This window comes from Ranitomeya variabilis, chromosome 2 (genome assembly GCF_051348905.1).
Source record: "Ranitomeya variabilis isolate aRanVar5 chromosome 2, aRanVar5.hap1, whole genome shotgun sequence".
NCBI lineage: Eukaryota > Metazoa > Chordata > Amphibia > Anura > Dendrobatidae > Ranitomeya > Ranitomeya variabilis.
In genome coordinates, this window is record NC_135233.1 from 198886898 (window position 1) to 199463613 (window position 576716).

At 44.3% G+C, this 576716-nt stretch overlaps 1 protein-coding gene and 1 long non-coding RNA gene across 3 annotated transcripts; one reads left to right on the forward strand and one right to left on the reverse strand.

Annotated features, from left to right (window-relative positions):
• The first annotated feature begins 52816 nt into the window (after window positions 1-52816).
• BRINP1 (BMP/retinoic acid inducible neural specific 1) lies at window positions 52817-370471 on the forward strand. Of its 2 annotated transcripts, XM_077283451.1 has the most exons (8): window positions 52817-53540; window positions 175235-175490; window positions 277803-277993; window positions 291670-291839; window positions 296929-297034; window positions 316958-317194; window positions 357238-357460; window positions 365912-370471. In XM_077283451.1, the coding sequence occupies exons 2-8, from the start codon at window positions 175285-175287 to the stop codon at window positions 367050-367052; spliced, it is 2274 nt and encodes a 757-aa protein (XP_077139566.1). In that variant the 5' UTR covers window positions 52817-53540; window positions 175235-175284; the 3' UTR covers window positions 367053-370471. The 2 variants fall into 2 exon arrangements, with proteins under 2 accessions (XP_077139566.1, XP_077139567.1); XM_077283452.1 differs by lacking the exon at window positions 316958-317194 and having other exon boundaries at window positions 53265-53540.
• LOC143809229 (uncharacterized) lies at window positions 245402-247241 on the reverse strand. The gene is made up of 4 exons (XR_013222160.1): window positions 247211-247241; window positions 246890-246971; window positions 245728-246015; window positions 245402-245640 (listed from the first exon to the last, which is right to left on the reverse strand). It is a non-coding gene; the product is annotated as an uncharacterized LOC143809229 (long non-coding RNA).
• Window positions 370472-576716: the final 206245 nt, after the last annotated feature.

Sequence of the window (576716 nt, forward strand, 5' to 3'; positions counted from 1 at the left end):
GAACCAGTACTAGGACATTGACAGCTGGCATCAGGTAACGATCTGACTGGAGTTAAATAGAGCAGCCAGCCAAGGCCTAAACGAGATCAGCTGGAGAAGGAACCTCAGAACCAGCAGCTCCACTCACAGCCACCAGAGGGAGTCCATGGACAGAACTCGCCAAAGTACCATTCATAACCACAGTAGGGAGTTCGAGAACAGAATTCACAACATAACACCGCAACTAGAAGTAGCCGTGGGGTGTGCCTAACAAACCCTAGACACCTCGACACAGCCGGAGGACTAAATACCCCTATAGATGGAAATAGGAATGCTATCTTGCCTCAGAGCAGACCCCCAAAGGATAGGCAGCCCCCCACGAATAATGACTGTGAGTAGGAGAAGAATAGACACACGCAGGTAGAAAACAGGATTTAGCAAAAGAGGCCACTCTAGCTAAATAGGAAAGGATAGGACAGATTACTAGGCCGTCAGTATTAAAACCCTTCCAAACATATCCACAGCAGATAATACAAAAAGTTCCACAATCTAACTAAAGACATGGAATGTATAGCTGCCACTCCAGAGAATCCAACAAGACTGAGAAAATACTGACACAGTCTAAGCTGGAGAAGAAAATACAAAGAAGAGCACTGAATTATGAAGCACACAGCATGTGTGCCACAGGAAAAAAAAAACAGACACTTATCTTTGCTGATTTGGCAGAAAGGCAGGAGGAACCAGGCAGAGGTCCAACACCTCCCAACAACAATTGACAACTGGCAAGGACTAATGAATCCTGCACACCTAAATACCCCAGTCAGAACTGCAATCAGCAGACACACCTGACCAGGACTGCAACCCAGGGACAACTGCACTACCACCTACTACCACCGGAGGGAACCCAAAAGCAGAATTCACAACAGTGCCCTCCCCTTGAGGAGGGGTCACCGATCCCTCACCAGCACCCCCAGGCCGATCAGGACGAGCCAGATGAAAGGCACGGACCAGATCAGCAGCATGGACATCAGAAGCAAAGACCCAAGAATTATCCTCCTGGCCATAACCCTTCCATTTGACAAGGTACTGAAGTGTTATGATCTGGTGGCCTAAGAGCAGCATGAGACGTACTCTGGAGAAGGTGGTACCTGTACTGACCGCAGACCCTGAACTTAACACCGCAACTAGAAGTAGCCGTGGAATGTACCTAGCGCTCCCTAGACATCTCGACACAGCCGGAGGACTAATTACCCCTAGAGATAGAAAAGGGAAAACTATCTTGCCTCAGAGAAAATCCCCAAAGGATAGACAGCCCCCCACAAATATTGACTGTGAGAGGAGAGGGAAAAAACATACACAGACTGAAATGAGAATTTAGCAAAGGAGGCCACTTCTAGCTAAATAGAAAGGATAGGACAGAGTACTATGCGGTCAGTATTAAAACACTAGAAAATATCCACCACAGAAAATACAAAATCTCCACAGCTAACTAAAGATATGGAGGGTATATCTGCATCTCCAGAGATACCAGCTTGGCTAAACAAATCCTTATACAGACCAAGCTGGACAAGACAAAAACATGGAAAAGAACTGAACAATAAGGCCACAGCATGTGGACAGCAAAAATCAAGGCCAGAACTTATCTTTGTTGAAATGAACTGCAAAGCAGAAGAGACCAGGCAGGGATGTGAATCCTCCAGGAACCATGGACAACAGGCACTGACTAAAGGGAGAAGCAAGACTAAATAGCCCAGTCAAAATTGCAAAAAGTGAACACACCTGATAAATGTTGCGATTCAGAGACTGCAGCGCTACCACTTACAACCACCGGAGGGAGTCCAAAAGCAGAATTCACAACTGTACCCCCCCCTTGAGGAGGGGTCACCGAACCCTCACCAGAGCCCCCAGGCCGATCCGGACGAGCCAAATGAAAGGCACGAACCAAATCATCAGCATGAACATCGGAGGCAACAACCCAAGAATTATCCTCCTGGCCATAACCCTTCCATTTGACAAGATACTGAAGCTTCCGCCTCGAAAAATGAGAATCCAAAATCTTCTCAACTACATACTCCAACTCCCCATCAATCAACACCGGGGCAGGAGGATCAACAGAGGGAACAACGGGCACCACATATTTCCGCAACAAAGATCTATGAAAAACATTATGGATGGAAAAAGAGGCTGGAAGGGCCAAACGAAAAGACACTGGATTGATAATCTCAGAAATCCTATAAGGGCCAATAAACCAAGGCTTAAACTTAGGGGAAGAAACCTTCATAGGGACATGACGGGAAGACAACCAGACCAAATCCCCAACCCGAAGCCGGGAACCAACACACCGACGACGGTTAGCAAAACGCTGAGCCCCCTCCTGAGACAACACCAAATTGTCAACAACATGAGCCCAAATTTGCTGCAACCTGTCAACCACAGAGTCCACCCCAGGACAATCAGAAGACTCAACCTGCCCCGAAGAAAAACGAGGATGAAAACCAGAGTTACAAAAGAAGGGTGAAACCAAGGTAGCAGAACTAGCCCGATTATTAAGGGCAAACTCGGCCAATGGCAAGAAAGCCACCCAATCATCCTGATCAGCAGACACAAAGCATCTCAAATAACAACAAGGCTTGACCCGCGCACAAGTCCCACAGGACTGCACAAAAGAACGCACATCACGTGGCAATGAAGGCCACCAAAAGGACCTACCAACCAAATCTCTGGTACCAAAAATACCAGGATGACCAGCCAACACAGAACAGTGAACCTCAGAAATCACTCTACTAGTCCATCTGTCAGGAACAAACAATTTCCCCACAGGACAGCGGTCAGGTCTATCAGCCTGAAATTCCTGAAGAACCCGTAAATCAGGGGAAATGGCAGAAAGGACCACCCCTTCTTTCAGAATGCCGACCGGTTCAAGGACCTCAGGAGAATCAGGCAAAAAACTCCTAGAAAGGGCATCAGTCTTAATATTCTTAGAACCCAGAAGATACGAAACCACGAAATCAAAACGGGAAAAAAACAAGGACCATCGAGCCTGTCTAGGACTCAGCCGTTTGGCAGACTCGAGGTAAATCAAATTCTTATGATCGGTCAGGACCACAATACGGTGCTTAGCTCCCTCAAGCCACTGTCGCCACTCCTCAAACGCCCACTTCATAGCCAACAACTCCCGATTGCCGACATCATAATTGCGTTCAGCAGGCGAAAACTTGCGGGAGAAGAAGGCACACGGTTTCATCAAAGAACCAACAGAATCCCTCTGAGACAAAACAGCCCCTGCCCCAATCTCAGAAGCATCAATCTCAACCTGAAACGGAAGAGAAACATCTGGTTGGCGCAACACCGGAGCAGAAGTAAATCGGCGTTTAAGCTCCTGAAAGGCAGGGACAGCCGCAGAGGACCAATTTGCCACATCAGCGCCTTTCTTCGTCAAATCGGTCAAGGGTTTAACCACGCTGGTGAAGTTAGCAATGAACCGGCGACAAAAATTTGCAAAACCCAAAAATTTCTGAAGGCTCTTCACGGATGTGGGTTGAATCCAATCATAAATGGCCTGAACCTTAACCGGATCCATCTCCATAGATGAGGGAGAAAAAATGAAGCCCAAAAAAGAAACCTTCTGCACCCCAAAGAGGCACTTAGACCCCTTCACAAACAAAGCATTGTCACAAAGGATCTGAAATACCATCCTGACCTGTTCCACATGAGACTCCCAATCATCGGAAAAAATCAAAATATCGTCCAAATATACAATCAAGAATTTATCAATATAAGTCCGGAAGATATCATGCATGAAGGATTGAAAAACAGATGGAGCGTTAGTGAGCCCGAATGGCATCACAAGGTATTCAAAATGGCCTTCGGGCGTATTAAATGCAGTTTTCCATTCATCACCCTGCTTAATACGAACCAAATTATATGCCCCCCGAAGGTCAATCTTTGTAAACCAACTAGCCCCCTTAATCCTAGCAAACAAATCGGAAAGCAAAGGTAAAGGGTATTGAAACTTGACCGTGATCTTATTCAAGAGGCGATAATCAATACAAGGTCTCAAGGAGCCATCCTTCTTAGCAACAAAAAAACAACCTGCTCCCAACGGTGAAGAAGATGGCCGAATATGCCCTTTCTCTAAAGACTCCTTAACATAACTCCGCATGGCGGTATGTTCAGGCACAGACAGGTTGAAAAGTCGGCCCTTAGGAAACTTACTGCCTGGAATCAAGTCAATAGCACAATCACAGTCCCTGTGCGGTGGAAGGGAACTGGACTTGGGCTCATCGAATACATCCTGAAAATCAGACAAAAACTCTGGAATTTCAGAAGAGGAAGAAGAGGAGATTGACATCAAAGGAACATCATTATGAACCCCCTGACAACCCCAACTAGTCACAGACATAGATTTCCAATCCAACACAGTATTATGTACCTGCAACCACGGAAAACCCAGCACGATAACATCATGCAAGTTATGCAACACCAGAAATCGACAATCTTCCTGATGGGCTGGCGCCATGTGCATGGTCACCTGTGTCCAAAACTGGGGCTTATTTTTAGCCAAAGGTGTAGCATCAATCCCCCTTAAAGGAATAGGGTTCTGCAAAGGCTGCAAGGGAAAACCACAACGCCTGGCAAACTCAAAATCCATTAAGTTCAAGGCGATGCCTGAATCCACAAACGCCATGACAGAAAATGATGACAATGAGCAGATCAAGGACACCGATAACAGAAATTTAGGTTGTACAGTACTGATAGTAAATGAACTAGCGATCCTTTTTGTCCGCTTAGGGCAGACTGAAATGACATGAGAAGCGTCGCCACAATAATAACACAACCTATTCTGTCGTCTGAATCCTTGTCGTTCCGTTCTAGACAAAATCCTATCACACTGCATTGGCTCAGGACTTTGCTCTAAGGACGATGCCACAGCACGCACAGTTTGACGCTCCCGCAAGCGCCGATCAATCTGAATGGCCAGAGACATAGAATCACTCAGACCGGAAGGCGTGGGAAACCCCACCATAACATCTTTAACGGATTCAGAAAGACCCTTTCTGAAAATTGCCGCCAAAGCATCATCATTCCATTTAGTCAACACAGACCATTTTCTGAATTTCTGACAATACAATTCTGCTGCGTCTTGACCCTGAGACAGGGCCAACAAGGTTTTCTCTGCTTGATCCACAGAATTCGGTTCATCATATAATAATCCTAAAGCCTGAAAAAAGGAATCTACATTAAGCAAGGCCGGATTCCCAGATTCCAGGGAAAATGCCCAATCCTGTGGATCGCCACGCAGCAGGGAGATGACAATTTTAACCTGCTGAATGGAATCACTGGAGGATCGCGGTCTCAGAGCAAAAAACAGTTTACGATTGTTTTTAAAACCCAAAAATTTGGACCTATCACCAAAAAACAAATCAGGAGTAGGAATCTTCGGCTCTAAAGCAGGAGACGAACAATATAATCAGAAATACCCTGTACCCTAGCAGCAAGCTGGTCTACACGAGAAGCTAATTCCTGAACATCCATGCTGGCACAAGACTCCTCAGCCACCCATAAATAAAGAGGGAAGAAAAGACAAAACAGACTGCAGAAAAAAAATGGCTCAACACCTTTCTTCCCTTCTTCTGAGATGCATTTAACTCATTATGGGCCAGTTGTACTGTTATGATCTGGTGACCTTGGAGCCACATGAAAACTTTCTCTGGAGTCGGTGGAACCTGTACTGACCGCAAATCCTGAACTAACACTGCAACTAGAAGTAGCCGTGGGGTGTGCCTAACAAACCCTAGACACCTCGACACAGCCGGAGGACTAAATACCCCTATAGATGGAAATAGGAATGCTATCTTGCCTCAGAGCAGACCCCCAAAGGATAGGCAGCCCCCCACGAATAATGACTGTGAGTAGGAGAAGAATAGACACACGCAGGTAGAAAACAGGATTTAGCAAAAGAGGCCACTCTAGCTAAATAGGAAAGGATAGGACAGATTACTAGGCGATCAGTATTAAAACCCTTCCAAACATATCCACAGCAGATAATACAAAAAGTTCCACAATCTAACTAAAGACATGGAATGTATATATGCCACTCCAGAGAATCCAACAAGACTGAGAAAATACTGACACAGTCTAAGCTGGAGAAGAAAACACAAAGAAGAGCACTGAATTGTGAAGCACACAGCATGTGTGCCACAGGAAAAAAAAACCAGACACTTATCTTTGCTGATTTGGCAGAAAGGCAGGAGGAACCAGGCTGAGGTCTAACACCTCCCAACAACAATTGACAACTGGCAAGGACTAATGAATCCTGAACACCTAAATACCCCAGTCAGAACTGCAATCAGCAGACACACCTGTCCAGGACTGCAACCCAGGGACAACTGCATTACCACCTACTACCACCGGAGGGAACCCAAAAGCAGAATTCACAACAGTCCATCCTACAGCTCCTTATGTATTATGATGGTCCACCACACAGTCCCCATATAGTGTGAGGATCCCTCCAACTACCCACTATGTAGTATGATGGTCCCCCCAACACCCTCATATAGTATGATGGTCCACCCCACAGCTCCTTATATATTATGATGGTCCACCTCACAGCCCCTTTAAATTATGATGGTCCACCTCACAGCCCCTATATATTATGATGGTCCCCCCCACAGCCCCTATATAGTATTATGGTCCACTTCACAGCCCCCTACATAGTATGATGGTCCCTTCAACACCCTCATATATTATAATGGTCCACCTCATAGCCCCCATATAGTATGATGGTACCAGCAACAACACCCCATATAGTGTGATGGTTCACCTCACAGTCCCCACACAGTATGATGGTCCCACCAATAGTACACTATATATAGTATGGTGGTCCGTCCCACAGCTCCTTATATGCTATGATGGTCCAACTCACAGCACCCTATATAGTGTGATGGTACTCCCCCCAGCACCCCATATAGTATGATGGTTCACCTCACAGTCCCCACACAGTATGATGGTCCCCCCAACAGTACACTATATATTATGGTGGTCCACCCCACAACCCCTTATATACTATGATGGTCCAACTCACAGTGCCATATATACTGTGATGGTACCCCACAGTCCCCCAAAAATAAAAAAAAACATACTCACCTAATCCAGAATCCTCATCATCTGCAGCATCTGTCTCCTCTTCTATCCATTCTCGCAGTAGATGCTGGCGGTGCAGTGCAGTGATGTCATTGCACCACTGACGTCCCCTGCTTAGTGCAGGCCTCCAGCAGCAGAGAGACGGAAGGGACGTCCACAGCCTGCTTGGGTTAGTGACAGAGCCAGCACCTTTGTGTTCCGTCACAACTGTTAACGGCATGCGTGTCTTGAGGACACAGATTCTGTTAACAACATAGCAGAAAAGGCGGCCCATGACCAGACAGGCCCTTCTGGCATTTGCCAGATTTGCCAGATGGCCAGTCCGGCCCTCCGCTGAATCCTTCTGAGGTCTACGTGCAAACAGGAAGTCAATTTTCTCTGCACCAGTCATGCGTCACTGCAAAGTCTATGACAGGGTGAGGAGGGAGCCACTGGATCAGGAGTTGAAGAGGGGAATAAGTCATATAGGGACCATAGACTTCCTGTGTCTAGATAGAGCAGAGAAAAGAGAATTATTAAAGGGGTTGTTCACTTCTGGGATAACCCATTCTTGATCTAAATGTGTGGCCCTAACAAAATGAAAAACCTATATTCACCTCCCGTGCTGGTGCCATTCCAGCAATGTCAGCACTTGCGGTCCCAGGGCTATCATGCGGCTGTTGTGACATGTGACGCCGATTCCCAATCAGTGCCGGCATCACTGTCTCCACCTTTCCGACAAATTGAACAGGAAGAGGAAGTCCAGGCTGCGGCTGCTCTCACTTCCTCTTCATGTTCAATTTGTCCGAAGGCAGAGACATTGACCCCAGCGATAATTGGGCAGTGGGGTCACATGTTAAAACAGCCCAGAAGCCCCGTGGAGATTATTTATTTATTTTTATTTTTTTATGAATTCTTTATTTAAAGTATTTTTTAACAAACAAGGAAAACAAAAGAACATGACATCTTTTTTGTGACGTAAAATAAAGGTTACCATTTGCATAACAAGTTGTTATTTTATTTATTTTATCGGGGCCAAGCATGGGGTATGAGAGGGGGTTGTCCAAGTAGTGGCAAACTTTAACTGGGTAGAATGGGAAAATGAGAAATTGTAAGTACACAATTATTATGTACTAGATGGCAGCCCGATTCTAAAGAATCGGGAGTCTAGAATCCATATATACTTTATTTATTCAAATGTAAGAATAATACAATTAATAAATAATAGTAAGAAAGAACAAAAAATGGCTGCACTCACCAGCTCTTGACAATTCTTGACAGTACGGCACATTTCTGATTGGTCGCTCGCGGCAGGCGGCAACCAATCAGAAAAGTGCCGCGCACCACGAAGGCATATATCTTTGTCCACCCTGAGCGGGTGTAGGACGCTGGTGACGTCACTTATCTCCGGACATTATCTCCGGACAAAGCCACGGAAGTTGGCACAAATTGCCGGAAGTAGTATTCTAGGCAATTATATATTAGATTTTAATGTTATCAGTGTTTACCTTTGAACGTTTATATTGTATTGTCCTGTCACCAGCCATGTGTACGATTATCGGCCGAAAGCCTCTCTGGAACCAATAATCACCCCATGTAAAGGTATCTTTATAAGTTAAAGATTCAGAATACTATGACTTTTATCATATCCTGAACAGTCAAGTTTTTTATGAACCGTTAAGGTTTTCTGGTTGAAGTAAAAAAAACTCTGAGTGTTTACAGTTTGAAACCATAAACTGTTGAAAAATTATGTCATTCTTGAGTATATCACTCAATGGTGCTCATAAACGTGTCAAATTTGATCTATAATATACTTTAATATACGTTACTTTAATCTTTAATATACTTAAGAACAGGGCCCCAGACATCACACAGGGGGTCTGAAACACCGCACAGTGGTCCAAAATATCGCTGTGCTCTGCCTGGGGCCCCATATGCTGCCTGGGGCCCCTGTGCTCTGCCTGGGGCCCCATATGCTGCCTGGGGCCCCTGTGCTCTGCCTGGGGCCCCATATGCCGCCTGGGGCCCCTGTGCTCTGCCTGGGGCCCCATAGGCTGCCTGGGGGCCCTGTGCTCTACCTGGGACCACTGTGCTCTGCCTGGGGCCCCATATGCTGCCTGGGGCCCCTGTGCTCTGCCTGGGGCCCCATGTTCTGCCTGGGGCCACTGTGCTCTGCCTGGGGCCCCATAGGCTGCCTGGGGCCCCTGTGCTCTGCCTGGGACCACTGTGCTCTGCCTGGGGCCCCATATGCTGCCTGGGGCCCCTGTGCTCTGCCTGGGGCCACTGTGCTCTGCCTGGGGCCCCATATGCTACCTGGGGCCCCTGTGCTCTGCCTGGGGCCCCATATGCTGCCTGGGGCCCCTGTGCTCTGTCTGGGGCCCCTGTGCTCTGCCTGGGGCCCCATGTTCTGCCTGGGGCCCCTGTGCTCTTCCTGGGGCCACTGTGCTCTGCCTGGGGCCTCATGTTCTGCCTGGGGCCACTGTGCTCTGCCTGGGGCCCCATAAGCTGCCTGGGGCCCCTGTGCTCTGCCTGGGACCACTGTGCTCTGCCTGGGGCCCCATATGCTGCCTGGGGACCCTGTGCTCTGCCTGGGGCCACTGTGCTCTGCCTGGGGCCCCATATGCTGCCTGGGGCCACTGTGCTCTGCCTGGGGCCCCATATGCTGCCTGGGGCCCCTGTGCTCTGCCTGGGGCCCCATATGCTGCCTGGGGCCCCTGTGCTCTGCCTGGGGCCCCTGTGCTCTGCCTGGGGCCCCATGTTCTGCCTGGAGCCCCTGTGCTCTGCCTGGGGCCCCATATGCTGCCTGGGGCCCCTGTGCTCTGCCTGGGGCCCCATATGCTGCCTGGGGCCCCTGTGCTCTGCCTGGGGCCCCATAGGCCGCCTGGGGCCCCTGTGCTCTGCCTGGGGCCCCATAGGCTGCCTGGGGGCCCTGTGCTCTACCTGGGACCACTGTGCTCTGCCCGGGGCCCCATATGCTGCCTGGGGCCCCTGTGCTCTGCCTGGGGCCCCATGTTCTGCCTTGGGCCACTGTGCTCTGCCTGGGGCCCCATAGGCTGCCTGGGGCCCCTGTGCTCTGCCTGGGACCACTGTGCTCTGCCTGGGGCCCCATATGCTGCCTGGGGCCCCTGTGCTCTGCCTGGGGCCACTGTGCTCTGCCTGGGGCCCCATATGCTGCCTGGGGCCCCTGTGCTCTGCCTGGGGCCCCATATGCTGCCTGGGGCCCCTGTGCTCTGTCTGGGGCCCCTGTGCTCTGCCTGGGGCCCCATGTTCTGCCTGGGGCCCCTGTGCTCTTCCTGGGGCCACTGTGCTCTGCCTGGGGCCTCATGTTCTGCCTGGGGCCACTGTGCTCTGCCTGGGGCCCCATAAGCTGCCTGGGGCCCCTGTGCTCTGCCTGGGACCACTGTGCTCTGCCTGGGGCCCCATATGCTGCCTGGGGCCCCTGTGCTCTGCCTGGGGCCACTGTGCTCTGCCTGGGGCCCCATATGCTGCCTGGGGCCACTGTGCTCTGCCTGGGGCCCCATATGCTGCCTGGGGCCCCTGTGCTCTGCCTGGGGCCCCATATGCTGCCTGGGGCCCCTGTGCTCTGCCTGGGGCCCCTGTGCTCTGCCTGGGGCCCCATGTTCTGCCTGGAGCCCCTGTGCTCTGCCTGGGGCCCCATATGCTGCCTGGGGCCCCTGTGCTCTGCCTGGGGCCCCATAGGCTGCCTGGGGCCCCTGTGCTCTGCCTGGGGCCCCATAGGCTGCCTGGGGGCCCTGTGCTCTACCTGGGACCACTGTGCTCTGCCCGGGGCCCCATATGCTGCCTGGGGCCCCTGTGCTCTGCCTGGGGCCCCATGTTCTGCCTGGGGCCACTGTGCTCTGCCTGGGGCCCCATAGGCTGCCTGGGGCCCCTGTGCTCTGCCTGGGACCACTGTGCTCTGCCTGGGGCCCCATATGCTGCCTGGGGCCCCTGTGCTCTGCCTGGGGCCACTGTGCTCTGCCTGGGGCCCCATATGCTGCCTGGGGCCCCTGTGCTCTGCCTGGGGCCCCATATGCTGCCTGGGGCCCCTGTGCTCTGTCTGGGGCCCCTGTGCTCTGCCTGGGGCCCCATGTTCTGCCTGGGGCCCCTGTGCTCTTCCTGGGGCCACTGTGCTCTGCCTGGGGCCTCATGTTCTGCCTGGGGCCACTGTGCTCTGCCTGGGGCCCCATAAGCTGCCTGGGGCCCCTGTGCTCTGCCTGGGACCACTGTGCTCTGCCTGGGGCCCCATATGCTGCCTGGGGCCCCTGTGCTCTGCCTGGGGCCACTGTGCTCTGCCTGGGGCCCCATATGCTGCCTGGGGCCACTGTGCTCTGCCTGGGGCCCCATATGCTGCCTGGGGCCCCTGTGCTCTGCCTGGGGCCCCATATGCTGCCTGGGGCCCCTGTGCTCTGCCTGGGGCCCCTGTGCTCTGCCTGGGGCCCCATGTTCTGCCTGGGGCCCCTGTGCTCTGCCTGGGGCCTCTGTGCTCTGCCTGGGGCCCCATATGCTGCCTGGGGCCCCTGTACTCTGCCTGGGGCCCCATATGCTGCCTGGGGCCCCTGTGCTCTGCCTGGGGCCCCTGTGCTCTGCCTGGGGCCCCATATGCTGCCTGGGGCCCCTGTGCTCTGCCTGGGGCCACTGTGCTCTGCCTGGGGCCCCATATGCTGCCTGGGGCCCCTGTGCTCTGCCTGGGGCCCCATATGCTGCCTGGGGCCCCTGTGCGCTGCCTGGGGCCCCATAGGCTGCCTGGGGCCCCTGTGCTCTACCTGGCACCACTGTGCTCTGCCTGGGGCCCCATATGCTGCCTGGGGCCCCTGTGCTCTGCCTGGTGCCCCTGTGCTCTGCCTGGGGCCCCATGTTCTGCCTGGGGCCACTGTGCTCTGCCTGTGGCCCCATAGGCTGCCTGGGGCCCCTGTGCTCTGCCTGGGACCACTGTGCTCTGCCTGGGGCCCCATATGCTGCCTGGGGCCCCTGTGCTCTGCCTGGGGCCACTGTGCTCTGCCTGGGGCCCCATATGCTGCCTGGGGCCCCTGTGCTCTGCCTGGGGCCCCATGTTCTGCCTGGGGCCCCTGTGCTCTTCCTGGGGCCACTGTGCTCTGCCTGGGGCCCCATGTTCTGCCTGGGTCCACTGTGCTCTGTTTGGGGCCCCATAGGCTGCCTGGGGCCCCTGTGCTCTGCCTGGGACCACTGTGCTCTGCCTGAGGCCCCATATGCTGCCTGGGGCCCCTGTGCTCTGCCTGGGGCCCCATATGCTGCCTGGGGCCCCTGTGCTCTGCCTGGGTGTAGGACACTGGTGACGTCACTTATCTCCGGACATTAGCTCCGGACATTAGCTCCGGACATTATCTCCGGACATTATCTCCGGACATTATCTCCGGACAAAGCCACGGAAGTTGGCACAAATTGCAGGAAGTAGTATTCTAGGCAATTATACATTAGATGGGCATTTCCTGAAGGAAATACATGGTGCTTGAACAGCGCTACCAGCTTTACAGCAGCACTTTTCACACACGGGACTGGGGGGCGCGCTTACTTTTGCACCCGGGGCCGGGGGCGCGCTTACTTTTGCACCCGGGGGCGCACTTACTTTTGCACCCGGAGGCGCACTTACTTTTGCACCCGGGGGCGCACTTACTTTTGCACCCGGGGGCGCACTTACTTTTGCACCCGGGGGCGCACTTACTGTTGCACCCAGGGGCGCACTTACTTTTGCACCCGGGGGCGCACTTACTTTTGCACCCGGGGGCGCACTTACTTTTGCACCCGGGGGCGCACTTACTTTTGGGGCCGCACTTACTTTTGGTGGGCGGGGCTCCTCGGCCTCCGATTTGGTTGGTGGGGCCCCTCGTCCTCCGATTTGGTGGGCAGGGACCCTCGGCCTCCGATTTGGTGGGCGGGGCCCCTCGGCCTCCGATTTGGTGGGCGGGGACCCTCGGCCTCCGATTTGGTGGGCGGGGCCCCTCGGCCTCCGATTTGGTGGGCGGGGCCCCTCGGCCTCCGATTTGGTGGGCGGGGCCCCTCGGCCTCCGATTTGGTTGGCGGGGCCCCTCGGCCTCCGATTTGGTGGGCAGGGACCCTCGGCCTCCGATTTGGTGGGCGGGGCCCCTTGGCCTCCAATTTGGTTGGTGGGGCCCCTCGGCCTCCAATTTGGTGGGCGGGGCCCCTCGGCCTCCGATTTGGTGGGCGGGGACCCTCGGCCTCCGATTTGGTGGGCGGGGACCCTCGGCCTCCGATTTGGTGGGCGGGGACCCTCGGCCTCCGATTTGGTGGGCAGGGACCCTCGGCCTCCGATTTGGTGGGCGGGGACCCTCGGCCTCCGATTTGGTGGGTGGGGACCCTCGGCCTCCGATTTGGTGGGCGGGGCCCCTCGGCCTCCGATGTGGTGGGCGGGGCCCCTCGGCCTCCGCTTTGGTGGGCGGGGCCGGGCCCCTCAGCCTCTGCTTTGGTGGGCGGGGCCGCTCGGCCTTCGATTTGGTGGGCGGGGCTCCTCGGCCTCCGATTTGGTTGGCGGGGCCCCTCGGCCTCCGATTTGGTTGGCGGGGCCCCTCGGCCTCCGATTTGGTGGGCGGGGACTCTCGGCCTCCGATTTGGTGGGTGGGGACCCTCGGCCTCCGATTTGGTGGGTGGGGACCCTCGGCCTCCGATTTGGTGGGCGGGGACCCTCGGCCTCCGATTTGGTGGTCGGGGACCCTCGGCCTCTGCTTTGGTGGGCGGGGCCCCTCGGCCTCCGATTTGGTGGGCGGGGTCCCTCTGCCTCCGATTTGGTGTGCGGGGACCCTCGGCCTCCGCTTTGGTGGGCGGGGCCCCTCGGCCTTCGATTTGGTGGGCGGGGCCCCTCGGCCTCCGATTTGGTTGGTGTGGACCCTCGGCCTCCGATTTGGTGGGCGGGGACCCTCGGCCTCCGATTTGGTGGGCGGGGACCCTCGGCCTCCGATTTGGTGGGCGGGGACCCTCGGCCTCCGATTTGGTGGGCGGGGCCCATCGGCCTCCGATGTGGTGGGCGGGGCCCTTCGGCCTCCGATTTGGTGGGCGGGGACTCCCGGCCTCCGATTTGGTGGGTGGGGCCCCTCGGCCTCCGATTTGGTGGGCGGGGACCCTCGGCCTCCGATTTGGTGGGCGGGGACCCTCGGCCTCCGATTTGGTAGGCGGGGCCCCTCGGCCTCCGATTTGGTGGGCGGGGACCCTCGGCCTCCAATTTGGTGGGCGGGGACCCTCGGCCTCCGATTTGGTGGGCGGGGACCCTCGGCCTCCGATTTGGTGGGCGGGGCCCCTCGGCCTCCGATTTGGTGGGCGGGGCCCCTCGGCCTCCGATGTGGTGGTCGGGGCCCCTCGGCCTCCGCTTTGGTGGGCGGGACCGGGCCCCTCGGCCTCCGCTTTGGTGGGCGGGGCCGCTCGGCCTTCGATTTGTTGGGCGGGGCTCCTCGGCCTCCGATTTGGTTGGCGGGGCCCCTTATCCTCCGATTTGGTGGGCGGGGACTCTCGGCCTCCGATTTGGTGGGCGGGGACCCTCGGCCTCCGATTTGGTGGGCGGGGCCCCTCGGCCTCCGATTTGGTTGGCGGGGCCCCTCGGCCTCCGATTTGGTGGGCGGGGACCCTCGGCCTCCGATTTGGTGGGCGGGTCCCCTCGGCCTCCGATTTGGTTGGCGGGGACCCTCGGCCTCCGATTTGGTGGGCGGGGACCCTCGGCCTCCGATTTGGTGGGCGGGGACCCTCAGCCTCCAATTTGGTGGGCGGGGACCCTCGGCCTCCGATTTGGTGGGCGGGGACCCTCGGCCTCCGATTTGGTGGGCGGGGACCCTCGGCCTCCGATTTGGTGGGCGGGGACCCTCGGCCTCCGATGTGGTGGGCGGGGCCCCTCGGCCTCCGCTTTGGTGGGCGGGGCCAGGCCCCTCGGCTTCCGCTTTGGTGGGCGGGGCCGCTCGGCCTTCGATTTGGTGGGCGGGGCTCCTTGGCCTCCGATTTGGTTGGCGAAGCCCCTCGGCCTTCGATTTGGTTGGCGAAGCCCCTCGGCCTCCGATTTGGTTGGCGGGGCCCCTCGGCCTCCGATTTGGTGGGCGGGGACTCTCGGCCTCCGATTTGGTGGGCGGGGACCCTCGGCCTCTGATTTGGTGGGTGGGGACCCTCGGCCTCCGATTTGGTGGGCAGGGACCCTCGGCCTCCGATTTGGTGGTCGGGGACCCTCGGCCTCCGCTTTGGTGGGCGGGGCCCCTCGGCCTCCGATTTGGTGGGCGCGGTCCCTCTGCCTCCGATTTGGTGTGCGGGGACCCTCGGCCTCCGCTTTCGTGGGCGGGGCCCCTCGACCTTCGATTTGGTGGGCGGGGCTCCTCGGCCTCCGATTTGGTTGGTGGGGCCCCTCGGCCTCCGATGTGGTGGGCGGGGCCCCTCGGCCTCCGATTTGGAGGGCGGGGACCCCCGGTTTCCGATTTGGTGGGCGGGGACCCTCGGCCTCCGATTTGGTGGGCGGGGACCCTCGGCCTCCGATTTGGTGGGCGGGGCCCCTCGGCCTCCGATTTGGTGGGCGGGGCCCCTCGGCCTCCGATTTGGTGGGCGGGGACCCTCGGCCTCCGATTTGGTGGGCGGGGACCCTCGGCCTCCGATTTGGTGGGCGGGGACCCTCGGCCTCCGATTTGGTGGGCGGGGCCCCTCGGCCTCCGATATGGTGGTTGGGGCCCCTCGGCCTCCGCTTTGGTGGGCGGGGCCGGGCCCCTCGGCCTCCGCTTTGGTGGGCGGGGCCCCTCGGCCTCCGATTTGGTGGGCGCGGTCCCTCTGCCTCCGATTTGGTGTGCGGGGACCCTCGGCCTCCGCTTTCGTGGGCGGGGCCCCTCGACCTTCGATTTGGTGGGCGGGGCTCCTCGGCCTCCGATTTGGTTGGTGGGGCCCCTCGGCCTCCGATGTGGTGGGCGGGGCCCCTCGGCCTCCGATTTGGAGGGCGGGGACCCCCGGTTTCCGATTTGGTGGGCGGGGACCCTCGGCCTCCGATTTGGTGGGCGGGGACCCTCGGCCTCCGATTTGGTGGGCGGGGCCCCTCGGCCTCCGATTTGGTGGGCGGGGCCCCTCGGCCTCCGATTTGGTGGGCGGGGACCCTCGGCCTCCGATTTGGTGGGCGGGGACCCTCGGCCTCCGATTTGGTGGGCGGGGACCCTCGGCCTCCGATTTGGTGGGCGGGGCCCCTCGGCCTCCGATATGGTGGTTGGGGCCCCTCGGCCTCCGCTTTGGTGGGCGGGGCCGGGCCCCTCGGCCTCCGCTTTGGTGGGTGGGGCCGCTCGGCCTTCGATTTGGTGGGCGGGGCTCCTCGGCCTCCGATTTGGTTGGCGGGGCCGCTCGGCCTCCGATTTGGTGTGTGCTCTGCCTGGGGCCACTGTGCTCTGCCTGGGGCCCCATATGCTGCCTGGGGCCCCTGTGCTCTGCCTTGGGCCCCATTTTCTGCCTGGGGCCCCTGTGCTCTGCCTGGGGCCACTGTGCTCTGCCTGGGTGTAGGACGCTGGTGACGTCACTTATCTCCGGACATTAGCTCCGGACATTAGCTCCGGACATTAGCTCCGGACAATAGCTCCGGACATTATCGCCGGACATTAGCTCAGGACAAAGCCACGGAAGTTGGCACAAATTGCAGGAAGTAGTATTCTAGGCAATTATATATTAGACTAGACTGTGGCCCGATTCTAATGCATCGGGTATTCTAGAATATGCATGTCCCCGTAGTATATGGACAATGATGATTCCAGAATTCGCGGCAGACTGTGCCCGTCGCTGATTGGTCGAGGCAACCTTTATGACATCATCGTCGCCATGGCAACCATTATGACATCTACGTCGATACTGTGCCCGTCGCTGATTGGTCGAGGCGAATTCGCGGCAGACTGTGCCCGTCGCTGATTGGTCGAGGCAACCTTTATGACATCATCGTCGCCATGCTGTGCCCGTCGCTGATTGGTCGAGGCCGCCAGGCCCGTAGTATATGGACAATGATGATTCCAGAATTCGCGGCAGACTGTGCCCGTCGCTGATTGGTCGAGGCAACCTTTATGACATCATCGTCGCCATGGCAACCATTATGACATCTACGTCGATACTGTGCCCGTCGCTGATTGGTCGAGGCCTGGGGGCCTCGACCAATCAGAGACGCGGGATTTCCATTATGACATTATCGTCGCCATGCTGTGCCCGTCGCTGATTGGTTGAGGCCTGGCGGCCTCGACCAATCAGAGACGCGGGATTTCCAGGACAGACAGACAGACGGAAAAGCCCTTAGCCAATTATATATATAGATACTGTAGCTATAGTATGTTATGATGATTTTAAATATGCTAAGAGGATAAAATCTTTGATAGGAGGAGGAGGGCTTCTTTAAATAATGACATGCTTTATTAAACAAAACATATGTCTGGTATATAAAACATGTAAAATCATTAATGGTTATACATTACATTAGATTATATACAGTAAATGGTATTTTTTTGTTGATCTATTCAAACACGGACCCCCACTGTTCATATTCAGTCAATTCCCATTACTTACATAATGCAATTTTCTGCAGCACTTTACGCAGTTTGCTGTATTCACTCATATCAGTCTCTGTCTTCACTTGAGATTATAATTGCCTTATTACAGCACTTACGTGAAATATCATTTTTTTTTTTAAATTGGAGGAAAATAGAGTAAATATCTGACCAATATAGATACAGGAACAACTTTTTAAAGGGAACCTGTCACTTGATTCTTGCTGCCTCTCAAACCACGGGCAGCAGGAATCAGAGTTTGACTGCACGATTTTATCCAGATTTTTAATCTGGGTTTCAGAGAAAATGTAGTATCAAATCTATCAAAGGACCTTAAATATCAAAGGGAGCACTCCATAGTGTAAAACCAAAGGGCAAGATGAAGGTTAGGCCTCTTTCACACATCAGTGTCCCGCTACGCGAGGTGACAGTTTTCACACGTACCAGAGACACTTACACACCGCACATGTCAGTGTGTGTCCATGGACTGTATTTTTAAGATGCAGCACGTGCCACAAAACTTCCTGCAAACGTGCACACTGATGATACAAGGATGACATTCGTGCGTCATCAGTGTGACACGTACCGGCACCTGAGAATCAGCGGTACTATTCACGCTGCTCCCCGGTGCCTGGGCCTGAAGACAGCTCTCATCATTCTCAAGGGACAATGACGCAAGCTGTCTTCAGCTCCCGGCACCGGTAAGCAGTGAGAACAGTACCGCCGATTCCCAGGCAACAATACGTGTGATCCTGATGCGGCACCCTGCACCATGAAAAATGAAGTGCAATATATATATATATATATATATATATATATATATATATATATATATATATATACATAATATATTATTTATTGGTCAATATTTTGTCCAAGATATGCAAGCCCGCAACGTGTGTCAAGGGTCCTCACACTTGCGTGTCCTAACACTAAACTTAATAGCAAAGCCACAAAGAGAGTACTAAAAATCCTGCAAAAATTTAACAGGTGGCGCTATAGAGTTAAGTCCTCTTTTACTCTGAAGAGGCAATTTGCATATTTAATTTCCCAGAGGAGCATTGCATGGCAAATAAGCCTCCTTACCTTGACAAGCCAGCTGGTATGTCACTCTCCATAAGGAGAAACGATACCCCTTAGACCCCAGTCCAGAGTCTCTCCCCTAGCCAAATCAGTTCTCATGCTTCGCACTGACGAGGGCCAACAGCCCGAAACACCGTGTCTGCGAATTGAGATACTGATTTGGCTTTTATCCTAAGTCATATTGCAAGACTCGTTAAAGGGTTGATTGTGACTTGTAGGATCGCTACTTCCAACAGATGGCGCTATAGAGTTAAGTCCTCTTTTTCTCTGAAGAGGCAATTTGCATGCAAAAATGTAAGAATTTATACAGTAAAAAAGGGGCAGCAGTGCTTACCTACCCAGGTCTCAGAACTAATGCACTCTTTTGTGGCTGTGCTATTAAGTTTAGTGTTAGGACTTGCAAGTGTGAGGACACGACGCGGGTTGCGAGCTTGCATATCTTGGCCAAAATACCAACCAATACCTCAAATACTATGTGTATCTATATTTTTTGCACTTCAATTTTTCAGAGTGTAGCCAGGCCCAGCATTTTTGGTCTTGTAAACAACGTTGTCTGTTCTCATGGAGTGCACTTAGATAATGCTGGGCAGGCCGCCTGATCTAATAGTATGGGCGACACTAATAGGCTTTAAGCCAGACACTGTGCATTACCTGTGTGTGACCAGCGCCCTATACAAGCCACTGTTGTGCAATCAAATATTAAGCAACCACCCCCTCCATGAGTTGGTAGGTTGTGAGTGGTTGTCTCATCAGTATATTGCATCTGTGTTGCCACCATCGTTACATGGGTTTGCTGCATCCTGAGAGTGCACTAGTTCTGAACTTCTGACTCCTGGGCAGGTGAAGACTGCTGCCCCTTTTTTGCTGTACTAATTCCCACAGTCTGCTATCAGTGTTGTCTGAGTGTGATGATACCCCACACATGGTCAAAAAGTTCTGTTTGGACACATGGCAGGGCTCGGAAAGATAGAAATGACATTCGGTAATTGGAATGTAAATTTTGCTGGAATAGATTGCAGATGCCATGCCTCATTTATCAAGCTCCTGAGGTACCAAAACAGCAGAAGCCTCCACAAGTGACCCCATTTTTGAAACTAGACCCCTCTAGGAATTCTTCTACGAGCATTTTTAACATATAGGTGATTCAAGAAACTTTATACCATTTAGATGTGAAAACAAAAAATACTGTTTTAGCACCAAATTTATAATTTCCACAAGGGTTAATAGAAGAAAATGGACCTCGAATTTGTTATGCAATTTTTAATGAATGTGGCAGCACCCCATATTTGGTGGTACACTACTGTTTGAGCACATGGCAGGGATCGAATAGGAAGGAGCGCTACTTGGCTTTTAGAACACAGATTCCATTTGAATAGATTATGGGCTCCATGAGCCGAGCCCCTGAGGTGCTAGAGCAGCAGAAATTCCCCCCCAGGTGACCCCCATTTTGGAAGCTTCACTGGCTAAGGAATTCATCTAGTGAATATTTTGTAAGCATAGGTGCCTCACAGAATTTTAGAACATTGGGATGTGGAAATATAACATTTTAGTGGTAAAAATATAATTTTTTTGACAGCATATTTGTCAGTTACACGAGGGTTAATAGATAAAACTGGACCCCATAATTTATTGTGCAATGTCTCTCAAATGCGGTGATGCCTTATATTTCATCAGAAAGTACTGTTTGGCCAGACATCAGGGCTGAGTAGGAAGGAGCGTTATTTGGCTTTTGGATCACAGACTTTGCTAGAATAGTTTTTGGAGCTTCGAAGGTGCCAAAACAGCAGGAAACACCCCAAAAGTGACCTCATTGTAGAAATTACACCTCTCTACTTATTTATGTACAGCTGCAGCGTCTATTTTGTAAGATCCATGTCGTGCTGTTTTCTGAAGAATTGCAAATCTGTGTAGTGCCCCATATATTGTGCCCCCATACAGTGTAGTGCCCCATACATTGTGCCCCCATACAGTGTAGTGCCCCATACATTGTGCCCCCATACAGTGTAGTGCCCCATACATTGTGCCCCCTGTAATATGCATTAATTAAATCTTGTACCTTGTCTCTTTAAGAAAGATGAGATGTAGAGAATTGTGGGTAGTTACAGAGAGGAGGGGGAGAAGTTACTTTCACTTTGTCATGCATGCAGAGACAAGCTTATGCAACGTGCTAAAGAGAAATAAAGATAATGAAGATTTACTAGTGTGGATTACTTACAAAGTGTGGACACTACAACTGGCGACGAGGATGGGATGAAAATCTTCTGCTGCAGTGAGTACTAATCCCTATTTTACTGATCCACACGGCTGCACCACTGAAAAACTTCATCATGGCTGAATACTTACACAGTTTCCCACAGTTTGATATGACTGATGTCACTAATCTCTCCCATAACTGGAGAAAATGGTTAAGCAGATTTGAGAACTTTCTAGAAGCCATAGATATAAAAGAGGAGAAAAGAAAGAAAGCATTACTTTTACATTGTGCAGGCACAGGAGTCTATGATATCTACTGCACATTACCTGCATCTGAGACAGATACATACAGCGATTGCAGCAAAGCTCTCACTGATTACTTCAATCCCAAACAAAACATCAGATATGAGAGATACAAATTCAGAATTGCTAAGCAGCTTCCCGAAGAATCCATAGACACCTATGTCACACGACTGAGGGAGCTAGCACATGGATGTGCATTCACAGATATAGATGATGAAATCCTAACTCAGGTAATCGTCACCTGCTCATCTAACAAAATAAGGCGCAAAGCTCTGCAGCAAGATCTCTCTTTACATGAATTACTCAAAATAGCCCGTGCTACGGAAATAACAGATCATCAGGCTGCTACAATGGAGAATGGGGAAAAGTCACAGGTACATAATCTCGTGCATAAAAATACACAAGACAAGCAAACCCCGAAACAGAAAAAATGCTATAGATGTGGACAGGAGTTCCCTCACCGCCTGGACAGATGTCCAGCTATAGGACAGACATGCAATAAGTGTGGAAAAGGGAACCATTTGGCAGCTGTCTGCAGATCAGCACAATACAAGCCTTCTCTGCCCATGACACGGCCTGCAGATGTAAAAATGGTAAATCAGGATACAGAAGAAGCATCTGGAGCAGAAAACTACGTGTTCACCACCTCTGCCACTGGCTCTGTACAGTCCCCCTGTATCACACTCCCAATCTGCGACACCAATATCACGTTTACAATAGATACGGGAGCGTCAGTGGACATCATAGACAGCACTACCTATGAGCAATTGAAGACAAAGCCAGTTTTGCAGCAAGAACATACTAAAATCTTCCCATATGGATCTAAAATACCTCTAACTACCAGAGGGCAGTTTGATGTTGAACTGAGCTATAAAGACAATAAGCAGAAAACTACCTTTCATGCGTTACAAGGATCAGGAGGCTGTCTTCTCAGCTATCACACTGCCTTGAAGCTAGGTCTCATCCAAATTATCCATACCATAACTGATCCTGCGGACATGGATATACAAACCATGGTGAATAATTTTCCCTCCCTATTTAGTGGCTTGGGGAAACTAAAAGACTCTCAAGTACATCTTCATGTGGACGATAGTGTTCGCCCAGTGGCCCAGTCACATAGGCGCATTCCATTTCACCTGAGAAGGAAAGTAGAAAAAGAACTCCAATTCCTCATGGACGAGGACGTTATCAAAACCGTTACTGGGCCCACTCCCTGGGTCTCACCACTGGTGGTAGTTCCTAAACCAAAGGCTCCTGACCAGGTGAGATTGTGTGTTGACATGCGCCTACCCAACACTGCCATTCAGAGAGAAAGACATATCTCACCCACAATTGATGACATCATTCATGTGTTAAATGGAGCGACCGTCTTTTCAAAACTCGATCTCAATAAGGGCTATCACCAGTTAGAGCTGAGTCCAGAATCCAGATATTTGACAACATTTTCCACACATGTGGGCCTCAGAAGATATAAAAGATTGACTTTTGGGGTCTGCTCTGCAGCGGAAATTTTTCAGGATGCAATAAGGGGCGTTATTCAGAACATTCCAAATGCCTTTAATTACAGTGATGACATACTGGTGTTTGGCAAAACTCAAGCTGAACACAATCGTGCTCTATATGCCGTCTTTGAATGCCTCCTCTCTGCTGGACTCACCTTAAACAAGGAAAAATGTGAATTTGATAAAAATTCATTAGAGTTTTACGGTCATATTTTTTCGGCAAAAGGGGTACAACCTGATCCCAAGAAAGTGGAATCCATTAAATCAGCCTCAATTCCACAAGATGCCAGTGAAGTACGCTCGTTTCTTGGAATGACCAGTTATTGTGCTAGATACATTCCAAACTTCTCAACAATTAACAGTCCATTAAGGGAACTTACAAAACAGAGTTGTGTTTTTCAATGGTCTCCAGACTGTCAAAATGCATTTGAAACAATTAAAACTGAACTTTGCTCAACAACCACAATGGCCTATTTTGATCCAGCTCTCCAAACTGAGCTAATTGTGGACGCCAGTCCCGTGGGGCTGGGTGCCATCTTAGCACAATATAAAGATAACAATCAAAATCCTCAGATTATTTCTTATGCAAGTAAAAGCTTAACAAGCACGGAACGGAAATATTCACAACCTGAAAAAGAAAGCTTGGCAGTTGTCTGGGGATGCGAACATTTTCACTTATTTCTGTATGGAGCTCCCTTCACTGTTGTCACAGATCATCAAGCACTCCTTACGATCTTTGGAAATCCCAGAGCTAAAATGCCTGCACACATAGAACGGTGGGGTCTACGTCTACAGGACTACAACTACAAAATTGTCCACAAGCCTGGAAAATTCAGCAATCCCGCTGACTATCTGTCAAGACATCCGATGACTGATGATCTACCTGAGCATTCCGCCATTGAAGAATACATATGCTTCATTACAGCCCATGCAGTACCAAAAGCTCTTTCCATTGATCACTTTGTGAACGCCACAACAAGTGACAAGACACTACGTGCTTTAATACAAATCATCCGAAATCGAAGGTGGCATGAAATTCAAAGAGAAAAATTTCCCGATCCTGAGATTGATCTGACAGAATTAAAACTATTCTCAAGTGTACGGTATGAACTATCTGTCACTGAGGAATGCCTCATCCTTCGAGGTACCAAATTGGTTGTACCTAAGGGTACCGTCACACATTGAAATTTTCATCGCTGCGACGGCACGATCCGTGACGTCGCAGCGATCGTATGAATATCGCTCCAGCGTCGTAGACTGCGGTCACACGTTGCAATCACGGCGCTGGAGCGATGCCGAAGTCCCCGGGTAACCAGGGTAAACATCGGGTAACTAAGCGCAGGGCCGCGCTTAGTAACCCGATGTTTACCCTGGTTACCAGCGTAAACGTAAAAAAACAAACAGTACATACTCACCCGTCGGTGTCCTTCAGGTCCCTTGCCGTCTGCTTCCTGCTCTGAGTGCAGCCGTACACTGAGAGCAGAGCGCAGCACCGCTGTGATCTGCTCTCACTTTCCGGCCGGCACTCAGAGCAGGAAGCAGACGGCAAGGGACCTGAAGGACACCGACGGGTGAGCATGTACGGTTTGTTTTTTTACGTTTACGCTTGTAACCAGGGTAAACATCGGGTTACTAAGCGCGGCCCTGCACTTAGTTACCCGATGTTTACCCTGGTTACAAGCGAAGACATCGCTGGATCGCTGTCACACACAACGATCCAGCGATGTCAGCGGGTGATCAAGCGACTAAAGAAAGTTCCATACGATCTGCTACGACGTACGATTCTCAGCAGGATCCCTGATCGCTGCTGCGTGTCAGACACTGCGATATCGTAACGATATCGCTAGAACGTCACGAATCGTAACGTCGTAGCGATGGAAATTTCAATGTGTGACGGTACCCTAAGACTCTGCGCAGCTTAGTAATACAGATAGCGCATGAAGGTCATCTGGGAACACCCCTCCTCACTTGTAAAGCGCCATGGAATAAATGGCGCTATAACAATAAATAATAATAATAATAATAATAATAATAATAATAATTGTTGGCACAAAGAAATTACTCAGAGAAAAAGTGTGGTTCCCAAACATGGATCAATTGGTGGAAGAGAAGGTTAAACACTGTTCCACCTGCCAAGTTATCACTCCATCATCACAGCTGGAGCCTTTACAAATGTCACCTCTACCCACTGCTGTCTGGGAGGAGGTGGCAGTCGATATATATGGACCGTTACCAAATGGCCAATACATTCTAGTAACAATTGACGAATATTCCAGATACCCTGTCATTTCTTTTATCTCTTCAACATCTGCTACTAGTGTGATACCAGAACTGGATAACATATTTTCAGCATATGGCATTCCAAGAGTGGTCAAAACGGACAATGGACCTCCATTCAATGGACACGTGTTCACACAATTTGCTGAATACTTGGGGTTCAGTCACAGAAAAATCACACCGTGCTGGCCGCAAGCAAATGGAATAGTCGAACGCTTCATGCGCACCATGGGGAAACGAATCAAGGCAGCTAGCCTGGAGCACACCCCACTGAAACAGTCATTGTACAAATTCATGCGCAATTACCGCAATACGCCACATTCTACTACCAATGCTGCTCCAGCGCATCTAATGTTTGGCAGAACTCTGCATATACGAATCCCTGACATAGTCAGTCGTCCTGTACCAAGTGACTCCTCTGTGCGCTTAGCAGACTCTTCCAACAAACAAACCATGAAACACTATGCAGACAGAAGGCGAAGGGCACAGCCAAATGCTATCAAAAGAGGTGACGTCGTTGTGGTGCGTCAGAGACCAACCAACAAGACTTCAGCTGCATATTGTCCCGCAAAATATAACGTTATTGACAAGAAAGGCAGCATGGTCACGGCTGAGAGGGATGGACACTCCATAACTCGAAACTCTTCACATTTCAAAATTATTCCTCAAAATAATGACAATGGACATTCTCTGGGGGAAGATTCAGCACTCAACAGTGGAGAGAATCACCAGGAGGCAACAAGTTCTTCATTAATGGACACCATCGCTGAACCCAGACGTTATCCATCAAGAGAGAGAAGGGCTCCATCCAGACTTATTGAAGAAGCGTGACTTCTTTTCTTTAACAGGGCAAAATGGACATACGTTTTCTTGGACATTTTTCTTGTTGCATCATTAGTTCATGTTATTTTATTTTAGTTTTATTCGTTTAAAAAAAAAAAAAAAAAAAAAAGGGGATGTTGTAATATGCATTAATTAAATCTTGTACCTTGTCTCTTTAAGAAAGATGAGATGTAGAGAATTGTGGGTAGTTACAGAGAGGAGGGGGAGAAGTTACTTTCACTTTGTCATGCATGCAGAGACAAGCTTATGCAACGTGCTAAAGAGAAATAAAGATAATGAAGATTTACTAGTGTGGATTACTTACAAAGTGTGGACACTACACCCCCATACAGTGTAGTTCCCCATACATTGTGCCCCCATACAGTGTAGTGCCCCATACAGTGTAGTGCCCCATACATTGTGCCCCCATACAGTGTAGTGCCCCATACATTGTGCCCCCATACAGTGTAGTGCCCCATACATTGTGCCCCCATACAGTGCCCCATACATTGTGCCCTCATACAGTGTAGTGCCCCATACATTGTGCCCAGCTTATACTTCTGGAGACATGTAGCCTGTAATATCCATCTTTTTAGGCATTCACAGAACTGTGGTCATCCACAATTGTGGGCTGAAAAGACACCTAAAATGATGAGACTCTGCCAGGACAGAGACCAGTCCCAATGGGCTTCTGCTGCCTCAAAAATGAGTTGTTTTGGATGGGTTTTGTCTGAATTGCAGTTTTGGGGATTTACAAGGAAAAAAAAGCGCTCAGCGGAGAGCACAGTATAAATGCCTTATGCCAATTTTTTGGAGGGACAATGAACAAATAGACAGCAGTACAAGAATAGTTCTTATTTTTACGCCATTCCTTGTGCGGTATAAGTTATTAGACAACTTTATTCTTCGAGTTGGTGTGATTTCAATGCTACCAGATTTAAATAATTTTTTTTATGTTTTATTTTATTTTGCTAGTATCACACACTAAAAATGCTTTCCTTTATGAAAATAATTGTTTATTTGCTGTCATATTCTGAGAGCTGTAAGTTTTATATTTTTTGGCGAACAGAGCTGTATGAGGGCTTTTTTGAAGATTTGAGTTGAAGATTTTTTTGTACCATTTTGGAGCAGATGCAAAACGAACAAAAAAACTGAAATTTGGTTATTGTTTTTCTTTTTTGCGAGGTTTACCATACGGTAAAAGTGATAAGTACAATGAATTCTTCAGGTCAGTACGATTACAGTGATACTAGATTTATATAGTTTTTTATGCTTTGCTACTTTTTTAGACTTTTTTAGACTAAAAATAATATTTTACAAAAATAATTTGTTTCTACATCACCACATTTTGAGAGCTGTAGGTTTTTATGTATTTTTTTAATATTTTTTTCCGAATGAGTCATATTAGGGCTTCTTTTTGCTCAAATTTTTGTGTGCAGTATGTTGAAAAAAAGACATTTTTGGCATGATTAGAGCCGGGCAAAGCACCAGAATTGGCACATCTAATAGATGCTCCTTTTCTGGGCAGCTGAGGGCTGCTATTTCTAGCCTGAGGGGGCTAATATCCATCGCTCTTTACCAGCCTGAGAATACCAGTCCCCAGCTGTCTGCTTTAGCAAAGCTGGTTTTCAAAAAATGGGGGAGACCCCATGCTGTTTTTTAAATTTAAATTAAATTGATTTAAATAATTTAAAAGAAACAGCATGGGGACCCCTCTATTTTTGATAACTAGCCTTGCTGACAGCTAAGGGTTGCAGCCCGCAGCTATCAGTTTTGCCTGGCTGGTTATGAAAAATACAAGGGAACCCACGCTGCTCTTTTTTAATTATTTATTTAGAGCACAGGTGTATAGATGAATACTCCAATCAGCCGCCACCTGCTCTCACTGCTCTTTGCGGCAGCAGGTGTAGGCTTTTTACCTCTGATCACAGCTGCACGGTCACCCTGTCATTTGACAGCATGAGAACCCCGACTCTCTGACCGGTTGTGATGATTTCACCGCCGATCAGAAGCAGTATTTGCTGTGGTGTCATGGACATGACAGCTCAACAAACATCCAGTGTTTGGGGGGTCGAATCCAAACAGTAATATGGCACCCCAGGGTCCTGGTCGTCACAGTGGTATTGCTTTCCTCCTGGGGAGAGTGATGCTATGTTTGGAGGCAAGGAAGGATAACGGCATCCAGGTACCACAAATATTCAACACATTCACACTCCAGGCCACCAGGGGGAGCTTTTGATCCTATTTACTAGGTGACTCCCCATATATATAACTGGTAGTCTGTAGGGAAAGTTAGTCAGTCCTTCAGGGAAGCTGTTCCTGGCAGAATCGAATTCCTGTCAGAAGACAGAGGAGAGGGTCCACAGAGCTGTGCATGCCCTAAGAGCTGTAGCTCTTAGAAAGAGACATTTTGAAGGCGAATTGTATTGCAGCGAGTGTGAAGGAAAGCAAAGCACAGCAGAGGATACCAGAAGGGGACCAGCCCCAAACAGGCTACCTCCTTCTGAGGCGCAGAACACCGGTAGCCGGAACACCAAGGTAGTAAGGACCTCTACACCTTACTTCAGAGGCGTGTCACAGCAAGGCACGGGAGCGCTGCTATAGAACCAGATAACACCAGATACCAAAAAACCACTGGGCTACCACCCACCTATAGTACACGAGCAGTGCTACAGCAATAGCCATTTCAGGGCACTGCAGGATATCTATTCCATACTCTGCATTCTAATTTTGACTTTGAAAAAGCATTGAAATGATTAAGGCTCTGGTAGAGCCGAAACATCTTGTTTATATCGCTTCTACTTTATATTTCTGTTTGCTCCCCAATATATTCTTTATTAATAAATACTTATAATCAATCAACACGGTATCATTAGAGTGTGCGGTGAAGTTATATTTACTAGTATTGGGATCATTTGATCCATTACACCGGCACCTCGCATTCCTGACCGAGTGCACGCTAACTTTATCTCCATTTTACCTCCCTGCTGACGTCAGACGCCGGCGCCGCTCGGCGCCCCGCGTTACCTGGGTGACGTACGCGTCATCAGGGGTGGATGTTATCCGGCGATGGCGGCTGCAGCACACGAGGTGGTGAAGTCATCATTGTCTCACCTCTACATATCAGGTCGCAGACGCGTTATTTATTGCTATGACAACACGGCGCGATTATGTAGTCATGACATCACTCCTTGAGTCTATGTGGTTATCACTGATGTTCTTCAGCTGCGGTACTGAGCAGTGATTGGTGGATGGTTGCTATTTTAAGAGCGTCACCTTCCCTCACTTGTTACCCCTTGAGAAAGGCGTACTTCGCCGAAACGTGCGTTGGGGTGGGTGCACGCTGTGGACCAGGAGTGATCTTGTGCCTGTGCAGGTAATTATGGTACATTGTTTACAGCATTAACCCTTAAGCTGATTCGGTGGTCAAATTGTATATTTGGGTATTGCTCCCTGCTATGGCTTAAACTACAGTAGTCCCTAGGGACCATAGTTTTTTATCTTCATTCCTCTGGTCCACATGCTTGTACCCCTGGCCGTTTCCTAGTGCACATTGTGTTCTGTGTGTTTTCATACTTCCCTCCCTGGCCTGTAATACCGTGTTTTATGTGATTGTAATAAAGTATTTATATTATCTTTCATTATACTTTGTTGGGAGTTTTTCGATCGCATGTTTTCTATGGTAGTTTAGTATTTTGACTAGCGATTATCCCACAGACATGTCTGTTATGGCCCATTTGATATAATTTATTATTTACTTTATTTTATTAAATTTTGGGCATTCTTCTCATGAAGCTGTGGTTCTTATGTTTTGTTGCTGTGTTTTGCACAGGTGTGCTATCCTTCAGGGATATGGACTTCCGAGCCAAAGATAAGACCTGGCTCGGTCAAATTGATCAGGTATTCGGCGCCAGTGGGGTGGATCCACAGGCACCAGTGGATCAAACAGTGGATAACCAGGCCCGTGAGATTGAGAGACTACTCATTAAAAGGACTAAGGTTTGGTGGAACCGCGTCTTTCTGGAGCGCTATATTTCGAATAAATTAATCCCGAGAGGCTTGAGGGTACGGGTCATCCCCGCTTTTCCGGTCGAGGATGAGGATTTTGTCACTAAATGGGAGGAGGCATGCGGCACATGTTCTCTTTCCCTCATGAAACTTTTGGTGGAATTAAATTCTAAGTCTATATCTAGTTTGGATACAATGATTGATGAGGCCGAATGCAATTTTAAAGTAATTTGCCCGACTGATAAAATAACAGGGTATGAATCCAAGATTGAGAAGAGTTTGGATATGTGTGTCAAGAAGATTCTTGATTCGCAGGCCTCTAAATTTCAGAGAGACACGAGAGATTTTACAACTAAAAATGTGTACCATTGGAGGAAGGCCAATCCTCACACTTCTCGATTAACAGATGCACCATCTGTGAGTTCACTATCTAACATCAGTGATTCATCTGAATGCTCCACCTCCTCAATGTTGACCCGTTCAGGACCCAGGAATAAAAGAACAAGGGATGATTTTCATCCGTATAAACGGGTGCAAAATAGATCACCTGAACGCAAAAAGAATTATAATCAGGTAATTAATCTTAGTTCTTATCCATTAACCGATACTGACTTGGCTCTGCTGGGTAGGGGTCTTACCTTCTCACCAAAATCCAGATTTGACATGTTTACGGCAATCAAGGATTTACACCTGTTTGCCAGGACATTGATTTTTAAAAAACATTTTTTTGATCCTCACCTGCAATCTTTGTTTCCCACAGAGAAGGAACAAATGACTTTGCAGGATCTTGAGGAACTGGCTTTGGAACATCAATTCGGGGAAGGAGGTAAGATCCCGGCATCCATCAGAGTCAAGTCTAAGAAGTTTCCACCTCTATCCACATGTGCAGCTATTGATTTATTTGTACAAGTTGTCACCAGGGAATTCAATAGTATTCCCAGAGGCGTGGGCAAAGATAATCTCACTCACACTGAACGCGAGAGATTGGAGGTCCTGCGGGAGCTTCCGGATGTAGTGCTGAAGCCAGCGGATAAAGGTGGCAATATAGTCATTTGGCCGAAGTCCTCCTATGAAAAGGAGGCTTTTCGCCAGTTAAATAATGGAATATGCTATAAACGTTTAACATTTAATCCATTGTCATCTTTTACTGACCAACTTAATAAGATCCTTAAAACGGCTGTAAGCAGGGAGGTCATTACCAAAGAGCTGGCTTCAGCGCTGCAAGTTGTGGAACCCACCATCTCCACTATGTACTTGTTACCCAAGATACACAAGAACCGGCAGGCTCCCCCGGGACGTCCAATCATCTCGGGTTCTGGTAACTATCTGGAGAGAGTTAACCTTTGGTTGGACTCTAAATTACAACCACTAGTTACTAGCCTTCCTTCATTTTTATTGGACACTGGGGAGTTCCTTAAGAGGGTGGATGGTCTCCATGTTGGGCCAGGAACCATTCTTGTAACAGGTGATGTTGAATCCCTGTATACTAATATCAAACATGAGGATGGCCTGGCCGCAACTAAATTTTATTTGGATATGTCAAATCTACCCATGGGGATCATCCACCTGATTATGGAACTTCTTCATTTTGCCCTGACACACAACTTTTTTACTTTTAAGGGGTCCTTCTTCCTGAAGCTCCAGGGTACTGCCATGGGAGCGGCTTTTGCCCCGGCTTACGCCAACTTGTTCCTGGGGCTGTGGGAGAGGGACCTCCCCCTGCCAGATCGGGGCTTCTCGATGGACCGTATCCCATTCTGGGTACGGTACATCGACGATATATTCCTGATCTGGCAGGGTAATCAAGTACAATTGGCTGCATATGTGGAGGAGATTAATTTGAATAATAAGAATATCCACATCACTTACCATCATGATGTGGATAGTATTGATTTCCTTGATGTGAAGATATGGAGGGATTCTGAGGATGTACTGCAGACCACCATTTTCAGGAAAGAGACTGCATCCAACATGTTGCTTCATGCCTCCTCTGCCCACCCCAAGCCTCTGATTAATTCTATTCCGATCGGACAGTTCCTGCGCCTTCGCAGGATTTGTTCTGATGATAGAGATTTTAAGGCCAAAGCTCAGGACCTTAGTGCGAGATTTCGTGATAGGGGTTATAGCAGACGCTCTATCAAGCGAGCATATAACAGAGCGAGACATTCCACTCGGCAATCTCTGCTGTATAAAAACAAAACCCCCAAGTCCAATCAGACAATCAGGTTTATCACGAATTATCACGCACAGTTTGCAAGAATGAAGAATTGTCTTCTAAAAGCATGGCCGATTCTCCAGACTGACCCGGTTTTGAACCAACTATTGCCTGCTACCCCGAGTGTCACAGTTAGACGCTCACGAAATTTGCGAGACCACCTCGTACACAGTCACTATCAGGGTCAAATTAAACCAACGTTTTTGGACGTGGGTCGTCCTGTGTGTGGCTGCACTCCTTGTGGTCGGTGTGTCGCATGCCCCAACATTGAGCGCACTCGCACCTTCTTTAATTCTGCAGGTACTAGGACATATGACATCAGAAAACAGATTTCGTGCGAGTCACGTTACGTAGTCTATTTTGCGCTCTGCCCCTGCAATTTAATATATATTGGCATGACAACTCGCCAATTGAAGGTGCGGGTGCGTGAGCATGTGTTGGGGATCCAGGCGGCAGCCGGCCATCTTGGTGATGTAGCCATGCTCAGGACCATACCACGTCACTTTAAAACTTACCATAATTGTGACAGTTCCCTCCTAAGGGTTAGGGGAATTGATATTATCATTCCCGGGATCCGTGGAGGTAATTTAAGTCAAAAATTGGCCCGCTGTGAGACGAGGTGGACCTGGGTGCTGGACACTGTCCAGCCCAAAGGGTTAAATGAGACCATTAGTTTTGTTCCTTTTATATGAGTAAGTCTCCTGATCTCTCACCCTTATACAGGCCTATACTAAGTGAGACTTTACAAGGTTTCCACTGTTGATGTGCACTCTGTGGCGTCTTTATTGTTTTTAATCTGTTTTTATATGTTTTATTTAGTTATCATCCGGTCCTTTCTGTTCGGTGTACTGGTTTTAACCAACTGTTTTGGACATCTTATGGAGTGTTGGCCGTGTCTCTATATTAGATGTGACTGCCTGAATATTCGAATCTACCTTCAAGCATCGGACTTATGTTTATTGCATTGTCATTTCCTTTTTTGCATGTTGTACTATTATTGTCTTTACATATTTTTATATTTATTTATAAATATATGTTTCTCTGATGTTTGCTTCTTGGGTAGTGACAGTCCTGATGTCAGATTTATGTTTTTTCTTTTACGTTCAGTAATATGGCTACTCACGTCGGCCCCGCTGTGGTATCCATCAGCTGGATGCATTCCACCTTGAGGCGTGCGCGCCGTGGTGCTCGGCTCGCTGCGCGGCTTCCGGCGTCTACCATCGCCTAGCAGTGAGAGACTTTGTCCCTCCCTGCTGACGTCAGACGCCGGCACCGCTCGGCGCCCCGCGTTACCTGGGTGACGTACGCGTCATCAGGGGTGGATGTTATCCGGCGATGGCGGCTGCAGCACACGAGGTGGTGAAGTCATCATTGTCTCACCTCTACATATCAGGTCGCAGACGCGTTATTTATTGCTATGACAACACGGCGCGATTATGTAGTCATGACATCACTCCTTGAGTCTATGTGGTTATCACTGATGTTCTTCAGCTGCGGTACCGAGCAGTGATTGGTGGATGGTTGCTATTTTAAGAGCGTCACCTTCCCTCACTTGTTACCCCTTGAGAAAGGCGTACTTCGCCGAAACGTGCGTTGGGGTGGGTGCACGCTGTGGACCAGGAGTGATCTTGTGCCTGTGCAGGTAATTATGGTATATTGTTTACAGCATTAACCCTTAAGCTGATTCGGTGGTCAAATTGTATATTTGGGTATTGCTTCCTGCTATGGCTTAAACTACAGTAGTCCCTAGGGACCATAGTTTTTTATCTTCATTCCTCTGGTCCACATGCTTGTACCCCTGGCCGTTTCCTAGTGCACATTGTGTTCTGTGTGTTTTCATACTTCCCTCCCTGGCCTGTAATACCGTGTTTTATGTGATTGTAATAAAGTATTTATATTATCTTTCATTATACTTTGTTGGGAGTTTTTCGATCGCATGTTTTCTATGGTAGTTTGGTATCATTAGAGTGTGCGGTGAAGTTATATTTACTAGTATTGGGATCATTTGATCCATTACACCGGCACCTCGCATTCCTGACCGAGTGCACGCTAACTTTATCTCCATTACTTCAGAGACTGGCAGGACAGCTAATTGCATGTTACCTGTCCGCCCCTACACCCAGGAGGCACGGTGGCACCCCTCAGAGGCCGGGGCATACTAGAGTCCCTATAAACAGCCTCAAGCCACCAATCATACGGGTTTTGTCCTATCCGACTATGGGGGACAGAGAGAGAAACACCACATCTGTGAGGACCTTATTTGAAACTTATGCAGTAAGGGACTACACCACTACAGCGCAAGGGAAGGCTATTGATGTCCACCTGGATAATGGGACCCTGGACTAGCCTCCGAACTGGCCGGACCCTACCTGCCCTGTGATCTGGTGCCCTGGACTGTGGCTGCTGAAGACTTCAGTAAAAGAGGTAAAGAGACTGCAAACCTGTGTCCTCGTTCTTCACTGCACCTCTCACCATTCTACCATCTACACACTGGGAAGCCCTGGGGACATACTTCACCTGTGGGAAGGTATACCATCTAGCTGCCATAACATCACCCCAGCGGACCCCTTAAAACAGCGTCGGTCACCCTGACCGAATACCACAGGTGGCGTCACGAACATAAACTTTATCCCTTTAAAGACCTTTCCCCCTGATACGGACGTCCCAGTGCCACGGACCGGGTCAGCCACCATGACATCCCCCTTTGAGCCGACCGGACCCGATACTGAGCACCCCCTTGCCCTGACGGGGTGCTCCAGTAACACGGACCTCCTGGTGAAGTCCTTGTTCGGTGTCCGTGCCGAACAGTAGGTGTTTGGTACGGACACTGAACTTTACTGTTCGAGTTCGCCCATCTCTAATACTGACCAAATACTGAGCATGTTAATGTGGCCTTAGGCTATGTACACAAAAAATGTTATTGAAGGCATAAAAAAATGATTCATTTTCAAGTGGAAACTGCTTCTAGAAATGCTCCATCTTTAGAGTTTTTTGAGTTTTTTTGTTTCCTGAATCAGTTTTGAAAAGCTTTTGAAGCATTTTAGAAGAGTTTATTTTTCTTTGAAGCATTTGATTTGACATGAACTTCATTTCCACTAGGCATTTTTCAGAACATGGAGAGAAAAAACCCCTGAAAAGTCTAAACATATATAAACAATGAAATGAATTGGAAGTCTTTCAACAGCGATTGTAGAAATCTTTAAAGCGATTTTTCAGGTTCCCTGCAAGCCTTGTTATGTTAACACAGTGCTGCAGAGATGAAGTCCTGTGTACCGTGTGTGACCACTGCTCCAATGTCCAGGCTCAGTGGCCATGCTAACCTAGACAGCGTGAGGATGTCTTAGCTTCTGCCATGTTACCACGACCAGCACAGAGAGGTGACGGTGGAGTAGTTGGGGCTTCAGAGGGTAAGTAGCATACTCTTGGCACTGATATCCTAAAAGCTGATCCAGGCTGTGCTCCGTATTTCTATGAAACTAGACAACCCCTTAATTAAAAAAAGGGAAGATTCTTCGCCATCCATGAGCTCAAAATTTGTTGGATTTCTCCTTTTTTGCTTTTTGATCATAAAGTTGAGCACCATTCTTTACCATATGTATTCCAAAGTTGACATTTTTGGAAAATAAGTTCTATCAAGAAAAAAATGGCAACTTCTTCACGAAATATAAACATTTTCTTAATACAGGTGGTAAGTGGCCTCAGACCGAGAAGTTACACAATTGAACGGGTCAGCCTACAGGAATATTGTTTTGACTTTTTTTATTTTCAGGCAGGTAGAGATTGTGTTGTCAAAAACAATTAGTGGTTATTGTGATACTTTTTTTCAGGCATTGCTAATTTCTGATCACTGGGATGTGACAGCAATGTCGAGCTAACGACGGACTCAGATTTACAGTCGTGACCTTCCTTACCTTTACCCTTGGCTCAATGTATCTCTGCAGGTAGAGTTAGATCTCAAGCTTTTAGAAAAAAAATCATGATTTCATGCTCTGTCACAAGATGTCTGGTATAGCTGTGAATGTGTGGCAAATAAGTGATTGTGCTGCGGGTTGCTGCATTTTAATACAATGTCAGAATATTATTACTACAGGACTAGGTGTCTTGTGCCTCCTAGTCCTACCACACCCCCAACACTGATTAGCAGCTCTCTTTCACTATGCGGTGTAAACAGAAAGCTGCCAATCAGTGGGAGTGGGAGGGGTTATACACTGCTCATCAGCAGATACAACTGTGATCACAACTGCCACACCCAGTAAACAAAGTAATAGATCGCTGGAATCAGGGTCTCTGTCAGCAGGTTGTTGCTATGTAAACTGGCAGCAGCATGATGTAGGGACAGCTTCCCTTTAATAGTATGCTTGACATACCTAAACAGGCTATTAAATGACCGCCGACCTACATTCATGTTGTCTATCAGCTGTCATTTAAAGGCCATTTAATGGACCGTGTAAATGCACTCTTAGCTTGTGATGGGACTGAAAGTAGATGTCCACTCGATGGATTACTAGATTACAAGCTGTCAAAGCTCTTGAGAACAGCTAATAAGTATCCAATGAAGAAGAAATAAGGACCACGACTAAGCAGCCACTAAATATAATGTTTTTTTAACACAAAAATTTTTTATATTCATAAGAACGTGGATGAAATGAGTAACTGAGCCGTTTTATTTCAAGTAGCATCCATTAAAGAAGCCCTCCTCCTCCTCTGCAATAAAGGTTTTTATCCTCTTAATATATTGCAGTAATCATATTTTATAGCACTGTGTACTTACAATTGCTCATTTTGCCTTTCTACCCAGCTGATTTTTCTCTTTCTTTGTGTAGAAGCAGAAAGTCTCTTGACCCAGCAGAAATCATCCTCCTCTTCAACTCCTGACCCAGCTACTTCACTCCTCCCTCTGCCAGGGACATTACAGTGATTACTTATGCAGGGAAAATTGACCTCCTGTTTCTACATGGAGCTTAGAAGGATTCAGCTTGTCAGTTTTCAATCACGTGATGTCGTAGACCTAATGGAAAAGAGAAGAATTAGCTGGGTAGAAAGACAAAATGAGCAATTGTATGAGGAGGAGAGAGAGAAGGAGGAGGAGGAGAAAGAGGAGGAGGAAGAGGAAAAAGAGGAGGAGGAGAAAGAAGAGGAGGAGAAGGAGGAGAAAGAGGAGGAGAAAGGAGGGGGAAGAGGAGGAGGAGGAGGAGAAAGAGGATGAGGAGCATTGCTGTTTTAAAGCTTTGAATACAGCTTTGGATGTTATTGGAGGAAACTAGTGAAATGTTGCATCAGTAGAAAATCAGTAGAAAATCATTGCAGAAAAGTATCTGCCAAGCTCCTTCATATAATTTCTGAAATATTAACCTAATTGCTCAGAGTGGAAATGTGCAGATGAACAAATGATAATTTGACAGGGTAGAAAGCATATTATTCCCGTAAGGTGGAAATACCTTTTCATCCAGTGTTGTCTATAATTTTGTAGCCACTCATGAAAATCAATAGTGATGACCAGGGGAAAGCCTCCTCGGGGATGCAATTACTACATTTATGGGGAAGCCGTCCTTACCGGTGACACAGCACTCACATTCAATGCTTACAATAGCAACTGGGTTAATCGTTTTATCAATACATTGATATAATTTTGCATTGATTTTTAACTTTGGCAGATTTTTAGAACAGATATGGTTTATAGACTGTTCACAATTAGTATAAATGTAGCCGTCAATTCCTAATATGGGGATGAACTCTGTTAACCCCTTCACCCCCAAGGGTGGTTTGCACGTTAATGACCGGGCCAATTTTTACAATTCTGACCACTGTCCCTTTATGAGGTTATAACTCTGGAACGCTTCAACGGATCTTGGCGATTCTGACATTTTTTTCTCATGACATATTGTACTTCATGATAGTGGTAAAATTTCTTCGATATAACTTGTGTTTATTTGTGAAAAAAATGAATATTTGGCGAAAATTTTGAAAATTTTGCAATTTTCCAACTTTGAATTTTTATGCCCTTAAATCACAGACATATGTCACGCAAAATACTTAATAAGTAACATTTCCCACATGTCTACTTTACATCAGCACAATTTTGGAACCAAAATTTTTTTTTGTGACGGAGTTATAAGGGTTAAAAGTTGACCAGCAATTTCTCATTTTTACAACACCATTTTTTTTTAGGGACCACATCTCATTTGAAGTCATTTTGAGGGGTCTATATGATAGAAAATACCCAAATGTGACACCATTCTAAAAACTGCACCCCTCAAGGTACTCAAAACCACTTTCAAGAAGTTTATTAACCCTTCAGGTGTTTCACAGGAATTTTTGGAATGTTTAAATAAAAATGAACATTTAACTTTTTTTCACACAAAATTTATTTCAGCTCCAATTTGTTTTATTTTACCAAGGGTAACAGGAGAAAATAGACCCCAAGATTTGTTGTACAATTTGTCCTGAGTGCGCTGATACCCCATATGTGGGGGTAAACCACTGTTTGGGCGCATGGCAGAGCTCGGAAGGAAAGGAGCGCCATTTGACTTTTCAATGCAAAATTGACTGGAATTGAGATGGGACGGCATGTTGCATTTGGAGAGCCCCTGATGTGCCTAAACATTGAAACCCCCCACAAGTGACACCATTTTGGAAAGTAGACCCCCTAAGGAACTTATCTAGATGTGTGGTGAGCACTTTGACCCAACAAGTGCTTCACAGAAGTTTATAATGCAGAGCCGTAAAAATAAAAAATCATATTTTTTCACAAAAATGATCTTTTCGCCCCCAATTTTTTATTTTCCCAAGAGTAAGAGAAGAAATTGGACCCCAAAAATTGTTGTGCAATTTGTCCTGAGTACTCTGATACCCCATATGTGGGTGTAAACCATTGTTTGGGCGCAGGGCAGAGCTTGGAAGGGAAGGAGCGCCATTTGACTTTTCAATGCAAAATTGACTGGAATTGAGATGGGACGCCATGTTGCGTTTGGAGAGCCAATGATGTGCCTAAACATTGAAACCCCCCACAAGTGACACCATTTTGGAAAGTAGACCCCTTAAGGAACTTATCTAGATGTGTGTTGAGCACTTTGACCCAACAAGTGCTTCACAGAAGTTTATAATGCAGAGCCGTAAAAATAAAAAATCATATTTTTTCACAAAAATGATCATTTCGCCCCCATTTTTTTATTTCCCCAAGGGTAAGAGAAGAAATTAGACCACAAAAGTTGTTGTGCAATTTGTCCTGAGTACGACGATACCCCATATGTGGGGGTAAACCACTGTTTGGGCGCATAGCAGAGCTCGGAAGGGAAGGAGCGCTATTTTACTTTTCAATGCAAAATTGACTGGAATTAAGATGGGATGCCATGTTGCGTTTGGAGAGTCCTTGATGTGCCTAAACATTAAAAACCCCCACAAGTGACACCATTTTGGAAAGTAGACCCCCTAAGGAACTTATCTAGATGTGTTTTGAGAGCTTTGAACCCCCAAGTGTTTCACTACAGTTTATAACGCAGAGCCATGAAAATAAAAATTATTTATTTTTTTTCACAAAAATGATTTTTTAGCCCCCAGTTTTGTATTTTCACAAGGGTATCAGGATAAATTGGACCCCAAAAGTTGTTGTCCAATTTGTCCTGAGTACGCTGATACCCCATATGTGGGGGGGAACCACTGTTTTGGCGCATGACAGAGCTTGGAAGGGAAGGAGCGCCATTTGGAATGCAGACTTAAATGGATTGGTCTGCAGGCGTCACGTTGCATTTGCAGAGCCCCTGATGTACCCAAACAGTACAAACCCCCCACAAGTGACCCCATATTGGAAACTAGACCCCCCAAGGAACTTATCTAGATGTGTTGTGAGAACTTTGAACCCCCAAGTGTTTCACTACAGTTTATAACGCAGAGCCGTGAAAATAAAAAATATTTTTTTTCCCACAAAACTTATTTTTTGGCCCCCAGTTTTGTATTTTCCCAAGAGTAGCAGGAGAAATTGGACCCCAAAAGATGATGTCCAATTTGTCCTGAGTACGCTGATACCCCATATGTTGGGGTAAACCCCTGTTTGGGCACACGGGAGAGCTCTGAAGGGAAGGAGCACTGTTTTCCTTTTTCAACGCAGAATTGGCTGGAATTCAGATCGAATGCCATGTCCCGTTTGGAGAGCCCCTGATGTGCCTAACCAGTGGAAACCCCCCAATTATAACTGAAACCCTAATCCAAACACACCCCTTACCCTAATCCCAACAGTAACCCTAACCACTCCTCTAACCCAGACACACCCAACCCTATTCCCAACCGTAAATGTAATCCAAACCCTAACCCTATCTTTAGCCCCAACCCTAACTGTAGCCCCAACCCTAGCCCCAACCCTAGCCCTAACCCTAGCAATAACCCTAGCCCTATCACTAGCCGTAACACTAGCCCTAACCCTAACCCTAACCCTAGCCCTAACTCTAGTCCTAACTCTAGCCCTAACCCTAACCCTAACCCTAATGGGAAAATGGAAATAAATACATTTTTTATTTTTTTTATTCTTCCCTAACTAAGGGGGTGATGAAGGGGGGTTTGATTTACTTTTATAGCGGGTTTTTTAGCGGATTTTTATGATTGGCAGCCGTCACACACTGAAAGACGCTTATCATTGCAAAAAATATTTTTTGCGTTACCACATTTTGAGAGCTATAATTTTTCCATATTTGAGTCCACAGAGTCATGTGAGATCTTGTTTTTTGCGAGACGAGTTGACGTTTTTATTGGTAACATTTTCGGACACGTGACATTTTTTGATCGCTTTTTATTCCGATTTTTGTGAGGCAGAGTGATCAAAAACCAGCTATTCATGAATTTCTTTTGGGGGAGGTGTTTATACTGTTCCGCGTTTGGTAAAATTGATAAAGCAGTTTTATTCGACGGGTCAGTACGATTACAGCGATATCTCACTTATATAATTTTTTTATGTTTTGGCGCTCTTATACGATAAAAACTATTTTATAGAAAAAATAATTATTTTGGTATCGCTTTATTCTCAGGACTATAACTTTTTTATTTTTTTGCTGATCATGCCTTATGGCAGCTCATTTTTTGCGGGACAAGATGACGTTTTCAGTGGTACCATGGTTATTTATATCAGTCTTTTTGATCGCGTGTTATTCCACTTTTTGTTTGGCGGTATGATAATAAAGCGTTGTTTTTTGCCTTTGTTTTTTTTTTTTTTTTCTTACGGTGTTTACTGAAGGGGTTAACTAGTGGAGCAGTTTTATAGGTTGGGTCGTTACGGACGCGGCGATACTAAATATGTGTACTTTTATTGTTTTTTTTTTTTTTATTTAGCTAAAGAAATGTATTTATGGGAATAATAAATATATATTTTTTTTATTTATTTAGGATTTTTTTTTTTTTTTTTTACACACGTGGAGAATTTTTTTTAAACTTTTTTACTTTGTCCCAGGGGGGGACATCACAGATCGTTGATCTGACAGTGTGCACAGCACTCTGTCAGATCTGCGATCTGCTGTGCAGGGCTGCAGGCTTACCAGCGCCTGCTCTGAGCAGGCACTCGGTAAGCCACCTCCCTCCCTGCAGGACCCGGATGCCGCGGCCATCTTGGATCCGGGATCTGCGGCGAGGAGGGAGGTAGGAGACCCTCGGAGCAACGCGATCACATCGCGTTGCTCCGGGGGTCTCAGGGAAGCCTGCAGGGAGCCCCCTCCCTGCGCGATGCTTCCCTATACAGCCGGTAAACCGCGATCATGTTTGATCGCGGTGTGCCGGGGGTTAATGTGCCGGGGGCGGTCTGTGACCGCTCCTGGCACATAGTGCCGGATGTCAGCTGCGATATGCAGCTGACACCCGGCCGCGATCGGCCGCGCTCCCCCCGTGAGCGCGGCCGATCGCGTATGACGTACTATCCCGTCGGTGGTCATACGGGCCCACCCCACCTCGACGGGATAGTACGTCAGATGTCAGAAAGGGGATAAATATTAGTTTTGGTGTAAATCATCCACATTTCAACCAAAACTTGCAAAGTCTTTACAAAAATAAGCAAATGTACACTGCTCAAAAAATAAAGGGAACACTTAAACAACAGAATCTAACTCCAAGTAAATCAAACTTATGTGAAATCAAACTGTTCACTTAGGAAGCAACACTGTTTGACAATCAATTTCACATGCTGTTGTGCAAATGGAATAGACAACAGATGGAAATTATTGGCAATTATCAAGACACACTCAATAAAGGAGTGGTTCTGCAGGTGGGGACCACAGACCACATCTCAGTACCAATGCTTTCTGGGTGATGTTTTGGCCACTTTTGAATGTTGGTTGTGCTTTCACACTCGTGGTAGCATGAGACGGACTCTACAACCCACACAAGTGGCTCAGGTAGTGCAGCTCATCAAGGATGGCACATCAATGCAAGCTGTGGCAAAAAGGTTTGCTGTGTCTGTCAGCGTAGTGTCCAGAGGCTGGAGGCGCTACGAGGAGACAGGCCAGTACACCAAGAGACGTGGAGGGGGCCGTAGGAGGGCAACAAGCCAGCAGCTGTACCGCTACCTCCACCTTTGTGCAAGGAGGAACAAGGAGGAGCACTGCCAGAGCCCTGCAAAATTGCAAAATGACCTCCAGCAGGCCACAAATGTGCATGTGTCTGCACAAATGATTAGAAACCAACTCCATGAGAATGGTCTGAGTGCCCAACGTCCACAGATGGGGGTTGTGCTCACAGCCCAACACTGTGCAGGACACTTGGCATTTGCCACATAACACCAGGATTGGCAAATTCACCATTGGCGCCCTGTGCTCTTCACAGATGAAAGCAGGTTCACACTGAGCACATGTGACACACGTGACAGAGTCTGGAGACGCTGTGGAGAGCGATCTGCTGCCTGCAACATCCTTCAGCATGACCGGTTTGGCAGTAGGTCAGTAATGGTGTGGGGTGGCATTTCTTTGGAGGGCCGCACAGCCCTTCATGTGCTCGCCAGAGGTAGCCTGACTGCCATTAGGTACCGAGATGAGATCCTCAGACCCCTTGTGAGACCATATGCTGGTGCGATTGGCCTTGGGTTCCTCCAAATGCAGGACAATGCCAGACCTCATCTGACTGGAGTGTGTCAGCAGTTCCTGCAAAATGAAGGCATTGAAGCTATGGACTGGCCCGCCCATTCCCCAGACCTGAATCTAATTGAACACATCTGGGACATCATGTCTCGCTCCATCCACCAATGTCACGTTGCACCACAGACTGTCCAGGAGTTGACGGATGCTTTAGTCCAGGTCTGGGAGGAGATCCCTCAGGAGACCATCTGCCGCCTCATCAGGAGCATGTCCAGGCATTGTATGGAGGTTGTACAGGCACATGGAGGCCACACACACTACTGAGCATCATTACCTTGTTTTGAGGCATTTCCACTGAAGTTGGATCAGCCTGTAATTTGATTTGCCACTTTGATTTTGAGTATCGTTCTAAATCCAGGCCTGCATTGGTTAATAAATTTGATATCAATTAATGATTTTTGTGTGATTTTGTTGTCAGCACATTCAACTTTGTACAGAACAAAGTATTCAATGAGAATATTTAATTCATTCAGATCTAGGATGTGTTATTTGTGTGTTCCCTTTATTTTTTTGAGCAGTGCATAATTCTTATTGGCTAGTAGCAACATCTCACTGTATTGGATTTAGTCATTTTCTTCTAATCCCACTTTCGATTTTACGGTTATATCAAACATGCATAGATTCTTGTTTTCTACTAAAGTGATGCAAAAAAATTTCAGAATGTTGTAAAAAATGTATGTATTGAGTTGCCATTTTCCATGACCCATAACATTTTTGTTTTTCTGTTGATGGGGCTGAGTGAGGGCTTGTTTTTTGCGTGTTGAGCTGATGTTTTTCTTGGTAATCATTTTGAGTAAATATAATGCTTTGATTGCTTATGATTTCATTTTTTATGGGGGGTGAGATGACCAAAAAAAATGCAATTTTGGCATTCTGATTTATTTTCCTCTTAATGACCTTCACTAATCAGGTTTATTAATCCCATATTTTAATAGATCAGACTTTTAGGAGCACGTTGATACCAAATATGTTTATTTTTTTCCTTCCTCTAATTTTAATGGGGGGAGGAGGGGTGATGTGAACTTTCATAACTTTTTTTAAAATTTTCTAATTTTTTTTACATTATTTATTAGTCCACTTAGTATTGAAGTATATAGTGAAGATCTTGGTCACCTAGGGAGCTCAGCCTATGGCGGTTTCACAGGTGGACTGAGATTACGTCAAACGAGGTCTTTAGCAAACCCTCGGCTGTCATAGTAAGACATTGATTCCTTGCAATCATATCACCGGGGGTCACTGGCGCCTTCCATTTAAATGACGCTTTTCGAGACTAGTTTTCAGAAGGTTGACTTTTCCTGAAATCATGGGTCATATGAATGGCCATGGTATCAACACTACAACATGACTTGGGGGACCCTGATTTGGAGAGCTTCTGCTCAGTTTCTGTTGACCTTCTGCTTACAAAAGTCTTCAAAAAAGTCTGCACATAACCACTGAGCGGAAACATCCCAAATCCTCTTCTAAGAGTTGAAACTCCTCAAATACTTTGAATTTCTACTATAAAAATCAAGGATATGTGCATATGATGTCTTGTTCAGGCAAATTCCACCTGGAACCATAGAGTTTATAGAGCAGAAACTGAGCAGAGCCTCCAAGTTTTTGAGGAGTTTTGAAGTTTTGTGGAAGATATGGAGAGTTTCTGCTCAGTTTCTGTTGACCTTCTGCTCCCAAAACTTCACAAAAAACTCTGTGTACACATAACCACTGAGCGGAAACTTTCCAAATCCTCCAAAATCAAAACCACTGAAATACTTTGAGTTTACACTCTGTTTCTGCTCCAAAAACCCAAGGAAGTGTGCAAATGACGTCTTTTTTCTTTAGGCAAGTTCCACCTGGAACCACCTTGAAAAGTTCCGCTAAACCACAAAAAAATGAACATCATGCGCAGCAATGTAAAAGCAATATTGCTCGGCACATGTTCAGTCTTTTGTTTCTTCTTTCAACTGCTGCTGTGTTTGGAAAATGTGAAGTTAAAAGAAGCAGTATGTTCATTCTTCAGGTGGCTTCATAGGGAAGCTGTCCGCTTCTTATAGCTGTATAGCAACAATCACGCATGCGCTCCTCCCCTAGGAAACCAGCCACTTCAGAGTTGTCCAGTCAACTAGGCAATGAGAGCTATAAAAACCCACTAAAAATCCATCCATTTTTCGGAATATAGAAAATTTTTAATGAGTAAATTGCAAGGTTGCCTGCTTTCAGAAGCACTTTGCATTATTCACCATTTACGATCACGAGACAACCCCTTTAACTGTAATATGGGTTGATTAGATGTAGAGAAAGTCACGTGACTGGTCTTAAAAGGGCTTGTCCAAGCTTGGGTTACAAGTCTGCATCACTCTATGAGTGCAAACTTGTGAGATCCTCACAGCGCACACCTTGTTGTGCCGTGAGTAGAAGGCTATGTGACCACATCTATGCGATTTGCATACTTCCGGCCACATTCCAACTAGACGTGCCCAGCCTTGATCAATGCTCTTAATGTGAGCAAGGCTGTGCACATCTAGTCGGCGTTTAACCGCATGTATGGAAATAGCATACGTTCAGTCATACGCCCGCCTGCTCGCACTTAGGAGGAACCTGACAGCTCACACATTGCGCACTGTGAGGATGATCAAATCTACAGTCACAGAAAGTGACTGTAGACTTGAACCTCAAGCCCTCAAGCCTGGACAACCCCTTTAAGAACACTGTTTTTTTCCCGCAAACTATCGATAGCAAGAGTTTGATATCAAACAAAATCTCTACCATAATCATGAAAAATTGGTTCTGCAAGTAAAATATTCTGAAAAGATTCTATGTAAAGAATGAGCAGTCCAAAATATGAAAAGCTATCCACAGAGAATTGTAATATCATTAGGGTTCTATTTTTATGTCCTTTTTTTTTTATTTTTTTTTATTTTTTTATGAACAGGGAGGATAAATGGATGTAATAAATGACTGAGAATTTTTTTTATGCATACAATTTATTACAGTAAATAAATGTTATTTAAAAAAAGGAAAGATAAGTGCCCGGATAATCGTTTGCAGGAAAAAGGCATTTCCGAGAGATATGAAACTACATGTTTTCTAGTAGAGTGATCTTGAGTGGTCCAAAAAATGTAATGAAAAGTACAAGTAGCTCATCATCCAGAATGAAATAACATCAGGAAGGAGTCTGATCAGTCACCACCATCATTCTTCAACAGTGAAGTGACCCCAAACACCTGGCCAAGGTCATCAAGAAGCATTCAAAGCGAAGGAAATCAGAGACAAAAGTCCTCCACCACCAGGACGTACCTGCAGAAACAGAAGCAGATGAGACAGACAGACTCCAGAACCATGAATAAAATGCTGCTCTCTTTTCTTTTTTGAAAATTCTTTATTCAAGCTTTATACTGGATAAAAGAAAACAGCGAAAAACACTGAGCAGACACTTTACACTGTTGTCCAAACCTGAAAATATCGATGGATTTGGCCAATATCAAATATTTATGATGGCTCTAAGCAATTTATTACCAGGGAAAATATCCATGTTACATATCTGATTTAGGTCATGTCTGGAGACTGCTCTCTCATCGAGAACACAAGAGCGCTCATCCGAATGAATGCTCCTGTCTATGGAAAAGCTGACTGAGATTGGCTGGACCAACGTTCGAGGTAGTCCTGTGCTCCCCATGATGTTTCCTGCATCCTGCATCAGACAGACGCCTCTCCATTACTAATCTATCATCTATCTATTATCTATCTATTATCTATTTTTATATTATCTATTATCTATCAATCTATTATCTATCTATCTATTATCTATCTATATCTATCTATCTATCTATCTATCTATCTATCTATCTATCTATCTATCTATATATTATCTATCTGTCTATCTATATATTATCTATCTGTCTATCTATACATCTATTACACAGGTCAACAAAAAAAACAATTTTTTCTGGTGTCCAAAATATTTTAATGAATTTGGGGTATTTTTGGGGTGCTGATTCTGAATATGCTATCAGTTTTGCCAGATTGGCTCAAGTTTTTGAGATTTTTGGTATCTTATTTATAGCACTTGTTGGTAAATGCGACGCATCATCTCATTAATTTCTTTGGATTAGTACTTGAACTGAGCAGTTCTCAATATAGTTTTGTGTTAATTAGTGTTCTAAAAGTTTGTTCATAGCTTGATTTTTGCACTAACTTTATGTTGTTGTCTGTTTTCCAGTGAAAAGCATGAACTCATCAAGAAGAAGTTGTCTTAACGATCCAGACTCATTCTGTTACATTTGTGGTGAATACACACTGCCAAAACATAGAAGAAACATAACAGACTTCGTAAAAAAAGTGTATTTTGCCTATTTTGGGGTTATGCTTGGGGACCAAGACAAGTTTTGGGCACCACACATAGTGTGCAAAGCATGTATCGAATTATTACGAAAATGGAGCAAAGGACAAAGAAAAAGCTTCAAATTTGGTGTTCCAATGGTGTGGAGAGAGCCAAAAAATCATCATGATGACTGTTATTTCTGTGCAGTGCAAGTGCAAGGATTCAATAAGCATAAGAAACGAAAATGGGAGTAACATGGAATCTGCAAGAAGGCCTGTCCCTCATTGTGAAGATGTGCCTGTACCTGTGTTTACCATAAATAACAGTCATCATGATGATTTTTTGGCTCTCTCCACACCATTGGAACACCAAATTTAAAGCTTTTTCTTTGTCCTTTGCTCCATTTTCGTAATAATTCGATACATGCTTTGCACACTATGTGTGGTGCCCAAAACTTGTCTTGGTCCCCAAGCATAACCCCAAAATAGGCAAAATACACTTTTTTTACGAAGTCTGTTATGTTTCTTCTATGTTTTGGCAGTGTGTATTCACCACAAATGTAACAGAATGAGTCTGGATCGTTAAGACAACTTCTTCTTGATGAGTTCATGCTTTTCACTGGAAAACAGACAACAACATAAAGTTAGTGCAAAAATCAAGCTATGAACAAACTTTTAGAACACTAATTAACACAAAACTATATTGAGAACTGCTCAGTTCAAGTACTAATCCAAAGAAATTAATGAGATGATGCGTCGCATTTACCAACAAGTGCTATAAATAAGATACCAAAAATCTCAAAAACTTGAGCCAATCTGGCAAAACTGATGACATATTCAGAATCAGCACCCCAAAAATACCCTAAATTCGATGAAATATCTTTGGCACCAAAAATGCTGTTGACCAGTGTTATCTATCTATCTATCTGGGACAACTCATAAATTCACATGGATTCCAGTACCACTTTTATGCTGATGACACTCAGATCTACCTTTCTGGCCCAGACGTCACCTCCCTGCTGTCCAGAATCCCGGAGTGTCTATCAGCCATATCCTTCTTCTCCTCTCGCTTCCTCAAACTCAATGTGGACAAATCTGAACTCATCATCTTTCCTCCATCTCATAGATCTTCCCTACCTGACCTATCTATCACTATTAACGACATCACGCTTTCCCCCGTACCGGAAGTCCGCTGCTTCGGAGTAACCCTTGACTCTGCCCTGTCCTTCAAACCGCACATCCAAGCTCTTTCCACCTTCTGTCGCCTCCAACTCAAAAATATCTCCAGAATCCGTCCTTTCCTCAACTGTCAATCTACTAAAATGCTTGTGCATGCCCTCATCATCTCCCGCCTTGACTACTACAACATCCTTTTCTGTGGCCTCCCTGCTAACACCCTTGCACCTCTCCAGTCCATCCTCAACTCTGCTGCCCAACTAATTCATCTCTCTCCTCGCTACTCCTCCGCTTCCCCCCTCTGCAAATCTCTTCACTGGCTCCCATTCCCTCAGCGTATCCAGTTCAAATTACTAATAATAACCTACAAAGCCATCCATAACCTGTCTCCTCCATATATCTCTGAACTAATCTCCCGATATCTTCCCTCACGTAATCTCCGGTCCTCCCAAGACCTCCTTCTCTCCCCCACACTTATCCGCTCCTCACCCAACCACCTCCAAGACTTCTCCTGAATATCCCCCATCCTCTGGAATTCTTTGCCCCAACACGTCCGACTATCAACCACATTCGGATCCTTCAGACGGAACCTGAAAACCTACCTCTTCAGGAAAGCCTACAGCCTGCACTGACCCCGCTGCCTTCTCACCACTACTGAAGCTACCGCCTCACCAACACCGGAGCTCCTGGAACCCTCAACCTATTGTCTCCTTCTCCACCATCCTGTAGAATGTAAGCCCGCAAGGGCAGGGTCCTCACCCCTCTGTATCAGTCTGTCATTGTTAGTTTGTTTACTGTAAGTGATATCTGTAACTTGTATGTAACCCCTTCTCATGCACAACATAATGGAATCAATGGTGCTATATAAATAAATAAGAATATCTATCTATTATCTATTTATATATTATCTATTATCTATCTATCATCTATCTATTATCTATCATCTATCTATTATCTATTATCTATCTATTATCTATCTATCATCTATCTATTATCTATCATCTATCTATCTATTATCTATCTATTATCTATCTTCTATCTATTATCTATCTATCATCTATTTATCTATCTATCATCTATCTATTATCTGTTATCTATCTATTATCTATAATCTATCTATTATCTATCTATCTATCTATCTATCTATCTATCTATCTATCTATCTATCTATCTATCTATCTATCTATCTATCTATCTACTGAGCTGTAAGACAAAAAGATGGACGGCACCGCCAGAGCTGCTGAAATCCTGTGCTGTCAATATCATGCCATGCTTCAGGCTTAGCCTCATGACCTCAGGTGCTTATCCAAGAAAACACAGTGTAATAAATCCACCAGAGGAAAAGAATATAGCACCCACCGGTCTTTTGTAGAAATTTTTGTTTATTCTTACCATGTTCACTAAATGCTAAAACTGACCAGCCATTATGATTCTCCAGGTCATTATGAGTTCATAGACACCAAACATGTCTAAGTTGTTTTTTATTTTTAAGTGGTGGAGAAAAAATCCAAACTTTGCTAAAAAAAAATTGCGCCATTTTCCGATACCCGTAGCGTCTCCATTTTTCATGATTTCGGGTTGGGTGAGGGCTTATTTTTTGCGTGCTGAGCTGATGTTTCTAAAGATCGCATTTTGATGCAGATACGTTCTTTTGATCACCCGTTATTGCATTTTAATTCAATGTTGCTGCAACCAAAGAAACGCAATTCTCGCGTTTTGACTTTTTTCTCGCTATGCTGTTTAGTGATCAGGTTAATTTTTTTATACTGATAGATCAGGCGATTCTGAACCCGGCGATACCAAATATGTGTAGGTTTGATTTTTTATTATTGATTTATTTTGAACAGGGTGAAAGGGGGTGATTTAAACTTTTATATTTTTTTAAATATTTTTTAAAACTTTTTTTTTACTTTTGCATGCTTCAAAAGTCTCCATGGGAGACTAGAAGCTGCCATAACCCGATCGCCTCTGCTACATACAGGCGATAATCAGATAATTGCCTGTATGTAACAGAATTGATCACTTACTATGAGTGCCGACCACCGGGCGGTGCTCATAGCAATCCGGCAGTGACAACCTTAGAGGTCTGCTGGAGACCTCTGGTTGTCATGCCAACCCATTGGCGACCTGCGGTCACGTGACATGGGCACCGATGGTCGGAATTTCCAGTGTGCTTGACAGAATCGCGTGTTAAATGCCGCTGTCAGAGTTTGACAGTGGCATTTAATTAGTTAACAGCTGGTGGATCGCAATTCCTCCCGCGGCTGTTAGAGGCACATGTCAGCTGTTCAAAACAGCTGACATGTGCCAGAAAAGATGTGGGTTCACCGCCAGCTCCCACATCAAAGGGGGGTGTCAGCGTACTATTACGCCCGATGTTGAAAAGGGGTTAATAACTAAGCATCTGTAATTTTTGCTCTGCATTCTATTCTGGTAGGTGTCACATGGATGGTGTACACGGACAGCACATGGATGTCACACAGATGGTACATACGTATACATGGACTGCACATGGATGGTGTACACGGACAGCACATGTATGTCACACAGATGGTACATACGTATACATGGACAGCACATGGATGGTGTACACGGACGCACTCGTATGTCACATAGATGGTACCTACGTATATATGGCATATGGATGTGTACAGGGACGGCACATGGATGTCACACGGATGGTACTTTTTTTAAGCGGACGTGTGAAGCGTGCCTAATTGACGCATAGATAGCAGCATTCAATGCGCAAATGTCAGTAGCATGCATTATGGCACTGGCAGCTTACAGCATTTATTGGAAACTGAATGGAAGCATTATTAATAAATAATTGTCTGGGGATTGTATAGGAGGTACTACATAAGCATTGTTGGTCTGCATAAATTGGAGAAAAACTGAGTGATGTTAATTATTTCTTGTGTTGCTTTTTGTGCCTACTGGATTTCATTATTTGTGTTTTCTTATTGCATGAAATTGCAACTTTGCGGTATCATTCGCAGCCAGATGACTACATATTTGTGTGCACATCCTCATCCTAACCTCATTTATTTTTTGTTTCTCCTTCCTTTTACTCCCCTGTATTCCACTCTGCTGCTTGGTGTGTGTATTTTGTGTGAATGTTATTTTCAGTTATCCCTGTCCGTCTTCCCTTGTTAGCCTGGTTTGTGTGTTCCTATACACTCATCTTCCCACTACGCTGGGTGCGGGGGGGCAAATCAGGGTTGATATAAGAGCATAGGTGCGTGACCCCGGCTTCTCCACCTTGAGGAGTAATCCGGGGGACAGGGACAGATAGGGCGCCCGTAGTTCTAGAAACTTTGTTAGCGCCCATAATTCCAACACCATCATGACAGTGAGTTACTAAAGCTCAGTTTTTATTTAATTTTTTACTTTTTTCACACCAGAAAGCCCCTGTAATGACCGCAAAAACAACATTTTTCTGAGCTTGTTGGTATTGAGTGGCAAATATCCAAACACATATAGGATTTTTTCAAAGGCTCCAAGAACACTTTAAGACTTCTAAGCATCATATTTTCTTGTTTTGAAAACGGTGAGACCATGACATGTAGCTTTGTCTACGGTATTAGTGCCCAATTTTCACGGCGCTGCTGGAAACGTGGCAGAAGTATCTGGCCCGTTGCAGAATGTCAGGCAGCTGGGGGAAATCTCACAGCACTTAAGCAGTACTTCATCTGACTCCTACTGAGATTGTTGAAGTTGTCATATTAAATAAAGCCGAGGAATACGTTGGGTATATTGGCATCTTCCTGTTTACGCATCAAAGTGCTCTACCCTACTGTCGGCTTACATTACTGACTTGATCTGTACATTTCTTGAATTCTGTCTGAAAACACATTGAAATCTGAAGGTAAAATTGCTTGACGTAATTCGGTTTTATTTTTGCACAGTGATTGATAAGGGATAGGGGTTAGGAGAGAGGTGACAGATACGGAGGGAAGATGAATAACAAGCAAAAAAAAAAAACAGGTTACTTGGGAGGGAGGGAGTGCGAAGCACTAGTGGAAGCGTGGTGCAGCAGGAGCATCCTAACATGGGCACCCTAAATGCAGATCCACCTGGGGGCGCCCTTACCGGTGTGTGTGACTGCTTGGAATGAGATAAGCCACTTCTTACTGCAGCAATGTTCAAAACCAGGTATCCGCTTTAGGACCCAGCGACATCCTTGTGTCCCTGATCTCTGGAGGGGAGGCAGCACATCTATCCAGACTAATCTTCAAATGACACTTGCAGCTCAGAGAGAGAGTGACAGTAAATTAATTTGTTGTGTTGGCATGCGACGCGCTACCCATACTTTATTATTATTGATATTAAAAAATTTTTTTAAAAAAAGACATCCCCCCCATTCCAAGTGACCATCACGCCTCGCCTCTCCTACCTCTGCTCTGAAGCCATGTTTTCTCCTCAATGCTGCATCTACATCCAGCAATAATGCCTTGGCTCTGGAGTGACAGATGATGAGGACGGTCTCGCTAGACCCTGTCGCCTCTTTTTACGACACATCGGAATATTTTCGGACAGGGCTCAGTTTACCTTTATTCCTGAATTTTATAGGATGCACAGCTCGGGATCAGATCTGTGCAGCCGGCTCCTCCCAGCTCTTTCCTCATTCATTGCATCCCATCTCCCATCCCCCTCCACAACCCCTCTCTCTCCCTCTCTCTCTCTCTCTTTTTCCTGCTCCAGTCATCATCTTGTCTGCATAAGTACAAGGAGGAAAATAGCCAGCACGTTCAATAACCGCTGCCTTTTTTAATGCTTGGGATCTTTAGAAAGGAAGGTTGTTTTGTGTCTGAGCATGACAAGGACTGCTGACAATCCAAGATTACAGTACAGCCAGCAGCAGCAGCAGCAGCAGCATGTCAGCAGCACCCAGAGGTACCTACCTCGGATAATTACCGCTTGTGGATACCTATTCCCTGCTGCCGGAGAGGCACACTGACAGAAGGCAAGTAATTGCACCCTTGTAATATTTACTATTTATCCATTATTGACACCACACTGTCATAAAACCAAGCCGCAATCGCAGAAACAACATAAAAGAAATATTTCCAAATACAAAAAAAGATGCAAAAACAGAGAGAGACATAAAAAAGAGAGAGAGCTTCTGCAGATTCCTCAACTACATGTATCTCCGTGCACACGGCTCCGCCGCACAGACACCTGCAGGTAAATGGTTAATACCTGGGGGAAGATGCACACAGTCACATTCATACGCGGCGGTTACGTAGGCTGCTTTACAGTCATGTACGAGCGTGACTGGATATAGACTTTTAGTTCTATAAAACGCCGCCGTCTGATTACATACCGCTCACGTAAGCGCCAGCTCGATTATATATTCAGACGCGGATGATACACGTGTACACACGTTAAAACATCTCTTTTTGGAATTCCAAAAGGAATGAACCCAAAAGGATGAACGTGCGGGCAGGCGAGAAATCGAAAACGTGCCCACGCCGCCACCAGGAGACAGGCGACCCATTAGAGCAGGACGCGCTCGGCTTCATGTTTTATTCATTCCGTATCGATTACCTGTTCGTTAGGTAGAGCCAACCTATTCCATAATGATGTGCGGAGATTGCGCTTGACCTTACAAAGGGCTCACACTCTCGTCGTCCACGGCCGGCACTCACACAAGGCCAATGTCGTAAGAAGCCAATTAACCTAAGCATGTATTTTTTTGTGTGTGGAGGGGAGTGTGAATAAACCGATCGCCAACCAGGGGCGAACATGTAAACTCTATGCAGATGTTGCTCTGGTTCGATTTGAGCACATGAGCCCCCCAGTGTTCGATTTGAGCACATGAGCCCCCCCAAGTGCGGTAAGACAGGAAGGAGCACATGCTTCTGGATTTATTTATTTTTTCGAGGTGGGGGGGGATAAAAGAGCATCTCATTTTTTGTGTATCTGCTTAGAATCTTTTGGAGGCACCTGATATACAGATGTTGCAGCCTGAATGTTTTCTACTGGAGCTGTCTCAGGTTCTGCAACACTGCTTTCTGGGCTCTGGTGAGAAAACGTGCTCTCAGCTGTTATGGAAATTCAGTGAAGACTGGGCGCATTTCTATTAGTCTAGGGGCGGATTTTCCGTGTTGGCTAGTGAGGTGGGCCTGGACCTTCTGGCTGTAATATGGGACGTGACCTCTGCTCACAACGAGCAGCCCTACTTTAGCCTTTTCTACATGCTAGAGGATATTCATTCTAGGGTGTTTTGCTTGTGCTCCTTAATAAGAGAAAGAAATAAATGGGAAAAATAAAATGTAAATATTTATAGCTATAAAATAAATGATTATTTATATCACCCTACGGCATGTTATCGATTGCTGCTTCCTCAAACTTGTGAAAATGCATGAATTAGGAAAAGGTAGAAAAAAAAACATGAAAATTAGAGTGTGGGTGAAAAGTGGTTAAAATGTGTAAAATTAAGTAAAGCTTGCATTATCGTTACTCCCCCATTAGCTCTAATGCTTGGGAAGGGGATTATTTCCTTTTTTTTAAAAGGCTCCTCCTATGTAAGTTTACCCCAGTCTGCAAACATTTCCATTTGTTTGATTTCACGTTATATTGTATTATTATAGTGATTAAGCAAATGCATGAACACAATACGTATGTTCTGGGCACGTTCACATGTGTTGGATTTGCATCAGGTTTTTATGCCGTTGTCTTCTGCGAATGTGCTGAAAGTCCAAGTGAGGATCAGGGGCATTGAGGAAGAAGCACAATGCTTTTCTGTGTTGACTTTGCAGAATTAAAAGTAGCATGGTTGCATTTCCGACACTGATTTTTTTAAAATCTGTAGTGCAGATAAAAATCCAGTAGGGGACAGTGTCCTATGGCAACAAAACCCATTCATGTGAATGCTATATGGATGGTCTATTGGGCACAGAATCTGACCCATGTGAGCTGACGCTTATAGCATACAGTATAATAAACCGTCATTAAAGTAGAAGATATTATTGTTTTTTATATTAATTACGTAGGTTACATCTTATACTGTATGTTTCACATCATATATTAATATTTGGAATGACAAAATCCATATATATCATTTATGGGGATAAAAAAATTTCAATGTCCCAATGTTAGTTTTTTTCGCAGGGGGGTCTTCTCTGATCTTCGTATCTAGACATAACTTTTATGCTCTGTGTAATATCTTTTTGTATATATATATATATATATATATATATATATATATATATATATATATATATATATATATATATATATATATATATATTCTATTTATTGCATCAATTATTGTGTTCCTCCTGGTGCCCCAGATACTTAGTATCAAGGTCTTTATTTTCCTTTGTTTTTGGCACCGAGGTGGGTAAAGATGCGAGGTGCGCTGAAGTCATCTCCACGGCTAAAAATTATTAATTGCGGAACGTCCTGGATATCATTTAGCGAGACTGCCGACCGAAAACAACAAAGCAATCACTCCAAATGAATTGATAGTCAACTTGGCATAGCAAATGTTATTGGGTGTATTGACCCGCGCATGAAATATATATATCAATAAAAACAAGGTCAAAGTGAAGAAGCAGCATAACGAATATATATGTTCTGTGGCCGACATCAATCTCTGCTAAAATTCTACATCCAGGACACAGTTGGGCATTAGATTGTGGCTTCATACATTAGAATTATCTGCATGTCCTTCTATTCTTTCCTTTCCTTTACCAGCAGCATATACTGCCTCCTTGTGAGCAGTGGGTTGAGGAACTTGTGTTTCCTTAGAATAGATTTTTCAATAACTCATCTCTGAATTTCAGAATATTCTCCTGGTCGTAGCAGACGACGTGCGTTTGCCTCCTTGTTGCCTTCTCCTTCCTTTCTGCCCTTGTTGTTATTTTCTCTACAAAGGTTTTGTCGGAGTCTTTTGTTCGCTTGAACATTCTGTATTGTATCAGCAGTTTTTTTCTTTTCTTTTTTTTTTCAGGATGGGTTTTACTCCAGAAAATTGCATGTTTAGTCTTTTGTCTCTTCTTCAAAGAGGACATCATTATCGTCGAGAATCTATAGCTGATAGAAAAAAATGCCATCTCCGCCAGCTTGCATGATTTGGGTTTCTTTATACGGACTTTGTTTTTATTTTTATTGTTAATGCTGCGAACATTGAGTCGTTTATTATTATTAGTATTCATAAGTCTAATTTAGAATTGCAGATTTACCATTTTGCCAAAATTGCTGTATCATTAAACCCCTTCTTGTTCCATCCTTCAATCTCCTATACTGAGTAATATTCTCAATATTATATCAAATAGTTAAATTACAAGTTAAATAATTCTATTTTTCTGGAGGATGTGGGACTAAATGTTTTTTCTAACTATAAAATTAGTAGGACTACATATTTCATAATTGTATATATGGTATAACTCAGATGACTAGAATGGACAAAAAGTCATAACTAAATAACTAAAACTATAAAACTCGAGCCCAACCTAGAAGACTCAGGAATGGAAAATCATCACTTGACCTTTTTATTTTTTTAGTATTTGAACCATGATAATTCACTAAGCCGCAATATTAATTCCTTTCAAATGTGGATCATCTGCCTGTTCATTGAAGGAAGTAATGTACAAGGCATGGAAAACAAAGCCCATAAAGAATAGAGGAGACTGAAGGTCATCATCTATGGGAGGCATCGTTCTTATGACCACTGCTTCTCGTATGTCTACGTAGTAATCTTGGAGTGTATATATTTTGGACCTGATAAGTCAGTGGAAATATTCCAAATGCATCTGTTCTACTACATAAAGTCATAAAGTAACATCTGCAGTAAACAAATGCTTACAGGCCGTAGCCGGAGCTGTCATTTTTTATTGATTTTTAGGTGTGATTTCTATGCACCAACTTGGCATGGTCTTTTTTTTTCACAAGGAATGTCACTTTGAACTCCGAACAATTTCAAGACGCACACAAGAATATATTTAGAGCGAAAAAGCTGAGTGGTCACGTAATTCCTTGATGTTCCTAGCTCTGTACCTTTGCCCTGTTCTTGGTTATGTATCTGTGCTCCTTCTGGTTGCTGACTTATAATACACATGCCTTTCTCATCCATTCTCTCCTACTGATCCCATCTGACCTTTGGTTTGACCTCTGGTTTGGTATTGTCCTCACTTTAATCCGCTGATTCCTATATTGTCATTACTTAGACAAACCTGTGGACCTTGGGCATTGAATGGATTACTTACTTGAAATATTGTCTTTTGAGAACTAGTAGAGCTTAATCTTACCACATGACAAAGGGCTTATAAAACCTAGTCCATGGTGTGTCTGTATTTTTAAACCAAAGCTCTGGAGAAGAATGGACTTTGTATCTGTGCTACTTCTGGTTGATGACTTCTGATACTCACACTTTGGCTATATACGAGACTCTCTCGTCTGTTCTGTCATATTGAGGTCATCTAACCCTTGGTTTGACTTCTGGTTTGGTATTGATCTCACTTTCATCTGCTGGTTACTGTACTTTCATTACTTAGGTTGGAAAACCTAGGCACTGAATGAAATTGATTACTTACATTATTGTCTTTTAAGATCCAATAGAACTTACCTAAAATGATCCAAGCCTGAATGCGAATGTATTTTGAAATTTGTAAAATCATGTCAAGGCTGACAAGATGAAGCATTATGATACCCATATTTAACATTTTTTTAATTAAAATACAAATAATTAAAGGGTTATTTCCAAAAAAACAAGTTATCCCTTGCCATAGAGCATAAAATACTTATTGTTGAGGGTTCTACCACTGTGACACCCATTGATCCCGAGATCGGAAATGAAGCAGAGATGAATGTTTGACTTCCACTCCATTGTCTATGGAATCACTGGAAGAAGTTGAGCTCTGTATTAAGCCTTCACCGGCATGTCCCATTGACATTGAATGTAACGGAGGATGAGCATGCACACTTCCCCTCCATTTAGGATGGGACTCCAGAGCCATGATCTTGGGATCACCAGGGGCCCCAGCATTCGGATTCTCAGCGATCAGCTAGTTATCCCATATCTTATGAATCCTATGGGTAAGGATTCAATATTATTTTTGGGAATAACCCTTTAATAGATTTTTTTAAAGCGGACATAAATGATATACATATAGTAGATTGATTAAACTGGGTAAAGTTTCCCAAAATTAGATCAACATTGTCCAAATGATTACTTGTTGGACTATAGTTTTGTTACAAGGGTCTGTCAGTGTTTGCCTGGCAGCTCTAAAATGGTTACGATGGACAGGTTTAGTGCAGGCTACTCTGTTTACCAGATTCCAGTGGTTGTTCTGGCTTTCTTTTTTTTTTAACATCTGTACATCAAACTGAACTTACACTGGTGCCTCTGGGTTGGGGCCACAAAGTCTGCTGCTGACCTTTACCTTTTAACCCCTGTACAGACATCTGGAATTATGCAGGTCCCTGGGTTGGGCCATGGAGTCAGCTGCTAACCTTCATATTTTAAACCCTGTACAGAAATTTCGACTTACACTGGTACCACTGGGTTAGGGCAATGGAGTCAGCTGCTGGCCTTCACCTTTTTAATTCCTGTACAGAGATTTAGACTTACACAGGGTCCTGGGGTTGGGGCCATCGCGTCATTTGCTGGCCTTCACCTTTTAATTCCTGTACAGAGATTTAGACTTACACAGGGTCCCGGGGTTGGGGCCATGGAGTCAGCTGATGGCCTTCACATTTTAGCCCCTGTACAGAGATTTAGACTTACATGGGGCTTTGGGGTTGGAGCAATGGAGACAGCAGCTGGTCTTCACCCTTTAGCCCCTGCACAGAGATTTAGACTCACAAGGCGTTCTGGGGTTGGGGCCATGGAGACAGCAGCTGGTCTTCACCTTTTAGCCTCTGTACTAGCCCCTGTACTTAGTTTCATACTTACACGGGGCCCTGGGTTGGGCCACGGAATCAGTTCGCAGGGGTATTCAATTAGCAGTCTGGCAGGAGTAGTCAGGTAAGAACCAAGAAGGCAGTAAAGGTACAAAATCGGAAGGCAAAATAATGGTCAGGAAACAGGTTGCAGTAAAACAGAAACACAAGAAAGCAAGAGCAGATTGCACGGGGACTGAACCAGAGTAAATTAACTATATCTGGCAGCTCCCAGTACTAGGATGGGAGTATCTGTAGGGTTTGGTGCTGTCCCATTGACCAAAGCAGGGATCTGAATACTTCAGCTGTACAGTCCACAAACCCATAGTGCCAGACTGGATGACACACAGTAGGTCCCAGTCTAGGTGGTTGGATAAAGCCTGCGACACCCAGAACTTCTAGTTACAACATCTCCAACATCACCAGCACCACCTGCAGAATGAATATGGCAGCACCTGGTGACAAAAGCAGACGTCACAGGAGCAGGTCCCGGAGGAGATGTGACAGGTTTTCAAGACTCCATCTTAATCTATTGTTAACAGTGTTGATTTCAATTTCCAATAGGTTTTTAATATTATTCTTCAAGTCCTGTATAGAAGTGAGAATTCCTTATGATATAGATTTTGGTCATGGATGGTATGCTTTCTGGAGTATTGGCAGCACTTTTATGAAATTGGATTGAAAACCCATGCTAAGACTTGTGATTTACTTTAATGAGATGATTTCAGGCTTGATGAGAAATGCAGCTTGGATACTGTTATTGGCATCTACGCGTAGGAGAGGTGAGAGGTCACATGAGGAAAGGTTACCGTGGCCTTCAAAAGCTTGGCAAACCGGTGCCTTCGTATCTAAGGCCAGTCTCACACGCCCAGATAATTCCGGTACCGGAAAAATTGGTACCGGAGTTATCCGTGTCCGTGTGCTCACGTGCCACATCAGAGTGGCACACGTGCGGCAGCCGGGTGCTGCCCGTGTGCCGACTGAGGACCACATGGACCGTGCAGGAGACAGTGCTAGAATTAAGCGCTGTCCCCTGCTTTGGGTGCTGAAGCCGGCATTCATTCCTTCTCCCCAGCAGCGTTCGCTGGAGAGAAGGAATGAAAAATCAAGGTTTATTTATTTTTTTGTGTTTAAAATAAAGTTCCTGGTCACCTCCCGCCTCCCACCCCCTGTGCGCCCGCCCGCTTGCATTAAAATACTCACCCAGCTCACGCGATGCTTCCTCTCAGCGCCGACAGCTTGTCCTGTGTGAGCGGTCACGTGGTGCCGCTCATTACAGTGATGAATATGGGGCTCTACCTCCCATAGGGGTGGAGCCGCATATTCATCCCTGTAATGAGCGGCACCACGTGACCGCTCATACAGGACAAGCTGCGGCGCTGAGAGGAGGCATCGCAGGAGCTGGGTGAGTATTTTAATGCAAGCAGGCGGGCGCACAGGGGGTGGGAGGTGGAGGTGACCAGGAACTTTATTTTAAACACAAAAAAAATAAAAAACCCTTGATTTTTCATTCCTTCTCTCCAGCGAATGCTGCTGGGGAGAAGGAATGAATGCCGGCTTCAGCACCACACGCAGGGGGGACAGCGCTTAACTCTAGCACTGTCTCCTGCATGGTCCATGTGGTCCTCAGTCGGCAAATGGGCGGCACACGGACAGCATCCGTGTGCGGTACATGTTTACACGGACCCATTGACTTTAATGGGTCCGTGTGATCCGTGCTCTCCCACGAACACTGACATGTCTCCGTGTTTTGCAAACGGACACATGGTCAGTGAAAACACGCTGACATGTGCAGAGACACATTTATTTTAATGTGTCTACGTGAGTCAGTGTCTCTGGTACATGAGGAAACTGTCACCACACGTACCGGAGCCACTGACGTGTGAAACAGGCCTAATGAAGGATCCAAGGTCATATCTGTCAAATTAAGAGTTTATTTCCAAACCTGGAAGAGGACATCACAGGGTCCTAGTTACTGGGACGTTTAAAACTATTACTAACATCAGAACAGAAGGAACTGTATAGGAGGTGAAGAAGGAAAGACTGAAGAGGTTTTCCTGTTTCAATAAAAAAAATGGGGGATGCTTGTGATTTAGTAAAGAAAAAAAAAATAAAAATATATATATATATGTATAAAAGCAGCACTTAACTGCACCCCGCTGGCCTCTGCTGACAGGGTGTCTAAGAGCCGTGACCATTGAACCCATTCACTGGGCTTAGAAGTGATGTGGAAGTAGACAGCGCGATGAGACCCTGAAACGGTGACGGCTTCAGCAGATAATTACTGCTTATTCTGGTACGTTATAGCATAAGCAGCTTCAGCCCTGTTTTTAATGAACCAGTTGGTTGTTGCTATGTTATTATTATTTTTTTTCTTTTTATAATAGTCTCCAAATCATATTGCGGAGGTGACAGGTGGCTCAGTGGTTAGTATTGTTGCCTTGCAGTTCTAGGGTCCTTGATTAGAATCCAGGACCACAAATTAGAATTTGGCCAAGGGCAAAACATTCTTCGAGCTTGAATGTGGCCTCTCCTGTTGCTTGCACGGCTTTCCTGACACACTTCGATAATATTCTAAGTAGTTACTCGGCATCCTATGGAATTGACCTTTGTGTGTTTGTGTCCCTAAAAATATATATATATTTTGTGAGTCCCAGTAGGGACAGTGATTGATGAGAATGGTGACAATCTCTGTAGAGCGCTGTGTGATAATGTAATAGGCTAGTCTCATGGTCACTTCACTACACTCTCTTGATTTGCTGGATGGAGCTAAATGCAGGTCAGTCCTGGAGGAAAACCTGTTATCGGCTGCAGGAGAGTTGAGACCGGGATGTAGGTTCACCTCCGGCAGGACAACAACCCTAAACATCCTGCCAGAGCCACAATGGAGGGTTTAGATCAGAGCATATTCATGTGTGTGAGCGGCGCAGTCACCGCCCAGACCTGAATCCCAGAGAATCTGTGGCAAGACGTGAAAATTACTGATCACAGACGTTTCCACCCAATGTCACTGAGCGAGAGCGAGGGGCAAAGAAGAAGGGGCAACATTTCACCTCTAGATGTACAAAGTTGGAGAGACAGACCCCAAAAGACTGCAGAGAGAGCTGGGGACACAGACCACAAAAGACTGCAGAGAAAGCTGGGGACACAGACCCCAAAAGACTGCAGAGAAAGCTGGGGACACAGACCCCAAAAGACTGCAGAGAAAGCTGGGGACACAGACCCCAAAAGACTGCAAAGAAAGGTGGGAGAGACAGACCCCAAAAGACTGCAGAAAAAAGGAGGAGAGATAGACCCCAAAAGACTGCAGAGAAAGCTTGGGAGAAACACCCCTAAAGACTGCAGAGAAAGGTGGGGAGATAGACCCCAAAAGACTGTAGAGAAAGGTGGAGAGAAAGACCCCAAAAGACTGCAGAGAAAGGTAGAGAGAAAGACCCCAAAAGACTGCAGAGAAAGCCAGTAGAGACAGATCCCAAAAGACTGCAGAGAAAGGTGGAGAGACTGTCCCCACCTTTCTCTGTAGTCTTTTGAGGTCTGTCTCTCCACCTTTCTCTGCAGTCTTTTGGGATCTATCTCTACTGGCTTTCTCTGCAGTCTTTTGGGGTCTGTGTCCCCACCTTTCTCTGTAGTTTTTTGAGGTCTCAGACCCCAAAAGACTGCAGAGAAAGCCAGTAGAGACAGATCCCAAAAGACTGCAGAGAAAGCCGGTAGAGACAGACCTCAAAAGACTGCAGAGAAAGGTGGAGAGACAGACCCCAAAAGACTGCAGAGAAAGGTGGAGAGACAGACACCAAAAGACTGCAGAGAAAGGTGGAGAGACAGACCCCAAAAGACTGCAGAGAAAGGTGGAGAGACAGACCCCAAAAGACTGCAGAGAAAGGTGGTGATACAGACCCAAAAAGACTGCAGAGAAAGGTGGAAGAGACAGACCCCAAAAGACTGCAGAGAAAGTTGGAGAGACAAAGCCCAAAAAGACTGCAGAGAAAGGTGGAGAGAGAGACCCCAAAAGACTGCAGAGAAAGGTGGAGAGAGAGACCCCACAAGAATGCAGAGAAAGGAGGAGAGACAGACCCAAAAAGACTGCAGAGAAAGGTGGAAGAGACAGACACCAAAAGACTGCAGAGAAAGGAGGAGAGACAGACCCCAAAAGACTGCAGAGAAAGGTGGAGAGACAGAGTCCAAAAGACTGCAGAGAAAGGTGGAAGAGACAGACCCCAAAAGACTGCAGAGAAAGGTGGAAGAGACAGACACCAAAAGACTGCAGAGAAAGGTGGAGAGACAGACCCCAAAAGACTGCAGAGAAAGGTGGAGAGACAGATCCCAGAAGGACTGAAGAGAAAGGAGGAGAGACAGACCCCAAAAGACTGCAGAGAAAGGTGGAGAAACAGACCCCAAAAGACTGCAGAGAAAGGAGGAGAGTCAGACCCCAAAAGACTGCAGAGAAAGAAGAGACAGACCCCAAAAGATTGAAGAGAAAGTTGGAGAGACAGACCCCAAAAGACTGCAGCGAAAGGAGGAGAGACAGACCCCAAAAGACTGCAGAGAAAGGTGAGAGAGACAGACCCCAAAAGACTGCAGAGAAAGGTGGGAGAAAGAGACCCCAAAAGACTGCAGAGAAAGGAGGAGAGTCAGACCCCAAAAGACTGCAGAGAAAGGAGGAGAGACAGACCCCAAAAGACTGCAGAGAGATCCGGTAGAGACAGACCCCGAAAGACTGCAGAGAAAGGTGGAGTGACAGACCCCAAAAGACTGTAGAGAAAGGTGGAAGAGACAGACCCCAAAAGACTGCAGAGAAAGGTGGAGAGACAGACCCCAAAAGGACTGAAGAGAAAGGAGGGAGAGACAGACCCCAAAAGACTGCAGAGAACGGTGGAAGAGACAGACCCCAAAAGACTGCAGAGAAAGGTGGAAGAGACAGACCCCAAAAGACTGCAGAGAAAGGTGGAAGAGACAGACCCCAAAAGACTGCAGAGAAATGTGGGATAGACAGACCCCAAAAGACTGCAGTGAAAGGCGGAGAGACAGACCCCAAAAGACTGCAGAGAAAGGAAGAGAGACAGACCCCAAAAGACTGCAGAGAAAGGTGGAGAGACAGACCCCAAAAGACTGCAGAGAACGGTGGGAGAGACAGACCCCAAAAGACTGCAGAGAAAGCTGGTAGAGACAGAACCCAAAAGACTGCAGAGAAAGCTGGGAGAGACAGACCCCAAAAGACTGCAGAGAAAGGTGGAAAAGACAGACCCCAAAAGACTGCAGGGAAAGGTGGAGTGACAGACCCCAAAAGACTGCAGAGAAACGTGGCGAGGGATACCCCAAAAGACTGCAGAGAAAGGAGGAGAGACAGACCCCAAAAGACTGCAGAGAAAGGTGGAGAGACAGACCCCAAAAGACTGCAGAAAAAGGAGGAGAGACAGACCCCAAAAGACAGCAGAGAATGGTGGAGAGACAGACCCCAAAAGACTGCAGAGAAAGGAGGGAGATACAGTCCCCAAAAGACTGCAGAGAAAGGAGGAGAGACAGACCCCAAAAGATTAAAGAGAAAGGTGGAGAGACAGACCCCAAAAGACTGCAGAGAAAGGTGGAGAGACAAACCCCAAAAGACTGCAGAGAAAGGTGGAGAGACAGAGCCTGAAAAGACTGCAGAGAAAGGAGGAGAGACAGACCCCAAAAGACTGCAGAGAAAGGTGGAGAGTCAGACCCTAAATAAAAGACTGCAGAGAAAGGAGGGAGAGACAGACCCCAAAAGACTGCAGAGGAAAGTGGAGAGACAGAGCCCAAAAGACTGCAGAGAAAGGTGGAAGAGACAGACCCCAAAAGACTGCAGAGAAAGGTGGAAGAGACAGACCCCAAAAGACTGCAGAGAAAGGTGGAGAGACAGACCCCAAAAGGACTGAAGAGAAAGGAGGGAGAGACAAACCCCAAAAGACTGCAGAGAAAGGTGGAAGAGACAGACCCCTAACGACTGCAGAGAAAGGTGGAAGAGGCAGACCCCAAAAGACTGCAGAGAAAGGTGGAAAAGACAGACCCCAAAAGCATACCTCCCAACTTTTGAAGATGGGAAAGAGGGATAAAGTTTGTGGCGCACAACGCGCGCCGCGGCAAATTTTAGGCCACGCCTCTGACCACACCCATTCATAATTCGTCGCACCCATATCCACGTCCCAACCACACCCATTTAGCACTGCTGATCACACTGTTTCATATACAATAATTAAACAAAAAAATATGGCCACACAGTGCTCCATACCGTATAATGGCCACACACGATGCTCAATACTGTATAATGGCCACACATGATGCTCAATACTGTATAATGGCCACACAGTGCTCCATACTGTATAATGACTGCATATGATGCTCCATATTGTATAATGGCTGCACATGATGCTCCATACTGTATAATGACCGCACATGATGCTCCATTCTATATAATGGCCACACATGATGCTCCATACTGTATAATGACCGCACATGATGCTCCATACTGTATAATGACCGCACATGATGCTCCATACTGTATAATGACCGCACATGATGCTCCATACTGTATAATGACTGCACATGATGCTCCATATTGTATAATGACCGCACATGATGCTCCATATTGTATAATGACCACACATGATGCTCCATACTGTATAATGGCCACATATGATGCTCCATACTGTATAATGACCGCACATGATGCTCCATATTGTATAATGACCACACATGATGCTCCATACTGTATAATGGCCACACATGATGCTCCATACTGTATAACGACCACACATGATGCTCAATACTGTATAATGGCCACACACAGTCCTCCATACTGTATAATGATCCCACATGATGCTCAATACTGTATAATGACCCCCCTCCTGTATGCATGGCTCATCTCCCTCCCATATACATGGCTCATATCCCCCCTCCTGTATGCATGGCTCATATTCCCCCCCTGTATGCATGGCTCATATCCCCCCCCCCCTGTATGCATGGATCATATTCCTGCTCCCGTATGCATGTCTCATATAACCCCCGCCTGTATGCATGGCTCATATTCCCCCCTGTATGCATGGCTCATATTCACCCCCCCTGTATGGATGGCTCATATTCCCCTCCCTGTATGCATGGCTCATATTCCCCTCCCTGTATGCATGGCTCATATCCCCCCCCGTATGCATGGCTCATATTCCCCCCCCACTGAATGCATGGCTCATATTCCCCCCCTGAATGCATGGCTCATATTCCCCCCCTGAATGCATGGCTCATATTCCCCCCCTGAATGCATGGCTCATATTCCCCCCCTGAATGCATGGCTCATATTCCCCCCTGGATGCATGGCTCATATTCCCCCCTGAATGCATGGCTCATATTCTCCCCTGGATGCATGGCTCATATTCTCCCCTGGATGCATGGCTTATCTCTCCACCCCCCACACCCCCGCTCCCGCTCCCATCTTGCATGGCGCGCCGGCTTATGTCCTCCTTCATCCCCCCGTCCCATACTCACCTGTGCCACACTGCACAGCCGTGCCAACATCCCTCTTGCTCTGTCCCAACTCCCAGCGCACCACCTTCTTCCTGTGTGAGCGGTCACGTGATACCACTCATTAAGGTCATGAATATGCGCATATTAATGACCTTAATGAGCAGTACCACGTGACCGCTCATTCAGGACGAGCTGTGTATGCCGAGACCAGGCGTCGCTGGAGCAAGGTGAGTATCGTCTTCAAGGAGGGCGGGAGGGCGTTTGGCCAGGGGGGGGGGGGCGCGGGTGGGGGTTGGTCAGTGGGGAGGTGACCCAGGACTTGGCTTAACACAGGGGCGTGGCTTAACACAAGGGGGCGTGTTGGTTCGCTTTTCCTGCTGTCTGCAGGATCAGAGCGTCCTGTGCGGGACTGCGGGGCAAAGCATCAAATCCGGGACAGTCCCGCACAATGAGGGACGGTTGGGAGCTATGCCCAAAAGACTGCAGAGAAAGGTGGGATAGACAAACCCCACAAGACTGCAGAGAAAGGAGGGAGAGACAGACCCCAAAAGACTGCAGAGAAAGGTGGAGAGACAGACCCCAAAAGACTGCAGAGAAAGGAGGAGAGACAGACCCCAAAAGGCTGCAGAGAAAGGTGGAGAGACAGACCCCAAAAGACTGCAGAGAAAAGTGGGAGAGACAGACCCCAAAAGACTGCAGAGATACCTGGTAGAGACAGAACCCAAAAGACTGCAGAGAAAGCTGGGAGAGACAGAGCCCAAAAGACTGCAGAGAAAGGTGGAAAAAACAGACCCCAAAAGACTGCAGAGAAAGGTGGAGTGACAGACCCCAAAAGACTGCAGAGAAAGGTGGAGAGGGAGACCCAAAAAGACTGCAGAGAAAGGTGGAAAAGACAGACCCCAAAGGACTGCAGAGAAAGGTGGAGAGACAGACCCCAAAAGACTGCAGAGAAAGGTGGAAGAGACAGACCCCAAAAGACTGCAGAGAAAGGGGAGTGACAGACGCCAAATACTGCAGAGAAATATGGCGAGGAATACCCCAAAAGACTGCAGAGAAAGGAGGAGAGACATAGCCCAAAAGACTGCAGAGAAAGAAGGAGAGACAGACCCCAAAAGACTGCAGAAAAAGGAGGAGAGACAGACCCCAAAAGACTGCAGAGAAAGGAGGGAGATACAGACCTTAAAAGACTGTAGAGAAAGGAGGAGTGACAGACCCCGAAAGATTGAAGAGAAAGGTGGAGAGACAGACCCCAAAATACTGCAGAGAGAGGTGGAGAGACAGACCCCAAAATACTGCAGAGAAAGGTGGAGAGACAGACCCCAAAAGACTGCAGAGAAAGGAGACACAGACCCCAAAAGACTGCAGAGAAAGATGGAGAGACAGAGCCCGAAAAGACTGCAGAGAAAGGAGGAGAGACAGACCCCAAAAGACTGCAGAAAAAGGAGGAGAGACAGTCCCCAAAAGACTGCAGAGAAAGGTGGAGAGACAGACCCCAAAAGACTGCAGAGAAAGGAGGGAGATAGACCCCAAATGACTGCAGTGAAAGTAGGAGAGACAGACCCCAAAATATTGAAGAGAAAGGTGGAGAGACAGACCCCCAAACGACTGCAGAGAAAGGTGGAGAGACAGACCCCAAAAGACTGCAGAGAGAGCCGGTAGAGACAGACCCCAAAAGACTGCAGAAAAAGGAGGTGAGACAGACCCCAAAAGATTTCAGAGAGAGCCGGTAGAGACAGACCCCAAAAGACTGCAGAGAAAGGTGGAGTGACAGACCCCAAAAGACTGCAGAGAAAGGAGGTGAGACAGACCCCAAAAGATTTCAGAGAGAGCCGGTAGAGACAGACCCCAAAAGACTGCAGAGAAAGGTGGAGAGTCATTTCCGAAAAGATTGCAGAGAAAGGTGGATAGACAGACCCCAATAGACTGCAGAGAAAGGAGGGAGAGACAGACCCCAAAAGACTGCAGAGAAAGGTAGAGAGACAAACCCCAAAAGACTGCAGAGAAAGGTGGAAGAGACAGACCCCAAAAGACTGCAGAGAAAGGAGGAGAGACAGACCCCAAAAGACTGCACAGAAAGGTGGGAGAGACAGACCCCAAAAGCATAGCTCCCAACTGTCCCTCATTCTGCGGGACTGTCCCGGTTTTGAGCCTTTTCCCCGCACTCCTGCATGGGAGGCTCTGCTTCCCGCAGACAGCAGAAGCAGCCGACACGCCCCCTTGTATTAAGCCACGCCCCTTACCCTTCCGTATGCAGTGCAGTACGTATCAGCCGGTCATCCTTGTCATCCGCAGAGCCTTACACCACATATTGGCTGCCTGCTTTTGTGCGCACAGGACCTGTGATGAGGTCACAGGAGGGGAGTAGTCAGGGGTCACATGATTGGGACCTACGTGGATTGCAGGACTCGGCTGTGTTGATTGCCAACTTGCCACATGGTGATGCTGGATGAGGTAAGTAAGCTGCCTTGTGTGGGGTCAGGAGGTGTACAGTGTGGATGTAGCAGAGCCATGTCTGTGTATGAGGTGTATGGAGCGGAGCCATGTGTGTATGAGGTGTATGGAGCGGAGTCATGTGTGTATGAGGTGTATGGACTGGAGCCATGTGTGAATGAGGTGTAAGGACCGGAGCCATGTGTGTATGAGGTGTATGGAGCGGAGCCGTGTGTGTATGATGTGTATGGAGCAGAGCCGTGTGTGTACGAGGTGTACGGAGTAGAGCTGTGTGTATGAGGTGTACGGAGCGGAGCTAAATGTGTACGAGGTGTACGGAGCGGAGCTGAATGTGTACGAGGTGTATGGAGCGGAGCTGAATGTGTACGAGGTGTATGGAGCGGAGCTGAATGTGTACGAGGTGTATGGAGCGGAGCTGAATGTGTAGGAGGTGTATGGAGCAGAGCTTAATGTGTAGGAGGTGTATGGAGCGGAGCTGAATGTGCATGAGGTGTACAGAGTGGAGCCGTGTGTGTATGAGGTGTATGGAGCGGGTCCGTGTGTGTATGAGGTGTATGGAGCGGAGCTGTGTGTGTATGAGGTGTATGGAGTGGAGCCGTGTGTGTATGAGGTGTATGGAGCGGAGCTAAATGTGTACGAGGTGTATGGAGCTGAGTCGTGTGTGTACGAGGTGTATGGAGCGGAGCCGTTTGTGTATGAGGTGTATGGAGCGGAGCTAAATGTGTATGAGGTGTATAGAGCGGAGCTGATTGTGTACGAAGTGTATGGAGCGGAGCTGAATGTGTACGAGGTGTACGGAGTGGAGCTGATTGTGTACAAGGTGTACGGAGCGGAGCTGAATGTGTACGAGGTGTACGGAGTGGAGCTGAATGTGTACGAGGTTTACGGAGCGGAGCTGAATGTGTATGAGGTGTATGGAGCGGAGCTGAATGTGTATGAGGTGTATGGAGCGGAGCTGAATGTGTATGAGGTGTACGGAGTGGAGCCGTGTGTGTATGAGGTGTATGGAGCGGAGCCGTGTGTTGTGAATTAGACTTTTTGGCTCCCTCTTGTGGTTACTTGTGATATGACTCTGGGATTGTCTTTCCTCAGTTTGGCACCCACCTGGGTCGTTAGTCCAGGGGTGTTTCTATATAAACTTCCTGGATCCTTAGTCCAGTGCCTGGCATCGTTGTATTCAGATCCTTTCTGTTTGCTCCTGTCTGCTGGTCCGGTTCGTGCAAAATTAAGCTAAGTTCCGCTTCTTCTTTGTTTTTTGGTTATTTGCTTTGCTCTTATTTTTGTCCAGCTTGTACTAAATGTGATTCCTGACTTTGCTGGAAGCTCTAGGGGGCTGGTGTTCTCCCCCCGGGCCGTTAGACGGTTCGGGGGTTCTTGAATATCCAGCGTGGATATTTTGATAGGGTTTTTGCTGACCATATAAGTCATCTTACTATATTCTGCTATTAGCTAGTGGGCCTCTCTTTGCTAAATACCTAGCTCATTCTTACGTTTGTCTTTTCCTCTTACCTCACCGTTATTATTTGTTGGGGGCTTGTATCCAACTTTTGGGGTCTTTTCTCTGGAGGCAAGAAAGGTCTTTCTTTTCCCTATTAGGGTTAGTTAGTTCTCCGGCTGGCGCGAGACGTCTAGAACCAACGTAGGCACGTTCCCCGGCTGCTGCTATTTGTGGTGCTAGGATTAGATATATGGTCAGCTCAGTTACCACGGCCCTATGAGCTGGTTTTTAGTGTTTGCAGACTTAGTAATTATTTCTGAGACCCTCTGCCATTGGGGTCATAACAGTATGCCAGGCCGACATTGAATGTTTAATGCATTGCAGAAGTGGGATAAGAAGAAAGGAAATTCTGAGTTTTTTTTTTTTTTTTTCCTCTCTTCCTCCCCTTTACCTCTGAGTGGCTTGTGCTTGCTGCAGACATGAATGTCCAGACCTTGATTACAAGTGTAGACCAGCTTGCTGCTCGTGTGCAGGGCATACAAGATTTTGTTACCAGTAGTCCAATGTCTGAACCTAAAATACCTATTCCTGAACTGTTTTCTGGAGACCGATTTAAGTTTAGGAATTTCAGGAATAATTGTAAATTGTTTCTATCTCTGAGACCCCGTTCATCTGGAGATTCAGCTCAGCAAGTTAAAATTGTTATCTCTTTTTTACGGGGCGACCCTCAGGATTGGGCTTTCTCGCTAGCGCCAGGAGATCCGGCATTGGCAAATATTGATGCGTTTTTTCTGGCGCTCGGATTGCTTTACGAGGAACCCAATCTTGAAGTTCAGGCAGAAAAAGCCTTGCTGGCTATTTCTCAGGGCCAGGATGAAGCTGAAGTGTATTGCCAAAAATTTCGGAAATGGTCCGTGCTTACTCAGTGGAATGAGTGTGCTCTGGCCGCAAACTTCAGAAATGGCCTTTCTGAAGCCATTAAGAATGTGATGGTGGGTTTCCCCATTCCTACAAGTCTGAATGATTCCATGGCGCTGGCTATTCAAATTGACCGGCGTTTGCGGGAGCGCAAAACCGCTAATCCTCTGGTGGTGTTGTCTGAACAAACACCTGATTTAATGCAATGTGATAGAATTCAGACTAGAAATGAGCGGAAAAATCATAGACGTCAGAATGGGTTGTGTTTTTACTGTGGTGATTCTACACATGTTATATCAGCATGCTCTAAACGCCTAACAAGGGTTGTTAGTCCTGTCGCCATTGGTAATTTGCAACCTAAATGTATTTTGTCTGTGACTTTAATTTGCTCATTGTCTTCTTACCCTGTTATGGCGTTTGTGGATTCAGGTGCTGCCCTGAGTCTTATGGATCTGTCATTTGCCAAGCGCTGTGGTTTTGTTCTTGAACCGTTGGTAAATCCTATTCCTCTTAGAGGTATTGATGCTACGCCATTGGCGGAAAATAAACCGCAGTTTTGGACGCAGGTAACCATGTGCATGACTCCTGAACATCGGGAGGTGATTCGTTTTCTTGTTCTGCATAAAATGCATGATTTGGTCGTTTTGGGTCTGCCATGGTTACAGACCCACAATCCAGTCTTGGATTGGAAGGCAATGTCTGTGTCAAGTTGGGTCTGTCAGGGAATTCATGCTGATTCCCCGCCGGTGTCTATTGCTTCCTCTACTCCTTCGGAAGTTCCTGAGTATTTGTCTGATTATCAGGATGTATTCAGCGAGTCCAGGTCCAGTGCTCTGCCTCCTCATAGGGACTGTGACTGCGCCATAGATTTGATTCCAGGTAGTAAATTTCCTAAGGGAAGACTGTTTAATCTGTCTGTACCTGAGCATGTCGCAATGCGTTCGTATATCAAGGAGTCTCTGGAGAAGGGGCATATCCATCCATCCTCTTCCCCTCTTGGTGCGGGATTCTTTTTTGTGGCCAAGAAGGACGGATCTTTGAGACCTTGTATTGACTATCGGCTTCTGAATAAAATCACTGTTAAATTTCAGTATCCTTTGCCTCTGTTGTCGGACTTGTTTGCCCGGATTAAAGGTGCCAAGTGGTTCACCAAGATAGATCTTCGTGGTGCGTACAACCTTGTGCGCATTAAGCAAGGAGATGAATGGAAGACAGCATTTAATACGCCCGAAGGTCATTTTGAGTACTTGGTGATGCCTTTTGGGCTCTCTAATGCTCCCTCAGTGTTTCAGTCCTTTATGCATGATATTTTCCGGAAGTATCTGGATAAATTTATGATTGTTTATCTGGATGATATTCTGGTTTTCTCTGAAGATTGGGACTCACGTGTGGAGCAGGTCAGGATGGTGTTTCAGGTTTTGCGTGAGAGTGCTTTGTTTGTTAAGGGCTCAAAGTGTCTCTTTGGAGTACAGAAGGTTCCCTTTTTGGGGTTTATTTTTTCCCCTTCTGCTGTGGAGATGGACCCAGTCAAGGTCCGAGCTATTCATGATTGGACTCAACCCACGTCAGTTAAGAGTCTTCAGAAGTTCTTGGGTTTTGCTAACTTCTACCGTCGTTTTATCGCTAATTTTTCTAGCGTTGTTAAACCTTTGACGGATATGACCAAGAAAGGTTCTGATGTTGCTAACTGGGCTCCTGCAGCCGTGGAGGCATTCCAAGAGTTGAAGCGCCGGTTTACTTCGGCGCCTGTTTTGTGCCAGCCTGATGTCTCACTTCCCTTTCAGGTCGAAGTGGATGCTTCTGAGATTGGGGCAGGGGCCGTTTTGTCGCAGAGAGGCCCTGGTTGCTCGGTAATGAGACCATGTGCTTTCTTCTCTAGGAAGTTTTCGCCTGCTGAGCGGAATTATGATGTTGGCAATCGGGAGTTGCTGGCCATGAAGTGGGCATTTGAGGAGTGGCGTCATTGGCTCGAGGGTGCTAAGCATCGTGTGGTGGTCTTGACTGATCACAAAAATTTGATGTATCTCGAGTCTGCTAAACGCCTGAATCCTAGACAGGCCCGCTGGTCTTTGTTTTTCTCCCGTTTTGACTTTGTGGTCTCGTATTTACCAGGTTCAAAGAATGTGAAGGCTGATGCTCTTTCAAGGAGCTTTGTGCCTGACTCTCCTGGAGTCGCAGAACCAGTTGGTATTCTTAAAGAGGGAGTTATCTTGTCGGCCATTTCTCCTGATTTGCGACGTGTATTGAAGAGATTTCAGGCTGGTAGACCTGACTCTTGTCCACCTGACAGACTATTTGTTCCTGATAAGTGGACCAGCAGAGTCATTTCCGAGGTTCATTCCTCGGTGTTGGCAGGGCATCCGGGAATTTTTGGCACCAGAGATCTGGTGGCTAGGTCCTTTTGGTGGCCTTCCTTGTCACGGGATGTGCGGTCATTTGTGCAGTCCTGTGGGACTTGTGCTCGAGCTAAGCCTTGCTGTTCTCGTGCCAGCGGGGTGCTCTTGCCCTTGCCTGTCCCGAAGAGGCCTTGGACACACATTTCCATGGATTTCATTTCAGATCTCCCGGTGTCTCAGGGCATGTCTGTCATCTGGGTGGTATGTGATCGCTTTTCTAAAATGGTCCATTTGGTGCCTTTGCCTAAGCTGCCTTCCTCTTCCGATCTGGTTCCTGTGTTCTTTCAGAATGTGGTTCGTTTACACGGCATTCCTGAGAATATTGTGTCTGACAGAGGATCCCAGTTTGTTTCCAGGTTCTGGCGATCCTTTTGTGCTAGGATGGGCATTGATTTGTCGTTTTCGTCTGCCTTTCATCCTCAGACTAATGGACAAACGGAGCGAACTAATCAGACTCTGGAGGCTTATTTGAGGTGTTTTGTTTCGGCAGATCAGGATGATTGGGTGACCTTCTTGCCGTTGGCTGAGTTTGCCCTTAATAATCGGGCTAGTTCCGCTACTTTGGTTTCGCCATTTTTCTGCAACTCTGGTTTCCATCCTCGTTTTTCCTCGGGACATGTGGAGCCTTCTGACTGTCCTGGGGTAGATTCTGTGGTGGATAGGTTGCAGCAGATCTGGAATCATGTGGTGGACAACTTAAAGTTGTCACAGGAGAAGGCTCAGCGTTTTGCCAACCGCCGCCGCGGTGTGGGTCCCCGACTTCGTGTTGGGGATTTGGTATGGCTGTCTTCTCGATTTGTTCCTATGAAGGTCTCCTCTCCTAAATTTAAGCCTCGCTTCATCGGTCCTTACAAGATATTGGAAATCCTTAATCCTGTGTCCTTTCGCTTGGATCTTCCGGTGTCGTTTGCCATTCACAACGTGTTCCATAGGTCTTTGTTGCGGCGGTACGTTGTACCTGTGGTTCCTTCTGTTGAGCCTCCTGCTCCGGTGTTGGTTGAGGGCGAGTTGGAGTACGTGGTGGAGAAGATCTTGGATTCTCGTCTCTCCAGACGGAGGCTTCAGTATCTGGTCAAGTGGAAGGGCTATGGACAGGAGGATAATTCCTGGGTGGTTGCTTCTGATGTGCATGCGGCCGATTTAGTTCGTGCCTTTCACGCTGCTCATCCTGATCGCCCTGGTGGTCTTGGTGAGGGTTCGGTGACCCCTCCTTAAGGGGGGGGTACTGTTGTGAATTAGACTTTTTGGCTCCCTCTTGTGGTTACTTGTGATATGACTCTGGGATTGTCTTTCCTCAGTTTGGCACCCACCTGGGTCGTTAGTCCAGGGGTGTTTCTATATAAACTTCCTGGATCCTTAGTCCAGTGCCTGGCATCGTTGTATTCAGATCCTTTCTGTTTGCTCCTGTCTGCTGGTCCGGTTCGTGCAAAATTAAGCTAAGTTCCGCTTCTTTGTTTTTTGGTTATTTGCTTTGCTCTTATTTTTGTCCAGCTTGTACTAAATGTGATTCCTGACTTTGCTGGAAGCTCTAGGGGGCTGGTGTTCTCCCCCCGTGCCGTTAGACGGTTCGGGGGTTCTTGAATATCCAGCGTGGATATTTTGATAGGGTTTTTGCTGACCATATAAGTCATCTTACTATATTCTGCTATTAGCTAGTGGGCCTCTCTTTGCTAAATACCTAGCTCATTCTTACGTTTGTCTTTTCCTCTTACCTCACCGTTATTATTTGTTGGGGGCTTGTATCCAACTTTTGGGGTCTTTTCTCTGGAGGCAAGAAAGGTCTTTCTTTTCCCTATTAGGGTTAGTTAGTTCTCCGGCTGGCGCGAGACGTCTAGAACCAACGTAGGCACGTTCCCCGGCTGCTGCTATTTGTGGTGCTAGGATTAGATATATGGTCAGCTCAGTTACCACGGCCCTATGAGCTGGTTTTTAGTGTTTGCAGACTTAGTAATTATTTCTGAGACCCTCTGCCATTGGGGTCATAACAGCCGTGTGTGTATGAGGTGTATGGAGCGGAGCCATGTGTGTATGAGGTGTATGGAGTGGAGCCGTGTGTATGAGGTGTATGGAGCGGAGCTAAATGTGTGCGAGGTGTATGCAGCGGAGCTGAATGTGTACGAGGTGTACGGAGCGGAGCTGAATGTGTACGAGGTGTATGGAGAGGAGCCGTGTGTGTATGAGGTGTATAGAGCGGAGCCGTGTGTGTATGAGGTGTATAGAGCGGAGCCGTGTGTACGGAGCGGAGCAGTGTGTGCAAAGTGTACGGAGCGCAGCCGCATGTGTAGCTATGTGTGGCCATTATATGGTACGAAGTATCATGTGCGGTCAATATACCGTATGGAGCATCATGTGCGGTCATTATACAGTATGGAGCATCATGTGCAACCAATATACAGTATGGAGCATCATGTGTGGTCATTATACAGTATGGAGCATCATGTGCAGTCATTATACAGTAAGGAGCATCATGTGGGGCTATTATACAGTATGGAGAAGCATGTGCGGTCATTATACAGTATGGAGCATCATGTGCAACCAATATACAGTATGCAGCATCATGCGTGGTCATTATACAGAATGGAGCATCATGTGCGGCCAATATACAGTATGGAGCATCATGTGCGGTCACTATACAGTATGGAGCATCATGTGCGGTCATTATATAGTATGGAGCATCATGTGGGGCTGTTATACAGTATGGAGCATCATGTGCGGTCATTATACAGTATGGAGCATCATATGTGGCCATTATACAGTATGGAGCATCATGTACCGTCATTATACAGTATGCAGCATCATGTGCAGTCATTATACAATATGGAGCATCATGTGTGGTCATTATACAGTATGGAGCATCATGTGTGGCCATTATACAGTATGGAGCATCATGTGCGGTTATTATACAGTATGGAGCTCTGTGTGGCCATTATACAGTATGGAGCACTGTGTGACCATATTTTTTTGGGTATAATTATTCTTTCTGAAACAGTGTGATCAGCAGTGCTAAATGGGTGTGGTTGGAACGTGGATATGGGTGTGACTAGTTATAAATGGGTGTGGTCAGAGGTGTGGCCTAAAATTTGCCGCGTTGCGCGCCTCTGACTTTATCCCTCTTTCCCATCTTCAAAAGTTGGGAGGTATGCCCAAAAGACTGCAGAGAAAGGTGGGAGAAACAGACCATATATAAAATTTTGATGCTTTATTAATCCAATTTATTAAGTAAAAAACCCACACAAAAGAACAAACCCTATAAAAGAGAGTCAGCTCAAAACAGGGGAATAATTAACCCCCACAGATAATATATACTACTAGGATAGTGCATATCAAAAAGCATATCACACATTAACGGTGATCAGAAAATGTGACACCTATTATTGACTAACAGGGTGTATAGATATATGTGAACTGTCCCTTAAGACTACAAAGACTAAAAGGGAGAAACAGACCCCAAAAGACTGCAGAGAAAGGAGGAGAGTCAGACCCCAAAAGAGTGCAGAGAGAGCCGGTAAAGACAGACCCCAAAAGACTGCAGAGAAAGGTGGGAGAGACAGACCCCAAAAGACTGCAGAGAAAGGTGGAGAGACAGACCCAAAAAGACTGCAGAGAAAGGAGAGACAGACCCCAAAAGACTGCAGAGAAAGGTGGGAGAAACAGAGCCCAAAAGACTGCAGAGAAAGGTGGAAGAGACAGACCCCAAAGACTGCAGAGAAAGCTGGAGAGACAGACCCAAAATTACTGCAGAGAAAAGTGGGAGAGACAGACCCCAAAAGACTGAAGAGAAAGGTGTAGAGACAGACCCCAAAAGACTGCAGAGAAAGGTGGAAGACACAGACCCCAAAATACTGCAGAGAAAGGTGGAAGAGACAGACCCCAAAGACTGCAGAGAAAGGAGGAGAGACAGACCCCAAAAGACTGCAGAGAAAGGTGGAAGAGACAGACCCCAAAAGACTGTAGAGAAAGGAGGAGAGACAGATCCCTAAAGACTGCAGAGAAAGGTGAAAGAGACAGACCCCAAAAGACTGCATAGAAAGGAGGAGAGACAGACTCCAAAAGAAAGCAGAGAAAGCAGGAGAGTCAGACCCCAGAAGACTGCAGAGAAAGGAGGGAGACAGACCCCAAAAGACTGCAGAGAAAGGTGGAGAGACAGACCCCAAAAGACTGCAGAGAAAGGAGGAGAGACAGACACCAAAAGACTGCAGAGAAAGTTGGAGAGACAGACCCCAAAAGACTGCAGAGAAAGGGGGAGAAACAGACTCCAAAAGACTGCAGAGAAAGGTGGAGAGACAGACCCCAAAAGACTGCAGAGCTGAATGTGTACGAGGTGTACGGAGCGGAGCTGAATGTGTACGAGGTGTACGGAGTGGAGCTGAATGTGTGCGAGGTGTATGGAGCGGAGTTGAATGTGTACGAGGTGTTTGGAGCGGAGCTGAATGTGTACGAGGTGTATGGAGCGGAGCTGAATGTGTATGAGGTGTACGGAGCGGAGCCGTGTGTGTATGAGGTGTATGGAGCGGAGCCGTGTGTGTATGAGGTGTATGGAGTGGAGCCGTGTGTGTATGAGGTGTATGGAGTGGAGCCATGTGTGTATGAGGTGTATGGAGTGGAGCCGTGTGTGTATGAGGTATATGGAGCGGAGCTAAATGTGTGCGAGGTGTATGCAGCGGAGCTGAATGTGTACTAGGTGTACGGAGTGGAGCTGAATGTGTACGAGGTGTATGGAGCAGAGCTGAATGTGTATGAGGTGTATGGAGCGGAGCCGTGTGTACGGAGCGGAGCAGTGTGTGCAAAGTGTACGGAGCGCAGCCGCGTGTGTAGCTACGTGTGGCCATCATGTGCAGTCATTATACAGTATGGAGCATCATGTGCAACCAATATACAGTATGGAGCATCATGTGTGGTCATTATACAGTATGGAGCATCATTTGCAGTCATTATACAGTATGGAGCATCATGTGGGGCTATTATACAGTAGGGAGCAGCATGTGCGGTCATTATATAGTACGGAGCATCATGTGGGGCTATTATACAGTATGGAGCAGCATGTGCGGTCATAATACAGTATGGAGCATCATGTGCAACCAATATACAGAATGGAGCATCATGTCCGGCCAATATACAGTATGGAGCATCATGTGCGGTCATTATACAGTATGGAGCATCATGTGCAGCCAATATACAGTATGGAGCATCATGTGCGGTCATTATACAGTATGGAGCATCATGTGGGGCTATTATACAGTATGGAGCATCATGTGCGGTCATTATAAATAAAAAATAAACTCAGACTCACAAAAGAAAAATGGGTCCCAAATACTAAGAGGTAATGCCAAATTGGCTGCATGTAGATACCCATTAAGTTACTGGCCAGTAGGTGTATACTCCCAATACTTATTTAACAATAGAAGAATGGAGTTCCATACATATGATATTTCTTTAAAAGTAGTAAATTTTATTGAAACATATCAAAAATCACATACAATTAACAAAAAAACTACTAAAAGTGACACAAAACCCTAGTCTGGAGATTACTGCACTCCCGGCACAATAAATGTGTCTAAATGTGCCTAAAGCATGGTAAAATGTCCACCACACCATGGATAGTCCAAGTTATACGTACTGATAGCCAAACATAAGTATGAGGCAACGTTCAGTATCTATCTGATAGTATATGCCACAGGCATTATCAAAATATCAAAGGATCCATGTAAACAGATAGAAATACAGGGTGGCGTTATTAAGAGAAAAGTTCCTTACCCATGCTGAAGGACAGTCAAGTGCCGGGATGCCAGTGTAGAACCCCCTGTATGGAGCATCATGTGCAGTCATTATACAGTATGGAGCATCATGTGTGGTCATTATACAGTATGGAGCATCATGTGTGGCCATTATACAGTATGGAGCATCATGTGCGGTCATTATACAGTATGGAGCATCATGTGGGGCCATTAAACAGTATGGAGCATCATGTGTGGCCATTATACAGTATTGAGCATCATGTGTGACCATTATACAGTATGGAGCACTGTGTGGCCATATTTTTTGTGTATAATTATTCTTTATGAAACAGCGTGATCAGCAGTGCTAAATGGGTGTGGAAGAGACAGACCCCAAAAGACTGTAGAGAAAGGAGGAGAGACAGACCCCAAAAGACTGCAGAAAAAGATGGAAGAGACAGATCCCAAAAGACTGCAGAGAAAAGAGGAGAGACAGACCCCAAAAGACTGCAGAGAAAGGAGGAGAGACAGACCCCAAAATACTGAAGAGAAAGGAGGAGAGACAGACCCCAAAAGACTGCAGAGAAATGAGGAGAGACAGACCCCAAAAGACTGCAGAAAAGGAGGAGAGACAGACCCCAAAAGACTGCAGAGAAAGGTGGAAGAGACAGACCCCAAAAGACTGCAGAGAAAGGTGGAAGAGACAGACCCCAAAAGACTGCAGAGAAAGGAGGAGAGACAGACGACAGACCCCAAAAGACTGCAGAGAAAGGAGGAGAGACAGACCCCAAAAGACTGCAGAGAAAGGAGTAGAGACACACCCCAAAAGACTGCAGAGTAAGGTGGAGAGACAGACCCCAAAAGACTGCAGAGAAAGATGGAAGAGACAGATCCCAAAAGACTGCAAAGAAAGGTGGATGAGACAGACCCCAAAAGACTGCAGCGAAAGGAGGAGAGACAGACCCCGAAAGACTGCAGAGAAAGGAGGAGAGACAGACCCCAAAAGACTGCAGAGTAAGGTGGAGAGACAGACCCCAAAAGACTGCAGAGAAAGATGGAAGAGACAGATCCCAAAAGACTGCAAAGATAGGTGGATGAGACAGACCCCAAAAGACTGCAGTGAAAGGAGGAGAGACAGACCCCGAAAGACTGCAGAGAAAGGAGGAGAGACAGACCCGAAAAGACTGCAGAGAAAGGAGTGAGAGACAGACCCCAAAAAACTGCAGAGAAAGGTGAAGAGACAGACCCCAAAAGACTGCAGAGAAAGATGGAAGAGACAGATCCCAAAAGACTGCAGAGAAATGGGGAGAGACAGACCCCAAAAGACTGCAGAGAAAGGAGGAGAGACAGACCCCAAAATACTGAAGAGAAAGGAGGAGAGACAGACCCCAAAATACTGCAGAGAAATGAGGAGAGACAGACCCCAAAAGACTGCAGAAAAGGATGAGAGACAGACCCCAAAAGACTGCAGAGAAAGGTGGAAGAGACAGACCCCAAAAGACTGCAGAGGAAGGTGGAAGAGACAGACCCCAAAAGACAGCAGAGAAAGGAGGAGAGACAGACGACAGACCCCAAAAGACTGCAGAGAAAGGAGGAGAGACAGACCCCAAAAGACTGCAGAGAAAGGAGTAGAGACAGACCCCAAAAGACTGCAGAGTAAGGTGGAGAGACAGACCTCAAAAGACTGCAGAGTAAGGTGGAGAGACAGACCCCAAAAGACTGCAGATAAAGGAGGAGAGAGAGACCCCAAAAGACTGCAGAGAATGGTGGAGAGACAGACCCCAAAAGACTGCAGAGAAAGGTGGAGAGACAGACCCCATAATACTGAAGAGAAAGGAGGAGAGACAGACCCCAAAATACTGCAGAGAAATGAGGAGAGACAGACCCCAAAAGACTGCAGAAAAGGAGGAGAGACAGACCCCAAAAGACTGCAGAGAAAGGAGGAGAGACAGACCCCATAATACTGAAGAGAAAGGAGGAGAGACAGACCCCAAAATACTGCAGAGAAATGAGGAGAGACAGACCCCAAAAGACTGCAGAAAAGGAGGAGAGACAGACCCCAAAAGACTGCAGAGAAAGGTGGAAGAGACAGACCCCAAAAGACTGCAGAGGAAGGTGGAAGAGACAGACCCCAAAAGACTGCAGAGAAAGGAGGAGAGACAGACGAAAGACCCCAAAAGACTGCAGAGAAAGGAGGAGAGACAGACCCCAAAAGACTGCAGAGAAAGGAGTAGAGACAGACCCCAAAAGACTGCAGAGTAAGGTGGAGAGACAGACCCCAAAAGACTGCAGAGAAAGATGGAAGAGACAGATCCCAAAAGACTGCAAAGAAAGGTGGATGAGACAGACCCCAAAAGACTGCAGCGAAAGGAGGAGAGACAGACCCCGAAAGACTGCAGAGAAAGGAGGAGAGACAGACCCCAAAAGACTGCAGAGTAAGGTGGAGAGACAGACCCCAAAAGACTGCAGAGAAAGATGGAAGAGACAGATCCCAAAAGACTGCAAAGATAGGTGGATGAGACAGACCCCAAAAGACTGCAGTGAAAGGAGGAGAGACAGACCCCGAAAGACTGCAGAGAAAGGAGGAGAGACAGACCCGAAAAGACTGCAGAGAAAGGAGTGAGAGACAGACCCCAAAAAACTGCAGAGAAAGGTGAAGAGACAGACCCCAAAAGACTGCAGAGAAAGATGGAAGAGACATATCCCAAAAGACTGCAGAGAAATGGGGAGAGACAGACCCCAAAAGACTGCAGAGAAAGGAGGAGAGACAGACCCCAAAATACTGAAGAGAAAGGAGGAGAGACAGACCCCAAAATACTGCAGAGAAATGAGGAGAGACAGACCCCAAAAGACTGCAGAAAAGGATGAGAGACAGACCCCAAAAGACTGCAGAGAAAGGTGGAAGAGACAGACCCCAAAAGACTGCAGAGGAAGGTGGAAGAGACAGACCCCAAAAGACAGCAGAGAAAGAAGGAGAGACAGACGACAGACCCCAAAAGACTGCAGAGAAAGGAGGAGAGACAGACCCCAAAAGACTGCAGAGAAAGGAGCAGAGACAGACCCCAAAAGACTGCAGAGTAAGGTGGAGAGACAGACCTCAAAAGACTGCAGAGTAAGGTGGAGAGACAGACCCCAAAAGACTGCAGATAAAGGAGGAGAGAGAGACCCCAAAAGACTGCAGAGAATGGTGGAGAGACAGACCCCAAAAGACTGCAGAGAAAGGTGGAGAGACAGACGCCAAAAGACTGCAGAGAAAGAGAGAGAGACAGACCCCAAAAGACTGCAGAGAAAGGATGGAGAGACAGACTGCAAAAGACTGCAGAGAAAGGTGGAGAGACAGACCCCAAAAGACTGCAGAGAAAGGTTGGAGAGACAGACCCCAAAAGCCTGCAGAGAAAGGTGGAGAGACAGATCCCAAAAGAGACTGCAGAGAAAGGAGTGAGAGACAGACCCCAAAAGACTGCAGAGAAAGGTGGAGAGACAGACCCCAAAAGACTGCAGAGAAAGGTGGAAGAGACAGACCCCAAAAGACTGCAGAGAAACGTGGAAGAGAGAGACCCCAAAAGACTGCAGAGAAAGGTGGAAGAGACAGACCCCAAAAGACTGTAGAGAAAGGAGGAGAGGCAGACCCCAAAAGACTGCAGAGAAAGGAGGAGAGACAGACCCCATAATACTGAAGAGAAAGGAGGAGAGACAGACCCCAAAATACTGCAGAGAAATGAGGAGAGACAGACCCCAAAAGACTGCAGAAAAAGAGGAGAGACAGACCCCAAAAGACTGCAGAGAAAGGTGGAAGAGACAGACCCCAAAAGACTGCAGAGGAAGGTGGAAGAGACAGACCCCAAAAGACTGCAGAGAAAGGAGGAGAGACAGACGACAGACCCCAAAAGACTGCAGAGAAAGGAGGAGAGACAGACCCCAAAAGACTGCAGAGAAAGGAGTAGAGACAGACCCCAAAAGACTGCAGAGTAAGGTGGAGAGACAGACCCCAAAAGACTGCAGAGAAAGATGGAAGAGACAGATCCCAAAAGATTGCAAAGAAAGGTGGATGAGACAGACCCCAAAAGACTGCAGCGAAAGGAGGAGAGACAGACCCCGAAAGACTGCAGAGAAAGGAGGAGAGACAGACCCCAAAAGACTGCAGAGTAAGGTGGAGAGACAGACCCCAAAAGACTGCAGAGAAAGATGGAAGAGACAGATCCCAAAAGACTGCAAAGATAGGTGGATGAGACAGACCCCAAAAGACTGCAGTGAAAGGAGGAGAGACAGACCCCGAAAGACTGCAGAGAAAGGAGGAGAGACAGACCCGAAAAGACTGCAGAGAAAGGAGGAGAAGACAGACCCCAAAATATTGCAGAGAAATGAGGAGAGACAGACCCCAAAAGTCTGCAGAAAAGGAGGAGACAGACCCCAAAAGACTGCAGAGAAAGGTGGAAGAGACAGACCCCAAAAGACTGCAGAGGAAGGTGGAAGAGACAGACCCCAAAATACTGCAGAGAAAGGAGGAGAGACAGACGACAGACCCCAAAAGACTGCAGAGAAAGGAGGAGAGACAGACCCCAAAAGATTGCAGAGAAAGGAGGAGAGACAGACCCCAAAAGACTGCAGAGAAAGGAGTAGAGACAGACCCCAAAAGACTGCAGAGAAAGGTGGAGAGACAGACCCAAAAAGACTGCAGAGAAAGGAGGAGAGAAAGACCCCAAAAGACTGCAGAGAAAGGTGGGAGAAACAGAGCCCAAAAGACTGCAGAGAAAGGTGGGATAGACAGACCCCAAAAGACTGCAGAGAAAGGTGGAAGAGACAGACCCCAAAGACTGCAGAGAAAGCTGGAGAGACAGACCCAAAATTACTGCAGAGAAAGGTGGGAGAGACAGACCCCAAAAGACTGCAGAGAAAGGTGGAAGAGACAGACCCCAAAAGACTGTAGAGAAAGGAGGAGAGACAGACCCCAAAAGACTGCAGAGAAAGATGGAAGAGACAGATCCCAAAAGACTGCAGAGAAAGGAGGAGAGACAGACCCCAAAAGACTGCAGAGAAAGGAGGAGAGACAGACCCCAAAATACTGAAGAGAAAGGAGGAGAGACAGACCCCAAAAGACTGCAGAGGAAGGTGGAAGAGACAGACCCCAAAAGACTGCAGAGAAAGGAGGAGAGACAGACGACAGACCCCAAAAGACTGCAGAGAAAGGAGGAGAGACAGACCCCAAAAGACTGCAGAGAAAGGAGTAGAGACAGACCCCAAAAGACTGCAGAGTAAGGTGGAGAGACAGACCTCAAAAGACTGCAGAGTAAGGTGGAGAGACAGACCCCAAAAGACTGCAGATAAAGGAGGAGAGAGAGAGACCCCAAAAGACTGCAGAGAATGGTGGAGAGACAGACCCCAAAAGACTGCAGAGAAAGGTGGAGAGACAGACCCCAAAAGACTGCAGAGAAAGAGAGAGAGACAGACCCCAAAAGACTGCAGAGAAAGGATGGAGAGACAGACTGCAAAAGACTGCAGAGAAAGGTGGAGAGACAGACCCCAAAAGACTGCAGAGAAAGGTTGGAGAGACAGACCCCAAAAGCCTGCAGAGAAAGGTGGAGAGACAGACCCCAAAAGAGACTGCAGAGAAAGGAGTGAGAGACAGACCCCAAAAAACTGCAGAGAAAGGTGGAGAGACAGACCCCAAAAGACTGCAGAGAAAGGAGGAGAGGCAGACCCCAAAAGACTGCAGAGAAAGGAGGAGAGGCAGACCCCAAAAGACTGCAGAGAAAGGAGGAGAGACAGACCCCAAAAGACTGCAGAGAAAGTTGGAGAGACAGACCCCAAAAGACTGCCGTGAAAGGGGGAGAGACAGACCCCAAAAGACTGCAGAGAAAGGTGGAGAGACAGACCCCAAAAGACTGCAGAGAAAGGTGGCGAGACAGACCCCAAAAGACTGCAGAGAAAGGTGGAGAGACAGACCCCAAAAGACTGCAGAGAATGGGGGAGAGAAGGACCCCAAAAGACTGCAGAAAAAGGTGGAGAGACAGAACCCAAAAGACTGCAGAGAAAGGTGGGAGAGACAGACTGCAAAAGACTGCAGAGAAACGTGGAAGAGAGAGACCCCAAAAGACTGCAGAGAAAGGTGGAGAGACAAAGGCCAAAAGACTGCAGAGAAAGGTGGAGAGACAGACCCCAAAAGACTGCAGAGAATGGGGGAGAGAAGGACCCCAAAAGACTGCAGAGAAAGGTGGAGAGACAGACCCCAAAAGACTGCAGCGAAAGGTGGCGAGACAGACCCCAAAAGACTGCAGAGAAAGGTGGAGAGACAGACCCCAAAAGACTGCAGAGAATGGGGGAGAGAAGGACCCCAAAAGACTGCAGAGAAAAAAGGAGAGACAGACCCCAAAAGACTGCAGAGAAAGGTGGAGAGACAGACCCCAAAAGACTGCAGAGAAAGGTGGAGAGACAGACCCCGAAAGACTGCAGAGAAAGGTGGGAGAGACAGACTGCAAAAGACTGCAGAGAAACGTGGAAGAGAGAGACCCCAAAAGACTGCAGAGAAAGGTGGAGAGACAGACCCCAAAAGACTGCAGAGAAAGGTGGAGAGACAGACCCCAAAAGACTGCAGAGAAAGGAGGAGAGGCAGACCCCAAAAGACTGCAGAGAAAGGAGGAGAGACAGACCCCAAAAGACTGCAGAGAAAGTTGGAGAGACAGACCCCAAAAGACTGCAGTGAAAGGGGGAGAGACAGACCCCAAGAGACTGCAGAGAAAGGTGGAGAGACAGACCCCAAAAGACTGCAGAGAAAGGTGGAGAGACAGACCCCAAAAGACTGCAGAGAAAGGTGGAGAGACAAACCCCAAAAGACTGCAGAGAAAGGTGGAGAGACAGACCCCAAAACACTGCAGAGAATGGGGGAGAGAAGGACCCCAAAAGACTGCAGAGAACGGCGGTCCTACACAGTGCTAACTCGGGGGCTGAATACAAATGCACATCACAATATTCAGATTTATATTTTTACAGCATTTTGACAGCCTCGCATCATTTCCTTTAGACGTCACAAATACTTGCAGCTGGAGTTGATTGGTCACGTAAATTCCAAATACATTTACATTTGTAGGTGTAACGTGAAAAAAGATACTGGGGGCGTGAATACTTTTTCAAGGCGCTGTATATGTGTATATATGTTTAGGGAGGATTATAAATATTATGTGTTTTATTGCTGATTTAATTCTCATTGATAATTTTCATTAAAATATTATTATTAGGAAGCAAAGAAAAACAAGTCGGATTAGTTGTTCATGTAACTGTATTAACCCTGAGGACCGTTCTAATGACCAAAATACCAAGCAGTGTCTAGGATTTCAGATGGGTAATTAAAACTTTTACAAACACTGATTAAAGTGGCTGTCTCCAGATTTGCTTCTAGTGAACCAGAATCCTATTAATTTGAGAGCCAGATGCTGAAACCTGCAGGTTGGATTAGCGGGGAAAGTTCCTCCATGCATCAATAAGATTGTGCTGATATATTGTGCCTGAATATTCACCCATGCATTTCAGGAGCTGCGCTCCCCATATGGCTCCGGATACTGTGCTGTGCACAATGCTGATCTATGCTAGACATACAATTAATGTGTTTGAAATTGAACCTTCTGAATATATTCCTGGCCTAAAGGTATGATTGATAAATATAAATTGTTAAACTGCCTATTGAGTATTGATGAAAAAAAAAATCAGCAAATGGCAGGGAGAAAGTAAATGACCTTAGAAAATGAAATTTGCTACACAGCCAATTTTTTATCCATTTGAATCATGTAGATAATGAAATAGACCCCATTTAATACTACCTTATTTTGTGGATCATCAGAAGCACCCATAATTTTGGGAGGAAAATACGAAAAAAATGATTTTTTTTTAATAAAATGGTTAGTGTTATAATTTGCTGTTTCTGAGTGGTGGTGGAGCGGGGTCCCAGGTGGCAGCATCGCTGCTGTTGGGGGCAGGAGATGCTTCGGGCTTGATAGGATGGGGTGTTCGGTGGTGGCAGGAGTCGGGCAATGGCTGTTGCGACGAGGTGTTTGGCGGTGCGGGGGCTCCAATGACATTTTGTGAAAGCCCGGAGCCCCGCACCTTCAATACTTTCTAATGCAATGGACTGTGGCAAAATGGCCACCAGAGGCGGCGCATGCGTAATTAAGATCTTGGAAGCCAAAATCTCAGGAGATGAGATCTTAGTGCTGAGATCTCAATTTGCGCATGCGCCGCCTTCAGTGGCCGTTTTCCCAGAATCGACCACATAAAAGAGTAGGGAAAGTGCTGGGCTCTGGGCTTTCACAAAATGTCGGTGGAGCCCCTGCACCACTGAACACCTCATCGTATTATCCTTGGGCCTGTAGCCATTGCCTGACTCCTGTCTCAGCTGCCGCCAGAAGCTTCTGGCAGCAGCGACTCAGGTAAGCACCACTGCAGCTACAATTTGGGTTATACGACGCACCCCCATCTCCTCACATTTTTAGGGAAAAAAGTGCATCTTATAATCTGAAAAATCCAAATTGTTTCCTGGTATCCAACTTCAATGGAATTTCCGCTAAAGGGGGAGATACAAAAATGTTGGCCATATTTGGATCTCCCATAACAAAAAATGGAAAAATCTGGCACAAGCTCTATCAACTCCCCACTCCCTGGTGGTCAGACTCTGGCAGGGAATGCCCCATTCTTCAGATAGATGTTGGTGCCGGTGGTGGGATCGGCATCTGTACGATATTTAGAGCATAGCCTTGTCTTTTGTAATTCAACTGCTATGAAAAACTAGACAAAGCTGCTTCATATTCTAAGAGAGTACTTTGCATTTTCACTTTCCTGATTCACTCTTGCATCGAACGTATTTATGGTCAAGTCTATATTCATTTTTTAGCAGTTCAGACAAGTAAATAATTGTTGAGAGATAATGAGAAAAAAAAAATAACTCCGGCATTCTGTCTCCTGCGTTATACTGATACACTAGGCCAAGGACTTTGTGTCCTTTCCACAACATTAGACCTAACAAAGTCTTAACTGTTTATCCTTTGCTCAAATGAAAGCTGAAGGATTTGGGAATTGGAATAAAAACAGGTTTCTGATTTTTTTTTTATTCTTAAAATTATAATTTGAAACCTCTGAATTCCACTCCACTTCCACTTTTATATGTATTTATCAGAAAAACGAATAACTTAACGATGCTCTTGGATTCCGGCAGTAAAGCAGAATATTAGGAGATAACATACCCACAGACCAAATTATGACCATCTCTTGAATTTATTCATTCTGGGATTTGATATGATATTCCCAGTACATATTTATTAGTTGTGCTCATCAATGAGCTGCTACAATCTAGGCTGGGGTAATACTGGTTGTGATCCTTGGGCAGAGCATTGGATGGGGTAAAAGTAATTTACTTTTACACTTGTGCCATACACAGTAACATATGATATGACTATTTTGTGACAGGGCAGAAAAATACTAGTACGGGTAAAGGTACTGCTGGTAAGGCCATGTCTTTTCAAATATAGTTAGTGGTCAAGCTTGAATTGTCTAAGTTTTGTGGAAAATCATTTGCTTGATTGATGGAGGTGGCCTCTTCAACCCATCAAGACCATTGAATGTTTGCCACTCCCAACCTCCGACTTTTTGCCCAATGTTTTTATTTTTATGGAAGAGATTAGAGAGTTAAGAGGAACTGGAATCTGATATTGGAAGGAAGGAGACCTCTAAGTTCATTGAAGGGATGTGTTTTCTTCTACTGCTGTGAGAGCCAATACTGTTTCCTGCTAACCAATCCACAGGAGCTGTCTGACATTATAGATTGGTCACCTTGCGGAAACCTTCGTCTGAGATTAGGAAGAGTTATAGTGAGTGGCCAAGCATAAATTCTCTAAGCTGCCCGAAAACCTTATATGTTCATTGGTTTGAATTATGGAGTTGGACTACTCAAGCCTGGAGAACCATAGCCTCTTTGTCCCCCTCCTACTTTTCACCCCCTGTTTTTGTTTTTATGGAAGAGTACAGAAAGTTAAGGGGAACTGGAAAATTATACTGGGAGTAACGAGACCTCTAAAGGTACCTTCACACTCAGCAACTTTACAAAGAGAACGACAACGATCCGTGATGTTGCAGCGTCCTGGTTAGCGATCTCTTTGTGTTTGACACGCAGCAGCGATCTGGATCCCGCTGTGATATCACTGGTTGGAGCTAGAAGTCCAGAACTTTATTTGGTCGTCAGGTCGGCGTGTATTGTCGTGTTTGACAGCAAAAGCAACGATGCCAGCAATGTTTTACATGGAGCTAACGACCTGTGAGAATGATAAGTGAGTCACCGTTACGTCACAGGATCGCTCCTGCATCGTTCTGGAGCTGCTGTGTTTGACATCTCTACAGCGACCTAAACAGCGACGCTGCAGCGATCGGCTTGTTGTCTATATCACTGCAGCGTCGCTAAGTGTGACGGTACCTTAAGTTTATTGAAGGGAGGTGTTTTCTCCAGCCACTTTTAATTAAGAGTAGACTTAAAAAATGCTAGCTTAGCAGCGCAAAGACCAGTCAATGATATCCATATGTAGATGCCATCTTCTACTGCTGTGAGAGCCAATACTGTTTCCCGCTAACCAATCTACAGGAGCTGTCACTTAGACATTATACAAGGGTCACTTTGTCGAAAACTTCATCTAAGATTAGTAAAGGTTGTAGGGAGTGGCAAAGCATAAATTGTCTAAGCTGCCCGAAAACCTTATATGTTCATTGAATTGAATGGAGAAGGTGGCCTTCTCAAGCCAACAGGACCATTGCCTGCTTGCTCTCCCTACCTGTCAACCTCTGTTTTAGTTTTTATGGAAAGATTTAGAGTGTTAAAGAGAGCTGGAACATGAAACTAGAAGAAAGGAGACATCTACGTTCATCTCCAGTCATGTTTTATTAAAAGTAGGCTTAAAAAAACTGCAAACTCAGCAGCTCAAAAACCTGTCAACAATATCCACATGCAGGTGACAGCTTCTACTTTTATGAAAGCCAATAGTATGTGACAGGAATTAATACAAACTGTTTCCTGCTAACCAATCTACAGGAGCTGTCACTTAGACATTACAGAAGGGTCACCCTGCGGAAAACGTCATCACATGAACAAAGTTTAGGAAAGGCTAAGTATCTTTATAGCTTGGTTCATAACCTTTGGTAAAGATTTACTAATAGGGACAAACAGTATGATGTACATAATATTGGAATTTGTAAAAAAAAATGTTATTGATGTTTTCTAAATGTCTTCAAATCATGATTCATCAGAGCACCAGGAAACCAACTGTATCTTTAATACCCTTGCCTAGATTCAGCAAGGATTAAGCTCTTAACTTGCTTTTACCTGTTGTATGAAAGATTGAAAATCATGTGACTTGTCGAAAAACGTGAATTAACAGGCATGGTAGTTGCCTAATGTGTCACACTCCTGTTGGTGGGAGACACTACAGAAGAGTCAGGTTGGGCAAACGATTGGACCCCTCACATGTATAGTAGCTTTACTTTACAAAAGAAAGCATACTCTGGAGAAGGTGGTACCTGTACTGACCGCAGACCCTGAACTTAACACCGCAACTAGAAGTAGCCGTGGAATGTACCTATCACTCCCTAGACATCTCGTCACAGCCGGAGGACTAATTACCCCTAGAGATAGAAAAGGGAAAACTATCTTGCCTCAGAGAAAATCCCCAAAGGATAGACAGCCCCCCACAAATATTGACTGTGAGAGGAGAGGGAAAAACATACACAGACTGAAATCAGAATTTAGCAAAGGAGGCCACTTCTAGCTAAATAGAAAGGATAGGACAGAGTACTATGCGGTCAGTATTAAAACACTAGAAAATATCCACCACAGAAAATACAAAATCTCCACAGCTAACTAAAGATATGGAGGGTATATCTGCATCTCCAGAGATACCAGCTTGGCTAAACAAATCCTTATACAGACCAAGCTGGACAAGACAAAAACATGGAAAAGAACTGAACAATAAGGCCACAGCATGTGGACAGCAAAAATCAAGGCCAGAACTTATCTTTGTTGAAATGAACAGCAAAGCAGAAGAGAACAGGCAGGGATGTGAATCCTCCAGGAACAATGGACAACTGGCACTGACTAAAGGGTCAAGCAAGACTACATAGCCCAGTCAGAATTGCAAAAAGTGACAAATGCTGCGACTCAGAGACAGCAGCGCTACCACTTACAACCACCTGAGGGAGCCCAAGAGCAGAATTCACAACAGTACCCCCCCTTGAGGAGGGGTCACCGAACCCTCACCAGAGCCCCCAGGCCGATCCGGACGAGCCAAATGAAAGGCACAAACCAAATCCTCAGCATGAACATCGAAGGCAACAACCCAAGAATTATCGTCCTGGCCATAACCCTTCCATTTGACAAGATACTGAAGCTTGCGCCTCGAAAAACGAGAATCCAAAATCTTCTCAACCACATACTCAAACTCCCCATCAATCAACACCAGGGCAGGAGGATCAACAGAGGGATCAACGGGCACCACATATTTCCGCAACAAAGATCTATGAAAAACATTATGGATGGAAAAAGAGGCTGGAAGGGCCAAACGAAAAGACACTGGATTGATAATTTCAGAAATCCTATAAGGGCCAATAAACCGAGGCTTAAACTTAGGGGAAGAAACCTTCATAGGAACATGACGGGAAGACAACCAGACCAAATCCCCAATCCGAAGCCGGGAACCAACACACCGACGACGGTTAGCAAAACGCTGAGCCCCCTCCTGAGACAACACCAAATTGTCAACAACATGAGCCCAAATTTGCTGCAACCTGTCAACCACAGAGTCCACCCCAGGACAATCAGAAGGCTCAACCTGCCCCGAAGAAAAATGAGGATGAAAACCAGAGTTACAAAAGAAGGGTGAAACCAAGGTAGCAGAACTAGCCCGATTATTAAGGGCAAACTCGGTCAATGGCAAGAAAGCCACCCAATCATCCTGATCAGCAGACACAAAGCATCTCAAATAAGTTTCCAAAGTCTGATTAGTTCGCTCGGTTTGGCCATTTGTCTGAGGATGAAATGCGGAAGAAAAAGACAAATCAATGCCCAGCCTAGCACAAAAGGCCTACCAAAACCTAGAAACAAACTGGGAACCTCTATCGGACACAATATTCTCCGGAATGCCATGCAAACAAACCACATGCTGAAAAAACAACGGAACCAAATCAGAAGAGGAAGGCAACTTAGGCAAAGGTACCAAATGAACCATCTTAGAAAACCGGTCACAAACCACCCAGATAACTGACATCCTCTGGGAAACCGGAAGATCCGAAATAAAATCCATAGAAATATGCGTCCAAGGCCTCTCAGGGACCGGCAAAGGCAAAAGCAACCCACTAGCGCGGGAACAGCAAGGCTTGGCCCGCGCACAAGTCCCACAGGACTGCACAAAAGAACGCACATCCCATGACAAAGAAGGCCACCAAAAGGACCTACCAACCAAATCTCTGGTACCAAAAATCCCAGGATGACCAGCCAACACAGAACAATGAACCTCCGAAATCACTTTACTAGTCCATCTGTCAGGAACAAACAATTTCCCCACTGGACAGCGGTCAGGCTTATCAGCCTGAAATTCCTGAAGAAACCGTCGTAAATCAGGGGAGATGGCAGAAAGAATCACCCCTTCCTTCAGAATGCCGACCGGCTCAAGGACCCCAGGAGAATCAGGCAAAAAGCTCCTAGAGAGGGCATCAGCCTTAACATTCTTAGAACCCGGAAGATACGAGACCACAAAATCAAAACGGGAGAAAAACAGGGACCATAGGGCCTGTCTAGGATTCAGCCGTTTGGCAGACTCGAGATAAATCAGATTCTTATGATCGGTCAAGACCACAATACGGTGCTTGGCCCCCTCAAGCCAATGTCGCCACTCCTCAAATGCCCACTTCATAGCCAACAACTCACGATTGCCGACATCATAATTGCGTTCTGCAGGCGAAAACTTTCGAGAAAAAAAGGCACACGGTTTCATCAAGGAACCATCAGAATTCCTCTGAGACAAAACGGCCCCTGCCCCAAACTCAGAAGCGTCAACCTCAACCTGAAAAGGAAGAGAAACATCCGGCTGACGCAACACAGGGGCAGAAGTAAATCGGCGTTTAAGCTCCTGAAAGGCAGAAAAAGCCGCAGAGGACCAATTCGTCACATCAGCGCCTTTCTTCGTCAAATCGGTCAGGGGTTTAACCACACTGGAGAAGTTGGCAATGAAACGGCGATAAAAATTAGCAAAGCCCAAAAACTTCTGAAGGCTCTTCACGGATGTGGGCTGGATCCAATCATGAATGGCCTGAACCTTAACCGGATCCATTTCTATAGATGAGGGAGAAAAAATGAAGCCCAAAAAAGAAATCTTCTGTACTCCAAAGAGGCACTTAGACCCCTTCACAAACAAGGCATTATCACGAAGGATCTGAAATACCATCCTGACTTGTTTCACATGAGACTCCCAATCATCTGAAAAAATCTAAATATCATCCAAATATACAATCATGAATTTATCAAGATAATTCCGAAATATATCATGCATGAAGGACTGAAACACAGATAGAGCATTAGATAGTCCGAATGGCATCACAAGGTATTCAAAATGGCCTTCGGGCATATTAAACGCAGTTTTCCATTCGTCACCCTGCTTAATACGAACAAGATTATATGCCCCTCAAAGGTCAATCTTAGTAAACCAACTAGCCCCCTTAATCCTAGCAAACAGATCAGAAAGCAAAGGCAAAGGGTATTGGAATTTGACCGTGATCTTATTCAAGAGGCGATAATCAATACAGGGTCTCAAGGAGCCATCTTTTTTGGCAACAAAAAAAAAACCTGCTCCCAATGGTGAAGAAGATGGCCGAATATGCCCCTTCTCCAAGGACTCCTTAACATAGCTCCGCATGGCGGTATGTTCTGGCAAAGACAGGTTGAAAAGTCGGCCCTTAGGGAACTTACAGCCTGGAATCAAGTCAATAGCACAATCACAGTCCCTATGCGGTGGAAAGGAACTGGACTTGGGCTCATTGAATACATCCTGGAAATCTGACAAAAACTCAGCAATTTCAGAAGAGGGGGAGGAGGCAATTGACATCAAAGGAACGTCACCATGAACCCCCTGACAACCCCAACTAGTCACAGACATAGATTTCCAATCTAATACCGGATTATGCACCTGTAACCATGGGAAACCCAGCACAATAGCATCATGCAAATTATGCAACACCAGAAAACGACAATCTTCCTGATGGGCTGGCGCCATGCACATGGTCAGCTGTGTCCAAAACTGAGGTTTATTTTTAGCCAACGGTGTAGCATCAATGCCCCTCAAAGGAATAGGACTCTGCAAAGGCTGCAAGGGGAAACCACAACGTCTGGCAAATTCTAAGTCCATTAAGTTTAGAGCGGCGCCTGAATCCACAAATGCCATGACAGAAAATGATAATGAGCAGATCAGGGTCACAGATAACAGAAATTTAGGTTGTACAGTACTGATGGTAACAGAACTAGCGATTCTCTTGGTACGCTTAGGGCAATCAGAAATAACATGAGCAGAATCGCCGCAGTAAAAACACAACCTATTCTGACGTCTGAATCCTTGTCGTTCAGCTCTAGACACAATCCTATCACACTGCATAGGCTCAGGACTCCGCTCGGAAGACAATGCCATAGTGTGCACAGCTCTGCGCTCGCGCAAGCGCCGATCAATCTGAATGGCCAGAGACATAGAATCACTCAGACCAGCAGGCGTGGGGAACCCCACCATAACATCTTTAATGGATTCAGAAAGACCCTTTCTGAAAATTGCCACCAAGGCATCCTCATTCCATTTAGTCAGTACAGACCATTTTGTAAACTTCTGGCAATATGATTCTGCCGCTTCTTGACCCTGACACAGGGCCAACAAGGTCTTCTCAGCATGATCCACTGAATTAGGTTCATCATACAATAACCCAAGCGCCTGAAAATAGGTGTCTACATTAAGCAACGCCGGATTCCCAGGTTCCAGGGCAAATGCCCAATCCTGGGGGTCACCACACAGCAGAGATATAACAATTTTAACCTGCTGGATGAGATCACCAGAGGAACGGGGTTTCAGAGAAAAAAACAGTTTACAGTTATTTTTAAAGCTCAAAAATTTCGACCTGTCCCCAAAAAACAAATCAGGAGTTGGAATTCTAGGCTCTAAAACCAGAGTCTGAACGATATAATTGGAAATACCCTGTACTCTAGCAGCAAGTTGATCCACACGAGAAGCCAATCCCTGAACATCCATACCAGCGCCGAACTCCTGAGCCACCCAGAGGTAAAGAGGGAAGAGAAAAAAAACACAACAGACTACAGAAAAAAAATGGCTCAGCACTTTCCTTCCCTTCTTCTGAGATGCGGTTAACTCATTGTTGGCCAGTTGTACTGTTATGATCTGGTGGCCTAAGAGCAGCATGAGACGTACTCTGGAGAAGGTGGTACCTGTACTGACCGCAGACCCTGAACTTAACACCGCAACTAGAAGTAGCCGTGGAATGTACCTATCACTCCCTAGACATCTCGTCACAGCCGGAGGACTAATTACCCCTAGAGATAGAAAAGGGAAAACTATCTTGCCTCAGAGAAAATCCCCAAAGGATAGACAGCCCCCCACAAATATTGACTGTGAGAGGAGAGGGAAAAACATACACAGACTGAAATCAGAATTTAGCAAAGGAGCCCACTTCTAGCTAAATAGAAAGGATAGGACAGAGTACTATGCTGTCAGTATTAAAACACTAGAAAATATCCACCACAGAAAATACAAAATCTCCACAGCTAACTAAAGATATGGAGGGTATATCTGCATCTCCAGAGATACCAGCTTGGCTAAACAAATCCTTTTACAGACCAAGCTGGACAAGACAAAAACATGGAAAAGAACTGAACAATAAGGCCACAGCATGTGGACAGCAAAAATCAAGGCCAGAACTTATCTTTGTTGAAATGAACAGCAAAGCAGAAGAGACCAGGCAGGGATGTGAATTGTTATGATCCTTAGTGGCTGAGGATCACAGAATAACTAGCTAAGTTACTGAACATAGAACGAGCTCTAGGGAGGTGGTAACTGGACTGACCGCAAACCTGATCCTAACCAAACACACTGAAGGTAGCCGGTGAAAGTGCCTAAATTCCTGGACGTCTCGACGCAGCCTGAGAAACTTGCTACCCCTATAGAGAAAGTAAGACCTCACTTGCCTCAGAGAAATGACCCCAAAGGTATAGGAAGCCCCCAACAAATAATAACGGTGAGGTAAGGGGAAAATACAAAACGTAGAAATGAAAACAGATTCAGCAAATGAGGCCCACTAATACTAGATAGCAGAAGACAGGCAGGGAACTGTGCGGTCAGTAAAAAACCCTATACAAAATATCCACGCTGAGAATTCAAGAACCCCCACACCAACTAACGGTGTGAGGGGAGAAACTCAGCCCCCTAGAGCTACCAGCAAGCAAGGAAATCACATATTAGCAAGCTGGACAAGGACAAGTAAATAACCAAGAAACATATTGAACACTGATGAGCAAAAAATAACCAAACAGAAAACTTAGCTTCTCTTGGAGAGACTGATAGCGAAGGAATTCAGGAGAGATCAAAATAGCACTGAATACATCGACAGCAGGCAAACACTGGAAGTCCAGGTGAGCTAAATAGGAAACCAGCTAACAGATAACGAGACAGCTGATCCAGCCTCAGACCTGCAGAATGACACAAAGAGCCACCAGAGGGAGCCCAAAGACAGCACTCACACAGTACCACTTGTGACCACAAGAGGGAGCCCAAAAACAGAGTTCACAACAGTACCCCCCCTTGAGGAGGGGTCACCGAACCCTCATCAAAACCCCCAGGGCGATCAGGATGAGCCACATGGAAGGCATGAACCAAATCGGCCGCATGAACATCAGAGGCGACAACCCAGGAATTATCCTCCTGACCATAGCCCTTCCACTTAACCAAATACTGAAGCCTCCGTCTAGAAATACAAGAATCCAAGATCTTCTCCACCACGTACTCCAATTCGCCCTCAACCAGCACCGGGGCAGGGGGCTCAACAGAAGGAACCACAGGCACCACATATCTCCGCAACAAAGACCTATGGAACACGTTATGAATGGCAAACGACACTGGGAGGTCCAAACGAAATGACACCGGGTTAAGGATTTCCAAAATCTTATAAGGACCGATGAAGCGAGGCTTGAATTTAGGAGAGGAGACCTTCATAGGAACATACCGAGAAGACAGCCATACCAAATCCCCAACACGAAGTCGGGGACCCACACCGCGACGGCGGTTGGCAAAGCGCTGAGCCTTCTCCTGTGACAACTTCAAATTGTCCACCACCTGGTTCCAAATCTGCTGCAACCTATCCACCAGAGAATCCACCCCAGGACAGTCAGAAGGCTCAACCTGACCCGAGGAAAAACGAGGATGAAAACCAGAATTGCAGAAAAAAGGCGAAACCAAAGTAGCAGAACTAGCCCGATTATTAAGGGCAAACTCGGCCAATGGCAAAAAAGTCACCCAATCATCCTGATCAGCAGACACAAAACATCTTAAATAAGTTTCCAAGGTCTGATTAGTTCGCTCGGTTTGGCCATTCATCTGAGGATGGAAGGCCGACGAAAAAGACAAATCAATGCCCATCTTAGCACAAAAGATCCGCCAAAATCTGGACACAAACTGGGATCCTCTGTCAGACACAATATTTTCAGGGATGCCGTGCAAGCGAACCACATTCTGAAAAAATAGAGGAACCAAATCGGAGGAGGAAGGCAACTTAGGCAAGGGCACCAAATGGACCATTTTGGAAAAACGATCACACACCAACCAGATGACAGACATTCTCTGAGAGACTGGAAGATCCGAAATAAAATCCATGGAAATGTGCGTCCAAGGCCTCTTCGGGACAGGCAAAGGCAAAAGCAAACCGCTGGCACGAAAACAGCAAGGCTTAGCCCGAGCACAAATCCCACAGGTCTGCACAAAGGAACGCACATCCTGCGACAAGGAAGGCCACCAGAAGGACCTAGCCACCAAATCTCTGGTACCAAAAATCCCAGGATGGCCTGCCAACACCGAAGAATGAACCTCGGAAATAACTCTGCTGGTCCATCTATCTGGGACAAACAGTCTCTCTGGTGGGCAACGGTCAGGTCTATCCGCCTGAAATTTCTGCAGCACACGTCGCAAATCTGGGGAAATGGCAGACAAAATCACTCCCTCTCTGAGGATACCAGCCGGCTCTGAAACTCCCGGAAAAGTCAGGCACAAAGCTCCTAGAAAGAGCATCAGCCTTCACGTTCTTCGAACCAGGCAGGTACGAGATCACGAAATCGAAACGGGAGAAAAACAACGACCAACGAGCCTGTCTAGGATTCAGCCGCTTGGCAGACTCGAGATAAATCAGATTTTTGTGATCAGTCAAGACCACCACACGATGCTTAGCTCCCTCGAGCCAATGTCGCCACTCCTCAAATGCCCACTTCATAGCCAACAACTCCCGATTACCAACATCATAATTCCGCTCAGTAGGCGAAAACTTTCTTGAAAAGAAAGCACAAGGTTTCATCACAGAGCAATCAGAGCCTCTCTGTGACAAAACAGCCCCTGCTCCAATCTCAGAAGCATCAACCTCGACCTGAAAAGGAAGAGAGACATCAGGCTGACACAAAACTGGAGCCGAAGAAAACCGGCGCTTCAGCTCCCGAAAGGCTTCCACGGCCGCAGGAGACCAATTAGTCACATCAGAACCCTTCTTGGTCAAATCTGTCAAGGGTTTAACCACGCCAGAATAATTAGCAATGAAGCGATGGTAAAAATTAGCAAAACCCAAGAACTTCTGAAGACTCTTAACAGATGTAGGCTGAGTCCAGTCATGAATAGCCTGGACCTTGACTGGGTCCATCTCAATAGTAGAAGGAGAAAAAATAAAACCCAAAAAGGAAACCTTCTGTACTCCGAAGAGACATTTTGAGCCCTTCACAAACAAGGCATTAGCACGCAGGACCTGAAATACCATCCTGACCTGCTTCACATGGGACTCCCAGTCTTTAGAAAAGACCAAAATGTCATCCAGATACACAATCATAAATTTATCCAGATATTCTCGGAAGATGTCATGCATGAAGGACTGGAACACAGAAGGAGCATTAGAGAGTCCAAAAGGCATCACCAAGTACTCAAAATGGCCTTCGGGCGTATTAAATGCTGTTTTCCATTCATCCCCCTGTTTAATACGCACAAGGTTATACGCACCACGAAGATCTATCTTGGTGAACCAACTGGACCCCTTAATCCGAGCAAACAGATCAGACAATAATGGCAAAGGATACTGAAATTTGACCGTGATTTTATTTAGAAGACGATAATCTATACAAGGTCTCAGAGAACCATCCTTTTTGGCCACAAAAAAGAATCCTGCACCAAGAGGGGAGGAGGATGGGCGAATATGTCCCTTCTCTAAAGACTCCTTTATATAACTCCGCATCGCGGCATGTTCTGGTACAGACAAATTAAAAAGTCGTCCCTTAGGGAACTTACTACCAGGAATCAAATTTATAGCACAATCACAATCCCTGTGAGGAGGCAGGGCACCGGATCTGGGCTCATCAAATACATCCTGGTAGTCCGACAAAAACTCAGGGACCTCAGAAGGAGTGGAAGAAGCAATTGACACCAAAGGAGCATCGCCATGAATCCCTGGCAACCCCAACTTGAAACAGACATAGCTTTCCAATCCAGAACTGGATTATGGGCCTGCAGCCATGGCAGACCCAAAACGACAATATCATGCAAATTATGCAGCACAAGAAAGCGAATCACCTCCTGATGTACAGGAGTCATGCACATGGTCACTTGAGTCCAATACCGAGGCTTATTCTCAGCCAATGGTGTAGCATCAATTCCCCTCAGTGGAATAGGGAATTCTAAAGGCTCCAGAACAAAACCACAGCGCCTGGCAAACAACAAATCCATCAGGTTCAGGGCAGCACCTGAATCCACAAAAGCCATAACTGAGTAGGATGACAAAGAACAAATTAAAGTAACAGACAAAATGAATTTAGGCTGTATAGTACCAACGGTGACAGATTTAGCGGGTTTTTTTTACGCGCTTAGAGCATGCCGAGATAACATGAGTTGAATCACCACAGTAAAAGCACAACCCATTTTGACATCTATGATTTTGCTGCTCAATTCTGGTCATAATTCGGTCACATTGCATAGACTCAGGTCTCTGTTCAGAAAACACCGCCAGATGGTGCGCAAATTTACGCTCCCGCAAACGCCGATCAATCTGAATGGCCAAAGCCATTGAGTCATTCAGACTTGCAGGCGTGGGGAACCCCACCATAACATTCTTAATGGCTTCAGAAAGACCTTCTCTGAAATTTGCAGCCAGGGCACACTCATTCCATTGAGTAAGCACCGACCATTTCTGAAATTTTTGACAATACACCTCAGCTTCATCCTGGCCCTGAGAGAGAGCCAGCAAGGTCTTTTCTTCCTGGTTCTCAAGATTAGGTTCCTCATAAAGCAATCCAAGCGCCAGAAAAAACGCATCCACATTCAGCAATGCAGGATCTCCTGGCGCCAGGGAGAAAGCCCAATCCTGAGGGTCGCCACGTAACAGGGAGTGTTGTGAATTTGGTTTTTGGGCTCCCCCGGTGGTCGCTGGTGGTACTGGACTTGTGTGCTTCACTTTCTCTGTTCACCTGTTTCCATCAGGATGTGGGAGTATCCTATTTAGCCTTGCTGCTCTGTTATTCTAGTGCCGGCCATCAATGTAACCAGAGCCTTTCTGTTGCATGTTCCTGCTTCTAGACTACTATCAGCTAAGTTGGACTCTTAGTCCTAAGTTTGTTTGCATTTTTGTTCCAGTTCACAGTTATGTTATGTTTCTGTAGCTGGAAGCTCTTGTGGGCCGAAATTACCACTCCGGTGTCATGAGTTGACACATGAGTCTTAAAGTAATTTCTGGATGGTATTTTAATAGGGTTTTCAGCTGACCGTGAAGTTCCCTATTGTATCTTCTTTCTATCTAGTAAGCGGACCTCGCTTTGCTGAACCTACCTTCATACTGCGTATGTCTTTTCCTCTGAACTCACCGTCAATATATGTGGGGGGCTTCTGTCTCCTTTTTGGGGGAATTTCCCTAGAGGTAAGCCAGGTCTGTTTTTTCCTCTATTAGGGTTAGTTAGTTCTCCGGCTGGCGCTGGGCGTCTAGGGATAAAACGTAGGTACGTCACCCGGCCACTGTTAGTTGTGTGGTAGGTTTAGCTCACGGTCAGCTCGAGATTCCATCACCCAAGAGCTAGTCTGTTATTTAAGTTCTCTGACGTTCCCTTGCCATTGGGAACCATGACAAGGGAGATAACAATTCTAACTTGCTGAGCGGAATCCCCAGAGGAACGAGGTCTCAAAGAAATAAATAATTTACAATTATTCTTAAAATTCAGAAACCTAGATCTATCTCCAGAAAACAACTCAGGAATAGGTACTTTTGGCTCAGACATAGGACTGTGAACAACAAAATCCTGAATGCTTAGCACCCTTGCAGCAAGATGATCCACACTAGAAGTCAGACTCTGAATATCCATGTCTGCAGCTGAACTCAAAGCCACCCAGAGATTAAGGGGATGAGAGAAGCTGGACAGACTGCAGCAAAGGGAGAGGAAAAAATAAAAATTGTACTCAGGACTTCTCTTATCCCACTACTGCGATGCATTAAACACTTTTGGCCTGCTGTACTGTTATGATCCTTAGTGGCTGAGGATCACAGAATAACTAGCTAAGTTACTGAACATAGAACGAGCTCTAGTGAGGTGGTAACTGGACTGACCGCAAACCTGATCCTAACCAAACACACTGAAGGTAGCCGGTGAAAGTGCCTAAATTCCTGGACGTCTCGACGCAGCCTGAGAAACTTGCTACCCCTATAGAGAAAGTAAGACCTCACTTGCCTGAGAGAAATGACCCCAAAGGTATAGGAAGCCCCCAACAAATAATAACGGTGAGGTAAGGGGAAAATACAAAACGTAGAAATGAAAACAGATTCAGCAAATGAGGCCCACTAATACTAGATAGCAGAAGACAGGCAGGGAACTGTGCGGTCAGTAAAAAACCCTATACAAAATATCCACGCTGAGAATTCAAGAACCCCCACACCAACTAACGGTGTGAGGGGAGAAACTCAGCCCCCTAGAGCTACCAGCAAGCAAGGAAATCACATATTAGCAAGCTGGACAAGGACAAGTAAATAACCAAGAAACATATTGAACACTGATGAGCAAAAAATAACCAAACAGAAAACTTAGCTTCTCTTGGAGAGACTGATAGCGAAGGAATTCAGGAGAGATCAAAATAGCACTGAATACATCGACAGCAGGCAAACACTGAAAGTCCAGGTGAGCTAAATAGGAAACCAGCTAACAGATAACGAGACAGCTGATCCAGCCTCAGACCTGCAGAATGACACAAAGAGCCACCAGAGGGAGCCCAAAGACAGCACTCACACAGTACCACTTGTGACCACAAGAGGGAGCCCAAAAACAGAGTTCACAACAGTGAATCCTCCAGGAACAATGGACAACTGGCACTGACTAAAGGGTCAAGCAAGACTAAATAGCCCAGTCAGAATTGCAAAAAGTGAACACACCTGACAAATGCTGCGACTCAGAGACAGCAGCGCTACCACTTACAACCACCGGAGGGAGCCCAAGAGCAGAATTCACAACAAAAAGTACAACTAGACTATTTGTTCAAAAGTATAAGTATATACTTCTCTAACTAATGCTCTCCGTCTTCTGGATGTCAGTTTAGGTGGACGGCCATGTCTTGGTAGGTTTGCAGCTGTGCCATGCTCCTTCCATTTTTGGATGATGGATTGAACAGTGCTCTGTGAGATGTTCAGAGCTTAGACTATTTTTTTATACCCTAACTCTGCTTTAGTCTTCTCCGCAACTTTATCCCTGACCTGTCTGGTGTGATCCTTGGTTTTCATGATGCTGTTTGGTCCCTAACATTCTGTAACAATCCTCTGAGGCTTTCACAGAACAGCTGTAGTTATACTGAGAAGAAATTACACACAATTTACATTCAGTTTACTAATTGTGTGACTTCTGGAGGCAATTGGGCACTCAGGATTTTATTTAGGGGTGTCAGACTACAGGGAGGTGACTACAAATGCACCTCACAATTTTCAGATTTAAATGTTTTTATAATAATTAGAAAACCGTGTATCATTTCCTTTGCACTTCACAAATACTTGTTACTTTATGTTGATATATAACGTAAAATCCCAAAAATGTACATTTAAGTGTAAAAAAATGTGGATAATTTCATGGGGTATGAATAATTTTTCATGGCACTGTAAAGGTTGTGGATGTTATTTATATTGGTAAAACCTGCTGACAGGTTCCCTTTAGTAGGATAGTTGTCTACATATGTTTACCCACTATAGTTTATCTAGTTTTCAGTCCATTTTGACTTTACTGTATACTTTGAAGTTTTGCTATTGGAGATTAGATGATAATAAATTACTTTCATTTTTTGACATTTAAGAAAACCTGATTAGACTGAAACATGGTCTCTTGCAGATACATTTTTAAAGGCTTTTTTAAATTCGATTTTGGCAGAATCCTGGATTTACGCCAGTCGTATCTTCTCTTGATCTCACGAGTCCGTCACTGCTTGCCAAGGACTGAATGAAAAATGTAATATGTATATAATGACATGCATATAAATAACGCTTCTATCGAAAGCACAATTTCAGTTCTAATTTGATAACGTCTTACGCTGTAATTTGTGTTAAACTTATTGAAACAAATGAACAGATCTGGCAGGTTTGTATATGAGCTGTTTTGCTTTCCCGCTATATTTGGTGATAAACAGGTAAATTTGTGACATGAGATAAGAGACTTGTAACAAACATTGCGCCATACATATAAAAAGCCAAAGACAGTTATTCCATAATAAAGTTAGTATTTTCTTGATAAAGGTCTAACGATATCTTTAGTTTGGAAATTGTATCAATATTAAACTATTTTCTTTGGTAAAAGGAAGATGAAAAACTTGTGAGTTGGGTGCTACAGTCATCACGTTACAAAATGTGTAATTATATTTTTGCTTGAAAAATACATTTTATGATCAAGGCTACCTTTTAGAATAGACCCTGGTCTTAGGGTGCTTTCACATTGCGTTCAGGCACGCGTTTGCAGGTCCTGTTGGAGGTTACGTCATGACCCACCACCAAATTGGATTCGAGCATATGCGCCAACGGGGCTACTAACTATAATGGTTCCTTACAAAGCGAACATACTCTCTGACCTGGATCTTTTCAGGCTTATATGCCTGCTGGAGGCGGACACTGAGTTGTAGTACATCTGAGTGTCCGCCTCCAGAAGGGTGTATACCCCCAAAAATGATGCACAACAGAGCGTAAGTTTGCTCTATTAGCACCATTATAGCCTATGGCCCCGTTGGCCATATGCCCCAATCCCATTTTGCAGCGGTCCAGTCATATGTTCCGATGGGACCAACGAGCACTTGCCTGAACACAATATGAAAGAACCCTTATACAAATATTTAGTATATTTTTGCAACATCTCCCTTTTTCCATTTTTTTTTCTTTTTATCAGGAATAGGGGAGCTAAGGAGAATAATCTTAAGATACCATTATAAAGACGCAAAGGTTAAAGGGAAACAATCATCAGAATATGATTGTATAATTTAGGTTTTTGTGTTACATCTATTTTTTTTTTAAATGTTGGCAATCCTTTTTTTTCATAACACGGTATTTATCAAAAAAGAAAAAAAACCCGGTTATATTGCAATTTTCACACTAACACTGGGGCTATTTTGGACTTTCCGGAACAGTTTACCAGAGTTTTTGTATAATCAGAGACAGGATTACAATGACAGGTAACCCCTCTATACACAGCTGATAACACAGGGTCCACCAATCACAATAGGTGATGTCACAGATTACCTCCTCCTCCCTTCACAATGACCCTTATTAGATGCTTCATTTTTAAAAGATACAGTCAGGGTCTGACTGTTGTGACTATATACATGTGTTGTTTCCTGAAACAAAAAGAAATTAGGCTAAGTTCACATGTCAAGTAATCATCAGTCTTAACTGACCATTGACAAAAAAGTTGTGCAGGCACAACTTTTTTGTCTAAAACCCAAGATAAAAACATAAAAAGCAAATACACTGCAGTAAATAAATAAACAGCAATAGTGGACGAAAATAATATAGGGTGCTTAGTTAATATAATTTTGATAAAAAAATGTAAAAGCCATCCCACCACGTCATGATGACCCTATTCGGGATGGTCCTAAGCTCTAATATTAAAACCTTACCATTTGTCAAGTGAAGTGCATGTGGATAAGGGCTGAAAAGAGCTGAGCCAGGATAATGTGCACCCAGGCATGGGGAACTACATGTCCAGCTAAAAGAAAAGGGAGGCCACTCCTTTATTTGCACAAAATGAAAAAAACACTGAAACATGCCCGGGTGTCATGGCACTTGGCAAATGGTTATGTTTTAATACTAGAGGTTAGAACCGTCCCAAATATGGTCACCGTGACGTGGTGGGATGGCTGTTTCACTTTTTTTTTTTAAGCAAAATGATGTTAACTAAGCACCCTGTATTATTTTAATGCACTATTGCTGTTAATTTATTTACTGTGCGGTATTTGCTTTTTTATGTCTTTATCTTGAGTTTTGTCTGTTTGATAGCCAGTGTGAACATGCGCTTACATGCTGCTCGCACACCAACTCATTTTCATTTCTTCTCTTCAGGTGTTCACAACTTTTTTGTCCGCCTGAAAAAAACTGATTTCAACTAGATCAGTTTTTTAACATTGAAGTCAATGGAAATTGCACCAGTTAAATAGCTATTAGTCATGAGCGAGTATACTCATTGCTCGGGTTTTCCCGAGCATGCTTGGGTGATCTCCGAGTATTTCGGCGTGCTCGGAGATTTAGTGTTTGTCAACGCAGCTGCATGATTTGCGGCTGCTAGACAGCCTGAATACATGTGGGGATTGCCTGTATGTTAGGAATTCCACACATGTATTCAAGCTGTCTAGCAGCCGCAAATCATGCAGCTACGTCGACAAACACTAAATCTCCGAGCACGCCAAAATACTCGGAGACCACCTGAGCCATGAGTACACTCGCTCATCACTAATAGCTATCCAATTTTTCTCTCATTTGAAAAGGATCTGTTTTTTTGCTTTCTGGAGGTGGAAACATGAAGATTTAACATCCTACTGTACATGGGAATCATCTTTGAAATAAAACCAGTAATCAAAAAATGGATCCTTTTCAAATGGGAGAAAAACTGATGGTTATTTAACGGATCCGTTTTCCATTGACTTTAACGTTAACAAAGGGATCCAGTTGAAATCTTTTTTTTTTCAGGAGGACAAAAAAGTTGCATCTGCACAACGGATTGCTGATGGATCAGTTTTAAAGGATGATTGCTGATCATGTGAACATCACTTTAGGGTCTAAAAATGGCCCAGTGGCCTATGTGAAGATAACAAGATTCTATTTTTTGTTATAATGCAGTTTTTGATATGAAAATAAAAAAATGCCAACTTTTTTTAAAACAGACATTTAACACAAACTGATTTAATCAGGACATTGATGATAGCACTGGTGAGCGTGCACTTACAGTATTGTGTTCTGATGCAACTGTCTAAGGCCGGTTTCACACTTGCGTTTGGAGCAGCTGCGGAGGGCTGCGGACTTCCTCCGTGAAGCCCCGCCCTCCGCCGCTAGCTCCGCCTACTTCTGCATGCCGCCCGCATGCGGCCTGTGTACCTATATTTAACATTAGGTACGCAGGTCATGCGGCTGTATGCGCAGGCTGCCGCATGCGTCGTTTTGACGCTGCGGCGACCAGCGTAGGACGCAGCCTGTAGCATTTTTTTTTTTATCTGCAGCGTCAAAACGACGCATGCGGCAGCCTCCGCATACAGCCGCACGACCTGCGTACCTAATGTTAAAGATAGGATCCATTCACTATAATGAGGCAGAAGAATTATTCTGGACTCCATCTGGCCTGTGTTCAGCGGTGTCCTTCTTTTCAAAAGTGCACAAAACTGTATTGGACTGCACTTTTATGCACGCTGAAAAAAAGACAGACACCAGCGGATCATAGACCAGATTGCATCAACATTGTCTCAATCTGCCTCATTATAGAGAATCTTCCTCCAGAGGTACCATCTGAATCACGTATTTCAGAGATTTACATGGAAACTCTGGTGTAAGTGCTCAGCGCAGAGCGCAGGATAAATTTACGCCAAGCCTTACTGTGATCTTTGGGAGGCAGAAAGAAAAACTCAACAGCAGGTGAAGAATTGGTTTTATTTATTTTTTTACGCTGTTCCTCGTGCAGTATAAATGATTAGGCACCTTTATTCTTCAGGTCGGTGCGATTACAGAGATACCAGATTTATATTGGGTTTTTATGTTTGGCTGCTGTCACACACTAAAAGACGCTTTTTATTGCTTCACCATATTTTGAGAGCTATAATTTTTCCAGATTTCGTCCCACTGTGTTATTGAGGGTTTGTTTTTTGCAGGACGTTGTTTTTATTGATTTCATTTTTGGGCGTATGAATATCACTTTCCATTCCAATTTTTGGAATGCAGAATGCACAAACACCAGCAATTCAGAATTATTTTTACATTTTTCTGTGCCATTCCGTGTGTGGTAAAATTGATAAGGCAGCTTTATTCTTCGGGTCAGTACGATTACAGCGATACCTCATTCATATAATTTTAAAAAAATATTTTGGTGCTTTTACACAATAAAAACTATTTTGTACAAAAAATAATTATTTTTTGCAGCGCTTTATTCTGAGAGCTATAACTTTATTAATTTTTTTGCAGGACAAAATGATGTTTTCAGGAATAGCATTTTTATTCACATTTGTCTTTTTGATCGTGTTTTATTCCACTTTTTATTTGGCGGCATGATTATAAGGCTATGTTCACTGCGGATTTTTCCGCAGCGGATTTGATAAATCTGCAGGGCAAAAACGCTGCGTTTTTGCTGCAGATTTATCGCGGATTTACTGCAGATTTACCGCGGTTTTTCTGCGGATTTCACTGCGGTTTTACAACTGCGGTTTTCTATAGGAGCAGCTGTAAAACCGCTGCGGAATCTGCAGAAAGAAGTGACATGCTGCGCAATGTAAACCGCTGCATTTCCGTGCGTTTTTTTCCGCAGCATGTGCACAGCGTTTTTTGTTTCCCATAGGTTTACATTGTAATGTAAACTCATGGGAAACTGCTGCGGACCCGCAGCTGCGGAAACTCTGCGGATCCGCAACGTTTTCCGCATCGTGTGCACATACCCTAAAGCATTGTTTTTTGCCACTTTTTTTTTCTGTATTCACTGAAGGGGTTAACTAGTGTGACAGTTTTTAGGTCTGGTCGTCTGAAAGAGGCGATACCAAACGTATACTTTTTTGTTTATTTTTTTACATAAAAATTCACACTTTTGGATACAATATATATAGTTTTTAATTACTTTGTGATTAAAAAAAAATAAATTTTACAGTTTTTTAAGTTTTTCTTTTTAACTTTTTTTTACTTAGTCCCTTTATAAGACTTTCACTTTTACCAGTTTGAGCAGTGTTATAAAGCATTGCAAGGCACCAGCATTGGATTAGGTTCTCGAAATACAAAGGTAAAATAAATAGCAATAACCAGGGCTGTGCCCTTTCCCACCATGGGGTCTGTATCAGCAGAATGGTCTGCCTCCATGGTACATGCCCCTTTGACTTATTCATTACAGAGGCAACTGCATGGGGTTTGTATTCACTTGAGATCATAGCCACCAATTGTATCGTTCTACCCAGGATCCTGAGAGACCATAAATACCACTTGGAGTTCAATCAATGATGAAAGTCCTACAGATTGTAACTAGTCCTTTGTAAAGTGATTAAAAAACCCTGTAACTTTGTTTTTGGTATGGCATGAAAAAAATTAGCAAATCTCTGATACAGAGAATACTTTTATTTAACCCCTTCACCCCCAAGGGTGGTTTGCACATTAATGACCGGGCCAATTTTTACAATTCTGACCACTGTCCCTTTATGAGGTTATAACTCTGGAACGCTTCAACGGATCTTGGAGATTCTGACAATGTTTTCTCGTGACATACTGTACTTCATGATAGTGGTAAAATTTCTTCAATATAACTTGCGTTTATTTGTGAAAAAAACGGAAATTTGGTGAAAATTTTGAAAATTTCGCAATTTTCCAACTTTGAATTTTTATGCCTTTAAATCACAGAGATATGTCACACAAAATACTGAATAGGTAACATTTCCCACATGTCTACTTTATATAAGCACAATTTAGGAACCACATTTTTTTTTGTTAGGGAGTTATAAGGGTTAAAAGTTGACCAGCAATTTCTCATTTTTACAACACCATTTTTTTTTAGGGACCACATCTCATTTGAAGTCATTTTGAGGGGTCTATATGATAGAAAATACCCAAGTGTGACACCATTCTAAAAACTGCACCCCTCAAGGTGCTCAAAACCACATTCAAGAAATTTATTAACCCTTCAGGTGTTTCACAGGAATTTTTGGAATGTTTAAATAAAAATTAACATTTAAATTATTTTTACACAAAATTTATTTCAGCTCCAATTTGTTTTATTTTACCAAGGGTAACAGGAGAAAATGGACCCCAAAAGTTGTTGTACAATTTGTGCTGAGTACGCTGATACCCTATATGTGGGGGTAAACAAACTGTTTGGGCGCACCGCAGAGCTCGGAAGGGAAGGAGCACCATTTGACTTTTCAATGCAAAATTGACTGGAATTGAGATGGAACGCCATGTTGCGTTTGGAGAGCCCCTGATGTGCCTAAACATTGAAACCCCCCACAAGTGACACTATTTTGGAAAGTAGACACCCTAAGGAACTCATCTAGATGTGTGGTGAGCACTTTGACCCACCAAGTGCTTCACAGAAGTTTATAATGCAGAGCCGTAAAAATAAAAAATCATATTTTTTCACAAAAATTATATTTTCGCCCCTAATTTTTTATTTTCCCAAGGGTAAGAGAAGAAATTGGACCCCAAAAGTTGTTGTGCAATTTGTCCTGAGTACGCCGATACCCCATATGTGGGGGTAAACCACTGTTTGGGCGCATGGCAGAGCTCGGAAGGGAAGGAGAGCCATTTGACTTTTCAATTCAAAATTGACTGGAATTAAGATGGGACACCATGTCGCGTTTGGAGAGCCCCTGATGTGCCTAAACGTTAAACCCCCCCCACAAGTGACACCATTTTGTAAAGTAGACCCCCTAAGGAACTTATCTAGATGTGTTTTGAGAGCTTTGATCCCCCAAGTGTTTCACTACAGTTTATAACGCAGAGCCGTGAAAATAAAAAACATTTTTTTTCCACAAAAATGATTTTTTTAGCCCCCAGTTTTGTATTTTCCCAAGGGTAACAGAAGAAATTGGACCCCAAAAGTTGTTGTCCAATTTGTCCTGAGTATGCTGATACCCCATATGTGGGGGGAACCACTGTTTTGGCGCATGGCAGAGCTCGGAAGGGAAGGAACGCCATTTGGAATGCAGACTTAGATGGATTGGTCTGCAGGCTTCACGTTGCATTTGCAGAGCCCCTGATGTACCCAAACAGTAGAAACCCCCCACAAGTGACCCCATATTGGAAACTAGACCTCCCAAGGAACTTATCTAGATGTGTTGTGAGAACTTTGAACCCCCAAGTGTTTCACTACAGTTTATAACGCAGAGCCGTGAAAATAAAAATTCTTTTTTTTTCCACAAAAATGATTTTTTAGCCCCCAGTTTTGTATTTTCCCAAGGGTAACAGGAGAAATTGGACCCCAAAAGTTGTTGTACAATTTGTCCTGAGTACGCTGATACCCTGAATGTGGGGGGGAACCACTGTTTGGGCGCATGGCAGATCTCGGAAGGGAAGGAGCGCCTTTTGGAATGCAGACTTAGATGGATTGGTCTGCAGGCTTCACGTTGCATTTGCAGAGCCCCTGATGTACCCAAACAGTAGAAATCCCCCACAAGTGACCCCATATTGGAAAATAGACCTCCCAAGTGTTTCACTACAGTTTACAACGCAGAGCCATGAAAATAAAAAATCCTTTTTTTTCCCACAAAAATGATTTTTAGCCCCCCAAATTTATATTTTCCCAAGGGTAACAAGAGAACTTGGACCCCAAAAGTTGTTGTCCAATTTGTCCCGAGTACGCTGATGCCCCATATGTTGGGGTAAACCCCTGTTTGGGCGCACGGGAAAGCTCGGAAGGGAAGGAGCACTGTTTTACTTTTTCAATGCAGAATTGGCTGGAATTGAGATCGGACGCCATGTCGCGTTTGGAGCGCCCCTGATGTGCCTAAACAGTGGAAACACCCCAATTCTAACTGAAACCCTAATCCAAACACATCCCTAATCCCAACGGTAACCCTAACCACACCCCTAACCCTGACACACCCCTAACTCTAATCCCAACCCTAATCCCAACCGTAAATGTAATCCAAACCCTAACCCTAACTTTAGCCCCAACCTTAACCCTATCTTTAGCCCCAACCCTAACCCTAGCCCTAACCCTAGCCCTAACCCTAGCCCTAACCCTAGCCCTAGCCCTAACCCTAACCCTAGCCCTAGCCCTAACCCTAACCCTAACGGGAAAATGGAAATAAATACATTTTTTTTAATTTTATTATTTTTCCCTAACTAAGGGGGTGATGAAGGGGGGTTTGATTTACTTTTATAGCATTTTTTATAGCAGATTTTTATGATTGGCAGCCGTCACACACTAAAAGATACTTTTTATAGCAAAAAAGTTTTTGCGTCTCCACATTTTGAGACCTATAATTTTTCCATATTTTGGTCCACAGAGTCATGTGAGGTCTTGATTTTTTCGCTGATGATGCTGTATGGTGGCTCGTTTTTTGCGGGACAAGATGACGTTTTCAGCGGTACCATGGTTATTTATATCCGTCTTTTTGATAGCGTGTTATTCCACTTTTTGTTCGGCGGTATGATAATAAAGCGTTTATTGCCTCGTTTTTGTTTTTTTCCCCCTATGGTGTTCACTGAAGGGGTTAACTAGTGATATAGTTTTATAGGTGGGGTTGTTACGGACGCGGCGATACTAAATATTTGTACTTTTATTGTTTGTTTTTTTTAATTTAGATAAAGAAATGTATTTATGGGAATAATATATATATTTTTTTTCTTTATTTAGGAATTTTTTATTTTATTTTTTTTTACACATGTGGAAATTTTTTTTTAAACTTTTTTACTTTGTCCCGGGGGGACATCACAGATCGGTGATCTGACAGTTTGCATAGCACTCTGTCAGATCACCGATCTGACTTAGAGCACTGCAGGCTTACCAGCGCCTGCTCTGAGCAGGCACTTGGTAAGCCACCTCCCTCCCTGCAGGACCCGGATGCCGCGGCCATCTTGGATCCGGGACCTGCAGCGAGGAAGGAGGTAGGAGACCCTCGGAGCAACGCGATCACATCGCGTTGCTCCGGGGGTCTCAGGGAAGCCCGCAGGGAGCCCCCTCCCTGCGCGATGCTTCCCTGTACCGCCGGCACACCGCGATCATGTTTTATCGCGGTGTGCCGGGGGTTAATGTGCCGGGGGCGGTCCGTGACCGCTCCTGGCACATAGTGCCAGATGTCAACTGCGATAGTCAGCTGACACCCGGCCGCGATCTGCCGCGCTCCCCCCGTGAGCGCCGCCGATCGCGCTGGACGTACTATCCCGTCGGTGGTCATACGGGCCCACCCCACCTCGACGGGATAGTACGTCCAATGTCAGAAAGGGGTTAAAGAGGTTGTCCACTACTTTAACAACAACGGTATCTTCTTAGGATAGGTCATCAATATCTGATTGGGCGAATGGGACACTCCCACTGATCAGCTGTTCTCAGTGACCAATTACGGGGCTGGACTGCACAGCTCAGTCCGCTCTATAGTGACTGCAATCGGGTACTGCAATTTTGCCACCTATTCAAATCAATAGGGACGAATGCGCAGTACCCAGCAGTGGCCACTATACGGTGGATAGAGCCGTGCAGTGCAGCTCTGTAACTAGTTAGTTCTGGCCTCCAACGACCCTGTGAACAGCCGGTCGGCAGGGTGCCGGGTGTTGCACCCTCCACCCATCAGACATTGATGACCTCTTCTAAGGATTAACCATCGGAGTAGTGGACAACCTCTTTTAAGTCCTTTATTGTCCTGTGATTTCTCAGTCATTGCAGTTTCTGGCAATTTTTGCAACTCCTGCTCCTCAATAATACATTTTTTAAGAAAATTGTGAACCCCAAAATATCAGTTGTGGCTCAGACATTTTGGACATAACTGGAAACTTATTGTCATGATCCAGGTTGGGGGTTGCTTCTTGCTTTTCTTTCCCCAGCCTGGTTGTGGTGAGGTTAACCTTTCCTGCCTCTCTTTGGGTCGTGGGTGGCTATTTATTGTTGCCATTTCTGGTAGCGTTTGTCAGTGATAGTTCTGCCTCTGACTACCCGTATTTGTGCCTGACCCGTTCCCTGTCCCTGTCCCTGACTTAGTGTGGTTTCCTACAGTGTATGACTCGGCTTGAATTCTGAACCCTGCCTCCTGCTTTCCCTCTCTGTTACTACGTTTTCAATCTGGCTTTGACTCTCTGGCTCATACCCCGACTACGTCTTCTGTCTCACGTTTTGGATCCCGTGCTCCCATCTGGTTCTGATTTCTGGCTTGTCTCTGACCACGTGCATTGCTGTTACCTCTGGTACTTCGTTTTCCTGTTTGTTGCTGACTGGCCTGTTTGACTACTCTGCCGCCTCCTAGTGGCGCTCCGTGCTTTGCACTGTGGTGCTACACGGTGAGTACTACCTTTTTCCCCTTAACTGCGCCCCCTGGTGGAGATTGCGTGCAACTGCCTTGCAGTTGCATTACACTTATGGTCATAAAGGATCTTTTAGCACTGATGTGGTTATAATCTAAAAGGTGTATGGATCATAGAGCTACCAATAGTCTGCTATGAAGGTTTTTACATTTTCTTTATTCTTTCATTAAAACGGTGACATTTTGTTCAGTACGACCACCTTATTGCCTTATTGGTCAAAATGACAGAGATGGATTTCAGATTTTAGCATAAGCTTTCATAATAATGGATGGGCTTTCATCAGCCGTATTGTACGTTTCTGTTGTGACTTTCATGGATTCTATCCTCTCGGGAGGTAATGGGGAGCCACTCGGGAGAGCCTTTTCCCTACAGATGTGAATTTTGATTGATGAGACGGAAAAGCTTAGTGGACACAGCAGTAAAAAAAAGAAACGTTTTCTGTTTCTTTGCCTATAATACTGTGTCTTCTCCTATTGATTCTATAATGAAAAGATATGCAGGATTCTAATTAACTTTATAGCTCAATTCTTCAAAATGTTCCAATCTATGTTTCCTGTTTGTGCGGATTATCGAACCCTGGATGAGATCATTCACGGACATATTGCTTCTCACAGCTGATATATTGTTACAGTTGTATCCTGCCTTGGAGATATTACGTGAGCGAAAGCACCAGCAGCACGAATGATATGTCTCCTGGTTACTTTGCAAAAATGCCTTTGGGTAGGTGAAATTCCACATTCTGGATTATGGCTTAGAAATATTGCCACTTTATCTGCCTCTTCAGATTTTTGGATGCCAAGAAGGATTATTTTATTTAGAGCACATAAGAAATATACATTTATTTGGCGATCCTTTCATTTTTAGGTTTTAGGGAGTCTGTCACCCCCAAAAATGACATTTATACTTCCTAAACATTTATATAGGGGACCTAGCCCCTATTTAAGTCATATTAAGCAAGTACAGCTTAACTTTATCGTTAATTAAAAATCAACTTTTATTGTATATGCATATGAGGGCGCGTTGCGGCACCCTTGGTGTGGCCTATGCCTTGGTGCACTGCCATGCCCTCCTATCTGCATAATATAGCCGTACCTCCCATTGATTGACTTGTCTCCAAGGCCCAGAGCAAACACTGCGCCTCCTTCTGTGTCTGTGCTCTGATACTGGATGATCGGAACAGCACGCTCATAGTGTCATGCAGGTTTCCACACAATGGCTGCAGGCGTGCTCGGACGTCTTGCTCATGCTTGTCTACGGCCACCGCTTGGCTCGATCTGCTAAACAGCGTCCAAAATGCTGAGAATGCAAAGAGTGTCAGGTTCTGTTGCTATATACTTCTTAGCCACTCAAAGCGTTGCAGAGGTAACCTTGACCTTTTGTCTTTAAAATTTTTAAAGTGGTTATCCAGGACTTTTATATTATTTCCATATGAGGCTAAGTACTTAGTTGCTAACTGCGTGCCTGTTCTGTCCAGCCCCAGTCACAGACGGCTCCAGACGTCAATTCTGGTGGGTCAGTTGACCTCATGTCAACAGAGTAGCTTTTGCATTTCCAGGCTGCTCTGTCGATGAGGCGTCATTGCCAACTTCATGCTGATTGACAGCTGGCTTAATGCTGTTGTGTAGATGGAAGGCGGATTTCAATCACCATGACATCGGCAGAGATGTCCCATGGACATAGCAGAGCGAAAGAGAAGAAGCTGCCCTGTCAGTGACATCACCAAAAGCATTGCCAGAAGGAGTGTTTCATGACTGCACCGAGCAGGCAGAGATTGTCTCTGGGCAGAGCAGGCAGATATTTCTCGACTACCTTCTTTTAAGTCCTTAGCCCCTTCATTAAAAAAAAAACCTTGAAGTCCAGGATAATACCTTTAAAACAATATTTAAAAAATCCAAAATTTTTAGTAGCTACAAAATAGAAAGAATTGTACATTTTAATGTTAATATGAAGAAAAATGTGCAGAGGAACAAACTTGCAAAATTAATTTTATGCAACTTTGGATTGTCCCATCTGGCTTCGGCTTCTATTTCCAATATAACTTATGCCAATTTTTTGGCTTAAATTACAGTGAATTTGGCACACAGTGATTAGACACAATCCCACCGACCAAGTGCTGCCTAATTTTTAGCAATGTGTCTCAGTAATTTCAGAATTCAAAGGTGACCATGCACTTTAACGTGTGAAACAGAATGTTATCGAATCAAATATGATAGAAGGATAGTAATTCCTTTCCATATTAAATCCCCTAAAGAAAGTTTAGCATTCAGCGCAACAAAATTGGTACATGCGATATCTTCTAATACGATTTTCAGGACATAAAATGGATTGGTTTGTATGACAGAAATGAGCAAAAAAGAGGCTCCGTTGCCATTAGACGAACAAGGCCCCTTAGCCCACTGGAATGGACATTTCTGGAACTTACGTAGCTTCTTACGAGCCTGATGACATGCAATACACACCAATGGAATAACATTTTACTATTTCTAATAAATGTTTAATAGTTTGCACAATTTTAAATAGAGGAAGGAATAGAAAAGTGTAAGAATCATGTCCAGTTTCTGTGGCATCAGTTATGATTTCATTCCAATCGTGAAACCTAACCATCTGTCAGGTCCCCGTACAAAACCTTCCAGACAGTCACATTATCAAGAATGGCTTTTATCTGGGAGTTGCTCCAATGTCCATTCCTTGGAGTAATCTTTAATGGCAGATATTGGTGCAGGAATAGAAATCTATGAGGCAGATTCATCAAAGTGTTTACGCCAGAAGAAAACACGTTAAAAAAGTCACAAAATGTTAGCATAATGAGAAGTTGCACAACAATTTGGTGACTTTTGGTATTTTCATGTCAGTTCCAGCCAGCTTCCCCAAAGTAAAATCATAGAATGTTAGAGTAGGAAGGGACCTCAGGGGTCATCGTGTCCAACCCCCTGCTCAATGCAGGATTCACTACACCATCTCGGACAGATGTCTGTCAAGCCTCTGTTTGTAGATTTCCATTGAAGGAGAACTCACCACCTCTCGTGGCAGCCTGTTCCACTCATTGATCACTCTCACTGTCAAAAAGTTTTTTCTAATATCTAATCTATATCTTCTCCCTTTCAGGTTATTCCATTGCTTCTCGTGTTTTCATATGCAAATGAGAATAATGTGTGACATCGCTTCAAACAGCTATTAAGTCCTCTATTAGCCTTGCTTTTTGCAAGTTAAATATTCTAAGATCCTTTAACCGTTCCTTGTAGGACATACTTTGCAGTCCACTCACCATCCTGGTAGCTCTTATCTGAACTTGCTCCTGTTTTTTAATGTTGTTTTTTTTAATGTGGTGCCCAGAACTGGACACAGTATTACAGATGAGGCCTGACCAAGGAGGAGTAGAGGGGGATAATTGCTTTATGTGATCTAGAGTCTATGCTTCTTTTTATGTATCATAGAACTGTGTTTGCCTTTTATGCTGTGGCATCACACTGTTGACTCATGTGTAGTCTGTGATCTATTAGTATACTCAAGACTTTTTCACAAGTGCTGTTGCTTAGTTCTATTCCTCCCATTATATAGATGTAATATTGTTTTTCTTATCCAATAATAGACTCTTGCTTTTCTCCTTTATAAATACCATTCTATTAGTCTGTGCCCATTGTTCAAGCTTATCTAGATTAGTGTTGAGCATTCCGATACCGCAAGTATCGGGTATCGGCCGATACTTGCGGTATCGGAATTCCGATACCGAGATCCGATACTTTTGTGGTATCGGGAATCGGAATCGGAAGTTCCCAGTGTATGGTTCCCAGGGTCTGAAGGAGAGGAAACTCTCCTTCAGGCCCTGGGATCCATATTACTGTGTAAAATAAAGAATTAAAATAAAAAATATTGATATACTCACCTCTCCGGAGGCCCCTGGACATCACCGCTGGTAACCGGCAGCCTTCTTTGCTTAAAATTAGCGCGTTCAGCACCTTCCATGACGTCACGGCTTCTGATTGGTCGCGTGCCGCTCATGTGACCGCCATGCGACCAATCACAAGCCACGACGTCATCCCTCAGGTCCTAAATTCCCTTCTAGGAATTTAGGTCCTGAGTAGTGTTGAGTGATACCGTCCGATACTTGAAAGTATCGGTATCGGAAAGTATCGGCCGATACCGGCAAAGTATCGGATCCAATCCGATACCGATACCCGATACCAATACAAGTCAATGGGACTCAAGTATCGGACGGTATTCCTGATGGTTCTCAGGGTCTGAAGGAGAGGAAACTCTCCTTCAGGCCCTGGGATCCATATTAATGTGTAAAAGAAAGAATTAAAATAAAAAATATTGCTATACTCACCTCTCCGACGCAGCCTGCACCTTACCGAGGGAAGCGGCAGCGTTCTTTGTTTAAAATTCGCGCTTTTCTTTCCTTACGTGAAGTCCCGGCTTGTGATTGGTCGCATGCCGCCCATGTGGCGGCGACGCAACCAATCACAGCAAGCCGTGACGTAATTTCAGGTCATTCAGTATTTTAAAATTACGCTCCGGCTTTGTGATTGGTTGCGTCGCAGTCACATGGGCCACGCAACCAATCACAGCAAGCCGTGACGTAATTTCAGGTCCTTAAGGATTTTAAAATTATGTCCCGGCTTTGTGATTGGTTGCGTCGCAGTCACATGGGCGCCGCAACCAATCACAAGCCGTGACGTCACGGGAGGCTGGACACGCGCGCATTTTAAAATGCGTTTTAAAATGCGCGCGTGTCCAGCCTCCCGGCTTGTGATTGGTTGACCGCGCCGCAACCAATCACAAGCCGGGACGTCACGGGAGGCTGGACACGCGCCCATTTTAAAATGCGCGCGTGTCCAGCCTCCCGGCTTGTGATTGGTTGACCGCGCCGCAACCAATCACAAGCCGGGACGTCACGGGAGGCTGGACACGCGCCCATTTTAAAATGCGCGCGTGTCCAGCCTCCCGGCTTGTGATTGGTTGACCGCGCCGCAACCAATCACAAGCCGGGACGTCACGGGAGGCTGGACACGCGCCCATTTTAAAATGCGCGCGTGTCCAGCCTCCCGTGACGTCACGGCTTGTGATTGGTTGCGGCGCCCATGTGACTGCGACGCAACCAATCACAAAGCCGGAGCGTAATTTTAAAATACTGAATGACCTGAAATTACGTCACGGCTTGCTGTGATTGGTTGCGTCGCCGCCACATGGGCGGCATGCGACCAATCACAAGCCGGGACTTCACGTAAGGAAAGAAAAGCGCAAATTTTAAACAAAGAACGCTGCTGCTTCCCTCGGTAAGGTGCAGGCTGCGTCGGAGAGGTGAGTATAGCAATATTTTTTATTTTAATTCTCTCTTTTACACATTTTTACATTAATGTTGTTTCGATACCGATACCCGATACCACAAAAGTATCGGATCTCGGTATCGGAATTCCGATACCCGCAAGTATCGGCCGATACCCGATACTTGCGGTATCGGAATGCTCAACACTAGTCCTGAGGGATGACGTCACGGCTTCTGATTGGTCGCGTGGCGGTCACATGAGCGGCACGCGACCAATCAGAAGCCGTGACGTCATGGAAGGTGCTTAAGGTGATTAAGTGATTAGCGTCTCCGCAAGAGAAATTTCACCAATAGAATGTATTAGATGCGGTAAATCATGGTTCAGTGAACACAGTGGATTCACCTGCGTTTAATAGACGGCAGCTCTTTGCACAAAGCAAACATACACTGCATCCAAAGCGCTGCTACTTTCGAATCTTGGGTACCCGGCCTTAAGACTCTCCAAGTTGTACTACAAGCAGAGATTTCACATACTCCAAAAGTAACAAATGTGTATATCATTGCAATAGAAGGGATGCAGCTCAAAATGGAAATGAGCAGCTCAGAGAAGCTCTGACATTTTTACAAAGTATTGAGATTAATTTTTTTGATCAATTGACCGGTATTCTGTAAGCAATTTACAAATCATACTCTTTGACCCCTGAATGATTGCTGATATGCCTTTTAATGGCGGCAGTTAAGGGTATTTATTCCTCAGTGCCGCTTTTTAACGGTGCTGAGAAATAAGGGTATAGCGCCCCCCAGCATCAGAAAATCTCCAGGGTCTCGGCTACTGGGGGTAGCTGAGACCCCGGACAACATGATTCTCGTTGGTTTTTACCATCCCCAGTCTCATGATCCCCGTTATTCATTTAATAAAAAATTGGGCACCCAACCTTAAGAATCTCCAAGTTGTAATATAAGCAGAGATTTCCCACACCGTGCTCCAAAAGTAACAAATGTGTATATCATTGCAGTAGAGGGGAAGCAGCTCAAAATGGAAATGAGCAAATCGCAAAAAAAAAAGTCTGATTGGGTCCTCTGAGCACCCCCAGTGCCTCCATCATCCCTGGACCCTCCAACTGTGTCCCCCGGCCTTCCACGCCTTCTTACTGGAAAAAAATGGTGGGCGCATGTGCAGTGTGCCCACCGAGATCTGCCTGTCGGTACCTGGCAACAATGTGACAATATGAGATTTTTCCTATTGATTCATTTTGATCACTGTGATATATGCCATATCACAGTGATCAAAATTTAAAGAAAAAATAGTTAATCAAACCCCCTTTTGTCACCCCCTTAGTTAGGTAAAAATAATAAAATAAAAACATGTATTTTTTTCCATTCTTTGCAGTTAGGGTTAGGTTGGGGCTGGGATTAGAGCTAGGATTAGGGTAAGGTTGGGGCTATGGTTAGGGTTGGGGCTATGGTTAGGGTTGGGGCTATGGTTAGGGTTGGGGCTAGGGTTAGAGTTGGGGCTAGGGTTAGGATTTGGATTTGACTTAGGGTTAAGGTTCGGGCTAGAATTAGAGTTGGGGCTAGGGCTAGGGTTGTGTTGGGGTTAGGGTTGTGTTGGGGTTACAATTGGGGTTACAGTTGTGGTTGTGGGGAGAGGGTTGTGTTGGGGTTATGGTTGGGGTTACGGTTGTGGTGTTTGAGTTAGGGTGGTGTTGGGGTTAGGGTGGTGGTAAGGGTTATGATTGTGGTTAAGGTTGGGATTAGGGTTAGGGGTGTGTTGGAGTTAGGGTTGGGGTTAGGGCTGTGTTAGGGTTAGAGCTAGAATTGGGGGGTGTTCAGGTTCATCAGGGGGTCTCCAAATGCAACATGGCATCCGCCATTGATTTCAGCCAATTTTGCGTTCAAAAAAGTCAAACGGTGCTCCATCCCTTCTGAGCCCTACCATATGCCCAAACAGTGGCTTTCCCCCACACTCAGGAGAAATTGTACAACAAATTTTGGGGTCCATTTTCTCCTGATACCCTTGTGAAAATAAAAAAGATTGGATCTGAATTACATTTTTTGTGAAAAAAGTAAAATGTTCATTTTTTCCTTTCATATTGCTTTAGTTGTCATGAAGCACCTGAAGGGTTAATTAACTTATTGAATGTGGTTTTGAGCACCTTGAGGGGTGCAGTTTTTAGAATGGTGTTCGTTTTGGGTGTTTTCTGTCATATTGACTCACCAAACTCATTTCAAATGTGAGGTGGTCCCTAAAAAAATGGTTTTGTAAATCTTGAGAAAAAAATGAGAAATCGCTGGTCAACATTTAAGACCTATAAAGTCCGACTCCTAACAAAAAAATTATATCCCCAAAATTGTGCTGATGTAAAGTTGACATGTGGGAAATGTTATTTATTAACTATTGTGTGTGGCACCGCTCTCTGATTTAGGGGCACAAAAATTTAAAGTTTGAAAATTGCAAAATGTTCAAAATTTTACCCAAATTTCCGTTTTTTTCATAAATAAACCCAAGTCATATCAAATACATTTTACCACTAACATGAAGAACAATAAGTCACGAAAAAACATTTTCAGAATCAATGGAATCCATTGAAGCGTTCCAGAGCTATAACCTCATAAAGTGATAGTGGTCAAAATTGTAAAAATTGGCTTGGTTATTATGGTCAAAACTGGCTCGGTCACTAAGCTGTTAAATATGATGCATGGAATTTGGAAAACACTGCTCTAAACTATTCATTTTAAGTATTACCCTAGAATACGTGATGTCTGAAATATACACTTTCATATAACCCAGGCCTTTTGGGTTCTTGTGCAAATCATATGGAGGAACTCAAATAAATAAACTTTTACAAGTTTATTTCAAAATTGCAAAGTAAGATATGAAAATGCACAACATTGTAATTAAAATTGTTTGCCAAAGGTAAGCAACAAGGCCTGGGTTACGAGTAGCAACAAACGAGTATAAAACTGTGCAGTTTGATAATAAAACAGCTTGTTTTTTTATTTCTATTCTCGGAAAAGCGATATAAAGAATAATAACAATGAACGCAACCTTCCCTTTCAGTTATGTATCCAGGCAGGGCAAGGATAAGGCAAGACAGTTAGAAGAAAGATGGAAGCATCTCTAAAGTTCATGGGTAAAGTACATAAGGTGGTCGGCAGTGGCGTAAAACACTAAGCAAATATAGAACTTGTTCACTTGCTAAAAAAATAGCTCTATATGGTAACAAGAAGTACCGTGGATACCTCAACCGATAAAAATAAAAAAATAGTATTATAGACCAAGATAGGAGAACAAATCGTGACAGCCAGTCTTTAAAAATCACAAAAGAAGGACTCCAGATACAACAATATGTGTAACCTGACCCATCGGTCAATTTAATTCCACAGGTTGAATTTAACAGAAAAAAATTCTAATCTCTAAATCCTTACCCATGTCCAAGCATTAACTAAACAAAACACATCCCTGATTACCTGGGCAAGGCTGTACCTGTCCCAGTCCAGTCAGACAAAGCAGCAGTTTTATAGAGCATCTTGTTATACAGTTGCAATCAAAATATTCAACCACCTTTACAAATTAGGTTTATTACCAAAATTTGCATACCTTTTGCTATTTGCAATAAACCAATGAAACAAGAGCAATTAAAATGGCTCACGACTAGAGATAGGCGAACATCCAGGGGTCGGGCCATCTCCACTCTACTAATATAACAAGTGGTTTCTCCAAATTCAACACAAAATACCACTTTTACTGACCACTGCAGTCTCAGAATTATTCACTCCCTTTGTGATAAGGGTCTTCAGTGCTTAGTACTGGCTTGGCTGTGGTGACCTTCTACAAGCATATTACGCAGCTGGACACCAGGTTGTTTCAGCATGTTTGAGCGTTCTTAGCCCATTCTTCATAGACAATGATCTCCAGTTCACCAATATTCTTGGTTCGTCAAGAGAGTGGTCTTTATGCCTTCTAAATTGAAAGGTGGGGACTGCATGGATGAGGTTTATTTTTCCCGCTTGTCCCATAGATGTTTGATGAAGTTGAGTACTGTGGACTTTTGGAGGCCAGCTGAAGAACTCGAAGGTTTTGTCATGTTACTCAAACCATTTGTAACGCTTGCGCCCAGACTTGTTGGTGCAGGCGTCCGGAGGTGTGGCCCCACTGGATCACTGACCAGACTACCCTGAAAGGGGCATAACTAAGTAGCTTTCTAGGTGTTCGCTGGAGCCTCTGATGGTGAGGTCAGACTTGTGCGGCCGGAAGCTACCAGGTACCACTCCAGGGTGGTGTGTGGCTGTGGATGCTGATCCCACCGGGAGACAGGACACAGGCAGGCAGGCACGGCAGTGACACTGGCTTGCGGACGGGTACGGCAGAGGCCCTGATGAGCAGACAGGCTTGACGGAGACACAGGCAGGCGGCACGGCTGGCACTCTGGCAGGTCAGACGGACAGGGCTGATACTCTGGTAGGAACTGGTATACAGGCGGGTGTATGGAAACAGGTAAGAACCTGTTCAGACTGGAGGGTATATGGGAACAGGTAGGGACCTGTTCGAACTGGTGAATATAAAGAAACGGGTAGAGACCTGTGCTGCAAGTTACAGAATGGAGATAGAGCAAGACTGTTAGGGTACTGTCACACAGTACCATTTTAATCGCTACGACGGCACGATCCGTGACGTCGCAGCGATCATATGATTATCGCTCCAGCGTCGTAGACTGCGGTCACACATTGCAATCACGGCGCTGGAGCGATGCCGAAGTCCCCGGTAACCAGGGTAAACATCGGGTAACTAAGCGCAGGGCCGCGCTTAGTAACCCGATGTTTACTCTGGTTACCAGCGTAAACGTAAAAAAAACAAACACTACATACTTACATTCCGGTGTCTGTCCCCGGCGTTCTGCTTCTCTCCACTGTGTAAGCGCCATAGCCAGAAAGCACAGCGGTGACGTCAGACGTCACCGCTGTGCTCGCTTTCCGGCTGGCAGACGCTCACACAGTGGAGAGAAGCTGAGACGCCGGGGACAGACACCGGAATGTAAGTATGTAGTGTTTGTCTTTTTACGTTTACGCTGGTAACCAGGGTAAACATCGGGTTACTAAGCGCGGCCCTGCGCTTAGTTACCCGATGTTTACCCTGGTTACAAACGAAGACATCGCTGGATCGCTGTCACACACAACGATCCAGCGATGTCAGCGGGTGATCAAGCGACGAAAGAAAGTTCCATACGATCTGCTACGACGTACGATTCTCAGCAGGATCCCTGATCGCTGCTGCGTGTCAGACACGGCGATATCGTAACGATATCGCTAGAACGTCACGAATCGTACCGTCATAGCGATCAAAATGGTACTGTGTGACAGTACCCTAAGAGCAGATGCAAAGCAGAACCACAGGAGGCAGAGCCAAGGGCAGAAGGCGGAGCCAAGAACAGAAATGCAGGAGGCAGAGCCAAGAGCAGGAGGCAGAGCCAAGAACAGAATCGCAGCTAAGAGCAGAAGGTGGAAGCTAAGAGCAGAGAAGGAGAAGGCAGAGCTAAGGACAGAGCCACTGGAGGCGGAGCCACTGGAGACAGAGCCGCTGGAGGCGGAGCCAAAAGCGGATACGCTGGAGATGGAGCCAAGAGCAGAACCGCAGGAGGCGGAGCCAAGAGCAGAACCGCAGGAGGCAATGCCAAGAGCCAGAACCGCAATAGGCAAAGCCAAGAACCAGAAGGCGGAGAGCCACAGGTTGTGGTGAGCAAAGCAGAGAAGCACAGAGCCACGGGTAGTGGCGAACAGAGCAGAGCCACTGATTGTGGCAAGCAGAGCAAAGAGATGCAGAGCCACAGGTAGTGGCGAGCAGGAGAGTGAACACAGAGGTACGCACAGCAGAGTGGGAATGGTAAACAAACAACAGGAACGGACATAGACCAGAGTTCAGACAGGAACAGACACAGATACTAGAACTAGACACAGATAAGCCTGCGTATTGCAGCCCTCAGAGACAGGAAACAGAACACGACCTGACAGCTCAGTAGCAAGTGCTAACTGAGAGAAATAGTTTGCTCAGGCATCCTCCAATGGGTGAGGATGCCTTAAGTATCAGAGGCCTCTAGGCTATTGGCCATGGACACCTTAGAGAGGAGCACACAGTCTCAATAAGAATCCGGATTTGCCAGCGCCGCACCCCCTATGCACACAGCCAGGAAGTGTACACAGAGTAAGCGGCCATGGAGCACACGGCATGGAGCTGGCAGCATACAGATCTCACAGCATGGCACTGGGTGAGTGAGTTGATGTAACAGGCAGGTGGGGGATGGAAGGCCATGCAGTGATGCCGGCAGGGTTGTAACACCATTCCTGAACAATGTTTGTAGTGTGGCAGGGTGCAATTAGCTGAAAGAGACCAGCACTGTGTACTTTGAGCACGACATTGCCATGAAGGCATGAAATTGGTCTACAACAGTATATAGGTTGGTGATGAGTTTAAAGCTAACTTAACCTCTAGAACCCAAAATTCCAAGCCAAATAATGCTCAAAACATCCTTACAATTGCTTCAAACACATCTGGTTAAAGAACTCAGTGCACCCCTTAACTGGTGCCATTGTCACTGTCAGGTTTTTGCTATTTATTCCTGGAGCAGCATAATGTAGGGGCAGACAGCCAGATTCCAGGGCTGTAGTTTCAATTCAGTCAGTGTTTTATCAGCAGGAAATTATCATTGCAGGGCTAGGCGTTGTGAGCCAGGAAGTCCAGTTAATTTGTGTGACCCCTCCTACACCACTGGTTGGTAACTTTATGCCTATGCACATTGTACACAGAAAGCTGCCAATAAGAGATGTGGGTGGGGTTATACAGAGCACAACATTCAGAGAACTGCTAGATCTGCAGCAGAGAAAACAGGGATTTTATAAAAACTACAGCAAGTAGCCCAGTAAGTGACACATTGCTGGAATCAGGGTGCTTGCCCTTACCTCAGATTCCATAGCAAAAACCTACTGACAGATTCCCTTTAATGTTATTCATGTCCCCTGTTAGAGGTTTTAATGTTATGGATGATCTTTGTATACCCAGGAATTATAAGCTTATAAATTAATGATTATTCATTCTTTTTTTTAATCAATTTAGTACATATATGTTGAGTTTAAATGGATTTTACAGGAAAAAAAGGTAATCAATGTGTAACTGGTAAGTGTCCAGCCTCTGAGACCCCGACAATCAGCAGTCCTAAGAGCAGCCATGCGTCAGGGGGCTTCTTCATAGATTATCCAGGCATGCATAGCTGCATAGAATTTTGGGTTCTAGAGCTCATCTATATTTGAGGTTATGCCTGACACAAAACCTTTTCCAGCTGATTTGAGTTTTCTGCATATAAACTCCTGGAAAACCTCTTTAATATTGTTGTGCAACGCAACATGTTCTTGGTGTATTTCAGTTAGCAAATTTGTGATATGCTGGAAACTCTTTCAGATACCTCCAAAATGTTATATCACATGCAATAATGGCAGCTGCCATCCAGACTCTGCCAGAATCTGGGCTCAAGGCATCTACAAAGAACCATTTGGGTTTGAAACGTTGGCAAAAGTACAAGAAATATGATTCATGACAACTGGCTGGTAAATCGTGAGTTTGCATTTTATGCACGTTTCGAAACAAAGAATATTTAAATTATATGGAAGGGCTAGATGAGCATTTGGGTTTCTTTTGGAGAGCCAGCTTACATTTTTATTATACAAAGCATGGAAGATGAACAAGTTTGGGAATACTAAAGTCTAAAAAAATCTTGGGATCTACAGTATGTATCAGACAACATGCCCAGCCCATTACTTAGGCCTCTTTCACACTTCAGTTTTTTGCAATCCATCGCAATCCGTCGTTTTGGGCAAAAAACGGATCCTGCAAATGTGCCCGCAGGATGCGTTTTTTGCCCATAAACTTGTATTAGTGACGGATCGCAACGGATTGCCACACGTCACGTCCATCGTGCGACGGATTCATCGTGTTTTGGTGGACTGTCGTCACAAAAAAATTCAATGTAACTTTTTTGTACGTCGCGTCCGACATTTTCGACCGCACATGCGTGGGCGAAACTCTGCCCCCTCCTCCCCGGACTGCAGAATGGGCAGCGGATGCGTCAAAAAACTGCATCCGCTCCCCACGTCATGCAAAACTTTCACAACGTCCGTCGGTACGTCGGCCCGACGCATTGCGACGGACCCGTACCGACGGAAGTGTGAAAGAGGCCTTAGGAATAAATGCAGTGGGTTCATAAAGGATGGAAATATTTTCAAGAGTTCCCCAAAGATTATAGGGTTTTAAATTAAAGACCTAAGGTTCCCACACACCTTAGACAGCTCTTGGCTGAACGCTAACTCAGCTGGTACCTTTCTTTCCCAGCTCCTCCATTCACCTAAAGAAGAATTGTCACCAGTGTGGAGACGCAGGGGTCGGCGGGTGCACCGGGTCCACTAGCCGGAACTGCATGGACCAGGGATTTTCCCACAGAATGCCCGCTCTCCCTTTAACGTGCACGTAACGCTACTCAGACAACACAGGTTGAGGGTAAAACAGTGTGGCAATACTTTATTGAACCACAAAACAGGCAGATACTACATAGAACAGTCCCAGAGCAGTACCCAAGATGGTGCACATTACAGAATGTTAGGTGTCGAGTTCCCGCCGCTGCACAGGGGGAATCTCGAACCATGTCTGCTGCGGTTTCCCATTCTTCTCCAGCCGCAGTGGAGCCTGCTCATCAGAAACGTCGGTCCCAGCATCTGGCTCAGGCAGATACAGTGCACTTGGTTACTGCTGCCTTTCCAGGTCCAGCCATTGTAACCAGCACTGATCAGCGGCGAGCAGGCGCTCCTGGGATTAAGTCCTGCTTTTTCTCTGCTGAGCATGCCCAAGGGACGACCTCTTATTGGAGGTCGGGGGTCACATGCTCAGGTCCTGTAGCTGCTCCTATTGGATCACTAGGAAGTTCCCGGAGAGCTTCTGCTATAAAAGGTTTGCATGGCCGCACGGCCGTGCGCTATATAAACTTGATAATGTGTATGTAGATGAATGACTGTCAATGGGTGAAAGCTCCTTAATCATTCCTTGTGTTGTTGACTGCTCGCGAATGGTGGAAGCTATCTAGCGCCCGACAGTACTACCTGCACACGTAGCACACATTACAGTGCATTTTTGCAGTGCCCGACTGTACGGCACCATGCGCAAACAGTGCGCTTTCCTGACAGCCTGTCAGTGTAGGGTGGGAATTCCCGCTTGGACTTTGCATCTGACTCGGGGCGTCCTCAGGCTCAGGCTCAGAGCGAGTCCAATCACCAGTTTAGTGGGGGTGATTCATAGGGATCCCAATAGCGTCTTGCAGCTGCACCCTGTGACTGCTAACAGGGCGCAGGGTATTTTGGCGACTCTGTGAAGCAACAGAGTTTGCCTCCATTCACACTGGGTGAAGTCTATTCCACGTGTGAGCAAGTGTCCATCCGCCGTTACTCAGCAGCAGGTACCATCTCTGCATGGTGGACCCCAGGCTGCGAACGCACCTCATATTTACCTCTTTATTATTTGGTGCGTTCTGCTAGTCCTAACACAGAGTCTCACCCTTCTGCTGACTCGCCGGAATAATAGCAGTTGTGACTTCAAATCTTCCAGGGTCACTGCCCCACCTGTGGAACGCACACAGAGAGTAGGTAACGACAAGCTTAATAAGATGACAGTCCATTGAGTCCATACAAGGCCAGTTGATCTGAGGATCACAGCCTGGCTTCATCTTCCAGGGGCAGTTACCCCACCTGTGGCACACACACAGCAAGGTGGTAATGACAAGCGTAGGAAGATTACAGTCCATTGAGTCCATACAAGTACAAGGCCAGTTGATCCGAGGATCACAACTTGGCTTCTCCAAACATATCCATGGTTCAGCGATGGTCAATGGAGCAGATCTGTATTCTTCCAACCGGGGCCGAAAACCCCTAGGTTGTTTCCTGTAGAATGATAGATCCATGTCCCTCGTGATGGAGCCATGATATAAGATGGCTGCTGTCCTGTCTCTGGTCCTTTGGATGTATGGGTGCCTTGGCAGAATCTTTCTGGCTGTTTCTCTCAGTCTCTTTATACAGAGACACGTAACCTATTTTTAGACTTAACAAGTGTCCCTCATTCAGTATTTACATAAAAGGATAAGAATGGAGATGAGATCAAATAGCATTACTTGATTATTTAAGCTATTTAAATAGTTTTTCCCTCTCTGCTTTCGAAGTCAACAAACTGGCTCCATAACACAATGCATAATTAGCATATCAGCAAACATCACTAGTGATCAAGGATAAGCGCACAATACAAATCAATTCTACCAGCTTACACAAACAAAAGTCTGTTTTCTTGACAAACCAGAAATCAACACTTAAATTTGAAAGCCAACATACAGATAACATTCTATTATTCTTGGTTTGCTAAAAACGGTTGTCTGGTTAATTAACATACAATGTTGTGTGTCTTCACAACCAGGTCAAAATTGTCCATTTTTTTCTTATTTTATTCCCAATGTTTGCCTGAGTATTCATGAATAGGTAGGTGTGTCATTAGGCTTCATTTATTGTCCTGTGAACAATAGTATAAAAGGATGGGCTGAACTTTCGACCATCGGCCAGATCGATAGATTCTGGAGGAGATGCTCGTGAACCTGTTACTTTCAGGGACCCCTGCCATGGTTTTGGTTAGCCGGGGTAGGGTGACATCAACATTGTGACTCTCAGATGAGGTTGCTGCAACCCTGAATAACCAAAAGCCATGCTTGAATATAAGAAATTCACAAACCTCTCGTCCTGGGGCCAGAGACTACTGACTTGGCTGATGATCTGGAGTTCTACAAATCAATTTGCCCATCTCTAGTAAAGACCATAAAAAGTAGCATTAAATAAAAAAAATCTCTGTAGCTGTATGGTGGATTAAAAAAACCCTGGTATCAGGTAATAGTGGGAATAAAATAAGTCCTCTTTATGCACCTGGGTGTGACCTCACAGATCAGAAGGTTGGCCAGTCCCACCAAAATAGTCGGGTTCAGCCAACTTTAAATTGGACGTGGACCTTTAGTGGCTGATAACATGGCCATATCTTTTTTTTCACTAAGTGAATATTCAAGACTCAGCATTGATTGCTTTAGTTAAGTAATTGCAAATCATTGGGTTGCCTTTTTTGACCTTGTTGCATTGGACATGTTGTCTCTTAAGACCTTGTGCCTGTTACTTCATATAACAATTAGTGTTGAGCATTCCGATGCTGCAAGTATCGGGTATCGGCCGATACTTGCTGTATCGGAATTCCGATACCGGGATTCCGATACTCTTGTGGTATCGGGTATCGGGTATCACAACAACATTAATGTTAAAATGTGTAAAAGAGAGAATTAAAATAAAAAATATCGCTATACTCACCTCTCCGACGCAGCCGGGACTTCAGCGAGGGAACCGGCAGCGTTGTTTGTTTAAAATTCGCGCTATTACTTGGTTACGTGAATTCCCGGCTTGTGATTGGTCAGGTCGGCCACGTTGCCGGGACGCGGACCAATCACAGCAAGCCGTGACGAAATTACGTCACGGGAGGCTGGACACGCGCCCATTTTAAAATGAGCGCGTCCAGCCTCCCGGCTTGTGATTGGTTGACCGCGGCGCAACCAATCACAAGCCGTGACGTCACGGGAGGCTGGACACGCGCCTATTTTAAAATGAGCGCGTGTCCAGCCTCCCGTGACGTCACGGCTTGTGATTGGTCAGGGCGGCCATATTGCCGGGACGCGGACCAATCACAGCAAGCCGTGACGTAATTTCGTCACGGCTTGCTGTGATTGGTCCGCGTCCCGGCAACATGGCCGACCTGACCAATCACAAGCCGGGAATTCACGTAACCAAGTAATAGCGCGAATTTTAAACAAACAACGCTGCCGGTTCCCTCGCTGAAGTCCCGGCTGCGTCGGACAGGTGAGTATAGCGATATTTTTTATTTTAATTCTTTCTTTTACACATTTATATGGTTCCCAGGGCCTGAAGGAGAGTTTCCTCTCCTTCAGACCCTGGGAACCATCAGGAATACCGTCCGATACATGAGTCCCATTGACTTGTATTGGTATCGGGTATCGGTATCGGATTGGATCCGATACTTTGCCGGTATCGGCCGATACTTTCCGATACCGATACTTTCAAGTATCGGACGGTATCGCTCAACACTAATAACAATGTGTCCAGACACGTGCGGGTCTATTGACTGTAAGAGGAGAAAAATAGAACAACGTTAATTTGCGTCAACAAAAATATATTAGAGTGTTTTAAGAAAAAAAGTAAAAAAAAACAGAAGTGCAAAATAATAATAACAAGAAATCAAGCTTTTTATTAGCACGTGCAGAGAGGTGGTTTATTTTAAAGCAAGTTGGCTTTAACCCAAGTGGCATATAGCCAAGTTTCACAGTTATGAAAAATGCCGATACCCATTTTTATTTTATAAATATTCAGGGCACTGAAACCACATTATCAGTTGTCAGCCAGCTTATCAGATGTCACTAAATGCTGTGTCAGTATAATATGTGCCAAGTATTATAGAAATATACTGTATATAGGTTTAGAAATGTTGTGGAAATCCTATTTCTCATATTTAAGATTATATTTTAATTAAATGATATTTACATATCTATGGTAACCACTGGCATATCTAGAGTCCGATGGGCCCTGGTGCAAAATTTGGACTTAGTCCCCCTGCATGTTGGGCAGATTTATGGGCTCTTGTAGTGTTCTAATTCCTATGAAGATATAAATATTGACCCTCCCCCTTAATTATGTAGTAATGTCCTGGCCCAATTTCTGGCATATATGTCCTTCAATCCTATTATATATGTCCCCGAATCCTGGTATATATATATATATATGTCCCCCAATCCTGATACACTATACCCCATCCTGGTGTATATGTATAACATCCTAGACCCCTCCCTGGTACACATGTCTCCCATCTTGGTATATAACAGTGGGAGAAAAAGTATTTAGTCAGCCACCAATTGTGCAAGTTCTCCCACTTAAAAAGACGAGAGAGGCCTGTAATTGACATCATAGGTAGACCACAACTATGAGAGTCAAAATGAGAAAACAAATCCAGAAAATCACCCTGTCTGATTTGGCAAGACTTATTTTGCAAATTATGGTGGAAAATAAGTGTTTGGTCATTAACAAAAGTTCATCTCAATATTTTGTTACATATCCTTTGTTGGCAATGACAGAGGTCAGACATTTTCTGTAAGTCTTCACAAGGTTGGCACACACTGTTGGCCCATTCCTCCATGCAGATCTCCTCTAGAGCAGTGATGTTTTGGGCCTGTCGCTGGGCAACATGGACTTTCATCTCCCTCCAAAGGTTTTCTATGGGGTTGAGATCTATAGCCTGGCTAGGCCACTCCAGGACATTCATATGCTTCTTACGAAGCAACTCCTTCGTTGCCCTGGTGGTGTGCTTGGGATCATTTTCATGCTGAAAGACCCATCCATGTTTCATCTTCAAAGCCCTTGCTGATGGAAGGAGGTTTGCACTCAAAATCTCATGATACATGACCCCATTCATTCATGTACACGGATCAGTCATCCCGGTCCCTTTGCAGACAAACAGTCCCAAAGCATGATGTTGCCACTTCCATGCTTCACAGTAGGTATGGTGTTTTCTGGACGCTACTCAGCATTCTGTCTCCTCCAAACATGGTAAGTTTTGTTTCTACCAAACAGTTCTACTTTGGTTTCATCAGACCATAAGACATTCTCCCAATACTCTTCTGGATAATCCAAATGCTCTCTAGCAAACTTCAGATGGGCCTGGACATGTACTGGCTTAAGCAGGGGGACATGTCTGGCATTGCAGGATCTGAGTCCCTGGCGGCGTAGTGCATTACTGATGGTAGCCTTTGTTACGGTGGTCCCAGCTCTATGCAGGTCATTCAATAGGTTCCCCCCATGTGGTTCTCAGATTTTTGCTCACCGTTCTTGTGATCATTTGGACCCCACGGGGTGAGATCTTGCGTGGAGCCCCAGATCGAGGGAGATTATCAGTGGTCTTCTATGTCTTACATTTTTTTATTATTGCTCCCACAGTTGATTTCATCACACCAAGCTGCTTGCCTATTGCAGATTCAGTCTTCCCAGCCTGGTGCAGGGCTACAGTTTTGTTTCTGGTGTCCTTCGACAGCTCTTTGGTCTTCACCATAGTGGAGATTGGAGTGTGACTGTTTGAGGTTGTGGACAGGTGTCTTTTATACTGATAACAAGTTCATACAGAGGCCATTACTACTGGTAATTAGTGATGAGCGAGTGTACTCAGGAGAACAGGTACCCGGCAGTCCGAGGACGCACATCCAGTTGAAGTGCTGGTGTCAGCAGGCGTTTCTCCAGCATGGGCCCAGTCACAGTCGCACCCTCTGCAACTGAGATTGTCACACCCCTGAAGGTAATCATGAGGAAATAATAGCAAAATTATTGCTTTTAGGAGACGAGATAATTACACGTGGTGAGTCTGAAGGTATAGAGAAATATTCATATTTTTATGTTAAAGCTTGTTAATGGGAAAACAAGCAACAGATTACCTTCAGCAAAGGTTGGAATTTAGGATTTGTTTATATTCTCAATTGCCGTTGATGTGTTATTGCTTCCAGAGAATTCCACAAATAGCGAAAGCTTTCTTCTAAAACGTTAGGGCGGATATAGAAAATGAAAAAGGAGCCGTGACCCTTATTAAGAAGGTTCACAGAGTGAAAAGATGGGACTTCAGAGGCAGCAAAGATGAAAAAATCAAAACCACTGAAAAAAACTCTCTAGTTCTGAGTTTGTAGGAAGACAAACAGGTAGCAGACAGTTTATACCTGCCCGGATCAATCATGGAGAACGAAGTATCTAGTAGTCCGGAAACAACCACAGACCAGGACTTATTATCACAGGGAAGACATAGGAACAGCAATATATCACACAGGGGAGAGTCCAGTGTTTGGGGTGGAACATAAATAAAAAAATATACAAACCTAGCATTTTGAAATGCAAGGAAAAGCTTTATTAAAGGGAATATGTAATCCCAAAATGACCTATTGCTTAAATCAGGTTTTTATGATTTGTACTAAAAAAAATAGAACTATTGGAATTTTCATGCTGGCCACTAGGTTGAAAATTTTCAGCAGGTTCTTTAATTTCAGAAATTTAGATACAGCTGATCACACAGGATCCACCAATCCCAATTAGTGTTGTCATAGCTTTCTCTCTTCTTCCAATCACTTTTGCACATGCTCATTAGATGCTTCGATACAAATGATATAATTGGAGTCATTATGCTGCTGTTCATGTACATGTGTATTTCCAAGTCTAATATAGCCCCAGTGGCCATGTTGAAAATTGCAAGCGTTCTATTTTTTATTTTTTAACACAGATTGCAAGATATAAAAAAACACTGCCAAAGATTAACCCCTTTCCCACTTTAGACGTATCCATACGTCCCTGTGACGCGGGGTCCCGATCATTGCCATTGTGACCTGATGTTGTCATGAAAATACCTGGGTTACCAGAGCTCGGAAAGTTGTTTGATCATGCTCAGAGCATGATCAACAACTTTGTCTGTCAGTGCAGAGCTGACAGTTTGAAAGCATAGGGATGCTGCTGCATCCCCATGCTGTACAAGCGATCAGCCTGCAAAAAATGATAGTCCCATAGTGGGACAATCAATATCAAAAAGTTACATAAAAAAAAAAATAAAATAGTAATAATAATAATAATAATAATAATAATAATAATAAACCATGAATATATTGTACCCATGAATCAATATTTTTACGAAAAAAACAATAAAGGTACACATATTTGGTAGCGCCGTGTCCGTAATGACCCAACCTATGAAACTGTCCCACTAGTTAACCCCTTTAGTGAACACCATTGTGTAAAAGCACCAAAACATGAAAAAAACTATATAGCTGTGGTATTCCAAAGCTCCCAACATAAGGACCCGAACCAATGAGAACAAGACAGGGAATATTAGTAATATTAAATTATTTATTAATAGATAGCAATAGTGACAACCATTTATTAAAGAAGATGTAATAAATAAAATAATTAAAATACATATATTAATAATTTACAAAATATGTGCACAGTAAAAGCCGCAAATTCATAAGGCAAGCAAAATACTACACAAATCCATATGGCAATTTATCCCCATATACACCAGAAAAAAATAAATAATTAATAAAATGAAATTAATAATAAAAAATATATATATATATATATATAGTGTATGTGTCAGTGATAAGAATATCACTGAAAACACCAAACAATTCTCACTCAAAATCCAGGTGATCATGCGGAAAAAATAAAGTGCTATGTGCAAAAAATTCAGTTACCACCAAGAACTCCTGAAGTGTAAAAAGTGGCCATAAGGCCAACAAGGTGCAACTTGCCAATATATATGAGAGAAAATGCCAATTACTTACAATGATAGATAAAGGGAATGACCCCAGGCTGCCAGCGGCTTTCTAATGTGCACCCCGACGCGCGTTTCAGACACGCAGTCCTTCGTCAGGGGGACGAAGGACTGCGTGTCTGAAACGCGCGTCGGGGTGCACATTAGAAAGCCGCTGGCAGCCTGGGGTCATTCCCTTTATCTATCATTGTAAGTAATTGGCATTTTCTCTCATATATATTGGCAAGTTGCACCTTGTTGGCCTTATGGCCACTTTTTGCACTTCAGGAGTTCTTGGTGGTAACTGAATTTTTTGCACATAGCACTTTATTTTTTCCGCATGATCACCTGGATTTTGAGTGAGAATTGTTTGGTGTTTTCAGTGATATTCTTATCACTGACACATACACTATATATATATATATTTTTTATTATTAATTTCATTTTATTAATTATTTATTTTTTTCTGGTGTATATGGGGATAAATTGCCATATGGATTTGTGTAGTATTTTGCTTGCCTTATGAATTTGCGGCTTTTACTGTGCACATATTTTGTAAATTATTAATATATGTATTTTAATTATTTTATTTATTACATCTTCTTTAATAAATGGTTGTCACTATTGCTATCTATTAATAAATAATTTAATATTACTAATATTCCCTGTCTTGTTCTCATTGGTTCGGGTCCTTATGTTGGGAGCTTTGGTTTTCACCTTTTAGTGGTTTTCACTATAACTAGCACACAGGAGGTGATCCATAAATTATAGTATATATTATACTTAATTTTATTTTGATAATTATATTTTGGTATCACTACTGTGTTTCTTTACTAATAGCTGTGGTATTGCTGTAATCGTACTGACCCAAAGAATAAGACTGCCTTATCAATCTTACCACATGTGGAAAGACATAACCCCTCCCCCCCGAAAAAAAAAAAAATCCTGAATTGCTGGTTTTTGTTCACTTCACACAAAAATGAGAATAGAAAGCGATCAAAAACTGTCATTTGTCTGAAAATGGTACCAATAGAAATGTCAACTCGTCCTGCAAAAGCCCTCTCATGACATGAAGGCGAGGAAGATGAAAAAATGGAAAATTGTCGTGTCATGACGGGGTTAAAGAGATAGATATAAACAGGCACAGAAAGTTATAAGAATATACATGGTGCACCCTTCAAAGAACCAAGTAAGGGCGTACATAATATGCAAACTACTACTAGGTTAGAGATGTATGAGTAACAAGTTATTCCAAACAGGTGATAAATCATAATTTTCATATATAAGTTGAAACACAGTAATTAACTGAAACAGAAACATCTGTGTAAGAGTAATGACAGCCAATACGTCTTTTAACTGACCTGAAATGTAAGAGAATAGCCTCCCCATACAGGTGACAATCCTGCAGCTGTCGGTTGTGCACTATAGCTGACAACTTGCTGCATCAGCCACGATCAGTGTTTGCACCGTCCAAATCTGTTTAACCCCTTAGATGCTGCTGTCAGTAGTGACTACATCATTATAAATGGTTAACAGAGTGTGAGGGCTTCCTCTTTATCCAAATTGGTGCCCTCAGATCATAATTTTGTGGTCCTGATGTTTGCGATGTCAGTTCACAACCAAATAGTGGCCTTAGAGTCTGCCGGCTGTAGTAATCTGTTCAGAAGTTAGAGACATTTAGGTGGTAAAAATACACATTATCATTTCTGTCATGCCACTCTGCATTAATTCCTGTAAAGCACCTGAAGGGTTAACAAACTAACTGACTGCAGTTTTCAATATGTCAGGGGGTGCTGTTTTTAAAATGGTATCACTTTTGGGGGGTTTCTAATATATAGGACCCCTAAAGTCACTTCAAACATGGATAAGTCCTTAAAAAAAGAAATTGTGTAAATTTCCTTGAATATATGAAAAATTGATGCTACATTTTTAAACCTCGTAAAATGCTAACAAAACAAAATAACATTTTGCAAATGATGCTGATGTAAAGCCAACATGTGGGAAATGTTATTTATTAATGGTTCGCTGTGGTGTGACCATCTGGATTAAAGAGATAATCATTCAAATTTAGAAAAGTGCAAATTTTTTAACATTTTACTAAAATTTTTGATACTTTTTATAAATAAACACAAAACATATTGACCTAGATTTACCATTATCATAAAGTATAATGTGTCATGAAAAAACAGTCTCAAAATCACTGGGATTTGTTGAAGCGTTGCAGAGTTATTACCACATAAAGTGACACTGGTCAGATTTCAAAAATTTGGCTCCGTCACTAAGGGGTTAAATCTACATGAGGAACACAAGGTAGTTATACTGCATCTACCAGTCAAAGATTTTAAAATGGACTGGGGTTACAAGATCTGCTGTTCAAGCTTTTCTTGAAGAAGCATCAAGAAATGGGCAACAATGAGAATGGTACACCCGGTTGTTGGGAAATAGCTGATGAAAGATACATCGTGATCACTTCCATTTGAAATCAGAAGATGTCCAGCACTGCCATCAGCTTAGAACTGGTAGAATCCAGTGGGAGCCAACTGCACCCATCAACTATTCAGAGGAGTCTGGTCACAAGTGGTCTTCATGGAAGATCTGTGACCACAAAGCCATACCTTTGACATAAAAACAAGGCCAAGTGATTTGACTATGCATGAAAACTTAGGAACTGAGGTGGAGCAAAATGGCAACAGATGCTCTGAACTGACGAAGAGTTAAGATGTGAAATATTTGGCTGTAACTGAAGGCAGTTTGTGGAAAGGCTGGATAATGGCAGAATTAGGGTCTGCAGGCAACAGTGAGACATGGTGGATGGTTGGAAGCAGGTGTTCTAGTCCGCTGGCTTGAGACCGTATGGACCAGGGCTCATCCCACTGAACACCCGCTCTCCTATTACAATGGGCATAGCGTTACTCAGACAACAGAGGGTGAAGGTAAAACAACATACTTTATTGAAGCACCAAACAGACAATAACATATAGAACAGTCCCAGCAAAATACCCAAGATGGTTTAAAATAGCAGTCTCACCCTTCCGCTGTCTTGCCAGGATTGAAGCAGCTGCGACTTCAGAGCTTCCAGGACCGACTACCTCCACCTGTGATCAGAGGTAATGACAAGCTTAGGAACCTTAAAGTCCATTGAGGCACGTGACCAGATGACCGGACGGTCACAACCTGGCTTCTCTGAATGTCTCCATGGGGCTCAGGTGACCAGTGCGTCCAAATCCAAGGACCCAAATGTATCCATGGGTTCAGTGATGGTCAATGGAGCAGATCTGTATTTTTCGAGTCGGGCCTGTTGTCTCCTAAGCTGACATCTTGTAGAATGTCAAATCCGTGTCCCTTGTCATGGCGCCATGATGTCCTGGCTGCTGTCCTGTAGAGTGTTCCTGGCTGTGGTTTTCTAAAGAGTCTCTGATTCTCCTTGCAGAATGATAGAAATCTGTGGACCTGTGGATGATGATCTGAAACACACATGTGGGTATAAAAAAATACCCACGTGTGTTTCAGATCATCATTCACAGGTCAGGGCGGAGGTGGGATGAGTTTAACTCTCATTATTTGAGTATTTCATCAATTTGCATAGTTTTTCCTCCTCTGTTTTGCAAGTCAACAAGCTACAGGGTCCCACACAATAGTCAATCAACATATTATCAAACAATGATTGTTCAATGACCCTGCGTCCCTGGTTTGCAAATATAACATACAGTATAGGAGACAAACAGAAGCCATTCAAAAATACCAAGAATCAACTTTTAAGACTCATATGACAACAGTCTATGGTTCTTGACCAACTGAAATAGACGTCTGGATAATTATGATTAAATGCTGTGTCCTCACAATTGATTTTGACTTCTGTTTTGTTTATTCATTTTCATTTTGCTTATGGAAATAAAAATAAACAATTTAAAATTTTATGTTGGTAAGCATTCTTACATTGTGTACATAACAACCTAAGGCCGCATGTTTTTTTGTGCTACTGTGAGCATCCTGCTCTACTTTCTGCAGCATCTCTGGGCTTGTCTCTCATTGAGTCACGGGAGGCAGGACACGCGCGCATTTTAAAATGCACGTGTGTCCAGCCTCCCGTGACGTCACGGCTTGTGATTGGTCGCGTCGCCCATGTGACCGCGATGCGACCAATCACAAAGCCGGAACGTAATTTTAAAATCCTGAAGGACCTGAAATTACGTCACGGCTTGCTGTGATTGGTCGCGTCGCGGCCACATGGGCGGCGCGCGAACAATCACAAGCCGGGACTTCACGTAAGGAGGTTAAAGCGCGAATTTTAAGCAAACAACGCTGCCGGTTCCCTCGGTAAGGTGCAGGCTGCGTCGGAGAGGTGAGTATAGCAATATTTTTTTATTTTAATTCTTTATTTTACACATTAATATGGTTCCCAGGGCCTGAAGGAGAGTTTCCTCTCCTTCAGACCCTGGGAACCATCAGGAATACCGTCCGATACATGAGTCCCATTGACTTGTATTGGTATCGGGTATCGGTATCGGATTAGATCCGATACTTTGCCGGTATCGGCCGATACTTTCCGATACCGATACTTTCAAGTATCGGACGGTATCGCTCAACACTAGTAGCAGAACATTCGTCTGACAACCATTAATAACCTCATTGATAGCAGCCAAGATGTATACAATAGAGAACTAAGATGTCGACTTAATGAGATTCTCATTTCTTGCCAATCCTGTTTCGTCTCAGCACTGGTCAGGGGTATTATTTTAGTTATTCAACTGCCTCCTTAGGGAGCATCAGCAGCAATGTAGGAGAAAAAAACCTATAAAAATATGTGTTTCATTCAAATATATTTTTTACTCAATTGTAATATTTTATTCCGTTTTTTTGTATATTTATATCCCACAATCTTGTCATCGATATTAGGATTTCTTTTTTCCTGTTATTAGTTTTTCTCTATGTAACACACAAACTGTAACAGAATAAGAGAAGCGCTAATTTAGAAAGTACAGAAATCAATAAACCAGATTACTTCATGATATCGCCTTGACCATTGAACAAAGCCCTTTGGTATTAAAAGCAATCAATGTTCATTTATACCCCAGGATTTCCTGCGCAGGGTATACAGATGACACGACGAGGGCCACGCTCTGCTCATCAGTTCTTCATCCGCTGGAATACAGGCTATTCCAATTATTGATCTATTGATTCTCTAACTGCACAAATATTTCAGATTCATTTGTAATATTGAACGAATGATATATTTTATAGACTTGTCATTTGTGAAAGGAATAGTTTATGTTGGGGGTGTACCTGGGGGTTAATGGGACTTGGTTAAAAAGTTCAGCCTGGGCTGTTTTCTATAAGAAGCTTTTTGCTGTATACCACACATACAGGGGTTTGTTTCCAGACCACAAGGATGAATTTGTACAAACATTTTAAATGGGAAACCCCATTTAAAGGGAATCTGTCACCAGGTATTTGAAATATGGTGCAGGGGCAGAGACCCTGATCTCTGAATGCTGAGCAGCATTATGTACACTATACATGGGCAGAAAGCAGCCAATCAGAGGTGTGGGCGGGGCTATACACAGCTCAGCATTCAGAGATCTGCTAGATCTGCAGCAGATAAATTTATTTTTAATCAAAACTGCAGCACCCAGTAAAGTAAGTGACAAATTGCTGGATTTAGGGTCTAAGCCCCTGCATCATTCTGCTCTCAGATGGTTAGCAAAAACCTGCTGACAGATTCCTTTTAAGTGATCAGCCGGTCCAGTGCTCCAGCTCTCCTTGGCGCCTGCACTTTTTATCTCTTTTTCCCACTTAATGAATCTATTGCCACACTGTACGATCTCTGTCACCCAGACTGGCTACATTTAAAGGGCCTCTGCTAGCCATTGCTAAAGCTATAAGGCTGAACAGGGTTCAAAAGTATCACGGACTTAAAAAACTATGCCCATCTCCAATGTCCTATACGTAGTAGATGTAGTAATAATAATAACATTGGCAAATACCTCCAATTGTAAATATAGTGTAGTTCTATTGATTAGCTATGTCACTTACTTCATGTGCAAGGCATTGCAGTAGCTTAGTGGTGAAGACCACTAACAACTTACTGGCTGCAACCATGGATACCTAAGCTGCTGCAATGCCCTGCACATGAGGTAATCAGAAGAACTAAACTACATTTCTAATTGGAGGTATTTGCCAATATTATTATTATTACATCATCTACATATTGGGATAGGGTCTCGGAGATGGGAATACAACTTGAGGAAGGGGAGAAAGGAGAGAGAGAGGCTGAGATTTGGAGGTGAAGGGCACACGAGTAAATAGGCATGGTGGAGGAAGGCAGGGCAGCAATAGGTTACCTGCAGCAGGACACTGCTAGTGTAAAACTGCTGCTACATATTGCTGGTTCTGTGATTGGATGATTTGTGTGCTCCTCATGGGCGTGGCACCTATAGACTTGGTTAATACATTTTTGAGCATCTAAAGGAACTTTTCATATAAAGCTTGTAACCACTGAGCTGTGTAGTAGGTAAGCCCCTCATATGCATTCACTGCAGTGGTCTCGGATTAATAATGATAGCGCCAGTCTCTCTCGCATACTGGTTAGATTTTGCTTCCATCATCCTGCACCCACAGTGCTATGCTAATAACGCACTATGCTAATTTGCAGCTAATATTTACATGTCTACATGTGTTTTTCCCCTCTGATCTCCTTAGTCGTCCTACAATCCCCAAAGCAAATCACATTGATCAGTGTAGGGATTTCATATTTCCATATTAATTGCCTGCTGGTTACGAAATGCTTGTTCTCCAGATTCTCCTTAAGACATACCATACAAATATTGAAATACAGGAGAAATCAATTATTTCTTTCCGCATATGTAGGAAGAGTCTGCTTACCTAGGCGGGCGCTGGCTCGTTCTGTTAATTAACTGTTAGTCGCCAGGCTTTCATCTCTATGTGAGGGAATAGCCAGAAAGAAGCCTTCAAGGTATAGAATAATTGCTCATACGCCGGAGGGCTTATTACTCCTCTTTATATATTCATCTCCATCTGTATAGCGGAACGTATCAAGATCTACACACTGCAGGCAGCGATATGTGGCTTCTTCTCCAGAAAATGGAAAAATTGTCAATAAGTGACACAAACAGCAGCGAAAAATAATAATAATAATAATAATAATAATAATAATAATAATGGTCCGGATTCATCAAAGTGTTTGGCGTAAAATACTTGAAAAAGTTGTAACATTTAGACTTGGACGCGGTGGGACGGGGCATGGCAACGCCCGCCCAACATGTGCATATATCCAGCTTTCTCCTCAGACCGCAATATGCCCGAGTTGTGTCCGGTATGGGATGGCATTAATCCATGTATGTATACGTGTCCGCTATATCGGATCACACTTGGATGACATCAGAGTGCAGTTCTATTTTCATGGACTGACAGTGGAGTGCCCCAAGGGCCCTGGGGCTCTCGGGTCAGGTTGCACAGTTCTTAAAAGGGATGTGGTCATGGCAGCAGTGACCCGGTCTGTGGCCCTGGGCATCCAATTAAAGGTGAAATAAAGGGGAAAAAAAGTTTATGGGAGATTGTTTGTGACGCCACCTGTGGCACTCGGCAATAAAGGTGTTAGCCGACGTTGCTTCAGAGTCCGCTGGGGCTGATGGTGATGCAGCAGACTTGGTACAGCTCTCCACAGGCAGAGCTAAATCCCAGGGCAACTGTATGTGTAAGTGATGAATGATGGTGGTTGTGGTGGGCCGGGCAGGTGTTGTAGGAATAATGCAAGGACACAGCAAGGTGCAGTTTCCACTCACAGTTCTCCAGTCCAGAAACGTCAGCCGGATGCTGTGTTCTTCAGGTCAGTGGTCCAGCAAACTCGTATGCCTTTCTCTGGCCATCTCACTACGCTGGCTTGCACTTCTCCGGGATAGAGGCCTCTCATATATTACACAAGATTGAGGCCTCTCTTATATTACACGGAATGGAGGCCTCTCATATATTACACAAGATTGAGGCCTCTCATATTACACGGGATGGAGGCCTCTTATATATTACACGGGATGGAGGCCTCATATATTACACGGGATGGAGGCCTCTTATATATTACACAGGATGGAGGCCTCTTATATATTACACGGGATGGAGGCCTCATATATTACACGGGATGGAGGCCTGTCATATATTACACAGGATGGAGGCCTCATATATTACACGGGATGGAGGCCTCTCATATATTACACGGGATGGAGGCCTCTTATATATTACACGGGATGGAGGCCTCATATATTACACAGGATGGAGGCCTCTCATATATTACACGGGATGGAGGCCTCTCAAATATTACACAGGATGGAGGCCACTCATATATTACACGGGATGGAGGCCTCATTTACTACACAGGATGGAGGCCACTCATATATTACACGTGATGGAGGCCTCTCATATATTACACAGGATGGAGGCCCCTCATATATTACACAGGATGGAGGCCTCTCATATTACACAGGATGGAGGCCTCTTCTATATTACGGGGGATGGAGGCCTCTCATATATTACAAGGGATGGAGACCTCTCATATATTACGCAGGATGGAGGCCTCATATATTACACGGGATGGAGGCCTCTCATGTTACAAGGGATGGAGGCCTCTCATATATTACACGGGATGGAGGCCTCTTCTCTATTACAAGGGATGGAGGCCTCTCATATATTACATGAGATGGAGGCCTCTTCTCTATTTCAAGGGATGGAGGCCTCTCCAATATTACAAGGGATGGAGGCCTCTCCTATATTACACGGGATGGAGGCCTCATATACTACAAGGGATTTAGGCCTCTCATATGATGAAGGGTTTGAAAAATTGGGCTTGTTTACCTTGGAAAAACTATGCCTCAGAGGAGATCTAATTTTCATGTATAAATATATGTGCGTTGGGTACAGAGGACTGCACAGGACTTATTTGTTCCAAAGACCATACTGAGGACTAGGGGGCAGTCATTACTGGTGGAAGAAAGATGATTTCGGCAGCTAAATAGGTAAGGGTTCTTTACAGTTAGAGCAGTCAGACTGTGGAATACCGACCACAAGAGGTAGCAATTAGAGATGGGTGGACACCGGGTTTGGCCGAACAGTTGCAAAAACTTTGGGTTCGGGTACCAGAACAGTATCCAGACCCAAACCCGAACCCCATTCACTTGAATGGGGTGCCCGAACATCCAGTGTTTACCACCCTGTCACGTGCATGACAGCACAGCAAACACCGCTTCTGATCGGCGGTAAAATCATCAAAAGACAGCGTGAGCCCAGAGCTGTGATCAGAGGTATAAAGTTTACCTCCGGTCACTAGTGTCAGCTGATGGGACTACTGTTCCCATCAGAAGACACCTGCTGCCGCTAATATCAGCGAGAGCAGGAGCAGCTGAATAGAGTATTCATCAGCTGGCTCCTGCACTGTAAATAAATAATTGAAAAAAAAACAGCGTGGGTTCCCCTGTATTTTTGATAACAAGCCAGGCAAAACTCACAACAGGGGGCTGCAACCCTCAGTTGTCAGCTTCAGCAAGTCTGTTATCAAAAATAGAGAGGACCCCATTCCATATTTTTTAATTATTTAAATAAATAATTTAAAAAATGGTGTGTGTTTCCCCCCTCATTTTTGACAACCAGCCTTGCTGAAGCAGACAGCTGGGGGCTGGTATTCTCAGGCTGGTAAGGGGCCATTGATATTGGCCCCCAAGGCTAAAAATAGCAGCCCGCAGCCACCCAGAAAAGGCGCATCAATTAGATGCTCCAATTCTGGCGCTTTGATCAGCTCTTCCCACTTGCCCTGTAGCAGTGGTAAGTGGGGTTCATATTTGTGGGGTTGATGTCACCTTTGTATTGGTGACATCAAGCCCACGGATTACTAATGGAAAGGCATTTATAAGAACCTATCCATTACTAATCCTATAGTTATATGGTAAATAAACACAGCCATAATAAAGTATTTTATTTGAATTAAAGCAAAACACATTTTTCCATTTTTATTTAATATAAACAAACACAGTTATACTCACCTAACATCTAATTCCATTGAATCCTTCGTCTCCTGTAATAAAAACACAAATAAAAAACAACAATATCCTTCATCTGTGCATCATTCTGTCCCACACTGTAATCCATGTCTGGGGGATAAACAGTTTTCAACCTGGATGGTGCCAAGATGCGACCGTCCAGGCTGAGAACCACTGGTGAATGAGCTGCTGCGAGCACAGCATCAGTGACCAGTGGTAACGTCATTGAGGTTACTGTCAGTGACTGAGACTGCTTTCCCAGCCAGCAAAAGAACTGCGGTAACCTCTGCACCATGATAAAAAGTCTCACAGTGCAGAGGCAAGTTCTCCACAGTTCACAGGGAGAATTTCACTGTGGTGAATTTGAACTACGATGAACTCGCCTCTGCACCGTGAGACTTTTTCTCATATTGCAGAGGTCACAACAGTTCATTTGCCGGCTGGGAATGCAGCTTCAGTAACCGTCAGTAACCTCGACATCATCTCTAGTTACTGACACTGTGCTCGCAGCAGCTAATTCACCAGTGGTTCTCGGCCTGGATGGTAACATCATGGCACCGTCCATGTTGAAAACTGTTGAAAACTATTTCTCCCCCAGACATGGATTACGGCGTGGGATAGAACGATGGACAGGTGAGGGATATTGTTGTTTTTTTTATTTTCTATTTATTACAGGACATGAGGGATTCAGTGGAATTAGGCGTTAAGTGAGTTTAACTTTGTTTGTTATTTTTAAATAAAAATGGAAAAGTGTTTTGTTTTATTTATAATAAAAGATTTTATTCTTGCTGTGACTTTTTTTTACCATATAACTATAGGATTAGTAAGGGATAGGTGTCTTACAGACGTCTCCCCATTACTAAGCTGTGTGCTTGATGTTGCTAGACAATAGAAAGCTGACATCAACCCCACAAGTATTAACCCCACTTGCCACCGCTACAGGGCAAATGGGAAGAACCAAGCAAAGCGCTAGAATTGGCGCATTTAGTAAATGCGCCTTTTCTGGGTGGCTGTAGGCTGCTATTTTTGTGGCTGTGGTTGTCAATTTTCGTGGCCCCTTACAAGCCTGAGAATACAAGCCAATAGCTGTCTGCTTTAGCTTGGCTGGTTGTCAAAAATGAGGGGGACCTCACACCGTTTGTTAAATTAATATAAATAATTAAAAAATATGGCGTGGGGATCCCTGTATTTCTGATAACCAGCCTTGCAGGAGCTGACAACTGAGGGTTGCAGCCCCAAGCTGTGAGTTTTACCTGGTTGGTTATCAAAAACACAGGGGAACCAACGTCTTTTTTTTTCAATTATTTATTTACAGCGCAGGAGTCGGCTAATGAATACTCCCATTAGCCGCTCCTGCTCTCGCTGTTATTAGCAGCAACAGGCATCTGCTTATGGGAGCAGTAGTCCCATCAGCTGACACCAGTAACCGGAGGTAAACTTTATACCTTCTATCATAGCTGCGGGCTCATGCTGTCATTTGAAGGGTGGGAACCGTGGATGTCTGACCGCTGTTGATGATTTTACAGCCAATCAGAAGCGGTGTTTGCCACGCTTTTATGCACATGACCACGCGACAAACACCCGGTGTTCGGGGGCCAAATCAGAACATTAATACAGACTTCCTGGTGAAGTCCGTGTTTGGTGACCATGCCCAAATAGTAGGTGTTCGGTACAGAAACTGAACTTTACTGTTTGGGCTCTCCCATCTCTAGTAGTAAATACTGTAACAGCTTTTATACAAGAGATGGATGAATTCCTCAATACACAGAACATTGTGCATTACAGTTAAATTAGAGACAAAATGTGTAATTGGCGGAGAAAGGTTGAACTTGATGGACCAAGGTCTTTTTTCAACTTATATAACTATGTACTGTAACTGAATGGAGGTTTTTTTTCTCCATATCCGAGAAGATCAGATCACATCACACTCTGATCTCTCTCAGATCTCTCTCGGATCATACTCTAATCACTCTCTGATCACTCTCGGATCTCTCTCGGATCATACTCTAATCACTCTCTGATCACTCTCGGATCTCTCTCGAATCATACTCTGATCACTCTGTGATCACTCTTGGATTTCTCTCGAATCAGACTCTGATCTCGCTCTGATCACTCTCGGATCTCTCTCGAATCATACTCTAATCACTCTCTGATCACTCTCAGATCTCTCTCGAATCATACTCTGATCACTCTGTGATCACTCTCGGATCTCTCTCGAATCAGACTCTGATCTCGCTCTGATCACTCTCGGATCTCTCTTGAATCACACTCTAATCACTCTCTGATCACTCTCGGATCTCTCTTGAATCATACTCTAATCACTCTCTGATCACTCTCAGATCTCTCTCGGATCATACTCTAATCACTCTCTGATCACTCTCAGATCTCTCTCGGATCATACTCTAATCACTCTCTGATCACTCTCGGATCTCTCTCGGATCATACTCTAATCACTCTCTGATCACTCTCGGATCTCTCTCGAATCATACTCTGATCACTCTGTGATCACTCTTTGATCTCTCTCGAATCAGACTCTGATCTCGCTCTGATCACTCTCGGATCTCTCTCGAATCATACTCTAATCACTCTCTGATCACTCTCAGATCTCTCTCGAATCATACTCTGATCACTCTGTGATCACTCTCGAATCAGACTCTGATTTCGCTCTGATCACTCTCGGATCTCTCTTGAATCACACTCTAATCACTCTCTGATCACTCTCGGATCTCTCTTGAATCATACTCTAATCACTCTCTGATCACTCTCAGATCTCTCCTGGATCATACTCTAATCACTCTCTGATCACTCTCGGATCTCTCTCGGATCATACTCTAATCACTCTCTTATCACTCTCAGATCTCTCTCGAATCATACTCTGATCACTCTGTGATCATTCTCGGATCGCTCGAATCAGACTCTGATCACTCTCAGATCTCTCTCGGATCATACTCTAATCACTCTCTGATCACTCTCGGATCTCTCTCGAATCATACTCTGATCACTCTGTGCTCTCGGATCTCTTGAATCAGACTCTGATCACTCTCGGATCTCTCTCGAATCATACTCTAATCACTCTCTGATCACTCTCGGATCTCTCTCGAATCATACTCTGATCACTCTGTGATCACTCTCGGATCTCTCTTGAATCATACTCTAATCACTCTCTGATCACTCTCAGATCTCTCTCAGATCATACTCTAATCACTCTCTGATCACTCTCGGATCTCTCTCGGATCATACTCTAATCACTCTCTGATCACTCTCGGATCTCTCTCGAATCATACTCTGATCACTCTGTGATCATTCTCAGATCTCTCGAATCAGACTCTGATCACTCTCGGATCTCTCTCGGATCATACTCTAATCACTCTCGGATCTCTCTCGAATCATACTCTGATCACTCTGTGCTCTCTGATCTCTTGAATCATACTCTGATCACTCTCGGATCTCTCTCAAATCATACTCTAATCACTCTCTGATCACTCTCGGATCTCTCTCAAATCATACTCTGATCACTCTGTGATCACTCTCGGATCTCTCTCGAATCAGACTCTGATCTCGCTCTGATCACTCTCGGATCTCTCTCGAATCATACTCTAATCACTCTCTAATCACTCTCGGATCTCTCTTGCATCATACTCTAATCACTCTCTGATCACTCAGATCTCTCTCGGATCATACTCTAATCACTCTCTGATCACTCTCAGATCTCTCTCAGATCATACTCTAATCACTCTCTGATCACTCTCGGATCTCTCTCGGATCATACTCTAATCACTCTCTGATCACTCTCGGATCTCTCTCGAATCATACTCTGATCACTCTGTGATCATTCTCAGATCTCTCGAATCAGACTCTGATCACTCTCGGATCTCTCTTGGATCATACTCTAATCACTCTCGGATCTCTCTCGAATCATACTCTGATCACTCTGTGCTCTCTGATCTCTTGAATCATACTCTGATCACTCTCGGATCTCTCTCGAATCATACTCTAATCACTCTCTGATCACTCTCGGATCTCTCTCAAATCATACTCTGATCACTCTGTGATCACTCTCGGATCTCTCTCGAATCAGACTCTGATCTCGCTCTGATCACTCTCGGATCTCTCTCGAATCATACTCTAATCACTCTCTAATCACTCTCGGATCTCTCTTGAATCATACTCTAATCACTCTCTGATCACTCAGATCTCTCTCGGATCATACTCTAATCACTCTCTGATCACTCGGATCTCTCTCGAATCATACTCTGATCACTCTGTGCTCTCGGATCTCTTGAATCAGACTCTGATCACTCTCGGATCTCTCTCGAATCATACTCTAATCACTGATCACTCTCGGATCTCTCTCGAATCATACTCTGATCACTCTGTGATCACTCTCGGATCCCTCTCGAATCAGACTCTGATCTCGCTCTGATCACTCTCGGATCTCTCTTGAATCATACTCTAATCACTCTCTGATCACCCTCAGATCTCTCTCGGATCATACTCTAATCACTCTCTGATCACTCTCGGATTTCTCTCGAATCATACTCTGATCACTCTGTGATCATTCTCGGATCTCTCGAATCAGACTCTGATCACTCTCGGATCTCTCTCAGATCATACTCTAATCACTCTCTGATCACTCTCGGATCTCTCTCGAATCATACTCTGATCACTCTGTGCTCTCGGATCTCTTGAATAAGACTCTGATCACTCTCGGATCTCTCTCGAATCATACTCTAATCACTCTCTGATCACTCTCGGATCTCTCTCGAATCATACTCTGATCACTCTGTGATCACTCTCGGATCTCTCTCGAATCAGACTCTGATCTCGCTCTGATCACTCTTGGATCTCTCTCTGATGAGAGTGTGATTAGCATAATCAGACCAATTTTCTTGGATGAGAGAAAAATGTTGATGTGATTTGAGCCTTAGGTGAAGGTATCTGCTGCCAGAGTGTGGCTGCCAGAGGGAGGAGAACGTTATGATACAGTCTCTTTTCCTCAGCTTGTGAGAGACTCATACTGCAAAAAAATGAAAATGGAGAATAAGGAGAAACATCCAAAAGCACTGACATCACACCACGAAGAGCCAGTCACGCTCAGCAGGCAATGAAGGAGAAAATGAGCATTTTCAGAAAGCAGAACAGGGATGAAAATAATATCCCAAATCTGCAGATTACAACATTTTTTGGCCTCGCTACATATAGTACATATCTGAAGCTGAAGACTGAAATTAAGTTCTTTTTTTACCCATAGATTGTTGTAATGTCCTGATGGTGTGACGAGCGTGAAGACGTATACATATATCAGTTCTATGTATTCTTTCTTGTTTAAACATTAATTATTAATACACTGAATTATCATAGGCAGAAGATGTTACTAAAAGAGGTGATGATCAAATTGCTGCCAGATCTGTTTTATGGTATAAATGTTTCACATGTAGTCAGTGAATTAATAATAATATTCATAATAAAAAAATCATCATCAAAGCAATGGAAATAATCTCTCAGCTCAGATTACATTTCTTACCATCGCGTATAACAACTAGTGTTATAAAATGTTTACAATCAGATCTGCCCATGGAAATATTTTCGCAAGTTCCATTTGGGCATTTGTTAGTTATACATTTATTCAGAAGTGTTTATTAGTGTTTCTAAGAAGTGCTACTTCATAGCCAATGGTTCTTCAAGAAGAGCAGAAGCGCATCTAGCCATTTGGAATAATGACTCCTTCAGTCGTCCGATGCTCTTGTACGCGTGCTTGGCGTGTTTTACACGGATAGCACTTGTACCTGTGATAGTCTATGGGGCCATTCACATGTCCATTATATTCCGTGGACCGATCAGAATCAACAGTGCAAGTCAATGGGTCCATGAAACAATCAGACCGCACTTGGATGACATAGGACAAGATGGAATGGAGACGCTTTTTTTTTCTCTACGTATGACACTTTTCTGTAATTCCTATGCCTTTCCCTGTGAGTTATGTAAACACCATAGCGGCGTTTTGCATTTTTGTAAATTCACCTGGTGCCCGCGATCTAGGAGCAGTTAATCCCATCTCAGCCATGAAAGGAGGAGACGGAAATAACACTGTAAGTGTTCCAATATGTCCGAACTGCGTTATTATTGCGGTATGGAAGGATTCAGACATGTCTGTGGTTTCCAGCTTCATGTGAATGGGCGGTGAGCCTACATCTTACCTGGCACATGTCAGCTGTTTGGAACAGCTGACATGTGCACGGAATAGCCACGGGTGGAATCGCGATCCACCCGCGGCTATTAACCGATTAAATGACGCTGTCAAACTTTGACAGTAGCATTTAACATTGCGCTTCCGGCAACAGCACCAGAAATCATGTGTCACGCGATCGCAGGTCACCGATGGGTTGGCATGGCAACCAGAGGTCTCCTGCAGACCTCTATGGTTGTCAATGCTGGATTGCTATGAGCACCGCCCGGTGATCGGCACTCATAGCAAGTCAGCATTTCTGCTACATACAGGTGATCTGATCATCGCCTGTATGTAGCAGAGGTGATCAGGTTATGGCAGCTTCTAGTCTCCCATGGAAACTATTGAAGCATGCTAAAAGTAAAAAAAAATGTTTTTAAAAATATATAAAAAAATATAAAAGTTCAAATCACTCCCCTTTCGCCCCATTCAATATAAAACAATACACATATTTGGTATCGCCAAGTTCAGAATCTCCTGATCTATCAATATAGAAAAAGAACCCGATCGCTAAACGGCGTAAAGAGAAAAAAGTCAAAATGCCAGAATTACCTTTTTTTTTGGTCGCCACAAATTGCATTAAAATGCAATAATTGGCCATCAAAAGATCATATCGCACCAAAATGGCATAATTAAAAACATTAGCTCGGCATGCAAAAAATAAGCCCTCACCCAACTTGAGATTTCGAAAAATGGAGACGCTTTGAGTATAGGAAAACTTCAGCCCTCTGGTATGTTCATGAAGACATCCCCTATTAATAATCCATTAAAGTGCTCGCAGTTTCCATTGATACTACTGACATGTCTCTGCCGCCTCCTGTGCGCTTAGTCACAGCATGTTCCATTACACCATGTAAAATCCCTCTCATCTGTCATCATTTATAGGATGTGTAAAGGTCGGTGTTATCACGGTGTCTTTGTTAATACAGCAAGTAAAACACAATTAATAGGACAGTCATGGTATAATGAGACTGTATCCCCTGAAGAAATCCATTAGTAAGCGAAACCATGTGAAGTGAACATGCACTACGTATTTTTTTCCAGTAAGATGAAAGCTAGCAGTATATATTAGTGTTCCTCAGCACTACCCAAATAAATGAGAGAGAATATACAGTTACATAGTTACATACGTTAAAAAAGCCTCAGGTCCACCAAGTCCATCCTTTCTCCACCAGTTCTACATTCTCTATCTCTAGACTATTTATAACCAACTTTTCTAACCTCTCACTCCAAGAGAGACCGCCGTCTCATATAATAATCCATTTGCCGCCTTTAAGCTGATTCTAACTTCCTTTTTATAATATGGAGCCCAAAACTGGATCCCATATTCTATTCTGTTTTTCTGCTGTTTGTTTCACAAGATGTAGGACACAGCAGTGCGGCTCCCAGAAATATAATGAGCTGGTGATTTGCCATTCATTGACATTAACAATGCAATGATCCTATGTCGTTACCGATGTAGATGTATCTGTAGTGTCCTTAGAGAAGTGAATGAAAATTTAATTTCTTTTTAAAGGTTGTTCATCTAGTTAAAAATGTAAAAAATCGACAAGCGTTGTTCTGAGTTCTGTTGGATGTTTCTTTGAGAACTATGTATCAAATAAAAGATACAAGTGATCTTCTCTGTAAGGATTCAGTGATGTCATTCCACCGAAATTTGCTTGGCGTACACCAATGTCGGCATCCCTGCATGGCCTCTCTCCCTCCTTCTGGCATAGACGTCGTCATACTCACTGCCTTGGCCGCTCTCCGGTATCTCAGTCACCTGAGACGGCTTCCTGTTCCTAGCACCTGCGCACACTGCGCAGGTTTCCCGGCAGTGCGCCTAGGGCGCGTGCGTGCTCTCCGCTTCTTCAAGGGGTAGCGTGTGCACTCCTGATGTGTCTCCAGCCAAGAGCTGAGAGACATCTAGTACTTAAGGCACCTTCCCCTGTTGAGAGGTGCTTGAGCAACATTAGTGTTTTGTTAGTCTGCAAATTTAAAGTCCGTTGTCAGGTCCCTGTTCCTGTACTAGTCCTGTACTCAGAACCTGAACCAGTTCTACCTTCCTGAACCTGCCTAGTTTGAACCAGTACCTGAACCTGTTACCCTCCTGTCTGGTAATCCAGAATATCACTGTCTGAACCAGCACTAGTGTCCATCCTGTCTGTGATCCAGAATCTGGACTGTCTGAACATCCGGTTCTGTCTGAACCTGATCTCACTCTATCTGAACAGGCTCAGACATCTGATCAACCAGTATTCCCAAATTCTGCCCCAACAGTGACTCAGAGTCTCTGTATACAATCCTGAGGTCAGCAGATCCTGCGATCCTTGAGGTCAGCTTTTGCAGTACTGGGAACTGCCCTGGAGTTGTACCTGGCGTTCACCAGCAGCTCAAGGATGACTCCACCATCAGGAGCTCTAGTGAAAACAAGGTAGCCTCTTAGCCATGCCCCTCCAGGGTAAGCCCGGTCCGTGGCGCAGTGGGTTCAGATTGGTACCCTCTAGCTTAGGTCATGGAGTCTAGGAGATTTTTTTGGAACTCACACTGAGCCCATGCAGGATTAGCATTTGCGAAATCAGAACCTGCAAGGATAGCAAACCTTGGCCCCCATTACCAATGTGACTGCTTGCTTTTGTAAATGCGTGCATGCTTGTTTCTCTTGTAATTGAGTTTGCGTAATTCAATATGTAAGAGTTATGACTTCAATATTGAATGTTGACACTAGATATATCTGTTGTAGCAAAACCCCGAAGGACGTATAATGCCCTGCTAGGAGTTAAAAAAGCCGCCTCTGGGTAGGTGTTGATGATTTTTAGATTGTTCTAGCTCCTACCATTGGGGATTGATAATTTATTTCGCCCCTGGCCCCATAATGGTGTCAACACAAAATATATTTGCATTTTGTGTAGGAAATATTGCTCTTTCTGATAGTGACATCAGCTTGTGGCTGAATTGATCATGCTAATGGAAAAGTTTCAATATGAAGCTTGACAGACAGAAATATAATATAGATACATTAATAGATAGATTTGTAAAGGGGCAAGTATGGGACACTGGCAGTTCATTCCTTCTTACTAATGTATCTATAAATATATCTATATTATATTTCCTTATATAATTGTTAGTCTGTCAAGCTTCATGTTGTAACTATTCCATTAGCGGGATCAATAATATGAAAAGCCGCAAACTGACCTCAGTCCGACGGAAAGAGCAACATTTCCTACACAAAATACTCATTTATCCTGAGTTGACACTATCGTTTATTAATTCATTTGTTAATGAAATTGTTCTTATTTATTGCATCTTTTTAAGAGTAAGCTATGCTATAGTAATCTGTACAGATTGATGTAGAATGAAGAACTGCGGTATGTGAAAGGTTCAACAGTGTTAAAACATAGTAACAATGGCGATTTGTATGATGCTTTAAACAAACAAAAATAAATTATAAGACAAAATGGCAAAACTAAGTGACATCCAATAACCAAGGGTGTACGTACAATACTGGCTTATCAGCCCTGGTTGACTGCTAGGGGTCTTTTCAAGAAAAATGGGCCAGCCTGGTTGTACTATACTCATTCCTACTTTTTCGAGGCTTTTTAAGCTGAAGAGATCTATATTATAAAGAAAATATAATGTATAATGAGTGAAATTGACCCAATTGCATTATGGGGGGTAAAGTTTCTCCTTGTGGATAGTGGTGACCTGGTGTACAGCTCGTTTGGAAAAAGGTTTGCACTTAACCTCTCCCAAGGGGAATAATTCTATGTCTCCAATGTTACTTATTGGAGGTAGCCACCTTTCTAGTTAATATTGACACCAATAATGATCCTTGCCACTTGACCCTGACCAAATCTAAACAACTGTCTGCAAACAGAGATCTTTTCTATCTCGATTCTGCTTTGGCTGAGTCATGTAGCAATGCTCCTTATAGAGCCAACATTGATTTAAAGGGTGGCTACATCTAAAAGTTGGCAATTGAGACCTAACTTTCTTCCCCTTGGAAGAAAATATTTACATGTCATGGAAAAAACATGGAGGATGAAATAAATACAAGACTCTGTCCTATGGACAAATTTAATTCCCCTTTTAGTGGGAATCTCCAAGAATGGAATAAAATGGAGTTTCTGATATAATTCAAGCTTGAGCCTTTCCTAGTCACATGTCAGTATGGGCTACAGACTGAAGACATACAGCTCCCGAGATCCTTGACTCTCAGCTAACGAGAGCTGTATCACCCATATTTCAGTCAGTGGCCTGTAGCACGGCTGTGATATGTGAAGAAATATGTTTTAACCCACATTGTGCTCAGCAGGGAGATCTTCAGCTTAATACTCCTCTGCCAGTCTGGCAGCTTTCTAGTGGTGCACAAAGACTGAGTGTGCCAAACTGGAAAACAATTTTACATTAAGGACGATGAAGCTGGAGATAACCCCCTCTGTGTTCAGCAAGGAAGAGGTATATTTCTTCACATATCGCAGCCCTGCGCCTGGTTGCTGACTGAGGTGTGTGTGATACAGCTCTTGTCAGTTGAGGCGCAGGTCTCGGGAGCTATATGTCTTCAGTCTGCAGCCTGCGCTGACATGTGACAAAAACAGGCAGCAGTTTGAGTTATATCAGGGATGCCATTTTATACCCCTTTAAGTATGCCAATAGCAGTAAATATATTGTCATTGGAAAATAAATAAAAGAAGAACTGTTCCCTGAATAGTTTTATGTGTGCAGTCCATGAGACAGGGTACATCGTTAGTTACATCATTATTATGGTTTAAATTAGACATGTGTCCGTCTAGTACAAGCAAGGAATGGGAAATTACATGCAAGAAGAGAAGAAGTATAGGGAAACTTACAACTTCATTTCCTGTCTTGATCCAGATGTAGTAAAAAAAACATAAGGCATGAACCAATCTGACCTGGAAAAGAATAATTTTCCTGCTAATCCCAAGGGGCAATTAGACTGAATTAACATTTAAAGGGGTTATCCAGCTTGGGGTTCAAGTCTGCGCTTACTTTATATGACTGCAGACTTGTGAATCCTCATAGCTCGCACAGTCCATGCTGTCAGGATTCTCTGATGCAAGTGCCGCGAGCGAGTGAGCACATGATCACAAACACGTGACTTTCATGCGGCCTCGCTCAATACAAATGTATTAAGTAAAGTTGGGCATGTCTAGTCAGAATGTGGCCAAAAGAATTGCAAATCGCATTTTTACAATCATGTGACTGCCCGCTCTTGGCACCGGCACCGGCACTGGGAATTGTGAGGATTCACAAGTCTGCAGTTCCATAGACTGAATGCAGACCTGAACCCCAAGCCAGGACAACTCCTTTAAACAACAATTCTATACGTTTACAAAAGCGTTTGTGATTTTGCTTTAAGAAATTGTGTGAACCTTTGTCATCAGATGTTCCCGCTGTGGCCAGCTTCTAACATTGCTTATTCCACAGGTTCACAGCCCTTGTTATAAAGATCATTTGTAGCCCCTGGAAATTAAATCTTTTTTTTTCAGATGAAGATAGTACCCCTTTGTCTTTTGAGAGGATAATTCAAGGAACAGCTTTTCAGCATATACCGTATTTATTCAAGCCTTTTTAACGTTTACAAGTTTCTATTTCTATGGACTGTACTAAACTACATAGCTTGGTGTCATCACCAAAAAATAGGAACAGTTCTACTAATCCAATGTATTGCATCAATGTTCAGTAAGAAATACATTGAATAATAGTAGACACAGCACTGAATGATAGGGCACTCCACTCATTACTGGGGGAATCATTGACCACAGAGAAGGAATCATTGACCACAGAGAAGGAATCATTGACCACAGAGAAGAAATCATTGACCACAGAGAAGGAATCATTGACCACAGAGAATGATCCATTGACCACAGAGAAGGAATCATTGACCACAGAGAAGTATTCATTGACCACAGAGAATGAATCATTGACCACAGAGAAGGAATCATTGACCACAGAGAAGAAATCATTGACCACAGGGAAGGAATCATTGACCACAGAGAAGGAATCATTGACCACAGAGAAGGAATCATTGACCACAGAGAATGAATCATTGACCACAGAGAAGGAATCATTGACCACAGAGAAGGAATCATTGACCACAGAGAAGGAATCATTGACCACAGAGAAGAAATCATTGACCACAGAGAAGGAATCATTGACCACAGAGAATGAATCATTGACCACAGAGAAGGAATCATTGACCACAGAGAAGGAATCATTGACCACAGAGAAGGAATCATTGACCACAGAGAAGAAATCATTGACCACAGAGAAGAAATCATTGACCACAGAGAAGGAATCATTGACCACAGAGAAGGAATCATTGTCCACAGAGAAGGAATCATTGACCACAGAGAAGAAATCATTGACCACAAAGAAGTAATCATTGACCACAGAGAAGGAATCATTGACCACAGATAAGGAATCATTGACCACAGAGAAGGAATCATTGACGACAGAGAAGGAATCATTGACCACAGAGAAGGAATCATTGACCACAGAGAAGGAATCATTGACCACAGAGAAGGAATCATTGACCACAGAGAATGAATCATTGACCACAGAGAAGGAATCATTGACCACAACGGTTGAACCAGCTTTCAATCAAATTACAAACTCTACTTTTTAAGCCAAAACAAAACAAAAAAATGGAGCCAGAGCATATGTTGGTACAGTATAAGTGCAATTCATAGGTGTGCATTCACACTGTGGCCATTTAGCAATCAGGATAATAGGATAAAAAGGAAACAAATACCCTGTATTAAGTACATAAATAGTAATAGTAAATGTAAATAACATGGGGCTCTTAGTTAATTAACACTCTGGTAATAAAAAAAATCCCAGCACAACAAGATGTACCCCATCGTGATGGTACCTAGCTTTTTTAGTTCACCTCACCTCAGTAATACAATAAGGGTGCAAATATAAATGTCAGATATCAAGGACAATATTTAGAATTGAGAGTCCTCAGTGGTTGATACCTTTTAATGGCTAACTGAAAAGATGGTAACAAATTGCAAGCTTTCGAGACTACTCCGGTCTCTGCATCAGGCGTTGACATCAAGGAAACATGATAAACATGGGCCAAAAGATAATATCCAATAAGGCTAAAGTTTTAGGTAAAATAAAGAAATCCTCCAGTTACCAGTGTTAGTGGTCAAGGTATACAAAATGAGTGCAACAAGAGAACTGCTGTGTATCACTTATACAGTGGGGCAAAAAAGTATTTAGTCAGTCAGCAATAGTGCAAGTTCCACCACTTAAAAAGATGAGAGGCGTCTGTAATTTACATCATAGGTAGACCTCAACTATGGGAGACAAACTGAGAAAAAAAATCCAGAAAATCACATTGTCTGTTTTTTTATCATTTTATTTGCATATTATGGTGGAAAATAAGTATTTGGTCAGAAACAAACAATCAAGATTTCTGGCTCTCACAGACCTGTAACTTCTTCTTTAAGAGTCTCCTCTTTCCTCCACTCATTACCTGTAGTAATGGCACCTGTTTAAACTTGTTATCAGTATGAAAAGACACCTGTGCACACCCTCAAACAGTCTGACTCCAAACTCCACTATGGTGAAGACCAAAGAGCTGTCAAAGGACACCAGAAACAAAATTGTAGCCCTGCACCAGGCTGGGAAGACTGAATCTGCAATAGCCAACCAGCTTGGAGTGAAGAAATCAACAGTGGGAGCAATAATTAGAAAATGGAAGACATTCAAGACCACTGATAATCTTCCTCGATCTGGGGCTCCACGCAAAATCCCACCCCGTGGGGTCAGAATGATCACAAGAACGGTGAGCAAAAATCCCAGAACCACGCGGGGGGACCTAGTTAATGAACTGCAGAGAGCTGGGACCAATGTAACAAGGCCTACCATAAGTAACACACTACGCCACCATGGACTCAGATCCTGCAGTGCCAGACGTGTCCCACTGCTTAAGCCAGTACATGTCCGGGCCCATCTGAAGTTTGCTAGAGAGCATTTGGATGATCCAGAGGAGTTTTGGGAGAATGTCCTATGGTCTGATGAAACCAAATTGGAACTGTTTGGTAGAAACACAACTTGTCATGTTTGGAGGAAAAAGAATACTGAGTTGCATCCATCCAACACCATACCTACTGTAAAGCATGGTGGTGGAAACATCATGCTTTGGGGCTGTTTCTCTGCAAAGGGGCCAGGACGACTGATCCGGGTACATGAAAGAATGAATGGGGCCATGTATCGTGAGATTTTGAGTGCAAACCTCCTTCCATCAGCAAGGGCATTGAAGATGAAACGTGGCTGGGTCTTTCAACATGACAATGATCCAAAGCACACCGCCAGGGCAACGAAGGAGTGGCTTCGTAAGAAGCATTTCAAGGTCCTGGAGTGGCCTAGCCAGTCTCCAGATCTCAACCCTATAGAAAACCTTTGGAGGGAGTTGAAAGTACGTGTTGCCAAGCGAAAAGCCAAAAACATCACTGCTCTAGAGGAGATCTGCATGAAGGAATGGGCCAACCTACCAACAACAGTGTGTGGCAACCTTGTGAAGACTTACAGAAAACATTTGACCTCTGTCATTGCCAACAAAGGATATATTACAAAGTATTGAGATGAAATTTTGTTTCTGACCAAATACTTATTTTCCACCATAATATGCAAATAAAATGATAAAAAAACAGACAATGTGATTTTCTGGATTTTTTTTCTCAGTTTGTCTCCCATAGTTGAGGTCTACCTATGATGTAAATTACAGACGCCTCTCATCTTTTTAAGTGGTGGAACTTGCACTATTGCTGACTGACTAAATACTTTTTTGCCCCACTGTATATGTTGAACGGGCTGCTGTTAACGCAGTGTGAACCTAGCCTAAGGTGGAGACCCTGCTAAGGAAGCAACATTGGTGAAATATCTCAGTCTAGGATGAGGTATCGACAGAATGCAGCAAGATAAAGAAGTGAGTAGTTTTTGTCTTACTGTACGTATTAAGAGTGGCACCAGTAGTGTTATAACATGGAGGTCATGATGTAAACTCCAGGGTAAGATAGTATCTAGTGTTGAGCGATACCTTCCGATATTCAAAAGTATCGGTTTGGATCGGCCGATATCCAAAAAATATCGGATATCGCCGATACCAATACCCGATACCAATACAAGTCAATGGGACACAAATATTGAAAGGTATCCTGGATGGTTCCCAGGGTCTGAAGGAGAGGAAACTCTCCTTCAGGCCCTGGGATCCATATTCATGTAAAAAAATAAAGAATAAAAATAAAAAATATGGATATACTCACCCTTGGATGGGCCCTGGACCTTAGCGGTGCAACCGGCAGCCTCCGTTCCTAAGAATGCAGTGAGTGAAGGACCTTCTCCCCCGCTCCCCAAACTGCCATACTGTTTTAGGAGACCTGTTAGGACAGGTCACCCTCACTGCCCATACCACCATTCTGTCTCCTCACTGGTCCCCCTCACTCCCCATACTGACATACTGTTTCTTCACAGGCAGCACCAATCTCCCCCAACTCTCCTCATAGTGTGTTCATACAAATCCCTCCTTGCTCCTCATACTGTGTCTACAGCAGCAATCCCCCCACCGCTCCTCATACTGTGTCAGCATCATCAATCACTTCTCATATTTTTAATACCCAAGATAAAAACAAAATAAATATATACAGTACCTTGTTGTAAGTAAATAAGTAGAAGTGCATATAAATAACGTAGAGTACTTGTGAATAAGGGCCGTGCAGGCCGGGTCCAGTATATGGATACCCAGCAAATAGAAGGCTACATAAATATTTGTCCAACTCAAAGAAAGAGAGGCCATGCCCTTACCTGCACTGAATGCAGAAATCTGGTTTGTCTGTTTAATGGCTAGTATGAACATGTTCCTATTTTGCATGCATACCGACTTATGCTCCAGTTAACTTTTTTTGGTGATGCTCCTCATTCTATGTGCATACTAATCCCCCCTGCTACTCACACTGTGTTTGCAGCACCAATCTACTCCACTCTTCATAATGTGTCCACAGCACCAATCCCCCTAGTCCTTATACTGTGTCTAAAGCACCATTACCCCCACTCCTCATACTTTGTCCACAGCACCAATCCCCTAACTCCCCATACTGTGTCTGCAGTGCCAATCCTCCATGCCCTTCATACTGTGCCTGCACCAATCCCTCAATGCTTCATACTGTATCCACACCAATTCCCCCTGCTCCTCATGCTGTGTCCACAGCACCAATCCTCCACTCCTCATACTGCATCTGCAGCACCAACCTTCTCACTCTTCATACTATGTTCACACCAATCTCCCCACTTCTCATACTGTTTCTACAGCACAACCCCACCACTGCTCATACTGTGTTTGCAACACTAATCCCCCATACTCCTCATACTATGTCCACACAAATCCCCGATGCTCATCATCCCTGCTTTGTATAATGTCTCTATCCCCCAAATAATAAATCTTTCATCTCTTGTGCTCCGGGGGAGCGCTTACCTGACCGAGCCTATACAGAGTATAGAGAGTACCGGAGCAGAGTGCTCAGCTGACCTAATCACTTTGCTGATATCATCCTGACCCAGAAGTGCCGGCGGTCAGGGCTTTGATAGCACTTGCATCTGAAAGATGTGAGTACAATTGATTGCTGGGAGCCAATGGCCAGCACCTTTTCTTAGATGTCAGTTTGACAGCCAGCTCGAAGAATGGCTGAAACCCACTACGAGGGGCGGCAAAATGCATCGTCTGTGGAGACACCTTGGATCACCGCATTAACAAATGCCCTGCCTGCCCCCCTAGATATGCCTGTGCCCTGGACCCTATTAAGTGCCTTTGACTCTAGTGATTGTGTAACTCATCTATCCAAAATGCTTCTCTTTTATTAAGGATCTGATGGTGATCACCACCTTGCCTGGCAATTGGTACATGCTCTAGTACCTGAAATCTGAGTTGGGAAACATTACGACCTTTGTTGTGAAAATGGTATGGGTCGGGAAAAAGTAAATGATTGCGCTTAATAGTGGACTTGAGTTTTGAAATTTTGAAATGCCATCTCATATATGCTGGGTGGTCTTCCCAACATGGACCAGACTACAAGGGCACTTGATTACATAGACCACATAGGATTAGTCATGGGTAAGATAGCCATGAGTATGGCAATTTTTCATTGTTTGTGTATGATGGACATTGTCAACTTTCTGTACATTGCATTGATAACACTATAGTCACAAGCAAGTCCCTCGTTTATGAGTTTTATGGAATTGCTGGCAAGGTAGTTTAGTTAGCATCAACCAGCTTGTCTCTCAAGCTACAAGAATGTCGAAAACAGGGTGAAAAGGGTTTATGAAAATCCTGTACTCCTGAATAACCCTGTTGTATTATATCCCACTGGCTCCTGATAGCCTTATATATCTAAAATGCAAATAGATAACAGATACGGATAAAAGAGTACATAATCAATTTTGGCATATGGGAGAGTTTCCTCCACTTCTCAAGAATGTTCAAATGGTAAACGTTCTACTCAAAATTATTTTGAATTTCATTAAGTTGTATGGACCATCTTGTGTCATCTGTCAATATACAAATCATGCACTGAAATTGTGAAAAAGGTAGGAATTTATTGATGGAGGTTAGATGGAACCTAGGAAAATGTAACGGGTTGTTACAGTCGGTCTATGGACAGTATGCCCGTGTTATGTTTTATTACCATGGTGTCCAGGACAGTAATGTGCTTGTTATGAGAATTCATAGTAATTTATTATTCAGCCCACATAATATTCAGAAAATTATGGATATCACATAGGGATTCCAGTGGGTCATCCTATACGCAAAATATATCATCGATATATGTATTGTCTTTCCAAGGAGCACATGATTGCCGTATAAAAGATGGAAAAGATACAGTATGTTTCCTCGAAAGATGACATATAGCAGTTTGCATTTGGAGTCGCCACATTGCATCCCATCGTGGGGGCTTAAAACTGTAAATAAAATGTGTCCTGGAAAAGAAAAACAAATTCAGTAAGCACAGAAAACTATATTATAGACCTAACGTGAATGTGAAGATTTAAGGAGAAGTTCTTCCACACTTCTCAACCTCATAGCATGTTTTATAGATGTAGGAAGACTACTGATATCAAAGGAAACCAAAGTAGTGTCTTTTCTTCCTGTCTAAGATCAGTAATCACTAGTGATGAGTGGGTGTACTCGTTGCTCGGGTTTTCCCGAGCACGCTTGGGTGGTCTCTGAGTATTTGTTAAGGTACCGTCACACTAAACGATATCGCTAGCGATCCGTGACGTTGCAGCGTCCTGGATAGCGATATCGTTGTGTTTGACACGCAGCAGCGATCAGGATCCTGCTGTGATATCGCTGGTCGTTGAACAAAGTTCAGAACTTTATTTGGTCGTCAGACCGGCGTGTATCGTCGTGTTTGACACCAAAAGCAACGATACCAGCGATGTTTTACACTGGTAACCAGGGTAAACATCGGGTTACTAAGCGCAGGGCCACGCTTAGTAACCCGATGTTTACCCTGGTTACCAGTGTAAAATGTAAAAAAAAAAACTACATACTCACCTTCGCGTCCCCCGCCGTCCGCTTCCCACACTGACTGAGCGCCGTAAAGTGAAAGTGAAAGTACAGCACAGCGGTGACGTCACTGCTCTGCTGTTAGGGCCGGCGCTCAGTCAGTGCAGGAAGCGGACGCCGGGGGACGCGAATGTAAGTATGTACTGTTTGTTTTTTTTACATTTTACGCTGGTAACCAGGGTAAACATCGGGTTACTAAGCGCGGCCCTGCGCTTAGTAACCCGATGTTTACCCTGGTTACCCGGGGACCTCGGCATCGTTGTTCGCTGGAGAGCGGTCTGTGTGACAGCTCTCCAGCGACCAAACAGCGTCACTGCAGCGATCAGCTGCAAAGGTTGAAGCAGTCAAGGCAGTAGATGATTAGTGCATGGACTAGGGTTTTTGCAGATTTTTGGTTGAGGAATGTACAGATCCAGGAAATATTATTGAGTTGAAGTCAGCAGGAAGTGTAAAGAGCTTGGATATGTGGTTTGATGAGAGATCAGTGTCAAGGATTACCCCAAGGCAACGAGCTTGTGGGATTGTGGAGAGTGGGCAGCCATTTATTTTTTTGTAGGTCCATTGGGGGGGTCGAGTGAGATGGGGAAAGATGATGACTTCTGTTTTGTCCATGTTAAGTTTTAGAAATCTAGCTGAGAAGAAGCATGAAATATCGGACAGACACTGTGGGATTCTGGTTAGTAGGGTGGTGATATCTGGTCCAGAGTGGTAGAGCTGTGTGTCATCAGCATAGAGGTGATACTGAAAGCCATGAGTGTCTATGAGATGCCCAGGCCGAAGGTGTAAATGGAGAAAAGCAGGGGTCCTAGGACTGAACCTTGCGGGACTCCAACAGTTAGGGGGCGAGGTGAGGAGGTGATGTGCGAGTGGGAAACGCTGAATGTCCGGTCTGTTAGGTATGATGAGTTCCAGCATAGGGCCAAGTTTGTGATGCCAAGAGATGAGAGGGTCTGTAGTAATAGGGAATGGTCCACTGTGTCGAAGGCAGAGGACAGGTCCAGAAGGAGGAGGAAAGAGTAGTGTCGATTGGCTTTGGTTATTAGTCGGTCTTTGATGAGTATATGCACAGCTGCTCTGTTCTAATGGGGGGGATAAAATTTCCCCACTCTGCAGATCAATTGTACTCCACCGGTGGATAGGTGATGCGATAGGTAACGTGTTCTTCATTGCACAACTCATTCCTCCGTAACTATGATGGGAGTAAGCTGTGTATCAATGTTATCTAATTTCTCTTTCGATGCTCTAATAGTTTACTGTGGATGATCAACAGTACGTGTCAACAAATCGAGAAAATGCATATCCCAACTTTTATCAAAAGTTTTGCAGTATTCTGAATCATCTTTGAACATAATCAGAAGTAATTGACTGTGGTTTCATTTTATGTTTCCATATTACGGAAGACTTTACAATGCATATCTTATAGATACCAATTTTCTGATTACAACTGCTTTTGATTTTTACTCTGCTTTTATCTCTATCTCAGCTTTATCCTGTGTGTTACATATAAGTGATATACAGCAGTTCTCTAGGCCACATTACTGCCATCCATTGATATGCCTTGATACATTATTTCTGTCATATCATTTAGAATTTAATGTGAAGTGACATTAATCTGTGACTAGTTCAACTTATGCGCTTACCAGTTCTGGAGTCAAATATGGTGTTCCTAATAGGGTTTTTATTCTGTATCACACCTATTTACTTTGATAGGACTATTGATTACTGTCGAGTGCTTAACTATACTTGAAGTACATATTGTAGTTTAGTTCCAGATGTTTTTTTAGTAGTAGTGATACAGTTTTGTTCACATGGATTATCTATAGCAAGATGTTTCTAACATATAAAATAAAATATGTTATTTTATTTCTTATATTTCACAGTCATTTTTTGGATATATGATTTGTATTTTTGAATGGTTCTCATTTTATTTTTTTCACACAATGTTTCTGATGGTGGTCAAATTTATGGCTGAAACATAATATTTGAGTGCAGATTCCAGATTCATTGAATAATGAAAATTGTCTAATCAGGGAGGAAGAGGACTAGAACTCTAATGCCAACTGTTGTATTGTGAAATTCTAAAAGTCAATATTCACCCATTAACGAGCCTTGCAATATGACCTAGGTTAAAAGCTAAACTAGAATCTGAATTTGCAGAAACGTGTTTCAGAGTTTTGCCCCTCCTCAGTGCAAAACAAGAGGTCTGATTTGGTTGTCAGTTGAATAAAGAATTCTAATTTGCATCTTTGAGTGCCAAGTTCTTGTTATAAGTTTTCATAAAGGATAGGACCCTAATTGAGCTCCTTCTTTCCAGGGGTGCCTTCTCCTATCTACAGACTTTAGCGTCATATATTCCATGGATCATGAAAGGGTTTTTATTTCCAGTGTCTAAAGATATCTATAAATTCTGACTTATTTGTGGTTATGTGGTTGAGGAGGGCAATTGGATTTGATGCATAAAATGGCTAGTAGAATAAGTTACAAATAGGACATTTATTTTACCAGTTGAGGTTATCATTGATTTAAGTTATGGGTGATGTCTGCAGTTTCCTTGATCTAGTATCTCAATAAAACACTTTCTGCTTCCACCTTCTGGCACATTAGAGTTATCGTATGATCAAAATCACCCTTTATATCTATATCCATATACTTCTTCAAGTGGATACCATCAATTTTGATGTGGAATCTAAATAGTCTTTTCAGCAGATTAAGTAGAGATGTAGCCCCCTACATATCCCCCCATTGCAGCTGAATTTCACTGCCACACCTTTTAATGGTTTTTAAAACTAGTTTTCTAAAAATGTTCAGCGGAAACGAATGTTTGTAAAATAAGGGAGGGAAACTTAAATTTTTGAACCAGTGTCGCAGTTATTGTGAACTTTAAATGTGGTGCTGGAGAAGGTTGTTATCAATACCATGGTTGGCAAGAAGAACAAATCAATTTGTACCACATTCAAACAAGGCAGCAGTCAAGCAAATTATCTGCTTCCCAACTGAGTCAGCAGTTAATGTAGTGAGAGAGAACAGCCATGCATGACAATTTAAAGGCTCTGTAATTGGAATGAGTAGCTAAATTCTTTAAGGAGCATTAGGCCCCGCGACAAGGGTAGATTAAAAGTATTTTTTAGGCACACTACTCGTACAGACACAGCTGCAGAATACACAGAGGCTTTTGGGCACAGTACGCCCACAGAAACTAATAGCCAATTTCACCCACAGAGCATGTTTCCACATTTAGCCCGCATAAGCTGATAACAAATTTCACCCACAGAGCATTGGGCACAGTACCCCCACAGCACCAAAATGTCTATTCCAGTAGCAGACATTAGAAATGCCGTCAATGAAAAGCTTGTAGTATGATCTTTGATCCAGCTAATGGTCCGCAGCAATGCCTGGTATGGGCAGTTCAGTTAAAAATGTCACCGACAGAGCATGTTTCCACATTTCCCTGAGAAAGCTGATTTAGAATTTCACACCCAGACAGTGGCCCAAAGTACCACACAGGCTGGGTAGCAGAGTACACACAGTGGCTGAATTCACAATGCTCCCACAGATATGGGGTACAGAGTACACACAGCGGCTTTTGGCACAGCGCTATCACAGACATGGTTGCCTAAAAGTAGAAAAATATGATTAGACGCACATCACTCCCACCATCACAGTTGAAGATTGTAATAACTTTTGGTTACGCACAGTATTATCACAGATTCAGGGGCAGAGTACACATAGAGAGTGTGTTTGTTAAACTGCACATATGCAAAACCTAATACTGTCCCTCTCTACAGCGGCATCATGTCCCTAAGCTAAGCAGAGTAGAAATTGCAAAAAGGAAATGAACCAGGAAGAACTGGTCCAAGTGAAGAAGGAGGTGGACATGACGGTATAGGGCAGCATGGTGACTCAGTGGTTAGCACTGGAGCCTTGCAGCGCTGGGGTCCTGGGTTCAAATTCAACTTCTATAAGGAGTTTGTATGTTCTCCCCGAGCTTGCGCAGGTTTCCAACAGGTTCTCTGGTTTCCTCCCGCATTCCAAAGACATATTGATAGGGAAATTAGATTGTGATCTTCAATGGGGACAGTGATGATGATGTATGTAAAGCGCTGTGTAAATAATGATGCTATATAACTGAGTAAAATAAATAAAGTAGTCAAAGGAGGAGTAATCCAACACTGCTTTGCTTTGTATCTTTTTCATGTTTTTTATTTTTTAAATGTAACTCACTTAAAACAACCTTGCATTTACAAAACTAAAACTAGCGATCTAGAACCACTACGCGAAGGACAAGGTCCAAGTAGAGGAAGAGGTGGAAGTGTGGGTATGGATTGAAGAGGCAAGGGAGGACTAATTCAACACTCACTGTTTTTTTATGTTAGTTATTTATTTTTCTTTTTTTCTTTTTTTTAAATTTAACTCACTTAAAACAATCTAGAATTTACAAAATTAAAAGAAATCAAATAGAATAAATATTCAAAGGAAGAGTAATCTAGCAATTTTGTTTTTAAAATTTTTGTATTTTTTTCATGTTTTTTTATTTTTATTTATTTTTATTCTTTTTTTAAATGTAACTCACTTAAAACAAACCTAGAATTTACAAAACTAAAACTAGCTATGTAGAACCACAAGGTGCATGTTCAAGTGGAGGAAAAGGTGGATGTGTCAGTATGTGTGGAAGAGGCAAATGAGAAATAATTCAACACTTTTTTATTTTAGGGAAATTACTTTAAAGAACATAGAATGAACCCCAAATAAAATAACAAGCTACAACCTGGGGTGGAGGTCCAACTTGAGGATGAGATGGACATGACAGTGTAGGTGGAAGAGGTGTAGGATGAGGAGGTAGCCTACATAGTATTTTTTTTTTGGGGGGGAGGAGGCCCCCAAATGAAATAAATGGCAAGTGGGTGCAGCTGTTATAGTTGTCTGCGCATGATCAGCATGTTTCCTAGTTCTGGTGACCCGGATGTTGCCATGACGACATCGGGTCACCATGACAATGATCGGGATCCCGCGGCACTCCACGGGGTCTCCAATCTAAAGGCAGAGGGGCTGTAGTTCAATTGCAGCATTTCAGAGGTTAAAGTGCTGGGAGCGGTGTGTGACCGCTCCTGGCACTTAGCGTCAGAATCAGCTGACATCAGGCGGTGATCGCCCGCATACCCCCTGTGTGCATGGGCGATTGCGCAGACGTAATATTCTGTCCCTGGTCAGATAGACCCAGGGCACATGGACGTATTATTACGTCTAATGTCAGAAAGGGGTTAAGCTAACTAATATTAGCAACTTATAGATTACAATTACAACGACCGTTCGGATTATTTTCTCTATCATTTTCACATGCAGGTATGGTTATATAATTTATGCGCTGCAGTTCCCTTTTTTCTTCTAATTAAAACACCATGGAAATGATTGCATTGATTGATTAGATTGTTCTTCATGGACATTTGGACATTCGAGTCAAGTAAACTCTATATATAAATATATATATGCACAATATGTATATATTTTCTCCAAATCACGTTGAGACTGTAAACCTGTGTGATCAGTGTTCCCGGGACTTTTCCAGCATCACGCTGTCAGCATTTAAAATTCCGCCGTCTTATTGTATATCATGTTGCAGAGATAATTTTGCAGACTCCAGAACTGTAATTCTCTCTTTGCAGATGTAAGCATTTTTTTTTATAAATGTATTTTTGCAGTGTCTGACAAAACCAAACAAATAATAATTATATTCTCCCATACAGTTTTGTCTGATGGGAATAACACCATGCTCCTCCATTTGGGTCATGTATAACCCCAAAAGTCAAAGTTTTGTTATGGGAGAAATTGATACATTCATTACAAGTCTTGAGGATCAATAACTCAATCTCCTGAAGATAATCAGGAAGCAACTTAGTGGGTTTCAGAGGCTTAGTGAGGGGTTTCATAGTACTGAGATGGAAAGAAGACCCAAGTCCATCAAATATAACCTATAACTTTACATGTTGATCCAAATGAAGGTAGAAACCCTATGAGGCAGATACTAATTGCTCCAGATTAGGTGGAAAATTAATTCCTTACTCCACGTGTGGCAATCAGACTAGTTCCTTGGATCAAAGTCCCATCACAGAATCTAGCGCCCATAATCTGTAATATTCTATCTTTTCAATAAAGGCATCCAAGCGTCCTTGTATACTTGTAGTAAATCAGCCATTACAACATCATGTGGCAGAGAGTTCCATAATCTTAATAATGCTTTTACTGTAAGGAATCACTTCCTGTGATGATGATTAAACAGTCTTTCCTCTAGACGTAGAAGATGTTCCTGTTGCAGGCCTTGGTGTACATAGATCTTTAAGAAGACCTCTGTCCTGTCTCCATATATTTGTACATTGCTCCTAATCCTTTGTTTTTCCAAATTGAATAAGCCTGTTTGGCAGGCAATTTCTGCATGTGTTGTGGCTGTCGAACAGCCGCGACAACTCGAGCATAGTATTCGAGCACACCAAAGATAGTCTATTAGGACACCAGCATACTTGGGTAAGACTTTATCCGAGCACACTCGTTGATCCCTATTAATTATACATTTTATTTTCTCTGCCCAAGTGCATAACCTTACATTTATCTAAATTAAATTTAATTTGCCATTTCTCAGCCCAAGCCTCCAGTTTACAAAATCCCTTTGCAATATTTAATTATCCTTCTTTGTGCTGACTACCTTAAAGAGTTAAGAATCATTTGGAAATATTGAAAGTCTACTCAGTGTGCCCCCCCTAAAGGGTCATTAATAAATATGTTTAAAAGATAAAAAGAAGGTGGCCCAATACTGACCCCTGGCGAACCCCACTGTTAACTGTCAACCAATCAGAATATGTTCCATTAATAACCACTCTCTGTATTTTATCATTGAGCCAGTTTTTAACTCATTTACACATTTTTCCCTGGTTCTGTTGCTCTCTACCAACTTTTAATATGGCATCCTATCAAACGCCATTGGAAAATTCAAATATACAATATCCAAATACAAACACTGGTCTAAGGTGGAACACAGATGCTTATCAAATTAGTCTAACTGGACTGATCACTCATAAACCCATGTTGATGCTGGGCTAAGAGATTATTTTTATTGAGATTCTCCAGGATAGCGTCTTAGAAAACTCTCAAAGATGTTTTTCTACAGTAAAGGTTAAACTAGTGAGCCTATAATTTTCAAACACAGTTTTTTACCCCTTTTTGAATATTGGCACCACATTTGCTCAGTGCCTGTCATGTGGTACACGCCCTGTTATTATGGAACCCTTGAATATTACAAATATCGGTCTGCATATTACAGTTCTCAATTCCTGCAGTATTTGGAGTTGTCTGCTATTTGGGCCCAGGGATTTGTTTACGAAATTATTTTTGCGGTGACGTAGCATTACCTGCTGGGTTAGGCCGATAACATTTAATGGAGTATTAATGGTACTCCCTATCATGTGATCTGTCATTGGATTTTCCTGTGTAGATAGTGTGGAGAAAAAGCATTAATTACATTGGCCTTTCCCTCATCCTCTTCCAACAGTTCTCTCAAAATACATTTGAGGAGGCCAACATTATAATTTTGAGTCTCCTACTGTTTATGTAGTTGAAGAATATTTGTGGTTGTACAGATCTGAGTGGGTCCCAAACCCAAATTGAATAATTTTCTTCCAGACACCTCTGATGGTGCTTTCAAGTCTTACGTCCAAGGAGAACAAATTCAAATCCAGTGTCAATATCATATGTCAGGGGAGAGATAGAAGGTCATCACTCACCACCAGTCCACATTAGATGGTTGTTCGGTCTCGTCAAAATTGGTGGATTTGGACAACTTTTCTTTAATCTGTATTTGGGCCTTAAGATTGTTCATAATTTAAATATCTGTCTTAAATTGATCAGCAAGGTGACTGACTATATTACTACCATTCACAGGACATTGACATGAGTAATCATATTGAGTAGCAAGAGAAATTCGAGTGAGATAGATAAGATACACGCATTCCACTTACCAAGTGGAATCTACCAGAGGAATCCAGTGTGACCACACAAAACGATATTACCCTCTCCTTTATGCTTCAGCATAGTATGGGAAATGGTGTTGGACAATATTTTTTGCTAATTGAATCTCAAAGTGTTCAAATTTGTACAGAATCACAAATTTCATGATTTTTAACCCAAACTCGATCCTACGTGGATCGATCAGCTCATTTCTAATAATGAGTGACAAGTCCAGTAACAATAAAGAATTATATACCTACAGAAAAATATATCATGTGCATTATGCATAAATCTTTGTAGCAAGTGACTCAACGCAATGACTGTCACTTGACCCTTACAAGTTACAACCCATTTTTGGGGGCATTTGATATGGGCTAGGTTTAACTCTTACTCAGGTGCTATGTATCTTGATGGCTCCCCAATTGACTTAGATAAAGTTGGAGAGACACCATATTACTTTTACTTGCCTCTTCTTACGTAGGAAACAATATCACTCGGCAAGCAGGTAGGTAGTTGTAAATTGAACTGTTTTTGGAGCACTCAGCAAAGTGGGCACTATTTCTCCTCTCACCATACTGACCAATTCCAGAGATGTTTTCTACTGTTTGCAGCTCCCATATTTTTATGTTTCTGTGCAAATCCATTTATAAAAAATTGGTTCTTAAGAGAGATGTCTGGTAATAACTCAGTTTTTTCAGACTGAACATCCCAGACGGCAATAGAAAAGAGCAATTAGAAGAACTGTCTGATTGCGAAAGCAAAGTAGTTGAATCCTTGTCTGAGGTTTTCTTGGCTCCTCTGTCTTTTCTTACTTTTTATTTACTTTCCTGTTTAATCTTAACCTCTCAGCTCCACATGGTGCATGAAACACTTTTCATCTATATATTTTTTTTAACTCTAAAAACATTGTCCCTCCCATGTTGCTCTTGAAATTACCAATAATTGCTCTCAAATGTCAAAGCTATCCAATCATGGATCCATATTCATAGGATTTGTATATTCCCTCTGTTTTTTTGTAGAAGTAGACTGGTTTCCACCTCAATTGTATACTGATCTTCCTTCGAAACAGGCTCTGTACAGCTCTGTGGCAAATGTTGGTGCTATGTACATCAATATATAGCTATTTTTTTCACTCGAAGAACAAAATTATCCACTTTTTGGGGATTTTGTAGGCAAAATTGTAACCTAATTTAGCTCAGTAGCTTCACAATTGTGAAAATGTTGACATGAAAGTATCTTGTTTTTGATATGATGATGAACAACAAACGTCAATCATTGATACCTTCAGTATTAGCTAGATGCTTTCACTGGTCCTACAAATCAAGGAACACCTGGAAAACCAAATTTGGTTGATCACATATTACGGACAAGCCAGGCACATTTTTGATAAAAAATAACATTTGATTTATTGAACTAGGACTACATTTTGTATTTTTTATAGGAAACATCCAACTTCCATGTGCACTAATTTTTTTATTGTCTGCCAAGTCTAATGACTAAGAAGAGTCTCAGCTGGCATGTAGTGTCAGTGGATCAAGCCAAATATTACTGGATTCTGATCAAATAGTCTAAGCTGAATTTTGATTCCATACTCAAACCTCAAGATGCCCTTAAAATTAAGCACACAAGAAAAACAACTATTTATAGTCTCTTGGTTAGAGCAGCCATTATAATTAATGCTATCATGTGCTATCAAGTGATCGGCTTGTGTTTGTAGATTTATTGCGTAAATGCATAAAAATAAATGTGAAAGGTAGGAAAGATCAGAGATGAGAGAATGTGCAATGATTAGAAAATGTAACTGTAATGACAATTCCTACATTTCTCTCCTTTCTTCTAACAGGACTCCAGAAAATGGAGCAAGAATGAGAGGGGAGAAGCAGAGGGAGAAGCATGAGCTGGCGTCTAGTCAAGTTGCTCTCCTTCCTGTTTATTTGGGAGCAGATCGCTGTGCAGGAATCATTCCAATCCCAAGAACATGTCTCCAAAGAGTTTGCCTGGCTCATCTCTGATCGGGGTCCATTTCACCATTCTAAGAGTTACCTGTCCTTTGTGGAGAGGCATCGGCAGGGCTACTCAACAAGATACAAGATTTACAGGTTAAAATCTGTCTATGTAATACCATGCCATACATCTATACATCTAATTATATGTAAACTGTACTATCCAACCTTTTGCATCGACACACTATTACTTTCGGTAGGGTAGAGTAAATTGAAAATGATGTATTTTGAATTTTGGTGATAAATTGGTAATACTTTAAGGGTTTGTCCCAGAATTGTTTTTATTAATTATGGGCTTAAAAACTAATAGGCAAGTAGTTGCTAACCACCATGACTGCTCTTGCCATCAATTCAGCTTCTCAAAGTCAACAGAGCAGTGTTTCTTCTTCCGGGCTGCTCTTTCGATAGTATGTGACTGCTGACGTCATGCTGATTGACAGCCAGCTCCCCATAGTTAGACAGCGAGGATTCAACTATCAATCAGACTGATTTTGGCAGTGGCATGATGTTTACTGAGCAGAGCAGAAAATAAGCTACTGCTTTGTTGACCTGACTTTATCAGAAGCCACTGAATCGCCAGCAGGAGCGGTCTGTGACCTCTGGGCCAGTAGAGATTGGTATCGGGCACAACAGACAGGTACTGTAGTTAGCTAGCACCTACCTACCTGTTTTTAGATCCACATTAAAATAAAAATAATCTTGGATAAATCTTTTACGAGTATCACATATTAACTGCTTAGACTTTTTGATATACTTCGTATGGAGGCAAACTCTTAGGAAAATCGTATGTGCTAATGGCGGTTTGCATAGAGCAGTCAGTCTGTGTCGATGAATAAACGCCTTGTCATAAAATTGGGCCACTGAAGAAGGAAGATGAGGTAAGAATTGGTACTTCTAATCAACATGGGGGTCAGATAGTATCTTCAAACTTTCATATGAGTCTTGGAGGCCTTATTATGGCTGACAAATAAATAGTAATTTGAGATGGGAGAATTGATTCTCAGGACTTCAGTCTGTCAGCCAGGACAGAAATCTGTGACTGCTGGATGGGAGACCTGCAAATCTTCTTACCTCCTGGCATTCTCAGGTCTTCTTTTCATTAGCTGGGCTGGTGTGATGTCATCATTGTGTCATCACACCAGCCCACCTAATTAAAAGAGGAACCAGAAATGCCAAGAGGAAAGGAGATTCGTAGGTCTCCCATTCAGTGGTCAGTGACGTGGTTGATGGACCAGAGTCCTGAAAATCAGTTCTCCCATCTCCAGTAATCACAAATGGTAGTACGGACTTTAATATGAGGTAATGATTATATTTGATATGAAAGTGAATGTGTCAGGTCCTGTGATTCTTTCAAAACTGCCCTCCTGATCTTATAGAGCTTCACTGAGTTCAGTAGGGTCTTTACTGTTTTATGGAATGGCACATATGTCAGTAAAAATGAACATTGCACCTTATTGTATGCTAATGAACGAGGACTAGCATGGTGCGGTGTTTACTCTCTGAGGTTATTGGCTCAGTAGTTGCAGTAAAGCCTCCTGGAAGTGGTTGATAATCCCTCTACTGCCTGTGTCTTTACAGTCTCCAAGCATCTTGGTTCCCCTGTTACATCTCTGCTCTATAAAGGACTAATAGGAGAACTGTGACAGGAGAAATGAGTTGTCTAGGGAAGAGCAACATGTGAAGATACCGGCAGTGAAAAGACTGTCAATCATATCCAGGGGGCGTGATGTCAATTACTGAACGCAGTGAGTGAAAGCCTCATCAGATTAGTCCTGAGGTCTGGTTAGGAAAGAAGTGCACAATAGGGCAATACCGCAAGAGAAATAGGAGAGAGTGAGAGTGATGGTAGTGCTCACCTGAGGAGTTGTGCATGGACAAAACATCAGTTAGAGCCTTTGAATCTGTGGCTGCAGTCCTGTGGCTGGAGGAGAAATTCTTCCAGATCATTATTCAGTTAAGTGGAGATATCACAATACCTGGGCTGTGCTTGAGGAATGAAGAATCCTCAATGGTCTAAAATGAAGGTTTTTATCAACTAACGCGTTTTGGTGCCGGACTGGCTCCAAAGTCATTTTATATGTGTGTGTAGCCCATTCACTATTTCCATCTATCCCCACTCCCTGAAGATGGCTGGACCATCATTGTAAATACATCATTGTAAATACACACCTGTACTTTGTATCTCCCCCACCTCATTGTAGATTGTAAGCTCTCACGAGCAGGGGCGTCTTATGTTGCTTTAATTATTGTATTGTTAACATTGTTACTTATGACTGTTGTGTTTGAAACTGTTAAACTGTACAGCGCTGCGGAATATGTTGGCGCTATATAAATAAAGATTATTATTATTATTATTTTTCAAGATAAAAAGAAAAAGAGACATCTGTTTTCCTAACTTGAAAAAGGCCTCAGTCTGGCGCCGAAACGCGTTGGTTGATAAAGACCTTCATTTTATACCATCAAGGATTGTTCAATTCTGCAAGCGCAGCCCATGTACCATGATTGTTATGGTTCTCAATGGCAAGAGAACATAGCCCAGCAAACATAAGAACTAGCTCTTGGAAGGATGGAAACTAAACTGACCATGAACTAAACCTGCCGCACAACTAACAGTAGCCGGGTAGCGTAGCCTGCGTTTTATCCCTAGACGCCCAGCGCCGGCCGGAGGACTAACTAATCCTGGCAGAGGAAAATATAGTCCTGGCTCACCTCTAGAGAAATTTCCCCGAAAGGCAGACAGAGGCCCCCACAAATATTGGCGGTGATTTTAGATGAAATGACAAACGTAGTATGAAAATAGGTTTAGCAAAATTGAGGTCCGCTTACTAGATAGCAGGAAGACAGAAAGGGCACTTTCATGGTCAGCTGAAAACCCTATCAAAATACCATCCTGAAATTACTTTAAGACTCTAGTATTAACTCATAACATCAGAGTGGCAATTTCAGATCACAAGAGCTTTCCAGACACAGAAACGAAACTACAGCTGTGAACTGGAACAAAATGCAAAAACAAACAAGGACTAAAGTCCAACTTAGCTGAGAGTTGTCTAGCAGCAGGAACATGCACAGAAAGGCTTCTGATTACAATGTTGACCGGTATGGAAGTGACAGAGGAGCAAGGCTAAATAGCGACTCCCACATCCTGATGGAAACAGGTGAACAGAGAGGGTGATGCACACCAGTTCAATTCCACCAGTGGCCACCGGGGGAGCCCAAAATCCAATTTCACAACAGTACCCCCCCCTCAAGGAGGGGGCACCGAACCCTCACCAGAACCACCAGGGCGATCAGGATGAGCCCTATGAAAGGCACGGACCAAATCGGAGGCATGAACATCAGAGGCAGTCACCCAAGAATTATCCTCCTGACCGTATCCCTTTCATTTGACCAGATACTGGAGTTTCCGTCTGGAAACACGGGAGTCCAAGATTTTTTCCACAACGTACTCCAACTCGCCCTCAACCAACACCGGAGCAGGAGGCTCAACGGAAGGCACAACCGGTACCTCATACCTGCGCAATAATGACCGATGAAAAACATTATGAATAGAAAAAGATGCAGGGAGGTCCAAACGGAAGGACACAGGGTTAAGAATCTCCAATATCTTGTACGGGCCGATGAACCGAGGCTTAAACTTGGGAGAAGAAACCCTCATAGGGACAAAACGAGAAGACAACCACACCAAGTCCCCAACACAAAGCCGAGGACCAACCCGACGCCGGCGGTTGGCAAAAAGCTGAGTCTTCTCCTGGGACAACTTCAAATTGTCCACTACCTGCCCCCAAATCTGATGCAACCTCTCCACCACAGCATCCACTCCAGGACAATCTGAAGATTCCACCTGACCAGAAGAAAATCGAGGATGAAACCCCGAATTACAGAAAAAGGGAGACACCAAGGTGGCAGAGCTGGCCCGATTATTGAGGGCAAACTCCGCTAAAGGCAAAAAAGCAACCCAATCATCTTGATCTGCAGACACAAAACACCTCAAATATGTCTCCAAGGTCTGATTCGTCCGCTCGGTCTGGCCATTAGTCTGAGGATGGAAAGCAGACGAGAAAGACAAATCTATGCCCATCCTAGCACAGAATGCTCGCCAAAATCTAGACACGAATTGGGTACCTCTGTCAGAAACGATATTCTCCGGAATACCATGCAAACGGACCACATTTTGAAAAAACAGAGGAACCAACTCGGAAGAAGAAGGCAACTTAGGCAGGGGAACCAAATGGACCATCTTAGAGAAACGATCACACACCACCCAGATGACAGACATCTTCTGAGAAACAGGAAGATCCGAAATAAAATCCATCGAGATGTGCGTCCAGGGCCTCTTCCGGATAGGCAAGGGCAACAACAATCCACTAGCCCGAGAACAACAAGGCTTGGCCCGAGCACAAACGTCACAAGACTGCACGAAGCCTCGCACATCTCGAGACAGGGAAGGCCACCAGAAGGACCTTGCCACCAAATCCCTGGTACCAAAGATTCCAGGATGACCTGCCAACGCAGAAGAATGAACCTCAGAAATGACTTTACTGGTCCAATCATCAGGAACAAACAGTCTACCAGGTGGGCAACGATCAGGTCTATCCGCCTGAAACTCCTGCAAGGCCCGCCGCAGGTCTGGAGAAACGGCAGACAATATCACTCCGTCCTTAAGGATACCTGTAGGTTCAGAATTACCAGGGGAGTCAGGCTCAAAACTCCTAGAAAGGGCATCCGCCTTAACATTCTTAGAACCCGGCAGGTAGGACACCACAAAATTAAACCGAGAGAAAAACAACGACCAGCGCGCCTGTCTAGGATTCAGGCGTCTGGCGGACTCAAGATAAATTAGATTTTTGTGGTCAGTCAATACCACCACCTGATGTCTAGCCCCCTCAAGCCAATGACGCCACTCCTCAAAAGCCCACTTCATGGCCAAAAGCTCCCGATTCCCAACATCATAATTCCGCTCGGCGGGCGAAAATTTACGCGAGAAAAAAGCACAAGGTCTCATCATGGAGCAATCGGAACTTCTCTGCGACAAAACCGCCCCAGCTCCGATTTCAGAAGCGTCGACCTCAACCTGAAAAGGAAGAGCAACATCAGGCTGACGCAACACAGGGGCGGAAGAAAAGCGGCGCTTAAGCTCCCGAAAGGCCTCCACAGCAGCAGGGGACCAATCAGCAACATCAGCACCCTTCTTAGTCAAATCAGTCAATGGTTTAACAACATCAGAAAAACCAGCAATAAATCGACGATAAAAGTTAGCAAAGCCCAAAAATTTCTGAAGACTCTTAAGAGAAGAGGGTTGCGTCCAATCACAAATAGCCTGAACCTTGACAGGATCCATCTCGATAGAAGAGGGGGAAAAAATATATCCCAAAAAGGAAATCTTTTGAACCCCAAAAACGCACTTAGAACCCTTCACACACAAGGAATTAGACCGCAAAACCTGAAAAACCCTCCTGACCTGCTGGACATGAGAGTCCCAGTCATCCGAAAAAATCAAAATATCATCCAGATACACAATCATAAATTTATCCAAATAATCACGGAAAATGTCATGCATAAAGGACTGAAAGACTGAAGGGGCATTTGAAAGACCAAAAGGCATCACCAAATACTCAAAGTGGCCCTCGGGCGTATTAAATGCGGTTTTCCACTCATCCCCCTGCTTAATTCGCACCAAATTATACGCCCCACGGAGATCTATCTTAGAGAACCACTTGGCCCCCTTTATGCGAGCAAACAAATCAGTCAGCAGTGGCAACGGATATTGATATTTAACCGTGATTTTATTCAAAAGCCGATAATCAATGCACGGCCTCAAAGAGCCATCTTTCTTAGCCACAAAGAAAAAACCGGCTCCTAAGGGAGATGACGAAGGACGAATATGTCCCTTTTCCAAGGACTCCTTTATATATTCTCGCATAGCAGCATGTTCAGGCACAGACAGATTAAATAAACGACCCTTAGGGTATTTACTACCCGGAATCAAATCTATGGCACAATCGCACTCCCGGTGCGGAGGTAATGAACCAAGCTTAGGTTCTTCAAAAACGTCACGATATTCAGTCAAGAATTCAGGAATCTCAGAGGGAATAGATGATGAAATGGAAACCACAGGTACGTCCCCATGCGTCCCCTTACATCCCCAGCTTAACACAGACATAGCTTTCCAGTCAAGGACTGGGTTATGAGATTGCAGCCATGGCAATCCAAGCACCAACACATCATGTAGGTTATACAGCACAAGAAAGCGAATAATCTCCTGGTGATCCGGATTAATCCGCATAGTTACTTGTGTCCAGTATTGTGGTTTATTGCTAGCCAATGGGGTGGAGTCAATCCCCTTCAGGGGTATAGTAGTTTCAAGAGGCTCCAAATCATACCCACAGCGTTTGGCAAAGGACCAATCCATAAGACTCAAAGCGGCGCCAGAGTCGACATAGGCATCCGCAGTAATAGATGATAAAGAACAAATCAGGGTCACAGATAGAATAAACTTAGACTGTAAAGTGCCAATTGAAACAGACTTATCAAGCTTCTTAGTACGCTTAGAGCATGCTGATATAACATGAGTTGAATCACCGCAATAGAAGCACAACCCATTTTTTCGTCTTAAATTCTGCCGTTCACTTCTGGACAGAATTCTATCACATTGCATATTCTCTGGCGTCTTCTCAGTAGACACCGCCAAATGGTGCACAGGTTTGCGCTCCCGCAGACGCCTATCGATCTGGATAGCCATTGTCATGGACTCATTCAGACCCGCAGGCACAGGGAACCCCACCATAACATCCTTAATGGCATCAGAGAGACCCTCTCTGAAATTCGCCGCCAGGGCGCACTCATTCCACTGAGTAAGCACAGCCCATTTACGGAATTTCTGGCAGTATATTTCAGCTTCGTCTTGCCCCTGAGATAGGGACATCAAGGCCTTTTCCGCCTGAAGTTCTAACTGAGGTTCCTCATAAAGCAACCCCAAGGCCAGAAAAAACGCATCCACATTGAGCAACGCAGGATCCCCTGGAGCCAATGCAAAAGCCCAATTCTGAGGGTCGCCCCGGAGCAAGGAAATCACAATCCTGACCTGCTGAGCAGGATCTCCAGCAGAGCGAGATTTCAGGGACAAAAACAACTTGCAATTATTTTTGAAATTTTGAAAGCAAGATCTATTCCCCGAGAAAAATTCAGGCAAAGGAATTCTAGGTTCAGATATAGGAACATGAACAACAAAATCTTGTAAATTTTGAACTTTCGTGGTGAGATTATTCAAACCTGCAGCTAAACTCTGAATATCCATTTTAAACAGGTGAACACAGAGCCATTCCAGGAATAGAAGGAGAGAGAGAGAGAAAGGCTGCAATATAGGCAGACTTGCAAGAGATTCAATTACAAGCACACTCAGAACTGAAGGAAAAAAAAAAAAAAAAAAAAATCTTCAGCAGACTTCTCTTTTCTCTCCTTTCTCTGTCAATTAATTTAACCCTTTATGGCCGGTCAAACTGTTATGGTTCTCAATGGCAAGAGAACATAGCCCAGCAAACATAAGAACTAGCTCTTGGAAGGATGGAAACTAAACTGACCATGAACTAAACCTGCCGCACAACTAACAGTAGCCGGGTAGCGTAGCCTGCGTTTTATCCCTAGACGCCCAGCGCCGGCCGGAGGACTAACTAATCCTGGCAGAGGAAAATATAGTCCTGGCTCACCTCTAGAGAAATTTCCCCGAAAGGCAGACAGAGGCCCCCACAAATATTGGCGGTGATTTTAGATGAAATGACAAACGTAGTATGAAAATAGGTTTAGCAAAATTGAGGTCCGCTTACTAGATAGCAGGAAGACAGAAAGGGCACTTTCATGGTCAGCTGAAAACCCTATCAAAATACCATCCTGAAATTACTTTAAGACTCTAGTATTAACTCATAACATCAGAGTGGCAATTTCAGATCACAAGAGCTTTCCAGACACAGAAACGAAACTACAGCTGTGAACTGGAACAAAATGCAAAAACAAACAAGGACTAAAGTCCAACTTAGCTGAGAGTTGTCTAGCAGCAGGAACATGCACAGAAAGGCTTCTGATTACAATGTTGACCGGTATGGAAGTGACAGAGGAGCAAGGCTAAATAGCGACTCCCACATCCTGATGGAAACAGGTGAACAGAGAGGGTGATGCACACCAGTTCAATTCCACCAGTGGCCACCGGGGGAGCCCAAAATCCAATTTCACAACACATGATCTGTCATCTAAAGTGACCAGACTAGTCCTGGTTCACTTGTGCAGTTCCATTAACCAATAACATTTTGATTGAACTGACTAAAGTTCTGAAAGGTCATCAGAGCAGCTTAATACATCTCGGGACCTGTCAGGTTCCCTTAATGTCAAATGTAAAAAAGGATGTGAACAACTATAAATAAGTAGGGGTTATTTGGCATGCTAATCTACAGTGATGTTGGCAGAATAAATCCCATAACAAACCCCATCTAGGAATGCCCCCAGAATTGTCAAAAGTGCATATAATGCCAGCTCCAATTTGATTTGGGACAGCCTCAAATTTTGCCAGGATTCTTTCCAAATAATTGGAACAATGCCACCAACTTCAGTACTGTTGCCAACTATTATATGGACTGAATTGGATGGAAAAAAAAGACAGTTGGAAAACACAATTCCACAATTTTTTTAGCCCCTGTGATGCAGTGACCCCTGTGGCAGCTAGGGGGCGCTGTATGTGCTCCTTGGGATATGCATGGAGGCATGTCTGTTGTGATAATGGTGGTGAAACAATGACTGGCATTGTTGTGAATGGCCGATATGTGTCGCAGAGGGAGTCTGCGTGGTAAGTCTGATGTAATGTGGTTGTTCTGGGACTTGTAGTCCCTCAAGAGTTTGTGTAGTGTTGTATAATAGTCAAGTGAGACTTACTACTAGGCTAGTTGTGTGAGATGGGCGGGACAAACTAGCCACACATCCACACTCCCACCTGTGGGAGTGGTTAAGGGTATATAATGTGACCAGGGTGTGGGTCACATGTTCCTCTATGGTTCCAGTGTTTGGACCTGAGTGGTGAAGGTCCTGGAAGTATGTGTTGGATTTCCTGGGAGTAGGAATCCTGAAGAGCACATACCAGTGTGTTGGATTTCCTTGGAGTAGGAATCCTGAATAGCACCTGGTGGGACTTTGTTATTGGTAACCTGGGTATTGGACTGTCCCAGCTGGGGATGGACGTCCTGAATACTACCCGGACTGGCCACCTCTGTGATCCTGCGTAACCTGGGTGTTGGGAGGTCCTGGGAGTAGGACCGGATCCCTGAATAGCACGAGGTGAGGACCAGGATCTGCAGAGCCAGTGACAGCTACTGTGTGGGGAAGCTACAGTCCTTCGGTGGGTCTGGACTGACTAATGTGTGCTGGCCAGGCAAGTTGGTGATCCCTGTGAGGCAGCTTACCTGGAGGAGTGGACTGACAAGGAGTCAGCATGTGGAGCAGGAGCTCCCGTCAGGTACCTATACAGACTGTTGGTGCTTGTGGTGTTCTATGAACTGTGTGGTCTCCCACGGCAACTGAACGGAGTGAGGTTCGGTGTGATTAGAGACCTGGACCCAGTGTCATATGCGCTGTAGGTGACTTGGGACATTGGTGAACTGTACGGCATACGGACACCCATGGTAACTGGGCGAAGTGAGAGGTCCAGCATGTTTAGTGTCCGTGAGTCAAAGCCGTAAATGAAGTGTTTAAGATAAAGCTGCAAGTTAATATCACCAGTGCCTGTTGTGTTTCGTGAAATGTATATAATGGACTGTGCATAACCCGGTTTATGACACTTTAATTAACTGGGTAGACTGTGTTTAAGCGAAAAATAGTGCCTGACTAAGTCAATCCCGTGCCAAGCGAGTGTCCCCCAATACACTCAGTAAGAGCAATCTTACACCCCATATAATGCATCAAAAACACCCTAAAATGGTGATTCCGCCCCAACTTGAAAAGTCTTATATATATATATATATATATATATATATATATATATATATATATATATATATATATATATATATATATACACTGCTCAAAAAAATAAAGGGAACACTAAAATCCCACATTCTAGGTATCACTGAATGAAATATTCCAGTTGTAAATCTTCATTCATTACAAAGTGGAATGTGTTGAGAACAATAAAGCCTAAAAATTATCAACGTAAATCACAACTAATATCCCACGGAGGTCTGGAGTTGGAATGATGCTCAAAATCAAAGTGGAAAATGAAGTTATAGGCTGAACCAAATTCAGTGGAAATGCCTCAAGACAAGGAAATGATGCTCAGTAGTGTGTGTGGCCTCTACATGTCTGTATGACCTCCCCACAATGCCTGGGCATGCTCCTGATGAAGAGGCGTATGGTCTGCTGAGGGATCTCCTCCCAGACCTGGACTAAAGCATCTGCCAACTCCTGGATAGTCTGTGGTGCAACGTGACGTTGGTGGATAGTGCAAGACATGATGTCCCAGATCGGATTCAGGTCTGGGGAATGGGCAAGCCAGTCCATAGCTTCAATGCCTTCATCTTGCAGGAACTGCTGACACACTCCAGCCACATGAGGTCTGGCATTGTCCTGCATTAGGAGGAACCCAGGGCCAACCGCACCAGCATATGATCTCACAAGGGATCTGTGGATCTCATCTTGGTACCTAATGGCAGTCAGGCTACCTCTGGCGAGCACATGGAGGGCTCTATGGCCCTCCAAAGAAATGCCACCCCACACCATTACTGTCCCACTGCCAAACCGGTCACGCTGAAGGATGTTGCAGGCAGCAGATCGCTCTCCATGGCGTCTCCAGACTCTGTCACATCTGTCACATGTGCTCAGTGTGAACCTGCTTTCATCTGTGAAGAGCACAGGGCACCAGTGGTGAATTTTCCAATCCTGGTGTTCTGTCTCAAATGCCAAGCATCCTGCACAGTGTTGGGCTTTGAGCACAACCCCAATCTGTGGACATCGGGCACTCAGACCATCCTCATGGAGTGGTTTTCTAACCATTTGTGCAGACACATGCACATTTTTGGCCTGCTGGAGGTCATTTTGCAGGGCTCTGGCAGTGCTCCTCCTGTTCCTCCTTGCACAAAGGCTGAGGTAGCGGTCCTGCTGCTGGGTTGCTGCCCTCCTACACCCCCTCCACATCTTCTGGTGTACTGGCCTGTCTCCTGGTAGCACCTCCAGCCTCTGGACACTACACTGACAGACACAGAAAACCTTTTTGCCACAGCTCGCATTGATGTGCCATCCTGGTTGAGCTGCACTACCTGAGCCACTTGTGTGGGTTGTAGAGTCCATCTCATGCTACCACAAGTGTGAAAGCACAACCAACATTCAAAAGTGACCAAAACATCAGCCAGAAAGCATTGGTACTGAGATGTGGTCTGTGGTCCCCACTTGCAGAACCTCTCCTTTATTGAGGGTGTCTTGATAAATGCCAATAATTTCCATCGGTTGTCTATTCCATTTGCACAACAGCATGTGAAATTGATTGTCAATCAGTGTTGCTTCCTAAGTGGACAGTTTGATTTCACAGAAGTTTGATTTACTTGGAGTTATATTCTGTTGTTTAAGTGTTCCCTTTATTTTTTTGAGCAGAGTATATACAGCTCTGGCAAAAATTAAGAGACCACTGCAAAATGTTCAGCTTGTCTGATTTTTCTCTTTATTGGTATATTTTTGAGTAAAATGTAAATTGTTCTTTTATTCTATAAACTTCTGACATGTCTCCAAATTTCCAAGCAATAATTTTGTATTTTTTTCTGTCAAAGAAAAATGGTCAAAATTAAAAAAAAAGTGCTTTCAGACCTCAAATAATGCAAAGAAAACAAGTTCATAATCATTTAGAAACAACAATACTAATGTTTTAACTCAGGAAGAGATCAGAAATCAATATTTTGCGGAATACCCATGATTTTTAATCACAGCTTTTAGGGGTCTTGGCATGCTTTCCAGTAGTCTTTCACACTGCTTCTGGTGCAAAAATGTAAGCAGTTCTTCATTGTTTGATGCCTTGTGACTATCCATCTTCCTCTTGATTACATTCCAGAGGTTTTCAATGGGGTTCAGGTCTAGAGATTGGGCTGCCCATGACAGGGTTTTGATGTGGTGGTCTCCTAATTTTTGCCAGAGCTGTATATATATATATATATAAATATATATATATATAAATAGTAATACTCAAATAGTAAATTAAGAGACACCTTTGCCCCAGCACAATTATAAAAGTAAGTCCTAACGGTATTGAAACATGCTGTCAGTAAAGACCCACATACCTGTATGTGACGCCCGGGAGACCGAGGTACCCAGCACCAGATCAATGAGGTCCGTCTCTTGAGGGGGATGTCACTAGTGGCTTGACCAGGTGCTGTGGCCTCAGGCGATGCACAGTATAAGGGATATCATGAAGGAACAGACACTTACTTGATCAGCAGCAGGTCCTCTCAGCTGTGATGACCCCGATCCTGGATTGATGGCTATTGTCCAAATGAAAGACTGAGGCGCTGAAACGTTTAACCAATTTACTTCAACAAAAAAGGGATTTGCAACCAATACTGTCACCGGAGTCTGTTTAAGAACTCTGAATTACTTTGACCCTGTCAGGATTTCCACCTCTTGTTATGCGCAGTTTCTGTATGGCCCTGCTGCTGTTTGTGAACTGGCTGCCGACCCAATCTGTCTCTTCTGTGCTCTGGTTCGACGGACAACCCGAGTCCTTTTTGTCGGCTTACCCCCTCTGGGAGTACCGCTGAACTCTGTGTGTCTGTTGCTGCGTCTTACCCTGGTGAAGCTGATATCACCTCACTTCCTTCCGGTTGCTGTATTATGTATAATGAATATAGCCACGGATCCGGTATCCGTCTCTGCGCCTATTCTGGGTAGAGGTTATTGCTACCCGGTTCTCACAATGTCCTTTTTCTCTATTCCTCTTTTCCTACTATGGGTATTACAGGCCTATAATCCGTCATAGGGCTGTTAGGAGTTCAGTTATACGACCTCTCACTTTCAGCTCCTCAGCCCAACTGCCAGTCCTTTTCTCAGACCAGAATAGATCAAGGGGAGTCTCTGGAGCTCCCCCTTCTGACCGGAGATGGTAGTGCAGTCTTGCTATTTTAATATTTGTATTTGGTGTCAATAACTATTTTTGTGGCAAATACCCCTAGGGGGCACCACATGTACATATTAGATAGACAAATTACTGTCTCACTGAAAGCTATCTTTCCCAACTCTCCCATACACAGAAACAACAGGCTCAAGAGATCACTCCTTTGTTCTCTATATGAGTCCTGCTGCCAGATTTCCTCATCTCACAGAAGTATTATGGGATCTAATGATGAAATTCACCATTCGGATCCTTCTCTCCCCCAACATCACCTGTCAGGGAAGGGTCAGTAGACCATTATATGCAAAATGCTTTTGGACTAGTCTGCCAATGTCTAATGTATATAGGGGCCTTAAAAGGAACCAGTCACTGGGTTTTCCCCATATAAAGTACAGCAACCACCATTAGGTCCTTTTTTACAGCACACTGCAGTGCTGTTAATAAAGTCCCCAATCCAGTCTGCAGATCCGAAAAAATAGCTTTTATTATACTCACAGACAGGGAGGTCCAGTCCAATGGGCATCTCTGGTCTTGATCAGGCGCTTCCTCTCTTCTTGCGATTGCTGTCCTTTCACTCTCCATGTGGATGACGCGTCCTACGTCATCCACACGGTTTCCTCCATCGCGCTCCCACACAGGCGCACTTCTCTCTGCCCTGCCGAGGGCAGAACAAAGTACTGTAGTGCCATGTACCGGCTTTACTTCCGGGTCATCAGTGCTCTTTGGACTTTCCCAGGGTATGCGCACTATAGTACTTTTCCCAGCAGAGAGGAGTGCGCCTGCGAACGAGAACGATGGGGACACTATGTGGATGACGTAGGACATGTCATCCACATGAAAGAAGGATGGAGGATGGTGAATGCAAGAATTGAGGATGCTCTGGATCCAAACCAGAGACACCCAACAGACTGTATTGCACAGTGAGTATAATAAAGGTTATTTTTGGCGTCTCCTTACTGAATTGGGGACTTTTTTTGCACTATTCCAGTATGCTGTAAAAAAGGTCCTAATGGTGGTGGCTCTACTTTATAAGGGAAAATTCTGGTGGCAGGTTCTTTTTAAGACTTAATTTGTGGCGGAGATAGGAAGTAATTTCAATAATTAATTAGGTTTTCATTTTAGGATATTAATTATTATGACATTATAAACTGTTCAAGGATGCGATTTACAGAGCAATGATGACATATCCCATTACTCCTGGTAATAGGTGGAGAGTCACGCGTGGTGGTATCGTTTATTGATATTCATCCGATTAATCGTAATAATAGAAGAGCCGTAAAGAAAGCCACTCAGATGTTTTTGGGATGTAATCAGAACTGTGAGGCCTCTCGGTCAGACAGTGCAGCTGTTATAGAAGGAAAGCATAGAGGTATAATTAAATATCTGCAGGAAAACACAGAAATTGAAAAACTCATGGAGCTGGATGGGCTCATCATGCTGCTTACTTGACTGTAAAAGATAAAGCCAAAGTTGTGTCGTTTGGTTCAAAAGATTTTCTAATAGACATAGACGAGGATTTTCAGAAACTTGCCAAGCAGAAAGTATGCTGCATCCTTTACATTAGAACAATTCTTTTTCATATGGATGAACTTAAATATTTTTCATTATGTTGAAAGCAAAGTATCATAACAGCAAAAGTAGGAAAACACATATCTTGTAGGCCTTATTTTTACATGACATTCTTCCATGAGCTGTCACTTCTGATGTTCTCTCCCATGAAGATGATGTGACTCGTAAGCTGCATCCAGCTAGAATGCAACTGATAAAACTATGACTGGTTTGTATGTTCAAAGCAGATCTGTCACACTGAACATGTTTCCCGAAGTATAGGACGAGCAGCAGGAGCTAAGCAGATGTACGGGATACATTCAGTAGAGTTGTCACCTAAGGATCCACTGCAAACTCATTCTCTACCGATTTATAGATGTCAAACTCTGAGGTTTATTGCATTATCTGTTCAGAAAGGAATATTTTTCATACAAATATTGTCCTTTGAAAGGTTGTTTGATTTAGGAAAGCGAACTTTAAATATCATACTAAGGGGATAATGGTCTCTTGCTTGGGACTTTCATCAATTAGAAGGATCAGGAAGCAGCTACAAATCTCCAGAAAAACTTGACTCATTGCGTGCATTACATTGATACATTTCACAAATGTCATTAGGACCTGTATAAATTGTCTTTTCAGGGAGGAAGATGACTTATACTCTAGAGCCACCTATTAAAAGTAGCAATCCTAAAAATAAAAATTGACTTTTGAATGAGCCCTGCCACTTGGCTTTAAAAGCCAAATCAAAATCTCAATTTTCTGACACATGTTTTGGGGTATTTGCCCCTCTTCAGTGTAAAGCAAGATATCTGATTTGGCTGTATGAGAGGCCTCTGACTGGGGTCTAAGGGGTAACAATTCTTCTAATCGAGAATGACATTCCTGACATTCCAGCATAAGAAGGCTTATAAGCCATGAAATGTAATTCTGGGAAATTAAATGTGCAAATCATCTCTTCAGAGAGGAAGGGGACTAAAACTTTTGTGTCACTTATTAAAGGTAGAAATCCTAACAGTCAGTATCGACTCTTTAATGAGCCATGACACAAGGCTTTAAAAGCCAAATCAAAATCTCAATTTGCAGACACATGTTTCGGGGTATTTGTCCTTCTTCAGTGTAAAACAAGAGATCTGATTTGGCTGTATAAGAGGTCTCTGACTGTGGTCTAAGGGTAAACATTTCTTCTAGTTGAGAATGACATTCCTGACACTCCAGGGTAAGGAGGCATATAAGCCATGAAATGCTCTTCTTGGAAATTAAATATGCCAATAACCTCTTCAGAGAGGAATGGGACTAAAACTCTAGTGTCACTTATTAAAAGTAGAAATCCTAACAGTCAATATCGAACCCTCAATGAGCCGGGCCACATGACTATAAAAGATTTTGATAAAAGTCACACCAGAATCTCAATTTGAAGACCGGTGTTTTCAGGTGTTTGACTTTTAGGATTGCTATTTTCAGTGGATGACACTAGAGTTCAAGTCCTCTTATTCTCTGAAGAGGCAATATGCATATTTAATTTAACAGATGAGCATTAAGGGGCCTAAAAGTCTCCTTACCCTGGCATACCAAGCATGTCACTCTTCACAAGGGAAACATTACCCTTAGGTTGGGATCTGTGTAATAACTCCTTGGACACTGGCTCCTAGGTGCCCTCACAGTTCACACAGGAATGCCAGAGGTCGCTGTGGCTGGATAAGGTCTTATTTATCAAGCAAAACGTGATTGTAAAAAAGTTGACAACCAATTTAATCTAATATATAAAGCTGAATGTGTGTGTGTGTGTATGTACGTGTGTATGTCCGGGATTGGCATCTGCACATTCGCAGCTACAGCCACAAAATTTTGCACAGTCACACGTCTGGACAACAAGAGCGTCATAGGCTATGTTGTGAGGCAAAATTTTAACCCCGCACGTTCCAATTCACCAAACAATTTTGCCCCTATCTACATAATGGGAAAAAAAGTGAAAGGAAAAGTGTTGGAGGCAAATTGACAGCTGCCAGATGTGAACAAGGGGGACTTAAAGAATTAGAGCGATGGCGCCAAAGAGTATATACTGTACAGTTGCTAAGGTGGGGCCCCGACATGGGATACTCACCACACACGGGGATATGAACACACACAAAATGCACCACACACTACCACGTGCTTGAACCACACATACACCAACCTCACCACATAAAAGTCGAAACACAAAAGTCGCCGCTCAAAACTCGCCACGCTCAAAACTCGCCACATGCAAAACTAGGCTCACGCAAAACTCGCCACACGTGCAAAACTCACCTCATGGAAAACTTGTCACACGCAAAACGTGCACACGCTGAAAAATTGCCACATGCACAAAAGTTGCAACACATGCAAAAGTTGCCTCACACAAAACTTGCACATACTCAAAACACACCACACATAAAACTCGACATGCGCAAAACTCACCATGCGCAAAACTTGCTGCACACAACTTGCTACACTAAACTGTCACATGCAACTCTACACACAAAAAGTTGCTACACGCATGTCACCACACAAAACTCATCTCACAAAAGTCGCTACATGCATGTCGCCACACGCGGCTCAACACACACAACTTGACACATGAAACTCGCCCTAAAACACACACAAGTCTGGTATTATCCTACAAAAATAAAAATCTGATTAATAAGCAGACAAACTACAAGAGCAACAAATGTACCATATAGGAAATATGGCAGCTGTCACTCACATGACCTGTCTATTATGTGTATGTGTGAGCTAATATATACTGCCAGGGGGAGGGCTTCCTGGTGGCTGGGGATTTATCAGGCTGGCAATTTAGCTTACAAATACTGAGGTAAAAATACTGAGCAAATAACGTGTGAACGAGGTCTAATACAGGAGGAGATGACACACAGATATATACTATATACAGGAGGAGATGACATACAGGTATATAGTATATACAGGAGGAGATGACACACACACATATATACTATATACAGGGGAGATGACACACAGGTATATACTATATACAGGAGGAGATGACACAATGGTATATACTATATACAGGGGAGATGACACACAGGTACATACTATATACAGGGGAAATGACACACAGGTATATACTATATACAGGAGAAGATGACACACAGGTATATACTATATACAGGAGGAGATGACATAGAGGTATATACTATATACAGAAGGAGATGACACACATGTACATACTATATACAGGGGAGATGACACACAGGTATATACTATATACAGGGGAGATGACACACAGGTATATATTATATACAGGGGAGATGACACACAGGTATATACTATATACAGGAGGAGATGACACACAGGTATATACAATATATAGGAGGAGATGACATACAGGTGTATACTATATACAGGAGGAGATGACACACAGGTATATACTATATACAGGAGGAGATGACACACGTATATACTATATACAGGAGGAGATGACACACAGGTATATAGTATATACAGGGGAGATGACACACACATATATACTATATACAGGGGAGATGACACACAGGTATATACTATATACAGGAGGAGATGACATACAGGTATATACTATATAAAAGAGGAGATGACACATAGGTATATAGAGGATGTGATGACATACAGCAGGTATATACTATATACAGGGGAGATGACATACAGGTATATACAGGAGATGACATACAGGTATATACTATATATAGGAGGAGATGACATACAGGTATATTTTGTATACAGAAGAGATGACATACAGGTATATACTATATACAGGAGGAGATGACACAGGTTTATACAATATACAGGAGGAGATGACATACAGCAGGTATATACTATTTACAGGGAAGATGATATACAGGTATATACTATATACAGGAGATGACATACAGGTGTATACTATATATAGGGAGATGACAAACTTGTATATACTGAGGGGAAAATGAGGGGTGTGAGGTGAAAATGAGGGGTGTGAGGTGAAAATGAGAGGTGTGAGGTGAAAATGAAAAGGTGTGAGTGCAAAATGAGAGGAGTGAGGGAAAATAGTGGAGTGATGGGGAAATGACAGATGTGAGGTCGAAATGACAAGTGTTAGGGGGGAATGAGAGGAGTGAGGGGGAAAATAAGAGGAGTGAGGGGGAAAATAAGAGGAGTGAGGGGGAAAATGAGAGGTGTAAGGGAGAAAATGAGAGATGTGAGGGGGAAAATGAGAGGCGTGATGGGAAAATAAGAGAAGTGAGGTGCTATAACTAACCTCAGATACTTACTATGCCCAGGCAACGCCGGGCTCTTCAGCTAGTCTAATATATGAAGCTGAATGTGTGTATGTGTGTATGTGTGTGTGTATGTCCGGGATTGGCATCTGAACCGTCGCAGCTACAGCCACAAAATTTTGCACAGTCACATGTCTGGACCCCGAGAGCGTCATGGGCTATGTTGTGAGGTGAAATTTTAACCCCGCGCTTTCCAATTCACCAAACAATTTTGCCCCTATCTACATAATGGGGAAAAAGAGAAAGGAAAAGTGTTGGAGGCGTCGCAGCTACAGGCACAAAATTTTGCACAGTCACACGTCTGGACCCCGAGAGCGTCAAAGCTATGTTGTGAGGTGAAATTTTAACCCTGCGCTTTCCAATTCACCAAACAATTTTGCCCCTATCTACATAATGGGGAAAAAATGAAAGGAAAAGTGTTGGAGGCAAATTAACAGCTGCCAGATGTGAACAAGGGGGACTTAAAGAATGAGAGCGATGGCGCCAAAGAGTATATACTGTACAGTTGCTAAGGTGGGGCCCCGATATGGGATAATCACCACACCACCACGGGGATATGAACACACACACAAAATGCGCCACACACTACCACGTGCTCGAACACATATACCACCCTCAGCGCACATTTCACCACACATACACCAACCTCGCCACATAAAAGTCGAAACACAAAAGTCGCCGCTCAAAACTCACCACGCGCAAAACTCTCCACATGCAAAACTCGCCACACGTGCAAAACTCACCTCATGGAAAACTCGCCACACGCAAAACTTGCACACGCGGAAAAATTGCCACATGCACAAAAGTTGCAACACATGCAAAAGTTGCCTCACACAAAACTTGCACATACTCAAAAGGCACCACACATAAAACTCGCTACGCGCAAAACTCACCATGCGCAAAACTTGCTGCACACAACTTGCTACACTAACCTGTCACATGCAACTCGACACACAAAAAGCTGCTACACGCATGTCGCCACACAAAACTCATCTCACAAAAGTCGCTACATGCATGTCGCCACACGCAACTCAACACACACAACTTGACACACGAAACTCGCCCTAAAACACACACAAGTCTGGTATTATCCTTCAAAAATAAAAATCTGATTAATAAGCAGACAAACTACAAGAGCAACAAATGTACCATATAGGAATCCGGCAGCTGTCAGTCACATGACCTGTCTATTATGTGTATGTGTGAGCTAATATATACTGCCAGGGGGTGGGCTTACTGTTGGCTGGGGATTTATCAGGCTGTCAATTTAGCTTACAAATACTGAGGTAAAAATACTGACCAAATAACGTGTGAACGAGGTCTAATACAGGAGGAGATGACATACAGATATATACTATTTACAGGGGAGATGACACACAGGTATATACTATATACAGGAGGAGATGACAAACAGATATATACTATATACAGGAGAGATGACACACAGGTATATACTATATAGAGGAGGAGATGACATACAGGTACATACTACATACAGGAGGAGATGACAGACAGGTATATACTATATACAGGAGGAGATGACACACAGGTATATACTATATACAGGAGCAGATTACCTACAGGTATATAGTATATACAGGAGGAGATGACATACAGGTATATGCTATGTATAGGAGGAGATGACATACAGGTATATGCTATATACAGGAGGAGATGACACACAGATATATACTATATATAGGTGAGATGACACACAGGTATATACTATATACAGGAGGAGATTACATACAGGTATATACTATATATAGGAGGAGATGACATACAGGTATATACTATATACAGGGGAGATGACACACAGCAGGTATATACTATATACAGGGGAGATGACATACAGGTATATACTATATACAGGAGATGACATACAGGTGTATACTATATATAAGGGAGATGACAAACATGTATATACTGAGGTGAAAATGAGAGGTGTGAGGTGAAAATGAAAAGGTGTGAGTGCAAAATGAGAGGAGTGAGGGAAAATAGTGGAGTGATCGGAAAATTACAGATGTGAGTTCGAAATGACAAGTGTTAGGGGGGAATGAGAGGAGTGAGGGGGAAAATAAGAGGAGTGAGGGGGAAAATGAGAGGTGTGAGGGAGAAAATGAGAGATGTGAGGGGGAAAATGAAAGAAGTGATGGGGAAAATGAGAGGCGTGATGGGAAAATAAGAGAAGTGAGGTGCTATAACTAACCACAGATATTTACTATGCCCAGGCAACGCCGGGCTCTTCAGCTAGTCTAATATATAAAGCTCAATGTGTGTATGTCCGGGATTGGCATCTGCACTGTTGCAGGTACAGCCACAAAATTTTTCACAGTCACACGTCTGGACCCTGAGAGCGTCATAGGCTATGTTGTGAGATGAAATTTTAACCCCGCGCATTGCAATTCACACAAACAATTTTGCCCTTATCTACATAATGGGGAAAAAGTGAAAGGAAAAGTGTTGGAGGCAAATTGACAGCTACCAGATGTGAACAAGGGGGACTTAAAGAGTGAGAGCGATGGCACCAAAGGGTATATACCGTACAGTTGCTAAGGTGGGGCCCCGACATGGGATACTCACCACACACGGGGATATGACCACACACTACCATGTGCTTGAACACATATACCACCCTCAGCACACATTTCACCACACATACACCAACCTCGCCACATAAAAGTCGAAACACAAAAGTCACCGCTCAAAACTCGAAACGCGCAAAACTCGCCACATGCAAAACTAGGCTCACGCAAAACTCGCCACACGTGCAAAACTCACCTCATGGAAAACTTGCCACACGCAAAACTTGCACATGCGGAAAAATTGCCACATGCACAAAAGTTGCAACACATGCAAAAGTTGCCTGACACAAAACTTGCACATACTCAAAACGCACCACATATAAAACTCGCCACGTGCAAAACTCGCCATGCGCTAAACTTGCTGCACACAACTTGCTACACTAACCTGTTACATGCAACTCGACACACAAAAAGTTGCTACACGCATGTTGCCACACAAAACTCATCTCACAAAAGTCGCCACATGCATGTAGCCACATGCAACTCAACACACACAACGTGACACATGAAACTCGCCCTAAAACACACACAAGACTGGTATTATCCTTTAAAAATAAAAATCTGATTAATAAGCAGACAAAATACAAGAGCAACAAATGTACCATATAGGAAATACGGCAGCTGTCAGTCACATGACCTGTCTATTATGTGTATTTGTGAGCGAATATATACTGCCGGGGGAGGGCTTCCTGTTGGCTGGGGATTTATCAGACTGCCAATTTAGCTTACAAATACTGAGGTAAAAATACTGAGCAAATAACGTGTGAACAAGGTCTAATAAAGGAGGAGATGACACACAGATATATACTATATACAGGAGGAGATGACACACAGGTATATACTATATACAGGGGAGATGACACACACACATATACTATATACAGGGGAGATGACACACAGGTATATACTATATACAGGAGGAGATGACATACAGGTATATACTATATACAGGAGGAGATGACACACACATATATACTATATACAGGGGAGATGACACACAGGTATATACTATATACAGGAAGAGATGACACAATGGTATATACTATATACAGGGGAGATGACATAGAGGTACATACTATATACAGGGGAGATGACACACAGGTATATACTATATACAGGGGAGATGACACACAAGTATATACTATATACAGGGGAGATGACACACAGGTATATACTACAGTATATACAGGAGGAGATGACACACAGGTATATACTATATGCAGGAGGAGATGACATACAGGTACATACTATATACAGGAGGAAATGACATACAGGTACATACTATATACAGGGGAGATGACACACAGATATATACTATATACAGGAGGAGATGACACACAGGTATATACTATATACAGGAGGAGATGACACACAGGTATATACTATATACAGGGGAGATGACACACAGGCATATACTATATACAGGAGGAGATGACATACAGGTACATACTATATACAGGAGGAGATGACACACAGGTATATACTATATACAGGAGGAGATGACACACGTATATACTATATACAGGAGGAGATTACATACGGGTATATACTATATAAAAGAAGAGATGACACATAGGTATATAGAGGAGGAGATGACATACAGCAGGTATATACTATATTCAGGGGAGATGACATAGAGGTATATACTATATACAGGAGATGACATACAGGTATATTCTATATATAGGAGGAGATGACATACAGGTATATAGTATATACAGAAGAGATGACATACAGGTATATACTATATACAGGAGGAGATGACACATAGGTATATACAATATACAGGAGGAGATGACATACAGCAGGTATATACTATTTACAGGGGAGATGACATACAGGTATATACTATATACAGGAGATGACATACAGGTGTATACTATATATAAGGGAGATGACAAACATGTATATACTGAGGGGAAAATGAGATGTGTGAGGTGAAAATGAAAAGGTGTGAGTGCAAAATGAGAGGAGTGAGGGAAAATAGTGGAGTGATCGGGAAATGACAGATGTGAGGTCGAAATGACAAGTGTTAGGGGGGGAATGAGAGGAGTGAGGGGGAAAATAAGAGGAGTGAGGGGGAAAATAAGAGGAGTGAGGGGGAAAATGAGAGGTGTAAGGGAGAAAATGAGAGATGTGAGGGGGAAAATGAGAGGCGTGATGGGAAAATAAGAGAAGTGAGGTGCTATAACTAACCACAGATATTTACTATGCCCAGGCAACGCTAGGCTCTTCAGCTAGTTTATGTAATAAAGTTGGAACGTTTTATGAGAATACATATGAGCTTATGAAGATAAATGTCCCTTACAGATAAATAATTAATAAAGTGCCATTTCAGGTAGCTTTTCAGAATAAGCTTGTATCCGGCATTTCTCTACAGTTTCCCTTTTGCAGGCTCTGTCTAAAATTCTCAGTTCTCTCTCAACTTGTGGGTGGAGATTAGCTGCTATCGTGTCTGATGTACAAAGCACACAAAGAAAGATGGATTCTAGCCCACAGACAGAAGCAACAGATGCATGGAGGACATTGTGAAGCAGTACTGAGCAGTGTAACTGTGAATCCAGCACTGACCAAATTACTTACTACAGAAGTTGAAGCAGGGAACTATTTTTCTGTCAGTTTCAGTGCCTCTCCCTACTCTTCACTCATCCTCCCCATTTCAGAGAGTTTGAGGCTTTGAAAAGTTGGATATGAGCTTTTTTTTTTTAGTAGATGGCAGTTCAAGAGATAGGGGATGTGGAGTATAAGTGGCTCATAAGTGGAGAAAGAAGCATATTTCATGAATAACATATATTACAAAATATCTTAAATTTGCTTGTTCTGTTGATTTATGCAAATGTTGTTGAAACAACAGTAATTATTTAAAATCCCTTAGGATACATTTTTTTTTGTTTTATTTGTTTGTTTTTTTCACTGCGTTCAAAGAGCCGTATTTCTTTATTTGTGTCCAACAACATTGGCAAATTAGGGTATGTATTTTTTTGGGGGTGAGGGTGGGGGAGACAAGGTGTACTTTTCAATACAAGTTGTACTTGTGTTTTCGATATATTTTTGGGTTAGAAAAGAAAAAAATCAGGCTCTGACAGTTTTTTTTGTATTTGGAACATTCATTGGTCAAATTTGAATTAATTGATAGAGAATTTTTGAAGAATTCCAAATGTTTGTGACCTGGTATGGCCAATTTTGTCTCTCACCTGAACAGAATTCATATTTTATGGAATTATAGTTCTTGGATTATATAACCAGTGATTTAGCAATCCAAGTTTAAATTGCTTTCAAATCTATTAAATGTGCTCTCCTTATTTGACACAGAAATGCTTTTTACAAAAGCATATCCAGCTTGATAAAAAAAAAAATCAAACTGTAGAAGCTTTTTGATAACGTCGGCCGTAGATCGTTTCTCAGCCGAAGCTTAAATGAACACGTTGGAATTAGAACAATGTAGGTACTATCATGACCTCAAAAAGTAATGTCTATGAGAAAATAAATTGAAATTTATGTTCAACAATTGAAAAGCTAATCTGTTTAAGAGCAGAACTTAAAAAAAAGGCCACTCAGTAGGGCTAGCTTCTAAGGAGGAAGTGTTTTTTTATCAGACGGTGGCCTACTTTCAGGAGAAGAAGGTGGGCTGGTAATTATTTTCAGTTTCAAAGTGCTGGAAAGTGTTCAAAATCAAAATGATGACTCACTATATGGAGAAACGCAAACAAGGAATTTCTGTACCCAGCAATTTCAACTTGAGAAAAGTTTACATTAAACTTAAAGAAGCACTTCTTATTTTTATGTGCTGTGCTTTCAGATAATCTAACACACCCACATTTTACGCAACAGAAAATCAGCAAAAAAAATGTTTCATAGTAATTAAAAATTCCTTAGTGGTCTAAGTATTAGAGAGGTAGAAGGAAGTAGTAAGTCTAGACCTATTCGGGAAACCAGACCAATGTCCTTCAAAGCCGCCAATATCAATTGGTTTGGACAACGATCTAATTTGCATGGGGACCTCGGACAATTGATTGTTGTCGGGAGGTAAGGATCGGGCATGTCTGTTTTTGGAAGGCTGATTCTTTTGTTCTCCCTGAGATTATCCGCCACCACAAAATGACTGGCGGCAGCTTTTTCATAGAAGACACAGGAACACTCGGCTCCTGTGTATGGGAGAGCCGTCCGAGGTGGTTGCCACCTGAATGATCATCCAAACCATCTAATGTGAATGGTGGTCTCAAGTCTACAAAGGTTACAGGGTAGGTGAGAAAAGTGCAGAAAATAGCAGTAGTTATTCCGGAGCAAACAGTAGCAAATAAGTAGAGATGAGCGTTCGGGGTTGGTACCGGAAACTGTCTGGTTCTGAATTTCGAACACGGACTTCACCTTGAAGTCCATTTTACAGTTTGGGAGTCCGGAGGCAGAGTGAGATATTTTCCAGCTGCAAAGTTCAGGTCCCCATTGATTTAAATGGGGTTCGGATTGAAGTTCGAGTTTGAATATAGGTCTGGTACCCGAACCGAACTTAGGACCAAAGTTCAGTCGAACTCGACGAACACAAACTTTCACAGGTCCGCTCATTTTTACAAATAGATAGTCCCTCTTAGAGTTCATGAAACCAAGACCAATAATTTAAGATTTAAAAAATTATAATTTTGAGACTTTTTCTACATGATTAAGGATCACTGCAGCAGCAATTTATAGCAAAATGCCTACCAGACTTTTGTTGTTAAAAGTAGAACTTAAAGAAGCACTCCTCCCACCAAAGGTTTATCCTCTGAATATATTGCAATCATCATATTATATAGCACTGTGTTCTTACAATTGATCATTTTGCCTTTCTACCCAGCAAATTCTTCTTTTCTCTGCTCTATGCAAAAATAGAAAGTCTCTTGTCCCTGCATTTATTATTCCCCTCTTCAACTCCAGACTCAGCTGCTCCCTTCTCCCCCTGCCAGAGACTTTTGCAGTGATGACTCATGCAAACGTGTACATAGAGCTTAGTAGGATTCAGCTCCTCAGTTTGTAAGCAAATGATCTCATAGGCCTAGTGCAAAAGAGAAGAATTAACTGAGTAGAAAGGCAAAATGAGCAATTGTAAGTACACAGTGCCATATTGTTACTGCAATATATTCAGAGGATAAAATCTTTGATGGGATTGCTTCTTTAACCCCTTAGTGACAGAGCCAATTTTAACCAAGCCAAATTTTAAAATTTTGACCAGTGTCACTTTATGTGGTAATAACTCTCTATTGCTTCAAAGTATCCCACTGATTCTGAGATTGTTTCTTTTTTTCCATGACATTTTATACTTCATGATGGTGATTGTTAGGTGTCGAGTTCCCACCTCTGCACAGGGGGAATCTCGAACCATCTCCGCTGCGGTCTCCTATTCTTCTCCAGCCGCAGTGGAGTCTGCTCAGCGGAGACATCGGTCCCAGCGTCTCGCTCAGTCTCACTCTGTGCATATGGTTACTGCTGTTTTTCCAGCTTCTGCCATTGAAGTCAGTGCTGGGCAGCGGCGAGCAGACGCTTTTGGGACTAAGTCCTGCTTTTCCCCTTCTGAGCATGCCCAGGACAAGACCTCCCATTGGAGATTGAGGGTCACATGCTCAGATACTGCAGCAGATCTCATTGGTCCTCCAGGAAGGTCCTGAAGGTGCTCAACTTCTGTGGCAGCTTCCCATTGGTCCTTTTGGGAAGGACCTGTACATGCTGCAGCTATAAAAGGTTTGCATGGCCACACGGCCATGCGCTAGTGTACATATGTATACGTGTGTGTGTTGATGAGTGCAAGTCGTGTATGACTGTTCGCAAAAGGTGGATGCTTGCTGTCTAGCGCCCGACTAAGCTGTCAACATAAAGACACACGATACAGCGTCTATTGCTGTAGCCGCCAGTGCGGCGCCGTGCGCTTATAGAGCGCTTTCCTATCCCAAGTCTGGGTAGTTAGTGGCATCCACCAAAGCAGCACAGTACGCACTCTTGTGCTTTAAGTTATATTTTCTGTTTCTTTCACTCCCCATTTGCGGTGTCGAGCGCAAGTGGTCTGAACGTACTCTAATCCTGTGTCTTGGGATAGAGTCCTGAGACTCCTTGCTTGCGCTCTTGGTGCGGTACCGCGGCCCTGTGACGCAACAGGGTTTGCTTCCTTCACACAGGGTGAAGTTAACCCGTGTGTGTATCCACATTGTACCGCCATATAGTCCGTCATTACTCAGCAGCAGGTTCCATCTCTGCACGGTGGACCCCGGGCTGCGAACGCACCTTATACCAACTCTCTTATAATTTGGTGCATTCCGCTAGCCCTAACAGGTGATAAATATTATGGTTTATGTGATTTGTGTATATTTATGAAAAAAATCTAAATTTGGACAAAAAAATGAAAATTTCACAGTTTTCAAACTTTACATTTTTTGTGCTCTTAAATCAGATAGTTATGCCACACAAAATAATGAATAAATATATGTCTACTTTACATCTGCATCATTTTTTAAACATATTTTTTCTTAGGATGTTAGAAGGGTTAAAAGTTGACCAGAATTTTCTCATTTTTTACAACAAATTTACAAAACATGTCTCTTTAGGGACCTATATAGATTTAAATGGACTTTGAGGGGTTTATATATTGTATACTTCCCAATAGTGAGGCCATTTTAAAACTACACCCCTCAAATACTTCAAAACTGTTGTCGGGATTTTTTTTAACCCTTTAAGTGATACACAGGAATTAATGAAAGCGGAATAAAAAATAAATACATTTTACCTCTAAAATCTTGCTTTAGCCCCAATATTTTCCCTTTTGCAAGAGGTAGCACTAACAGGTGAATCATACAGTTTGTTACTGATTTTCTTACAAGTGTGGCGATGGCCCACATGTAGCCAAAAAGGTCTGTTTGGACAAGCAGCAGGGCTCGGAACAGAAAGAGCAATATTTGAATCTTGGAACATAAATTTGGCTGAAAGAGATGGCATTCACCATGTTGCATTTGGAGAGCCCCTTAGGTGCCTAAACAGCAGAAATCCACACAAGTGACCTCATCTTGGAAGCTACACCCCTCAAGGATTTTATCCAGGGGTATAGTGAGCGTTTTGATCCCAGAGGTACTAAACAGAATTTGATGACATTATGTCGTCATATTGGAAAAGTTCTTTTTTTCTTGCTTTAACCTCAAATTACTTACTCTTGCAAGAGGTAACACCAAAAGGTAGACCCCACAGTTTGTTACCCAATTTCTTACGAGCACAGCGATACCCCAAATGTAGTCAAAAAGTTCTGTTTGAACAAATAGCAGGGTTCAGAACGGAAAGAGCAATCTTTAAATTTTGGAACTCTAATTTGCCTCTATTTGAAATATTTTCATAGATTTTGCAGAGCCTGTGTGGTTTAGAAGCAACAGAAAACCCCCATAAATGTATTTTTTTTGTAGATTATATCCTCTAATGTAATTACCTAGGGAGGTAGTGAGTAGTTTGTTATCACCATTTTTTATGCGGTTGATGCAACACAAGTTTGAAAAATCACAATTTTTATTTTTTCAGTTATTTTCATGAATCTTTTCTGTATATTCTGAGGAACAAACCACAAATTTTATTGTACTAGTTTTTGTAGTAATTGTCTGTCTACACGTGGAACCCTTGGTGAAGAAATGGCGTTAATAGTTCCCAGACAATTTTACCTGAGATGCAATTGTCTGGGGGCACTTAGGTGGGTTTATTTAGCGGTCCCTACCTTCATATATTAGAAAGGATCCCTAATGTGCTGTCACCCATTTTGAACAATTTTACACCATATTAGCGTACTTAAAGGGGACAAATTGGCGGAATGACAGATTGTCCTTGAAACTCATGAGGGAATCATCGACTGCAACAAGTTGCTCTGAGGAATAGGAATTTAGAAATTAATCTTTTATGAGGAAAATTAGGGTTCTCAATTTGTTTAGGTGATTGTAGTTGGGGTCATTTCTTGGGGGGCTTGGAAATTATCACTAAAATGAAGGAATCTCACTGGGGATTCATAACGGGCTTGGGAAATGACAGCTGACAATACAGAGGTGCTGTGGACAGATTCTGTTGCCCAGTAGAAGTGGAGAGTGGAATTTTTTACTAAACCCATGTTGAGGGTTTTTTCATTTCAGTGACATTTGTGGGGATCCATGAATGGGAATGAAAGGCAGTGAGTTTTTGAGAAATATATTGTCGGCATATAAAGTGATTTGATGGGCAATTAATTGTAGAACTTCTGCTGTACCAAAAATTTTGAAAAATTCAAAGGGGGTAAAATTGGTGACATCTAATTGTATTCCAAGGGCTGCTTAAAAAGGAGGAATTTGATGGAAAATGCATTGTCGGGATACGACAATGGAGGGGGACTGCAGAACCTGGTCTTACCTCTGATGATTCAGCAGTGATGACTGACTCCACTACCATCGGGCTGTGGTATCCTGTAGTGGAAGAGTCATCATCACTGGCTGAAAACTGTTCTGCTTCAGAAGCAGATCTGGTTTCATTTCCGGAACTGCCGGTGCACAGCGAGGTGGACGGTAAATGTTTTGCGAGCCATTGTTTTATTTTATATGAATGCCTAGCAACAACAAAAAACTAACCTAATCTAACACTGGTAAGCCTAACATAATATAACATTAGTAAGCTTAACCTAATCTAACACTAATAGACCTAACGTAACAGTAGTAATTTTTTTATTTTTATTTTTTACTTTTGACTGAACCCTAACCATAAAGCCTAACTCAAAAACCTAACCCTAAAGCCTAACCATAAAGGCCAGCCCTAAGGTCCAACACTACGAATGAATGGCCCTAGTAAAATAAATATGTAAAAAACCTTCTTTCATTATGCAGTCTTAGATGCTAACTACCCTCTTTTGGCCAGGTTATTGCTTTTACTGCCTGGAGTTAGCCTGTGGCTAGTACTTAAATCTGCTTTTTTACAATGCAAATATAAAATTTACTGAATTTTCATGTGTCTTGGTCTCCTGTGGTTATCTTTTCACTCACTCTGTATTATATATTCTGTGAATGAAGTTCCAAGAGAGACAGCATTCCCATTTATTGTGAAAGTTGTATACAGCTTTCGAAATACAATAGACCCAATCCCCCCTTCTATTCCCTTAGGGATAATGCAGCAAGTATATTGATGTGTATTCAGTAAGTGCATACAATTACACACTAATGGCTTTAAAGGCCTCTTTAATATGAAGAACTTTTAACTTTTTCGACCACAAAGGCTTTGTTTCTACCTACTTTTGGTGATTTGATACGAGCAAAACAGTAGAAGTAATGTCACTGCGAACATTATGGCCACAGGCGTCATTTTATCATTTTATGGAGCCCTTTTGATTATTTGTGGTTTATCGTCATGATGTCTTCTATTGGCATTCTGTTACTTGAATATGCTCTATGTATGCTACTATATTTCTATATTTTACATGCTCATATGTAACTAAGAATGTCTTAGTAGTTTTCTAGTTGAATGTAGGCACAAATCTGTCAAGTTCAACCAATCATCTAACATGTTGGCAAAAATCCTATTAGGCAGATGCTATTTGCCCCAAATTCCTTCAAAATTCCATACACTGCCATTAGACCAGTGCCTAGAATTAATATCCCATGTCTGAAATCTAGTAGCTGTAATATTATGTATCTGAAGAAATTCGTACAAGCCCTCCTTGTTTATTAAATAGCAGTGCACCATTTTCCCTAATATCATTGGTCACCCTTCTTGGAACCCACTTTAGTTCAGCTATGTCCTCCTAATACACCCAAACCCAAACTTGTACACAGTCTTCCAAGAATGAATATCTGTCCAATTTTTAATGCACCCCATGATTTCATTTGCCTTGGCAGCAGCAGCCTGGTACTGGTCACCGGTTACAAAACTTGAGTTTTTTTGTCTCCCAATACACCCAGATATTCTCCTTTGTGTTGATTACTTTGAAGAGTTTACAAATATTACAATTTTACTCTATATGCCCTCTACAAGTTTATTAATAAATATATTAAAAAGAAGAGGACCCATTGCTGACCCTTATGATACCCCCACGATTAGGCTCTGGTCCAAGCAGAGAGTGTTTCTCTAATAGCCACCTTCTCACTGAACCACAAATTATATTTTCTACTAGTCCCATCATTGACTTTTTATGTACCAACATTTTATGCAGCACCATATACAGTAGAATGACTTTGAAAAGTCCAGATACACAACATCCACAGCCTTACCCTGGTCCAATTTGGAATTTACCTCCCCATGAACCTAAGCTGATGTTAGGTTAAAAGATTATTTTTATTATGAAACTCCAGGATAGCATGTCTTATAAAACCCTTAAAGATGTTAACAATAATCGAGGTTAAATTTACTAGCTTATAATTTTGGGGCTCAGATTTAAACTCTTTTTTGAACATTGGCACCACATTAGCAATGCACCACTCCTCTGAAGCAGACCTTGTAATTACGAATTCAAGAAAAATTGGAAATTAAGGTCTGTCTATCACGGTAGTTAATTCCTGCAGAACTTGGGGGTGTATGATTTTCCCAATATAGTGATTTATCTATTTTTGTGATATTCCTGCTGGGTTAACAGGTGACATTTAATGGGGACTTTATGGTATCCCTGCTCATATCTTCTGTTATTGGATTTTCTTGTGTAAATACTGCCGAGAAGAAGGTGTGTAATAAATTGGCCTTTCCCTCATCTTCTTCCACCATTTCACCCAAAATATTTTAATTAGTGTAACTTTTTAAGAAGATGTGAATAAAGTTTTTGAAGATTTTAATCCCAAGTGCTGGACTTTACATCCTTTGTATAAATGCAGCCATGGACTGGCTTACTCTCGTGCACTCGGTGATGTACAATGGAGCTTTGCCATAACCTAAAGCAAGTAGGCACACACATCCATACCTGTTTTAATTTACATGATATAACCTGATCACATTTCATCAGATTGAATTCTCTTTAAAAATAATTCATTATATATCTTTTCTCTTGATGTAGCCGTACCTAAAAAAAATACCAATAATAATACTAAACTACAATGCTCCTAAACTATCCCTAATCACTCCAATGCGTTTTGCTGCTTCATCAGGGAGCATATTTTAAGAACCAATATGCTGCAACTCATATGGGCAATGACACCAGTCTAGTTATCCTGTGTTTTACTTATATAGCTAGCCACCCACCCGTGTAGCTTTCATGGTGCCTATTGGTCCATGTTAAATGAGAGTGTGGGTCATCATTAGGGAAGTGGTAACCCACTCCAATACTCATCATTCACTATGCTTTTATTGTAATGAGTGTTATTCTCTTCACCCAATGTTAAGTGACATGTTATCAGTTACGTGTCCAATCTCTTTGTGGAGCACACTCTGAATTATGTCCCTCTGTCAGCGCCATGATGGCCAATGTCTTTCTGTTCAACAAATATCAATACCAGTGCCCCAACTTAGAGCACACATCATCATTTCTGCGCTATCACATACCATAGGTATGAAGATTCCGTGGAGCAAAGGGGTATGTCTTAACCAAAATGTTCAGACCCCCTCATGACATGGGCTCCCAATAAATTCCACCTCCATAATTTACTAGATTCCATCATAATTTAAATATAATGTGTCCCTTTCTGCATTTTGTTTAAAAAAGAGCTAATTTCACCTTCCCAAAGTCCATTGGTGAGTCTACACCGCCTTCCCTGGTACATGGCATTGGCTGTGGCACCTAGATTGCATGGTAGCCAATAACTGAGCTCAGCGACTCTCATTGGGGCATTCCAGTGTAGACAGAATACCGATATTCGAGCTCAGAGCCACGGCGCTCTCTAATTAGCTGCAGCCCTGTTGGCATGTCGTTAGCACCACAGCCGATAGTAGGCACTTGGAGCAGTGGTGGAGACTCACCAGATGACCTGAGGAGGCTTAGAGAGAGAGAGAATTTTTCTGTTCTCCGGAAAAATATTCGAGTTTGCCATTCACTTCCATTAGCTCCCTCTACTTGAGCATTTCAGTGCATGATCAACACTAGTAATTATGCCTTAATCACTATTGTGGAAAATAAGTCTTTATGAAATAGTTATAAACTAAGAACATGGGTCTTATTACTCTGCTCTGACTTGTATGGAAAGAAACTCTTCTCATTGCATTTGGTGAATTAAGAGAACAATTCAGATTCATTACAAATCCCGGACCAGACAATTGATTTTGCTCACTTATGGAAATTACTATTCATTCAAAACAATAGAATTAATGCTGTTTAATTTTTGTATGTCAAAAGATTTATGCTTTGGGTCATAAACAAGGGGTCATGAATGGTGCTCCAGTATGGAAAATGGAAAGGAATTTTAATTATTTTAATTGATTAAATTAAAGGATTAAAAAAAAACCCTTATAGCCTTTGTATTCCAGAATTCTAAATGCAACTAGAGGAAAACTAGATTATTTTTTCAACATAATTTACTATGCTGTATGCGTGCGTGCAATTAATTATTGTAATAAAACATTTAATCAAATTTGTCATGTAATAAACTTATAAGTTTAAACTTTATAGATAAGTCCCATATAATAATAATAAATTCTCTTGATCTCCAGAACAATTTAGAAAGTAATTTAGCAATGTCATGCTTTGTAATAAACTGTGATATTTTCTTTATTAAAGAATCCTGTATTGAACATTTCAGTGAAAGTTTAAAAAAAAAAAAGTTTAATTTAAACAAAAAAATTGAATGTAATAATATTTAGTCTACACAGTATTAGAACTTACAGGATGTGTTTTGGAGCTGTTGCTCTTTAACCGTAGGCAGGAAATTGCTAAGTGACGACTACCATGGGCTGTAATTATAGCAGTAATGGAATGGAGCTAAGTCACAGACACTGCACAGATGAGACGCTGCTTTCTTTCTGGGCCAGTTCATCACTTTTTGTTACTACTGGGAAGAATCACCACTAGTGTTGAGCGATACTTTCCGATATCGGAAAGTATCGGTATCGGAAAGTATCGGCCGATACCGTCACAGTATCGGAATCCAATCCGATACCGATACCCGATCCCAATGCAAGTCAATGGGACGAAAATATCGGAATTAAAATAAACCCTTTCTTTCCTTGTAGGTTAATTCTACATGAAGGAAAACAACTAAGAATAATGTAGGATGTATTGGGGGAGGTGGCGGAGACATTAAAGGCACAGGGGTTTATCCCAATCAAATAGAATAGCAGTATTTTTAATTTTTTTATGACGTTCGGCGTTAGAAAGAATTTGACTATGTTAATTTTTTATTTATTTTGTCAGATATTGATGTTTCACTACTTCCACGCCCTTCACCCTATTTTTTACTTCTCCCACACTTTCTTCTTCATTATCCTCATCATCAGCTTCTGTGACATCAACTTCTTCACCTTATTCATCTTCTTCTTTTCTACGTATATATATATATTTTTTTTTACATTGTTCATATTCTTTTTATTTAACTATTATCTTTTTTATATTCAACTTCTTCATCATATTCTTATTTGTGACAGGCATTCCCGTAGTTGTTATCTATAAAAGTTTGAAGATTACACCTTCCGTTCTGCCTGTCACAAAACAGTTACATTTGTCCGCGTTCAGTTTGGCCTGCAGCATCAGGCTTTATCCAGGGGCACCACGAGGAGGAACGGACTCACCCCCATACACTGCTTAGTCTTCTTCTGCTTATAATTTAGATAATATCTTTTGCTCTGATATTTAGTCTTATGCTTAATGTTCTTCTGCTCTTTGTTCTGCAGCCTCTTGTTCTTCTGCTTCTCGGTCTTCCAGGTTGTCGTCGTCATCTCCAGGGTCGTCATCTCCAGGGTCGTCGTCATCGGGGTCGTCATCATCGGGGTCGTCGTCATCGGGGTGGTCTTCAGGGTCATCGTCTCCAGGGTCGTCGTCATCTCGGTGGTTGTCGTCTCTGGTGTCGTCATCATCTTAGGGGTGGTCTTCCGGGTCATCGTCTTTCGGGTCTTGAACTTGGAAATGTAGCAGAAGGTACAAGAAGGCTGAGAAAATGCCGAGAAACAGCTGATGGAACTGGAACTCGGATGGCTACCCGAAGGTCCAAGAGCCAATGGAACTACCGAGGACCAGCTGACGTTACTGGAACCCGGTTACTAAGCAGGAGGTACCCGTGCCTGAAAGCACTACCAAGGACCACCTGACGTTGGTGGAACTCGGATACCCAGAGGGAGGCACCTAAGCCAAAGGCTCTGCCCGGAACCAGCTGACGGTACTGGAACCAGGATGGGGAGCAGAAGGTACAAGAGCAAAAGACACTGCCGAGAACCAGCTGACGGTACTGGAACCCGGATGGGTAGCCGAAGGTCCAAGAGCCAATGGAACTACCGAGGACCAGCTGACGTTACTGGAACCCGGTTACTAAGCAGGAGGTACCCGTGCCTGAAAGCACTACCAAGGACCACCTGACGTTGGTGGAACTCGGATACCCAGAGGGAGGCACCTAAGCCAAAGGCTCTGCCCGGAACCAGCTGACGGTACTGGAACCAGGATGGGGAGCAGAAGGTACAAGAGCAAAAGACACTGCCGAGAACCAGCTGACGGTACTGGAACCCGGATGGGGACCTATTCAAGCTTGTCTTCCTAGGGCCCCAACTGGCGGTGTGTTAGAGCCCAGGGACAGCAGGAGGAGGAGCAGGGGGAGGGGAGTGTAGGCCGAAGCCTGCACAGGCGGCAGCTTTGGGTGTGTTGTGTCTGCGTGGCTTTTGCAGGACACGTTGCCGGCTACACAGCAGGGGAACAGCTGGCGGTGCTGGACCCCACTGACACATTGGCGAGGTGTTTGGCTCTGTGCAGCCAGCACTTCCGGACAGCAACTAGCGTTGTTGGAGCCCGGGCTCTGCAGGTGGAGCAGAGTGTAGGCCGAAGCCTAATTGAACCGATTTCAAAAGTCACCTTTAACCCCCCCTCAGGGGTTACAAAGTAGAAGAGCCACAGCTTATGCAGCAGCAGTGCTGCGCAAGTCAAAGGTTGCTCTTGTAATTTTTCTCCTTGCACACGCTGAATGGAACACGTATAACATTTAGCCCTTTATACAGTCAAACTGTGTAATGGAGGCGAGAGTTCCCTTTGTAATGAGACGCAGCACAGGTGTCAAGAATCCCACCTTGGTGCTGGGTGCAGCCTCCCGAGCGTTGTTATTTGCTGTACAGGAGTCTGCGCTGTCGTGTTATCCCCTGGCCTAGCGCCGTTAGCGCTGCCCATCTTCTGGCATCATGTAATGTCGGCCGGTGCGGTTCGCGATGCCCATGAATCCCAGCCCCGCAGTGTCTTAACATTGTTAAAACACTGCGGGGCTGGGATTCAGGGCCTGGCGCAGCACATATGTTCGCCTCTCACACTCGGGTCCTTACACCCGCTTCAGACTGTGCGGCGTCATCTGATCCCTTATCGCATGCCACGGCCATGAAGCCGCACAGTCCGAAGAAGGCGGAAGGAGAGGAGGGACAGGCGAACTGATGCACTGATCCTGCCCATCAATCACACCCTCGCAGTCCCAATAAATAAGACACCGAGGGGCGTTGTGTGGGTCAGGGCGGCCGCAGAGGCGCAGCCAGCCAAACAATGATGCCAGAAGACGGGCAGCGCTACCAAGGGGGTTGCAGCGTGTCATTACAAAGGAAAGTCACACCACCGGGACGGTTAAATGGTCACACAGAGGACACATTTCAGACGTGTTTTCAGTTCCACATGTGCGAGGAGAATACGTTTCTGAGCCACCTTGCACACATGCAGCATTACCGCTGTACAAGGTGGCTGGATAACGTAAAAACGCCTGGGGGAGGGGGAACAGGTTCCCTTCAATTTCAGTTCTTGTGTCTGCGTGGCTTTTGCAGGACACGTTGCCGGCTGCACAGCAGGGGAACAGCTGGCGGTGCTGGACCCCACTGACACATTGGCTGGTGTTTTTCTCTGTGCAGCTAGCACATCTGGGCCCCAACTGGCGGTGTGTTAGAGCCCAGGGACAGCAGGAGGAGGAGCAGGAGGAGGAGGAGCAGGGGGAGGGGAGTGTAGGCCGAAGCCTGCACAGGCGGCAGCTTTGGGTGTGTTGTGTCTGCGTGGCTTTTGCAGGACACGTTGCCGGCTACACAGCAGGGGAACAGCTGGCGGTGCTGGACCCCACTGACACATTGGCGAGGTGTTTGGCTCTGTGCAGCCAGCACTTCCGGACAGCAACTAGCGTTGTTGGAGCCCGGGCTCTGCAGGTGGAGCAGAGTGTAGGCCGAAGCCTAATTGAACCGATTTCAAAAGTCACCTTTAACCCCCCCTCAGGGGTTACAAAGTAGAAGAGCCACAGCTTATGCAGCAGCAGTGCTGCGCAAGTCAAAGGTTGCTCTTGTAATTTTTCTCCTTGCACACGCTGAATGGAACACGTATAACATTTAGCCCTTTATACAGTCAAACTGTGTAATGGAGGCGAGAGTTCCCTTTGTAATGAGACGCAGCACAGGTGTCAAGAATCCCACCTTGGTGCTGGGTGCAGCCTCCCGAGCGTTGTTATTTGCTGTACAGGAGTCTGCGCTGTCGTGTTATCCCCTGGCCTAGCGCCGTTAGCGCTGCCCATCTTCTGGCATCATGTAATGTCGGCCGGTGCGGTTCGCGATGCCCATGAATCCCAGCCCCGCAGTGTCTTAACATTGTTAAAACACTGCGGGGCTGGGATTCAGGGCCTGGCGCAGCACATATGTTCGCCTCTCACACTCGGGTCCTTACACCCGCTTCAGACTGTGCGGCGTCATCTGATCCCTTATCGCATGCCACGGCCATGAAGCCGCACAGTCCGAAGAAGGCGGAAGGAGAGGAGGGACAGGCGAACTGATGCACTGATCCTGCCCATCAATCACACCCTCGCAGTCCCATTAAATAAGACAACGAGGGGCGTTGTGTGGGTCAGGGCGGCCGCAGAGGCGCAGCCAGCCAAACAATGATGCCAGAAGACGGGCAGCGTTACCAAGGAGCTTGTTGCGTGTGTCAATACAAAGTCAAATCACACCTGAGGGACGTTTTAATGGTCACAGAGGACACATTTTAGACGTGTTCACTTCAACATGGGCAAGGAGAATAAGTTTCTGAGCCACCTTGAACACATGCAGCATTACTGCTGTTCAAGGTAGCTGTAAAACATAGAAACACCTGGGGGAGGGGGGACAGGTTCCCTTCAATTTCAGTTCTTGTGTCTGCGTGGCGGTCGCAGGACACGTTGCCGGCTACACAGCAGGGGAACAGCTGGCGGTGCTGAACCCCACTGACACATTGGCTGGTGTTTTTCTCTGTGCAGCTAGCACATCTGGGCAAAAACTGGCGGTGTTAGAGCCCAGGGTCAGCAGGAGGAGCAGGGGGAGCGGAGTGTAGGCCGAAGCCTGCACTCGAGCAAGTTGAAAGGAAACCTTTAACCCCCCCCCCCCCCAGGCGTTTGTAGCTGAAAGAGCCATTGTGTACAGCACTAATGCTGGAAAAGGTAAACTTAGCTCTTTTAATTATGGTCCTTGTACATGCGGAACCTAACATTTATGAAATGTGTCTCCTCACAGCGTTAAACCGTCCGGTAGGTGGAACTTTCCTTTGTCGTGTGACGCAGCACAGCCATCATTTTTACCCCCTTGGCGCCGTGCGCCGCCTCCTCAGCGTTGTTTGAATCTGTCCCGGAGCCTGCGCTGTTAGGTTAGCCCTTGGCCATGCACACATGTTGCGCTGCCCGTCTTATGACCTCATTTGGTGTCAGGCTGGCTGCGCCTGTGCGGGTGCGCTGGCCGAGATCCCGCCTCGCAGTGTCGTCTAATGTAATCCCACCGCGGGCCTGTGATCCGTGCTCGTGCGCAGTGCATATCCTCTCCTCTCACTCCCCTCCCTACGGCTTTTTCAGACTGTGCGGTGTCACGGCCGTGGCATGCTATTAGGGACCAGCTGACATCGCACAGTCTGAAGAAGCCGTAGGGAGGGGAGTGAGAGGAGAGGATATGCACTGCGCACGGGCACGGATCACAGGCCCGCGGTGGGATTACATTAGACGACACTGCGAGGCGGGATCTCGGCCAGCGCACCCGCACAGGCGCAGCCAGCCTGACACCAAATGAGGTCAGAAGACGGGCAGCGCAACATGTGTGCATGGCCAAGGGCTAACCTAACAGCGCAGGCTCCGGGACAGATTCAAACAACGCTGAGGAGGGGGCGCACGGCGCCAAGGGGGTAAAAATGATGGCTGTGCTGCGTCACACGACAAAGGAAAGTTCCACCTACCGGACGGTTTAACGCTGTGTGGGGACACATTTCATAAGTGTTTGGTTCAGCATGTGCAAGGAGCATCACGAAAAGAGGCACTTTTTCCCTTTGCATCATTACTGCTGCACAAGGTGGCTCCTTCAGTAACAAACGCCTGGGGGGGGGTCAGGTTCCCTTACATTTAACTTGTTGTGTCTGCGTGGCGGTCGCAGTACACGTTGCCGTATACACAGCAGGGGAACAGCTGGCGGTGCTGAACCCCACTAACACATTGGCGAGGTGTTTGGCTCTGTGCGTACAGCACTTCTGGACGGCAACTAGCGGTGTTGGAGCCCAGGGACAGGTGGAGGAGGAGGAGGTTGGAGGAGGTAGGAGGAGGTAGGAGGGATTGCCACACACACAGCAGGGGAACAGCTGACGTTACTGAACCCCAATAACAGAGGAGGGACTGTTGACTGTGCGTACAGCACTTCTGGACGGCAACTGGCGGTGTTGGAGCCCAGGGACAGGTGGAGGAGGAGGAGGTTGGAGGAGGTTGGAGGAGGTAGGAGGGATTGCCACACACACAGCAGGGGAACAGCTGACGTTACTGAACCCCAATAACAGAGGAGGGACTGTTGACTGTGCGTACAGCACTTCTGGACGGCAACTGGCGGTGTTGGAGCCCAGGGACAGGTGGAGGAGAAGGAGGTTGGAGGAGGTAGGAGGGATTGCCACACACACAGCAGGGGAACAGCTGACGTTACTGAACCCCAATAACAGAGGAGGGACTGTTGACTGTGCGTACAGCACTTCTGGACGGCAACTGGCAGTGTTGGAGCCCAGGGACAGGTGGAGGAGGAGGAGGTTGGAGGAGGTTGGAGGGATTGCCACACACACAGCAGGGGAACAGCTGACGTTACTGAACCCCAATAACAGAGGAGGGACTGTTGACTGTGCGTACAGCACTTCTGGACGGCAACTGGCGGTGTTGGAGCCCAGGGACAGGTGGAGGAGGAGGAGGTTGGAGGAGGTTGGAGGAGGTAGGAGGGATTGCCACACACACAGCAGGGGAACAGCTGACGTTACTGAACCCCAATAACAGAGGAGGGACTGTTGACTGTGCGTACAGCACTTCTGGACGGCAACTGGCGGTGTTGGAGCCCAGGGACAGGTGGAGGAGGAGGAGGTTGGAGGAGGTTGGAGGAGGTAGGAGGGATTGCCACACACACAGCAGGGGAACAGCTGACGTTACTGAACCCCAATAACAGAGGAGGGACTGTTGACTGTGCGTACAGCACTTCTGGACGGCAACTGGCGGTGTTGGAGCCCAGGGACAGGTGGAGGAGGAGGAGGTTGGAGGAGGTTGGAGGAGGTAGGAGGGATTGCCACACACACAGCAGGGGAACAGCTGACGTTACTGAACCCCAATAACAGAGGAGGGACTGTTGACTGTGCGTACAGCACTTCTGGACGGCAACTGGCGGTGTTGGAGCCCAGGGACAGGTGGAGGAGGAGGAGGTTGGAGGAGGTTGGAGGAGGTAGGAGGGATTGCCACACACACAGCAGGGGAACAGCTGACGTTACTGAACCCCAATAACAGAGGAGGGACTGTTGACTGTGCGTACAGCACTTCTGGACGGCAACTGGCGGTGTTGGAGCCCAGGGACAGGTGGAGGAGGAGGAGGTTGGAGGAGGTAGGAGGAGGTAGGAGGGATTGCCACACACACAGCAGGGGAACAGCTGACGTTACTGAACCCCAATAACAGAGGAGGGACTGTTGACTGTGCGTACAGCACTTCTGGACGGCAACTGGCGGTGTTGGAGCCCAGGGACAGGTGGAGGAGGAGGAGGTTGGAGGAGGTTGGAGGAGGTTGGAGGAGGTAGGAGGGATTGCCACACACACAGCAGGGGAACAGCTGACGTTACTGAACCCCAATAACAGAGGAGGGACTGTTGACTGTGCGTACAGCACTTCTGGACGGCAACTGGCGGTGTTGGAGCCCAGGGACAGGTGGAGGAGGAGGAGGTTGGAGGAGGTTGGAGGAGGTAGGAGGGATTGCCACACACACAGCAGGGGAACAGCTGACGTTACTGAACCCCAATAACAGAGGAGGGACTGTTGACTGTGCGTACAGCACTTCTGGACGGCAACTGGCGGTGTTGGAGCCCAGGGACAGGTGGAGGAGGAGGAGGTTGGAGGAGGTAGGAGGGATTGCCACACACACAGCAGGGGAACAGCTGACGTTACTGAACCCCAATAACAGAGGAGGGACTGTTGACTGTGCGTACAGCACTTCTGGACGGCAACTGGCGGTGTTGGAGCCCAGGGACAGGTGGAGGAGGAGGAGGTTGGAGGAGGTTGGAGGGATTGCCACACACACAGCAGGGGAACAGCTGACGTTACTGAACCCCAATAACAGAGGAGGGACTGTTGACTGTGCGTACAGCACTTCTGGACGGCAACTGGCGGTGTTGGAGCCCAGGGACAGGTGGAGGAGGAGGAGGTTGGAGGAGGTAGGAGGAGGTAGGAGGGATTGCCACACACACAGCAGGGGAACAGCTGACGTTACTGAACCCCAATAACAGAGGAGGGACTGTTGACTGTACGTACAGCACTTCTGGACGGCAACTGGCAGTGTTGGAGCCCAGGGACAGGTGGAGGAGGAGGAGGTTGGAGGAGGTTGGAGGAGGTAGGAGGGATTGCCACACACACAGCAGGGGAACAGCTGACGTTACTGAACCCCAATAACAGAGGAGGGACTGTTGACTGTGCGTACAGCACTTCTGGACGGCAACTGGCGGTGTTGGAGCCCAGGGACAGGTGGAGGAGGAGGAGGTTGGAGGAGGTAGGAGGAGGTAGGAGGGATTGCCACACACACAGCAGGGGAACAGCTGACGTTACTGAACCCCAATAACAGAGGAGGGACTGTTGACTGTGCGTACAGCACTTCTGGACGGCAACTGGCGGTGTTGGAGCCCAGGGACAGGTGGAGGAGGAGGAGGTTGGAGGAGGTAGGAGGAGGTAGGAGGGATTGCCACACACACAGCAGGGGAACAGCTGACGTTACTGAACCCCAATAACAGAGGAGGGACTGTTGACTGTGCGTACAGCACTTCTGGACGGCAACTGGCGGTGTTGGAGCCCAGGGACAGGTGGAGGAGGAGGAGGTTGGAGGAGGTTGGAGGAGGTAGGAGGGATTGCCACACACACAGCAGGGGAACAGCTGACGTTACTGAACCCCAATAACAGAGGAGGGACTGTTGACTGTGCGTACAGCACTTCTGGACGGCAACTGGCGGTGTTGGAGCCCAGGGACAGGTGGAGGAGGAGGAGGTTGGAGGAGGTTGGAGGAGGTAGGAGGGATTGCCACACACACAGCAGGGGAACAGCTGACGTTACTGAACCCCAATAACAGAGGAGGGACTGTTGACTGTGCGTACAGCACTTCTGGACGGCAACTGGCGGTGTTGGAGCCCAGGGACAGGTGGAGGAGGAGGAGGTTGGAGGAGGTAGGAGGGATTGCCACACACACAGCAGGGGAACAGCTGACGTTACTGAACCCCAATAACAGAGGAGCGACTGTTGACTGTGCGTACAGCACTTCTGGACGGCAACTAGCGGTGTTGGAGCCCAGGGGCAGGTGGAAAAGCAGAGGAACACAATGTAGGCCGAAGCCTGAGAAAGTCGAAAGGGAACCTTTAACCCCCCCCCCAAGGCGTTTGTAGCTGCAAGAGCCAGCTTGTGCAGCACAAAAGATGCAAAAGGAAAAGGTGGCTCTTTTCATCATGCTCCTTGCAAACACAGAACTAAACACTTTTAAAATGTGTCCCCTGAAGCCGTGAAACCGTCCCGGAGGTGGGACTTTCCTTCGTAATATGACGCAGCACAGCCATCATTACTACCCCCCCGCCGCCGTGCCCCGGCTCCTCAGCGTTGTTTGATTCCGTCCCGGAGCCTGCGCTGTTATGTTATCCCGTGGCCAGGCACACTTAGCGCTGCCCATCTTCTGACATCATTTGGTGTCAGGCTGGCTGCGCCTGTGCGGCCGCGCTGGCCGAGAGCCCGCCTCGCAGTGTCTTCTGATGTAATCCCACTGGGGGCCTGGGATCCATGGCCATGCGCAGTGCATATCCTCGCCTCTCACTCCCCTCCCTACGGCTTCTTTTTCAGACTGTGCGGTGTCACGGCCGTGGCATGCTATTAGGGACCAGCTGACACCGAACAGTCTGAAGAAGCCATAGGGAGATGAGTGAGAGGTGGAGGTTCAGATATGCACTGCGCATGTCCATAGATCCCAGGCCCCCAGTGGGATTAAATCAGAAGACACTGCGAGGCGGGCTCTCGGCCAGCGTGGCCGCACAGGCGCAGCCAGCCTGACACCAAATGATGCCAGAAGACGGGCAGCGCTAAGTGTGCCTGGCCACGGGATAACATAACAGCGCAGGCTCCGGGACGGAATCAAACAACGCTGAGGAGCCGGGGCGCGGCGCCGGGGGGGTAGGAATGACGGCTGTGCTGCGTCATATTACGAAGGAAAGTCCCACCTCCGGGACGGTTTTACGGTATCAGTGGACACATTTTATAAGTGTTAAGTTTTGCGTGTGCAAGGAGCAAAACCAAAATAGCTACCTTTTTCCTTGTGCAGCATTACTGCTGCACAAGGTGGCTCTTTCAGTAACAAACGCCTTGGGGGGGGGGGGACAGATTCCCTTACATTTCAGTTGTTGTGTCAGCGTGGCGGTCGCATGACACATTGCCGGCTACACAGCTGGGGATCAGCTGACGTTACTGAAACCCAATAACACTGGGTCGTATGTTTTGACTGTGCAGACGGCACATCTGAGCCTCAACTGGCGGTGTTGGAGCCCAGGAATTTAAGTTCAGGTGGTAGAAAGATGAACACAACAGGAGACCTGGATAACGTATACAGTGACCTAATTATTTAATCAGGAGGAGGAGTGGCAAATTCCTGCGAGATCCAGGCCTTGTTCATTTTCAGGAAAGTAAGCCGGTCAACGTTATCGGAGGATAGTCGCATGCGACGGTCAGTTAGTACACCACCTGCAGCACTAAAGACACGTTCCGATAATACACTGGCCGCAGGGCAAGACAGCACCTCCAATGCATACTGGCTTAGCTCTGGCCATGTATCCAGCTTTGAGACCCAAAACTTGAAAGGGGAAGAGCCGTCTGGGAGTACAGCAAGAGGGCAAGACATGTAGTCTGTCACCATCTGACGGAACCGTTGCCTCCTGCTGACTGGAGCCGTCTGTGATGGTGTAGACTTTTGTGGCGGGCACAGAAAACTGTGCCACAGTTCGGCCATACTGGTCTTGCCTTGGGCAGAGGCACTGCTTCTGCTCCCTCTTTGTGCAGAGCCTCCACCACTGCCTGGACGCACTGAGCTGCTTTGGAATGCACTAGCAGCACTTCTCTCAGTTGGAATGGAGAAGATGATGGAACTGACCAGTGTGTCTTGGTACTCCCGCATTTTTCGCTCCCGGTTCAACGGTGTGATGAGGCTTTCTACGTTGTCCCGGTAGCGAGGATCGAGGAGGGTGAACACCCAATAATCAGACATGTTGAGAATGTGGTCGATGCGGCGGTCGTTTCTCAGGCACTGCAGCATGTAATCCACCATGTGCTGCAGACTGCCAACTGCCCAAGAAACGCTGTCCCCAGCTGGAGGCGTGATCTCTGCCCGCTCGTCATCACCCCACCCTCGCTGTACACACTGAGTACTGGACAATTCGGGAACTCCCTCCTCTGGACGGATGTCTTCCTCCTCCATTGACTCCTCCTCATCCTCCTCACAAACTGTCCCCTGCCTACGCGTTTGTGAGGAACCACGTGGCGCTGACTGTCCAGAAGATGATGGAAGTGGTGAATCCTCATCCTCCACCTCTTCCACAACATCATCCCTTAGCGCTTGCAGTGATTTTTCAAGCAGGCAGATAAGGGGGACAGTCATGCTGACTAGTGCATCATCTGCACTCGCCATCCGCGTGGAATAATCAAAGGGACGCAAAACCTGGCAGACATCCTTCATAGTGGCCCACTCTGTGGTTGTGAAGTCTGTACGGCGCTGACTGCGACTTTTTTGCGCCTGATACAGCTGGTACTCCATTACAGCTTGCTGCTGCTCACACAACCGCTCCAACATATGTAACGTGGAATTCCACCTGGTAGGTAGGTCACATATGATGCGATGTTCCGGCAGGCGGTGTCGGCGCTGCAGAGCCGCAATGCGCGCTTTTGCCGTGCTGGAACGCCGCAAGTGAGCACACTCTAGGCGGACCTTGTGCAGCAGTGCATCAAGATCCGGATAGTCCCTCAAAAAACTCTGCACGACCAAATTGAGCACATGTGCCAGACATGGGATGTGAGTGAGGTTGCCGAGGCCCAGGGCTGCCACCAGATTTCGGCCATTATCACACACTACCATGCCTGGCTGGAGATTCGCTGGCTCAAACCACACATCGCTCTCCTGCTTGATGGCATTCCAGAGCTCCTGCGCTGTGTGGCTACGATTCCCCAAAAAAATTAATTTCAAGACGGCCTGTTGACGTTTGGCCACGGCTGTGCTCATGTCGGTCGTAACAGGTACACGTTCATCACGGGTCCATGTGGAGGTGGACTGTGACGGCTCCTGCAGCGATGATTCTGAGGAACTGGTGTAAGAGGAGGAGTCAATGCGTACAGAATGGATTCCTGCAATCCTTGGAGTGGGCAGGACACGTCCTGCGCCACTCGCACGGTCTGTACCCGGCTCAACGACATTAACCCAATGGGCAGTGAGGGAAAGGTATCGCCCCTGTCCATGTTGACTGGTCCACGCATCGGTGGTGAGGTGGACCTTGCTACTGACGGCGTTCAGTAGCGCGTGTTTTATGTGTCCCTCCACATGCTTGTGCAGGGCAGGGACGGCTTGCCTGCTGAAGTAAAAGCGGCTGGGCACACTGTACTGTGGGACTGCCAATGACATCAAGTCACGGAAGCTGTCAGTCTCCACCAGCCTGAATGACAGCATTTCCAGTGACAGAAGTTTGGCAATGCCTGCAGTCAGAGCCTGTGCTCGTGGGTGGTTTGACGAGAAAGGCCGCCTTTTCTCCCATGCCTGTACTACCGATGGCTGTAGACTGGGCTGGGAGTGTGTGGTTGACTGGGAAAGTGGTGCTGCGGGTGAAATGACAGCGGGTCTCTGGACAACAGGGCCAGAGGTTCTTCCACGGCGATCCTGGGAGGAAGCCGAACCAGCTGCGTGTGAGCTAGAGGAAGAGGCAACACGAGCTGAAGAGGTGGTAGCTGCCGCTGTTGGTTGGCCTAGCTCTTCAGTGTGTTTGTCTAACTCCGCCGGGTGCCTGTTGCGCACATGTTTCCACATGTTGGAGGTATTGAGGTTGGCGACTTTTTGACCTCTTTTGATTTTTTGATGACACACCTTGCATCTGACATAGCAAATGTCATCTGCAACTGTGTCAAAAAAGGACCAGGCACTGCAAGTCTTGGGAGCCCCCCTTTTGACTTTTGGAAGAGACATGCTCCTTACGGGTGCCAAAGCGGAGGCTGCAGGATCCGCAGTCTTCCCCCTCCCTCTCCCTCTTTGGGCCGTACGGGGAATCTCTTCCTCAGAGCTGCTCCCACCACCTTCCTGTCCCTGACGCCAAGATGGGTCAAGGACCTCATCATCTACACTACCCTCTGCCCCCAACTGCTCCTCCTGGGTAGTCTCAGCAGCAGAGCACGCACCAGTAAGTGGCACCTGAGTGTCATCATCAGCTGATGCGGCCTGCGAGGTGGTGACCGGAGCCACTGGCCCACCCGCCTCTTCAGAGGAAGACAGAAAAAGCTGTTGGGCATCACTGCACCCTGCCTCTTCTTCCATTTCTCCAATGCTGCTTGGCTGGCCCCCTGTTTCCAAGCCAAGAGATGATTCAGAGAACAGAAGTAGAGACTGCTCCTGTCCTGGGATCTCTGTCTGCCTGGGCAATTTTGCAGGTGGTGAAGAGACAGATGGCTGCTCTCCAGTGCTCTGTGTCTGAGAGGATGTGGCACTAATGGAAGTTGATGCATTAGCTGCCATCCATCCCACAACGGCTTCAATTTGGTCTTCACGCAGCAGCGGTGTACGGCGCTCGGCGACAAAGCTGCGCATGAACGACTGTTCCCTTGTGAAAGTGGGTGCTGATGACTCACCGGTGCCCGCAGCAGGCACAGAATCCCCACGTCCCCTCCCTGCTCCGCGCCCACGCCCACGCCCACGTGCCTTACTCACTGCCTTCTTCATCTTGGTTGACTGATAAAGATAAGCAGAAAAGTACTAACGGCTTTGTGTGCTTATTCCTGAGCAACTCCTCCTAACAGGTATAAGACACACTAATTTTCTAAAGTGTGGACTAGACTTGAATATGAGCTAATGTGGCCTACACAAATGTAAAGTGGTGTGTAACTGGTGTGTTTGGTGAACTTTATTATTTATTTATTTTTTTTGGGCTGAACTGACAACGGATAGAGCTGCAATCACACGGAGACCGTGCAGACAGCCGTAAACGGCGCTGCAAGGCCCAAAAACCCTCCTCTACTTTATCCTATGTAGTGTTTTTCCACAAATTAGCTGGAGACGGGTGGAAAGACACTAATAGGATTTTTAAAAATAAATTAGCAGCAGACTACACTACTTTGAAAAAAAAGAAAATTGATTTGGCGGTATGACGCAGTGAAAAACCCTGAGCTGCAGACAACCAGGCTACGGCTGCTCACAGACTACAGGGCGAGCTGCAGTCACACGGAGACCGTGCAGACAGCCGTAAACGGCGCTGCAAGGCCCAAAAACCCTCCTCTACTTTATCCTATGTAGTGTTTTTCCACAAATTAGCTGGAGACGGGTGGAAAGACACTAATAGGATTTTTTAAAATAAATTAGCAGCAGACTACACTACTTTGAAAAAAAAGAAAATTGATTTGGCGGTATGACGCAGTGAAAAACCCTGAGCTGGAGACAACCAGGCTATAGCTGCTCACAGATTACAGGGCGAGCTGCAGTCACACGGAGACCGTGCAGACAGCCGTAAACGGCGCTGCAAGGCCCAAAAACCCTCCTCTACTTTATCCTATGTAGTGTTTTTCCACAAATTAGCTGGAGACGGGTGGAAAGACACTAATAGGAATTTTTGGAAAAAATGTGCAGCAGCCTGCACTACTTCAAAAAAAAAAAAAAAAAGGACAGTATGAGGCAATGAACCACCCTCCCTGAACTGAATACAACCAGCTATGGATGGCCTATGTGGCTGCACTCAGACTAGAGAGTGGGCTGCACTCACACACACACACAGAGAGACCTTGCAGATCGCTGTGAAAACAGCGCTACAAGGCAAAAGGAAGGTGAATAGTAGGTGAACACAGCGGTTGCTAAATTAGCCTTTGGAAAGCACAAAGAAGCAAATCGCTATCTCTAAACTGTCCCTCAGTCAGCAAACAGCGTCCTGTCACTAACTGAATTCACAGCAGAGTGATCGCAAAATGGCGCCAGCGACTTTTAAACTGCATCATGACATCATTTCAGCAGCCAATCACAGCCTTGCCAGTAGTTTCATGCCCTCCATGCTAAACAGGATGTGCCCACACTTGGAATCTTTCTCATTGGCTGAATTTCTGAATTTTGAATCATTGAACTTCCGATTCCGGTATCCGATACGCGCCAAGTATCGGAATCCCGGTATCGGAATTCCGATACCGCTAGTATCGGCCGATACCCGATACTTGCGGTATCGGAATGCTCAACACTAATCACCACTATCCATGTTCCTAATCATCCCACACTTTGTGCCCAAACCCATGAGATGGAAGCTCTAATTTCATGTTTGGGCTTTATTGTTGGGGGAACGGGCATTGTATTGGTATGTGTACACCGAATTATTCAATTATTTTAGCAAATAGAGACGAGCACACAGTATATATTAGAGTGGAATTGAATTATAGTCTAATGTTACAATTATTTGTCAAAGTGCAGAATTTTTGAATTTAGCTTCAGTTGGCCGGCATTTTTTCTAAACTGTAAATGGCCATCAAAAGATAAAAAAATAAAATAAATCTTTATACTGACCTCTCTACAAACCACTCCAGCTCCTCTGTTCTTTACCATCACCCTTTGGGTTCTTGCTGCATCTTCTTATCACCACAACTTGTGCTGAAGCCCCTTGACCTTTCACTCTAGGATGGGACTTCTGACTCTGATGAGTATAGGACGACTCTGCCCCATCGCTTGAAGGTCACATTTTGACTGCTTGATGTCATGACTAGGGTTAAGCGAAACGGATCGGACAAATTCAAAAATCGCCGACTTTCGGCAAAGTCGGGTTTCATGAAACCCAACCCGATCCTAGTGTGGGATCGGCCATGAGGTCGGTGATCTTCGCGCCAAAGTCGCGTTTCGTATGACGCGTTCAGCGCCATTTCTCAGCCAATGAAGGAGGACGCAGAGTGTGGGCAGCGTGATGACATAGGTCTCATTCCCCACCATCTTAGAAAAGGGCATGACAGTGATTGGCTTGCTTTCTGCGTCGTCACAGGGGCTATAAAGGGGCGTGCACGCCGACCGCCATCTTACTTCTGCCGATCTCAGCATAGGGAGAGGTTGCTGCAGCTTCGTCAGAAGAAGGGATATAGTTAGGGAGGGAAGATTAACCCCCAAACCGCTTGTGCTGTAGCGATTTCCACTGTCCAACACCACCTTTTTTTGCAGGGACAGTGGAGGCTATTTTTTTGTGCATCAGCTCTGTAGCTTATTAGGCTGCCTTATAAGGCTCCCTGATAGCTGCATTGCTGTTTGCACGCTGCTGTGCAAACCAACTGCTTTTTTAACCCCTTCCCGACCTTTGACGCCACGTAGGCGTCATGAAAGTCGGTGCCAATCCGACCTATGACGCCTATGTGGCGTCATGGCGGGAATGCTTCCCTGCGGGTCCGGTGACCGGGGTCATTCAAATGTCACCGTACCCGCAGGTGCAGGGGGACCTGTACTTCACCCCAGGGGGGGTGGCTTTGCCCCCCCGGGTGTACGATCGCTCCCGGTGACCTTTTTTTAACCCCCTCCAGCTCTGATTGGAGCTAGCGTCCTTGTGACGCTAGCTCTCCAATCAGACCTGGAGGGGCGGAGTAAAATAGCTCTGTCCTCGTTCTCCATACTCATCCCGTTGCTGGAAGCTGGAGAACGAGGACCCTCCCCTCATATCTCCCGCCGATCGCCGCCGATTGCCGCCGCTGCCACTCCTCTTGCCGCGTGTGCCGCCGCCGCTTGTGTTCCTGCCGCCGCCGCTGCCGCCTGTGCTCCTGCTGCCGCCGCCAGGTACTCCCCTCTCTGCCATCTACCTCTGCGCTCTGCTCCCCTGATCACCCTCCCCCCCGATCTTACCCCCTGCCCCCCTTTTCAACCCCCCCCTGCTGCTGCTGCCAGCTCCATCATCCCAGCTCCCCTAGCTCCTGACAGCCCCCGCCTGCCCCCTGGTGATCACCCCCTGCCCCGGTGATCACCCCCTGCCCCCCTGATCACCCCCCCACCCCCCTGATCACCCCCCCCCGCCCCCCTGATCACCCCCCCCTGATCACCCCCCCGCCCCCCTGATCACCCCCTGCTGCTGCCGCAGATTTCATCTGCTCCTGCTGCATTGCTTCAGCCCCCCCGTGCCTGACAGCCCCCTCCTGCCCCTCGGTGTTCACCCCCTGCCCCCCTGATCACCCCCTGCCCCCCTGATCACCCCCTGCCCCCCTGATCACCCCCGATCACCCCCTGCTGCTGCCGCTGATTCCATCTGCTGTTGCATCGCTTCTGCCCCCCCGCACCTGACAGCCCCCTCCTATCCCCCAGTGATCACCCCCTGCCCCCCTAATCACCCCCTGCCCCCCTAATCACCCCCTGCCCCCCTGATCATCCCCCCGTCCCCCTGATCACCCCTGCTGCTGCCGCTGATTCCTTTTGCTGCTGCTACTGCATCGCCTCTGCCCCCCGCGCCTGTCAGCCCCCTCCTGCCTCCCCTGATCACCCCTACCCCCCTGATCACCCCCTGATCACCTCCCGTCCCCCTGATCACCTCCCGTCCCCCTGATCACCCCCCGTCCCCCTGATCACCCCCCGCTGCTGCCGCAGATTCCATCTGCTGCTGCTACTGCATCGCCTCTGCCCCCCCACGCCTGACAGCCCCCTCCTGTCCCCCGGTGTTCACCCACTTCCCCCCTGATCACCCCCTGATCACCCCCTGCTGCTGCTGCCGCCGATTCCATCTGCTGCTGCATCGCCTCTGCCCCCGCGCGCCTGACAGCCCCCGCGCGCCTGACAGCCCCCGCGCGCCTGACAGCCCCCTCCTGCAGTGGAAAGTTTCACCAAACACTCGCACATACACACACGCACACTATAATAAAGTTTATTTTACACACACCACACACACAATGTCCCGCTCATCCCAGTCCCAGTCACAAAAGCTGTACTCAGCTGAGGAGGCATATTCCTTTCTTGCCTCCGAAGCTGATAGTGAGGGTGAGGACCCCACTTTTCTGTATTCCTCCCCCTCTTCCTCCTCCAGTGACACGGACTCGCCACCCCCAAGATGTCGCAGGACGAGAAATCGCCCGGAGCCCAGCGGAGGAGAGCCGGAGCCCAGGGGAGAAGACACACAGCCAAGGGTGAGTATCCCCCAACCTAGTGCTAGTCACGCCCAACCTAGCACTAGTGCCCCCACCTGGACCCCCGTCCCTCAAAACTTTGCTCCACGGATTCCTGATTTCATTCCCCAATCAGGAATCCAATTTGAGACTGCCAACCTCAGGGAAATAGACTTTTTCAAAGTCTTTTTCTCCGAGTCAATTGTCAGTCTCATGGTGGAGCAAACAAATTTGTACGCCCTGCAATTTTTTGCCGAAAACCCAAGTTCATCATTTACTACTTGGAATCCCGTTGACTCCGTAGAAATGATGAAATATTGGGGACTGGTCCTTCACATGGGGATTGTGAAGAAACCAGAAATTCGCCAATACTGGAGTACTGATATTTTATATCAAACTCCAGTATATGGCATGGTTATGATTCGCAAACGCTTTGAGGCGATTCATAAATTTCTTCATTTTAGGGACAACACTGACATCCTTCCCCGCGATGACCCGAATTTTGACAGACTGTTCAAAATTCGGCCTGTCATCGAACACTTCAGCAACAAGTTTGCTGAAGTGTACATTCCCCAAAGGGAAATTTGTGTGGATGAATCCCTCATCCACTTCAAAGGGCGGCTTCAGTTCCGTCAGTACCTGCCCAGCAAACGGGCAAGGTACGGGATTAAGCTCTATAAGCTCTGCGAGAGTACCTCAGGGTACACGCTCAGCTTTAGAGTTTATCAAGGAAAGGACAGCAGTATCCAGCCCCCAGAATGTCCACCCGCTCTGGGGGTGAGTGGGAAAATAGTGTGGGATTTGGTTCACCCACTGCTTGATAAAGGTTACCATCTGTACGTTGATAACTTTTATACAAGCATCCCACTCTTTCAATCCCTCTCTGCCAGAGCTACCGTCGCTTGCGGTACTGTGCGCAGAAACAAGAGGGGTCTCCCTTTGTCGCTAATTGAGCAGGCTCTCCCAAAGGGTGAGAGCCGGGCCCAATCTAGCGGCAACATGCTTGTGGTCAAGTTCAAAGACAAAAGGGACGTCTTTTTCTTGACCACAATCCATGGTCCCGGCACCACGGCCTCCACCGTTCGAGGTACCCCAGCACAGGTCCACAAACCGGACTGTGCCCTGGGGTACAACAAACACATGGGGGGAGTTGATCTTTCTGATCAAGTCCTCCAGCCCTATAGTGCCATGCGGAAAACGAAGGTGTGGTATAAAAAACTGGCTGTGCACATCGTACAAATGGCACTATATAACGCATACGTGCTATCACGATGTGCAGGCCAGACCAACAACACCTTCCTTCAGTTCCAGGAGGTGGTGATAAAGGCCCTGATGTTTGGAGGCGAGGAAGGAGCGGGCCCCAGCACCACTGGAACTCAAGGTTCCCGTGTGGTACCAGGGCAACATTTTCCCTGTGAGGGGAGAGCAAAAAAAAGGTGCCGGGCGTGCTATAAAAGGGGGATAAGAAGGGAAACTCGTTTCCAATGTGAAACGTGTCCCGACAAACCTGGACTGTGTTTGAATGAATGCTTCAGAATTCATCACACGTCCGTGGACTAGCCACATCCTGATATTCCACTACAGAACTCACCTACACCAGGCTGATATACACAACACCACACACACACACCAACCTGACGTACACTACACCACACACCAACCTGACGTACACTACACCACACACCCCAACCTGACATAGTGTACGTCAGGTTGGTGTGTATGGCGTAGTGTACGTCAGGTTGGTGTGGTATAGTGTACGTCAGGTTGGTGTGTGTGTATGGTGTACGCTACACCACACACACCAACCTGACGTACACTACACCACACACCAACCTGACGTACACTACACCACACACCCCAACCTGACGTAGTGTACGTCAGGTTGGTGTGTATGGCGTAGTGTACGTCAGGTTGGTGTGGTATAGTGTACGTCAGGTTGGTGTGTGTGTATGGTGTACGCTACACCACACACACCAACCTGACGTACACTACATCACACACCAACCTGACGTACACTACACCACACACCCCAACCTGACGTAGTGTACGTCAGGTTGGTGTGTATGGCGTAGTGTACGTCAGTTTGGTGTGTGGTGTGGTATAGTGTACGTCAGGTTGGTGTGTGTGTATGGTGTACACTACACCACACACACCAACCTGACGTACACTACACCACACATCAACCTGACGTACACTACACCACACACCCCAACCTGACATAGTGTACGTCAGGTTGGTGTGTATGGCGTAGTGTACGTCAGGTTGGTGTGGTATAGTGTACGTCAGGTTGGTGTGTGTGTATGGTGTACGCTACACCACACACACCAACCTGACGTACACTACACCACACACCAACCTGACGTACACTACACCACACACCCCAACCTGACGTAGTGTACGTCAGGTTGGTGTGTATGGCGTAGTGTACGTCAGGTTGGTGTGGTATAGTGTACGTCAGGTTGGTGTGTGTGTATGGTGTACGCTACACCACACACACCAACCTGACGTACACTACACCACACACCAACCTGACGTACACTACACCACACACCCCAACCTGACGTAGTGTACGTCAGGTTGGTGTGTATGGCGTAGTGTACGTCAGGTTGGTGTGTGGTGTGGTATAGTGTACGTCAGGTTGGTGTGTGTGTATGGTGTACACTACACCACACACACCAACCTGACGTACACTACACCACACATCAACCTGACGTACACTACACCACACACCCCAACCTGACGTAGTGTACGTCAGGTTGGTGTGTGTGTATGGTGTACACTACACCACACACACCAACCTGACGTACACTACACCACACACCAACCTGACGTACACTACACCACACACCCCAACCTGACGTAGTGTACGTCAGGTTGGTGTGTATGGCGTAGTGTACGTCAGGTTGGTGTGTGGTGTGGTATAGTGTACGTCAGGTTGGTGTGTGTGTATGGTGTACACTACACCACACACACCAACCTGACGTACACTACACCACACATCAACCTGACGTACACTACACCACACACCCCAACCTGACGTAGTGTACGTCAGGTTGGTGTGTATGGCGTAGTGTACGTCAGGTTGGTGTGTGGTGTGGTATAGTGTACGTCAGGTTGGTGTGTGTGTATGGTGTACACTACACCACACACACCAACCTGACGTACACTACACCACACACCAACCTGACGTACACTACACCACACACCCCAACCTGACGAAGTGTGTCAGGTGGGTGTGTATGGCGTGTACGTCAGGTTGGTGTGTAGTTTGGTATAGTGTATGTCAGGTTGGTGTGTGTGGTGAATACTACACCACACACACCAACCTGACATACACTACATACCTTCCACACGCAACATGGTGTCCGCTAATGATTGGAGCTAATTTTCCATTCAAAAAGTGAAATGGCGCTCCTTCCCTTCCGAGCCTTGCCGTGCGCCCAAACAGTGGTTTACCCCCACATGCGAGGTATCGGTATACTCAGGAGAAATTGCCCAACAAATTTTAGCATCCATTTTATCCTGATGCCCATGTAAAAATGAAAAAATTGAGGCTAAAATAAAATTTTTGTGAAAAAAAAGTACTTTTTCATTCTTATGGATCAATTTGTGAAGCACCTTGGGGTTCAAAGTGCTCAATATGCAGCTAGATAACTTCCTTGGGTGGTCTAGTTTCCAAAATGGGGTCACATGTGGGGGAGCTCCAATGTTTAGGCACACAGGGGCTCTCCAAACGCGACATGGTGTCCGCTAAAGATTGGAGCTAATTTTCCATTCAAAAAGTGAAATGGCGCTCCTTCCCTTCCGAGCCTTGCCGTGCGCCCAAACAGTGGTTTACCCCCACATGCGAGGTATCGGTGTACTCAGGAGAAATTGCCCAACAAATTTTAGCATCCATTTTATCCTGATGCCCATGTAAAAATGAAAAAAATTGAGGCTAAAATAAAATTTTTGTGAAAAAAAAGTACTTTTTCATTCTTATGGATCAATTTGTGAAGCACCTTGGGGTTCAAAGTGCTCAATATGCAGCTAGATAACTTCCTTGGGTGGTCTAGTTTCCAAAATGGGGTCACATGTGGGGGAGCCCCAATGTTTAGGCACACAGGGGCTCTCCAAACGCGACATGGTGTCCGCTAAAGATTGGAGCTAATTTTCCATTCAAAAAGTGAAATGGCGCTCCTTCCCTTCCGAGCCTTGCCGTGCGCCCAAACAGTGGTTTACCCCCACATGCGAGGTATCGGTATACTCAGGAGAAATTGCCCAACAAATTTTAGCATCCATTTTATCCTGATGCCCATGTAAAAATGAAAAAAATTGAGGCTAAAATAAAATTTTTGTGAAAAAAAAGTACTTTTTCATTCTTATGGATCAATTTGTGAAGCACCTTGGGGTTCAAAGTGCTCAATATGCAGCTAGATAACTTCCTTGGGTGGTCTAGTTTCCAAAATGGGGTCACATGTGGGGGAGCTCCAATGTTTAGGCACACAGGGGCTCTCCAAACGCGACATGGTGTCCGCTAAAGATTGGAGCTAATTTTCCATTCAAAAAGTGAAATGGCGCTCCTTCCCTTCCGAGCCTTGCCGTGCGCCCAAACAGTGGTTTACCCCCACATGCGAGGTATCGGTGTACTCAGGAGAAATTGCCCAACAAATTTTAGCATCCATTTTATCCTGATGCCCATGTAAAAATGAAAAAAATTGAGGCTAAAATAAAATTTTTGTGAAAAAAAAGTACTTTTTCATTCTTATGGATCAATTTGTGAAGCACCTTGGGGTTCAAAGTGCTCAATATGCAGCTAGATAACTTCCTTGGGTGGTCTAGTTTCCAAAATGGGGTCACATGTGGGGGAGCTCCAATGTTTAGGCACACAGGGGCTCTCCAAACGCGACATGGTGTCCGCTAAAGATTGGAGCTAATTTTCCATTCAAAAAGTGAAATGGCGCTCCTTCCCTTCCGAGCCTTGCCGTGCGCCCAAACAGTGGTTTACCCCCACATGCGAGGTATCGGTATACTCAGGAGAAATTGCCCAACAAATTTTAGCATCCATTTTATCCTGATGCCCATGTAAAAATGAAAAAAATTGAGGCTAAAATAAAATTTTTGTGAAAAAAAAGTACTTTTTCATTCTTATGGATCAATTTGTGAAGCACCTTGGGGTTCAAAGTGCTCAATATGCAGCTAGATAACTTCCTTGGGTGGTCTAGTTTCCAAAATGGGGTCACATGTGGGGGAGCTCCAATGTTTAGGCACACAGGGGCTCTCCAAACGCGACATGGTGTCCGCTAAAGATTGGAGCTAATTTTCCATTCAAAAAGTGAAATGGCGCTCCTTCCCTTCCGAGCCTTGCCGTGCGCCCAAACAGTGGTTTACCCCCACATGCGAGGTATCGGTGTACTCAGGAGAAATTGCCCAACAAATTTTAGGATCCATTTTATCCTGATGCCCATGTAAAAATGAAAACAATTGAGGCTAAAATAAAATTTTTGTGAAAAAAAAGTACTTTTTCATTCTTATGGATCAATTTGTGAAGCACCTTGGGGTTCAAAGTGCTCAATATGCAGCTAGATAACGTCCTTGGGTGGTCTAGTTTCCAAAATGGGGTCACATGTGGGGGAGCTCCAATGTTTAGGCACACAGGGGCTCTCAAAACGCGACATGGTGTCCGCTAAAGATTGGAGCTGATTTTCCATTCAAAAAGTCAAATGGCGCTCCTTCCCTTCCGAGCCTTGCCGTGCGCCCAAACAGTGGTTTACCCCCACATGCGAGGTATCGGTGTACTCAGGAGAAATTGCCCAACAAATTTTAGCATCCATTTTATCCTGATGCCCATGTAAAAATGAAAAAAAATGAGGCTAAAATAAAATATTTGTGAAAAAAAGTACTTTTTCATTCTTATGGATCAATTTGTGAAGCACCTTGGGGTTCAAAGTGCTCAATATCCATCTAGATAACTTCCTTGGGTGGTCTAGTTTCCAAAATGGGGTCACTTGTGGGGGAGCTCCAATGTTTAGGCACACAGGGGCTCTCCAAACGCGACATGGTGTCCGCTAAAGATTGGAGCTAATTTTCCATTCAAAAAGTCAAATGGCGCTCCTTCCCTTCCGAGCCCTGCCGTGCCCCCAAACAGTGGTTCCCCCCCACATATGAGGATTCAGCGTACTCAGGACAAATTGGCCAACAACTTTTGGGTTCCAGTTTCTCCTTTTACCCTTGGGAAAATAAAAAAAATGTTGCTAAAAGATCATTTTTGTGACTAAAAAGTTAAATGTTCATTTTTTCCTTCCATGTTGCTTCTGTTGCTGTGAAACAACTGAAGGGTTAATAAACTACTTGAATGTGGTTTTGAGCACCTTGAGGGGTGCAGTTTTTAGAATGGTGTCACTTTTGGGTATTTTCAGCCATATAGAACCCTCAAAGTGACTTCAAATGTGAGGTGGTCCCTAAAAAAATGGTTTTGTAAATTTTGTTGTAAAAATGAGAAATCGTTGGTCAAATTTTAACCCTTATAACTTCCTAGCAAAAAAAAATTTTGTTTCCAAAATTGTGCTGATATAAAGTAGACATGTGGGAAATGTTATTTATTAACTATTTTGTGTCACATAACTCTCTGGTTTAACAGAATAAAAATTCAAAATGTGAAAATTGCGAAATTTTCAAAATTTTCGCCAAATTTGCATTTTTTTCACAAATAAACGCAAAAATTATCGACCTAAATTTACCACTAACATGAAGCCCAATATGTCACGAAAAAACAATCTCAGAATCGCTAGGATCCGTTGAAGCGTTCCTGAGTTATTACCTCATAAAGGGACACTGGTCAGAATTTCAAAAAACGGCAAGGTCATTAAGGCCAAAATAGGCTGGGTCATGAAGGGGTTAAAAGCAAAAATCCTGTTGATCCGTTCTGCAGTTATCTTGTTTATTTGTCCACACTTTTGTGTGCAGCAGTCCTTTTTGTTGCTGCCATACTTGTCCTGAGATCATTGTAGGGAGATTGAAATTGTACTACAGTCCTTGGATTTTTTCAGATATCTTCCAGCCACTTTCTGCCACTTACATTGTGTTGTGTTACACACTGGGCCTGAGTTGTGTTGCTGTCTCCCCCCCAAAAAAGGGAGATTCAAATTGTCACAAAGTGGATATACGTCAGTTCTGTTAGTTTGTCGTATATCAGCCAGCCACGTTCTGACACTTACATTGTGTTGTGTTATACACTGGGCCTGAGTTGTGGTGCAGTCTCCTCCCCAAAAAAGGGTGTTTCAAATTGTCACAAAGTGGATATACTTCTGTCCTGTTAGTTTGTCGTATGTCAGCCAGGCATGTTCTGCCACTTACATTGTGTTGTGTTATACACTGGACCTGAGTTGTGGTGCAGTCTCCCCCCAAAAAAGGGAGATTCAAATTGTCACAAAGTGGATATACATCAGTTCTGTTAGTTTGTCGTATATCAGCCTGCCACGTTCTGCCACTTACATTGTGTTGTGTTATACACTGGACCTGAGTTGTGGTGCAGTCTCCCCCCAAAAAAGGGAGATTCAAATTGTCACAAAGTGGATATACGTCAGTTCTGTTAGTTTGTCGTATATCAGCCAGCCACGTTCTGACGCTTACATTGTGTTGTGTTATACACTGGGCCTGAGTTGTGGTGCAGTCTCCCCCCAAAAAAGGTGTTTCAAATTGTCACAACGTGGATATACGTCAGTTCTGTTAGTTTGTCGTATATCAGCCAGCCACGTTCTGCCACTTACATTGTGTTGTGTTATACACTGGGCCTGAGTTTTCGTTTAATCTCGCCAAAATAAAAAGGGAGATTTAAATTCTCAACAAGTTTATATACACCTTCTACCTTGTTTTACAGTACCATATAACGGTTGTTATTTTGGAACATTTTCCCAAAAATGAGGAAGTCTGGTGGAAGAGGCCGTGGGCGGTCGTTGCCAGCTGGTACTGATGGTGGTGGTGGAGCATCTGCTGGTAATGGGAAAAGCAAAATAGCACCTAAGGCTGCAGGTGTTGAGCCAGCGTCATCGTCTGCCTGCACAAGGCCTCGAAGGCTCCCTTATCTTGGAGTAGGAAAACCGCTTTTAAAGCTGGAGCAGCAGGAAAAAGTTTTGGCTTTCCTTGCTGACTCAACCTCTAGCTCTTTCGCCTCCTCTTCAGAAAGTTCACAATATAAAAGCAGCGAGTCGTCAGTGGATGCTCCCGGTCAGGAACAAGATGTTTCCTTGTGTCCTTCACCCAAACCAAAAGTGAAGGATGCGTCAGGCGACAGCACAGATTACTCCATGGAGCTCTTTACACATACCGTGCCTGGGTTAGAAAGGGAAACTGCCCATTACAAGATGGATCGGACATGGAGTGTACTGATGCACAGCCACAGCTAGATTATTATGCTGTTCCAATGACTCAGATCACTTCATTGTCCTCGCAGTGTACTGAGCCAGAATCTGACCCTGATGAGACTATGGTGCCCCATCCTGAACGCTATAGCACCTTACACGGTGACACAGAGGAAGGTGCACATGACATTGAAGAGGAAGTGATAGATGACCCAGTTTTTGACCCAGATTGGCAGCCATTGGGGGAAGAGGGTGCCTCTGCCAGTAGCTCAGAAGCGGAGGAGGATGATCTGCAGCAGCCATCTACATCGCAACAGCTGTCATCTGGCAGGCCCGTATCAGGCCAAAAATGTTTGTCAAAAACAAAAACAGTTTTAGGACCGCGTGGCCATCCGGTGAAAGTAGCACAGCGTGCAATGCCTGAAAAGGTACTCGATAGTAGGAAGAGTGCAGTGTGGCAATTTTTTAACCAAGATCCGAATGATCAGTCAAAAGTTATCTGTAAGAAATGCGCAAAGACCTTTAGCAGAGGGAAGAATCTTCAAAATTTAAATACAACGTGCATGCGTAGACATTTAACCAGCATGCACTTGCAAGCCTGGACTAACTACCAAACGTCACGTACCGTTGGTGCACTTGCTCAGAATGAAGGTAGTCAGCAACGCTACATTGCTTCCCTCACTGTAAGCCCACCGGTTAGGACACCACCAGCAGCAAATGTGGAGGTATCGTCGCAAGGCCAAAGCAGTCAGGGAATCACAAGGTTATTGGTAGGAAACACTGTATGTAGGCCAACATCAAGAATACCATCACCAACCCTCTCTCAATCCGCCATGTCCACCACCACCACCACCGCTAGTTCCACCATATGCAGCTCTCCAGTCCAGCAAGAGACTCTCGTTAGGAAAAGAAAGTACTCATCCTCTCATCCGCGTACGCAGGGTTTGAACGCCCACATTGCTAGACTAATCTTGTTAGAGATGATGCCCTACCGGTTGGTTGAAAGCGAAGCTTTCAAAGCCCTGATGGCCTACGCAGTACCACGCTATGACCTACCCAGTCGACACTTCTTTGCGAGAAAAGCCATCCCAGCCCTCCACCAGCATGTCAAAGACCACATTGTCCATGCACTGAGGCAATCAGTCAGTGGAAAGGTGCACCTCACAACAGATGCATGGACCAGTAGGCATGGCCAGGGACGTTACATGTCCATCACAGCGCACGGGGTTAATGTGGATGCAGGGTCCACTGGGGACAGCCATAGTGGGACAGTTCTGCCTAGCCCACGGTCTAGGAAACAATTGGCTGTAGGCGTTCACCACCCCTCCTCCTCCTCCTCCTCCAGAAGCGAAAGCTCGTCCACAGAGTGCAGTCGCACGACCACTCCATCCGCAGCTGCCAGTATTGCACACGAGGTGTCCCATTATCGAACAGCTAGTGGTAAGCATCAGCAGGCTGCTACAAATGAAGTGTTTGGGCGACAACAGGCACACCGCAGAAGTACTGGCCGAGTACTTGCAACAAGAAACTCAGTCATGGCTGGGCAGTGTACATCTTGAGGCAGGCAAGGTAGTCAGTGATAACGGAAGGAATTTTATGGCTGCCATAGCCCTTTCAGAACTGAAACACATACCTTGCCTGGCTCACACCTTGAACCTGGTGGTGCAGTGCTTCCTGAAAAATTATCCGGGGTTACCAGCCCTGCTCCTGAAGGTGCAAAGACTTTGCTCGCACATCCGCCGGTCGCCCATACACTCCAGCTGTATGCTGAACCATCAGCGATCGCTGAATGTTCCCCAGCACTGCCTAATAATCGACGTTGCAACAAGGTGGAACTCCACACTGCACATGCTTCAGAGGCTGTGCGAACAGAGGTGTGCTGTAATTTATTTGTGGGAGGATACACATACACGAGCAGGCACTTGGATGGCAGACATGGAGTTGTCTGGTGTGCAGTGGTCGAAGCTACAAGACCTCTGTCAAGTCCTTCAGTGTTTTGAGGAATGCACACGGCTGGTAAGTGCAGACGACGCCATCATAAGCATGAGTATCCCACTAATGCGTCTGCTGATGCAAAGTTTGACGCACATTAAGGAGCAGGCATCTGCAGCCGAAGAGGAGGGAAGCCTTGATGACAGTCAGCAATTCTCAGCTCAGGGAACTATCCTGGACGAGGTGGCAGACGAAGAGGAGGAGGAGGATGATGGGATGAATATTTATGGGAGGAGGATGCTTCTCAGGGGGCAATAGAAACTGGTGGCGTTGCAAGGTCAGGTACAGGGTTTTTGCGGGACACAAGTGATGTTGATTTGCAAGAAAGTGCTCCTCAACCCAGCACAAGCAGTGAATTGACACCTGGAACATTGGCCCACATGGCTGAGTATGCCTTGCGTATCCTAAAAAGGGACCCCCACATTATCAAAATGATGACCGATGACGATTACTAGTTGGCCTGCCTCCTGGATCCACGATATAAAGGAAAATTACAAAATATCATGCCACATGAGAACCTTGAGCAAATATTGGCTACCAAACAAGCAACTCTTGTAGACCGTTTGGTTCAGGCATTCCCAGCACACAGCGGCGGTGATGGTTCTCACTCGAGCCGTAGGGGGCAACATGGCAGAGGTGTTAGAGGTGCACAAATCCAAAGTGGCATTGGACAGATGGGTTTTATGACCAGGTTGTGGAGTGATTTCGCAATGACCGCTGACACGACAGGTACTGCTGCATCGATTCAAAGTGACAGGAGACAGCATTTGTCCAGTATGGTTACGAACTACTTTTCCTCCCTTATCGATGTTCTCCCTCACAGGTCATTCCCCTTTGATTACTGGGCATCTAAAATAGACATCTGGCCTGAATTGGCAGAATATGCATTACAGGAGCTTGCTTGCCCTGCTGCTAGTGTGCTATCAGAAAGAGTCTTCAGTGCTGCTGGTTCAATACTGACCGAAAAAAGGACACGTCTGGCTACCCAAAATGTTGATGATCTAACCTTCATTAAAATTAACCAATCATGGATTTCAAATTATTTTGCCCCACCTTCCCCTGCTGACACGTAGCTTGCCTGAAAAATGTCTTGCTTTTGGCCTCCTCTTACTGACTTCTCCAATTCCTCCATTTGCAGCTGCTGAATGTCCACCATAGGCCATTTTTATACCTCCCTAAATAGGCTGACTCCCCCCACAGGGCCATGGTCACCACCTGGTACAAGCACCCGTGCGAGTGCCGTTTGCCTGGACAGGTGGGTGGGCCCACTCTTGGGCGACGGCACTGGCACAGGGTCCCTCATAGTACAATGAAGTGTCTCTGACGGTGGTGGTGCACAACCAACATCAGACACACCGTCGTAATATGAGGGGCCCTGTGCCAGTACCGCCGCCCACGAGAGAGTGTTCCCCCCAGCTTAAACAGTGCCCTACCACTTGCAATACTTACCTCTCCCTGCTCCACCACTGTGTAGTTTGTGCTGTTTAATCCTTCAATGGCACTGCCAATACAAATTTGTTGAAATGATGCATGATAGTTAAAATATACAGGGGCCCTGGCCTCCATTTAGACCAGTTAATACTTTGCGCCTACTACCACTGTCTGCTACTCTGTAGAGGAGCCCACCCCTGTTCCTAGCTATGCCACCTGTTTAGTTATGAACAATTTTTTGGCAGACAGTTAGCCCACTTTATTATTTGGGCCTACTAACTGTGTCTGCCACTCATTACAGTTTTCCTCCACTGAACAAAGCAATGCCGCCTGTTTAGTCATGTTACCACATTTGATCTGCATTTAGCCTACTTTATTATTTGGGCCTACTAACTGTGTCTGCCACTCATTACAGATTTCCTCCACTGAACAAAGCAATGCCACCTGTTTAGTCCTGTTACCACATTTGAACTGCATTTAGCCTACTTTATTTTTTGGGCCTACTAACTGTGTCTGCCACTCATTACAGTTTTCCTCCACTGAACAAAGCAATGCCGCCTGTTTAGTCCTGTTACCACATTTGAACTGCATTTAGCCTACTTTATTATTTGGGCCTACTAACTGTGTCTGCCACTCATTACTCATTACAGATTTCCTCCACTGAACAAAGCAATGCCGCCTGTTTAGTCCTGTTACCACATTTGAACTGCATTTAGCCTACTTTATTATTTGGGCCTACTAACTGTGTCTGCCACTCATTCCAGTTTTCCTCCACTGAACAAAGCAATGCCGCCTGTTTAGTCCTGTTACCAAATTTGAACTGCATTTAGCCTACTTTATTATTTGGGCCTACTAACTGTGTCTGCCACTCATTACAGTTGTCCTCCACTGAACAAAGCAATGCCGCCTGTTTAGTCCTGTTACCACATTTGAACTGCATTTAGCCTACTTTGTTTTTTGGGCCTACTAACTGTGTCTGCCACTCATTACAGATTTCCTCCACTGAACAAAGCAATGCCACCTGTTTAGTCCTGTTACCACATTTGAACTACATTTAGCCTACTTTATTTTTTGGGCCTACTAACTGTGTCTGCCACTCATTACAGTTTTCCTCCACTGAACAAAGAAATGTCGCCTGTTTAGTCCTGTTACCACATTTGAACTTCATTTAGCCTACTTTATTATTTGGGCCTACTAACTGTGTCTGCCACTCATTACTCATTACAGATTTCCTCCACTGAACAAAGCAATGCTGCCTGTTTAGTCCTGTTACCACTTTTGAACTGCATTTAGCCCACTTTATTATTTGGGCCTACTAACTGTGTCTGCCACTCATTACAGTTTTCCTCCACTGAACAAAGCAATGCCGCCTGTTTAGTCCTGTTACCAAATTTGAACTGCATTTAGCCTACTTTATTATTTGGGCCTACTAACTGTGTCTGCCACTCATTACAGTTGTCCTCCACTGAACAAAGCAATGCCGCCTGTTTAGTCCTGTTACCACATTTGAACTGCATTTAGCCTTCTTTGTTTTTTGGGCCTACTAACTGTGTCTGCCACTCATTACAGTTTTCCTCCACTGAACAAAGCAATGCCACCTGTTTAGTCCTGTTACCACATTTGAACTGCATTTAGCCCACTTTATTATTTGGGCCTACTAACTGTGTTTTCTCCTCATCCTGCCCATTGCCCAGCCACTGCTAGATGAGTCTGCTGGTACATTGAACCAGACCACTACATTCCCCTTGCACTCTACACAGTCAGAATCTGACCCTGCTGAAAGTCAGGTTCCCCTTCCCGCATACTATACCACCTTACACGGGGACAAAGAGGAAGGTGCAGATGAAAGTGCAGGTTCCTTCATCAGGTGGGGGGGCATACTCATTGGCGACATCACTGGCACAGGGCCCCTCATAGTACACAAAAGTGTCTCTGCCAGTGGGAGGCACCACCCACCGTCAAACACACCGCCATACTATGAGGGGCCCTGTGCCAGTGACGTCGCCAATGAGTATGCCCCCCCACATGATGAAGGAACCTGCACTTTCATCTGCACCTTCCTACGAATGAGTGGGCCCCCCCTGCTTGCTCAGGATCACAGCACTTGCAAAGTTTAAATACTTACCTCTCCCTGTTCCACCGCCGTGATGTATTCCGCGTTTCCTGGGCCCACGAAAATCTTGAGCCAGCCCTACCCCCCCCACAACTTTAGCCAAAAGACCCCCAGTTTTCAGTGCCTAACTATTATTATAAAGTAAATTAAGATTGACAAGCTTAAGTAATAAGAATTGATGTTTTTGGCATTAAAATGGGCACTGTAGGTGTTTTCCTGTCCTCCACTCACTGCCGACTTTGATTCCCCATTGACTTGCATTGGGTTTCGTGTTTCAGTCGGCCCCCGACTTTTCACAATAATCAGCCGATTTCACCCGACCCGACTTTTGACAAAGTCGGGTTTCGCGAAACCCGACTCGATCCGAAAAAAGTAAAAGTCGTTCAACTCTAGTCATGACCTTTTCAGTTCAAGCATCGGTGATAAGATGATTCAGCGATGACCGAATGAGTGGTGGTGAGGAACAGAAGGAAAGTAGAAATGAGCAGGAACGTAAGTATAAGGATTTTTTAATTTTTTTATATCTAACATTTGTTATGCTCTGGAGTCTGGAGAGACTCCAAAACATAATGAGGGACATTACATTTGCAGAGCATAATTTCTCTGCAAATCAAATTTCCTGGGAAAATCTGGGCAAAGAGATTAATTCAAAGTTTGCCTGATCTGCTCATCTCTTTATGGAAGGACACCTTCCCGTCTGAGTCTGCATATTATTCTCGCCTCTCCTCTCATAGTTTTTAGAAATACCCTTTCCTCTCACTTTTTTAGTGTTGTGCACGCAACTCTTAGGTTTTGGTATCATTCTGGCTGCAGTTTGTTAAAACTAGAGTTGAGCGAATATGTTCGGAAATGATTGCCAAATCCGAATTTTCCATATTCATGCCATATTGGTACCCTATTTGTGCCAAATTTATGTTTGATGATCGTTTCTGAACATATTTGCTAATTTCTATTCCTATTGACTCCAATGACGTTTGGCTACGTTCGGCAAATATTGCAAAAACAATATTCGCCGGCAATGTAATCTGTACCGAATATTGAAAAATTTGCTCAACTCTATTTAAAATATATGAAGCCATCCTGTATCCACCCTCTTTGGGTACAGTGTTGAGTCTCCATCACTGCTCCCAGTGTCTGACATTAGCTGGGTCACTACCATCACATCCATAAGGTGGTGGTAAATCAGTAAGCACACCAACTTTACCCATGTGGACACAAAATCCCCATCAGAGCTGCTGAATTCACTGATTGTCTGTGGATGTGACATCAGTGCCACAGCCAATGCCAGACACCAACGGTGGAATCAGGGATGGTGAGCACAGCATGGTTTGTTATGTTTTAACATAATACAACCGAATCCGAACATTACAACTGTAACAACCCATTTAAAGGATTTTTATTTATTTCAGTAGAGGAGGCAGTCAAAGCACGAGAGAAAATCATTTCACATAAAGTGAAGACCACACTAAGGTTTCCTGAAATTAATTTTTTATGTAATCGAGTTACTTTATGAATTTCTGAAATCTATTTTTTTAAAGTAATTTATGAAACTGATGGAAAAAAACCATATCTATTCTATTTTTCTCCTGCTCTCATTCAGGCACTTGTCTAAACAGTTGGTCAAGAAATCAAATCCCTGCTGGTAAAAAGACTCATCCTGCTTACGCACACATTTTCAGACTTGTTTTTTTCACTCTGTCATCAGATTAGAAGCATTAGCCTTTGGGATTTTTCTTTAGCTTTGGAACAAAATAAGAATCAACATAGCCAAATGCAACAGAATGGCCAAAAATGAATTTTTTCCTAATGATTCGTCCTAAAAATTAACTTCTTGGACTTTCCATTGGAGGAACGTATGAACAAAATCCCTCTGCAGTTATATTGGCATCTGTCTGACAATTTCTTGGCATCCCACTTGCTACGACACTAAATTATAACAATGTCTCATATAATACAATAGGAACGATTAAATCTCTGTTCCAGGTATTTTAAGAGACATAACAATCTGCCCACTTATTTCTTGAACACGATCATCTGTTTTAGATAAATGATTTCTTCATTTCACTTATCATGCCATCTATAGTAAATCTGTAAGGGGATTCATCCTCATATCCTCACTTTACTTTAATGGGTGTTTTCCCCTTGACATTGATATTGTCCCATTTATGGTGCCACCAATGTTTCTATTTCCCATTGTCCCATTGTTTGAACACCATATTTTGACTGCTTGTACTACTCGACCCCTTGCACCTCAACTTTATTCTTCTACATGACTTTTCTCATTACATATAATTTTGCGACTTTTTCATTTAAAGTAATTTGCTATGTTTGTCAAAAACAAATTTATGATTTTCTGAAACAGAGTGCAAGCTAAGTAACAGCTTGTAATGAATTGCATGCAGAGCACACCATGCAGCCCCTGATGCCCATACACCTTGCATCATACCCCATGCTACTCTAACATTCCTGTATCCTCAAATAAGCCCCAAAAGAAACCATACCAAGTTGTGATAAATAAATGACGATGTGAAAAAAAGATAGGAAGAGGAAATCACATGTTCAAAGCTATATCCAAACATAACTCTCATGAATACACCGGGAAGATGGACTGAGGAAGTGCTGGGCATGGGGTCTTGGTCATTTACCTTGTCAGATGGCAGAGCTTGCTACCTTTTGTTAGGTGCCGGGATTCTCCCACTGCGCTGGATAGATCCCAAGCATTGCCTGATGCTGTGGTCTCCCATTTAGGTCCGGCCGAGGCAGGTGCTGCTCAGCATAGATGTCGGTCCCAATGTCTTGCTCAGGCTCGTGATATTCACTTGGTTACTGCTAGCTCTCCAGCCAAGTCTATGGGAACCAGTGATATTCTGGTGCAGCCCTGCCCTCCGGAGTCTAAGTCCAGAGATCACCTTACTGAGCATGTCAGTGATGTGGCGTCATCTCATTGGTGGTCTAGCTAGCTGCTCTTGTGATGTGTCAGCCCTGGATTGGTCCACGGGTGACGTCTCGGCCGGCTGGGGTGGAGCCTAGAGTTTAAAAGGCTCTCAGCTGCGCACGCGGGCTCGCTAGCATTACTTATGTGTGGTGTTTGTGGACACTCTACAACTCTGTTTGCACATGACCCTCTATACACTGAGAGTTCTTTGGTTGGCAGGTAGGGTTAGGACTGGGTAGCTACCCCTTGGCTTAGCATCTATTTTCTTCATGTGTGCGGTTAGCACAGCTGAGTTACAGAGCAAGTTCAACCCTCAATCTACACCTTTCAGGGAAAGCATCAGGATTTTGCACCTAGCGTCACATTAGTTCTTCCTTTTGGCTCAGCATCTGCTTCATTCTTGTGTGTGATTGGCACAGGTTAGTTGCAGAGCGGGTGCAACCCACGTGCTATCATTCCTTTGACATTTAACAGGGTATAGTACTCAGCATATTGAGTGCAGTAACTCTAAGTGAAGTAACTGAGATGGCTACTTTTGTGATCTGTTCATACTGTGTGGAGTAAACGCAGTATGATTAATGTTAACGCTCACTGCTTCGTTTTGCCATTGTTCACACTAGCATCAGTTATACATCTCTGCACGGTGGACCACAGGTTGTGATTGCACTTTATTATTTATTTTTATTTAGTGCAATCCGCCAACCCTAACACCTATATTCTTACAGCCCTTCATTGCATGTCCTATTTTGTCACATCTCTTCCAGAGATGAGGCAAATCAGTATACTGGGTGGGTCCATATGAAGCCCAAAGTGAATGTCTGAGATAGCTACTAGAGACCATCTTCTGAGGTTTAATTCTTCTTGAGTCAGACAACAGCTTGCCATTTGTCAGTAAAGAATCCGTAACTGTTCAGTATGTGGGTTGTTTCTGTCCCCAATGTACATGAGCTCTTCAGGAATATGGAACTGTCTTTGCTTTGGTTATGAACGTTTTACATTGAGACCATCACTTGACTCTCCTCTCTTGGATTATGTAGCTGTACAAAAAGAGAAAAATATTTTCTATCTCACTTTTGCATCAATTAAACATCTGCAGAAGATTCTGGTCATGAATGCTTGTATACCTAGGATTGCAGATTTGGAGAAGGCTTGGTCGATCAATGTTTACTTGCAGAACCTGTTGTGAAAAGTATCCAGCACACTTCCATCCACTTCATTGAGCTTCAAGGCAATATGGTTCCATAGGAGGTGGCTGAAGACAGTTGAAGGGTTCTTGGATAAAGAAATGACTGATGTTTTTACCTACCTGCTAGCCCCTAGATCATTGTGTTGAAATTTCTTGGCAGGTTGGCTGGTCAGGGTAGCGGCTTCTTCCTGACTTCCTGGCAGATGTTTTTTTTGCCAGTAAAGCACTGATAAAAAAAAGAACCAGAAAGTTCCTGTTCACTGTGTGTGTAGCTGGAGAACATTCTTACTTTCACTTTGCAAGATGCTAAGATCCCAAGCTAAAAAAACTAGGGAGAACGTAACGCTAATAGGGTCTCATCTGACATGCAATTGGAGTTATTTATCACATTCTACTAGTCTGATTTATGACTTAAAAGGAATTTTTAAATCATTGTACAACTGCTGCAGATCCATGGGTGCAAAACCAACAAGCACGGAGATAGAAAAAATTTGTGTCTACCTCTAGCTCTGTTGTCTATGGAAGACGTCAATTCTCATGCATTGATTCAAACCTTTTCAAAGTGTCAAGCACTTCTTCAGGAAATACCACATAGTAAATAGTAAAGGTATGTGGTTATTTCCTGAAGAAGTGCTTGACACACGCTGAATAATAACCACATTTGAATAAATACCTGAGAATTGATGTCTTCCAAAGACAGCAGATGAGCAGCCCAGTTTATCTCTTTATAAATCAGAATCGACTTTATTCCACCATCACTAAGTTCATGTTATCATCATTGAATGTGTTTCATTATGCTGGACCATATTCTTAAAGAAAAAAATTAACTTTCCTCCTGCTATGATTCTGCTTGAATATTTCCCATGATACCATGGGCAGGGTCCAATTACTTTGCACTTCCTCATTTCTTAATCTTATCTCACTGTATCCTACAAAATTAAGCTTCAGCCTGTTTACTCTGCCTCCTGCTTGTGATAGGTCCCTCCTTATACTCAGGTGGCGCGTCATTATAGTATGAAACTAAATCTCATGGAAATACATTGATTCTGTACATAGCACTTATATAAACAGTAATTGTGAGCATGCATGGGAGATCATACCAAGGAAGAAGAAGGTATATCTGAGAGTTATAAGGAACATTTGACAGGTGATGCTCTCATCCTGTTTATAGGAAGTCAGAAACTGAAAAGAGTCAAAAGATTCCTATATTTAATCAAACAATATTTTGAATATTTTGATACAATCGATTTTTTTTATTCTGAATTTCAATTTTCAATGAGTCAGTGAAAATAGTAGTTACAGAGCAAATATTTCATTTTGACCTTTTATATACCATGCAATAATCAAATATGAAAAATGAATAATGCCCATTAAGTGCAGAAGTCTAAAACACTAAAACAATAAATATAGCTGTTACTTACACTCTCCTTGTCCAGTGCTACTCTCTGCAGCTACTCCGGTCTTTGTTGCTCCAGTCTTTGTTAGTGAGGTCTAAAACCATAAACTCAGTTGTTAGGGAGGTAAAAGGAGATGGACGTTTGTTTGACCATTCTACTGCTGGAGCAGCAGTTGTTCCACTCTGTGCTAGTATTCTTTGACTAAATTTCATGTTCATATCAAACTCTTTAAAAAAAAATTTGACTAAAAGCAGAGATCAATGCAACAAAGTGGGGTATAAATAGGTCTTCAAACTTCTATCAATTAATTAGTTTCTCATCTTTGCCAGGTACAGCACTGCTTCCTCCTGCTACTCCAGTCTTTGTTGATCTCCTGCTCCAGTGACATTACGCCTACAATGCTCTTAATAGCTACAGCCAATTCCTGGGCTCAGCTGCCAGGGAGATCTTTATTGCTGCAGCCAGTGATTGGTTGCAGCGATTAAAAGCAGTGCAGAAATGACACCAACGTTAAAGCTTATCAACAAAGACAAGAGCAGAAGTGTAGAGGCAGTGCTGGACCCGGTTAGAATGAGTAACTGTTGAGTTTATTATTTTAGACCTCAGCAACCTTTATGGCACAATAACATTTTTAAAGTGACAAATCTTTAGAGTTATGACTAATGGAATAGACATTTAAATTGCTTTACTGTAACATCCAGTGGTTGAGAAATTCTTTTGATCTTGACTAATTGCTTTCTGAACACACTAGACCACACCCACACCTCCAGCTTTTTCCACAAGAAACTCAGTTTTGAGCTATTCTCATTTAACCTTTTCCTGTCTGAGCCAATTTCCTTTGCTTTATTTTTGAATTGAGAAAATGGTTATGTGTTCTTTACCTTTTAATATTTTTAAAATATTTTTCAATTTATTTTCACTTGTTTAGTCATTCTCTCAAGGAGATATGCACTAGACTGATTTTGGTATTGCAACATTTGGGAAAAATAATGATCTCCTATGAAGCCTAGCTTTTGGCTTGGCTTCATTAGTAAACCAATATAGTTCAACAGGGGCTTTCAGTATGCCCCCAACTGACATGGCAACTTATCTACATCCTGCGATCTCTGTAACAGGCACCTCATTCAGATGAAGACTCTTAAATGCTACTGAAGATCAGCTGCTGTCAGTGGAATCTGGCAGTTGTCATCTCATAGAGAACACAGGCATGCTCAATTAAACCCAGTGTTCCTGTTCATGGGGGAGATTGAAGAGATATTAGAGGATGTAATATGCCTAATTTTTTTGTCATGCAAATCAAGTGTATAAATTCTTGATTGTTGAGGATACAACCACTGGGACCCCCACCGATCTTGAGAACCGAGAATCTGAAGAGCCCCGATTGAAATTGAGCAGTAGTCGATCAAACACAATGTTGATCCATTCATTCTTCTGGGAGTGCCAAAGACCAGCCAAATGCAGTGCTTGACTATCTCCAGCAGCCCCTGTAAGAAGCTGGCCACTTACTAAAGACTATTGGACAAATTAACGTAGAGTGCAGTCTATGGCTCTAAGAGTTGCAGACTTTTTCAAGCAAGGAGGTAAAGCAAATGTTTAAGGGGGAGGGCAGAAAAGAAGCCACATGTTTAGTCAGGGAGTTGGTAGAGTGACATCAGAGGGAGATGATCTAGGATAAGGTCCTGGAGCACATGGATGGATGGCCTATGGAGTTTGAAGATGGGATGCCAGCTGAGCTGGACACATTTACTGCTGTGGAGAGATCTGTTGTCTGGATTTCAGCAACTTTCTTAAGGATTGTTGCTGCTGGATACATGTGCTTTACTTGAGTTACCTGTCATCTGGAGGATCGTGGACTGTGACTACAGACTACACTGGCAGGAGATACTAAAACTGTGGGCCAACCAACCTGGGAGACAGTGAGGACATTTTAGTTTGGGCATCTACCAAACCATGGATGTAAGGAATAAAAAATAGTTGCATTGCTAACCTGCTTAGGTGATTATTACAACCCACAACTAGGGTTGAGCGAAACGGGTCGGCCATTTTCAGAAGTCGCCGACTTTTGGCAAAGTCGGGTTTCATGAAACCCGACCCGACCCCTGTGTGGGGTAGGCCATGAGGTCGGCGATCTTCTGAATCTGGTATCGGAATTCCGATACCGAGTTCCGATATGTTTGCGATATCGGGAATCGGTATCGGAATCCATATTTAAGTGGTAAATAAAGAATCAAAATAAAAAATATTGATATACTCACCCTCGGATGCGCCCTGGTACTAACCGGCAGCCTTCCTTTCTAAGAATGAGCGCGTGAATGACCTGTGGTGACGTCGCGGCTTGTGATTGGTCGCGAGCGGTCACATGGGCGGTCACGCGACCAGTCACAAGCCGCGACGTCATCTAAGGTCCTTCACGTGCTCATTCTTAGGAAGGAAGGCTGCCGGAAAGAAGCAGGGCGCGTCCGAGGGTGTGTATATACCTAATAGGAATATACTCACCCTCGGACGCGCCCTGCTTATTTCCGGCAGCCTTCCTTCCTAAGAATGAGCGCGTGAAGGACCTTAGATGATGTCGCGGCTTGTGATTGGTCGCGTGACCGCCCATGTGACCGCTCGTGACCAATCTCAAGCCGCAACGTCACCGCAGGTCATTCACGCGCTCATTCTTAGGAAGGAAGGCTGCCGGTTAGTACCACGGCGCGTCCGAGGGTGAGTATATCAATATTTTTTATTTTGATTCTTTATTTTACACATTAATATGGATCCCAGGGCCTGAAGGAGAGTTTCCTCTCCTTCAGACCCTGGGAACCATAGTATCCCATTGCACAGCATTGGGTTTCGTGTTTCGGCCGACCCCGACTTTTTTATAGGATCGGCCGATTTCACTCGACCCGACTTTTGAGAAAGTCGGGTTTCGTGAAACCCGACCCGATCCTATAAAAATAAAAGTCGCTCAACCCTACCCACAACCTCAGGTCATCACAGTCCTGTTATAAGTGAATGGAGAGAGGGTGCACATGATCGACCACCTCTCCATTCACAAGGGACTCTTCAGAGCTCCAATTCTCTGGATTGATGGGACTCCCAACAGTCGGGCCCCCAGCTATTAGGAAGTTATCCTCCATCCCATGGAAAGGGGATAACTTCCAAACTTGAAAATAACTCTTTAATTGCACAGGACCAACCAATGATTAATGTTGGATTTAATTAACCCCTTAAAGACCACCAATATGTCTTTTTAATGGCCTAAGATATAAGAGACTAGCATCCCCATACAGGTGACAATCCAGCAGCTGTCAACTGTACACTATAGCTGACAACTTGCTGCGTCATACACGATCAATGTTAGCACCGAACATGGCCATTTAACCCCTTAGATGCTGCTGTCAATAGTAACTACAGCACCTAAATGCTTGCCAGAGTGCAGGAGCTCCCTTTTTAACCCCATCGGTACCCTGAAATTATGATTTTGTGGTCCTGATGTTTTCCATGACAATTCATGGCCAAATGAAGACCTTGGAGTCTGCCAGATATAGTGACCTGTTCAGAAGTTAGCAACTTTTAGGTGATAAAAATATTTTTTTTCATTCTACCTTGCATTAATTCTTGAAAAGCACCTGAAGGGTTAATAAACAACTTGAAAGCAGTTTTGAATATGTTGAATGATGCTGTTTTTTAAATGGTATCACTTTTGGGCTTTTTCCAATATACACTGCTCAAAAAAATAAAGGGAACACTTAAACAACAGAATATAACTCCAAGTAAATCAAACTTCTGTGAAATCAAACTGTCCACTTAGTAAGCAACACTGATTAACAATCAATTTCACATGCTGTTGTGCAAATTTAATAGACAACAGATGGAAATTATCGGCAATTATCAAGACACCCTCAATAAAGAAGTGGTTCTGCAGGTGGGGACCACAGACCACATCTCAGTACCAATGCTTTCTGGCTGATGTTTTTGTCACTTTTGAATGTTGGTTGTGCTTTCACACTCATGGTAGCATGAGACGGACTCTACAACCCACACAAGTGGCTCAGGTAGTGCAGCTAATCCAGGATGGCACATCAATGCGAGTTGTGGCAAGAAGGTTTGCTGTGTCTGTCAGCGTAGTGTCCAGAGGCTGGAGTTGCTACCAGGAGACAGGCCAGTACACCAGGAGACATGGAGGGAGCCATAGGAGGGCAACAACCCAGCAGCAGAACTGCTACCTCAGCCTTTGTGCAAGGAGGAACAGGAGGAGAACTGCCAGAGCCCTCAAAACTGACCTCCATGTTGTGAATTTGGATTCTGGGCTCCCCCGGTGGCTACTGGTGGAATTGAACTTGTGACATCATCTTCCCTGTTCACCTGTTCTGATTAGATCTGGGTGTCGCTATATAACCTGGCTTCTCTGTTAGATGCTTGCCGGTCAACAATGTTATCAGAAGCCTCTCTGTGCTTGTTCCTGCTCCCAGACATCTACTAGATAAGTTGGACATTCGTCCATGTTTTGTTTTTGTATTTTGGTTCCAGTTCACAGCTGCAGTTTCGTTACTGTGTCTGGAAAGCTCTTGTTGATCAGGAATTGCCACTCTGGTATTATGAGTTAATGCCAGAGTCCTAAAGTAATTTCTGGATGTGTTTTGTTAGGGTTTTCTACTGACCATGAAAGTATGCTTTCTGTCTTCTGCTATCTAGAAAGCGGACCTCAAATTTGCTAAAACTATTTTCCTGCTGCGTTTGTTCTTTCATCTCATATCACCGCCAATATATGTGGGGGGCTCCTGTCTCCTTTTGGGCATTTCTCTAGAGGTGAGTCAGGTCTTATATTTCCCTCTGCTAGCATTATTTAGTTCTCCGGCCGGCGCTGGGCATATAGGGATAAAAAGTAGGACATGCTACCTGGCTACTTCTAGATGATGCGGTAGGTTTAGTTCATGGTCAGTACAGTTACATCTTCCAAGAGCTTGTTCCTATAGAGGCTTATGCTAGTTCTCTGGCCATGGAGATCATGACAGTTTGACCGGCCCACTAAAGGGTTAAAATCCTTGGCTGAGAAAGGAGAGAAATAAGAAGTCTGCTGAGAGTTTTTTTTTTTTTTTTTTTTTCCTCTGTGCTCTTAATTGGATCACTTGCCAGTCTGTCTATGCTGCAGTCTTTCTTTTTTTTCTCTCTCCTTATAATCTTTGAATGGCTTTGTGTTCACCTGTTAATAATGGATCTTCAGAGTGTAACTGCAGGTTTGAATAATCTCACCACGAAAGTACAAAATTTGCAAGATTTTATTATTCATGCTCCGGTATCTGAGCCGAGAATTCCTTTGCCGGAATTCTTCTCAGGGAATAGATCTAGCTTTCAGAATTTTAGAAATAATTGTAAGCTATTTTTGTCCCTGAAATCTCGTTCTGCTGGAGACTCTGCACAGCAGGTTGGGATTGTGATTTCCTTGCTCCGCGGCGACCCTCAAGACTGGGCTTTTGCATTGGCACCAGGGGATCCTGCGTTGCGCAATGTGGATGCGTTTTTTTTGGCCTTGGGCTTGCTGTATGAGGAACCTCATTTGGAACTTCAGGCAGAAAAAACTTTGATGTCCCTATCGCAGGGGCAAGATGAAGCTGAAATTTACTGCCAAAGATTCCGTAAATGGTCTGTGCTTACTCAGTGGAATGAGTGTGCCTTGGCGGCTACTTTCAGAGAGGGTCTCTCTGATGCCATTAAGGATGTTATGGTGGGGTTCCCTGTGCCTGCGGGTCTGAATGAGTCCATGACAATGGCCATTCAGATCGATAGGCGTCTGCGGGAGCGCAAACCTGTGCACCATCTGGCGGTGTCCACTGAGAAGACGCCAGAAAGCATGCAGTGTGATAGAATTCTGTCCAGAAGCGAGCGGCAGAATTTTAGATGGAAAAATGGGTTGTGTTTCTATTGTGGGGATTCTACTCATGTTATATCAGCGTGCTCTAAGCGTACTAAAAAGCTTGATAAATCCGTTTCCATTGGCACTTTACAGTCTAAATTTATTTTGTCTGTGACCCTGATTTGCTCTTTGTCATCTATTACTACTGACGCCTATATCGACTCTGGCGCCGCTTTGAGTCTTATGGATTGGTCCTTTGCCAATCGTTGTGGGTATGATTTAGAGCCTTTGGAAACTCTTATTCCTCTGAAGGGGATTGACTCCACCCCATTGGCTAATAATAAACCACAATACTGGACACAAGTGACTATGTGTATTAATCCGGATCACCAGGAGACTATTCGTTTTCTAGTGCTGTATAATCTACATGAGGATTTGGTGCTGGGATTGCCATGGCTGCAGTCTCACAACCCAGTCCTTGACTGGAGAGCTATGTCTGTGTTGAGCTGGGGATGTAAGGGGACTCATGGGGACGTACCTTTGGTGTCCATTTCATCATCTATTCCCTCTGAAATCCCTGAGTTCCTGTCTGATTATCGTGACGTCTTTGAAGAACCCAAGCTGGGTTCACTACCTCCGCACCGTGAGTGCGATTGTGCTATAGATTTAATTCCGGGTAGTAAATACCCAAAGGGTCGTTTATTTAATCTGTCTGTGCCTGAACATACTGCTATGCGAGAATATATAAAGGAGTCCTTGGAAAAGGGACATATTCGTCCATCGTCATCTCCCTTAGGAGCCGGTTTTTTCTTTGTGTCAAAAAAAGACGGCTCTTTGAGACCATGTATTGATTATCGGCTTTTGAATAAAATCACGGTTAAATATCAATACCCATTGCCGTTGCTGACTGATTTGTTTGCTCGCATAAAGGGGGCCAAGTGGTTCTCTAAGATTGATCTCCGTGGGGCGTATAATTTGGTGCGGATCAGGCAGGGGGATGAGTGGAAAACCGCATTTAATACGCCCGAGGGCCACTTTGAGTATTTGGTGATGCCTTTTGGTCTTTCTAATGCCCCTTCAGTCTTCCAGTCCTTTATGCATGATATTTTCCGCGATTTTTTGGATAAATTTATGATAGTGTATCTGGATGATATTCTGATTTTTTCGGATGACTGGGACTCTCATGTCCGGCAAGTTAAGAGGGTTTTTCAGGTTTTGCGGTCTAATTCTCTGTGTGTCAAGGGTTCTAAGTGCGTTTTTGGGGTTCAGAGAATTTCCTTTTTGGGATATATTTTTTCTCCCTCTTCCATTGAGATGGATCCTGTCAAGGTTCAAGCTATTTGTGATTGGACGCAGCCCTCTTCTCTTAAAAGTCTTCAGAAATTTTTGGGCTTTGCCAACTTTTATCGTCGATTTATTTCTGGTTTTTCGGATGTCGTTAAGCCATTGACCGATTTGACTAGACAGGGTGCTGATGTTGCTAATTGGTCCCCTGATGCTGTGGAGGCTTTTCAGGAGCTTAAGCGCCGTTTTTCTTCTGCCCCTGTGTTGCGTCAGCCTGATGTGACTCTTCCTTTTCAGGTTGAGGTCGACGCTTCTGAGATCGGAGCTGGGGCAGTGTTGTCGCAGAAAAGTTCTGACTGCGCCGTGATGAGGCCTTGTGCCTTCTTTTCCCGTAAATTTTCGCCCGCTGAGCGGAATTATGATGTTGGGAATCGGGAGCTTTTGGCCATGAAGTGGGCGTTTGAGGAGTGGCGCCATTGGCTCGAGGGGGCCAGACATCAGGTGGTGGTATTGACTGACCACAAAAATTTGATTTATCTTGAGACCGCCAGGCGCCTGAATCCTAGACAGGCGCGCTGGTCATTATTTTTCTCTCGGTTTAATTTTGTGGTGTCATACCTACCGGGTTCTAAGAATGTTAAGGCGGATGCCCTTTCTAGGAGTTTTGAGCCTGACTCACCTGGTAACTCTGAGCCCACAGGTATCCTTAAGGATGGAGTGGTATTGTCAGCTGTTTCTCCAGACCTGCGGCGGGCCTTGCAGGAGTTTCAGGCGGATAGACCGGATCGTTGTCCGCCTGATAGGCTGTTTGTTCCTGATGATTGGACCAGTAAAGTCATCTCTGAGGTGCATTCTTCTGCGTTGGCAGGTCATCCTGGAATTTTTGGTACCAGGGATTTGGTGGCAAGATCCTTCTGGTGGCCTTCCCTGTCACGAGATGTGCGAGGCTTTGTGCAGTCTTGTGACGTTTGTGCTCGGGCCAAGCCTTGTTGTTCTCGGGCTAGTGGATTATTGTTGCCCTTGCCTATTCCTAAGAGGCCTTGGACACACATCTCGATGGATTTTATTTCAGATCTGCCTGTTTCTCAGAAGATGTCTGTCATCTGGGTGGTGTGTGACCGTTTTTCTAAGATGGTTCATTTGGTTCCCCTGCCCAAATTGCCTTCTTCTTCCGAGTTGGTGCCCCTGTTTTTTCAAAATGTTGTTCGTTTGCATGGTATTCCTGAGAATATCGTTTCTGACAGAGGAACCCAATTTGTGTCTAGATTTTGGCGGGCATTTTGTGCTAGGATGGGCATAGATTTGTCTTTTTCGTCTGCTTTTCACCCTCAGACTAATGGCCAGACCGAGCGGACTAATCAGACCCTGGAGACATATCTGAGGTGTTTTGTGTCTGCTGACCAGGATGATTGGGTTGCTTTTTTGCCATTGGCGGAGTTCGCCCTCAATAATCGGGCCAGCTCTGCCACCTTGGTTTCCCCGTTTTTCTGTAATTCGGGGTTCCATCCTCGATTTTCCTCCGGTCAGATGGAATCCTCGGATTGTCCTGGAGTGGATGCGGTGGTGGAGAGATTGCATCATATCTGGGGGCAGGTGATGGACAATTTAAAGTTGTCCCAGGAGAAGACTCAGCTTTTTGCCAACCGTCACCGTCGTGTTGGTCCTCGGCTTTGTGTTGGAGATTTGGTGTGGTTGTCTTCTCGTTTTGTCCCTATGAGGGTCTCATCTCCTAAGTTTAAGCCTCGGTTCATCGGTCCGTATAAAATATTGGAGATTCTTAACCCTGTTTCCTTCCGTTTGGACCTCCCTGCATCCTTTTCTATTCATAACGTTTTTCATCGGTCGTTATTGCGCAGGTATGAGGCACCGGTTGTGCCTTCCGTTGAGCCTCCTGCTCCGGTGTTGGTTGAGGGTGAGTTGGAGTACGTTGTGGAAAAAATCCTAGACTCCCGTGTTTCCAGACGGAGACTCCAGTATCTGGTCAAGTGGAAGGGATACGGCCAGGAGGATAATTCTTGGGTCACTGCATCTGATGTTCATGCCTCTGATCTGGTTCGTGCCTTTCATAGGGCCCATCCTGATCGCCCTGGTGGTTCTGGTGAGGGTTCGGTGCCCCCTCCTTGAGGGGGGGGTACTGTTGTGAATTTGGATTCTGGGCTCCCCCGGTGGCTACTGGTGGAATTGAACTTGTGACATCATCTTCCCTGTTCACCTGTTCTGATTAGATCTGGGTGTCGCTATATAACCTGGCTTCTCTGTTAGATGCTTGCCGGTCAACAATGTTATCAGAAGCCTCTCTGTGCTTGTTCCTGCTCCCAGACATCTACTAGATAAGTTGGACATTCGTCCATGTTTTGTTTTTGTATTTTGGTTCCAGTTCACAGCTGCAGTTTCGTTACTGTGTCTGGAAAGCTCTTGTTGATCAGGAATTGCCACTCTGGTATTATGAGTTAATGCCAGAGTCCTAAAGTAATTTCTGGATGTGTTTTGTTAGGGTTTTCTACTGACCATGAAAGTATGCTTTCTGTCTTCTGCTATCTAGAAAGCGGACCTCAAATTTGCTAAAACTATTTTCCTGCTGCGTTTGTTCTTTCATCTCATATCACCGCCAATATATGTGGGGGGCTCCTGTCTCCTTTTGGGCATTTCTCTAGAGGTGAGTCAGGTCTTATATTTCCCTCTGCTAGCATTATTTAGTTCTCCGGCCGGCGCTGGGCATATAGGGATAAAAAGTAGGACATGCTACCTGGCTACTTCTAGATGATGCGGTAGGTTTAGTTCATGGTCAGTACAGTTACATCTTCCAAGAGCTTGTTCCTATAGAGGCTTATGCTAGTTCTCTGGCCATGGAGATCATGACACCTCCAGCAGGCCATAAATGTGAATGTGTCTGCACAAACGGTTAAAAACTGACTCCATGAGGATGGTCTGAGTGCCCAATGTCCACAGATGGGGGTTGTGCTTACAGCCCAACACCGTGCAGGACGCTTGGCATTTGCCACAGAACACCAGGATTGGCAAATTCACCACTGGCACCCTGTGCCCTTCACAGATGAAAGCAGGTTTACACTGAGCACATGTGAGAGAGTCTGGAGATGCCGTGGAGAGTGATCTGCTGCCTGCAACACCCTTCAACATGACCGGTTTGGCAGTGGGTCAGTGGGCATTTCTTTGGAGGGCCGCACAGTCCTCCATGTGCTCGCCAGAGGTAGCCTGACTGCTATTAGGTACCGAGATGAGATCCTCAGACCTCTTATGAGACCATATGCTGGTGTGGTTGGCCCTGGGTTCCTCCTAATGCAGGACAATGCCAGACCTCATGTGTGTCAGCAGTTCCTGCAAGATGAAGGCATTGAAGCTATGGACTGGCCTGCCCGTTCCCCAGACCTGAATCCGATTGAACACATCTGGGACATCATGTCTTTCACCATCCTCCAATGTCACGTTGCACCACAGACTGTCTAGGAGGCGATCCCTCTGGAGACCATCTGCCGCCTCATCAGGAGCATGCCTAGGCATTGTAGGGAGATCATACAGGCACATGGAGGCCACACACACTACTGAGCATCATTCCTTGTCTTGAGGCATTTCCACTGAAGTTGGATCAGCCTGTAACTTAATTTTCCACTTTGATTTTGAGCATCATTCCAACTCCAGACCTCTGTGGGATATTAGTTGTAATTCACATTGATCATTTTTAGGTTTTATTGTTCTCAACACAAGATTTACAACTGGAATATTTCATTCAGTGATATCTAGGATGTGGGATTTTAGTGTTCCCTTTATTTTTTTGAGCAGTGTATATAGGACCCCTAAAGTCACTTCAAAACTAAGTAGGTCCCTAAAAAATACATTTCCTTGGAGAAACAAAAAATGACTGCAACATTTTTAAACCTTCTAAAATGCAAAACAAAACAAAATAAAATTTTACTAATGGTGCTGATGTAAAGCAAACATGAGGGAAATGTTATTTATTAATGTTTTGTGTGGTATGACTATCTGGTTTAAAGGGATAATTATTCAAAGTTGCAAATATTTGGAAATTTCTGTCAATTTTCTGATATTTTTTATAAACACAAAACATTTCGACTTAAATTTACCATTATCATACAATATAATGTGTCATGAAAGAATCTGAAAATCACTGGAATATGTTGAAATATTCCACAGTTATTACCACATATTGTAAAGTGACACTCGTCAGATTTAAAAAATTTGGTCTCATCACTAAGGGCTTAAATTACTTTTCAATGGCCAATTAATAAGATAAATTATTAAAAGGAATCTGTCTGTAGGATCAACTTTCCTAATCAGTCTATATGAGCAGGCAGGTCATAGAAAGTTGAATGAAATGATACCTTGATATCTGTAATCTAATGACTTATTTCAGAGAAATGTATTATTTTTATTAAGATGTAAAAGAGCTGTTAAGAACTATGGGTCGGACATAGATCTTGCTGAAAATCTGCCTCCAGAGCTTATTTTATCTGAAAGGAGGTGTTACCAGTGTGAGGCATGTAATCACTGACAGTCTGCTCTCCTCATCTACATGTCTCACACTGTTAACTCCTCCTTTCATTTAAAATGAGCTCTACATCTTGGAGAGATCTATGTCCAGGCAAAAGATCTTAACTTCTCATTTACATCTTAAGAAAAACATGGCTTTCTCTAGAATAAGACATCAGATTGCAGAGATCAAGGAATCATTTTTTTCAGATTCCTTTGACCTACATGTTTATACTGATGACTTAGGAGGGTTGATCCTACCACAAATTCCCTCTTTAAGGCCTCATTCATACATCTCTGATTGTCTCACACGCAAAGTGAGGACCATTTTTCATTAATTTGATCAATTTTCAGTTTTTACCATCAGTTTTTCCTCTGTATTTTTTCTCATATGCCAAAAAGAAATATAAAGCTTGAAACCACTTCTTCACCCATTACAATGACAAAAAATGGACAACACAAGGATGGCAATCTATGCTGTCATTGATTTTTCACAGTCTCATGGACTTCTATGAGTAATTTTGATCTTAGTATTGGATAAAAAATGGACTGATCTCTCTGATTTTTTTTTTACATCACTCAGTCTGCAAAAAAGCATGGACATGTGAACAGCTCCAGAGATTTCAATAGGAATGTGGTCTATCCTTGATAAACAGTGATAGAACATGTACGTGAAAAATGGACGTTTGAATGACCCTTAGCTGGAATAACATCACGACCTTTTCTTGCTAATTACAATACCTTATATATTTGAGAATGAAAGGAAATCAATGAAAATGAACTGGCCGTTGACTTTTCCGTCTGTTTGGCATATTCTGTATAATGCAACATAATCTAACAATATTTAATAATACATTAGATATGTCCAAGACTTGACTAAATTTTCAAAAATGGCTAAAAAATAATAAATGGAGACACACTCACCATTCAGCACCTCTGTGGATCCGATGCAGTTGGCTGTGGAGGTCTGTGATGGTCCCGAAAGTGGTGTCTACTCCATTCGGAAGTTATCAGGGCAGCCTGTGATTGGCTTCAGCAATCAGATGACTAGAAGAACACATCATCTGCTCCTCTAGTCATCTGACTGCTGCAGCCAACCACAGACTGCAGCAGTCCAGGTAACTTTGAAATTGAGTAGACATTGCTTTCGGAGCTGGCATAGACATCTGGATCCACAGGGGACTAAAGGGAGAGTATGGGAGACTATCCCTCCATTTATTATTTTAAAACAATTGATGTCCTGAATTCAAGTGTCGGACAACCTCTTCAAATCGAAAATACATTTTCAAAACATGAACTTTTCCGATAAACCCATGCTAAGAGCCTTAGTCTTAGAGTATTTGTCTGACTATAAGTATATAAACTAAAAAAAAAATGAAGAACATGTGAGAATGGTAAAAATATCAGAAAAACAGTATAGGTGAATTTGCATAAGGAGAAAAAAAAAGGATTAACTTGTCACAAGTCCACAGGAAGATTACCGCAGCCTCCACAGATAGCATGCTGCTTTTGTTCTTCAATGGTAATAAGAAAGGTTACCATGGAAACATGTAATCACACCAAACAAAACATGACAAAAGTAGCAAGAAGTGCAACAGTCAAATGACAATGCAGATAAAAGGCAAGATCGAGCCATTTACTTGTCTCTGCGTAGTGACATGAACGACCAATCAATATCTAGGGGGTTAATTTGGGATTGATTGATGGCATAATAAACATATGAACCTTAATTAATGCTAAATGTTCCTTTCTTTGCTTTCTGTAATAAAATACTTCATCTTTGATAAGACAGCACTGTCATGATCTCTGCAGGCAGAGATCATAGCAAGCCTATAGAGGGACAAGCTCTCGGAAGATGGAACTATACTGACCATGAACTAAGCCTGCCGCGCAACTAGAAATAGCCAGGTAGCATTTCCTATTTATCGCTAGATGCCCAGCTCTGGCCTAAGACCTAAATAGCTAGCAGAGGGAAATATAAGACCTGGCTCACCTCTAGAGAAATATTCCAAAGAAGACAGTAGCCCCCCACATATAATGACGGTGAGTTCAGATGAAACAACAAACGCAGCAGGAAAATAGTCTTAGCAAATTTGAGGTCCGCTTACTAGATAGCAGAAGACAGATAGTATACTTTCATGGTCAGCAGAAAAATACTAACAAAACACCATCCAGAGATTACCTTAAACTCTGGCATTAACTCATAACGCCAGAGTAGCAATCCCTGATCGACGAGAGCTTTCCAGACACAGTAACAAAACTTCAGCTGCGAACTGGAACAAATAGGCAAACAAAACATGGACAAAAGTCCAACTTATCAGTAGTTGTCTAGAAGCAGGAACAAGCACTGAGAGGCATCAGATAACATTGTTGACCGGCAAGAAACCACCAGAGAAATGAGCTTAAATAGCGACACCCACTACTGATGGAATCAGGTGAAACAGGAAAGAGGATGACAAGTCCAATTCCACAAGCGGCCACCGGGGGAGCCCAGAATCCAAATTCACAACAGTACCCCCCCCTCAAGGAGGGGGCACCGAACCCTCACCAGATCCACCAGGGCGACCAGGATGAGCCCTATGGAAGGCACGAACAAGATCAGAAGCATGAACATCAGATGCATTGACCCAAGAATTATCCTCCTGGCCGTAACCCTTCCAGTTGACCAGATACTGGAGTTTCCGTCTGGAAACACGAGAGTCCAAAATTTTCTCCACAACGTACTCCAACTCACCCTCAACCAACACCGGAGCAGGAGGCTCAACAGAAGGTACAACAGGTACCTCATACCTGCGCAATAACGACCGATGAAAAACGTTATGAATGGAAAAGGACGCAGGGAGGTCCAAACGGAAAGAAACAGGATTAAGAATCTCCAATATTCTATAAGGGCCGATGAACCGAGGTTTAAACTTAGGAGAAGAGACCCTCATAGGGACAAAACGAGAAGACAACCACACCAAATCTCCAACACAAAGCCGAGAACCAACACGACGATGACGGTTGGCAAAACGCTGAGTCTTCTCCTGGGACAACTTCAAATTGTCCATAACCTGCCCCCAGATGTGATGCAATCTCTCCACCACCGCATCCACTCCAGGACAATCCGAGGATTCCACCTGACCGGAGGAAAATCGAGGGTGAAACCCCGAATTACAGAAAAACGGGGACACCAAGGTGGAAGAACTGGCCCGATTATTGAGGGCGAACTCTGCCAATGGCAAAAAAGCAACCCAATCATCCTGGTCAGCAGAGACAAAACACCTCAGATATGTCTCAAGGGTCTGATTAGTCCGCTCGGTCTGGCCATTAGTCTGAGGGTGAAAAGCAGATGAAAAAGACAAATCTATGCCCATCCTAGCACAGAATGCCCGCCAAAATCTAGACACAAATTGGGTACCTCTGTCAGAAACAATATTCTCAGGAATACCGTGCAATCGGACAACATTCTGAAAAAACAGAGGAACCAACTCAGAAGAAGAAGGCAACTTGGGCAGAGGAACCAAATGGACCATTTTAGAGAAACGGTCACAGACCACCCAGATGACAGACATCTTCTGGGAAACAGGCAGATCTGAAATAAAATCCATCGAGATGTGTGTCCAAGGCCTCTTAGGAATAGGCAAGGGCAACAGCAGTCCGCTAGCCCGAGAACTACAAGACTTGGCCCGAGCACAAACGTCACATGACTGCACAAAGACTCGCACATCTCGTGACAGAGAAGGCCACCAGAAGGATCTTGCCACCAAATCCCTGGTACCAAAAATTCCGGGATGACCTGCCAATGCAGAAGAATGTACCTCAGAGATGACTCTGCTGGTCCAATCATCCGGAACAAACAGTCTATCAGGCGGACAACGATCCGGTCTATCCGCCTGAAACTCTTGCAAGGACCGCCGCAGATCAGGAGAAACGGCCGACAAAATTACTCCCTCCCTAAGGATACCTGTGGGTTCAGAATTACCAGGAGAGTCCGGGTCAAAACTCCTAGAAAGGGCATCTGCCTTAACATTCTTAGAACCCGGTAGGTATGACACCACAAAATTAAAGCGAGAAAAAAATAAAGACCAGCGCGCCTGTCTAGGATTCAGGCGTCTGGCAGTCTCAAGATAAATCAAATTTTTGTGGTCAGTCAATACCACCACCTGATGCCTAGCCCCCTCGAGCCAATGGCGCCACTCCTCAAACGCCCACTTCATGGCCAAAAGCTCCCGATTCCCAACATCATAATTCCGCTCTGCGGGCGAAAATTTGCGAGAAAAGAAGGCACAAGGCCTAATGACGGAGCAGTCGGAACCTTTCTGCGACAACACTGCCCCAGCTCCGATCTCCGAAGCGTCAACCTCAACCTGAAAAGGCAGATTCACATCAGGCTGACGCAACACAGGGGCAGAGGCAAAACGGCGCTTAAGCTCCTGAAAGGCCTCTACAGCATGAGGGGACCAATTAGCAACATCAGCGCCTTGTCTGGTCAAATCAGTCAGTGGTTTAACGACATCCGAAAAACCAGCAATAAATCGGCGGTAAAAGTTGGCAAAGCCCAAAAATCTCTGAAGACCCTTAAGAGAGGAGGGCTGAGTCCAGTCACAAATAGCTTGCACCTTGACGGGATCCATCTCAATGGAAGAGGGAGAAAAAATATACCCCAAAAAGGAAATTTTCTGGACCCCAAAAACGCACTTAGACCCCTTCACACATAAAGAATTAGACCGCAGAACCTGAAAAACTCTCCTGACCTGCTGGACATGAGAGTCCCAGTCATCAGAAAAAATCAGAATATCATCCAGATATATTATCATAAATCTATCCAGAAAATCGCGGAAAATATCATGCATAAAAGACTGGAAAACTGAAGGGGCATTAGAAAGACCAAAAGGCATGACCAAATACTCAAAGTGGCCCTCGGGCGTATTAAATGCGGTCTTCCACTCATCCCCCTGCCTGATCCGCACCAAATTATACGCCCCACGAAGATCAATTTTAGAGAACCACTTAGCACCCTCTATACGAGCAAACAAATCAGTAAGCAATGGCAATGGGTATTGATACTTAACAGTGATCTTATTCAGAAGCCGATAATCAATACATGGTCTCAAAGAGCCGTCTTTTTTTGAGACAAAGAAAAACCCAGCTCCCAAGGGAGAAGAAGATGGACGAATAAGTCCCTTTTCCAAAGACTCCTTTATATATTCCCGCATAGCAGCATGTTCCGGCACAGACAAATTAAACAAACGACCCTTTGGATATTTACAACCCGGTATCAAATCTATGGCACAATCGCACTCACGGTGCGGAGGTAACGACCCAAGCTTGGGTTCGTCAAAGACGTCTTGATAATCAGAGAGGAACTCAGGGACTTCAGAGGGAATGGACGACGAAATAGAAACCAAAGGTACGTCCCCATGAATACCCTTACATCCCCAGCTCAACACAGACATAGCTCTCCAGTCCAAGACTGGGTTGTGAGACTGCAACCATGGCAATCCCAGTACCAAATCGTCATGTAAATTATACAGCACCAGGAAACGAATAATCTCCTGGTGATCCGGATTGATACGCATGGTTACTTGTGTCCAGTATTGTGGTTTATTATTAGCCAATGGGGTGGAGTCAATCCCCTTCAGAGGAATAAGAGTCTCCAAAGGCTCTAAATCAAAACCACAACGATTGGCAAAGGACCAATCCATAAGACTCAGAGCGGCGCCAGAGTCAACATAGGCGTCCGTGGCAATGGATGACAAAGAGCAAATCAGGGTTACAGACAAAATAAACTTAGACTGAATAGTGCCAATGGAAACAGACTTATCAAGCTTCTTTGTACGCCTAGAGCATGCCGATATAACATGAGTAGAATCCCCACAATAGAAACACAATCCATTCTTCCGTCTAAAATTCTGTCGCTCGCTCCTGGACAGAATTCTATCACACTGCATACTTTCTGGCGTCTTTTCCATAGACACCGCCAGATGGTGCATCGGTTTGCGCTCCCGCAGACGCCTATCAATCTGAATAGCCATTGTCATGGACTCATTCAGACCTGCAGGCAAAGGGAACCCCACCATAACATCCTTAACGGCATCAGAGAGACCTTCTCTGAAAGTTGCCGCCAAGGCGCACTCATTCCACTGAGTAAGCACAGACCATTTACGGAATTTTTGGCAGAAAACTTCAGCTTCGTCTTGCCCCTGAGATAGTGCCATCAAAGTTTTTTCTGCCTGAAGTTCCAAATGAGGTTCCTCATAAAGCAAGCCCAAGGCCAGAAAAAACGCATCCACATCGCGTAACGCAGGATCCCCTGCTGGCAATGAGAAGGCCCAATCTTGAGGGTCACCCCTGAGCAAGGAAATCACAATCCTAACCTGCTGAGCAGGGTCTCCAGCTGAACGAGACTTCAGGGACAAATAAAGCTTACAATTATTTCGGAAATTCTGGAAGCTATCTCTATTCCCTGTGAAGAACTCCGGCAAAGGAATTCTCGGCTCAGATACCGGAGCATGTACCACAAAATCTTGTAAATTTTGTACTTTCGTGATGAGATTATTCAAACCCGCAGTTACACTCTGGAGATCCATTATTGTCAGGTGCACACAGAGCATACAGAGATTAGGAGGAGAGAGAGAAAAAAGACTGCAGCAAGGCAGACTGGAGGAAAAAAAAAAAAAAAAAAATTTCCAGCAGACTTCTTAAAACTCTCCTTTCTCAACCTGGGTCTTTAACACTTTTTTGGCCGGTCAAACTGTCATGATCTCTGCAGGCAGAGATCATAGCAAGCCTATAGAGGGACAAGCTCTCGGAAGATGGAACTATACTGACCATGAACTAAGCCTGCCGCGCAACTAGAAATAGCCAGGTAGCATTTCCTATTTATCGCTAGATGCCCAGCTCTGGCCTAAGACCTAAATAGCTAGCAGAGGGAAATATAAGACCTGGCTCACCTCTAGAGAAATATTCCAAAGAAGACAGTAGCCCCCCACATATAATGACGGTGAGTTCAGATGAAACAACAAACGCAGCAGGAAAATAGTCTTAGCAAATTTGAGGTCCGCTTACTAGATAGCAGAAGACAGATAGTATACTTTCATGGTCAGCAGAAAAATACTAACAAAACACCATCCAGAGATTACCTTAAACTCTGGCATTAACTCATAACGCCAGAGTAGCAATCCCTGATCGACGAGAGCTTTCCAGACACAGTAACAAAACTTCAGCTGCGAACTGGAACAAATAGGCAAACAAAACATGGACAAAAGTCCAACTTATCAGTAGTTGTCTAGAAGCAGGAACAAGCACTGAGAGGCATCAGATAACATTGTTGACCGGCAAGAAACCACCAGAGAAATGAGCTTAAATAGCGACACCCACTACTGATGGAATCAGGTGAAACAGGAAAGAGGATGACAAGTCCAATTCCACAAGCGGCCACCGGGGGAGCCCAGAATCCAAATTCACAACACAGCACATAGTGAGTCACAGCCTGCAGACACCTTCTTTAGCGTTATGTCACTATGCCATACATCATTGTTCATAGATAAGAACACCAACGTGTTTCTGGTGCACCCAGCACCCTTACCCCTGAACATTGTGAGTGTGAAACATGGCGAAGGGCGGTAGTGATGGGCGAGGTACTCATCTGTTTCACCCCGGAACGTTGCATGAAGGTGGGAGTCCTGGCCTGGTGTGTGGATGTGGGCTGTGAGGACGCTATGCTCGTGCAGCCGGATGTAACCAATGATTCTGGTTTGCCAGGACCAGATGTTAACCAGCTAATGAAAGGAGACCACCAGTTCTTAACAAAGTTCTACTAAACAGCCACTGCGTGACAACTATATACACGGGATAGCGGCTACACAACTTCTCTTACGTTTCTTCATTAATACAGAGCATCTCAATACACCTTTCTCATTATTTCCACTGCCTCACACATTCCTGCCTCCACTTGCCTGTTTTCCTTCACCACCAGCCAGCTTAGCAACACAGTACTTTCCGTGAAACTCATTTCCTCTTCCTGCGGTTCCATGTCTGAATCTCCTCATATAGGGAAGGGTTTGCCAATATGGCCGGACTCAGGTTCAAGCCTTCTGATGCATAGAGAACTCCCGCCTGGGACACTCACTTTCTAATCCATCATGGCCCATTATGTAGCGCCTGCATCTCTACCTGCAGTCCCTCTCTACCTGCAGAGCCATCAGCATACTCACCGCCGAGTCTCCCGTCCTGCTCCTTCCGGGTCTGCTGCTGCCCGAGGTGCATGCACTCCTAGCAGGTCTCCAGGCACTGTGCTTAGAGCGCACGCGCACACTTCCTCTTTCATAAAGGGGCCGTGCGCGTTCCTCTAAAGTGTCAACAGCCAATAGCTGGAGGTCTCTTACTATTTAAAGTGCCTCCTCCAACATGGAGGTGCCTGTGCAATGTTGTGAGCTTGTTCCTAACATGCTTGTCTGTTCTCTGGCCCCTGTACTTGCATCTCAGCCTGCTGCACCCACCATTGCTTCCTCCAACGGTAGCTGAGTCCAATGCACCCGCCAGTTCTTTCCTCAATGGTAGCTGAGCCAGCTGCACTCCCCAGTGCTTCCTTCAATGGTAGCCAAGTCCGCTACATCAGCCACTGTACACCTCAATGGCAGCCGAGCCAGCTGCACCCGCTAATGCTCACCTCAACGGCAGCTGAGCCAGCTGCACCCACCAGTGCTTTCCTCAACAGTAGCCGAGCCAGCTGCAACTGCCAGTGCTTTCCTCAATGGCAGCCAAGCCAGCTGCACCCACCAGTGCTTTCCTCAATGGCAGCTGAGCCAAGTGCACCTGCCAGTGGTCATCTCTCCGTCAGACTGTCCTGTCTGCACCTGCAGTTCCTGTCATCTTCTCTGCCTGCCTGCATCTGTGGACATTCCTCCGGGCCATCCCAGCTATCTGTTTCTAGGAGTCAGCTGCCACCTACTTAAGGTCAGTCCTGGAGTAGCACCTGGATCTCCTCCCTTGTCTTCTCCACAGACTGCGGTGTTGTTAACTGCTGTATGTCCGTGGTCAGATTGGGTGAGGCTCCTAGTCACACCCCTCCAGGTCTTCCTTGGGCTTTGGCACAGTGGTTCCATCACCCAGCTCGTTACACATTACCTTTAAGAGCTGTAAGCTACTTGGGGCCTTGCTGCTAGGCGTACCCTTCTCTCTTGGTCACTCTGCTCCCTGGTCAGTCCTCTGAGCTGGCACTGTCATTATCTCTGCGTTTCTGTAACTTTCTCTGGCACGGTCAGTTCCTCAGGATCATGCTGTCTCTGTCCCAATCTCCTATCTGGCCACAGAACACCTAATGCATGTGGCTTTGCTGAGAACTCAGAACAAACGTCTGCTTTAGCTGCAAGCTAGGCCCTGTCTGAGTAACTACCAGGAAGTCCTCTCTGATCCTACTACATAGCCCCTCCCTCTCTGGGCTGGCCCCAACACCTAACTATGTCTTACCCTGCTCACTGTCTGTTGCTGGGCAGTATTTTTTGTACTCCAGAGGAACTAGGCAACTACTGTGAGTTGGCTTTTTCTCCTTTTTCCAATATGTAGACGTCTTCCTTGGCCATTGGACATATTCTTTTATAAAGGCATAGTTTCAGTCCTTTGCTAATTTCCACATGATTTCAGAAATACTAATTATAAATTAGTGGATCAGACAATATTTGAAATCACTTGTTCATGCAGATTTTCCCAGGAAATTCGATTCACAGAGATGTTATTTTCCATAAATGTAATGTGCCTTATTATGCTCTGGGCTCTCTCCATATCCCATAGAATAATAATAAAAAAAAATAGGTAAAAATGAAAAAAAGAAATCTGTATAATTACCTAATTACCGCTCACTCCTCCGGCCTCGGTGCTCCTTACTGTCATCCATCCATGCCTCATTGCATCTTCTGATTGTAGAAATACCCGGACTACTCTCACTTGATCAGGACTTCTGGCTCTGATGAGGTCCAAGAAGGTTCTGTGCAAACGCGCTAAAGATCATGAGGAACGTCGAGATGTTATGTGTCTTGACCTTATTCATGCATGTGCAGAACCCTCATCAGAGCCTGAAGTCCCAGCCCAGCAGGAGACGGCTGGGGATTTCAGTGCTCATGAAGGTGATCAGAAGATGCGATGAGGAACCTCATGGTTGATGGTTAGGAATGAAGGTGTTGGAGAGGTGAGTGTTAAGGTGAGTATAATGATTTTTTACATTTTGTAAATTTATAAAGGTTGTTCATGGTTTAGAAAAATGGTGGCTAGCAACTGCCATTTTGCTGAATCCTCTCAGAAAGGAACTACAAATATTCTTCGCTTTGGCAAATGTGGATTTTTGTTATATTCAGGTATAATTTAATTCCTCTCTCATATATTCTCTCTTCTCTATCTGCGACCATTGAGAGTGATATATAGAAATGAATATACAATATATCACAAAAGTGAGTACATCCCTCACATTTTTGTAATTTTTTTTAAATATCTTTTCATGGGACAACACTGAAGATCTGACACTTTGATACAATGTAAATTAGTCAGTGTACACACAGCCATTAATGTCTAGACTGCTTGCAACAAAAGTGAATAGACCCCTAAATGAAAATGGCCAAATTTTGCCCAAAGTGTCAATATTTAGTGTGGCCACCATTATTTTCAAGCACAGCTTCAACTCTCTTGGGAATGAAATTCACTAAAGCTTCACAGGCCACCACTGGAATCCTCTTCCTCTCTTCCATGACAACATCAGAGAACTGGTGGATATTGAGACCTTGCGCTCTTCCACCTTCCATTTGAGAATGCCCCACAGATGCTCTATAGGGTTTTGGTCTGGAGACATGCTTGGCCAGTCCAGCTCCTTTAATATCAATTTCTTTAGCAAGGCAGTGGTCATCTTGGAGGTGTGTTTAGAGACATTATCATGTTGGAATACTGCTCTGCGGCCCAGTTTCCAAATTGAGGGGATCATGCTCTGCCCCAGTATGTCACAGCACATGTTGGCATTCATGGTTCCCTCAATTAACTGTAGCTTCCCACAGCTGGTAGCATCCATGCAGTCCCAAACCATGACATCCCCACCACCATGCTTGACTGTAGGCAAGACACACTTGTCTTTGTACTCCTCCCTTGGTTGCCATCACACACCTCTTTGCCATGAGGAGCCATGTTGAACTTCCAGTGTCCGGTATGAGAAAGTGTGAGAAACAAAAAAATTTAACACACCTGCGACCTTGTAACACTAATGAGTCACATGACAACAGAGAGGGGAAATTGTTAATTGGAAACAATTTGGCCATTTTCACTTAGGGGTGTACTCACTTTTGTTGCCAACGATTTAGACATTAATGATTATGTGTTTGAATTATTTAGAGGTCACACCAAATTTGCACTGCTGTACACCGACTACTGTAAATTGTATTAAAGTGTCAGAAATTCAGTGCCGTCCCATGAAAAGATATAATAAAATATTTACAAAAATGTGAGGGGTGTACTCACTTTTGTGACATACTGTAAATGGTAAACAGAAATGTTTTAAAATAAGCATTAATAAAAACAGTACAAATTATGGTATGTGTGACTTAGCATGAGGGAGTTTTGCAAATTTTGATTGGAAGTCAACTCAAATATATTCACTCATCTCTAATACTATTATATGTATACATTCTATATGTATAATACATTTAGGCAAATCCATGATTGTATTTATAATTTTTTAGAACTTTTAGTTTGGGTTCTTGGACCTCCAAAGTCAATATCCTTTGTGAATTGAGGGAATATCCTGATCAACTGAAGACTTAAGTTAGGCTTTTAATTTCTGCACACTTGATGAAAATAACATCTGCTTTTTTCCCCCCTACGACTCAATTCCCTCATAATATTTGTCTTCAGTAAGACGAGGACTTTTGTCCATGCAATGGCTTGAGGTGGAGGAGCATGTTACCAGACAATAAGTTCCTAAAATAGAAAATAAGCTTTCTAAAATGAAGTGCTTTACAATTGGAGGAGGCGGATGGATTTGGCTGCTCACATTCTCCTCAACCAGCGACAATTGTATGGACAGAAGTTCTGGTCAGTTTGTGGGAAAATCTGCACTAAAAAGCGCGAGTAGGTGACCCCTGTAATATTTTTATTTGAAGACTTTCAATTCCATCAATGACATATCTGTGTTTCTGATCTCTAGTCCCATAGGCACTTTGGATGCTTAGGATGATGTTTATCACCAGCCTCTTCCAGTTGATGCGTTGGATGACAAGAGTTAGCATTTGGACTTGGGTGGAGGCAGTGGAGGACATGCTTAAAATGTCTGGTTGTGTTGGTGGTGTCAGGAACTAGTGACTCTGGTAGCTGTAGTATTAGGAGCAGTGGTAGTTGCAGATGAGGTGGTAGTAAGAGTAAATCTGGTGGTGAGGTGTTTTTCAGGGCAAATTTAGAGGTGGAAATCAGAAGGGAAGTAAAGAGGTCAGGACGTTTCTCTCTCTGAGACAACTATCAGCCAAGTTATGAATGATGATGGAGATGGTCATGATGATGATAAATAATGATTATAAATGACTGTGTGATGGAAAGAACTTGGAAACCAAAAAAGGGCACGATGTCAACGTATCATGAGTCGTATTATGAATTTTTATTTTTTTCTGAATCGTAGCAACTTTGCACTCTTGGCCATGCTTGGTTGGTCAGTCTCCTTGGCATCCAGCTGTAAACTATGTATAATAAAAGCTTTCCTATCAGGAGAATGACAGCAAATAGATGTATTTTCAGGGGAAATGGCTGACGTGGAGTAGATTAAATTCATTGCGAATCATATCACCTGGCAAAATTCAACAAAGCTGATGAATTTGAATTTCAAAACATTCAGTCGTCTTTTATGCTAATATGTTGTTTTAAATCTGAAGGCAATGTTTCTGTTTATCCTTTTAGACTAGGTTCACACCATGGGCATTACTCTGGCTTGTGCTGTTTGAAAAAGGTCACCCAAGTTTTGGCCCTGGACAAATGCAACTTCATGCCATTGACACAAACAAAAATAATTCTGTTTTTTTGCTAACAATTGTATTGTCAGGTGAAAGTGATCGTATGTTGGCCAGACGTACGCCACAACTTGTGCAATGTGCACCAAAAAATGTACATAATTGAAAATATACCTAGGTCCATCAAGCTCAACCTTCCTTGACCAGTTATGCATTATCGAATGCTAGATTGACATGTCTGGCAACATTTTTAGTATGTGTTTTTTATGCTTTCTGTGGCTTGATGCACAGAGGAGTGTAACTTTGAAGAAAAAGGGATCTGACTCACTATGAAACATCTTATGCCAAAAAGTTTATCAAAATTTTTGAGCACATAGGGGGCACACAGTAATCCGAATAATAGTTGTTGAAAATGTAGGTTAGATAGTAATAAAATACTCTGAATTCATCAAGTGGAGTGAGAACTGTGAAAAATGTAGGATATTTTAAGACATTTACGGTGTCAAAAAATAGGCCTTATTTGAACTTTTTGCCAATTAATCTGAAGTGCCGGTCAGCTCTAATGTTAACACAGTGTTACACTCCTTGGCCATTCTGTGTATGACATGTATGTAATTATGCCTTGTTAATGTTATGGCTTGGTGATCTTCATCTTTTCTTTGAACTCTACATTGTGCCATTACTCTGTTACATATTTTCCACTGTTGAAATGAGACAAATGTCCATCCAATTCAACCGACGGGAAAGGATGTAGATAAAGGGAAAGGCTATAGGTAACCCATTATTGAGTCATATGAAGGTGAAAGCCCAAAAGGCAAGAAGAAATCTACTTGATAAGGGACATTTTTGACTCTCGATTGGCAATCAGACAAAGTTATCTTTCAGGATACCTACTCTGTACATTTATATAAGTATTGATTTTTTTTTGTTCTTAAAAATTATCTGAACTTTTTGACTGTTCCTTCTGTAAGCAGCTCTTGCCATAAAACATTCCACATATTTATGGTTCTCATGGTCACCTTTGAAGTTTTAAACCTTTTTTGTTTCTCCAGATGGAGAGAAGGACCCTATCACTTTTAAAGAATCACCCCATCAAAATGTTTATCCTCTTAATATTTTTCAGTTGTTATATTATATGGCACTGTGTACTTACAATTGCTGATTTTGCCTTTCTACCCACTTCATTCTTCTCTTTTCTGTTAGGGCCTTGACATCAAGTGATTAAAAACTGACTGGCTGAATTCTTCTAAGCTCTATGTAGAAACAAGAACTCTTTTTTCCTGTATGAATCATCATTAGAACAACAATTCTACTCACTGCAAAAGTCCCTGGCAGGGGAGAGAGCGGAGCAGCTGGGTCAGGAGTTGAAAAGGGGGATGACTCATGCAGGGAAAAAGATACTTCCTTTTTCTACATAGAGCTTAGAAGGATTCAGCTTGTCAGTTTTTACTCATGTGATGTCATAGGCCTAATGGAAAAGAGAAGAATTAACTGGGCAGAAAGAAAATGAGCAATTGTAAGTACACAGTGATATATAATATGATTGCAATATATTAGGAGGATAAACAATTTGAAGGGAGGCGGAGAGCTTCTTTAAAGCGGGTTTTACCTGATTATTAAATTTTACCAGTTTCATTTACGTTCTTGCAAAAATAAAAGCCTTCTCTAGAATTACATTTTCTCCTGAAAATGCGTGAATAAATTGAAAATTGAATGTTATCATTCTTGTCAACAGGCTGTGTCCCTACACAATCTGACACTGTTCAATTATCACAGCATCAGACTGTGTGGGAATACATCTCATGACAAAGGGAATGATAACACATATGTCAATTAGGTTAGGGCTATACTGAAACTTTTTCTAACAATACTGATGGATTTGTTGATGGAAAAGGCAGCAATGGAAATGAACAGGGTAAAATAAAAGAGAAAAATCCATATAACGGCATCAGGCAATAAGAATGTTGGAACGGCAAGTAGCAGCAGCAGATGCACCACCACCACCGGCACCATACGTCCGGGCATTAGTATTACCAAATACAGGTCACTATTGTCCTCCTTTTCCTTTGGTAAAGTAATAAGTTAGAAGAAAGCTGAGGACGGTATGGATTATATAGCACATCCTTCATCATCTCAGTCACAGCAGGATGATGTTACCTCTGTCAGTGATTCCATCAGTTTGATTCAGTGTTCTGCACATTGCTACATCTCTTTCACCATAAAAGTTAAATTGGTTTGCCAATTTCTCTTGCTGTTATGGCTTTAGTCCCACACTGACTAACACTTCTGTCCATACAATGGCGGCTGGTGAAGGAGCATGTGACCCAGACCTGTCCATCAGCCTTCTCCAATTGAAAAGCAGCTTTACAATGTGAGATGTTTTACAGTTAGATGAGGCTCATGCATTGGTCGGGTCACATGCTCCTCCTCCAGCAGCCATTGTATGGACAGGTATGGTCACATGCTCCACAAGCAGCCATTGCATGGACAGATCTGGTCACATGCTCCTCCACTAGCAGCCAATGTATGGACAGGTCTGGTCACATGCTCCTCCATCAACAGCCATTGCATAGACAGGTCTGGTCACATGTTCCTTCACCAGCAGCTATTGTATGGACAGGACTGGTTACATGCTCCTTCACCAGCAGCCATTGTGTGGACAGGTCTGGTCACATGCTCCTCCATCAACAGCCATTGCATAGACAGGTCTGGTCACATGTTCCTTCACCAGCAGCTATTGTATGGACAGGACTGGTTACATGCTCCTTCACCAGCAGCCATTGTGTGGACAGGTCTGGTCACATGCTCCTCCATCAACAGCCATTGCATAGACAGGTCTGGTCACATGTTCCTTCACCAGCAACTATTGTATGGTCAGGACTGGTTACATGCTCCTTCACCAGCAGCCATTGTGTGGACAGGTCTGGTCACATGCTCCACCAGCAGCTATTGTATGGACAGGTCTGGTCACATGCTCCTCCACCAGCAGCCATTGTATGGACAGGTCTGGTCACATGTTCCTTCATCAGCAGCTATTGTATGGACAGGACTGGTTACATGCTCCTTCACCAGCAGCCATTGTGTGGACAGGTCTGGTTACGTGCTCCTTCACCAGCAGCCATTGTATAGACAGGTCTGGTCACATGCTCCTCCACCAGCAGCCATTGTATGGACCAGTCTGGTCACATGTTCCTCCACCAGCAGCCATTGTATGGACAGGTCTAGTCACATGCTCCTCCATCAACAGCCATTGCATAGACAGATCTGGTCACATGCTCCTTCATCAATAGCCATTGCATAGACAGGTCTAGTCACATGTTCCTTCACCAGCAGCCATTATATGGACAGGTCTGATCACATGCTTCTCCACCAGCAGCCATTGTATGGGCAGAACTGCTGGTTGGAACGTATTCAGAGAAAGTAGCCGACCACTTTAATCTTTTTAATTGCAGACTGTCAATTCCATCAATGAGACCTGTCCATCTCATGACAATGTGAATGACAACACACATATGTCATTATTTTAGAGCTACACAATGACTTTTTCTAACATTACTGATGAATTTAAAACATCGGCAGTCCATGAGATTGCTTGTAACCCAATGTTAGATTCTTATGGCAGCTGTAACTGTTGGAATCAGTACATCTCCATGTAGACCATTTCACATTCATACATTTCCAGTAGGAATATGTGTTCTGTCACACGCTACATTCTGACACTGGATCTAAATAGAGCCTAGTGCAGCTGTATGTGGATCTCCAAACTCCTCGAATGCCTGGTCCACTCCCGTCTTACCCGCTATCTCTCAGATAACTCTCTTCTCGACTCTCTTCAATCTGGTTTCCGCTCTTTACACTCTACTGAACCTGCCCTCACTAAAGTCTCTAATGACCTATTAACAGCTTAATCTAATGGTCACTACTCCATGCTAATTCTCTTGGATCTCTCTGCAGCATTCGATACTGTGGATCATCAGCTCCTCCTCACTATGCTCCGCTCCATCGGCCTCAAGGACACCGTTCTCTCTTGGTTCTCCTATCTCTCTGACCGATCCTTCACTGTATGTTTTGCTGGTTCCTCCTCCTCTCACCTTCCCCTTACTGTTGGGGTTCCTCAAGGATCAGTCCTAGGCCCCCTCCTCTTCTCTTTGAATACCGCCCCTATTGGACAAACAATCAGTAGATTTGGTTTCCAGTACCATCTCTATGCTGACGACACCCAATTATACACTTCTGCTCCTGTTATCACGCCGACCTTTTTAGAAAACACCAGTGATTGTCTTACCGCTGTCTCTAACATCATGTCCTCCCTCTATCTGAAACTGAACCTGTCAAAAACTGAACTCCTCATGTTCTCTCCCTCTACTAACCTACCTTTGCCTGACATTGCCATATCCGTGTGCGGTTCCACCATTACTCCAAAGCAACATGCCTGCTGCCTTGGGGTCATCCTTGATCCTGAGCTTTCATTCACCCCCCACATCCGATCACTGGCTCGCTCTTCTTATCTGCATCTCAAAAACATTTCTAGAATTCGCCCTTTTCTTCCTTTCGACTCTGCAAAAACTCTTACTGTCTCACTTATTCATTCTCGTCTGGACTATTGTAACTCTCTACTAATCGGCCTCCCTCTTACCAAACTCTCCCCACTCCAATCTGTCCTGAATGCTGCTGCCATGATCAGATTCCTCACCAACCGTTACACCGATACCTCTACCTTGTGCCAGTCATTACACTGGCTACCCATCCACTCCAGAATCCAGTACAAAACTACTACCCTCATCCACAAAGCACTCCATGGCTCAGCACCACCCTACATCTCCTCTCTGGTCTCAGTCTACATCCCTACCCGTGCCCTCCGCTCCACTAATGACCTCAGGTTAGCATCCTCAATAATCAGAACCTCCCACTCCCGTCTCCAAGACTTTACACGTGCTGCGCCGATTCTTTGGAATGCACTACCTAGGTTAATACAATTAATCCCCAATCCCCACAGTTTTAAGCGTGCCCTAAAAACTCATTTGTTCAGATTGGCCTACCGCCGCAACGCATTAACCTAACTATCCCTGTGTGGCCTATTAAAAAAAAAGAAAAAAAAAAAAACATAATCAGTTTCCTCTCATCATGTTCTCATACACTTTATGCAGTTAATAGTACTCTGTGTCTGTACTGCTACATACTTAGGCAGTTAACTGGTTCATGCAGCTTTACATGAACACCCGAGCCTTACACTATGGCTGGTCCAAATAACTAAAGCAATTGTTACCATCCACCTCTCGTGTCTACCCTTTTCCTCACAGTTTGTAAGCTTGCGAGCAGGGCCCTCATTCCTCCTGGTATCTGTTTTGAACTGTGATTTCTATTATGCTGTAATGTCCATTGTCTGTACAAGTCCCCTCTATAAGTTGTAAAGCGCTGCGGAATATGTTGGCGCTATATAAATAAAAATTATTATTATTAATTATTATTATAGGAGGGTCCAGGTATCATGGACCATTATCTACTGGATAATCGAATTTATAGCAGCATTGCCAGCCATACAGGTGGCCCACTGGAAGACTCAAAAGTAGGGTAAATTACTAATTAGTGGAACATTTTACTACCTGGATTGGCCACATGCCAATACTGCTGTGGCATTGCCTCATTAAGTAGAGTCACATTTTTTGGACTATTTCTATTCCTATTCTTAGTGATCAGTATCACAGAAATTAGAATGATGGAAGTTCTACAGGTAAACCAGTCTGAACTCGGAGTAAAATAAAAGTAAAGGGTAAAAAAAGTTATTTTACAGTGAAAATCTTTACTTTAATCTTTGACACTTCTGTATGTACAGTGTCTAGAAGCTTCCTACATAATAAAGTCAGACCTGAAATATTTCCAGAATGATTACTAAAATAAGTGCAGTAATCTGAAAGAGTTAGGAAACTTTCATTAATTTGAGAGACTTTTTTGTTAATGAGATTTTATGCTGCTTATACCATAAAATATGTACTTTTTTATTTCATTCACATTTATTAACGTACTTTCTTTAAAGGGAGTTTGCCCGCTGGAAGGTGAGAAACGTTGCCGTGGATCGTAAGGAACCTCTTAAAAGTATTTTGCCCTTGATGCCTGAATTCCAGAGAAGTTTGAGACTTCTGGGGCGGAGGCCAAGTTCTCAACAGATTATAGAGACCATCATTAAGAAATACGGGACACATCTTGTAGTCTCTGCCACTCTTGGAGGTACAAAGCTTAATAGCTATTTATTTTTTCTAATGTGTTCATATCTATCTGTCATCTGTTATTTAATCTGTATATATTATTGTATAATCTGCTCAGTCATGTGTGGTGGCAGAACTTTAGTGTTAGGAAAAAAAAACTCACCGATGCATAAAAGCTGCCGTAATATTGTCGTTGTTGCTCTTATAGCTCATCGGGTAGCTTTACTAAATGCTTTAGGAAATAATTGCACTCTCCATTATATAATAGTTCTGTAGTATCCTTCTTTTGCAAAATTAACAGATGGGTGTTACCATTTCTGTTGTCAAAAGGGTGTGTCCTTCTTTACACTGTGTGGGAGTATCAAATCCGATTGGACACTGTCAGCCAATGTACACACCCCTAGCTGATAATTTATTCCCAAATCCTTAAAAGGCACAAGAAAGAATCAGCACAACATAACATTAACATTAACAAAGCAGTAATCAAAGCAAAAGGTGGCTACTTTGAAGAACCTAGAATATAAGACATAATTTCAGTTGTTTAACACTTTTTTGTTAAGTATATAATTCCACATGTGTTAATTCATAGTTTTGATGCCTTCAGTGTGAGTGTACAATTTTCATAGTCATGAAAATACAGAAAAAGCTTTGAATGAGAAGGTGTGTCCAAACTTTTGGTCTGTACTGTATCACAAAGAGTTGGTAGACATGTAACATAAAACAGTGTGTTCGCACTGTGGCCATTTAAGAGACAAAACCGAAGATACAAACAAAAGTAAGTAAATAATACATACTGTATATGCCTATAAAAAAATAATAAAAGACTTACCGTCACTTCTAAAAAGAAAACTGGTGCATACAGGTGCAAACTAAGAGTAGCCATTTCTATACTTTATTTGTTAATTATGTATAGAGATGGCAACTCTTAGTTCACACCAGTTTTCTATTTGGAAGTGACAGTAAGGGTATGGCTCCACGGTCCGGAGGGGCGGCGGTATCGCCGCTCGGCGCTAAGCCCCGCCCCCTTTCTGGGACGCGATGATGCCGGATGTGTACAGTACACATCCGGGATCATCGCACCCCTCGCCATAGGGCCCTGTAATATGCCTTGCGGGGACGCTGCGTCCCCGCAAGGTGTACGGACATGCTGCGATCTGAAAAGACGCGCAGCATGTCCGGAGTCGCAGGGCCGCCGCGTGCGGGTTTCCACGCATAGTTGAGACTGGATTTCATAAAATCCCCTCCACTATGCTGGAACATCTGGACGCTGCTTGTTTGACGCTGCAGCGTCAAACAAGCAGCGTTTACTTACCGTGGAAACATACCCTTAGTCTTTTGTTACTTATATATAAGCTCTCTGACCGAGCACACTATGCATCAGCCCTTGGCAGTTTTAATTGTAGCAGGATCCTACCTACCCATATAAATACAGGCTTCAGCCTAGGAGAGGATTCACATTAGGATAGGTTCCCAGCAACAGGAGATCGCCTTGCTGTTGGCTGCCGGGCATGCATGAACTGGTCAAATTGTGTTCTGAGTGTCTCTATTCTTTCCTATTATCTACAACAGTAATGCAATTCATATTTCATATTTATAAGGCATTGCACTACAGAGTGCAGCTTTATTTTTTAAGCATCCTTAGGATAGGTCATCAATGTCTGATCGATCGGGGGGTTTAACACCCGGAACACCCACTGACCAGCAGGTATCGGTGTTGGCAGTGGCGGATGCCGGCTGGGAGTACTCACTTGTGGATCCTACCGTCTGTTGGTAGTGGCCGGGGCTTGGTATTACACATTCGCCTCCTATTCAAATCAATAAGGGCCAGATGGGCTGTACCCTTAGGCGGCCACTATCAGAAGACGGCCATCTACACAAGTGAGCACTTCCTGCCGGCGCTTGCCACCGCCTACACCAGTAACAGCTGATCGGCGTGGTTTCTATGTGTCAGTCCTGGACCGATCAGACATTGATGATCTTTCCTAAGGATAGGTCATCAATTAAAAGGTAGTAGACCACCTCTTTTAGATGTTTTCCTTCACATCGTTAGACATATGATACTCGTTGGAAACCACACAAAAAAACACTCTCCAAACTGTGTATGAACCATGATATGTCTAAGTTATCCTTTAATTTAGATGGTTGATGAAACATTTTACAGCTCCCACCATCATTGTTCTTGATGCAATATGACATAAACTATAACTAGTATAGGAGTGTAGGACTTGATGTTCATCCTCTCTCAATGTCAAGTGCCCATTCAGTCACTGCTCCGAAGCGTTCATTTTCTGGGTAGCTGACAATGTACAGAATGCAATGTCTTCCTAAAGAAAATGTAAGTTAACCTTGGCATGATCATCATCAGTCAAGTGTTTATCAGTCTTGAGCATCAACTGGAATAATATTTTCCTGCTCCCCCGTGTAGAATTTATTTTAAGATGTACAATGCTTAATAAGTTTCTCACCATGCTCTGTGATACTTTGTGGTGACGTAACTTACACTGTGCTCAAATTGTCATTTTGATTTCGGACTCATATTATACAAATGTCATAAATAAAACATCGGTTACAATACCAAAAAAATGCTTCGCATCAAAAAGTCAAATGCATGTTAAGCTAATAGAGCAGAAGCTTTATGCTGGAATCCAAAAAACTGCTGACATTTATTTTCTACCGTCAAGTTTAGGATATCCACAGAGAGCTGGAGGAGGTGGGGGCTGGTTTTAGGGATAAGAATAGACTACAAGATAGAAAAGGAGGTTGGTAAAAGCAGTAACGAATTCAAACAACAGAAGAAAAGGAATGGTTGGTTGCTTTGGGTTGACCTGAGTAGATTCCAAATTTAGTTTATATTACAGTGTTGAAAAGAAACATGCCCCCTTCCTAATTTCTTTTAATGTTTGCAACACTTAAATGTTTCGAATCATCAAACTACATTTATAGTAGTTCTCCAGGGCTAATTATTTTTTTTATTATTTTTTTACTACAGGCCTAAAAACTAACAGGCAGGTAGTTGCAACAACCTGCCTGTTCTACCCAGCACCAGTTCAGAGCAGTCACTGACCGCTCCTGCCAATGATTTAGCTGCTTCCACATCAACAGAGCACTTCTTCTTCCGGGTTGTGCAGTCAACAGAGTGTGGCTGCCAATATCATGCTGATTGACAGCCAGCTCCCCGCAGTTAGGCAGCAGGGAGCCAGATGTCAATCAGCATGACATCGACAGCCACACCCTGTTTTCAGAGCAGAGTGGAAGACAAGCTGCTGCACTGTCATCATGATGTCGGCAGAAGCTGCTGAGTCGCTGGCAGGAGCGGCCTGCAACTCAAAAAATTCAAAACACAGCAGAAATAAGACAGCCATATTTATTAACACAGGTCAGAAAAGTCATGCGCTTTCGGGGGGGAAGCAGACCCCATTGATACAAGCGGAGGCAACATAGGTGCAAAATACTGATGAAACAACCACTCACACACCAACCAATTCATGGAGGGAGTGATCCCCTAGCATTAGAATTGCACATGGATAAAGCTTGTGTTGGGCACCAGTCACACAGATATGGTGCACAGTGCCTATTAGTGACACCCATACTATTAGATTAGGCGGGCTGCCCAGCACTATATAAGTGCACCCCACCAGGACAGACACCCTACTTTACAAGGCCAACATTGAAGGGCCTGGCTGCACTCTGCATAAAAATGAACACATTTGCAGTAAAATATATATAATACCATAAGGTATTGTTCATTATTTTGGCTAAAACAGGCAAGCTCACAACCGATGTCAGGGGTCCTCATTGTTTTGTGAGTTCCCACACTAAAGTCAAACAAAAAATACTGATTCCTAAATGATGAAAACTGCTGCTCAGCCCAACCTGGTCCTACGTGAGAAAGTAGTTTCCCCCATAGCTACTGAACCAGTTAGGCAAATTCAATGTGCAGTTGGATTCATTCTCTTAGTCACAGTCAGCCATATCAGCCATATCACTGACAGACCTGCTAAATATGAACATTTACTTAACCTCTTCCTGCCAGGACCAATTTTTATCATTGCACGTTCATTTTTCTCCCTTTTCTATAATTATAGCAGCAAAACAACTTGTTTCCTGTAGTTTTTAGTGGCACCATTTAGAAGTGCATATGATGTTTTAATCACTTGTTATTGCACTTTTTAAGGGACATATGGCGGCAATTGTTTGATTTATTCTTCAGGATTGCAGAATACAATATGGAATTCCCATCCTCCTGAGCCCTGTCTATACGTGTTATGACCCCAATGGCGAGGGTCTCAGAGGAACGTGGAAGTCTGCAGAATACAAAAATCCAGCTCATAGGGCAGTGGTAACTGGGTTGACCATATATCTACTCCTAACTCCAACACTAGAAGTAGCCGGGGATCATTCCTACGTTGATTCTAGATGACACGCGCCAGCCGGAGAATCTAGCTACCCCTAGTAGAGGAAAACAAAGACCTTTCTTGCCTCCAGAGAAGGGGACCCCAAAGCTGGATAGAAGCCCCCCACAAATAATGACGGTGAGGTAAGAGGAAATGACAAACACAGAAATGAACCAGGTTTAGCACAGAGAGGCCCGCTTACTGATAGCAGAATAAAGAAAGGTAACTTATATGGTCAACAAAAACCCTATCAAAATCCACACTGGAAATTCAAGAACCCCCGAACCGTCTAACGGTCCGGGGGGAGAACACCAGCCCCTAGAGCTTCCAGCAAAGGTCAGGATATAGATTGGAACAAGCTGGACAAAAATACAAAACCAAAACAAATAGCAAAAAGCAAAAGGCAGACTTAGCTGAAATAACTGGAACCAGGATCAGTAGACAAGAGCACAGCAGACTAGCTCTGATAACTACGTTGCCAGGCATTGAACTGAAGGTCCAGGGAGCTTATATAGCAACACCCCTAACTAACGACCCAGGTGCGGATAAAAGGAATGACAGAAAAACCAGAGTCAAAAAACTAGTAACCACTAGAGGGAGCAAAAAGCAAATTCACAACAGTACCCCCCCCTTAGTGAGGGGTCACCGAACCCTCACCACGACCACCAGGGCGATCAGGATGAGCGGCATGAAAGGCACGAACTAAATCGGCCGCATGAACATCAGAGGCGACCACCCAGGAATTATCCTCCTGACCATAGCCCTTCCACTTGACCAGGTACTGAAGCCTCCGCCTGGAGAGGCGAGAATCCAAGATCTTCTCCACCACGTACTCCAACTCGCCCTCAACCAACACCGGAGCAGGAGGCTCAGCAGAAGGAACTACAGGCACAATGTACCGCCGCAACAAGGACCTATGAAATACATTGTGAATAGCAAACGACACAGGAAGATCCAGACGAAAAGATACAGGATTAAGGATTTCCAATATCTTGTAAGGCCCAATAAAACGAGGTTTAAATTTGGGAGAGGAGACCTTCATAGGAACAAAGCGGGAAGAAAGCCATACCAAATCCCCAACGCGTAGTCGGGGACCCACACCGCGGCGGCGGTTGGCAAAGCGCTGAGCCTTCTCCTGTGACAACTTCAAGTTGTCCACCACATGATTCCAGATCTGCTGCAACCTATCCACCACAGAATCCACCCCAGGACAGTCAGAAGGCTCCACATGACCCGAAGAAAAGCGAGGATGGAAACCAGAGTTGCAGAAAAAAGGCGAAACCAAGGTGGCGGAACTAGCCCGATTATTAAGGGCAAACTCAGCCAACGGCAAGAATGTCACCCAATCGTCCTGATCAGCAGAGACAAAACACCTCAAATAAGCCTCCAAGGTCTGATTGGTTCGCTCCGTCTGACCATTAGTCTGAGGATGGAAAGCAGACGAAAACGACAAATCAATGCCCATCCTACTACAAAAGGATCGCCAGAACCTGGAAACGAACTGGGATCCTCTGTCTGACACAATATTCTCAGGGATGCCGTGCAAACGAACCACGTTCTGGAAAAACACAGGAACCAGATCGGAAGAGGAAGGCAGCTTAGGCAAAGGAACCAAATGGACCATCTTGGAGAAGCGATCACATATCACCCAGATAACGGACATGCCCTGAGATAGCGGAAGATCAGAAATGAAATCCATGGAGATATGTGTCCAAGGTCTCTTCGGGACAGGCAAGGGCAAGAGCAAACCGCTGGCACGAGAACAGCAAGGCTTAGCTCGAGCACAAGTCCCACAGGACTGCACAAATGACCGCACATCCCTTGACAAGGAAGGCCACCAAAAGGACCTGGCCACCAGATCTCTGGTGCCAAAAATTCCCGGGTGACCTGCCAACACCGAGGAATGAACCTCGGAAATGACTCTGCTGGTCCACTTATCCGGGACAAACAGTCTGTCAGGTGGACAAGACTCAGGCCTATCAGCCTGAAATCTCTGCAACACACGTCGCAGATCCGGAGAAATAGCTGACAAGATAACTCCATCTTTAAGAATACCAACAGGATCAGCGACTCCAGGAGCATCAGGCACAAAGCTCCTAGAAAGAGCATCGGCCTTCACATTCTTTGAACCTGGTAAATACGAGACAACAAAATCAAAGCGGGAGAAAAACAATGACCAGCGGGCCTGTCTCGGATTAAGGCGTTTAGCAGACTTGAGATACATCAGATTTTTGTGATCAGTCAAGACCACCACACGATGCTTAGCACCCTCGAGCCAATGACGCCACTCCTCAAATGCCCATTTCATGGCCAACAACTCCCGATTGCCCACATCATAATTTCGCTCGGCAGGCGAAAACTTCCTAGAGAAGAAGGCACAAGGTTTCATAACAGAGCAACCAGGGCCTCTCTGCGACAAAACGGCCCCTGCCCCAATCTCCGAAGCATCCACCTCAACCTGAAAGGGAAGTGAGACGTCAGGCTGGCACAAAACAGGCGCCGAAGTAAACCGGCGTTTCAACTCCTGGAAAGCCTCCACGGCAGCAGGAGCCCAGTTAGCTACATCAGAGCCCTTCTTGGTCATATCCGTCAAAGGTTTCACAATGCTAGAAAAATTAGCGATAAAACGATGGTAGAAGTTAGCGAAGCCCAAGAACTTCTGAAGACTCTTAACTGACGAGGGCTGAGTCCAATCAAGAATAGCTCGGACCTTGACTGGGTCCATCTCCACAGCAGAAGGGGAAAAAATGAACCCCAAAAAGGGAACCTTCTGTACACCAAAGAGACACTTTGAGCCCTTGACAAACAAAGAATTTTCACGCAAAATTTTAAAGACCAACCTGACCTGCTCCACATGCGAATCCCAATTATCAGAAAAAACCAAAATATCATCCAGATAAACAATCAAAAATTTATCCAGATACTTCCGGAAAATGTCATGCATAAAGGACTGAAAAACTGAAGGCGCATTGGAGAGCCCAAAAGGCATCACCAAGTACTCAAAATGACCTTCGGGCGTATTGAATGCGGTTTTCCATTCATCACCTTGCTTAATGCGCACAAGGTTGTACGCACCACGAAGGTCTATCTTGGTGAACCACTTGGCACCCTTAATCCGGGCAAACAAGTCAGACAACAGCGGTAAAGGATACTGAAATTTGACAGTGATCTTATTTAAAAGCCGATAATCAATACAAGGTCTCAAAGATCCGTCCTTTTTTGCCACAAAAAAGAATCCCGCACCAAGAGGGGAAGAAGACGGACGAATATGTCCTTTCTCCAGAGACTCCTTGATATATGAACGCATAGCGGTATGTTCAGGTACCGACAGATTAAACAGTCTTCCCTTAGGAAATTTACTGCCTGGGATCAAATCTATAGCACAGTCATAGTCCCTATGAGGAGGCAGTGCACTGGACTCAGACTCACTGAAGACATCCTGATAATCAGACAAATACTCCGGAACTTCCGAAGGCGTAGAAGAAGCAATAGACACAGGCAGGGAATCCCCATGAATACCACGACAGCCCCAACTTGAGACTGACATAGCCTTCCAGTCCAGGACTGGATTATGGGTCTGTAACCATGGCAGCCCTAAAACAACCAAATCATGCATTTTATGTAAAACCAGGAAACGTATCACCTCGCGGTGTTCAGGAGTCATGCACATGGTAACCTGTGTCCAATACTGCGGTTTATTTGCTGCCAATGGTGTAGCATCAATACCCCTAAGAGGAATAGGATTTTCTAATGGTTCAAGAGTAAAACCACAGCGCTTAGCAAATGAGAGATCCATGAGACTCAGGGCAGCACCTGAATCTACAAACGCCATGACAGGATAAGATGACAGTGAGCAAATCAAAGTTACAGACAGAATAAATTTAGGTTGCAAATTACCAACGGTGACAGGACTAACAACCTTAGCTATACGTTTAGAGCATGCTGAGATAACATGTGTAGAATCACCACAGTAGTAGCACAAGCCATTCCGGCGTCTATGAATTTTCCGCTCATTTCTAGTCAGGATTCTATCACATTGCATTAAATCAGGTGTCTGTTCAGACAACACCATGAGGGAATTTGCGGTTTTTCTATCACATTGCACCGAATTAGGTGTCTGTTCAGACAACACCATGAGGGAATTTGCGGTTTTGCGCTCCCGCAACCGCCGGTCAATTTGAATAGCCAGTGCCATAGTATCATTCAGACCTGTGGGAATGGGAAAACCCACCATAACATTCTTAATGGCTTCAGAAAGGCCATTTCTAAAATTAGCGGCCAGTGCACACTCGTTCCAATGTGTCAGCACGGACCATTTCCGAAATTTTTGGCAATACACTTCAGCCTCGTCCTGCCCCTGAGACATAGCCAGCAAGGCCTTTTCTGCCTGAATCTCAAGATTGGGTTCCTCATAAAGTAAACCGAGCGCCAGAAAAAACGCATCAAGATCAGCCAATGCCGGATCTCCTGGCGCCAGCGAAAAAGCCCAATCCTGAGGGTCGCCCCGTAAGAACGAAATAACAATTTTTACTTGCTGAACAGAATCTCCAGATGAACAGGGTCTCAGGGACAAAAACAATTTACAATTATTCACGAAATTCCTAAACTTAAACCTGTCTCCGGAAAACAGTTCAGGAATCGGTATTTTAGGTTCTGACCTAGGATTTCTGATAACATAGTCTTGTATGCCCTGCACACGAGTAGCCAGCTGGTCCACACTTGTAATCAAGGTCTGGACATTCATGTCTGCAGCAAGCATAGCCACTCTGAGGTAAAGGGGAAGAAGAAAAAAAAAACTCAGAATCTTCTTTCTTATAATCCCTCTTCTGCAATGCATTAAACATTTAATACTGGCCTGGCAAACTGTTATGACCCCAATGGCGAGGGTCTCAGAGGAACGTGGAAGTCTGCAGAATACAAAAATCCAGCTCATAGGGCAGTGGTAACTGGGTTGACCATATATCTACTCCTAACTCCAACACTAGAAGTAGCCGGGGATCATTCCTACGTTGATTCTAGATGACACGCGCCAGCCGGAGAATCTAGCTACCCCTAGTAGAGGAAAACAAAGACCTTTCTTGCCTCCAGAGAAGGGGACCCCAAAGCTGGATAGAAGCCCCCCACAAATAATGACGGTGAGGTAAGAGGAAATGACAAACACAGAAATGAACCAGGTTTAGCACAGAGAGGCCCGCTTACTGATAGCAGAATAAAGAAAGGTAACTTATATGGTCAACAAAAACCCTATCAAAATCCACACTGGAAATTCAAGAACCCCCGAACCGTCTAACGGTCCGGGGAGAGAACACCAGCCCCTAGAGCTTCCAGCAAAGGTCAGGATATAGATTGGAACAAGCTGGACAAAAATACAAAACCAAAACAAATAGCAAAAAGCAAAAGGCAGACTTAGCTGAAATAACTGGAACCAGGATCAGTAGACAAGAGCACAGCAGACTAGCTCTGATAACTACGTTGCCAGGCATTGAACTGAAGGTCCAGGGAGCTTATATAGCAACACCCCTAACTAACGACCCAGGTGCGGATAAAAGGAATGACAGAAAAACCAGAGTCAAAAAACTAGTAACCACTAGAGGGAGCAAAAAGCAAATTCACAACAATACGTGACATATTGTTTTGTCCTTATGCACAAAGGAGATAAATAGAACTTGTCTGGCAATGTGAGTTAGAATAAAAGGTTGCAAAGACCAGTAGATGATGATGTTTTCTGTAAAGATTCATATGTAAAGTGTCAGAGAGCGGTAGTTGCGACCAAGCTGCTGTCCGGTTGCGCTCTGGCACTTTACAGACAAGGGGTGTCCCTCTCCCAGTTCGTTGTAGGGTGTGGGATCCATCACACTCATTTGTAGGCCGCAGGTGTCCACTGCCCCTAGCCAGGCGCGGCTCCAGGTTTTTGAGGGCCCCAGGCGAAAGAGTCTCAGTGGGCCCAGGGCTGGGCTCCAGGTTTTTGAGAGCCCCGGGCGAAAGAGTCTCAGTGGGCCCCCCCCTTTAACACATACCACGATTCGTGATCGCATATAACACAGCCATGTAGTATATAACAGCCCACGTAACATATAACACAGCCACATAGTACTGTATATAGCACAGCCCACGTAGCATATAACAGCCCATATAGTATATAGCACAGCCACATATTATATAACACAGCCCACGTAGTATATAACACGGCCCACGTAGTATATAGAACAGCCATGTAGTATATAGCACAGCCCACGTAGCATATAACAGCCCACGTAGTATATAACACGGTCCATGTAGTATATAGAACAGCCATGTAGTATATATCACAGCCCACACAGCATATAACAGCCCATATAGTATATAGCACAGCCACATAGTATATAACACGGCCCACGTAGTATATAGAACAGCCATGTAGTATAGAGCACAGCCCACGTAGCATATAACAGCCCATATAGTATATAGCACAGCCCACGTAGTATATAACACAGCCATGTAGTATTTAGCACAGACATGTAGTATACAGCACAGCCCCCCTCCCCCAAGAATGGCCCCATTGTCCAGTACTTACTGTTATAGTTACAAAAAAAAACACTCCTCACCTCTCAACGTGCCCGCGCTGCTCCCTGCTCCGGTCTCGGCGGCTGCCGCTGCACTGCCTGACACACAGCGAGTGCACGTTTACGTCTTCGCGCACCCACAGCGGCAGTATCAGAGGCAGAGTGGGGAATGATTGGAGAGGGAGCAACAGGTGACGCTCTCTCCTCCATCAGTTGCTTTGAACTTTACCGGCAGATGCCGGTATAGTTCAATGCGGCGGGGGAGTTGGCGCTGGTGATAGGCGGGCCCCCCTGCCTCCCAGAGGCCCCATGGCTGCTGCGTGATGTGCCACTAGCTGAGGGCCCCTGGGAGAGTGAGGGCCCTAGGCAGCTGCCTGCCCCTAACGCCGGCCCTGAATGGGTCCCCCTATCTCACCAGGGCCCCGGCATTTGCCCGGGTACGCTGGGTGCTGACGCCAGCCCTGCCTCCAGCCTTCCGTCCTCAGGAGCCGCCGCTCACAATGCATGGGACACCAAGTTCTTTGTAACAGCTAAACTTTTACTAAACAGTCCATGTTCATCAGGTGGTTATGGGTGGGATAGGGCACAGGAATACGCACTTCCTTCCTCCTGAGCCACAACTCATCTTCTGTTCTGCTACACATTCATTTTGGACTACCCCCAAGTCCACTGCTTCCATCAGCCTCAGGGATTCGTTGTCCACTTCAGCAGTGTACCCAGGTCCCATGTAACTCCATGCCCACGGACCTCGTGATGTCAGAAGACCAGGCCTGCTCCATGGTACCTGGCCCAAGTCCTAGGCTCCAGACTCTCTTGGAATGTCAATTCAATTCAATTCAAAGGAGCTTTATTGTCAGGACCAAATAAACATTAGTTTTGCCAAAGCACGTGTACAGTAGGGAATAGGGAGTAGGGAATGTGGGGATAATGGGTGGGGGCTGTGGGGACGATGGATGGGGTACAGGGTGGGGGCTAAGGAAGTCCATGGCTTATCATGGTTGTCTTTCTCGCAGCCTATGGCACGAGCTTACATTCTGCTCTGCTATCTCCACCGTGCTCTCTTCTTCCCTCAGCAGGATACATGTTTTCTCTTCCTCTTTCATGGAGCTGAAATCTGGGAAGAAATCAGAGAGTCCATCAGGGATCTCCATTTGGCCACTTACTGCCCTGAACAGTTGGCCCATGTCGCCCCTAGCAGCCCACCGTACCTGGACCTGAACTCTCCTCCACACTTCACTCCCCCTAAGCAGAAAGTGCCCCCTTCTTATCAACACCAGTGCCCACCCACTTGGCTAATCCCAACCAAAACCATTTCCTGTCTACATGCTAGCCTGTTGTCATAAGCCCATCCTTAGGCTATACAGACATTATGCTCTATCACTTTATATCCTATACATCACCATAATACATTAGATTACAATAGACACGTTACCTTCACATATGAAACTGCATGACAGTATTCACATAATTCATATGCATATAAATGCCACTAAAGTGCACATGTGCCATCCTAAAACATCCAAAGGCATGAAATCCAGAAAAAGGCCTTCATAGGGTTTGTAGGTCATGATATTGAAACAGAAGAAGCAGAGAAAAGGTCCACTCTTAAGGGTTGTTCAAAAGTGGACACAACTACAATGGTGGTCGTCTAAGATAATGTATAGCTGGAGGTAATCACTGCCAGGGACAAGGGTTGTCAATTAGGGGAAGGAAACCAAAGGAATAAGGGTTATTTATTGCTACCCCAAGCAGGAGACTTGATGGTGGTGCAGATGACCATCTGCTGATGGAGAGGTTTACTTAAAAATCCTTTATTGGTATGGTGTCAAATGTATTACGTGTTTTGAGGATCATAGTCCTACTTGTTAAGATATAGACATGTATCCACCTATAACACACTGGATTACTTAAAGGGGTATTCCCATCTCCAAGATCCTATCCCAATATGTAGTAGGCATAATAGAAATTTTAGAGAATACATCCAATTAAAAATGTAGTATAGTTCTTCTGATTAGCTGCTTCTTACCCCATGTGCAGGGTATTGCAGTAGCTTAGGTATCAATGGTTACAACCACTAATACCTTACTATCTAATTGTCAGTATATGAGTGGTCAAACCTATTGATACCTAAGCTACTGCAGTGCCCTGCACATGGGGTATGTGGCTTAGCTAATCAGCAGAACTATACTACTTTTCTAATTGGTGGCATTTGTTATTATTATTACCCCTACTACATATTGTGATGGGATCTTGGAGATGGGAATACCCCTTTATGTATTTGCATAAAGGCCACCAGTCCCACCCACAATAAAGTCAGAATATATACAAAGGGTAAAGAAGACTAAAAATAATAGAGGAATCTGATGTAATAAAGATTAATAATATAGCAAAATATATAATAAAGTATCTCAAATTATCCTACAATGGACACAGCAGTTTTTTTATTAACCATTTTTAAAAAATATATATAAATAATTGATGTCTGCAAAGTAATGTCCCTGTACCCATTCAGGATGACTCTAATTTCCAGTAATTGAATAATCAATTTTGTGGTTAGCTAGACAAAGATGTTGGTATCAAAATGATTTAAGGGCCTCTTAGAGGAGAACACTGAATTAACTGCATAAAATAGAGTAAAATGATCCCGTACGTTTTAATTGCGTCCTGTGCATTAATTGACAACTGTGCCGCCATGTATAAGGGACGAAATGAAGCCTTTTTGCATAAAAATAAAGCATCACTGATTTTCTCTGATCCGACAGGCGAGGAGGCGCTGACGATGTACATGGACAAAAGCCGCTTGGATCGACATGCGGGAAATGGAAACCAAAGTGTGGAGTCTTTACATCACTTGGCGTCATCTTACTTCGTAGACAGGGATGGAACTATGAGGAAACTTCATGAGATCCAAATATCAACAGGAGCCATTAAGGTACTGACAGCTTCAGGTGCTGATGTCCCGCAATCAAATATTATAACCTAAACATAATGAGGGGCCCTCCACCAATCATAACAATGAAGGTCCTCCACAATTTTGGATGTAAAGCAACATGTTGGGGAAACATTTACTTACAGGAGATCTGTCTTTTGCTGTTCTCTATGAGAGCATCATGATGTAGGAAAAGAATTCCTGATTCCAGAAATATAACATTTACTGAGCTGCTTGCTACACTTTTGATAAAAATGGAGCTGAAGAACTATTTGTAGATTTGAAGCATCTGTCACTCCAGCTCTGTTCCCGGCCAAGCACCTTCTCCTCCTACTTGACTGAAGGCTCCATTTCCTGAAAACACACAGCATAAAGGCCATCAGCGAAGGAGAAGGAGGTGGCTCTAGGTGGGGAATAGAGCTGGAGTGACAGAGGTGTCAGATCTACCATAGCCCTTTAGCCTCATTTGCATATAAATTTGAGAACTGATTTCTCAGTAACGGAGGAACGGACCGGCCATGTAAAGGTATTGCTGGACTCGTCTTTGAAAGAACTAAATGCGCATATAAATAGTTTTGGGGGGTGAAATCCTTCTTTTACAGATTGTCATTAATCTGTCAGACAGAACAGCAGTGAGAATATAATCAATGGTTTTCTCATTATAATATACAGTACCAAAATTATGGAAGTAGTCATCTTCTTCAGCTATAGATGGGTATCTGAAATATGTAGGGTAAGCTATCTCTTCTAATGACCAGTGTTGCCCTCAGTCTGTGAGTTTGTATTGATACATTTTCCTTGCTCTATTGTTGGTGTCCTCCTGACTTTTCACCATTTATTTGTTCCCCTCGCTCTATATAAAGTGGTTTGTTCAGATTTGTCTTTTTTATTAGTTTTTCTTTATAAATCAGACATAATTCTAGTAATATTCTATAAATAATGTGTAACTTACATTTTAAATAGTGACTTACTGACATTGCCACTGTCATTTTTAAAGGACCGCTTACAGAGTGTGGGGTACATTTATCGCTTCTGTCTAATTCTTACACAGTGCAAACTTAGACTGGAAAGTCTTTAAATGCATCGAATGTGTCGCAGTGAATTCTTGGCTGTTTGATAAATCGTACTTTTAGATCATCTGGTCTAGGATGCCACCATCTATTGGTTGGTTTACATCTTTTGGTGGACTATCTTGCTTGTTTGGCCAGGCCCCTTTTAATAAAAACGCCCACACTTTTTTCAGAGTTGCCTCCCAATGGAAGTCAAGTAACACAGTGTTTTTGGGTGCAAATTTAGGTTGGAAAATCTCCTCCAACATAATGATTATTTTTGTAAACACCAAACTAATGTTGCAGAATAATCAGGATGCATTACATATTTTTGGGGGTCTTTTTTTTAACCCCTTCCCAACGGGGCCAACTTCCATTTTTTGTGTTTTCGTTTTTTTCCTCTCCCTTCTTCTCTTTTCCTCTCCCTCCCTTCTTCTTCTAAAAGTATCTCCACTGGTCTACTGTAAAAAAAACCCCCAAAAAACAGACAACCACACAGTCAGCTCTACTGACAAATCTGCTCGGTCACTGGTGCAGTAAAATTGGAAATTGCCGATGCAGCCCTTGAATATCTCATTCACTAATATGAGTGATGAATGAACTTTTGCCAACACATCTTTCTTGCAAACATTAGATTTCTGTTCTCAATACTGTTTCCATTAGATAGAATCCCACAGATTAAAACAGTTTGGGAAAAATTTACAAGTAGGAAGAATTTAGGAAACAGTAAAAAAATACTTAAAAAAACAAAGAAAATTATATTAGTTGATAGAGATGAGCGAACCTGTGGATGTTCAGTATCGCTGGGTTTGATGAACATACATTAATAATTTTGGTTTGGGTCCAGACTTGACCTCAAACTTGACTCCGTACCTGAACCTAAAAGAACTCAAGGAGGACCCGAACTTCGCTGCTTTAAAATAGCTGTAAAATGGACATAGTCAGGGCTAGGGGGCTGCAAGTTGGAACTACATGGGGGTAAGAGCAGGACAATTGCCATACAAACAAATGTGGATAGGGAAATGACTTGAAGTGGTTCTGTCACCATAGCAATCAAGGTGAAATAGAAAGTAAATGAATAACATAAAAACTTAAAGTGCCCTCACAGAGACTGAGGCTGGACCAGCAGTCCAGTTAAAAATTTCACCTCCAAATCATGGGGCAGAGTACTCCAAAGAAGCAGCTTACAAATTTCACCCACAGAGCATGGGGCACCGTACCCCTACTTTAGCAGCTTACAAATTTCACCCACAGAGCATAGGGCACCTTACCCCTACTTTAGCAGCTTGTAAATTTCACCCACAGAGCATGGGGCACCTTACCCCTACTTTAGCAGCTTGCAAATTTCACCCACAGAGCATGGGGTACCATACCCTACTTTAGCAGCTTACAAATTTCACCCACAGAGCATGGGGCACCATACCCTACTTTAGCAGCTTACAAATTTCACCCACAGAGCATGGGGCACCGTGCCCCTATTTTAGCAGCTTACAAATTTCACCCACAGAGCATTGGGCACCATACCCTACTTTAGCAGCTTACAAATTTCACCCACAGAGCATGGGGTACCATACCCTACTTTAGCAGCTTACAAATTTCACCCACAGAGCATGGGGCACCATACCCTACTTTAGCAGCTTACAAATTTCACCCACAGAGCATGGGGCACCGTACCCCTATTTTAGCAGTTTACAAATTTCACCCACAGAGCATTGGGCACCATACCCTACTTTAGCAGCTTGCAAATTTCACCCACAGAGCATGGGGCACAGAACCCCTACATTAGTAGCTTACAAATTTCACTCACAGAGCATAGGGCAGAGTGCCCCCACTGTTATCTTCCGTAGCTTACAGTAGAGAAGCCACAGATAAAAAGCTCACAGTTTATTTCTCTATACAGATACCACCAGTCCCTGCCCCTTTGCTGTGGGACGCCTCTCCAATGCTGTTGCCTAAGATTCCAGGGGCCCGAAGTGTTTATTTTGAAAAAAGTAATGTTCAAAGCAGGCAACCAAGCCTGAATACTTCAGCTAGGGATGATGGAATTGTACTCCATTTCTATTTTTTTTTTGTTCAAACGGGGGCCATAATTAAGAGGGGATCCGGCGGAACACAAAGTGAAGGAACTGGAGGCACTCTCAGCCACCCAATCTCAAACCACCCACAGACGGGGTTGCAGAGTACACATGTGTAATGGAGAGATTATCAAACAAATGTCCAAAAAAGAAATTGTGTTAATATCCAAACATCAAAGAAATCAAACAGTATGACCAAGACAAATAGTATTGCCAGGAGTATACAAAAATAACCACTAGTAAACAATGTGTTCGTTTAAAATTATATTACTTTATTAAATATCTTTAAAACACATTGACCAAATTAAATATATTAACATGATACTGTTTGATGTGTAATGGAGAATCAGGGTTGTATTCTGGAGAGGCAGCCTGATAAACGTGTACCAAATCCAAGGAAGTCAGCAGTCAAGCATATTAACCACTTCCCAACTGAGTCAGCAGCTGATATTGCAAGACGGAATATCCATTCATGACAATTTAGAGGCTCTGTAATTGGAAAGAGTAGTTAAACATTTTAATGAGCTCTAGGCACGGCTGCAAAGATTGAGTAAAATTATTTTTTAGGCACATTACTCGTACAGACATGGCTGCAGAGTACTCAGTGGCTTTTGGGCACACTACCCCCACAGAAGCTAATAACCAATTTCACCCACAGAGCATGTTTTCACATTTCACCCACTGAAGCTGATAACAAATTTCACCCACATTGCATTGGGCACAGTACCCCCACAGCTCCAAAATATCTGTGTCAGTAACATACTTTCCAAATGCTGCCAGTGAAAAGTTTGTAGTATGATCTTGGATCGAGCTACCGGCCTGCAGCAAGGCTAGCTACTGGCAGTTCAGTTAACAATTTCACCCACAGAGCATGTTTCCACATTTCCCCCACAGAAGCTGATAAATTTCACACCCAGACATTGGCCCACAGTACCCCCACAGGCAGTATTGCAGAGTACACACAGCGGCTTAAAGGCACATTACTGCCACAGATATGGGTTAAATAATACACACAGAGGTTTTTGGCACAGTAATTCCACAAATATGAGTTAAACAATACACACAGTAGCTTAAAGGATAATGCTCCCACAGGCATGGGATGCAGAGTACACACAGCAGTTTAAAGAACAGTACTCTTAAAGATGGGGTGCAGAGTACACATAGTGGCTTACAGTTCAGTACTCCCACAGATATAGGTGCACAGAAGACACAGCAGCTTAAATGACAGTGTTCCCTTAGGCAGTGTGGAAAGAACACACAGCAGGTTAAAGGACAGTACTGCCACTGGTAGGGGGGTGCAAAGTACACACAGCAGGTTAAAGGACAGTACTCCCACAGGTAGGAGGGTGCAAAGTACACACAGCAGGTTAAAGGACAGTACTCCTACAGGTAGTGGGGTACAAAGTACACACAGCAGGTTAAAGGACAGTACTCCAACAAATTTGGGTTGCAGAATACACACCAGGTGCTTAACACAGTACTAGCACAGATATGGGTTGCAAAGTACACACAACATTTTTTTGCAGGGTGCACAGTCACTATCTGTCCCTCTATCCAACTGCATCCTCTCCCCACACTTGTAAGAGCATAATGGCAGTGACACTTGTGATCCGGCCCTTATACAGGCCATTATACAGGCCTGAGTCATGTGCTGTGCGGGCCAATCACAACCATGCCAATGCTTGGCTGTGACGGCTCCGAAAGAACCTACAGTCTAAAATCTTGATGATTGGCTGTGCTGCAGCCTTTCAACAAGCTTTATTAGACTGGTGAACCCACAAAGGAAGCCGGACATACAGTAAAAAAAAGGCAGTGTTTTGGGTTTATTACCAGACGCAAGGTACGAACCCCGAACTTTCCAGTTTGGGTTCACCCATCCCTACTAATTGCCTAATACTTAAAAAATGTAAAAAGAAAGTTCTCTCATCTCTAATCCTATATTTTTCCAACCATTTTGAATCTTTGTAGGTCACTGAGACTCGTACAGGACCACTCGGATGTAGCAGCTATGACAATCTCGATTCAGTCAGTTCTGTGTTGTTACAAAGCACAGAAAGCAAACTCCATCTTCAGGGTGAGTATACAGTTGTGTGCTTCAGAATGCATGTATTATATTATCTATTGTACTGTTCATTATTTTGGAGATAATCTACATTTTCAATAATTTTAAAGACTATTTTTTCTTTCAATTTAGTAATGATCATTCTTTACTTAGTCATGAATCTTTGCAGTGTACACATGACTCTTTTTGCATCCTTTTATCTCAAACATTATGCTGAGAGGGCTGTTTCACCTGCCTTGTTCATGTACTTAGAGCAGCTGTTTTGAACTTCGGGTCTGGGAAATATCTATAGTCCTCTGTTCCCCTCCTCCATGCTCAGACAACATTTTCACAAACACTTTCCCTGTCTGAGCATGAGGAGCAGAGAAGCTCACACAGTAGTACTGGTATTTACTAGACCTGAAGATCAAAACAGCTTCTCTAAGTGCATGAACAAGGCAGGTGAAACAGCCCTTTAAGCACTGAGTTTGAGGGAAAACTAAAACTGATCAATAAATATCTCAAAAAGATTAGTTATGCTTTAACCCTTATCCGGCTGAATAGGTACAATTGTAACTATTCCGTTTTAAAATTGCAATAACTTTTTTTTGAAAAGACGTAGAGGGCTGAAATTTCGTGACATCTCTACATTTTTGGTCCAGAATATATTGGCCAAATTTCAATAAAATATCTCCACCCGCTTCCGAGATAAGGGGTCGAGATCTTTTTGCATCCATAACAAGCTGCATAGGTACAAATGTACCTCATATATTTTGAATGAAGATAATGCAAGGGAAAAAGCATAAATTTTTTTTTAATGATAATGCTATTTAACTATTATAAACAAGTAAAAAACTGTTCATTTACATTATAAAAGAAAATGTAAGAAACTTTTTTTTATTGATTTTCTTTGCAAGTAATGCATGTTGGCTTTGCTACAGAGTGTTCATCGCAAATGGGTTTCACACAAACCACACAAGACTTTCTAGTCTTGCGTTGTTTTCGCCTCAGGTCTCTGCAGACATAGCAACTACCAACAACAGGGGAGGGTCCACGACTACCATGAGGTATGTTGGGGCCAGCTGCTGGCTGCGATGCTACCACAATGCATCGTCCAAGCACCATTTCTACTGCACCTCGAAGAAAATGGTTTCTCATTATCATTTTGTTTGTACTACGATCTTCAATTGCAATCATACACAGCTGATTTGCGAGATCTTTCAGGAACTTTCTTCGTTGATCCTTTGCCCTGAAGCTTGGATTGTGTTCTCTGTAGATGATGTAGGATGCTAACCCACTGACATCAATCATATTGTAGAAAAATGCCAAAGTCCAACGTGATGTTCGTCATTTCACAGTGTACTCTCCCAACATTTTATCCATAACATCAACGCCACCTTTTGTTATGTTGTAGTATTTTATTATCTCTGGCTTGGCTGCTAGTGTCTCTTCAACTTCTCCCGTCATGTGCATAGATGATAGAAGCACGACTGATTTGTTCTTCTTTGGTACATATGAACAGACTGTTGCATCATGATTGTAGGCAAAATTTGTCGAGTTTACAGGCCTTTCTTTGGCAGGCTGCATGTTGTTAGGTAGGAACCTTTTGTTTTTTCTCACTGTACCAACTAGTGTCATGTTCCAGGAGTTCAATACCTTAGCTAGTTCCATGGTTGTAAAGAAGTTATCGGTGGTGACATTTCTTCCAGAGCCTTTATACGAGCTCACTAGGTCCAATACTGTTCGTTCTCCAATGTTTACTTGTCGAGGACCATCAGTTGGTTTCCCAGTGTAGAGCTGACCTTGTAAAGGGTAGGCATTTGATGAGTCACAAGCCCAGAAAATCTTTATGCCATATTTAGCTGGTTTTGAAGGTATATACTGGGTAAATTTAGTATGACCTCTAAATGGAAATAATTGCTCGTCGACGGTGATACAATGATATGGCTTGTAGGCTCTCTCCAGATTACTGTTCAGCATTGTCCAGATGTCCCGTATTGGTGCAGCTTTATCTGTTTGCACACGTTCTGCACGTGTATTTTCGTTGTCAAACCTGATAAATCTGAGTATCATCTTGAAGCGGTCACGAGACATGGCTGCACGTATAAGAGGCAGAGCAGCAACATTCCACATTTCCTCCAGATTCTCTTTGTTGGCTCTGTGCACACCAGCAGCAATCAGTATGCCCAAAAATGCATGAAGTTCAGTTTCAGTAAATTGATTGAATGTTTTTTGTGGTGGCCGTTTGGAAGAATCAGGAAAACGTTGTACCAGTTCGTTGTTGTAAGCATCACAAACTCTCTTGGCCTTTCGATTCGTTTCCCGTAATATGATGTCACACATCTCGGGAGTCATGATGGACTTGAATAGCTCTTTTGCTGTATATAGGTTGCTGATTGCTGCAGGGCCACCTCTTTGTCGTAGGACATTACGAGATTTTGTTTGTGCATTTGGCAGTGGATTACTGCACCATTGAGTTTCATCCTTAGCAGTCCAAATGTCGCCTGCACTTTGAGGCACAGAATCATCCTCAACACTTTCGTCTGATTCGTATTCATTTTCATGCTCTATGACCATTTCTTGTTCAATGTCTGAATCTTCTTCAGTAACATCCACTTGTGGTACATAGTTTTCATCATCAGATGCAACATATGGTTCATCCTCATGCTCAGAATCAGATTCTTCTAGCATTCGCATTATTTCGTCAGACGTAAATCTGTAAATATGAAAAAATGTAAAATAAATAATTTTCCGAAATACTACATTATTGGCTTTTCACAAAATTATACTAACCTGCAAACACGTTTTCTTGGATTATGGCAGAAACTAGATCCAGCATTACTATCACTCATGATGACTTGCTAGATGAATTTTGGCTTCGTATTTTGTGCTGAATATAAATAAAACATCGTAAAACAATATGTAGATACTAATTATTATCCATTTTTCGTATAAAAATTATACCTATAGTGATAAGTTTCATACAAAATATATGTAAGCCAAGTCCAGGCTGAAAGACAATTTGACTGTTCTGTCCCCACATAATGAGAATAAAGGTATAACTGGCTGTTAGATGCTGTGAGACTTTCCTACCTTCGTTTCCAAGAAATTGAAGACTTCACAAGCCTAGAAATGTGTGCTCACAGCAATGAGATGAACAGCAAAATGGCTAATGAGAGGAGGGAGGCAGGAAGACAAGTAGAAGCCACTCCCAGTTTGAATTAACTTAATTGACAGCAACATAAGTGACCAGTAACAACACTGAACAATAGATATCAGCATAACATTTGTAGCTGAATGAACTTTAGTTTCTGAAACCAAGTAAAGTCTTCCCACAGTGGAGGTATATGTGAAGGTACAATTGTACCTATGCAGCCTGTTAAGGTTGTAAAATTATGCAGCCTGACAAGGGTTAAACATATTTTCAGTAGTGTAGGTGTGGTTGCCTTTTTTGTCTAAGTTGGGTCTCTGAGCACAGATTGAAGTTAGATTCATGCTGCCTGAACCATGGGCAGTAAGAATAAAGCCTGACTGCATGATAGTTGCCGGATATGTATTTGTCTAAAATGCTGTAGCTTTTCTGAGAATACATAGTTTGACAAACCTGAATAACTGGTAATGGATTATAGGGAGAGACCTACCTAGTCCTGTGCAACCTCCTGACACTTTATGCCCTCCCCACTTTGTTGATGACAGATCTCTCCCTTATGTGTACATAGGGACTAACCCACTATTAACTGGAGCGGTGCGGGAAAAAGCTGTGGATTGCACCAGACTAGTCTTGTCACACCCAATTGTAGCCAGCCGGCCTTTGAAACTATGTGCCTGATACATCAAGATTGGTGTTGTTTACGCCGGTTTTGATGAGCAGATTTGCTGGAGTCAGACGCTGTTGATTCATAACAAATAGAAAATTAGGTATATGAACCCCAAAAAATTAAAAAATGAAGAAAAAATTATATTTTATGCATAGAAACATATGTATCAGTAAGCTAATTCTGCTGACATTTTGTAGGCCTTATTTTTCTTCCTATAAACTTTATAAAAGGTGCTGTATGACAAATTTGTTTTGGTCATAGATCGGCTTACAAAAAAGTGCACAAGAAGAAATGGAAAGGATCACGGTCCCTGCCGTCGGTCACAACAAGATCACTCATGAAATTCATTATTACTTTTTCTGCAGCCAGTTATGTACTATGATAAACAAAGGCTGCAGAAGCTAAATGGTTGAAATCTTTTAAAGAAACCCGATTGAAAAAATGACTTTAGCCAAAAATGCGTATTTTTAATGAAAATCCAAAATAGCACAATTTTCCCTGAAAGTGTCCAAATCCATAATTCAATAGCGGTGACAATTAAAATACGGTTTTAGAGATCCTATTCCACAGTTGTTTTTTTTTTAATTGACTGTGTCGTCAAGATTTCAATGTCATCCAGATAAACATTTACTAAGTTATACAATCTGAACAGTGTATAGTTGATTGTATAATGTCGATTGGAATTAACATAATGTTTTGTACGCAAGTAAAGTGTTTATAATTCAATCCAAACCAAACATTAAGTGTAACATTTATGGCTACCCTTATAGATGTAATTCTAACGAGGACGCTAACATACGCATTATTCTATCTGCATCTCTAGGATTTTACATAATAAATGTGAGCTCTTAACTTGTACCAGGATTGAAAACATTTCAAATCTATTATTAAATGATAAACCTTGGAAGAAACAGCTTAATGAAACTATTGGAATAATATATGGTATTTCCGGATCTGTGATGCTTCAACTTACTTATCAGTAGTTGGAAGAAGAATGTCATTGTTGAGTTGTTGGTCACAAGTATTGAAAGTGTACAGTGTAAGCCAAAAGTTTGGACAAGTTTGGTTTTCCTTGTTCTTAGTGGGATATGGACATTGTAGAATCAATCTAATGGCATTAAAACCACAAAGGAACACATGAAAATTCCTCAAAATTCTCCCCTTTTTCTCTGATGACAGCTTTGCATTCTCCCAAGTGTCTTCACCAAGTAGTCACCTGGAATGTCTTCCAATGAACAGAAATGTTTTGTAAAGAGTTAATTTCTGAAATCGTTGGCTTTCAGAAAGTGTTTGCGACCTTGAGGTACGTTTTGCAAAGACAGAGTTGGCACACACTTGTACAACCATTCACAAGAAAAAAATGTTCAGCTTACTGGATGAAAACAGCTTTGAACTCTCAAGATGTGCCCGGACACTGAATCCCAGTTGGAAGGATAATAGAACATGTGAAAAAAGGATAATCTTGTCCAGCATTCAATCTTCAAATTTTTCAAGTAAAAAAAAGAGCTTAATTGATCCATTAAAAAGATACAAAAACCACACAAGTTTAAAAACAAAAGCCCTACATATTTCAGACCTAGAAATATGCCATGACTAAGAACCTTACATATTTCTACATTCGAAAAGCATAGGATTTTTTAACAGGATGTCCTGGATGTTAATGGATCAATAAAGCTGTTTTCTTGGTTGATAAATTTGGAAATTGAGCATTGGACAAGATTACTGTTTTTCACAAAAATTGGCACACAGTTCCACATAGCATTGAGCCCTATTTCACAACTCTTCTAAGCCAGAATATGGCACAAACCACTCATTTAAATGAAACGAAGTGAAGAGCCTTTATTATTTTAAGACATGAAGGTCAGACAATCTGGAAAATTGTTACAACCTCGATGCAGTCCTTATATGCAGCGATGGTCACTTTGACCATCACTTGTGTTGCAACAAGACAATGACCCAAAACACATCTTCAGGCTATGTAAATGCTATGTAATAATAATCTTTATTTTTTATATAGCGCTAACATATTCTGCAGCACTTTACAGTTTGCACACATTATTACTGCTGTCCCCATTGGAGCTCATAATCTATGCTCCCTATCAGTATGTCTTTGGAATGTGGGAGGAAACCCTCACAAACATGGGGAGAACATACAAACTCCTTGCAGATGTTGCCCTTGGTGGCTGGTATGAAGCGGTGGAACGGAGTTGTGCGTTAGATCTCCACAATCACCTTAACCCATTTAAGATGGTTTAGAATGAGCTGGCCTGCAGAGTGAAGGCAAACCGGCCAACAAATGTTCAGAACTTCTAAGAACACCTTAAAAACTGTTGGGAAGCAATTCCAGGTGACTACTAGATGAAGGTGCTTAAGAGAATGCAAAGGATGCAAAGGGGCCGTCTGACAGCAGGCTTATATCGGGTCAGAAATCAACCCAGGTAGCATATAATAACCCACTGAGTGTGCAGAGGTGGGGATTCGTGAATCGAGATAAAAGAGCAGCCCAAGATTAATTTTATATCTACTCGCCGAACGGCGCACTAGAAAGATACAGGTATATAAAGGCGGCGTAGGTGAGTATATAATCATTTTTTTTTTTTTAATTATTTTTGACATTAGATGTTTTTACTATTGACGTTGCATAGGCTGCGTCAATAGTAAAAAACTTGATCACACAGGGTTAATAGCAGCGGTAACAAAGTGCGTTACCCGTGGCATAACGCTGTCCATTACTGCCGTCATTAACCCTGTGTGACCGGTGACCAGAGGGGTGTATGCGGTCGCCGGGCAGTGAGTGTGGGGAGTAAGGAGTGGCCATTTTCTTCCGGACTGTGCGCATCGCTGATTGGTCGTGGGCATTTTGCCACGACCAATCAGCGACTTGGATTCCATGACAGACAGAGGTGCGACCAATGAATATTCATGACAGACAGAAGGACAGAAAGACGGAAGTGACCCTTAGACAATTATATAGTAGATAACAGAACAATAAAATAAAGCTAGACACTATAAAGTATATCCATATTTAGAAAAAGATACTGTAACAGATGGCACAGGGGAAGGAGTGTGTCGACTTCACTCACCTCTGGGAAGGGGAGAGAAGGACTCAGCAGGGATCGGCTCTCTGGCACCACCACTTGCCCCAGGCCAGTCAGGGAACTGCACCGAGGGCTTCCCTTACAGTTATGAGGCACTCCCAGTGAGGGGGATTACATCACCAGTCCAGGCTGAGGATATATATATAAACCTCCTGGCTGTCACTGTCAAGGCTCCTCAGTAACACAGTACGGTATGCTGCCACCGGTTCTTCGTTCGATGTAAGCCCCGTCTGACAGCAGGCATATATCGGGTCAAAAATCAACACAGGTAGCATATAATAACCAACTGAGTGTGCAGACGTGGGAATTCGTGAATCGAGATAAAAGAGCAGCCCAAGATTAATTTTATATCTACTCGCCGAATGGCACACTAGAAAGATACAGGTATATATTTACAAAAGCAAATATACAGGTATACAGTCAAGAGTGTAGTACAAGGGTAGGGTATAGATAGGTTGCAATTACTGTATTTTTCAGACTATAAGACGCACTGGACCATAAGACGCACCCCAAATTTGGGGTGAAAATTGCAGAACTCGGCTTCAGAAAAATGGCCGCCGCGAACTCAGTCTACGCACGCGTGGCCTCCCGTGGCCATTTTCCTGAAGCCCCGGGAAGCAGAGAACTCAATCTGTGAGCACGCGGCATCAGGAAGATGGCCACCACCACCGAGAAAGCCGTGGTTCACCCGGCTCTGCTACTCGCCTTGGATACCGGGCCGCAGCATCACCTCACCAGTGGAAGGGACTCTGCTCGCGCCATACCGCTCACCCCACCTCATCATCCCCGCACCTCTGCCGCCACCACACCACTGCCACAGCCAACCGGGTAAGCCTGCATTCGAACTATAAGACGCACCTCTCATTTTCCTCACAATTTTTTTGGGGAAAATGTGCATCTTATAGTCCAAAAAATACGGTACTGTGTTATGTAGCATGTGAACACAGGGAGGCGTTGCTGGATCACAGGTCCAAATCTTTGTTACGTGATTCTCTGCCCGTATCAGCTAAAGGGCCTCCTGCCAGTAGAAAAACTTACTCCATAATGAGAAGCTGCATATTATCCCCTAGGCTGCCCCTCCCACATGCTGTGCCCAACCCTGGGCTTGTGCAGCTTCTCTCCTCCCATATCTGAGAGTATAGTTTTCTGTCCAGAAGCATGGGCGCTCATAACTTTTCGCTCGAGGGACCAGATGGAATGACAGCAGTGCCACTGGGTTCTTCTGGACTTTATCTGTGCAGGGAGACCAAATATGGCTACCATATTTAATTCCTGGTAGCTATGCTTTATAACTCAATAACACAGGGTTCTAGAGGTGGCTGTAGAGGATGGGCTTGTGGAGAAAGGAATGCAGATTCCGATTATGTGCTCGGCTAGGCTCAGAGATATTGCATTCTTTTATTATAAGTCATTTTCTAGTTATATATCTCAGTTCAATATCTCAGAGCCTTGTGCTGGTCTGGGACCTGTAGTGCCACAAGGTCTTCTTGAGTCAAACAAGGGACTCCAGTTGGCTGCACAAGAGCACAAGAGTTCACACCCCTGTGATGATTACAAAACTTGGTGCTGGGAGACACTGGGTCTATGGTCTTTTGGCCCACTGGAGAGAGCTTCAAAGGCCTGTTTGCTTGGGACAATTAAAGAAAAACATTGATCTGCTCTGTCCAAGGAAGGGACATCACTGGATAATGAGTTCCCATTGTATAACGTGTAATTGATTTGCCTTTTGCTTGGGGGAATGTCAAGAGTGGGGGCTGAGTTTGGAACGAGTATCTTTGGGCCACTGCATCTGAAAGGGAATTCCATCAGATATCAAAATGATATCAATTAGATATCATTTTCTCATATCTCACACCTCCCCCTTTAGAGGGCGCAAGGGGGCATCACATTCCTGTGTTCCCATGAGCGCACTCCCGCAATCTCTCCTTGCCGGGATAGCCCATCAGCATTGCCATGGTCATGGCTACTTTTGTGGGGAATGGAGAAGTGGTACTGCTGGAGTACCTGAAAAGTGGTCTTGCAGACAACAGACCAGTCTCCCACAAGAGGCAGCTTTTTCTTGATAAAAAATCTGTGAGGCAGAGAAGTGGTGACTCTTGAAGAACCAAGATATGAAATTTTTCTTCTGTGGCATTAATGTTAATGATTTGCTTCAATTTTTGCATGGCTATGTTCTGAAATATAAGAAAGTTCCATACTTATCCCACAATTGCAAAAAAAATTAACTGAGGGGCATTGAGCATGTGTAACCATGCATTCATCTAAAGATGACCTATCATCATTTCAAAAGTGGTCAATGTTTGCTCTTATGTTATTTTCCAGTCCCTAAGTGTTACATTTTCTTCTTTATTTAAAATCTGCCACACAGTTCCAGAGATATAGACATTTTTGTTTAATACAAAATTTGATGGTCTTTACCACAGGGCCATAGGTCACAGGATTCTCAGGGGTATGACTCACAGGATTCTCAGGACCATGGATCACGAGATTCTCAGGGGCATGGCTTATGGGATTGTCAGGGGCATGGCTCACGAGATTCTTAGCGGCATGGCTCACAGGATTCTCAGGGGCATGGCTCACAGGATTCTCAAGGGCATGACTCACAGGATTCTCAGAGGCATGGCTCATGGGATTCTCAGGGGCATGACTCATGGGATTCTGAGGGGCATGGCTCACAGGATTCTGAGGGGCATGGCTCACGGGATTCTCAGGGGCATGGCTCACGAGATTCTTAGCAGCATGGCTCACAGGATTCTCAGGGGCATGGCTCACAGGATTCTCAGGGGCATGGCTCACAGGATTCTCAGGGGCATGACTCACAGGATTCTCAGAGGTATGGCTCACAGGATTCTCAGAGGCATGGCTCAGGGGATTCTCAGGCGCATGACTCACAGGATTCTCAGGGGTATGGCTCACAGGATTCTCAGGGGCATGGCTTACGGGATTCTCAGGGGCATGCCCCAGGGATTCTCAGGGACATGGCTCACAGGATTCTCAGGGGCATGGCTCACGGGATTCTCAGGGGCATGACCCACGGGATTCTCAGGGGCATGGCTCACGGGATTCTCAGGGGCATGGCTCACGGGATTCTTGGGGCATGACTCACAAGTTTCTCGGTGGCATGGCTCACAAGATAATTATGCAGAGCAGCCTAAAACATCTGTCCCTGAGAATCCTGTGAGCCACACCCATAAAAATTAGCTGCAAACAGAAATTCTCTTGCCTCTGGAGCCATATGGCCTATTTTAAAATAGAAAAGAATGGAATAATCAAGGGAACAATGTGAATAAAATAAAAGCAAAAGGTGGACACTTTTGACCTGGTGACAGCTCCTCTTTAGATGTGCGATGCAGACCACTGGAGAGTCTTAGTGATTGGATTCAGAATGATGGTCTAAATTCTGCAAAATACAGATATATTTTTTAGAGACGAAAACTTGAAAAATTCTAAAGAGAATTTCAATTAGATTAGCTTTTATGAATACCATTGAGTGTGAGTGGCCAACATTTTCGAAAACAGCCTAAAATTGAATGACGACCTTGTGTAGAATAGACAAGCAATACACATACCTCAGACATAATTGGAAGAAAAACGAAGAAAGAAATATCAGCTAAATGGATATTATATTATGAATCATTAATTGTAACCATGGGAATCTATAGTGCTATTCTTGAGATGGAGGTGAAGCTTTGACTTCGACTCTCATTTTTATAAACATTTAATGAAATAAGTAAACATAGCTGCCATGACAGGTGTTTAATTGCATTTATACCTTAAGGCACTTCTGTCGACAGTTTTTTCTCGACCATAGATATGCATCCTAGGTTCATTTTAGTAGGGTCAGGTTAATAAGTTGCTGCCAATCACCTCCAACAACACCTTACCTAAAGTGTGAAAAAAACATTGGGCATGTTAAAATCCAACATGTTTGATCCTTTTTTGACTGACTGATGCTGTCATAGGAATGTCAGAACAGAATACCCCATGATGGCACCATGATGAGTTAGCATGTTAAATTTATTCCATTTAGGTCCAAGATCAGGTTACATTCTTCTCATTACCCGGGTTTTGGCTCCTTTTTTTGTTGCCCCGCTGTACTTTGTACAAAAAATGGTCGCCTATGTACTGAATAGCTTATAATTGTTCATGGTGGATGCAAATGATAGAATCCCCACTAATAGCTTGTATGGGGGACTTACTGTAAGTCTGCCATACACATGAGATGACTGTCAGCCAAACAAAGCTTTGGCTGATTGTTCGACCTGTAGCCATCTCAGCTAACTCTCCCATACACAGGAGCGCTTGTTTGGTCGAGTACTCTTGTATTCTCTATGAGACAGCCACCACCAGACATGTCTTAGAGAGCAAAAGGATGGGCAGGTTGAAATCAGACATACCGGATCGAAATCTGCCCCAATAACAAATTGTCCGAAGCCCCCATACACATTAGTAGATGAACCCGTCAATGTCGTCAGAGGCTTTAAATTATCACTTTCTCTGCTTCGTTCCCCGGCAAAAGTCCGTATGCAGAAAAAGTTGAATAGAGCGACAGACGCCCTTATGACCCCATTCAAAGTCTATGACACTGAGTGAGATAATGGATATATCATAATTTTGTAATTTATACAATGGTTTGAAAATGTCCTTTTTTGGGGGATCAGTAGATCAGTAATAGGTGAGACGGAACACCCACATTCATGTTACATGGTCCTCAGGTCTCACTAAAAATGACGTGATTTATTGATATATCTAATGTGCCTCTTTTCGGAACTTGCTGATATTGTGCACAACTGGTGACTTTGATACCTAACATGGTGATCTGATAAGATAAGCCGACCCTCCAGCTGTCTGCCTACACCATATGTCTGCATAACCATCTAGTCGAGTCCTGGAAAAATCTTTAAGGCAAACAACTATTGAGCATTTGAAAATGTCATAGATTCTAACTCATGTTAGTCCTTAAATTATACATGAGGTTCTAAAAAAATAACAAACCCCATAGATTTATCCTAAGGCCACATTCACACTTTCAGTATTTGTTCAGTATTTCACATCAGTATTTGTAACCAAAACCAAGGGTTGGTGATAAATACAGAAGTGGAGCATATGTTTCTGTTATACTTTTCCTCTGATTGTTCCTCTCCTGATTTTGTCTTACAAATACTGATGGAAAATACTGACCAAATACTGACCGTGCGAACATGGCCTTATAGGCTGCCTTCATGTACTTCACTCTCTTTAGCATTTGTATTTGATACACGGCCGATCTTGCTATTTTTCCCACCTACAAAGAATGGAGAAGTGTGTAATTTTTATCATAGGTTCACTTCACCTGTGAGAGACAGAATCTAAAAATAAAATAAAAAATAGAAAATCACATTGTATGATTTTTACATAATTAAATTGCATTTTATTGCACAAAATAAGTATATGATCACTGACCAACCAGTAAGAATTCAGGCTCTCACAGACCTGTTAGATTTTCTTTAAGAAGCCTGCTACTCTGCATTCATTACCTGGATTAATTGCACCTGATTGACCTCGTTACCTGTATAAAAGACACCTGTCCACGTATTCAATCACACGTCAACCACCTCTCCACCATGGCCCAGACCAAGGAGTAGTCTAAGGACACCAGAGACAAAACTGTAGACCGGAACAACTTTATGTTGGGCTACTGGACAATGGTCAGTCAGTTGGTGAGAAGGCAACAAATGTTGACTCAATTATTAGGAAATGGAAGAAACACAAGATGACTGTCAATCTTCCTTGGTCTAGAGCTCCAGGCAAGATCTCACCTCGTGGGGTAATTATAATTCTCAGAAAGGTCAAGAATCAGCCCAGAACTACACGGGAGGATCAATGATCTAAAGAGAGCTGAGACCACAGTATCAAACATTACTGTTAGTAACACACTAAGTTGTCATGGATTAAAATCCTGCAGGGCACGCAAGGTCCCCCTGCTCATTCCAGCAGATGTCCAGGCCCATGACCATCTGGATGATCCAAAGGAGGCATGGGAGAAGGTCATGTAGTCAGATGAGACCAAAATAGAACTTTTTTTATCAACTCCACTCGCCGTGCTTGGTTGAAGAAGAAGGATGAGTACAACCCCAAGAACACCATTTCAACCATATAGCATGGTGGGGGAAATATCATAATTTTGGGGTGCTTTTATGCAAAGGTGACAGGGTAATTGCACCATATTAAAGGGAGGATGGATGGGGTCATGTACCACGACATTTTAGCCAATAGCCTACTTCCTTCATTAACAGCATTGAAGATGGGTCGTGGCTGGGTCTTCCAGCATGACAATGGCCCGAAACACACAGCCAGGGCAACTAAGGATTTGGTCCGTAAGAAGCATTACAAGGTCCTGGAGTGGCCTAGTCAGTGTCCAGACCTTAAACCAATAGAACATTTTTAGAGGGAGCTGAAAATAAATGCAGCCCCGCGACAGGCCCGAAACCTGAAAGATCTGGAGAAGATCTGTGTGGAGGAGGGGGCCAAAATCCCTGTTGCAGTGTGTGCAAACTTGATAAAGAATTACAGGAAACATCTGACCTCGACCTCTGCAATTGCAAACAAAGGTTTCTGTACCAAATATTAAGTTCTGCTTTTTGTATCAAATACTTATTTCATGCAATAAAATGCAAATTAATTATGTAAAAATCATGCAATGTGATTTTCTGGATTTTTTTAAGATTCTGTCTCTCACAGATGAAGTGTACTTATGATAAAAATTACAGACCCTCCATTCTTTGTAGGTGGGAAAACTTGCAAAATTGGCAGTGTATCAAATACTTATTTTCCAGGCTGTATGTGCAAACATACATATTTTCATATACACAAACAGTATATATTCAGTACTGTGCAAAAGTTTGAAGCAGGTGTTGAAAAAATGCGGTAAATTAAGAATGTTTTAAAAAATAGAAGTGTTAATAATAATGAATTCACCCCTCCACCTACTGTATATACACTGCCAGTAGGAAATATGTTTTCCCTATTCTCTGCTTTCTAAACCTGGAGAGTGTCATATTCAATGGTGGCCTACAAACATATATGAATATACAGTAGGTACGGAAAGTATTCATACCCCTTTAAATTTTTCACTCTTTGTTTCATTGCAACCATTTGGTAAATTCAAAAAAGTTCATTTTTTTCTCATTAATGTACACTCTGCCCCCCATCTTGACTGAAAAAAACAGAAATGTAGAAATGTTTGCAAATTTACTGAAATATCACATGGTCATAAGTATTCAGACCCCATTTGAGCTAGAACAGCCATGAGTCTTCTTGGGAATGATGCAACAAGTTTTTCACCCCTGGATTTGGGGATCCTCTGCCATTCTTCCTTGCAGATCCTCCCCAGTTCCGTCAGGTTGGATGTGAACGTTGGTGGACAGCCATTTTCAGGTCTCTCCAGAGATGCTAAATTGGGTTTAGGTCAGGGCTCTGGCTGGGCCAGTCAAGAATGGTCACAGAGTTGTTCTGGAGCCTCTCCTTTGTTATTTTAGCTGTGTGCTTAGGGTCATTGTCTTGTTGGAAGGTGAACCTTCAGACAAGTCTGAGGTCCAGAGCACTCTGGAAGAGGTTTTCATCCAGGATATCTCTGTACTTGGCTGCATTCATGTTTTCTTCAATGGCAACCAGTCGTCCAGTTCCTGCAGCTGAAAAACACCCCCATAGCATGATGCTGCCACCACCATGTTTCACTGTTGGGATTGTATTGGGCAGGTGATGAGCAGTGCCTGGTTTTCTCCACACATACCGCTTAGAATTATCAACAAAAAGGTCTATCTTCATCTCATCAGACAAGGGAATCTTATTTCTCATAGTCTTGGAATCCTTCATGTGGTTTTTTTTAGCAAACTCTATGCTGGCTTTCATATGTCTTGCACTGAGGAGAGGCTTCTGTTGGGCCACTCTGCCATAAAGGCCTGACTGGTGGAGGGCTGCAGTGATAGTTGACATTGTGGAACTTTCTCCATCTCTCTACTGCATCTCTGGAGCTCAGCCACAGGGATCTTGGTGTTCTTCTTTACCTCTCTCACCAAGGCTTTTCTCCCATGATTGCTCAGTTTGGCTGGACAGACAGGTCTAGGAAGACTTCTGGTGGTCCCAAACTTCTTCCATATAAGGATTATGGAGGCCACTGTGCTCTTAGGAACCTTGAGTACAGCAGAAATTCTGTTGTAACCTTGGCCAGATCTGTGCCTTGCCACAATTCTGTCTCTGAGCTCCTTGGCCAGTTCCTTTGACCTCATGATTCTCATTTGGTCTGACATGCACTGTGAGCTCTGAGGTCTTATATAGACAGGTGTGTGCCTTTCCAAATCAAGTGCTATCAGTTTAATTAAACACAGCTGGACTCCAAGGAGTAGAACCATCTCAAGCAGGATCACAAGGAAATGGACAGCATGTGACTTACATATGAGTGTCTGAGCAAAGGGTCTGAATACTTATGACCATGTGATATTCAGTTTTTTTTAAATAAATCTGCAAAAATTTCTACATTTATGTTTTTTTTCTGTCAAGATGGGGTACATTAATGAGAAAAAAATAATTTTTTTCTAATTTACCAAATGGCTGCAATGAAACGAGTGAAAAATTGAAAGGGGTCTGAATACTTTCCGTACCCACTGTAATCACAACAATAGGAAACCAGATCATAAAGATTGCACATTATCTACACATGCATCAAGCAATGAAAATAAAAATGTTGCAGCGTTAAAGAGCTTTAACCCCTTCCTGACTGGGCTATTTTCTGGTTTTATTTTTCCTCCCTTCTTCCAAGAGCCATAATTTTTTTATTTTTTCATCCACATAGCCGTATAAGGGTTTGTTTTTTTGTTGTTGTGCGGGACGAGTTGTAATTTTGAATGACACATTAGTGATGAGTGAATATACTCGTTGCACGGGTGATCTCCGAGTATTTGTTAGTGCTCGGAGATTTAGTTTTTGTTGATTCAGCTGCTTGATTTACAGCTATTAGCCAGCCTGAATACATGTGGGGGTTGCCTGGTTACTAGGGAATCCCCACATGTAATCAAGCTGTCTAGTAGCCGCAAATCATCTAGCTGCGGCAAGAAAAACTAAATCTCTGAACACTAACAAATACTCGGAGACCACCCGAGCATGCTCTGGAAAACCCGAGCAACGAGTACACTCGCTCATCACTAGACACCATCCATTTTATCATGTGATGCACTGGAAAGCAAAAAAAAAAAATCCAAATGCATTGAAATTGCAAAATAAGTGCAATTGTGCAATTTCTGATTGTTTTTCAATGTTCACTATACAGTAAAACCAACTGGGCGGCATGATTCTCCAGGTCAGTACAAGTACGCAGATACTAAACATGTCTTTTTTTTATTTGGTGAAAAAAAAATCAGAAATTTGTAGAAATAAAAATTTGCTTTTGGCGCCATTTTCTCACAGCCATAATGCCTCAAATTTTCATGATCTGGGGCTGTGTGACGGATTATTTTTTGCGCCCTGAGCTCACATTTTTACTAATGACATTTTGGGGTAGATCAAATGTTTTGAGCTCCTCTTATTACATTTTATTGCAATTTTGTGGCTGCCAAAAAAACATAATGGCATTTTGATTCCTTTTCCCATTACGCCGCTTATCGATTGGATTAATTTATTTCAGATTTTGATAGATCTATTTATACCAAATTTGTGTATTTTTTATTTTTTTATTAATTGATTTTTAATGGGGGTGATTTGAAGTTTTACATTTTTTTAAAATATTTTTAAATAAACATTTTTTTCTCACTTTGTAACTATTTAATAGTCCCCTTAGGGGACTTAAAGCTATGATCACCTGATCGATTGTACTATACATGGCACTGCATCAGCTCTGCTGTGTATAGAGGAAATCACGATCTGTTATAAACGCTGCCAGCTAAACACTGTCACAGGAGAATAGTAATGACAGGCAGGGGGGTCTTCAGCAGACCCCAGCTGTCAGATGATTGCTGAATAAATCCGCATCAAAGGCAGGGACACGACATATAACATAACTGTCAAGCATATGTACGGAAGGGATTCAGAACATGTACAATCAACATCCTTTTTCAGGTTAATTCTGGGTGGAATCCACCAGAAAAAGCACCGGAAAAGAATCCCACATGTGCAGTACGCATAATGTGAGGATTAACAAGTCTGCAGTTATAATGAGTGACTGCAGACTTTTACCTTAAAACCAGATGACCCTTTTATGGGACTTGAGCCTGTTATTTATTGCATGTTCTATATAAGTGTTTATTTCTGGTAATGTTGATGATTATGGCTTACAGTCAATGAAAACCCAAAAGTCATTATCTCAGTAAATTAGAATACTTTATTACGCCAGCTTGAAAAATGATTTTAAAATCTGAAATGTTGGCCTACAGAAATGTATGTTCAGTAAATGCAACTAATACTTGGTCGGGGCTCCTTTTGCATCAATTACTGCATCAGTGCAGCGTGGCATGGAGGCGATCAGCCTGTGGCACTGCTGAGGGGTTATGGAAGCCCAGGTTGCTTTGATAGCAGCCTTCAGCTTGTCTACATTGTTGGGTCTGGTGTCTCTCATCTTCCTCTTGACAATACTTTGTTGATTCTCTATGGGGTTAAGGTCAGACGAGTTTGCTGCCAATCAAGCACAGTGATACTGTTGTTTGTAAACCAGGTATTGGTACTTTTGACAGTGTGGACAGGGGCTAAGTCCTGCTGGAGAATGACATTTCCATCTCCAAAAAGCTTGTCGGCAGAGGGAAGCATGAAGTGCTCTAAAATGTCCTGTTAGACGGCTGCGCTGACTTTGGTCTTGATAAAACACAGTGGACCTACACCAGCTGATGACATGGCTCCACAAACCATCACTGATTGTGGAAACTTCACACTAGACCTCAAGCAGCTTGGATTGTGGCCTCTCCACTTTTCCTCCAGACTCTGGGACCTTTATTTCCAAATGAAATGCAAAAGTTACTTTCCCTGTGGAGTGTGTCAATGACTGCTTTCTGGACATCTGTCAAGTCAACAGTCTTCCCCATGATTGTGGAACCTACTGAAACAGACTAAAGGACATTTTAAAAGCTTAGGAAGCCTTTGCAGGTGTTTTTGGTAAATTTTTCTAATTTACTGAGATAATGACTTTTGGGTTTTCATTGGCTGTAAGCCACAGTCATCAACATTAACAGACATAAACACTTGAAATAGATCACTCTGTTTGTAATGACTCTACAGGGTGGGGCATTTATATGGATACATCTAATTAAGATGGGAATGGTTGGTGATATCAACTTCCTGTTTGTGGCACATTAGTATATGGGAGGGGGAAAACGTTTCAAGATGGGTGGCGACCATGGCGGCCATTTTGAAGTCAGCTATTTTGGATCCAACTTTATTTTTTCAATGGGAAGAGGGTTATGTGACACATCAAACTTATTGAGAATTTCACAAGAAAAGCAATGGTGTGCTTGGTTTTACTATAACTTCATTTTTCATGAGTTATTTACAAGTCTATGACCACTTATAAAATGTGTTCAAAGTGCTTCCCATTGTGTTGTATTTTCAATGCAATCCTCTCTCCCACTCTTGACACACTGATAGCAACACCGCAGAAGAAATGCTAGCACAGGCTTCCAGTATCCATTGTTTCAGATGCTGCACATCTCGTATTTTCACATGCTTCACATCTTCTATGCTGTGAAGATACGAGATTTGCAGCATCTGAAGCAATGGTTACTGGAAGCCTGTGCTAACATTTCTGTGGTGTTGCTATCAGTGTGTCAAGAGTGGGAGAAGAGGGTTGCATTGACAATCCAACACAATGCGCAGCACTTTGAACACACTTTAAAAGTAAAAACTTGTAAATAACTCATGAAAGAATAAAATTACGTTAAAACCAAGCACACGATTGTTTTTCTTCTGAAATTCTCAATAAGCTTGATGTGTCACATGACCCTCTTCCCATTGAAAAAATAAAGTTGGATCCAAAATGTCCGACTTCAAAATGGCCGCCATGGTCACCACCCATCTTGAAAAGTTTCCCCCCTCCCATATACTAATGTGCCACAAACAGAAAGTTGATATCACTAGCCATTCCCATTTTATTTAGATGTATTAATATAAATGGCCCACCCTGTACATAAAGAGTTTCACTTTTTGTATTGAAGAACGGAAATAAATTCACTTTTTGATGATATTCTAATTTTGTGAGAAGCCCTTGCACATTGCTTGTCTTTCCTATGGATAGCACAAAGAAAAACAAAAAAAGACACGTACTGTACCATATAGCAAAAACAAATGTGTAGGTGTATGTGTAGGTCAGTCTTACGTTGGGTGTTACGGTAATTCGTGCTGGTGAAGCTCAGCTATTGTAGAACTGAAGAGGATAAAAAGATTAGTTTTAGGGTTGGGAGTGCTGGAAAATCCTTTTTTCGAAATATTTAACTCAAGAAAGACCTTTAGTCCCTTACTGTGTCCATGTGTCTACTGGGCACTTCCACATCTTATGCTTTAAATAGGCACAGAAGAATACCATCAGGAGTACTGTTGATGTACCGTAATTTATTTGATTAAAAGGTCACAAGACCTTTTAGGAACTGCCATTCAAGGTCATGGTATTTTATTGCGGCTCACGTATTCCATAGATTGTTTGGTATCTTGCCGTTTATCCATGATTTGTGTGCATTGTGTTGATGCTATGAAGAATGCTTTGGACCATTCTGCTTGACAGCCTTATTTTGGTACAAGCATTCTATGCCACACATTTCTCCACTCTGATTAAACTTCCAACCCAACACCTTTCACAATCTGATAATAGCTGCTACCGGTTTTCTCACATATTTTTCGAGGCCAGTAACCTGGGTGCGCTGAAAGTGCAAATTACCGGAGTGGGCTCTTATCATACTGTGATAGCGGGGTGAAGTCTGCAGGTATGTGAATCTGTAAGCACTGCTGTAATATCCTGTATATGTATATGCCATCTATACCCCCGACACCTTTCTTTGTTTAATCTCCTCTATCATTGTCATTGTCTTCAGGTCTGCAGATCATTATGCCTCAGTACTTACAGGAGAAGTTTGTTCAGGCTGCATTGAGTTATATCATGTGTAATGGGGAAGGCGAATATGTGTGCAGGAACACTCAGTGCTCCTGCTTGTGCTCTGAATCCTTCCCCCAATGTAACTGTCCCTTCACTGACATCCAGATCATGGAGAACACGCTGAGTAACCAGGGCAAGGCCTGGGCATTGGCATACAAAGATTTTGAAAGTTCAGGTGAGGATTCATATTTCTCAGTTTCCATATTGTCCTTTGTTGCATAAATCATGTTGTGCGTTTTTTTATCGTTGCGCTTTAGAACTGTTTTTCATTCTGTTCAGTGTCTTAAATCTTCGTTTTGGACACTTTCGCATCATGCGCCATCTTAATCACATCTGAAGAAAATTTACATCTTGTTTGTTTTCATAAACTTACCTTTTACATGTTTTTTTATTGAACTGCCGGCATATTATTCCTTCCAGTTATTGTACCACAAGGTCGGTCATGTCAAAAGCAGTTACAAATTATATGTATGTGTTTAAGATAGTTATGAATTATTAATAATTTGTGTTTTCATTTTTGCTTCTATTCCTTTTACACTTGTCTAATTTATTATTATTATTATTATTATTATTATTGTTGTTATTTTCATTGGCATTACATGAAATCTCAGCCAGTGTCTCATTTTAATTGCCACTTCCAACTCACTGTATTGGATAGTGTTAGGGAAGAATTTTGCTACAATATGTTGGCAATAACCATTGTTTCTACAATTATTTCGCTTTTTAAGCATTGTTTTAATGCAATATTCAAAATAGAACAATAAATGTATAAAAGCAGGAAAAAATAGTTGCGTCACAAAATATGAAGCATAATATCATAGCATCGTACCAGCAAGAGCTGATTATTCTACCAAAGTTGTGAAAAGCAAAGGTAAATCTGTAATAAACATTGAATTAATGGAGAAGAGTGAAAATAATCAGTACTCTGGACCAGTCTTTACCAACGAGGGAGCAGTAGAAAGCCTTAAAGGGAAGCTGTCAGTATGATAAACACTCCTAAGCCATCTGTGTGGTCATGTAGGTCATAGGAAGCTGAATAAAATGATACTTTGATATCTATGATCCGATGTGCTATTCCTGAGGAATTCACGTTTTTCTTAATATGTAAATGAGCTGTTAAGATCTATGGGCCAGACATAGATCTCCCTGAGAATCCACCAACAGAGCTTATTCTAAATGTAAGGGGGCATTACCAGTGTGAGACATGTAGATCAGGAGAGTAGACTGTCAGTCATTACAGGTCTCACACTGGTAACACCCCCTTACATTTACAATGAGCTGTAGAGGCAAATTCTCAGGGAGATCTATGTCCGGCCTATAGATCTCAACAGCTCATTTACATAGTTAGAAAAACATGAATTTCTCTGAATTAAGACATCAGATCACAGATGTCAAGGTATCATTTTTTTCAGCATTCTATGACCTGCATTCCCATATAAACAGGGGTTAATCCTACCAAAGATTCACTTTCATCACAGATTTAAGCAAAAAACTATAAGCGTTCGGTCTGTTGGTGGTTGAGAATGATATCCTGCAATGGACACCAGGACCCAAAGGTTCAAATAGATGACTATGGTTCGTGTTTTCTTGTGGGTTTGGTCCACCTATCCCATTATTATATAATCTACTACATAAGTACTGTCCCCCAAATATGTTCTTACACCATTACATGATCCAGAAGTCCCAAATGTATGGGATGTCCCTAGAGTACATGTGATGGAGCAGTCAACTCTTAGGGTTTTTTTCTTCAGCATATTTTTTATTCAAAAATTATTATATTTTTATTATTATATTTTTTTATTAAGAAAAAATGAACAATATTTAGCTGTTAGTTACATGGGCAGGACCATTAAAATCAAGTACAAGAATGCAGACTAATCATAAACATAGGACATTCAAGTTGATTGTGGGATGTATTGACATAAAGAAGAAGAAATAATATAATAGAGAGAAAGAAAGAAAGAATAACATTTTGGAATGCATCAAATATGACTTAGTGATGGAAGAATTCTAAGCAAAGAAGGGCAAAGACTGGAAACTCGATATAACTATTCAGACTGAAAGATCATGAGAAATTAATAAGAATGAAAGATTTCAGACGTAACTTGATCAAGCTTCCAAGAAATGTAACATTACACAAGTTTTTTTTTAACCGTAACTTTGGCATTTGCTCACAATCATGCCTTGATCTGACTTTTTTACCCATCCTACATCCTTTGAATCTTTCTTTAATAATCTACCCTCCGCATAACTCTAAATTTGTAAGGAAATAGAAAAAAAATACCAGTCACCAATGAAAATTTATCTTTATCCTGGTCCATAAAGTTTCTAAATGATCCAACCACCTGGAAGCCTTGAGGAAACTTTTCAATCATTGGTACTTCACACCATATCGTCTTCCTAAAACTTACGTCAACTCTTCGAACACATGTTGGAATCGTCAGACGGAGGTAGGCACATTTCTCCACTACGGCCGAGTTGCAATGTCAGCTTTTAATTTGTAAGTTTATAAAAAACCAGGAAACCTGTGAATATAAATATCCACAAGTCTTACTATTTCTCTATGTTTATGTGGCTTTGGTTAATTAATTAGTTGTAGGGCCTTCATTATTACATAACTGTTGCGGTTTATAGCTAAAGGTCTTCACTTTCCAAGAAAATGACGCCCACGTTTCTTTAATAGCATAGTCCAAGTCTTTTACTATCATCTTAAACTTTAATAAAAATGAAATGTAATTTCCCACATCAAAGAGCCACCAAAGATAAGCAAATGATGATGGACATTCACAATAAAATGTCATAAGATGGCATTTAAGAGATGGACCTCTTATCTTATCTCGACAGTGATTGTCAGGGACTTTATGAAAATATTAGACAACAGAGCTCGAATCAAGTAGGCATGTCTCCGCAGAGTAGAGGCAATGGAGTTGATTGGGTTGCCTTGCAGTGATGGAAGAACTGCCTAAAGGGAAGATATAAAATATGCTAGAAGTAATATTAGAGTGTTCACTGGATCCTGAACCCTACTTTAATAAATGTTATAATAAAAAAAGAACAGAATAAATAGAATATTTTTACAGAGCATCAAACCAATCTAGCAAGTCTTCTTAATATCCGAGGCACCAAAACCGCAGGTTCGTCTTAAAAAACTTGAACTTTATTGCATATTAGTTAAAACAGTAGGACAAAGCAGGAAAACGTTTCTGCCATAATTGGCCTTTCTCAAGCCTAGAAAAATACAACTTTAGAAAGGCCTTCAGAGCTGTAGCTGTATTTTTCTTTAGGCTTGAGAAAGGTTAATTAACGTTTTCCTGCTTTGTCTTCCTGTTTTAACTAATATGGAGTAAAGTTCAAGTTCTTTTTATCAAAAATCTAAGGTTTTGGTGCCCCGGCTTCTCTGAATCTTCTACGTTGTTTGTGGACCTGGTATGAGGCCCAGCCAAACTAAGCACAAGTTTGGTCAATGGTCCAAACTGTATGAATCTATTATTGGACTGAGTAAGTCTTCTTAAAAAAGAAACCAAATACTTATATGGTGGAACACCGAAAGTATGTTGGCCCTTATCCTGGGGAATAAAATTTATAAATATTTATATATACCGTATTTTCCGGCATATAAGACGACTCGGCGTATAAGACAACACCCAACTTTTCCATTTAAAATATACTGTAGAGTTTGGGATATACTCGCCGTATAAGTCTGGGATCATCTTATATGCTGGGTGTCATCTTATACGGCGTGTGCAGAGCTCTACATATGGTGTGGGGAGCAGTCCTGATGACGAGGTGCCTCACTGGAAAGGTGTAAATGAATCAACTCTGCCATAGTATTCTATTACCTCCTTCTTTCACCTGTCTGGCCCATCCTTCTCTGCCGCTCAAATCTCATGAGGATGGAAGTGAAACAGCTCCTCTTCTTACACCCATCTGGCCCGCCCTTTTCTGCCTCTTAAATTTCGTGAGGATGGAAGTGTAGTGTCACATGCGTGCCTGCGTCGCTTCACTTCCATCCCGAGATTTGAGAGGCAGAGAAGGGCGGGCCAGATGGGTGTAAGAAGGAGGTAATAGAATGCAATGGCAGGCTTGATTCACTTACACCTTTCCAGTGAGGCACCTCATCATCAGGACCGCTCCCCGCACCATATGCAGCGACAGCAGAGCTCCGCACCTGCCGTATAAGACGACCCCCGACTTTTGAGATTTTCAGGGGTTAAAAAGTCGTCTTATATACTGTACCGGAAAATATGGTATATTAAAACAAAAGAGGAGATATATATATATATATATCTATATATTTCAATTTTAGGCTATGTGCACACGATGCAGATTTAGTGCAGATCTGCAGCGTTTTTTTCACCTGCAGAAACACTGCAGATCTGCACTGTGATGTACAGTACAACGTAAATCAATGTGAAAAAAAAAAGCTGTGCACATGGTGCAGAAAAATCCGTGCAGAAACGCTGCAGATTTCAAAGAAGTGCATGTCACTTCTTTTGTGCGTTTCTGCAGCGTTTCTGCACCCCTCCACTAATAGAAATTCGCAGTGGTAAAATCTGCAGAAAATCAGCACAAAAAACGCATCAAAACCGCGCAAAAAATGCATCAAAAATGCGCAAAAAATGCATAAAAACGCAGCTGCGGATTCTGCCAGAAGATGCAGATTTTGTGCAGAAAATTCTGCACCAATTTTGCATCGTGTGCACACAGCCTTAGAGTCAGTTTTTTGTGTGCGTTTTTGCTAGTTATATTGTAGCTTAATAACTAATGAGAGTGAACACTCAATGATCTTGAAGAAACATAATTACAAGATTTTCCCTACAATTGGACTGTTAGAGTCAATTTGCTGCTTACATTCTTGATATGAAGTGCTTATCAATTAAAATTCCAGGTTACATTATACAGTCTGCTATTATTTGCCACTGTAAAAGTCCAATAGGATCCAAATAAAAGGAATCTGTCACTAGGGTTTTGCTACCTCATATGAGCAGCTTAAAAAGGAAAAGAGACCCTGATTCCAGCGATGTATCACTTTACTGGGTGAAGTTACTGTGACACAATCAGAGTTTTTAGATGTCGCAGACAACAGCTTTCTGTACACAGTAAGCTGATTATCAGAGGAGTGATCGTGGTCGGACCAGGGCACACATGAGCTGTGGTCCAGGCAGTGATAATCTCCTGGTGATAAACATTCATTGTATGGAAAAAACAGCACACAGCCTAATAAGTGACACATCCCTGAAATCGGTATCTCAGCCCTTACCTCATGCTGTCCTCAGAAACCAGAAACCTGCTGATAGATTCCCTTTAACCCCCTTTTTTAACTATGGACCAAGACTAGAGATGAGTGAATTAATTTGATGTGCAACTCGGTGAACCTGGCAAATTCAAACAAAAGCCTACCACCATTTTACACTTTGCAGAACATTGCATCAACCAGAGAAGGCTTATATGACCTTTGCTCATGGCCATGCAGACTTTCACATAATCCATTGCAGCTATCACACCACAAGGTGTAGCACAACCAATCAGGAGGGACTGTCATAGCTTGTATAAAGGAAGAAGCAGGAAATTCAGCAGCCATTTTGGGGTGAATCTGGATAGTGAGAGAGGACGTCAAAGCTCACTGCTTTGCATTAGAGATAGGGAGAGAAAGCCACAAAGCATTAAATAAACTATACATATAGTGTGTGACAGCACGGCTGTGAAGAAAAGTTTCCATCCATTTACCCATAGTCGTATTAGTTAAAGGAAACATGGCACTCGATTCATGCTGCCCAAACCACAGGCAACATGAATTAGAGCCCGGCTGATTGCAGACAGGCATGATTTTCTCTCCAATGCTTCCATGTTTCACAGAAAACATGGTTTGTAGAGTCAGCCAGGGGACTATACAGAGAGATATGACTAGTCCAGTTCCAATCCTGTCTGCTCCAGGTGATTTACAGGTCTTTCCCTATGTACACACTTGAGAAAGACCTGCAATCAACTAGAGTAGTGCAGGGAGAAGTCACTGGACTAGTCACATCTCTCTCTGTAGTTTGTATCCAGCACTTCAAGTGATGTTTCCTCCAGTGAAATCATGCTGACAAATTTCCGTTATCTTAATCCACTTAAGTGATAACTTTCTGAGAAAAGTTAACTAGATGGCCCATTATTTGTAAAGCTAAATAAGCACTCCCATCAAAGATTTTATCCTCTTAATATTTTGCAGTCATCATATTATATAGCACTGTGTACTTACAATTGCTCATTTTGACTTTCTTCCCAATTAATTATTCTCTTTTCTATGTGCTCTAACTGATCAGCTGAATCCTTCTAAGCTCTAAACAGGACATCTCTTTTCCCTGAATGAGTCATCACTGCAAAAGTTCCTGGCAGGGGGAATGGCTGGGTCAGTGGTTGAAGAGTGGGACGGAGGGAAAAGTGACCTGTTTGAACAACGAGCTTAGAAGGATTCAGCTAGTCTGTTTTTAATCATGTGATGTCATAGACCTAATGGAAAAGAGAAGAATTAACTGGGAAGAAAGGCAAAATGAGCAATTGTAAGTACACAGCACAATTTTGATGGGAGTGCTTCTTAAACTTTGTGTACATCTGTACATTAAACAAAAAAATTGCCAACCCTTTTAAATTCACATTGCAAAAGATTCACTCATCTATAGTCAAGACCTATCCTTGTAAATCACTCATGCCCCCAGTTGAAAATTTGATACTTGGAAAAATGTTTAATGGGTAGTGTTGAGCATTCCGATACCGCAAGTATCGGGTATCGGCCGATATTTGCTGTATCGGAATTCCGATACTGAGATCCGATACTTTTGTGGTATTGGGTATCGGTATCGAAACAACATTAATGTGTAAAATAAAGAATTAAAATAAAAAATATTGCTATACTCACCTCTCCGACGCAGCCTGGACCTCACCGAGGGAACCGGCAGCGTTCTTTGCTTAAAATTCGCGCTTTTCCTTCCTTCTGTGACGTCACGGCTTGTGATTGGTCGCGTGCCGCCCATGTGGCCACGATGCGACCAATCACAGCAAGCCGTGACGTAATTTTCAGGTCCTTCTAGGCATTCAGTATTTTAAAATTACGTTCCGGCTTTGTGATTGGTCGCGTCGCGGTCACATGGGCGACGCGACCAATCACAAGCCGTGACGTCACGGGAGGCAGGACACGCGCGCATTTTAAAATGCGCGCGTGTCCTGCCTCCCATGACGTCACGGCTTGTGATTGGTCGCGTCGCCCATGTGACCGCGACGCGACCAATCACAAAGCCGGAACGTAATTTTAAAATACTGAATGCCTAGAAGGACCTGAAAATTACGTCACGGCTTGCTGTGATTGGTCGCGTCGCGGCCACATGGGCGGCACACGACCAATCACAAGCCGTGACGTCACGGAAGGAAGGAAAAGCGCGCATTTTAAGCAAAGAACGCTGCCGGGTCCCTCGGTTGAGGTGAGTATAGCAATATTTTTTATTTTAATTCTTTATTTTACACATTAATATGGTTCCCAGGGCCTGAAGGAGAGTTTCCTCTCCTTCAGACCCTGGGAACCATACAGGATACCGTCCGATACTTGAGTCCCATTGACTTGTATTGGTATCGGGTATCGGTATAGGATTAGATTCGATACTTTGCCGGTATCGGCCGATACTTTCCGATACCGATACTTTCAAGTATCGGACGGTATCGCTCAACACTATTAATGGGCCAAGCTGAAGACTTCAACTACTCTAAAATAATGACATTTCCTGACTTTACTTTCAAAACATAGAAAAAAGAAAATTACAAAAATATAAAATTCTGCTTCAAAGGGCAAACTTGATATATTTGTTAAGGGGTTGTGCACTACTAGGACAACCGTTTCTTAATCTAAATGTTTAGCCCTGATAAAATACAAAAGCTTATACTCCCCTCCCGTGTCAGTGCTGTTCCTGCGGTGTCTGCAATGTCTCGTGCGGTGTTGTGACACGTGAGCCTGGTGCCTAATCAGCGCTGGCATCACTGGCCTCGCCTTTGTATGAATTGAACATGAAGAGGAAGTCCGGGCTGCAGCTGATCTCTGACTTCCTTTTCATGTTCAATTCGTATGAAGCTGGGTCACACCCCCGGAAAGAAGTGAGTACCAAACGCGCGTCAGGGCTTTTTGGCTACCCCAGCAGACACATCATTACACAGGTATTATCTCTGCATCTTTGACTACTGTAGTTTGCATATGCTTATATGAGTCTGGCTTTGACACCCATACTGTGGATATACTTCATACAGTTACTGCACAAGCACTTTACCATTATTCTACATTGTGGATTTATTATAATCTCTGCACAAGCACTTTATTGTCTTTTACTGTGTATATGTATGTATACCTATCCATACCTCGTTGCAAGCAATATGACTGAGCCGTTTTTGAGAGTGGATGTGTATACTTACCTCTATGTGAATATATATCCATACCTATTTGTGTAATACACTACTTTCAGTAATCACAACAGCATTATATTGTAGTCTTGATTATGAGTATCCACCTTTAGCGATATGTACAGTGGCTGTACTTATTTTTTACTTTGATCTACTTTACATGCCATACATTAAAATATTACATCCTTTTGATGTTATATCAATTGCTCACTAAATGACTAGACTAGAAGATATTTGGATAAATTTTCTATATGTGGATTTACCTGCATGCTAATTACCACTCCCTATGATTACGTCTGGGTTCGGCTTCACTCTGTTCTGAAATCTTTCTCTCCCCCCTAAAAATGTAATATTTTATTGGGATTTAAACCAAGAGTTCAATAAAGATTATTACATTTGACCCCTTTGGGTTTATGCACTTCCATCTTTTTGGTTGTTCAAAGTTCTTAAATGTAGCATGTAGCAGAACTCAGATAGTTAACCCGCCCACAACAGGATCTCTATGTACATTGTATATTGACAGTGAGCTGCTTATCATAGGAGGGGGCGTGGTCAGACCAGGACTCATTCTCTGCTGTATTCCTGCAGTGATATTCTCCTGGTGATAAAACCTTCATTGTATGTGAACAACAGCATACAGCCTGATATGTGATACATCGCTGAACTCAGTGTCTCAGCTTCTACCTCATGCTGTCCTCATATTACATAGCAAAACCTGCTGAAAAAATAAATTTTAAAGTTGGGCGGGTACTATGAGGAAAGGTAAAACTCTTCTTGCACGTGTTGGAACAAAGACTTTCACTGGTACCAACTCTTCCTCCACATTGCTGGGTGAAATCTCGCGCCTGAGCACAAAAATTGCATCTTGCACCTGCGCACTATGCCGTAATCTACAGGAGGTAAATGCGCACTTACATTTTCAGCTCTGCCCGCAGCAGTGCGTGGGCGCGAGCCGCAATTCCAAGGCCCGGGCTTGAAGCTTGAAACACTGCTAGACCAGACAATTTGACTTTTATTAGGTTTATTTTTGGTCTTGACTTAATGAGATTTTGTTTTTTGTTGGTTATTGATCATTTTCATGGCTCCCGTAAAGATGATTTATATTTTGTTCATATATTGTGTTATTGATAGGTAAATATATTAATGCGAAATGATGGATGGCTGAGCAAGACCCACATCTTTAAAATTGGATAACGCTTATAAATGATATGGATCGTTTGAAAAATTGACATAAAAGTTCTATGATAAAGAGATATAGTATAAACAGTATATTGAAAAGAAATTCCAAAATTGCTTTATATTTATTTTATTTCTTCCCCATGGATGGGAGGAGGACAGGCTTTTTTGGGGATGTTATGATTGTTTTTTTTGCACTACGTGTTATTTTTGTAATTTTGTTTGATAAAATGTTATGCACAGTTTTTAAGAGAAATATACAAACAATTGCTCATTTTGCCTTTCCACCTAGTTAATTCTTCTCTTTTCCATCAACTGATATTTTCTCTGAAAGTCCAGAAACAACCATATAAATAGTTTGGGTAATGAACTCATGCTGACAGATTCATGTTATCTTAATTCACTTAAGTGACAACTTTCTGAGAAAAGTTATCAAGCTGGCACATTATTTGTAAAGCTAAAGATGCACTCCCATCAAATATTTTATCCTCTTAATACATTGCAGTCACCATATTATATAGCACTGTGCACTTACAATTGCTCATTTTGCAAAAAAGTGTGCAAAATATGTGTGTGCAGCGTGTGTGCAGAATATGTGTGTGCAGCATGTGTGTGCAGAATATGTGTGTGCAACATGTGTGTGCAGCATGTGTGTGTGCAGAATGTTTGTCCAGAATATGTGTGTGCAACATGAGTGTGTGCAGCATGTGTGTGTGCAGCATGTGTGTATGCAGAATATGTGTGTGCAGCATGTGTGTGCATAATATGTGTGTGCAGCATGTGTGTGTGCAGAATATGTGTGTGCAGCATGTGTGTGTGCAGAATATGTGTGTGCAGCATGTGTGTGCAGAATATGTGTGTGCAGCATGTATGTGTGCAGAATATGTGTGTGCAGCATGTGTGTGTGTGCAGCATGTGTGTGCAGCATATGTGTGTGCAGAATATGTGTGTGCAGAATATGTGTATGCAGAATATGTGTGTGCAGCATGTGTGTGTGCAGAATGTGTGTGCAACATGTGTGTGTGCAGCGTGTGTGTGTGCAGAATATGTGTGTGCAGAATATGTGTGTGCAGAATGTGTGTGCAGAATATGTGTGTGCAGCATGAGTGTGTGCAGCATGTGTGTGTGCAGAATATGTGTGTGCAGCATGTGGGTGCAGCATGTGTGTGCAGAATATGTGTGTGCAGAATATGTGTGTGCAGCATGTATGTGTGCAGAATATGTTTGTGCAGCATGTGTGTGCAGAATATGTGTGTGCAGCATGTGTGTGTGCAGCAAGTGTGTCTGCAGCATGTGTGTGCAGAATATGTGTGCAGCAAGTATGTGTGCAGAATATGTGTGTGCAGCATGTGTGTTTGCAGCATGTGTGTGTGCAGAATATGTGTGTGCAGCATGTGTGTCTGCATCATGTGTGTGTGCAGCCTGTGTGTGCAGAATATGTGTGCAGCATGTGTGTGTGGAATGTGTGTGTAGCATCTTTGCAGAATATGTGTGTGGAGCATGTGTGTGCAGAATATGTGTGTGTATGTGTGTGCAGCATATGTGCGCAGCATGTGTGTGCGGAATATGTGTGTGCAGCATGCGTGCAGAATATGTGTGTGCAGCACGTGTGTGCAGAATATGTGTGTGCAGCATTTGTGTGCAGAATATGTGTGTGCAGCATGTGTGCGCAGCATGAGTGTGTGCAGCATGTGTGTGTGCAGAATATGTGGGTGCAGCATGTGTGTGCAGAATGTGTGCGCAGAATATGTGTGTGCAGCATGTATGTGTGCAGAATATGTGTGTGCAGCATGTGTGTGCAGAATGTGTGTGCAGCATGTGTGTTTGCAGCATGTGTGTGCAGAATATGTGTGTGTAGCATGTGTGTGCAGAATATGTGTGTGCAGCATGTGTGTGTACAGCATGTGTGTGTACAGAATCTGTGTGCAGCATGTGTGTGCACAGAATGTGTGTGCAGAATATGTGTGTGCAGCATGTATGTGTGCAGAATATGTGTGTGCAGCATGTGTGTGTGCAGAATATGTGTGTGCAGCATGTGTGTGTGCAGAATATGTGTGTGCAGCATGTGTGTTTGCAGCATGGGTGTGTGCAGAATATGTGTGTGCAGCATGTGTTTGTGCAGAATGTGTGTGCAGCATAGGTGTGTGCAGCATGTGTCTATGTGTGCAGCGTGTGTGTGCAGAATATGTGTGTGCAGCACGTGTGTGCAGAATATGTGTGCAGAATATGGGTGTGCAGAATATGTGTGTGCAACATGAGTGTGTGCAGCATGTGGGTGTGCAGAATATGTGTGTGAAGCATGTGTGTGCAGCATGTGTGTGTGCAGAATATGTTTGTGCAGCATGTGTGTGCAGCATGAGTGTGTCCAGCATGTGGCTGTGCAGAATATGTGTGTGAAGCATGTGTGTAGAATATGTGTGTGCAGAATGTGTGTGTGCAGCAATTGTGTGTGCAGAATATGTGTGTGCAGAATATGTGTGTGCAGCATGTGTGTGTGCAGCATATGTGTGTGCAGCATGTGTGTGTGCAGCATGTGTGTGTGCAGAATGTGTGTGCAGAATATGTGTGTGAAGCATGTGTGTTTGCAGCATGTGTGTGTGCAGAATGTGTATGCAGAATATGTGTGTGCAGCATGTGTGTGTGCAGCGTGTGTGTCCAGCATGTGTGTGTGCAGCGTGTGTGTGCAGAATGTGTGTGTGCAGAATATGTGTGTGCAGCATGAGTGTGTGCAGCATATGTGTGTGCAGCATGTGGGTGTGCAGAATATGTGTGTGCAGCATGTGTGTGCAGAATATGTTTGTGCAACATGTGTGTGCAGAATATGTGTGTGCAGCATGTGTGTGCAGAATATGTGTGTGCAGCATGTGTGTCTGCAGCATGTGTGTGCAGAATATGTGTGTGCAGCATGTATGTGTGCAGAATATGTGTGAGCAGCATGTGTTTGTGCAGCATGTGTGTGCAGCATGTGTGTGTGCAGAATGTGTGTGCAGAATATGTGTGCAGCATGTGTGTTTGCAGCATGTGTGTGTGCAGAATATGTGTGCGCAGCATGTGTGTGCAGCATGTGTGTGCAAAATATGTGTGTGCAGCATGTGTGTGCGGAACATGTGTGCAGAATATGTGTGTGCAGCATGTGTGTGCATAATATGTGTGTGCAGCATGTGTGTGCAGCATGTGTGTGCGGAATATGTGTGTGCAGCATGTGTGCAGAATATGTGTGTGCAGCATATGTGTGAAGAATATGTGTGTGCAGCATGTGTGTGCAGAATATGTGTGTGCAGCATGTGTGCGCAACATCAGTGTGTGCAGCATGTGTGTGTGCAGAATATGTGGGTGCAGCATGTGGGTGCAGCATGTGTGTGCAGAATATGTGTGTGCAGCATGTGTGTGCTCAGAATATGTGTGTGCAGCATGTGTGTGTGCAGAATATGTGTGTTCAGCATGTGTGTGTGCAGAATATGTGTGTGCAGCATGTGTGTCTGCAGCATGTGTGTGCAGAATATGTGTGTGCAGAATATGTGTGTGCAGCATGTGTGTGCAGAATATGTGTGTGCAGCATGTGTGTGCAGAATATGTGTGTGCAGCATGTGTGTGTACAGCATGTGTGTGCAGCATGTGTGTGTACAGAATGTGTGTTCAGCATGTGTGTGTACAGAATCTGTGTGCAGAATATGTGTGTGCAGCATGTGTGTTTGCAGCATGTGTGTGCAGAATATGTGTATGCAACTTGTGTGTGTGCAGCATGTGTGTGTGCAGAATGTGTGTGCAGCATGTGTGTATGTGTGCAGCGTGTGTGTGTGCAGAATGTGTGTGCAGCATGTGTGTGTGTGCAGAATATGTGTGTGCAGCATGTGGGTGTGCAGAATATGTGTGTGCAGCACGTGTGTGCAGAATATGTGTGTGCAGCATGACTGTGTGCAGCATGACTGTGTGCAGCAAGTGGGTGTGCAGAATATGTGTGCAGAATATGTGTGTGAAGCATGTGTGTGCAGAATGTGTGCAGAATATGTGTGTGAAGCATGTGTGTGCAGAATATGTGTGTGCAGAATATGTGTGTGCAGAATATGTGTGCGAAGCATGTGTGTGCAGAATATGTGTGTGCAGCATGTGTGTGTGCAGCATGTGTGCAGAATATGTGTGTGCAGCATGTGTGGAGCATGAGTGTGTGCAGTATGTGTGTGCAGCATGTGTGTGTGCAGTGTGAGTGTGCAGCATGTGTGTGCAGAATATGTGTGTGCAGCATGTGTGTGTAGTATGAGAGTGCAGCATGTGTGTGCAGAATACGTGTGTGCAGTATGAGTGTGCAGCATGTGTGTGTGCAGTGTGAGTGTGCAGCATGTGTGTGCAGAATACGTGTGTGCAGTATGAGTGTGCAGCAGGCTATCAAAGTATCGGGAGCAGGGACGGACTGGGACTGGAATTCAGCCCTGGCCTTTTAAAGCACACAGGCCCATGCTGTCCGTGTGGCTGTATGATGGTAATATCCGGTCTACACCAATGCTCTGCAGACCACATAGGTGTGTACTGTTTTTTTCCTTTGCATTTGGTCCAGACCACCATGACCACTTGTTCTATCCATAATTCTTCCACATAAAATATAACATAGAGACATCTTTCCTGCTTTTCCAGGACTCTCCTCACATTCTACCCCCTCTACACAAACCACAACGTATCCTGTGTTATAATAATTCCCCTGTGCCTCCTTACAGCTGTACAGCACCATATAGTAATAATGTCCCTTATGCTAACTTTTAATAATTCCCCGGTGCCTTCTTTAATAATACGCACCTTGACCCCTTATATGACCCTGCACTTCATTCTAATAATATGAACACCCCCTGTGCTTTCTTATATTAATAATGACAATAATAATGCCTCCTTGCTTCCTCTATAATGTGTTATGATCTGGTGACCTTGGAGCCGCATGAGAGACTTTCTCAGGAGTAGGTGGTACCTGTACTGACCGCAAACCCTAATCTAACACCGCAACTAGATGTAGCCGTGGGATGTACCTAACACATCCTAGACATCTCGACACAGCCGGAGGACTAAATACCCCTATAGATGGAAATGGGAATTCTATCTTGCCTCAGAGCAGAACCCCAAAGGATAGGCAGCCCCCCACAAATATTGACTGTGAGTATAAGAAGAAAGACACACGCAGGCAGAAAAACAGGATTTAGCAAAAGAGGCACTTCTAGCTAAATAGAAAAGGATAGGACAGAATTCTAAGCGGTCAGTATTAAAATCCTAAAAACATCCACAGCAGATAATACAAATATTCCACATCTAACTAAAGACATAGAAAGTATATCTGCATCTCCTGAGAATCCAGCATGACTGAAAAATCCAAACAAAGTCTAAGCTGGACAAAAACACAATAAATTGCACTGAATTGCAAAGCACACTGCATGTGTGCACAGAGACAAAAAAAACAGACACTTATCTTAGCTGAATTTTGCAGCAGGGCATGAGGAGCCAGAGAGAGATGCAATCCCTCCAAGTACAATGGGCAACTGGCACAGACTCATGGATCCTGCACACCTAAATACCTAATAGAGCTGCAATCAGCAGAAACACCTGCCCGGATTACAACCCCAAGACAAGTGCACTACCACCAACAATCACCGGAGGGAGCCCAAGAGCAGAATTCACAACAATAATGATAACGACCCCCCATTGTGCCTCCTTATAATAATTACCTTTAGCTCCTCTTTATTGTAATAATGCTACTGAGCAGGAGCATACATAGAAATAACAGGCCCCATAGAAAAAGTCCAATCATGTCACAGTCAAAGTAGAGCATACTTCCCTTTAATCATCACATACAGTATGATGGTCACCACAGGCCCTCACATAGTATGATGTACCCTCATAAACCTCCACACAGTATAATACCCCCACATGCCCCTATATAGTATGATGGTCCCCCATACGAGCCCTCTATGTGGTATGTAGGTCTACCACACAGCCCCCATATAGTATGATAGTCTCCCAAAAAGGACCCTATATAGTATAGTGGTCCCCCAAACAACCTCCTATATAGTATGGTGGTTCTCACCAAACAGACCCTTATATAGTATGATGGTACCCCCCAAACAAGCCCCATATAGTATGATGGTCTCCCACAACACACAAAAGAAAAAATAATCCATATACTCACCTAATCCTGGCTTCTCATCCTTATAGATGCACCTTTTCTGAGGCGGCTGAGAGCTGATGTTTTTAGTCTGGGAGGGAGCCAATATCCATGGCACCTTCCTAGGCTATTAATATCATCCCACAGCTGTCTTCCTAGCCTTTGCTGGTTAGTTTTTATAGGGGGAACCTATGACATTTTTTTTTCCTGGGGTCCCCCTATAAACCAGTAAAGGGTAAGCAAACAGCTGTGAGATTTGGAACCTTTATGGCTATTGACTCCTTCCCAGAATATAAACATCAGCCCTCAGCCATCGGCTTTCCCTCTGCTGGTTATTAAAATTAGCTCACTTTATTTTTTTTTCATTTTTTTTTCTTTAAAATTAACAGTTGCTGTTTGGTTACAGCCTTTGTAGGTTTGTTCTCTTAACGCTCCTACATAGGCTGGTGATAATGTGTGTGTAGGTTTATTTGTGTGTGTGTTTGTGTTTACTTATCGACTTAGTAATGAGGGTGTCAGGCTGACACCTTTTCATTACTAAGCCTATTACCCTGCATGAAAAAAAGTGGTGCTGAACCAAGAAATTACATCACAAAACTTTTTTTTTAAATATCTTTATTTAGCTCAAAAAAGGCTTCACTGCTGTACAAAAACGCATAAAAAAAGCGGCAAAAACGCATCAAAAATTGTGTTTTTGCCACAGCGTTTCAGCTTCCAAGAGATGCAGAAATTTCGCAGAACTTTCTGCAAGCAAATACTCAACGTGTGCACATAGCCTTAAATTGCATGGCCAAATGTGATCATTACATCGGTCGCAAATTGTGTATGCTGCGATTCTGCAAGCCTGTCCGAAGAAAAAAAATAAGACATGCACTGCCACATAGGTCCGAGTGCGATCCAATGTTCTGTCAGATTGCACTTAAACTGAAAATAAGGTCGTCTGAACGAGCCCTAAGGCAGCCAGGCAGGAATGAATTGCTATTTACTTGCAGATTAATCCTACAGGTAAATATCATTTTTGAACATGACAGGTTCCCTTTAAAGAGACTGTCAGCACAGAATGACTATTCAAACTAAGCGCTGGCACTTGGTGCACCATGGCGTAGCCGATCCTTTACATGCACCTTCCCATCTCCTTGTTTTCCTTCTGCCACCACTTCACCTCCTCTCCCCTCTTCTTTGAATGACAGCTGAGGCTCCATAGAGCCAGAGAAGGGCGGCAATAGATGGAAAACAAGTAGGTGGGCCGGTGCGCTTGAATGTTTGGCCACGCCTCGGTGCACCGAGCACCTGCACTTGGCTTGAACAGTAATTCTGTACTGGCAGACTCCCTTACAACAATTTGGGAATATTTTTTAGCCCTTACAGTGACCTTGATTTGCTTTTTCCTTCTTTCCGACATCTTCTTTGCTCACCGAGATCCACACAGGTGCACAATGAGCGTCTCCATATAAACTGAATAAATGAATATAAAATCTCAGACACCTTTGATATTTGTTACCTTTTTTGCAGTAAGTCAAACACATGAATGCAAAGACAACCTCATTACAAGTATTTAATGGTGCAAAGAGGAGACATTAGAGGTGGTGATGAACATGACTCAGCGGGTCTAATTCACCTTATTTACTAATTCTGTTGCAAAACTGTCCCAGAGCAAAAGCTTCATGGAACAGCAAATGATGGCGTATAGCATACATTCTGACAAGTGGCCACTTTCACAAAGTAATATTTTGTTCGATATTTTGCATCAGGTCCAAAACATGCAAGAGATTTGTTTTATAAATCCTGATGCAAACTATTGACCTACAAGCTTCTAGAAGTCATAGACACACTCAAGACACAGGACTAAAGGGAGTGTCAGCCGGTTTTTGCTATGAAATCTGAAGACAGCCGTGGATAGAGGCTGAAACCTTGAATTCATTGATGTGTCACTTATCAGGCTGTGTGCTGTTGTTTACTTACAGTGAAGCTTTTATTACTGGGATATTTTCATTGCCTGGTCCAATGTGTCCGTGACTACTGGTCCGACTCCGCCCCCTTTTGTGATAAGCAGCTCACTGTCAATAGACTGTTTACATACAGAACCTGGTGTGGGCTCTGCTTTATGCTGCATCTAGGAACTCTGATTGTGTCAGAACCACTACACCCAGGAAAACTAAGTGATACATCATTGGATTCAGGGTCTTTTTTTCTAAGTGATGCTGCTCTCAGATGAGGTAGCAAAAATTTGCTGACAGATTCCCTTTAAAGGATCACTCCCATCAAAATGTTGATCCTCTTATTATATTGCAATCATCATTTTATACCGTATAGCACTGAGTGCTTACAATTGATCATTTTGTCCTTCTATCCAACTAAGGGGTGGGTACCCATTCATATGTCCCGTTGAGGTTTACGTCGAAACCCCCCCAACTGGGCCATAGATGATAATCGTGCTGACAGTGTGAACATGCGCTCTGTCATGCATCATTTTTGGGGTTGTACGTCTACTGGAGATGGACACCCAGAGGCAGTCTACTATGTCTGAGTGTCCTCCTCCAGTAGGCATATATGTCTGAAAGTGATACATGCCAGAGCTCAGATTCACTCTGTCAGCACCATTATAGTCTATGGCCCCATCGGTCCATACGCCCAAATACACTGATTGGGAGTTTTCTGCCTATGCAGAGTGCATGCAGAAAGCTGTCAATCACTGATGTGGGTGGGGTTATACAGAGCTCAGCATTCAGAGAACTGCTAGACCTACAGCGGATAAAACAATGATTTCATCAAAACTTTACCAAGCAGCCAAGTAAGTGATACATCACTGGAATCAGGGTCTCTGCCCCTACATCCTGCTAACCTTAAATGGGGTAATAAGAATCTGAGAGGAATTATTTCTATACTAAATAATCTAGTCATAGTCATAGCTTCCGTTAGAAAATACACAATGTGAAAAAAAAAAAGAACTGGACTCTCATGGGTTACCGCGGGCAACTGCTTCACTTCCCTTTCTCCAGATTTTGATAAATATGCCTCATTAGGTTTTTCTCAGAAGAACCAGTTCATATGTCCTGTTTTATATGTTTAATGGAACTCCACATTGAAAAAAACTATCACATGGTGAAGATGAAGAGTACACCTCATTTTTCACAACCGTGCAGCAATATAACGACCTTGTTGCCTACAGCAAACAATCACAGTGTAACCCTTCATTTTTCCAGAGCAGGTGACACAAGCTATGCTGGGATAGTTCGGGGGCTTAGCGTTATCGTAATTGTTTTCTATGTATAAAAGTGAAATTGGATAGATAATGATTGTCATGTTATAGCGAAGAGATTTTCTGAATACCGATGTACGTCATCTGAGAATCCCAAAGTACAGCCGCTACCATCAATATAAGGACTACATGGCGCATGATGAAATCAATATTGGAAACATGTCTGCTTTATAAAAGAAAATTACACCCACACTGGGAATTCTGTTATTCTGAGGTCAGCATGTGACTCAGACTCCCACTGATGAGAAAGAATGGGGGGAAGCCATTGAGGCTCATAATTGGCTGCCACTGCCATCACCGACGTGACCACGCTGGGGAGGACATCTAAAGCAGATACAAGACATAGCAAGTAATTGGACACACATACTAATCCAAGTACATGTCATACATGTCGAGCAACTCAAAGGGTGCATCGTAAAGGTTACACCTAGTGTTTGCTAGTATTTAGCAGCTAACTTCCTGCAAAATGTCAATAAAAAGGGCAAATGTTTGTGAAATAATTAAATGGAAAAAAAGCCAAGATTCCGACTTCTTAGATTTGCTAAATTTTATTCCAGTAAAATAGATTCCATAATCACAGCAGATTGAGCAACGCATTTCGCCTGCGTCCTTCCTCAGGGCTCTGCTGAGCGTTTTGGAGTCCACTGTGATTATGGAATCCATTTTACTGGAATAAAATGTTGCAAATCTATGAATCTTTTTTCCATTGAATTTATCTGCAACTGGGTCCCTTGTGTTCCATGCTTCAGGATGCCCGAGTCTGGGTAAGCTGGTTATTTTTTAATTTTCATGAAATAATGCCGATCGTGACCAGTTTTCATAGATCGTATGAAATTGTCTGCCACAATGTTCCTCTACAATCGCCAAACAGTGCAATATTAAGTAAAAATTTGTAATTCATCATCTTTCTAAAAACTAGACATTGTATAGACAAGCACTGATAACGACCATTGGTTAGAACGTTTCAGACTACCGAACCACACTGTCCATAGAGAATCAGGTGGTTATCCTACCTTAAAGATGACATTTAACTTACTCAAAAAAAGTTGAGTTAATAACTTGTAAATATCCTTGAGGTCCCAGCATTCTGCCTGGTGTTTTCCATTTTGCGCTGCGTCGCTCCATTGCAAAGATATTCACACTGGTTGATTTTGGAGTGCAGTATGCGAAATCTCTGCTTATAGTACAACTGAGCATTTCTTCTGAGTACTCTTGGCTGGCTCCCTCCAAGATTCCAAGATACTGCCGATCAAAGCTCAGCAGCATCTAAGACTGCTTGACTAAAAGATTAGCTGCCAAGCTGTGATTGCCAGTGTCCAGGAGGGTGGGATGAAGATGGAACACCCCCCCCCCCCCGAGAAGAAAACCTATTTGGACTGCAAGCAGGGATTTCAATATGGTCAAAAAACAATAAATGTGAATATCTCTGCAATGGAGTTATGGAGTTACATAGCACAACATGGAAAAAGTGGCAGAAACAGGACCTCAGAGAGGTTTACAAAGTATTGAAGGCGTTTTTTTCAACAAACCCCAGAACATTTTTAAGAAACATGTAGAATTGAAGGAACCACAGTGAGAAGATGAAGATAAGGGTACTAGCTATTAACTTCAATTAATCTCTGTTTATGACAGCCTGAAAGCTCTTTATAGAGGCTCCACAGAAAGACATTGCACAAGCCTCTTCATGTAGCAGCTCCCTAAAGGTACCGTTATGCTAAACGACTTACCAACGATCACGACCAGCGATACGACCTGGCCGTGATCGTTGGTAAGTTGTTGTGTGGTCGCTGGGGAGCTGTCACACAGACAGCTCTCTCCAGCGACCAACGATCAGGGGAACGACTTCGGCATCGTTGAAACATCGGGTTACAAAGTGCAGGGCCGCGCTTAGTAACCCGATATTTACCCTGGTTATCATTGTAAAAGTAAAAAAAAAAAACACGACATACTCACATTCTGATGTCTGTCACGTCCCCCGCCGGCGTCCACAGGGTTAAAACTGCTTTCAGCAGGAGCGCTTGCTAATGCTGCGCTGCTGCCGAGAGCTTCGCTGCACTGTATCAGCGCCGGCAGTAACAGCGGTGACATCACCGCTGTGCTCTGCTTTACGGCCGGCGCTGACACAGTCAGTGCAGGGAAGCTCTCGGCAGCAGCGCAGCATCAGCAAGCGCTCCTGCCGAAAGCAGTTTTAACCCTGTGGACGCCGGGGGACGTGACAGACATCAGAATGTGAGTATGTACTGTTTTTGTTTTTAACTTTTACAATGGTAACCAGGGTAAATACCGGGTTACTAAGCGCGGCCCTGCGCTTAGTAACCCGATATTTACCCTGGTTACAAGTGAACACATCGCTGGATGGGCGTTACACACGCCGATACAGCGATGACAGTGGGTGATCAGCGACCAATAAAGGTCCTGATCATTCCCCAACGACCAACGATCTCCCAGCAGGGTCCTGATCGTTGGTCGCTGTCACACATAACGAGATCGTTAGCGGGATCGTTGCTACGTCACCAAAAGCGTGACGTTGCAACGATATCGTTAACGATATCATTATGTGTGACTCAGCCTTTAGCTGCCAGAAGAAGGGTCATCGAGCTGGGTCAATATCATTAGATCAAAATCAGGGACAGAATCATGAGGCAATCAAACAGAAATATGACCATTTTCCTAAAATTATACAAGGAGATGTAGGACACAAGGGACAGACAAATCAACAGACCAAGGGTAGTAAAAAATAACTGGCAGCAAGCAGTAGCTGAGGGGGTTTAAATAGGGAGTGATCCCACCGAAGCCTCAACGCAGAGAGCCAATAGCAACAAATAATCAAAACTCTAGAGTAAGACAAAGACTCCCTTTCTGGGTGGGATCACAAGTCCCAGCTATATGAATGTGACATAGGATCCCCCCTGCATCCATCAGAGCCATCAGCAGTGCCACCGAGCAGCAGAGGTTGTAGGAGAAGCTTCAAACACGGACATTACACTAGCTTTATGTTCAGCAGTTAATGTGAACTGTTAATGAAGAATCATAAAGGATCAATCTACTAAATGCCACCAGAGAAATCAGATAATTGGAAGAATTTTGTGACACGAGAATGGAGTTTGCATAATTTTAAGGCACTATTTAAATTTATGGTATCAGTTCCCAGTGGGCCGGCCTGGATTTTTTAAAGCAAAAATCATTCAGTGTGCTGTTCTACTATTGCTGTTAGAAATATTGGAATTCTGGTGAAAAAAGTTCCTTTACTTAATGGGTTTCTCCCCTGTTCATCTATCTTTAGGATATGTGATCATTTATTAATCATTTCGGACTGATTGCTAGGACCCACACCGATCGGCAGAGCATGGAACTTTTATCCCTCTTTTAATCCAGTAGCAGTGTACATGTTTAGTGACCACTCCATCCATTCCCTCTGGGGCTACTGAATGCTGCTCTTGACTTTTACAGCAGCCCCATAGAGAATGAATGGAGCAGCGGACTGAGAAATTATTAAAGGAAATCTGTCAGCAGGTTTTTGCTACCTCATCTGAGAGCAGCATAATGTAGACAGAGGGACACTGAATCCAACGATATATAACTTTGTTTTCTAGGTGCACCTGTTCTGACACAACCAGAGTTTTTATATTTAGCAATGAGGCAGAGCTGAGAAAGCTGACCCCGCCCACACCAGGGTCTCTGTGTTCATTGTCTATTCACAGTGAGCTGCTAATCACAGGAGGGGGAGGAGTCAGACTAGCATGCATGCACTGCTGTAGTCCTGACAATGATAATCACCATGTAATAAAACCTTCAGTGCAAGAAAACAACAGCACACAGCCTGACATGTGACACATCATTAGAATCTGTGCTTTAACCCCTACCTCAGGTTACATAGCAAAAAGCAGCTGACAGACTCTCTTTAATAGATCTTTAAGCTCACCTGAGGGCTGGATTCACATCTATATTCTTTAGTTCTACTGCATAATTTCCTTAATGCTGCTGTTTCTGTCTGTGTGCTAAGTAAGGAATGAAGAGTAGGAATCCATTACTGTGTACTGTGCTGTGTGCAGCCTCCTCCCACCAGCTCAGAGTCAACTGCAAATTAGAGATAGAGGCCGCAGAGGGTAAAACTGGCAAAAATGCAGAGTATAAGTAATATCATGGACAAATCTAGTGTTATTTCTCATGTAGACACAGGACAGCTGCTAATACATTATTGTATTGAAGAATGTAAACTATGTGTAGACATGTCAGTGTAAGCACCTGATTCGCTCATACTGCCATTTCAGAAAAAGGTACAACAGCATCAAACTATACTACACATATTGGTTTTTTGTTCTGTTTTTCCAAAATTTCCATTTTTTATCTATGAAGCTGTCATTTACTATATACAATGCTTTTGTCTTTGGCATAAAAGTTTTTAACAGCACATTTTGTACTTTCCTTTCACATAAAACCTGTAGAAAAGCATGGTCTCGCTGTCTTTATCCCTTACAGTTTAAAAACTTTTGGTGCATATATCATTGTAATTTGTCCAGGAACTGTCCTGATTCGCCTGCTCTGTAACTTGGCACCCGTTCTTTTTCAGTAGATTGTTTTTCTTCATCGACATTCTGCCAGCACTATAGGTACATAAACTTACTTTTCCTAAGTTCCCAACATGAGTTACCCCTGCTATTATTAGAGAGTATGCCTGAGTCAAGTTCATTGGTTTCTGTTGTCTAAGTGTTGCGTTTCAAAGACACGTTAGCAGGAACCACTTCTTGGAAGCCAAGTCCAACACAGTCGACATCAAGTTACATGTAAGGTGGACTCCTAGTACTTTTTTCCAAAGGTAAAACTTCATCATTTCATATAAACTAATTGGCAGATTTCCTATTTGCCACCATTTAAGATCACAGGTCACAATTACATGTATTACACACTTAGGCTAAGTGCACACGTTGCAGAATTGCCACGGAAATTTCCGCGGCAATTCTGCAACTCCTGTCGCGGGTATATCGCATGCGGAATTGGCATGCATATTCCCGCAGAAAACTAGCGTTTTGAAAGCATAATTAGCTTGCAGAATGCTAGCGTTTTCCAAGTGATCTGTAGCATCACTTGGAAAACTGATTGACAGGTTGGTCACACTTGTCAAACATAGTGTTTGACAAGTGTGACCAACTTTTTACTATTGATGCAGCCTATGCCGCATCAATAGTAAAAGATAGAATGTTAAAAATAATTTAAAAAAATTAAAAAAATGGTTATACTCACCTTCCGCAAACAGCCGATCTCCTCAGCGGCTTCCGTTCCTATAGATGCTGTATGTGCAGGACCTTCGATGACGTCGCGGTCATGTGACCGCGACGTCATCACTAGTCCTTCACACACAGCATCTATAGGAACGGAAGCCGCCACGTGCACCGCTGAGAGGCGGGAAGACTCCGGGGCCATCAGAGGGTGAGTATATCATGATTTTTTATTTTAATTCTTTTTTTTAACAATTATATGGTGCCCAGTCCGTGGAGGAGAGTCTCTTCTCCTCCACCCTGGGTACCAACTGCACATGATTTGCTTACTTCCCGCATGGTGGGCATAGCCCCATGCGGGAGGTAAGCAGATCAATGCATTCCTAGGTGTGCGGAATCCCCGCAATTCCGCAAATTTAATGAACATGCTGCATTTTTTTCTGGAATGCGATTCCGCTCAGGAAAAAAATGCAGCATGTGCACAAAAAATGCGGATTGCATTCTATTAAATAGGATGCTTAATGTGAGCATTTTTTTCGCAGTTTTATAGCGTTTTTATAGCAAAACGGAAGTCACTTCGCACGGAAGCAGTGAGGCAGGGAAGTTAACAAATGGATAGTCAAAGGCACAGTCGGGGGTCAGGCAACAAAGTCAGAGTGCATCAAAGGCAAAAGGGGTAATCCAATTGAGTAGTATAAAAGGCAAATCTGAGGTCTGGCAGCAAAGCTCATAACACAAAGTACAGAGCAACACACCACTGGGCAAGGCTACAATTGGCAATAGTCTGAACATTGCCAGACAGATAAATAGCCAGGTAATCACTTTGAATAGGTGACAACTAGAAAAAACCCCGCAGGCCCAACCAGATTGGGCAGATTAGCTGTCACTCACACTACTGACAGTCCAGCACACCCCTAATCCTATAGGGTGGCTGAGTTGCCACTCACGGCATCCTTAGTGAGTGGTGGAATCATGACGCTTACTGAATAAATAGGATGTAGATATACAGAATAACAAATATCTTTGGATTACAGTCAAAGTATTTTTTTATAGTAGAATGAAGTTGTGAATATTTTTTTCTATTGTTTACTGAAGCAGAGCTGTGTTAAAATAAACTTCATTCTAGAAATAATATAATCTATTTTAACACATGGCTTCCCCTAATTGTATCGAGGCTCTGATTGTTCTCTAACGAAAATCAAATAAGGTTCCAGAAATAATTTCTTTATATTGCTCATTATCCTTATTGAATGAATTTTCTGACGTAACTCACCAACAAATTGCATTTTTTTCTTCCCAGAGATTCTTACACAACATTAATTAGATTTTATGTGCAATTGTAACTGTACAGTGTGAATATGATCTGCCCTTAATGTGCTTATTCTTTTTTTTAAATAACCCTCGCTTGTAAAATTATGTCTTGGTCCATTTAGATGATGAAAATCCTCAAATCATGGTTCATGAACATTTGATTAAAGTTATTTGACTGTGAAAACTTATATAAAAATATTGCTTTATTGGGCTTAGACTCTGTTGAAATCTGCACTGGATATTTCGGCGAGAGCATAAATAATAAAGCATAGAGTATTTTTCTTCTTTTTGTGCTGACAAGCAGCAGAAATGACATTTTGCTTTGGTTTAACCCATACAAAAAAGAAATATAACATAAAAAAATCGCTTTCAGAAAACTTTATATGAACACAATATGCCAGAACAATGCTGTCTAGTGAACTCCTGAACTGTACAACTCTATGTTCAATTTAATAACTGTGGTTATAATACCAACCTGAAAAAATGAGAGTAATAAATAGAAAAACTCAGAGTATTAAAATGCAGATCTCATATGGGATTTAAAGAAGCAAAAAGATGTATCAGAAAAAAGTTTTTACAACCATCACAGTTTTTCCTGGTTGCTCTATGTCCTATCTAAGGGCAGCTGTTTTAGATCAGACAGTGATATAGAACTACTGTTCTCTTCAGAGTCTTAAAGTATCCTATGTAATGTAGCTTCAGTCTATCTGTTTCCACTTTTACTTGTGATAGGTTTATCCCTGTCAGCTCTACCAAGCAGGAGGCAGTGGAGAGCTGTATAAGAATACACTATAGATCTTGAACACAACACAGACAGATAATATATACAATTAGTGTGAGTTATTGACGCTTTATACCACATAATTGGGAGGCGTAAGAATAGTTAATGACAGCAATAACTACTGGAAAAACAGGACTGAAAAAATGATTTTTGACCATACAGAGGAACGAGTTGGACCAATGTGTAAGGTGACATACACTGTGTTCCAAATTATTATGCAAATTGGATTTAAGGGTCATAAAGATTTAATTGTTTTGTTTTTCAAACAAACTCGTAGATGGTATTGTGTCTCAGGGCTCAATGGATCACTGAACTCAATCTTAAACACATGTGATAATTGGTATTCCAGGTGATTCTAATTAAAGGAAAACTACTTAAAAATGATGTTCCACATTATTAAGCAGGTCACAGTTTTCAAGTAACATGGGAAAGAAAAAGGATCTCTCTGCTGCTGAAAAGCATCAAATAGTGCAATGCCTTGGTGAAGGGATGAAAACATTAGAAATTTTCCAAAAATATAAGCGTGATCATCGTACTGTTAAGAGATTTGTGGCTGTATCTGAGCACAAATGTGTTTGTGCTGATAAAGGCATAATGAGGAAGATTTCTGCCAGGCAAGTTCAACGGATTAAGAGAGCAGCTGCTAAAAAGCCATTACAAAGCAGCAAACAGATATTTGAAGCTGCTGGTGCCTCTGGAGTCCCTCGAACCTCAAGGTGTAGGCTCCTTCAAAGGCTTGCTGTGGTGCATAAACCTACTATTCCGCCACCCTTAAACAGTGTTCACAAGCAGAAATGGTTGTATTGGGCCCACACATACATGAAGACTAATTTCCAAACAGTCTTGTTTACTGATAAGTGTTGAGCAACTCTGGATGGTCCAGATGGATGGAGTAGTGGATGGTTGGTGGATGGCCACCATGTCCCAACAAGGCTGCAACCTCAGCGAGTAGGTGGAGGAGTCATGTTTTGGGCCAGAATCATGGGAAACAGCTGGTAAGGCCCTTTAAGGTTCCTGAAGGTGTGAAAATGACCTCTGCAAAGTATATAGAGTTTCTGACTGACAACTTTCTTCTATGGTCTAAAAAGCAGAAACGTGCCATCAGGAGCAAAATCATCTTCATGCTGACAATGCCCCATCTCATGCTGCAAAGAATACCTCTGAGTCATTGGCTGCTATGGGCATAAAAGGAGATAAACTCATGGTGTGGCCACCATCTTCCCCTGACCTCAACCCTATAGAGAACCTTTAGAGGATCATTAAGCAAAAGATCTATGAGGGTGGGAGGCAGTTCACATCCAAACAGCAGCTCTGGGAGGCTATTCCAACTTCATGCAAAGAAATACAAGCAGAAACTCTCCAAAATCTCACAAGTTCAATGGATGCAAGAATTGTGAAGGTGACATCAAAGAAGGGTCTTATGTTAACATGTAACTTGGCCTGTTGGGATGTTTTGGCGTTAAATAACTTTTTTGTTCAGTGAATGTGACCTCCTAATGCTGCAAATTCCACAAATGAGCATTTTCAGTTCTTTAAAACACATCAAATGTTTAGAAATTCTACTGTGCATAATAATTTGGAACAGTGCATTTTGAGTTTTTATTCATTTTGGAGATTATACTGTTATCATTGGGAGGTTTCTTCAATAAAATTTGATGTATAATCTAACGGGTGATGACTTTTATTAGACTGACTGTCATTTGCACCGACTATTTAGGAAAATCTGATAAAAATGCAATTTGCATAATAATTTGGAACATAGTGTATTCTCCCATAGCCAGTCTCCTGGAATATATTTTGTGCTCTGCGCTGTCTGTTGTACCTCTAGCATAAAATCTAAGTCCCATGACAAGCCCTTATTCCATTATTGATGGTTCTGATGGGGGTGGTACCTGTGTCTGTGTTAATTAGTCTACAATGGTAGACCTGACACCCAAGATGGTGCACCACCACATTATGGGTGTCAGGTCCGAGCATTCCTACATGAACAGTTTCCTGGAAAGTAGAGTGGTCGTCGTGGGCCAGTTGAATGGCCACCAAGGTCTCCCGATCTGACCACCTTAGACTTTTATCTTTAGGGTCATCTGAAGGCAATTGCTGTGAAGATACGAGATGTACAGTACTGACCAAAAGTTTGAACACACCTTCTCATTTAAAGATTTTTCTGTATTTTCATGACTATGAAAATTGTACATTCACACTGAGGGCATCAAAACTATGAAATAAGACATGTGGAATTATCTACTTAACAAAAAAGTGTGAAACAACTGAAATTATGTCTTATATTCTAGGTTCTTCAAAGTAGCCACCTTTTGCTTTGATGACTGCTTTGCACACTTTTGGCATTCTCTTGATGAGCTTCAAGAGGTAGTCACCGGGAATGGTCTTCCAACAATCTTGAAGGAGTTCCCAGAGATGCTTAGCACTTGTGGGCCTTTTGCCTTCACTCTGCGGTCCAGCTCACCCCAAACCATCTCGATTGGGTTCATGTCTGGTGACTGTGGAGGTCAGGTTATCTGGCGTAGCACCCCATCACTCTCCCTTTTGGTCTAGTAGCCCTTACACAGCCTGGAGGTGTGTTTTGGGTCATTGTCCTGTTGAAAAATAAATGATGGTCCAACTAAACGCAAACCGGATGGAATAGCATGCCGCTGCAAGATGCTGTGGTAGCCATGCTGGTTCAGTATGCCTTCAATTTTGAATAAATCCCCAACAGTGTCACCAGCAAAGCACCACCACACCATCACACCTCCTCCTCCATGCTTCTCGGTGGGAACTAGGCATGTAGAGTCCATCCGTTCACCTTTTCTGCGTCGCACAAAGACTCGGTGGTTGGAACCAAAGATCTCAAATTTGGACTCATCAGACCAAAGCACAGATTTCCACTGGTCTAATGTCCATTCCTTGTGTTCTTTAGCCCAAACAAGTCTCTTCTGCTTGTTGCCTGTCCTTAGCAGTGGTTTCCTAGCAGCTATTTTACCATGAAGGCCTGCTGCACAAAGTCTCCTTTTAACAGTTGTAGAGATGTGTCTGCTGCTAGAACTCTGTGTGGCATTGACCTGGTCTCTAATCTGAGCTGCTGTTAACCTGCGATTTCTGAGGCTGGTGACTCGAATAAACTTATCCTCAGAAGCAGATGTGATTCTTGGTCTTCCTTTCCTGGGGCGGTCCTCATGTGAGCCAGTTTCTTTGTAGCGTTTGATGGTTTTTGCCACTGCACTTGGGGACACTTTCAAAGTTTTCCCAATTTTTCAGACTGACTGACCTTCATTTCTTAAAGTAATGATGACCACTCATTTTTCTTTACTTAGCTGCTTTATTCTTGCCATAAAACAAATTCTAACAGTGTATTCAGTAGGACTATCAGCTGTGTATCCACCAGACTTCTGCACAACACAACTGATGCTCCCAACCCCATTTATAAGGCAAGAAATCCCACTTATTAAACCTGACAGGGCACACCTGTGAAGTGAAAACCATTCCCGGTGACTACCTCTTGAAGCTCATCAAGAGAGTGCCAAGAGTGTGCAAAGCAGTCATCAAAGCAAAAGGTGGCTACTTTGAAGAACCTAGAATATAAGACATAATTTCACTTGTTTCATACTTTTTTGTTAAGTATATAATTCCACATGTGTTAATTCATAGTTTTGATGCCTTCATTGAGAATGTACAATTTTCATAGTCTTAAAAATACAGAAAAATCTTTAAATGAGAAGATGTGTCCAAACTTTTGGTCTGTACTGTATATGCACAATCCTCAGATCAGAAACCATATTTATTTTATATAGTCATACCCTCAAAATTATGAAAAGGGAGGCTAAAGTAGCCAGGGACACTCTCAAAGACATGATAAATACAAAAAAGGAAAAGAGTGCAAAACGTCCCAAGAAAAAAATTTAATATTTATTCAAAAACACATAAAAACGACATACATAGTAAATGCATTGATAGACAAATTTAGTGAATAACAGGTGTAACATTTATTTAGTGAATAACAGGTGTAAAGCACAAAGATCCCATGTACTAGATCTATGCTGTGGAGATATGACATGTGCAGCATCTGAAACAACGGATACTGGAAGCCTGTGCTAGCATTTCTTCTGTGACGTTGCTATCCGTTTGTCAAGAGTGGGAGAAGAGGGTTGCATTGACAATCCAAAACAATGGGCAGCACTTTGAAAACATTTTATAAGTGGTCATAAACTTGTAAATAACTCATGAAAGAATAAAGTTAAATTAAAACCAAGCACACCATTGTTTTCTTGTGAAATTCTCAATAAGTTTGATGACCCTCTTCCCATTGGAAAAAATAAAGTTTGATCCAAATGCCCGACTTCAAAATGGCCACCATGGTAACCACCCAACTTTAAAAGTTTTCCCCCTCCCATATGCTAATGTGCCACAAACAGGAAGTTGATATCACCAACCATTCCCATTTTATGCAGGTGTATCCATATAAGTGGCCCACCCTGTACATTACAACCAGAGGCTTGCTGACAAATTTCTGTCTGGGGCAAGAACACAGCACTGGCTCAAGAGCAGTGGGTCATACATCAGCATGTGTTGCGCCTGCTTGAGGTGTGGCTGCAAAAAAGACGATTCTAGTTGCAACTTCTTTTTATTATTAGTTGCAAATGGTTTGCTTATTGATAATAGCTGCATGGTTTGCAGAAACCTTGCATCCATTAGCAATAATAAATCATTTACAATTCATTTCTAAAGATTCAGCTGAAAGAGGCTAAGTCGGGATTCCGCTATTCAGCTCACTGGACAGTTTCTTGCTAAGCCAGATACTAGTACCTGTGTGAGTTCTTGATTATCTCCATCCCGAGTTCCTGATTGGCTCAATCTTGTGATCTCCTGGTTGAACACCCTACTTAAACCTGGCATTGCACTTCCTTCCTTGTGAGATTATTGAGCTCCCAGCCTTTAGTCTAGCTTTTTCCCACGTGCTGCTTATCCTCAAGATCATACTGCTGCTCCATGCACCAACCTCTGGCTGTATCCTGACTACATTACCGGCTTATCCTCTCCACTATACTGCTGCTCCATGTACTGACCTCTGGTTATATCCTTACAATTATTCCTGCTTATCCTCAAGATCCTACTGCTGCTTGGTGTACCGACCTCTGGCTATATCTTGACTACAATTCCTGCATATCCTCCCAACTACACTGCTGCTCTTTGTACTGAACTCTGGCTGTATCCTGACTACAATTCCAGCATATCCTCCCAACTACACCGCTGCTCCATGTACTGACTTCTGGCTATCAACCGGACTACGATTCCTGCTTATCCTTCCAACTACAATGCTTCTCCATGCACCGACCTCTGGCTATATCCTGACTATGATTCCTGCTTATCCTCCCAACTACACTACTGCTCCATGTACTGACCTCTGGCTATTCTTGACTATGGTAGCTGCTGGTACTGCCCCTAGTGGTTGCAATATCATTACTCCAACAAAAATTGCTATTATAAAAGTATCCCAAAAAGTAGTGCTCTATACATTAAGGCCAAAAACACCTCTAATCATTAAAGAAGTATTTTCTAACATAACTGCATTAATGTAAAAGAGAGACCACCACATCAAAGCCCAATCTCCAGACCTGAACCCCATTGAAAACCTCTGAAATGTAATCAAGAGGATGATGGATAGTCACAAGCCATCAAACAAAGAACTACTTACATATTTGTGCCAGAAGCAGTGTGAAAGACTGGTGGAAAGCATGCCAAGACTCATGAAAGCTGTGATTAAAAATCATGGTTATTCCAAAAAATATTGATTTCTGAACTCTTCCTGAGTTAAAATATTAGTATTGTTGTTTCTAAATGATTATGAACTTGTTTTTTTGCATTATTTGAGGCCTGAAAAGCACTGTTGTTTTTTTTTTAAATTTTGACCATTTTTCCTTGTCAGAAAAAAAATACAAAATGTATTTCTTGGAACTTCGGAGACATGTTGTCAGAAGTTTATAGAATAAAAGAACAATTTACATTTTGCTTAAAAATATACCTAGAAAGAGAAAATCAAACAAACTGAACATTTTGCAGTGGTCTTTTAATTTTTGCCAGAGCTGTATATATACACTGCTCAAAAAAATAAAGGGAACACTAAAATCCCACATTCTAGATATCACTGAATGAAATATTCCAGTTGTAAATCTTTATTCATAGAATCATAGAATGATAGAGTTGGAAGGGACCTCCTGGGTCATCTGGTCCAACCCCCTGCTCAAAGCAGGATTCACTAAATCATCCCAGACAGATGTCTGTCCAGCCTCCGTTTGAAGACTTCCATTGAAGGAGAACTCCCCACCTCTCGTGGTAGCCTGTTCCACTCATTGATCACCCTGTCAAAAAGTTTTTTCTAATATCTAATCTGTTTCTCCTCCCATTCAGTTTCATCCCATTGCTTCTAGTTTTTCCTTGTGTAAATGAGAATAAAGATGATCCTTCTACAATGTGACAGCCCTTGAGATATTTGTAGACCGCTATTAAGTCTACTCTCAGTCTTCTTTTATGCAAGCTAAACATTCCCAAATCCTGTAAACGTTCCTCATAGGACATGGTTTGCAGACCGGTCACCATCCTGGTTGATCTTCTCTGAACTTGCTCCAGTTTGTTGATATCAAATGTAGTGCCCAAAACTGGACACAGTATTCCAGATGAGGTCTGACCAAAGAGGAGTAGAGGGAAATAATGACTTCACATGATCTAGACTGTATGCTTCTGCTAATACATCCCAGAATTGCATTTGCCCTTTTTGCTGCTGAGTCACACTGTTGACTCATGTTCAGTCTGTGATCTATTAGTATACCCAACTCATGCTGTTGCTTAGCCCTATTCCTCCCATTCTGTATATGCTTTTTTCATTTTTATTGCCCAGATGTAGTACTTTGCATTTTTACTTTTTAAAAAACATTCTGTTAGTTGCTGCCCACTGCTCCAGATTATTTATATATATTTGAATCCTCTCTCTTCTCCAGTATTAGCTATCCCTCCTAGCTTTGTGTCATCAGCAAATTTAATCAGTTTACCCTCAATTCCTTCATCTATATCATTGATAAAGATGTTGAACAATACAGGGCCCAGGACAGAGCCCAGTGGTACCCCACTTGAGACATTCTTCCAACTGGATGTGCAGCCATTTATGACCACTTTTTGGGTCCCATCACTAAGCCAGTTATGAATCGACTTAACAGTTGCCTTGTCCATTCCATACTTTTTTCAATAAGGATGGTGTGAGATACTTTGTCAAATGCTTTGCCGAAGTCAAGATATACTATATCTACAGCATTTCCCTGATCCACCCAGTCAGTGATTCTGTCATAGAAGGAAATTAAGTTAGTCTGACATGACTTATTAGTTACAAACCCATGCTGACTCTGGTTAATCACTTCATTCTTATCCAGGTACATTACATAGTGGAATGTGTTGAGAACAATAAAACCTAAAAAATTATCAACGTAAATCACAACTAATATCCCACAGAGGTCTGGAGTTGGAATGATGCTCAAAATCAAAATGGAAAATGAAGTTATAGGCTAATCCAACTTCAGTGGAAATGCCTCAAGACAAGGAAATTATGCTCAGTAGTGTGTGTGGCCTTCACGTGCCTGTATGACCTCCCTACAATGGCTGGGCATACTCCTGATGAGGTGGCGGATGGTCTCCTGAGGGATCTCCTCCCAGACCTGGACTTGCATGGTGTTGTACTGTGAGCACAACCCACATCTGTGGACGTCGGGCACTCAGACCATCCTCATGGAGTTAGTTTCTAACTGTTTGTGCAGGCACATGCACATTTGTGGCCTGCTGGAGGTCATTTTGCAGGGCTCTGGCTGTGCTCCTCCTGTTCCTCCTTGCACAAAGGTGGAGGTAGCGGTCCTGCTGCTGGGTTGTTGCCATCCTACTTCTCCCACCACGTCCCCTGGTGTACTGGCCTGTCTCCTGGTAGCGCCTCCAGCCTCTGGACACTACGCTGACAGACACAACAAAGCTTCTTGCCACAGCTCGCATTGATGTGCCATCCTGGATGAGCTGCACTACCTGAGCCACTTGTGTGGGTTGTAGAGTCCATCTCATGCTACCACGAGTGTGAAAGCACAACCAACATTCAAAAGTGACCGAAACATCAGCCAGAAAGCATTGGTACTTAGATATGGTCTGTGGTCCCCACCTGCAGAACCACTCCTTTATTGAGGGTGTCTTGATAATTGCCAATAATTTCCATCTGTTGTCTATTCCATTTGCACAACAGCATGTGAAATTGATTGTCAATCAGTGTTGCTTCCTAAGTGGACAGTTTGATTTCACAGAAGTTTGATTTACTTGGAGTTAGATTCTGTTGTTTAAGTGTTCCCTTTATTTTTTTGAGCAGTGTACATCACGTAAATTCTAGGATATGACTGTTGATTGAGCTGTTGTCTTGTGCCGTTTCATACATGAAGTCAAACTGTGCTTTTCCATCTATCCCGTCACCAATTACGGCTACATTTTAGATACAATTTAGAAGAGCTCAGTTTATAACAATTCTAAGATAGAAAGGACAACAGTTGTAAGCAAGTGGTCTGTAATCCAAACATAAATAGAGATAATTATCCTTCCATGCTATAATGAAATCCTTACTTCTTCTGAAGATTTGCTGGGTTTGATAAATATAATCCCACAGGGAAGAGAATTCAGGGAAAATGAGATAGTTTGCCAAGTGAAATGGCAGAATGTCAATGAAACAATCTTACATTTTATGTGAAGGCAGGATATTGCAATTATTTTTCTCAATTGCATCCATATATTCATGCTGTCATTGAGGCACTCAGATGGCAACATTGTTTTACACTGAACACTGTATGCTTCCTTAAAATTAAAAATAATGAGATATTTATACCGTAGCAACAATTCAATAACATATATATATATATATATATATATATATATATATATATATATATATATATACAGGAAAAAGGAAGGCAGCACACCATATAGTTTGGAGCGTAAAGGTGGATTTTTATTCAGACTCACGTGGCTCAGTATGATGAAAAAGCATTGTTATTTATCTTTTTTATGGTGTTCACTGAAGGGATTAACTAGCTGGACAGTTTTATAGGTCGGGTCGTTCTGGATGCGGCAATACCCAACATGTGTATTTTTTTTTTTTTTTTTACATAAAAACACTTATTTTTATATATTTTTTATTATTATTATTTTATGATTTTTTTAAAAAAATATATATTTTTACATTTTTTTTACTTTTTTACTTTATCTTTCTATGGGACTTTCACTTTTTGCAGTCTGATTGCAGTTATAAAGCTTTGGAATACATGAACAATGACACAGTCTTGTTAGACTATGCACTGCGTGTGATCTAACAAGCTTGCTAGCCCTGGTGACCCGGATGTCGTCATGAAGATGTCGGGTCATCATGGCAACGATAGGCCCCTCGCGATTACATCGTGGGGTCACTGAACTGAGGGGAGAGTGTCCCCTCCCTCTCTCTGCCTCCTAAATGCTGCAATTGATAGCGATCACAGAATTTAGGGGGTTAAACTGTTGAGAGCGGTGCGGGCAGCACTCCTGGCAGTAAGAGCCGGGTATCAGCTGTCAGATTCGCTGAACACCAGGAGGCGATCGCCAGGACGTATCCATAGATCCAATAGATCCAAGGTCAGGAAGTCCTTCCCAAGCTAGATATATGGATACCTCTAAGGTGGTAAAGGGGTTAAAAGAAGTAACATGAGCTTCATTCAGATGTTTTTCGAGAGGAAGACACTCAGTAATTTTTTATGCATTTTTTCAGTGTTTCCACCTAAAAAATTGTTATTTGTGCTTTCCTAATTTCTTTATGGATATCAAAAGATGTTCAGGAAATGCAAGGAAAAATGCCAGGATATAAAACGGGGAGATGATTTTATGTTTTTTTTTACATTTTGTTAATACTTACATTTTTTTCACTATCTTTTACCCATTGTTTAATCTGCCATAGGAGAATTGATCATCTGATCACTTGATTGCTTACTTATACTGGAATATTTTAGCCTTGCAGTTTATAGTAAAAATCACAATAACCTACAAGATTGCACCACTTTCCCGCAACCTCCTATTAAGCCTAGAGGCTAAGCTTCATGAAAGTGAAAAAACTAGTGGCAAAAGGGTACGTAAGCCTCCAGCTGCAATGGCAGCCCATCAGCACCCCACAAATGAGTTGCTGTAGAGATGATGGTCGCCATAATGGACTCGAAAGAGGAATTTAGTGGTTGAACAGCAACAATTGAAACCATCTCTGATCACTGCTGTCAGAGGCAGGTGCCGGCTGAGTAACACAGCCGCCATCTGCCTTATATAGAGTGAGCTCTGCTCCTGAGCCTTCTCTACACACCCATACCCAACGCGACATCTCCATGTATGTCACATGTCGGCAAGGGATTAAAGTTATAGTTTTTAATTGTTTGTTAGTTTATTTAATGAGAAAACATAGGTTACATACAGCAAAGACAATCCAAAGGGGAGAACCCTACAGTGTCTACAATTATGAAATAGTGAAATGGCAGGAACAGTACACCTGGATTATTGTAAAAATGGAGTCAAAAAGTGATGATTACAAATCACAGAAAAGAAACAACCTTACCAACACCAGGTCAGATTACCAATGCACCAGCAGACCCCAATAAAAAAGGCGAGGGGCCGCACAGGTGCAAAATGCTAATAGAACAACCACTCACAAACCTACCAATACATGGAGGGGGTGGCTGTCTAGTGTTAAAAATGTACACAGATGAGGCTTGCATAGGCCGCCAGTCACATATATACGTGTGATGCATAGTGTCTGGCTTACAGCCTATTGATGTCGCCAATACTATTAGATCAGACTGGCTGCCCAGCACTATATAAGTGCACCCCATATGACAGATACCCCAAATCACCCAAAGAACAGAAAAGGGCATAAAAAATGTAAAAATGCGCAATAAAATGAAGTAAAAAATACATGAGGTATTTGTCAATATTTTGGCAAAAATACGCAAGCTTGCAACCCACGTCAGGGGTCCTCATGTTTGCTAGTCCCAAAACTAAACTCAACTAAACAATTCATAGAAGGGTATATCCTATGCAACAACAAAAACAATTTGACAGATATTATGTTAAAATCTTAATACCTTAGTAGAGAAGTCTCATTGCTGTTGCACAAGATACGATGATATGAGTCTGTTCAGATTGACAGAATAATGGCTTCATGTGCATGCTCCCGCGTCGCTTAATATATATTTAATAGCTTCAGTCATTTGTGCGATTCTACAAACACTGTGTGCATTACCTTTAGATCTTAATATCCCTTGGTCGGCCACCTGAAAGGGTAGAAAAGACATCAGCGAAATGAGTCATTGATTGTAGAGATGTGGTCCATGACAGTTGGGCTTCCATCCTTTGTGAGTCATTTTGTCAACTTCCCGTGATGATAGAAGAACTGCAGATGTCAGAAGAGCTCAATGGAAATTATGTTTGGAGTTAATATGTCGGAGAGGTTTGGATTAGAGAGTGAAATTTGTGAACATAATACTATAATATTCCAAGCAACACAGAAGAGGTTCTTGATATTCTATAGTGGGGTTCAGATGAAAGGATCGGACAGAACGGCGAGTGCGGATACATATAAGGTGATACATGTAAGATCCCTGATGATGTGATAAGAAATTACATAATTACATACAATACATCACTAAGAAGTAAGAAAGAATAAAAAATGAGTAGTAAAAAGCGTCAATGAATTAGAGAGATCAGAGGTTCCTTTAAGAGATTTCATAAATACATAAAAGCGATATGCTTCAACATCAGACAGATGTCAATATGTGCAATTACATAATTGCATACAGAGCAAGAAACAACTAGGTGAATCTGCCACTGAAAGAAACTTAGGGATAGTAGAAGAATATAAACTGAAACCAATATTACAGAAACCAATGCCAGGCAGCAGCCGCAAAAGCAGCTACAATAATGTAATGCATAAAATCACATGCATTTATGGACATGAAGAAGACTTGGGGTCCGAATCAACATTAACGCTTTTTTTTTCGTGTTTTTCCTTTTTGTGTCTTATGGTATTCGCTGACATTTTTTTGCTCCAAATTCTTCAAAATGGTGAATACATTTTGAGCTAAGTCAAAAATGGTGCTTTTGTTTCTGTCTCAACTTCATAGTGCAAAATGTGGCAAAAATAAGCAAACATTCTGGGGGAAGACTGGAGAACGTTTATAGTAAATGCTGCTACTTTTAAAAAAATGAAAAATAGTGAATCAAGCAAAAATAGCTGGGAAGCCTAAACTCCATCCACGATGGGAAATATAGAAAAAAAACAGACGAACATCTATAAAATACACTGTAAAGGCACAAAAGAAAAGTTGAACTTGGGGAAAACAAAAGAAAGGAGCGATCCACTAAAAACGTAACAAAATCCAAGTGAAAATACAATAACCAATCGAGGTGCTTAGTATTACTTTTTTTTAATATAAATATTACTTTTGAGATCAAAGCTGGGTACTCTTTGGTTGCCAGGGCGTAAAGACACAGTTGAAAAAGAAAGTTTGACTAAGTCAAAAATATTATTTATTGGAATGTCTCATTTTGTGGTATTAAGGAAAAAAATTGAATTTTCCATTACTGAGAAAAGAAGATAATATAGATTAGATCCAATTTATAAATTTAAGTATATGAAAACAAAATTTTAAAAAATCATAACTGTTGAAAAAAAGACATGGACCCCACATCCAAAATTTCTATATTGATTGCCACTAGGCAAAAATGTAATAAACGAACATGAGGTTCTTAGTTTAACATTCTGATCAAAATCATGTCAGAATGAACCTCTCAGTGGGCCCATGGCCTAAAAGGTGCAGTGCCGTGTGTGCCCACCCTCACTGCGACCCACTGGTGCCTCCAAGCACTCATGGGACCCAGACAGATTTAATGTGACGTGGCAGTGGGCTTAATACATTTTGATCAGAATCTTGAACTAAGAACCTCATGCTCAGCTTTGTAAATTTTTGGCCTAGCCACATTAGATCAACACATAATTTTTGGATGTGTGGTGCATGTCTTTATTTCTACAGTTCTGGCAAAATTAAAAAATGGGACTTATAAAAAAAAAAAAGTGTAGTATGTCGATCTGCAAACATAAGTTTAATCATTACATTATAAGCAAAATCTAATGACTTTAGATGTGATTGTGCTATTTGTACGCCTCCGATTCTACATGGTGGGCTATTTATATGGATACACCTGGGTGGGCCATTTATAAAGTTGGATCCAAAATGTCCGCCTTCAAAATGGCCACCATGGTCACCACCCATCTTGAAAAGTTTCCCCCCTCCCATATACTAATGTGCCACAAACATGAAGTTGATATCACCAACCACTCCCATTTATTTAGGTGTATCCATATACATGGCCCACCCTGTATATAGAAGTCACTTTTCTGGTAGCTTCTACACGGAGTAGAAAAAAACAAGTGCTCAGTGTTCCTCTGGATATGTCATTTGAAGTATTACTTCTAGGGGAGAATATTTCTGTAATATAGCACCAGGCAGAGGAATTATATGAAGAGCCTTAGGGTCCACTGTGTCTGCAGCGGCACATAGCTCCGTGCTCGCGACTGATACTGGTAATGAGGGATTTATGCCTAGTGCCAACAAGGAGCTTTTTCCACCATAAATGTTAAACTATATAGTTCCTTACTGGCTGATTGCATGATTGCCAATAAAAGATCTTTTCTTGTTTTTTCCTCCAGCCGTTTTCATACCTCATCATCATCACTCTCCAAAGTCATTTGTGTCTCCATAAGTCACAGCTTTACTTTGTACTTCGTTTCTTTTTCTTTGTTTGGTTTACGATATTATTGGTATCTTCTTTTATGCCTTCGCAGATGAGTTTAAATCCTTCATGAGACGCTTACCCAACAGTCACTTTTTGAGCATTGGAGCCATTCACCAGCATTGGGGAAATGATTGGGAATTGCAGAATCGGTATAAACTACTACAGGGCTCGCTGGAAATACAACGACAAAAGATGCAGCATACAGCACGAAAATTATTTGGCCTTAGCTTACGCTGTCGACACAATCCCAACCACCAGCTACCAAGAGAAAGGTAAATGGGTTCTACTACTGCACAAAATCTTATCATATTGAAGAACACAGACTTTGGTTCCAATCGGATAGACGTTGTCATAAAGTAACGCTCAATGTGGAGAGACGTTTCTGTCTATGCCAAATAAAGCTCATTATTTCTCATGATGAAGGTTTCTACTATAATGACGTTCCATTGTTGTAATACAGGTAAATAGTCATTTCATAAATGCCTCCTTTATAAACTGAAGTCAGGTCAGACAATCACATGCAGTGATCGGGAGAAGCAACATTCGATCATTCATTAGTTTTAGAATACTTAGCATTAACCTTTTGCCACAATTAATCAAGGCAAAACTATTTCGGCAAAAAGTTGAATTCGGTGACAACATTTTAAAATAACCCTATAGTTCCTTTAGCGTTTAATGGCTTTCTGTCCAAATCTCTGTGGCTAAGCTGTGACGTCCTTTGACTATCCTGATTAACCACAAAATAGCTGCTTCATTTCCTGCATCTGCTTTTATACAGGCTGTGAGAATTCCTCTTGATTACTATACTATAATATGTGATGTGACAGCTACAAGACAATATGGAGAAGCCTGCCGAAGGTCATGTGATCCTGACTGGTGCAAATATGTAAAATGGAATGGCTTTTTTATCAGATTCTTGTAACGTGAATCTCAAATTTTTCAAATTCTCTCGGGTTCAACAAAGTCGTAAAAATGTGCCAAAAATTCAATTTGCATCAATTTGATTTGTTTATCTCACCACCATTCAAATGACTGTCCACCCATGTAAAATATAGAAGACCTGGGACCACCAGAATGAGAGACAGTCGTTATTAGTGGGTCTTGGTACCCGCTCATAAAAAATAATTGCAAATGGGGCATCCACTTTGTAATGTCAGATGTATCAAGGCCAGCACACTCATGGCATGGGCCATAAATCCCAGACACTGTGCCCCAAAGATTGAGCTGTGATGCTATGCAGCTACATTGCCATATGATGATCATGCCTGGATGATAAGGCTGCAGTTGAAATCAATGTCAGAGGTGGCCTGTATGGAGAGTTCTATAAAAAATGCATAGCAAGCCAAGGATCACGACTACCGAGCAGGAGACCACTGCAGTCAATAATGGGCAGTTAGAAAAATGGAATATGGGAAGGTTCTTGCAGTGTTCTTCAACAAGAGAAGGTCTGGTCTGGTGACCTTATCCTCTATTTCTGGCCGCTTTGAGAACAGGAGCCTGATAGTGGACAAACTGCACTATCAAACAGGGGATGCTTCAAAAAGGAGACAAACCTGTAATACCTATATAGTAAGTGCAAAACACATTTTCTGTAAGATGTTTATGCTATATTCAGAAAGACTAAACTCACATACAGTAAGGTTGGCTTTATAGGGTCTTATTTCATGGTCTTTGTAAGGACCACAATGCCTGGGCAGACCAAGGGTCTCCCGATCTAAGCTTAAAATCACATAATGTGGATACAAAAAGTCTACACACCCAGGTTAAAATGCTAGTTATATTTCCATGTGAAAAATTCATACCAAGAAGAATCGTCTACAAACTCTTTCCACCTTTAATGTCACACCAATTCACAAAATTGAAATAAAAATTGAAATCTTTTGGGGATGGAAAGAAAAATAAGGAACTATGTGGCTACATAAATATGCACACCTTAAAATTAATACATTGTTGAAGTACACTTTGAATGTATCACAGCAGTCTTTTTGGGTAGGAGTCTGTCAGCAATGTAAATCTAGAATAGCCAATCTTTGCCCACTCTTCCTGGCAGTAGCGCTCAAAGTCTGTCAAATTGAGATGTTACCTCGTGTGCACAGCACCCATTTTATGTAAATCCACAGATTTTCAATTGGATTTAGGTCTGGAATTTGGCTGGACCATTGCAAAACTCTCATGTTATTCCAGTGAAGCCATTTTTTGTTGATTTGGAGGTATGCTTAGGATCATTGCCATACTGAAATATAAAATTCCTCTTTGTCTTCAGCTTTTATAAGACCCCTGATGGTTTTGTAGCAAAAGTGACTGATATTTGGAACTGGTCATAATTGCTTCCACCTTGACTAAAACCTCGGTTCCAGCTGCTGATAAACAGCCCCAAATCATAGTTTTGCTTCCACCATGTTGTGCTGTGGGTATGGTGTTATTTTGGTTTTGTGCACTTTTGCCCTTGCATGAAACATACCTTTTGGAATTATAACCAAAGATGTTCAACCATGGTCTCATCAGACAACAATACATTTTCCCAAATGCTTTTGGTGGACTTGATGTAGGTTTTGCCAAAACATATCTGGGTTCGAATATTTTAATTTGTATGAAAAGATTTCCATCTTTTCATCTTAGCCCATGGGCCAGACACATAAAAAATGTGGGACATTTTTGTAACATGCAGTACACAATCAGAACTTGCTTCAAATTTGTCAAGCTCAATGAATGCTGCTGTACGCCTCTTAGCAGCTTCCAATTTTCTTCTGGTATTTTCAGAAGCGTTTGAGGGATGTCTAGTTCTAGATAATGTCTCTGTTTTGCCAAATTTAAGACACTTCTTTTAAATATTTTTGTAACATTCTCCTGACTGATAACGTTCAACATGAGATTGCTTTGCTGTGTTGTAAGCTGTTAACGAATCCTAGCTTTTGCTGCAAAGTGCAACTGAGAAAATGTCACTAGAACAGTTAAACTTTATTTGGGGATAATCAGAATCACTTTAAATTATGGCAGCTGTTTGCTGACTACTATTTAACAGGAGTTTAGATGTGATTGGCTAATTCTGAACTCAACCATGTCCCCAATGGCAATAGGGTGTGAACACTTATGTATAGTTTTGTTATTTATATTTTCCCCCATAAAATAATTTCAGTTTGTCACTCAATGGATTTGTCCAATTGATGGTTGACATTAAAGGTGGAAAAAGATCTGAAATGATTCTTCTTTGTTTGATTTTTTTTACATGACATTAACCTGGCATTTTTATCAGGGGTGAGTAGACTTTATCTTCACTGTAAGGCCACAAAAATGGGTCAAGGGACCAGAACAATTGTGGTCCATGATATATGGACATCTGAACCCAGTCTTAAAACTCTTTTTGATGACCATTTTGGGCTCTCTAGATTTTACCAAATTCTGTATAACATTGGAAGTTCCAACAGGGAATGTAAGGGGAATCATAGCTTTCCTCGTTAAAGAATTATTCATGTGGGTGATTTAGCGAGAGATGGTGACCTGTTCACTTGTGTAATTGTATTAGGACAGGCTGCATGTGAATGTGCCTCATTATAATAACTTATTATATTAAAAGAAAGCCAAAAACCGAGGATTAGAAAGCTGAACTATCAGAAAGCTTATTTCACACTAACAGAAGAAAATAAATCAAATCCTCTTCTACATCCATTTTTTAAATAAAATAATTGAAGTCATCTCCTTGTAATATCACAATTTCCTTAATTCTACTTGTCAGTACATTTAGCATGTATTCCTTTTTAGAAATCAATAACAATACAGCTCTGCTTTGATCTCTAAGTTTTAGCATTTGCCCAACAACTAGAATTGAAAATATCATTGCTTCTTAGGGCCTCTTAGGAGACTCATAATACCACTGAGATCAGAAATGAGCAAAACCGATGTTGAATTGAAGACATGTCTTGATAGAATAAGATTTTGTTTGCATGTGTATATTTATATTTATACTCATCAACAGTGAAATTGCAACACCAAGAAGAAAAAGTTGTGGAATTATGGAATTCTCAGGATGGATAGATATGATAATCATATAATGATGAAAACATGGAAACAAAATTTTCTAAATACCTCGATTTCTTCAGTATGGAGTATGGGCACTACATGCTGAAATACTTACACTCCTTGCCTGCTATCAGTGAGGTTATTAATGGTTGTCTGAGGATCTCAGACACTGAATTCACTTGAACAAATCATCAAAATCCTCTTCTGGCAACTACCTTTACAATTGCTGACCAATGGCATCCCAGGTGTGCACAATGGGTGACAAGTTCGCAGATCCTGCAAACCATGGTGGAATGTTTAGGATCTGCATAAACCACATGTGGGCTGGTGTCGTGTTGAAAAACATGTCCTGCAGGCTATGGTAACATGTATTAGGCCATGCAGGCTACTTCCAGTATCATGAGCAACATACGGCCTGGGATTTTTGTGTTGAAGAACGGCTCATTGGACACTTTGGAAAAATGGCTGTACCCCTGGTTCCACACCCAATCAATGTAACACCAAACTGTTAGTGTACCTGGAATGAAGATTAGAGGGAAATATCAACTGTACATTACACTGACCCACATCATTCTGGAGTATAAATAGAAGTCAGTAAACAGCTGCCATAATTTAAAGTGATTCTGATTATCCCCAAATAAAGTTTAGCTCTTCTAGTTGGACTCTCATGACATGTTCTTAGTTGCATTTTACAGTAAGACCCATGATTTGCTTACAACGCAGGAAAGCAATCTCATTGTTGAATCTTATCAGTCAGTACAAGGTTACACATCCCTCAAAAGTTTATAAAAACGCAAGAAAAAATTGGAAGCTACTAAGATGCCTATAGTACCATTCACTGAATGTTAGGGCTAGTGGAACGCAACAAATAATTAGAAAGATAGAGTAAGGTGCGTTCGCAGCCAGGGGTCCACCGTGCAGAGATGGAACCTGCTGCTAAGTAATGGCGGACTATATGGCGGTACAATATGGATTCACACATGGGTTAACTTCACCCAGTATGAAGAAAGCGAACCCTGTTACGTCACAGGGCCGCAGTACCGCACAAAGAGCGCAAGCAATGAGTCACAGAACTCTACCCCTAGACTCGGGATTAGAGTACAACTAGACCTCTTGCGCTCGACACCGCAACTGGGGTGTCAGCATAACCGAAATAACAATTTAGATGCACGGGAGTGCATGCAGTGCCGCTCTGGCGGACGCCACTAACTACCCAGGCTTGGGTAAGGAAAGCGCTGTGAAAGCGCATGGCGCCGCACTGGCGGTCACAGCAATTTGACGCTGTTTTGTGTGTTACGTGCTGAGAGCTAAGTCGAGTGCTAGATAGCAATCATCCACCTTACACGAGCAGTCATACACAAGGGAGGGGATAATTAATGAGCGACTTTCACACGTCAATACACACACGTTTACAAGTGTACACTAGCGCATGGCCGAGCAGCCATGTGAACCTTTTGTAGTGGCAGTGCTACAAGACCTTCCAGATGGACCAATAGGAGCCGCAACAGGACCTGAGCATGTGGCCCCCGACCTCCAATGGGAGGTCATCCCGTGGGCATGCTCAGCAAGGGAAAAGCAGGACTTAGTCCCAGAAAGACCTGCTCGCTGCTGAACATTGCTGGCTACAAGGGCAGTAGTAACCAGTTATCCAGTATCAGCCTGAGCTAGATGCTGGGACCGATGTCTCCGCTGAGCAGACTCCACTGCGGCTGGAGAAGAATGGGAGACTGCAGCGGAAATGGTTCGAGATTCAGAGGCAGGAACTCGACACCTAACACTGAACTGCACAATGTTCTGTCTGTGACAAAAATGTCCAACTTTTTTTAATGTGTCTGACCTCTGGCATAAGAAGAAAAGATAGAAACCATTTAATACAAATTAAAACATTCAAACCCAGCAATGTTTTGCCAAAGCCTGTATCAGGGCATTTGTAAAAACATGTTATTGTCTGATGAAACCATGGTTGAACTTTTTGGCCATAACTCCAAAAGGTATGTTTCATGCAAAGGCAGCACTGCTTATAACTATAAGAACACCAGATCCACCATACCCACAGCAAAGCATAGTGGAGGCTACATTATGATTCGGGGCTGTTTATCAGCAGCTGAAGCCAAGGCTTTAGTCAAGGTGGAGAGAATTATGAACAGTTCCAAATATCTATCAATTTTACCACAAAACCAACAAACTATCTTATTAAAACTGAAGACGTAGAGGAATTTCACCTTTCAGTATGACAATGATGCTAAGCATACCTCCAAATCAACAAAAGAATGGCTTCACTGGAATTACATGAAAGTTTTGGAATGGTCTAGCCAAATGCCAGACCTGAATCCAATTGAAAATCTGTGGATTGACTTAAAAGGGGCACTTTACACAGGAGATGACCTCGCAATTTGACAGACTTGGAGAGCTACTGCCAGGAAAAGTGGGCAAAGATTTTCTATTTTAGATGTGCCATGCTGACAGACTAATACCTAAAAAAGACTGAATGATGTGATAAATTTAAAACATAATTCAACAAAGTATTAATTTTAAGGTGTGCATATTTATACAGTCACATAGTTCCTTATTTTTTTTTTAACCGAAAAATATTTTAATTTTTACTTCAATTTTGTGAATTGTACATAACATGGGTGACATCATAGATTGAAAGGTTTTGCAAACAATTCTTCTTGGTATGATTTTTTCACATGGAAATTAGCTAGTATTTTAACAGGGGTGTGTAGACATTTTGTATCCACTTTATATATGACACATATGAGGCTGCAAGCTTAGATCGGGAGACCCTGGGTCTGCCCAGGCATTACGGTCCTATATGACCCTATAAAGCCAACCCTACTGTATATGAATTTAGCCTTTTTGAGTATAGGATAGAAATCACTAGTCTTATGGAAAATGTGTTTTGCACTTACCGATATTTAAGCATCCCATTTGGTAGTGCAGTCTGCCTTCTGGATTATGGCCCCAATATTGCTCACTGACACCTTCAGTAGTTTAGAAATTCTTCTGTAACCAATACCATCAGTATACTTTGCAACAATAAGGTTGGGAAGGTCTTGAGACAGCTCACTGGTTTTACCCATCATGAGATGTTTCTTGTATGGCTCCTTAGAAATGAAACCCTTTTTTTCTACACCATCAGTTGAACCAGCTGATATTATTTTTCATTAAGTGGCAAGATTGCATTCTAATTACTGATGGTTTCATGACTTTCCATGGCATTTTGCACCTCTCTTTCTTCATAAGTTCAATACTGTTTCCCTGTGTCTTTCTCATTATTACACATAACTTAATTTATGGACATCTATGGTTTGATTTCTTTTCCTGTGTGGATTGAATGGGTTGTCAGGTGAGAATTTCATATTAATAGCACCTTTAGAAATATTTTTACTTAGAAAATTGGTGACAAGTTCAATACTTATTGCACCCGCTGTATGTATTAGTTTATGTATATACGATGTACTGCAAAATATTTACAAGGTGAATTTTTTTTAATCTGTATCCAACAATCCAGAAAGACTGTTCTTTCACCACCACAAAATTGTTATATAATTTGCAATTTTAAAAGGTTAGGAATGGTATCAAGCGTAATTTATTTAATAAAACATGAAAACGGTTCTATGTTTTTATAATGTTCCATTTTTGGTCTGCGTGGGAATTTTTACAATTCATACATTTTTGTCATATAAAGAAAAAAAAGTCTTAGTTTCTCTTACCAATTAAACAGTAAAATATCGTCATTCACGTGCTACTTTTTTATGAGGCCATTAAATTGCTTTGGCAAGATTGATCAACCCAAGTCAAAGAAGGACATGTCTCTTAGGTCAGGAAAAAAAAAAGAAATGTAAAAAAGCAGATGGATTGTAATGGGTCAGTAAACTTTCCACAAAAATAACACATGGCACAATAACACAATACCAAAAAAATTGATGTGTGAAAGAATCCCTAGATCCTTTTGTGCCGACAGCTTCTTCAATAATGTTTCTGTTAATGGGGTTTTCCCGGCTTGTGGTTCAAGTCTACTTCATGTGACTGCAGACTTGTGAATCCTAACAGCACATAGCGCGCTGTCAGTATTCTCTGGGTTCCGGGCAGATGCACGACCACAAGTATGCGATTTGCATAAGTTCGGTCACATTCCGACTAGACTTGTGCAGTCTTGTTCAATACAAGTGAATTGAGTGAGTCCAGAAACATCTCATCAGAATGTGTCCAGAAGTATGCAACTCTCATACTTGTGGTCACTTGCTTCCGACGTCGTCGGCATTGGAGAATCCTGACAGTATACACAGTGTGCGCTGTGAGGATTTACAAGTCTGCACTCACATAAAGTCCCATAATGTGACTGCAGACTTGAGCGCAAAGCCTTGACAATCCATTTAATGATTATGTTTTAATTAAGATAATTTAGGATGTTGAATTTTTTTATTTTAGATACACTGAAACAATTAAAAAATGTTGCAACCAATTTAAGAAGGCTGTCTATTTACAGAGAGATTGTTAGATCTTTCGAAATAAAAGTATATTTTTAAGTTTTATACATTTATAGCAGCAATCTTTGTTAAAGTTTGCAACCTCTTTTGATAATATAAGTATTTTGGTATTGTTGAGTAGACATTTTGTGTAAAATTAAAGATAGGCAAAGGTCTTCTTTAAAAATCACATTTTATTTTCCAGCTTCTGACTGTTGTATTTTCTTGTTTTAGATCTATTCAGCAATGGTTGGCTCGAGTGCAGTCTCTCCTTTACTGCAATGAAAATGGCTTCTGGGGCACTTTCTTAGAAAGTCAGCGTAATTGTGTTTGCCATGGAGGAAGCATGCTTTGCCAGCGACCTATTCCATGTATTATAGGAGGAAACCAAAGTTGTGCAATGTGCAGCATGGCTAACATCTCACTATGTGGCTCATGTAATAAAGGTTACAAATTATATCGAGGCCGGTGTGAGGCACAGAATGTAGATTCTGAGAGAAGTGAGCAATTCATAAGCCTTGAAACAGAGTTGGACTTCCAAGACCAAGAGCTCCGGTACCTATTGCAGAAGATGGACTCCCGTCTCCATGTGCACACAACCTTCATTAGTAACGAGATTCGATTAGACACATATTTCGACCCACGCTGGAGAAAAAGAATGTCACTCACCTTAAAAAGCAACAAAAACCGAGTAGAGTTCCTCCACATGGTCATTGGAATGTCTATGCGTATCTGTCAGGCCAGGAACACCACTCTGGATCCAAGTTTCTTTGTGTATGTCAACCCATTCAGTGGCAGCCATTCTGAAGGTTGGAGTATGCCTTTTGGAGAACATGGTTATCCAAGGTGGGAGAAGACACGTCTTCAAAACAGTCAGTGTTTTAATTGGACTCTTCTCTTGGGAAACCGCTGGAAGACCTTTTTTGAAACTGTACACATTTACCTTCGCAGTCGTACACGTCTACCTTCTCTCATGCGTAACGATACAGGACAAGGCCCAGTGGACTTGTCAGATCCTACAAAGAGGCAGTTTTACGTGAAGATTTCTGAGGTCCAGTTATATGGTTTCAGCTTGAGATTTAACCCAGATCTTTTGCGTAGTGCAGTTCAACAAGTAAATCAGTCTTACTCCCAAGGTGGCCAATTTTATTCTTCATCCTCTGTTATGTTGCTTATGTTGGACGTCCGGGAAAGAATCAACCGGTTAGCTCCTCCATCTGGACCAGGAAAACCCCAGCTGGACCTCTTTTCCTGTATGCTGAAGCATCGCTTGAAGCTGACCAATAGTGAAATCATACGGGTCAATCATGCACTGGACTTGTACAACACTGAGATTCTGAAGCAACCTGATCATATGACAGTCAAATTATGTTAACCCTCCCATGCCTTCCTCTGAGTCAAAACATTTATTTTATTTTGGAAGTCCAGAGGTGAAAACTCTGAGGGAATGAACTTTAATTACCTTAGAATCTACCTTACGACCTGACTATGATTATGCTGCAAACTATAAAAATGGAGTATATTTACATACTTCCTTTTATTACATTTTGGAGGGTGTGCTCGGTTGTCATCCATACAGGGTCTTCAGAGTTTAAATCCTTTAAATTATAATTAAGTGTTACATCTTTATCGAACATTTATGATAGTTAGGTTTACCCGAGTTAAATCATTAGGCTTTTCCGTCATCGCTCTTTTTATGTTAGTGCAGCTATTTAATATTGATTTATGACTTAATTAATGACGGCCTGAATACAACTGCAGCTTCTATGTACTTAAATAAGTGTATTTTCCAACTTTAGGCCTCCTGCACTAGATAATTGTTGAAATTGAAAAAAAACTTAGATTCACTGAATCTAGCCTGTAATTCGGATGTGCCGATCCAATGAAAAAAACCTAAACCCTCAAGAAGCAAATGCTAATTATCCCATATTAAGAAAAAAATCCCTCTCAGCTCAAAACATGGCAATCAAAATAAATCCCTGGATTAATATCCCATTTCAGAAATCTAGTACCCATAAATTTGTATTATATGATTTCAAGAAAAGAATCCAGAACATTTCTTGGACTTATTCAATGAAATAACCACGTAAATATATTCTTACTGCCCTTACAGTAAAGAATCCCCAACTGTGATGGTGAAACCTGACTTCTAGATGTAGAAGATGAACCCTTTTCATTGTTACAGGCCTAGGTGTAAGATTACGAGACCTCTCTATGCCTTGGAATAAAATTTGAGGTTGTAGTAAATATAAACAACCTAAAGACTTCTATTGGTGCGATATTTGTGTTGCTTGACGCCTTAGGCTCCTAGTTAATGGAGAATCAGGAGCCCCAATTTATTTCTAATTAATGAATTTCTGAACTACTATAGGTACACTTTTATGCTTTAGGTTGGGGCAACATGGTGATTTTGGCTGTGTGATATTGGTGAAAGGGGTCGTACCAGGTAGATGATCTTCACAAGTGAGACACTAAGTATCCAACTAGCCCATTGCTTTTTTTCAATGTACTTGTCACGATTCCAGTACGTTTTGGCTTACAATGTGACCTCAAAAAATGGCAGTGAGCACATTTTTGCCAAATGACCATGTAGCCTCAGCCTTAACATTAACATTAGATTTTCTTACGAATGTCTATCTTTTACCAATTTACCGATACTGCAGTGATCGCATTGGTAGAGTTTCCAAAGTATTAGTATACATGTCTCTGTAATAACTTATGCTGACAATAGGTTGTTAGAATATCCACAAAGGTATCTTATAGCCAGAAACTCATTAAGGAACCTCGTGAAATATTATTTTATTACATTCATCCCTACTTCGGCTGATTTGCTCAGTAAATGTACAGAACAGGGCTATTTTAATACAACCTAATAAATCCTATGGCAGAATAGAATCTATAGAATTATAGTTGGTGAAAAACTATTTATTTTAGACCTCATTATATCCTTATCAAATCTATTTTCTATTGATTATATTTTATCTTTTAACCCAAGACTTGTTTTAAAGTCCGTAACATGGTAGTGTATCGAAGACTGAGTCTTCCATCGTCAAGATGATAAAACATTCATTGTTGTAAGACAAGTTCTGTGCTAGGACAGAGGTTATTATGTCGTTCAATCATATCACGCCACATTATTACCAGATCTACGCAAATAGAGCAGCGATCCCTGATATTAGACTCGCTAAGGCCAGTAAGTCTCATAGGTTTTAAGTATACGTTTTGGGACCAACATGATTATTCTTGGATTTTTTTTTTTGCAATTCATTGTCATTTTGCAGCCATTTTCACGAATTTTGACAAATGATAGTAAATAGATACACCAGCATCTGTGGGGGTTATGTAAAGCGAACAATGTGGAGATTATTTTAAAGTGTACGGAAGTATGTAGTCATACTCTTTGTTAGCATGCTCATTTTCAGGCAGTGCCAAATTTGTACTGATGTTCTAAAAAAAAGAAAAAAAAGGGAGAGGCACAGTACCAAAATATTCTAGACGTTTACAAAATGCACAATCCTTTTTCGCTACATAAGTGTTACGCATTATGTCTCTTTTTTTTACCTAGATAAATTCAGCTTAAGGACATTTGACATCCAACAAGCAGCCCTCCAATCAATCCCCATGGCAGTTACCCCAACACTTTGGTCCACTGACAAAGCCTCGAAACAAGTCTACCAATCCCATAACCGTATTCATGAAGAGGGTCCACCCATACCAGAGTCAGACAATCACTGCCCTAGGAGGGGGAAGACATGAGAGAAGCACACAGCCGTGTTCAGAACGCGGCAAGTAAGACTGGGGAGAGATGCTTCAGAAATTTAGTGACCTCCTGCATGAGCCTTGAAAATACCAGCAGTAAAGGGAGTAAACTGCCATAAAAAAAATTACCCCCCTACAAGGGAGAGAATCTTTCTTTTTCTGTATATTAAACTTGTAAAATGTAAAATATAAAATAACAATGAGAATTATAAACCAAATAGGAGGATGACAAGCTACTAATTCTGCAAATGCCAGCATGTTCCTCCTTAATTATATCAAATATTGACACACCAAGCTGAGACCTGACTGCATGGGATACTGGATGGCGTGGTGGGTGAAAGCGGATACACAAGCACATACATACTCTACAATGATAACCGAGTAGAGTGTAATGTTGAGTGAAACGTTAAAAAAAAAAGTAAATGATAGAGAAGAATGGTTTGTCCCTTACGCGAAGAGCTTTCGAGAGCTTTCGAAAGAGCGTTAACTCCACAATATGCATTATTATAGCCGAAAATTCATACTGTGTACATTGACTGTTGTCACATTGTTATATTCCCATGTCAGATCAGCCTAAAGCTTGATGAGTTCAGGTAAAAAAAAAAAATGTATCATCAAAAATCGGGACGATTGGTCAATTTTTTTTTACTAATACTTTTTGGGATCTTTTAACTAAGCCAACAAACTGTCTTATTCATATTTGTTGGGCTTGATATTAATATATATTTTTTGGAGTGAGGGAGTTAAAATGTGAACAATATTGTACGCGTTTGCAGGTCTGCGGCTATTAAAATGACAATGAAGGTTTCCTGGGAACTTGCGATGAAGAAAAATCCACGGGAGGTCTGTGCTAGACCGGTGTGTCGTCTGATGACTCGGCTTCTGCAGTATACAAGATAAATAATGACATTATGCAATGAGAGATGAGTTCTCACAGTATGTTAATGAAAACTCAAAGCTACACATGTTTATTGTGAAGGACATTAAAAAAATGAAAAGAAGGAAGATAGTAAACGACATACTGTTTTTTGTTAATCATTGGTTTCATTGTATTTATTTTTTTATTAGAAAATGATTTACATCTCAGCCAGGGAGAAAAGTTGTACCACCAGAGTAATTACCGTAATCTGTCATATTGAATATGAACAGACTTAATAGAGTTACACAAAGAAAGTATTAAAAAAAAGAAAAAAACTAAAATTTAGTATCAATATATATGGAAATATACATTAAACGGTGGAAGGCTTAAGAGCCGTTATCTGAAATGTGGGAGTTGTGGCTTTCTAGGAAAGTTTGCTTCAATTTGTATTTTTTTTCCAAAATGTGAATGAATCATCGTGCCACGTATTGCCTTCTGCATTGTGTTACTCAGGAAGTCTCATTAGGGAGTTACAGAGGTAAGATTGAACTTTGGCCCTGGTGCTCGTGAAGATCCATAATACAACATTATAAATGGGGCAATATAGTTGAGTGCACCTCAAAGGATATTGGCACAAGACGTCTGTGTACCTGGAAACTACCTGAAAAAAGGCTGCAAAGCCGGCGCAATAAAAGAGCATATGCACAGCAATGAAAAAATTAAAATGCTGTGCACATGTTCAGTCTTTTGTTAAGGAAGGTTACATTCCACAATGAGTGTCACAGGGTTACCGCAGCAGAGAGGAACCAAAAGACCGCAGCTTCTGATTGCTCCTACTCCTGCGCTGAAAAGAAGCACTTCACCTTCTTTTTAAATGGTGTAAATTCCTTTTGGCAGTACAGGGATTGATCAGCCATGTTGAGGGCTCTGGGAGTCTGAGCTCTTAGCTGAGCTTGGCTAGCACTTCTGTCCCCTATATAATCTGGGTCTTGACTGACATACCATGTCAGTGCTAGCATATGCTGCATGGCAAGGAGGATAGGAGTTAGTGGTTATATGAGAAGGCACTTGGTGGGTTTATCTGTGACTGTTGCTTGGTTTAGTAAGTGTCATAATTCCCTTTCATTCTCCTACTTGTATTTCCCCATCCTCCACTCCCCGGTGCATTCCTCTGTTATATGTGAGTGCATATTGCATGCCTGGTATTTTCCATTTCCCCTATTCGTATTACCTTGTTCATCTGGTTGGTGTACTACAGTGCACAACTACTCCCCTCTTCCCTGCGTAGTGGAAGGGTACAGATGGAGGGTGGAATCAGGAGATAAGGCAAGATACGTGGCCCCGGCATCTTCACCTTCAGAAGTAACCTGGGGAACAGGGCCAGCTAGGGGGCCCATACTGTTAAGGACAGTGAAGGAGCACCTGCTCCCGGGTCACCCAACAACAGAATCATGACAGTTAGTTTTTGATACTGTGTATCTTTGCTGCCGCTTCTTACAATACTAGCAAAGTCGAGGGGATTTATAGAAATCTCCTGCCCACTGTACTTTTTTTACTCAGTGTAAACTGAGCTGCGGTGCGTGTTTGAAATATACAACATGTCAATTTCTCATTTAGTTTTATGTGCAGATTCTCCCCATAGAATTGCATTAGATGGACAGAATCTGCAGGTAAACAACACAAGTAATCCACACATGACTGTATAAGTTAAATTTTGTCAAAGCCAAATACCTGGAAGTATCAAAAACTAAGCAGATTTAATTAAAACATGAGACTAAAACTGTAGCATAAAAAATGTGATAAAAATGAAAGTAACTTAATTTAGCTAAGAGGTGCAGAAATCCTGCAGAAAATCTGCAACATCAAAAACTCACCAAATACTCATCGGGTGAACGTAGCCCACAATGCTCATTATTTTGGGTGGCTTCATTTGGAACACTGCCTGTATACACATTTATCTAAGGTCACTCTAACCATTTTAATCAGTTGTAGAGATGAGTGAATTGATTCAACGTGAATTGAATTCATGTTGAATTCTTATGATTTTTTTGAACCCAGCAAATTCAAATAATTTGTGATTGACTCTTTGCAAATTGCTCAAAATGGCCACCACGATTTTACACATTGGAGAGGAGGCTACTATGACTTTGGGTGTGGTCAGGTGGGCTTCCCCATAATGCTTTGCAGATATTACATCACATTGTATAGCACAGCCAATCAATGGGGACTGTCATAGCATGCATGAAAGCCTAAGCAGGGAATGCAGAAGCCAATTTTGAAGTAAATCTGATTGAGAGAATGTCACAGCTCACAGATTAACAGTAGAGGGAGAGAGAGAAAGCCATAAAACACTGAATAAAGTGTACAGAGTATGTGATATCACAGCAATGTAGAAGATTAGTGTGTAAGGAAAAAGGGAATAATACAGATGCAATTGATAGGGAGAAAGGGATTGGAAAGTCAATGTGTTATTGGTTACTTACCATCCATTTACCCATGGCCATGTACAGTATGTGGATGTCACCTTGACATTACTAATGCTATGTTTCAATTAATGAGCTTGAAAGTGGATGAATATAGGTCTAGGAGACCTCAGAATGTCATACAAATCTTATCAGGGCAATTGGAGGTCTTAGATTTGCACAAATTTAATCTTTTTGAAAAAAAAAAAATGTGAATTCAAATTTCAAATGATTCTTTAATCTCTAATTAATTGTATTCAAAATGTGAGCTATAAATGGCCTACATAGCTACACATGCAATGCTTTGGCCATTTTTCTTGCTTTTTTTTAAGCGAACCTGTCAGCAGGATTTTGCTAAGTAAACTACAGGCATTGTCAGGTAGGCAGCGTTAAACTGATGAAAATGATACCTGTGGTGAAGAAATCTGTCTTGTGGTTCTTGTGTAATCAGTATTAGAAGATTTCAGTTAATAATATGCTCATGCTTTGGTGTGGGACTGTAGCCAGAGTCTTATCTTCTTGCTCTAAGTTAGAGAAACCATGGGAAGGCCAAGGAGAAACCAAGGAAAGACCGGCCCACTGGCCGCCCTAAAGCACAAACATATTCCTCATCGTAGAGAAAGGGAGAGAGACAAACTGTGCTTAAGGGCGGTTGTGGTCAGGTCTTCCCTTGATTTCTCCTTGGTCTTTCCTTGGTTTCTTTGGCTTAGAGTAGGAAGACAAGACTCTGCCCAGAGGCCTCCCCACAGCACAGGCATATCATTAACTGAAAACATCTAACACTGATTACACAAGAACCACAAGACAGATTTCTTCACCCCAGGTATTAATTTAATCAGTTTAACATTGCCAACCTGACAATGCATGTAGTTTACTTAGCAAAATCCTACTGACAGGTTCGCTTTAAGGTCAGTGCCATTTTTACCAAAACTCGGCTGTTCTAGGCTGGCATTTTTCTAAATAGGTTCTCTATAAAACTTTTTAAAATAGGAGCAATAACCCATGCACAATATGTTACAAAATAAGACAAGCTACAAAATATGTAAAAATAAATTTGGTTTATGAAAGAGGAATGTACCTAATGTGGTTGTTATAGGTAGCTCTCTGATTTGGGTCATGATGACTGAGGGAACCTAAAGACTCTTCTGACACATAAGTGGTGCATACTAGATGAAAAGGTCTTGCACAGTTATTGGGTCGGGGCCCTCTACAAGAAATCCAGCTATACATCATGTACTGGTATGATTCCAAGTATTGTGAATGCAAATCAAAGTAACATTCTAAGAAATTAAATATACTGTACATAATATTAACACAAAGAAAATTATAGGAGTCTAATGTTAGAGCATTTTCACCAAAATATACAAATCTCAGTCCTATATAGTTCTTTGTAAAATAAAAAATATAAAAACTAGTATTATATAATTTTGAAAAAATGAATCCCATGTTCCCACCAAAGCAATCAACAGTCATAAATGTAATTATATGAAAACTGTTTTAATGCAGAAACCTTAGATCATTCTAAAACAACTGGTGGTGAATAATTAGCAGATTCATCGAGACGTGAAGCTAATGAATCCTGCACATACATGCCATATTTTTCACTAGTGTATCCATGGCTTAGCGTAAGTCTGTTTGCCCACAATGAGTTTTTGGTGCTGCGTATTTTTGCAGTGTCAAAAATGTAGCGTCTTACAGTTCCAGCAGAGTAAATGGGATTTCTAGAAATCTCCTGCCCTCTGGGCTTCTTTTTACTCCTCGTAAACCAAGCTGTGGTCCATGTTTTTTCACAATCCACAACATGTAAATTTCTCTTGTGAGTACACAGAGTTTTATGTGCAGATTTTCCCCATAGACTTGAATTAGATGTAGAAGATCCACAGGAAAAAACACATACTGTATATTCCACACAGGACTGTATCAATAAAGTTTCGTCAAAGCCAAATACCAGGAAGTATCAAAAACAAAGCAGCCTTATACAAAGCATAACACAAGAAAAAGAGACACAAAACGCAGCGCCATAAACAAGATAAAAATGCAGTAAAAAATGCACTAAAAATCACAATGAAAAAAAAAGGAAGTGACCTAATTTACATAATAGGTGAAAAAAATCTGCAGCATCAAAAACTCACCAAAAAGTCATCATGGGAAAGTAGCCTTAGTGTATGCACATGTTGTCTCTTAGGCTACCTTCCCATGATGAGCTTTTGGAGAGTTTTTGATATTGTAGATTCTCTGCAAGTATTGTGTAAATTAGGTTACTTGCATTTTTCATGTGTTTTTTTTCATGGGTTTTTACTGCATTTTTGGCTCTCCCATTTTTATCTCTTGTTGGTGTGTCATGTTTTATATAAAGTTGTTTTGTTTTGACACTTCCTGATATTTGGCTTTGCAAAAACTTTATTGATATAGTCATGTGCGGATCACATGCATTTTTCATGCGTCTCCACTGTGAACGTCCGTTTTTACCTGAGGATTTTCAAGATCTAATTCAAGTCAATAAGGAAAATCTGCAAATAAAATCTAGCGTACTCACAAGAGAAATTGTCATGTTGCAGATTAGAAACTCGTGCCGCAGCTCAGTTTGCACTGAGTTAAAAAAAAAGTACAGTGGGCAAAAGATTTCTATGAATCCCATCCACTTTGCTGGAACTATAAGACACTGTGCTTTCAACACTGCAAAAATGCACAGCGTCAAAAACGCACCAAAAAATTATTGTAGACACAGCATTAGTCTGGTTTCACATGTTCTGGTATTTCCAGTACCGTAAAAAAATGGTGCTGGAGATGTCAGTGTCCATGTTTCTGTGTGTGTGTATTACTTGCGGTACACATGTGGCAACCGTGTGCTGCATCAGTAGCACACGGACAGGCGCCAGGGAAGAAGTGGTACAGTAAGCACTGTTTCCCAGCATCGGGTGCTGAAGACGGCTTTCTTCATTCTCCCTTGCTCTGCTGGCAATCAGTACGAGTAGGGGAGAATGATGAGAGTTGTATTCAAGTGAGAACAATGAGAGCAGGCGGCGGCTGATGGGTCTATTATTCCTATCAGCCTACACCTGCTTCCACTAATAAAAGTGACAGCAGGCGACAGCTGATGGGAGTATTCATCACCCGCCGCCTGTGCTATAAATAAATGAAGAAAATGGGTTCCCCTGTATTTTTGTTAACCAGCCAGGCAAACTCACAGTTGGGGACTGCAATCCTCAGCTGTCAGCATTAGCCAGGCTGGTTATCAAGAATAGAGGGGTCCCCACGCAGTTTTTTTTTAAATTATTTAGATTAATTATTTAAAAATGGCATGAAGTCCCCCCATTTTTGACAACCAGCTTTGCTAAAGCTGACAGCTGGGGCTGGTATTCTCAGGCTGGTAAGGAACCATGGATATTGCCCCCCCTAGCCTGAAAGTAGGAGCCTGCAGCCGCCCAGAATAGGCGCATCTATTAGATGTGCCAATTCTGGCACTTTGCCCAGCTCTTCCCACTTGCCCTGTAGGGGTGGCAAGTGGGATTCATATTTGTGGGGTTGATGTCACCTATGTATAGTCCGGTGACATCAAGATAAGACACCCATCCATTACTAATCCTATAGTTGTATTGTAAATAAAGACACAGCAAGAATAAAGTCTTTTATTTGAAATAAAACAAAACACACTTTTCCATTTTTATTTAAAAATAACACACACAGTTATACTCACCTAATGCCAATTCCATTGAAGCCCTCGTCTCCTGTAATAAAACAAAAATGAAAAACAACAATATCCCTCACCTAACTGTCATTCTATTCCATGCTGTAATCCATGTCTGGGGATAAACAGTTTTCAACATGGACGGTGCCAAGATGGGACCGTCCAGGAAGAAAACAACTGGTGAATGAGCTTCTGCGAGTGCAGCCTCAGTGACTAACGGTGACGTCATCGAGGTAACGTCCGGTCACTGAGGCTGTGTTTCCAGGCAGGTTAATGAACTGTGGTGACCTTGATGTGATCCCTGCTAGCAGAGTGAGAAACTGCTAGATTTGCAGCAAAGAAAACAAGTTTTAATAAAAAAAAACCTGATGACAGGTTCCCTTTAAGCTATATTGCTGAATTTGATTGCAAATTCCATTAAATCATCTTGGATACAAAGAATGATGGATTTTAATAATAGTGTTAATTAACAACTGAAATGCTCAAGTTCTCTGTAATTGAATTGATAACGTCAGACGCTCAGATTTGCTCGTCTCGAGTAGCGAGCATGATAGAAGTGAATGGCAAACTAGAGCATTTTTTCCCGAGGATGGACAAATTCTCTCTCTACTTAATTCACTTATGGGAATCCGAACACCACGGGACAATCAGCACTGCTTGCTACTCAAATGAGCGCCTGATTCTTTGTCGACTATCGACACTACTCGAGGCTCGCTACAGCATCTGACAGCTCGATGAGTTCGGCACTCGATTGAATATCCGGGTACTCGCTTGTCATGCTCGACATGCCCGGTATGTTTGGAACCTGAGTTTGAGCCACTAAACCTGTGGGAATTGCCTGCCAATCACTGTAGTTCCATAGCCATTGATGACAGCATGGGAAACACCCAATGTTTGGGGTGCCGAATCCGAACAGTAACATGGACTTTCTGGAGAAGTCTGTGTTTGGGGTCTGTGCCCAAACAGTAGATGTTCAGTACAGACCACGAACTTTACGGTTCGTATTTGCACATTATTAGCTGCCACATATAAGAAATAATCTTTCATTGACAATTCAAATATATTCTATTCTCTCCTAATACCCCTCATATCTGGAAATAATTTTGGGTTCAGTGTTTGAGTAGGGATTGTCATATTACATTTTTTCACGGTTGATTGCCTTACAGACTTTGTTGTTGCCATGTACAAGAAAAAGTCCTTTCAGGGACTATTCAAATAGATTCTATTCTGTAATAATACCGCTCTTAGCTATGTAGATAATATAAAATGCACAAGAACAGTATGAGCTGGTTGTGGATTGGATAGCAAATAATGCTTCCAGTCTGTTTCCTAACATCACCTGGTCTTCCACACAATACAATCTTGCTAGCCAAGAGTCTGGACAACATAATTCTCACCATGATCCCCTTCCTCCCACCATGCTGAGTTCCAGAAGACAATTAATTCCACAATTGGACACACCGAGGAGCTCTTTACCTTTCCATGTATGGATTCTTCTGGCCTTTCAACATGCAAGTTTCAAGAGGGAAATGAGTAGATTTTACGCACTGATGCCCACATTTCTGAGCAGCCAAAGCCAGAAGAAGACGACGATGGTGAATGTCAGTTAAAGTCTCAAGAAGTGGATTATTATGAGACACAGTTGCCAACAAGTCACCGCTGACAAGTCACCACTGGTCAATGATGCTGTGCTCGTAGCAGCTCATTCACCAGTGATTCTCAGCCTGGACGGTCGCATCTTGGTATCGTCCAGGTTGAAAACTATTTAGCCCCCAGACATGAATTACGGTGTGGGACAGAACGATGGACAGGTGTGGTATATTGTTGTTTTAGTTTACTTTTATTATAGGAGATCGAGGGCTTTGGTGGAATTAGGCGAAGTCATAAGTATGGTTTAATTGAGATTATTAAAGGAGTCTGTGTCATTTTTTAATTAAAGGACTTTATTCTGGCTGAGTCTTTATTTACCATATAACTACAGGATTAGTAATTGATGTGTCTTGTCTTATAGACTCCTCTCCATTACTAAGCCATGGCCTTGATGTCACCTGACAATACAAAGGTGACATCAACCCCACAAATATGAACCCCACTTGCCACTGCTACAGGGCAAGTGGGAAGAGCCAGGCAAAGTGCCAGAATTGGTGCATCCAATAGATCACCTTTTCTGGGCAGCTGCGGGCTGCTGCTTTTAGGCTGAGGGGAGCCTATATCAATGGCCCTTTACCAGCCTGAGAATACCAGCCCCCAGCTGTGAGCTTTAGCAAGGATGATTGTCAAAAATGGGGGGGACACCACACCGTTTTTTAAAATTAATTTAAATAATAAAAAAACAGCATGGGGACCCCTCTATTCTTGATAACCAACCTTGCTGAAGCTGACATCTGAGGGTTGCAGCCCCCAGCTGTAAGTTTTGCCTGGTTGGTTCAAGAAATTAGGGGGGAAGACAGCGGGTTTTTCATTCATTTATTTTGTTATATCGCAGGTGGCGGGTGAGGGATATCCGGATCATCCACTCCTGCTGTCACTGTTATTAGTGGCAGTAGGTGTCAGATGATGAGAGTAAGAATCCCAAAAGCCCACACCTGCTGTGATCGTTCTGACTTTAATATAACTCTCATCATTCTCCTCTGCTCGTGCTGATCGCCGGCAGAGCAGGTGAGACTGATGAGAGCCTTCTTCAGCACCTTTCGCCGGGGAACAGCGCTTACTGTAGCACTTCTTCCCCAGTGCCGATGCATGTCACATGAATGGCATCAATTTGTGCTCTCCGTGTGCATGTGTGTGGGACATTTTGCCGCCCGTGCTGATGGTAAAAAAACGGACATGTGGGACACACAGTCCATGGAAGCACACTGACATGTGCACAGACCCATTCATTTGAATGGGTCTACATGTGTCAGTGTCTCCAGTCTGTGTGAAAACTGTCACCACACGTACGGAGACAGGGATGTGTGAAAGAGGCCTAACAGCATGTCCGCTATTAAAGAGAAATGAATATTCACTGCTTTCACTCCCATGAGCGTGGAATGCAGTGAAGATTCATTTCTCTTTAGCAGCGGGCATGGGAGTAAGCCACAGCCGCCGGCTCCTGCCTACTGTGATGCGCTGCTACGCCGCTACCGCTCCCCCATTTCCAAGTCCACAGCCAGAGCAGGTGCACCCAGACTGTAAGATGCACCCCCCATTTTCCTTCACATTTTTGGGAGAAAAAAGTGCTTATAGTCCAAAAAATACGGTATCTAAATACCCCCAGGAATAAATGTTTTTCAGCCCTTGCACACATGAAGTGGACAGGGTGGTAGGCGTGGCGAGGAGCTGCTGTGTCCCAGTACCCTGGCACCCCACAAAGGAAATACAATGTCCCATCTGTTGTATGTGAAATGTGCAAAGCAGGACAGTTACATTAGACACTGAGATTCCCTCTCGTTCCATATTTTTAGTTCCAGATTCAGGGTTTATACAAACAATTCCAAACTGTGTTCTTACTCAACAGTTCAACTTTACTGGAAAACAGGGGTTCTGGTACAGACGTAACACAGTCACATCCAATTATTTTCCATGAGCTCGTTCTGGTAACACAGTTGACATCCAATCACATTCCACTAGCTCTCCCTGATTCTCTTCTCACAACTTCCATCTCACAGATGCTCCTTTTACTTCTGCGGCTTCCATGCCCCTAAGTCCACCATCTTCCTCCCACTCCCCCATCCGGTTTCAATTGGAAAAGGTAAAAGGTGCGCTCAGCTCTGCCTAGTCCTGGCCGTAGGCCCCGGATCCTCTTTGGAATGGTTTCTTCATTAGATGGTGACCACTCGCATGCTGCTAGGGCTGGGGTTCCTCATTGCCCCAGCATTCCTCACCTCCAGGGTTATCCGTCTGCTCTCTCTAACTGCTGCATCACTTTTTCTCACTAACCAGGAAGTTTCTCCACTATATCTCACTGCTCTGTACTACACCCATCTCTAAAGGCCCCGTCTCACATAGCGAGATCGCTAGCGAGATCGCTGCTGAGTCACAAGTTTTGTGACGCAACAGCGACCTCCATAGCGATCTCGCTATGTGTGACACGTACCAGCGATCAGGCCCCTGCTGCGAGATCGCTGGTCGTGTCAGAATGGCCTGGACCTTTTTTTGGTCGTTGAGGCCCCGCTGACATCGCTGAATCGGTGTGTGTGACACCGATCCAGCGATGTCTTCACTGGTAACCAGGGTAAACATCGGGTTACTAAGCGCAGGGCCGCGCTTAGTAACCCGATGTTTACCCTGGTTACCAAAAAAAACAAACAGTACATACTCGCCTTTCGGTGTCCCTTGCCGTCTGCTTCCTGCTCTCACTGACTCCCGGCCGTACAGTGAGAAGTGAGAGCGCAGCAGTGACGTCACCGCTGCGCTCTGCTCTCACAGTACGGCGGCTCAGTCAGAGCAGGAAGCAGACGGCAAGGGACCTGGACACCGAAAGGCGAGTATGTAGTGTTTGTTTTTTTTGGTAACCAGGGTAAACATCGGGTTACTAAGCGCGGCCCTGCGCTTAGTAACCCGATGTTTACCCTGGTTACCCGGGTGCTGCAGGGGGACTTCGGCATCGTTGAAGACAGTTTCAACGATGCCGAAGTCGTTCCCCTGATCGTTGGTCGCTGGGGAGAGCGGTCTGTGTGACAGCTCCCCAGCGACCACACAGCGACTTACCAACGATCACGGCCAGGTCATATCGCTGGTCGTGATCGTTGGTAAATCGCTTAGTGAGACGGGGCCTTAACTCCTCCCAACCTGGAAAACCCCTTATTCTAGCTAGGCTTATTCTGGCACTCTCAATTCTTACCGCTATTGTGCCCCACTAATCTATTCCCAATACTGTCCTATCCTATCTTCTACAACCCCTGGCAAAAATTATGGAATCACCGGCCTTGGAGGATGTTCATTCAATTGTTTAATTTTGTAGAAAAAAAAGCAGATCACAGACATGGCCCAAAACTAAATGGCAACTTTCTGGCTTTGTATATCTTTCCCTAATCTTGTAAAAAGCAGATGTGAAACACATAGACATTATAATAATATTAAACGAATACAGCAATGTACATAAAACTCTAGGAAACAGCACATATTTGATGCCAACACTGTTCAACGAGGGAGATGCACATGGCGGCCTCTGTCACCACCCACATGCATTGGCTTTACCTGTATAGGAATCCCAGAGTGCATCACAAGGCCTCCTTCTAATTTTTGTCAAGCTTTGCAAATAGTGAATCGGCTTTTCCATTCTAGGAGTACCACTTAGTCATTACCAATGTTAAAACAATGTTTTCTGAGGCCCATCTTTACATCTTTTCCAGGGTGTACTGCAATCAATCCTTTAACCCCTTTCCGACATCAGGCTTAATAGAACGCCAATGTCGCTGAGCTCACATCTTTTCCGACACATGTAGGCTGTTTTGAACACCCACGGGTTGAATTGCGATCTTCCTGTGGCTGTTAACCCATTAAATGCCACGATCAAACTCTGACAGTGGCATTTAACATGTGCTTCTGGTAGGCATGCTGGAAATCCGCCCATCGGTGACCTCGCCACGTGATCGCAGGTCGCCGATGGGTTGGCATGACAACCAGAGGTCTCCTGCAGACCTCTATGGTAGTCACTGCTGGACTGCTATGAGCGCCGCCCTATGGACGGCGCTCATAGCAAGTGAGTAATTCTGCTTCACAGGTGATCTGATCATCGCCCGAATGTAGCAGAGTCGATCGGGATACGGCAGCTTCTAGTCTCCCATGGAGACTATTGAAAGAAAAGAGGGAGACACAAAAGCGCAAATAGGGTCTTATCAAACGTTACACAGAGTTGCCCACCAAGAGAACTACTCATCTGGTGAGAGTGAAGGAAGGACATATATTAATGGCGCCTGCTGCAGATCCACAGGTCAGTGCAAGACCTGATTGAAACATACACTTAGGTAGGAAAAAAGGATCATCCCCACGCTGCCGCAAGACTTGTGGAGACTTGTATGTATGTATGTAGTCTTGTATGGAGACTATTGAAGCATGCCAAGAGTAAAAAAAAGTTTTAAAAATATGAAAGAATAAAAAAATATAAAAGTTCAAAAGTTTCAGCCCATTCAAAATAAAACAATAAAAAAAAATTTCAAACATACACATATTTGGTATCAGAATCGCCTGATGTATCCATAAAAAAAAGGATTAACCTGATCGGTAAATGGTGTAGCGAGAAAAAAGTCAAAACACCAGAATTACTTTTTTTGTCGCCGCGACATTGCATTAAAATGCAATAGCAGGCAATCAAAAGATTGTATCTGCACCAAAATGGTATAAATAAAAATGACAGCTCGGCACACAAAAAATAAGCCCTCACCCAACCCGAGATCACAAAAAATGGAGACGCCACTGGTATCAGAAAGTGGCGCAAATTTTTTTTAAACAAAGTTTGGCAATTTTTTTTTCACCACTTAGATAAAAAAAAAAAACATGTTTGGTGTCTATGAACTTGTAATGACTTGGAGAACCATAATGGCTGGTCAGTTTTAGCATTCAGTGAACATAGTAAAAAATCAAAACAAAAAACAACTGTGGGATTGCCCTTTTTTTTACAATTTCACCGCATTTTGAGTTTTTTTCCCCATTTTCCAGTACACGATATGTTAAAACCAATGGAATTGCTCAAAAGTACAACTCGTCTTTGCAAAAAACAAGCCCTTACATGACCGTTTAGACAAAAAAATAAAAAAGTTATGGCTCTTGGAAGAAGGGGAGCGAAAAATAAAAATGCGAGACCAAAAATACCTCTGGTCGTTGAGGGGTTAAATATTTACTAAGACTTATTATAAAAATAATAATAATAATAATAATAATCGTTATTTATATAGCGCCAACATATTCCGCAGCGCTTTACAGCTTAAGGGTCCCTTTCCACTTGCGAGATAAAAAACGGTCCGTAATCTGGACCGAAAAAACGGATGGAACGTATGCGATTGTCATGCGAGTGTCATGCGAGTGCCATGCGATTTTTTAATCGCACCATCCGTATGACATCAGTATGACATCCGTATTGCTGTCCGATTTTTATGCACCAGTGTCCTTTGAAAAGCCGGCAATTCAGCGCCATGTACAGTAAAATCACACTGACAGGTTAGAATAGAGTAGATATATACACATAGAATAGGTATATATACATATATACATGTCAGTGAGACACCTATATATGTATATTTATATTTAATGCAGCGCTAGATAGCTTAAAAGCCTCTAATTCAATTGCCGGCTTTTTCCTTCTCCTGCACAAACCCGACATGATATGAGACATGGTTTACATACAGTAAACCATCTCATATCCCCTTTTTTTTTGCATATTCCACACTACTAATGTTAATAGTGTGTATGTGCAAAATTTGGCCGCTGTAGCTGCTGAAATAAAGGGTTAAATTGCGGAAAAAATTGGCGTGGGCTCCCGCGCAATTTTCTCCGCCAGAGTGGTAAAGCCAGTGACTGAGGGCAGATATTAATAGCCAGGAGAGGGTCCATGGTTATTGGCCCCCCCATGGCTAAAAACATCTGCCCCCAGCCACCCCAGAAAAGGCACATCTGGAAGATGCGCCTATTCTGGCACTTGGCCACTCTCTTCCCACTCCCTGTAGCGGTGGGATATGGGGTAATGAAGGGTTAATGCCACCTTGCTATTGTAAGGTGACATTAAGCCAGATTAATAATGGAGAGGCGTCAATTATGACACCTATCCATTATTAATCCAATTGTTGGAAAGGGTTAAAAAACACACACACACATGATTTAAAAGTATTTTAATGAAATAAACACAGCGGTTGTTGTAATAATTTATTGTTCTCCCATTCCATTTCCAGGACCTCGCTTGGCAACATAATAAACGCACAAGATACATACCTTCTGCTGTCAGATCTCGTCCCACGAAGTAATCCATCTGAAGGGGTTAACTAATATTACAGGCAGGAGCCCTGCAAATGCAGCTGTGCTCCCTGCCTGTAATCCCCGGGGAATGAATGAAATGTAGGTCATTGACCTACATTTCCTTCAGTCGCGGTGATGCGCCCCCTGGTGGATGTCCTCATATGACCTGGAGCGTGGGAAAAAGTTCCCAGGCTGCAGTTCATGAGAACATCCAGCAGGGGCGCATCACCGCGACTGAAGGAAATGTAGGTCAATGACCTACATTTCATTCATTCGCTGGGGATTACAGGCAGGGAGCACAGCTGCATTTGCAGGGCTCCTGCCTGTAATATTAGTTAACCCCTTCAGATGGATTACTTCGTGGGACGAGATCTGACAGCAGAAGGTATGTATCTTGTGCGTTTATTATGTTGCCAAGCGAGGTCCTGGAAATGGAATGGGAGAACAATAAATTATTACAACAACCGCTGTGTTTATTTCATTAAACTACTTTTAAATCATGTGTGTGTGTGTTTTTTAACCCTTTCCTACAATTGGATTAATAATGGATAGGTGTCATAATTGACGCCTCTCCATTATTAATCTGGCTTAATGTCACCTTACAATAGCAAGGTGGCATTAACCCTTCATTACCCCATATCCCACCGCTACAGGGAGTGGGAAGAGAGTGGCCAAGTGCCAGAATAGGCGCATCTTCCAGATGTGCCTTTTCTGGGGTGGCTGGGGGCAGATGTTTTTAGCCACGGGGGGGCCAATAACCATGGACCCTCTCCTGGCTATTAATATCTGCCCTCAGTCACTGGCTTTACCGCTCTGGCGGAGAAAATTGCGCGGGAGCCCACGCCAATTTTTTCCGCCATTTAACCCTTTATTTCAGCAGCTACAGCGCTGAAATTTTGCACATACACACTACTAACATTAGTAGTGTGGAATATGCAAAAAAAAAGGGGATATGAGATGGTTTACTGTATGTAAACCATGTCTCATATCCTGTCGGGTTTGTGCAGGAGAAATGAGAAGCCGGCAATTGAATTAGCGGCTTTAATGCTATCTAGTGCTGCATTAAATATAAATATACATATATAGGTGTCTCACTGACATATATATATGTATATATACACATTCTATGTGTATATATCTACTCTATTCTAACCTGTCAGTGTGATTTTACTGTACACCGCGCTGAATTACCGGCTTTTCAAAGGACACCGGTGCGTAAAAATCGGACAGAACTCGCATGGTGCGAGTGCTGTGCGATTTTTTTCTCGCACCCATTGACTTGCATTGGCGAGTCTCGTCCGAGAATCGCAGCAATACGCAGCATGCTGCGATTTTTTTCTCAGCCGATCCAGATTTTTCTCAGTCCGATTTCGGCTGAGAAAAAAATCGCAAATCAAAAGACACCTATTAACTAACATTGGTCCGAGTGCAATCCGATTTTTTATCGGATTGCACGCGTCCGTTTTCCTCGCAAGTGGAAAGGGACCCTAACAGTTTCAAACACAACAGTCATAGGTAACAACGTTAACAATACAATAATTAAAGCGAAATTAGATGACCCTGCTCGTGAGAGCTTACAATCTACAATGAGGTGGGGGAGATACAAAGTACAGGTGTGTATTTACAATGGTGTATTTATAATGATGGTCCAGCCATCTTCAGGGTGTGGGGGATAGATGGAGATAGTGAATGGGCTACACACACACACAAACATAAAATGACTAATTAGGGAAAGTGATAGGCCGCTTTGAACAAATGTGTTTTGAGGGAGCGCCTAAAACTATGCAAATTGTGGATGGTCCTAATATCTTGGGGCAGAGCATTCCAGAGAATTGGCACAGCATGGGAGAAGTCTTGGAGTCAGGAGTGGGAGATACGGATCAGTGCAGAGGTTAATCGAAAGTCATTTGCAGAGCGCAGAGGTCGGTTAGGCCGATAGACAGAAATGAGGGAGGAGATGTAAGGGGGCCACACTGTGGAGAGCTTTGTGGGTGAGAACAAGTACTTTGAATTGTATCCTGTAACGAATGGGCAGCCAGTGTAAAGAATGGTGAAGAGCGGAGACGTCCGAGTAACGATTAGCCAGATGGACGACCCTGGCTGCTGCATTAAGGATGGACTGGAGAGGGGAAAGTCGAGTAAGGGGGAGGCCAATTAGTAGAGCATTGCAGTAGTCCAGGCGAAAGTGGATCAAGGCGACAGTGAGGGTTTTTGTTGTTTCCATGGTGAGAAAAGGGCGGATTCTAGAGATGTTATTTTGATGTAAGCGGCACGAGCGGGCAAGAGATTGTATATGGGATGTGAAGGAGAGATTGGAGTCAAACATAACACCCAGATAGCGCGCCTGCTGCCGGGGTGTTATTATGATGCCACCCACGGAGAGGGAAACGTCAGGTTTAGGGAGGTTAGTAGATGGCGGGAGCAGAAGAAATTAAGTTTTGGAGAGGTTGAGTTTCAGATAGAGAGCAGACATGATGTTGGAGACTGCGGACGGACAGTCACTGGTGTTCTGTAGTACAGCAGGAGTAAGGCCAGGGGATGACGTGTATAGTTGTGTGTCATCAGCATAAAGATGGTACTGAAAGCCAAATCTGCTGATGGTCTGTCCAATTGGGGCTGTGTAGAGGGAGAAGAGATGGGGGCCAAGGACTGAGCCCTGAGATACCCCAACAGTGAGAGGAAGAGGAGACGAAGTGGAGCCAGAGAACAGAACACTGGAGGAGCAGTCAGAAAGGTAGGAGGAGAACCACGAGAGAGCAGTATCCTTAATGCCTAGTGACTGGAGCCTAGAGAGTAGGAGAGAGTGGTCAACAGTGTCGAAAGCTGCAGAAAGGTCGAGAAGAATGAGCAGAGAGTGGTCACAGTTACATTTTGCTGTCAGAAGGTCATTGGTCACCTTGATGAGTGCCGTTTCTGTCGAATGTAGGGGGCGGAAACCAGACTGTGAAGGGTCTAGGAGGGAATGAGTGGAGAGGTAACGGGTAAGGCGGGAGTAGATCAGGTGCTCCAAGAGTTTAGAGATGAAGGGGAGATTGGAGACTGGTCTGTAGTTGTTTGTGCAGGATGGGTTGAGGGCAGCTTTCTTTAGTAATGGAGTAATGATAGAGTGTTTAAGACTTGCTCTTAGTGCACAAGCTTTAGTAGTGTAGGAGTCCCACTGTTTTCAAAATTCTCACTCCTAATTTTGAAAGGTGAAGCATATCCACCAGATCACGGGTAGCACCACAATTCTGTTCTGACAAGCATAGGGACAGGATGCAGCACCAGTGAGGGGCAATGTCAGGTTCTGTGGGTGTCATTGTAAAACAGCCTCTGTGCACCAGGCTGTGTGAGTGAACTTTTCAAAGCGCAGTGTTGCTTATTTTAAAAGCTGTAATGAAAGCAGGAATCATTTTCTGGCACATTAGTTTACGGTTTTGCAAGGATTTTAAAGTTTTTGCTACATTTTTGGTAATTTTGGCATCAGAAATTCTAAAGTGTTAGCAGCACCTTTACTTGTTGTAACAGATGCTAATTATTTGCTTCTTTTTCCGTTCGTGTCGTTGTTCTCATTAACTCTATGTGACTGTTTATTTGAACCTTTCCATATGGATCTAGTAAGGGATGAGGTTAGTTTCCTGACTTGAGAAAATTTTCTTTTACAGGGACCTTCTTTGTTTTGGACTCTTCCACAGCCCACAGCATGAGTCCTTCTTTCTGTGCATTCATTGCCCAATTCTCTCTTTATGGTCATGTGTAAACAGAAATTCCTAAAAGAACGCAATCAAATTGACAATCTTTTTAAAATTGTCCAAAAATGTATTCTTTATCAGTCTGCCATAGTCCCTACAGCCAAGAGTTCCCTGTTCCCACAAGGAGGACTCTCTATCTCCTCCTCCCTCCCCCTCCTAACAGTTCAGCATTGTTGCTGGCCAAAAATATTTAAAAATTTAGCAAAATGTCTGTGAAGCAGTTAGTGATTGCAACACTGTGAACCACTGATCCACCAGAAAATGATTCCTGCTGAAATTAGAGCTTTTTTTTTTTTTAAAAAATGAGGCCCCACCCTCCCCAAATTAAGTGAGTTATGAGTGAGGGGGAGTGGAGTCAAGTTGAGAGTCAAATGTGTTAGGTAGTTCTGAGGAAGTGCTAGATAATGATGATACCAATGGGTTCTAAGAAAGCGGATGCAGCAGAGGTCTCCTAACAGTATGAAGACACATCCCAAGCTTCGTGTGGATGCCGGGGCATTCTTGGGCGTAGGACTTGTATTGGTATTGTAGAGGTAGAGGTAGGACTCATAGCGGTATTGAGTGCCATATCTCTGTCTCCCCTCTGAGGAAGATGTCAGCCAGGTCACAGCGAAAAGGAAAGATGGTGGTCTTTAGGGAAACTATTATGCTGGATAGGAAGCTCCTGGGACCAACAGAAGAAGTTGAGGAGGGGCAGGTCAGGCAGAACGGAGTCAAGGAACATCACCAACAAGGGACTGTCTCAATATGTATGCTGCAACTGCTTGTATCCGTAAAGCCGAACCTGTTGTACCTGGACTATGGTCTCCTGTCATAGCTCTAGCTGGATCCAGTCCCATGGATGGGGAGATACAAAGGACTCCCAAACTATAACTGAGTAAAGAACAAACTCCACGGCACCTCACACATCTGTCTGGCTCCTGTTTAGAAGAAGGGTTTCAGGGCAAAAATAACTCAGTTCCCACCCACACTTATCCCTCTCCTGTATGTAGTGGCCACTAGCTGCACACAGGATCACATGCAGCAGTTGCCTGCAACACACAGGACAGGGAGTTAGGAGCTCATACATACTGACATTGTGTGCGTTCTCATCTCCCTCTCCTGTCAGCATCGCCTACTCACTGCTTTGTGATACTTTGTGCAACAAGCGGCCGCTACACTCAGGAGAGGGATGAGTAGGAACCAGCACCCTAAAACAAGCGGCCACTACACACAGGAGAGGGGTGAGTAGGAACCAGCACCCTAAAACAAGTGGCCACTGCACACAGGAGAGGGACGAGTATGGGCTAGCACCCTGAAACAAGCGGCAACTACAGACAGGAGAGGGATGAGTAGGGTCCAGCACCCTGAAACAAGCGGCCACTACACACAGGAGAGGGATGAGTAGGGCCAGCACCCTGAAACAAGCAGCCACTACACACAGGAGAGGGATGAGTAGGAACCAGCACCCTAAAACACGCGGCCACTGCACACAGGAGAGGGACGAGTATGGGCTAGCACCCTGAAACAAGCGGCAACTACAGACAGGAGAGGGATGAGTAGGGCCAGCACCCTGAAACAAGCAGCCACTATACACAGGAGAGGGTAAAAACCATCTTTGCCGACGTTTTTAAATATGAGCTCATGTTTATTTATTTCTGATTAATTAGGACACTGACGACCTGATATCTTTTTCTTTATCACTTCCTCCTCCTTCCTGTTCTGTAGCTACTTTGACAACATTTGACAGCAGACTAGAATATAAATCTAGGCATGTGTGAGTGCTTGTCTCCAGGGTTAGCCATGGGCAATCCAGCAATGACCTCTTCATAGTCTTCCACCTGACGGAACCGACTGGTGATACCTGCATGTCCCTTATCTGTTATTCTTTTTTAAAAAAGCTTAAAGGAAAGACCCTCAAAGTTCTATTTGCTGGAGCACTGCCTGTCTCATATGCAACATGGGAAAATCAGCGAGAACCTAAGAATATAAATGAAATGCAAGATTTAAAGGAGACCTCTCACAAATCATTAACTTCCCTTATTATTTATGAAACTAATGGGTAGCCCCAGATGTTGTCTGCAGGATGCGTTTTTTCCCTATAGACTTACATCACCGACGCATTTCGACGTATCGCCACACGTCGCAACTGTCGGGCGACGGTTGCGTCGTGTTTTGACGGACCGCCGCCACAAAAAACATTACATGTAACTTTTGTTGCGCGTCTAGTCCGCCTTTTTCGACCGCGCATACGCGGCCGAAACGCCGCCCCTCCTCCCCGGACCTTAAGACTGCTTCCGCTGCCCCCGTTGTGCTTTTCTTTCACAGCATGCGTCGGTACGTCGGCCCGACGCACTGCGACGGGCCCATACCGACGCTAGTGTGAAAGCAGCCTAAGTCTCACTCTTTCAGTGCAAGAAGGGCCATGAAGGGTTGTGCACAACTCGGAAGTTCGAACTTGACTTTTGCTAGAAAGTCAAGTCCTTTAGGAGGCCATTAGTGATACTTGACAGCAATTTTTCAAATAGACGTTAAAGGGAACCTGTCACCCCCAAAATCGAAGGTGAGGTAAGCCCACCGGCATCAGGGGCTTATATACAGCATTCTGGATTGCTGTAGATAAACCCCCGATGTATCCTGAAAGAGGAGAAAAAGAGGTTATATTATACTCACCCGGGGCGGTCCCGCTGCGGTTCTGGTCTGATAGGGCGTCACGGTCTGGAGCCTCCTATCTTCATTCGATGACGTCCTCTTCTTGTCTTCATGCTGCGGCTCCGGCGCAGGCGTACTTTGCCTGTCCTGTTGAGGGCAGAGCAAAGTACTGCAGTGCGCAGGCGCTGGGCCTCTCTGACCTTTCCTGGCACCTGCGCCCTGCAGTACTTTGCTCTGCCCTCAACAGAGCAGATCAGTAGGCCTGCACCTGAGCTGCAGCATGAAGACAAGAAGAGGACATCATTGAATGAAGATAGGAGGCCCCGGACCGCAACGCCCATCGGACCGGGACCGGGACCGCCCCTGGGTAAGTATAATCTAACCTCTTTTTCTCATCTTTCAGGATACATCGGGGGCTTATCTACAGCATTCCAGAATGCTGTAGATAAGCCCCTGATGCTGGTGGGCTTAGCTCACCTTCGATTTTGGGGGTGACAGGTTCCCTCTAACTAAAAAAATCACCTGTCTGCGGCTGCCCATTCATTTCTTAAAGGGGTTATTTACTACTTGGACAACCCCATCGGAATTCCTATGTTTCCCCCTTGTAAAATAACCACATTCATACTCATCTACGGTGCCGGCGCCATTGAGCGGTGTCAGCACTGGCTCTCACAGTGATAGCATGACATTGCCATGTCATACGATCCCTGCGGCTGAGCACATACATCCAGAGGAAGTGAGCACTGATGCTCTCTCACTTTCTCCAGATGTATTCAATTGTCTAAAGGAGGGGAAAGTGAAGCCAGCACCGATAGGCTGCAGGGATTGTGTGACATAACAGTGTCAAGCAATCCCAGAGAGAACCAGTGCCGATACCAAAGTAAAGGTGCTGACAAAATTTCAAGAAATAACAACGAATATCACATGAATGCCATGTTCCCATGCTGTAAAGGGGGCATTTTTTCTGCTGCTTCTTTCTGTTCAGAAAATCTGCATTTAACAGTTCAAGCGTTGTGGATGTGATTTTATGAAACTTGTGCCCTGTGTGTGTTTGATGAGTTGTGTATTTTTTCATTTCTTTTTACCTCTTTGGAGAACGTGAAAAAAGCAAGTAGTCCTAGCATTGATGCCTTGATGGAAAATATCTTCATCATTTAACACGATGGCCCAGCTTGAGGAAGTAAAGCTCTGTTAGATCCAGTCACTTTTTACAATGCAGCGTATGGCAACAGTAACCATACACTTTCATTGTTCTAAATTTTACCTAAATTTCAAAAAACAAAGTCAAGCTGGGAGGGCAAATATATAGTTAATGAGTATTGAAGACTAAAAAGATTAAGAAAATCAGTGGAAATGCAAAATGAAAGGCAGTAGACAAATTGCTAAAGAAAGCTAATCAAATCCTCCAAATTCTGTCCATGATGTAGATACCATTGATGTATTTTTTGTTGGTTCTTTCTTTTTTATATACTGTTTAACATCTACAGCCTCTATGCTTTATAGTCCATAGCTAGCTGCAGAATGATGTAATAGTAAATCTGTCAGTGAGCTTGTCTGACCACAGGCAGGGGCGCTGCTATCATGAAGCAAGTTGAGGACTTTGCTTCAGGCAGCAGCTCATTCCTTAAGCCAGGGGGCGGCAGAGTGGCGGTCAGAACACGTGGTGCTGTTGCCGACTCTCCCTGTAATCCCTGCAGACCCCCTGGGGGGCAGAGGGGGCCATTTCCTCGGGCCCAGTCACCTGAAGGGGCCCTCCGGGAGATCCACTGCCGAGTCTGAGGTGTCAGGGAGAGAGCAGCACAATGCCGGCTGCAGAGCCTCCCTCCGTGCAGAGTGCAATGTGGTCTCACCCGAGGAGTCTCTTCCTGGCTGGCAGCAGCAGCTGCAGTTACTTTCTGGCTGTGCAGTGTGTGCACGCTGGGTTTGGCTGAGGCACGCTGGGTCCTAGTGCCCTCCCCGCATCTATCTGGACACTTCCTGGTTCTCCTCACTGTCTGCCTGAAAACGTCATCAGTAAGTGGGGATGGAATTTATTAGAGTAATTCGATTTAGGCATATCATGGTCACTATGGGGGTGAATGTGAGAGGATTGTGGGGGCTGAAGTGGAGAGGAGGACAGGGCACTGTGGGGTAAATGTGAAACGATGGGGGTTATTGTGGGTGTGCAGGGGGACAGGGCACTGTGGGGGTTAAAGAGGATGGTGGTATTGTGGGAGGGGGACAGGGTACTGGACGATGCTGAAGTTGGTTTCTTATTCAGCAGTTTCTTATTCGGCTATTTTTTATTTTCTGTTTTTTTAAGTTTTTTGTATAAAAATAAACCATTCTGAGTATATAATAATATGCGGTCATGTGCCCTTTTGTGAATACACTTAAAAACAGATACAAAATTTAGAAGGCTGGCACAAAAATGGGCATCAAAGTGGGCACTGAGGTATGGTATTAAAGGTGTTAAATGGCTTTATGCCACTGATCTGACACCTGACTTGCATACCATGTGATGCCACACATCAAGTTCCTGTCACTCCAGGCTGGCACAAATGGGTTCTGGGCATCAGAACTGGCATCAAAGTGGGCAGAGAACCAATTTTCACAGATTTGAATAAGTAACAGCTATTTTTAAGGGGTTAAATGCCTTTGTGCCACTTATTAAACACCTGATTTAAATACCTACTGATGCCCCACATGAAATCCATGTCACTCTAGCCTAGCACAAATGTGTTCTGGGCATCAAAACTGGCATCAAATGGGGCAAATCGCCCATTTTCACTGATTTGAATAAGTAACAGCTATTTTTAAGGGGTTAAATGCCTTTGTGCCACTGATCTAACACCTGATTTACATACCTACTGATGCCCCACATGAAATCCAAGTCACTCCAGCCTGGCACAAATGGGTTCTGGGCATCAGAATTGGCATCAAAGGGGGCAAATAGCACATTTTCACAGATTTGAATAAGTAACAGCAATTTTTAAGGGGTTAAATGCCTTTGTGCCACTAATCTAACACTTGATTTACATACCTAGTGATGCCCCACATCAAAGTCAAATCACTTCAGCCTGGCACAAATGGGTTCTGGGCATCAGAATTGGCATCAAAGGGGGCAAATAGCACATTTTCACAGATTTGAATAAGTAACAGCAATTTTTAAGGGGTTAAATGCCTTTGTGCCACTAATCTAACACTTGATTTACATACCTACTGATGCCCCACATGAAATCCAAGTCACTCCAGCCTGGCACAAATGGGTTCTGGGCATCAGAACTGGCATCAAAGTGGGCAAATCGTACATTTTCACAGATTTGAATAAGTAACAGCTATTTTTAAGGGGTTAAATGCCTTTTTGCCACTAATCTAACACCTGATTTACATACCTACTGATGCCCCACATGAAATACATGTCACTGCAGCCTGGCACAAATGGGTTCTGGGCATCAGAACTGGCATCAAAGTGGGCAAATCGTACATTTTCACAGATTTGAATAAGTAACAGCTATTTTTAAGGGGTTAAATGCCTTTGTGCCACTAATCTAACACCTGATTTACATACCTACTGATGCCCCACATGAAATCCAAGTCACTCCAGCCTGGCACAAATGGGTTCTGGGCATCAGAACTGGCATCAAAGTGGGCAAATCGTACATTTTCACAGATTTGAATAAGTAACAGCTATTTTTAAGGGGTTAAATGCCTTTTTGCCACTAATCTAACACCTGATTTACATACCTACTGATGCCCCACATGAAATACATGTCACTCCAGCCTGGCACAAATGGGTTCTGGGCATCAAAACTGGCATCAAAGTGGGCAAATCGTACATTTTCACAGATTTGAATAAGTAACAGCTATTTTTAAGGGGTTAAATAGCTTTGTGCCACTGATCTAACACCTGATTTACATACCTACTGATGCCCCACATGAAATCCATGTCACTGCAGCCTGGCACAAATGGGTTCTGGGCATCAGAACTGGCATCAAAGTGGGCAAATCGTACATTTTCACAGATTTGAATAAGTAACAGCTATTTTTAAGGGGTTAAATGCCTTTGTGCCACTGATTTAACACCTGATTTACATACCTACTGATGCCCCACATGAAATCCATGTCACACCAGCCTGGCACAAATGGGTTCTGGGCATCAGAACTGGCATCATAGGGGGCAAATTGCCCATTTTCACAGATTTGAATAAGTAACAGCTATTTTTAAAGGGTTAAATGCCTTTGTGCCACTGATTTAACACCTGATTTACATACCTACTGATGCCCCACATGAAATCCAAGTCACACCAGCCTGGCACAAATGGGTTCTGGGCATCAGAACTGGCATCAAAGGGGGCAAATAGAACATTTTCACAGATTTGAATAAGTAACAGCAATTTTTAAGGGGTTAAATGCCTTTGTGCCACTAATCTAACACCTGATTTACATACCTAGTTATGCCCCACATCAAAGTCAAATCACTTCAACCTGGCACAAATGGGTTCTGGGCATCAAAACTGGCATCAAAGGGGGCAAATCGCCCATTTTCACAGATTTGAATAAGTAACAGCTATTTTTAAGGGGTTAAATGCCTTTGTGCCACTAATCTAACACCTGATTTACATACCTACTGATGCCCCACATGAAATACATGTCACTGCAGCCTGGCACAAATGGGTTCTGGGCATCAGAACTGGCATCAAAGTGGGCAAATCGTACATTTTCACAGATTTGAATAAGTAACAGCTATTTTTAAGGGGTTAAATGCCTTTGTGCCACTAATCTAACACCTGATTAACATACCTAATGATGCCCTACATGAAATGCATGTCAATACAGCCTGGCAAAAATGGGTTCTGGGCATCAAAACTGGCATCAAAGTACTCAAATCACCAATTTTCACAGATTTGAATAAGTAACAGCTATTTTTGAGGGGTTAAATAGCTTTGTGCCACTGATCTAACACCTGATTTACATACCTACTGATGCCCCACATGAAATCCAAGTCACTCCAGCCTGGCACAAATGGGTTCTGGGCATCAGAACTGGCATCAAAGTGGGCAAATCGTACATTTTCACAGATTTGAATGAGTAACAGCTATTTTTAAGGGGTTAAATGCCTTTGTGCCACTAATCTAACACCTGATTTACATACCTACTGATGCCCCACATGAAATACATGTCACTGCAGCCTGGCACAAATGGGTTCTGGGCATCAGAACTGGCATCAAAGTGGGCAAATCGTACATTTTCACAGATTTGAATAAGTAACAGCTATTTTTAAGGGGTTAAATGCCTTTGTGCCACTAATCTAACACCTGATTTACATACCTACTGATGCCCCACATGAAATCCATGTCACTCCAGCCTGGCACAAATGGGTTCTGGGCATCAGAACTGGCATCAAAGGGGGCAAATAGCACATTTTCACAGATTTGAATAAGTAACAGCAATTTTTAAGGGGTTAAATGCCTTTGTGCCACTAATCTAACACCTGATTTGCATACCTAGTGATGCCCCACATCAAAATCAAATCACTTCAGCCTGGCACAAATGGGTTCTGGGCATCAAAACTGGCATCAAAGGGGGCAAATCGCCCATTTTCACAGATTTGAATAAGTAACAGCTATTTTTAAGGGGTTAAATAGCTTTGTGCCACTGATCTAACACCTGATTTACATACCTACTGATGCCCCACATGAAATCCAAGTCACTCCAGCCAGGCACAAATGGGTTCTGGGCATCAAAACTGGCATCAAAGGGGGCAAATAGCACATTTTCACAGATTTGAATAAGTAACAGCTATTTTTAAGGGGTTAAATGCCTTTGTGCCACTAATCTAACACCTGATTAACATACCTAATGATGCCCTACATGAAATGCATGTCAATACAGCCTGGCACAAATGGGTTCTGGGCATCAAAACTGGCATCAAAGTACTCAAATCACCAATTTTCACAGATTTGAATAAGTAACTGATGTTTTTAAAGGGTTAAATGCCTTTGGGCCACTTATACGACAATAAAAATACACAGACAGTGATGCCCTGCATCAAACCCAGGTCACTCCAGCCTGGCCGAAATGGGTTCTGGGCACCAGAACTGGCATCAAAGTGGGCAAACAGCCAATTTTCACAGATTTGAATAAGTAACTGATGTTTTTAAGGGGTTAAATGCCTTTGGGCCACTGATCTGACACTTAAAATACACAGAAAGTGATGCCCTGCATCAAACCCAGGACTCTCCAGCCTGGCCCAAATGGGTTCTGGGCACCAGAACTGGCATCAAAGTGGGCAAACAGCCCATTTTCACAGATTTGAATAAGTAACTGATGTTTTTAAGGGGTTAAATGAGCTTGGGCCACTGATCTCACACCACTTTTTCATACACAGTAAGGCTATACACATACTAGTGAATTAAAAATCGGTCTCATTTTGATTTTGGAGAGTCGGTCGAGTGTAATACCATTGTCTTGTGAGTGTCATGCGTTTTTTGTGTGAGTACAATCCCAGTTTTCACACCTATCATCCGATTTACATCCAAATGCTTTGCGATTGGTTTCAGACTGCAATGCGATTTTAACAAGAGATTTTACATAGAGAAATGTTCTAAATCATTTATACAAAGTTTTAAAACAAAATATTCTTTAAAACATATATGTATTCTAGATAGAGAGATAGAGTAAAAGCCGGCAAATGATCAGCCGCGTACATTTTAATCACAGAGTGACAGATTAGATTACAATAGATAGAATAGAGAATAAAGGGATCACTAAAATCCCACATCCTAGATATCACTGAATGAAATATTCCAGTTGTAAATCTTTATTCATTTCATAGTGGAATGTGTTCAGAACAATAAAACCTAAAAATGATCTACGTAAATCAAAACTAATGTCCCACGGAGGTCTGGATTTGGAATGATGCTCTAAATCAAACTCGAAAATCAAATTAAAGGCTGATCCAACTTCTGTGGAAATGCCTCATGACAAGGAAATGATGCTCAGTAGTGTGTGTGGCCTCCATGTGCCTGTATGAACTCCCTACAACACCTGGGCATGCTCCTGATGAGGTGGTGGATGGTCTCCTGAGGGATCTCCTCCCAGACCTGTACTAAATCATCCGCCAACTCCTGGACAGTCTGGTGCAACGTGACATTGGTGGATGGTGAGAGACATGATGTCCCAGATGTGGTCAATCGGATTCAGGTCTCGGGAAAAGGGTGGGCCAGTTCATAGCTTCAATGCCTTCATCTTTCAGGAACTGCTGACACACTCCAGCCACATGAGGTCTGGCTGTAATAATTATAGGGGATAACTCAGGAGACTCTTTGCATGGAACAAGACAACAGGACACAGTTTTATAAGTGGTAAAGTCTATATTATCACACAGTGATTCAAGCAGGTGCAGAGAGAATCTCAAGTCCACAACACTTGGTGCAAATAATAAACGCAGCTTAGCAGTCAATAGGAAACTTCAGAGGTAGATGCAAACAAACAGTCTACGAAGCACAGTTATTCTTGAGGAAACTTTACACGAATAGATCCTTGACTTAGTCCAGACACAGATAGATATGCTATTAGGCAGTTCAAATCATATCTTAGCTCAACCAGGGAGGCCTGGTTAATAGTCTCAGGTTTTGCAGAGCAGCAAACAGCTTACATGTCCAGCAAATGCAGATGGAAGTAACACGAGCAGCAGATGAAGGAGGATTACTGAACACTGGTGTATGCAGCAGGAACTCAGAGCAGAGTGGCAGGATCTCCAACTCAGGTTCACAGGAGCAGGTGCAGGTGCAGGTGCAAGGCCAGGGAGTAATCAGGAGCTAGATGCAAAGCAGAACTCTAGCACAGACTGAAGGCTGGGGTGGAGTTTTATAGCAGGAAGACACAGTGCACATGAGACCAAAGACGCCATCTTGGAAAAGGGCAGTAATGCACAAAGGTAAAAAATGTTCAGAGTCCTGACACAAAGTCTCCTAAACACACAGGACATATCCGCTGCCACCAGCTCCGATTTTTTAACTCATAATGTGTCACGAGGCAACCCAAATTAGTAAAGTAATTCACTTCAGAGGACAGGACAGTACGTTGTAGAGCAAGGAGGAACAAAGGTAGTAATTTTATATATTTAACTCCAAAAAGGTAGGCAGTGTTAACAGAATTATAAAAAGATATTATAAAAGTAGACAAGTATCGTATGTACAGTATAACTACATCTAAAATGGGATTAAAGTTGAAAAAAACCTTACAGTTCATTATGTCATTTCATCTCATGGCAGACCATGTGCTGTGGGGGATGGGCATACATCAAGATGCATTACAGATGGGTCTCGCAGTTGGACCGTAGACAAAGGACTAGTGAAGACTGATGTCTAACTCACTTATCTCCGCGCCCAAAACCAAGGCACTCCCTCTGTGGTGACCTCACTCAGAGGCTGAATACTCCCCTTTCTTCGAGTTATGACAAGCCATTTCTATACATAACTTGCTGTCTGAACCTCGGAGACGAACGACAATGATCATGATGCTCACCATGTCATAGGAGTTCTTTTAAGTATAAAGACGGCGTAGATATTTGACCCGCTTAATGACAAATCAGTGCCTTGCATTTTTTTGGGTGTAGATAATAGCGATTTCAGTGAGTTATAAATTTCTCGGGTGGACATTCGAAATATGTAACCCTTATATCCCTATCCCTGATCTGTGTCCTTGTACAAAAATTTTCAAGAACAAAAGAGTCCCATGTGGTTTGAAAGTAACTGTACCAGTTATAGCTAGTATCAGGCGGGAGGCGGGATGAGGGGTTTAGGGAGAGGACTGGCTTTCACAGCACAAAGCCATAAAAATTTCTCAATGGAGCTTGCATGCTGGTCTTACATTACAGCCATATAGTAGGGGGAAGGTAGGAAGAGAGGCTTTGAATTCCATCCTTGTGTAGGCAGGCAGAGGAAACTGCAGCTGAGAGCTCTGTATATGTAATTGAAGTAATCAGAACTTCTTCCTATTTCCTGACAGGTGGTGCAGTTAAAAAGGTATAATTCTACCGGTTTCCAAATATCTCAACCCTTCAAAGACCGTTAAAAAGGGTATAAGTCTGTAAAAAGTAGGTTTTGCAAATTTCCTTATTTATGAAAAATTGCTGCTACATTTTAACACTAATAAAAGTGGCATAATGCCAATGGCGATGGACCACAAAGCCATTGGGATGTAAGGGTGGAGATGTCATTTAGCCCAAAGTCATTTAGCCCTTAAAAACATCAGTTAATTATTCAAATCTGTGAAAATGGGCTGTTTGCCCACTTTGATGCCAGTTCTGGTGCCCAGAACCCATTTGGGCCAGGCTGAAGGGACCTGGGTTTGATGCAGGGCATCACTTTCTGTGTATTTTAAGTGTCAGATCAGTGGCCCAAAGGCATTTAACCCCTTAAAAACATCAGTTACTTATTCAAATCTGTGAAAATTGGTGATTTGAGTACTTTGATGCCAGTTTTGATGCCCAGAACCCATTTGTGCCAGGCTGTATTGACATGCATTTCATGTAGGGCATCATTAGGTATGTTAATCAGGTGTTAGATTAGTGGCACAAAGGCATTTAACCCCTTAAAAATAGCTGTTACTTATTCAAATCTGTGAAAATGTGCTATTTGCCCCCTTTGATGCCAGTTTTGATGCCCAGAACCCATTTGTGCCTGGCTGGAGTGACTTGGATTTCATGTGGGGCATCAGTAGGTATGTAAATCAGGTGTTATATCAGTGGCACAAAGGCATTTAACCCCTCAAAAATAGCTGTTACTTATTCAAATCTATGAAAATTGGTGATTTGAGTACTTTGATGCCAGTTTTGATGCCCAGAACCCATTTGTGCCAGGCTGTATTGACATGCATTTCATGTGGGGCATCATTAGGTATGTTAATCAGGTGTTAAATCAGTGGCACAAAGGCATTTAACCCCTTAAAAATAGCTGTTACTTATTCAAATCTGTGAAAATGTACGATTTGCCCACTTTGATGCCAGTTCTGATGCCCAGAACCCATTTGTGCCAGGCTGGAGTGACTTGGATTTCATGTGGGGCATCAGTAGGTATGTAAATCAGGTGTTAAATCAGTGGCACAAAGGCATTTAACCCCTTAAAAATAGCTGTTACTTATTCAAATCTGTGAAAATGGGCAATTTGCCCCCTATGATGCCAGTTCTGATGCCCAGAACCCATTTGTGCCAGGCTGGACTGACTTGGATTTCATGTGGGGCATCAGTAGGTATGTAAATCAGGTGTTAAATCAGTGGCACAAAGGCATTTAACCCCTTAAAAATAGCTGTTACTTATTCAAATCTGTGAAAATGGGCAATTTGCCCCCTATGATGCCAGTTCTGATGCCCAGAACCCATTTGTGCCAGGCTGGTGTGACATGGATTTCATGTGGGGCATCAGTAGGTATGTAAATCAGGTGTTAAATCAGTGGCACAAAGGCATTTAACCCCTTAAAAATAGCTGTTACTTATTCAAATCTGTGAAAATGTACGATTTGCCCACTTTGATGCCAGTTCTGATGCCCAGAACCCATTTGTGCCAGGCTGCAGTGACATGGATTTCATGTGGGGCATCAGTAGGTATGTAAATCAGGTGTTAGATCAGTTGCACAAAGCTATTTAACCCCTTAAAAATAGCTGTTACTTATTCAAATCTGTGAAAATGTACGATTTGCCCAATTTGATGCTAGTTTTGATGCCCAGAACCCATTTGTGCCAGGCTGGAGTGACATGGATTTCATGTGGGGCATCAGTAGGTATGTAAATCAGGTGTTAGATTAGTGGCACAAAGGCATTTAACCCCTTAAAAATAGCTGTTACTTATTCAAATCTGTGAAAATGTACAATTTGCCCACTTTGATGCCAGTTCTGATGCCCAGAACCCATTTGTGCCAGGCTGCAGTGACATGTATTTCATGTGGGGCATCAGTAGGTATGTAAATCAGGTGTTAGATTAGTGGCACAAAGGCATTTAACCCCTTAAAAATAGCTGTTACTTATTCAAATCTGTGAAAATGTACGATTTGCCCACTTTGATGCCAGTTCTGATGCCCAGAACCCATTTGTGCCAGGCTGGAGTGACTTGGATTTCATGTGGGGCATCAGTAGGTATGTAAATCAGGTGTTAGATCAGTGGCACAAAGCTATTTAACCCCTCAAAAATAGCTGTTACTTATTCAAATCTGTGAAAATTGGTGATTTGAGTACTTTGATGCCAGTTTTGATGCCCAGAACCCATTTGTGCCAGGCTGTATTGACATGCATTTCATGTAGGGCATCATTAGGTATGTTAATCAGGTGTTAGATTAGTGGCACAAAGGCATTTAACCCCTTAAAAATAGCTGTTACTTATTCAAATCTGTGAAAATGTACGATTTGCCCACTTTGATGCCAGTTCTGATGCCCAGAACTCATTTGTGCCAGGCTGGAGTGACTTGGATTTCATGTGGGGCATCAGTAGGTATGTAAATCAGGTGTTTAATAAGTGGCACAAAGGCATTTAACCCCTTAAAAATAGCTGTTACTTATTCGCATGTGTGAAAATTGGTTCTCTGCCCACTTTGATGCCAGTTCTGATGCCCAGAACCCATTTGTGCCAGGCTGGATTGACAGGAACTTGATGTGTGGCATCACAAGGTATGCAAGTCAGGTGTCAGATCAGTGGCACAAAGCCATTTAACACCTTTAATACCATACCTCAGTGCCCACTTTGATGCCCATTTTTGTGCCAGCCTTCTAAATTTTGTATCTGTTTTTAAGTGTATTCACAAAAGGACACATGACCGCATATTATTATATACTCAGAATGGTTTATTTTTATACAAAAACCTGAAAAAAACAGAAAATAAAAAATAGCCGAATTAGAAACTGCTGAATAAGAAACCAACTTCAGCCCGAATAAGAAACTGAACGAATAAGAAACCAACTTCAGCATCGTGGGGTGAATGGGAGAGTTTGAGGGTATTGTGAGGGCTGACGTGGGTGAGGGGGCACTGGGGGCTGATTATTATTATACTGTTTAATGTTATGAGATATTCACTCCATCATATGTGAGGGTATGTGTCCTCGAGGTGTATTGGCCGCGCTTTGGATGCAGCAGATACCCCGCTCCACCCAAAGCGCTGCCCCCTGTTGTACGTGCAGTGATTCCGCATATATTCAGGTGGAATCACCGCATCCTATTCATAGACTGTTTTATTTATCTTGTGGAGACGGAGCATCTCCACAAGATAAATAGACACGCTGCTGTCTAGAAAGATGCGCCACATGTCCGGTTACGCAGGTCTGCCACCTGCGTTTATGTACACATAGTGGAGATGGGATTTCATAAAATCCCCTCCACTATGCTGTAACATCTGGACGCTGCGGTTTTGATGCTGCAGAAGTACACAGCGTCCAATCCCCAGCAAAAACCCAAGCAATACGCCCCTTGGAAACATACCCTAATAGTTGCTGTCTTGGGGGCTGGAGATGGGGAGGTCGGGGGCTTTTTATTATTGCAAGCTGGGTCTTTTATAAGTATTAGTTAAACAAGCATAGCAAAGAAGGTTAGTATTACTATAACAAGGATAAGTATTAGCATAAGGGCGCAGACAGACACTGTATAACTCATGCGAGGATCGCATTACAATCCTCGGACTGGCCCTGACACCTCTCCTGACATAAGCTTGACAGCATGATAGATTACTATGCAACTGTCAGCCTCAGGTCAGGAGAGCCGACAGTCAGTCCGAGGATTGCGATGCGATCCTCACATGAGAAATACGTCAGTCCGTCTGCCCCCTAACAAGTATAACAATACAGTAACCACGGGCTGCATTCTATGTTAGGAGAATACATTGCTTATAATTAAATTATTGAAGGGAACCTGTCACCCCCCCCCCCCCAGGGCCTATTAAGGTAATAGAGCCACCCTCAGCAGCACTAAGGCTGCATTCTGTGAAGGTGGCTCTTATGTTTTTGATCCCTAGTAACGCTGAAATATTCTCTTTTATAAATTGCGTGCACTGACGCCGCTACCATGAGGCGACTTGAGCTCTTTGGCTCAGGCGGCAGAAGAGAGGGGGCGGCAGATTCTGTAACTGGATTTGCGCTGCTAGGTTTTTTTGTTTTTTTTAAACTCCGGGGTCAAGTGCCCGCCCTGCCCCCTCCCTCCTGCCCCCCTCCCTGAAGACGTAATACTCACCTTCCTCCAGCGGTGGCTGCAACTGTGTCTCAGTGCCGGCAGTGCATCCTGTCTTCAGCGGTCACATGGTACCGTCATTAAGGTCATGAATATGCGCATATTCATCACCTTAATGAGCGCTACCATGTGACCGCTGAAGACAGGAAGGAAGATGCTGCAGAGATGCCGGGAAGTTCTGCGCCGCCCTGTGAGAGGTGAGTATGACAGGGAAAAACTATGGGGGAGCCACGCACGCAGGGGAGAAGGATGGGGGAGCCACGCACGCAGGGGAGAAGGATGGGGGAGCCACGCACGCAGGGGAGAAGGATGGGGGAGCCACGCACGTAGGGGAGAAGGATGGGGGAGCCACGCACGCAGGGGAGGAGGATGGGGGAGCCACGCATGCAGGGGAGGAGGATGGGGGAGCCACGCACGCAGGGGAGAAGAATGGGGGAGCCACACATGCAGGGGAGAAGGATGGGGGAGCCACACACGCAGGGGAGAAGGATGGGGGAGCCACGCACGCAGGGGAGGAGGACGGGGGAGCCACGCACGCAGGGGAGGAGGATGGGGGAGCCATGCATGCAGGGGAGAAGGATGGGGGAGCCACGCACGCAGGGGAGAAGGATGGGGGAGCCACGCACGCAGGGGAGAAGGATGGGGGAGCCACGCATGCAGGGGAGGAGGATGGGGAGCCACGCACGCAGGGGAGGAGGATGGGGGAGCCACGCAAGCAGGGGAGAAGGATGGGGGAGCCACGCACGCAGGGGAGAAGGATGGGGGAGCCACGCAGGGGAGAAGGATGGGGGAGCCACGCATGCAGGGGAGGAGGATGGGGAGCCACGCATGCAGGGGAGGAGGATTGGGGAGCCACGCACGCAGGGGAGGAGGATGGGGGAGCCACGCACGCAGGGGAGGAGGATGGGGGAGCCACGCACGCAGGGGAGGAGGATGGGGGAGCCACGCACGCAGGGGAGGAGGATGGGGGAGCCACGCACACAGGGTGGGAGGATGGAGTATAAATATGGAGTATAAATACTAGGCCCTATAGGGGGGGACACAGTGTGTATAGAAAGGAGAGGTCAGTGTGAAGAGTATGTACCATAAGAGGGACAGTGTGGGTGTCATATTTTGTGCTGACAATATAGTGAGGGGCAATTTACAGGAGCATTATAATGACACTTATCTTTAAGGGCATCATGTGGAGACTTTCTGCAAAAGAGCGGAGAAGATGGAAGTCTGCAGAGACGGCTGTGGATGAGAAAACTCATCATGGGGTCTGGATAAGATGAAGAAAAGGAGAACGACTCCAGAGACGACGTCATCTATAAGGTACCTGGATGTAAATGTTATTTGTGATACTGACTAACTCTCATGTTTTTATTTATGTTAGGAGCATTAAAGGGGATGTCCAGGTTTGTAATGAGTCTGCAGTCATTCTTTGTGACTGCAGACTTCTTACTTCTCACAGTGCGCCCTGCACGCTGTCAGGATTCTCTCGTGCTGGTGATTTAAATACATGCAGTCACATGCTGACTAGACATGCGTGGCCCCACTCTATGAAAATGAACTGAGTGAGGCCGGGCACGTCTAGTCGGAATGTGGTCAGAAGTATACAAATCACATGCTTGTGCTGACATGACCGTCCACCGGCCAGGGAGAATCCTAAATGTGTGCAGTGCATTAGTTGTGAGAATTCAGTAGCTGCGATGTCAGGATTCAGCTCTGCAGGTTCCAGTCGTCACATGGACACGTCACTCATATGCGATTTTCATACTCATGGTCCTGTGACAACGAGCTTCTCTTCTGCTTCTCTCAGTTTTTCACTGAACATTGAGAGCATTAGGGAGAGGAGCTCGTGGGTACATGACGGAGTGTGCAAATCGCATATGTCCTGGGGGGCGCCAAACTGAATTCTTGCCCCTGGTGCCAGAAACCCTAGATACACCTCTGCTGGTATGCTACTGTGAGCGGCGATTACCGGGTTCGGTGGAGGGATGTGTGTGCACAGGCAGTGAGGCAGGGACTGTGTGTGTGTGTGTGTGTGGGGGGGGGGGGGCGCCATTTTTCCTTTCGCCTCAGGCAGCAGAGAGGCTAGGTTCACCCCTGACCACAGGGTGTGTAACTCTTATCTTTCCTCATCTGAATTTTTCTTAGGTCCCTTCACACATATGGATATGCCACATCTGTGAGGTGGACGGATTATCTCGGCAAAGGAAGAGATCTCACTAACACAAATTTAGACACATTTGTGAACAATATTTGAGAGGCATTTTGAGTACATAGAAAAAGTGTTAGGTCTTTGAGTTCAGCATATGAAAAATGGGAGCAAAAACGAAAACTATTGCGTTTACATTTTTGTTCAGTATAGATGTGGCCTTACGAGTGATTCATAGAGAGGTAACAATACATTGGAATCATTGGGTTTTATCTCTGTGTTTCTATGCCCTAAAATCTTGTTTACTTATGCTGTTGCTGCCTGACATTGAGTACTACTGTTCAGCTTACTTGTAACCCGAATACCCAAGTCCTTCTCCTGTTCTATGGACTACAGAACAGAAGAAGGACTTCATTATCCAACCCCAATTCCAAAAAAGCTGAGATGCTGTGTAAAATAGAAAGAAAACCAGAGTGCAACAATTTGGGCATTTCTTATATTTCTTCACCACAGAACAAAGAAAACAGATTAGATGTTAAACGTTGGACATTTTTCCATTTAATTTGAGAAAAAATTTCACTTAGAAATTAATGGCAGCAACACATCTAAAAAGTTGGGACCGTGCCTTGTCTACCATTGTGTAGCATGCCTACTTCTTTTTATAACTGTCAGTAAATGTGAGGGAAGTGAGGAGACAATTGCTGGAGTTTGGGGAAAGGAATGTTGTTTCATTCTTGTCTGATCTTGGATTCTCGCAGCTCCATAGTCCGGGCTCATCTTTGCTGGATGTTTTCTATCCTTTTGATTTTCACTGAAATCTTCTCAGTTGCCATCATTTCTTCACGTGATCGTCCTTTTCTCTGCTTTTATCTAAGTTTCTCACTTACCCAGTTCCCATGTCTACATCACCACTGACCTACTTTCCCACACCTACCTCGCCACTGACCTACTTTCCCACACCTACATCACCACTGACCTACTTTTCCACCTTCATCACCACTTACCGACTTTTCCACACCATATACAAAAAAAGTGGAACTTTATCATGGTAAAGCATGTCTATGTGAAATATATGAAATAGGAATAGCAATACGGCTTTTGAATATTAGGAAAAAAAATGAGACGCTTTACATAAGATTTGGCCAAATTATATCTGCCCATCAACCAATGTCATGGTGGTCTCAAACACTGATGGGTCCCTAAGTGTGTGAATACCTCTCTTAGGCTGATGTCTGAATTCCTGGGTGAATGTGGACACTTCTCTCAGCAATGCCTGCATTTATGGGTAAGTAGGAACCTGCTGTAGTTAAAATCACTGCCTACTTACCAATAAATGCAGGCAGAGTTATCCACATCCACACAGGAATTCAGACATCAGGCTAAAAGAGGTATTCACATACGTAGGTACTCATCAGTCTTTGAGACTACTTTACCACACCTATATCACCACTGACCTACTTTCCCACCTACATCTTCACTCACCTACTTTCCCACACCTACATCACCAGTGACATACTTTCCCACACCTACATCTCCACTGACCTACTTTCCCACACCTACATCACCAGTGACGTACTTTCCCACACCTACCTCCCTAATGACCTACTTTCCCACCTACATCACCACTGACCTACTTTTCCACATCTATGTCACCACTGACCTACTTTCCCCCAGTTATATCACCACACTGACCTACTGTCCCACACCTACATCACATCTGACCTACTTTCCCACATCTACATCACCACTGATCTACTTTCCCACAACTACATCACCTCTGACCTACTTTCCCACACCTACATCTCATCTGACCTACTTTCTCACACCTGCATCACCACACTGACCTACTTTCCAGACCGACATCACCTCTAACTTACTTTCCCACACCTACATCACCTCTAACCTACTTTCCCACATATACGTCAGCACTGACCTACTTTCTTTCTTAGCCATTTAGGGGGTTTCTACTCTCATGATAGCTCCTCACAGTTTCACCATGGTGAACTCCTGTTACGCACAGTTCAATAAAATATTTCTCCCCGTTTCTCCTTTTTTTAATAAAAATTCTTTAGATAACAAGATTATATCTCTCTAATTGATTTTATTTCAATTTCTCATTATCAATACTTCTACTATTCCCAATATCACTCCATTTTTACAGAAAACTTTATTATTTATAATGGCATATCTTATAATTTTGCCAATTACTTCAACAGCTCAGTGCATTGGTCCCCCACTTTATATATTCCATATCTCAAGCCATGCCGGTTTGTACTACTTCTCCTGCTAATAAGTTACAATATTTTTCATTATTATTTTTTTTCTCTTTTTTTCTTATTATTTTTATATTTTTTTATATATTTTTCTCACAATCATTTACATTTTCCAGCATAGAAATATGCACTGCTCAAAAAAATAAAGGGAAGGCTAAAATACCACATCCTAGATATCTCTAAATGAAAGAGTCCAGTTGCAAATTTTTATTCATTGCTTAGTGGAATGTGTTCAGAACAATAACACAACAATTATCAATGTAAATCAAAATGAATATCCCATGGAGGTCTGGATTTGGAATGATACTCAAAATTAAAGTGGAAAATCAAATTACAGGCTGATCCAACTTCGGTGGAAATGACTCATGACAAGCAAAAGATGCTCAGTATTGTGTGTGGCCTCCACGTGCCTGTATGACCGCCGTACAATGCCCGGGCATGCTCCTGATGAGGCGGTGGATGGTCTCCTGAGGGATCTCCTCCCAGACCTGGAATAAAGCATCCGCCAACTCCTGGACAGTCTGTGGTGCAATGTGACGTTGGTAGATGGAGCGAGACATGATGTCCCAGATGTGCTTAAACGGATTCAGGTCAGGGGAACGGGCCGGCCAGTCCATAGCTTCAATGCCTTCATCTTGAAGGAACTGCTGACACACGCTAGCCACAGGAGGTCTGGCATTGTCCTGCATTAGGAGGAACCCAGAGCCAACGGCACCAGCATATGGTCTCACAAGGGGTCTGAGGATCTCATCTCGGTACCTAATGGCAGTCAGGCTACCTCTGGCGAGAACATGGAGGGCTGTGCGGCCCTCCAAAGAAATGCCACACCATTACTGACCCACTGCCAAACCGGTCATGCAGAAGGATGTTGCAGGCAGCAGATCGCTCTCCACGGCTTTTCCAGACTCTGTCACATCTGTCACATGTGATCAGTGTGACCCTGCTTTCATCTGTGAAGAGCACAAGGCGCCAGTGGCAAATTTGCCAATCCTGGTGTTCTGTGGCAAGTGCCAAGCATCCTGCACGGTGTTGGGCTGGGAGCAAAGCCCCCATCTGTGGATGTCAGGCCCTCAGACTATCCTCATGGAGTCGGTTTCTGACCGTTTTTGCAGACACATGCACATTTGTGGCCTGCTGGAGGTCATTTTGCTGGGCTCTGGCAGTGCTCCTCCTGTTCCTCCTTGCACAAAGGCAGAGGTAGCGATCCTGCTGCTTGGTTGCTGCCCTCCTATGGCCCCCTTCACGTCTCCTGGTGTACTGGCCTGTCTCTTGGTAGTGCCTCCAGCCTCTGGACACTACGCTGACAGACATAGCAAACCTTCTTGCCACAGCTTGCATTGATGTGTCATCCTGGATGAGCTGCACTAGCCGAGCCACTTGTGTGGGTTGTAGAGTCCATCTCATGCTACCACAAGTGTGAAAGCACAACCAACATTCAAAAGTGACCAAAACATCAGCCAGAAAGCATTGGTACTGAGATGTGATCTGTGGTCCCCACCTGCAGAACCACTCCTTTATTGAGGGTGTCTTGATAATTGCCAATAATTTCCATCTGTTTTCTATTCCATTTGCACAACAGCATGTGATTGTCAATCAGTGTTTCTTCCTAAGTTTGATTTCAAAGAAGATTGATTTACTTGGAGTTAGATTCTGCTGTTTAAGTGTTCTCTTTATTTTTTGAGCAGTGTACATACTTATCAGCACGGTGACCTCTACTTCTTTCATGCATTCCATGTCTACATACATTTTTCTCTTACCCAAGTATTATATTTACTCTCTACTTTCACCTGTCCACTCTAGCTCACCACAATACACGCACGCTATATTAGTCTATCTTCCTCAACAACACAGGTTGAATCCATTTTCCACCATTTCAATAATATCCTTAACTCCTCACACATTCTCATATATTATAGATGGTCTCTATTTTTATTCTTTTATAATTAAAAACATATACCGTATTTTTATATTCAAGGTTTCTTGCGCTACTATGTTTTTTATTCCTGTTTTGTTTTTTGTTGTTTTTCATTTAATGAATTTAATTTGAAATGGTGCCTTTATTTGAATTTCATCCTATTTAAGGCTGTCATCATGCATATATGTTCTTACTATGGTATCCTGATGAAGAAGTGGGATGACTTTGAAACGCATAGATAATAAACGGCATTCTTGCTATCGGTTTTACTGGATTATTCCTGTGTATCTCCATTATCCCAGTGGATCCCTATTCTGCTTTTTAGCTCCCCAGTTCTCCATCCTATTATGTTATTGTGCATGCAGTAAGATTTTATTCAGGTTCTTCAATGTTAAAAAATTGCCTTTCGATGGGCAGCACGGTGGCTCAGTGTTTAGCTTTGCATCACTCCAGGACTGTGGTCCTGGGTTCAAATCCCACCAAGGACAACATCTGTAAGAAGTTTATGTTCTCCTTGTGTTTTCTTGGGTTTCCTTCCATACACCAAAGACATCTTGATTTGCATTGTGAGCCCTAATGGGAGCAATTGTAATGCTGCTGCAGTGCAGTATAGAGCAACCTTCACCAGGTGATGCTGGTGACGGAAGAGAGGTTGCACACACTACGTAACACTACTAGGCAGCAGCACCAGGCACCACCAAGTGGCGAAAGAGTAGACAGACAGGCCGAGTCAGAAACAGTCGGGAGCAGGAGTACCAGAGATCACAGCAATACACATAGTCAAATACAAGCCAGATGTCAGAGCCAAGCGGGAGCAGAGATAACCGAGACATGAGACAGTAAAACAGGTCAGAAGACAAGCCTGGTCAATTACCTAGAGGGAGCAGGGTGTCAGGAAAGGGAAGTCAGGGGAACAGAGTAAACGGGCAGAGGACAAAACACGGTTTCAAGGGGTCTGCTGCTCTAGCCTGGGAGCATGGACTATCACTGACATTGGTCTGCAGGCCACAGTAGACTGAAATAGCCACACAAAACCCAAAACGAGGCAGAGGTTAACCCCTGCATGACCGGACCGGGGAGAAAATGGCTAGAAACAAACCTTGGCCTGAATCATGACAGCAATGTTGATGTCTGTAAAGCACTGCCAAATAAGATGGCGCTACATAAACAAAGCATAATAAATACATCAATATCTTTTAAATGCGGAAATAAAAAAACTATTTTAGCACATGTAGGTACCCTAAATAATAGTAACAAGGAGTTGGTCAACTGAGATTAAGAAAGAAACAGAGTTATTAAATTTTTTCTTTTATAATTATGTTTATAAAAGCTAAGAGAGTTGCTGATGCAAAGTCAGCACCGGTGATACCTCAACTAATATACTTAATTGGCTCAATGCAAACATGATCCAACCGAGTTAACTAAAATAAATGTGATCAAGGTTCCAAGACCAGATGGATTGCAACCAAATATTCGTGAAGAGCTTGAATTCTGCTGTGTTCCTGTTTTATAGATTTCAAGATTCTTCATTGTTTGACAATGTCAGGGGATTGGTACAAAGCAAATGCAGTGTATATTTCCCCAGGTAATCATTGACCACTACACTTAACAGCCATTATGAGTGACGAAAAATGTAAGGGTCTCTTAAAGGATTATATGCAAGAATGCCAGAATTTGTGAAAATAGAACATAATTATGTACCTACTGGCAATGTTAACACTAAAAAAACATGCTTTTAATTATGTAAATATGCTAAAAACACAAAAAAAACAGCATTTAGAGATAGCAAGGTAATAAATATACTGTTAGGCCATAATTCTCGAAGGAATGAAAAAAAACTGCGCATAGGAACACAATATGCCAATAATAACCTGTACAAGCTGACAACAAACAATGACAATGTCCACCATGGACAATCATCAGTAAAGAGAATAAAGAAAAATAACTGGAAAGGTCTTGTATTCAACACCAGGCATGGGACTTGTAAGGAGGAAGGCCGGGCTGTGGTCACCTGTACTGCGACGGGTCCGGAACTGTCGAGGCTGCGTCCCAGGTTGTCCAGGGGAATAATAGGATATAGGACAGACCTCTTCACCCGGAAGAAAGGGGCGTCGCAAACAAAAAGCACGTGCAGCGATGGGCAGTTTCCCGCCGGCAGAGGCAGAGCAGGTGTGTGCGCAGCGGGCTCCGGGTTCCAGGCATCAGCGCCGTGACAGACTGCGGCTGACACCCGACAATCACTACATCGGGACTGTGAGCAGAGACAGGGCTGTGGGCTCAGTTAAGTTTGGGGCCGCGCTTCTGCATAGAAACGTGGGCCGTGTACAGGACCCGACACTGCGATCCCCTTTGCTGACCAGCACACCAGAGACCTCACTTGACACTGGGGCTTTTGCAGCACCCTTGAATTTGGCTGCATGAGTTTATGGATTAGGAGCCCAACAGGTGAGACCAGAGACTGCCCATTTCCGCCAAAAGACGGACCGCAAGCTGTGAAGCCTCCTCTGAGGACATTTCATTGGCCGTTGCTGGAACTACAACCCTCACCGGATCATCTGTGGATGAGTAAACCAAGGACACGATAAGTTTATTAAGTGAACTGTTGCTGCATTGCCATTGTTTCCCTTTCCTTCATTTACTATTTAACTGTTAATCTACCTGCAAGGAGTACCTTCACTGTTAAATTAAATTGTTATCCCTTGCTCTGCCTTTCTTGCATCACTGCATCCCACAACCAGCTTACAGGACTCACGGATAGTAGGGGGAATTCTTTCCAAATGATTGGATAATAGTTTTATAAAAGTTGTACAAAAAGGACAAAAGTTGCGAAACCAATCTGATTTTGTTTTTATGAAGAGGTGAGTAGAAGCCTAAAGAAGTGGCAATAGATGTATTGCTTTGGACTTTGGTGTTGTACTTTTCCAAGGTGTTTGACAGATACAGTGGGGAAAAAAAAGCATTTAGTCAGCGACCAATTGTGCAGGTTCTCCCACTTAAAAAGATGAGAGAGGCCTGTAATTGACATCATAGGTAGACCACTACTATGAGAGTCAAAATGAGAAAACAAATCCAGAAAATCACCTTGTCTGATTTGGCAAGATTTATTTTGCAAATTATGGTGGAAAATAAGTATTTGGTCACCTAAAAACATGCAAGATTTCTGGCTCTCACAGACCTGTAACTTCTTCTTTAAGAGGCTCCTCTGTCCTCCACTCATAACCTTTAGTAATGGCACCTGTTTGAACTTGTTATCAGTATAAGACACCTGTCTACAACCTCAAACAGTCACACTCCAAACTCCACTATGGTGAAGACCAAAGAGCTGTCGAAGGACACGAGAAACAAAATTGTAGCCCTGCACCAGGCTGGGAAGACTGAATCTGCAATAGGCAAGCAGCTTGGTGTGAATCAACTGTGGGAGAAATAATAAGAAAATGGAAGACAAGACCACTGATAATCTCCCTCGATCTGGGGATCCACACAAGATCTCATCCTGTTGGGTCAAAATGACCACAAGAACGGTGAGCAAAAATCCCAGAACCACACGGGGGACCTAGTGAATGACCTGCATAGAGCTGGGACCACCATAACAAAGGCTACCATCAGTAACACTACGCCACAAGGGACTCAGATCCTGCAGTGTCAGATGTGTCCCCCTTCTTAACCCCTTCCTGACCTGTGACACCACGTAGGCGTCATGGAGGGATCGCGTCCCTGCAGATCGGATGAAAGGGTTAACTCCAATTTCACCCGATCTGCAGGGACAAGGGGAGCGGTACTTCAGCCCAGGCTACGATCGCTCTGATTGGCTGTTTCACTTTCAACAGCCAATCAGAGCAATTTGTAATATTTCACCAAACTGCTGAAATATTACAATCCAGCCATGGCCGATGCTGCAATATCATCGGCCATGGCTGGAGACCCTGATCCACCTCTGCCACCGACTGACAGTGGCGATCTGCCACTGCATTAGCCCTCCTCTCCCCTCCGTCCTGTCCTCCGCCCCGTCCTCCGTCCCCCCGTCCTGTCCTCAGTCCCCCCGCCTGTCCTCCGTCCCCCCGCTGTCAGATCTCACCCTTCCTGTGCCTCCCGAGCCCTGGCGTCCCTCCTGCTGCCGGCGGTCTTCAGCAATGGGCGCCGCCAACTTCCAAAATGGCGGGCGCATGTGCAGTGCGCCTGACGAATCTGCCGGCCGGCAGATCAATTCATTCAATGCCGGTACATTTTGATCACTGTGATACAACCTATCACAGTGATCAAAATAAAAAAAGTAAATAACCCCCCCTTATCACCCCCACAAATAGGGAAAATAATAAAATGAATAAAATTATATTTATTTTTATTTTTCCACTAGGGTTAGGGTTAGAACTAGGATTAGGGCTAGGGTTAGGGTTAGAACTAGCGTTAGGGTTGCAATTAGGGTTAGGGTTAGAATTAGGGTTAGAATTAGGGTTAGGGTTGGAATTAGGGTATGTGCACACGGTGCGGATTTGGCTGTGGATCCGCAGCGGATTGGCCGCTGCGGATTCGCAGCAGTTTTCCATGCATTGTACAGTACCATGTAAACCTATGGAAAACCAAATCCGCTGTGCCCATGGTGCAGAACACACCGCTGAGTTGTATTTTCCGCAGCATGTCAATTCTTTTGCGGATTCCACAGCGTTTTACACCTGCTCCTCAATAAGAATCTGCAGGTTTGTAACACCGCAGGAAATCAGCAGGTAAAATGCAGGGTGTTTTACCTGCAGATTTTTCAAAAACGGTGCAGAAAAATCCACACAAATCCACAACGTGGGCACATAGCCTTAGGGTTAGGGTTGGGATTAGAGTTGGGGTTGGAATTAGGGTTAAGATTAGGGTTAGGGGTATGTTGGGGTTAGGGTTAGGCTTGTGGTTAGGGTTAGGGTTGGGATTAGGGTTAGGGGTGTGTTGGGGTTAGGGTTGTGGTTAGGGTTATGCTTAGGGTTGGGATTAGGGTTAGGGGTGTGTTGGGGTTAGAGTTGTGATTAGAGTTAGGATTAGGATTAGGGTTAGGGGTGTGTTGGGGTTAGTGTTGGAGTTAGAATTGAGGGGGTTTCCACTGTTTAGGCACATCAGGGGGTCCCAAACGCAACATGGCACCACCATTGATTCCAGCCAATGTTCCATTCAAAAATTCAAATGGTGCTCCCTCCCTTCCGAGCCCTGATGTGTGCCCAAACAGTGGCTTACCCAAACATATTGGGTACCAGCGTACTCAGGAAAAATTGCACAACAACTTTGGGGGTCTAATTTCTCCTGTTACCCTTGGGAAAATAAAAAATTGGGGGCAAAAAAATTATTTTGTGGGGAAAAAAAGTGATTTTTTATTTTTATGGCTCTGCGTTATAAAATTCTGTGAAGCACTTGGGGGATCAAAGTGCTCACCACACATCTAGATAAGTTCCTTGGGGGGGTCTAGTTTCCAAAATGGGGTCAATTGGTGGGGTTTCTACTATTTAGGCACATCAGGGCCTCTGCAAACGCGACATGGTGTCCGCTAACGATTGGAGCTAATTATTCATTCAAAAAGTCAAATGGCGCTCCTTCCCTTCCGAGCCATGCCGTGCACCCAAACAGTGGTTTACCCCCACATATGAACCATCCGTGTACTCAGGAGAAATTGCCCAATAAATTTTAGGATCCATTTTATCCTGTTACCCATGTGGAAATGAACAAATTGAGGCTAAAATAAATTTTTTGTGAAAAAAAGTACTTTTTCATTTTTACGGATCAATTTGTGAAGCACCTGGGGGCTCAAAGTGCTCATTATGCATCTAGACAAGTTCCTTGGGGGGTCTAGTTTCCAAAATGGGGTCACTTGTGGGGGAGCTCCAATGTGTAGGCACACAGGGGCTCTCCAAACGCGACATGTTGTCCGCTAACGATTGGAGCTAATTTTTCATTCAAAAGTCAAATGGCGCTCCTTCCCTTCCGAGCCTTGCCGTGTGCACAAACAGTCGTTTACCCCCACATGTGAGGTATCGGTGTACTTAGGAGAAATTGACCAACACATTTTAAGATCAATTTTATCCTGTTGCCAGTGTTAAAATGAAAACATTGAGGCTAAAAGAAATTTTCTGTGAAAAAAGCACTTTTTCATTATTACGGATCAATTTGTGAAGCACCTGGGGGTTCAAAGTGCTCACTATGCATCTAGATAAGTTCCTTGGGGGGGGTCTAGTTTCCATAATGGGGTCACTTGTTGGGGAACTCCAATCTTTAGGTACACAGGGACTCTCCAAACGCGACATGGTGTCCACTAAAGATTGGAGCCATTTTTTCATTGAAAAAGTCAAATGGCTCTCCTTCCCTTCCAAGCCCTGTCGTGCACCCAAACAGTGGTTTCCCCCCACATATGGGGTATCGACGTACTCAGGACAAATTGTACAATAACTTTTGGGGTCCAGTTTCTCCTTTTACCCTTGGGAAAATAAAAAAATTGTTGCTAAAATATCATTTTTGTGACTAAAAAGTTAAATGTTCATTTTTTTCCATCCATGTTGCTTCTGCTGCTGTGAAGCACCTGAAGGGCTAATAAACTTCTTGAATGTGGTTTTGAGCACCTTGAGGGGTTCAGTTTTTAGAATGGTGTTACTTTTGGGTATTTTCATCCATATAGACCCCTCAAACTGACTTCAAATGTGAGGTGGTCCCTAAAAAAAAATGGTTTTGTAAATGTTGTAAAAATGAGAAATCGCTGGCCAAATTTTAACCCTTATAACTCCCTAACAAAAAAAAATGTTGGTTCCAAAATTGTTCTGATGTAAGTAGACATGTGGGAAATGTTACTTATCAAGTATTTTGTGTCATATAACTCTCTGGTTTAACAGAATAAAAATTCAAAATTTGAAAATTGCGAAATTTTCCAAATTTTAGCCAAATTTCCATTTTTTTTTTTTTAAATAAACGCAAAAATTATCGACCTAAATTTACCACTAACATGAAACCCAATATGTCATGAAAAAACTTCCATCAGCAAGGAAATTGAAGATGAAACGTGGATGGGTCTTTCAGTATGTTAATGATCCCAAGCACACCGCCAGGTGGTTTTGTAAGAAGCATATGAAGGTCCTGGAGTGGCCTAGCCAGTCTCCAGGTCTCAACCTCATAGAAAACCTTTGGAGGGAGTTGAAAGCCCATGTCGCCCAGCGACAGGCCCAAAACATCACTGCTCTAGAGGAGATCTGCATGGAGGAATGGGCCAACATACCAACAACAGTGTGTGGCAACCTTGTGAAGACTTACAGAAAACGTTTGACTTCTGTCATTGCCAACAAAGGATATATAACAAAATATTGAGATGAACTTTTGTTAATGACAAAATACTTATTTTCCACCATAATTTGCCAAATAAATCTTGCCAAATCAGACAAGGTGATTTTCTGGATTTGTTTTCTCATTTGACTCTCATAGTTGTGGTCTACCTGTGATGTCAATTACAGGCCTCTCTCATCTTTTTAAGTGGGAGAACTTGCACAATTAGTCACTGACTAAATACCGTATTTTCCGGCGTACAAGACGACTTTTTAACCCCTGAAAATCTTCTTAAAAGTCGGGGGTCGTCTTGTACGCCGGGAATCGCCTTGTACGCCGGGTGTATATGGTGGGTGGGGGGGGAGTGTTCCTGATGACGACGAGGGGGCGTCTCACAGGAAAGTGAGTATCCCCCATTACCTTATCATAGCGCTGCAGCGTGGGGTCTCTGTGCTGGGAGCGGCGGCTGCTGTGCTGTGGTGCGGCTGCTCCTCTTCTGCAGTGTGGGGCCTCTGGTGCTGTGGGGCGGTGGCGGTGGCGTATCTTCATGCAGTCGGGGCTCCTCTGGCATCTCAAAGCCTGGAAGCCCCGCCGGCAACTCCATCGGTACAATGCGGTGGCCTCCGGGAAAATGACCGCTGCTTAGATTCAGATCTCGTGTCCCGAGATTTCGGGACGAGATCTGAATCTGAGCATGCGCAGCCCCCAGCGGCCATTTTCCCGGAGGCCACCGCATCGCACCTATTGAGCTGCCTCCGGGAAAATGGCCGCTGCTCAGATTCAGATCTCGTCTCCCGAGATCTCGGGACGAGATCTGAATCTGAGCAGCGGCCATTTTCCCGGAGGCCACCGCATTGTACCGATGGAGTTGCCGGCGGGGCCTCCAGGCTTTAATGAGATGCCGGAGGAGCCCCGACTGCATAAAGATACGCCGCCGCTGCCACCCCACAGCACAGAGGCCCCACACTGCAGAAGAGGAGCCGCCGCACCACAGCACAGCAGCCGCCGCTCCCAGCACAGAGACCCCACGCTGCAGCGCTATGATAAGGTAATGGGGGATACTCACTTTCCTGTGAGACGCCCCCTCGTCGTCATCAGGATCACTCCCCCCCCCCCCAAAAGGCACATATTCACCGGCCCTATAAGACGACATACGGTGTATAAGAAGACCCCCGACTTTTAAGAAGATTTTATTTTTTAACTGGTAAAGTTGGGGGGTCGTCTTATACGCCCAGTCGTCTTATACGCCGGAAAATACGGTACTTTTTTTTCCCCACTGTAAAAACCTAGTGAGAAGATTAAATTCTGTGTATTTACAAAATTTTGTATAGTTTGTGGTTGAACCAAAAAACTGGCTCACATACTGTATTCATAGAGTTGTCCTAATATTCCTACTCTATTCTTGCTCAGTTATATGAGGAATAGTCGTAAAATAAGTGCTGTCTCTGCTTCGTTTAACCTATTAATAGACAGATTCTCGAATGACACATGTGGTGTATGGTACAGTGCAGGCTATGAAAGATAGATGCTACAAGTGTTTGGACATTTGTGGTAGATGAGTTCCAACATGTAAAGTTACACATCTGAGTTTTACCATATTAATGGGAATTAAACTAGGAGAGTCACTTGTAGAGAAGAATCTGGTTGTATTTGTAGATAACAGGCTAATAGCACAATATCAAGCTGCGTCTCCTAAGCCCAGGAAGATATTGTCATGTTTTAACATGGACTCGAGGCACTGAGTAATAATATTATTACCCTTTTATAAAGCATTAGTGCTGCACTATCTGGTACATGCAGATTAGTCCAGGGAACCAGTTGATAGAAAGGATGCCCATTTGGAAAAAGTACAAGGAAGAGACACAAATCAGATAAAAGGCCTGGAGGATCTTAGTCAAGAGGAAAAAGCAAAATAATGAAACGTATTTGGTCTTTAGAAGGGACATTGAAGAGATACATAATTAATTTGTACTTGTGAGTATATAAATAGCCCCTACAAAAAATATTGTGACAGGCAAAACAAGGGGACTGAACATAAAACGTCACATTTCAGAGGCAATGTGGCTTTGTTACCATGTGAACTGTGAATCAGTGGCATATCTGCTTTATTTACATTTCTTGCAGCAAAATAAAATCAAAACTCGTGTAAAAGTATAGAATTATTGCTCTTAATGTTGATCCAGGCGGATCGAAAAGGAATATTTTCCCTTTTAGGACAGACTGGTTCATGCATTATCGATTTTTACTATTTTCTAGATCAATAAGAGGCAGCACATTTTCGGTTTACCCGTACCGCTTCCATTCATCCGCAGCCTTTACCTTCCCTCGGTTAAACTTTCTGGACATACGTTTTTTTTTCAGCTGTGCTACACGATTTAGCTTTCCTGTCGGTGAACTACTATTCTGTGCAGGTTTACTAGGTGGAGAACTATAATGAAGAAATTGCTGGTACAGAAACCGCTGTACGCGTGTGCTCTTCATGTAATCTCGTATGTCAGAAGTGGCACTTGTTCACATTTTAGCTAAGTAGATAATGGAAAACATAGAAAGGGTTATACGTCAGGCTTGTTTCTTTGACTTTGGGGAATAGCAACGTATGACGCTTAATGTCACATATCAATGCTCTGGCAAGAGAAACTGAGCAGGTAATTGCTATGTAATCCGAGAGCAGCGTAATGTAGAAATAGAAAGACTGATTCCAGAAATGCTTGCTGTTGTTTCAATATAATCAATATTTTATCAGCTGGAGATTACCATTATAAGACTAGGTGTCACTTGACAAGCAGTCTAAAAGATCAATAAAAACCATACAAATTTATTGGCATAATTTTTTTCGTTTTTTGTCATTTAGTGATTTTATTTAAACTTTTTTAAATTTTAACTTTTTTTATACTTTTTGCTTTGTCTTTTTAAGGGACTTCAATTTTTGTTTTTCTGATCACTGGTCTCATGCATTGCAATATAGTACACTTGTATTGCAATGCATGAGACCTGTCAGCTTTACACTGGCAGATCACCTGTAAGTCTATGCTGCTGGCTGGGATTAACAGGCCACTGTAGCTGGCAGACCCAGAGGTCATTATTTGACATCCGGCTGCCATGACAAACTTCAGCTTCTCTGTGATCACGTCACTGGAGTGTCAGAGGAGTGAGAATAAGAGCCCTGTCCCTCCCACAAACTTCTAAAACCCACAATTACTATTGATAGTGGCATCTAAAAGATAACACAGGGTTAACATCATTGTGACCTGAGCCAATCAGGTCCTGATGATGTCACCAGAGGAGAGCTAGCAATCTACATCAGAATTCCGATGCTTCGAGGTGTGCTGGGGCCCCGATCACAAGACTGCCCATCATAAAGCATCGTTTACACAAAGCCCAGCAAGCATCAACTTATATTTACCATCGACGTTCAGGAAGCAGTTAAACAGTTAATTATTTTAAGTCTACGTGGGCATTACCAGAGAGATTTCACTGGGGGTGTAAACTGATTCTTTAACCCCTTTCCGACGTTGGGCATAATAGTACGCCCATATCATAATCCCTCCCTTTGATGTGGGCTCCAGCGCTCAGCCCACATATTTCCCGACACATGTTAGCTGTTCTGAACAGCTGACATCGGTCTCTAACAGCTGCAGGTGGAATCGCGATCCATCAGCAGCTGTTTACTAGTTAAATGTTGCTGTCAATCTCTGACAGCGGCATTTAACTCGCACTTTCCAGGAAGTGACCCCGTCACTTGATTGCAAGTAACCGATGGGTTGGCATGACAACCAGAGGTCTCCAGCAGACCTCTATGGTTGTTAAAGCCAGATTGCTATGAGCGCTGCCTGGTGGCCGGCGCTCATAGCGAATGAGCATTTATGCTACGAACAGGCAATCTTATCATTGCCTGTATGTAGCAGCGCCAATCAAAGTACTGCAGCTTCTAGTCTCCCATGGCGACCGCGTCATCATCGAAGGTCCTTCGCACAATGCATCCTTAGGAACGGAGGCCGCCGCTTGCACCGCTGAGAGCCACGGGTCGTCGGAGGGTAAGTATATCCCATATTTTTTATTTTTATTCTTTTTTTTTACATGAATATGGATCCCAAGGCCTGAAGGCGAGTCTCCTCTCCTAAAGACCCTGGGAACCATCTGCACCGCACATGCCATATAAGATGACTGGGTGTATAAGATGACCCCTGTCTTATACGGCGAGTATATCCCAAACTCTACATTTTATATGGAAAAGTTGGGGGTCGTCTTATACGCCTAGTCGTCTTATACACCAGAAAATACGGTAGGTGTTTTTAGATGTAATAAAAAAACAATGTCTTTGTTACAAAACCACTTTTGGAAGCAAATAGAAAGAAAATCAAACAGTACTACTGGGATATTCAGATTCCTACATTTGTCTTGTGAATCAGGTTTTGGTATTTATGTTGTAGATTGTGCATGCTGACTCCAATATATGGGCAGTACCAGCCAAATTGTGAGAGCTGGGATAAATGGGCTCAGACATAAAACAAAATATGAATTCTCAAAACAAAGCCCGACATCTCAATGCCCAACAAGGGAGTGAAATAAAAATCATTCCAATTGAACAAATAAGAAAAAGTCATCCAAATAGACATCTGACGTTAAATAAAAGAGTCATTCTGGATCTATCAGCTACAGACTCGCTCTCCAGATGGTTTGAATGATGTAACTGAGAATGAATACTACAACTTCACATTGTTTGAAGCTTTAACTTTTGCTTGTAGTCTTACTGTTTGTGGAGCGCCTGCTAGGACAGTACTCGTTATCGGGCTGGTCCTTAAAGGGGACATGTCACGTCAGCAGTGACCCTGTCCATGGCCCTGGGCATCCAATAAAAGGGGAATAAACTTAATGGGATTAAATGTTTGTGACAACACCTGTGGTACTCTGCAAATATGAGATGCTAGCCAACGCTGCTCCACAGGTAGAGCTAAACCCAAGAGCAGCTGTAGTGTTAACGGTGAAGATGGTGCTTGTGGCAGTTGTAGTAGCTGTGGTGCAGGGTGGAAGGTGCAGTAAATAAATGTGAGGACACACAAGATGCAGTTTCCAATGCTTTACTCACAGTTCTTAGTTGCCCCAGCTGGGGTGCTGTGTCCTCCGAGTAAGTGATCCAGCCAGCTCTCAAGCAATTTGGGTGAACTTTTCAGAACCCTCTTTCTTATGTTCCTTTCTCTGGCCATCTTCCTGTGCTGGCTCTCGCCCTCCTGCCCTGCGCCTGCCACGCAGTGTCCCAAGCCAGCAGCCATGGATCCTGCCAAGCGGTGAGTGCTAAGTCCTCCCTGAATCCTATACAGCTGCCTTTCAGCGAATGTGTGCAGATGTCCCTGTGCTTCTTGCAAAAGCCACAGCCTCTGGTAAGCTAGCTGAGTTCTTAGTTTATCCACTAGTTTGAGGGCCGGTCCCTCACTGCGACCTGGTCCCTTCACCCGACGATGGTCAGTGTGGATACGAGCTCTACAGGTGGACTTCTCACTACCCGTGCCTCTAGGACCCCTTCCTTCGGTTCTTTCTGTCATTTCTCTTTCCTTCACTTCCCTCACTTTCAGGGAACTCCTTTCTGTCTGCCAGGAGTTGCAGACCCCCACGCCTGCTCAGTTCCACTTCTCTCTCAATCTCCACCTAAGCTGATGTTTCCAACAATCTCCTCCCCTACTCTACCTACTCCACCCACTCCTCCAATACCCTTTCCTATCCAGCATGGCCCTGACTGAATTGTCTAGTGTTGGATGCAGGTGTAGGGTTCTGTTTCATGCCCCCTTCTTACATGAGAGCAGAATCCCACACCTCTGGGTGAGGTGCAGTACTCTGTGGCGACTGGTGTTGTGAATTAGACTTTTTTGGCTCCCTCTTGTGGTCACTACTGGTATGACTCGGAGATTGTCTTTCCCTAGTTTGGCACCCACCTGGGTCGTTAGTCCAGGGGTGTTGCTATATGAACTTCCTGAATTCTTAGTCTGGTGCCTGGCATCATTGTAATCAGTCCTTTCTGTTTGCTCCTGTCTGCTGGTCCTGGTTCATGCAAAATTAAGCTAAGTCCTGCTTCCTTGTTTTTTGGTTATTTGTATTGCTCTTATTTTTTGTCCAGCTTGTACTAAATGTGATTCCTGATTTTGCTGGAAGCTCTAGGGGGCTGGTATTCTCCCCCCGGGCCGTTAGACGGTTCGGGGGTTCTTGAATATCCAGCGTGGATATTTTTGATAGGGTTTTTGCTGACCGTATAAGTCATCTTACTATATTCTGCTATTAGTCAGTGGGCCTCTCTTTGCTAAATACCTAGTTCATTCTTACGTTTGTCTTTTCTTCTTACCTCACCGTTATTATTTGTTGGGGGCTTGTATCCAACTTTTGGGGTCTTTTCTCTGGAGGCAAGAAAGGTCTATCTTTTCCCTTCTAGGGTTAGTTAGTTCTCCGGCTGGCGCGAGACGTCTAGAACCAACGTAGGCACGTTCCCCGGCTGCTGCTATTTGTGGTGCTAGGATTAGCTATACGGTCAGCTCAGTTACCACTGCCCTATGAGCTGGTTTTTTGTGTTTGCAGACTTGGTATTTATTGCAGAGACCCTCTGCCATTGGGGTCATAACAGTATGCCAGGCCCAAGTTGAATGTTTAATGCATTGCAGAAGTGGGATAATAAGAAAGGAAATTCTGAGTTTTTTTTTTTTTTCCTCTCTTTCATCCTCCCCTTTACCTCTGAGTGGCTTAAGCTTGCTGCAGACATGAATGTCCAGACTCTGATTACAAGTGTGGATCAGCTTGCTGCTCGTGTGCAGGACATACAAGATTTTGTTACCAGTAGTCCTATGTCTGAACCTAAAATACTTATTCCTGAACTGTTCTCTGGAGATCGATTTAAGTTTAGGAATTTCAGGAATAATTGTAAATTGTTTCTTTCTCTGAGACCCCGTTCATCTGGAGACTCAGCTCAGCAAGTTAAAATTGTTATCTCTTTCTTGCGGGGCGACCCTCAGGATTGGGCTTTCTCGCTAGCGCCAGGAGATCCGGCATTGGCGAATATTGATGCGTTTTTTCTGGCGCTCGGATTGCTTTACGAGGAACCCAATCTTGAAATTCAGGCAGAAAAAGCCTTGCTGGCTATTTCTCAGGGCCAGGATGAAGCTGAAGTGTATTGCCAAAAATTTCAGAAATGGTCCGTGCTTACTCAGTGGAATGAGTGTGCTCTGGCCGCAAATTTCAGAAATGGCCTTTCTGAAGCCATTAAGAATGTGATGGTGGGTTTCTCCATTCCTACAAGTCTGAATGATTCCATGGCGCTGGCTATTCAAATTGACCGGCGTTTGCGGGAGCGCAAAACTGCTAATCCTCTGGTGGTGTTGTCTGAACAAACACCTGATTTAATGCAATGTGATAGAATTCAGACTAGAAATGAACGGAAAAATCATAGACGGCAGAATGGGTTGTGTTTTTACTGTGGTGATTCTACACATGTTATATCAGCATGCTCTAAACGCCTTACAAGGGTTGTTAGCCCTGTCGCCATTGGTAATTTGCAACCTAAATTTATTTTGTCTGTGACTTTAATTTGCTCATTGTCTTCCTACCCTGTTATGGCGTTTGTGGATTCAGGTGCTGCCCTGAGTCTTATGGATCTGTCGTTTGCCAAGTGCTGTGGTTTTGTTCTTGGAATCTTGAGCCATTGGTAAATCCTATCCCTCTTAGAGGTATTGATGCTACGCCATTGGCGGAAAATAAACCGCAGTTTTGGACACAGGTAACCATGTGCATGACTCCTGAACATCGGGAGGTGATTCGTTTTCTTGTTCTGCATAAAATGCATGATTTGGTCGTTTTGGGTCTGCCATGGTTACAGACCCATAATCCAGTCTTGGATTGGAAGGCAATGTCTGTGTCAAGTTGGGGCTGTCAGGGAATTCATGGTGATTCCCCACCGGTGTCTATTGCTTCCTCTACTCCTTCGGAAGTTCCTGAGTATTTGTCTGATTATCAGGATGTATTCAGCGAGTCCAGGTCCAGTGCTCTTCCTCCTCATAGGGACTGTGACTGTGCCATAGATTTGATTCCGGGTAGTAAATTTCCTAAGGGAAGATTATTTAATCTGTCTGTACCTGAGCATACTGCAATGCGTTCGTATATCAAGGAATCTCTGGAGAAGGGGCATATCCGTCCATCCTCTTCCCCTCTTGGTGCGGGATTCTTTTTTGTGGCCAAGAAGGACGGATCTTTGAGACCTTGTATTGACTATCGGCTTCTGAATAAAATCACTGTAAAATTTCAGTATCCTTTGCCTCTGTTGTCGGACTTGTTTGCCCGGATTAAAGGTGCCAAGTGGTTCACCAAGATAGATCTTCGTGGTGCGTACAACCTTGTGCGCATTAAGCAAGGAGATGAATGGAAAACTGCATTTAATACGCCCGAAGGTCATTTTGAGTACTTGGTGATGCCTTTTGGGCTCTCTAATGCTCCTTCAGTGTTTCAGTCCTTTATGCATGATATTTTCCGGAAGTATCTGGATAAATTTATGATTGTTTATCTGGGTGATATTCTGTTTTTTTCTGATGATTGGGACTCGCATGTAGAGCAGGTCAGGATGGTGTTTCAGGTTTTGCGTGAGAATGCTTTGTTTGTTAAGGGCTCAAAGTGTCTCTTTGGAGTACAGAAGGTTCCCTTTTTGGGTTTTATTTTCTCCCCTTCTGCGGTGGAGATGGACCCAGTCAAGGTCCGAGCTGTTGTGGATTCTCTTTGTGGGCTCCCTCTGGTGGTTACTGCTGGTACTGGGTGACTTTGGTGGGTTGCGGCCTTTGGTTTCCACCTGTCCATCAGAGGCTGGGTGTTTCCTATTTTACCTGGCCTTTCTGTCATTCCCTTGCCGGCTATCAATGTATTCAGATGTGCTCTGTTTGGTTCCTGCCTACCTGCTCCCAGATCTTTCAGGATAAGCTAAGTGCTGATTTTCAGTTGTTTGGTTTTTTGTCCAGCTTGCTTATTATGTCTCTATGCTAGCTGGTAGCTCTAGTGGACTGAGGTTCTCCCCATGTGCCATGAGTTGGCACATGGGTTCTTGTAATCTCAGGATGGTTTTTTTGATTAGGGTTTTTTGCTGACCGCTCAGTCCCCTTTTGTATCGTTCTGCTTTCTAGTTTACAGCGGGCCTCAATTTGCTAAACCTATATATATCATCTCTATGTGTGTGCCTTCCTCTCATTTCACCGTCAATACATGTGGGGGGCAACTATACCTTTTGGGGTTAATTCCTCTGGAGGCAAGTGAGGTCTTTATTTTCTCTGCAGTACTAGTTAGCTCTTAGGCTGGTGCGTGGCGTCTAGAACCAACGTAGGCACGCTCCCTGGCTATCTCTAGTTGCGTTTGTCAGGCGTAGGGCAGCGGTCAGCCCAGGTTCCATCACCCTAGAGCTCGTCCGTTATATATTTGTACCTTGCTTGTCCTGTGCTATCCCTAGCCATTGGGGATTCATGACAGTATAGCCGGCCCACAAAGTGTTAATTGTTTGGGCTGAAGCAGGAGAAAAAGAAGTGTTTAAGGGAAATTTTTTTTTTTTCCCCTTCAGAGTTTTGCTGCCTAGCCCTTAATTGCTGTCTAGCTGCTTCTTACCTCCTCTTAACCCTTGAATGGCTTTGATCTTAGCTGTTTAACATGGATGTCCAGAGTTTGGCTTCCAGCCTGAGTAATCTCGCGGCAAAAGTTCAAAACATACAGGATTTTGTTGTTCATACTCCCATGTCTGAACCTAGAATTCCTATTCCAGAGTTTTTTTCTGGAGATAGATCTACCTTCCTGAATTTCAGGAACAATTGTAAATTGTTTCTTTCTTTAAAATCTCGCTCCTCTGGAGACCCTGCTCAACAGGTCAAGATTGTCATATCTTTCCTGCGGGGCGACCCTCAGAATTGGGCATTTGCATTGGCACCAGGGGATCCTGCATTGCTCAGTGTGGATGCGTTTTTTCTGGCATTGGGATTGCTCTATGAGGAACCTAACCTGGAGATTCAGGCTGAAAAGGCTTTATTAGCCCTCTCTCAGGGGCATGATGAAGCGGAAATATATTGTCAAAAATTTCGGAAATGGTCGGTGCTTACTCAGTGGAATGAGTGCGCCCTGGCTGCAAACTTCAGAAATGGTCTTTCTGAGGCCATTAAGGATATTATGGTGGGGTTCCCTACGCCTACTGGTCTGAATGAGTCTATGGCTATGGCCATTCAGATTGATCGGCGTTTACGGGAGCGCAAACCCGTGCACCAGTTGGCGGTGTCTTCTGAACAGGCACCTGAGACTATGCAATGTGATAGAATTCAGTCCAGAAGTGAACGGCAAAATTATAGGCGGAAAAATGGATTGTGTTTTTATTGTGGTGATTCAGCTCATGTTATATCAGCATGCTCTAAACGCACAAAAAGGGTTGATAAATCTTTTGCCATTGATACTCTGCAGCCTAAGTTCATTTTGTCTGTGACTCTGATTTTTTCACTGTCTTCCATTTCCGTCGATGCCTATGTGGATTCGGGCGCTGCCCTGAGTCTTATGGATTGGTCATTTGCTAAACGCTGCGGTTTTAGTCTGGAGCCTCTGGAAGTTCCTATTCCTCTGAAGGGAGTTGACTCTACACCATTGGCTATGAATAAACCGCAGTATTGGACACAAGTGACCATGCGCATGACTCCCGTTCATCAGGAGGTGATTCGCTTCCTTGTACTGTATAATTTACATGATGTACTAGTGCTTGGTCTGCCATGGTTACAAACTCATAATCCTGTCCTGGACTGGAGAACAATGTCTGTACTAAGCTGGGGATGTAAGGGGGTTCATGATGATGCACCTCCGATTTCAATCGCTTCATCTACTCCTTCTGAGATCCCTGCGTTTTTGTCTGACTATAGGGATGTTTTTGAGGAGCCTAAGCTCAATTCGCTCCCTCCTCATAGAGATTGTGACTGTGCTATAGAATTGATTCCTGGCAGTAAGTTCCCTAAGGGTCGTTTATTTAATCTGTCACTGCCAGAGCATACTGCTATGCGGAATTATATTAAGGAGTCCTTGGAAAAGGGACATATTCGTCCATCTTCGTCCCCTCTGGGAGCAGGTTTTTTTTTCGTGGCAAAAAAAGATGGTTCCCTGAGGCCTTGTATAGATTATCGCCTTCTGAATAAGATTACAGTCAAATATCAGTATCCATTGCCATTATTAACTGATTTGTTTGCTCGCATTAAGGGGGCTAGGTGGTTCACTAAGATAGATCTTCGCGGTGCGTATAATCTGGTGCGGATAAAACAGGGTGATGAGTGGAAAACCGCATTTAATACGCCTGAGGGCCATTTTGAGTATTTGGTAATGCCTTTTGGACTCTCCAATGCTCCGTCAGTCTTTCAGTCCTTTATGCACAATATTTTCCGTGAATATCTGGATAAGTTTATGATTGTGTATTTGGATGATATTTTGGTGTTTTCTGATGACTGGGAGTCTCATGTTCTACAGGTCAGGAAGGTGTTTCAGGTTCTGCGGGCCAATTCTCTGTTTGTGAAGGGCTCAAAGTGTCTCTTCGGAGTCCAGAAGATTTCTTTTTTGGGGTACATTTTTTCTCCTTCTACTATTGAGATGGATCCCGTCAAGGTTCAGGCTATTTGTGACTGGACACAACCTACATCTGTTAAGAGCCTTCAGAAGTTCTTGGGGTTTGCTAATTTTTATCGTCGGTTCATTGCAAATTTTTCCAGTATTGTTAAACCTTTGACTGATTTGACTAAAAAGGGTGCTGATGTTGCTGATTGGTCTCCTGCAGCCGTGGAGGCCTTTCGGGAACTTAAGCGCCGGTTTTCTTCTGCTCCTGTGTTGTGTCAACCAGATGTTTCACTTCCTTTTCAGGTTGAGGTTGATGCTTCCGAGATTGGAGCGGGGGCGGTTTTGTCACAGAGAAGTTCTAATGGCTCGGTGATGAAGCCATGTGCATTCTTCTCTAGAAAATTCTCGCCCGCCGAGCGCAATTATGATGTGGGTAATCGGGAGCTTTTGGCCATGAAGTGGGCATTTGAGGAGTGGCGTCATTGGCTTGAGGGTGCTAAGCATCGTGTGGTGGTCTTGACTGATCACAAGAATCTCATTTACCTTGAGTCTGCCAGGCGTTTGAATCCTAGACAGGCTCGTTGGTCGTTGTTTTTTTCTCGTTTCAATTTCGTGGTTTCATACCTGCCAGGTTCAAAGAATGTGAAGGCAGATGCTCTTTCCAGGAGTTTTGTGCCTGACTCTCCTGGAGACTCTGGGCCTACTGGTATCCTTAGGGATGGGGTAATATTGTCCGCCGTATCCCCAGACTTGCGACGCGCATTGCAGGAGTTTCAGGTGGATAAACCGGATCGATGTCCACCAGAAAGACTGTTTGTTCCGGATGATTGGACCAGTAGAGTCATCTCCGAGGTCCATTCTTCTGTGTTGGCTGGTCATCCTGGAATATTTGGTACGAGAGACTTGGTGGCCAGGTCTTTTTGGTGGCCTTCCTTGTCTAGGGATGTGCGTACCTTTGTGCAGTCTTGTGAAGTGTGTGCTCGAGCTAAGCCTTGCTGTTCACGGGCCAGTGGGTTGTTGTTATCCTTGCCCATCCCAAAGAGGCCTTGGACGCACATTTCCATGGATTTTATTTCTGATCTCCCGGTTTCACAGAAAATGTCCGTTATCTGGGTTGTGTGTGACCGCTTTTCTAAGATGGTTCATTTGGTGCCCTTGCCTAAGTTGCCCTCCTCCTCTGAGTTGGTCCCTTTATTTTTTCAGAACGTGGTTCGTTTGCATGGGATTCCGGAGAATATCGTTTCTGACAGGGGATCCCAGTTTGTGTCTAGATTTTGGCGGACGTTTTGTGCCAAGATGGGCATTGATTTGTCTTTCTCGTCTGCATTCCATCCTCAGATGAATGGCCAGACGGAGCGAACTAATCAGACCTTGGAAACTTATTTAAGGTGTTTTGTTTCTGCTGATCAAGATGACTGGGTTGCTTTTTTGCCACTGGCCGAATTTGCTCTTAATAATCGGGCTAGTTCTGCCACGTTGGTCTCTCCTTTTTTTTGTAATTCGGGGTTTCATCCTCGTTTTTCCTCTGGTCAGGTGGAGTCTTCGGATTGTCCTGGAGTGGACGTGGTGGTGGACAGGCTACATCAGATTTGGAATCAGGTGGTGGACAATTTGAAGTTATCTCAGGAGAAGACTCAGCAGTTTGCTAATCGCCGTCGCCGCGTGGGTCCCCGACTTCTTGTTGGGGATTTGGTGTGGTTGTCTTCTCGTTTTGTCCCTATGAAGGTCTCTTCTCCTAAGTTCAAGCCTCGGTTCATCGGTCCTTATAGGATCTCGGAGATTCTTAACCCTGTATCTTTTCGTTTGGATCTCCCTGCATCGTTTGCTATTCATAATGTGTTCCATCGGTCGTTGTTGCGGAGGTATGAGGTGCCCGTTGTTCCTTCGGTTGAGCCTCCTGCTCCGGTGCTGGTGGAGGGAGAATTGGAGTATGTTGTTGAAAAGATCTTGGATTCTCGTGTTTCCAGACGCAAACTCCAGTATTTGGTTAAGTGGAAGGGTTATGGTCAGGAGGATAATTCCTGGGTGGTCGCCTCCGATGTTCATGCGACTGATTTGGTCCGCACCTTCCATAGAGCTCACCCTGATCGCCCTGGGGGTTCTCGTGAGGGTTCGGTGACCCCTCCTCAAGGGGGGGGTACTGTTGTGGATTCTGTTTGTGGGCTCCCTCTGGTGGTTACTGCTGGTACTGGGTGACTTTGGTGGGTTGCGGCCTTTGGTTTCCACCTGTCCATCAGAGGCTGGGTGTTTCCTATTTTACCTGGCCTTTCTGTCATTCCCTTGCCGGCTATCAATGTATTCAGATGTGCTCTGTTTGGTTCCTGCCTACCTGCTCCCAGATCTTTCAGGATAAGCTAAGTGCTGATTTTCAGTTGTTTGGTTTTTTGTCCAGCTTGCTTATTATGTCTCTATGCTAGCTGGTAGCTCTAGTGGACTGAGGTTCTCCCCATGTGCCATGAGTTGGCACATGGGTTCTTGTAATCTCAGGATGGTTTTTTTGATTAGGGTTTTTTGCTGACCGCTCAGTCCCCTTTTGTATCGTTCTGCTTTCTAGTTTACAGCGGGCCTCAATTTGCTAAACCTATATATATCATCTCTATGTGTGTGCCTTCCTCTCATTTCACCGTCAATACATGTGGAGGGCAACTATACCTTTTGGGGTTAATTCCTCTGGAGGCAAGTGAGGTCTTTATTTTCTCTGCAGTACTAGTTAGCTCTTAGGCTGGTGCGTGGCGTCTAGAACCAACGTAGGCACGCTCCCTGGCTATCTCTAGTTGCGTTTGTCAGGCGTAGGGCAGCGGTCAGCCCAGGTTCCATCACCCTAGAGCTCGTCCGTTATATATTTGTACCTTGCTTGTCCTGTGCTATCCCTAGCCATTGGGGATTCATGACACCGAGCTATTCATGATTGGACTCAACCCACGTCAGTTAAGAGTCTTCAGAAGTTCTTGGGCTTTGCTAACTTCTACCGTCGTTTTATCGCTAATTTTTCTAGCGTTGTTAAACCTTTGACGGATATGACCAAGAAAGGTTCTGATGTTGCTAACTGGGCTCCTGCAGCCGTGGAGGCTTTCCAAGAGTTGAAGCGCCGGTTTACTTCAGCGCCTGTTTTGTGCCAGCCTGATGTCTCACTTCCCTTTCAGGTTGAAGTGGATGCTTCTGAGATTGGGGCAGGGGCCGTTTTGTCGCAGAGAGGCCCTGGTTGCTCTGTAATGAGACCATGTGCTTTTTTCTCTAGGAAGTTTTCGCCTGCTGAGCGGAATTATGATGTTGGCAATCGGGAGTTGCTGGCCATGAAGTGGGCATTTGAGGAGTGGCATCATTGGCTCGAGGGTGCTAAGCATCGTGTGGTGGTCTTGACTGACCACAAAAATCTGATGTATCTCGAGTCTGCTAAACGCCTGAATCCTAGACAGGCCCGTTGGTCATTGTTTTTCTCCCGTTTTGACTTTGTGGTCTCGTATTTACCAGGTTCAAAGAATGTGAAGGCTGATGCTCTTTCAAGGAGCTTTGTGCCTGACTCTCCTGGAGTCGCAGAACCAGTTGGTATTCTTAAAGAGGGAGTAATCTTGTCAGCCATTTCTCCGGATTTGCGACATGTGTTGCAGAGATTTCAGGCTGGTAGACCTGACTCTTGTCCACCTGAAAGACTGTTTGTTCCTGTTAAATGGACCAGCAGAGTTATTTCCGAGGTTCATTCCTCGGTGTTGGCAGGGCATCCGGGAATTTTTGGCACCAGAGATTTGGTGGCTAGGTCCTTTTGGTGGCCTTCCTTGTCGCGGGATGTGCGGTCATTTGTGCAGTCCTGTGGGACTTGTGCTCGAGCTAAGCCTTGCCGTTCTCGTGCCAGCGGGTTGCTCTTGACCTTGCCTGTCCCGAAGAGGCCTTGGACACACATTTCCATGGATTTCATTTCAGATCTTCCGGTGTCTCAGGGCATGTCTGTCATCTGGGTGGTATGTGATCGCTTTTCCAAGATGGTCCATTTGGTATCTTTGCCTAAGCTGCCTTCCTCTTCTGATCTGGTTCCTTTGTTCTTTCAGAATGTGGTTCGTTTACACGGCATTCCTGAGAATATCGTGTCTGACAGAGGATCCCAGTTTGTTTCCAGGTTCTGGCGATCCTTTTGTGCTAAGATGGGCATTGATTTGTCGTTTTCGTCTGCCTTTCATCCTCAGACTAATGGACAAACGGAGCGAACTAATCAAACTTTGGAGGCTTATTTGAGGTGTTTTGTTTCTGCGGATCAGGATGATTGGGTGACCTTCTTGCCGTTGGCTGAGTTTGCCCTTAATAATCGGGCTAGTTCCGCTACTTTGGTCTCGCCATTTTTCTGCAACTCTGGTTTCCATCCTCGTTTTTCCTCGGGACATGTGGAGCCTTCTGACTGTCCTGGGGTAGATTCTGTGGTGGATAGGTTGCAGCGGATCTGGAATCATGTGGTGGACAACTTGAAGTTGTCACAGGAGAAGGCTCAGCGTTTTGCCAACCGCCGCCGCGGTGTGGGTCCCCGACTTCGTGTTGGGGATTTGGTATGGCTGTCTTCTCGATTTGTTCCTATGAAGGTCTCCTCTCCTAAATTCAAGCCTCGCTTCATCGGTCCTTACAAGATATTGGAAATCCTTAATCGTGTGTCCTTTCGCTTGGATCTTCCGGTGTCGTTTGCCATTCACAATGTGTTCCATAGGTCTTTGTTGCGGCGGTACGTTGTACCTGTGGTTCCTTCTGTTGAGCCTCCTGCTCCGGTGTTGGTTGAGGGCGAGTTGGAGTATGTGGTGGAGAAAATCTTGGATTCTCGTCTCTCCAGACGGAGGCCTCAGTATCTGGTCAAGTGGAAGGGCTATGGTCAGGAGGATAATTCCTGGGTGGTTGCCTCTGATGTGCATGCGGCCGATTTAGTTCGTGCCTTTCACGCTGCTCATCCTGATCGCCCTGGTGGTCTTGGTGAGGGTTTGGTGACCCCTCCTTAAAGGGGGGGTACTGTTGTGAATTAGACTTTTTTGGCTCCCTCTTGTGGTTACTAGTGGTATGACTCGGAGATTGTCTTTCCCTAGTTTGGCACCCACCTGGGTCGTTAGTCCAGGGGTGTTGCTATATGAACTTCCTGAATTCTTAGTCTGGTGCCTGGCATCATTGTAATCAGTCCTTTCTGTTTGCTCCTGTCTGCTGGTCCTGGTTCATGCAAAATTAAGCTAAGTCCTGCTTCCTTGTTTTTTGGTTATTTGTATTGCTCTTATTTTTTGTCCAGCTTGTACTAAATGTGATTCCTGATTTTGCTGGAAGCTCTAGGGGGCTGGTATTCTCCCCCCGGGCCGTTAGACGGTTCGGGGGTTCTTGAATATCCAGCGTGGATATTTTTGATAGGGTTTTTGCTGACCGTATAAGTCATCTTACTATATTCTGCTATTAGTCAGTGGGCCTCTCTTTGCTAAATACCTAGTTCATTCTTACGTTTGTCTTTTCTTCTTACCTCACCGTTATTATTTGTTGGGGGCTTGTATCCAACTTTTGGGGTCTTTTCTCTGGAGGCAAGAAAGGTCTATCTTTTCCCTTCTAGGGTTAGTTAGTTCTCCGGCTGGCGCGAGACGTCTAGAACCAACGTAGGCACGTTCCCCGACTGCTGCTATTTGTGGTGCTAGGATTAGCTATACGGTCAGCCCAGTTACCACTGCCCTATGAGCTGGTTTTTTGTGTTTGCAGACTTGGTATTTATTGCAGAGACCCTCTGCCATTGGGGTCATAACAGACTGGACCCTCAGGGGCGCCACATTTGTCTGCTACTTTACTTTTACCCTCCTCTCTTCAATCTTCCAATGGTTTCTTCACATACAAGAGACTTACTAGAGAACATATTACAGGGAATCTGTCACCAGGTTTCTGATACTTAATCTGTAGGAAAAAGACCCTGATTCCAGGGATGTGCCACTTACTGGGCTGCTTGCTGTTGTCTTATTAAATCACAGTTTTATTAGCAGTAGATTATCACTAGAGGACTAGTAATCCTGCTGCCTTGTAGTGATCCTGCTTTGTAATATCCCTCCCTCACCACTGAGTGGCAGCTTCCTACGTATGCACAGTGTACACAGAAATCTGCCAATCAGTGGTGTGGGCGGGGTTATACAGAGCTCAGCATTCAGAGCACTGCTAGATCTGCAGCAGAGAAAACAGGGATTTTATAAAATCTACTGCAAGCAGCCCAGTAAGTGACACATCATTGGAATCATAGTCTTTACTCCTACATCATGCTGCTCTCAGATGGAGTAGTAAAAACTTGGTGACAGATTCCACTTCATGCATAATCTGGATGTTTTTCATTTCCACTTTTTTTTTCACACTTGAAAACCCACTATCCTGGGCCACTGATTTATCTTTCATCCACAAATATTCACAGGTGTTTTCTGAATACAAAAGTGATGCACCTAAATGTACAGATACATCAAGTTACATATCTCTCCTGCACGTTTCATGTTGCATCTTTCTTTATTTTCAGATTGCCCTTTATATTCTGTCCACTAATCATCCACTGCAAAAAAGTGGTCACTAGCCGCTGTTTTATCCTCCGCCCCCTCTTTTTTTATTTTTGAGTTTTTTATTTCTGTTCAGGACAAATCGTAGTCTATTTTCCACTCTGATCATCTAGTTGTTTACAACATATCATACATTTTTATAGAACATTTGTTTTAATAGTGAATCAAAAAGTTCCGATAGACATCATATGAATGAATCAGATTACTTTTTAAACATATTTCATTTTTTGTAACATTATTACTTATGAACGTGTATATTTCAATTTGATTGGAAATTGTAATAAGTTTTTACTTTTATCTGTACATCCACATTTATGTTTTTAGCAAATACAACAATAGATTTGTGCACAAACCCTGATTCCTTTCCACATTTTCGTGGCTGAAATAGTTGACATTTGAAATTTTTCCAGAAAATGAACTATTTCTCCCAGAAAATGATTGCAGTTATACATGTTTTGTTATACATGTTTCCTTTGTGGGTACTGGAATAACATAAAAACAGAGAAAAAAGGCAAATTGGACATAATTACATGTAAATCTGCAAAAATGGGCAGGGCAAAATTGTTGGCACCTTTCCAAAATTGTGGGTAAACAACTTTGTCTCAAGCAGGTGATGCTCTTTCAAACTCACCTGTGGCAAGTAACAGGTGTGGGTAATATGAAAATCACACCTGAAACCAGATAAAAAGGGGAGAAGTTGACTCAATTTTTGCATTGTGTTTCTGTGTGTACCACACTAAGAATCGAGAACAGAAAGAGAAGAAGAGAACTGTCTGAGGACTTGAGAACTAAAATTGGTGAAAAATATCATCAATCTCATGGTTACAAGTAAATCTCCAGAGATCTTGATGTTCCTTTGTCCACGGTGTGCAACATAATCAAAACATTTACAACTCATGGTACTGTAGCTAATCTCCCTGGACATGAACGGAAGAGAAAAATGAATCAAAGGTTGCAACGCAGAATATTCTGGATGGTGGATAAGCAGCTCCAATCAAGTTCCAAAGAAATTAACCCCTTTCCGACATTGGTCATAATAGCATGCCCACATCGGAATCTTTGATGTGTGATCCGGCGCTGAGCCCACATCTTTCCTGGCACATGTCAGCTGTTTGGAACAGCTGATGTGTGCCACTAACAGCCATGGGTGGAATCACGATCCACCCACGGCTGTTAACATGTTTAATGTCACTGTCAGTCTCTGACAGTGGCATTTAACTCAAGCTTCCTGGTAAGGGCGCTGGAAATCCCACCCATCGGTGACCCCGTCACGTGATCACAGGTTACCAATGGGTTGGCATGACAACCAGAGATCTCCAGCAGACCTCTATGGTTGTCATAGCCAGATTGCTGTGAGCGCCACCCAGTGGTTGGTGTTCATAGCAAGTGAGCATTTCTGCTACATACAGGCGATCTGATCATCGATCAGGTTATGACAGCTTAAAGTCTCCCATGGAAACTATTAAAGCATACCAAAAGTAAAAAAAAAAGATTTAAAAAATATAAAAAAATAAAAATAAATAAAAGCTCAAATCACCTCCCTTTCGCCCCATTCAAAATAAAACAATAAAAAAATCAAACAAATTCAAAACGCCAGAATTACTTTTGTGGTCGCCACTGCATTGCAATAACGGGTGATCAAAAGATCGTATTGAACCAAAATATCATTAAAAATGTCAGCTCAGCACGCAAAAAAATAAGCCCTCACTCAACCCAAGATCACGAAAAATGGATATACCACAGGTCTCAGAAATGGTGCCATTTCTTTTTTTTAGCAAAGTTTGGATTTTTTTTTCACCACTTAAATAAAAAAGAATCTAGACATCTTTGGTGTCTATGAACTCGTAATGACCTGGAGAATCATAATGGCAGGTCAGTTTTAGCATTTAGTGAACATGGTAAAAGAAAAAAAACAACTGGGGAATTGCTCTTTTTGCAATTTCACCGCCCTTGTATTTTTTTTGCCCGTTTTCCAGTGCACGATATGTTAAAACCAATGATGCCATTCCAAATTACAACTTGTCCCGCAAAAAACAAGCCCTTATATGGCCATTTTGGCTCAAAAATAAAAAAAATTATGGCTCTGGGAAGAAGGGGAGCGAAAAACGAAAATACAAAAACAGAGGGGGTTAAAGCTGCCCTGCAGGCTCAGGGTCCATCAGTGGCATTTCAAACTATCCATCTACATTTGAATAAAATCTGCAGATTAACAAAGGATTTTGTATCACAATGCAGTGCCCAGTGTCAGAAAGCTGGGTTTGCGTCCTATGTCATAGGTCATCCAAAAGAGCTATGACACAAAGAGCTGGAATGTTCTGAAGTGGCAGCACTAAATCTCATTGATCACCTCTGGAGAAATCCTAAAATTGCTGTTGGGAGAAGGCGCCTTTACATATGAGATATCTGGAGCAGTTTTCAAAAGAAGAAGAGAGCTCCAAAATTCCAGTTGAGAAGTGTAAGAAGCTTGTTGATGTCATAGGAAGCGATTGATTTCAGTTATTTTTTTTCAAAGGGTGCAACAAAATATTAAGTTGAGGGTGACAACAATTTTGTCTGGCCCAGTTTTAGGGTTTTCGGGTGAAATTATGTCCAATTTTTCTTTTTTCTCTATTTTTTCTGCTGTTCCAATACACACAAATGAAATAAACATGTGTATAACAAAACATAAGTGCAATAATTTTCTGGGAGAGATGCTTCATTTTCTGGAACAATTTCAAGGATGCCAACATTTTCGGTCATGGCTGTATCTGTTTTATTAGTGCCTGATGAAGGCTGTAGTTCACAGATGAAATATGTTGAATATTTCAATAAAAAGCAACCTTATAAAGTTTACCTTTTCCCTCCACCAACGAAACCGTGCTGGTGACATCACCCCGGTGGCGGCATCCTGGGTCTCACCCATGGGCTTTACTTGCCTGTACCTCAAAAGGGTTATCTGGATTAACCCCATGAGAGAAGTCTTAGTTAATAAATAGGGTCTTCCACCATTCAGTAGAAAGTGCACTAACCATGAAGTACGGTAGCTGTCAAGTGTTTGTAACATATCGGTTCTAATGAGAACTGGGCAGTGTAACGCATTGTTTCCCCTGGGGTGTGCATGCCAAACAAGAAACTCTTGTAAGGGACTAATCCTTTATGCTCGTCTTATGAATAAATATAGTTCTGCATGTCACAATATTTAATTTTTAAAATACAAATGGCAGACATGAAATTATATATAAATATTCAACATGTAAAGTTCCAGTGATTACAGGGGACTTCTGCATTAAACATCAGAAGTTTCACATCTTTGGCTGGTCCTGTGAAACGCAGCTTTCAATTTGCATAAAAATGCTGCAAAAACGCTTCATGTGAACACAGCCTTAATATATGTTGTCTTGGTGATAGCAGATTGACACCTGCATGTTCATTGCAGAGATTAAGGTTTTTAGGACCATTGCACTTTACGAATTAGTCAGTCTGAATGATCAGGACCACCATTGTGGTATTTACTAATAGAAATCTTTTTCAATGTGAGGGGTTGTTTTTCTCGTATATTTCCTTTCCACTGTAATAGTCTTCATTTCCCTCTCTTTATCCGTTATCCCGTTTCTCCTCGTCTTCCGCTCCCCTGCTCTTTGCTCTTGCTAGCACCATATACTGTTGCATTGATTCATTATCTAAAATAAAAGATCATGTACATAGGTGAGAATTTGGCAGCTGACCTTTCACCATGCACATTTACTTCTTTAATTAGCTACTTTTGGATGCCAGGAGCAATTCGGCTATCTAATTACAAAGACTGGGCATGTTGATCTGTCAGACTGTAAGGTCAACTATCCAACCAGCCAATGTCCAAGAAAGGAAACCGGAGAAGTTTCAAGGTATTTTTATTGTTTTAGAAACACTGATTGTCTAGATCTTATTTCTAGGTAATACTTTGTTGACATCTGTGCTGCAAGTCTGCACCATGGATCTATGGAGATTTCCGTTATTATTGATGGCAAGAAAAGCACAAAATGTAAAATCTCAAAGGAACCCCAACGTCAATAAAGCAGACGTGAACCAAGCCTTACAGGCGATTTTTTGTATAGAAATATCTATTAATACAGATTTTTACTCTAATAAAATACAACAATCTTCTAACTAATGTACATTATGGTTCATTTCGTTATTCATTTTATAATGTACGATAAAATCTAAGGCTCGACTTGCTGAAAAAGGAATCAAAATTGATGGACGAATCATCAACAATCTTAAACACGCAGATGATACATCATTGAGAGCAAAAAGTGTAGATGGAATGAAGGACTTATTATGTTGTGTCAAGATGGAAAGCTCAAGCATGGGACTGCTACTCAACACAAAGAAGGCAAAGATATTGTTTCCTGCCAAGTATGACCGGGAATCATTTGAGAAGGACAGCAACGAGTTGTAAAGGACGCAGCAACGACACCGGAAGTCAATAGGAGAAGAGCTATGGGCAAATCAACAAGTCACTGGACAAGGTCTTCAAATCGAGGAACATTTCACTGATGACAGACACAGCTCATACAGTACATAGTTTGGTCTTTTCTGTAGTACCATACGGATGCAAAACCTGGGTGATAAAGAAATAACATAGAAGAAGAATTGATGCCTTCAAAATGTGGTGCTGGAGATGAATGTTTCCAATACTTTGGATGGCAAGAAGAACAAACAAATCAACCAAGACGTGTCACTCTAAGCAAGGATCACCAAGCTACGACTTGCCTACTTTGGATACATCAAATGAAGAGAGCAATCACTGGAGAAGGACATCATGGTCGGAAAAATAGAAGAAACAAATCAAAGAGGAAGATCAGCAACATAATGGCTTGATACTGTCAAGATAATGGTGGAGAAGACACTGGTGGACCTATGTAGGCTTGCAAAAAATCGATCTAATTACAGATCACTTATTCATCAAGTCTCCATGGCTTGAGATCGAGCCAAATGCCATTAAAAAATATAAATAAGAAAAAATAATATTGTGGTACATAGAATTGTTAAATAAGTGGCGTCATTCAAAATTATAAGTCATCCTGCAAAAAACTATTTATCATACGGCTATGTGAAAGGAAAAATAAAAGCATCATGGCTTTTGGAAGAAGTGGAGCAACAAAAAAAGTGCAAAAATAAAAAATGGTTGCAGAGGGAAGGAGTTAAAGATACAAAACCATATCACTTTTTCGGAAACGGAAAAAATAATCATAATATACCAGTTACAAATTGGTCAGTTACTTCACAGCTAAGTGCAAGGATATATTCTTGTAAAATAAGGTGTGAGATGACACCTCTTCATTCAGCCTCTTACATATACACTACGCTGATTACTCTGCTAGAAGCAATAATTCATACTGTCATTATAAGACATGTGATGGAAAGTATCAGGTTTGTTCTTGTAGAATGTACCTAGGTCCATAGTTTTTATGGGCAGAGAATTATGGATACACACGACATAGATGGTTCTGTCGTGTGCTGGAGATGTGTGATTTTCACTAATCATTCTCAGATTGACTTTAGTGGCAATTCTTACCATGATTAGGAGTATAGAACCAATTATCAAAGAGACTTGTCATCGGAATATATAAAGAGAAGTATCTAATGTAAATGGAACTGGCGACGTTGAGTTTCACATTATCTTACAGATATCACCGGTAACCCTTAATTTGTAAGGTTATTTGATATAATTCCTTATCTGGTGAGGACTTTTAAATTACATATTAGTCTAATTTAGACACTATTACCGTAAGACACGTTCCCTTAATACTGTCAGTTTCAAGTAACAGATTGGTAATTTAAAAAAAAAAAGAATTAAGACTCGTGCTACGAAAGAGAATGGTGATAGTAATGATAATACTGACACATGTTGGTTTTATCTACATTAGATGTGGTATCCTAATTAGTGAGCCACAGCTGTAATTTGATCCCAGATATTGGCATGAATTTTTTACTAAATGGCCAGCTGGACAATCCACATCCAGTTCTCCTTTACTCCATGAATGTCATATCACATAGCCAAGGGCATGATTATAATGAGCCCTGGAGCCTAGGGGAGTCTAAAAGGTCCCTTTGGCCCATATCAAAAGACTTTCACTATTAAAGATTTAAGATAGTTGGGGGTCCTGTTTGGATATTTTGCATTGGAACCCACGAGCTTCAAGCTACGATACTTCGCATAGCAATAATTAAATTGTGTAGGCTACCCGTGTTGACTTGGTGAATACAGTGCTACAATTGTCTTCTGTTGATTTTGCCACAGCGTGAACACATCTGTTACAAAGACATTTTTGCAAACATATGATGGCATATGATGGCGTCAGAATCTGGGGAATCTCTAGGTTCTGACCCTCTTCCTTGTAACTTCATTAATAACTGTAATCATCAAAGGGAGACTTGGGCGTCGACACCACAACTGGTAGCTAATAGACAGGCTACCAAGAGTTAAATCTCTGCTAGGCTAGGTTGTTAATTCTCCTTGGTCACATGCTCTGGGAGAACCAGTCATATGTTCTCTCCCCTAATATGTGTGTGCTGGACTCTTCAGGTAGTGCCAGCAGTAGCTTGTCTAAACCTTGTCTGGAGCGGTGGAGCTATCCAGGCATTTCTGGTGGTTGCTCTGTGATAGCTGTGTATGGTTTTTGGTGAAAACCCTTTCCTTCCCCTTTGGTGTTACAAATAGTGTCTTTGCCTCATTGGCTTCTTACTCTCATTCCTTAGTATTTATACCTGTGTGAGTTCTGTGTGACTGAGCTTCTGTTTTCCCTGTCTGTCTTGTCTTTGTTAACCATTTCACTTCTACGGCTTCTTACCTGGGTGGGGGAGAGTATCAAATTAGTTTGGTGCAGGATGATAGCAAGGCACAAGATCCAGGCATCCCCACCATCAGGGGTAATCTTAATGACAGAGATAGACTAGGTCCCCTTTAGCTTTAGGGACTAAATTAGAAACCACTGTCACATTGTGACAACAACAAGAGGATTTAAAGTATCTTTGAAATATATAGAAATTAGAGCATTGATTTGGGGAGGGATGACTGGTCACATCAGGGATCCATATACAAAGAGTTCTGAACATTAGATGAGATGGAGCAGCATTAGTGGTGGAATGTGGCGTATTGCGGTAATTGCGCATGAATTTGTATAGTGACTGTTTCAGTAGGGTGTGCTCCAGACTAGCTGCCTTGATTCATTTCCCCATGGTGCGCATGAAACGTTCTACGATTCCATTAGCTTGCGGCCAGCAAGGTGTGATTTTTCTGTGGCTGAACCTCAAGTATTCAGAAAACTGTGCAAACACATGTCCATTAAATGGAGGTCTATTATCTGTTTTGACCACTCTTGGAATGCCATATGCAGAGAATATGTTGTCCAGTACTGGTGTGACACTATTAGCAGACGTTGAAGAGATGGATGAAATGACAGGGTATCTAGAATATTCATGAATTGTTACTAGAATGTATTGGTCATTTGGTAATGGTCCATATATGTCGACTGCCACTTCCTCCCATACAGCAGTGGGTAACGGAGACATTTGTAATGGCTCTAGAGTTGATGATGGAGTAATTAATTGACAAGTGGAGCAATGTCTAATCTTCTCTTCCATCAATTTATCCATATTTGGGAACCACACTTTTTCTCTGAGTAACTTTTTTGTGCCAACAATTCCTAGATGACCTTCGTGTGCTATCTGTATGACTAGGTTGTGCAAGGCCTTAGGTACAACCAGTATGGTACCACGAAGGATGAGTTGGTCTTCAGTGACTGATAATTCCTCACATACATTTGAAAATAGTTTTAACTCCTTCAGATCAATCCCATCATCAGGAAATTTTTTCTTTTGAATTTCATGCCACCTTCTATTTTGGATAATTTGCATTAAGGCACAGAGTGTCTTGTCACTTGTTGTATTCACAAACTGATCAACAGAAAGTGCTTTTGGCACGGCGTGAGCTGCAACAAAGTGTATGTATTCTTCAATGGAGGAATGCACAGGTAAATCATCATTCATAGGATGTCCTGAGAGGTAATCAGCCGGACTGCTGTATTTTCCAGGTTTGTGAACAATTTTGTAATTATAGTCCTGTAGACGTAGACCCCATCGTTCAATCCGTGCCGGCATTTTAGCTCTGGGATTTCCAAAAATTGTAAGGAGAGCTTGATGATCTGTGACAATAGTGAAAGGAGCGCCATAGAGAAATAAGTGAAAGTGTTCACATCCCCAGACGACGCCAAGCTTTCTTTTTCAGGTTGCAAATACTTTCTTTCAGTGCTTGTTAAGCTTTTACTTGCATAAGAAATAATGTGGGGACTTTGACTGTCATCCTTGTATTGTGCTAAAATAGCACCCAGTCCCATGGGACTGGCGTCCACAATCAGTTTGGTTCGAAGAGCTGGATCAAAATAGGCCATGGTGGTTGTTGAGCAGAGTTCGATTTTAATTGTTTCAAAAGAGGCCTGACAGTCTTGGGACCACTGAAAAACACAATTTTGTTTCGTAAGTTCCCTTAATGGAGTGCTGATTGGAAATTTGGAATGTATCTAGCACAGTAGCTTGCCACTCCAAGAAAAGAGCGCACTTCACTGGCATCCTGTGGAATTGAAGCTGCTCTGATGGATTCCAACTTCTTGGAATCAGGTCGTACTCCTTCCGCCAAGAAAATGTGACCATAGAACTCCAATTAATTTTTATCAAATTCGCATTTTTCTTTGTTTAAAGTGAGTCCAGCAGAGAGCAGACATTCAAAGATAGCATATAGAGCACGATTATGTTCATCTTGAGTTTTCCCAAAAACCAGTATGTCATCACTGTAATTAAAGGCATTTGGAATGTGTTGAATGACGCTCCTTATCGTATGTTGAAAAATTTCCGCTGCTGAGCAGACCCCAAAAGTCAATCTTTTGTATCTTCTGAGACACACATGGGTGAAAAATGTTGTTAAGTATCTGGATTCTGGGCTCAATTCTAATTGATGATAGCCCTTATTGAGGTCGAGCTTTGAAAAAACTGTTCCTCCGTTTAATAAATGAATAATGTAATTAATTGTGGGTGAGATATGTCTTTCCCTCTGAATAGCAGTGTTGGGCAGGCGCATGTCAACACACAGTCTCACCTGCTCTGGAGTCTTTGGTTTTGGAACTACCACAAGTGGAGAGACCCATGGAGTGGGACCAGAAACAGTTTCTATGACATCATCATCCATGAGTAATTGGAGTTCTTTTTCTACCTTCTTTCTCAGGTGAAATGGAATACGCCAGTGAGCCTGGGCTACTGGACGAACACTGTCATCCACATGAAGATGCTCTTGAGAGTCCTTTAATTTTCCTTAATCCACTAAATAAGGAGGGAAAACTGTTCACCATGGCTTGTACATCCAGGTCCGCAGGGTCGGTTATGGTATGAACAATCTGGATGAGTTCTAGCTTCAAGGCAGTGTGATAGCTGAGAAGACAGCCTCCTGATCCTTGTAATGTGTGAAAAGTGCTTTTCTGCCTATTTTCTTTATAGCTAAGTTCAGCATCAAATTGTCCCATTGTAACTAGAGGTGTTCTAGATCCATATGGAAATATTTTAGTATGCACTTGCTGTAAGACTGGCTTTATTTTCAATTGTTCATAAGCATTGCTGTCTATGATATCCACCGAAGCTCTGAGCCAGTGACAGAAGTCATGAACACATAGTTCTCAACCACAGACATTTCTTCTATATCTTGATTTACCATTTTTATATTTGCAGGCTTTGTCATTGGAATAGGAGACTTTTTGGGCGCTGATTTGCAGACAACTGCAAAATGGTTCCCTTTTCCACATTTACTGCAAGTTTGTCCTATAGCTGGACATTTGTTCATGTGGTGAGGGAAATCTTGTCCACATCTATAACATTTCTTCTGTTTCGGGGCTTGCTTGCCTTGTGCACTGTTATGTTTGAGATTATGCACCTGTAAATTATCCCCATTCTCCATTGCAGTTGCCTGATGATCTGCTATCTCTATAGCACGGGCCATCTTGAGTAAATCATGCAGAGAGAGATCCTGCTGCAGAGCTTTACGCCTTATGTTATTAGACGAGCAGGTGACAATTACTTCAGTTAGGATTTCATCATCTACGTCAGTAAATGCACACCCATGTGCTAGTTCTTTTAGCCAGATGACATAGGTGTCTATGGATTCTTCTGGAAGCTGCTTAGCAATCCTGAACTTGTATCTTTCATATCTGATGTTTTGTTTAGGGTTGAAGCAGTCAGTGAGAGCTTTGGAGCAGTTGATCTACGTGTCTGTCTCTGCTGCCGGCAATGTGCTGTATATGTCATAGACTCCTGTGCCGCGCAATGCAGGAACACGGCTCTCTTTCTTTTCTCCTCTTTTATGTCCATTGCTTCCAGGAAGTTCTCAAACCGGTTTAGCCATTTTCTCCAGTTTTGAGAGAGATTAGTAACATCAGTCATATCAAAATGTGGGAACGTGTGCCATGTGTGTTTGGCCATGATGGAGTCACTCAGTGGTGCTGGTGTGTGAAGCGGTAAAGCAGGGGTCCATACTCACAGCAGCAGGTTATTGAGTCTCATCCTCATCGCCAGTTGTAATGTCCACACGGTGCAAGGAATTTAAGAGAGTAAGCTTTAACTGTAGTTTATTCGTCTCCTCTTTTCCTCCAGCACACAGCATAACATTTTCTCCTCAGGCTATAACTGAAACTGAAAATAAACTCCTGCCCTCACTTTCTTAAAGAGACAGATCTAATCATTATACATTACAATCATCATCCCTGATTTTGCTGACAATTGCCTTAGTGTGTTTGAAAACTTTATTATTACCCCTGATGAAAAAACTTAACCCAAAATGTTAATTTTTTTGTTAGAAATACACACAAGGTTGTTAAATTCAACTATAGAAACAGTGTTTAAATCTTTTATTAAATTAAGTTTCCCCTCTTTTTCAAAAAAAAAATGCAACGTAACCCAAAACTCTATGTTGCAAAATAGTTACACAAATGTTCACACTTGAAAACAAAAGAAGAGCCGCAGCATGTGTTATGGTCATGGGGTATATATAAAAAAAATGTAAAAAAAAAATGTAAATGTGTCCCTTATATAAAAGATTTTTAAATAATGCATCCCCCATACTTTACAAAAAAAGAACAAGACAGAAAGACATGTAGCATGTAAATTTGGCATCCCAAAAGCAAGCACCCGCAACATATGTGTAAATGAGGGAGTGTACAAGTTTAGTGTTAGACTGCTACAGAAGTGAGCAAAAAAATAACATTTTCAACAACATATACACTTTATCAGGTATACAGTTGTTTTTAAATTTTTGGACTCTGCAGATTTGTTATTTGTATTAAAAATAATGATTACCTTTATAACTTCCCTGCCTGTGACACAAGCCTAGGTTTCAGGATTCGTCTTTACTATAAAAATTAGGACAGAGAGTATTAAACTGCCCTCCTGGCTTACAATTTCAGTGTGTTAAGATAAAAAGTGCTGTTTTGAGGTGATAAGCTGTTATTGCAGTATACCACAGATTAATGATTTCAATCACACGGACTATGCAGGTGCAGCCCTTCCCAATCTCACTTGAAGCTTTGGATTATTATTTGACTAGCACTCCAATTTTCAGTGTGCTTCAGCTGTAGTATACACTAGTGCACAAGTACTACACAATCCAAATTAGACCTTTTTCTATTCCTATGTGGAATGACCTGTTCGTTCTGTCCTCCTATCAACATGCTATAAAGTCCTTCGCAGGCCCCCATCTATCTTTTATACTGGACTAAATGGTGGCCCGATTCTAAAGCATCGGGTATTCTAGAATACGTATGTAGTTTATTTTTGAAGTTTTCAGAATAAAGCAATTTATACACAGGATTCGGCCGGCCGGGTGCGACCAATTAGTGAAGCAAGGTTCAAATTCCACGCCAATTCGCAGCCGGACTGCGCCTGTCGCTGATTGGTCACACCGGTCCGTGAACAATCAGTGAAGCCAGGGCCTGCACCTGTTTTTTGAGGGCCCTGGGCGAAAGAGTCTCAGTGGGCCCCCCTCTTTAACACATACCACGATTCATGATGCACAGATACAGCAGAGAAATATACCACAGCCAAGTAGCATATAACACAGCCCGCGTAGCATATAACACAGCCCATGTAGCATATAGCACAGTCATGTAGCATATAGCACAGGCCACGTAGTATATAGCACAGGCCACGTAGCATATAACACAGCCCACATAGCATATAGCACAGCTCACGTAGCATATAGCACAGCCTCGTAGCATATAACACAGCCACATAGCATATAGCACAGCCCACGTAGTATATAGCACAGCTAATGTAGTATATAGCACAGCCCACGCAGTATATAGCACAGCCCACACAGTGTATAACACAGCCCACGTAGTATATAGCACAGCCCACGCAGTGTATAACAGCCATGTAGCATATAGCACAGCCACATAGTATATAGCACAGCCACATAGTATATAGCACAGCCCACGTAGTATACAGCACAGCCCACGTAGTGTATAGCACAGCCCACGTAGTATATAACACAGGCCACATAGTATATAACACAGCCCACATAGTATATAACAGAGCCACGTAGTATATAGCACAGCTCACGTAGTAAATAGCACAGCCACGTAGTATATAGCACAGCCACATAGTATATAGCACAGCTCATGCAGTATATAGCACAGCCAAGTAGTATATTGCCCAGCCACATAATATATTGCACAGCTATGTATTATCGTATTTTTCGGACTATAAGACGCACCGGACTATAAGGCGCACCCAGGTTTTAGAGGTGGAAAATAGGGAAAAAAAATATTTGAAGCAAAAAAATGTGGTAAAATATTTAATAACATAAATAACATACTATTATATGTGGTGTTATTACATATAATAGTATGTTATTATGTTGGAAGCTGCAGGACCAATGTGGTGTCTGTACAGTACTATATGAAGATGCTGGAGGGTGAGTATAAGAATGGGGCACAGGGCTGATATTGAAAGCACCACTCCAGCACTGTAAAATAACACTAGAGTGCTGCTTTAAAATCCCATGGGAGAACTATAACTCCCAGCATGTCTTGCAGATCCTATGACATGCTGGGAGTTATAGTTCACCACAGGAGTGGCAGAGTGCTTTATTGTGTATTGTAAAGACTAACCTCTTAATTGTGGCAGCCTGCCAGCCACTGTGGTGATGTAAAAGCATCCCATGACTGCACACAGAGCCCTCCCTCTTGTTGCCTCTCCACAGCACAGATTTTGAGGAAGCCTGCAGATTCTAGTGTGGAGTCTGAAGGACCTGTGATGATGTCAAGAAGAGGGAGGGCTCTGAGCTGCCATGTGATGCTCCAGCCCGCCCACTCCTGAAATCACACAGGTCCTGTTTGTGCACAGCACTCGGCATCCAGGCATGGCAGGCAGGTATACAGCGATCTCCTCTCCGCTCTGGCCCCTGCTGCTGCTGCCTCCTCCTCCCCAGGACACACAAATCTCCCTAGCTGCTGCAGCAATCAGTGCTGAGGAAGCCATGAGTGTCCCTGCTTAAGTGCAGTATTCATTTGCTGCTCCCAGCTCACCGCTCAGCTGATCGGTGGGCGGGGAGCCGCTAATGAATATTCACTGCACTTAATCATCGGGACCACATGGTTTTCCCAGCGCTGATTCCAGGCAGCGGGGACATCCTGAAGTGGGATAACAGTGCGATCCCACTCACTGCTGCCCCCTTCCCCACATGCTACATCCGTACCATAAGACGCACCCACACTTTCCTCCCAAATTTGGAGGAAAAAAAGTGCATCTTATGGTCGGAAAAATACGGTATATAGCACAGAGACGCAGTATATAACACAGCTCACGCAGTATATAAAACAGCCCATGTAGTATATAGCACAGCGATGTAGTAAATAGCACAGCCCACGTAGTATATAGCACAAAGACGTAGTATATAACACAGCCCGTGTAGTATATAACACAGCCCACGTAGTATATAGCAATGTGGGCACCATATCCCTGTTAAAAAAAAGAATTAAAATAAAAAATAGTTATATACTCACCTTCCGGTGGCTCCCGGATCCAGGCGAGGCGTTTAGCGATGCTCCTCGCGATGCTCCGGTCCCAAGAATGCATTGCGGTCTCGCGAGATGATGACGTAGCGGTCTCGCGAGGAGCGGGAAAGGCGCCGGATGGTGAGTATATAATGATTTTTTTTAATTATTATTTTTAACATTAGATCTTTTTACTATTGATGCTGCATAGGCAGCATCAATAGTAAAAAGTTGGTCACACAGGGTTAATAGCAGCGTTAACGGACTGCGTTACAACATGGCATAATGCGATGTAACGCAGCCATTAACCCTGTGTGAGTGCTCACTGGAGTGTGGAGTATGGAGGGGGCACTGACTGAGAGTAGGAAGGGGCAAATTGGCGGCTGGACTGTGCCCGTCGCTGACCAATCAGCGACGCGGGATTTCCGTGACAGAGACAGACAAACAGACGGAAGTACCCCTTAGACGATTATATATATAGATGAGACAATCCCCCTGATTGGTTTCACTAGACTATGTGATGTGATAGCTGCAGGGAATTATGTGGACTCCTATGCGGCCTCCCATTAAGTAATTTGCCCATTTTGTGGCTCTTCTGCAGTCCGTCAAATGGCACTGATGATATTTTAAAATTGTTTTCCAATCTTCGTGAATTGAATGGCAAACTGAATTTCTGGAGACATGTGGACCTTGCAAAATTTCACTCAAAGTCAAGTCTTACCAAATGACTTCAGTGCGCTCAACGGATTTCTTTAACAAGCAAGCCATGAAACATTATGCAGACAGAAGGTGAGGGGCACAGCCATGTGCCATCAAAAGAGGTGATATCGTTGTTGTGCATCAAAAATCAACCAGCAAAACCTCAGCTGTATATAGTCCTGCAAAATATAATGTTACTGAGAGAAAAGGCAATATGGTCACGGCTGAGCGAGACGGACACTCCATCACTCGAAATTCCTCACATTTTAAAATCATACCGCAGAACAATGGTAATGAACTCCCACCAGTGGAAGATTTGATACCCGACGGTGGAGAAGACCAACAGGAGGTGGCTGATCCGTCAGCAATGGACACCCCCAATGAACCCAGACATTACCCTACACGGGAAAGAAGGGGTCCATCGAGACTTATTGAAGAGATACTGTATAATAAAAAAAAAAAAAAGGAATAAGGTAATACAGACATATGGTTTCTCTTGGACATTTTCGTGTGTTCGCGGGAGTTTATTTCCAGTTTGAGTTTCAGTTCTAGCCTGAGGAGAAAATGTTATGCTGTGTGCTGGAGGAAAAGAGGAGACGAATAAACTACAGTTAAAGTTTACTCTCTTAAATTCCTTGCACCGTGTGGACATTACAATGATGATGATGATTTAGTGGTGGAAATACCCTGGGAACAAGATAGGGGAGCTTAGAAGGTGATGTCATTAGAGAATTGAGGTGTTCACCCCAGTGATAAACAGCACAGATGACTTGTGGTTAAAAGATCCTTTATGGAAAAATCAGATTTTTTTGTGTTCATCAGCAGATGAACTGCATCTACTGTTGGAGAAGGAGGCTAAACTATACCAGGAAGTCTTGGAGGTGGTCGTGGTATATGCGTGCATCTTGGGTGTGGGAATTATTTTCCACAGTGCCTGAGGTGGCGGGTTGCGGGGGGGCGGTGCTGGCTTTTAAATAAAATATATATATTATCTTAAAATCCCCCCCTTGCCGCCGGATTGGGGATAGGGGAGGTCTATATAGAGTTGGGGCAGTAGAGGGAGCTCTATACAGAGATGAAACAGTAAAATTTAACCTTTATTATGGCAATTAAAAATTGACTTTATTATTACATAATTATAAAAGATTGGAGGTATAAAGTGTACCTAAGCCACCCTATATAGTGGGCTAGTAGGTCCTGCCTGACTGTGGAGGTAGGCACCCTACTTTACCGCGGTTGGTGCCCCCACTCGTCGGAGGCTGGCCCTATTAAATCCCTAGGGTTCCCTAGTATGTAGAAGCCCTAATGCACTCTAGCTGATACCTAGAGCTTGCCTTACCTAACAGTGGAGGTAGGCACCCTAGATTACTGCGGTAGGCGCCCCCACTCAGCGGTGGCTGACCCTAAGGTCCCTTACTGACCCTCTAATAAGGACAGATAAAAGATTTATGTCCCCATACACCACTAGAACCCGTGAAGAAAAAAGAAACAAAAGATAATAAATAATAAATTCAGAAAAAATTAGCAAAAATAAACCAAAAAGTACATTTCAGACTTATATAAGCCAGAAAGATCATCTTTTTAAGATACTAATTAGATAGATAATTACTTCCAATGGGAAATCTTGGGTGGCCCAAGTATAACAATGTGCCTTTGTTTGGATAGCTATATATCCCACAATCCAATGAAGAGAGAAAAAAAACTAAACAGAACACACAAATTATATAGTCAGAAAAAATCAGCAAAAATAAACCAAAAGATGTAAGTCCATTTCAGACTTCTATCAGCCAGACTGATGATTTACATAAAATACTGGTGTAATAGACTGTTTGACTAATATGTCCCATGGAAAATCACGGGTGACCAGGGTGTAATAATATGCCTTAGTTTAAGCAGATGATTATATGTATTTAAGGCATCTGAATACCTTCCATGATTAATTAAAACATCTGCATACCTTCCATAGTACTTGAAAGATATTATCAGACTTCCTCTATTATCTTAGAGAGATATGGTCTGGTCTTATCAAATATGCCCAATTTATTAAAAGGGCTGAGAGTTCTGGATCAATTGAGACTTTGATATTCTGCCTATTAGATGGCCCAATGGCTGGGGTCCACTCTATCTGTGCTCCTTTGAAATACACATATATCAAATGCAGAGGGGCGATTAAATAGACAATAAGGACAAAGCAATATCCACTCCCTTATACTTTCAGGGGAGTTGTACTAAGTTATCTTCCAGAAATGCAAAACACTTAGTCACCCTGCTGATATATGCACATAGTTGTCATTTATACTTATCAGCATTTGGATGTTCCCATTTTGTCCACTCGACTCCCTCAGGTAGTCCCCATATAGTGCTTGTATGCAGATTATCTCAATAGTCCACTCTCACATAGTCCCCATATTTAATGTCCGACGCGTTTCCCCCCCTCTCTTTCTTCTGGGGTATTGCGGGGGTTCATCAGGGAAAGCACAGCCACAAGTGTCCGTAGAGAGATAGAGGAGCACATGGCGTGGCGTCCACAATGTGCAGTCCGATTATCGCTCCATGCTGTGACAAGACCGGAACTCTAGAGCCGAGGACATAGTGCGGGGAATTTACCTCCCACTTCCGGTTCACTAGTTCCGGTCTTGTCACAGCATGGAGCGATAATCGGACTGCACATTGTGGACGCCACGCCATGTGCTCCTCTATCTCTCTACGGACACTTGTGGCTGTGCTTTCCCTGATGAACCCCCGCAATACCCCAGAAGAAAGAGAGGGGGGGAAACGCGTCGGACATTAAATATGGGGACTATGTGAGAGTGGACTATTGAGATAATCTGCATACAAGCACTATATGGGGACTACCTGAGGGAGTCGAGTGGACAAAATGGGAACATCCAAATGCTGATAAGTATAAATGACAACTATGTGCATATATCAGCAGGGTGACTAAGTGTTTTGCATTTCTGGAAGATAACTTAGTACAACTCCCCTGAAAGTATAAGGGAGTGGATATTGCTTTGTCCTTATTGTCTATTTAATCGCCCCTCTGCATTTGATATATGTGTATTTCAAAGGAGCACAGATAGAGTGGACCCCAGCCATTGGGCCATCTAATAGGCAGAATATCAAAGTCTCAATTGATCCAGAACTCTCAGCCCTTTTAATAAATTGGGCATATTTGATAAGACCAGACCATATCTCTCTAAGATAATAGAGGAAGTCTGATAATATCTTTCAAGTACTATGGAAGGTATGCAGATGTTTTAATTAATCATGGAAGGTATTCAGATGCCTTAAATACATATAATCATCTGCTTAAACTAAGGCATATTATTACACCCTGGTCACCCGTGATTTTCCATGGGACATATTAGTCAAACAGTCTATTACACCAGTATTTTATGTAAATCATCAGTCTGGCTGATAGAAGTCTGAAATGGACTTACATCTTTTGGTTTATTTTTGCTGATTTTTTCTGACTATATAATTTGTGTGTTCTGTTTAGTTTTTTTTCTCTCTTCATTGGATTGTGGGATATATAGCTATCCAAACAAAGGCACATTGTTATACTTGGGCCACCCAAGATTTCCCATTGGAAGTAATTATCTATCTAATTAGTATCTTAAAAAGATGATCTTTCTGGCTTATATAAGTCTGAAATGTACTTTTTGGTTTATTTTTGCTAATTTTTTCTGAATTTATTATTTATTATCTTTTGTTTCTTTTTTCTTCACGGGTTCTAGTGGTGTATGGGGACATAAATCTTTTATCTGTCCTTATTAGAGGGTCAGTAAGGGACCTTAGGGTCAGCCACCGCTGAGTGGGGGCGCCTACCGCAGTAATCTAGGGTGCCTACCTCCACTGTTAGGTAAGGCAAGCTCTAGGTATCAGCTAGAGTGCATTAGGGCTTCTACATACTAGGGAACCCTAGGGATTTAATAGGGCCAGCCTCCGACGAGTGGGGGCACCAACCGCGGTAAAGTAGGGTGCCTACCTCCACAGTCAGGCAGGACCTACTAGCCCACTATATAGGGTGGCTTAGGTACACTTTATACCTCCAATCTTTTATAATTATGTAATAATAAAGTCAATTTTTAATTGCCATAATAAAGGTTAAATTTTAGGAATTCTTGTTTTGGTTTAGGTTAGTTCTAGTTGAAGAGATGTTGCAGTACAGAGGGATTCTCTGTGGAAATGGGGCAGTACAGGGGGATTTTGTGTGGAGGTATAAAAATGGAACACCCGCCAGGGCTGTGGGGTACTCGGTACGAGGTCCAGTACTTAAAGGGATGTGTCACAGTGGCGGCGATTCGGTCCGTGGCCCTGGGCACCCATGTAAAAGGGACGGTCTTTAAAGGAGTTTGTGAAATAATAAAAGTTTGTGACGTCACCTGTGATACTTGGTCAGGGGTGACTGACGCTGCTTAAAGGGGTCCTCTGGGGTGATATTGTGGCAGCAGGTATGGTATGGCTTCCCACAGGTGAAGCTGGGTCCCCAGGGCGTCCGGTGTAGTAGGGACAGATGGTAGATGGTATAGAAAGTAACAGAGGACACAAGTTGCAGTCTCTTTACCTCTTTACTGTAGAATTCAGGCAGCCACAGTCCAGGGTATCGGATCACAGGTACTGGTATAGTCCGGCCAGCTTGGAAGCGAATCTGGAATTCCCCTAACCAGGTGGGGTTGGAAGCCTTCCTTCTAGCGCTGAGTTGTAGTCCCTTGCTGCCTTAAGCCTCACACAAGGTCCTCACATTCTCTCTCTATCCCCCTTGCAGGTAGGACACTAACCTGCATGACAGGTAACTTGAGCCTTTTTTACAGTATCTTTATCACGACCCGGGCTCTATCTGCTACTGTGTCTTCGGGTGTTAATGGTGGACAGGTGACTTGAAATCCAGCTGTCTGCCGGTTTCTGCTGTGAGACATAAAGTACTGCACAACCTCGGTCTTCCGGCTACCGTTATATGTTCTTTAGCATGGAGGTAGCCCAGTCGCAACTAACCCCCCAGCTCTTAACTCTCCTTTGCTTCTTTTCCTCCTTCATGCTCTCTACAACTTATTCCATCCTTTCCTTTCCAGGAGCTGCAGAACTCGGTCTGCTAGGCCCCTTCTTTTCTCACAGGAGCTGCAGATCTTCTCGCCTGCATGGCCCCTTTCCTCTGTCTCTCTCACAGACTCTTCTCAATGACTGACTACTTTCCCTCCAGCCAGAATATATATAGGGGAGCCACCCATAACCTAGATCAGAGCTCCCCCTTCTGGCCTGGAGTAAGAACATGTTGCATGTTTGTGATTACCTGCTAAAAGGATCCTTCCTCGCTTCCAAACATGACTCACTCTTCCCGTGAGGAAAGCAATGCCACTGTCTGTAACAACCAGGAACCTTGGGGTGTTACAATAGCATATGGGGCTCAATATGGAGATGAGACAGTATAGGGGGTCTCTATAGACAGATTGGTCAATGATGGAGTCACTGTGTGGAGATGGAACAATATGGAAGGACTCTCTATGGAGATGGGGCAGTTTATGGGGACTCTGTAGGGAGAGGGGCCTACATATCAGGACTCTATATGAATATGGGGCAGTGTTGGGGTAAATGTGTGGAAATAGGGCAGTAGATGGGGGCTCAGTATGGGAATGGAACATTATTGAGGGGTGGCTCTTGTGGAGGTCAAAGTTCATAAAGGAGGAATGTGTTTATTCTCCATACACTTATCGTATGGAGCTGGTTGTACGCATGCACATGTTGTGCAAAAGTTTTCTCCCGAAGCCTGTGTCTCCATATGGGTATTAGGCGTGGTCACATGATGCTCCATGTAGTCCTGACGTTACGCATTTCATGACACGGGTCCCAGCTGAGCTCTGGGTCCTCCTACATCCGCATGCATCGTCATTACCAAGTCTGCAGTAATTGGCTGCTGGTGGCTTTTAAACCCCTGTCCCCTGCTTGATGTCACCTTCTGACGAAGGGAATAACCTAACCATAAGCACCACACACGTGTGTGTGGTGGGGTGTGCACCACACTATCTGGTTCAACCTACCAAGGTATATTGATATGTCGCTTATATTGTATACTTGGTCTATTTGATTAGTGAGTGGACTATTTATCCAATTACATTGTTCTCAGGTATTTATTTTTCTGTGGGCTACTTATTATGAGTTGATTATTCTACAACCATACTTTACTCATGTTTCAATACTACTGTATGTTGTAGTACAACTTTTTCCAATTACACTATCATTACGTGATACCGGCATTGGCAGCTTGCTTGCGGGGGGGAGAGATGGCGTGCCATTCTAACCGCTCATTGGTGCACCTGTGATCGTGAACACTGATGGGTTTCTGTGAAAGCAAGGGTTCTGCTGAAGACCCCTATGCCTATTATGACAGTACTCCTGTGAAAGCCATGGCTGGCGTTCATAGGAGACCATGGTTTGTGCTATATACAGCAATACTGTGGCATTACTTTGTATAGCACAAGAGATCAGATGATTGCATGCTCAAGTTCCCTATCAAATACAGTGAAAAGTAAAAAAAAAGAATAATGTAAATAAAGAATAAAAAAATTGCGGAATTGTGCATTTTTTGCTGTTTTGCTGGAACTGGAATTTTCCCCCGACTTTCCAGTACATCACATGATGAAATGGATGATGTCATTTAAAGGTAAAATTCATCCTGCACACAACATGCCCTCACATGGCTATGTTGATGAAAGAGTAAAAAGTTATTTCTTTTGGAATAAGAGAAAGAAAAAACAAAAGGGCAAAGATGAAAACCCCCCAGTCCTTAAGGATTTCCTGCGTTTTATCAGTACTGTGGTTCCTGTTTGGTCCGCAGCCTGGTGATGGCTGGTAACAACAAATCTCAGATTATTTTTTAACATTGTTAAGGAGATACTGGGAGTTGCAATTTCATGCATAACAATTGTATATACTAGGGACTTAGCTGACATTGCAGTTAATTGGTATAGTAAGCTTGGTGCTATAATTTGTGCGCTAATAATAGTTATGGTGCTGAATTCATGTACTGACGCTGCTTCAGGTGATGTTGTCATGTACTGACGGTGATTCAGCTGATTTAGCCATGTACTGACATTGGTTCTGGTGATGTAGTCATGCACTGATGGTGCTTCTGATGTAGTAATTAGAGATGAACGAACCTTTCAAGGTTCGGTTCGGATTGGATCGGCAAACGTCCCAATGTTTGCCAAACATGTTTGGCAAACGGTTTCAACAAACCCTATTGAATTCAATGGAAGCCAAAACCATACGCATAGACAACATCTTCAGGGGGCCAAAAAGCTGCCAAAATAGCTCAAATTAGGGGCAGACACCAGGAAAACTGACATTAATTGACGCATCAATTGCTCTATAAATAAATAATTTAAAAAAAATTGATGTGGGTTCCCCTGTATTTTTGATAACCAGCCAGGCAAAACTAACATCTATGGGCTGCAACCCTCAGCTGTCAGCGTTAGCAAGGCTAGATATCAAAAATAAAGGGGTCCTCATGCTGTTCTTTTAAAAAATTTAATAAATAATTTAAAAACTTTCTGATAGCACCTTAAAAATTAGAACTTTCTAATGCTCGCAGTAACATCAGTGAGGTCATATCAGTTCACCACGAGACATTGAGCAGCACTAGCACATGCTGCTCAGTGTCTCTGTCTTGTTTATTACTTTAATTCTGTTACAGTAGACCATGGCTTCTGTAGATTGGGTAATAACTTGCGTATGGTTTAATTTAGATTTGTTACAGAGTCTTTCTCGTTCTGGCTGTGTGTTTATTTACAATATAACTATAGGATTAGTAATGGATATGTCTTCACCGCATATAGATGACCGACAAAGTGATGCTGATGACATAGTCGTCAGCACTAACCATCTTAGTAGCCATTTCGAAACTGCGCAGAAGGGTGCAGAGCTCCTTAATCTGTGCCTACCCTGTAACTCTGTAAATGTGATATATTCCACGTCCGTACTGCGTTGGCCCAGTCCATACAACATGACATACTGCATCAGCATATGCAATTGATGGGGCAGCTGATTGTTGTTGAAGTCCACTGGCCCGCATTTTAGCACAATGAGATTCCCAGAGTAATGCATGTTGATTGCTCATGTGAAGGTTCATACATGTAGTAGTCAAATTATTGCTCTTTTTATCTCTACTCAGTTTTTTGCAAAGTTGGCAGATTACCTGAGTTGGCTCGTCTTTTGCAGTGCCAAAAAAGGCCCAGGCTAGGCAACAATTGCCACCCCTGCAAGCTGCAGACTCGCGGATGCTGCTGGTCATAGCAAGAGTTGTGGCTGAGTATGCATTGCTCATCATTGCTGCATCACTACGTGACTGCGACCTCCTCGCCTTCCTCTTCAGATGACCTACTCATCTGTGTGCCTCTATGTTCACAAAAACTGGGATCTAACACCTCATCATCATACTCTGTGTTATCACATTCCTCGCCCTTGGAGTCACCCTCCTCCTTTTCATGCCCTGACAGCACAGTACAGTCCACGTGAGCCTCAGATATCTGAGTCTCATAAGGACCACCTCCCCCAGGGGTTAACATCTGATGACAAGGGTCAGGATGCTGTTCGGACTCTACTTTGTCCTGCCTCAGATCCATGCTAAATAAATTTTGGTCATCGGTGCAGATTTCTTCCTCTTGACTCTGTGAAGCTTTTGAGTACACTCCTGATGACTAGTTCATAGAATGTGTGAACAGTTCTTCAGACTCACCGATCTATGGTTCCGTACAGTTAGTTGTTCGGTTGAAGATTTGGGACACAGGGGGATGCAAGGGGAATTTGGGTGCCACCTCTGTGGAGTGTACTGGGTGTGATGTTGAGGTGGAGGAAGAGGAATAGTGGCCACTTGAATCTGCTCTTGCCTTCCAATCGAGCACATGCTTTTTCTGGGTCTCATCAACAAGGTTTACAACTGTGCCTCTGCTAAAGAAAGGTAGTGGAATAGCCCGTCCAGTAACAGAAATTGTCAGTTGTCTTTGCATAGGACATGACGTTCTTTCTCTAGTGCTTTCGCAAACATTTCCACCTACTCCACATACACCTTTAACACCAAGCCTAATTCCTCTTGCACCACGGCCTCGCTTTTTCCCAGTCATGTTGCTCAGATAGTGTAGTAGGAGCACAGCATTAGCAATAAAAAATAGATTTTAAACTCTGCATCACCTCTGCAAACAGCTGACTTTCAGCAACAGTAAATTCAAAGGTGAAATATGGCGTGCTGTATCGTGTTAGTCACAAAAGAAATAATTGTTTGAGTGTGGATGAGGCCTGTATGACATATTCTACAAATAATTTGAAAGTCAGATGTCCCCTACTGTATGATGTTAGGAACAGAAGAATTTTTTGGTGGCCTCCGGATAAAGCCTCTATAACACACTAGATGCTACAAACTATTTTAAAGTCAGGTCCCCTACTGTACGACACTAGGAACAGAACAATTTTTGTGGCCTCTGAATCAGGCCTCTATAACACACTAGATGCTACGAACTATTTTAAAGTCACGTCCCCTACTGTATGACACTAGGAACAGAAGGATTTTTGTGGTCTCTGGATCAGGCATCTACAGCTTAATTTCAACCCAACAAAATGACAAAGTGTGATACGGCGGGATATCTAACTTTTTGCAACTGAAAAATTATATATTTTTTTTAATGTGCCTTAAGTCTGCAGTTTCGTATCACCACAGCACTAAATGACAACATGGGATACGGCGAGCTGTACCATATTCAGCAATGGAAAAATTATATATTTTTTTAATGCGCGTAAGGTCTGCAGACAGATTCATATCACCACCACAAAATGACAACGTGGGATACAGCAAGCTATTTCATATTTAGCAACAGAAAGAATTATAATTTTTTTTTATGTGCCTTAGGTCTGCAGACAGTTTCATATCACTACAGCACAAAATGACAAGGTGGGATACAGCATTCTTTTTCACATTTAACTACTGAAAAAATATTATTTAGAATTCTGTACTCGTGCAAAGAGCGCAATAGAAACAGTGCACTTGTAGGACATGTGCCCTGCAGGTTTTGTCTGTGGACCTCAGTAATGGCAAGAAAAATGCTGGAAGGTAAATTTAACAGCCACACTGGACACTATCTAGCTACATTATCTGACTTATATACAACCGCCTAGCTAACTAGCTAAAATCTTGCTGCTAACAGTGCCAGCGTCAGGAGCAGCCTCTCTGCGCTTTTACATTGTCAAAATGGTGCTAAAACAAGATGTCTGCTCTTCATATGGAGAGGGACATGTGATTTCAGCAGCCAATGACACAAGCTGTTGTGTCAGGACATTGTGGGTGTTTCCTGCGCCCTGATTGGCTAGCTGCAATGTGCACACATAAAGTTAGGAAGAAAAATTACTGTTAACAAGAGCGCCGTGCCTCTGTACTCTGCAAACCCCTTCCCCTCATCAAACACATGCCAAATGCTCACGATACACCACCATTATCATTGCTAAAGTGCTGAAAATACGTTTTTGGCAACGCCAATATTTTCCTGCACTTTTTACCGAATGTTACCTATTTTTTCCAATTTTTATAAAATTTTGCTTGTGTTTCCGATCACGAATCCGAATGTGCCATATTCATTTCGAATTTATATTTGGCAATCATTTTCATTTCATTTTAAATAATTTTCCGAGCAAATTCGTTCATCGCTATTCTCTATATGTAAAGCTAATCATTTAGAGTTGAGTACATTTTGTGCACAGCTTACAGAATTCAGTTTGTGGAAAGGACAAAATAAGTTCAACCAGGCAAAAAAATAGGGAGACAAGGTAAGGACTAGTGATGAGCGAGTACACTCGTTGCTCGGGTGGTCTCCGAGATTTAGTTTTCCTTGCCGCAGCTGGATGATTTACGGCTGTTAGCCAGCCTGAGTACATGTGGGGGTTGCCTGGTTGATAGGGAATCCCCACAAGTAATCAAGCTGTCTAGTAGCCGCAAATCATCTAGCTGCGGCAAGGAAAACTAAATCTCCAAGCACTAACAAATACTCGGAGATCACCTGAGTGTGCTCTGGAAAACCCGAGCAACAAGTGTACTCGCTCATCACTAGTAAGGACGTTTGGAAGAAAGAATGTGTTTTTGCCATAGGTGGGAAGAATTAGTCTATGACCCTATTATTGGGTGAGTGTAAAAAGACATTATGGGGTGAAAGGGATTTCAGGTTGAAAAAGACGGTTATACTCAATAGGACGGGATCTCTGAGTTAGATACAGTAGACTTGTATCAATTATACTATATGAGTTACCATAGAATGGCCTCATGCATTCTAATAGAAAGAAATGTGTCAGATTGCTGGAGGCATGTTATCATGTGATAAGTTATTTGAGCAATTTTACTGGACTGTATTCACTTATAATTGGCCATGATTTTTTTCTCTCTTTCTTGATGTTGCAACGATCTATCTTCCAAAAGCAACAAAATCACATATGAAGATTTCACCCGGTTGCTTACGAGAATACATTTCTTATCTCAGTTGAACACTTCTGTTTGTAATAATATCCAATAAATTACTTTAAAAAGGCCAGTGATACCAGGGTAAGTTTTGCTTGGCTTGCACAATCCCTTATGACAGTTGGAGTCACTACAACAGTGGCTAAGTCTTATTTCTATATATAGTAAGCTATTTATACCCAGGCAGAAAACTGAGCTGAATCTGCAATGTGAGGAGGAAGGAGCAGGAGATAACCGTATGCATCCAGATGCTCACTATGCAGCACAGTATGGTTGCTATTTCACATACAACCTTACTGTGTATTACTGCGCAGAAATCATTACCGCCTACAACGCATTATGATAATAAACTGCAAACATAGACAATACAAATCTATTACACTTTAATAAAAAAAAAAAATATATGAATTATCGAAACAATCTAGCAGGACACCTAAAGTTACAGGCATTTCTTAAACAGTTTTAAAGGTCAGGTTGAAGGATTGTCAAGCAGACAACCATTTAATATTCACCATTCTTCATAAAATAGAAAGCATATTTCTATGATGAAGTCATCAATATCACATCGGTGGGGTGCGACACCTGCCATTTCCATTGATCAGCTGTTCCGGTTGCTGGTGGCGGCCGAATAAGGTCAGTTGCAGAGCTGCACAACACTGCTGTATAGTGGCCACGGCTGGATACTGCACACGCGCACCTATTGTAATGACACCTGACACCCAATCAATTCTTTTACATTTGATTCAAATAAGAATATATTTTCTGTATACAAGGTATTAAAAAATCCCTGTGTAATTTGGGGTGTATTATCCCGTCAAGATTTTCTTGTTTTTACAGCTCCAGAGATCAATGTTAAAAGCAATTGCACTTCACAATTGCCATGTTAATTGAACAGTGACTAGCACTACATATATTCTTGTCAGTTTTTTTTTAATGGAAAACGAAGTTTTGTTGTTATTTCACTACGCCTTTTTGGAAATGCAGTAAACTTAGTTTTCCTACAAGAGTAAACTCTGTGTCCTTTTCTCACTCTTATCATTTCATAATCATCCTCCTTCCTAGAGCTAAATTGGTTGTATACCCCATGAGCCCCATCCTGACTAATCGAATCTGACGTATACGGAAAGTCTTCAACTTTCTGACTTCTCTGATGTCTAGAAGTTGGTGTTCTGCTTTATCACCCATTGAACACAACAAGCAAGTCTGACATATGTCACAGGTGAGGATGTTCCCTTTAGTAGCCATTCAAATCCATTTATATAAACTTCTGTACACTTTATCAGGCTAAAATCACCATGGTATGTAAACTTTTGATCAGGGCAGGGCCGTATTTGCCACTAGGCACTTGAGGGCATGTGCTTGGGCGCCAGGATGCAGGGGGCGGCACCTGAGCAAGTTTTTTTTTTATTTTTTAAAGTCCAGGGTCGGCTGCTCACCCACCTCCCCACCTCCCCTCCTTCTTGAAAACATCATACTCACCCTCCTCCAGCGGTGCCTGCAACTCCGATGGTCTCAGCACCGGAAGCTCTTCCTGTGCTCAGCGGTCACATGGTACCGCTTATTAAGGTGATGAATATGGACGTGTCTCCACTCCCATAGGCATGGAGCACATATTCATTACCTGAATGAGCAGTACCACGTGACTGCTCACACAGGAAGAAGATGACGGCGCCTGGACAACAGAAAGATATGCAGGGATCGCACAAGGATTTGGAGGGTGAGCCCAGCCAGAGGCATATCTAGGGGAGTGCAGCCAGCAGGGGGGCACATCCTAATGCAGTGGTCCGCATTGTCTCCACTGGCAGCGGCATTCTGTCAACTCAGACTGAGAGTCAGCTGTTCTCTGTGCCGACTGTCAAGCTGACAGCCAGCACAGAGAAGCTGCAGAGCGCTGGCTCTGTCCTGCTTCCTCTCACACAGACAGTGTCGCTCCTGGATGACATCATCATTCAGCGGTGGCTGTGCCAGAGAAAGGAAGGTGACAAGATGCTGTGGCAAATGGTGAGAGGTAAATGGTGTTGTGTGTGTAGGGGGAGGAGAGGGCAATGATGGGGCTGATGGGAAGAAGGCAATGATGGGGTGATGGGGATAGTGGGGGAGGAGGACATGATGGAAGTGGTGGAATGGGCAAGGATGGGGGGATGGGGCAGGAGGAAATGATGGATGTAGTGGAAAGGACAATAATGGGGGTGTGTTATGATCCCAGTGGCTTAGGATCACAAATCTAACCAGCTAAGTCAGAGATAATAGGCCGAGCTCTGGGGATGTGGTAACTGGACTGACCGCAAACCTGATCCTAACCAAACACACTAAAGGTAGCCGTGGAACGTTTCCTGAAATCCTAGACGTCTCTTCACGGCCTGAGAAACTGACTACCCCTAAAGAGAAAGTACAGACCTCACTTGCCTCAGAGAAATAACCCCAAAGATATAGAAGCCCCCACAAATAATAACGGTGAGTTAAGAGGAAAAGAGATGAAACAGATTAAGCAAATGAGGCCCGCTAATGCTAGATAGCAGAAAATAGCAAGGGATCTGTGCGGTCAGTAAAAAACCCTATGCAAAAATATCCACGCAGAGAATGCGAGAACCCCCACACCAACTAACGATGTGGGGGGAGCAACTCAGCATCCCAGAGCACCAGCAAGCAGGGAAATCACATATTAGCAAGCTGGACTAAACACATCATATACTAGGACACATCTTGAACACAGATGAGCAAAAATAAGCAAACAAAACTTAGCTTCTCTTGGAGAGACTGATAACGGATGTAGACAGGAGCAATCAGAATAGCACTGAATACAACAACAGCAGGCAACAACTGAAAGTCCAAGTGAACTAAATAGGAAACCAGCTAACAGATAACGAGACAGCTGATCCAGCCTCAGACCTGCAGAATGACACTCACACAGTACCACTTGTGACCACAAGAGGGAGCCCAAAAACAGAGTTCACAACAGTACCCCCCCCTTGAGGAGGGGTCACCGAACCCTCATCAAAACCCCCAGGGCGATCAGGATGAGCCACATGGAAGGCATGAACCAAATCGGCCGCATGAACATCAGAGGCGACAACCCAGGAATTATCCTCCTGACCATAGCCCTTCCACTCAACCAAATACTGAAGCCTCCGTCTCGAAATACGAGAATCCAAGATCTTCTCCACCACGTACTCCAATTCGCCCTCAACCAGCACCGGGGCAGGGGGCTCAACAGAAGGAACCACAGGCACCACATACCTCCGCAACAAAGACCTATGGAACACGTTATGAATGGCAAACGACACTGGGAGGTCCAAACAAAATGACACCGGGTTAAGGATTTCCAAAATCTTATAAGGACCGATGAAGCGAGGCTTGAATTTAGGAGAGGAAACCTTCATAGGAACATACCGAGAAGACAGCCATACCAAATCCCCAACACGAAGTCGGGGACCCACACCGCGACGGCGGTTGGCAAAGCGCTGAGCCTTCTCCTGTGACAACTTCAAATTGTCCACCACATGGTTCCAAATTTGCTGCAACCTATCCACCACAGAATCCACCCCAGGACAGTCAGAAGGCTCAACCTGACCCGAGGAAAAACGAGGATGAAAACCAGAATTGCAGAAAAAAGGCGAAACCAAAGTAGCAGAACTAGCCCGATTATTAAGGGCAAACTCGGCCAATGGCAAAAAAGTCACCCAATCATCCTGATCAGCAGAAACAAAACATCTTAAATAAGTTTCCAAGGTCTGATTAGTTCGCTCGGTTTGACCATTCGTCTGAGGATGGAAGGCCGACGAAAAAGACAAATCAATGCCCATCTTAGCACAAAAGATCCGCCAAAATCTGGACACAAACTGGGATCCTCTGTCAGAAACAATATTTTCAGGGATGCCGTGCAAGCGAACCACATTCTGAAAAAATAGAGGAACCAAATCGGAGGAGGAAGGCAACTTAGGCAAGGGCACCAAATGGACCATTTTAGAAAAACGATCACACACCACCCAGATGACAGACATTCTCTGAGAGACTGGAAGATCCGAAATAAAATCCATGGAAATGTGCGTCCAAGGCCTCTTCGGGACAGGCAAAGGCAAAAGCAAACCGCTGGCATGAGAACAGCAAGGCTTAGCCCGAGCACAAATCCCACAGGACTGCAAAAAGGAACGCACATCCCGCGACAAGGAAGGCCACCAGAAGGACCTAGCCACCAAATCCCTGGTACCAAAAATCCCAGGATGGCCTGCCAACACCGAAGAATGAACTTCGGAAATAACTCTGCTGGTCCATCTATCTGGGACAAACAGTCTCTCTGGTGGGCAACGGTCAGGTCTATCCGCCTGAAATTTCTGCAGCACTCGTCGCAAATCTGGGGAAATGGCAGACAAAATCACTCCCTCTCTAAGGATACCAGCCGGCTCTGAAACTCCCGGAGAGTCAGGCACAAAACTCCTAGAAAGAGCATCAGCCTTCACGTTCTTCGAACCAGACAGGTACGAGACCACAAAATCGAAACGGGAGAAAAAAAACAACGACCAACGAGCCTGTCTAGGATTCAGCCGCTTGGCAGACTCGAGATAAATCAGATTTTTGTGATCAGTCAAGACCACCACACGATGCTTAGCTCCCTCGAGCCAATGTCGCCACTCCTCAAATGCCCACTTCATAGCCAACAACTCCCGATTACCAACATCATAATTCCGCTCAGCAGGCGAAAACTTTCTTGAAAAGAAAGCACAAGGCTTCATCACAGAGCAATCAGAGCTTCTCTGCGACAAAACAGCCCCTGCTCCAATCTCAGAAGCATCAACCTCGACCTGAAAAGGAAGAGAGACATCAGGCTGACACAAAACTGGAGCCGAAGAAAACCGGCGCTTCAGCTCCTGAAAGGCTCCCACGGCCGCAGGAGACCAATTAGTCACATCAGAACCCTTCTTGGTCAAATCCGTCAAGGGTTTAACCACGCCAGAAAAATTAGCAATGAAGCGACGGTAAAAATTAGCAAAACCCAAGAACTTCTGAAGACTCTTAACAGATGTAGGCTGAGTCCAGTCATGAATAGCCTGGACCTTGACTGGGTCCATCTCAATAGTAGAAGGAGAAAAAATAAAACCCAAAAAGGAAACCTTCTGTACTCCAAAGAGACATTTTGAGCCCTTCACAAATAAGGCATTAGCACGCAGGACCTGAAATACCATCCTGACCTGCTTCACATGGGACTCCCAGTCCTCAGAAAAGACCAAAATGTCATCCAGATACACAATCATAAATTTATCCAGATATTCTCGGAAGATGTCATGCATGAAGGACTGGAACACAGAAGGAGCATTAGAGAGTCCAAAAGGCATCACCAAGTACTCAAAATGGCCTTCGGGTGTATTAAATGCTGTTTTCCATTCATCCCCCTGCTTAATACGCACAAGATTATACGCACCACGAAGATCTATCTTGGTGAACCAACTGGACCCCTTAATCCGAGCAAACAGATCAGATAATAATGGCAAAGGATACTGAAATTTGACCGTGATTTTATTTAGAAGACGATAATCTATACAAGGTCTCAGAGAACCATCCTTCTTGGCCACAAAAAAGAATCCTGCACCAAGAGGGGAGGAGGACGGGCGAATATGTCCCTTCTCTAAAGACTCCTTTATATAACTCCGCATTGTGGCATGTTCTGGTACAGACAAATTAAAAAGTCGTCCCTTAGGGAACTTACTACCAGGAATCAAATTTATAGCACAATCACAATCCCTGTGAGGAGGCAGGGCACCGGATCTGGACTCATCAAATACATCCTGGTAGTCTGACAAAAACTCAGGGACCTCAGAAGGAGTGGAAGAAGCAATTGACACCAAAGGAGCATCGCCATGAATCCCCTGGCAACCCCAACTTGAAACAGACATAGCTTTCCAATCCAGAACTGGATTATGGGCCTGCAGCCATGGCAGACCCAAAACGACCACATCATGCAGATTATGCAGCACAAGAAAGCGAATCACCTCCTGATGTACAGGAGTCATGCACATGGTCACTTGTGTCCAATACTGAGGCTTATTCTCAGCCAATGGTGTAGCATCAATACCCCTCAGTGGAATAGGGAATTCCAAAGGCTCCAGGACAAAACCACAGCGCCTGGCAAACGACAAATCCATCAGGTTCAGGGCAGCACCCGAATCCACAAAAGCCATAACCGAGTAGGATGACAAAGAACAAATTAAAGTAACAGACAAAATGAATTTAGGCTGTATAGTACCAACGGTGACAGATTTAGCGATTTTTTTTACGCGCTTAGAGCATGCTGAGATAACATGAGTTGAATCACCACAGTAAAAGCACAACCCATTTTGACGTCTATGATTTTGCCGCTCAATTCTGGTCAGAATTCAGTCACATTGCATAGACTCAGTTCTCTGTTCAGAAAACACCGCCAGATGGTGCGTAGATTTGCGCTCCCGCAAACGCCGATCAATCTGAATGGCCAAAGCCATTGAGTCATTCAGACTTGCAGGCGTGGGGAACCCCACCATAACATTCTTAATGGCTTCAGAAAGACCTTCTCTGAAATTTGCTGCCAGGGCACACTCATTCCATTGAGTAAGCACCGACCATTTCCGAAATTTTTGACAATACACCTCAGCTTCATCCTGGCCCTGAGAGAGAGCCAGCAAGGCCTTTTCTGCCTGGTTCTCAAGATTAGGTTCCTCATAAAGCAATCCAAGCGCCAGAAAAAACGCATCCACATTCAGCAATGCAGGATCTCCCGGCGCCAGGGAGAAAGCCGAATCTTGAGGGTCGCCACGTAACAGGGAGATAACAATTCTAACTTGCTGAGCGGAATCACCAGAGGAACGAGGTCTCAAAGAAAGAAATAATTTACAATTATTCTTAAAATTCAGAAACCTAGATCTATCTCCAGAAAACAACTCAGGAATAGGTACTTTTGGCTCAGACATAGGACTGTGAACAACAAAATCCTGAATGCTTTGCACCCTTGCAGCAAGATGATCCACACTAGAAGTCAGACTCTGAATATCCATGCCTGCAGCTGAACTCAAAGCCACCCAGAGATTAAGGGGATGGGAGAAGCTGGACAGACTGCAGCAAAGGAAGAGAGAAAAAAAAAAATTGTACTCAGGACTTCTCTTATCCCACTTCTGCGATGCATTAAACACTTTTCAGGCCTGCTGTACTGTTATGATCCCAGTGGCTTAGGATCAAAAATCTAACCAGCTAAGTCAGAGATAATAGGACGAGCTCTGGGGATGTGGTAACTGGACTGACCACAAACCTGATCCTAACCAAACACACTAAAGGTAGCCGTGGAACGTTTCCTGAAATCCTAGACGTCTCTTCACGGCCTGAGAAACTGACTACCCCTAAAGAGAAAGTACAGACCTCACTTGCCTCAGAGAAATAACCCCAAAGATATAGAAGCCCCCACAAATAATAACGGTGAGTTAAGAGGAAAAGACAAACGCAGAGATGAAACAGATTAAGCAAATGAGGCCCGCTAATGCTAGATAGCGGAAAATAGCAAGGGATCTGTGCGGTCAGTAAAAAACCTATGCAAAAATATCCACGCAGAGAATGCGAGAACCCCCACACCAACTAACGATGTGGGGGGAGCAACTCAGCACCCCAGAGCACCAGCAAGCAGGGAAATCACATATTAGCAAGCTGGACTAAACACATCATATACTAGGACACATCTTGAACACAGATGAGCAAAAATAAGCAAACAAAACTTAGCTTCTCTTGGAGAGACTGATAACGGATGTAGACAGGAGCAATCAGAATAGCACTGAATACAACGACAGCAGGCAACAACTGAGAGTCCAAGTGAACTAAATAGGAAACCAGCTAACAGATAACAAGACAGCTGATCCAGCCTCAGACCTGCAGAATGACACTCACACAGTACCACTTGTGACCACAAGAGGGAGCCCAAAACAGAGTTCACAACAGGGGTGGTGGGGGAGAAGGAAATTATGGAGGTGGTGGAATGGGCAATGATGGGGGTGGGGGGAAGGAGAAGGCATTGATGGAGGTGGTGGAATGGGCAATGATGGTGGTGGGGGTGAATGCAACGGTGGTGGTGGGGGAGGAGGAAATTATGGAGATGATGGAAGGGCAATATTGGGGGGTGGAGGGGGGAGGAAATGATGGAGGTGGTGGAATGGGCAATGATGGGGGTGGGGGGACGGAGAAGGCAATGATGGAGGTGGTGGAATGGGCAATGATGGTGATGGAGGAGAATGCAATGGTGGTGGTGGGGAGGAGAATGCAATGGTGGTGGTGGGGAGGAGGAGGAAATGATGGAGGTGGTGGAAAGGGTAATAATGGGGGGTGGGGGGAGAAAATGATGGAGGTGGTGGAATGGGCAAGGATGCTCGTGGTGGAAAGGACAATGATGATGGTGGAAGGGGGAGAAAATGATGGAGGTGGTGGAATGGGCAAGGATGGTGGTGGTCAAAAGGAAAATGATGGTGGTGGTGGTCGAAAGGACAATGATGGTGGTGGTGGAAAGGGCAATGATGGGGATGTGGAGGAGGAGGAAATTATGGATGTAGTGAAAAGGGCAATGATGGGGATGGTTGGGGAGGAGGAAATGATGGAGGTGGGGGAGAAGGCAATAATGGTGTTAGTGGATAAGACAATGATGGGAGTGGTGGGGAAGGAGGCAACGATGGGGTGGTGGAGGAGAAGGCTGTGATGGAGGTGGTGGAAACGGCAATGATGAGGTAGTAGGGGAGAACTCAATGGTGGAGGTGATGGAAAGAGCAATGATGGGGTGGTGGGCGAAAAAGCAATGATAGTGGTGGTGGAGAAGGCAATGATGGAGGTGGTGGAAAGAACAATGATGGGGTAGTGGGGGAGAATGCAATGATACTGGTGGTGGAAAGGGCAATAATGAGGTGGTGGGGGAGGAGGAAATGATGGAGGTGGTGGAATGGGCAATGATGGGAGTGGTGGTGGACTGGGCAATGATGGGAGTGGTGGGGAAAAGACATTGATGGGTGGTGGGGGAGGAGAAAATGATGGTGGCGGTGGAATGGGCAATGATATGGGGTGGTGGGGAGAAAGGAATGATGGTGGTGGAGAAGGCAATGATGGAGGTGGTGAAGAGGGCAATGGTGGGGTGGGGTAGAGGACAATAATGGGATGCGGGGGGAGGAGGACAATGAGGGGTGTTGGGGATTGGGATGGGAGGAAGGGGGACTTATAACAGACTTAAGAACAGGGGGAGGTAGAAGAAGACATTATTATCACTTATGTCTAACACAGTCCCTTAGTATAGAGTGTACGTTCCTATTAAGTATAACACAGTCCCTTAGTATATAGTGTACTCACTTATTCTGTATAACACCATCCTTAGTTACATAGTTTCCTCTTTTATTATGTATAACATCGTCCCTTATTACATACCATCCTTTCTAGTTATATATGGTGCCGTCCCTTATTATATAGCTTCCTCTGCTGTTATGTACAGTACTGTCTCTTACATAGTGTTCATTTTGTTATTCACAGCACCCTCTTTTATTACATAGTCCCCTCTCTATTTAGATATAAAATGTCTGCTGATGGAGGAAAAATGTTTAGAATTGAGAGTCCTCAGTGGTTGATACCTTTTAATGGCTAACTGAAAAGATGGTAACAAATTGCAAGCTTTTGAGACTACACAGGTCTCTTCATCAGGCATAGACTAATACAAATTCTGAAGAAACACATATTTATGCACAACATAGCACAGAAAAAAAAAAAAAAAAACATGGATAAGACAGGTGGCATGAAGCAGAATTACCATGAGTGATAAACAGTTATGTCCATAAATGTTGGGCCAGTTCTTAGATAAGGAATGTTTTATTGTCCTCTGATTGGGTTCTGGTTCTGTTGTGATGACCCCTCATAGACTGAGGGGCAAGTTCCTTAGTTGATGTAAAAAGACATAAATCCGTGCGACACATTCATTCCACCACTAAGACAGTCAAAGGTCGTCATCAGTTTATATTCCCAGACTCTCTTGAGGACTCTCAATTAGTGTTGAGCGATACCTTCCGATATGCATTGGTATCGGTATCGGATAGTATCGGCCGATACCGGCAAAATATCGGATATCGCCGATACCGATACCCGATACCAATGTATTTCAATGAGACGCAAAGTATCGGAATGGTTCCCAGGGTCTGAAGGAGAGGAAACTCTCCTTCAGGCCCTGGGATCCATATTCATGTGTAAAATAAAGAATTAAAATAAAAAATATGGATATACTCACCTCTCCGGCGGCCCCTGGACTTTACCGATGTAACCGGGAGCCTCCGTTCCTAAGAATGAGCGCGTGAAGGGCCTTCGATGATGTCACGGCTTCTGATTGGTCGCGCGAGCGCTCATGTGACAACAACAACCGTAACAACCGTAACAACAAAATAACAACTCAGGCCCAGTGTATAACACAACACAATGTAAGTGGCAGCAAGTGGCTGGCTGATACACCACAAACTAAGAGGACTGAGGTATATCCACTTTGTGAGAATTTCAATCTTACTTTTTTGGGGGGGAGACTGAACCCAAACTCAGGCCCAGTGTATTTTACAACACAATGTAAGTGGCAGAACGTGGCTGGCTGATATGCAACAAACTAACAGAACTGACATATATCCACTTTGTGAGAATTTTAATCTCCCTTTTTTTGGGGGGGAGACAGCACCACAACTCAAGCACAGTGTGTAACACAACGCAATGTAAGTGGCAGCAAGTGGCTGGAAGATATCTGAAAAAATACAAGGACTGTAGTACAATTTCAATCTCCCTACAATGATCTCAGGACAAGTATGGCAGCAATAAAAAGGACTGCTGCACACAAAAGTGTGGACAAATAAACAAGATAACTGCAGAAAGGAGCAACAGGATTTTTGCTTTTAAAAAAGCAGTTGGTTTGCACAGCAGCGGTGCAAACAGCAATGCAGCTATCAGGGAGCCTTATAAGGCAGCCTAATAAGCTACAGAGCTGATGCACAAAAATATAGCCTCCACTGTAACTGCAAAAAAAAGGTGGTGTTGGACAGTGGAAATCGCTACAGCACAAGCGGTTTGGGGGTTAATCTTCCCTCCCTAACTATATCCCTTCTTCTGATGAAGCTGCAGCAACCTCTCCCTATGCTGAGATCGGCAGAAGTAAGATGGAGGTCGGCGTGCACGCCCCTTTATAGCCCCTGTGACGCAGCAGAAAGCAAGCCAATCACTGTCATGCCCTTCTCTAAGATGGTGGGGACTGAGACCTATGTCATCACGCTGCCCACACTCTGCGTCCTCCTTCATTGGCTGAGAAATAGCGGTGAAAGCGTCATACGAAACGCGACTTTGGCGCGAAGATCGCCGACTGCATGGCCGATACCACACTAGGATCGGGTTGGGTTTCATGAAACCCGACTTTGCCGAAAGTCGGCGATTTTTGAATTTGTCCGATCCGTTTCGCTCAACCCTAGTGGGGAGTGATGTTATACATTATCTGGACAGTGTTGGTTGCAGATAATGCTTTAATATGATTTCAAATATTGTGTACAGGCAAAAAAGAGAACGACAAAAGCCCAGGAGTATATTAAGCCCAAAGAATATTTTATCAATATCAAAATACATAATTTATCACATACTCATAATAAAAAAGCACGGTGCAATAGACTGCAGGGAAAAACATAACTATAAAACCAGTCTAACATTTTTCACCCATTTACTTGAATTGGTGCTGAAAAAAAGCTGAAATAACACACTGAAAAAGCAGGTATCAGATTTTGCTGCGTTTTTTGTGTCAAAACCTGATTCTATGGAATAGGATTTTTTTTTTTCGACACTAAACTTTATCAGCATGCACAAGAGACAAATCTAGCATGCCAAAACCACCGCAAGAAATACACAAACACAAGAAAAACCAAGGAAAACATGTCTTTTTCTTCTGTCAAAAGATCAGGTTTTGCTGAAGAAAAAAAAAGCTGAAAAAACGCCTAGTGTGAACTTAGGCTACTAGAGCAGTGATTTTCAACCTTTTTTGAGCCGCGGCACACTTTTTATACTTAAAAAATCCCGGGGCACACCACCAACCAAAAATGGCACAAAATGACACTAAAACAGTACATATTCTACATATAGTTAATAATATAGATTATAAATGTATTTATACTCACTCAGTGTGAAACCTGGGCCTGTTTCGATAAACACAAAAGGGATATCCTGGCAGGAATGGTGGAAAGACACACACGAAGCTCTTCCTCAACAGTTCTCAGTCTCTCCCTGTTTTTAGGTTTTTTTTGTGCACATGCCCTAACCCTACCCCTAACCCTACCACTAACCCTACCCCTAACCCTAACCCTACCCCTAACCCTAGTTCTAACCCTAGTTCTAACCCTAACCCTAGTGGAAAAAGAAAAAAAAAATATTTTTTTTTTTATTATTGTCCCTACCTATGGGGGTGATAAGGGGGGGGGGTCATTTACTATTTTTTTTATTTTGATCACTGTGATAGGTTATATCTCAGTGATCAAAATATACCTGGAACGAATCTGCCAGCCGGCAGATTCGGCGGGCGCACTGCGCATACGCCCGCCATTTTGGAAGATGGCGGCGCCCATGGAGAAGACGGACGGACACCGGGAGGCCCGGTAAGTATGAGGGGGGGATCTGAGCATGGGGGGTGGATCGGAGGACGGGAGGTGGCATCGGAGCACGGGGGGAGCGGGCAGGAGGACGGGGGAGTGGACAGGACGACGGAGGGGAGCGGAGCACCGGACAGAGGACCGGAGAGGAGATCGGTGGTGGTGGGGGGGTACATAAGTGTTTCCAGCCATGGCCGATGATAAGGGGGCACCATAGTTTATGGAACTTTCCCCGCGGCACACCCGACCATGTGTCGCGGCACACTAGTGTGCCGCGGAACACTGGTTGAAAATCATTGTACTAGAGGATAAATAGTCACAATTATCTATCAGAAAAATTAATAATGCAAACTTGCATTGTGGCTGGTTTCAGCATGCGTCCCTGCTGTCTCGATGAACGTTTCGCCTTCTTCATCAGGAGGCCTGTGTTTTCGGGGGGGTACAGCATGCTTAATATAGAAATATTGCTTAATTGAAATCTCAGGAGAGGTGGCTGTGGTATTAATAATCAGCCACAAGTTTGCAATAGGCCCTGTCCTCTGGATAATATGGCGCATGCATCATTGACGTCATTCCCCTAAGAACGATGATCCATCGATCTAACGTCAATGGAACTCAAGCACGTAGCACTTTATTCTAAATCCTATGCAAGTTTTATGATTCAACATTGTAATATATTTCACCTGAAATATTGATTGTCGCTCCCTTATTCTGTACAGTATTCTTTTGTTGCACTTATTTATGGTTTATTTCCATTACTGTTCACATTTCTCCCATATGTACATTTTATATATTTTGCTTTAGAGTTTTGCTTTCAGGACACTTTATAGTGCATATGTGCATAATTCATATTGTTAGGTCATATTTCTTATTATTGTCTCGAAGTGTGCAAATATTATACTCTACTTTGTACTTGATTCTTGCGTATATCTGGTCCTTTGTACTGACGCTTGCCAGTATTCATAGGACTGCACTGACCATTAATTTTAGGCTTTTCTATCTCTCATTCAATAGTATATAATACTGTGGCTGGATGTAATGAATGTTATTGTGTATAACTTAAAACACAACTCGTAAAAGTACTCCGGCTCTCCTGCTTTTCTCCCAAGTGGCGAAGCTGGGAAATGAGTGAGAAGTCAGGGCAAACCCTCCAACCTTCACTGGTTGAGGCTTTTGGCTTGTTGATTCTCTTGACGGTTCTCTTAAGCTGTCAGGAGTTACTCTCATCATGCTGCAAAAAAATCTCTCCTGCACATTAGACAAACGGCCACAACGTGGTTTTAGAAAGATTAATGTTTGTGTTAGAAAGATATGGAAATACTACTTGTGAAATGTTGAGTCCAGATAAAAAAACATATGCCGCAGACCTGCCATGATATATATTGATCAAATGGTAATGTTATTAATGATAAAAAAAAAATTATTTTAATTATTGAATAAAAATATATTCATTTTATATGTCGTTTCTCACAATAAGATCTACAACCCCTGTAAGTCAATAAGAATATTACAATTAGTAAAATGTTTTTAGGACATGAGCTGCTTACTTACTTTTCCAGAAGGTTTTGCAATATGTTTATAATTTCTAGATAATTTTTGCTTAGATGTTGGAGATCTTTTCATAATATGCACAGAATACATAAAAAATACACAAATGACCACAATGGTTCAGAAACATGATCAATACAGCTATATGTTTTTACAAATGGAATTTAGTGATGATCGAGCACTAAAATGCTCGAGAGCTCTGTGCTCAAATCAAGCAGGTTGGAAGCTCGGATGGACTTGAGTTGAGTAACAAGTATAATGGAGGTCAACGGGAAACCCAAGCATTTTTAGGGGTGGCCCTAAGGCTGGGGGGGGCAGGAAAATCATTGAAATGGATGGAAACAGCTTAAATGGAATGGGAACAGCATGGGGAAGAGTCCTGGAAGCATCTCTGGCTCCCCAGTCGATGCTAGGAACTAACTAAATAAATAAATACAAATAATAACTTGGGTGTCTCCCTACTTTTGATAACCAGCCAAAGTAAGGCAGACAGCTGGGACTAATATTATCAGGCTGAAACATCCGTGAATATTGGTCCCTTCTCAACCTATAAATTACAGCCCATGGCCTCCCAGAATTTGCCTGGCTCCTTCCGATTGCCCTGGTGCAGTAATAAATGTATTAATATTTTTTGGGTGATGCCAACTGTGTAATGTCAGCTGGTATCAACCCTTAGGGTTAGTAATGGAGAGATGTCTACCAGACACTCCCATTACTAACCCAGTAATAAAAAAACACACACACACAAAAAAACACATTATTTGAATAAAGACTTTGTCACAACATCCCTCGTTCACAAATTTATTATAAAAAAAATGTTCCCACAAAGCTTCATTGATGTAGTCTATATTGCCCCATGTCTCTGACATCTGTGAATAGCAGTAAAGTACAGTTATTCACAGGCACCGGGTGCTGATGACAACTCTCATCAGAGCCATCAGAGCTTTAATGAGAGATGTCATCACTGCCTATCGTCTATGAATAGCAGTGTTTTACTGCTATTCACAGTACATCAACTCCCCAAAATACTACTTCAATTGCCACAGCACCAGGGTAATCGGGAAGAGCAGGGTAAAGCGCCATAATTTGCGTATTTAATGTGATGTGCCACTTCTTGGGTGGCTTTGTGCTGGTATTTTTAGGCTGGGAAGGACTCAAGAATCAGGGACCTTCCCAGCCTGATAGTATAAGCCGGCAGCTGTCTGCTTTCCTTGGCTGGTTATCAAAAATAAGGGTGATCCCATTTTTTTTGTAATTATTTATTTATTAGGTTAAACATAAGTTCTCCATTGTATAACAACTCTCCTGAACTGCTTCCTGAGGATATTGTGCCTAGCATCGCATCACCGGTAGTGTTGAGCGATATCTTCCGATATCGGGAAATATCAGATCGGATTGGATCGGACCGATACGCCAAAAATATCGGATATCGCCGATTCCGATACCTGAAACCAATGCAAGTCAATGGGACACAAGTATTTCAATTAAAATAAACTCTTTCTTTCCTTGCACATCCAGTTCAGGAGGGGAAAAGAGTGTGGGCGGTGCATGGGCAGAGACTGTGCATGTCTGTGTGTGTGGACGGTGTATGTGCGGGGCTCTCGGGGGTCTGTACGGGCCTCTTGGGGTCTGTGTGGGCCTGCCGGGGCCTGTATGGGCCTCTTGGGGGTCTGTGCAGGCCTGCCGGGGCCTGAACGGGCCTCTCGGGGGTCTGTGTGGGCCTGCCGGGGGTCTGTATGGGCCTCTCGGGGGTCTTTGTGTCTGTGTGCAGGCATCGTCCGATGGGACTACAAGTCCCATTGGGCTATGCCTGCTACAATGACAGTGATTGACACATTAGCCAATGATGGGACAGTAGTAGTCCCATCATCCGGCTAATGTGTTGAATGTAAAAAAAACCCACAAAGATACATACTACATACATACAACATACGATATACTACATACATACAACATACTACATACATACTACATACATACATACAACATACTACATACATACTACATACATACATACTAAATACATGCTACATACATACAACATACTACATACATACTACATACAATATACTATATACTACATACATACAACATACTACATACATACTACTTACATACATACAACATACTGCATACGAACTATATACATACATGCAACATGCATACAACATACTACATACATACTACATACATACATACAAAATACTATATACTACATACATACATACAACATACAACATACATACTACATGCATACATACATCATACTGCATACATACTACATACATACTACATACATAGTACATACATACTACATACATACATACAACATACATACTACATACATACATACAACATACTACATGAATACTACATACATACATACAACATACATAATACATACATACAATATACATACAACATACATACTACATACATACATGCAACATACATACTACATACATACAACATACTACATGCATACTACATACATGCATACAACATACATGTAACGGGGTCTACCAGTACCACCCCGTGTTTCAGGAGGTCCACTCTGCTTTGGCTGGAGTCTGAATGAAGGACGCTGGCTGGAATTGCTTGGTTACATGGGCGCATATAAAAGATCACTGCTTCTCCACGTATTTCCAGTGTGACAGCACTTTACTCACAGGACACAGAATATATCACACAGATACAGAGGGCGGGCCAATTGAAAAGAGGCTGGCCAGACATACATTACAATAGCCGCAGGTGGCCGGAGCCTGCCGATATTTACTGTGGGAATTACAAAGGTGGGGGAGGTCAGAAGGGGGATATCTTGTCCCCTCTGCCCAGGGGCGCAGTCTGTGGGCTGATGCATTAGGGACATGCATCTCACATGGAACCTATTATACATACATATAACTGCACAACATATTCTGGGTGCTGGGGGGTTCCGTAACAATACATACTACATAGATACATACAACATACATACTACATACATACAACATACAGTACATTCATACATTACATACAATACATACATATAGACATACAGTACATATAACATAGAGTACATACTCACCATTTCTTGTCACTTTGTTTTCTTGGAGCCAGTGTCATCTGTAAAAAATATTAAAATAACAAACAAACACTATACTCCCTGATCCACAGAAATCCACGAGTGTCCCACGACGATCTCCCGTGGAGAACAGGAGCATCAGCTGATGTGACCGCTCTCTAGGGGCTCCAGGAATACCATGACAGGAGGGAGGTATCCTTCCGCACTGTATTCCTACGCCACTGTAAAAAAAATAGTCCCTAGTCTCACTTTTGGCATTGCTGTGTGAGAAATTTCCCATGCAGCAAATGCCATAAAGTGAGACTCTTAACTAAGGTAACCTCTCAGTGATGCACTGCAGGAGCCATTGTCTCCTGTCAGAGTGTCACTGGGGGTCCTATAGAGCAGTGACATCACCCAATGTCACTGTTTTATAGGGAAGATCATCGTGGGACACTCATTATTAATTGGACTATGGCGGACAGGTAGTATACGGTTTATTATTTTACTTTTTTTGCAGTCGCTGAAGTATGGTAAGTATGGTTAAATGAAGAATATTAAAATACTTTTTTCTGGCTGTGTCTTTATTTTTTTTAACTCTCACTACACTAGGATTAATAATGGATAGGCATCTTATTGACACCTCTCCATTATTAACCCGACTTAATGTCACCTTACAATAGCAAGGTGACATTAACCCCTTATTACCCCATATCCCACCGCTACACGGGAGTGGGAAGAGAGGGACTAAGTGCCGGACTGGGCGCATCTGTAAGATGCGCCATTTCTGGGGCAGTTGCGGACTGGTATTTGTAGGCGGGGGGTGGGCAATATCCATGGCTTCTCTCTAGGCTATGAATATCAGCCCGCAGCTGTCTGCGTAGCCTTTCTGGCTATAAAATATAGGGGGACCACACTTAATTTTTTTGGGGGGTCCCCCTATTTTATGTGTGTGTGGAGGTAAGAAGGGCTCCTGTGTGTTATCCAGACTGAGCCAGTATTCTTGATGCTATCCAGCCTGTGTGTCCTGGACTGTCTCTAAAGTCTTTGTTAAGAACTGTTCACTTTCTTTTGCCTGCACTAAAAGGCCATTTATTTTTAGAAGATAGTGGAACAATTGTTTGTACCTGGACCCTATAGATGGAGGGTGTTGGACATTCACATGTCTTAGGTAGACATCTGGAGATTCTATTGGCCCAGATGTCCCTGGGAAATCTTACAGTTTTGCAGGTCTTTTCTCACCTCTGTTGTGAATTAGACTTTTTGGCTCCCTCTTGTGGTCACTGGTGGTATGACTCTGGGATTGTCTTTTTTCTGTTTGGCACTCACCTGGGTCGTTAGTCCAGGGGTGTCGCTATATTAACTTCCTGGATCCTTAGTCCAGTGCCTGGCATCGTTGTAATCAGATCCTTCTGTTGCTCCTGTCTGCTGGTCCTGGCTCTTGCAAAATTAAGCTAAGTCTTGCTTCTTTGTTTTTTGAGTTACTTGCTTTGCTACTATTTTTGTCCAGCTTGTAATAAATGTGATTTCTGACCTTGCTGGAAGCTCTAGGGGGCTGGTGTTCTCCCCCCGGCCGTTAGACGGTTCGGGGGTTCTTGAATATCCAGCGTGGATATTTTAATAGGGTTTTTGCTGACCATATAAGTCATCTTACTTATTCTGTTATTAGCTAGTGGGCCTCTCTTTGCTAAATACCTAGCTCATTCTTATGTTTGTCTTTTCCTCTTACCTCACCGTTATTATTTGTTGGGGGCTTGTATCCAACTTTTGGGGTCTTTTCTCTGGAGGCAAGAAAGGTCTTTCTTTTCCCTTCCAGGGTTAGTTAGTTCTCCGGCTGGCGCGAGACGTCTAGAACCAACGTAGGCACATTCCCCGGCTACTTCTATTTGTGGTGCTAGGATTAGATATATGGTCAGCCCAGTTACCACTGCCTTATGAGCTGGTTTTTTGTGTTTGCAGACTTGGTATTGATTCCTGAGACCCTCTGCCATTGGGGTCATAACAGTATGCCAGGCCAACATTGAATGTTTAATGCATTGCAGAAGTGGGATATAAGAAAGGAAATTCTGAATTTTTTTTATTTTTTTTTCCTCTCTTCCTCCCCTTTACCTCTGAGTGGCTTGAGCTTGCTGCAGACATGAATGTCCAGACCTTGATTACAAGTGTGGACCAGCTTGCTGCTCGTGTGCAAAGCATACAAGATTTTGTTACCAGTAGTCCTATGTCTGAACCTTGTTGTGAATTTGGTTTCTGGGCTCCCCCGGTGGTTTCTGGTGGTACTGCACTTGTGTGCTTCATCTCCTCTGTTCACCTGTTTCCATCAGGATGTGGGAGTTTTCTATTTAACCTTGCTCCTCAGTCATTTCTATGCCGGCCAACAATGTTACCAGAAGCCTTTCTGTTGCATGTTCCTGCTCCTAGACTACTATCAGCTAAGTTGGACTTGTAGTCCTAAGTTTGTTTTGCATTTTTGTTCCAGTTCTCTGTGATTGATTATTTCTGAGGCTGGAAGCTCTTGTGAGCTGAAATTGCCACTCTGGTGTCATGAGTTGATATTAGAGTCTTAAAGTAATTTCAGGATGGTGTTTTGAAAGGGTTTTCAGCTGACTGTGAAGTTCCCTTTTCTGTCTTCCTACTATCTAGTAAGCGGACCTTAATTTGTTAAACCTATCTTCATACTTCGTATGTCAATTTCCTCTGAAATCACCGACAATATATGTGGGGGCTACTGTCTGCCTTTTGGGGAAAATTTCTCTAGAGGTAAGCCAGGTCTGTATTTTCCTCTGCTAGGGTCAGTCAGTTCTCCGGCTGGCGCTGGGCGTCTAGGGATAAAACGTAGGCACGCTACCCGGCCACTGTTAGTTGTGCGGTAGGTTTAGCTCACAGTCAGCTCGAGTTCCCATCTTCCAAGAGCTAGTCCTTTTTGTATGCTTTACTATGTTCTCTTGCCATTGAGAACCATGACAGTTTGGCCGGCCAAGGGTTAAAATAATTGGCAGAAGAAAGGAGAGAAAAGAACCCTGCAGAGAATTTTTTTTTTTTTTTCCTGAGTTTGCTCATTAGTTGATTCACTTGCATCTCTGCTTACTGCAGCCTTCGTCTCTCTCTCCTTCTAATCCTTGAATGGTTCTGATTTCACCTGATTAATATGGATCCGCAGAGTTTAGCTACAGGTTTGGATAATCTCGCTGTGAAGGTTCAAAGTTTACAGGATTTTGTTATTCATGCTCCTATATCTGAACCTAGAATTCCTTTACCTGAATTTTTCTCCGGGGATAGATCTCGCTTCCAGAATTTCAAACATAATTGTAAATTATTTTTGTCTCTGAGATCTCGCTCCGCTGGAGATCCTGCACAGCAGGTCAGGATTGTAATTTCCTTGCTCCGGGGCGACCCTCAGGACTGGGCATTTGCTTTGGCACCAGGGGATCCTGCGTTGCTCAATGTGGATGCGTTTTTCCTGGCTTTGGGGTTGCTTTATGAGGAACCTCATTTGGAGATTCAGGCTGAAAAAGCCTTAATGGCCCTGTCTCAAGGGCAGGATGAGGCTGAAATATACTGCCAAAAATTTCGTAAGTGGTCTGTGCTTACTCAGTGGAATGAGTGCGCCCTGGCGGCGAATTTCAGAGAGGGTCTCTCTGATGCCATTAAGGATGTTATGGTGGGGTTCCCTGTGCCTACAGGTCTGAATGAGTCCATGACAATGGCTATTCAGATTGATCGGCGTTTGCGGGAGCGCAAACCTGTGCACCATTTGGCAGTGTCTACTGAGAAGGCGCCAGAGATTATGCAATGTGATAGAATTCTGTCCAGAAGCGAACGACAGAATTTTAGGCGAAAAAATGGGTTATGCTTCTATTGTGGTGATTCAACTCATGTTATATCAGCATGCTCTAAACGTACTAAGAAGGTTGATAAGTCTGTTTCAATTGGCACTTTACAGTCTAAGTTTATTCTATCTGTGACCCTGATTTGCTCTTTATCGTCTATTACCGCGGACGCCTATGTCGACTCTGGCGCCGCTTTGAGTCTTATGGATTGGTCCTTTGCCAAACAGTGTGGGTTTGATTTAGAGCCTCTGGAAGTTCCTATACCTCTGAAGGGTATTGACTCCACGCCATTGGCTAGTAATTAACCACAATACTGGACACAAGTAAATATGTGTATTAATCCGGATCACCAGGAGATTATTCGCTTCCTTGTGTTGTATAATCTACATGATGTGTTGGTTCTTGGATTGCCATGGCTGCAATCTCATAACCCAGTCCTCGACTGGAGAGCAATGTCTGTGTTAAGCTGGGGATGTCAGGGGACTCATGGGGACGTACCTTTGGTTTCCATTTCGTCATCTATTCCCTCTGAGATTCCGGAATTTTTATCTGATTATCGTGACGTTTTTGAGGAGCCTAAAATTGGTTCACTACCTCCGCACAGAGAGTGCGATTGTACTATAGATCTGATTCCGGGCAGTAAGTTTCCAAAGGGTCGTTTATTTAATCTATCTGTGCCTGAACATGCTGCTATGCGGGAATATATTAAGGAGTCCTTGGAAAAGGGACATATTCGTCCTTCGTCATCTCCCTTAGGAGCCGGTTTTTTCTTTGTATCTAAAAAAGATGGCTCTTTGAGGCCGTGTATTGATTATCGGCTTTTGAATAAAATCACGGTTAAATATCAGTATCCTTTGCCACTGCTTACCGATTTGTTTGCCCGAATAAAGGGGGCCAAGTGGTTCTCTAAGATTGATCTTCGTGGGGCGTATAATTTAGTGCGAATTAAGCAGGGGGATGAGTGGAAAACCGCATTTAATACGCCTGAGGGCCATTTTGAGTATTTAGTAATGCCTTTTGGTCTTTCAAATGCCCCTTCAGTCTTTCAGTCCTTTATGCATGACATTTTCCGTGAATATTTGGATAAATTTTTGATTGTGTATCTGGATGATATTTTGATTTTTTCGGATGACTGGGACTCTCATGTCCAACAGGTCAGGAGGGTTTTTCAGGTTTTGCGCTCTAATTCCTTGTGTGTAAAGGGTTCTAAGTGCGTTTTTGGGGTTCAAAAGATTTCGTTTTTGGGGTACATTTTTTCCCCCTCTTCCATTGAGATGGACCCTGTCAAGGTTCAGGCTATTTGTGATTGGACGCAACCCTCTTCTCTTAAGAGCCTTCAGAAGTTTTTGGGCTTTGCTAATTTTTATCGTCGATTTATAACTGGTTTTTCTGATGTCGCTAAACCGTTGACTGATTTGACTAAGAAGGGTGCGGATGTTGCTGAGTGGTCCCCTGCTGCTGTGGAGGCCTTTCGGGAGCTTAAGCGCCGCTTTTCTTCCGCCCCTGTATTGCGTCAGCCTGATGTTACTGTTCCTTTTCAGGTTGAGGTCGACGCTTCAGAAATCGGAGCTGGGGCGGTTTTGTCGCAGAAAAGTTCCGACTGCTCCGTGATGAGAACTTGTGCGTTCTTTTCTCGTAAGTTTTCGCCCGCTGAGCGAAATTATGATATTGGTAATCGGGAGCTCTTGGCTATGAAGTGGGCTTTTGAGGAGTGGCGTCATTGGCTTGAGGGGGCTAGACATCAGGTGGTGGTATTGACCGACCACAAGAATTTGATTTATCTTGAGTCCGCCAGGCGCCTGAATCCTAGACAGGCGCGCTGGTCGTTATTTTTCTCTCGGTTTAATTTTGTGGTTTCTTACCTACCGGGTTCTAAAAATGTGAAGGCGGATGCCCTTTCTAGGAGTTTTGAGCCTGATTCCCCTGGTAATTCTGAACCTACAGGTATCCTTAAGGATGGAGTGATATTATCTGCTGTTTCCCCAGATTTGCGACGGGTCTTGCAGGAGTTTCAGGCGGATAGACCTGATCGTTGCCCGCCTGGTAGATTGTTTGTTCCTGATGATTGGACCAGTAGAGTCATCTCGGAGGTCCATTCTTCTGCGTTAGCAGGTCATCCTGGAATCTTTGGTACCAGGGATTTGGTGGCTAGGTCCTTCTGGTGGCCTTCCCTGTCGCGAGATGTGCGAGGTTTTGTGCAGTCTTGTGATGTTTGTGCTCGGGCCAAGCCTTGTTGTTCTCGGGCTATTGGATTGTTATCCTTGCCTATTCCAAGGAGGCCTTGGACTCACATCTCCATGGATTTTATTTCTGATCTCCCTGTTTCTCAGAAGATGTCTGTCATCTGGGTGGTGTGTGACCGTTTCTCTAAGATGGTCCATTTGGTTCCCTTGCCTAAATTGCCTTCTTCATCCGAGCTGGTTCCTCTGTTTTTTCAAAATGTGGTGCGCTTGCATGGTATTCCGGAGAATATCGTTTCTGACAGGGGAACCCAATTCGTGTCTAGATTTTGGCGAGCGTTCTGTGCTAGGATGGGCATTGATTTGTCTTTTTCGTCTGCTTTCCACCCTCAGACTAATGGCCAGACCGAGCGAACTAATCAGACCTTGGAGACTTATTTGAGGTGTTTTGTGTCTGCGGATCAGGATGATTGGGTTGCCTTTTTGCCCTTGGCGGAGTTTGCCCTCAATAATCGGGCTAGTTCTGCCACCTTGGTTTCTCCTTTCTTCTGTAATTCGGGGTTTCATCCTCGTTTCTCTTCCGGTCAGGTGGAGTCTTCGGATTGTCCTGGAGTGGATGCTGTGGTGGACAGGTTGCATCAGATTTGGGGGCATGTGGTGGACAATTTGAAGTTGTCCCAGGAGAAGACTCAGCATTTTGCCAACCGCCGTCGTCGTGTTGGTCCTCGTCTTTGTGTTGGGGACTTGGTGTGGTTATCTTCTCGTTTTGTCCCTATGAAGGTTTCTTCTCCTAAGTTTTAGCCTCGGTTCATCGGCCCGTACAAGATATTGGAGATTCTTAACCCTGTGTCCTTTCGTTTGGACCTCCCTGCATCTTTTTCTATTCATAATGTCTTCCATCGGTCATTGTTGCGCAGGTATGAGGTACCGGTTGTGCCTTCCGTTGAGCCTCCTGCTCCGGTGTTGGTTGAGGGTGAGTTGGAGTACGTTGTCGAGAAGATCTTGGACTCCCATGTTTCCAGACGGAGACTTCAGTATCTGGTCAAGTGGAAGGGCTACGGTCAGGAGGATAACTCTTGGGTGACAGCCTCCGATGTTCATGCCTCCGATTAGGTCCGTGCCTTTCATAGGGCTCATCCTGATCGCCCTGGTGGTTCTGGTGAGGGTTCGGTGCCCCCTCCTTGAGGGGGGGGTACTGTTGTGAATTTGGTTTCTGGGCTCCCCCGGTGGTTTCTGGTGGTACTGCACTTGTGTGCTTCATCTCCTCTGTTCACCTGTTTCCATCAGGATGTGGGAGTTTTCTATTTAACCTTGCTCCTCAGTCATTTCTATGCTGGCCAACAATGTTACCAGAAGCCTTTCTGTTGCATGTTCCTGCTCCTAGACTACTATCAGCTAAGTTGGACTTGTAGTCCTAAGTTTGTTTTGCATTTTTGTTCCAGTTCTCTGTGATTGATTATTTCTGAGGCTGGAAGCTCTTGTGAGCTGAAATTGCCACTCTGGTGTCATGAGTTGATATTAGAGTCTTAAAGTAATTTCAGGATGGTGTTTTGAAAGGGTTTTCAGCTGACTGTGAAGTTCCCTTTTCTGTCTTCCTACTATCTAGTAAGCGGACCTCAATTTGCTAAACCTATCTTCATACTTCGTATGTCAATTTCCTCTGAAATCACCGACAATATATGTGGGGGCTACTGTCTGCCTTTTGGGGAAAATTTCTCTAGAGGTAAGCCAGGTCTGTATTTTCCTCTGCTAGGGTCCGTCAGTTCTCCAGCTGGCGCTGGGCGTCTAGGGATAAAACGTAGGCACGCTACCCGGCCACTGTTAGTTGTGCGGTAGGTTTAGCTCACAGTCAGCTCGAGTTCCCATCTTCCAAGAGCTAGTCCTTTTTGTATGCTTTACTATGTTCTCTTGCCATTGAGAACCATGACAGAACCTAAAATACCTATTCCTGAACTGTTTTCTGGAGACCGATTTAAGTTTAGGAATTTCAGGGATAATTGTAAATTGTTTCTATCTCTGAGACCCCGTTCATCTGGAGACTCAGTTCAGCAAGTTAAAATTGTTATCTCTTTTTTACGGGGCGACCCTCAGGATTGGGCTTTCTCGCTAGCGCCAGGAGATCCGGCATTGGCAAATATTGATGCGTTTTTTCTGGCGCTCGGATTGCTTTACGAGGAACCCAATCTTGAGGTTCAGGCAGAAAAAGCCTTGCTGGCTATTTCTCAGGGCCAGGATGAAGCTGAAGTGTATTGCCAAAAATTTCGGAAATGGTCCGTGCTTACTCAGTGGAATGAGTGTGCTCTGGCCGTAAACTTCAGAAATGGCCTTTCTGAAGCCATTAAGAATGTGATGGTGGGTTTCTCCATTCCTACAAGTCTGAATGATTCCATGGCGCTGGCTATTCAAATTGACCGGCGTTTGCGGGAGCGCAAAACCGCTAATCCTCTGGTGGTGTTGTCTAAACAAACACCTGATTTGATGCAATGTGATAGAATTCAGACCAGAAATGAGCGGAAAAATCATAGACGTCAGAATGGGTTGTGTTTTTACTGTGGTGATTCTACACATGTTATATCAGCATGCTCTAAACGCCTAACAAGGGTTGTTAGTCCTGTCGCCATTGGTAATTTGCAACCTAAATTTATTTTGTCTGTGACTTTAATTTGCTCATTGTCCTCTTACCCTGTTATGGCGTTTGTGGATTCAGTTGCTGCCCTGAGTCTTATGGATCTGTCATTTGCCAAGCGCTGTGGTTTTGTTCTTGAGCCGTTGGTTAATCCTATCCCTCTGAGGGGTATTGATGCTACGCCATTGGCGAAAAATAAACCGCAGTTTTGGACACAGGTAACCATGTGCATGACTCCTGAACATCGGGAGGTGATTCGTTTTCTTGTTCTGCATAAAATGCATGATTTGGTCGTTTTGGGTTTGCCATGGTTACAGACTCATAATCCAGTCTTGGATTGGAAGGCAATGTCTGTGTCAAGTTGGGGCTGTCAGGGTATTCATGGTGATTCCCCGCCGGTGTCTATTGCTTCCTCTACTCCTTCGGAAGTTCCTGAGTATTTGTCTGATTATCAGGATGTGTTCAGCGAGTCCAGGTCCAGTGTTCTGCCTCCTCATAGGGACTGTGACTGTGCCATAGATTTGATTCCAGGTAGCAAATTTCAAAGGGAAGACTATTTAATCTGTCTGTACCTGAGCATACCGCAATGCGTTCGTATATCAAGGAATCTCTGGAGAAGGGGCATATCCGTCCTTCCTCTTCCCCTCTTGGTGCGGGATTCTTTTTTGTGGCCAAGAAGGACGGATCTTTGAGACCTTGTATTGACTATCGGCTTTTGAATAAAATCACTGTTAAATTTCAGTATCCTTTGCCTTTGTTGTCAGACTTGTTTGCCCGAATTAAAGGTGCCAAGTGGTTCACCAAGATAGATCTTCGTGGTGCGTACAACCTTGTGCGCATTAAGCGAGGAGATGAATGGAAAACCGCGTTTAATACGCCCGAAGGTCATTTTGAGTACTTGGTGATGCCTTTTGGGCTCTCTAATGCTCCTTCAGTGTTTCAGTCCTTTATGCATGATATTTTCCGGAAGTATCTGGATAGGTTTATGATCGTTTATCTGGATGATATTCTGTTTTTTTCTGATGACTGGGACTCGCATGTAGAGCAGGTCAGGATGGTGTTTCAGGTTTTGCGTGAGAATGCTTTATTTGTTAAGGGCTCAAAGTGTCTCTTTGGAGTACAGAAGGTTCCCTTTTTGGGGTTTATTTTTTTCCCCTTCTGCGGTGGAGATGGACCCAGTCAAGGTCCGTGCTATTCATGATTGGACTCAACCCACGTCAGTTAAGAGTCTTCAGAAGTTCTTGGGTTTTTCTAACTTCTACCGTCGTTTTATTGCTAATTTTTCTAGCATTGCTAAACCTTTGACGGATATGACCAAGAAAGGTTCTGATGTTGCTAACTGGGCTCCTGCAGCCGTGGAGGCTTTCCAGGAGTTGAAGCGCCGGTTTACTTCGGCGCCTGTTTTGTGCCAGCCTGATGTCTCACTTCCCTTTCAGGTTGAAGTGGATGCTTCTGAGATTGGGGCAGGGGCCGTTTTGTCGCAGAGAGGCCCTGGCTGCTCTGTGATGAGACCTTGTGCCTTTTTCTCGAGGAAGTTTTCACCTGCTGAGCGGAATTATGATGTTGGCAATCGGGAGTTGTTGGCCATGAAGTGGGCATTTGAGGAGTGGCGTCATTGGCTCGAGGGTGCTAAGCATCGTGTGGTGGTCTTGACTGATCACAAAAATTTGATGTATCTCGAGTCTGCTAAACGCCTGAATCCTAGACAGGCCCGCTGGTCATTGTTTTTCTCCCATTTTGACTTTGTGGTCTCATATTTACCAGGTTCAAAGAATGTGAAGGCGGATGCTCTTTCAAGGAGCTTTGTGCCTGACTCTCCGGGAGTCGCAGAACCAGTTGGTATTCTTAAAGAGGGAGTTATCTTGTCAGCCATTTCTCCGGATTTGCGACGTGTGTTGCAGAGATTTCAGGCTGGTAGACCTGACTGTTGTCCACCTGACAGACTGTTTGTTCCTGATAAGTGGACCAGCAGAGTCATTTCCGAAGTTCATTCCTCGGTGTTGGCAGGGCATCCGGGAATTTTTGGCACCAGAGATCTGGTGGCTAGGTCCTTTTGGTGGCCTTCTTTGTCACGGGATGTGCGGTCGTTTGTGCAGTCCTGTGGGACTTGTGCTCGAGCTAAGCCTTGCTGTTCGCGTGCCAGCGGGTTGCTCTTGCCCTTGCCTGTCCCGAAGAGGCCTTGGACACACATTTCCATGGATTTCATTTCAGATCTCCCGGTGTCTCAGGGCATGTCTGTCATCTGGGTGGTATGTGATCGCTTTTCTAAGATGGTCCATTTGGTACCTTTGCCTAAGCTGCCTTCCTCTTCCGATCTGGTTCCTGTGTTCTTTCAGAATGTGGTTCGTTTACACGGCATTCCTGAGAATATTGTGTCTGACAGAGGATCCCAGTTTGTTTCCAGGTTCTGGCGATCCTTTTGTGCTAGGATGGGCATTGAGTTGTCGTTTTCGTCTGCCTTTCATCCTCAGACTAATGGACAAACGGAGCGAACTAATCAGACTCTGGAGGCTTATTTGAGGTGTTTTGTTTCTGCGGATCAGGATGATTGGGTGACCTTCTTGCCGTTGGCTGAGTTTGCCCTTAATAATCGGGCTAGTTCCGCTACATTGGTTTCGCCATTTTTCTGCAACTCTGGTTTCCATCCTCGTTTTTCCTCGGGACATGTGGAGCCTTCTGACCGTCCTGGGGTAGATTCTGTGGTGGATAGGTTGCAGCAGATCTGGAATCATGTGGTGGACAACTTAAAGTTGTCACAAGAGAAGGCTCAGCGTTTTGCCAACCGCCGCCGCGGTGTGGGTCCCCGACTTCGTGTTGGGGATTTGGTATGGCTGTCTTCTCGATTTGTTCCTATGAAGGTCTCCTCTCCTAAATTTAAGCCTCGCTTCATCGGTCCTTACAAGATATTGGAAATCCTTAATCCTGTGTCCTTTCGCTTGGATCTTCCAGTGTCGTTTGCCATTCACAACGTGTTCCATAGGTCTTTGTTGCGGCGGTACGTTGTACCTGTGGTTCCGTCTGTTGAGCCTCCTGCTCCGGTGTTGGTTGAGGGCGAGTTGGAGTACATGGTGGAGAAGATCTTGGATTCTCGTCTCTCCAGGCGGAGGCTTCAGTATCTGGTCAAGTGGAAGGGCTATGGTCAGGAGGATAATTCCTGGGTGGTTGCCTCTGATGTGCATGCGGCCGATTTAGTTCGTGCCTTTCACGCTGCTCATCCTGATCGCCCTGGTGGTCTTGGTGAGGGTTCGGTGACCCCTCCTTAAGGGGGGGTACTGTTGTGAATTAGACTTTTTGGCTCCCTCTTGTGGTCACTGGTGGTATGACTCTGGGATTGTCTTTTTTCTGTTTGGCACTCACCTGGGTCGTTAGTCCAGGGGTGTCGCTATATTAACTACCTGGATCCTTAGTCCAGTGCCTGGCATCGTTGTAATCAGATCCTTCTGTTGCTCCTGTCTGCTGGTCCTGGCTCTTGCAAAATTAAGCTAAGTCTTGCTTCTTTGTTTTTTGAGTTACTTGCTTTGCTACTATTTTTGTCCAGCTTGTACTAAATGTGATTTCTGACCTTGCTGGAAGCTCTAGGGGGATGGTGTTCTCCCCGCGGCCGTTAGACGGTTCGGGGGTTCTTGAATATCCAACGTGGATATTTTAATAGGGTTTTTGCTGACCATATAAGTCATCTTACTTATTCTGCTATTAGCTAGTGGGCCTCTCTTTGCTAAATACCTAGCTCATTCTTATGTTTGTCTTTTCCTCTTACCTCACCGTTATTATTTGTTGGGGGCTTGTATCCAACTTTTGGGGTCTTTTCTCTGGAGGCAAGAAAGGTCTTTCTTTTCCCTTCTAGGGTTAGTTAGTTCTCCGGCTGGCGCGAGACGTCTAGAACCAACGTAGGCACGTTCCCCGGCTACTTCTATTTGTGGTGCTAGGATTAGATATATGGTCATCCCAGTTACCACTGCCCTATGAGCTGGTTTTTTGTGTTTGCAGACTTGGTATTGATTCCTGAGACCCTCTGCCATTGGGGTCATAACACACCTCCCAGCTACCCGTCCCCTCCTCCCACTTTTTAAGTCCCCTCATTTCTGTACCCATCAGAGAAATGCCATTTGAGAGAATTGCCATGAACTTGGTCAGTCCCCTGGTTAAATCTGCTCATTGGAATCAATATATATTGGTCATCCTTTACTATGCTATGTGGTATCCTGAAGTGGTTCCCCTGAAAAACTCCTCTGCAAAAAGTAAAGCCTGGGAGTCGGTCCACGCTTTTTCCATGGTCAGGGTTATCAATGGTTCAATAAAACATTTATTTATTATTATTTATTATGCTTTGCTTATTTATATATAACATTGAAGAGTATGCTTAAGAAGGTCGTAGAAAAGGATGGTCAAGACTGGGACTGTCTCTTTCCGTGTCGGTTGTTTTCTATCTGAGAAATTCTGCAAGCCACTATTGAATTCTCCTTGCTTGAACTTTTGTATGGCTGACATCTGCGGGGAATCCTTGATAGAGCTAAGAAAACCTGGGAAGCCAAATCTGAGTCATTCAGGAATCTAAAAGTGGGTGGTCTAGCCCAATTGTCCTGGTTCCAAAGCCCAATGGCGAATGGAGATTCTGTAATGACTGTAGAAAATTGAATGAAGTCTCCAAGTTTGATGCATATCTATTGCCGCGTATCGATGAGCTGATTGAGAAAATTGGATCGGGATGGTACATAAGCTCCTTGGATTTGACAAAGGGACAGATCTCCATGTCACAAGGAGCCAAAGAGAAGATGTTGTTTTCTACGTCTTATGGATGCTTTTAATACAGGGAGACTACAGGGAGCTCTGGCTACTTTCCAGAGGGCAACAAACTGGATCCTGGCACCTCATAAGAATTATGCTGTGGCATACATGAACAATATCGTAATCTTCAACCCGGATTGGGGAAGTCATCTGGGAAAGGTCCAGGAGGTGTTTTATGCACTCAGGCCATATATTAAAATGTACTGGAGGTGTGTGGATATTTTCTGCACTGCCACAACAATGTAATTTCAAGACTTGATGAGCTAGTAATGGTGGTTTATTCAACACATTTCAGGGTATCAATGACCCCTTCTTCAGGAAATGCCACACAAGAACTCTGCTCCTAGTATTCACATGGTACCTCTTTCAACTCAGAGAAAATATCCACACACCTCCAATACATTTTAATATATGGCTGGTTACCGTCCCATGGATCTGCAGCAGCCGACAATTTGAGCGAGGGTGTTTCTCATCAAAAAGGTGAGCAGTTTTATTGAAATATACTATCCTTAGTCTGTGGGAAAGACCCTATTGCGCTTTTTTTTATCTTTCTTGAAACACTATGCACTCGGGAAGGCAGGGGTTTCTATAAATCCCAAAAAATGTGCCATGGGGAAAGAATAGACCAAATACATAGGATATGTAGTAGATAGAGGCAAGATGAAATCCTAGATAAGTAAAGTGGATGTAATCCAAAACTAGCCAAGACTACTTTCATAGTAGCAAGTTGCAGCCTTTCTGGAAATTGTGGGGTACAACAAGAGGCTCCTCCCAAACTTTGCAATTATAGCTGCACCCCTGACCGATTTACTATGGCCAAAAGCAATGCGGAGGTGGCCTTTCAAGTACTGAAAGTAGCTCTATGTAAGCAGCTGGTTCTGGTTGCTCCCGACTTTAAGAAGCAATTCGTACTCTAGACAGCCTCTCATATGTTGGATTAGGAGCACTCCATTCTCTACCTAAGCAAGAAGCTGTTGGCATGTGAGAAGAATTATCCCATAGTAGAAAAGGAATGCTTGGCCATAAAGTGGGCTGTGGAAACATTGCAATACTACCATTAGGGTACTGTCACGAGGGTACTGGGTAGACTACAGCTGATTACCCGGGCCCCTGCGATATCCCTCAGACTAGGGAAAACCCTGTCTGTCCCTCTCCCAGAATTTACACTGATGGTGTGCTTGTCTGGGCCGCCAGGCCTGACCCTGACTCCTGTTTCAGCCCTATGCTGAAACCTCCACCCGCCACCCAGTGATTAGACCACACACCAACCTCCACAGAAAGCACAGACAGGGAAAACTAAAAAACGCACCACGCTGCAGACACACAGGAAAACACTATAATGTGCACAGGGCAAAACAAACACAAATATAGGAAGGAGAAATATGACAAAGGATAATACACCACCAGATACGATATTTCTTCTCCTAGACCACCACTCCAGACCGAGATCACCAAGCACAAGACACAAGCTATAATCGGCGACGCCCAAAGTCCAGAATGACTATTTAAAGGCCACGGGCATGACCCAGCCTCCAACCAGATTACCAGCTAGATTAACCCCGACAACCTGGATAAAATCTAGCCAGCGCCACTGAGCGTATAGTGGACGAATGTGGAATTACCGCTGTCTGTCGGACGCCCTAGTGTGAATAGCGTCTGACATGACAGGTACTGCAGGAGACACATGTGCTTGATATATAGGAGAGAGGAGGCAATAAAGGGTCCCCGCCACCTCCTTACAGTGGGACCACTTTTCTGCTTTTTTTTGATCAAAAATGGTGTTTACTAATTAACCTGTATTATTTATATGCTCTAATCCTTTTGCTTATTTACTTACAGTAAGGTAAATGTACATTTGTTTCTGTCTTAGGTAAGGTTTTGACAAAGAAGACTTGGAAATATTAGCTGCTGGGGAATGACATCCTCCAGGATAGTTGATCAATTTTTACGTTATCACACTATCAGGCTCCTCAGCTGTACTGAAGAATCCTTAGGACAAAGATGAGTTGAACAGTTTTTATTTACAGAACACATTTCAATGCCGGACTAGCATCTTTATCTGGCAAAAAAACAATTGCATGGCAAGTGTTCAAGAGCAGAGGGTATAAAAAGTCTGGAGGTGTGACTAAAACTGAAGAAAATGACCAAAAAAAGATTTGAAAAAAGAGGGAAGAGTGGAGGGAGGGTGATAGAAGGGGTAAACGAGAGGAATGTGGAATAGAGTGAGATTGCAAAGGAGATGTAAAAAGAAGTAATGAGGGAAACATTATAGAAAAAGAAGAAGGCAACAGGAAAGAAACAAATAGAATAAGTGGAGAAATAAGGCGAAAATAGGAAAAAATAGGAGTAGGTTGGGGAATTGTTAGGCAAGGATCGAACCCTTGCAGTCTAAGAAAAAGGGCGTAGGAATGGGGTAAATAAATTGATTGAGCCATTGGGAGTGTAACACTGGTGGGTGTGGACCCCTTGCACCAGTGGTCGGGCTTATCTTGGAGGGGAGTAACTAATTGTCTACCTGTGGATAGGCTTTGGGGCCTGTAGTCACCAAGAACCTCAAACATAAAATTAAAATACATTATCTCATACATGTTCCTCTCTGGAAGATAATGTCATATAAAACTCTGCAATCTCTTACTCTGTGACTGAAAAATTGATGTTTTAATTCATATGAAAATGAAGCTTAAGTGCTTTTGGAGTGAGAAAGCACTAAATCCTTGCCTTCCTGGCTCTATTTCCTGCCCAGCCTTACCTTCATCTGCTTACTTGATAGATAACATATTGGGTAGTCAAGGCAGGAGGCTATCAGTCAAATAGTGAAAGGTGGGGTTGGATAGGGAATAGAGCGGGGGAGTCAAAGGCTTTGGAAGTGCTTTGACACTCCCAGAGCACTTAAGCTTCATTTGCATACGAGTTGAAACAATATTTTTTTTAATTAAGGAGCAAAAGATTACTTCAGCAAATTAATAGATTACATATTTCAAAGAGCAACACTTTGGAGGGGGTATCATTCTGATAGATTCCCTTTAAATGCTTTAGCAGCAAAAAAAGAAGAGTTAAAGTCTAGGTTCACGTTTCCAACTTTTTTTTGCTTCAATGGTTAATAATAAACCAACTTAGCGATATGTTCGGATAAAAATGTCCTATGATTTTTCATCAATAGCTCTTTTATTGTCATACTACCTTCTAACTGTCCTTGAAATGAACATTATCATAATCTAGGGAACAGATGGAAGCAAATATGACTCCAGAATTAAAGAATATAAGATTTTTTGATTTTGCCTTTTACCATGGAGATGTGTTGCCTTTACAGGAGTTGTAAAAACAAAACAATAGAAACTTTGTAATTAAGTGTTACTTGCAATGTTATTTCTTTTTTTAGTTTAAAGGCTTTGAAACACTACAAAATTGGATGTGAAGGTGGAAATGACTTTTAATGAAACTTCTATTATCCTAAAAAGGTGTGAATTCATTAACACATTTAATATCTGTGGAAGAAAAATAATTTTGACTAAGGCTATCCTAGTAGAAAAATGAAGACTCTCTTCCATTGTTTGCTCTTTGTAGCTCACAATTGCGATAACACTTTCACGTGGTTCTCCAGTCACTTCATATTGATAACATATTATTATTATTTATTGTTATAGCACCATTTATTCCATGGCGCTTTACATGTGAGGAGGGGTATACACAATAAAAACAAGTACAATAATCTTAAACAATACAAGTCACAGCTGGTACAGGAGGAGAGAGGACCCTGCCCGCGAGGGCTCACAATCTACAAGGGATGGGTGAGAATACAGTAGGTGAGGGAAGAGCTGGTCGTGCAGTGGTTTGGTCGATCGGTGGTTACTGCAGGTTGTAGGATTGCTAGAAGAGGTGGGTCTTCAGGTTCTTTTTGAAGGTTTCGATGGTAGGTGAGAGTCTGATGTGTTGTGGTAGAGGGTTCCAGAGTAGGGGTAATACACGGGAGAAATCTTGTATGCGATTGTGGGAAGAGGAGATAAGAGGGGAGTAGAGAAGGAGATCTTGTGAGGATCGGAGGTTGCATGCAGGTAAGTACCGGGAGACGAGGTCACAGATGTATGGAGGAGACAGGTTGTGGATGGCCTTGTATGTCATGGTTAGGCTTTTGTACTGGAGTCTCTGGGTGATGGGTGGCCAGTGAAGGGATTGACAGAGGGGAGAGGCCGGGGAATAGCGGGGGGGACAGGTGGATTAGTCGGGCAGCTGAGTTTAGAATAGATTGGAGGGGTGCAAGAGTGTTAGAGGGGAGGCCACAGAGCAGGAGGTTACAGTAGTCAAGGCGGGAGATGATGAGGGCATGGACTAGAGTTTTTGCAGATTCTTGGTTTAGGAATGTACGGATCTGTGAAATATTTTTGAGTTGAAGGCGGCAGGAAATGGAAAGGGCCTGGATATGCGGTTTGAAGGAGAGATCAGTGTCAAGGATTACCCCGAGGCAGCGAGCTTGTGTATGTGCACTTCATAGACATACAAGGCAGGAGAGCAGGCTGGAGAGCTGGGTGCATGAACATACCTGTAGGAAGAATAGACATGCTGGTTAGAGTGCGATGGTGGCGGATAGCAGGGCATAGTCTGTATACATCCTTCTGGTTTTAATTCTAAATGAATCCACATATCCACAGGATATCCACAGGATACACATGTGGTCAACATTGTTGGTGCCCCTCGTTTAATGACAGAAAACCCACAATGGTCACAGAAATAACTTGAATCTGACAAAAGTAACAATAAATAAAAGATCTTTGAAAATGAACAAATGAAAGTCAGACATTGCTTTTCAACCATGCTTCCGCGGAATTATACAAAAATTAAAACTCATGAAAACTGCAAAATGCAAATAAATTTATATATTTTATGCAATGTGATTTTCTGGATTTTATTTTTGACATTCTATCTCACAATGTTAAAATTAACCTACGCTTAAAATTATAGACTGTTAATGTCTTTGTCAGTGGGCAAACTTACAAAATCAGCGAGAGATCAAATAATTATTTCCTCCACTGTATATACTGCTAAGCATTGATAGTAATTTTCCCTAGCCATAGGGACTAGTACAACCCCGTACTATCAGGTATAAGAGATGCAGACTTTTGAAGGGAATGAAGATAATAAGCTGAATGGTCAGTCTCCTCTTGATTCTGCAGGACACGGCATCTGTGGTTTCTGAAAAGAATTTCACATTTTGATTTAATTCTAAATGAGCTTTATCCCAGAGAAGACAACAGCCTTTTTGAATTGTGTTGATACTTTCTTCTTCTTTTCTTAATGGAGCTTTAATTTGCATTTGTAGATTGCATGGCAAACTGTGTTCACAGACTATGATTTTTGGATGTATTCCTAAGCCCATGAAGTGATTTGCATAACCATTAATTCAAATCCTCCTGAGGGCCGACAAGTATCCAATATTGACCGTTGGCCTTTTCCCTTGTACAGATGGATTTCTCCAGAATTGCTAAATCTTTTGAAGATATTGTGCACCTTATTTAGAGGCATTTTTAAAATCTTTGCATATTAATGTTGAGCAATATTTGTAAAAATTGTCCCACAATTTTTAAACATAGTTTATCACAAATTAGTGAGCTCTGACTATCTTTGCTTCAGAGAGACTCTGCCTCACTAAGGCTAGTTTCACACTTGCGTTTTTGTCTGCATGCGTTTTTAAAAAAAACGCATGTGTGAAAAACGCATGTAAACGCGGTAAAACGCATGCGTTTTTTAGACGCATGCGTTTTTATAGAAAAACACAAGAAAACACAAGAAAACACAATAAAAAACAAGAAAAAACAAGAAAACCCTAACCCTAACCCTACCCCTAACCCTAACCCTAAACGTGACTGAAATACGTGGCACTGAAATACGTGCAACTGAAATACGTGGTACTTAAATACGTGGCACTTTAATACGTGGCACGTGGCACTTAAATACGTGGCACGTGGCACTTAAATACGTGGCACGTGGCACTTTAATACGTGGCACGTGGCACTTATATATGTGGCACGTGGCACTTATATATGTGGCACGTGGCACTTATATATGTGGCACGTGGCACTTAAATACGTGGCACGTGGCATACGTGGCACTGAAATACGTGGCACGTGGCACTTAAATACGTGGCACGTGGCACTTAAATACGTGGCACGTGGCACTTAAATACGTGGCACGTGGCATACGTGGCACTGAAATACGTGATACGTGGCACTTAAATACGTGGCAATATGACTGTCAGAAAATGTTCATTAAACGGTTAGGGGTGAGGTTAGGGGTAGAGTTAGGGTTAGGGTTTGGATCCCTTTATCACCTTGATGGTGGTGGGTGACTTTTTAGTGTGTTTTCTGGTTTTTTTCTATAAAAACGCATGCGTTTTTAGCGCAAACAAACGCATGTGCTTAAAAACGCATGCGTTTACATTGACAGCAATGCATTTTTTTGCCGCGAAAAAACGCATGCGTTTTTTCGCGGCAAAAAAACGCGCAAGAAAATACTGCAGGTAGCATTTTTGAAAATGAACGCATGCAGTCAAAAAACGCATGCGTTTGAAAACGCGACCAAACGCATGTGCAAAAAAACGCATGCGTTTTCAATGTTAAATATAGGAAAAAAAACGCATGCGTTTTTTGTGCAAAAAACGCTGCAGACAAAAACGCAAGTGTGAAAGCAGCCTAACATGCTCTTTTTTTAAACACAGTCATGTGACAATAATTTTCCAGCCTTTGGTTAACCCAGTCTTAACATTTTGAGATGGATGTTGGTGACATTAATTCCTCAATGAGTTTTTTTTCTTTTCAAATTAAATGCAAAAAATGCTATCTTTCCACTTCTGATCTGTGACTTATGTTCTGCTGTGAAAAAAATATAGCTGTAAGAGATTTCCAAATCATTGCATTCTTGTTTTCTTCATGTTTTACACAGCACAACTTTTCGGGAATTTGGGTTCTACTTATTACCTATTGTTAGAGCCAAGGATGCCTGCAATCCAACATTCCCGTATAGTCCATAAAATGGGCTCTTTTTTACCCTCTCCATTAAAAAATATTTTGTTTTTGTGATTTTTTTTCTTTAAGCTGGAAAAATTTATATGGATTAATATACTTGTAATTACCATAATTTTACAGTTCACAGTGGACACTGCTAATGTGTTCACACTGTACATATGAATTGATCTCGAAACGACTTAGCCCCTTAATGACAGAGTCAATTTGCTACTTAATGACTAAGCCAATTTTTACAATTCTGACCACTGTCAGTTTATGAGGTTATAACTCTGGAACGCTTTAACGCATCCCGCTGATTCTGAGAATGTTTTTTCGTGACATATTGTACTTCATGATTTTAAAAATTTCTTCGATATGACTTGCGTCTATTCATTAAAAAAATGGAAATATGGCAAAAAAGTTGAAAATTTTGCAATTTTCAAACTGAATTTTTATGCCCTTAAATCAGAGTCATGTGACACAAAATACTTAATAAATAATATTTCCCACATGTCTAATTTACATCAGCACTATTTTGGAAACATTTTTTTTTTGTTAGGAAGTTATAAGGGTTAAAAATTGACAAGCAATTTCTAATTTTTCCAGCAAAATTTACAAAACCATTTTTTTAGGGACCATCTCACATTTGAAGTGACTTTGGGGGGTCAATATAACAGAAAATACCCTAAAGTGACACCATTCTAAAACTGCACCACTTAAGGTGCGCAAAACTACATTCAAGAACTTGATTAACCCTTCAGGTGCTTCACGAACTAAAGCAATGTGGAAGGGACAAATGAACAAAAAATGTATTTTGGAACCAATTTTTTTTATTTTCACAAGGGTATCAAGAGAAAGTGGACCACAAAATTTGTTGTGCGATTTCTCCTGAGTATGCCGATACCCCATATGTGGGGAAAAGCCACTGTTTGGGTGCATGGCAGGGCTCAGAAGGGAGGGATCACATTTGACTTCTTGAACACAAAATTGGCTGCAATCAATGGTGGCGCCATGCTGTGTTTGGAGACCCCTGATGTGCCTAAACAGTGGAAACCCATACCCCTAACCCTAATCCCAACCCCAAACACAACCCTAACCCCAACACACCCCTAACCCTAATCCTAACCCTAACCACAAATCTAACCCAGCACACCCCAATCCCAACCCTAACTATAACCCTAACCACAAACCTAACTATAACACACCCCTAACCCTAATCCCAACCCTAACCATAATCCCAACCATAACCACAACCATAACCCTAACCACAACCCTAATCCTAGCCCTAACCATAACCCTAACCACAAACCTAATCCCAACACACCCCCAACCCTAATCCCAACCCTAACCATAACCCTAGCTACAAACCTAACCCTTGCACACCCCTAACCCTAATCTCAACCCTAACTGTAATCCCAACCATAACCCCAACTACCTAACTAAGGGGGTGATAACAGGGGTTTTATTTTTTATTTTGATCACTGTGATAGGGTCTATCACAGTGATCAAAATGAACCAATAGGAAAAATTTCCTATTGTTGCCGGGTGCCGGCCGTCAGGTCTCCGAGGGCGCCCACCATTTTCTCCCAGAAAAAGACACCGGCGGCCTGGGGGGACTTCATGGGGGATACCCGGATACCAGAGGTACCGGGCAGTGATCAGGGGACCGGGGGACCCTATTTCTCTCTCCTCTGATGTGCGATCTCATCAAAGGAGAAAGGAATTAAATTGAAAATGGGACTTTTTGTGCGCTCGCCGTTATACCACTAATAACGGCGATCACAACTCTGGGTTTGGTAAAAATTGACATTGACCCAGTAGCTGAGACCCCAGAGAAATTCTGACTCTGGGGGGCGCTATACACTTAAACCTCAGCACTGTTAAAAAGCGGCACTGTGGTTTAAGTACCCTTAACTGCCGCCGTTAAAAGGCGTATCGGCGGTCCTTAAGGGGTTAAAGTTAAAGATGACACATTCCTTTGTACTTTAGGCAAAACATATATATTTTCATTTTTTACATTTTAAAAATTACAAAAAGGAAAATGGGCCAATGCAAAAGTTTGGACATCCTGCGTGGTTAGTATCTAGTAGCATCCCCTTTTGCAAGTATTACAGCTTGTAAACCTTTTTTCTAGCCAATTCTTGTTTGAGGGATTTTTATCCATTTTTTCTTGGAAACGTCTTCCAGAAATTGTATATTTTTTTTGCCTAAAATATAAAGGAAATTTGTCATCTTTAACTTTAGGCCTTTTAAAAAGAATTTCATCTTCAACTTGCCTAACTGTTCACAATAACTGTAATTTTGACCAAGGGTGTCCAAACTTTTACATGCCGCTATAGACGTATGAAGGCTTGTTTTTTTGTGGAAAAATTTGTGGTTTTAAATTAATTAATTCAGTTTACCAGACAACTACTTAAAACCAGGAAAAAATATCCATATGCAATACAGTGGTAAAAAATGCAATCATGCCATTGTTTTTGGATAAAAATTGTGAAAAAAACGTGGACTTTTTCTGCGCTGCTGAATAACTGAAGATCCAGGTATATTGCATAAAATGTGGTTTTATTCAATTCGGTTCAAAGTGCTGAGACGTCTTTATCAGGAAATACCATAAATGTATAGATACAGACAATTAAAAGCTTTAAATACACTGTGTTCCAAATTATTATGCACAAAGAGTATAGGAGTGATAAGGTTAGAATTTTTTTGTTTATCATTTAAACTCATTGATGGTGATGTGTGTCAGGGCTCTTTATATCACTGAAAGAAATTGCAGATACCTGTGCAAATTAGTTTGGCAGGTGTGTCCAAATAAAGGCAAAACTACTTAAGAAGGCTGTTCCACATTATTAAGCAGCCTACATTTTTGGCCAAAATGGGAAAGAAAAATGATGTGTAGGCTGCTGAAAAGCAACAAATTGTGGAGTATTTAGTTCAAGGCATGACTACAATCAACATTACCAAGACACTTCATCGTGATCATCGCACAATCAAGAAGTATGTAGCTGATTCCCAGCTCACACGTGTGCATGCTGATAAGGAAAAATTGAGGACTCTTTCCAACAGGCAATTGCTTAAGGTTAAAAGAGCAGCTGCAAAAATGCCTGGTCATAGCAGCAGACAAGTTTTTGAAGCTGCTGGTGCCTCCAACGTCCCCAGAACAACAAGATGCAGGGTCCTTCAGAGGTGCGTAAGCCATCCTGTCGACCACCTCTATCCACTGCACACAAGCAGAAACAGCTCCAGTGGGCCAAACGATACATGAAGACTGACTTCCAAACTGTTTTGTTCACCGATGAGTGCCGTGCAAGGCTCGATGGTCAAGATGGATGGAGTGGAGGATGGCTGGTTGATGGACACCCCATGAAAACACGGCTAAGGCGCCAACAAGGAGGAGGTGGAGTAATGTTTTGGGCTGGAATCATGGGGAGAGAGATTGTCGGCCCCTTTATGATCCCTGAAGGGGTAAAGATGAACTCCATAATCTATGTGGAGTTGCTAAAAACACTTCCTGCCATGGTTCAAGAGGAAGAACCGTGCTTTCCGCAGCAAGATCATGTTCATGCATGATAATGCACTGTCTCATGCTGCAAAAAACACATCTGCATCTCTGGCTGCTATGGGCATAAAAGAGGACAAACTTATGGTGTGGCCACCATCTTCCCCTGACCTCAACCCCATTGAGAACCTCTGGAGCATCATCAAAAGGAGTGTCTATGATGGCTGGAGGCAGTTCACATCTAAGCAACAGCTCTGGGAGGGTATTCTGTCCACATGCAATACAATTGAAGCAGAAACCATCCAAAAACTGACAAATTCAATGGACGAGAGAGTTCAGAAGCTTCTTTCGAACAAGGGGTCCTATGTGCAAATGTACCATCACCTAGAATAAAGTTTTCACTTGAAAACTGTTTGATTTCATTTTGTAATAAGCTGATAATGCTTATAACTTCACAATTTACCATTTTTTTGTTCAAAATAAAATAAAAAAGGTTGAAAACTCTGCTGTGCATAATAATTTGGAACATGCATTTTGAGTGTTTATTTTTTTTAAAAAGATACTGTTTTCATAGGCAGTTTGTTCCAAAACATTGCAATTATACTAGAATAGTAGATGACTGGAAAATAACAATGACTGCAATTCAGATAGGTAATTTAGAGAAAATATGAGGAAATATTATTTGCATAATAATTTGGAACACAGTGTAGACACAAGATTCAAATTTCGGCGCCAATACGATCACTTGACAAACAATGCCAGAATTCAACGACAAGACACATGATATGCTTACATTTGAACTACAAAAAACATATTATTATTATTTAATATTGATATTATTTTCTTTTGTCCCTATTCATGAAGGAAATATCGACACCAAACCAAAAAAGAAGCAGAAAAAGAAGACGAAAAAACAAAAAACATGGAAAAATTGAGAAAAAAGAAAAAATTTTGTTTTTGGGTTACGTTTTCATGGTGTTCGTTATGTGGTAATAATGTTGGAAACTTGATTCTCCAGGTTAGTATGATTGCCACAATACCAAACTTGCAAACATTTTAATTGATCTTATTCTCAGGGGCATAACAATCATGGTTGCATAGGGCTCAATCGCAACTGTGCCTAGTGCACATTTCAAGGACCACTTGGTCTCTGCACCGCAATACAAGCTTCCTGCCAATCAGAGGCCGGCGTCTGACATCGGCGTGCAAGTCACTTGCAGCACATCATGGTGACATTGTGTGCACCTTGTCACTTGCCCACTCAAGTCAGCTGTTGGCCTTTGTGGTAGCAGGAGAACTTGAATAGAATAAATAACTTTTTTATGTGTTAAAGAAGAACAATAGCAGAATGTGGGGCATACCTACCAGGTGTACCTTTTCCGTTGTGGATCCGGAACTGTCCGGGCTGTCACCCAAGTTGCACGGGGGCATTTTAATACCCCAGACCGACCTTTGCACCTAGTGTTAGGGGGCGCACCTATTAAAAGGAGCTGCAGCACGTGGGAAGCGGAGCAGACTGGGCAGGAACATGCAGCGCGCAGGAGGACGTAGTCAGGACTCCGACCAGTGTGCAATGGGATGGAGCAGGCCCAAGCCTAAAGGGCCTTAGATCCTCAACCAGAGACTGCCGACAGAGACCAGTGAAGTATACACTGACACCGGAGACTGTGACTGACAAAGTCCTCTGTTGGGACTTAGACGCGTGCATGCTGAGACAAAAACTCCGGGTGACCCACTGTGAACGGTATCCTGATACACCCGCTTGCATCTGCTGAGTAACTTCCCACTCTGGCTGTGTTAGAGACTGTGACGGTTCCTCTGCTCCGTCTTCTGGACCCAGGACCCCTCATCGGGAAAGCGAGGATTTACCGCCGCCAGGACCCCCGTCAGGACGACAAGGATTAACCGCCGCCGCCAGAAACCAGAGCTCCATCTTCCTCAGGATGACAATGGACCCCTTATGCGCCAAAGCCTTGGTGCCACCGCTTGAATACAGGATTCCAGATTCTGACATCGTCGGACTGATAAGTGTAACATTACTGAACTTCCACTTTAAATTGCTCGCACCTGTTTTATTCCAAGTTAACATTTACTGCTCAATTCAGTGTAACCCCTTTTCTCCCTGCATGGAGTATCCACTGTTAAATAAATCCCACGTTAACCCTTGCTTTGCCTCCAGTCCTTTAATGCATCCCGCATGCTGCTCACACTTGGCATAGTTGGCAGGATGCAGTCCACTAGCATGGAGGTGGCAGACCAAGTGGCTGGGGAGCGCCCTAGGTCCAGAATTTCCCTGGGGGCCATGTTAAACAACCTCCTGAAATTTAATGGGAATAATACTATGTTGTGAAGCTGGACTGAGCATATTAGAGGAATGATGAAGATGCACCCCATGGTTCCTGCCCTACAGGCAGAGGTGGCCATGATGGCTTTGGACAGAGAGGCGAGGGACTCAGTTATGCTATGACCCACCAACAGCGAGATACTTTCAACAAAGTACTGCACATACTATAGGAGACCCATGGGTACCCCACAGATGTAGGGGAATTGCTCATGCGGTTGTTTAGCCAGATTCAAAGTGAGGGGGAGACAATGACTCAGTATATGAAAGTACTACAAAAGATACACATGGCCATATACAGAAAAGACGGCATAGGGTCGACCGACATAGTGTTGTGAGACCAGTTGGTGACCGGATTGAAAGACGCGCTGATGAAGCAGGCCCTGCGAGAGCATTTACTAGTAAACCCGCGCATGACCTTTGCAGAAGCTGGTAGTGAGGCGCACACACGCGAGCAAGAGCAAGGGGTTACAGTCCCGACGGCGATGGTCCGGAGTGGAGAGGTATCCGTGAATCTAGTCACCGAACCCGGTGGGTAGAAGAGTTGCAGAAGGAGATTCAAGTTATGCGGGAAGACCTGATGGAAACTAAAAAGAAGGTAGCCACATTAAGCTCACCTGGAGGCAGAATTATCCCAGAACCGTGACGGGCCATGAGAGCATATCGTCGGGAAGAACTCCCTACATGCTACATCCCCGCGTGTCAAGAGACCCTGCACAAGAAGAAGAAAGGAAACCCACTACTCCTGAGAATCTTCCTTCAGTCACTAACTATTTGTAACGCTCACGCCCAGACTGGTTGGCACAGGCGTGTGGGGGTGTGGCACCACTAGACCACAGACCAGACTTCCCTGGAAGGGGCATTACTAAGTAGCTCCCTAGGTGTTCACTGGAGCCTCTGATGGTGAGGTCAAACATGTGTGGCAGGTAGCTACCAGGTACCACTCCAGGATGGAGTCTGACTGTGGATGCTGATCCCACTGGGGGATAGGACACAGGCAGGCACGGCAGTGACACTGGCTGATGGACGGGTATGGCAGAGGCCCTGACGGGCAGACTGGCTTGACGGAGATACAGGCAGACAGATGGGCACGGCTGGCACTCTGACAGACAGGCGAGTACGGCTGGCACTCTGGCTGACAAGACAGACAGGGCTGATACTCTGGTAGGAACTGGTACAGAGGCAGGTGTATGGAAGCAGGTAAGAACCTGTACAGACTGGAGGATATATGGGAACAGGTAGAGACTAGTGTTGAGCGATACCGTCCGATACTTGAAAGTATCGGTATCGGAAAGTATCGGCCGATACCGGCAAAGTATCGGATCCAATCCGATACCGATACCCGATACCAATACAAGTCAATGGGACTCAAGTATCGGACGGTATTCCTCATGGTTCTCAGGGTCTGAAGGAGAGGAAACTCTCCTTCAGGCCCTGGGAACCATATTAATGTGTAAAAGAAAGAATTAAAATAAAAAATATTGCTATACTCACCTCTCCGACGCAGCCTGAACCTCAGCGAGGGAACCGGCAGCGTTGTTTGCTTAAAATTCGCGCTTTTCTTTCCTTACGTGAAGTCCCGGCTTGTGATTGGTCGCGTGCCGCCCATGTGGCTGCGACGCAACCAATCACAGCAAGCCGTGACGTAATTTCAGGTCATTCAGTATTTTAAAATTACGCTCCGGCTTTGTGATTGGTTGCGTCGCAGTCACATGGGCGACGCAACCAATCACAGCAAGCCGTGACGTAATTTTTAGGTCCTTAAGGATTTTAAAATTACGTCCCGGCTTTGTGATTGGTTGTGTCGCAGTCACATGGGCGACGCAACCAATCACAAGCCGTGACGTCACGGGAGGCTGGACACACGCGCATTTTAAAATGAGCGCGTGTCCAGCCTCCCGTGACGTCCCAGCTTGTGATTGGTTGCCTCGCGGTCAACCAATCACAAGCCGGGAGGCTGGACACGCGCGCATTTTAAAATGAGCGCGTGTCCAGCCTCCCGTGACGTCCCGGCTTGTGATTGGTTGCCTCGCGGTCAACCAATCACAAGCCGGGAGGCTGGACACGCGCGCATTTTAAATTGCTGGTTTCGAATTTCCCTCTCAATCTCTGTTCTTTCTCCGTTGGATTATTACCGGCCCCTCTGCTGTAGCGGCGGTCGCTGTGTATACCGGTGGGGGCAGCTCTACCCCGCTGATAATACTGGGTCCTGTCCTTCCAGCTGTCTGCCCCCAAACACGGCCTCCCGTGACGTCCCGGCTTGTGATTGGTTGCATCGCGGTCAACCAATCACAAGCCGGGAGGCTGGACACGCGCGCATTTTAAAATTTTTAAAATGCGCGCGTGTCCAGCCTCCCGGCTTGTGATTGGTTGACCGCGACGCAACCAATCACAAGCCGGGACGTCACGGGAGGCTGGACAAGCGCGCATTTTAAAATGCGCACGTGTCCAGCCTCCCGTGACGTCACGGCTTGTGATTGGTTGCGTCGCCCATGTGACTGCGACGCAACCAATCACAAAGCCGGGACGTAATTTTAAAATCCTTAAGGGCCTGAAATTACGTCACGGCTTGCTGTGATTGGTTGCGTCGCCCATGTGACTGCGACGCAACCAATCACAAAGCCGGGACGTAATTTTAAAATCCTTAAGGACCTGAAATTATGTCACGGCTTGCTGTGATTGGTTGCGTCGCCCATGTGACTGCGACGCAACCAATCACAAGCCGGGGCTTCACGTAAAGGAAAGAAAAGCGCGAATTTTAAACAAAGAACGCTGCCGCTTCCCTCGGTAAGGTGCAGGCTGCGTCGGAGAGGTGAGTATAGCAATATTTTTTATTTTAATTCTCTCTTTTACACATTTTTACATTAATGTTGTTTCGATACCGATACCCGATACCACAAAAGTATCGGATCTCGGTATCGGAATTCCGATACCCGCAAGTATCGGCCGATACCCGATACTTGCGGTATCGGAATGCTCAACACTAGTAGAGACCTGTTCTGACTGTTGAATATAAGCAACAGGTAGAGACCTGCACGGCAAGTTGCAGAACAGAGGTTGGAGCAAGAGCAACCCCAGGAGGTGGGGTTAAGAGCAGAAGGCAGAGCCAAGAACAGAAACACAGGAGGCGGAGCCAGGAACAGAAACGCAGGTAAGAGCAGAGAAGGAGAAGATGGAGCTAAGGGCAAAGAAGAGAAAGGCGGAGCTAAGAGCAGAGAAGGAGAAGGCAGAACTAAGAGCAGAGAAGGAGAAGGCAGAGCTAAGAGCAGGGGAGAAGAAGGCAGAGCTAAGGACGGAGGTGCTGGATGCGGAACCCTAAGCGGAGACACTAAAGGCAGAGCCAAGAGCAGAGACGCTGGAGGTGGAGCCAAGAGCGGAGACGCTGGAGGCAATGGCAATAGCCAGAACCGCAGGAAGCAATGCCAAGAGCCGGAACCGCAGGAGGCAATGCCAAGAGCCAGAAGGCAAAGAACCACAGGGAGTGGCGAGCAAAGCAGAGAAGCACAGAGCCACAGTGTTGTGGCGAGCAAAGCAGAGAAACACAGAGCCAGGAGTAGTGGCGAACAGAGCAGAGAGGGGCAGAGCCACAGACAGTGGTGAACAGAGCAGAAAGGGGCAGAGCCACTGGTAGTGGCAAACAGAGCAGAGAGATAAGGCAGAGGTACACACAGCAGAGTGGGAAAGGCAAACAAAGAAGGAACAGGAACAGACATAAACCAGAGTTCAGACACAGAAGTAATGGAACACAGATTCAGACCGGGGTACGATGCCCCACCGGGTGGCGAACACGGAACACAGACCAGGGTACGACGCGCCACTGGGTGGCGAACACAGACCAGAGTACAACGCCCCACTGGGTGGCAGACACAGAGACAGAACCAGACACCTCAGCAGCAAAGTACTGAGTGAGGTAGTAAGTTTGCTCAGGCATCCTCCAATGGGTGAGGATGCCTTAAGTATCAGAGGTCTCTAGGCTATTGGACAGGAACACCTTAGGGAGGTGCACACAGTGTCAATAAGAATCCGGAGTTGCTGGTGCTGCCCCCCTATGCACACAACCAGGAAGGGTACACAGAGTAAGCGGCCATGGAGCACACGGCATGGAGCCGTCAGCAGACAGATCTCACAGCATGGCACTGGGTGAGTGAGTTGATGTAACAGGTAGATGGGGGATGGAAGGCCATGCAGTGATGCCGGCAGGGTTGTTACACAATTGTGAAAATGAAGAATGTCTTGAACTGTCCCAAGTAGGTCCAGAAGAAGAACGGATACCTGAGGCTTCTGAGATTCCTTAAATGGCTGTTTTAGCAGAGCTGGGTGCGTCCCCATCCCCATCAGTTCAACGGGACTCAACTATCCAGCTTGATTCAACAGCTACTACTAGTTTACGACATTTTGAGCGTTCGACTGCAGGAAAAGCTCCTAACCTTGCTCTGCTTCCGGTCCATTACTACATCCCGCATCCTGCTCACAAAACCAGGAAGGGGAATATTTACACCAGGATGAGGGACATATGTACCATGAAGGTGCCCAGGATGATGGACATATACACTAGGATGGGGGACATATATACAAGTACTAGATTGTGGCCCGATTCTAACGCATCGGGTATTCTAGAATATGCATGTCCCCGTAGTATATGGACAATGATGATTCCAGAATTCGCGTCAGACTGTGCCCGTCGCTGATTGGTCGAGGCAACCTTTATGACATCATCGTCGCCATGGCAACCATTATGACATCTACGTCGATACTGTGCCCGTCGCTGATTGGTCGAGGCGAATTCGCGGCAGACTGTGCCCGTCGCTGATTGGTCGAGGCAACCTTTATGACATCATCGTCGCCATGCTGTGCCCGTCGCTGATTGGTCGAGGCCTGGCGGCCTCGACCAATCAGAGACACGGGATTTCCAGGACAGACAGACAGACAGAAAAACCCTTAGACAATTATATATATAGATGGGGGACATATTCAGTATACCAGGATGGGGGACATATATAGAAGGAAGGGTGATATATATACCAGGATGGGCCCAGGATGAGGAACATGTATACCAGGATGGGGATATATGTACCAGAATGGGGCCATGATGAAGGACATATATACCAAGAAGGAGCCTGGTATGGGGGACATTGCTACAAAATGTGGGTGCAACACGTATGTCTTTCTAGGATTTTAAACGTTACAAGGGGCCATACATCAGGCCAACACTTTGGTGTAGACCAAATTTTGCCCCAGGACCCCTGGGACTTTAATTATGCCACTTTCTATTCCATATATCTTGATTTGCTCCATGTTGGATGTATATGTGTCCATAAAGAATGTTGACTGTCTCTGATTTTTGAATAAGTTTTCCAGAAATAAAAAGAAAAAAACAAGTTAGCAACCCTGTATATAGCTATAGTGTTTTCAACTTACAGTCATTGGCCCCATAACAAATTAATATTGTAGCTTGAAATAATGTTGTACTGTCTTCAAATATACATGTAAGCTGGTGGCAATCTAGTGAGTTAGTGTTATCCCATTGTAGAAATTGTGTACCTCTCTAGAAATAGTTTCTCATCTGTTCTATATTCATGTAAAAAAATGTTTGTTACATGCATAAATTGGAGAGAGAAAAAAGCCAACGATTTGGCAAAATAAGGGGCTGGTTTTATTTTAGAAGCTGAGATCCACAGGATTGAAACATCAAACAAAAAAGATGTTTTTAATAGATGAACATGTGAAAACCACACAGCCGTTATCATGAACCGGGGAATGTTTTCAATTAATACAATAGGTGGAATGTTTGTTACTGCAGTATAATCAGTGTGGGAGGAAGAACACTTCAATTAGGATGACAAACAATCACTCCCGTAAATCAATCTTAAGCATAAACAGTCACTGTGGTTTACATATTTCTGTTAATCCATGTCCCGGTCAGGTGGATCACGAGCTACATGTGGCTCACGCACCTAATCACCGTGGCATGTTGTGTAGATGAGTAGACGTTATTCCATTTCTACAAATATTTGCCATAAAGCGTGCTCCTGGTTGGTATGGAAAGGAAAGTAGGCAACTTGGATAATGCTGTTATAGGTCTTTCCTCCTTTATGTTTTTCGCTTTTTGAGATATGTAAAAGAAGGGATTGAGAGACTCCTATGGTATACAATCCATTTGTTATGCAAATTTAAGGCTAGGCTTACCCACATAAAGTGCTCTCGGCTGAGCATTGCATCAAGGCTGCCACGGTTTTGTGATTGTCTGAAAAAGATGAACACTGCTATGATGGAGGCCAGAGAGTGTCCAAAGTGACACCATCAGTTTCCTTATAGTGAAAGACTCATCTGGTTCTGTCGGGGTCTCTGTCAGAATCCAGTTTTTTGGATATTCCATTGAAGTGCTTAACAGAGAGCACTGTATGTGTGTGAGCCTAGCCTAAAAAGTGTCAATTTTGTGTATAAGTTTTTACATTAGCAAGTAGAGATGAGCGAATATATTTGAGTGGAATTGAGTTATACTACGATATTACAAAAATACGCATTTACCAAAATGCAAATTTTTTGTAATTTGCTTTCACGCAGATTCAGCCGACTGGCCGCCATTTTTCTGAACCATGAGGGCTAACAACAGGTTTTAAAAACAAATTCTTATACTCACGTTATTGTTCACTTCTCCAGCCTATCCTTTCCTCTCTGGCCCCCCACTCCTCACTGTCTTCTGTCTGGTCCCCATCACAACGTCTTATCACAACCATGAGTGCTGAAATCTGCAGGCCTCTTAAGCTAGTCGTGAACTTGATTAGGCCTGGGACAGTACAGCACGTGGCAAGATCATGGAACATATCACAATGTCGTGACCATATGCTTGTGCAGAACCTGCCTGGGCCTCATTAGAGCCAGAAGTACTGGCCTGGTATGAAGCGGTCCAGGCAGTCCACACATTGGCAGATATAAGAAGATGTGGCGAGAGACGGATAAGTGACGGTGATGAGCGGAGAGGTGAGCAGTGAGATGAGTTTAAGACAGTATTTTTTATTATTTTTTATATGTTATATTTATTATGCTCTTGGAACTGTGAAGAGCCCAAACATAATAAGGTACATTAAATTCATGGAGAATATTTTCTTTGCAAATCGACTTTCCCAGGAAAATCCGCACATACAGGTCAATGCAAGTTTTGATTGATCTGCTCATTTCTAATATCAAGACATCTCAGAGAGATACAAATAATATGAGCATTGTATTTTACAGAATAATTATAGATACATCAGACCATTTTCATGAATATTGGAGTTAGTTTGAGGATAGATAGTGATTAATCCAACAATACTTGAAACTTGAAACTTCATTTTTATTTCTACATTGAAAACAGAGATTCTGTGCATGCCACGCAAGAATTGTTTAAAAGGATAAATGAGTGCCATGATAACATCCTCTCTGACATGTCTTTGTGCTACTTAGAGCACTTAATCATAGCTAGAGAGACAATGTTCATTGTGGGGATTTTTAAACTAAGGTGATAGACTGAAAGGGAATCTGTCAGCAGGATTTCACACTCCAAATGATTTATATTCACAAGTCGCTCTTTCATAGATAAGTCCAGTAATACCTTTCCATGCCCAGTATGTTCCTCCATTACTGAGAAATCACTGATTGTGTTATTATGCAAATGATCCTGAAGAACTATTTGTAGATCTAAAGTCTCCGTCACTCCAGCTCTATTCACTGCCAAGCTCAGCCTCCTTCTGCTTGAATAAAAGCTTCTATATTGTTTGACTTCAGTCACTTTAGGTTAGGTTTTCACTGCATTTTTGGTCCGAATGTACAGTTAAGTCCATATATATTTGGACAGAGACAACATTTTTCTAATTTTGGTTATAAACATTTCCACAATGAATTTTAAACAAAACAATTCAGATGCAGTTGAAGTTCAGACTTTCAGCTTTCATTTGAGGGTATCCACATTAAAATTGGATGAAGGGTTAAGGAGTTTCAGCTCCCATGAAATAGCCTTGGACTTAATTGTCCAAATACTTTTGGTCCCTTTAAAAACAGGGTGGCACATGTTAAGGAGCTGAAACTCCTAAGCCCTATATCCAATTTTAATGTGGATACCCTCAAATGAAAGCTGAAAGTCTGAACTTCAACTGCATCTGAATTGTTTTGTTTAAAATTCATTGTGGTAATGTCTATAACCAAAATTAGAAAAATTTTGTCTCTGTCCAAATATATATGGACTTAACTGTATGTATACATTGAAATTCTACAAATGGAAACTGTAAATGGTCCTATGAAAGATTAATAACTGCTGTAAAAAAAACACACAGATTGCATACAGACTGCACACGGATGACAAATGAGAAAGCAATATCCCACTTTTCTGGATGAAACTCTGAACGATTTTCTATACACTCAAGTAAACATATCCATACAGTCTGTCATTCTAGCTCTATTTTCTGTCTCGCTCCAGTGCCTCCTAGTTAACTTGCACGCAGTATAGAGGCTGTCAGTCAAGCAGGAGGAGGCAGTCCTGAGTAGATAACAGAGCTGGAGTGATGGATACTTCAGATCTACCATAGACCTGTAAGGATGTGACAGAGTCCGTCGGTATCTTTCCCCCCCTGTGAACACTGTACACATATATCACGTGCGGCACCTTGACGTTTACTAATGTTAATCTAATGTTAATGTGTTGTTTATGTCTTGTAATGTGATGTATTTGATAGGTGTTATGTAGGGTTGAGCGACTTTCATTTTTTAAAGATCGAGTCGGGTTTTGTGAAACCCGACTTTGTCCAGAGTCGAGTCGAGGGCAGTCGGCCGATTATCGCTAAAAGTCGGGGATCGACCGAAACACGAAACCCAATGCAAGTCAATGGGGAAGCATAGTCGGCAGTGAGTGGAGGCCAGGAAAACACCTACAGTGCCCATTTTAATGCCAAAAACATCCATTCTTGTTTCTGAAGCTTGTCAATCTTAATTAACTTTATAATAATAGTTGTTCATTGGAACTTGGGGGTCATTTGGCAAAAGTTGTAGGGGGTAGGGCTGGTTCAAGGTTTTAGTGGGCCCAGGAATCGTGGACTACGTCATGGCGGTGGAGCAGGGAGAGGTAAGTATTTCAACGTTGCAAGTGCTGTGATCCTGAGCAAGCAGGGGGTGCCCACTCGTTCGCATTGGCACTGGCACAGGGCCCCTCAAAGTACAGCGGTGTGTTTGCACGGCGGGGGCGCCTCCCACCAGCAGCGACACTTTTGCGTACTCTGAGGGGCCCTGTGCCAGTGACGTCGCCAACGAGTATGCCCCCCCACCTGATGAAGGTGCAGCGCCCCCACTGCCGCAGGGCCGAGGGGTACCCGGTACCGGGCCTCTGAGTCTCTGCTCTGGGGGTTGTCACGGTGGCTAGGCCCGGTCCGTGACCCCGCTGGTAGGGAGGTGACGTACAGTGAATGATAGAAACGGATGTGGATGGTGGTAGTGGTGCTGTGGTGGTGCGGTGCGGTAAATAACGAGGACACCAGGTTGCAGTCTCTTTACCTCTTTACTGAAGATCTCTGGGTCCTCAGTCCGGAGTCCGGATAACCAGGCTTCGCAAGTCCGGCCGGTCCAATGGCACCTCCAGAGTTCTCTTAACAGGTGGAAATCTGTGCCTTCCTTCTAGCGCTATGTGTTGCGGTCCTTCCCTGCTGTGCTTACGGAAAGTCCCCACAACTGTTGTGTCTGTTTCTTAAGTTCCCTCACAACTCGATTAGATGATGTTCTGCTAATCCTCCGTCCCTCCCTGATGTTACGGTTAGGACGGCACCCGTATGACGGGTAGGCTCGGAGCTCTTCCGGGACCCTAGAGTCGCCCCTCTCCACAAGTTGCCCCCCAAGACTGCATAGGTGATTTAGATGAGACAGCCCACCTTTGACTGACTGTCCTGCCGTTGGTTTAGAGTATTGCTTGAAGCTGAATATTGTAATACTCCCTCGGCGTTCCGGCCGCCGGTTATGCGCCTCAGTAGGATGTTGCCTCGGTCTTACAGCACGACTCCTACTGGTATTCTCCTTCTTGCTTTGATCTCGTTTCTCACTCAGCACAATCTATCTCGCTTCCAATCCCTCCTTGGGCACCGCCGCTATGCTGAGCAGGCACGGCCCCGTTACGTTCGCTCCAGTTGCCAAGTCTCTGTCAGGATCCCACCCCTGACAGGGACCCTACCGAATCTTCCCCTGCAACACCCTCTGCCACAAGGTGTTGCCTGGTTCCCATCCAGTCGGCTTTCTCCCTAACTTCCTGCCTGACCCCCAGTTTTACCAGTATGTGAGGAGTGGCCTAGTGAATAGAACCCTTAGCTCCCCCTGGTGGCCCGACGGTGAAATATATTGGTGTCTGTGATACCTGGTCAGATGAACTCCTTCAGTGCCATCAGACGTACCATGGCCCCCCTTAGTGGCGAAGCCACAGTACTGCAACGACCAGGACTCTGGGGCGCTGCACTCCCCCCCGGTTAAATCCAGTGCTCCGGGACTGGGAAGAAAACAACAATACAGGTTAGCAAAAAGACATACAATTTTGTTGAGTGCAATAACAATAAGTATACTTGAACAGAGCTTCCCTTTATGGGAGGTGAGGACACTTGAACGTTACAAACATGGTTATATATTATAAATTACAGGCTATAACCAACTCCTGTTACCCAACCGGGTATTCTACTTCAGTGCAAATTCTTGAACAATAATTTAACATCGCCTTTAAGGACGTACACTCTGAATCCACTAAAGACCTTCTTATAACACATTATAAGGCTTGAGCAACTGTGCTACATTCTCCTTCGTTATATCTGCAGGACCGCCTGTCCTAACGGCACCAGACCTACTGCCTCTCCTTTCTTACAGGACCGCTCCTTTCAGCCCGAGCCTTCTGTCTTTTCAACTACTATACATAGTATAGAACATAACATACTTTCAGTTTAAGAGCACTGAGCCATCGCTATATGGCTCCTAGGAGGACTCACCACTAACCCCTACGGGTTCACTTCCTGTCCTCTATTTGTAACACATTATTAAACACTTTCTTTACAATAGACTAGTTTTCTACATTTAACTTCTTTCTTCCAACACGTTAGTTACATACATATCAGCAGCATCATTAACTTTCTCTTTTAAGACATTATTGCTATCTCTCAGTCTTAAAGCAATACCATTCTTTAAATGCAACAAGTGGATGTCCCCTTTAAGAAGGGACCAAGTCTTTATGAGGTAGCACGTCTTCTCAAGCTACCAGTCCATACTCAGCAAAGGCTCCAGTGCGGTATCTTCACAAAGAGTCTTTCTTTAAGTAAAACCAGTAGGGAGCACCTTTAAGAAGGTGCAAACTATTTACAAGCAGTTTGTATCATGCACTATTCATGATTGCGGCAGTTCTTGATAACATAGAAAAGATAGAAAATAACCAAAGAGCAATAGGGATCCCGGGTCAACAAAGGGATCCCTTCAAGAGTTAACCCTGGACGGGTTTAGCAGCAAAACAGTAGAACAGTAACTATTTACATTGGTAAAGCGTTTTTGCTTACTCAGTCTTGTAGGGTAGGGGGTGGTCTTCTTCCAGGCCTCACCTGGCCAACGGGTCACCTTGGTGCGGCAAGGGCCGGTCCTGGCTCCAGCAGCGACAGGATCCCTCGCCGAGATGCCCCCCTAGCTTGTGGGCGAGCGCGACCCAGAGGCACGCGGTGGACCCGGACCTCCTGAGGTTCCGCGGGGACGGGCTCCGGCACCTTCTCTACAGAAGGCTCATCCTCCGGCGTTCCAGCAGCAGCGTGCAGGGCGACGCACCGCTGGACACCCCGAGCTATCCAGCCTGTTCCACCCGCTTCCCTCCTCCACCGGGTGTAGGTCACGGCATCGCCAGGCTCCAGGTCGGCATCATACCTTCCTCCACAGGGTTCAACTTCTTCACGGTCAACGCGGACCTGCAGTGGCTCCCTGATCTCTTGGATAACTCCCTTTCCATGTCGGGAGTTAAAGGAGACCACCACACCCCAGTGTGACGGTGGGGTTTCTTCCACACTGGTTAGATCAACCTGGGCTGCAGGCTGAGGTCTGTTCTGCCAGGCTGCCATGAGGCGCCGCAGATGTTCAGCCTCCGGCAGGGTCCTCAGGCCCGATGCGCGCAGCTCACAGTCTGCCGCGGCCTGGATGGAGGAAGCAGGGGACACTGGGGACAAGCGGACCTCCGTAGGCTGGCCCAGCCGAGCGATCACACGGGCATCGGCTTCCAAGCGGTAGGCCATCCGCCGGGCCTCGGCTGCGGCCACGCACTCCTCGGACGGCGGCCGGGGAGGTCGGCCCATCGTTGGCCCCGCAAGGGTCAGCTCCCGCAGTGATGGCGTATCCTGGGTTGCATCGGGCTGCACAGCCTCTCGCCGAGTCTGGTCATTCCCATGCGGTGCTCCCGGTGTCGCCATTTTCGCTTCTTCTCCAGTGTCCTCTTCCCGTGGTCTTTTCCGTGGGCGGCCCCGTCTCCATGGTCTCCACCCTCCAAACAAGATCAGGAGGTGGACCTCGGCTGTTGACGGACACGTCCTCAGGACACAGAAATATTTAGACTGGGCGGCCATTGTCTTTCGCGCTCTTCAGCTTGTCTACGCCCACTGTTGTGATTTTGCTTTTTGCTCCCTCTAGTGGTCATTAGTGATTTGACTCTGGAGCGTCTGTCTTTTCCTATATCCTCACCTGGGCCGTTAGTTCAGGGGCGTTGCTATATAAGCTCCCTGGACCTTCAGTTCAATGCCTGGCATCGTTGAAATCAGAGCTAATCTGTTGTGCTCTTGTCCTCTGATCCTGGTTCCTGTTTTTCAAGCTAAGTCTGCTTCTTTGCTTTTTGCTTTTGTTTTGTTTGGTATTTTTGTCCAGCTTGTTCCTATCTGTATCCTGACCTTTGCTGGAAGCTCTAGGGGGCTGGTGTTCTCCCCCCAGACCGTTAGACGGTTCGGGGGTTCTTGAATCTCCAGCGTGGATTTTTATAGGGTTTTTGTTGACCAGATAAGTTATCTTGCTATATTCTGCTATTAGTAAGCTGGCCTCTCTTTGCTGAACCTGGTTCATTTCTGTGTTTGTCATTTCCTCTTACCTCACCGTTATTATTTGTGGGGGGCTTGTATCTTGCTTTGGGGTCCCTTTCTCTGGAGGCAAGAGAGGTCTTTGTTTTCTTCTCCTAGGGGTAGTTAGATTCTCCGGCTGGCGCGAGTCATCTAGCGATCACCGTAGGCATGATCCCCGGCTACTTCTAGTGTTGGCGTTAGGAGTAGCTATTTGGTCAACCCAGTTACCACAGCCCTATGAGCTGGATTTTTGTATCTTGCAGACTTACACGTTCCTCTGAGACCCTGTCCACTGGGGTCATAACAGTATGCCAGGCCAGTATTCAATGTTTAATGCATTGCAGAAGTGGGATTATAAGAAAGAAAATTTTGAGTTTTTTTTTTCCCTCTCTCATTTTTTTTTTTTTTTCTTTTCCCCTTTACCTCAGAGTGGCTTAAGCTTGCTGCAGACATGAATGTCCAGACCTTGATTACAAGTGTGGACCAGCTTGCCGCTCGTGTGCAGGGTATACAAGATTATGTTACCAGAAATCCTAGGTCTGAACCCAAGATTCCGATTCCTGAACTGCTTTCAGGAGACCGATTTAAGTTTAGGAATTTTGAGGAATAATTGTAAATTATTTTTGTCCCTGAAACCTTGTTCATCTGGAGACTCTGCTCAACAAGTAAAAATTGTTATTTCATTCTTACGGGGTGACCCTCAGGATTGGGCTTTTTCGTTGGCGCCAGGAGATCCGGCATTGGCTGATATTGATGCGTTTTTTCTGGCGCTCGGTTTACTTTATGAGGAACCCAATCTTGAGATTCAGGCAGAGAAAGCCTTGCTGGCTATGTCTCAGGGCCAGGACGAGGCTGAGGTGTATTGCCAAAAATTTCGGAAATGGTCCGTGCTGACACATTGGAACGAGTGTGCACTGGCCGCTAATTTTAGAAATGGCCTTTCTGAGGCCATTAAGAATGTTATGGTGGGTTTTCCCATTCCCACAGGTCTGAATGATACCATGTCCCTGGCTATTCAAATTGACCGGCGGTTGCGGGAGCGCAAAACCGCAAATTCCCTCATGTTGTTGTCTGAACAGACACCTGATGTGATGCAATGTGATAGAAAAAACGCAAATTCCCTCATGGTGTTGTCTGAACGGACACCTGATTTGATGCAATGTGATAGAATCCTGACTAGAAATGAGAGGAAAATTCATAGACGCCGGAATGGCTTGTGCTACTACTGTGGTGATTCTACACATGTTATCTCAGCATGCTCTAAACGTATATCTAAGGTTGTTAGTCCTGTCACCGTTGGTAATTTGCATCCTAAGTTTATTCTGTCTGTAACTTTGATTTGCTCACTGTCATCTTATCCTGTCATGGCGTTTGTAGATTCGGGTGCTGCCCTGAGTCTTATGGATCTCTCATTTGCTAAGCGCTGTGGTTTTATTCTTGAACCATTAGAAAATCCTATCCCTCTTAGGGGTATTGATGCTACGCCATTGGCAGAAAATAAGCCGCAGTATTGGACACAGGTTACCATGTGCATGACTCCTGAACACCGCGAGGTGATACGTTTTCTCGTTCTACATAAAATGCATGATTTGGTTGTTTTGGGGCTGCCATGGTTACAGACCCATAATCCAGTCCTTGACTGGAAGGCTATGTCAGTGTCTAGTTGGGGCTGTCGTGGTATTCATGAGGATTCCCTGCCTGTGTCTATTGCTTCTTCTACGCCTTCGGAAGTTCCGGAGTACTTGTCTGATTATCAGGATGTCTTTAGCGAGTCCAGGTCCAGTGCATTGCCTCCTCATAGGGAATGTGACTGTGCAATAGATTTGATTCCAGGCAGTAAATTTCCTAAGGGAAGACTGTTTAATCTGTCGATACCTGAACATACCGCGATGCGTTCATATATCAAGGAGTCTCTGGAGAAAGGACACATCCGTCTGTCTTCTTCCCCTCTTGGTGCGGGATTCTTTTTTGTGGCTAAAAAGGATGGATCTTTGAGGCCTTGTATTGACTATCGGCTTTTAAATAAGATCACTGTCAAATTTCAGTATCCTTTGCCACTGTTGTCTGACTTGTTTGCCCGGATTAAAGGTGCCAAGTGGTTTACCAAGATAGACCTTCGTGGTGCGTACAACCTTGTGCGCATTAAGCAAGGGGATGAATGGAAAACCGCATTCAATACGCCCGAAGGTCATTTTGAGTACTTGGTGATGCCTTTTGGGCTCTCTAATGCCCCTTCAGTTTTTCAGTCCTTTATGCATGACATTTTCCGGAACTATCTGGATAAATTTCTGATCGTTTATCTGGATGATATTCTGTTTTTTTCTGATAATTGGGACTCGCATGTGGAGCAGGTCAGGATGGTCTTTAAAATTTTGCGTGAAAATTCTTTGTTTGTCAAGGGCTCAAAGTGTCTTTTTGGTGTACAGAAGGTTCCCTTTTTGGGGTTCATTTTTTCCCCTTCTGCTGTGGAGATGGACCCAGTCAAGGTCCGAGCTATTCTTGATTGGACTCAGCCCTCGTCAGTTAAGAGTCTTCAGAAGTTCTTGGGTTTCGCTAACTTCTACCGTCGTTTTATCGCTAACTTTTCTAGCATTGTGAAACCTTTGACGGATATGACCAAGAAGGGCTCCGATGTGGTTAATTGGGCTCCTGCTGCCGTGGAGGCTTTCCAGGAGTTGAAACGTCGGTTTACTTCGGCGCCTGTTTTGTGCCAGCCTGATGTCTCGCTTCCCTTTCAAGTTGAGGTGGATGCTTCAGAGATTGGAGCAGGGGCCGTTTTGTCGCAGAGAGGCCCTGGTTGCTCTGTTATGAGACCTTGCGCCTTTTTCTCTAGGAAGTTTTCGCCTGCGGAGCGAAATTATGATGTGGGCAATCGGGAGTTGTTGGCCATGAAATGGGCATTTGAGGAGTGGCGTCATTGGCTCGAGGGTGCTAAGCATCGTGTGGTGGTCTTGACTGATCACAAAAATCTGATGTATCTCGAGTCTGCTAAACGCCTGAATCCTAGACAGGCCCGCTGGTCATTGTTTTTCTCCCGATTTGACTTTGTTGTCTCGTATTTACCAGGTTCAAAGAATGTGAAGGCCGATGCTCTTTCCAGGAGCTTTGTGCCTGATGCTCCTGGAGTCGCTGAACCTGTTGGTATTCTTAAGGATGGTATTATCTTGTCAGCTATTTCTCCTGATCTGCGACGTGTGTTGCAGAGATTTCAGGCTGATAGGCCTGATTCTTGTCCACCTGACAGACTGTTTGTGCCTGATAAGTGGACCAGCAGAGTCATTTCCGAGGTTCATTCCTCGGTGTTGGCAGGTCACCCAGGAATTTTTGGCACCAGAGATCTGGTGGCCAGATCCTTTTGGTGGCCTTCCTTGTCTAGGGATGTGCGGTCATTTGTACAGTCCTGTGGGACTTGTGCTCGAGCTAAGCCTTGCTGTTCTCGTGCCAGCGGGTTGCTCTTGCCCTTGCCTGTCCCTAAGAGACCTTGGACACATATCTCCATGGATTTCATTTCTGATCTTCCGGTGTCTCAGGGCATGTCTGTTATCTGGGTGATATGTGATCGCTTCTCCAAGATGGTCCATTTGGTTCCTTTGCCTAAACTGCCTTCCTCTTCCGATCTGGTTCCTGTGTTTTTCCAGAACGTGGTTCGTTTGCACGGCATCCCTGAGAATATTGTGTCAGACAGAGGATCCCAGTTCGTTTCCAGATTCTGGCGATCCTTTTGTAGTAGGATGGGCATTGACTTGTCGTTTTCGTCTGCTTTCCATCCTCAGACTAATGGACAGACGGAGCGAACTAATCAGACTTTGGAGGCTTATTTGAGGTGTTTTGTCTCTGCTGATCAGGACGATTGGGTGACCTTCTTGCCGTTAGCTGAGTTTGCCCTTAATAATCGGGCTAGTTCCGCCACCTTGGTTTCGCCGTTTTTCTGCAACTCTGGTTTCCACCCTCATTTTTCTTCGGGTCATGTGGAACCTTCTGACTGCCCTGGGGTGGATTCTGTGGTGGATAGGTTGCAGCGGATCTGGAATCTTGTGGTGGACAACTTGAAGTTGTCACAGGAGAGGGCTCAGCGCTTTGCCAACCGCCGCCGCGGTGTGGGTCCCCGACTACGTGTTGGGGATTTGGTGTGGCTTTCTTCCCGCTTTGTTCCTATGAAGGTTTCCTCTCCCAAATTTAAACCTCGTTTTATTGGTCCTTACAAGATATTGGAAATTCTTAATCCTGTATCCTTTCGCCTGGATCTACCTGTGTCGTTTGCTATCCACAACGTGTTTCATAGGTCCTTGTTGCGGCGGTACGTTGTGCCTGTGGTTCCTTCTGCTGAGCCTCCTGCTCCGGTGTTGGTTGAGGGCGAGTTGGAGTACGTGGTGGAGAAGATCTTGGATTCTCGTCTCTCCAGGCGGAGGCTTCAGTACCTGGTCAAGTGGAAGGGCTATGGTCAGGAAGATAATTCCTGGGTGGTCGCCTCTGATGTTCATGCGGCCGATTTAGTTCGTGCCTTTCACGCCGCTCATCCTGATCGCCCTGGTGGTCATGGTGAGGGTTCGGTGACCCCTCACTAAGGGGGGGGTACTGTTGTGATTTTGCTTTTTGCTCCCTCTAGTGGTCATTAGTGATTTGACTCTGGAGCGTCTGTCTTTTCCTATATCCTCACCTGGGCCATTAGTTCAGGGGCGTTGCTATATAAGCTCCCTGGACCTTCAGTTCAATGCCTGGCATCATTGAAATCAGAGCTAATCTGTTGTGCTCTTGTCCTCTGATCCTGGTTCCTGTTTTTCAAGCTAAGTCTGCTTCTTTGCTTTTTGCTTTTGTTTTGTTTGGTATTTTTGTCCAGCTTGTTCCTATCTGTATCCTGACCTTTGCTGGAAGCTCTAGGGGGCTGGTGTTCTCCCCCCGGACCGTTAGACGGTTCGGGGGTTCTTGAATCTCCAGCGTGGATTTTTATAGGGTTTTTGTTGACCAGATAAGTTATCTTGCTATATTCTGCTATTAGTAAGCTGGCCTCTCTTTGCTGAACCTGGTTCATTTCTGTGTTTGTCATTTCCTCTTACCTCACCGTTATTATTTGTGGGGGGCTTGTATCTTGCTTTGGGGTCCCTTTCTCTGGAGGCAAGAGAGGTCTTTGTTTTCTTCTCCTAGGGGTAGTTAGATTCTCCGGCTGGCGCGAGTCATCTAGCGATCACCGTAGGCATGATCCCCGGCTACTTCTAGTGTTGGCGTTAGGAGTAGCTATTTGGTCAACCCAGTTACCACAGCCCTATGAGCTGGATTTTTGTATCTTGCAGACTTACACGTTCCTCTGAGACCCTGTCCACTGGGGTCATAACAGCCCACTCCACGCCCCTCTTCTTCTCCGGCGCTCTCCTCAGCGCTGTAATGGCTGCGGATTTTGGCGGTAAATGGCGTAGCACAGTCCTTGCAATAAAGTACAGTCCAAGCACAATAAATCACAGTTCAAAGGCACACATGAACTGATTCTTCAGGCTTAAGTAGATCCTGTTCGTGACGCCAAGTTTTGCAGCTCCCCCACTGCCGCAGGGCCGAGGGGTACCCAGTACCGGGCCTCTGAGTCTCTGCTCTGGGGGTTGTCACGGTGGCTAGGCCCGGTCCGTGACCCCGCTGGTAGGGAGGCGACGTACAGTGAATGATAGAAACGGATGTGGACGGTGGTAGTGGTGCTGTGGTGGTGCGGTAAATAACGAGGACACCAGGTTGCAGTCTCTTTACCTCTTTACTGAAGATCTCTGGGTCCTCAGTCCGGAGTCCGGATAACCAGGCTTCGCAAGTCCGGCCGGTCCAATGGCACCTCCAGAGTTCTCTTAACAGGTGGAAATCTGTGCCTTCCTTCTAGCGCTATGTGTTGCGGTCCTTCCCAGCTGTGCTTACGGAAAGTCCCCACAACTGTTGTGTCTGTTTCTTAAGTTCCCTCACAACTCGATTAGATGATGTTCTGCTAATCCTCCGTCCCTCCCTGATGTTACGGTTAGGACGGCACCCGTATGACGGGTAGGCTCGGAGCTCTTCCGGGACCCTAGAGTCGCCCCTCTCCACAAGTTGCCCCCCAAGACTGCATAGGTGATTTAGATGAGACAGCCCGCCTTTGACTGACTGTCCTGCCGTAGGTTTAGAGTATTGCTTGAAGCTGAATATTGTAATACTCCCTCGGCGTTCCGGCCGCCGGTTATGCGCCTCAGTAGGATGTTGCCTCGGTCTTACAGCACGACTCCTACTGGTATTCTCCTTCTTGCTTTGATCTCGTTTCTCACTCAGCACAATCTATCTCACTTCCAATCCCTCCTTGGGCACCGCCGCTATGCTGAGCAGGCACGGCCCCGTTACTTTCGCTCCAGTTGCCAAGTCTCTGTCAGGATCCCACCCCTGACAGGGACCCTACCGAATCTTCCCCTGCAACACGCTCTGCCACAAGGTGTTGCCTGGTTCCCATCCAGTCGGCTTTCTCCCCAACTTCCTGCCTGACCCCCAGTTTTACCAGTATGTGAGGAGTGGCCTAGTGAATAGAACTCTTAGCTCCCCCTGGTGGCCTGACGGTGAAATATATTGGTGTCTGTGATACCTGGTCAGATGAACTCCTTCAGTGCCATCAGACGTACCATGGCCCCCCTTAGTGGCGGAGCCACAGTACTGCAACGACCAGGACTCTGGGGCGCTGCAAAGGAACCTGCACTTTCATCTGCACCTTCCTCTTTGTCCCTGTGTAAGGTGGTATAACATGCGGGAAGGGGAACCTTACTTTCAGCAGGGTCAGATTCTGGCTGTGTAGAGTGCAAGGGGAATGTAGTGGTCTAGGTCAATGTACCAGCAGACTCATCTAGCAGTGGCTGGGCAATGGGCAGGATGAGGAGGAAACAGATATAGGGCCAAAGAATAAAGTAGGCTAAATGCAGTTCAAAATTGGTAACAGGACTAAACAGGCGGCATTGCTTTGTTCAGTGGAGTAGCAAACCCAGGAGCAGCAGACACTGTTTTAAGGGCCCAAACACACTAATAGGCCAAATGCAGTTTAATATCTGATACTTTAGGCCAAAAGCCTAAAGACTGAAGCTCAGCTTTATACAGTGGAGGACAACACCAGGGAGGGGCAGACACCGTTAGTAGGCTGTAACCACCAAGTTTTTTAAAAAACAGCACTTAATGAGACCCAGAAGGTTGAAGCTCAGCTTTATTCAGTTGAGGACAAACACCAGGGAGGGGCAGACACCGTTAGTAGGCCGTAACCAAAGTTGAAGGCCAAATGCATTTTAATATCTGATACTATAGGCCGAAAGCCAGAAGGTGGAAGCTCAGCTTTATTCAGTTGAGGGCAAACACCAGGGAGGGGCAGACACCGTTAGTAGGCTGTAACCACCAAGTTTTTTAAAAAACAGCACTTAATGAGAGCCAGAAAGTTGAAGCTCAGCTTTATTCAGTTGAGGACAAACACCAGGGAGGGGCAGACACCGTTAGTAGGCCGTAACCAAAGTTGAAGGCCAAATGCAGTTTAATATCTAATACTATAGGCCGAAAGCCAGAAGGTGGAAGCTCAGCTTTATTCAGTTGAGGGCAAACACCAGGGAGGGGCAGACACCGTTAGTAGGCTGTAACCACCAAGTTTTTTTAAAAAACAGCACTTAATGAGAGCCAGAAGGTTGAAGCTCAGCTTTATTCAGTTGAGGACAAACACCAGGGAGGGGCAGACACCGTTAGTAGGCCGTAACCAAAGTTGAAGGCCAAATGCAGTTTAATATCTAATACTATAGGCCGAAAGCCAGAAGGTGGAAGCTCAGCTTTATTCAGTTGAGGGCAAACACCAGGGAGGGGCAGACACCGTTAGTAGGCTGTAACCACCAAGTTTTTTTTAAAAAACAGCACTTAATGAGAGCCAGAAGGTTGAAGCTCAGCTTTATTCAGTTGAGGACAAACACCAGGGAGGGGCAGACACCGTTAGTAGGCCGTAACCAAAGTTGAAGGCCAAATGCAGTTTAATATCTAATACTATAGGCCGAAAGCCAGAAGGTGGAAGCTCAGCTTTATTCAGTTGAGGGCAAACACCAGGGAGGGGCAGACACTGTTAGTAGGCCGTAACCAAAGTTGAAGGCCAAATGCAGTTTAATATCTGATACTATAGGCCGAAAGCCAGAAGGTGGAAGCTCAGCTTTATTCAGTTGAGGGCAAACACCAGGGAGCGGCAGACACCGTTAGTAGGCCGTAACCAAAGTTGAAGGCCAAATGCAGTTTAATATCTGATACTATAGGCCGAAAGCCAGAAGGTGGAAGCTCAGCTTTATTCAGTTGAGGGCAAACACCAGGGAGCGGCAGACACCGTTAGTAGGCCGTAACCAAAGTTGAAGGCCAAATGCAGTTTAATTTCTGATACTATAGGCCGAAAGCCAGAAGGTTGAAGCTCCGATTTAGACAGTGGAGGACAATTTGAATTAGGGACTGCAGACAGACTTAGTAGGCTGTCCCCTGTGGACCATGCATCCACCACATTAACCCATTGCGCCGTAATGGACACGTAATCTTCCGTGGCCATGCCTACAGGTCCATGCGTCTGTTGTCAGGTGCACCTTTGTACTCACAGATTGCCAGAGTGCATGGACAATGCGGTCTTTTACATGCTGGTGGAGGGTTGGGATGGCTTTTCTCGCAAAAGAAGTGTCGACTGGTTAGCTTGTAGCGTGGTACAGCGTAGTCCATCATGGCCTTATTAATAGTAAATAAAATATACCATATATACTCGAGTATAAGCCGAGATTTTCAGCCCAAATTTTTGGGCTGAAAGTGCCCCTCTCGGCTTATACTCGAGTCATGATCGGTGGTGGGGTCGGCGGGTGAGCACTGTCATATACTTACCTAGTTCCGGGGCTCCTGGCGCTCCCCCTGCCCGTCCCACGGTCTCCGGGTGCCGCAGCCTCTTCCCCTGAGCGGTCACGTGGGACCGCTCATTAGAGAAATGAATAGGCTGCTCCACCTCCCATAGGGGCGGAGCCGCATAATTCATTTCTCTAATGAAGCGGTGCCGGTGACCGCTGATAGAGGAAGAGGCTGCGGCACCGAAGACAGGCAGGGGGAAGGAACCAGGGACGCCGGGAGCAGGTAAGTATTACATATTCACCTGTCCTCGTTCCACACGCCGGGCGCCGTCTCCATCTTCCCGGCGTCTCTCTGCACTGACTGTGCAGGTCAGAGGGCGCGATGACGCATATAGTGTGCGCGCCGCCCTCTGCCTGATCAGTCAGTGCGGAGAGACGCCGGGAAGATGGCGCCGAGGAGCTGCAAGCAAGACAGGTGAGTATGTGTTTTTTTTTTTTTATTGCAGCAGCAGCAGCACAGATTTATGTGGAGCATCTATGGGGCAACAGTGCAGAGCACTATATGGCACAGCTATGGGGCAATGGTGCAGAGCACTATATGGCAGAGCTATGGGGCAACGGTGCAGAGCACTATATGGCACAGCTATGGGGCAACGGTGCAGAGCACTATATGGCAGAGCTATGGGGCAACGGTGCAGAGTACTATATGGCACAGCTATGGGGCAATGGTGCAGAGCACTATATGGCACAGCTATGGGGCAACGGTGCAGAGCACTATATGGCACAGCTAAGGGGCAATGGTGCAGAGCACTATATGGCACAGCTATGGGGCAATGGTGCAGAGCACTATATGGCAGAGCTATGGGGCAACGGTGCAGAGCACTATATGGCAGAGCTATGGGGCAATGGTGCAGAGCACTATATGGCACAGCTATGGGGCAATGGTGCAGAGCACTATATGGCACAGCTATGGGGCAATGGTGCAGAGCACTATATGGCACAGCTGTGGGGCAATGGTGCAGAGCACTATATGGCACAGCTGTGGGGCAATGGTGCAGAGCACTATATGGCAGAGCTATGGGGCAACAGTGCAGAGCACTATATGGCACAGCTATGGGGCAACGGTGCAGAGCACTATATGGCACAGCTATGGGGCAACGGTGCAGAGCACTATATGGCACAGCTATGGGGCAACGGTGCAGAGCACTATATGGCACAGCTATGGGGCAACGGTGCAGAGCACTATATGGCACAGCTATGGGGCAACGGTGCAGAGCACTATATGGCACAGCTATGGGGCAACGGTGCAGAGCACTATATGGCACAGCTATGAGGCAACTGTGCAGAGCACTATATGGCACAGCTATGGGGCAATGGTGCAGAGCACTATATGGCACAGCTATGGGGCAACGGTGCAGAGCATTATATATATGGCACAGCTATCTATGGGGCAACGGTGCAGAGCACTATATGGCACAGCTATGGGGCAACGGTGCAGAGCACTATATGGCACAGCTATGAGGCAACGGTGCAGAGCACTATATGGCACAGCTATGGGGCAACGGTGCAGAGCACTATATGGCACAGCTATGGGGCAACGGTGCAGAGCACTATATGGCAAAGCTATGGGGCAACAGTGCAGAGCACTATATGGCACAGCTATGGGGCAACGGTGCAGAGCACTATATGGCACAGCTATGGGGCAACGGTGCAGAGCACTATATGGCACAGCTATGGGGCAACGGTGCAGAGCACTATATGGCACAGCTATGAGGCAACTGTGCAGAGCACTATATGGCAGAGCTATGGGGCAACGGTGCAGAGCACTATATGGCACAGCTATGGGGCAATGGTGCAGAGCACTATATGGCACAGCTATGGGGCAACGGTGCAGAGCATTATATATATGGCACAGCTATCTATGGGGCAACGGTGCAGAGCATTGTATATATGGCACAGCTTTATGTGGAGTATCTATGGGGCAACGGTGCAGAGCATTGTATATATGGCACAGCTTTATGTGGAGTATCTATGGGGCCATAATGAACGGTGCAGAGCATTATATATGGCACAGCTTTATGTGGAGCATCTATGGGGCCATAATGAACGGTGCAGAGCATTATATATGGCACAGCTTTATGTGGAGCATCTATGGGGCCATAATGAATGGTATGGAGTATCTATTTCTAATTTTGAAATTCACCGGTACCTGCTGCATTTTCCACCCTAGGCTTATACTCGAGTCAATAAGTTTTCCCAGTTTTTTGTGGCAAAATTAGGGGGGTCGGCTTATACTCGGGTCGGCTTATACTCGAGTATATACGGTATAACTAGGCTCTATGAACTTTTAAATAGGTTCCAGGGGTACACGGGCAGCATTGGTGTGGTCAGTGGAGGAGTATTGCAAGTAGGGACCGCAGACAGGCTATCAAAGGCCTAAAATAACAAACAATAGGCTCATGGCAGTTTTAAATCGGTTACATGGATACACAGGCAGGCACTCCAGGCAGCATTGTGGTCAGTGGAGGAGTATTGCAAGTAGGGACCGCAGACAGGCTAACAAAGGCCTAAAATAACAAACAATAGGCTCATGGCAGTTTTAAATCGGTTACATGGATACACAGGCAGGCACTCCAGGCAGCATTGTGGTCAGTGGAGGAGTATTGCAAGTAGGGGCCGCAGACAGGCTAACAAAGGCCTAAAATAACAAACAATAGGCTCATGGCAGTTTTAAATCGGTTACATGGATACACAGGCAGGCACTCCAGGCAGCATTGTGGTCAGTGGAGGAGTATTGCAAGTAGGGGCCGCAGACAGGCTATCAAAGGCCTAAAATAACAAACAATAGGCTCATGGCAGTTTTAAATCGGTTACATGGATACACAGGCAGGCACTCCAGGCAGCATTGTGGTCAGTGGAGGAGTATTGCAAGTAGGGGCCGCAGACAGGCTAACAAAGGTCTAAAATAACAAACAATAGGCTCATGGCAGTTTTAAATCGGTTACATGGATACACAGGCAGGCACTCCAGGCAGCATTGTGGTCAGTGGAGGAGTATTGCAAGTTGGGGCCGCAGACAGGCTATCAAAGGCCTAAAATAACAAACAATAGGCTCATGGCAGTATTAAATCGGTTACATGGATACACAGGCAGGCACTCCAGGCAGCATTGTGGTCAGTGGAGGAGAATTGCAAGTAGGGGCCGCAGACAGGCTATCAAAGGCCTAAAATAACAAACAATAGGCTCATGGCAGTTTTAAATCGGTTACATGGATACACAGGCAGGCACTCCAGGCAGCATTGTGGTCAGTGGAGGAGTATTGCAAGTAGGGGCCGCAGACAGGCTAACAAAGGCCTAAAATAACAAACAATAGGCTCATGGCAGTTTTAAATCGGTTACATGGATACACAGGCAGGCACTCCAGGCAGCATTGTGGTCAGTGGAGGAGTATTGCAAGTAGGGGCCGCAGACAGGCTATCAAAGGCCTAAAATAAACAATAGGCTCATGGCAGTTTTAAATCGGTTACATGGATACACAGGCAGGCACTCCAGGCAGCATTGTGGTCAGTGGAGGAGTATTGCAAGTAGGGGCCGCAGACAGGCTATCAAAGGCCTAAAATAGCAAACAATAGGCTCATGGCAGTTTTAAATCGGTTACATGGATACACAGGCAGGCACTCCAGGCAGCATTGTGGTCAGTGGAGGAGTATTGCAAGTAGGGGCCGCAGACAGGCTATCAAAGGCCTAAAATAACAAACAATAGGCTCATGGCAGTTTTAAATCGGTTACATGGATACACAGGCAGGCAGCATTGTGGTCAGTGGAGGAGTATTGCAAGAAGTGTCTGACACAGTTAGTACTCCCAAAAAATAAATAGATGTTAATGCAAAACAACTATAAATAAAAAAAGGGTGGCATGCTTAGGTACAGGGGTGGGCTCATTTGCAGAGTTTATGACAAAGTAATTTGGCAGTAAATTAGTATTTACTGGTCTCAATATAGGACACTGACCCAGACTACTTTAACTAGCATCATAGATGTTAACAAATTGGTATTGTTTGTCAGTGCCAGGCATTGAATGATGTCAGCGCATAGACTAAACATTGGTGGAGCTGTGCGAGATAATTTTGCACGTGGTAGAGCACAGTTTGAGCGGGGGGGGGGACTCTCTTGTGGCCGGCGGTACCGCCCCAGGGCCCCTCATGTTACAACGGTGTGTCTGACGTTGGGTGCGCACCACCACCGCCAGAGACACTACATTGTACTATGAGGGACCCAGTGGCAGTGCCGTCGACCAAAAGCAAGCACACCCACCTCTTCTGACAAACAGCACTGTAACTAATGGGTGCTTGCGCCAAGTGTCGAGAGTGAGACACCGGCCCCGTGGGGGGAGTTTTCCCATTGGGGGATGTGTAAACATGTCGTATGCTGTTCAAACAGCTGCTGCAAATTAAGAGATTTGAACACTCAGTAAGACCAGTCCACAAGCAAGACCTTTTTATAGGAAAGCTAGGTGTCAGCCAGGAAAGGTGGGGCAAAATAATTTGAAATCCAGGAGTGGTTCATTTTAATGAAGGTGAGATCATCCACATTTTGGGTAGCCAGACGAGTCCTTTTTTCGGTTAATATTGAACCAGCAGCACTGAATACTCTTTCTGATAGCACACTAGCTGCTGGGCAAGCAAGCTCCTGCAACGCATATTCTGCCAATTCAGGCCAGGTGTCTAATTTGGATGCCCAGTAATCAAATGGGAATGACGGTTAAGGGAGAACATCAATAAGGGCTGAAAAATAGTTAGTAACCATACTGGACAAATGTTGTCTCCTGTCACTTTGAATAGATGCTGCAGTACCTGTCCTGTCTGCGGTCATTGCGAAATCACTCCACAACCTGGTCAGAAAACCCCTCTGTCCAACGCCACTTCTGATCTGTGCACCTCTAACACCTCTGCCATGTAGCCCCCTGCAGCTTGTGTGAGAACCATCACCGGCGCTGTGTGATGGGAATGCCTGAATCAAACGGTCTACAAGATTAGCTTGTTTGGTTGCTAAGATTTGTTCGAGGTTCTCATGTGGCATAATATTTTGCAAATTGCCTTTATAGCGAGGGTCAAGGATGCAGGCCAACCAGTAATCGTCATCGCTCATCAATTTTAATAATGCGTGTGCCCCTTTTGAGGATACGTAAGGCATAATCCGCCATGTGTGCCAAAGTTCCAGTTGTCAAATCTGCGGTTGTGCTTGTTGGAGGGGCAGTTACAGGCAAATCTACGTCACTTGTCTCCCTTAAAAAATCAGAACCCGGCCTTGCAACGCCACTAATTTCTGTTGGCCCAGGAGAAGCTTCCTCATTCAAAAAGTACTCATCCCCATCATCCTCCTCGTCCTCCTCCTCCTCTTCGCCCGCTACAGCGTCCTCTACACGGCCCTGACCAGACAATGGCTGACTGTCATCAAGGCTTTCCTCTTCCTCGGCTGCAGACGCCTGCTCCTTTATGTGCGTCAAACTTTGCATCAGCAGACGCATTAGGGGGATGCTCATGCTTATTATGGCGTTGTCTGCACTAACCAGCCATGTGCATTCCTCAAAACACTGAAGGACTTGACACAGGTCTTGTAGCTTCGACCACTGCACACCTGACAACTCCATGTCTGCCATCCAACTGCCTGCCCGTGTATGTGTATCCTCCCACAAAAACATAACAGCACGCCTCTGTTCGCACAGTCTCTGAAGCATGTGCAGTGTGGAGTTCCACCTTGTTGCAACGTCGATGATTAGGCGATGCTGGGGAAAGTTCAAAGACCGCTGATAGTTCTGCATACGGCTGGAGTGTACGGGCAAACGGCGGATATGCAAGCAAAGTCTGCGCACTTTGAGGAGCAGGTCGGGTAGCCCCGGGTAACTTTTCAGGAAGCACTGCACCACCAGGTTTAAGGTGTGAGCCAGGCAAGGAATGTGTTTCAGTTGGGAAAGGGCTATGGCAGCCATGAAATTCCTTCCGTTATCACTCACTACCTTGCCTGCCTCAAGATGTACAGTGCCCAGCCATGACTGAGTTTCATCCTGCAAGAACTCGGACAGAACTTCCGCGGTGTGTCTGTTGTCGCCCAAACACTTCATTGCCAATACAGCCTGCTGACGCTTGCCACTAGCTGTCCCATAATGGCACACCTGGTGTGCAACAGCGGCAGCTGCGGATGAAGTGGATGTGCGACTGCGGTCTGTGGACGAGCTCTCGCTTCTGCATGAGGAGGAGGAAGAGGAGGAGGGGGGGCGAACGCCTACAGCCAACTGTTTCCTTGACCGTGGGCTAGGCAGAACTGTCCCAATATTGCTGTCCCCTGTGGACCCTGCATCCACCACATTCACCCAGTGTGCCGTGATGGACACGTAACGTCCCTGGCCATGCCTACTGGTCCATGCATCTGTTGTCAGGTGCACCTTTGTAGTCACAGACTGCCTGAGTGCATGGACGATGCGGTCTTTAACATGCTGTTGGAGGGCTGGGATGGCTTTTCTAGAAAGGAAGTGTTGACTGGGTAGCTCGTAGCGTGGTACAGCGTAGTCCATCAGCGCTTTGAAAGCTTCGCTTTCAACTAACCGGTAGGGCATCATCTCTAATGAGATTAGTCTAGCAATGTGGGCGTTCAAACCCTGTGTACGCGGATGCGAGGATGAGTACTTCCTTTTCCTAACAAGAGTCTCATGTAGGGTGAGCTGGACTGGAGAGCTGGAGATCGTGGAACTAGCGGTGGTGCCGGTGGACATGGGTGACTGAGAGAGGGTTGGAGATGGTATTCTTGCCGGTGCCCTACATGCAGTGTTTCCTACTACTAACCTGGTGATTCCCTGACTGCTTTGGCCTGGCGACGAAAGCTGCACAGATACTGCAGGTGGTGTGGGAAATGGTCGGCTTACAGGGAGGGAAGGGATGTAGCGTTGCTTACTAGCTTCATTGGCCGAGGGTGCTGCAACCTTTAGGGACGTTTGGTAGTTAGTCCAGGCTTGCAAATGCATGGTGGATAAATGTCTATGCATGCAACTTGTATTTAGACTTTTAAGATTCTGACCTCTGCTTAAGGTTGTTGAACATTTTTGACAGATGACTTTGCGCTGATCATTTGGATGTTGTTTAAAAAAATGCCAGACTTCACTCTTTCTACTATCGGATACCTTTTCAGGCATTGCAGACTGAGCTTCTTTAACGGGATGGCCACGCTGTCCTCCAACTGGTTTTGTTTTTGCCACGCGTTTTTGGCCAGATACGGGCCCGGTAGATGGAACCTGTTGTGATGTTGATGCCTGCTGCGGCTCCTCCTCCTCCGCTTCAGAACTACTGCCGCCTGCACCCTGTTCCCCCAATGGCTGCCATAGATGACCCACAACTGGGTCATCTATGACCTCCTCTTCTATGTCGTGTGCAATTTCGTCTGCGTCACCGTGTAAGCCGGTGGTATAGCGTTCGTGACAGGGCACCATAGTCTCCGCTGGGTTTGATTCTGCCTCAGTACACTGCGAGGGCAATGTTCTGGTCTGAGTCAAAGGAACAGCATAGTAATCTGGCTGTGGCTGTGCATCTGTGCACTCCATGTCCGATTCAACTTCTAATGGGCATGGCCTGTTAACTGTTTCACTGTCTAACCCAGGAACGGTATGTGTAAAGAGCTCCATGGAGTAACCTGTTGTGTCGACTGACGCATCCTTAACTGTTGTTTTTAGTGAAGGACACAAGGAAGCGACTTGTTCCTGACCGGGAGCATCCACTGACGATGCACTGCTCTGACATTTGGCACTTTCCGAGGAGGAGGCGAAAGAGCTAGAGGCAGAGTCAGCAATGAAAGCCAATACTTGTTCCTCCTGCTCCAGCTTCAAAAGTGGTTTTCCTACTCCCAGAAAAGAGAGCGTTCGAGGCCTTGTGTAGCCAGACAATGAACCTGGCTCAACAACTCAAGACTTAGGTGCTGTACTGCTTTTACCACGACCACCTGATGCTCCACCACCACTACCATCATTACCAGCTGACAATGACCGCCCACGGCCACGACCTCTTCCACTAGACTTCCTCATTGTTTGCAAAACGTAACCAAAGTAACCCTATTTGCAACTGTAAAACAACTTATAAGGTGAACTCAAACTTCTGTAGGATTTATATATACCTTTATAGGTGCCTGACACTAAAATCAGGCCCAATGTTACACACTAGGTTTTCTGTGCCCCAATAATTTGAGACAGATGGCACACACAGGACCAGCACTCAAGCAGAAATGCCAATCTTAATCTCCCACTATTATTTTTTTTTTTAAAAGGGAGAATTTACCCCCCCCCCAAAAAAAAGGCCAAGTATTATACAGTGTTTTCGGTGGCACACAATGAGAGACAGATGCCACACACAGCAATGGCACGGAGGCAGACTTGCCAATATTTATCTCCCACTATTTTTTTTTTTTTGAAAAGGGAGAATGTACCCTCCCCCCCAAAAAGGCCAAGTATTACACAGTGTTTTCGGTGGCACACAATGAGAGACAGATGCCACACACAGCAATGGCACGGAGGCAGACTTGCCAATATTTAGCTCCCACTAATTTTTTTTTTTGAAAAGGGAGAATGTACCCCCCCAAAAAAAATGGCCAAGTATTACACAGTGTTTTCGGTGCCACACAATGAGAGACAGATGCCACACACAGCAATGGCACGGAGGCAGACTTGCCAATATTTAGCTCCCACTAATTTTTTTTTTTTGAAAAGGGAGAATGTACCCCCCCAAAAAAAATGGCCAAGTATTACACAGTGTTTTCGGTGCCACACAATGAGAGACAGATGCCACACACAGCAATGGCACGGAGGCAGACTTGCCAATATTTAGCTCCCACTAATTTTTTTTTTTGAAAAGGGAGAATGTACCCCCCCCCCCCAAAAAAAAGGCCAAGTATTACACAGTGTTTTCGGTGCCACACAATGAGAGACAGATGCCACACACAGCAATGGCACGGAGGCAGACTTGCCAATATTTATCTCCCACTATTTTTTTTTTTGAAAAGGGAGAATGTACCCCCCCCCAAAAAAATGGCCAAGTATTACACAGTGTTTTTGGTGGCACACAATGAGAGACAGATGCCACACACAGCAATGGCACGGAGGCAGACTTGCCAATATTTATCTCCCACTAATTTTTTTTTTTGAAAAGGGAGAATGTACCCAAAAAAAAATAAAAATGGCCAAGTATTACACAGTGTTTTCGGTGGCACACAATGAGAGACAGATGCCACACACAGCAATGGCACGGAGGCAGACTTGCCAATATTTATCTCCCACTAATTTTTTTTTTTGAAAAGGGAGAATGTACCCCAAAAAAAATAAAAATGGCCAAGTATTACACAGTGTTTTCGGTGGCACACAATGAGAGACAGATGCCACACACAGCAATGGCATGGAGGCAGACTTGCCAATATTTATCTCCCACTATTTTTTTTTGAAAAGGGAGAATGTACCCAAAAAAAAAAATGGCCAAGTATTACACAGTGTTTTCGGTGGCACACAATGAGAGACAGATGCCACACACAGCAATGGCACGGAGGCAGACTTGCCAATATTTATCTCCCACTAATTTTTTTTTTTTGAAAAGGGAGAATGTACCAAAAAAGAATGGCCAAGTATTACACAGTGTTTTCGGTGGCACACAATGAGAGACAGATGCCACACACAGCAATGGCACGGAGGCAGACTTGCCAATATTTATCTCCCTGCAGTAATCTCAGAAAAGTATGGCAGGCAGCTATAAAAAGGACTGCTGCACACAAAAGTGTGGACAAACACACAAGATAGCTGTGCAGAAAGGAAGGAAAAACAGGATTTGTGCTTTGAAAAAAGCAGTTGGTTTGCACAGCGGCGTACACACAGGCACAGCAACGCAGCTATCAGGGTCAGGGAGCCTTCTAGTGCAGCCCAATGAGCTACAGCGCTGAGGAAAAAAAAATGTAGCTTCCACTGTCCCTGCAATCAAAAGGTGGTGTTGGACAGTGGAAATCGCTACAGCACATGCGGTTTGTAGCTTTATGTACCCTGCCTATCACTATCCCTGCTTCTGAAGAAGCTGCAGCAACCTCTCCCTACGCTCAGATCAGCAGCAGTAAGATGGCGGTCGGCGGGAACGCCCCTTTATAGCCCCTGTGACGCCGCAGAAAGCAAGCCAATCACTGCAATGCCCTTCTCTAAGATGGTGGGGACTGAGATCTATGTCATCACGCTGCCCACACTCTGCGTCCACCTTCATTGGCTGAGAAATGGCGCTTTTAGCGTAATTGAAATGCGACTTTGGCGCGAAAGGTGCGTACCGCATGGCAGACCCCACACAGGGATCGGCTCGGTTTCATGAGACGCCGACTCAAAAAAGTCGGCGACTTATGAAAATGAACGATCCGTTTCGCTCAACCCTAGTGTTATGTATAGAAGTAGAAATAGCATAAAAGATAGCATAGGTCAATAATGGGGTTAGATTAGTGGGGCACATTAGAGATAGGGAATAGGCATATCAGGTTAGGAATAGACAGCATAGGGGTTTTCCAGTGGGGAGGAGTTATGTACAGTGCAGAGCAGAGCATTGAGGATATAGTGAGGGACTTCCTGGTAAGCTCAGTCAGGATGCAGCAGTGAACAGTGATAGTCTGCTAGCCATGGGGATAAAGCTGCTATAGCAAGAAGGGGGCCCCAGGCTGCGGAAGTGCTAGCGATCACCACCTTCAACGGCAACCCATCCCAAGAGGATCTGGGGCCTAAGGCAAGGATTAGGTGCAGCTGAGATGGCAAGCCTTCTGCCATCTCCTACAGAGTCCGGACGAGGGGAATAGGAGGGAGCTGGTGGACCTAGAGGCACGGGTGTTGCAGACGGGACAGGTGTTGTCCGAGAGAGAGATGAAGATGGCAAGGAGAGCCAGAGATTGCCCTGTGAGACAGGGATTGTCCTGTGGGCCAGAGCTGATCGACAGGAAGAACAGAGATTGTCAGAGAAAGCCTCAGGATTGACACTGCATAGAAAATGTATGGCATCAGTGACGGAAACCCTGTGTTTAAGTAAAGTTGTACTGTTGAGCATGAACATGGAGTCCGAAGTGATTTGTGGGATCCATGGATCCAAATCCAAAGTGACAGAGAATGAGGTGACTTCAGCAACTGATGTGAGTGTTCTCCTGCGTATGTTGCACCCACAGCAGGAGGGACATTGTATTTCATATGTGGGGCGCCAGGGTGTGGGAACACTACAGGCTTTTACCACGACTATCTCCCTGGCCACCTTACAGCCCTTCAGCCTAATTTGCATATCAATTCAAACATTGATTTCTCAGAATCAGAGGAATGACAGATATTGTTGGACTTGTCTTTGAAAGAGCCACATGCACATATAAATACTTGGGAGGTGAAATCCAAAATTGCATCCAACTGTTTTCTAAACTGTAAAGGGCCAGTGAAAGGTAAAAAAATGAATAGTCACCTAACTTTTCACCTCACTGGCTCCATCCTTCACCTGTACAATCCTTGGTGTCTCTTCTTATTGCCTTCTTACCACTTATCTTTTTAAATATTTTCTGCAGGCAGAAAGTCTCAGGTTTTTAATGCAAATTGCCTCTTAAGAGAAAAAGAGGACTTAAACTCTATAGCGCCACCAAGTAGCAATCCTACAAGTCACAATCAACCCTTTAACGAGTCATGCAATATGACTTAAGGTACCGTCACACTAAGCGACGCTGCAGCGATAGCGACAGCAATGCCGATCGCTGCAGCGTCGCTGTGTGGTCGCTGGAGAGCTGTCACACAGACCGCTCTCCAGCGACCAGCGATGCCGAGGTCCCCGGGTAACCAGGGTAAACATCGGGTTGCTAAGCGCAGGGCCGCGCTTAGTAACCCGATGTTTACCCTGGTTACCAGCGTAAAAGTTAAAAAAACAAACAGTACATGCTCACCTGCGCGTCCCCCAGCCTCTGCATCCTGACGCTGACTGAGCTCCGGCCCTAACAGCAGAGCGGTGACGTCACCGCTGTTGCTTTCACTTTCAGTTTAGGGCCGGCGCCTTAGTGTCAGGAAGCAGAGGCTGGGGGACGCGCTGGTGAGTATGTACTGTTTTTTTAACTTTTACGCTGGTAACCAGGGTAAACATCGGGTTACTAAGCGCGGCCCTGCGCTTAGTAACCCGATGTTTACCCTGGTTACCAGTGTAAAATATCGCTGGTATCGTCGCTTTTGCTGTCAAACACGGCGATACACGGCGACCTAGCGACCAAATAATGTGCAGACCTTCTAGCAGCGACCAGCAATTTCACAGCGGGATCCAGATCGCTGCTGCGTGTCAAATACAGCGATATCGCCATCCAGGTCGCTGCAACGTCACGGATTGCTGGCGATATCGCCTAGTGTGACGGTACCTTTAGGATAAAAGCCAAATCAGTATCTCAATTCGCAGACACGGTGTTTTGAAACCTTACCCCTTAGACCCCAGTCCAGAGCCTCTCACCTAGCCAAATTAGTTCTCATGCTTCGCACTGATAAGGGCCAACAGCCTGAAACACCGTGTCTGCGAATTGAAATACTGATTTGCTATAATAACTGTGTCTTTTTTCATCTTGCAAACACAAAAAATTAAACAAGAGTGACCAAAACCTAATAAGCCCCCAAAAATGGTACCAATGAAAATTACTAACTTATCCTACATAAAGCAAGCCCTCAAATACTGAAATTTGGTAGAAGGAAAACATGCCTATTTCTTAAAAAAGAGTGATTTTTTTTGTATGTGCAAAAGTATAAAAATATATACATTTTTCCGTAATCATATTGTCCTTCAGAATAAAACTTATTAAGTCAGAATGTGCCTGTAGGCAGAAAAAAGATAAAAATAAAAGAAGTTACTTTTTTTCTCATTTCTCAATGGTACCACTGAAAAGTATAACTGGTCTAAAATTAAGAAAATCTATGTTTAAAGTATTTATGTACAAAAGTATTAAAATATTTAACTTTCAAAAGTAGTAAAACTATATAAATTTGGTAATACTATAATTGTACTGACCCAAAGAATAAGCTAACAGATCATTTATGCTACACAGTGAACAGTGTAAAATTTACAACAAAATTGAGGATGACAACAATGCTGTTTTTTCAATTTCTTCTCTTAAAGAGTTAATAATGGTTACTAAAAAATAAGTCTACTTCAGAATGGTGCCAGCAAAAAACGCCACATTGGAAAAAAAAATAAAAACTAACTGTATTATGGCTATGTTGATAGAAAAATAAGTTATGGCTACTGGAATATGTAACATTATCCAGATTCATCCCAAAATGGCTGCTGTATTCCCTGCTTCTGATTTTATACAGCCTGTGATAGTTCCCACTGATTGGCTGTGATATATCACATGATGCAATATTCCATAGCAGTAGCAGACTATTGGTCAGGTGGGCAGTCAGGCTGAACCAGAACCTAAAGGCCCCGGCACACATAGCGATTTACCAACGATCACGACCAGCGATACGACCTGGCCGTGATCGTTGGTAAGTCGCTATGTGGTCGCTGGGGAGCTGTCACACAGACAGCTCTCTCCAGCGACCAACGATCAGGGGAACGACTTCGGCATCATTGAAACTGTCTTCAACTATGCCGAAGTCCCCCTGCAGCACCCGGGTAACCAGGGTAAACATCGGGTTACTAAGCGCAGGGCCGCGCTTAGTAACCCGATGTTTACCCTGGTTACCAAAAAAAACAAACAGTACATACTCACCATCTGATATCCGTCAGGTCCCTTGCCGTCCGCTTCCCGCTCTGACTGAGTGCCGCCGTACAGTGAGAGCAGAGCGCAGCGGTGACGTCACCGCTGTGCTGTACTTTCACTTTCACTTTGCGGTTCTCAGTCAGTGTGGGAAGCAGACGGCAAGGGACCTGACGGACATCAGATGGTGAGTATGTACTGTTTGTTTTTTTTGGTAACCAGGGTAAACATCAGGTTACTAAGCGCGGCCCTGTGCTTAGTAACCCAATGTTTACCCTGGTTACCAGTGAAGACATCGCTGGATCGGTGTCACACACACTGATTCAGCGATGTCAGCGGGACCTCAACGACCAAAAAAAGGTCCAGGCCATTCCGACACGACCAGCGATCTCACAGCAGGGGCCTGATCGCTGGTACGTGTCACACATAGCGAGATCGCTACTGAGGTCGCTGTTGCGTCACAAAACTTGTGACTCAGCAGCGATCTCGCTAGCGATCTCGCTATGTGAGACGGGGCCTTAAGGTGTCCCCCCTGGATAGGGAAAGAAGTATTGTTACTGTGCAGGGCACCAGTGTGGTACTTTTTATCTTTGTTTTGATGGAAGTAGTGGGGATTGCGCTGTACAAGTGATGAGTTATAGGTGTATGTGTGATACATAGGGAAGCCCTACGTTATTTTTTGGGGGTCTCCCCTATAAAAATCAGTAAATGCTAAGCAAATAGCTGTAAGCTGATATTAATAGCCTGGGAACATCTATGGCTATTGACCCCTTCCCAGAATATTAACATCACTTGTTGGCTTTCCATCAGCTAGTTATGAAAATTACAGGGGACCCACACCATTTTTTTAATTTATTTGTTTATTTATTAACAAGTACAGTAAAATACACACTAAGGTAACCTTAGTTCACAGCTTCCATATGTTTCAAAAGCTGGAAGCACAAGTAACCTTAAAGTGTCCCTCAAAGTTTCCCATGATGTTTCTGGTCCTCAATGCTGCCAGAAGACCTGGTGGCGGTGAACTCTTGTATCCTTCAGATTACCTTATTTCATAGACAGCAGGTCTCATAGTAGATCGAATGCTGGACTGATGAATGCTGGAGTGCTGGGTGTCGTGAGAAGCAGCTGCAATGAACTCAAGTGAACTTGGCCCTGCCCTCACTGGGTGCTGTGAACTTTGATAACCTTACTGATGTCCCCTCAGTTCCAGCAACTGGGTCTTGCAGAATGCAGCGTGACACCTTGCAGTTGCTGGAACTCCAATATAGCTAAATAAATAATTTAAAAAAATAATGAGTCTGTCCCATTTTTGATAGCCAGTCAAGCTAAACCAGACAGCTGGGGGCTGGTATTATCAGAATGGGAAGGGGTGATGGATATTGGCCTTCTCCAGCCTAAAAATATTGTGTGTGTCTTTGCATAATGTTCACTGTGAGTTAGTAATGGGGGTGTCTTATAAACACCTCTCCATTAATAGCCCATGGGTTTGATGTCAGGTGACATTACAAAGCTGACATCAACCTTAATACTATTTAATACTATTATCCCACTTGTCACTGCACTAGGGCAAGTGGAAAGAACTGGGCAAAGTACCAGAATTGGTGTATCTAATAGATACACCTTTTCTGGGGTGGCAGCAGTCTGCTATTTTTAGGCTGGGGAGAGCCAATATCCATGACCCCTTCTTAGTCTAAGAATACCCGCTCCCAGTTGACTGCTTTAGCCTGACTGGTTGTAAACAAAATGGGGGACCCCATGCCATTTTTTAAAATAATTAATTTAAATAATTAAAAAATGGGGACCCTTCTATTTTTGATAACCAGGCAAGATAATGCTGACAGCTGAGGACTACAATCCACGGCTGTCAGCTTTACTTGCACTGTGTAGCAAGAATATAGGGAACCCTAAGCCATTTTTTATTTTATTTATTTACTTATTGCACAGGGGACCAGCAGGTCATTACTCTCATGATCATACACCTGCTCTAGCTGCTATCAGTGAGAAAAGGCATACAATTTTGAGAGTAGTACTCTTTCCAGCCGACACATGTTACCAGCGTTAACCTTTTTACCTCTAGTCACTGCTGCTGGGTCACATGCTGTCTTCTGTGTGACAGCATGGGAACCGCAGCATTCTGACTGGCGGTAATGAACTTACAGTCTATCAGAGTCAGTGTTTTACCATTCTATCACATAGGTGACAATGTGGGAAACTCTGGATGTTCGGAACCACCCATTCATTTGAATAGGGTCCGGGTTTGGGTACTGGTCTGGTACCCGAATCAAACCTTTTTTTATGTTCTGCCAAACCCGACGGACCCAAATATCCATGGATCCACCCATCACTAGTGATAGGATTAGTGTTAACAATGTGGTTTATGATAATCGTCAGTTTGGTGATATTATTTGGTTACTATTAGTGTTGAGCGATACCTTCCGATATCGGAAAGTATCGGTATCGGAAAGTATCGGCCGATACCGTCAAAGTATCGGATCTAATCCGATACCCGATCCCAATGCAAGTCAATGGGATGAAAATATCGGAATTAAAATAAACCCTTTCTTTCCTTGTAGGTTAATTCTACATGAAGGAAAACAACTAAGAATAATGTAGGATGTATTGGGGGAGGTGGCGGAGACATTAAAGACACAGAGGTTTAGCCCAAACAAATAGAATAGCAGGTTTTTTTGGTTTTTTTTATGACGTTCGGCGTTAGAAAGATTTTGACTATGTTATTTTTTTTTTTTATTTTGTCAGATATTGATGTTTCACTACTTCCACGCCCTTCACCTTCTTTTTTACTTCTCCCACACTTTCTTCTTCATTATCCTCATCATCAGCTTCTTTGACATCAACTATCTTCACCTTATTCATCTTCTTCTTCTTCTACCTCTAATTTTTTTTTTTTACATTGTTCATATTCTTTTTATTTAACTATCATCTTCTTCATATTCAACTTCTTCATCATATTCTTATTTGTGACAGGCATTCCCGTAGTTGTTATCTATAAAAGTTTGAAGATTACACCTTCCGTTCTGCCTGTCACAAAAGAGTTACATTTGTCCGTGTTCAGTTTGGCCTGCAGCATCAGGCTTTATCCAGGGGCACCACGAGGAGGAACGGACTCACCCCCATACACTGCTTAGTCTTCTTCTGCTTATAATTTAGATAATATCTTTTGCTCTGATATTTAGTGTTATGCTTAATGTTCTTCTGCTCTTTGTTCTGCAGCCTCTTGTTCTTCTGCTTCTCGGTCTCCCATGTCGTCGTCGTCTCCAGGGTCGTCGTCTCCGGGGTCGTCGTCATCGGGGTGGTCTTCAGGTTCATCGTCTCCAGGGTCGTCGTCATCTCAGTGGTCGTCGTCTCTGGTGTCGTCGTCATCTTAGGGGTGGTCTTCCGGGTCGTCGTCTTTAGGGTCTTGAACTTGGAAATGTAGCAGAAGGTACAAGAAGGCTGAGAAAATGCAGAGAAACAGCTGATGGAACTGGAACTCGGATGGCTACCCGAAGGTCCAAGAGCCAATGGAACTACCGAGGACCAGCTGACGTTACTGGAACCCGGTTACTAAGCAGGAGGTACCCGTGCCTGAAAGCACTACCAAGGACCACCTGACGTTGGTGGAACTCGGATACCCAGAAGGAGGCACCTAAGCCAAAGGCTCTGCCCGGAACCAGCTGACGGTACTGGAACCAGGATGGGGAGCAGAAGGTACAAGAGCAAAAGACACTGCCGAGAACCAGCTGACGGTACTGGAACCCGGATGGGTAGCCGAAGGTCCAAGAGCCAATGGAACTACCGAGGACCAGCTGACGTTACTGGAACCCGGTTACTAAGCAGGAGGTACCCGTGCCTGAAAGCACTACCAAGGACCACCTGACGTTGGTGGAACTCGGATACCCAGAAGGAGGCACCTAAGCCAAAGGCTCTGCCCAGAACCAGCTGACGGTACTGGAAACAGGATGGGGAGCAGAAGGTACAAGAGCAAAAGACACTGCTGAGAACCAGCTGACGGTACTGGAACCAGGATGGGGAGCAGAAGGTACAAGAGCAAAAGACACTGCCGAGAACCAGCTGACGGTACTGGAACCCGGATGGGTAGCCGAAGGTCCAAGAGCCAATGGAACTACCGAGGACCAGCTGACGTTACTGGAACCCGGTTACTAAGCAGGAGGTACCCGTGCCTGAAAGCACTACCAAGGACCACCTGACGTTGGTGGAACTCGGATACCCAGAAGGAGGCACCTAAGCCAAAGGCTCTGCCCAGAACCAGCTGAAGGTACTGGAAACAGGATGGGGAGCAGAAGGTACAAGAGCAAAAGACACTGCTGAGAACCAGCTGACGGTACTGGAACCCGGATGGGTAGCCGAAGGTCCAAGAGCCAATGGAACTACCGAGGACCAGCTGACGTTACTGGAACCCGGTTACTAAGCAGGAGGTACATGTGCCTGAAAGCACTACCAAGGACCACCTGACGTTGGTGGAACTCGGATACCCAGAAGGAGGCACCTAAGCCAAAGGCTCTGCCCGGAACCAGCTGACGGTGCTGGAACCAGGATGGGGACCTATTCAAGCTTATCTTCCTAGAGCCCCAACTAGCAGTGTTGGAGAAAAGGGTCAGCAGGGGGAGCAGACTGTAGGCCGAAGCCTGCACTGGCGGCAGCTTTGTGTCTGTGTGGCTGTTGCAGGACACGTTGCCGGCTACACAGCAGGGGAACAGCTGGCGGTGCTGAACCCCACTGACACATTGGCGAGGTGTTTTTCTCTGTGCAGCCAGCACTTCGGGACACCAACTGGCGGTGTTGGAGCCCAGGCTCTGCAGGGGGAGCAGAGTGTAGGCCGAAGCCTAATTGAACCAATTTTAAAGGTAACCTTTAACCCCCCCTCAGGTGTTACAAACTAGAAGAGCCACGCCTTATGCAGCAGTAGTGCTGCACAAGTCAAAGGTTGCTCTTTTAATTTTGTTCCTTGCACAAGCTGAATGAAACACGTACAACATTTTGGCCCTTATACAGTCAATCTGTCTTGGAGGCGGAAGTTCCCTTCGTAATGAGATGCAGCACAGCTGGCAAAAATACCACCTTGGTGCGGCCTCCTGAGCATCGCATTTTGAAGTACAGGAGTCTGCGTTGTTGCGTTATCCCTTGGCCATGCGCTGCCCGTCTTCTGACATCATGTCATGTCGGCTGGTGCGGTTCGCGATGCCCATGAATCCCAGCCCCGCAGTGTCTTTACAGTGTTTCACACTGCAGGGCTGGGATTCATGGCCTGGCGCAGTACATATGTTCGCCTCTCGCCCGGGTCCTTACACCTGCTACAGACTGTGCGGCGTCAGCTGATCCCTTATCGCATGCTACGGCCATGAAGCCGCACAGTCTGAAGAAGGCGGAAGGAGATGAGGGATAAGCGAACTTATGCACTGCTCATGCCCATCAATCACACCCTCACAGTCCAAATAAATAAGACACCGAGGGGCGTTGTGTGGGGCAAGGCGGCCACAGAGGCGCAGGCAGCCAAACAATGATGCCAGAAGACGGGCAGCGCTATCAAGGGTGTTGCAGCGTGTCATTACAAAGGAAAGTCACACCTCTGGGACGGTTAAATGGTCACACAGAGGACACATTTTAGACGTGTTTTCAGTTCCACATGTGCGAGGAGAATAAGTTTATGAGCCACCTTGCACACATGCATTATTACCGCTGTACAAGGTGGCTGGAAAACATACAAACGCCTGGGGGAGGGGGGACAGGTTCCCTTCAATTTCAGTTCTTGTGTCTGCGTGGCTGTTGCAGGACACGTTGCCGGCTACACAGCAGGGGAACAGCTGGCGGTGCTGAACCCCACTGACACATTGGCTGGTGTTTTTCTCTGTGCAGCTAGCACATCTGGGCCCCAACTGGCGGTGTTAGAGCCCAGGGTCAGCAGGAGGAGGAGAGGGAGCAGAGTGTAGGCCGAAGCCTGCACTGGCGGCAGTTTTGGGTCTGTTGTGCCTGCGTGGCTGTTGCAGGACACATTGCCGGCTGCACAGCAGGGGAACAGCTGGCGGTGCTGAACCCCACTGACACTTTGGCTGGTGTTTTTCTCTGTGCAGCTAGCAGTACCGGGCACCAACTGGCGGTGTTAGAGCCCAGGGTCAGCAGGAGGAGAGGGAGCAGAGTGTAGGCCGAAGCCTAATTGAACCAATTTCAAAGGTAACCTTAAACCCCCCCTCAGGTGTTCCAAACTAGAAGAGCCACAGCTTATGCAGCAGTAGTGCTGCACAAGTCAAAGGTTGCTCTTTTAATTTTTCTCCTTGCACACGCTGAAAGGAACACGTATAACATTTAGGCCCTTACACAGTCAAACTGATTTTGAGGCGTGAGTTCCCTTCGTAAAGAGACGCAGTACAGCTGGCAAAAATGCCACCTTGGTGCTTGGCGCGGCCTCCTGAGCATCGTTATTTGTTGCACAGGAGTCTGCGCTGTCGTGTTATCCTTTGGCCTTGCGCTGTTAGCGCTGCCCATCTTCTGACATCATATAATGTCGGCCGTTGCGGTTTGCGATGACCATGAATCCCAGCCCCGCAGTGTCTTAACATTGTTAAAACAGTGCGGGTCTGGGATTCATGGCCTGGCGCAGTACATATGTTCGCCTCTCGCTTGGGTTCTTACACCCGCTTCAGACTATGCGGCGTCAGCTGATCCGTTATCGCATGCCACGGCCATGAAGACGCACAGTCCGAAGAAGGCGGAAGGAGATGAGGGACAGGCGAAGAAATGCACCGCTCATGCCCATCAATCACACCCTCGCAGTCCAAATAAATAAGACACCGAGGGGCGTTGTGTGGGGCAAGGCAGCCGCAGAGGCGCAGGCAGCCAAACAATGATGCCAGAAGACGGGCAGCGCTACCAAGGAGCTTGTTGCGTGTCAATACAAAGGAAAATCACACCTGAGGGACGTTTTAATGGTCGCAGAGGACTCATTTTAGACGTGTTCAACATGGGCAAGGAGAATAAGTTTCTGAGCCACCTTGCACACATGCAGCATTACTGTCGTACAAGGTGGCTGTAAAATGTAGAAACACCTGGGGGAGGGGGGACAGGTTCCCTTCAATTTCAGTTCTTGTGTCTGCGTGGCTGTTGCAGGACACGTTGCTGGCTGCACAGCAGGGGAACAGCTGGCGGTGCTGAACCCCACTGACACATTGGCTGGTGTTTTTCACTGTGCAGCTAGCACATCTGGGCCCCAACTGGCGGTGTTAGAGCCCAGGGTCAGCAGGAGGAGGAGAGGGAGCAGAGTGTAGGCCGAAGCCTGCACTGGCGGCAGCTTTGGGTCTGTTGTGCCTGCGTGGCTGTTGCAGGACACGTTGCCGGCTGCACAGCAGGGGAACAGCTGGCGTTGCTGAACCCCACTGACACTTTGGCTGGTGTTTTTCTCTGTGCAGCTAGCAGTACCGGGCACCAACTGGCGGTGTTAGAGCCCAGGGTCAGCAGGAGGAGAGGGAGCAGAGTGTAGGCTGAAGCCTAATTGAACCAATTTCAAAGGTAACCTTAAACCCCCCCTCAGGTGTTCCAAACTAGAAGAGCCACAGCTTATGCAGCAGTAGTGCTGCACAAGTCAAAGGTTGCTCTTTTAATTTTTCTCCTTGCACACGCTGAAAGGAACACGTATAACATTTAGGCCCTTACACAGTCAAACTGATTTTGAGGCGTGAGTTCCCTTCGTAAAGAGACGCAGTACAGCTGGCAAAAATGCCACCTTGGTGCTTGGCGCGGCCTCCTGAGCATCGTTATTTGCTGCACAGGAGTCTGCGCTGTCGTGTTATCCCTTGGCCTTGCGCTGTTAGCGCTGCCCATCCTCTGACATCATGTAATGTCGGCCGTTGCGGTTTGCGATGACCATGAATCCCAGCCCCGCAGTGTCTTAACATTGTTAAAACACTGCGGGGCTGGGATTCATGGCCTGGCGCAGTACATATGTTCGCCTCTCGCTTGGGTTCTTACACCCGCTTCAGACTATGCGGCATCAGCTGATCCCTTATCGCATGCCACGGCCATGAAGACGCACAGTCCGAAGAAGGCGGAAGGAGATGAGGGACAGGCGAAGAAATGCACCGTTCATGCCCATCAATCACACCCTCGCAGTCCAAATAAATAAGACACCGAGGGGCGTTGTGTGGGGCAAGGCGGCCGCAGAGGCGCAGGCAGCCAAACAATGATGCCAGAAGACGGGCAGCGCTACCAAGGAGCTTGTTGCGTGTCAATACAAAGGAAAATCACACCTGAGGGACGTTTTAATGGTCGCAGAGGACTCATTTTAGACGTGTTCAGTTCAACATGGGCAAGGAGAATAAGTTTCTGAGCCACCTTGCACACATGCAGCATTACTGTCGTACAAGGTGGCTGTAAAACGTAGAAATACCTGGGGGAGGAGAGACAGGTTCCCTTCAATTTCAGTTCTTGTGTCTGCGTGGCTGTTGCAGGACACGTTGCTGGCTGCACAGCAGGGGAACAGCTGGTGGTGCTGAACCCCACTGACACATTGGCTGGTGTTTTTCTCTGTGCAGCTAGCACATCTGGGCCCCAACTGGCGGTGTTAGAGCCCAGGGTCAGCAGGAGGAGGAGAGGGAGCAGAGTGTAGGCCGAAGCCTGCACTGGAGCAAGTTGAAAGGGAACCTTTAACCCCCCCCCCAGGCGTTTGTAGCTGAAAGAGCCATCGTGTACAGCACTAATGCTGGAAAAGGTAAACTTAGCTCTTTTAATTATGGTCCTTGCACATGCTGAACCTAACACTTATGAAATGTGTCCCCTCCTACCGTGATACCGTCCGGTAGGTGGAACTTTCCTTTGTGATGTGACGCAGCACAGCCGTCATTCTTACCCCCTTGGCGCCGTGCACCGCCTCCTCAGCGTTGTTTGAATCAGTCCCGGAGCCTGCGCTGTTAGGTTAGCCCTTGGCCATGCACACATTTTGCGCTGCCCGTCTTCTGACATCATTTGGTGTCAGACTGGCTGCGCCTGTGCGGCTGCGCTGGCCGAGATCCCGCCTCGCAGTGTCGTCTAATGTAATCCCACCGCGGGCCTGGGATCCGTGGCCATGCGCAGTGCATATCCTCACCTCTCACTCCCCTCCTTACGGCTTCTTCAGACTGTGCGGTGTCACGGCCGTGGAATGCTATTAGGGATCAGCTGACACCGCACAGTCTGAAGAAGCCGTAGGGAGATGAGTGAGAGGTGGAGGTTCAGATATGCACTGCGCATGTCCATGGATCTCAGGCCCCCAGTGGGATTAAATCAGAAGACACTACGAGGCGGGATCTGGTCCAGCGCGGCCGCACAGGCTCAGCCAGCCTGACACCAAATGATGTCAGAAGACGGGCAGCGCAAAATGTGTGCATGGCCAAGGGCTAACCTAACAGCGCAGGCTCCGGGACTGATTCAAACAACGCTGAGGAGGCGGCGCACGGCGCCAAGGGGGTAAGAATGACGGCTGTGCTGCGTCACATCACAAAGGAAAGTTCCACCTACCGGACGGTATCACGGTAGGAGGGGACACATTTCATAAGTGTTAGGTTCAGCATGTGCAAGGAGCACCACGAAAAGAGGCACTTTTTCCCTTTGCATCATTACTGCTGCACAAGGTGGCTCCTTCAGTAACAAACGCCTGGGGGGGGACAGGTTCCCTTAAATTTAACTTGTTGTGCCTGCGTGGCGGTCGCAGTAAACGTTGCCGTATACACAGCAGGGGAACAGATGGCGGTGCTGAACCCCACTAACACATTGGCGAGGTGTTTGGCTCTGTGCGGACAGCACTTCTGGACAGCAACTAGCGGTGTTGGAGCCCAGGGACAGGAGGAGGAGGAGGAGGTGGGGGAGATAGAAGGGATTGCCACACACACAGCTGGGGAACAGCTGACATTACTGAACCCCAATAACAGAGGAGTGACTGTTGACTGTGCGTACAGCACTTCTGGACAGCAACTAGCGGTGTTGGAGCCCAGGGACAGGAGGAGGAGGAGGAGGTGGGGGAGATAGGAGGGATTGCCACACACACAGCAGGGGAACAGCTGACGTTACTGAACCCCAATAACAGAGGAGTGACTGTTGACTGTGCGTACAGCACTTCTGGACAGCAACTAGCGGTGTTGGAGCCCAGGGACAGGAGGAGGAGGAGGAGGTGGGGGAGATAGGAGGGATTGCCACACACACAGCAGGGGAACAGCTGATGTTACTGAACCCCAATAACAGAGGAGTGACTGTTGACTGTGCGTACAGCACTTCTGGACAGCAACTAGCGGTGTTGGAGCCCAGGGACAGGAGGAGGAGGAGGAGGTGGGGGAAATAGGAGGGATTGCCACACACACAGCTGGGGAACAGCTGACGTTACTGAACCCCAATAACAGAGGAGTGACTGTTGACTGTGCGTACAGCACTTCTGGACAGCAACTAGCGGTGTTGGAGCCCAGGGACAGGAGGAGGAGGAGGAGGTGGGGGAGATAGGAGGGATTGCCACACACACAGCAGGGGAACAGCTGACGTTACTGAACCCCAATAACAGAGGAGTGACTGTTGACTGTGCGTACAGCACTTCTGGACAGCAACTAGCGGTGTTGGAGCCCAGGGACAGGAGGAGGAGGAGGAGGTGGGGGAGATAGGAGGGATTGCCACACACACAGCAGGGGAACAGCTGACGTTACTGAACCCCAATAACAGAGGAGTGACTGTTGACTGTGCGTATAGCACTTCTGGACAGCAACTAGCGGTGTTGGAGCCCAGGGACAGGAGGAGGAGGAGGAGGTGGGGGAGATAGGAGGGATTGCCACACACACAGCTGGGGAACAGCTGACATTACTGAACCCCAATAACAGAGGAGTGACTGTTGACTGTGCGTACAGCACTTCTGGACAGCAACTAGCGGTGTTGGAGCCCAGGGACAGGAGGAGGAGGAAGAGGTGGGTGAGATAGGAGGGATTGCCACACACACAGCAGGGGAACAGCTGACATTACTGAACCCCAATAACAGAGGAGGGACTGTTGACTGTGCGTACAGCACTTCTGGACAGCAACTAGCGGTGTTGGAGCCCAGGGACAGGAGGAGGAGGAGGAGGTGGGGGAGATAGGAGGGATTGCCACACACACAGCTGGGGAACAGCTGACATTACTGAACCCCAATAACAGAGGAGTGACTGTTGACTGTGCATACAGCACTTCTGGACAGCAACTAGCGGTGTTGGAGCCCAGGGACAGGAGGAGGAGGAAGAGGTGGGGGAGATAGGAGGGATTGCCACACACACAGCAGGGGAACAGCTGACGTTACTGAATCCCAATAACAGAGGAGTGACTGTTGACTGTGCGTACAGCACTTCTGGACAGCAACTAGCGGTGTTGGAGCCCAGGGACAGGAGGAGGAGGAGGAGGTGGGGGAGATAGGAGGGATTGCCACACACACAGCAGGGGAACAGCTGACGTTACTGAACCCCAATAACAGAGGAGTGACTGTTGACTGTGCGTGCAGCACTTCAGGACAGCAACTAGCGGTGTTGGAGCCCAGGGACAGGAGGAGGAGGAGGAGGTGGTGGAGGAGATAGGAGGGATTGCCACACACACAGCTGGGGAACAGATGACGTTACTGAACCCCAATAACAGAGGAGGGACTGTTGGGACTGTGCGTACAGCACTACCAGGCAACAACTAGCGGTGTTGGAGCCCAGGGACAGCAGGAGAAGCAGAGGAACACAATGTAGGCTGAAGCCTGATTGGAGAAAGTCGAAAGGGAACCTTTAACCCCCCCCCCAAGGCGTTTGTAGCTGAAAGAGCCAGCTTGTGCAGCACAAAAGATGCAAAAGGAAAAGGTGGCTCTTTTCATTATGCTCCTTGCAAACACAGAACTAAACACTTATAAAATGTGTCCCCTGAAACTGTGAGACCATCCCGGAGGTGGGACTTTCCTTCATAATATGACGCAGCACAGCTGTCATTCCTACCCCCTTGGCGCCATGCCCCGGCTCCTCAGCGTTGTTTGAATCTGTCACGGAGCCTGCGCTGTTATGTTATCCCTTGGCCAGGCACACTTAGCGCTGCCCATCTTCTGACATCATTTGGTGTCAGGCTGGCTGCGCCTGTGCGGCCGCGCTGGACGAGATCCCGCCTCGCAGTGTCGTCTAATGTAATCCCACCGCGGGCCTGGGATCTGTGGCCATGCGCAGTGCATATCCTCGCCTCTCACTCCCCTCCCTACGGCTTCTTCAGACTGTGCGGCGTCACGGCCGTGGCATGCTATTAGGGATCAGCTGACGGCGCACAGTCTGAAGAAGGCGTAGGGAGATGAGTGAGAGGCGGAGGTTCAGATATGCACTGCGCATGTCCATGGATCTCAGGCCCCCAGTGGGATGAAATCAGAAGACAATGCGAGGCGGGCTCTCGGCCAGCGCGGCTGCACAGGAGCAGCCAGCCTGACACCAAATGATGTCAGAAGATGGGCAGCGCTAAGTGTGCCTGGCCAAGGGATAACATAACAGCGCAGGCTCCGGGACAGATTTAAACAACGCTGAGGAGCCGGGGCACGGCGCCAAGGGGGTAGGAATGACAGCTGTGCTGCGTCATATTACGAAGGAAAGTCCCACCTCCGGGACGGTTTTACGGTATCAGTGGACACATTTTATAAGTGTTAAGTTCTGCGTGTGCAAGGAGCTAAACAAAAATAGCTACCTTTTCCTTGTGCAGCATTACTGCTCTTTCAGTAACAAACGCCTTGGGGGGGGGACAGGTTCCCTTACATTTCAGTTGTTGTGTCAGCGTGGTGGTCGCAGGACACATTGCCGGCTGCACAGCTGGGGATCAGCTGACGTTACTGAAACCCAATAACACTGGGTCGTATGTTTTGACTGTGCAGATGGCACTTCTGAGCCTCAACTGGCGGTGTTGGAGCCCAGGAATTTAAGTTCAGGTGGTAGAAAGATGAACACAACAGGAGACCTGGATAACGTAGACAGTCACCTAATTATTTAATCAGGAAGAGGAGTGGCAAATTCCTGCGAGATCCAGGCCTTGTTCATTTTCAGGAAAGTAAGCCGGTCAATGTTATCGGAGGATAGTCGCATGCGACGGTCAGTTAGTACACCACCTGCAGCACTAAAGACGCATTCCGATAATACACTAGCCGCAGGGCAAGCCAGCACCTCCAATGCATACTGGCTTAGCTCTGGCCATGTATCCAGCTTTGAGACCCAAAACTTGAAAGGTGAAGAGCCGTCTGGGAGTACAGCAAGAGGGCAAGACATGTAGTCTGTCACCATCTGACGGAACCGTTGCCTCCTGCTGACTGGAGCCATCTGTGATGGTGTTGACTTTTGTGGCGGGCACAGAAAACTGTGCCTTAGTTGGGCCATACTGCTCTTGCCTTGGGCAGAGGCACTGCTTCTGCTCCCTCTTTGTGCAGAGCCTCCACCACTGCCTGGACGCACTGAGCTGCTTTGTAATGCACTAGCAGCACTTCTCTCACTTGGAATGGAGAAGATGATGGAATTCACCAGTGTGTCTTGGTACTCCCGCATTTTTCGCTCCCGGTTCAACGGTGTGATGAGGCTTTCTACGTTGTCCCGGTAGCGAGGATCGAGGAGGGTGAACACCCAATATTCAGACATGTTGAGAATGTGGGCGATGCGGCGGTCGTTTCTCAGGCACTGCAGCATGTAATCCACCATGTGCTGCAGACTGCCAACTGCCCAAGAAACGCTGTCCCCTGCTGGAGGCGTGATCTCTGCCCGCTCGTCATCACCCCACCCTCGCTGTACACACTGAGTACTGGACAATTGTGTAACTCCCTCCTCTGGATGGATGTCTTCCTCCTCCATTGACTCCTCCTCATCCTCCTCACAAACTGTCCCCTGCCTACGCGTTTGTGAGGAACCACGTGGCGCTGACTGTCCAGAAGATGATGGAAATGGTGAATCCTCATCCTCCACCTCTTCCACAACATCATCCCTTAGCGCTTGCAGTGATTTTTCAAGCAGGCAGATAAGGGGGACAGTCATGCTGACTAGTGCATCTGTTATGGTTCTCAATGGCAAGAGAACATAGCCCAGCAAACATAAGAACTAGCTCTTGGAAGGATGGAAACTAAACTGACCATGAACTAAACCTGCCGCACAACTAACAGTAGCCGGGTAGCGTAGCCTGCGTTTTATCCCTAGACGCCCAGCGCCGGCCGGAGGACTAACTAATCCTGGCAGAGGAAAATATAGTCCTGGCTCACCTCTAGAGAAATTTCCCCGAAAGGCAGACAGAGGCCCCCACAAATATTGGCGGTGATTTTAGATGAAATGACAAACGTAGTATGAAAATAGGTTTAGCAAAATTGAGGTCCGCTTACTAGATAGCAGGAAGACAGAAAGGGCACTTTCATGGTCAGCTGAAAACCCTATCAAAATACCATCCTGAAATTACTTTAAGACTCTAGTATTAACTCATAACATCAGAGTGGCAATTTCAGATCACAAGAGCTTTCCAGACACAGAAACGAAACTACAGCTGTGAACTGGAACAAAATGCAAAAACAAACAAGGACTAAAGTCCAACTTAGCTGGGAGTTGTCTAGCAGCAGGAACATGCACAGAAAGGCTTCTGATTACAATGTTGACCGGCATGGAAGTGACAGAGGAGCAAGGCTAAATAGCGACTCCCACATCCTGATGGAAACAGGTGAACAGAGAGGATGATGCACACCAGTTCAATTCCACCAGTGGCCACCGGGGGAGCCCAAAATCCAATTTCACAACAGTACCCCCCCCTCAAGGAGGGGGCACCGAACCCTCACCAGAACCACCAGGGCGATCAGGATGAGCCCTATGAAAGGCACGGACCAAATCGGAGGCATGAACATCAGAGGCAGTCACCCAAGAATTATCCTCCTGACCGTATCCCTTCCATTTGACCAGATACTGGAGTTTCCGTCTGGAAACACGGGAGTCCAAGATTTTTTCCACAACGTACTCCAACTCGCCCTCAACCAACACCGGAGCAGGAGGCTCAACGGAAGGCACAACCGGTACCTCATACCTGCGCAATAATGACCGATGAAAAACATTATGAATAGAAAAAGATGCAGGGAGGTCCAAACGGAAGGACACAGGGTTAAGAATCTCCAATATCTTGTACGGGCCGATGAACCGAGGCTTAAACTTGGGAGAAGAAACCCTCATAGGGACAAAACGAGAAGACAACCACACCAAGTCCCCAACACAAAGCCGAGGACCAACCCGACGCCGGCGGTTGGCAAAAAGCTGAGTCTTCTCCTGGGACAACTTCAAATTGTCCACTACCTGCCCCCAAATCTGATGCAACCTCTCCACCACAGCATCCACTCCAGGACAATCCGAAGATTCCACCTGACCAGAAGAAAATCGAGGATGAAACCCCGAATTACAGAAAAAGGGAGACACCAAGGTGGCAGAGCTGGCCCGATTATTGAGGGCAAACTCCGCTAAAGGCAAAAAAGCAACCCAATCATCCTGATCTGCAGACACAAAACACCTCAAATATGTCTCCAAGGTCTGATTCGTCCGCTCGGTCTGGCCATTAGTCTGAGGATGGAAAGCAGACGAGAAAGACAAATCTATGCCCATCCTAGCACAGAATGCTCGCCAAAATCTAGACACGAATTGGGTACCTCTGTCAGAAACGATATTCTCCGGAATACCATGCAAACGGACCACATTTTGAAAAAACAGAGGAACCAACTCGGAAGAAGAAGGCAACTTAGGCAGGGGAACCAAATGGACCATCTTAGAGAAACGATCACACACCACCCAGATGACAGACATCTTCTGAGAAACAGGAAGATCCGAAATAAAATCCATCGAGATGTGCGTCCAGGGCCTCTTCGGGATAGGCAAGGGCAACAACAATCCACTAGCCCGAGAACAACAAGGCTTGGCCCGAGCACAAACGTCACAAGACTGCACGAAGCCTCGCACATCTCGAGACAGGGAAGGCCACCAGAAGGACCTTGCCACCAAATCCCTGGTACCAAAGATTCCAGGATGACCTGCCAATGCAGAAGAATGAACCTCAGAAATGACCTTACTGGTCCAATCATCAGGAACATTAAACCGAGAGAAAAACAACGACCAGCGCGCCTGTCTAGGATTCAGGCGTCTGGCGGACTCAAGATAAATTAGATTTTTGTGGTCAGTCAATACCACCACCTGATGTCTAGCCCCCTCAAGCCAATGACGCCACTCCTCAAAAGCCCACTTCATGGCCAAAAGCTCCCGATTCCCAACATCATAATTCCGCTCGGCGGGCGAAAATTTACGCGAGAAAAAAGCACAAGGTCTCATCATGGAGCAATCGGAACTTCTCTGCGACAAAACCGCCCCAGCTCCGATTTCAGAAGCGTCGACCTCAACCTGAAAAGGAAAAGCAACATCAGGCTGACGCAACACAGGGGCGGAAGAAAAGCGGCGCTTAAGCTCCCGAAAGGCCTCCACAGCAGCAGGGGACCAATCAGCAACATCAGCACCCTTCTTAGTCAAATCAGTCAATGGTTTAACAACATCAGAAAAACCAGCAATAAATCGACGATAAAAGTTAGCAAAGCCCAAAAATTTCTGAAGACTCTTAAGAGAAGAGGGTTGCGTCCAATCACAAATAGCCTGAACCTTGACAGGATCCATCTCGATGGAAGAGGGGGAAAAAATATATCCCAAAAAGGAAATCTTTTGAACCCCAAAAACGCACTTAGAACCCTTCACACACAAGGAATTAGACCGCAAAACCTGAAAAACCCTCCTGACCTGCTGGACATGAGAGTCCCAGTCATCCGAAAAAATCAAAATATCATCCAGATACACAATCATAAATTTATCCAAATAATCACGGAAAATGTCATGCATAAAGGACTGAAAGACTGAAGGGGCATTTGAAAGACCAAAAGGCATCACCAAATACTCAAAGTGGCCCTCGGGCGTATTAAATGCGGTTTTCCACTCATCCCCCTGCTTAATTCGCACCAAATTATACGCCCCACGGAGATCTATCTTAGAGAACCACTTGGCCCCCTTTATGCGAGCAAACAAATCAGTCAGCAGTGGCAACGGATATTGATATTTAACCGTGATTTTATTCAAAAGCCGATAATCAATGCACGGCCTCAAAGAGCCATCTTTCTTAGCCACAAAGAAAAAACCGGCTCCTAAGGGAGATGACGAAGGACGAATATGTCCCTTTTCCAAGGACTCCTTTATATATTCTCGCATAGCAGCATGTTCAGGCACAGACAGGTTAAATAAACGACCCTTAGGGTATTTACTACCCGGAATCAAATCTATGGCACAATCGCACTCCCGGTGCGGAGGTAATGAACCAAGCTTAGGTTCTTCAAAAACATCACGATATTCAGTCAAGAATTCAGGAATCTCAGAGGGAATAGATGATGAAATGGAAACCACAGGTACGTCCCCATGCGTCCCCTTACATCCCCAGCTTAACACAGACATAGCTTTCCAGTCAAGGACTGGGTTATGAGATTGCAGCCATGGCAATCCAAGCACCAACACATCATGTAGGTTATACAGCACAAGAAAGCGAATAATCTCCTGGTGATCCGGATTAATCCGCATAGTTACTTGTGTCCAGTATTGTGGTTTATTGCTAGCCAATGGGGTGGAGTCAATCCCCTTCAGGGGTATAGGAGTTTCAAGAGGCTCCAAATCATACCCACAGCGTTTGGCAAAGGACCAATCCATAAGACTCAAAGCGGCGCCAGAGTCGACATAGGCATCCGCGGTAATAGATGATAAAGAACAAATCAGGGTCACAGATAGAATAAACTTAGACTGTAAAGTGCCAATTGAAACAGACTTATCAAGCTTCTTAGTACGCTTAGAGCATGCTGATATAACATGAGTTGAATCACCGCAATAGAAGCACAACCCATTTTTTCGTCTAAAATTCTGCCGTTCACTTCTGGACAGAATTCTATCACATTGCATATTCTCTGGCGTCTTCTCAGTAGACACCGCCAAATGGTGCACAGGTTTGCGCTCCCGCAGACGCCTATCGATCTGGATAGCCATTGTCATGGACTCATTCAGACCCGCAGGCACAGGGAACCCCACCATAACATCCTTAATGGCATCAGAGAGACCCTCTCTGAAATTCGCCGCCAGGGCGCACTCATTCCACTGAGTAAGCACAGCCCATTTACGGAATTTCTGGCAGTATATTTCAGCTTCGTCTTGCCCCTGAGATAGGGACATCAAGGCCTTTTCCGCCTGAAGTTCTAACTGAGGTTCCTCATAAAGCAACCCCAAGGCCAGAAAAAACGCATCCACATTGAGCAACGCAGGATCCCCTGGAGCCAATGCAAAAGCCCAATCCTGAGGGTCGCCCCGGAGCAAGGAAATCACAATCCTGACCTGCTGAGCAGGATCTCCAGCAGAGCGAGATTTCAGGGACAAAAACAACTTGCAATTATTTTTGAAATTTTGAAAGCAAGATCTATTCCCCGAGAAAAATTCAGGCAAAGGAATTCTAGGTTCAGATATAGGAACATGAACAACAAAATCTTGTAAATTTTGAACTTTCGTGGTGAGATTATTCAAACCTGCAGCTAAACTCTGAATATCCATTTTAAACAGGTGAACACAGAGCCATTCCAGGATTAGAAGGAGAGAGAGAGAAAGGCTGCAATATAGGCAGACTTGCAAGAGATTCAATTACAAGCACACTCAGAACTGAAGGAAAAAAAAAAAAAAAAATCTTCAGCAGACTTCTCTTTTCTCTCCTTTCTCTGTCAATTAATTTAACCCTTTATGGCCGGTCAAACTGTTATGGTTCTCAATGGCAAGAGAACATAGCCCAGCAAACATAAGAACTAGCTCTTGGAAGGATGGAAACTAAACTGACCATGAACTAAACCTGCCGCACAACTAACAGTAGCCGGGTAGCGTAGCCTGCGTTTTATCCCTAGACGCCCAGCGCCGGCCGGAGGACTAACTAATCCTGGCAGAGGAAAATATAGTCCTGGCTCACCTCTAGAGAAATTTCCCCGAAAGGCAGACAGAGGCCCCCACAAATATTGGCGGTGATTTTAGATGAAATGACAAACGTAGTATGAAAATAGGTTTAGCAAAATTGAGGTCCGCTTACTAGATAGCAGGAAGACAGAAAGGGCACTTTCATGGTCAGCTGAAAACCCTATCAAAATACCATCCTGAAATTACTTTAAGACTCTAGTATTAACTCATAACATCAGAGTGGCAATTTCAGATCACAAGAGCTTTCCAGACACAGAAACGAAACTACAGCTGTGAACTGGAACAAAATGCAAAAACAAACAAGGACTAAAGTCCAACTTAGCTGGGAGTTGTCTAGCAGCAGGAACATGCACAGAAAGGCTTCTGATTACAATGTTGACCGGCATGGAAGTGACAGAGGAGCAAGGCTAAATAGCGACTCCCACATCCTGATGGAAACAGGTGAACAGAGAGGATGATGCACACCAGTTCAATTCCACCAGTGGCCACCGGGGGAGCCCAAAATCCAATTTCACAACATGCATCATCTGCACTCGCCATCCGCGTGGAATAATCGAAGGGACGCAAAACCTGGCAGACGTCATTCATAGTGGCCCACTCTGTGGTTGTGAAGTCTGAACGGCACGGAGTGCGACTTCTTTGCGCCTGATGCAGCTGGTACTGCATTACAGCTTGCTGCTGCTCACACAACCACTCCAACATATGTAACGTGGAATTCCACCTGGTAGGTAGGTCACATATGATGAGATGTTCCGGCAGGTGGTGTCGGCGCTGCAGAGCCGCAATGCGCGCTTTTGCCGTGCTGGAACGCCGCAAGTGAGCACACTCTAGGCGGACCTTGTGCAGCAGTGCATCAAGATCTGTATAGTCCCTCAAAAAACTCTGCACGACCAAATTGAGCACATGTGCCAGACATGGGATGTGAGTGAGGTTGCCGAGGCCCAGAGCTGCCACCAGATTTCGGCCATTATCACACACTACCATGCCTGGCTGGAGATTCGCTGGCACAAACCACACATCGCTCTCCTGCTTGATGGCATTCCAGAGCTCCTGCGCTGTGTGGCTTCGATTCCCCAAAGAAATTAATTTCAAGACGGCCTGTTGACGTTTGGCCGCGGCTGTGCTCATGTCGGTCGTAACAGGTAAACGTTCATCACGGGTCCATGTGGAGGTGGACTGTGACGGCTCCTGCAGCGATGATTCTGAGGAACTGGTGTAAGAGGAGGAGTCAATGCGTACAGAATGGATTCCTGCAATCCTTGGAGTGGGCAGGACACATCCTGCGCCACTCGCACGATCTGTACCCGGCTCAACGACATTAACCCAATGGGCAGTGAGGGAAAGGTATCGCCCCTGTCCATGTTGACTGGTCCACGCATCGGTGGTGAGGTGGACCTTGCTACTGACGGCATTCAGTAGCGCGTGTTTTATGTGTCCCTCCACATGCTTGTGCAGGGCAGGGACGGCTTGCCTGCTGAAGTAAAAGCGGCTGGGCACATTGTACTGTGGGACTGCCAATGACATCAAGTCACGGAAGCTGTCAGTCTCCACCAGCCTGAATGACAGCATTTCCAGTGACAGAAGTTTGGCAATGCCTGCAGTCAGAGCTTGTGCTCGTGGGTGGTTTGACGAGAAAGGCCGCCTTTTCTCCCATGCCTGTACTACCGATGGCTGTAGACTGGGCTGGGAGTGTGTGGATGACTGGGAAAGTGGTGCTGCGGGTGGAATTACAGCGGGTCTCTGGACAACAGGGCCAGAGGTTCTTCCACGGCGATCCTGGGAGGAAGCCGAACCAGCTGCGTGTGAGCTGGAGGAAGAGGCAACACAAGCTGAAGAGGTGGTAGCTGCCGCTGTTGGTTGGCCTAGCTCTTCAGTGTGTTTTTCTAACAACGCCGCCTGCCTGGTCCGCACATGTTTCCACATGTTCGAGGTATTGAGGCTGCTGACATTTCGACCTCTTTTGACTTTGTGATGACACACCTTGCATTTGACATAGCAAATGTCATCTGCAACTGTGTCAAAAAAGGACCAGGCACTGCAAGTCTTGGGAGCGCCCTTTTTGGCTTTTGGAAGAGACATGCTCCTAACGGGTGCCAAAGCGGAGGCTGCAGGATCCGCAGTCTTCCCCCTCCCTCTCCCTCTTTGGGCCGTACGGGGAATCTCTTCCTCAGAGCTGCTCCCACCACCTTCCTGTCCCTCACGCCAAGATGGGTCAAGGACCTCATCATCTACACTACCCTCTGCCCCCAACTGCTCCTCCTGGGTAGTCTCAGCAGCAGAGCACGCACCAGAAAGTGGCACCTGAGTGTCATCATCAGCGGATGCGGCCTGCGATGTGGTGACCGGAAGCACTGGCCCACCCGCCTCTTCAGAGGAAGAGAGAAAAAGCTGTTGGGCATCACTGCACCCTGCCTCTTCTTCCATTTCTCCAATGCTGCTTGGCTGGCCCCCTGTTTCCAAGCCAAGAGATTCAGAGAACAGAAGTAGAGACGGCTCCTGTCCTGGGCTCTCTGTCTGCCTGGGCAATTTGGCAGGTGGTGAAGAGACAGATGGCTGCTCTCCAGTGCTCTGTGTCTGAGAGGATGTGGCACTAATTGAAGTTGATGCATTAGCTGCCATCCATCCGACAACGGCTTCAATTTGTTCTTCACGCAGCAGCGGTGTACGGCGCTCTGCGACAAAGCTGCGCATGAAGGACTGTTCCCTGGTGAAAGTGGGTGCTGATGAGTCACCGGTGCCCGCAGCAGGCACAGAATCCCCACGTCCTCTCCCTGCTCCGCGCCCACGCCCACGTGCCTTACTCACTGCCTTCTTCATCTTGGTTGACTGATAAAGATAAGCAGAAAAGTACTAACGGCTTTGTGTGCTTATTCCTGAACAACTCCTAACAGGTATAAGAAACACTAATTTTATAAAGTGTGGACTAGACTTTAATATGAGCTAATGTGGCCTACACAAATGTAAAGTGGTGTCACTGGTGTGTTTGGTGAACTTTATTATTTATTTATTTTTTGGGGACTGAACTGACAACAGAGAGAGCTGCAGTCACACGGAGACCGTGCAGACAGCCGTAAACGGCGCTGCAAGGCCCAAAAACCCTCCTCTACGTTATCCTATGTAGTGTTTTTCCACAAGTTAGCTGGAGACGGGTGGAAAGACACTAATAGGAATTTTTTGAAAAAATGTGCAGCAGCCTGCACTACTTAAAACAAAAGGAAAATTGATTTTACGGTATGACGCAGTGAAGAACCCTGAGCTGGAGACAACCAGGCTATGGCTGCTCACAGACTACAGGGCGAGCTGCAGTCACACGGAGACCGTGCAGACAGCCGTAAACGGCGCTGCGAGGCCCCAAAACCCTCCTCTACGTTATCCTATGTAGTGTTTTTCCACAAGTTAGCTGGAGACGGGTGGAAAGACACTAATAGGAATTTTTTGAAAAAATGTGCAGCAGCCTGCACTACTTAAAACAAAAGAAAAATTGATTTTACGGTTATACGCAGTGAAGAACAATGAGCTGGAGACAACCAGGCTATGGCTGCTCACAGACTACAGGGCGAGCTGCAGTCACACGGAGACCGTGCAGGATTTTTTTGAAAAAATGAGCAGCAGACTACACTACTTGAAAAAAAAAAAAAAAACCAGTATGAGGCAATGAACCACCCTCCCTGAACTGAATACAACCAGCTATGGATGGCCTATGTGGCTGCACTCAGACTAGAGAGTGGGCTGCACTCACACACACACACACACACACAGACCTTGCAGATCGCTGTGAAAACAGCCCTACAAGGCAAAAGCAAGGTGAATAGTAGGTGAACACAGCGGTTGCTAAATTAGCCTTTGAAAAGCACAAAGAAGCAAATCGCTATCTCTAAACTGGCCCTCAGTCAGCAAACAGCGTCCTGTCACTAACTGAATTCACAGCAGAGTGAGCGCAAAATGGCGCCAGCGACTTTTAAACTGCATCATGACATCATTTCAGCAGCCAATCACAGCCATGCCAGTAGTTTCATGCCTTCCATGCTGAACAGGATGTGCCCACACTTGGAATCATTCTCATTGGCTGAATTTGTGCAGTTTGAATCTGGGAACTTCCGATTCCGGTATCAGATACGCGGCAAGTATCGGATCTCGGTATCGGAATTCCGATACTGCTAAGTATCGGCTGATACCCGATACTTGCGGTATCGGAATGCTCAACACTAGTTACTATGTGATGGTACTATGTGGCAGTAACATTTGGCCCGTTCATGCTATGGTGTTATTTATCCCTTTATGTGGTATTATTAGCATATTAGTCTTGATTAGTGGATTTTTTTCAGAAACGTGATGGTGATATTTGCTATTCAGTAGCTTCTGACTCCTTATTATTAGTCAGAATGTGCTCCAACAAAACATCAAATCACACTTGGATCAATGTAATTCCATGGGAGCTGTGCACGTTACATTTTTTATTGGACAGAGTTGGTCCTGGGAAAAAATTGCAGCATGCCCAAGTTTGATCCGATATTCTGATCACACTCAATCATGCAAGTGAATGAGTACGTGGAAACCATCGGACTGTACTCCTAAGACAACCTGCTTTCAACTGACTAACAGAATGGAGAAAATGGAGAAATGTTTTTCTCCATCTTCTTATTATCTGAGAGAATCGGATCACACCTCTGATTAGAGTTTGATCAGAGTGTGATTTACATAATTGGCCCAATTCTCTCAGACGACAGAATATATGCTCTTGTGAACCCAGCCTTAGAAGAATTACTTAGAAAATTATCTTATGGCCGTGTTTTCTATGAGATTTGTATATTTTAGCTGTATTGTATATCTTTTTTATTGGGGGAGTGAACACATATGTCTTTATAGGATCTAGAACGCTACAGGAGGCCATGCATCAAACCAATATGATGGTAATGGTCAAGATTCAAAATTTTGCAGCAGGGCTCATAGAACCCAAGTTACGTCTCTGGAAAGCAAGTCTTTTTTTAAGGCTATTTCATAACTCTTCACTATTTCTAATTTTTAGAAGTGCACTTGATTAATTAAACTAAAATTAAATACACTTTGCACATGAAATACTCATTATTTAAACACTTCATTCCTTTTTTATGGAGAGTACCTTTAGTAAGGAATGGGTTAAAAAAAATGTAAATTCAAGTATAAAGAGTAAGAATAGGACTTTATGAAAACAGTTGCATACACTATTTGCTGAAGGGCTCATCACCCAACCTTTTATTGAAATGGAAGTATGGCTAGCTGAAGCATTTTTTCCATTCCATTAAACAGAATTTGAACATGTTCAGGAAACATGCGGGGTAAGAAATAATATGCAGAGAGATTCTGGCAGCAAGGCATTGTGTCCTCGCATTTGTAAGTAGTTTGTGGATCCAAGACAAGGAAATATTCTACTACAATCATATATAGGATGATATGTGGAATTTGAACATATTTAGAGATTTAGAGAGAAGCTTTACTTTGGTGTCAATTTAACATTCACAAAGAGTTTTTCTAGCTTTATAAAAAGCATTTAAAATACTTAAAGAGGTTGTCCATTACTTTTTCACTGATGACATATCTTTAGGGTAGATCATCAAGGTCCGACACTCTGCATCACCGCCGATGGACTGTTTTCGATGTCGGCAGCCACCGGCCAGAACTGCTTGATTGCGGAGCTGCTCTGATTTGAATAACAGGTAGATGTTTAGTACTCAGCCGTGGTTACTATCAGATGATGGAGCATCTCCGCATTTGAACATTTCCTCTGTTTATGACATTGAAAACAGGTGATTGGCAGGGGTGCGGGGTGTCGGACCTCGACCGATCAGACATTGATGATCTATCCCAAGGATAGGTCATCAATGAAAAAGTAGTGGACAACCTCTTTAAGTGCAAAAAAAAATTGATGCATTTTTAATTGTGTTTTTACATGACTGTTTCATTGTGATGTACAGGATAATGATCCATTCTCTGTTGTTTGTGGCTGGATGGAAGGGATAGAGGAATCAAGCATGAGTGTTACCCCGCCACCAACACACCATGGACTTGGACCTCGTGGAAGCACCTGACACGAGCGCCTTCTTGTTGCATTTATCTGCAACATTATACCCGCATAGTTATGATTTGAAATAGTTCTGACTACTGGGTTGAAACTCAGTTAGATCCATGGTACAAGAGTAAATTTTGACAGATGCTCCCCCCGAAAGGGATGGGCACATGCTGGAGTAGACAAGCTTAAGAGTGGTTTACCCAAGACAACAGTGAGGCACACAGTGTGCATCACAGTTATAGACATCCAACCCTGGGAACATCGAGTCGTCAATACAAAAACATTAGCAGCAGAAGAGTAAGTGGCAGAAGCTATTTCTCTGAGTCATTTCACACATTTTTTTAGACCAGCCCATACACCAGTAGAACACAGTAGAAGTCTGACACGTTGTGAACGACTGTAGATGATGGTACAGGAGTATTTTGAGGTCAATATCAATGCCATCAGGAGGAGTTTGGACCCTTTTGCAATTTTGGTCTTCAAAAATGGAAGATTGGCCTGTCATGTTTTTGGAGGTTTTGTCATGCCAGGCAGTCAGCGTTCTCATAGAACATGTCTTCAGCAATGCTGGCAGTGTCCTGACAGATAAGTGTATCCAGCTGTCCCCTGAAAGTGTAGACCACTTAACTTTCATCAAAATGAACAGGTCATGGATCTCCAATGACTTTTGCACCCCAGTCGCAGACGGGGCACACTAAGTGATGGTTTTGTTTCGAGGCTACCTCAAAACTCTGAATAATATGATGCATACTATCATGTATACTAAATTTTGGTTGATCAGTATCTATCTTTGTATTTATTAGGTTGATACACATAAAGTGATCTACCTGTGTGACACCAATATGAACATGAATGGTGCTTGTCAGTATTCTATCATATGATTATGTTCTTGGCCTTTTGGGGATTTATTTAAACCCACTTATAGACATCTGATTGCAATGTTTGCATGATTCCTCTGTGTGCCTGTTTATACTGTCCCTATTTTTTACACTATGGCTTCCCTTTTTTGACATATTGATTTTTTATGGTATCAGAAGAATAATTTGCTAAGCTACCTATAAGATACCAAGAGTGAAAACTGTATACATGCCAATCTGGCTTTCTGTTTCTTCTATCGCGGCCTGCCAGGGTGTGAATAGGAGCTTAGGGACAGCCATCGTATGAGCAAGGGCACCACTTCTCGTAATCTTAGGGTGCCAACCCCTGCAAACAGGTAGATTATCAGACAGTTCTTTTATAGCAAGGGACAGTGCACTTATATCAGCACACGGTGTGTTTTTGTATGTAAAGTCTGTTGAACACAACCATAGGAGTCACTATAGATGGCATACATTTGGATATAATTTGCAAGGATATTATACCTTGTTCAAATTGCCTTATATGAGGAATTGTGCAAATATCTGAGAGGAGTAGTGTAGATAGAACCTAGCTCAAGTTCATCAGGAATTTTTTGAATTTTGTTGTCTACATGTATTGATCATCTCAGGGGAAATAGTGACGATAGGATATTATATTGATCCTTCACTATTAATATCTACTCCTTGGGTTATCATTTATTTTAGAAAGTAACTATGCACAAGTGCACCTTCTACACTGGTGGGTATACATTTATTACTTACCAAATAAAAGTTACATTTTAAAAGGGTTTTTTTCTCAGTTAGTTAGCCTGCGCTATAGAAGTGAGTAAAATAAATAAAATCAATTGATGCCACTTTAGTGGTGTCTGCTAGTAATGAGCGAATAGTGAAATATTCTGATTCGGGAAAATAGGCACAAATAATTCGAATAATGAATCCAATGCAAGTCAATGGTAAAGCCAAATATTTTTATGCTGGAACCAACAAACAGGTCTGGGGGCATGGGAAAAAAGTTGAAATGGATGGGAGAGAGCTAAAACTAAATGGAAACAGCATGGAGAAGATGCCTGCAGGCCTTTCTAACTGACATATGGTACCTGGGAAAAATGTTGTCAGACTATTGCACCAGTTTTACAGATTTTTAAAAAGATCTATCAAGCAAACCAACATTTTTTTTAACCCCTTTCTGCCATCGGACAGAATAGTACGTCCGATGGCAGAATCCCCGCTTTGTTGTGGACCTTGGAGGTGAGCCCGCATCAAAGCCGGGACATGTCAGCTGTTTTGAACAGATAACATGTGCCCACAATAGAGAGTTTGACAGCCGCATTTAACTAGCTAATAGGTGAGGGTGGATCGCGATTCCACCCATGCCTATTAACTAGTTAAATGCGGCTGTCAAACTCTGACAGCGGTATTTAACAAGCGCTTCCGGCCATTGGGCTGCAAATACACACACCGCTGATCGCGGGTCAGTGATGCATCAGCATGACAACCAGAGGTCTCCAGCAGACCTCTATGGTTGTTGATGCCAGATTGCTGTGAGCACCACCCTGTGGTCGGCACTTATAGCAATGCTGTAATTCAGCTACATAGGAGCCATCTGAGCATCGCTCCTATGTAGCAGAGCCAATAAGGTTATGCCAGCTTCTAGCCTCCCATGGAGACTATTGAAGCATGGCAAAAGTAAAAAAAAAATGTTTTAAAAAATATGAAAAAAATAAAAAATATAAAAGTTCAAATCACCCGCCTTTTGCCCCATTCAAAATAAAACAATAAAAAAATCAAACATACACATATTTGGTATTGCTGCATTCAAAATCGCCCGATCTATCAATAAAAAAGAGGATTAACCTGATCGCTAAACGGCGTAGCGTGAAAAAAAATCAAAATGCCAGAATTATATTTTTTGGTCGCCACGACATTGCATTAAAATGCAATAACGGGAGATCAAAAGAACATATCTGCACCAATATGGAATAATTAAAAACATCAGCTTGGCATGCAAAAAATAAGCCCTCACCTGACCCCAGATCATGAAAAATGGAGATGCTACGGATATCGAAAAATTGCGCAATTTTTATTTTTAACAAAGCTTGGAAATTTTTTTTACCACTTAGATAAAAAAAAACCTAGACATGTTTGGTGTCTATGAACTTACAGTGACCCGGAGAATGATAATGGCAGGTCAGTTTTAGCATTTAGTGAACCTAGCAAAAAAGCCAAACTAAAAACAAGTGTGGGATTGCACTTTTTTTGCAATTTCACCTCACTTGGAATTTTTTTCCCATTTTTTGTACACGACATGGTAAAATCAATGGTGTCGTTCAAAAGTACATCTCGTCCCACAAAAAATAAGCCCTCACATGGCCATATTGACAGAAAACTAAAAAAGTTATGGCTCTGGGAAGAAGGGGAGCGAAAATCAAAAACACAAAACCGAAAAAAAGCAGGGGTCATTAAGGGGTTAATCTCTTCTTCTCATTTTCTTGTGATTCTAGGCATTCCCTGGCTACGTTCACAGAATCCAACGGTCGGAGACCAGAGAGATTACATTTCCAACAAGGAGTGATCCAGCAGTTGTGCCGAAGTCCCTTGATTCAGAACTTCCGGAACTGGTATTCATTGTACCCCCTGTGTATAAGGAATTCTCCGATATCTGTGATTAGAAGAGGGTAGATAAGCTTCCACCACATAGGCCTTATGATTGTCCTATTGAACTGCTCCCAGGGGCAGCCATTCCTTTCAGTAATGTATATTTGTTGGCGGCTCCTGAGCTCCAAGCTTTGAAGGAGTATATAGATGAAAATTTGGCCAAGGGCTTTATACGACCGTCTTCCTCACCAGCAGAGGCACCTATTTTTTTTGTAAAGAAGAAGGATGGGACTCTAAGACCTTGTATCGACTTTCGGGAACTCAGCGAGGTGACCATCCGGAATAGATATCCCTCGCCTTTGATTCCAGAACTGTTGGAAAAAATCTGTCATGCCAAGGTATTTTCTAAGTAGGATCTTCGTGGGGCATATAATCTGGTACGTATCCGTCCTGGTGATGAATGGAAGACAGCTTTGAGATGTCGGTATGGACATTTTAAGTACTTTTGGGCTGTGCAATGCCCCTGAAACCTTTCAACATCTTGCCAATGATATTTTTAGAGATTTACTGGACCAGTTTGTCGTAGTCTATCTGGACAACATCCTAATTTTTTCTGACTCTCTACAGGAACATCAAGAACACGTCAAAGTGGTTCTGAGACGCTTGCAAGAGAACCATCTTTACAGTATATCAAGCCAGAGAAGTGTGACTTCTATCGTTCTGAAATACAATTCCTAGGGTATGTCATCTCTCCCCAAAGGATAAACATGGAATCTGGCAAGATTCAAGCAATCATTGACTGGCTGGTGCCTAAGAATATTAAGGAAGTTCAACGCATTATTGGCTTTGCAAATTTTTATAGACGTTTTATGCAAACTTTTTCAGAGATTGTCCGTCCCATCACTTCTCTGGCTAAGAAGGAAAAATCCTTTAAGTGGTCTTCACAGGCTCAGGAAGCCTTTGATCGGCTTAAGTCATATTTCACTTCAGCTCCGCTTTTGATTCATGCGGACCCAGCACTTCCTTTCATCGTGGAGGTGAATGCTTCTGATTGGGTGTTGGGGGCCACTCTCTCAAAGAACTGGAGAGAAGGCTCTGCTACATGCTTGTGCTTTCTTTTCCCGTAGACTTACCCCTGCAGAAAGGAACTACGATGTGGGAGATAAGGAACAACAAGCGATTATTGCGGCCTTTAAAGGGAACTTGTCACCCCCCAGGTCGTTTTTAAGTAAAAGAGCCACCTTCAGCACTAAGGCTGCATTCTGTGAAGATGGCTCTAATGTTTCAGATCCCTAGTAACACAGACGAAAGGGGGATGATGGATGGCTGGGAGGCGGCTGAAACAGTCACCACTATGACTCAATACAGGTATGGGACGGAATTTATAAAACACAATATTTCAGTGTTACTAGGGATCTGAAACATAAGAGCCACCTTCACAGAATGCAGCCTTAGTGCTGTTGAAGGTGGCTCTTTTACTTAAAAAAGACCTGGGGGGTTGACAAGTTCCCTTTAAGGAATGGAGGCACTATCTGCAAGGGGCCGCACAAAAGATCATATTGCAATTTAGAATTCCTTAGATCTGCTAAATGTTTGCCTCCCCTTCAGGCTTGGTGGAGTTTATTTTTAAACCAGTTTAATTTTGTTATTTCGTACCATCCAGGTTCACGTAATGAGAAGGCTGATGCTTTGACCTGAATCCATTCTGCGGATTCTGCACCTGGACCCCCGACCAACACCATTTTATCAGATGCCAACTTCATCGGAGTAATCCATGATCCGGACCTGTGGACGGAGATCAATGAGGCCTATGATGGTGATGTATTTCTTGCCAACCTGCCTGTGAATCTCAATCTTGTCCTTAAGGAAGGCTTGTGGTTCCATGACTGACGTATCTACATTCCTGAGGCCGTACGTCTGCAGATCCTCAAGTTGGTACATGACTCCGAGTTGGCTGGTCATAGGGAGGTACAGAAGACACAAGAATTTCTGAGCCAATTTCGTCTGGTGGCCAACTTGCCTGAAGGGTACTAAAGACTATGTTCTCTCTTGCAAGGTATGTGCTTGTTATAAGACTCCGTTGCTTCTCCTACGGGTCTACTTCAACCACTGCCAGTTCCATCTCGTCCATGGGGCTCAATTTATATGGACTTCATTGTGGATCTTCCAACTTCTGGTGGTATGAATACAATCCTAGTGGTGGTTGATTGTTTTACTAAGGCTGCTAATTTTGTTCCTTGTGCTGGCCTCCCCTCGGCTAAAGAGACTGTGAACTTAGTGATTCAGAACATTTTTTGGCTGCACGGGGTCCCAGATGAAGTTATCTCTGACCGTGGAGTACATGTCACCTCAAGATTTTGGAAGGGGTTTTCTGCTGCACTTAATATTAATGTTCGTCTTTCTTCTGCATATCACCCTTAGACGAATGGTCAGACCGAGCGAGCCAATCACACTTTGGAGCAATATCTACGATGATACATCTGCCATCTTCAGGATGATTGGTTGGAGCTACTTCCTTTAGCGGAATTCTACTATAATAATTCTCAGAATGCCCCCACTATGGTAATGCCTTTCTTTGCTAATATAGGTTATCATCAGAGCATCTTTCCTAGCTCTCTGATGGATGTTCCATTCCAGCAGTGGAGGAGAGGTTGACTGCTATGAGGACTATGCCAAGGACTACAAAGGTACACCCAGTATTTCATGTCTCTCTATTGAAGCCTGTCTCTCCTAATAAATTCCAGGGATGCAGTGTGCCCCCTCCACAACCCGTACTGGTAGACGGGCAGGAGCAATTCTTGGTGGAAGTGATCATTGATTCCAGGATCCGCAGGAATCGACTTCAGTATATAATAAGATAACAGGGGTATCCACATGAGGAGGACTCTTGGGAACCCATGGCTAACATCTGTGCCCTGCAGAAGATTGCTCAGTTCCATCAAAGATACCCTGAGAAACCATGTCTGGGATCGTCCTGAGGCCGCTGTTAAGGAGGGAGTAATGTCAGTACTCTGGATTTCATGTTTCATCTGTGGTGCTTTTTGCCCTTTTCCAAGATGGCGTCTGCTGCCTTGCTTCTGCTCACGTGATCCGCCTTCCCTGTCTTTATAACCCTGGTTCCCCTCCTAGTCCTTGCTTGTGTTTTCTGCTAAGAATTCCTGGCTCTGTTGTTCCTAGAGACTGATCCTGTCCAGTGAATCTGGCTCGGCCTTTCCATCGTACATTCCTAGCATGCAGTGGTGTTTGTGCTACGAACTGTGTCTCTGTGCTTCTCTGCATCTGCTTCAGCCTGCCTGCTAGGACACGTGAGCTTGGCTCACTTCTGCTAAACTTCGTTGGTATTCAGTGCCAGTATGTGCGACTGTTCTGGACTTTTGGATCTGCACTGTTTTCGGACCCCTATTCTAAGAATGCTAGCCCTGATCTGAACTGTGTCTTTGTATCAGCATTTTCCAGTGTGTGCCTCGCCCATGAGACATACTTGCAGCAGTGCTGCCTATGAACTTCTTCTGATTTCATCTAGTTTGCTGTGTTGATTTGAACTGATGCTCTCGTGCTGCATCCACGTTTATTCGCTTTGCCTGCAACAGTGCAGCTAATGAACTTCTTATGACTTCACAGTTTGCTATGTTTATTTGAACTGTGTTCACATGCTGCACCTACGTTTTGTGTGTTATAATACAGACTTGACACTGAACACTGGTTCTGCTGCCTTATTTGTCTCAAGCCAAGAGGTTCCTGTGTGTACCGCTATAATTGTTACAACAGAAGGATTTATGTAAACTAGAAGCTTGGGCTGATAAATGGCAAATGAGCTTTAATGGGGATAAATGTAAGGTCATGCACTTGGGTAGAAGCAAAAAAGATGTATAACTATGTGCTTAATTGTAAAACACTGGGCAAAACCGTCAACGAAAAAGTGGGTGCAAGGGTGGACAACAAACTCACATTTAGTGGCCAGTGTCAGGTAGCTGCTGCAAAGGCAAATGAAATAATGGGATGCATTAAAAGAGGCATAGATGCTCATGAGGAGAACATAATATTACCTCTATACAAGTCACTAGATCGACCACACTTAGAATACTGTGTACAGTTCTGGTCTCCGGTGTATAAGAAAGACATAGCTGAACTAGAGCGGGTGCAGAGAAGAGCGACCAAGGTTATTAGAGGACTGGGGGGTCTGCAATACCAAGATAGGTTATTACACTTGGGGCTATTTAGTTTGGAAAAACGAAGGCTAAGGTGTGATCTTATTTTAATGTATAAATATATGAGAGGACAGTACAAAGACCTTTCTGATGATCTTTTTAATCATAGACTTGAGACAGGGACAAGGGGGCATCCTCTACGTTTGGAGGAAAGAAGGTTTAAGCATAATAACAGATGCGGATTCTTTACTGTAAAAGCAGTGAGACTATGGAACTCTCTGCCTTATGATGTTGTAATGAGTGATTCATTACTAAATTTTAAGAGGGGACTGGATACCTTTCTTGAAAAGTATAATGTTACAGGTTATATATACTAGATCCTTTGGTAGGGCGTTGATCCAGGGAACTAGTCTGATTGCCGTATGAGAAGTCGGGAAGGAATTGTTTTCCCCAATGTGGAGTTTACTCTTTGCCACATGCGGTTTTTTTTTGCCTTCCTCTGGATCAACATGTTAGGGCATGTTAGGTTAGGCTATGGGTTGTACAAGATGGACTTAATGTCTTCCTTCAGCCTTAAAAATTATCTTACTATGATACTATGTCTGTCATTGCCAACAAAGGATATATAACAAAATATTGAGATGAACTTTTGTTAATGACCAAATACTTATTTTCCACCATAATTTGCAAAATAAATCTTGCCAAATCAGACAAGGTGATTTTCTGGATTTGTTTTCTCATTTTGACTCTCACAGTTGTGGTCTACCTACGATGTAAATTACAGGCCTCTCACATCTTTTTAAGTGGGAGAACATGCACAATTGGAGGCTTACTAAATATTTTTTTTCGCCACTGTAATAGCATGCCCAAGTTGGACTCCTTCCCTTTGATGTGGGCTCCAGCGGTGAGCCCACATCTTTCCTGAATGTGTCCGGAATAGTCGCGGGTGGAATCGCGATCCACACGCGCCTATTAACCCCTTAAATGCTGCTGATAAATGCTGACAGCAGCATTTAACTCACTCTTCCAGCCATTAGACTGGAAACCCGCCCACCGGTGACCCCGTCACGTGATCGCGGGTCACTGGTTCAATGGCATGACAGCCAGAGGTCTCCTGGAGACTTCTATGGTTGTCAGAGCTGGCTTGCTGTGAGCGCCGCCCAGTTGTCGGTGCTCATAGCAAGCGAGTAATTCTGCTATATAGAGGCGATCTGAACACCGCCTCTATGTAGCAGTGTTGGTCGAGTTGTTCTAGCTTCTAGCCTGCCATGGAGACTATTGAAGCATGCCAAAAGTAAAAAAAAAAAGTTTTTAAAAATATAAAAAAATAATAAAAAAAAATTTTAAAAGTTCAAATCACCCCCTTTCACCCCCATTCAAAATAATTAAAAAAAACCCAACCTACACATATTTAGTATCTCCGAGTTCAGAATCGCCCAATCTATCAATAAAAGAAGAGTTAAACTGATCACTAAACAGCGTAGCGAGAAAAAAAGTCAAAACACCAGAATTACGCTTTTTTGGTCGCCGCGACATTGTATTAAAATAACGGGCGATCAAAAGAACGTATCTGCACCAAAATGGCATCATTTAAAATGTCAGCTCGGCACGCAAAAAATAAGCCCTCACCCAACCCGAGATCACGAAAAATGGAGACGCTACGAGTATCAGAAAATGGCGCATTTTTTTAAAACAAAGTTTGGATTATTTTTTCAACACTTAGATAAAAAAGAACCTAGACATGTTTGGTGTCTATGAACTCGTAATGACCTGGAGAATCATAATGGCTGGTCAGTTTTAGCAATTAACAAAAAACAAGTTTGGGATTGCACTTTTTTGCAAATTCACCACACTTGAAATTTTTTTCCTGTTTGCTAGTACAAGACATAGTAAAACCAATGGTGTCTTTTAAAATTACAACTCATCCTGCAAAAAACAAGCCATCACATGGCCATATGGACGGAAAAATAAAAAAGATATGGCTCTGAAAAGGAGGGGAGCGAAAAACGCAAAACCAAAAAAGCTTTAGTCATGAAGGGTTAAATTTTTATGGGGCAATAGGGGGTAACTTGAACTTTTGTACATTTTTCATATTTTTCAAAATGTTCACTTTTCATGGTATTCAATTTTAAGTGGGAGAACTTGCACAATTGGTCGCTGACTGAATACTTTTCTCCTCACTGTACAAAGCACTGCATCAGAACTGATATGAATAATTCAAATCATGATCTCCTATGAATGCCAGCCACAGCCTGCCTTTCACAGGAAAACAGTCACGACAAGCATGGAGGTCTTCAGCTGATGCCAGCTGTCATGGCAACCCATCTGAACCATGCGATCACAGGTCACGGGCATGCTGAAGGGCAGATGGAATGACACGCTCCCCTCAGAGATTGACAGCAGCATTTAACAGCCAAGGGCAGAGCTCTGCTCTTAGAGGCAGATGATGGCTGATTAAATCAGCCATCATCAGCTGGGAAAGATACAGGCGGGCCCACATCAAAGTCAGAGACACGACATATGACGTAAATGTATGTCATGAAAGTGTTAAGACTAAAATTGCAAAACCAAGCAGGAATTATGGAAATGGAGATGTGTTAATGATGTGGAAATGGTGAAAAATAAAAAAAACATTTTCAAAACTTCTCGATTTATTCAGTATTGGCTATGAGCTTCATAGAGAAATCCCCACACTTACACACAATGGGATGAAATCAATGAAATTATTACTTTCTGAGAAACGCTCTGAATGCACTTGGGCAAATCGTCAAGATCTGCTGCTGGCAGCTTCCTTTGCAATTGTTGACCAATGAGATCCTTGATGTGCTCGATGGTAGGCAGGTTCGGAGAGAGAATAGGTAGATGCTTTATATTGTGCAGGTAGATGCTGGATACTGTGTATGTAGGTGCTGTTTACTGCTGGGTGCTGCCAGTACTATTCTCATGTATAAAATATATATAACAGAGCAATACTCTGTATATCCTACAATGTCTTTTGTTTGGAGTTAATAACTAATGGTACGTCAGTTTTCTGGATTATATATGTGTATTTGCTCTTAAGATCCATCATGAAATACTGCAA

Bases quoted from the DNA above. Each gene is read 5' to 3' on its own strand.
- BRINP1 (XM_077283451.1), top strand. From the start codon at position 175,285: ATGAGCTGGCGTCTAGTCAAGTTGCTCTCCTTCCTGTTTATTTGGGAG. The intron at 291,840-296,928 runs GTACTGACAGCT...GAATCTTTGTAG, and splicing joins TATCAACAGGAGCCATTAAG to GTCACTGAGACTCGTACAGG. The intron at 317,195-357,237 runs GTGAGGATTCAT...ATGCCTTCGCAG, and splicing joins CAAAGATTTTGAAAGTTCAG to ATGAGTTTAAATCCTTCATG.